The sequence below is a fragment of the Halictus rubicundus genome, chromosome 7, assembly GCF_050948215.1.
Source record: "Halictus rubicundus isolate RS-2024b chromosome 7, iyHalRubi1_principal, whole genome shotgun sequence".
Classification (NCBI taxonomy): Eukaryota; Metazoa; Arthropoda; class Insecta; order Hymenoptera; family Halictidae; genus Halictus; species Halictus rubicundus.
The window spans coordinates 4,483,633-4,989,342 of record NC_135155.1 but is presented as its reverse complement, the minus strand read 5'-3'; the positions used below and the strand labels follow the sequence as shown (position 1 = coordinate 4,989,342).

General features: G+C 38.6%; 11 protein-coding genes and 1 non-coding gene across 24 annotated transcripts; 5 read left to right on the top strand and 7 right to left on the bottom strand.

Annotated features, from left to right (window-relative positions):
- Positions 1–8,851: 8,851 nt before the first annotated feature.
- On the top strand, positions 8,852–13,955 carry LOC143355630 (uncharacterized). The gene is made up of 8 exons (XM_076790645.1): positions 8,852–8,990; positions 9,168–9,323; positions 9,755–10,072; positions 11,240–11,404; positions 12,522–12,751; positions 12,838–13,009; positions 13,218–13,383; positions 13,476–13,955. Exons 1-8 carry the CDS (start codon positions 8,919–8,921, stop codon positions 13,886–13,888), a joined length of 1,692 nt encoding a protein of 563 aa, XP_076646760.1. The 5' UTR covers positions 8,852–8,918; the 3' UTR covers positions 13,889–13,955.
- A 1,098-nt stretch (positions 13,956–15,053) lies between these two features.
- Gprk1 (G protein-coupled receptor kinase 1) lies at positions 15,054–63,815 on the bottom strand. 5 transcript variants are annotated; one of them, XM_076790603.1, is made up of 15 exons: positions 62,993–63,815; positions 37,347–37,423; positions 31,944–32,017; positions 31,741–31,842; positions 27,246–27,320; positions 27,086–27,147; positions 26,934–26,985; positions 20,738–20,929; positions 19,142–19,449; positions 18,177–18,351; positions 17,362–17,736; positions 17,197–17,251; positions 16,705–16,853; positions 16,275–16,367; positions 15,054–15,920 (listed from the first exon to the last, which is right to left on the bottom strand). In XM_076790603.1, exons 1-15 carry the CDS (start codon positions 63,103–63,105, stop codon positions 15,801–15,803), a joined length of 2,022 nt encoding a protein of 673 aa, XP_076646718.1. In that variant the 5' UTR covers positions 63,106–63,815; the 3' UTR covers positions 15,054–15,800. The 5 variants fall into 5 exon arrangements, with proteins under 5 accessions (XP_076646718.1, XP_076646717.1, XP_076646722.1 ...); XM_076790602.1 differs by having other exon boundaries at positions 17,362–17,739; positions 62,993–63,814; XM_076790607.1 differs by lacking the exon at positions 37,347–37,423 and having other exon boundaries at positions 17,362–17,739; positions 31,916–32,017; positions 62,993–63,812.
- Positions 63,816–66,927: 3,112 nt separating this feature from the next.
- LOC143355622 (WD repeat-containing protein 18-like) lies at positions 66,928–73,573 on the top strand. Of its 2 annotated transcripts, XM_076790635.1 has the most exons (7): positions 66,928–67,089; positions 67,727–67,865; positions 68,128–68,351; positions 68,734–68,923; positions 71,206–71,407; positions 72,555–72,749; positions 72,821–73,573. In XM_076790635.1, the coding sequence occupies exons 2-7, from the start codon at positions 67,768–67,770 to the stop codon at positions 72,980–72,982; spliced, it is 1,071 nt and encodes a 356-aa protein (XP_076646750.1). In that variant the 5' UTR covers positions 66,928–67,089; positions 67,727–67,767; the 3' UTR covers positions 72,983–73,573. The 2 variants fall into 2 exon arrangements, with proteins under 2 accessions (XP_076646750.1, XP_076646748.1); XM_076790633.1 differs by lacking the exon at positions 66,928–67,089 and having other exon boundaries at positions 67,564–67,865.
- A 1,319-nt stretch (positions 73,574–74,892) lies between these two features.
- On the bottom strand, positions 74,893–178,281 carry Ssh (Protein phosphatase Slingshot). 3 transcript variants are annotated; one of them, XM_076790598.1, is made up of 9 exons: positions 178,056–178,281; positions 173,192–173,247; positions 142,967–143,126; positions 113,089–113,267; positions 106,834–106,899; positions 85,840–86,034; positions 81,453–81,722; positions 80,227–80,783; positions 74,893–79,776 (listed from the first exon to the last, which is right to left on the bottom strand). In XM_076790598.1, the coding sequence occupies exons 1-9, from the start codon at positions 178,110–178,112 to the stop codon at positions 77,912–77,914; spliced, it is 3,405 nt and encodes a 1,134-aa protein (XP_076646713.1). In that variant the 5' UTR covers positions 178,113–178,281; the 3' UTR covers positions 74,893–77,911. The 3 variants fall into 3 exon arrangements, with proteins under 3 accessions (XP_076646713.1, XP_076646714.1, XP_076646715.1); XM_076790599.1 differs by lacking the exons at positions 173,192–173,247; positions 178,056–178,281 and adding an exon at positions 158,138–158,518; XM_076790600.1 differs by lacking the exons at positions 106,834–106,899; positions 113,089–113,267; positions 142,967–143,126; positions 173,192–173,247; positions 178,056–178,281 and adding an exon at positions 90,431–90,776.
- Positions 150,602–150,674, top strand: Trnar-ucg (transfer RNA arginine (anticodon UCG)). The gene has a single exon. It is a non-coding gene; the product is annotated as a tRNA-Arg (tRNA).
- Positions 178,282–179,760: 1,479 nt separating the features above from the next.
- Positions 179,761–181,720, top strand: Sbds (SBDS ribosome maturation factor). Its single transcript, XM_076790183.1, has 2 exons — positions 179,761–180,104; positions 180,277–181,720. The coding sequence occupies exons 1-2, from the start codon at positions 179,974–179,976 to the stop codon at positions 180,902–180,904; spliced, it is 759 nt and encodes a 252-aa protein (XP_076646298.1). The 5' UTR covers positions 179,761–179,973; the 3' UTR covers positions 180,905–181,720.
- On the bottom strand, positions 181,281–183,402 carry LOC143355404 (corrinoid adenosyltransferase MMAB). Its single transcript, XM_076790185.1, has 3 exons — positions 183,109–183,402; positions 182,067–182,433; positions 181,281–181,792 (listed from the first exon to the last, which is right to left on the bottom strand). Exons 1-3 carry the CDS (start codon positions 183,183–183,185, stop codon positions 181,565–181,567), a joined length of 672 nt encoding a protein of 223 aa, XP_076646300.1. The 5' UTR covers positions 183,186–183,402; the 3' UTR covers positions 181,281–181,564.
- Positions 183,403–183,828: 426 nt separating this feature from the next.
- Positions 183,829–191,576, bottom strand: Als2 (Amyotrophic lateral sclerosis 2). Of its 2 annotated transcripts, XR_013082601.1 has the most exons (15): positions 190,652–191,576; positions 189,251–190,579; positions 188,396–188,962; positions 187,933–188,302; positions 187,643–187,844; positions 187,327–187,507; positions 187,082–187,248; positions 186,560–186,669; positions 186,256–186,467; positions 185,634–186,188; positions 185,221–185,397; positions 184,975–185,143; positions 184,729–184,911; positions 184,460–184,665; positions 183,829–184,363 (listed from the first exon to the last, which is right to left on the bottom strand). XR_013082601.1 is itself a non-coding variant. In XM_076791304.1 (14 exons), the coding sequence occupies exons 1-14, from the start codon at positions 190,990–190,992 to the stop codon at positions 184,618–184,620; spliced, it is 4,611 nt and encodes a 1,536-aa protein (XP_076647419.1). In that variant the 5' UTR covers positions 190,993–191,576; the 3' UTR covers positions 183,829–184,617. The 2 variants fall into 2 exon arrangements, 1 of the variants encoding a protein (XP_076647419.1); XM_076791304.1 differs by having other exon boundaries at positions 183,829–184,665.
- A 638-nt stretch (positions 191,577–192,214) lies between these two features.
- On the top strand, positions 192,215–194,547 carry Shv (DnaJ heat shock protein family member shriveled). The gene is made up of 4 exons (XM_076791279.1): positions 192,215–192,388; positions 192,736–193,123; positions 193,186–193,741; positions 193,813–194,547. Exons 1-4 carry the CDS (start codon positions 192,318–192,320, stop codon positions 193,875–193,877), a joined length of 1,080 nt encoding a protein of 359 aa, XP_076647394.1. The 5' UTR covers positions 192,215–192,317; the 3' UTR covers positions 193,878–194,547.
- Positions 194,548–194,761: 214 nt separating this feature from the next.
- On the bottom strand, positions 194,762–205,157 carry LOC143355987 (uncharacterized). 3 transcript variants are annotated; one of them, XM_076791276.1, is made up of 5 exons: positions 204,963–205,157; positions 204,595–204,652; positions 201,842–202,058; positions 201,115–201,412; positions 194,762–200,244 (listed from the first exon to the last, which is right to left on the bottom strand). In XM_076791276.1, exons 2-5 carry the CDS (start codon positions 204,619–204,621, stop codon positions 198,729–198,731), a joined length of 2,058 nt encoding a protein of 685 aa, XP_076647391.1. In that variant the 5' UTR covers positions 204,622–204,652; positions 204,963–205,157; the 3' UTR covers positions 194,762–198,728. The 3 variants fall into 3 exon arrangements, with proteins under 3 accessions (XP_076647391.1, XP_076647392.1, XP_076647390.1); XM_076791277.1 differs by lacking the exon at positions 204,595–204,652 and having other exon boundaries at positions 194,762–200,216; positions 201,111–201,412; XM_076791275.1 differs by lacking the exon at positions 204,595–204,652.
- Positions 205,158–212,301: 7,144 nt separating this feature from the next.
- Positions 212,302–213,882, bottom strand: LOC143355627 (THAP domain-containing protein 1-like). Of its 2 annotated transcripts, XR_013082529.1 has the most exons (4): positions 213,748–213,882; positions 213,100–213,576; positions 212,890–212,964; positions 212,302–212,395 (listed from the first exon to the last, which is right to left on the bottom strand). XR_013082529.1 is itself a non-coding variant. In XM_076790641.1 (3 exons), the coding sequence occupies exons 1-2, from the start codon at positions 213,813–213,815 to the stop codon at positions 213,129–213,131; spliced, it is 516 nt and encodes a 171-aa protein (XP_076646756.1). In that variant the 5' UTR covers positions 213,816–213,882; the 3' UTR covers positions 212,408–212,964; positions 213,100–213,128. The 2 variants fall into 2 exon arrangements, 1 of the variants encoding a protein (XP_076646756.1); XM_076790641.1 differs by lacking the exon at positions 212,302–212,395 and having other exon boundaries at positions 212,408–212,964.
- Positions 213,883–215,134: 1,252 nt separating this feature from the next.
- Salm (spalt major) lies at positions 215,135–335,338 on the bottom strand. 2 transcript variants are annotated; one of them, XR_013082528.1, is made up of 10 exons: positions 233,969–234,239; positions 229,396–232,800; positions 228,451–228,584; positions 225,865–226,137; positions 224,900–225,170; positions 224,313–224,461; positions 223,788–223,961; positions 221,604–221,795; positions 217,819–220,481; positions 215,135–217,788 (listed from the first exon to the last, which is right to left on the bottom strand). XR_013082528.1 is itself a non-coding variant. In XM_076790597.1 (10 exons), the coding sequence occupies exons 2-10, from the start codon at positions 334,517–334,519 to the stop codon at positions 220,077–220,079; spliced, it is 5,106 nt and encodes a 1,701-aa protein (XP_076646712.1). In that variant the 5' UTR covers positions 334,520–334,925; positions 335,236–335,338; the 3' UTR covers positions 215,135–220,076. The 2 variants fall into 2 exon arrangements, 1 of the variants encoding a protein (XP_076646712.1); XM_076790597.1 differs by lacking the exon at positions 233,969–234,239 and adding exons at positions 334,417–334,925; positions 335,236–335,338 and having other exon boundaries at positions 215,135–220,481.
- Positions 335,339–505,710: the final 170,372 nt, after the last annotated feature.

Here is a 505,710-nt window from a genome sequence, read left to right as displayed (position 1 = left end):
TTGCAAACGGACGAAAGTCCCACCGACCCATGGATATTTAATTACGGCCGGTGAAGACCTCATCCGGGCGCACCACTCATCATAAGTCAATCCTTCGAGCATCGTGTGGGATCTTTCGATCGCACGGTAAGCTTGTGGCTCAGGAAGACATTCAAAAGTTCAAGAAAAAATAGAGATCTTATTGTCGGATCTTTTGAATCGCACGACCCTGCAATAGGTTATTGAAATGCTTACTTAAAAAATGAAAAAAACACGCGTTATTAAACATCCAGATTATTTTGACTCATCATCAAAGTTTTGATACACATTTATCATGAAGCAACACTGTACACATGAATCACCGAACTGCTTATCTACACTGAGTTCGTCTTTTATATAATATCTCTGAACTTTCCTAAATAAATATTAACATTACAGCAGTGTGCTATGTACCGGTGGCTATTTGATTAGATGTTTAAAAATCTATGGCTGGTAGCTGAAGATTTTTGTACAAATATTTTCATTATGTGCCGGTAGATCATCTTGATCATTTCTTTTGGAATTATTATTTACAAAAAGATTTTTAGTACGCTCATCTTTTAAATTGGTTTCTCCAATCACCAAAAATTTACATACACATATAAGTGCATATATTAACTTACGATATATTCGTCGCTGTCACTCTTGTTATCGTAGACACTTTAACTGGCGAATTCGCGGCTTACGTAAATTCGGGAATAGTTTATCCAACCGGGGAACATCGTTTTATCGTATCACTATGGTTCATAGAAAAAGTCACAGACAAAAATTGCTGATGGACTTTCGCCTGGTTTCTCTATTTTTCGACAGAAAACTTTTCCATCAAGATTAAAAAATTATGAAAATACTAAACTCTAGACGAAATTAATCCAGTGCAATTAGTTTGTCTTCCAAGAATCGATGTCCCCGAGGAAAAGTAATGGCGGTACTGAAAATGACAAATCTTATCTAATTCGAACTTGATATTGTGGAAAATGAAGTTTCAGGTGAACAAATTTCATTTTGTTCATTGAATCGGATGAAGTTTTCGATACACCCTGTATTTTGGAGCTAATAATAACCATTACAGACGCAATGATTGGTGAGTAAACAAAACGAAGAACGAAGAGAAATATAAAAAGATACAAGACGCCCAGCATCGCGTCAGAATGCGAGGCCGAGTATAGACGACTGTTTCAGATTTAACGCACATCGGTTAATTTTTTTACCAAGCTATTTTCATCTGTCCACACTGATGAGTTTCTTTTCTACGGTCTCGATCGTTTGTTAATTAAGAAGTATTCCAGCTTAAAGCGTGATATTTTCTAGATATGCAGTGGATCCAAAAAGTATTTGAACACTAAATTTCCAATTCTCAAGAAGTTGTAAAGTTTCATACCCCTACTAAAGGGTGGACCAAAATTAAGAGTAAGATTTGACATAAGAACAACTTTTATGTCAACAGTTCGATATTCGTATCGCTGGTACATACCAAATGGCAAATTTCAACATGGCAGCATTTATTTTCAATATAGCATGTTTATTAATTTTCGAAATAGTAGAATTTTATTTTACCCGTAATTAAACATTGCCACCTTACTCGTGAATTACATACGACTCAAATTTATTAACATTTAGATCTTAGTGTGCATACTGTGACGTTAATCTATAATTAATTGATGTATACTAAATATTAAGAAAAATAAAATTTTATATAAATATCAAGAAACGACATTAATTATCCTAATAGTATGTCCATTACATTGACGCAAAGAGCTTACTTCTGCACCGTCCTTTCAATCTAATAAATGGACCCTCAGTGACTATGATTCCAAAACTAATGCAAAATCTCTGTGACGAACCTTCCAGATATTGATATACTGATCGTTTCCTTGTAATAATTACAAAAATCCAGTGGTAGCGGGTAAACTCTTTACGTTAAAATAGTAGGTACCATTTTGAAAATAAAATTTCGATATTTTGATTCGTTGTTCCTTCGTGAAATTCACCATGATTAAGATTTCATGCGGATTTCGTACGTTTGTGCATTCCCTACAGATTTTATGCATTCGTTTGGACTACAATATAATAGAACATAGTGACGAAATTGTTTTCCTAATTTTTATTTAAACGACGCACTGAAAGAGCTCAAATTTGTGTTAGTACTTATTTAATGTGTAACATTTAGGTATTTGTGGATTTGGATGAAATTTTGTTACTTCCCTACCGTTGTACTTACCATTTCAATGGAGATGAATATTAAATATATAAAGTATTTGAAGGTTCACTGAAGTTGTTAAAAAAGATCTGAAAAATGCAGAAGGTTCGACGGCAATTTTTCCTCGAGTTTGTTCACAGTACTTTTAATCTGCGACGAAGAAATGCACTTTGTCCTGGCGTATTCTTCGCGTTTGGCTTATAAACGGCCCCATAAAATTGGCACTACCCAGTAAACAATTTGCTACGAATTTGCCACCAAAATTAGTCTACAAATTCCGATCCATCTGTTTCCGCATTAGGCTCGGTATTCGAGTGCAAAGTTTGCAGCCAAAATCCCATGCCAAATCAAGACCAGATCGAAGCCAAACCTTGACTTCGTTATAGAGGGCAGGTCGGTCGCACTAAGAGCGAACCTAACCTTGCTTTATGAGTAAACCTTGCTTGCAGGAGGGAGAACGGAATTAAATTATTGAAAATATATGAAACTTAAAATTATACAATTTAGAAGTTTAAATAAAATTCTATTTTTCCTCCTACAGCAAGGTTTACTATGATTTTTCTCGATATGTACTCGTAGAGCAAAGACTTAGTGCTGCCCTCTATAACGAAGCCAAGGTTTGGCCCCAATTTGATATGGAATTTTGCCTGCAAACTTCGTACTCAAATTCCGATCCAACTATTTCCGCATTCGGCTAAAAATTTTTTCGACAAGTTTTCATGCCAAATTCATACAAAATACGGGCGAAATTCTGCTCCAAGCAGGGTTTGGTACCAAATGGACAAGCTTTTTGCTCGCAAAGTGTGATACAAACATTGCACAAAATTTGCTCGAAACAGCATTTGGCTAACTGGGTAATTTCGGTTACGTGGAAACTCTCTATGAATTTCCGTCAGACGGATCTGACGGCGATCTATGCGATCCATGCGGCTCGTTGCGTTGGTTAGAACAACTTACGGGCAGCAACAAGCGTACCGGGGAAAACTCATGGTTCTGAATAACGTCAGCGAAAAGGTCAGAATTAGGTGCTGACGCAGACTTCATTGAAACAAGTGTTCACGCTAAACCTGGCGCGTTACGATAATAACTACACCAAATCGGTATCGGCAGTGTACGTTCCAACACGTTACGCTACACTTCGGCGCAGTAATGTCACCGATGTACGCTTTAGTTCAGAAATAGAAAGAAACCGGTTTTTCTTATTAACGCGTATTAATTCTGTTTCGATTAACAACCGTTAATAATACATGGAAAATTGTTTCTTCGTGAAACACCAAACTGGAAAGACGTCGGAAGAATTTGGCAATACTGTAACATTATTATTAAAACGTAGAAACATATTCTTATTTCACCATTGTTTCTTGTAATTGATGTAGGATATTTTTATCATCGCATTATCATCCCCGTTTATTTGATCCCCGTTTCTTGTAACTGACATAGCACACTTTTATTATGCACGAAGATCTACAGTTTAGTTAACAATCTCTGTCTTATTAAATTGTTAACCTTCGTATGCTCCTCAGATGAAAATTCAATTATTTTCTATTTGAAATACTATGAAATATCTTTTTTCTCTGCGATTGGGATTATGAATCAAACGAAATTGGCCATATTAAGGGCACGAGGGTTAAGAAAAATTAAAGAATTTGTCCATTCCATTAAGAAAGATACGATTCCTCAGTTGGTATAGAAAAGAGAGTATAGTGATTTCATAATAGATAACATTGCGCATTCAACGTGTTTGGTGCAAGAAAGAGGCGACGCTTAGAGGAATCTTTTTATATTTCATCAGACGATTAGAATATCGTCACTTTTGAATCACGTTAGCGAATAACATTCGGTTCCCCGTAAAGTCTTTGCATTCTTCTTTCTACTGGTGGTACTACTTGCAAGAATAAATACTACAGCAACGCAAAGCGCTAATACTTGAAGTGCATTTATTGTAACGGTGAGAAAGGTACAAGTTTAGACAACAATATGACATAAAACGGTTCAAACTCTATTTTATGTCCTTTAGAGTCCTTTTTTGAACAACTTTTAGCAGCTTAGCTGTCGAATCGTAGCAGCATATCGAATTGCAGAAAATTAGATCGAAACCGTTAACGAGATACTTAACTTGCTCGCAGAGCGATGCGGATTTATCCACGTGTTGCGCGTGTGTGTATGTGTGTGCGCGCGCGCTAGAGCGACGAAAAGCGGAATATCTGTGACAGGTTTCCTCAGCTGGCTAATCTTCCGGACGCACATGAATCATCTTGGGAACGAGACGAATAAAATCACAGGGAAACGAAACGTTCGGCGTTTGAAACAATTTTGCGCGAGCGACAGCGGCGCAAAACTGGTAACCGGGCCACTGTCATTCCCCGCGGATAATTTATAAGAAGGAAGTCACGAGCGGATGGAATAGCGTTCATTCCTAGCACAGTTGACATACCGGCCGCGAAGTCGACGTTGCGAGGCGCTGGAAAGAACTGGCCGACGAGGAGACCAACGAAACAAGTTCCTGTTATTTCTTCCTCTTCTCGAGCCCATCGTCGCCTTCTCTTACCTTGCCAACGTCATCGTGCACGATCATAGTCATGGCTCGTCATCTGACTTGCTGCCACGTCTGACGTCACCCACTCCGAACACGAGATGGTTGTCGGTAGCGCGGCATTCTGAAGGTCTTGGTCTACGCGGCGCAGTGGACCGATTTTTTTTTTTTTGTCAGATGGGTGGGATTAATTAAACAATTTTCATGTCACGAAATAGATTTAGGTCTTTTCGTAAGCTAATCGTTTGATTCGGATAGACTGAAAAGCGGACTCGGACTTTTATCTGATCTAGTTTGTTAAATAGATAATAGTCAAGTTCACATCTCTCAACGAATATTTTCTTGCCAATTAAGAATGGATTTTTATGCCGCGGGCATTTATCTCTCTCTGCAAAAACAGCTTTTATACTTTTTGTCCTCCTATTGAAGCCATAATTCACTGTTACACAATCACATAAAATGATATAGGGCAGAAATGTAGTAACTTTTTTGGGTATGGTTAAGTATATATATATATGTATAGGTTTTTGGGAATTGAAATAGAATTGAATAATGTCTAATTTTTGTCTTTTAATAGAGAAATGGTCTAAGCCTCTAGCAATTGCATGCTAATCAGATTGTACGTTCGCATCACTGATGATGGTAAGGCTATTCTCAACATACGCGTCATTATTACTGAATTGCACACTATTACGCTAGTGATTGTTAAAACAGATATGATTCAGAAATCGGAACTACGAAATTATATATTCGTTATCGTCTGTAAAGAAACAAATACTTATACTTATACTTATACTTATGTTTCCAAAAATAATTCGGCAAATTCTGCACGCTATGCTTCAATCGAGACTTCAAAGCAATATTTAAATATTTCATATTCAGTGGTGCTTTATTTTTTACAACGTAACAATGCTTGTTTTGATACTGTCTGTATAATAATTAGATTTAAAACACTGCTGATATTGTTGAAAAATAAAGGAAAAAATAATTAATTCCTAAGACGATTTCACATCTTAGAATATTGTGAACAATATGTTCTATGTCCTCCATGTTCCATAATGCCAGATTTTTCCATATTTTTGTTTAGATCGTTTAGTATATTATCATCGTTAACAATTGATTGTTATCTGCCTGTTTATTCATAATACTTTTCAGAAGTAAGAATTGCTTTTTTTCAGCAAGCATACTTTGATGGTATTACAAACTTACAAATAACAATGTCAAATTACTAGCAGTCTACTAATCACTATTGTTGTAATTAGTAGACTGCGAATTTTATGCATTTGTAAGATATCGTTCATATCGTTCAGAATTTATCAAAATTGCTGAAAGAAGGAATACATTTTTATACAACTTCTGTTTCGCACAATTGATGCAGACAATTTTGTATTATGCATAAAGATCCTTAGCCTAGTGATTAGTGTCTGAACGATACAGTAATTGCTATTTAGCACAGTGCTGGTTCTAAAGAAGACTTTCTGTAATTTGTGACTAGGTCATTGTATTCTTTTACTAGTTTAGCCGTTGTGATTTCTTTTTTTCATCGCGTTCTTCTTATCGAATCGTATCTCGTTACTGAACACTTCCGGGGGAACGGACAAAAATTAGATCTCTTAATCGTACAGCCAAAATATTTTATTATTTATCCACAATATTTCCGTAATAAATGCGAAAATCTTGGCAAAAAGTATTGCAAGCAGTAACATTAATCCAAAAATGTGAAACGTTTCAAATAATTTTTTTCTGATAAATAGTAACTAAACAGTTTTTCTTTTACAAATCCAAAGCAAACAGAATAGGTATAATTACATGATAGTATAATCAATCACTTGTGCAAATAGTACCACAGCGTCAAAACTTGATGAAACTGCAAAAACAATTCTTTTCTTTTACAACTGGAAAAATGTTTTGTGCATGATGCAGAGATTGTTGCGAGATTGTTACTCGACAAGACTGATTTACGAAGATGGACGTGTGTGTCCAATTGTATTGTACGCGAATAAATTCTATTTTCGCGGCATACCGATTTTCGTTCGACTTTTTCGAAAAATTGATCGCTGCGCGACGTGCTATATGCGTACGATGATTCGCAAACCACTACGAAAGTGCGGTCGTGTGTACGACGGGGGACACGTAACCGATTCTTTGATTGTGTCCGGTCGTCTAGTTATCGGACAGGTCCGACCACTCGTATCAAAACGTGTGACGGCGCGTCGTCGCGTGGTTCGCGATGGTATTCCGGTCGATGCTGGCAACTCTGTTGGATCGGTTAACCTGGCCCAGATACTAAGCCGGAACTACTCGAGGAATCAATGACCTTGGCACGAGTAATGCCAGGACACGCGTCTGCGAGGAAGAAAGTTTCATTTGCATTTGTTGCGCCGCGGAGCGGAATCGAGAATTCCGTGTCCGCAACCAGACTTGACCGATTCTTGTTCGAAACAGGAGTAACGACGGATGTCGTTGAATAATTACCGTACTCTGACTCCCATTATGCTAAGCTGAACAAACCTCGACCCCGAAAGCTGTTCCACCGCTTAACCGAAGCTAGATCAATTTTTTCATCCGAAGAAATTAACGCAGTTGCCTCGGTAGTTTAGTAACGACGATCTGTAACAAAGGTTCTATAAGCGTTCTCTTAAGCCAAGTAAAAAACGTATAGTGTACCCAAAAAGTATTTGAACGTTAAATTTTTCATTCTCGGGAAATTGAGATTCTCGTTCTAAATAAATCTTTTGCATTTTTAAAGTTTGCTCCCTTTCTATTCCCTAGACTTCAAGCTTAAAGCCTCTACTTTTGCCATCCGTCGTTCATTTTTATCGAGGATATTTTTGCATTACAGCGACTGGGTTTCGCTGAAGACATTTTTCTGGTCCAAAAAGTTACAAATCGAAATGTCTGTAAAATTTTGTTGTTCGCAGTTTAAAAACGTGCACAGTTCATGTTACTACCTGAAGTACCGGCAGTGGCGGGTTTAGGGGGGGGGGGGGCTGTAGGGGCTATAACACTTGGTATCTGTGGAATGATCATATCTTGGGCAATAAGCATCTTGGAACCTGTGTAATTGAGCATAGTGACATTAACATCCACGTGTGTGGAACGCAAGAATCTAAATATCACCACTATCGGCGCAGTTAACAGCGACGTGTTAATGAGCAGTCACACGTAGAAGGAGTTTACAGCGCATGAAGAGCCACGGGGTGGATAACAATAATTTTGCACGCTCAGATTGTTGCATGTTACCGGAAATTTACCACTGTTCCATGCTCCTCGCTCCTAACAAAACCCATTCACTCTCTTCGTAAAACGGTTCAGCTGTGAGGATCAGCCAGCCATGAATAATTAAGTTGGATTCTCATTACGAATTAAAGCTGTTAGTCCTTGCCAAAAATGTCTTCGTTAGGTCTTCCATCATGATAATAGCGCCCTGCTCGATTATGATCAAAACGTAATACACATTTTGAAAAATATTCTTATACATTTTTAAACATCATGAAATACTCTTATTTACACCTAGTCTTATCGTCGATCCACTATTTATTATTAACCATTTTAAACACACCTGACTAAGCGCACGCGACTTTAACTAGATTTTATTTCTTTATTTATTAACTTATTTACAACATCATGAAATACTCACTGTATTGTAAAAATCTCACTATATTGTTCACGATATCTTTTCTTTCGTTCATTATTTGCAAAGTTACAGAACATAGTTCTATTATTCAACAGTGCGCATATACCACTACAGTGGGAGATTAAATAATTAGACCCACAGCACTACGTTTTTTAACGTCTACACTGGTCCTAAATGTGCATTTGTAAATTACAAACGTCAATGGTTCAGGCAAAAATGATTTATAGCTAGGCTTCCATTAAAAAAATGATTGTATCAATGTAAAATCGTCGGATAATCGGTGTGGTTCTAATATTTTGATTATTCACTGTATATTACTCGTGTACTACTCGATATAGTGATTCCAATAAAATTAATCCGGATTAACTCCGGATTAAAATGCACCCAACTCCCGTTAGGTTCTATCGACCAATCGCATACGCGTAGCAACGCGCTGCCAAGGAGATTCGGTACTACTTTGTTGGTGCTGACAGTAATTTTCAAGACACACGGTAGACCGGCAATAATTTTGCGCGGAACAATCAAAAAGAACAATGTCGAAGATCGCAAGTGCCACAGGATTAATGGAAGCGCGTACTCGGCCGGTAGATCGCCCTAAAATTAAGGTATTTTCCAAATATTATTTAAAACAACGAAACAATTTGATTTACGATTTTTTTTCTATGTTTATCACACATTAACCTTAATTAATCAATTAACAACATAGCGTCGCAAGAAAGGAGATTTTTATACGCATCACAAGCAGCAGTTCGAAACAAATCTGAACGTATTTTCCATTTCAGCGTGTAGAACTTTCAGGAACTACTAAACCAGCGCCTATTATACTTCGGCCATTTTCTGGTATTTTCAATCCTTACCCTTATGGTTGTTCTGTACTGTGTAATCACCCAGCTGACTGTGAAGCCAAAGAGGTTCTCCGACGAGCTAAGGATTCATGGGTAAGAAGTCTCAGTTTAACACTATACGGACTGTCTTTGTGTGATACAATAATGAATGCTTTCCTCCGTCTCCTTCCATTCTTCTCTTCACCTCGAATGCTTTCAACTTCCTCTCGGCTATCTATAGTTTCTCATCTATCGCTTCCTTCCCTCTAGTTCATCTTTTTTTCTAATTTAATTATTTCCTCCTTTGTTTTCATACTATTTTTTCCTTAATACTGCACATATCTTCTTTATTTCCATTTTCGTCTGACTTACCATGTCCTCCAAGTTCCTTCAGCCTTTTACCGACGGTGATTCGTATTTTTTACTTACTTGCTAAATATTACTGAACTTAACTGTACTTAACCGTACTTTTGTTGGGGGGGGGGGGGTTGACCCTTGTGCGTAAGGTATGGTTAGCATAGACCGACCGTGCAATTGTTTCTTAGGCGACAGAGGGGAAGGCGCTTTTGCTGCCTGAAGAAATGGACATGATTAGGGCAAGTATAGCTGCGGCTGCCGGCACTGCGGACACGGTCGGTCCTGCCGAAAATATAGAGGCGATTAATGTTGACACCGCCACTGTTCCCGAGGAACTATTCCGCAAATATACCGAGACAGATTCCAGACCGTTAACGCCTGCACCCACGCTTGCCAGTGGACCTGCGTTGACAAATAGACTACAAGATGAGATACTGGCAACCTGTAATCCGCAAGAACGCACCACGCTGATTTTGGACCTCAGAGCGAACTCCAAGAAACAGATGGTTTGTAGTCGATCAACTTGCATGGCTTTATGCAAAGTCAAATTTTGAGCATCGATTGTGAGAAACCGGAGCTATAAAGGCTGATAAAAGAAAGGTCCGATACTTAGAGTACCCACCGAATGGGGAGTAAAAAATGTCTGATTGACGTGGGTCCTAAAAGCAATCCTTTCCCTGTAAAATCATCTTTTATTATTTATTAGCGGTCCATATTATGATCATATTATTTCGCTCCCGATACAGAGAAGTTGGAAGTATTAGTTCAAGCAGAGAGTATCCTCTCTGGTCCAAAGTTGCAAACACAAGAGGAACACGTAAACATAAGGTTGTACATAAACACAAGCCGTAGTACAGATCTTCAGTCACGTCTATAAAGTGTGTACATACAATGTGTTGCGAAGAGAACCAGTTATAATATGTATAGGCGCGATAACGTGTAAATTAGGTAAAACAGAAATTATGTTCCCCGGTCTAGTGCTGCCCCCTGGTCTAATTTTTAGCTTGGACCAGAACCTGCATTATCTTTTTAGTCTGGACCAGAACCTGCTTCATCTTACTTGCATCATTAGCAGCGGATTTCTAATAATGCCAGAGTGGATGCTACTTCTATGTTATCCAGAGGATCCATCCTAAAAGATGATGCAGGTTCAAATACAGGCTAAAAAGATGATGCAGGTTTTGGTCCAGGCTAAAAAGTTGATGCAGGTTCTGTCCCAGGCTAAAAAGTTGATGCAGGTTCTGTTCCAGGCTAAAAAGATGATACAGAAAAGTGGGGAGATTGAAACCCCAAGCGTGAGCACTCTCATTTCCTCTCTGATAAAAGTGCGCACACACGAGAGCGAAGCGAAACGCATGAAGCGCACAAGCAGGGCCGTACGCCGCAGGCCCGAAGGCTAGAAACGACGCTGCGCATGCGCAGCAATACAATGTCCTACTTATGTACCCCGCGAAGGTTTCAATACAAAATAGGCTTAATCTCAACAATATGGAACAGTAATAAATAGTGATAAGTAATGATAAGTTGGTTTTACAGGGAAAGGATCGCTTTTAGGACCTATGTTACATAGGATCGCTTTTAGGACTTATGTAGGACGTATAGTAATTAAAAATTACCAATTATAATGCCAAGTTGTGGCAGAATGACGACTTAAAACTTTTCTATGCTTTTAGGAAAATGAAACTTTCACTTGGCATGCTCTGACTTTAGAACCACCTCCAACTTCTCGAAAAGCTAAGATTGTGGTGCCCAAATCACCACTTCGATACCGACACCATTCGCCTAAGCCGTCAACAGATGCACCACCTCCGAGCCCGTGCGAAGACATTTATGAACCGGTAGAAATTTTTTTTAAATTCCAAGCAAGACTGTTTATATATAGAAATGTAACAATTACTTCTTAATCCTTTGCACTCGAAGCTATTTTACCTCCAAAAGGAAACATTTCTTCCGACCTAGAATATTTCCCTTCTATATATTTGTTTTCATGTTATACATACGAAAATGATGCAATTTACTCGTACAATACTGAAGTGTCTAGTAATTTATTGAATACAAATAAATTTAATAATGTAAAACGTATTTTGAATAATGATACAGCAATTTTTAGTAGTGCCTTACAGTCACCATTCGAGTGCTAAGGGTTAATTATACGTTTAGAATCTGAGTAGTCAAAATGATTATTGACTTCTGAAAATAGCGTTGCTAAATGTTCTGACTATTTTTTATACATAACAAAGTTATCTTAAATCGTAATTTGGCTAAGCCATAAACTTAAAGTAGTAAAAGATTAGCCAGTGGAAAAAATTGTTTTTATTAGTTGCAGCAGACAGAAACCGCATAGGAGTTTCTTTCTTTCTTTAGCAATTTTATTCAGTTAAATGTACTCAAATTCTTTAATTAATTTAGTCGGTTTACTGTTTCAAATTATATACATAAATTATTTCCATAAATGCGTAAAATCCGCAGTCTAACCCAGTAAACAATTTGCTTTGAATTTGGCACCAAAATTTGTCTCCAAATTCCTATTCATATGTTTCCGCATTAGGCTCGGTATTTGAGTGCAAAGTCTGCAGCCAAAATTTCATGCCAAAGTGCGACGGACCTGCCCTCCACAACGAGGGCCGAACGAAGCCAAGGTTTGGCTTCAATTTGGCATGGAATTTTGCCTGGAAATTTTGCACTCAATTTGCGATCCATCTGTCTCGGAATTTGTCGACAAAGGGTGCCAAATTCATATAAAATGGGGACCAAATTCTGCTCCAAGCAGGGTTTGGTACCAAATGGGCAAGTCTTTTGCTCGCAAAGTGTGGTACAAACATTACGCTAAATTTGCTTGAAACAGTATTTGGCTAATTGGTAATGATCACATATTATTGTTCCACTCGATACCAAACAGCTGTCGTTTGGAACATTTATTAACAAGTAATTTATGAGTAAATTTTGCTACTGCAGTTAAATGACTCACCCTGTATATCTGCCAAGGACTCGAGTAGAGTCGCAGAAGAGGTCAGCCCAGGAAGAGCAAACAAGGAGCTGGCAGTCATTCGACGGCGAGGAAAACGCTTGCGTAAAGGGAAGAACCGCAGCGGTTCAGCTTATAGACAATACACAGAAGTCCATGACCTGTTAGAACCAACCGAAACTCAAATATCGCATATAGGAGATGGTTCTCGGAGGACTTCGTTAGTAAAAAAATTGTATTCTCTCATGGTTAGCGGATGTTCGAATCGTGGAGAATAATGAACCATTTCTTTGGTTTTTATTATAGAGTTCATACAACAAACGGCGACACAGAAAATCCCTCGTCGACTCCAAAAAAGATAACTGCATTGGCCGCTGCGGCTTCCACGCTGCCTGTTAGTTTCATCGAACCAGATATTTTGAAACACTTATTTCGAGAACTAGATCGAGATAAAGTGGAAGCAGAATTCTCACTCAAGGTGGGAAACAGAATTCATGAAATCTTTTAGAAAACATAAAGAATATGTTAGTGTAATATTAAGGAACTAGAGCGTGACTATTCGTCAATAAATCAATGATAATTACCCGTGTGAAAAGTAGTTGTTTTTAGAAACGGCTACAAAAATATACATTTATAAGACATATACGTACACGTAGTTTTAATTCAACGGTTTTCTGTAACACTAGAGAAGGCTTGCGCTGGAAGAAGCTCTGCGAGCTAAAGGCGAAAGTTACTCACGCGCCAGAGGGTACCAAGGATCTTTGAACTCCAAAATGGCGAACACGCCCAGAGTATTTTCCCGCCAAGTGGCCCGCTTCGAAATTCTCGATAGCGAGAGTCTGCGCGGCAAGTGTGATAATTATATATTACAAACATATTACCCGAAGATTCCACTTTTCGTTCAGCTTTATGAAATAAATGTCTTGTCGCTTAATTTCTTTCAGATTTAACAGTATTAGATTACCTCAGCAAACACGTTTTCATTTCCTCCGGAAGAAAGCTGATCTTTGGCAGAGCTTTCAACAAATTTCAAGAAGAAGCGCTACGGACTACCAGATGCATTTTACCTGGCGACATTTGCGAGGCTCTGCAGGACATCATTGGAAAGCCCGTGACTGCAGAGCAAGAAGCGTACTTGAAATCTGTGATTGGTGAAATCAAGGAGTCGCTGAATTTCAGAAGTTGGTGCGGTTTTTGCGCCGCAGTGGAACGATTGCTATGCCCGCTCCCGCATAAAGAGATGGACCCCCCATCGTGGTTGGAAAGAGTCGACTTCGAGGCTTTGGAAAGAAGATTGAAATCTGTCAATGTGAATTCTCAATTGGCTCTGTTTCTACGGGAAATTTGGAGGAAATGAAGCCGTGGAGTACAGTGTTATTGTATTGAATTTCTCTATATATGTCGCGGAATTATCCCCACTACTATATATACATATATATATATACTATTTTATTATTTTATTAAAATAAAAATCATTGTACTTACCCAATGTAGAGGAATTTCTAAGAACAGTTTAACATGGGAAGTATACAGTCAGCAGCTGGGGACTCATTTTCTGTTAGAATAATCAACAACTAATAATAAAGGGTACGTTTGTTATACAAAAATATAGCAGCGAAATTCCACGGGTTTTATGGTCATAAACACGATCGTTATCACTATATCGAAAATTGTCACCAATTTAAATTATACTAGACCAAGTATATGAAAGGTAGTACATATTAATTATGAGTTTTCCTTTAACTTTTACGAGTTTATCTTTTACAATGAATTGAGTAAAGATTCAGATGGCAATACAGATGACGACGATTAGCTTCATTTAGACAGTCGTTTAACAGTTCATTAATGTTTTCAAACATATTTTTAATGATACTAATCACACACAGAACCGAGTAGCTAGAATTGCCTTTGAAATGCTGGATCAAAATAGACCCAGCCATTCAAGTGTAAAGAATTAAGAGTCACCGATAATCTTAATATTCTTCTTTTCTCTCAGACATTTGTTAGGATCCGATACTTATAATTTCTCACCATCGAATGACTCCCTTGGTAAAGGGACGCCAGAATGATCTCGATAGCAATTTTTATTGTCAAAAAAGCAGCTAACTTAGTCGTCCAAAATAGTTTGCAATATTTTATGCTTGATATTCCCGTTCCGCAAGATGTATTGCGACACTACAATGTCCAGTCATGAAAAATTTTCCAAGACATAATGCGCTCCAATATGGTCGCTGTGCAGAAGAAGCAAGGACAACGATTGTTTATCAGAAAATATCAGATTTCTCATGTTTCTTCTTTCTCATTTCGAATACAGGACCGAGTGGAATAAAGAAATATTAATACAAGAGCTGCGTTCGTCGCACAATTTTATTGCCGGAGCGAACTCGCCAGTACCTACTCGAGCGTATACAATTATTATAACCATCTTCGGTTGGCTACCGACAATGTACAAACTGTTCGAGCTCTTCTCTCTTTCTCTTTCGTTTTTTCTCTTTTTCTCTCTCTCACTCTCTCGTTCTCTCTCTCTCTCTCTCTCTCTCTCTCTCTCTCTCTCTCTCTCTCTCTCTCTCTCGCTCACTCCCTCTCGTTCTCTCATTTCTCTCAACACAATAAATAAACGAATTTGCGCGCATGTTACTAATACGTAACCACAATATAAAATTGTCCTGCATTAGTAAATAAATTAAGTAAACGAACGGTATAAAACGGTGGAGAAGTATAATCGGGGCCAGGGTATACTTCGTATCGATATAACAATAATATACTACTGGTTGCGTTTTCGTGTCACCTGCGTGTTTCTGCCTGGAGAGAGTGTGTGTGTGTGTATGTGTGTGTGTGTATTTGTTCACGTTTGTATGTAACGCGTGTACACGGTGCGAATTTCGAGTTTTGGTGGGAGTGTATACTGATGGGCATTGATCAATTGCTAATTCCTACGTCACATTGCACATACAACTAACGTACAAATATAACGACGTGACGATTCGTACGACACTACTTCCTAGAGTCTCTATACAGCGCGACGCTACCCGCCGTTCAAAGGGAGTTTCTTTGGAGCTGTTTCGTCGAGACCTAGATGCTTTTGGTTCGCGGTTGCGGAAAATCGCCAACCGATTGCCATATCCTCGTTGGAGATATTCTTCAATGGTCTCTCTCTCTCTCTCTCTCTTTCTTTCTCGTGTTGATTCTCAGTATAAAAAAAGTTGCTGTTGCTGCTGGTAGGCAGTGGGGCTGGAGTATGTCAACGGCATACAGGTATCAGCATTGGGCTAGTTACCGTTCGTCCCGTAGATTTTGCCAGCCTTCTTTGCCATGTTGCCCAACATTTCCATAGAATACTTGTGCGCAGATCTTAACGATACCGCCCACTCCTTTAAACTGATTTCGTCCTGAAAGAATGCGATTCTCGGTCAAACGTGCCAACTATGTTTATCATTTGAAAAGTAATCGCGGCTTTCCAATAAACATCCTGAGTTTACTGTACCGGTCTGCTAACAAAGGCTAGTCTGGATAGTTTGTAATACACTACGTACGGTCAAACATAGATTATAAAATTCATATTTTCTGTTTCAGATCAATTTGAATGATTACGTTTTTATTCTCTATGTATACTATCAATTTTGTGATTTCTGCCTCGGTTAGGGTACGTTTTATTTGCATATACTGGACAGGCTAGATTGTAAGGAATTGATCTAAGGAAAATCTCTGAGAAAGTAGGCATATTAGGGGAATATGTTACTTACGGGATTTGTGAGCACTATTTTTACATCTTTTTTGCGGACGATAATGCACTGTTCCCCTTTTACATGTTGAAGATCCGCGCTAACTTCTTCCACCTAAAAATTCAATATGTTCATTGTAATTTAATATTAAATAATCTACAACGTACAGGGTAAGTCACCGTGAATTAGAGTTTAAAATGCTATACAAAAATGTGTAAGCAAGAATATAATCTTTAATGACTTAATCGATTTTCCCCAGAAATGTTATTATGTAATTGAAAATAAGAAAGACATTTTAGGTTCTCTTACTAGGTGATCTACCTTGTATATAAAATTGCGTATGCGTTTGTAGCATTAAATATAACTTATAGCATCATTAAATTATTCTTTTAATATTGTTTAAAAAGACTAGTAAGTGAGTCACTCATTTTGGAAGGAAAAAAAGGTTTACCTGATCAAGAAAAACGAGTTCCGGCTTGACAGTGGATTCAGGATACAATTCTAATCGATTGGGATATAATTTCGCATAGCGTGTCTGCCACGCACTGGCGAAAGGGCCCCCTAACTTTTTGATATAACCTTGCAAAATGCAATCCGAGCCTGTAATAAATCACTATAATTACAATGATATCTCTTTACTCTGACTATAAAGATGTCATTAACCCTTTGCACTCGAATGGCGGTTTCGAGCAGTCACTGAGAATTACTTTACCATTATTCAAAACTAAATTTGTTTACATTTATACAGGGCGTCTCGTAAATCGTGATAAAGGCGATCAGAGGATCATACACGTAATACACGTAAATATAAAATGAAAAACCCGACACTTATGGACTGATCTTTGCCTATAGAATCGCCCACTATACCTCCTGCTATACCACGATTCGCAAAATAACTTCGAGCACAAAGGGCACAAACAGAACAGTACACTTTGTTGTTTACCTTTTTCGTCCGTGTCGAACCTCTGTTTCTGTTTCGACTTCTTTTTACTTTCTATCTGCGAGGGGAAAGAAGAAGAAAAAGAATGAACGGTATGATAACGTTCGGAGCCTCGGCTTTCTTTCTCTGGTAGGACAAGAGAAAGTTTAACGTATTGAGAATCTGTACCTTATCCGTTTCGAGATTGACCGTCTCGAACACGGTCTCCGCAACCTCGGCCTGCCATCTCTCCGAAATGACTAAAGGAAAATCTTTGTAAAGCTCTTGATCCGCTTCCGTTAATTTGATACCCTTCGTGTCCTCTTCGTCAAAGGAACCGATATCAAAGGCGTCGGCCGCGTTCACTTCGCCTCGCGGTGGTATAAGTGGCGGTGTGTATTTCTGAAGATAAACTTGTTGCCAGTCGATGCCGGCGAAAAACGGGTGTTCTTTCAACTCGTCCGCCCCACCGCCCCGACAACCGATCCTCTTGTTCACGTCCCGCTCCAGCAAACCTTCCATCAGCGATCGCAGCTCTTTCGAAAATGTTTCTGGTAGCTCAACCTTCTGAAATTATTTTAGCCCGTTAGTACCGTGAAAACTCTCTGAACCCTTAATAATAATAATAACAATAATAAGCTAAAATATACAGTAACGTTTTCACATGCAAGGTGAATCACTAAGAACTACTATCTAAAATAACTATCTGTTGGTTGTATGAAAAAACAGTATGTGAACGTTATTGTATGAGGATAACTAGACTGCGGATTTGATGCATTTATGACTAAAATGAGTAGGTGTAATTCAAAAGAGTAAAAAGATTAAAAGAGTTTAACAATGGCGATATACCATTTTTAACATATAAATATTATTAATGAACAAAATAAATTTTTACTTAGCTCCTATATATTGCAATTGACGTATACAAATTTTATTTTGCATAAAGATCCACAGTCTAATGATAACAAAGGGAATATGTGGGATGGTGAGCATGAGTTACGCACCTTAGTTAATGTCATATGATCTATTTCATGTTTCCCTCTCATTTTATGATGCCTAAATGGACTGTGTCCTTTTAATAATTTGTGTAACATGCAGCCAAACGAGAACCAGTCTGCACTGGAGTCGTAGGTGACGCCTTTGGAGAGTACCTCTGGCGCCATATAACCATGCGTGCCACTGAAACAAAAAGATTTTTCAGTAAATTTGCTTCGGAAACCTATTTCCTTTTTCTAATTAGATCAGTGATGCACTTATTAACCGTCTGCGATTGAGAAATTTAAAGGAAGGAAAAATATGTACTGACGTTGTGTGGTTTGAGTAATTAATCGAGTAGTACCATTCTAGAGAAATAGAGAATATTTTATTCAAAGTATTTTCCATTAGTAAAATATGTAATAATTGGAAGCAATATACAGTAAGCAGCAAAACTGATTACACACTATTTGAAACAGCATAACTTTTTTCAAATTAGTCCAAATAACTTTAGTGTTTTTGAGAAGTTAGAAGGATTAGTTTATTAGACGAGATGTAAAAAATTGTAAAAGTGGGAAAATTGCCATTGTTCACGATTTTCGACTTAAAATCGCGCTTTTAATCGTTTATAACTCGTGAACGAAGTAACCAATATCGGTGAACTTTTCATCATGGATATAATTGATTTGAGCGAATCAAACACATTCTTTAAATTTTCAATACAGGCTCAGATAAAAAAGCTGAGAAAGCCAACTTTTACTATTTCTTTCACGATTCCGAACAATTCAAATTTTTGTCAAAAATTTTTTACATCTCGTCTAATAAATTGATCCTTCTAACTTCTCAAAAACATTAAAGTTATTTCGACTAATTTGAAAAAAGTTATGCTATTTCAAATAGTGTGTAATCAGTTTTGCTCCTTACAGTAATGAACAAACTGTTCTCTTAATAATAAGTTGACTAAAGTACTGCTGGGAAATTTGATTGTACTTACACACTTCCGTGCGGTTTCTTCTTCGAGAAGTCATAGGCCAATCCCAGGTCCGATATTCTGACATGACCATGCTTGTCTAAGAGAATGTTCGCAGGCTTTAGGTCCCGGTAGACGATGAATCTACGGTGCATGTGTTCTAATCCTAATATCACTTCGGCCGCGTAGAACTTCATCTCTCTCTCGTTGAACACACCATGTTGGCCAATATGATAGTGGAGATCGCCGCCGTTCATCAGGTCCAAAATGAAACACAGTTTGTCCGGCGTTTGGAAGGCGTACGTCATGCACACGATAAAGGGGCAATCCACCTGAAAGATTAATCGTGATCGTACTGTCTTTCAGAACTACTATTAAACTTACAAACGAGAACAAAGAGTTCTGTCGAACTGGCTTCAACTCCCCGGCATTCATAGATTGTTGTACACATATACAACAACATATGTATACATATACAGGGTATTCACACCAACACCGGCCAGTGTTTTTCTTGCAAATAATAAACAGTGGAAAACAAAAATGAAAGAGGAGAAAGTTAATTTTTTTTTGCAAGCAAAGCAATGGTGTCTGTAACTTTTGTTTTGTCTGCATTGTTTCTGACCTTGTGTGACCTTGAAGGTTATCATGTTGACAGAAAGTATTTCTGAAGCATTCGACATCAAGTATTTTATTTATTAAGCGTTTTTGGATTTAGTTTATTATCCAAAGTGAAGCAGATTGATATAAAATTTTTATTTTCTTAACAACAATAATCCTACCGAGCGCTAAAAGTGACGTGTGGCCTTGCAAAAGCGAGGATATCGAATTTATTTATACTTTGTATAGTTTTCATCATAATGTGTGCTTAACTAATGAACCATTTCCAAAAGACCCGTCTGTAGAATGTTAACAACCGTAAAATTAAAAAACCGGTCATCCGACCGTGGTTCAGTATTAACAATCTCAAACGGAAAAATAATAAATTCTTTTTGCGAACGTATTTTTGTATGTAGAATCACGTGTTCTTCTGCTCCCAAAATTGCAAGACCAGAAGAAAAATGCGCATATAAATGAAACCTCGAATTTTCAACTAGTAATTTGTCGAAAATGATACCTTAACTTGCAAAACGGTAAGGAACTTTTCTTATGTGCGTCAGGAATACCTCATCCCTAAAAGTAGATGAATCAAAACAAACAACCATTGTCTATCTTAAGACGTTCGTGAGTTTTAACCAATCGGGCGCAGTTCTTCATGTACCAGTCGAAGCCTATTTTAAAATTTCAGTATTTTTTTACCTCGCATAGGCTGAAAGAGAGTTGGATAAAGCAACAACGACAATAATTAAGTCTTTACACGTCTCGAACACAAAATAGGAAAGAGGATAAAATATGAATAACAAAATATCAATGAAGTTCAGAAGCTTAGACAAATGCACTAAATATATAATATCAAATGATTTAAAACCCAGTTATATAATATCATTTAATATCAAATCTATAATATCAAATGATTAAAAAAACAGACATTTTTAAAAATAAAACTTGTCCCTCGGGTTTCTTGTATTGTAAAAAACAATTCATCTACAAAGGGTTAATGGAACATTGTGAAATGTAGCTTACCCCTGTGCTGACTGCCGACAGCATTATCCTTTCATTAAGAGATAACGTTTCGCCTTGTTTCATTTTTATTCGCTTCTTGTCGAGGCTCTTCATGGCGTACATTTTCCCCGTGTCTGCCTTCCGACAGCCATAAACCTCTCCGAAACCCCCTCTGCCAATTATTCGATGCACACTGAAGTCGTTCATCGTCAACTGAAACAGTAATTGGTTCGAAAAACTCGTGAATGCAATTCACTCTTTCGTCGACGAATCTTACAGAACAATTCGCTTTACGCGAGCACCTGTTTACACACAGCGGAACCAAACAGTATTCAAACACTGTTTACATTTCCGGTTCTCGAAAAATTGTCGACATTTAAATCGCGATAGTTTCGCAAGAACAAACATCACAAGCCTCGACTGATTTCAAAGCACTGTTCATTTTCCTCTAAGATATTTTTACACTATGTAACAGGTGGAAAACCGAAGATCCATTTCGCCTAAAAAAAAATGCAGCGAGTACAAACGTCTAAAAAATTTCAAAAATTTTTCTCCGAAATGAAACTGCCGTAGATTTGAAGATCGAAGCCTCCTCTTTGCAACGACTCCTTAAAAATTGAGTTACGATTTTTTTCACGGTTTCGTGGAACAAAAATGAGGAACAAGTTCGGTCGTACAAAGCCCTTGTCGTGTCACTTATACCACTTATACTAACTCGTACCACCGAAAAACAAAATCGTACATCAATTTTTAACGTGTCATTGTAAAGAAGAAGCTCCAATCTTTAAGTCTACGGCGGTTTCAGCCATGAACATAATTTTCCAAAGTTTTCACAGACGTTTGAATGTGTAGCACTTTCGAGAAAAAAACGTGTTCTCAGATTCTCGCTTGCTACGTCATGAAAAAATCTTAGAATAAAATGAAGTCTTTAAAATGACTCCAAATTTATTAGCGTACGAGCATTTTTGACGAAATCGTCACAGTTTAAGTGTAGGCAATTTTTCGAGAATCGGGGATTTAGCGTTCAAATACTTCTCGGAACATTGGTGCAATTAGTAAAAAAATATAGTAATTTTTTTACGAGTAGCAACATCAAAAGAATATTTTTCTCAGTAACAAGTGTTCCGTGTACACTTTTTTATAGAATTATAGGTATTATTTCTTGCTGTTATTATAATAGGTGTACCGAATATAATGTACTACTGTTTTTTTTTCTTTTTACAGAATGACCACAGTTTAAATATCGACAATTTTCCCGGAATCGGAAATGTAGTGTTGAAAAATACTTTTTGACTCGACTGTAGATATTTTGATCGATCTTGGAAAGATTCGCGAGAATCAATTTGACGTTTATGAATGGGAAACGATCGTTTAGTGCATATTTTGTGTAACTGACATCGAAACGTTTTCAAAACACTACTTACTTGTGTCATTTACACGAGCTGTTCCCGAGATGTTACGCTGACATGCCATCGGCATACGAATTACATGATGTACACAGCAGGAAGGTTGCTAGGTTGGTCTTTGTATATCTTAGTGACCCTAAAATAGGTAGATTCGTTACTCCTATAGTAATTAACGGCTCGAAACTTTAGGCCAATTGATGTTTAAATTTTCAGTCATTTCGTTTAACGAGCTCAACCGACCTCGAAAAGAGTTCATAGTAACATCTCGGGATTGGCCGACGCAAGAGACTCGGGTGTTGAAAACGTTCGCTACAACAATACGTCGCGCAAAAAGTGTACGTAGTTAGTATAAGGCACTACTTAATAATTTAACGTTCACTTTCGTAAGACTTTTCCAAATGATCGAATACATGTGACCTTTTAATACCTTTTTCGAGATATTTACCTGTGGGGGAGGGGGGGGGGTGGATAATTTTTATAATCATAAAGGCAAATCAGGATAAAAATCAAGAAATCGTGGTTTCGACATAGTTTTCAAGTTAACAACATTCCTCTGAATTACAATATAAATATCGAATATCGTTGTATTCGTCTTAACAGGTTCGCTATCAGACGTCACAGATGTGTGGCGACCACCATTTTGTATTCGACTTAAAGAAAGTCAAATTAAATCGATATATGTCGTTATTGATAATTATAGCACACTGTATATTATTCAGGGGATTTATCCAGGCTTCTGTTATAATATTTTTATCGAATGTTTTAGATGTTTTTACTATGTTGTATTTAAATAAATGTTGTCGCCACGAAGATTGTTACTGCTGGTAGCGACCGTGTTAATAAACGCCAGCATATTACGAGGAATTTCAAATATTCATAAAATTGAGTGGACTTTACAGAAAAATTTATATATACCACTCAGTGTCCCGATTTATAACAAACAATTTTTTAAACAACATGTGTTTAGCAACGTCAATACCTTCTGAGAGGTATTCAGGAACGTCTTGTATACACTTTTGTTTGTAAATTTTGTAAGTTTTCTTGAAAAGTGAATAAAATCACCCGAGTCGTTTTCGAAACTGGATAATTCATTTCTTGAAGGATATCGGAAAAGCTAGTTTCTATCGTGGCCGATTTTGAAAATGTCAGCGAGAATGTTCCGAGCTACTAGAATAGATGACATTGGCCAAATGCAGTGTCCTTCAGCGTCATCGATACCCGATGATGACTTGCAGATATTGAAGTTGCTACAAGCAACGAGCATTTGACGCAAAGACACCTTTCTCTGGCAGATTTTGCCAGGGAAGAACAATGATCGTGCGGGAGTGGAGAAAGACACGAAGAGGATCGATCCCTTGAAAAAACAATTCGTAAGTGACACGAGTTGGAGGATTCGAACCGATAATACGTCGGCTTTTTGAACGTTCTTTCCAATTGTTTATACAATTGCACAGTGCAGTTTTTTCTTTTTAATAGAAACATTATTACATTTTCTAGTTGTGTTACCATAAAAACTGTACGTTGATGTTAACTCTTCGTGTTGTAGTTAGCATTACACTCTGTAATCGGAAGAGATTTCAGAAAAAAAAACTACAGAAACGCTTCGATATATGTGACAGAGATGTGCACGTTATTTGTGAAAAGTTTATCCCCACTATGGCGGGGGTTTGTACCCCAAGGAGGACTCAGCAGTAACATATTATATATGCATAATAATAATACTAATCCGAATTCAGAATGCACTGAGATTCGGATGTTTTAAATTTGTAATCTAGACTCCGGTAAGAAAAATTGTAAAAAGCAACTTTTACTATTTTCTCCGACCAATTGAAATTGTTCGCGGAACTTTTTTTCCATTTTCGTAACTCCTCAAAAAAATCCAAGTCGGTAGATCCACGTTTAAACGTATATGCAATATTGTTAAACGGCCCTAATACAAAATTTCTGGCCACTTCCACTTGTCCATCTATGCGAGACCTCTCAATGTTTAAATACATTGTGCCTAATTGTTTGGAATAGCATAACGTCCGGGTACTGGGGTTTATGGCGCCGAGAGGTGGAAAAATAGCTTTCAGATTCTTTTTACACAGTATTTATTGGGAAATTTACAATCACGATTATTGCTAAGAAACACAAATTATAACACAATACGATCCACTTCATGAAGAGCACATTTTCCAATGTTTTATAAATGTTTCGACCGAGTTCTCTTCATAGAGAATTGCATTCGCAAGGTAAATTGCAAATGGCATGCCTAAAATAAATACAGTGACTTAACTATATATGTCGCCAAGGCCTGGATGATAAGCGTCGCGGAATTATCTCCAATACCGCGGAGTATAGCCCGTGAGGGGTCACGAAGAAGGCCTCGGACGTCGAGGAGTGTAAACATAATACAGCTCGTGTCTCTTGGACGATACACGACGTATCGGACATATATCGAGAATTCACTGTATCTCGTTAACTATTAGATGAAGATCTAATTTTTACGCAGGATTTGGTCCTCTATCGACTCACGACACAAAAGCTAGGAAATTCCATTTAAAGAAATCAAGATAACCTTGGAATTTTCGAAACGCCTTCATCCATGTAAAAAATGTTTGCATTACAATATTTTCCCTTTCATACCATGCACGTTTTGAGTATATCATTTTTTCATATTATTACAAATAACGGAAATATTCAAGTTGGTCAAAGTTAGTGGTTAATAAACTGACAAATTTTGTTGTTTACGTGATCGTTATCGTAACGTTTGTTTCTTTGGGCCGAATATTTTTGATTTGCAAATTCGATTATGCAACTAAAGTGGGATTTGTTTTAATTCCTCAGTTTACCTTCTTTTTTTAAAAGTATGAGTTGTCTAAACGAGTACTTAGGTGTCTGCTGATCATTCAGTCGTTAATAAACAACGAGGCTTGTGTACATTATTTTATAGTAAATAAGAGGCAGTCGTACAGATGATCGAGTCAAACCTAGATCATCATTTTTAATAATAATAATAGTAATCATTCTTTTCTGAGAGAGTAAGTGGTTTTAAACGTTGAGAGGTTGCATATTTGGACATTCGTTAAAAAAGTCGATTAGTATTGTATCTAATGCCGTGTCATGTTCGGTATGATATCAACTATCGCACACATCTCTTGTACATATACCGAGACATTTCTGTACTAATTGAAATTAAACCTTGGTTTCACAGTTTTAAATTAAAACTGGGTTGTAAAATTTAAAATAATACTTTTTTTGCACTTCTGTAGGCTTACCTCAACACAATGTTACATCAAATAATTAGTTTACCATTATCTTACGTAAGTATCGTGACGCACAGTTGCGAATGCCTGATAAAACATGTCTCACGCTTGCATCAATTAATTATAAAAATAACGTTCTGCATAATGAACCACATTCCGGAAACTTTTGAACATCTTCCATACAACTGTAACTGCCATATTTGAACAAAACGCATTTGAACTTTCTCGCTTGTTCAACTTATTTATAAATAAAACAGTTTAAAGTTATGCTGCACGTACAGACTACAGTACTAATCAAGATTGATCGAACGGAATAATTGCATTTTGTGAACCTAATTTTTATTCCCAGGCCATGTGCGATGTTTAAATAATGCATGAGCTGCCTTGCCATAGTAATTGCACGATTCGTTAATCACTTTATCCGTTAATTTTGCTCTACCAACGAGCTTTTTATTCTGCATTTTTAGCTGACACGATTTTTTCACATTTTTTGACATGATATATGCACTCTGTTTTTAACGATAGCCTTCATGCGATTTTCAAACTGTTATTAGATTTGAGAATTTTACTGTCGCAGCTTTTGAACATGAAATATTATGCAAGTTGTACAGGGTGTCAAAAAAGTAGAACATTAAATGAACACTAATTTTCCAATTCTCGTAATGTGAACTATGTTGATTTCGCTAAGAAAAAGACTGCGACAACAAATTTCGACTTTTGCAGATCATCATTATTTTTTTTCGTTATTACTTATACTAAATCATTACCTTTTTCAATTTTAATTTACTCGGATAGAGCAGTAAACACTTTTTCCTTTTTATTGTTACCAAATTGTATTAGCATCAGCGCGGTTATTTAAAAATAAGAAGCAGGCGGAGGCATTCAGGTTGATTAAACATGCAATTTTATGTAGCGTTTGAGTCCATTATAGTGGAGGCAAATTGAAGTGTCTGAAAACAATGGTTGTTTAGTTTTCAGGTTAATTGAGTTTCCCTTGGACTACTTTGCAACTCATCTTTTCATCTTTTTTTTTTTCTCAGAATTTTCAGGTTTACGCTCATTGCGCGTACTGTTATTTCTGATAGCATTTATAATTAGTGGACTGTGATTTTTATGCATTTAGAAGAAAAACGAGTAGACCAAATTTCGAACTATGCGCAAACTATTATTTTCCATGTATCATGACCAGACTGCGGATTTTTATACAAAATAAAAAATTGTTCTATCTCGATTATAACGACTAGAGATGAAACAAAAAGGTCATTTTCTGTCTGAATAATTTGAATAGGTCGGAAATAACGCAACAGTATTTTTAGAATCTTTTAATGTTTTTCTAATGTATTTTTCATGTATTTCACTTATTCGTTTTTGCCATAAATGCATAAAATCCGCAGTCTAATCGCGACTGCAGAAGGTGGAAAGAAATTTTTGGAAATAAATATTCTCAGCTTCTCCCAATGCAGAACATATTTATGTCGTATAGAAATCTATAGTTTAATGAATTTGCATCCACTATAGTGCGGAAAAATAGATGTATCGCAATAGAAAACAGTTGAAATTTACCTGCATATTTAATTCTAAATTCTTCCATTGACAAAAACGGGTGTACTTTTCACTGAAAGCATACAACAACATTTCTTAGGAATTGTCTCTGACGCCAGAGAATGAATTTTGACATTTGTTTTTTTTTTGGTTTCGTTCATGCAGCAACGTACCTCTCCAAAAACTTCTTGAACGGCTCTCCCCTTAAGTGATTAAAAATTTCTTCGATATACGGCTGCAAAGGTAATCGATGCGATTTAATTGGATCGACGCAGATTGACCAAGTTGTTAACGTTATTACAATTAAGCGATATCAGATCGTGAAGGACCAACCTCAAATAAATTAACGGGAACTTCGTTTTTTATGAGGTATTGCCGAACGATGGACACCGCTTCCTTGGAGTATTGCTGGAAAACAATTAAAATATGCAAACTAGTACAATTCAACTGGTTACAAACATTCTTTCAAATATTTTTATTTTAAATATTCTGTCGAAATTTTCTAGAGAACCTTTTTAGAGAAATAACGACATAGGAGATCTTAGGATTCAAATTCAAAGAATCATGTTTCACTTTTAATGTTACGTTTACGAAAATATATCTTGTAACACAAACAGAAAATAATAAAAATTTTATAGCATTTAAGAAAAGAAAATTGGTGAATTTCCAGCCTGCGGAGCGTACAACGAATTCGAGAAGTATTTGAACACTATATTTCTCATTCTCGAGAAATTGTCGGTATTTAAATTGTGGTAATTTTGTTTAAAAAAAAGGAAAGAATAGTACAAGAATATACCCGGACTCATTTTAAAGCTTGAAGCCTCTGCTTTTTCCATCCACCGTTCATTTTGTCCAAGATATTTTTACAGAGGCTTCAAGAATTTATTATTGTACCATTTTCTTTTAACGAAATTATTATAGTTCAAATATTCGCAGTTTCTCGAGAAAATCAGCGTTCAGACTCTTTTTTGATTCGCATTATCGATTTTTACAGATTAATAGTCAACGCTTGTAACGATAATTAGCGAAACTCTTACATTTTGACTTCTATTACCGAATGCAATTGTTGCTAAAAGTTATTCAGAAGTGTTTCTATGATTCGAACCTTTTATTTTATGATTGCCCGGATTATTGTACACGCAGTATGGGAAACAGCTTCGATAAACGTACTTAACATAATTAGTTAAACATTTTTTCAAATGCTGTTCACGTACTTGTAGCATTTATATTTTTATTTCGAATACACAGTTTTTATGAAGTTCCATGTAAAAATCAGCGTGACATTAAATTTTTCCCGGTTTTAGTAAATGACCATCAATCCAAATTTGTTACATAGTAACACGAAAACACAGGTATGCGCAAAATTATGAGTACACTGCGGATTTTATGCATTTAGGGCAAAAATAAATAGATGCGATTCAAATCAGTAGACAGATTAGAAGAATTAAAAAATATCAATGTATTAAAATCAATAAAGCAAGAAACAGATTTCTATTTGGCTTTTGTTTCTAACAATTGATGCAAACAATTTTTATTTTGTTCTAATCAGAACCAAGGGATAACCAAAGAAATATGTTAGGCAGAATATTTCTTCTAATATATTATTATTACTTTTGTCACATTATTTCCTCCAATATAAAAGAACATAATAGTAGCACGAGCGGAAAATTCGTTTAGCGACGAACATATTAAAGATTTAATGCAAAAGGAAAGGGGTTCAACTATTATTTACTTACTACCAAGAATAATAATTTAATTATCTTTTGCTTAATCATGTCAAGTTTTTTTTCATTGTCGAGCACAGTGTCTTATAATTTATTTATTTATTTCTATTCGAGTGGAAAATGTTGCATTCATGGAGATGTTAGTTACAAATTAATGGTCCCGTTCCTTATAATTTTCGCGAATAACAAATATTAATAACTCATAATAATGCTTGTCTTAAATAATTATTTAACTGTCGCATTTCCCATATCGTTAAAACATAGTTTATCAGTAGTATTTTGTACGTACATAAACGACATGTTTTAGTAACACTATTTATTTTGCAACAAGAGAATCTCGCATTTTTACATGAATGGACGGAAAACCCAGAAGATAACTATACACGCATAAACGAGGCAACCCGAAGAAAAACGCAATGCATCTTTTTGATAGGAGCAAATATTACATTTCTGGTTCGGTCAAAGCAAGCGTGGCGTAGCAAGAAGCAAAGGAAACCCTCAGATTTAAAAATTTAGAACCAATTTTGAAACATAGAAAAGACTCGGTCGTTCTATGTATCTAGACGCATTTTTCAGTGTCAGTGTCTATGAATTTTAAAAATGTTCTATCAAGATGCTCAGCTGAAACATAAAGCTTGAGCGATGCAAGAGTATTTATTTTATAGAATATAGAACAAACATAAATGCACTCCTTCACGAAACTAAAGATTAAGATAGACTAAAGGGTTCTAAGATGCAATCTACTTCACATTGTCAATTGAGAGAGATTAACTATTAATTAAACCAGATCGAAAGAAGTGCAATACGAGCGTAAACAATTTCCTTACAATTTGCAAAATGCAAGAGAATTGACAAAAGGTTGCTGATTGCAACAGTTGTATTTTTATTCTTATCGCGAAAGGTAAATATCCAGCTAAAGTTCACTTGTGCGTTAAATTAGGGACTGTAACGAATAATATCTTGGACTTTTTTTAAAATCGAAAATGTTACCAATATGTTAAAAAAATCGTACTAAAACAAATAAATCAAGACGATTCTCAATCAGTACGTTTGCCAAAAATTAATAATTTATCTTGAAAACTGACAAAATGGCGAATGTTTGAATCGCATATTCCTAAATTTCCTTTCTTTTCGGTAATTTATTAATTAAAAAATTGCGATAAATTCAACGAAAAAATGTAATTTTGTTTCGAGAAAAACGTGTTTAAAGGTTTGTAGTGTACTGCTGTCGTAATTTTGTCATTTCAATAAATCCAAGCATAAAGTTTTGGGAAAATATGTGCAATGTTGTATGCGTTTAAAAAATATGATTGAAAAAAAAACCGATTTTGGCGCGTCCACACGAGAACGTAAAGTCTAAGATCGACCGTTCCACAAGCTTCAGCTGATAAAGAGCCTAACGCGACAGAGGGGAAAATCGTAGGCAGGGAGCGATTGAATGCGAGGCTAAAATTAGGGGTGTGTCGAGCCGGGGAAAAATCGTGTGAAAAAAAAGAACCACGGAAATAGTTCTTCCTCTGGGCGCATCGAGGGCTAGAGATTAGAAGCCCCCGCGCGAGACGAAAAGACCTATTCCAGACCTTATTCAAGCATTCATGAAGAAGGCAAAGGCGAGGCAGGGTCCGAGGCTTTTACACTGTTTTTCATAGTTCAGAAACGATTTTTGGCGCTTTTTCACATGTTCGAAGACAAAAGGATGAAGGCTTCCTCAAGGCTTCCCTTTCTCCTGCCGAATGGAAGCTCAAAGAAACGGTGTTTCGGTAAATATGTTCCCGGGTATAGTGATCTCTCTCTCGATTCCGCCATGTTTGAACTTCGGCCTTCTTTCTGCCGGTAGGAAACGATCGTTCTTGGTTAAGGCGAATTCATACTTCTTCACTTGCGATGTAGATCTTGGATGTAGACCAAGATGGATGTGGATGGACCGTCCACAATCAGCACGAAACATGGAAACCGGAGCGTTTACAGTCGACCCAAATTTAAACATTTCCGATACTCGAAAAGATGCGATAACTTCGTAATTGTGACAAATACAGTGAATTCTCGATATACAGTGTGACCCACGAACTCTGTCCACTCGAATATCTTGGTTATTTCAAGCAATAGGAGAAAATGTTACTTACAGAAGTTGTAGGGTTTAAGAAACTACATAATATGGTATAAATAATATTCAATGATATTTAGGACAAATACACTTTAGTACTTTTATACTGAGAGTACGCCAATCTATCGAAATCGAGCATAAAAAATTGGACACTCCATTGAAAAAAACGAAGGTGACCTTTATATCTTCTCTACGCCTCCAGTTGGAAGAATGTTATTTATACCATATTATGTAGTTTCTTAAACCCTACAACTTCTGTAAGTAACATTTTCTCGTATTCTTTGAAATAACCAAGATATTCAAGTGGATAGAATTCGTGGGACACACTGTATGTCATCAACATGGGTCTTGCAAGCGTCGTTTATGGTCCAGGAGACATACCCGAGCCGTGTTTACACTCCTCGGCGACCGAGGCAGCTCAAGCTTCTCAGTGGAGGGGATAGGCGAACTGACTAAGATCGTGTAGCTCCGTTCGGCTTAGATCAAGACTTTACTGTGTACAATAATTGACGATGTTTACGACTATTCACCGCATTATTTATCAATAGACTGCGGAAATTTTCAAAAAATGCTAGAACACAAAATTTGATAGAATTTAGTAAGATATTTATTTTTTTTTTTTTTGTCTACAAAGGCTGTTCCCACTAAAAATTGGATTTTACTTCATTCCAATTTCTTAAAACTTGTCTATAAATATTGAAAATTACTATTTCCTGATGTAACTGCTGATCATTTAGCTCAATATTTAAGGAACTTTTTTCAAGGAACTGAGTAATTAAATGACAATTTTGATATTCTGGGTCAAAATAGACCCAGGGCACGCTGTCAGAGGGTTTTTATTTTACATAAAGATCCGCGTGGTACTGATCACTTTGCAAGATCAAAGGTAATTTTGGATGAAAACAATCTTCACACCTTTCATTGTGGCCGAAGTGAAGAGCCTAAATTCACCTTTACACATACTACGTGTACAAATTTTCTCAAAAGAAAAGTTACTCACATGCGTGCCCGACAGCAGCTCCTTCATGATGTAATTGTCGAAGATTTCTTTGGCAAGCTTTCTCCTCTCTTCAGGGCATTCGAGCTTCTCGTACGCCTTGATCTACAATGCATAAATGAGAAATTCCTTATGGAGTTGGACGGCGACGCGTGTCACCACGCTAGCGAAACTTAACTATAGCGTGTGTGCGGGCTAACACGAACCTCTTCGTAAAACTTCAGTTGCGGGACCGGCTCCTCCGACACGTTTTCGCAGAAATCCTTAAATAAAAGGTAACCTGAAAATACAAAACGAGAGAACAGAATAATGGGTGCATCGAGAGCACGGCGGGGTAAAATACTATTTTAAATAGTAAATAGTAGATAATCCTATTTATTTTGAAGTACGCGTACAACTTTGAAAATAAAATACTTTGTTTGATGCAATAAGTTTTTAAAATAGTCTTTCAAAATATTAGGGGTACCCATTAGTAATCAATTATTTGCAAAGAATTTGTTTTGCCTTTAGTTCTGTACCAATCGTTGAAGAGGAAAGACGTATTCTTTTACAGTGTTCGGTAAAGCAGCCTGTGTTCAAAATATTCTTAAAAGTATAATTTTTTTTACAACCCTGTAATAAAATGGCGGCGTCCGTACCTATCCAGGATCATATTCGTCATTGAACGGTAACAACAAAGAAAATTTGCGATGTTTATGGAGATGTATTGAAGGTCAACAAGTGTCAACGTTGGTTCAGGTTTGCTGTTGGTGGACGACCAGTCGAATTTGATAATGACACCCTAAAATCTCTAGTGGAAGCTGATCCAAAATTAAGTATACAAGAATTATCGAGAAGCCTTGGGTCTACATGGTCAACTATACAAAGGCACCTACATGAAATGGGAAAGGCATATAGGCACGGAATATGGGTACCGCATCAATTATCTGAGACCAACAAGAATATTCGTCGATCAATTTGCACTTCATTGCTATCCAGATTTCGTAGAGATCCATTTCTTAGCAGAATCGTTACCGGAGTAACGCAACCATTGTAGGTGTTTAAAAAAGGGTAGTTCCATTTTAAAAAGTCAAGGTGGCCTTGATATCTCTAACAAAATGACACAAAAACAAAATTTTTTTTGACATCGTGTCAGCCCCATTGTACCATTCAACCTTGTCCTTACCATATTTTACGTATTTTCACAAACAACAAAGATATTTGAGGTGCAAACGTTAGGTGACTCACCCTGTATAATAAATTAAAAAATAAGAACTTGAATTTACTACAAAGTTTGTTTTAGATTTCAAAATAATTGATTACTGGGTACTAATAGTATTATGGGTACTAATAGTATTTTATTTGGAGAATATTAAAAATATTTCATTTCGAAATATTTTATTCCTTTTATTTTTAATATTCTGGCTGAAAATAATGGTTCGTATTCAATATAAGTATTTTATTTTATGCCAGATTATGGAAATGAAATATTATATTTTGTGTTTCAGATTGTTAACTGGAAATATTTTACTTTGTGATTCAGATGCTTGAAATACAAATATTTTATTTCATGGCTTAGATTGTCAAAATAATTTTTTTTTGTTGTCCGCATACTTATGGTGGGCACTATATGTCAAAAAATGACGTATTAAACAAATTAGCATTACGAGACAAATTTGACCGTGTCCCGGCTTTTTAATGCATATTTTGTTTAAGATATTAACAAAAAATATTGTATTTATCTAAAGAAAGAAATATATTATGTTAATAAGAAATTTTTGAAAATATTTTACACGGAGGAAAGTAAATCAGGTCTAAATGATTCCGGCTTGTAAACTCGAGGAACCCTCTTCAGGGGTTGCCAGGTTAACGAGAACGATTTAAATGTATAATCAACTGAATGAACCAACCCCCTGTCTTTACCCCCCGCAGAATTTTCTTCAGTTGCTACCTTTGTTTCATATCTCGTACTTAATTTGCATCAACGAATATTCACAGAGTGTCCCTTCCAATTTGGGCATATCTCTTCGATTACTGATAATAAAAGAAAAATGTGCAAGAAAAGCATGCAATAAGCAACGATTTTTTTCTGAAGTCATATAGAATTTCAGAGTCATCAAAATGTTTTATTCAATTTGTTACACGATAAGACTGCGGATCTTTATGCAAAATAAAAATTGTTTGCACTAATCGCAGGACGCAGAAAGCAAATAGGAGTTCATTAAGTTGTAAACTGTTCCGAAACTGTTGTCTACTGTTTCAAATTGCGTCTACTCATTTTTGTCATAAAATCCGCAGTCTAACGATAATTCAGACGGATTCAATTTCTTGACCTTGAGTACCAAACACACGTGTAATATCACAATGAAATTGATTTAGACAAATAAAATTTACATTTTTGCCAACACTCTGCAGACACAAAATATTGACTTCGCACCGGCCGTTTGGTCGGTTCAAGATGCAGTCGAAAGGGTTGAAAAAGACGCGCATCAAAGGAGCCGACGGACCGTTGAAACTCGCACGTGTAAGCTCGCATGCGTGACGCAACAGTGGCACATAAAACGGTTTTAACAATTCTCATTTGTATGGTACCGGCGTGTAACTATTCATATTATTGTTCTCATTTTCCATGTGTCATTTTACGGCGTACACAATGTCACGATAATTCGGAGCACCTTGCGTCGTTCGAAGTTTTTTATTAAGTGGATACTTCAGAATTGCAATTTGTACAGTGCATCGCTGTACTTGCAATTAAACATCTGTATGTTTAAGGATTTCTTTGTTTGCTTTTGAGAGATAACAAGCTCCAGACTTCTTCGAGACAGCGTAAATCATAATATTTTAGCGAATACATGTACTGTGCGTGCCGCACGAGAAGAGCAGATTGGTCAGAGTGGAAGGGGCACGCCTCCGGCTGCTCTATTGGTTAAAGCTGTACTACATATATACAGCGGTACATACTATGCAGCGCGTGGCGTCAAAGCCTAAACATTAGCCTACTGGAACGTCAACGGTGGGGACAGGCGGAGCGAGATTTCTTGTGAGGCACGGACAGTACTATGCGTCCATCAGGATATGGCAGTGATTTCCAATTTTAAACTAATTCAAATCGGAACAACTGACCAAAAATATTGTCAAATTAATTTTATCCGTTTTTACAAGCCCCCGTTTCTTAAGTCCTCGGTTTAAGCTAAATCATTAACTAAAAGACAACCAAACCCATCGTTTATGTTAGTTTATGTTAATCTATAAAATCTAAAATGTTAATTATCGACGTGCATTCTTCGCGTGGAGAAATACAAGTAGACGAATGTGTATTTAGTTGGTTTAACAATAAAGCTTCTGGCTGTCTATCATGCGCTGAGATATACGTCTGCACTTGTCCTTTGATTACGAATGAAACGAGCTTTATTTTTTCTAGCCAAGTACAGACGAGCGTAACAGAATTTTAAGTGTCCTTATCACTACCGAAAGACACCTTCGGAACAACAAACAATGCGTAATTAAAGTAGTCGTTGCAAGTGAATACTGTTTCCATTGTTTTATTACGTACGCTCTAAAATTGACCCGAAAAAATCTTTCTCTGATTTCTGACCCGACTTTCCAAAGCGTATGCAACGTACCTGAAAATAAACATTCGCAAAATGCAGTATTCTTCGATATTTTCAGTCTTTACGATAAAGAGCTAATATTTTGCTTGCTAATTTCAGATAACGAACAGAAACATTAAATAAAAAAGATTAATTAAATTAAAAAGAGTAATAAAACTGATGGTCTATACTGGAAAAGTGTGTATACTTGTAAACAGATGTTCGATAGTGCGGGAAGCAAGGTGAATAATGTCGGAAATAATTAGGATGAATAGCGCCGGAAATTATTAAGGTGATTAGCCATATGTTCGTCGTTTTTGCTCGCGTTCTATTCTAAGAAGAAAAAAGAGGCAGACACTGCCGAGTAAAGTAGTTGTGCAACTAAAATAAAAAAGAAAAAACTTACTATATTGAAATCCGATAAACATTATATTATATTTAAGCGAACTATATTTTAAGCAAAATCAGATCAATAGAGACACTTCGTTTTGGAGCGACAGTTGGCGCACGTGTCTTTTAAGCGCATGAAAAAAAATATAATAATTTTTCTGGTTTTCGACAACATTATGATTACGTGGTGGGTCTCCTTTATGCAAATATGACAAATTCAACCAAATAAAGTCTATTTTATATTTTTCTTGAAATCAGACAAACGTTTATAAAAATGAGTCGAGTTTCTAAATGATTTTGGGTACTAAAAAATTAGTGTAGTATAACATTTCGTGCGGATATTTTCAATAGAATTATTCGGAACTTGTCAAAGATAATTTTCAAACTTTCGTATAGTTTTTCTCGTAGTAGTTGGAGCTTTTAAAATTATTGTATTATTTTTTTTAATAAAATTATCGTAGCTCAAATATTGACAATTTTTTGGAAATCGGAAGTATAGTGTTCAAATACTTTTTGGATCCACTGTACGTACTAATGAGACGGACAATGGGATCTCGGAGCATTGACTAATATAGCAGTAAAATGTGAAATATAAATAAACATAAAGTACGAACGCCACGCCGCTTATGCTACGCGCGCTGTGCTTGCCAATTTTATTACGGGCCATTATCTTGCGCGCGCTCGGCAATTTTAGCACAGGCCAAGTGCTTTATATTTACCTAATAAAAGCCATCGATCTCTTGCAAAAACTTTGTTTAGAATATATATTCGGGAGTAAAAAGTTTACAATGGGTAGATAATAAACTCGAAGTGGTCCGCTGCACATAAACAGCCTCCCGAGCGAAGTTTCTGGGAATATGGAACGTTCTCTATTTTAAAAATTTCACTAACTTCGCGATTAACATTAAAAAAAAAATATATATATAAACTCTGGAACTTTAATTTTTACGCACTGGAGACCTCGCCGTTCGCTCACACTGTGATAGTAGACGTCGCACAGTGGTCAATTTGCTCGAGAACGTGGACAAAATTATGCGAGAAAACTTCTAGTTCGTGGAGTCTAATTAATAAACTACGGATCTTTATGTAAAATATAAATTTTCCGCGTGGATTCAAGAAGATTAGAATTAGATAGGAACTAATTTCATTTCTCAAGAATTTTAATAAGTACAGTATGACCTCGATTATCCGAACCTTTGACGTTCGAAGTCTCTATCATCCCAACATGCTGCACATAATAAGTCAATTTAAGGTGTTTTATATGCAACACTATTTATTGTGCAAATTAATCAGGATTGGAGCTGATGCAGTGATTGCTCTATATATGTCGCCAAGGCCTGGACGATAAACAACGCGGAATTAACCCCACTCCCGCGGGGTATACCCCGTGAGGGTCTTCGGTCGCCGAGGAGTGTAAGGTCACGTGGATCAAAGAATAGTATCTGCTGGCCGATATATGTCCCTGGCCAGACCAGTGTTTTGGACATATATCGAGTAAACACTGTATCGCTCCTCGATAAAGATTACGAAGCTCGCAATCTGTGCCCTTTGCGAATAAACGAGACTCGGTACAGACTTTGTATGATTCAAACGGGACGTTCTCTTAACGATTAACGTCTAGGTAATTAAGTATACGTAAACATTTCTCACCAAACATTTGATTGAATATTTTATCGAAGGTTACTTCCTTCTTCTTTTCCAGATACTTGTGCATTACACTTCTGACACTGCAACAGAAAGAAGAACGCGAATGTAACCATTAGATTCTAGAAGTTAACTCGTAGAAAGTTATCATGTTTTTAATACAATCTTATTTAAGGGCCCGGGATAGTCATGTGACTTTTTCAGAGTCAGCAGGTCGGTAACTGTTGTACAATTTCCATTCACAGCCTTCAGACACAGACTTAAGAGCCGTCTTGGTCTTGATCCGACCGGTCCTAAGTCTTGTGACTAAACTTGTCACATTTTTTCCTCTGTATTATCGATATTATGAATCATGACGCCAGAAACGTGCTTCAAGTTTTCGGCTTTATTTCGCAGAGAATCAAGACAAAATATAGCTCAATTTGTAGCCGGAGATATTTTCTAGCGCGCGCTACTCTCGATCTCATCCAGAAAACTCATCCAATGGCATAAAAATGCTTGGATTCCACAGCATGCAAATCGCCAATTTTTGGCCTACTTCTAACGCTTATATTACCAAATATCTGCATAATCTCGTCAGCTGATGACCAGCGCGCGCTAGATTGAATCTTCCTCTTTCGAACGAGCCCTTTCCCAGCGAAAAATATTCTCATACAAGGACGAAAAGTTGAGGCACGTAAAACCATTTTTCGCCTATTTTTGTCGGTAACGTGGTCACTCTACCTTATCGCGAATCCACGGAGTCTTGGCTCTTGAGAAGACATTTGTTCTTGCGAAACTGTTATACTTTATATTCATACTTTAAAATGTTTTTCAAATTTTATACTTCTTCAGAAAGTGCTCTGAAGGAACTGATAGTTTAGTATAATAAAAGTTCCATAAAAAAATAATGAAAAATAAAGAAGTTTTGTTATTGGATTGGTAGTGGTCTCCTGGTCTCACACCGATATACCCGACTCGTGTTATGTTTACATTCCTCGGCGACCGAGGTCACTCGAGCATTAGGGCCCCTCAGTAGGGATAGTTCTGAGACTTTTATCGACTAGATATTTGGGACATATATAATTTTTGGCCTACTTCCAACACTTATATTACCAAATATCTGCATAATCTCGTCAGCGGATGACCAGCGCGCGCTAGATTAAACCTTCCCCTTCCGAACGAGCCCTTTCCCGGCGAAAAATATTCTCATATAAGGACGAAAAGTTGAGTTGCATGTAAAACCATTTTTCGCCAATTTTTGTCGGTAACGTGGTCCCTCTACCTTATCGCGAATCCACGGAGTCGCAACGATTGTAGAGGAAATGCAGCATATTTGGAATACTCTTGGTAATTTGGAATACCGAGGTGTTTAACAAGCTACCAACGTTGTCTAATTCGTAGCACTGCAAATAAGAGGAGCGAATGACCTGCGAACCGAATAACATTTACGGAAGAATAATAATTATCACATTTTCGACCGGAGATTTTGCGGGGTGACGTAAGACTAATGAAATTGACATATAAAAAATGTTGCCGCGATCAACGCGAATACAATATAGTTTAGACCGATACGGATATTATGGCACCATAAAGCGAAAGAATTATTTAAAATAAATAATTTTATCTGCTCGTTCGCATATCGATTTTACGGTCTCGCGTCGATTTTGCGATTGAACCGGGATTGCAAAACGCGGCGTGAAATGTTGCGCTTTGATGCCACGTTGCTAATTCAGAATAATGATGACGAATGCCGAGAAGGTTGTTGCGCGTCACTTTTGCAATGTGAATTACGGCGAAACGAAAAGTGGAGAGGCGGCGAAGTGTTTCACGTGTGATGTGTGGATGCACTATGAATTTGTTAGTTATGACAGCAACCGAAAATTATACCAGCAAGTACCGTAAGTAAATGTTATGACTCGGGGTGCCTAAGATCCAAACTGTGATTTTTATGCCTGATCGGATCAAGCTCAGAGTGGTCATAAGTGAAAATAATATTATTTACTTGTTGCCTGAATTTTTAACGTAAATTGAAACATTCAAAATTACCTGCACCGTAATAAAATTTGTATTTCATGTAATTTTTCAGTTACGCCAATGTTTTGCGTTTTTAATTATTACTGAGTAAAGTGGAATCTCGATTATCCGAACCGATGACATCTGAAGTCTCTATCATCACAGTAAGTTTGAAATTGAAATGGCTCGATCTAAGGCGATCCATATGGAACACTGATTACTATACAAATCCATACAGACTGAAGTCAGCAGGTTAATTAAGCTACTGTTCTATTATACGAACTCTCAGGTGTTCTTGTTCGGTTCGGATAATCGAAGTTCTCCCGCATATTGATGTATAACATTATCTTTCTTATGATATTTCGCGCACTTTTATTTGTTCCCATCCCTTAAACAAATTGGTATTCCAAGCGTGCCGCGCTTCCTCTAATTGTTAACATCGCGTATTCGTGGACAACAGTGGCAAGCCGACAAAAGAATTTTGCGACGAGAAATTTTAGTCAGCCTCGAGATTGTTAAAAGAAATTATGCTGTGGCTTGAAAGGGCAACAGTGTGTTTCGAATTTGTATTTATTCTCATTTGAATATCAGTAGACTTAATATTTCTATTCTCGATTGATACGACTCTCGGAAAGAATTATGTCATTTTCGGACAGCAAATTGTTCAAAACAAGTAACAAGCTTTGATAGAACAATTAACAAGCGTGGATGGTGAACAGACTAAAATTTGAAAAAACGTATATTGTGTTTATGTTTTACACGCTGTTCCACAGTAACCGACTATTATCGCATAAGCGAGTTACAGATACATTTCATTTAGCTCAAACTGGGCAGTAAATTATTCGCGTTAAACGATGCAAAATAATAGACGTAAACAACTCGGTTTACCACTGGAATAGAACCGTTCTAGTATTAAGCGCAACGTTGTGAAAACTAGGTGCACGTTCGCCACTTACTATGTCATGGCATTCGCCTACAATATTTTCTGACGTTTATAGAAAATTGTATCGAAAATATTCTCATCTAAAAATGCTGCTTATTTATCGACATTTATGTTACCACTTTTCGGTATAATTTTAACCTGTGCAAGGTTTATTCTAATTCGTTTTATTTGAAATTATGGTACAATAATTAATTATTTGCTGTCCGGGTGGAAATGATTATACTAATTAATTACTGAAAGAGTCAAGTAGACTGCGAATTCTTATCCAAGACTAACATGTTCTGAAACAATTGCAACCAAAAAAATGGTCGATTAGAACTTCGACTCCTTTAATTAATATTAATAAGGCGAGAAGAATGTCATAGTACAGTTAGATTTTTTTGTCAAGGTTTTACTGTTCCACAGGCTGTTTTAAAACGATAAAATCACGAAAATAGTTCGAATTACATTAATTAAAAATTTTTATATACGTATCGTGAGCAACAATCATACAAGAAAAAGTAACTCGAAATAGGTTGAGAGTCACTGGGTTACAATAGCATCGCTTCGACTTTTCGTAAGTGTTTACAATATTATTAATTGTAAGCAAACACTGCAAACTGTTGGAAATAAAAGAATGAATAAAACGAAGAGGCAAAATGAAAACAAGATTGTTGGTATTGGCCATGGGCAATAAAACAGTATGCAGAACATACTGTTTTCTCGAGAATCAGGGAAAGCGTCTCGAATTGGCACGACAGAAGGATGGGGACTAATGTATGTTCATTGCAAAAAAATTTTCGCAATTTGATAAGTGCGTTTGCGAGTCACTCTGCATGTATGTGCACTGGCACGACAGCGAAACATAATCCTGCTAGAATATGTATACTGCGCGAGGCTTGACCAGTGTATGAAGAGGAACACCTCCGGTACTTCTTTTGTTAACAATTTCCTAGGCAACAAAACGTACGGTCATCAAAATGTTTGATCAAACCTCCTTGTATGTATGTCGAACGAAAGCGATACGGCATAGAATCAAAGATATTGATTCGCAATTTGTGGATTGCTTTATACAGGGCGGACCACGAGTCATTCAATTATTTTCCTCATTAATGAACCGATTACAATGTTTACTCTATACAGGGTGTCCCACGTAACACTTTTCACGATTTTTCAAGTGCTTGCGATAATCTGACAAATAAAGATTTTCAACAAAAGTTGATCAGTTTTCGTTTGGCTATACATTGCAATAAAAAAAGTTGGAGAAAAAATTTTTTTTAGTATTGTCAAGGTCACCTTCATTTTTTTAAATGACACTTTGTATTTTTGACTTAAGAGTATTATAGCCTGTATCAAGACGCATTCATCGACCTAGCGTACCATGACCTTCGGATGACCTTGGAGGCAAAGAAATCAAAATTTCAACAAGAAATGACAGTGATTGAATGGGTGATAATAACTTGTGTTTATTATCAAGACTCGAAATTACATTCAATTCAGGAACCTTGACGGAATGAAAGCAAACGATTTCGTGAAAAAGTCGCATCAAATGTTCGAAATGTGATCCATGTTGTTGTACGCTCAATTCTATACGATACGGACTATTAATACTGTTAAGTCAAAAATACAAAGTGCCATTTAAAAAAATGAAGGTTACCTTGACAATACTAAAAAAAATTTGTCTCGAACTTTTTTTACTGCAATGTATAGCCAATCGAAAACTGATCAACTTTCGTTGAAAATATTTGTTTGTCAGATAATCGCAAGTACTTGAAAAATCGTGAATAGTATTATGTGGGACACCCTGTATATGTCGCAAACGCTTATCCGATAAAAGTCCTTTTCTACGTTGTCCTTGCCGATATATGTCCCTGGCTAGACCCGTGTTTTGGACATATATAGAGTAACCACTGTAGAATGGTTTTTTTTTAGATGATACGATTTCAAAGGCTCTTTAAGTTGATCACAAAAATGAGTACACCTAATGCAAAAGAATTTGCAGTATGATTGTTAATTTATTAGAATTATTAAGAAAATAATGTAGCAATCAATGTAGACAGTTTTTATTTTGCATAAAAGTCCGCTGCCTAATTGTGACAGGTGAAATATAAAACTGGAAGATTATACAAATTTAACAGTATACATGTATGTTACTTTCAACTTATTAAGATGATCAAAAACAGTTAAATTAAGATTTGTTGTAATTTGCACATTCGATTAGGAACGCACTTATGCATTGACGATGTGATGACAAAGTGATGCACCAACGAACGACGACAGAAGAATGACGAAGTGTGCCGTTACTTGTTTTCCCTTTTCCAAGAAGAAGATCCTATACTCGACCAAACATTGACAGAATTATGCAACGATTCGTACGATGAGTAACGTATAATAAAATATTGAAAAATTCATTGGACGAATCAAAAAAGCAATCACAGAAGTCGTGTGGCGGTGCTTGGATAACTATAAAATACAATAGTGTGAACAACGAATAAAAAATGGACGAGCCAAAGATAGAAGAGATCAAATTTTCAGTTTCAAAGGGATCGGTCCAGAATCGAACAGTTCAAAATTCCCGCGGATCGATTCGGGTTAACGATGGGCTATCGAGTAGTGTTCTACACAAAAAATATTTTATATCAAGTTTCAGCTCTCCACCGGCGGCCGCAGTAACAAGCAAAATCCGGATTATCCGTTTTTTTCCTTCTCAATCGCAGTATGCGTTGCGGTTAACTGAGCAAACGTTACAAAATGTTTACCGAGTCTTTTATTTTACAAACTGGGGCTTTAAGAGATTAAGGCCGTAAAATATACGAACTTTTGAACCAACTTTTATTTTTAACCCGTTATGATTACGACATATATTATCCCTAGATTATGGATTTCATGCTTTTGCGACTTAGAATTTGAAACGGGAGAAAAATTAAAAGAATCGAAGACTGCAGTAAAGACTTCATCTAAGCCGAACGGACCTGCATGATTTTAGTTCGCCTATCCCCTCCACTTCGCGCCCCGCGAGGGGTCGAGAAGCTCGAGGTGTTATAGTAAATTGTATCCACTACCAATCTAATTACAAAACTTCCTTGTTTTTCATCATTTTTTTACGGGACCTTCGCCAACTTATTCGTGGCATTTTTCTAATTAATATGACACTAAACACTATATAATTTGAACTGTATTTAGCGGTTTAATTGGCGGTATGCAGTGACGGTCCGTGTTTACACACGCGCTGTCCTTTCCTACGCTCGTGCGCGGTCGACGCGGTCACAAGAAAATGGTGGCCAAACGCGATCTATGTCACGGTCTTTATTGGACTTTATGGAAAAACGTTACGTTTGATCTACTAGACTTAATAAAGAAAAGACCCGCAGTCTAATTGTTAGCCTAACGAAAAAAGCACTTTCTCCTTTGACATATTACTTGTGGATTCCTTGGTCACTGTTATGGCTACCAACGGGGCCGAAATGTCGTGAGTAATAGTGCACTTGGAAAATAAAAAGAAACGGAAAAGTTAATCGAGGGAATTGATCCACGAAGCGAATGATCCTATCCCAGGGTTCTACGATTTATTCTTCCTTTTCGTTTTCCACCCCCCTCCCACTCCCCCGTCCCTAGTCTAGGTACCAACAAAGCTTTAAGGGACAACGAACCGACGCCGACGGTGATATTAAGCCACCCTGATTTATGGTGTTCCCTCACGAAGACTATCTCGCAACAACAGTGTTGAACTACTTTCAGGCGGGGGTAAACAAAGTATAACACATCTAATCTCTGCCTTTCGAACAGTTTTCTTAGCGTGATGCTAGACTTCCTAAAATGGGAGTGTCCGATTAGATACTATGCTCGCATCGAACTATACCTTCTTGCTGCTCGTAGCAAGCCGTTCTTGAATATTATTCTTAAACATCGAGCTGCACTAGCAACGCCGTGCAGTGTTTTAATGTAAAATCGACTTGTGCAAGCGGTTCTAAAATAACATTTCGATAACTTGCTGTACTTTATTGCTACAGATTCTTCTTCTAGCTCCTCGCGTTATGATCCGCTTTTTTTTTTTATTATGTTATTTATTTATTTGCCGTTGATGACCTAACTCAGTTACTTTCCTATTCCACTGGCCTTTGTATTATTGGTCTGTAGTTTGAACACAAATTTGTAAGAAAATAATTACGGCTTGTTGAAGAATAATTCATAGTGAAAGTAGTTTGTCAGTTTTAGAGCAGTTTTAAGGCTAAAAAGATTTTATCAGAATAACAAATCCGAAACGAGCATACAACTTGTAAACATTTACCTACTTATAAACATTTTCCAAATGACTAAATTGAAAATTCAAAAGAATTTCACTTGGTAGTTTTTTAAAAATATTTGTTCGTGGAACAATGAGAATATTGGAGCATTGGTAAATCTAATTTAAATTTTATTTATTGCTACCGATAGTCAATATTGTATTATACAAGAACTGTTTTTAATTGTTTCGAAGTTGCTTTTCTGGTCGTTCTAAATGGGAGGGGAAGATAGTTTCTTGTAATAAAATGAACCGCATAGATCGCAGAACAGCCTCGATCGAAGGACAATTTGTTCTTAATAATTGGAACGGTAATAAAGCGGTAGACATTGTGTAGCTGTTTCATTGGGACGCATAAACGTGACCGTTCACGCACGGCCAACAATCAAAATAATTCTCTCGATCCGTGCAAACGTTGCCAAAACGAAAACCAGTATCGGTTTGACTGCTGGAAACACTTCTGACGTTTTCTAAATATTTGAATTTCCCACCGCAAATAGTGCGATTTCGTAAGCGCGTCGGTCCGAGCACGCTCGAAATAAAAAATGAAAAGCCGTATATTTCGACCGAAATTTTCGCTGTAAACATCCTCGCATTTAACCCATTAAGTCCCAAACAACGGAACAAGCCGATTTTTATACACCAATATACGATTGTTTATCACGTAAAGTGTACAAGCAAGACTTAAAAACTCTAATAAAAACGCGAACTCGTTAGCCGTCAATAAATTATCTGATAATAACGTAAAAGATTATGAATAATATAACTTGTACATGATTTTGTCCAAAAATATACAGATAATTTATATCTTTTTTACGTAAAAATATATGATTAGTCCAAAAATATAAAAATCGCAATATAATTGTAGATACCATGTACAAAATTTAGTAAGAACTGTATAAAAATGATTTACATTGGTCTATGATTTAAGAAAAAATTGGTTTATCACAGCAGTATAGACTATAAACCTTTGCAAATTTCAAAATACTCTAGGATCCAGGAGGAACTGATGAAAGATAAATTAAACAAATCTGGGACATTTCCTGTTATCACTGCAATAAACAGCAGTATTCGATAAGGCAAATCCACTGAAGAAATATTATAAATAAAATGTTGCATTCACGTAATAGGTATTGCAACGAGGTTTCGTTTGAATTGGTTAATGTTGCATATCTGTAACAATCTATGCGAAAGAATTGGCAATTTTTAATTTTCAGGAATTTTATGTGCGCATTAGTTTTAAGGTTTTCATTGATTCTAATAAAACGATGGTAATGATTATTCGCACAGCGGTGCGCGGTTCGATGAAATAAAAGATTAGGTACGATTCAAATTTTGAGTTCAACCTGCAACACTTCCTGTGCGATGCAGAAATCAAGTGCTTGAGCAATTAATCTATTCTTGTCAGACTTTATATGATATTATGATAACATGACGGAAACGGTTTGGGAAAGAGAAACATACATTCATGTGTTCTACGCGCGTATCCTTCCTAGAATTGCCACGAAAGTAGTGAAAAAGCGAAGCGGATGAAAAACTGTACGGTTCAAAGATAATTATAAAAAACCACGGAGAGGTTGTATTAGCACAAATTAAAAAGAGTAATCTATGGAATCACTAGGAACGAAAAAGAACCTAGAAACCTTGGCAACCTAAGACAGTGAAATTAAAAAAATTAAAATATCGATTGAATATACGATACTACATTAAACAAGTTTGTTTAACGTGTTTCTACACTAACTTTCTGTAAAAGACAATAATTTTAAGCAGAATTCAAAATCGGGGACACACTACACTCGCGACTCGCGATTCTCACATTAATGCAAAAAGACTGAAACTATTCTAATTTTCGATTTATTTCTTTTTTTTATGAAAGGTTCATCATCGTATTCGTCTCGTTTTTTAAATTAAAATGACACCAAACACGATACAATTACGATTATTATTCCTCGCGTAACGAGCGATTAAAGTCTCGCACTTGACATTTACGGTGAAGGTACACGAATTCTGCAAACGTCAAGTCCGAAAATTGAATCGCTTATTACGCGAGTAATTATGATCGCAATCAGGTCGTGTTTGGTGCCATTTTAACCAGAAAAACGAGACAAATACGATAGTACAAGTTTCACCGACGAAAAACTAAAAATAAGGATTTTTTAATTTTGAAGGCTAAGCTGGTCCGAGTCCTTTGACGTTTGCCGAAACTCGGTCCCTCTTTCTCTTTCAATCGCTATATTACCCTACGTTCGACAATCTACAAAGAATGTATAGAACAGTGAATTCTCGATATATGTCACCAACATGGGCGTTTTCAGCGTCATGTATCGTGCAGGAGACATACCCGAGCCGTGTTACGAGGCCTCTCGTGCTTCGTGGCCCCTCACGGGGTATACTCCGCGGTAGTGGGGGTAATTCCGCGACGTTTATCGTCCAGGCTCTGGCGACATATATAGAGAAATCACTGTACCTCTTCTAGAACTGTCGCCCGGCGGACCCAAAAACATTTGGGTGCATATATCGAGACATTACTGTACATATTGATGCACAAAGTTGATTCGAAAGAATTTAGTGGAACAACAAAGTCTCCGTATTGGTTCCGTCTGCGTGTTGGTTTATTAAGAATATGTCGCAGCCTGACTTTTCCACTTTTCGAGTTTCCGTGAAGGGAACTTGGTTGGATCTCGAAGTTTTCTAGTTCACTTCCGAAGGTGGAGTTCACATTTTCACTTTGCTTATTTCCAATGGTGATTGGTCAATGGGATGCGCCAAGTTTCAGACACAGGATATTTGATGGCGGTGGGAGCCAAGAGTTCTCGAAGAATTGTAATTTATGGGACGAATGTTTGTCAACTATTGATCGAGCTTGCATCCTATTCCCGAGGATACAAAAATTTAACGCTAACCGTACCACAAATGACCAGTTTCACATTTGATCTTATGCAATTAATCGAAATTACCAAAGATGCTTCTATATCAGAAATTTTTAATTCAATTTATTTATTCAAGCACATATTGTTACAAAAATTGCGAGGAATCTAAGTACATTCAGTCGTGTAATTTTTATAAAACAACATGTACCATTTTGTGTTCTGTACGGTTAACAAACCACACTAAATAAAATTTAACGCAATTTTCGAGAAATTTAATGTTAATGGGAAAATCGAATAATCAACTTCAAGAATTTTTATTGCTTCGATCCTACAAGCTATACGAATGATTTCTGTGCAGAGCGATTCTGTAGACTCTCCAGAATACAACGGTGTACTCTTTTGTAACATTATAAATATTTAACAAGCTGAAAAGACGCTTTTAACGCACCAATTGTCTCGAACAGTGCTCAATTTGTTTTGAAAATGAAAGGTCTGACTCAAAATCTAATTATACCGCACGATAGAGCGCACCTTCTGCCTTCAGAAACTGTCAATGAAAATTAGGAAGCAGATATTATTTTCGATTAACAAAATCAAATATTTATGGTCTAAAAATAAATACTAAGTAATAAGGACTTAAAATATACTGTAATTAGAGAATGCTGCACAAATGAAAATTGTAATTTCAGAAATATATAAAATGTTATGAAATATGACAGAGTTTTGTCGAAAATGTTTACGAAGATGCTATATACTGTTGGATTTTTAAGGCTCGCTCGCATTAATGTACTCTCACTCTCCCGTAAATCGAAAACACCTTGTTATCATTCCCGGGACAGTAAAAGCTTCGCCGCTATAACAACATTTGATATTTGCATATTTTGTTTCTGTAATGGAACGACCATGTCAAAAACCGCTATTTCAAGGGAAGCAAATTTTTGAAAGGGTATAATGTTTCAGCAATAAATTAACGGTGCAACGTTATTCGAACTGAGCACATTAATCATGAGAATGTTTATATTTTTATAACATTTTTAAGACCTTGCTAGCCGAAAGAGATATCGATTTGTATTCTAATTAAAGCCTTCGATTTTAACCTGCGGAAAGTGCCCCAATAACAAGCCAATACTTTCAGTAGAAAAAATTAAAAACCGAACCACTTATTGATTTACCTTATACGTTCCACAGTTTTTTATTTGATTGCTATCTTTACTTCAAATACCTGAAGAGACGAACAACGAGAATGAGAAGCTTGAAGCTTTAAAATGACTCCAAGGATTCATCTTTGTACCATTATTTGTAACGAAATTATCACAGTTTAAATATCAACAATTTCTCGAGAATGATACATTTAGTTCTCAAATACTTTTTGGATCCACTGTGATCTTGGTAGTGAATACATACAGGGTGTTCATTTGAGAACTTTCCAGCCGAATATCTCGAAAAGTATGAAAGATATTAAAAAAGTGTAAAACACGTGTCCAAGGACTTCGTAGGGGAAAGAGGGGGCAGTATCAGTTTTTTATTTGGGTGGCGTTTTCGAAGGTCAACTTTGTTGTTCCAAATGGGAACCTATATTTTTTATTATGGGATCTTATTGTACGTAAAAAGACCAGCAATTTTCGTAGGATACTTTTTTTTATCCGCGCAATAGTTTCGGAGATATTTCAAGAGAAATTGAAGAGAAATTTTCAAAATGTTCTCCGTTGTTTTCTAAACAATAATATAGACGATTCTCAAATTCTGAACGAACATTTTTGGAGGTGTCTGTTGGAATAGCTCTACATTCCTGTACAATTTTGCGACGCAAATCGTTGGCGCTTTCTGGTTGTGTTTTATAAACAACAGACTTTAAGTGTCCCCACAAAAAGAAGTCGAATGGAGTTAGATCTGGTGATCTTGGTGGCCACTGGATAACATAGTGGGAATCGATTGTTTAACCACTGGCGAACTGGTAACGTGTAATGCGGGGGAGCACCATCATGTTGGAAGTACAAAAGTTCTTTATTTAACAAAAAATTGCCGTTTTCATCTCTTTGGTTTTCAAGACTTTCTGTCATAAGTGGATCAATGATGTCGTTCAGTAAATTTAAATACAGATTGACACTGTTGGAAAAACAGAGGATCTATAATAGCATTTCCTACAATGCCTGCCCAAACATTTATTTCTTCCTGCCATTAAGTATTACTTTCTCTAATAAGATGTGGATTTTCGTCACTCGAATAACGACAGTTATGACGATTTACAGCATCGTTTAAGAAAAAAGTGCATTCGTCGCTGAAACAAATGTTTTTAATTAGATTAGGAGTGAAGTTGATCATATTAGTTAATTTCTCAAAAAACTCACTCCGCCTGTCAAAGCCATCTTCCAATAACTTTTGATGCAACTGCATCTTATAAGGATGAAACCTGTTATGTTTAAGTAATTTGTTCACAAATCTCACTGATACACCAGTTACCATTGCAACTTGTCGAATTGAACTAGTAGGATTCACAGTAAACTATCCTCTAATTTCGATTTGATCAGTTTCTTTTATGAATTTTGGCTGGTTTTTTTTTAATTTGTCACCGATCCTGTTTCCTTAAACTTTGCAACTAATTGTAACACGTACGTGTGAGAAACATGTGTATCAGGATGTCTCTCATTAAACGTAGCAGCAGTTCGACGAGCACACTCGTCAGCTCCGTAAATAAAAATTATTTCTACTCGTTTTTCTAAAGAATACACCATTTTATACAATTAATTGTACTACGACATAGTATCTCTTATTACGAGTATTCACACTTGACGAAATAGTACAATCTCATATTGGAAGACAGACAACATGTTAGTACAACTGGAAAACATCAACGATTTGCGTGAAAGAATTTTACACAATAATATGCCTCGCTCTGCTCCTCTTTAAATACCGCCGAAACTAGTGCGCGGATAAAAAAAAGTATCCTACGAAAATTGCTGATCTTTTTACGTACAATAAGATTCCATAATAAAAAATATAGGTTTCCATTTGAAAAAACAAAGTTGACCTTCAAATGACCTTGAAATCGCCACCCAAATATAAAACTGATACTGCCCCCCTCTTTTCCCCTCGAAGTCCTTGGTCACGTGTTTTACACTTTTTTTAGTATCTTTCATACTTTTCGAGATATTCGGCTGGACAGTTCTCAAATGAACACCCTGTACATCATAGATCATTAGAGTATCTGATCATTTCAGTGAAATTAAAACAAACGTTTGCGGTATCTTCGGGCCATAAAGGGTTAATAGAGATTAAAAGCCTACAGCGTTCTACAAGCACAAAACGTTGAAACAGGTCGTTCCTGAAACCGATTGGGGTGTGTAATCGCCCGAAAGGAGATTAATCTGCACAAACCAGGATGAAGGATTGTGGTCGGTACTATTTAGCGCAAATTTGTCATGCAATACCTTTGCCGTTCATCAGAGACGGGCTATTGGTAAACACGACCAATTTATTGTACAGGGTGACACAGGACGGACAGTACACCCCTGGCAAAAGGCATTCGTCTGAACACTATAAAACTTCGTCTTTATAACTGTAATATTTTTATAAACTTTTTCCCGGAGGTTGTACTCCAATGTTTCACATATTTTCGAAGGCTTTTCTCGCAATTTTAGAAAAATTCAGCTGAAGTTATTAACTTCAGCTTTATTCTTGCGCATTTGCTTGACACTTTGAAAGGCGATGACCAATTTTTGTTGTTGAAAAGCAATTAAATGCTGCTACAAAAATGAATCCATATTTAATACGTCCCTGGCTATAATCGATATCAAAGGGAAGGAAAAATATTGAAAATTTAATACAAAACTTTGATTATTTCACATTTTTGTGTGCTGTCAAGAGACTGCTAAAAAATTAGAAAAACGTTTATTTTTCAATAATTGTGGTACGAGTACGATAAAAAGTGCATTATTTCATATTTGCTAATTGAACCCGAGCCCCCATTATGTCAACATTTTTCTGAAATTTCTTTAATGCTCCTACCATGGTTCTTTAACGTATACGCAACATTATTTTTCATTTTTAATACACGTTCAAATAATTCTTTCAACAATCTCATTACAACTATCCAATTTTTTGCTCTTAGAATTGCTAGTTCCCACAAATTTGATTACAAAACTGCTTTTCGACATGAAACTGCGCACGCATCTTTCGAGATCATTGTTTGTCGAAGACAACTAAAATTGTATTCGTTTTTCTCTTGCTTGCAAACCAGTGTACCGCGCGACTGCAATATTTGTCCAGAGATACAACGCATGTTTATATCACATATAGACAAAGTGTTCAACAAGTTTCATGCTTTATTTATTCATCATTAGAACAGTTCTACCGGGCTGTCGTTTCCTCAGCAAATAAGATCACAGCGTATCAGTTTTCAGCATGGTCCGCGCGTATCCATGGTATTTCAATTTTCCGTCGATTTTCTTTGCTTGCTGTGTAAATCGAATGACTCAACGTTTCTCGGTTAAATGTAGCGAAACGAATCGTTTGAAACGTGCTCCGTTCCTGGATCGTAATTGAGTCATGCTTGCAGTGGTTCATGAGCACCGACGAGAATCCACAGATCAATTAGGTGGCACTCTAATTTTCGTAGAGCTGCAATTTTCTCGCTCATTTCTGGTCATAATCGCGCGATTTCTATAACCGGTGATAAATTCGTGAAAATTTTCCTGCTTCTCGCCGGGAACATGATCTCTGCGCGATGGACACGTTCCTGAAGAGCACGTGTAAAAATATATATGGTACCTATTAAGTTCTGTCTGAAACTAGTGAATAATTTACAGTTTTAGCATAAGATTATATTAAATTATATATTATTATTATTAGACTGTGGATTTTATGCATTTGTGGGAAAAAAATGAGTAGGTAAAATTTTAAGCAGCGAAGAGATCACAAAAATTTAAGGATGTCGTTACATTAATTTTAATTTTGTACAATTTTTAAAGAGTGGAAGATATTTGTATTTAGCTCCCCTTTCTTACAATCAATGTGGAAAATATTTATTTTGCATAAAGATCCGCAGTCTAATTATTATATATTATATTATATAAAATTGTATTACAGCGAACAAGGGAGTTCTTGCCAAAACCAAATAACAATAATATATTGTATCTATGGAAAAATGGTTCCGGTCTTTAAAAAATCAGCAAAATTAGTTTAATTTGAGTTTCGTCTCTGTAAGAAATTTGAGAAACACTGCATAAGCACCTGGACTTCGGTGTACATATTTCTATTTTCGAGTCACGTTTAATTTCTACCGCATGAAATACGATCGAGGCTCGTAGAACAAAGGTGGCATATAAAAATTTGGACTATTCATGGATTTGCGGGATGTCTAAGCCAAGTACACGTCTGAGAATGTTTGAAAAATTGTGTTAAGTATCGGTACGCAAATTACCATTTTTATAAAAATATAGTGACGTGAATGTTGTTCGATGGAAAACTAGAAATAACTATCATCTTTTCTCGTAAAGGCTTTGAGAAATCAATGATACGCTGAAAATTGGAGTAAACGATTTTTATGAAAATTTAGGGACTTTTGTACTGTTTCTATGGAAACTAGATTAGAAATAATTGCCCCCTTTCCCGTTGAAGACTGGGAAATTAAAAATACCGTTAATCGTTTCTTGTCGCCTTCGTTTTTTAATTTTCCGCGCACCGGCATATTCTATGAATAAAACGCGGGAAAAGAACAAACGCCAAGTGGAAGAGAAAATTAGTGGACTGCGGGGATTTGAATCGAAATGGAAACAAAAGTGGATTTCCGCGGGTAGATTTCACTATTTGCACTGTAGCGATAAGAATGAAACTCCCGATGGTTAATATTCAACGACTGAAAATTTCACATCTCTGTATCAATTTATTTCTCGAAATGGGAGCGAGCGTCGCACTCTGCGAGGATTATCTAAACGTTCTGACTTGAAAAAGTTTGATCAGAAATTCATTAATTTGATGAAATTTTTCATCGAAATATCAGGATTATAGTTCGCACTGTCTTCGTGAAACTGAAGAGTTACCGATACCGGGCTATTACATTTTTCTTAGTTTAGAAAACCAGCGGTGTAACAAGATGAAAAAAAATGTGAGTACGCCGATAAATTTGGAAAGTCAGGGGGAAGTAAAGAGAGATTTTTTCACGGGAGTTCGTGAACCGAATTTCCTTATCGAGCACCGTGCAAGCACGTGAAATCTTTGCTCGGTTGTTGGCACGCTGCCAGCAAAAAGGAAGCCTGCTATCGAATCGACTTATTTCCACGGCGAGCCTCCGTTACGTTCCTGTTTTACGGATCGAAAATAACACCGATAGCGTAAACATTGGCACATTATAATCAACGCGAAGTATCGCTACTATCGGAAGGTGTGCGCCATCCCACGCGGCATTTATTGAAAATTATCAACGCAGCTAAATAATCCAAGACATTGATATCGTGTCGCGTCGAATCTTTTCCCTTTTTCCTTCGACGAAGTCAACGATCGTTCATTCGCGATTTTTCCTGTGCGAAAGATAATAATCAATCGAACGTAAACTACACATTTATACTTTATTGCAAATTACAAATTTTCTGCATCAATTCGGGGAAACTATATCGAAATATGTCTTTCCTCCTTTAACAATTTTGATCATTTGAAAATAGTCATGTTACTGATTTCTGTTAACAATTGGTGTAGATTTGTGCCTAGTCATTTTTATTATAGAGTGCGGACATCGAAATGTGTCTTTCCTTTTTTAACAATTTTGATCATTTGAAAATAGTCACGTTCCCGATTTCTTTTAACAATTGGTGTAGATTTCTGCCTAATCAGTTTTATTATAGAGTGCGGACATCGAAATATGTCTTTCCTTCCTTAACAATTTTGATCATTTGAAAATAGTCATGTTCCACATTTTCTGTTAACAATTGGTGCAGATTTGTGCCTAATCATTTTTATTATAGATTGCGTACATTGAAATATGTCTTTCCTTCCTTAACAATTTTGATCATTTGAAAATAGTCATGTTCCACATTTCTGTTAACAATTGGTGCAGATTTGTGCCTAATAATTTTTATTATAGAGTGCGGACATCGAAATATGTCTTTCCTTCCTTAACAATTTTGATCATTTGAAAATAGTCATGTTCCACATTTCTGTTAACAATTGGTGCAGATTTGTGCCTAATCATTTTTATTATAGAGTGCGGACATCGAAATATGTCTTTCCTTCCTTAACAATTTTGATCATTTGAAAATAGTCATGTTCCACATTTCTGTTAACAATTGGTGTAGATTTGTACTTAATCATTTTTATTGTAGATTGCGGGTCTTTATGCAAAATAAAATTTTTCTACTTCAACTGCAATCTATAGCAATAAAATATCCAATATATATCCAACATTATTGTTGGTATCGTTTGTAGTTTCAGAGAGAGTCGAATCCATTTAAACGGGACACCCTGTATACCTTTAGAATTTACGCAATATAGTTTGAATGTGTCATATCGCGATGAAGAGAAAATTGACCCATCTTTTTCGGGAGATCGTCACGGTATTTTCTACAGATTAACAACGTAATAGTTGGTGATTTATACTTGATACTAGCATGTTCAAACAATTTGACTTAGACAAATAGTGAACGCTTCTTGGTACATCGGAGATGAGAACATGCTTCAGCGATCTAGCGTAATAATAGCACCAATTCAACAGGAAATAATTTGCTTTGCTAAAAACACACAAACGGAATAAATGTTGATACTGACACAACAATTTTGCCTCGTTGCAAGTCAGTTTGCAGATTATTACGAAGAAAGCATTTCGTAATCCTCTTAACATAAACAACTACTAAATATATACGTTTATATTCTGCACATTGCAAATTTTGCGATTTTGTTTGTTTGTTTTTTTTTTTGTATTTCTCTAGGACTGTGTTGCAGTATGATATACAATGGCACTACATAGATTGCGGAATTTAGGCATTAATGACAACAAACGAATAGATGAAATTTAAAACAGTATGTCAATATATTGCTTTGACCTTGTTCAAATCGTTAGAGGAGAAAAGAAAATTCCACGTGGTGGCTGTTCCTTCGAAAAGACGCCAACAGCTTCAATTTTGCATAAAGTTTCACAGTCTAGTGATAAACAAAAAATAAAACAGAATCGGTGGGATTAAAGTGTAAACATGTTGCGCAATTATTTAATAGGATTGCATGGGGGTAAACTATTTTTTCCGCTAAATGAGGCCCCTATTTTTATCCGCTGTCTATATTTAAATGTCCCATTTATAATAATAGTAAAATTAAATCCATCTTCAATTTTACGAATTTTATCGTTCTATGTTCATAATCACTAGCACATTAAATGTGGAGGTAATAACGACAGGGGTGGGTCCAGCCCTTTTTAATTCTTTGACCTGATCTTTCCGACCTCGTACTGACCTTTTTGAAAGGTAAAGCACCATACGCAAAATACCTGTGGAATTACCGGCGATCGATTTCCTTTAAACTTTGCACATTAGCAGCCCTGTGTGGATGACATCGATTCCACGCAATAACTTTTTTATCGGGTTCCATGGGGAAGGGGCGTGCTTTGAAGTACGTATTTTGCGAGAGCTATCAAGCTCTGTAACTTTTGATAAAAAGAAGACACCGAGTCCGCAACTTCCATAGAAAAATCACTAAAACTTTCTCTCAATATATCAAGTCGAGATCATAAATAATGTCTGCCGTAATATATCGACTTTATGCATTTATGACACAAATGGACAGGTGTAATTTAAAACAGTGATAACATTAGAAGAATTTATTAAATCTATTAAATATATTATGAAAGAAAATTATTTTCTATTTCACTCCAGTTTGTAGCAATTGAAATAGAAAATTTTTATTTTGCATAAAGATCCGCAGTCTATCAATCATCTACAATAACAGCAGTAACTATAAAGGGCGAGACCCCCGTTTTATGTGAACTCGAATGTCTCTGAAGTTATTAATAATATCGAAAAAAGGTTTCAACCAAAAGTTATATGGTTTCGAGAGGGCACAATTCTTTGTTACTGGTTTTTCTGTAGGTGGAGGAGTAGAGGGCATGCAAAGGTCACTTTCAATTCTCTTAATAATACGATGTATTTCATTATTCCCCATAGAAAATGATTAACCATCTTATATCGAAAAACCATTAGTTCAGCTGACATTTTAATTCTTCTAAAAAGTTCTTTTTCTGCAAATAATGCATAAAAATCCGCAGTTATGGTGTACACTCTTAATTGAATTTTATAGTTTTTCAGAAATGCAAATAAGTCATGGACAATTTCATATGCATTTTGCACAGTATCGTTTCGCAATATTGGTATTTAACGCCGAGCGCTAGATGCGACTGGCAGACATTGCCTTACGATATTAACAAAATTGCATTCGTTTGGATATCTATTTCGATGGAGAAGTTTATTAAAAAATTTTCTCACGAAAACATGTTTATAATTTGAATATTTCTAGAAATATATTTCTAGGAGTATTTTGACTGATCCAGTAGATCTAGTGTTAAAATGGCCGAAAATATTAAACACACATTGCAGTCGACGCAATTGCGTTTATTGGCCGCGTTGATCCGAAAATTTGGTCGCGCAGTGTGCGCGGGAAAACTGCGCCCGGAAAATTGATTTCGCAAAAACGCCGAAGAGTCAATTCTGGAAGGGTCCTGCACGGTTAAGTGGATAACCCTGTACCCTCCACTAGCGATAGGATTGAAGCTAATCTTATCGGGACAAGTCCCGAACCATGAAATTCGTTCGCAATCGGCTCGCGCCTGATTCACCGAGTAATTTCGCAAAAAGTGTTCCTGTACAGCTCGTCCCAAAATATTGGGTCAACCAGATCATGCACCCATACAAACATAAACGAGTGAAGGTGACCTTCACCATTTTACGAATTCAGGTTTCCGTTTATACGATATCAAAGGTTTACCTTTTACGAGACACGGATTAAGAGGTCACGCCTAGTTAACAATCTCAAAACAATTTTTATGAAACTTTATCAGAAAAAATTAATGGACACTTTTAAACAAGAGTGCCTGAATATTTCATTAAGTTTTATTTTATTTTTCTTCTATTAACCTGCTAGGAATATTGTCCACTGAATTGTTTAAAGTTTCGTTTGGAATATTCTTTGGAAGATTCTTTGCTTAAGATTAATCGGGTTCAGATCGGAGCTCAATATCAATCTTGAAATCCATGAAAATCTTGAAACTACATTTTCATGCGAGCAGCTGAATGTGTCGAAGCGTTGTCTTGTTGGAAAATTGTATTCTTGTCTTCTATTTCAGTTGTGAAAGGCAATAATTCGTCACGTAACATCTCCACAGAATATTCTACCGGATATAATCCGTTTTTCTTTTCTCAGATCATGCCAATAGTACCGGAAACCGTCAGTACGTCTATTTTGCCTCAATGCGCCATATTAACTTTTAAAAAGTTATTTCATTTTTCAATGCTTTTTCCTGCGAATTTCAATCTAGCCAATTTTTGCAAATATTTCTGTTATTTTAATTTTTCGGATTGTGAAGCACATTGGTCATTGGAATTTTCAACACTAAGTTTTCAGAAATTCTTAGCGATACTCTGCTGCGAGTTACCGGAGATTAATAAATTTTCAAATTCACGCTATTTTTAGACATTTGATATATAAAATAATTTGACTAAATCGTTCGCTCGAAGACAACGGATCAGTATCAACGAGCTCTGAAGATCAACCGAGTCTATAAATATTAACAGGCCTGAGAGTCACGTTTTGCAACATTCAACGGACACAATTACTAGACTGATTACTAGACTGCAGATTTTATGCATTTATGACAAAAATGGGTAAGTACAATTTAAAGCAGTGGACATATTAGAAAGATTTAAGGGCACCAGCGTATTGGTTTTAGCTTAACAAAATAATTAAAAGAAGAAAGAAATTTTTACTTCGCTCCTGTGTTCTGCAATCAATGTAAATATTTTTTATTTTGCATAAAGATCCGCAATCTACAGATTACATATAAAAGTACAGTGAATTCTCGATATATGTCAACAACACGGGTCTCGCCAGCGTCGTGTAACGTCCAGGAGACACGCCCGAGCCGTGTTATGTTTACACTCCTCGGCCTCCTCGGCCTCTACAGCTTCGAATACTCCGCGGTGGTGGGGATAATTCCGCGACGTTTATCATCGAGGCCATGGCGACATATATAGAGAAATCGCAAACATACAGGCATGTACAGCGGTTTCTCGGAAATGTTAAAAAAATCATACGGAAAATGTGCTCGAGTTTGGATTTAGGTCGATGTCAAGCTATTTGTGCTAAAAAAAATTCGCCATAATGTGATTCGCGATGGTGCTAACTCTGAATGAGTCTCTTAACCGGTGTATCGCGTTTTGTGGTTTACAACACGTCAGTCTCCGTTCAGATGGAAGCCAGGACACTAAAAAAAAAAAAAAAACGCACGTGCTTGCCAAAACTCGTAGTAATAAATCAAGCCCTAGACCCTGACCCCAGTGCCAATTCATCAACAGCTGAAAAATACTGTTTCTCTACGAGTTCTCGAAACAATGCTCTCCAGTCGTCCGCGTTATAAACTCGTGGTTATAAGTGGTTTCGTTCACCTGGTCTCCCGACTTTCATGAGATTTACATATAAAAAAAATTCTAAAAATAGTATCCAATGCATAAGCTTTTCCAATGGCCAACATTCACATCCAGAGAATGAAAATTCCCGCGAAAATTAGAATTGCAAACAATTTTTTAGTTATTCTGGAACGCATTATTTTATAGAGAAAGGGCTCGAATATACCTGTTGTTCTTTAATACTGATACTTTATTCATCATCGGTAGACTGTGGGCTTTTATACAAAATAAAAATTGTCTGCATCAGTTACAACAAAGAGGACCTAAACAGAAATTTGTTTCCTCCTCTAATAATTCTTCTAAACTGAAAATACTGTATCGATATTTTGAAATCCTTCTAATCGTCTAATCGTCATTAAATAAAAAACTAATTTGCGAATAATGAAGTAATAGTGTATTCATTTATGAAACGTATCTGCTCGATTAATGTTTTACCATATCAATGGAAAATGCGTTTCTTAAAACCAATTGGAAAATAAAAATAAATCAGACTCAGAATAGTCTGATATATTCAGACTATAAATTTAGACAGAAATACAATTTTTGAAGTGAATGGTATTTATCTTTGAAAAAAGCATTTCAGAGCACAACAAAGGTATGACACTCCATAAAGGTATGACAATCCTAGTAGAAGCCGGAAGAAACATATCTACCGACGATAAAGCACTCTCATTTTCTTTCTTTCCATTTAGTCGCGAAATTCAGCTTATTACTTGAAGACCCTGAACCGGAATTCCCCAGCGAAGAGTTGTCAATCGATTGATTTGATTTTTTGCACTCTCGTATCGGTTCTCTGTTCAATACTAACAAAACAATTCATTTTTAGTGGTAAAATTTTTCGTAGAAACACGAGTTTTTCCTTCAAAATAACACCGTTTATTGAATTCTTTCATTTCTTGACTTAAAAAGAGGTTCATGACAAAAGCATACTCGTAAAGCACAGGCATATACATTCAATTTCTGAGAAAGGGAAAAATGCAGCACATGCTACACTGCACGGCTGCACCTAAGTCTTCAAAGACTCCATTATGCCCTCCCTTTTCGACTGAAAAAAATTTCAGTTCCTTGACTAGCGTAAGGCACTAGCTCCAAAATAAAAAAACAAATTGGTCCGATACACCAGTCACAATAAATGCCCAAAAACTAATTTTCCACAAACTCACGCCTTAATGACTACTTGTTCTTGCAAATAACGTCGTCAACGGACTAAAATGAAAAATGCAAAGGTGTTGTGACTTTCAATATTTGTGCCACTGAATTGTATAGTTCATTTTTTAATTTCAAACACGGCATGTATACAGGGTGTCCCACGTAACACTTCTCACGATTTTTCAAGTACTTGCGATAATCTGACGAACAAATATTTTCAATAAAAGTTGATCAGTTTTCGATTGGCTATACATTGCAATAAAAAAAAGTTCGACAAAAATTTTTTTTTTTAGTATTGTCAAGGTCACCTTCATTTTTTCAAATAACACTGTATTTTTGACTTAAGAGTATTATAGCCTGTATCAAGACGCATTCATCGACCTAGCGTACCATGACCTTCGGATGACCTTGGAGGCAAAGAAATCAAAATTTCAACAAGAAATGACAGTGCTTGAATGGGTGATAATAACTTGTGTTTATTATCAAGATTCGAAATTATATTCAATTCAGGAACCTTGACGGAATGAAAGCAAACGATTTCGTGAAAAAGTCACATCAAATGTTCGAAATGTGAACCATGTTGTTGCAGACACAATTCCGTTCTACGTAGTAAGTTTGCATTGGTTGCTCTTACGATACTGTCGTAGCGAAGTTCTTCGCATGCTGTACGAATTCGCTGCTTTAAATGTTCCTTATTTTGTATTGGAACGGCATAAGCTATCGACTGTAAATGACCCGATAAAAAAAATCAAGTTGTGACAAAACGGGGGACGGTGGTGGCCAAGCTAGAGTTATTATCACCCGATCAAGCAGACTGTCATTTCTAGTTGAAATTTTCATTTCTTTGCCTTCAAGGTCATCCGAAGGCCATGGATTTCTGGGTCGTTGAATTCGCCTCGATACGGATTATAATACTGTTAAGTCAAAAATACAAAGTGCCATTTAAAAAAATGAAGGTGACCTTGGCAATACTAAAAAGTAATTTTTTTCGAACTCTTTTCTTATTGCAATGTATAGCCAATCGAGAACTGATCAACTTTCGTCGAAAATATTTGTTTGTCAGATTGTCGCAAGTACTTGAAAAATCGTGGAAACTGTTGCGTGCGACACCCTGTATATTTCACGAACAGTTAGTTGCTTCCCACGGCTCTCTTTTATCTATCTTTTCCGCCAAAATACAAATCACAGAACGTGGTGATTGATTAGCTCACGTATACAGCGGTGAAGCGTAGATTTTCTGCTCTCGCTATCGTTTCGTCCCGTTAGCGTGCTGCAAAATTTGCATATTTGCGTTCGTAAGAAACTTCAAAAAGAAAAAAAAAAGAGTAACAAAAACGCAAGATCTGCTATCTGTTTGTTCCGGAGTGTAGTATCCCGACTACCTGGTGTGTCATCGCTAGTTAACATTCCGTGACGCTTATCGTAAACTGATCCGCGCCCCCGATCATCGGTAATTATACGTGAGCTTGATTGGCAGCGTTTATTACACGTAAACATTTTTCCGAAATGGCGCGCCCGAGAGGCGAATTGAGAGAGGGTGTCGAAGCAACGCATCGGTAGATACGTGTGCTCAGAGAGAGCGACAGAGAAAGAAATACAGAGAGAGGGAGAGAGGGAGAGAGAGAGAGAGAGAGAGAGAGAGAGAGAGAGAGAGAGAGACGATGCTTGTAACTCCTGTCAGACAAAGAAGAACGGTAGGACGGCAGAAGGGAGGGGCAGGAAACGTGGTGAGGCGCAGTAATGGGACTAATTCGATCATCATTTGAGTGCGTGCAATCAATGTAGTCGGTGGCAATCGCTCGATCCCGTCGAATCGGGTTCCTAGCAAACTTGATCGTTCCACGGTGCAATTAATACACTCGACGAAATATTTCTGGGCAAATAATCCGCGCAAACTGCTCCGGGAACAAGAAACGCCGACGTCCTACGCTCCCGGAACACATTACCTTAATCATTTGTGTACACACGACTTCGCCGAGCGGGGGATTTACCGGAAGCAAAACAAATTTCGACAAATCCCTTAAATTTTTGTTGGTACTCCGTCTGTTCTACATTTTCCATGTTATCTGCCACGACTTCGCGCACCTAGTTCCCAGAAATCGTGACAGTTCCGAACCCATCGTGCGTCGAGCTGAATTTCTCTAAATTGCCACTGTTTCAAATTGTATTTGTAAATGAATATAAAACTGACAGCATGGTAGAATAATTCTACGTACGTATCGACCGAGTTGAAAGAAACATTCCTTTCTTGATAGAATACGTGTTCAATGTCAAACTGAAGAGCAAGTTGAAAAACAGTTAATCGTTGGACAACGAAGAATCAAGTAAAAGTCCCATGTAACGCGCAATAATATCATAATTATTTTATTCAACAACGATTAAACCCTCGCGACGCGGTGTTAAACCAAACAGATAAATATTGACTTATACACCAGTTAAACGGCTCGCGGTATTTTGATTGAACACAGTTCAGGAACTAGTAACGTGGGTGGATATCGGTGCAGTAGGGTCAACGAAATCGACGGTGTGCATGAGATCACTCGACAGATAAAAGAGTCCCTGCTTGGGAAGGATAAATAAATGGCAAAGATAAGCGGCGCACGAGCTCTCTCCCTCTCTTTCTCTCTCTCTCGAGGAGATCTGTGTGTGACTAGGTTACGAGCGTATCGTTCCCATCGCTAGTAGAGAGAGAACAAGTGTATATGTACGTAGGTATAACTGGAACAGTAATACGCGAAGGAAAAAGCAGAATAGATTGCGAGTATCGGTATAACCCAGACCTGGGATCTGGCAGGACGATCTTCTTGCTGGCGCGAGCAGCCGGGGTATCCCTGCTGTTCTCTATGGCCATCAGGTAGCTGACGTCGGCCAGCACCGCCTCGAGGTCCGCCATTTTCCTCGGTGGTCTCTAAATTTCTCGACACACCGCTGACACACCGCTTCAGCCTGGAGCTGTGTTCCTCCTGGACGACACCCTGGGGCTGGCTCCCTACAGTGGACCCGTCGTTCTCACAGTCGCAACGACGACATTCTAATCGCGAGCTTGCGTTCGGCGACACCGAAGTCCCGCGGGTCTGATGACAGCTCCGGTCGGAAATCTGCGCGCGATTTCCAACGAGGAAACGGTCGGTCTTCGAGACTATCTTTCTCTTTTCTTTCTCTCTCTCGCTCTCGCGCGCACGCTCTCTCTCTCTCTCTCTCTTTTTCTCTCTCTTTCTCTGTCAAGAGAGATCTGGCCTGGTGGGATCTGTGCTCACCCGCGCAACTGTGTTCACCGTTCACGCGGGTGACGCGACGTCATTTATCGGCGTGTTCATCACCGCGGAGACAGTCTTATCTAACTGACAACGATTGTTCTATATAGTACGGTGGAAGGCACGAGTGTCTCTATGTCTCAATCATTCACATCGGAAGAACGGAAACATCTACGCAGCGTACACCTTACCGACTGACTGCCAACGAACTCGCGAAACCTCGAGTCTGCGCGTGCAGCCGCGCGACCACGGTTTCTGTCCGATCACTGTTCACGCCTGTTTCTCTTTCACGTACATGCCGCCCTCTAGCGGCGTGCGCAACGCCGAGGGGTGCGCGCAACAGAGGTTCACTGAATTCAAGCATTTTCTCTAGTACGTTCATTGTTGGGCCCGGTCTTCGTAGATTCACGATAAGGTTGAGTGACCACGTTACCGACAAAAATAGGCGAAAAATGGTTTTACATGCAACTCAACTTTTCGTCCTTATATGAGAATATTTTTCGCCGGGAAATGGCTCGTTCGAAAGAGGAAGATTTAATCTAGCTCGCGCTGGTCATCTGCTGACGAGATTATGCAGATATTTGGTAATATAAGTGTTGGAAGTAGGCCAAAAATTATATATGTCCCACATATCTAGTCGACAAAAGTCTCAGAACTATCCCTACTGAGGGGCCCTAATGCTCGAGTAACCTCGGTAGCCGAGGAATGTAAACATAACACGAGTCGGGTATATCGGTGTGAGACCAGGAGACCACTACCAATCCAATAACAAAACTTCTTTATTTTTCATTATTTTTTTATGGAACTTTTATTATACTAAACTATCAGTTCCTTCAGAACACTTTCTGAAGAAGTATAAAATTTGAAAAACATTTTAAAGTATAAATAACAGTTTCGCAAGAACAAATGTCTTCTCAAGAGCCAAGACTCCGTGGATTCGCAATAACGTAGAGTGACCACGTTACCGACAAAAATAGGCGAAAAATGGTTTACGTGTCTCAACTTTTCGTCCTTATATGAGAATATTTTTCGCTGGGAAAGGGCTCGTTCGAAAGAGGAAGATTCAATCTAGCGCGCGATGGTCATCAGCTGACGAGATTATGCAGATATTTGGTAATACAAGCGTTAGAAGTAGGCCAAAAATTGGCGATGTGCATGCCGTGGAATCCAAGCATTTTTATGCCATTGGATGAGTTTTCTGGATGAGATCGAGACTAGCGCGCGCTAGAAAATATCTCCAGCTACAAATTGAGCTACATTTTGTCTTGATTCTCTGCGAAATAAAGCCGAAAACTTGAAGCACGTTTCTGGCTTCATAATTCATAATATCGATAATACAGAGGAAAAAATGTGACAAGTTTAGTCACAAGACTTAGGACCGGTCGGATCAAGACCAAGGCGGCTCTTAAGTCTGTGTCTGAAGGCTGTGAATGGAAATTATTAATTAAAAAGTCACGTGACTATCCCGACCTTTAAGTAAAAGTTCTTCCGAATAACGAATCAATTCGATTGTTTGTTATCCGCGAATCACGCCAATCAGTTTATTCGTCATTCACGAATAAAAACGATACGAACACCGTTCCAGGAGACATAGGAAGCTATAAAATGTAAGATATCTATAAGATTACAAATAAATTCTCAAGAAGAATAATATAAAAGATAAAGAAACAGGAAATACAAGTTTTTCCAGAATTTTGTGTTACCTACGCATGTGACTAAAATTACCTGCACATTACTAATTAGTAGACTGCGGATCTTTATGCAGAATAAACAATATTTGCATTGATTGCGAGACACAGGAGAGAAATAAACATTTCTTGCTTCTTTTAATTATTTTAGTAAGCTAAAACCGATATGCTGGTGCATTTAAATCTTTTCAATATGTCCACTGCTTTAAATTGTGCTTACCCATTTTTCTCATAAATGCATAAAATCCGCAGTCTACTGATAAGTATCGGTATTTTGCTGATTAGTAAAATACTTCTCACGCTAGATACAAGTAAAAAAGAAATAGGAAAAGTACAAAAAGTTGTGTCCAAAAAAGAGTACTAAAAAGAAGAATGGATCAGTCCAATGTCAAAAGAAGGTTTTGCTATCTTTGTATAAATTTAAAAACTTTAATGCTCAGTTAGTTTTATTTATTTTTATAATAGTTAGGTTTATCACAGACGAGGTATAGGTGCAGATCAATTGCCCAATGTATTTTTCTGTCTCACGTTCGGGGGGCTCTAGAGTAGCCTAGAGCAGGGCTGTGCGAGTACTCGAAAATACAAGCCGAGCTTAGCTCGACCAGAGAGAAGAGGGGACTGTTCACGCCCGGGTTTTCGGTGTTCCCGATATAGTGCTGACATCTGCTCAGCCTTAGCATGGCACAGAACCGAGCAGCGAGATATATCTCGTCGGTGCTGCAGGCCTAGTTTAGAGCCACTAGAGCCCCCTTACCATTCCGTGTCACATCCTACCGTATCGGCTAGAACTAGTAATGTGGAACTAATATTCTTCGACGGCGCTGTTGCTGATAGAATTTGAAATCTCATATCGGGGATACTATAAATGATGGAGCAGAGAAAAGAATGTTGTGCCCTCTTAATCACCGACGAGATATATCTCGTCGGTGTCTTAATTGTTGCTTTGCGCAATTGTCGACGACAATTACTGGACGTTACCATATGCGATGAAGCGGTTACCGACGCGTAATTCACATTACATGTCAACATTTATATTGTACTTTAACACAATCATTTTATGTAAGAATCGACAATAAATAAATAAAGACAATGTAATGCAAAAACGTTTCTACGTATATAATTATTGAACCCTCAATTCTTCCCGAACGTCCGACTTGTCGTTGAGTTATACTACTGAATTTCATCATATTCTCCTAATAGAAAATGCGACTTTCGGAAAATTTCGACGGTCTGATTTGTCATTGACTGATATTACTGAATTTCGTGCTACCTCCTTCGATATCATATTCTTCTAATACAAAGTTCGATTTTCGGAATTTTCGAAAATTTTTCGCAATTTTCGAATTTCTACTAGGAGAATATTATAGCAAAAAACGTCTCTCGTTTACTATCATACTCTCCTAATACAACACTTAATTTTCTCTAATTTCAAAAATTTTGCTGTTCCCGAAAATTTTGAAGACATTAATTTAATTCTAATATCGAATATTTATGCCCAGGGTGGAGAAAGAAGAACACATTGATTGTCGTAATTAATAGTCTTTATATTTCTGACCGAATAAATTACAACGCCAAACGTGCACATGATAAATATTAAAGTAATAAACTGATAAACGTTAAAGTAATTAAACATTTTCTTATACTCGAACACACGAATGTAGTAATTCATTTTAAGCCTATTCTGATATCTCCAAACGAACAACAATATTAATTGATTTCGTTTTAGTACAAGATAGATCACGCTGCGAAGTCTGAAGTTATCTCGTTGTCTGCGTCTACTGTATTTTGAATCTAAATCGATCGTCAGCTTTGCATTTATAATTGTAGCTAACCTTATATTCGTTAAATAAGTAATATATTAGAATGACTGCTTTGTCACCGGGTAAAGTGTTACATAAAAATTTGTAAATCTCAGCTACGATTTCATGTGAAATGGTACGTATCATCAACCTTTGTTCAACTTGATTCAATACAACACTTCTAAGATAAATGAATCATAGATGCAGCAATATGAAATGTTACTTTTAACGAATTATATTATTATACTCTTTATTGTTTTCATATACTGATATATGAAATGGATTTATATTATATATTTATATATCGCTTTTGGTTTCACTCTTGTAGTTGAAATCCTCGATTCCTTCGGTTAATTTATTCCAAATATTCGGTCATTCAATAAATATTGCGAATCTCGTTGTATATTTGTGTCAGGTGAAACACTGTCCAGTGACTCCATCTTCCTATGATTTGATATGACTCCATAAGTAAAAGTCGAGAAGGTATAAATCATGACCGATATGATATGAGTGTTTACTTTACAGTTCTTAAAAACGAAGCGCCGAACGAAAAAATTTTATTTTTTCTCCAAAAATTACCCTATACTCGATTGAATCGCTAATTGCATACGAACTACTCTGTATGATTCGATGAACTGTCGAAAATTAAGGGAAATGAACATAGAATAGTTGGGATCATGCTTTAGTATTTTACCTTCCAAAAATATGAAAAATATATCGCATTACTTATAGCATGATTATATTCGAATGGTTTTCGTTCGTTTCGCCAATAGATACGGTGAAAAAGGAAGTTGGTCGCAACTTCCGGCGAGCGATGAATTCCCTGTTAGACTTCAGCCAAGAAAGTAACGTTGGACTGCCGTCGCAAGATCGACTACAAATAGATGGCAACGTGACTGTCCTGAAACAGCTGTATGCAAATTTAGTTTTACTAAGCATATGAAAATGCTTCTGAGGGGAATTTATTTAGTAGATTGACTCATTTATATATTATATATCTTATTTATTATAATATAACTTTATCATATAATAATTTCTTAATTATATATTTATATATCGTGCGATGTAATTCTTTATTTAATTATCTTTAATTTACAATACTAAATATATTTCTGATAATGAGAATGAGATTCATTTTCTGAACATTCCGATCGATGTGGCAACGTTCTTTTAGAGACAGTGATCAAGATGTTCTTTGCATATGTTACACGGAGGCCCGTGACTTCCTGGCAGCTGGATTAACTGATGGCACAGTGAAATTATTCAAAATGAATTCTGAGGTAGACGTGTTGACACTGCGCGACACTGAAATCATGCAAAAACCAAGCCCGACGACTGCGGTTCAACACAGGCCTGCTCACAAATCGCATCCGATCAAGAGAACTGTAACTGCAACCTGTTAGTACCATTTTTAGACATCCCTTTCTATTTTCCATTCTCTTCATACCAAAATGTTTTGACACGCGATGATTATAAAGTAGAGGTGTTTATTTGAGATTATAAAAAATAATTATATGCAATATAAAACATTAACAAGATTAACCGGGATTCAAGAAAGTCATACTATTTTCATCGTATTAAAGTCATGAACAAAAGAAAGAAATGTTTACTTAGCTTCGGTACCTTGCAATTGATGCAGAAAAATTTTATTTTGCGTGAAGCTCCGCGATCTAATATACGTATAATACAGGGTGTCCCAAAGATGTTGTACTTCCTCGAAAGGGAAGATTCCTGGGGTCATTTGAATTTCAGCTTTGTCTCGTTTTTGTAATGATTGTAGACGCGAATGGGTGCGTGAAGTGTTGGCATTATCCAAGCTCCCAGTGCCTTTACACCATACGAGAGAAGAGGCAGACCCTTGGCTTGACTTACCATACTCAGTTACCAAAATTCGTAACCACAGGAGACGATGCGAAGCTCTACTTGTATGATGAGGAAACCAACACGCTGGAAAGGATATTTCAAGCAAGGTTCGATATGTTGCACTGTGTTACATTTCAATTTATAAAAATGAATGGCTCAGTTACATGTCAGAGACTTAATCACCACTATTTACAGAATAACATCTTTATCGTTGAAAATTAAATATTGACATACTATGCCCGGCAGAAAATATTCGATCGAAATTGTGAATTTGATTGTTGAACGAATTATTCGGGCGTATATTAGATATAAATAATAGCATAGTGTGTAAGTAATGGTGTAAGAGGTAATGATATTTTATAAAAATATTAATGAAATGATGCATGATGTTTTGCTTTTTACCAAACATTAAATAATAAACTGTTCACCTGCATGGGAAAATTCTCAAATTTTCAAATGGAATATTTTGACTCTTTGGCTTCGAAATTTCAAAAAATCAATTTCTGTATTCTTAACTTACAGTTCGTGTAGATTTATATGTGACATTATTAGAAAATGTCTCTAATGCAAAGCGATGACTCGTGTAAAGTGAAAGTAAAATATAAAATAGGGATAAATTAGAATTTTCATTGTTTGCGTTCGAAAGAAAATTAGTTGCTATCACAATATACTCTTAATTAGTGCGAACTAGAGTTCCCTATATTTGTATAAAAAAATTATTAACTTATTTTATACAACTGTATATAACGTAATTAATACCACCGTTGAAGATATTAATTATCAAGAGGTTGTATCATGGTTTCGCAAAAGCAATGAATATTGACAAAATATTATATACATTTATTCTACATTATTTCCTAAAATTGGATATTCGTCACGGTACCGATCCAACATCAATATGCATTACATTTATATTAGATACACTTGCTTTTGGTATAAAAACTCACCATTCAGAAAGTCTATTAAGGTAAAATTAAATTACCGATGGAACATCGTACGTATGGGAAAGCCCACAGTGATGCTAATCCATCGAAAATTCGTCCTTTGTTCGGAAGAGTGTTATGTGAATCGGAAGATCGTTCTTTCGATGTAAATCAACTTCGATCGGGAACATTTATTTATTTGACGCGTAACAATAGTTCGGTGTGATCGCGTCGAATGAAAACGGGACACTTTCTCTTCTTACAATTGTAGTACGTTTATGCTTTGCGGCTAACATAATGACAATAATAACAGTGTTCGAAGGCACGAAGATTGTAGAGCCCTGGGATCAAACAGACGATGCCAGAAGTCTTACAATGTGTAACTCTTCTGTTCTCGTTTTACAGTGATACTCTGTTCATACTGACTCTACTCGCAGTTGCTTAATCATTTACAGCGAATCTACTTCCAATATTTCCTTCTCCGTTTGCGAACTCTCTCGTTAACCGTGAATGTGATTGTTTCCTGTACAATTCCACCATGTCCGACGACTAACAAGTATTTACAATAATAGTATTACTAGTAATCTCTTTTACGTTCGTTTCAGCTTACGGTTATTTCCAGGATCGTGATCTCGCTGACGACCGCTCGGTTTGCAAGCGTTTCGCTTGATGATGCGTTTCTATAATGAGTAGACTGCGGATTTTATGCATTTATAACGCAAAATGAGTAGCTGTAATTTAAAACAGTCGAAACATTAAAATCATTTAAATACTATCAAAGAAAGAAGGAACTGTCTAACTGGTTCCTTTCGCTTGCGACCGATGCAGACAAATTTTTATTTTGCTGACTAATAATGAGCTTGAAATGTGAAAATTTGTCTCCAAATTCCTATCCATATGTTCCCGCATTAGCCTCGGTATTTGAGTGCAAAGTCTGCAGCCAAAATTCCATGCCAAATTGAAGCCAAATCTTGGCTTCGTTCAGCTTCGTTGTAGAGGGCAGCACTAAGAAGAGGGAACCTCACCTTATTCTGAAAGCAAATATCGGGCAAAATCGAAGTATAACACATTTATACACATATTTTAGTTTTTATAACACATTTTTTACGGCGCTTTATCTTTCACTGTACATTGTGGTGTTTACGCACCGCGAACGAGGTTACGTCCGCTCTTAGTGCGACGGACCTGCCCTCCATAACGAGGGCTGAACGAAGCCAAGGTTTGGCTCCAATTTGGCATGGAATTATGCCTGAAAATTTTGCACCAAATTTGCGATCCATCTGTCTCAGAATTTGTCGACAAATTTGGGTGCCAAATTCTATAAAATGGGGACCGAATTCTGCTCCAAGCAGGGTTTGGTACCAAACCGGCAAGTTTTTGCTCATAAAATGTGGTGCAAACATTGCACTAAATTTCCTTGAAACAGCATTTGGCTAACTGGGTAGTTTGAATACTTTTCGTTCCAGCGACTCGTTGGAAGTCATGGACGGTCACAAATCGAGGGTTTTCTGTGCGTGTTTCAACCCGAAATCAGCACACGAGCTGATCTCCGGCGGCTGGGATGACACAATTCAGTTCTGGGACACCAGACAACCCTACGCGCTTAGGCGCATTTCCGGTGTACATATGTGCGGCGATGGGCTCGACATAACGAAAAATGGCAAAGAGGTATTCTCGCGTCGAGAGTTCTGTGTTTCTATGTTATAGCTAGGCCACGGATTTTATGCATTTATGGTATAAACGTGTAGGCAAAAGTTAGAACAGCGAAAGAATCGAAGGAATTTCAGAATAACTATTATTTTCAATCTGTTCAAATGATTGAAGAAAGAATGAAGTTTCAATTTGTCTCGAATTTCTTACAATCTTTGCGAACAATTTCGAATTTCCATAAAGATCCGCAGTCTAATTATAGTAATGCTGCTTAATGCTGTTTTTGTAAAACTCCGATTATCGGTACTAATCCTCACGAGATATACCCCGCGGTAGTGGGGATAAATCCGCGACGTTTACCATCCAGGCTCTGGCGACATATATACAGGAATCATTGTATTTTCGTTATCAACAAGTGACAGTAAAGTCTGGACGAATCTAATGACCCTGGGAATCCAATATAATTAAAAAATAACTACAATAAAAGAATCAGTAAAGAAATTTAATTTTTGACGTCTGCAGTACCAAAAATATCTGAGATCACTGGAGATCAATTTCTATAAAATTTGGTGTCAATGCTGTGAAGACTATTATATTAGTTTTACAAAGATGATCCCCCGATAAAAAAAAAGTAGTATAAGACCTGTGGGTCAAAGACCCCATGAGAACGTTCTCTTTGTAATAAATAATGTATAAACGACAGCGATATCTGTCACGTGAGATTTAGTCGTCATCTCGTGAAGTTGTATACATAAAAATAAGTGAATTCTTCAATACATTAAACATGAGCAAAATAGCATATACTAAATTTCTGGTTCATAATCTACTTCGGTACCAAGTAATAAAATTCATTAATACAATTTCTAATAAATACCTTCACTCTTTATTTGTACAAAATGAAGTATTTTTTTGAAAGATCACTAGTAAAAACTGTTACTTGTCTTTACATATACAGATAACCAAACCCTAAACGAACCGTATGTTGAGAAGATAGCGACAGTATTTTATTATTCTAATTATTAAAATCGTTTATGGTATCCTTATAAAATTCTGCAATAAAAGAGGTATTATTAGGCATTAGGTTTAGGTGGATTATAATACAGAGGTATTATAAGTACCAAGCATCGTCCCTGAAGAGTTAACGATAAGTACATTCTGTGCACAGATCTTGTCCTGTGCTTGGCAAAGGCAGAACCCTATTCAGTTATGGGACTATGGCAGTGGAAAGCTGCTAGTCTCTCTGGAACCAGACAGCTACTCTTCCTTGCTCTATTGCGGGAAATACGTGACGAACATGTTCATCGCATGCGGTGGCACCGATGTCAATCTCTTCAGGGTGGTCGACTTGAGATCTCACGCTGTAAGTTTCCATGTTGATCTTCAGACTCGGTCAGCTGATTGTCAACGGATACGTTGTTTTCTGTTCGACAGACACTGGCGATGATCAGGAACTTAAGCGGAGGCACGTACAGCATGGACATAGGCCCGGTGAACCCAAGGCATGCGAAGAAAACGAAAACGGCTGCCGTGGTACCGCAAATCGCGTTCTGTGCCGGCAAACGCATCTTCGAGATTGACGCTCAGCCTGGCTGACGATATTCGAAACAACGTATCTGTTTGCATGTTGCCTCTGAAAATTAAACGTTTCAACGACAGCTGAAAATGTGTTCCCGTCAATGCCCGTCCCGCAGCCGATCGAAAAACACTCCCAGTCAAAAAGATGGCGTCGCGTGCGCGTTGTCTTTAATTTCCAGTGACAACTTTTCGGTTTCAATCCACCGCCGGCAATATAGGTCGCTCGATGCCAGGAGAATTCACAATTTCCCGTAGAATTTTCATTTTCATTACTGAGAGGTATTGAACATTCGGCTACGAATATCGCGTTGCGCATTAGGTTGTAATAAAGGCTACAATAAGTATGAGTGTTATTAATGCTGTTGTTGTTGTAAAACTATTATCAACGCATTCGTGGCAGTTTTTAAACAAAATGACTCCACACACGAATATAATTTGGATTATATTTACTTGTTTAATTCACGATGCAGTGGAGTGCGACGTCAGTGTTCAGAACAGTGTTAGTTTAAAGCCCAGTAAACAATTTGCTTTGAATTTGGCAAAGTCTGCAGCCAAAACTCCGTGCCAAATTGAAGCCAAATCTTTGTTTCGTTCAGCTTCGTTCTAGAGGATAGGTCGGTCGCACTAAGAGGGAACCTAACCTTTTTCTGAAAGTAAATATCGGGCAAAATCGAAGTATAACACATTTCTACACATATTTTAGTTTTTATAACGCATTTTTTACGACGCTTTGTCTTTCACGGTACAGTGTGGTGTTTACGCAACACTTTTGCGAACAAGGTTACGTTCGCACTTAGTGCGACGGACCTGCCCTCTACAACGAAGCTGAACGAAGCCAGAGTTTGGTTCCAATTTGGCATGGAGTTTTGCCTGCAGAGTTTGCACTCAATTTGCGATCCATCTGTCTCCGACATTGACTAGGAATTTGTGGACAAATTTTGGTGCCAAATTCATACAAAATGGGGACCAAATTCTACTCCAAGCAGGATTTGGTACCAAATGAGCAAGTCTTTCGCTCGCAAAGTGTGGGGCAAACATTACGCTAAATTTCCTGGAACAGCATTTGTCTAACTGGGTGCTTTACTGATTTGTACAATAAATCGTGTTGTGTGTAGATCACCTTAGATTAAATAGTATACATTCGAATAATGGATCATTCAGGTACCATCGTTTCGAATAGAGGTTCTACTGAAGTGTCAATTGAACAAGCAAATATGTTGCAATTGTAAAATGTTGTTACATTGGAATGGAACAATTTACGTGAAGAAAAAATCCAAAAACTATACCAAATGAAAAGAAATGATTGCAATTATGTAGAATATAAGAGAGGAGCACTAATTGTTAGACTGCGGATTTTATGCGTTTCTGATAAAAACGACTAGGTGGAATATCAAATTGTAATGATAGTATAATTTAAGAATATTCTTACACTCTGTTCAATTGATTAAAGTCGTTGAGAGTAGAAACACATTTTTATTTCACTTCTGCTTCCTACAGTCGATCTGGAAAGGTTTTAATTTGCATAAAGATCCGTAGCCTACAAATAGCGTATGCCTCCTGAAAAATAAAATAAATAGTTATAACTATAATCCGTGATAATTCGTAACCTCGACAGAAAGTTGTGTCATGTCGTTAGGAGATCCTAAATTTAATTTTGCATGCTTCGCATATTTATTCTTCACGAACATAAGAAGTTCTTATAGTACATAAGCACTATCTTCTTGGCCGGGAGTGTAAAATAAGAAGAACCGTCCCAGAGGACGAATCGTTCGGATCGTTTTATTGTATCTCTGTTGCAAAGATGATTTCGCCGACGATGCTCGCACTTCAAAGTAGAGATTTAGTCGACCGCGTGCCGTACAACAAAAGAGAAAAAAAATAAATAATCCCCCGTCATCCGCGGAGTTTTCAAACGCATAATCACAACATTGGCGAAGTAACATTTTTTTTATTCTAATATAATGTGTTACAGTTTAATAGCATTCGCTCTCAGGTATTGTTCTCGTTTCTCAAATACCTCGTCTGAGAGACAACAGCAGTTAGAATGAACGTATGAGAAAATTATTTGCAAAATTATCTCGGTAATAAAATATATTTCTACACACACACAGTCATCGCGGTGCATCATATCAAAACGAGCCTCGCATTCATCATCATCCGGGGGGTGGGGGGCTGTCGGTGATTCGGGGGATGGAGTGAGGGGTATGAGGGGGCTAGGAGGAGTATAAAATTGGTCAACATGGCTTTGCGAACGCAAACAGAACGAGCGGTCCGATGATATGTCTGTAAACGACGACCTAGACACATATTTCTTTTTCTTTTTTTGTTCATTTTTCTTGTTTTATTGTTTTTGGGAACGCACGACGCAGCGTTCCCAGCAGCGTTTTGTCGCTCATTGTGCTTGCTCGGTGCTGTCACAATGCTCGAATCCTCGCCGGAGAGAATAGTCGTCACTGGTTGGTAAAAAAACAGTACTGTCAACCGAATGGAAAATCAATCGGGTCGCACGACGATGCCGCGATCGTGGGTGGGTGGTGTGTGGGGGGTGCAAAAGTGTTACAGTTTCTTTTTGATGATAATTCGATTGGTCGAACAAGGGTTAGAGCCCTCCAGGAAAATGGAGGGCGGTTTCGCTACCTTTTCTCTCTCTCATCTCGCATACACATCTCGTGCACCATCCTAATCACATCATTTGCACTAAATCACTAATAGTTATAGCTTAAACGTTACGGTCGCTCCGAGGTCTTTCATTTCATCCCGTTTCGGTTTTCTTTCTTTGTATACAACATCTTTCGCTCGGCGCCCTCGGCAATCACAACGAGACAAAAGGAGGAGCCAGCTTGGGCGTGACCTCGGACCTTTCGTTCACAGCCTGACCGAGCCGACGCTCCTCTCTCGCCTTCGAACGTCTTCAAGACTGGCTCCGCCTTTTTATTTTACGCTTCCCCCCCCCCGCTCTTTTTCTTTCTTTTAATTTGTTTACATGACGTCCTTCGTGAACCATCACGTTTGATTCCAAGCCCATTTAGGTCTCTGACGACATGTCGTAGGAATAACAGTTTCCGTGTCTTGAATGAATGTATTGTACAACCTTAGGTTAGCGAAACTGAATGTACAGTATTTCTATGTAAATATCCAAAAGCATGTAAAATGCATGGATGGTGCAATAAATATTCTATTTATCTATCTATTTTTTCACTGTCTCACAAAACTGATGCAATATAGAAACTTTCTGTATCATTCTCTTCTTTTTTTCTTCCACTCTTTTGTTACAAAGTTTTAACTAGCGCTAGGTGGGACAAAAGACTGATGATAATAATGTTTCCTATGAAAATATCATCTTTTCTAGGATTCGTTCAACAGAAGCACGTGCAAAAAAAAACGTGAGAGCGAAATTTTGCAGGTACCAGAGATCAACGGCAGCCGGCTAGAAGGACGCGCGCGTGTGCAGAGAGACGCCGAATATTCGCGATTTTGCTAAGTGCTTTAATTACAGACATCGACCCACAAGCGTAGACACACGATTCAAACAAGAAGTGAGGAACGAAAGCGTCCTAAAAACAAAACTTCGTTCGTTTTCAAATAACAACAACAATAGAGTAACGGAATTTCGTTTCCAAGAATAAATATCGAAAAACGATCCCTTCGAAACAATGTGTTTACAAAATTGCACAAATTTTTCCAATGCTTCTCTGCACTCGATGCTCCACTTGTTCCACATCCGAAAGCTTTTGTTCGCCTTACTAAAAACTATTATCAGCAGTCTTTCGTGTCGCCGTTATTCAAAAAATTACTATGAGTGATGATCTTCTTACAGAGAACAGTACGACAAGTTTGCAAATTGCATTTGTTTAAAGAAGTATCGAAAAAATAGGTGACCTGTCTTTATCTAATTATCGCGGAGTGTAGTACAAAGACTCTCGCGAGCATCAACGAATCTTCTCGCTACGGGTTCGCTTGTCAAGAAGAAAAAAAGAAAAAATACAAAGACGACAAAGACAAGCTCAAAGTTTATAATTGGACGCTGAAGGTTCCTCGACGCTTGAGTTCCGCGCTTTGTCCATACTTTGAGGCAAAGTAATCTCCATCTGTTCGCGATGGGATCGATTTTTAAGCGCTGAACCGAGTTGCAGTTCGCAATTTACAATTACAGTCAGCTGAAAACATCTCCGCGCACACTTTCAAACACAACAACTTTTTAAAAATTGGGCTCGAGACACTTGAGTCTTTTCAACATGTTGAAAGAATCAGCCGATGTGTACAGAAATTTTCGAGACAATTCCATTCGCTTCTGAAGGTCATATTTATCAACGCTATTCCAATATTCTAAATAACCATATCGTTTCTCTAAATATAATTCTGAGAGTTAAGGTATTGAATACTTTCAGACACAAATACCTCGAGATTAAATGATCGCACTGGATATTGTGGTTGTTGTCTACAATAATATTGAAGAAAATATACAAGATTTCTTAAAGAAAAAAAAATACAGAAGCCCTTGAAATCTCGAGAAAGAATTTTCATTGTAGACTCGGATTAAAAACAGCAGTGAAAACCAATATTTACTTTTCTTCGATACTCCTACCAATTGCAATTTTTTTACACGTAGTAGACCGATTCTTCCAACTTCTCGAAGAAGTTCAAGTGCCTCGGTCCACTTAGAAGAAAGTTAGCGCGTTTGAAACGGTGTACGGAGAGTTTTGTCGTGCAACCCGTGGCGAGAAGGTTCGTTGGTTGACACACGCTCGACAGTGGTGGGAAGCGGACGCAAATCCCGGTCGATTAGTCGTCGAGTTCGAAGAGGACCATATCCCCGACTCGTTGGCATCAGTAGAGATCACACAGTTTCATCGTGGCCACGTCAACATACCTTATGCATTCAGGTACGCGCGCTCAGATTCTCGACAGCGGTGGGAGAAGACCGTCAACAACATAATCTCTCCCGTATTACATGGTGTTGTAAACCGGACTATTATGCCTAGGCCTGACCTGCAGCCTGGCAAGAGGATGCGTCCTGCCGTGCTGTTGCTGTTTCTTGGTGACCGCAACAACGTTCGCCGAGGGCACCGGCGGCCTGCCAGGCGCTTCCGGCGGCTCGGTGAAGGACATATTGATCGGCGCGGACCTTCTGCTGTACTCGACGGTGGCTTTCGACTTTCTGGAGTCTGGCTTCACCTCGTACTTGCCGACCAGGACGCGTACCGACCGGTCCTCCTTGCTCTCCTGCGAGGACGCGACCTGCTTCTCTTCTTCTTTGGTTTCGGACGGGGCCTGAATCTTGGATTCATTGTGCGGGATCACCGGCGACGAGGGCAGACTTCGGATCTTGACATCCGACTTGGTGGAGGACTTCGCCTCGAACTCCTTCTTGAGATTCTTCACGATGCCGGAGGTGCTTCGTGGGCACTCGGCTTCCGGCGAGTCGTCCACGGGCAGACAACGCTTATTGTATATCGACTTGTTACTAAGATTCTCGAGAACCATCTTGTGGTGTTTCACGGAAGGACACTGAGTGGTGTTGACGACGCACGGGCTGGAGGTCTCGCTCTCCGATCTGCAGGACCTCAACGCCGCCGGCAGGTCCGACTCCGAGGAGAGCGAGGACGGCTCCGGCGCGCTCGTCGACAGCCTCCCGACCTGACGGATCGACGGCGACGAGATGTCGATTCCCCTAATGGGACTCGGCGAGTTTCTAACAGTTACTTTTACATCGATCTTAAAATTAGTCTCTTGGCTAGGCGACGAGTCTCTGCTTCGCGAGGTTGGGGACCCTGCCCGGTGCAAGAGCACAGGATTATACGACTCCTCCTCGACAGGTAGTCGGTCCTTCGTCTCGGGATCAGAGGTCTGTGTGCACACCCGCTTCACCGTTCCGGAGGACGTGTTCTCCTCGAGTTTCTGCTTCGTGCGCTTCACCGTACCCGGGTGCCAAGGTATCTCCTCCTTGTCGTAAGGAAACAAACCGCTAGAGCCAAGGGGGTCCGATGATCGCAAGTCATACGAGCCCCAGGAACTGTTCCTCGACGGCAGCGTTGCCCACGAACTGTGTACCGAATTGTTGTCCAGGACCACAGCACTGTCGTAACTGTTCCATGAGCTTTGCCGGCTCGGCGACTCCCTCGTCACCGGCTCGCCGTGCCTCTCTTCACGGTCAAACACTCTGTCTACCTGCGTGCTGAACGGGTCACCGTCTTTCCTCGTTTTCCGACCGGCCACCGTCGGACACATCGTCATTATCGCGACACAGTCACTTTCCGCACTCACTTCGTCGTTAGTCTTACTATCGTTACTACACGAATTGGTACACGTTGCATCGGACGATGCAGTCCAGACTAGACATTCACTATCGTTACCGCTCTCCGTTTTCTTCGTCTCCTTCTCGCCGGGGTCCCACACGTCCTGCTTCGTCTCCGACGTTTGCCGCGCCAGGAGACCATTCTCCTGCACGGCCTGCATCATCGGACTCTGCGCACGAGGTTTATTGTCGCTGTCCGAAGTCGGGGAAGACGGTTTGCTGCCCACACCCTCGAACTGACTCGTCAGGTTCAGCACCAGACCTCTCCTCTTCTGACCTTGCGTCTCCAGCTTGATGATTCGATTCTTCACGCTCGGTATGTCGGGCGACGGACTCGGCAAGTGGACGATCTTGTTCTGGGAAACGCTGTACGACTGACCGTTCCCGCAAGGCATCAGAACGTTACGAGCCTCCTGAGATATGTCCGACTTCTGGTTCGTCGAGCGCAGCAGCTCCTCCCGAGTCACTTCCGTGCTTCCTGTCTTGTCTATGCTTTCGAGCGACTGCGAGAGCGGAACTGCAACATCAAAGTCATTGTATTACAGATTCGAAAGCGTACCGGGGACAATCTTAGTTATCCAGTCTGATTCTAGTCACAGACAAGACATCTCGTCGCGCAATGTCGTTCATCAGGTGGTATCAACGACTTTGCGACGCGAGACATTTCGTCCATACCTTCGCCCATGTCCACGAAGGAGTTAACAAACAGTGACTGTCTAGAAGTTTCATCTATTTATTTAATAACAATTGTTAATTTCTCGATAAGGAAGCTTTCACCTTACACCAAGATCTTGGAAAACGTTAGATTGAAATTGTAAGGTAAGGGGTTCGAGGAGTGGTCATTCTGATAAATTTTAACTCTGCGGTTTGGGCTCTTTGAATAAATTTTTATGACGTCTTTCAGGGTGCTTGCTGCTCAATAGTTGGTCAAAACGTGAAAAGCCAAGGGTTGTTAACAGTTACATACCAGAAGGCAACATATTCTCGGTGGTGGTCAGATTCGGCGACCAACTCTTCGGCCTCTGGCTCGTTTTTTTCAGCTCGAGGCCCGAAACAGTTTGCAACCCGCTCCCCGTGTTGCCCGACTTCTCCTCCTTTTTTAACTGGTCCTTCGTCGACGTGGGAGACTTCAGGTTCGTGTCCGACTTCGATCTCTGAAGTTTCTCCTTGTTCTTCATGGCGTCCAGGATGCCCTGGTAGGTCTCCAGCTGCAGCAGGAAGCTGTTGTTAGGCTTGATGCAGTTCCGTTTCTCCTTGACGTGTTTCCAGGCCTGAGAGAAGTCCCAGTTGTACGCTTTCATCGCGTACGCGATTACCACCGAGGCGGACCTGGAGACTCCCATCTTGCAGTGCACCAGCACCTTGGAACCCTCTTTCTTCGCCTTGGTGATGTACTTGAACGTGTCGTCCCAGTGTTTCAACAGGTCCGTCTTCTCGTCGTCGTAAACGCGCACGTTCAAGTACGTGAACATGCCCGGGAAAAAGTTGTCGATCTCCCGGGTTACGTTCAGGATATGCCTAACCCTAAATCGTACAAAACATAGAATTACTTCAAGTGAATTCCAGAATGGAAAGGCTTAAATTAAATTGGAAGCACAGTGATTTCTCTATATATATGTCGCCAAGGCCTGGATGATAAACGTCGCGGAATTATCCCCACTACCGTGGGTTATACATAACACGGCTCTGTTTCCTGAACGATACACGACGCTGGCAAGACCCGCGATGTTGACATATATCGAGAATTCACTGTATAGTGGTGACGATAGGGACCTCGAAGAAAACGCCTCATATGTTCATTAATTTTTTTGGAATTTTTGGTTCAGCAGAACAGAAGACACAGAGCATAATTCGCTAAAAGCGTGTTCACCCTATAACTACCCCTAAGGTAGGGGTACTGATTTAATACTTTGCACACAGGGCTTTCTTTGAGCGCCTCGTCTAATGGTGTGACCAAAACGAATTTGGTTTACTGTTGTAAATTAACGTATGCTATTTCGTTAATTTTCTCTGCATTTTATTTTAAGGAGTTAATCAATTTGACAGATAAGCAACTTGTGCAGACACGTAAGAGTATTTCTTGACATAAACGGTTCGTGCGATTGGCATTATAAATTTGGACATTTCATACGTAACAAGCCAATAATTATAGATTTTTATGTAAGAGATTCGAGGACGATAATACGAACGTACCCATTCTTTTGGAGCTCCTCCAAGTTGCTCGCATTCCACTCGCTTCCTAGATAAACATGGTCGAATATTTCAGTCGGCGCGTCCATTTGGCCCAGAATGGTCAGCATTTCCTCATCGATGAATGGCTTAAACTCCCCGAGATCCATATCGAGATCTTCCTCGAGACGACCTCGAATGTACTTCGAGGTCACTTCGTCGAGGTCTACGGACATCATGATCTCCTTCAACGTCGACCGGATCACGCGTTCAGTCTCGTCCCTTTCTCTGGGCCTATTCCGAACAGAACAGAAATCATGTACTCGGTCCTTGAATCGATAATGAACACATAATGTTTCTTACAGCATAAGATGATAATTCTTCGCATTCGTTTAGCAGCGCGGAATTTTTAGTCTAACAATAAAAATGTTCTGCATCTGTCGCAAACTCTATAAACATTTCTAAAGTACTTAATCGTCCTGCCGAAGTAACGAAATAAGAATAAATACATACTGAATAAATACATAATAGCGAAATAAATATAATGTAATCATCGTAACTGCGAAAGAAAACTATGTACAATTAGAAAACGTTATAAAATAGCTCTTTATGTTTAAAACAGTTCTCTCACGAAGCAATAAATCAGCTATTCACAGGTCAAATCGATTAACAATCTTTCAAATTTTTTTCCATTTTTTCGCCAAAGTATTTCATTAAGGTTCAACCTTTTACACTTAGAAGAATTCTTAACCTTTAGAGAGCCGGCATTTTTCCCTTGAGAACGTGAATTTTCTTTACGAAAAATAAAAAAAAAATGTACATATATATATATTTGTATATAAAAAATATATACAGGCTGTCCCAAAAATGTTGTATTTCCTCGGAAGGGGTGACTCCTGACGGAATTTGAAGTAACTTTTTCCTTTGCGAAAATGTTCTGCGTGGTTCTGTTAAGGAGTTATTAGCGAAAAACGCGGACCAATCAGAGCGCGGATACAGCTGAGCGCAGCGGTGGCATTGGCTGAACCGGGGTCCCTCTGCTATAGCCGCGTTCTGATTGGTCCGTGTTTTTCGTTAATAATTCCTTAACAAAGCCGCGGAGAAGATTTTCGCAAAGGAAAAAGTTGCTTCAAATGATCTCAGGAATCCCTTTCAAGGAAGTACAACATTATTGGGACACAGTTTCTTCTCATGGGATAAACATTACCGATTCACCGAGAAATTTGTACTCGAATGGTTACTAAAACATATGCACGTGTTTATAACGTTTAGATATCACTCAGAGAAATTCATCGTAATTCCAAAAATCGGGAATCGAAATACTCAGTTTTTTTTTTAATTCTATTCGTTGATTACTTGAACTTTTACATTCTTGAAAATTTATTCCAAGAACTCAGCTGCTTGCGTTATTTAACGAATTTATATGTCTATTGCAGAAACAGAAAACGGGCGTAGAAAAACAAGTTACGGGGAGAAATAATTTATGGAGCATAAAGTGGTTGACATTACACGTCCTTGACATTTCCGAGGAAAAAACGTTGCTATATGGATAATCTCGTCGAAAGGAAACCACTTCCACGAGGAAACTGTTCCCGCTAGCTCGTATCGAATTTCACTATAAAATGTATTCTGCAATCTCAACTATTCGCAACCAGTTCTAGAGCCCGGCTAAAGTATGCGGACCCAGCATGTGGATGCAGAATTACCTACTGTTCTCAACACACGGCGGAACAGTCGCAGAAACTCGAAATAATCGAAGGAGAGTAATAAATGAGTGTTTTGCCCGCCACCGTCGTCGTGATCACGCTACAATCGAAATCGCTGAAACTGTGTCATCGAACGTCAACTTTGGCAAAACATCAAGCTGAATTTGCGTCAACGACGGTTGTCAATTACTTTTTGTTGCTCGTGCAGAATTTACGAGTAGGAGGACTGACGAATCATGCTGATCGATCCTACACACCCAATTTTGTATAGCCACTTGGTAATATTTATAAAATAATTCACTGTGTATAAATTGTAATGTAAAACAGTAAAAAAGTGCTACTATGTTTTGATACGTATTATCCTTACAAGTGTAATATAATATTTTCGGATGTTTTTGTTTATATTTATGCTGCAGATGAACTTACAAAAAAATGATCGTATATGGTGAGCAGTAAATAGTTAATTTTATTTTTAACTGTACGTACGTTTTAGGTATTGAATATTTTACTTGGATAACGATATGTTCTTAAAATAAATATGTAAATATAGAATGTTCCATACAGCACAAATTTATTTTGAAATATTTCTGTTTAATGTTCATTGAAAATCGTTAGCGATGTTTTCTTGTAATCCATAATACTAATGAATAGACCGGATTTTGTGCATTTATGGCACAAGCGAGTAGATCAAATACAAAATAGAAAAACATTTAAAGAATTTAGGAGCAAAGTTGTGTTAGTTTTATCTGATTATAATTAATATAAAAAGGAATAAATGTCTACGTAGCTTTTGTGTCTTGCAATGAACGTAGACCTTTTCTCATTGTGTGCATAATAAATCCGTCTACTAATAACCGTCAATTCGTCGATAAGATTTAACAAATTATTATATTTCGTTCGCAGGAGGAAATATCATTTAGGAAAAGGAATTACCGATGCAGATATATTTTCAAAAATGCGTATTTGCATAAACTTCCGCAGTCTTGTTCTATCGATAACGAGGCAATCAGAACTTATTAAGAAGAACAGGAAACTTTGTAATTAGTCGAACCAGTTTCCCTCTGGAAACATGTATAACTACGGACTTCACGTGGATAGACAAGCCATCGGTTGAAAAAAGAAATGATCGTAACGACTAGATTGCGGATTTGATGCGATCACTGTGATCGTGAGTCCAAAGCTTGGCGTGCACTGAAATGTTTCATAAAATTTAATAACGTTCTCGTTTTCTTTGGCTCCGATTTCTGCAGATTAGTCCATAAATATCTACATTTGCGCAAACATCCGCAATTTAGAAGTAACATAGGGGGTCATCCACGCGATTAGCATATTTATAAAATATGTAACATTTCCTTCTATTCCCGGAGAAATCATTATACGATGATTCGAACAAGTATTTCAACACTGGACTCATTTTAAAGCGCCACTTTTGCCATCCGTCGTTCATTTTAGCGAAAAATTCATTTCACGTCATCTCAAAATTCTTTTTAGTGACTGAAATCATCGTAAATTTAAAGATCGAAGCCTCCCCTTTTCAACGAATGTTTAAAACGTGATCCACGATGTTTCCTAGTCGATCTATTGAGCTTCGAACGAAAGGTGTGCCGCCATCTTTGCAATAAAATATCGCAGTTAAATTTTAAGCAATCTTCAAATCTACAGGGTGTTCACTTGAAAACAGCCGAATATCTCGAAAAGTATGAAAGATTTGAGTGGCGTGCTCAAGGTCATTTGAAGGTCAACTTTGTTTTTTCAAATACCTATATTTTTTATTATAGAATCTCATTGCACGTAAGAATGCCAGCAATTTTCGTAGGATACTTTTTTTTATCCGCGCACTAGTTTCGGAGATATTTAAAGAGAAGTAGAGCGAGTTATACTGCGAGAAAGTTTGTAATTTCTTTATAACTATAACAAATTTTCAAAATGTTCTCCGTTGTTTTCTAAACAATAATACAGACGATTCTCAAATTCTGAACGAACATTTTTGAAGGTGTCTGTTGGAATAGCTCTACATTCCTGTACAATTCTGCGACGCAAATCGTTGACGCTTTCTGGTTGTGTTTTATAAACGACAGACTTTTAAGCGTCCCCACAAAAAGAAGTCGAATGGAGTTAGATCTGGTGATCTTGGTGGTCACTCGATAACACCTCTTCTACCGATCCATCTAAGTGGGAATCGATTGTTTAACCACTGGCGAATTACAAAAGTGTTCGAAGTACAATAAGATGCAATAAGATCACACAATAAAAAATATAGGTTTCCATTTGAAAAACAAAGTTGACCTTCAAACGACCTTGAAATCGCCACTCAAATAAAAAACTTATACTGCCCCCCTCTTTCCCCCTCGAAATCCTTGGACTCGTGTTTCACACTTTTTTCATATCTTTCATATTTTTCGAGATATTCGGCTGGAAAGTTTTCGAATGAACACCCTGTGTAATACATTCATTTAGAAAATTACATGTACTAATTTTTGTTATAAATATGTAAAATCAGCAGTCCAGCGGAAAGTGATAGATTTCCTAAGGATCGCGCGCGCTGCGTTACGATTCAACGTGAAAACATGCAGAACATGAATTCGCGATCGCTGGGCACATGTGTTGCCAGTGGCAAACGCGCGTCGGTGCAAGGCTGTCGTTTGCAGAATATCATCAGAATAAGATAAAGAATAAAGTTTTCGAGAACGTCGGTCAGGACTCACTTGGTGCGTACGCTGTCCGGTGACGGTGGTCTTCGGGATTCCAGATTGTCCATAGCATGCCACTCGTTGAGACATGAGCGATCGCTCTCGATTCGTTCTTCATAGTAACTGACCCAGTCGTGTGACAGGCCACCCAGGAAGTAGTTCTGTTCGCGCGCCTTACTCGAAACCTTGTGCAACGTCTGCAAGGCCGACCTGAAACAAAAATCGGTACACAGGCTGTTAACCGAGAACGAACGAATACAACAGAACGCCGGGTTTCTATGGCAAACTTCACTCCACCTTCGACGGTGAAACTGCAGAACGGCTACGTGCCCTCCGATCATAATGATTTTTTGGACATGTATAGACTGCGGAACTTTGTGCATTTATGACTTCCGAAAATTTTCAATAAACGCTACACTATAAAATTCCACAGAATTTAGTACGATTTTTATTTATGTCGGAACTACAGGAACCGCTGGTACTGAAAATACGATTTCATGTGATTCCACTGTCTTAAAATTTGCCGACAAAAATGAAAGATTGCATAAACATCCACAGTCTAGTTATATATTTCAACATGTTTAACAACTTTTTCCTTTGCGTGTCAGTGGCGGTTTCGCTCAGTTTCGAAGAAACAGTAGTGCAGTGTTTACTCGATACTTGTCCGAATCACGGGTCTAGCCACGGACATATATCGGCCAGGAGATACTATTCTTTAATCCTCGGCGACCGAGATCTCTCGAGCTTCTTGGCCCCTCACGGGGTATACCCCGCGGCAGTGGGGATAATTCTGGGACTTTTATCGGCTAGGCATTTGCGACAAATATAAAGTAAACCCTGTATATCCGTAACTGTCATCGTCGGATTTGCCGTGTGACAGTTCCAGTAGAGACTTCTACAGTGTCGAACGTAAAGAAATTTATCATAGTAATTAGTAGTTTAATCTTCTGGGCTCGCGTGGATCCTAACCAAATATGACATACTCCACGTGTTGGCAAAGAAATACATTTTTTAAACTAGCCTACTATTTAGTTACTATTTAGTTTACTTTAATTTTGTTTAAATTTTTAGTTTACTTGTTTCCAGTTGATCATAATATACAGCAGCACGTGCAACCAACGCTAAAATGTTTAGTCGCACAGGAAATGAGACATCGTACAGGTGCTACCGAGTATAGGATGAGAATTAAATACCGCTCAAGTTATTTGTTTTAAAATGACAGTCCTAATTGTATATTAATAAACGCGAGCTAATCGGCCGCCAATCAAATAGAGAAAAAGAGAAGTAGGTCAACAAAGAAAGTATTGGTTCGAATTCAATTTATGTTATACATTCGTCGTAAAAGTTGATTGTATTTCCAGTTCGGACGATCATCGCGAATGTTTCATTGAAAATCATTATTTCCATCCTTTTTCGTCTTTCATCTCTCGCGTTCGCCGTAGATGAATCATCGTGATGATCGTACAAAGTGAAAAGGTGTAGAGTCGACTTTATCTCGTTTAATTAATCGGCAAATTAACCCCTTGACATACAATTTCTCGCGGCGAAGAGTGCAAACAAAATCTGTTAGGTATGAATGTTATTCCTGTCTTTTAGGTCGGAATAAAATTCTCTCTTTCCGTTATAACGTAAATAATAGATCGCAGATTTTTATGCAACGTAGCTACGTAGACGTTCATTTATTTTCTTAATAATCTGTCAGTTAACACCACCAGTGTTTTGAAATACTTCAAATGTTTTCACTGTTTTGTATTTAATCTACTTATTTTTGTCACAAACGCATAAAATCCACAATTTAGTCCTATTCTGATTTATAGATTTACAGATTGTTCTATTCTGATTTATATAGATCTATAGTTAGAGTACGGAGTTTTATGTAAAATAGAAATTGTTTGTTAAAACAATAAAGAATGCAACACTAAAAAAGTTTTGTCTTCCTCTGAGCATTTTCAGAAATTAAAAATAATATATGCACTTAAATCGGATTCATTTCTTTTTTTTTTTTTTTGGACGAAATTATCACAGTTTAGAAATTATCATTAGACTGCGGATGTTTATGCAAAATAAAATTTGTCTACATCAGTTGCAAGAGACAGGAGCAAAGTAGACATTTATTTCTTCTCTTAATCATCTTAAAAGATTGGAAATAATTTATGGATCTTCTTAAATTCTTTTAATCTTTTTACTCGTTCAAATAGCACCCACTCAATCATCACAGTCGGAAGTATGTTTTCAAATGCTTTCTGGGACCACTTTGTCCTTTCGCAGGAACAGCTAGAAGCGTTTTCGACCTAATGGGGTGAAACAATTAAGTCGACTTACGAACGAAGCCTGGGCTACATTCACCCATTGTAGCGCCTTCTAGGATTGCACGACCCTAAATCAAACGGTCGAGTGTTTCGCAAACGTTGCGACACTGCCTACGAAACAGGACTGCAGGATCTACCTAGCGAACGAATGTAAAGATGAACTTTCATCGCAGGTGTGCGAAAATGTTTCCCCAAGGACGGCGCAAGCAGTTCGACCTGCTTCGAAGTTACCATTACTCATCCAATTTTTCATTGGTTTTTGCCGGCTGCAAATTTACCGAAAGAGCAGTGACTCTGACATTTGCGGACTTTAACGCTAGATTTACGGACCACCAAAGCCGGCCATTACCCGTCACTTTATACAAATAATTGGGAATGCATCGGATTGTAACATAAATTCGAAACCTCAATGTCTTCTTTTCATTCATTAAAACAATCTATCAATTGCAAAATCGTAGACTGTCAGCAGTTTCTATTTAACCACAATTATCTGCATTTGCAATGAATCACAACTCGAAATTAGAAGTTATTTATGAATTTATATTTTAAGCCCATATTCATGGAGATTTTCCAGCGATTTTCACCGTAATATACGTAAAAAAAAATGCAAATAAAAATTGGGGAAATGAAATAAAATGAAAAATGAAAATGAAATAGAGATTATTTTCTAATTTTCTAAGTACCGGCATTATGAATTTATATTTTAAGCCAATATTCATGGAGATTTTCCAGCGATTTTCACCGTAATGTACCTAAAAAAAATGCAAATAAAAATGGGGGAAATAAAATAAAATAAAAATGAAATAGAGATTATTTTCTAATTTTCTAAGTACCGGCATTATGAATTTATATTTTAAGCCAATATTCATGGAGATTTTCCAGCGATTTTCACCGTAATATACGTAAAAAAAAAATTGCAAATAAAAATGGGGGAAATAAAATAAAATAAAAATGAAATAGAGATTATTTTCTAATTTTCTAAGTACCGGCATTATGAATTTATATTTTAAGCCAATATTCATGGAGATTTTCCAGCGATTTTCACCGTAATATACGAAAAAAAAATTGCAAATAAAAATGGGGGAAATAAAATAAAATAAAAATGAAATAGAGATTATTTTCTAATTTTCTAAGTACCGCCATCATGAATTTATATTTTAAGCCAATATTCATGGAGATTTTCCAGCGATTTTCACCGTAACATACGTCAAAAAAAAATTGCAAATAAAAATGAAGAAAATAAAATGAATTCGAGATTATTTCCTAATATTCCGAGTACCGGCATCCTGTCAATTAGCAACTTGTTTTTCATTCACTCTGTCACGTGCGATAGTAACTCCTAATAAGCCTACGCGTATCGTGTACGCGACGAGAAAAAAGTGCGGCTCTGAATCCGTCGAACGTAAAATTATATTTAGCCTCCGTCAGGTACGCTTAAGAGCAAGTTTATTTTTATCGCTGTCTTCGGACGCTAACCGATGCCCCTAGATCGCGAATAGATCATTTTCATCCACTTCTGCGACGCGATTAGAATAAAACCGGCTCTCTCCCCGGGTATGTATTTCTCGATTTTCAACCGGCGAGGGAAGGTCGTTGACGGAATACGTATTCCTTCTTTTCTCTGTCAGTCGTCGACGAGTCCTCGGAGAGTTTTGCGTAACGGTCGCAGGTTGTAGACAGACGCGTATTTATAATTAAACATTTTACGTAACGCGTACACACTCAACCGATACCGATACTATCGATACCCTTGCCGGTCACCACGCCACTGCCAAATCCTTCAGGCGTCCGCTTAACACCTTAACCTTTAATTAACTCCGTGGGGTCGTTGCAATTGAAAAACTTTCACGTATATTACCGTTCATAATAAAAAAAAAAACTGGAAATTATACATTATTAACCGTTTGCACTCGAAGCTACTTTAATTCCAAAACGAAACATTTATTCGGACCTAGAATATTTCCCTTCTATATACTTTTTTTCATGTTGTACATACGAAAATGGTGCAATATACTAGTACAATACTGTAATGTTTAGTAATTTATTAAATACAAACAAATTTAATAATGTAAAAAATATTTTGAATAAAAATACAACAATTTTTAGGGTTAACACCGGACTTAAGGGTTCTGAATTTTTTAATTTACAAGTTATTGGGGTTGCAAAGATTCAACGTATGTATTTCTTGGAACAAGTATCATTTGATTAAAATTATTTATATTTTCTAACCCTAACCCTAATGCAACGATATCAACTAAGAGTTGGAAGAAAAATTGTCCACGATTATGGTACTTTACCTAGTAGCCCTGGCGACGCCAGTAAAAACTATGCTCCTCTTTCGAAGGTTCTCCAGGATCCACAAAATCACTGACAAGACAAAGAAGATCGTCACATGCACCGAAGCACGTGTCACCATGATTCTTCGTGGCCTTGCGACTCTCGTTTCCGTTACGGGTTTTCGAATGCCCTAGCAAGGGAATACGTCTCGCCGGCGGCAGCTCAAGCTAATTTCAGGATTTAGACACGATTAGGGTTGCTTCACTGGTCAGACTTCAGATAAATCGACTGTTTCGAAACATGACTAATTTGTTGAGAGTGGTCTTCACTTTTGCGTTTAATACTTCTCACATTCAAATCGATCCTCGTTTGCTCGAGTTTCAATGGAAAGCTATGTATAGTCAAACATAGTGGAGCCTCAGACTTGTTAACAAATAATTTAATAATTTAACTCAATCTCGTTAAATATTAAATTGAAAAAATGTTAATCTATCTACTGAAATTCACACTTTAATAGACAGATTTAAAGAAACTGAAAGACACAAGATTTCGGTCGCTTTGCGGGCTCTTTTAATACATTACAAGTAACATGTGTTAAATGCTACTGAAACGTAGCGTTTCTTTTTTTATTTTCTCACAATTTAACACACTGTAAATGCACGGGGTTCTGCAATCACGACAATGTTAACTCTTTTGATCGAACACCTTTTGCCAAGAGTACTTCACTGTATTCTAATGCAATAATATTAGAAGACACTTCACTTGAAAAACAAATGTCGAGATAATGAAACGTTCAGAGTACTCGAAGGCTCTACTACACACGTGTACACACCCACGCCCATAAACGTTAGAACACCTACGAAGGATAGAGTTGAACAATTTTTTTTTTTTTAATTACGTTACATCTGGAAAATTCGGTTTAAATTGATATTTTGAACTACAACAAACTTCCATGTTCAATACTGCGAATGTAAACTTTAATACGTGTAACAAACTGCGAATTTATATTCAACATGAACACTTTCCGAGTCAATTTTGCAAAGTAAAAATTGCGTGAACATGATTTTCTCCTTTTAATATTTTCCATGAGCCAAAAATAATAAATGTCATCGCAGTGTCGTTTTTCACCGATTCATTTCTGTCAACAAATGCGCAAAATCCGCAGTCTAGTAATAAAGATGTTTCTACCAAACTGTTATATTATATAAAACAACATTTGTTTCTTCTTAAAATATCTTTGAAGAAAGCTCTTAAATGGAATCTATTAACACTAGACCAACCACGCTGTAACATCAACTGGTTTCTGCGTCTGTCATCTTTTAAAAATAACTATTTATCGAGACAATGCGCGATGTTTTCACGAAATACGTCTGAATAAATCAACGTGCCCGGACCTCAAAAACATGTTCGCAATCCCGACAACTGCGAGATAAACTGTTCGGTGGTTGTAGCGTCGAGTAGTGCAACATTTTCAGTCGTTAGGCTTAATATTTATAAACGAAGGTGCGTTACACGTTGCTGGCAAAGAACACTCGAATATCACCGAAGCGTACAAGAAAATACTCGATTCGTATCACTCCGGTAACAGCAGCCTAGATCTCGGGCCTCCGCGCCGATCGAAGTTCAAGGATCGAAGAGAAACGGATAGGAAGCAGAAAAACCGTGAACCACTGTGACACACCATCGCCGCCATGTAAAATCCTGTGTTGCTCGACGCACCGTGGTCCGTCGAGATGGTACGCTCAAATATTTGCTCAGGAATGAGCACGAGCGTGCACGAGCGTCGGTTGATATTCACCGATCAACGGGTTTTTCTTAGCACGGCCACGTTCCGTCGACTGGCAAATACTCTGATTCGATCGTAGGATCTGGCAAATGAGAATAGCGTGCGTAGGACAGCCGGCTGCCAGTGGTGGGGGCGATGACAAACGAGCAAGTCCAGCCATATTTAGTGTTGATGGGCCGGCCTTTTTTTTTGTCGCCTTTTTCTTTTTCTTTCGCTTTCCATCGTTTCGCGCGCACGTGGAACCAGTCCCGCGAGTGGAACCGGAAACGCCAGGCGAGAGGATGACCTTTCAGAAGAAAGTAGATCTTGACCTGGGCGAAGTTTTATAGGTCCGTCGGGGAGTACAGTGCCGGGCAAAATGGTAGGACATTTTGCGCTTCAACACCTTCACGGTCCCGTGTCCCATATACACTCCGCGGAAATATTGTAACCAGGGGTGTGCGAGATTCCGAAAATATAGGGAACTCGATGGTCGGGACGAGTCGGGAAGAGGTCGCTCGGGTCGGGTCGGGTCCCCGAAAATGTCGAGATTCCCGAAGGAAACGGGTTTCCCGAAAAAAACGAGATTCCCGTAAGAAACGGATTTCCCGAAAAAAATCGAGATTCCCGAAAATTTCGAGGTACCCGAAGGAAACGGGTTTGTGCTAAAAAAATCGAGATTCTCGATAATTTCGAGATTCCCGAAAAAATCGAGATTCCCGAAGGAAACGATTTCCCGAAAATTTCAAGATTCCCGTAAGAAACGGATTTCCCGAAAAAAATCGAGATTCCCGAAAATTTCGAGGTACCCGAAGGAAACGGATTTGCTGAAAAAATCGAGATTCTCGAAAATTTCGAGATTCCCGAAGGAAACGATTTCCCGAAAATTTCAAGATTCCCGTAAGAAACGGGTTTCCCGAAAAATCGAGATTCCCGAAGGAAACGACTTTCCGAAAAAATCGAGATTCCCGAAAGAAACGCATTTCCCGAAAAATTGAGATTCTCGAAAATTTCGAGGTTCCCGAAGGAAACGGGTTTCCTGAAAAAAATTGAGATTCCCAAAGGAAGCGGATGTCCCGAAAAAATCGAGATTCCCGAAGTAAACGGATTTCCTGAAAAAATCGGGATTCCCGAAGGGAGTTTACAGTTTTTAATTTACATAGCCACCGCTAAAATAAGTTACTTCCGAAATTTTGCATGTGTCCGTTCATACGACCGAACTTGTTGCTCATTCTTTGTTCATAAAACAGCTACCAAAGATTGTGTATACAATTTTTGGGCGAAAAAAGAATGTTTTTACGGATGTTTCAATTTGTAGTATTTTTTAAGACTACTACCTGTCTATGATAAAAGTTTGACTGCTTGTGAATAAAAGAGGGCTGACTAATGCGGACACCGTTACATGTCCATTTTTATGGAACTGCGATTTCATCTCTGTCCCCATGACGAAATTTCTTCGAAATCTATTTTTGATCACGTCAAGTACTGTCTGCTGCTGTATTCATCTTGAATTATCTTGAAAATATTTGCACTAACGAAATTTCATTACGTTTCGATTTTCGAATCGTGTCGCGTTTGTAATAACTTCGATTTTTATATCGAATTAAAAATGAAATTAAATTGCGAAAGTAGAGTAAAATATACAAACTGCGCATGCAACATTTATCTATAAATATTTTAAATGTGTAACAAAATTCAAGCATGAATATTTGTTTAGGTAGTGTGAAAAGTTATTTATAAGGATGAAGCTTTATAATTGTTATCGCTTATCCTTTTCCTGACATTTAAACTGTGTAAGTAATTTGTTATATCGACTGCTTTGTATTTATGTTTACAATTAAATAAATACATGTATTACTTTACAAGAGTATAATTTGTAGAAGCTTGACACGCAAAATGTATAAATTCCTATAGCGAAATATGTTAAAATAAATTTTTAAATTCGAGATATCTAAATACTATACTTTTACAAGTATCTTTCATTTTTATTTCCCCGAATAAAACAAACTTTATTCTCGCTATTAGAATTTGTCTATTAGACCAAACGTTTAAAAATCTGTGAAAGATTTAAACAGCATCTTCTTTACGTCCTTATGTTTTTTTTTTAATTATCAGATTAAGTAGTATTAGTAGGGATCAATAAAGGATAATGATAATATAACTTTGTCCCTCATTTTTAAGCGATATTTTGCATACATAACATATAATAGTTAATACAGACAGAGTAAAATGGTTCAAGTTGCACAGTGATTCTTCAATTAAAGAAAATGCACGATAATTACCTATTTTTGGTGCCTTGAAAGGCGAATACTCCTTTAAGCGGTTACGTCTTCCTATGGGGCTCAAAAATATGCATCTTTAAACAATTCATGTGTAAAAAAATTATGAATTTGATTATGGCTGTGCATATGGCTTGACATCCATAAGTATGTTTATACAACGTAGAGTGCGTTTAAAAGCATAAAATAATTCAACCAAGTATTGAATTAATAATTCCAATTCATACACAGTAAACAGACATTTTCAAACATTCTTGTATGTAAAACCAAGAAACAAATTAATCTTGAACTACTATATCGTTTAAGAAAAAGTATTTAAATTACTGTACATTTCATTTCAAATGTACCCAACCCTGAATACGCGTCTTCAACAAAATATAAAATTTATAATTTCGGATACCAACGACACGCATAAAATGAATTTTCTTTACGTAAAATACAAGATTATGGTCGCCACGCGTGTTATGGTCGATAGCAAGCGTGTGAAACGCTGACGACAGCTTTGTCAATTCTGCTCCGATTAACTCGAAACTCGCAGTAAATATTCTCGAGACTGTGCTTTTGCGAAGTACAATCGAAATTCAAAAATCGAAAAGATCAAAGTCCGCGAATAGAACGGTTGAGGGCATAGATTTTCTTGAATCGTCCAGCGTAATGATCTAACCACGTAGCTATTGTAGATCGCGGCAGCACATCTTGCCAGTGGTTATTCTTCGAAGCAGAACGGAGGTGCGTGTACAATTCCTTGAATCCTCGAACACGTTCTACGTTGTAGTCACAACAGTGAAAGGAATGGAAACGATTACACTTTTAGCATGCGCGAGACCGCGGCGGGAACAACTAGTGACATCAACAGCGTCTGGTCGAAGCATTAACTACCGTTGATAACGATCTCACCGACACCCGTTTGTCGCTGCTTAGGGTCGCCGCTGACCAGGACACTGTGTTAACGACCGCGCAAATGCGCTCCACATTTTTCTCCAATCTCGTTTCGCGCCGAAAACTGTTCCGATTTTGTCGCGACCAAAGAGTCCATGGTAATTTTCATTTTTCTCCTACTACTAAATAATGTTCTTTACCTGTAACACTGTTCTGTAAACTTTCAGATTTCTACACCTCCGTTTAACGGTAATTTGGGTGTCGAAAGACTAAAATTCTCCTTTTTTCACTTATTAATATTAAAAATATTTATATGAAATAAAAGCAAAAATGAAGCTACGAACTAGCTTTATTTAGGATATTTTTCTCGGAATTTTAAATTAGTTATTAACACTAGATTCACAGAACCCGTCACAATGGCGGGTTCTAATATTCTTAATTTAAAATTATTAAGATTCCAACGATGCATACTTTTTGTATACATTATTGTAAAAATATTGCTAAAAATGTGGGTAGCAGGTTCTTGTTATTTTTACACAGTAACGCAAAATAGTCACTTTTAGTGCTCCGTAAACCTAGTGTTAAGGGGGCCGGCATGGTTTGAAATCCGTATACGTATGCAAGGGTCAAAACCTTTTCAAACTACCGCTTCAATATTGCAATGAGCAATTTAGAAGTGGTTAATTTTGTTTCCTAAAAGTCCAATCTACGTCTGTATAGAGCCCAAATTGCGAATTTCTACCTCATCGTGGAGTAATTTGTAATATTCGCCAGAAAATTCGAATTCTGAAGCAAGTATGACGTCACAAGATGGCTGCCGCTGAGAGATTCTCTTAATTTCGAGAGATTTAGTGTTCGTATCGAAAAAAAGGCTCTATACAGACGTAGCAAAGACATGTACAAACACGGTGGTATACATTTTTAATTGATTACTTACTTATTTAAGACGTAAAATGTCTAGAAAAAAAGGCACAGCGTAACATAGCGTGACAGTCAAGGCCAAATGCCTGCCGGCCCCCTTAAGGGTTGAAGAAAAATTATCTTTTTCAGTATTGTACTTCCTCGAAAGTGATGATTCCTGACATCATTTAGAAGAACTTTTTTCTTTGCGAAAATGTTCTCCGTGGCATCGTTTAGGAGTTATTAACGAAAAACGCGGACCAATCGGAACACCGTTTTGCCGGACCGGCTTGCGGCTCGGCCAATGCCAGCGCCAACGTTCGTCGTAGCCGCGCTCCGATTGGTCCGCGTTTTTCGTTAATAACTCCTTAACGAAGCCGCGGAGAAGATTTTCGCAAAGGAAAAAATGATTGCAAATCACCGCTGGAATCGCCCCCTTCAAGGAGTTGCAACATTTTTTAAATATCCTGTATATCTTGTAGAGAGTAAACGGAATTGTTTCTTTTGCGTCTGAGTCTGTTTCTCATTGAAATCAGCAACGTCTCGACGAAAAAGCAACAATGAATAAGCCGAGGGAAAGAATGGCGCTGGCATGAATTGAGCGTAGCCTTTGTGGCGTTCGGTGCCATTATTCCTGCCAGGACGTTAAAAATGAGATTTACTTTTATGCGCAACGGATGCGAAGGTGCGCGCGACAGTTCCTAAAATAAGAAAAAGGCGATCAACTGCAACAAAACTTGAAATAACAAATAAATAATTGCTGTATGTTTTGCAGACTAAGAATACCTACCCACGGAGTAAACAAAGTGCTGTCGTGCAGCAGGCTGAACCATAACGAATTTAAGTATATGTAGTAACGTTTCGAAATATGAGAATGGCGCACCGTGCTTATGAACAATTTCTGACAAAACTACTTTGTCTTTAATTTTTTCTTTATCAATTTATTTTCCATTTTAACGAGACCAAACGCGACATAATTCGGAACACATGTGCTTGTTCAATTCGCGAAATATGTAAACTTTTTCATGGATTTTCTCGCCAAGAATTTGCAAAACGTAACAAAATGGAAGCCACTATAGTGGCGGTATACCGTTCAAAAAGATGAGACGCACGAAATCCACTGTACAATGTGGTGTCAAATTTGTTTAATCTTAATTATAATGAATTATTAGCATTGATCAGTAGGATTCTATAAGTGTCGCGGGCTCAATGAAGTTTGCTCTGCAGTAGAAGAAGGAACTCGTTAGCCTCGAACACGAGGTCGATGGGCGTCGACCAACGAAAATCCATCCCGGCTATCATCGGTTGCCATAATCACAGACCAGGCCGTGCAATGGTCTGAGAATTCGACGAGATGCAACCTGCTATACATCGACGCCTGTCGGCTTGATAGGCGGAACCAGTTTAGAAAACCGTTGCTGGTTCACTCCCACTGATCAAGGTTCGATAAAAACGATTTCTTCGGGAATCACGCTGATTGGCCTGCTCTGCAGCGTGCAGAAATTATCACAGTGACGGGGAATTTCCCGATTTATGGAGGAAAAATCAATTTTTAACCTGTCTCGATTATTTGTAACTCGTAGTACGTAGTTTCCAAGTAGTTTATAAAAATTGGTTCAGCTACTGTGATTAGTAGACTGCAGATTTTATGCATTTATAACAACAATGAGTAGATGTAATTCAAAATAGTAAAAAGATTTAAAAAGTTTAACAATGTTGGTACACACCATTTTTAACATATAAAAATTATTAATGAGCAAAACAAATTTTTACTTAGCTCCTACAGATTTGCAATTGGGTATATAAACATTTTATTTTGCATAAAGATCCAGTCTAGTAATTAGCTATGTTGCGGATTTAATGCATACATGACAAAAATGAGTAGATGTGATTTTAGTCATAAGATTAGAGGACTGCAAAAGTGTGAATATATTAGTGTCACTACATTAAAATTATTAGTGAAAAATGTAAATTTATATTTATAGTAAAACTTATCATTATTATAGGAATGTGTATGCCTCTAATTATTTAGAATTTAAAACTCAACTTACATGGATTTGTCTACAAGTTTAAATAATATTCCATGTGGAAAAAATTCAACAACTTTAGAGGTGACCTAATAAAAAATCGAATTTCCAGATCTTTCCTCATTCTCCCAAAAATCTCACTTCGAGCTATAGAAAGTTGGCACAGCAAACGTTCTACGATTTTCTACCCGCGGTGTACTATAAAAGATAACAGTTTTAATTTAATGGAAAGTATACTCCGTCTAGAAATTGACATACAACTTGTACGTAACTATTAACTTGGTGCATTTGAACCGGCCGTTTCACAGAAAGGAGTTCAAGCGAAAGTATTTTTCATTTTTCAACCACTTCATTGGTTCAAAACAATTTCTCTTAGCATGCTTCTCAACGAATGATCTACAATTAGTCATTTCATTCTTCGTAGAAATTCATAGAAATTGACGATGTTTGGTAAAACAAATTTATAGAATACATTCTTACTCTTCACCTTTTCAATTAACAGTCTCTTGAAAATTATCTATGAATTTGTCTGCATAGGGGATAGATTAGCATTGCATACCTATTTCTATGATCACAAAACAGCCCTTAACGCAGAAAATAAATAATGCATGACCGTTTCTATTCATTGGAATTGTCTTGAGCAGACTTTAATTATACAAAACTTGAAAAATAATGAAAATAATCCTATTTTTTGATAGTTAGTTTAATTTACTTAATAGCAGCATACGGAGACAAAAGTTATTATGCGGACACTGAAAACTTTATACGTTTTCTTTTTCTCGAAACGACTCTTCCACAGTTGGTTGACGAGTTTAAGAGAAAAAAAGTACTGATTCGATCAACCTGAAATTTTCACTGTATGTTAAATAATAGTTCTTCTATCTTCTATTCCATTTTTAAGCTTCTATCATTTTGTAAATTTTCAATACAGCCTCCGAAAATTTCTTTTTCATCTATTAAACTAATTGTTCTAACTTCTGACAAAAATTCAGGTCATTGTATCCACATTCAAAAGGGTAAACTTTTTCAAAGAATGTACCCAATACCTATGGTGTAGACCGCGGATCTTTATGCAAAATAAAGATTCTTTCCGCTTTAAATAATCTTCATAAAGCAAGTTGGAAATAATGCATTAGGGTTCTTAAGGGTTACTAGGTTTACGGAGCACTAAAAGTGACTATTTTGCATTACTTTATAGATATAACAAGAACGTGCTACCCCCATTTTTAGCAATATTTTTCAAATAATATATACGCAAATAAATAAATTTGCTAAATAATTTCTCATGTATGCATCCTTAGAATCTTAATAATTTTAAATTAAAAATAATATTGCCCATGATATTGACGGGTCCCGTAAACCTAGTGTTAAATTCTTTGAATCTTTGTACTACTTTAAATTGCACCAGCTCTTATACTTTTGTTTTACAAAAAAAAAAAAAGGATGCTAAAAGTCCGCCGGTCTTTCGTCAAAAAGAAAGAGAAATTCGCTCGTTAATTTGAATTTAGCTCGACTTGGATTTCACGTGCACCAAGGCCAGTAATGTATGGTCGTCGCTGAACAAAATGGTAAGCAGCGCGCACGAGTTATGCTCGCCGTTCAGTGACACCGGCGCGGTCTTGCTATCAACTAGGAAGTCGTAGCCTGAAATTTATTTGCAACTTTTCTTTTAATGGGAAAGCGCCCAGTAGATTTTTTGCTCGGATCGCGAAATCGCTTTGGCGTGGCGGTCGGGGGACACTGCGATTTCTCTGTGAAAAAGTGAAAACGGGAGACGAAACCCGTGTAGACCTATGCAGAGAGACAGAAAGAGAGAGAAAGAGAAAGAGGGAGAGAGAGATAACGAGCCAATGACGTCTAATAAAACGTCTCTGGCGAAACGCTGCCGGTTAATGGTCACTGAACTGATAATTGGCGATGGTGTTCGCGTGTCCGGGCCGGTGAACGACCAATAAAAATCGTCCCGGGAATCTGAGCAACGATCGGGAACGCGTCGTATCGAGTATCGATGGTCTTATCATCGCGGCGAGGTGTCACTTTGTGCCGATGTGTTCGTCATCCGGTTGGAAACCGGTTCGGGGCCCGCGAAGGTTCATTGATTCCCCGTTAATCCGGGAGAGCTCTTCCTGCTCCTATTGAGACACGTTTAGCTGCGCGTTAACAAGTTCGCCCGGATAAAAGACGAGGAAGTTTAACGTTGCGTAATCAGAACCAAAGGCGACGCGACGCGACGTCTCGAATCGATCCTAATCGGAGATGTTGGATCGTTCCGCCGCGGTCAAGAAAGAGGAATACTTATTTGCCACAGCACAAAACCACACCCAAACCTGTTGCCGACGACCTGGAAACCGGCAAACCCGATAGCTTTTGTGCTGGCGACATGAACAAAAACCGCACTAGCAATGAGATTAAAGACAGTCACCGTCGGAGAGAAGAGGAGCTGAAGTTTTACCAAGAGAAAAATTTCACTATTACTATAATAATTATAGTAATATAACTCGTCCAATGGCATAAAAGTGCTTGTGTTCCACGGCACGCACATCGTCAATTTTTGGCCTACTTCTAACGCTTATATTACCAAATATCTGCACAATCTCGTCAGCTGATGACCAGCGCGCGCTAGATTGAACCTTCCCCTTTCGAACGAGCCATTTTCCGGCGAAAAATATTCTCATATAAGGACGAAAAGTTGTGTTGCACGTAAACCCATTTTTCGCCTATTTTTGTCGGTAACGTGGTCACTCTACTTTATCGCGAATCTACGGGGTCTTGGCTCTTAAGTTTCCGGAATTTTTTAGAAATCGATATCGCAGTCAAAAATTTCGAAAAAATGCACGGTTATGCGTGCTAATGGGCAGAATGTTCATGAATTTTTTCGTAATTTTTGGTTGCGCAGAACAGAAGAAATAGAGCAAATTAAGCCGCGTTCACCTTATAACTACCTTTGCGGTAGGGGTACCGACTTGAAACTTACCACCGGAGGTTTTTTTCGGGTGCCCTATCGAATGTTACGAGGAAACCTGGTTTGGGGTCACATTCGACCCCCTTATCAGGCAATTCTCAGGCAATTTTGACTCAGAGTGTCGAAATCTTCATTGAATTACTCAATTTCCAGCGAATTAATTGACCGAACTGCGGCATTAGGAACAACAGAAGAATTAACGCGTCTGCAGGAAGTTATTCAAAAATGTCTTAAAAAATTGGTAAATAAATCAGCGAATCGTCCTAAACACCGTCAATTGTACTATTAAGAATTGTCGGTCGTCCGAGGGTTAGAAGACAAGAATTTCTAAATGAAACGCACAGTATCGTAAATGCTTCATCGCGACTAACCTGTTCCTCCATGTAGAGATCTGCATCCGGTTTACAGAAACTCACGAAATTCGAAATTTCCTGTCGAAGTACCACTTTCTTTCCGTGCTGTCGCTTCATTATTCATCGGTTACCTAACGCGCGGATAGCATTACGAATCGACGTTCAAGCGACAGTAGTGAAAGTGACCGGAGAACGTAAAATACATCTCGGCGCAGCCACCTGCCTTTCAGCTCGACAGGTCATCGCGTAAATGATCTTTAATTGTTGTCATGGACAAACGTCACACCGACAGCCAATAAGAATTCGTTTCGCGTTCGGCGTGTCGGACACGTCTTGCGGATTTTTGAAAAATTCTAGGTTCGTTTGCGGTGCCTCGAATCGTGGCGTTTCTAAAAAGTTGAATCGTGGCGAATGAATTTTCGTGGTTTTCTCTCCGCCACCCAGCGACCACCATGATTCTAACCAAAATTTTTCGACTTAAATGTTTTCGATTAGAAAATTAGAAAAAAAAAATAGTTTTATTGCCGCTGGCAGAAAGTTATTTCTCAGGTGAGTGTGGAAAAATTGATCGTAAAAGAGTCTATATAATTTTCTGAATGCATTTATCATTAAATAAAAATTGTCTGCATCATTTGCAGGACACAAAATATACATTAAAGTTCATTTCTTTCCTCAATAGCTTCGATAAATTGAAAACAATGTATTCCTAAATTCTTCTGAAACTTTCACTACCTTATATTTCACTGATCCAGTTTTGGAGACCCGTTAATGGCTTATTATAAAATTTTGATGCATTATACCGCTCGAAATGACCCACAAAGTGGCTTACCAATTAAAAATTCATGTCTGCAGTGATAACTAAATTTTCTTGTGAAATGTAAGAGGAATAGAGAAATTATTAACATCAGAGATGTATCAATTTTATTGTACAGATTGCTTCGATTTTACCCAATTTTATATTAATTTTGTATTTATTTTGTGGGGGGGGGGGGTGTGTGAATATGTAAGATTTAGCAAAGTTTTTGGAGGGTTCATGGTGGCAGTGAGCCCTATAATTTTTCAGGGTCGCATAGTAGAATTCGGCAAAGTGACCATGCGTCGCGACGCGCCCATAAATGGCGCGGGCGATGGTCCATGGTCGCGAGCAACCCCACCACCACATTGACGGCCGAGTCCACCGAGGCTTCTCCAAAAATAGGATGACAACGTCAACGACGATAGACCGACGGAGTTTTCGGTGCTGTAACGATCCTCGTCGCGCATTCCACAACAATGGATCTCGACGAGCGCGTGGCGAGAATCGATCAGTCTCCACCAATCCCACCGGACCGGCCACTTACACTCGAGACGAGTTGTCGTTGACGGTAACTGCAAAACACTTCGCGACAAACGCCGCTGCCTCTCGTCGTAGGAAACCCGATTCGCGATTTCAGTCAAGAATTTTCAAAGCTGTGCGCAATAACGACGTGGAAATTCGGAAAATCGTACACAGTGACCGGCCAACGGGTTGCCACACGTTTAAACGGTTCAAAAGAAATTTAACAAGTTTTCTCATCTATAAAATTGTGTTTATTTAAAGAAAAGAAAAATCAATATGTGCGTATCATATTTAAGCAGCATTTCCTGAAAAATTCGACTAAACATCTTCAATCGGAAACACGTGGCAGCCATTTTCCCAAAGCCTTGTGTAAGAAGATTTCTGCAGAACTCTGTTCGTGTTGTTAGATATATCTTTGTGGAGTTTTATGTAAAACAATTCCACTTTTACGTTAAACTAGAAAACTAGAACTTTGACCGCTTCGTCAAAGATTAGGTCTTAAGAATGTTACTGCAAAGCTTTATTTAAATTGGTTCAGTATTGGTTTAGTTCTTCAGATATTCCTGCTACTAATTTTGAAAATTTAATTTCGCCAAAATCATATTTAAACTCTCAATTGGCTGTTATGACTATACAGTACAGCTGCGCTTAATTGCAATTTTTTGCAAAAATTTCTTTTACATTTGGTCCAGTTTGGAAAAAGTTATTGTGTCTTAGGATTAATATTAATAGGAGTTGTTGTAAGTGTCCATATGCTTTGCATCGTTACGGAAAGTGTAAAGTCGCCCGAATGAATGCATCCGTGGACTAACATTAAGAGACAACGTGTAATTAAACCGGGTGATTATATACAATGTCATTATATTATTTTATTATTCACGGAGGAAACCGTTTAATTCAGGTTTCAGAAATATATATATTTTAAGCTTCGCATGAACGGAGCGAAAACTGTAGAAAACCATTTACGTGGATTATGTATGAACGTAATTAGCAGATATGGTACTCATTAAATCGTTTTGTTTCGCAAGTTTTGTCGGTGAAAGTACCGTCGCAATAGATAATGCTACAGTAGCTGAAACGATAAGTGAACCAATCAAATATTAATTTCAATCTCGCTAGTCGCAAACTTCGTTGTTTTTTTTTTTTACAACTTAGCATTCAACTTTATCGATGCAAATTATTTTCACTAGGCTGCACTATTCTGATTATTTGTTGCTGCAGCTAAATTTCGAATTCGTCTCAATTGTCAAAATTTTGGTTTACCTGACTGTACCAAAAGGGTTACAATACTATACTAACACTGTACAGTATTATAGGCGAACATTTTTGAATGAATTCCACCTACTTCATGGAAACGGCCCACTGTAAACACGTCGGGGCAGAAGAGCAACTCCGAAATGGATTTCGCGTCTCGCCGCGAAGCGCAGGGAGGAACAAAAGAGATCATCGAACATAATTACCGGCAGGCGATTCGTGTGGGTAGAGCAGGACGTGTTTTCACCCGCGCTGAAAAATCCGCGAGCGGAAGAGGTTGGGCAGACAAGAAAGTTCTTCACCGTCCGACCGCGCATGAGACAATTGCGATGCCGACCAATTAAGCCACGGCCCACGCTTCATTTTTCCTTTCATTCTGCTCAACCTCTTCCGCATCGATAGCATCGTGCGACGCCGATTCGACCACATTTTTCTTTCTCTTTTTATTTTCACGCTGCATCCCATGCGACAATTGAGACCGGCCAAAAGTCGACTTCAATCACACTGAATCTACCGAGGTCTGAACAGTGTTGCCAGACGAGGGGAGGGAGCACGAATCGAGGGGAAACAGTTACCCCCTCTCTGCCAGTACTGGAGCATGCGCGACAGAGGCGGACGCCTCACGTGACCCGACAACGTCGGGAATAGCGCGGTAGAAGGGGAAATTAGAGTGGGGAAACAAGTCTTGATCTGGCGACACTGACTCTAAAACCCATTAAAATGTACTGGCTTTAAGCTGTGCCCACACTGAAGCAACATCGAGTGTTGCTGCCAAAAGGTTCAATGTGGACACAGCTTTATAAGAAGACTGCGGATCTTCACGCAAAATAAACATTTTCTTAATTTTGTCGACAGGTTTAGCGAGTACATCTATAGACGAACGTATTCTTCTTCTCATTGTAATGAAGTACAACGTGTGTTGCTTATTGTTATAGTACATACAAATCTGGCGTTTTATAATTAAATCCTTGCCAAAAGCTTCAAGTTAAATCAAAATATATTTCTTCTGTTAACACTTTCGACACATTCAAGAGAATGTAACACTATTTTAAAGATCTTTTAATGTAGTTACAATATGGTATTTTATTTGTCCAACTATTTTCATCTTAAACGCGAAAAATTCGCAGTCTATAAGAATGACGAAATTGATTTTATTTAAATTTTGCACGGTTCCTATCGTAATGCAGTTTCGAATACAAGAATTGATTCGATCATTTTAGTGTTTACTCACTGAAAAAGGATTATTGAATGAGTGAGTAAAAGCAACATTAATTGTCGACAATTGAGTAAGTTAATTTCGAACGAAATAAACCGGGATTGTTAGTGTAGTTAGTGTTAGATATCATGTGTGAAATATATCATACCAAAAGGGCAATTTCAGAGTCAAAGGACAGAGATATATTTTTGAAGTTTCATAGTTTTGTAGCAATTTTTCGCATCTGCTTCAGTTCCCTAAGTGTCCTAATTCTCGCGAACGACAGCGCACGTGGGATGAACCCTTTCGTACGATGTCGGCTGACCCTGTACGTCTTCCGTGGGTGTCGTCTCGGACGATCCGTTGCAATTACACGACGTTACTTATTAGTCACGGTTATTAGGCATACGGCAACGATCGTTCCTACTCAATTGAATCGATTACTTAGGGAATGATAGGTGTACATGAATTTCTCCGGTCTAATGAAACGAACGTCCGTATAATTTGTGCCCATTCTGTCCTGTTCGTTTCGAAAACCTGTGCACCGACTTGCGTTAAACGTGTTTGCTGGACGGTGATTACAGTGATTTTTCTATATATGTCGCCGAGGCCTGGATGATGAACGTCGCGGAGTTATCCCCACTACCGCAGAGTATGCCTCGCCAGGGGCCTGAGAGACCAGTGTGATAAGATCGATGTGTACATTCGACTGGACTTGAGCTTTTGCATTTGTTTGAATGTTCAATTTGGGAGCGAAAATTCTGAAAAAATTCACAATTATGTCTGCTATTAGGTATGATATTGTTCAATTTTTTCAGAATTTTCTATTGAACAGAACAGGAGAAATAAATTAAAGTAGATGCAACAGAGCTAGAAGGTAGAAAAGTCCATGTCAACAATAATACAATGTTTTCTCTATATATGTCGCCAGGGCCTGGATGGTAAACGTCGCGGAGTTATCCACACTGCCGCGGGGTATACCCCGTGAGTCACAAAATGACAAACATCAGTGCTCTATGTATATTTTCCGTGATTGTCTACGATTCAGAGAATTATAATTAGACTGCGGATTTTATGCATTTATAACAAAAATGGGTAAACACAATTTAAAGCAGTGGACATATTAAAAAGATTCAAAGGCACCAGCGTATTGGTTTTGGCTCAATAAAATAATTAAAAGAGTAAAGAAATTTTTGTTTCGCACTTGTGTCTTGTAATCGATGCAAATATTTTTTATTTTGCATAAAGGTCCGCAGTCTGATTATAATATACGAAGGGGATCAACGATTGTAATTATTCTTTCGCGTTTCACCTTTGAAAAGTATAAAATGAAATTCGTATTACTGCGACCCAGTACAATGAACGAGGTGCCTCTTCTCATGAACAAGTATTCAAAACCCATGAAAAGAAAGTTGGATATTCAAGATGGCTTCGATTCACGCGCGTTCAACTTCCTCCCGTCGCAAATGTTTGTTGAAAAACTTGACTTACCACATAGCCTGCACGGACACCGGCTTGAAAATGTGCTGTCGACTGCAAACGCTGACGCTGAAGCCTCTGGAACAGAAAAAAAGGGGGAAAACTATGAAAAGTCGGGTCTCTCGAAACATACGGAAGGCCACGTGGTTCGCCTTATATAGAATGGCGGACCGATCGTATCGACGAGCTATTTTATTGCTGGCCGAAACGACCTAACTTCCCCGTTGCGGGTACTTACAAGTAGCTCGATGCTATTTTCGATCGGGCTTAGCTTGTTACATTTTCACTCGGCCTGTATAGCAATCTTCCTCCGAATCCTTCAGGTACGGAATAACCTCCTCGCAAACAAATGCTCCGAAGCTGTTTCGTTTATAGTCGAGTGTTAACCCTTTGCACTCGGCGCTGTCTTAAATCTAAAACTAAATTTTTCTTCCGTCTTAGAACATTTTCATTTTATTCATCCGAAACTGATCCGATTTCCACATATAACATTTAAACGTTTTGTAATCTATTAAATACAAATTTGGTAATGTGACAAATATTTTTTCTAATTCCTTTGAAATAATGCCACAACAATCTTTAGTGGCTCTTCAGAGTCACCACTCGAGTGCGAAGAGTTAAACGACTGCAAAAGTTCGTGTCCAATTAGAAAATAAAATACTACACCTTAGAAGAATAGATTTGTTAATCAATTATTATAGGATCCAGTAACTGTGCCCGGACCATAACTTTGTTACTTTTGCAGATAGAAAAAAAATTCCAGAGACAAATTTTGTTTCACCAGCTCAAGTAGTGCGAGTTTTTATCGGAGTAAAATAATCATTTGACCGCTCGCTGTGATCGTCAATGATGGAGAATCGTATTTTTAATAAATTCGTCGACGAAGATCAACATTCTCTGGAAAATTGTTTCCCGTGAGCGGTCGTTCGAAAAGTTACGATTAATTTCAAACATTAACATTCATCGTCGCTCAAATTCCAATGCATTTACATTGAATGTCCGCTGCAATCGCTATTCCGTGTTATGCAAAGAGAAATTGGCTGTTCACTTGGGATTTATCTGTAGAACTATGTCAACACGTTCAGGGCAGCAGCGAAATTCATGAAACGCCGGCCACTTCCGGCGTTTGTTTAAACAACAAACGTAATAAATCACTCATAGACCGCGGGGACTTTACGTAAATATTTTTATGGAGAAAAATTCTGCATCGACCAAGAATTCCCGCAGAATTTTATTTTCATCGGTGTCGACACACCGGTCGATGAAAATCGAAATGACGACATGATGGATGACCATATGTGATCACAATGCGCGAACGTGATGCTTCTAATAATTATAGAATAAAACATGTAATTTATACAAGCGTTGTTACAATCAAGATTAAGTCTTGCACGCTTAGCTTGCATCAATTAGCGTTCTGTATTTGTATGTTATCTCGTTAAAATTGCACGCGATGGTACCATCAACGAAAACGTATGCAAACGAAATCAAATAAAAATTAAATTTTAGTAAAACGCAGATGGTATCGTGTAAATATATGTGCTCGAGTGGTAAGCAACAAATTTCTCAAATAACAAGCGTTTATCATATATTTTAACGTGATGAGGCCAGCATGCTAATTTTCTAAGACCACGTGTTTCGTAAAGATGGTATGTATGACGCTAAGCCAATAAAAACTGTTATTTACAAATGATACTTCCTCGAAATTATTATAAGGTGAAAAGACATTTTAATTTATAATAGCAATTTGTAGAGCGTGAAGTTTATGCGATCGTTAGATTGTAACTAAATGTACAAACATATAAATCAAAATACAATAGACGATTTTGCTAAATCTTAATACAATTTTCATACCAGAATCATGACAACATCATTTACAGTGATAGCAATTTTCGATACAACTATTATCACCAAATTAATTTCCATATTTCGTAATTCGCGAGGAGATATTATAGTGTAATGTCCTCGTGCTAGCCTGTATTCCATAACAAGACGTTTACAGTCCGTTCCAAAAGTCTGCATACTTCATAATTATAAATAATCTTTTTTTTTTAATTCTTCGTTTTACTAAACAGCATTGATTACTATTTATTTAAACTCCAATGATTTCATAGCAAATGGTTGAAAATTCTTTTTAATTCTTCTTTGATTATATTTTAAATGCTATTTTTTGTTATTTAGCGAAAATATAAAAAATATACAATTGATTCTCAGCAAACTCTTTGTATCTATATTTCTTGAAATAGCGCTAACGTTTTATGCCGTAATACTATCTTAGTATTATTGATTTGTAGAATAACTATATCGATAATCGATAATCAAAGAAATCGACAATCGAGGTTACACTAAAAATCTTCAACGAAACCAGCGATTATGCTCCAAACTATTTCATGTTTAGTCTCGTTTTAAACAAAAAATATCACGAATACGTTGGCAAAACTTTCACAAACGAATAATCAAAAACGAAAAGAAAAAATTGCCATAGTATACAGGGTGTCCCACATAGCACTTTTCACGATTTTTCAAGTACTTGCGATAACCTGACAAACAAATATTTTAAACGGAAGTTAATCAGTTTTCGATTGGCTATACATTGCAATAAAAAAAAAAGAGTTCGAAAAAAATTATTTCTTAGTATTGTCAAGGTCACCTTCATTTTTTTAAAGGTCACTCTGTATTTTTGACTTAACAGTATTATAACCCGGATCTTCGGATGACCTTGAAGGCAAAGAAATGAAAATCATTCAAAAAATCATTTAAATCGTCATTTAAAAAAATGAAGGTGACCTTGAGAATACTGAAAAAAGATTTTTTGTCGACCTATTTTTATTGCAATGTATAGCCAATCGAAAACTGATCAACTTTTGTGGAAAGTATTTGTTTGTCAGGTTATCGCAAGTACCTGAAAAATCGCGAAAAGTGTTACATGGTACACCCTGTAGATCTAAAAGTAGCGGGGATAAATTGTTCGCAAGTATCGTGCGCATCTTTCTCGCATACACCGAGACATTACCGTACACTTTTGCGGGGGAATGTACAGCCATCAAACGCGTTAGAAATATATTTTCCGAATCTGTGTCGCTGGTTCTCATGACCATTGATTGTGAAGAAACGCGACCTACCATCGCGGCGAAGATAATTGAAATTGTGCAAGCCAGCAGAACGAACGCAACGCACAGTTCCCGTCGGTCTCCCCATCGACGTGGCTCGCCGTTGGTTTACCCGTGTACGTTTCTTCTTCTTTTTTGTTTTTCTTGCCAGACGGCGATTATTCAAAGTCTCGATTTCGCTGTTCGAAGCGGCGATCATGCGGCGTCACACGGCCGAGCAAACAGTTTGCTCGGAGATCGCGGAACGGTAACGCAACCGCGTGTGCACACGCTTGCAACGCGTTACAACACGCGCCGCACATCCAGCATAACCGTTAATTACGCATTATGTAAAGGCCCAACCGGTGCGAAGCCGACGGCCACGGCGAATAACGACGCCGCGCTCTCCAAAGTACAAGTTCGGCGGCGGCCGGTTTCCGGTAAACTTCTTACGATTCTCCGCCGATCAGCTTTCCCCTGGTCAAAACGGTACTTTGCGTCATTACGAGTCACGCATGTTCCCGGTGTTCCCCATCTAGCCGAGAAAAGCGCCTCCTCGCGTTTCGCATTGCCAAATGTAATCCCCGACCTCTCATGCGGCAAGCGGGGGACCTGCTGGAACGGACAGACGTCTTATAGGTAACTTTCAGAAGCAACTGAACGACGCTCTCTACTCGGTTGTTAGTGTCGCGTCGCGTCGGTAGCGACGGGACAACATCGGTGTTTCGATCTAGTACCGGATAACCACCGTGTAACACCGGTAGTTGTGCTTTTAATAATCCCTCTGTTGTGCAACCCCGCGTTCCACGGAAACGTACGGTAAACGCGAGTGAGACGGAACAGCACGTAATGTGGAACATCGGTAACGTCTTGGTCAAGTAATAGATCGTTTACATACGGTACGTTCAGAAAGTTCTGAGACTAGTTTCCTCTACGTACACACCTCCTCTAGCTCTACACACCCGGTGCAACGTTCGCACTGTGCTTTGAGAGCCTTGACGAACTTCCCTCTGGCCAGGTGTTTGTTTTAACACTGGGTTTGCGGAGCAACACAAATTTCACATTACTTTATGAGAATAACAAGAATGCGTCCACTCGAATTTGAAGCCATTGTTTTTACAATTTCGTTGAATAATTCTCTCAATACAGTGATTTCTCTATGTATGTCGCCAAGGCCTGGACGATAAACGTCGCGGAATTATCCCCACTACCGCGGGGTGTACCCTGTGAAAGGTCACGAAGCTCGAGAGGCCTCGGACGCCGAGGAGTGCAAACATAACACGGCTCATGTCTCCTGAACGATATACGACGCTGACAAGACCCGCGTTGCTGACATATATCGAGAATTCACTGTAATCGCAAATTGAAAACATTAGAACCTGTAATTTTGTCGGATTCCGTGAACCTGGGGGTAGGTACCCAAATTTTAAAATTTTGGTATTCCCGACCTGACCCGACCCGACCTGAAATTTTCAGGTATCCGCACGCTAATTACCTACTGCTAATCCACAGAGCTTCTACGTTCGTTGACATTCTGACTCCTCAGCCGAAGCATTGCGGTATAATGCCCCCATAACCATGTCGAGGAAGATGAACCGCGGCCAAACGGCATGACCCGGCTTGATGGCTTCGGAACAGCTGACACGACCTTCCACCGTGACCTCGATGTTCACCTGTCAAGTACCTTGCTCTAACATGGCTTACGGTAACGCGCTCCATTTCCCTACGCCCGTATGTTCGAGCAAAAGAGAGTGGCGCTGACCTTCACGTTCACCTTTCCGCGGTAGCCGGTGCGTTCGTTTGTCGATATGCGCGCTCGATGCACCGTTTCGCGCGGCGTTTTGCTCGCCTAATTGCCGATCGCGTGCCTCGCTAATGACTCACCGACGACTGAAAGCTAGGCTCCGGAGGCTGGCTGCTCCGGGGCTTTTTTCGCGGGATCGAAAACCTTGTTACGCATCGTGGAGCAGGCTTAATTGCCAGTCGGACCCGGAGCCGAGCGATTTGTCCAGCTACGTTTTTCCTTGTTCGCTTTCTTGCTGCGGAATAGGGTAGCAATGAACCGAGGAGAAAGTGCGGAACTATCTGCGCCAGTAAATATCTGATAACCTGTAAAATCCCGATCGCTTTCTCTGCTCTTCGATTAGCACGCGCAGAATCGAACACCGTCGACCATTATCGGGTCGCATAGCGGACCGTTTCAATAAACGGATTCCGCGATAGAAGAAATTCGGTTCGAAGTAACGCAATCGTCAAGCCCTTTATTAACATCTTGCCGTTTATGCTAGACTGGGACGTCATGTACTGTGCGTGCCGCAGAAGAATTCTCGTGAAAGGAATGCGGGGCTCAGAGTGGAAGGGGCACGCCTCTAGCTGCTCTATTGGCTAGAGCGGTTGCACGTACTATGCAGCGTGTGACGTCAAAGCCTAAGCATTGGCCTACTGGAGCTCAACGGTGGGGATAGGCGGAGCGAGCGAGTGCCCTCTTTGCCCTTGTGCCGTCCCGTGAGGCTTCTTGTGAGGCACGAACAGTACGCATTATGAAGAATTGAATGTCACCCGTGACGCAGTTTGATTCCGAAAATACGAACGTCGCAATTTCCTGAACAATACCGAAGGACTGTAAAAGCTCCATCGACGGTGTCGGTGTGGATGCAGTAGTCAATAACGAAAACGTTCCGCTGTGCTCATTAACGTTTCACTGTTAATTGTAATTTGTCTTGCTAAAAAATATCCGTTAGTTGAACGTCAACTGTTTGTAGAAGATTGCGTCGGATGCACTTGTATTGCGCGTGCCGCACAAGAAGTCCTGTGAAAGGAATGCGGGACTGATTGATCAGAGTGGAAGGGGCACGCCTCTAGCTGCTCTATTGGCTAGAGCGGTTGCACGTACTATGCAGCGTGTGACGTCAAAGCCTAAGCATTGGCGTACTGGAGCTCAACGGTGGGGATAGGCGGAGCGAGCGAGTGCCCTCTTTGCCCTTGTGTCGTCCAGCAAGGCTTGTTGTGAGGCATGGACAGTACTAGGTCTCTTAAAGCTTGTTTATGGTCACGTACATGCAACAACCATCTCAAATTACATACAAGTACTACTAGTTCCGACATTTATTAACAAACAACAGAATGTTATTCAAGTGCCCAATAGAATGCAATAGAAATGTGGAAACGATCTACATACCCGTCGCCGTCGAGTGTAATGGCAGTGTCGGCTAGGACTCGCAGTACAAGACCAACAGTCGCCCTGTCGTGACAGTCGATACCGAGCAGGCAACTCTCTTCGGCATTCTGTCTTCCTGTGCATGACACAACGACCAGATACCTCGTTCTTCCCTGGTGCACTGATTCGAGTTTCACTGCCTGAAATCAGAATATTTCGATTCACTTTCTCAACATTCGTTCAATCTTTTCAAATCGTCTTTCAACCCTTAGTCTTTCGACTGCGGCACACTGTCGCAAGAAACCACCGATATACAGGGTGTCCCAAAAATGTCATTTCTTGAAAAAAGGGAATAGTAGTTTCTTGAATTCCTGAGGTCATTTCAAGTAACTTTTTTTGCGGTTTTGTTGAGGAGTTATCAACGGAAAAATACCTGACATTGAACCGGAATCCGTCCGCTGTAGCCGCGCTCTGATTGGTCCGTGTTTTTCATTAATAACTCCTTAACAATGCCGAAGAGGAAATTTTCGCTAAGGAAAAAGTTACTTGGGATCACCTCAGGAACCACACCTTTTAAGGTTCTCCGACATTTTGGGACACCCTGTATATACGCCCTTCGTAGTCAAAGGGTTAAATAGTATATTTTGCATACCGTTTCAATAATCGCGAATGATACGGATTTTCTTAGTTTAAACTTATAGCACCTGACTTTGTTTGTTCACTTTCAAAGAAAGAATTTATACAATTAACTTCTCATTTTCATCTTTTCGTCATATTCGTCTTTCACCGTCCTGACAATTTGATAACAAGGGACAAATTAAGTTGGAAAAATGGGTGGGGGGGAACGGAGGGTTAAATATTTCTCACGCTAGAAAGTCGCCAAAATCACAGAATAATTGAGCGAAATATTAATTTCAACATTATTGGCCAACAGTTCTTGTAAATACTTTTAAAGGTAACTAGCTAAAATTTCGACATTGCACTGGCCACGCAATTCCATTGCGTGAATCACAAGTCTTAGTCAATAGACGCATTCCAGTTCTCCAGTCGCTTTCCAAGGAATTAATCCAGCCGATTTTCGTGAACGTATGAATTTGTAAAATTTTTTGTACTGTACGCGTCACAGCGATCCTACTTCTGATAGAAAAATGATTTCAATTAGAAGCGCGATCTCCGAATAAATAATTGACATGTATTGAAGAAATACAGAAGAAAAAGATTTATTACCAAACACAGAAAAATGCACTGATTATTGATACACGAAAATTATGACAATTATCATGAGTGGTAAATGACAATTATCATAGTAAATCTTATGTATAACAAAAATAAGCAGATGAAATGCAAAACGGTAAAAACATTAAAAACACCTGAAAGTATTTTAAAACATTGTGTTATTTTCATCTCGCAAAGTTATTAAAGACATAAACAAATGTCTGTGCAGCTCCGGTACCTTGCAATTAATACATACAATTTTCAATTCGTATAGTAATTCGCAGTCAATGACCAGTTTTACATTAATATTTTACTTAAAACAAAGGCGAAGATTATCATTTTATTTACCTCCACCGTTAATGAAAATATGTATTCCCTACACGCACTACATGAATTATAGTTACGACCAGACTGCAAAACTTGATGTCACTTTCAATTTATAAAAACAAGTCTTCGATTGTCGATATTAAGTAGATACCTATTATTTTTTTTTATTCCTTCGAACATCTTCCATATACTGAAAGTAACATAGAAAAATTTGTTAAATTTTATTGAAATTTTTATTCATCTGTGGAACAAAGTATATTATAAATGCACATAATATGTTCTAAGAATTATTATGAGATACTGAATTAGTCATGTTATAGTTTGTCTAGAATCCTCAATTATTGCAAATTATAAACCATCGGTGAGGCATACTTTGTCGTGTGAAAATAATGGGGATATTAGTATACATAACATTAACAAAAGACTGTACATAAATCAGACATTTTTATAAAACAAAAGTAGAACTTTTTCGAAGACTGTGGGCTCCAGATTCATGCTACTCGGAATTATGCTTGAAACTGGACGTAACTGAGATATGGCAATGAAGACGTCGCGAAATTTTAATACGAACTCGTACACTTGACCGGAGATCAGTATCGCTCAGTCGACCGGAGAGACGAAACAGAAGTTGCTTCAGGGTTAACGACACCGCGGAGTACAGTTGCACAACCGTAACTTTCATGCAATTTCCGTTGACGGGTGTTTCCTGATCCGGCCGATACCGACCACGTTATCAGTTCCAGAAATATTCGAACGAGCTGCGTCATGGAAAATTGATTTCCGTATTTACGTTTTGTTGCTTCTACAGGTTTCTGCAATTTGGTGTACGGTACAGGGCCGTCCAGATAAATTCAGCGAACACGTGGGAAACTGGCAGCCATGAAGACGACCGAAGAGCAGCAACACCGGAAATCGCTCTTTGCCGGAAAATCGCCTGCGGAAATCGTAACGTTGTTTGGCTACAAGAAGACGCGATTTTACGACCTAGCCAAGAAATTCAGAAATTCTGACAAACAGTAGATGGTAACTGAATCCCGGGTAGCTCGCAGGAATCGCAACAGAAAGTGCGGAATTCGAGATCGAATCGAAAAAAAAACAAATTAATCAGGCTTTACGAAAACCTCTACTGTCACTGGTCGTCATTGGTTGTCATTGGATTTACGACCTCCCTGTAACCTCGACTGCAATCCTCTTGACCAATGAATGCGGGCCGTAGTCGAGGCCAATTTTGTGTGTGAGATCATCGATGACTGTACGGACTGTACAAACTCTCTAGTTTGTTTTCTCATTATTAACGCATTTTATCGTTAGTGTTAGTAGATTAGCCGGCTCGTACCAATACGCATTGGCGCGACTTCAATTCCATTAATTTATGGTTTTATTATATGTAATAATATCATACAGTAATAATGTCAATATAATAATATCAAGGGATGATTGCCGAGGTCATTTGAAGTAACTTTTTCCTTTGTGAAAACATTTTCCGTCGTTTCGTTAAGGAGTTATTAACGAAAAACGCGGACCAATCGGAGCGCAGCTACAGTTGAGCGCGGCGTTGGCGTTGGCCGAGTCAGAATGCGTCCATAGTAGCCGTGCCCTGATTGGTCCGTGTTTTCCATGAATAACTCATTAACGAAGCCACGGAGAAGATTTTCACAAAGGGCAAAGTTTCTTCAAATGACCTCAGGAATGACCCCTTTCAAGGAAATACATGTTTGGGACACCCTGTATATTGAGGGTTCCTTGTGAAAGGAAAACGAATCATCCTTGAAGGTAAAGCTAACGCACGTGTTAAGGGTTTACTGTATTGTTAAAAATTCTAAAATAATAGAAAATGTAACGTACATTGCATGATGTATGGAGGAAAAAGTTCTGTGGCTAAATATACCAATGAACCATGCGTGTTTAGTATGATGGCACGTTAGGCTGTTGAAACACCATACTTATAGGCTCGGCAATTATCCACGTTTAACCCTATTACGTCGTTAATTAGGACGTTCTCTCTACATCTCCTTATGGGACACCATAAATTGCATCCACATACTTCCTTCCGCGCTGTAACGAGCTGATGGAGTGTAATAATCTGACGTACTGTCTGATGTAAAACCATCTACACTAATTAAAAAACTTACATAAACGTCCTGCAATTATCGGGTAACTCATTGTCTTGTCACAACTTAAACACGTTCGACGACCCACATTGGAAAACACTTTTCATCCTGGCAATTTCTCACAAACAAAATTCACACTAATTGTATAATTTTATTTGAAAAAAGACTCTTCTTAACACAAAAGAAAAGTTAACAAACTGGGAAATATTTAAGAAATGCCTGCAAAGAAACTTTTTCGAAAAATGAACAAACTATCCTACACAAATTTTACACTATACGCACACCCGTTCAAAAGACTTTTCAAATTGATTGAAAAATATTTAATCGAAGTAATACAGATTTCTAAAATATTATTTTCAGAAATAATCAATTCTTCGATGACATTTTCACCGTGCAATTTTAATGTCAACGATGTTTAGCAAAGATTCAAAGATTGTCCGGTGTCCTGTTAGGGGTGTGGATCTAATTTCAAGAAATGAAGTATTATTTGTGAAACATCTGATCGTAAACTTCTTCGAGCACGGAAAGAAAGCGGTCCATTAACTCGTTAGCCCCTAATCTCCAATTTCCCGAAGAACAGGATTTTTCTTCGTACCTCAAAAATTACAGCCCGCGAGGAATTAGGTGAATTACAGAGCTTGCGCCGTAGCCGAAGTTCGCAAGTTCGAAAAAACTCGAAACCATGAGGAAGCCGTTAATAGTTATCGATCGATCCGCGGATAGCTGAACGCAAAATTCAAAGAGCGTGGAATCGACCAGGGAAATCAGCACAAACTGCGATTTATGCACTCTCTGCACACCGGCGGCTCGCGTTGGCTCCGCGATCGATATCTCGGGCCAGTTACACGATTGCGTTTCTCCTCGCGTTTTATCCGAGCATTACGCGCATAATCGTATGACATACAACGGCCCAGGACGCGATCGTGTACACTAACAAACTGGTACACCGTCAGCCAGCCTCCCAGCCCGAGAAGATATATTCAACACGTGTCTAAAAGTCGCGATACGAGATACAAGATTGCTAGAAACTCGTACGCAACTTTTGCAACTCACTGCTCGGCAACAACCCAATAAAACACCGTCGGAACAGCCTAACAATTAAATCTACGTACCTACTTCGACGGCAATTTTGATTATCCTGGTCGAGATGCTCTCTGTGATAACCAGACTGTGAATATGGACGCGCATTTTTCGTTTTAGACGAGAATTTACAAGTAAAGACGAATAATGCAGGAATTCAGAAACAAACACGTTGCGTAAAATGAAGAAATTAGTCGTGCGAAAATTCTGGAAAAAATACCCGTATACATATACTGCAGTTAACTCGGATTTTTAAATCGACAATTCTGATTGCGAAAAATCCAAAATCGGAAAAATGTAGATTTTGGGTTGCAGTTTGAAAGCAACGTTGTTTATATTTTTACAGTACCAGTGCACAGGTACAAGCAGTCTTCATGAATTATTACAGATTTTTTGATGAGGTGTGCTGTGGTAAAAAATATAAAAACCGCGCTAGTTTCGACGTTTTTCTGTACTGCATGCACTACACTTTCCGGAGCCACAGTATAAATTTGAAAAGAATTTTTTTTTTTAAGCACAACTATTTCTTTCGATCGTTGGACAGTAGGGTAAGGGACCCAACTACTGTGGGGGTACCAATTTCTTTGCTTAGATTAATTATCCTTATTTTTAAAGCATAATGAATATTTAAAAAGAGATATATAACATACATATTAACTCATTTTAATGAAAAAAATTTAATATCTGTTTTTTAATATCCATTATGCTTTAAAAATGAGTGTCATTAACCCCTTAACTTGTACGCTCGAGTTAATTCGAGCGGCGTTGTATTTTAGGCTGCTATAATTTTTCACACTCGAATATAATCGAGAATTGAAAATAACAATGTGAAAGCAAAGAAAAAAAATCGTTTTATTGATATTTATCATTTACATGAGATTGTAAGCTGTAACACTTATTTATTCAAGAATAAAATATAGCCTTTTTCCATGGAACAAAAGCTCAGTGTATCAAAAATGGATTTTTTTGGCCGGTTTAAAAAAAAACTGTGCGTTAAGGGGTTAAAGAGTATAGCCAAAGTAATTGGTACCCCCACGGTAATTGAGTTCCTTACCCTAGTGCGTTTCGTCTAATTGCTGCGAAAACCCCGAAGTCTCGGGAAATACCAACACGCGTCGCATGTCGCCGGGGGGTTAAAAAAAAAAAGACTCGTTTGTATTGACAGTCGCGCGAGATTATCGTGGTCGAAAGTGAAAAGCAATATAGCGAACGACTACTCTGAGCGTCGAGAGGGAGAGTTTGATACAGCCGAAGCACGATTTGCAGTTAGGTGGACGATAACATCTCGAGACATTCCTGCTGCACTCAGACGGCACTCGAAAGCGTAGCAACAACGATGTCTGATGTGTACGAATATCTTGGCGCGTATGGCCTTGAAGAGGGCGAGCCAAGATTAACCAAGGTCGCAGTTTGCCGGCCACTTCAACTCGTCCCCGGCTTTTTCCATGTTCCTCAGGTGTTAACTTCGCAATTATTCAACAAGTCCGGTTGTACAGCACGTAAAGGCCCTCATTTGCAACCGCTACAAGCTTCGCTGTCTGTTATAAAACAATTCGTAAATAGAAATTCAAGCGGAGAAATCTATAACAGTTCGGGAACAATGTGAAGCTTGGAAATTGTTTTCTTATTGTTGACTTATATCGTGTGCAACTATTCTTTGATACAATGACCCCTACAATGTAGAAAAGGATGGAGAAGTAAATAAAATAATGATAAAACTATTTTTTGTTACTAATACTTTCTGTTGTGGAAATTTTATCAATATATTCGTAACAGTTTTCTGATTGCAACGACGACAACCGTGAAAGCTCGGTTATCCGAACTAATCGGTGGAACATGAATTCAGCGATTTCTCTATATATGTCGCCAAGACCTGGGTGATATATGTCGCGGAATTATCCCCACTACCGCGGGGTATACCCCGTGAGGGGCCAGGAAGCTCGAGAGGCCTCGGACGCCGAGGAGTGTAAACATAACTCGGCTCGGGTGTGATTCGTGTTGTTGACATATATCGAGAATTCACTGCCTTCGCATAATAAAACAATTATCTAGCTACATTAAACTAAATCTTTACAGATTTAATTATTCACATTCGAGTAATGGAAAATCAGAAAACTATTCATACATATCATACATATAAATATATATAAATACGATCCAAATTATGTCGGGTTTCGTCTCGAAAAACGTCATAAATATGTTGATTAGAGTTTAAAGTCGATTAGAGTATATCAGATTTGGTGTCTGCGAAATTCAGGAGGATCGAAATCACTGTGGACTTTGGCAGCGGGGATAAATTTTTCCGCAAGTATCGTGCACGTCTGTTTCGCGTACATGTACCGAGGCGTTACCGTGCTAGGAAACCCAGAAACGTCGAAACGTGATCGGTGTTTTCGCGGCGAACTACCACGCCCACCCAGAAGCAACGTTCGCGCTGCCAAAGCGGCGCGGTCGTCTACGAGATCATTGTGAGATGGTGCGCGTAGGATTCGATTGCAACGGGCAACGAAGCGATTCCGCGAATTTATCATCGATCGATTCGATCGAAGAAGGAAAAAGGACAGACGGAACGGTCGGGATCAGGAAACCTTTTCGCTCGGTGCTCTCTACCTTCTCCCCTGACGTCTACCGACGTCGATTCGCTTTCGTTTCACGACACAGCGCGGCCTAACGTCTACTCACACGTGCACACGGCCGAGCACTACATATATCGCGGATCGCAAAACACTTTCACGATGGCCTTTCGCGATTCCTCCGTGGGATCCTCGTGGCTCGGAGGATCGAACGATCTCCGAGAGGATTCCTTGTGACTGGCATTTAGATGCGAGGAAAAAAAGAAGGGAATCGTTCACGATGACAGTGTACGCTCGGCGCGTTCGGCGAGCAGATACAGTCTACCCTCCCATAACGCGATCGATTCGTACCGCGTTATAAGAAACTCAGAATTAACGGCCCGGAATAGTTACGTGACTTTTACAGAGTCAGCAGGTCGGTAATTGCTGTATAATCTCCGCTCACAGCCTTCAGACACAGACTTAAGATCTAAGGGTCCTAAGTCTGTGACTAAACTTGTCACATTGTTTGCTCTGTGTTATCGATATTATGAATTATGACGCCAGAAACGTGCTTCAAGTTTTTCGCTTTATTTCGCAGAGAATCAAGACAAAATATAGCTCAATTTGTAGCCGGAGATATTTTCTAGCGCGCGCTACTCTCGATTTCATCGAGAAAACTCATCCAATGGCGTAAAAATGCTTGGACTCCACGACACGCACATCGCCAATTTTTGGCCTACTTCTAACGCTTATATTACCAAATATTTGCATAACCTCGTTATAGCTGATGACCAGCGCGCGCTGGATTGAACCTTCCTCTTTCGAACGAGCCCTTTACCAGCGAAAAATATTCTCATATAAGGACGAAAAGTTGAGGCACGTAAAACCATTTTTCGCCTATTTTTGTCGGTAACGTGGTCCCTCTACCTTATCGCGAATCCACGGAGTCTTGGCTCTTGAGAAGACATTTGTTCTTGCGAAACTGTTATACTTTATATTTATACTTTAAAATGTTTTTCAAATTTTATACTTCTTCAGAAAGTGTTCTGAAGGAACTGATAGTTTAGTATAATAAAAGTTCCATAAAAAAATAATGAAAAACAAAGAAGTTTTGTTATTGGATTGGTAATGGTCTCCTGGTCTCACACCGATATACCCGATCCGTGTTATGTTCACATTCCTGGTCGAACAAGGTCACACTCGAGCATTAGGGTCCCTCAGTAGGGATAGTTCTGAGACTTTTATCGACTAGATATTTGGGACATATATAATTTTTGGCCTACTTCCAATATTACCAAATATCTGCATAATCTCGTCAGCAGATGACCAGCGCGCGCTAGATTGAACCTTCCCCTTTCGAACGAGCCCTTTACCAGCGAAAAATATTCTTATACAGGGTGGCCCACATAACTCTGAACAGCTCAATATCTCGAAAACTATGCCATCGATTTTAAAGTTCTTAGTCTTAAATTCCATGGAACTGAAGGGCCTTTCTGACTACATAAACGTGAAGTGGCCTCCCTTCCCCTTTAGCGGGGGAGGGGAGGTACCTTTGTAATTTTAAATGGAACCCCCTATAAAATGTTACATATTTAGATTCTACCGGAAAAAACAAGTCAATTTTGTCTGAAACATTTTTTTGTCAGTTACTTCCATGATGAGATATAACAGTTTGAAGTTTCGAGTTGTAGGTACTTGAAGCGCTCGGAAATAGCGTTATGGAATTATACGCGCTTCATAATTTAGAAACATTTCATAATTTAGAAAAGCGGCTTAGTAAAGCTGTCACTAATGAAAATAATAGTGCCAGTATTCTTGCTGCAATTACATTAAATCCTCATATTAGTCAACGTACACTTGCACAAACATCACATATTAGTCATTCATCAATTCAACGAATTTTGAAACGGCAAAAGTATCATCCATATTACATGGTTTTATCACAAGAGCTTTCGATAGCAGATTACGATCACCGCGTAAGATTTTGTGAGTGGCTGCAGGGTGTTGTGGAAAACGACTTTTTGTGCAAAATACTTTTTTCCGATGAGGCCACTTTTATGAATTCAGGGCATGTAAATAGACATAATCTGCATTATTGGGCCGTGGAAAACCCAAATTGGATGCGATCTGTTCCCTTTCAACATCGATGGTCTTTAAATGTTTGGTGTGGCCTAATAGGAGATTTTGTGATTGGACCTTATTTTTTTTCAAGAAACTGTAACATCTGCAAGTTATTGTGATTTCTTAAAAAATCATTTGCCTGCGCTTTTGGAAGATGTGCCACTGCACGTTAGAAGAGAAATGTGGTTCCAACAAGACGGCGCTCCTCCACATTTTGCAATCATCACCAGGCAATTTTTGAACGAAAAATTTGGGAACAAATGGATAAGTCGTGGGGAACCTCGTCAATGGCCTCCTCGATCCCCCGATCTAACACCATTAGATTTTTTCTTATGGGGATATGTAAAGGACAAAGTTATGTTTGAACCACCGACGACGAAAGAGGATATGAAACAAAGAATACGTGACGCTTGCGCTTCAGTGACTCCCGAAATGTTAAAAAATGTTAGATCAAGTTTGATGTTTCGAGTAAATAAATGTTTACAAGCCCGTGGTGGACATTTTGAACATTTAATTTATAGTACATTTTATTTCTTCACGAATAAGCAAAGGACTCAAGTACCTACAACTCGAAACTTCAAACTGTTATATCTCATCATGGAAGTATCTGACAAAAAAATGTTTCAGACAAAATTGACTTGTTTTTTTCCGGTAGAATCTAAATATGTAACATTTTATAGGGGGTTCCATTTAAAATTACAAAGGTACCTCCCCTCCCCCGCTAAAGGGGTAGGGAGGCCACTTCACGTTTATATAGTCAGAAAGGCCCTTCAGTTCCATGCAATTTAAGGCTAAGAACTTTAAAATCGATGGCATAGTTTTCGAGATATTGAGCTGTTCAGAGTTATGTGGGCCACCCTGTATAAGGACACAAAGTTGAGTTGGACGTAAAACCATTTTTCGCCTATTTTTGTCGGTAACGTGGTCCCTCTACCTTATCGCGAATCTACGAAGACCGGGCCCTTAAACGAAATTTATATGGCGAACACTGCTGCGAAACGAAATAATGACAAAGCCCGAGCACAAAGTTTCAAAAATAATCTTTTATCGACAGAGTCTCGGAGAAAGAGATCTCGAAGACGATCCGAAGTCTTTGGAAGAAGTTGCCAACGCGAAAACTGTCTTGCCCGGAACAAGACGCGATTGCCAGCTCCGGGCACGAACTCTAAAAGGCGGTGAACTTTCCCAAGATGATCCAATTACTGGTGACTCGAGAAAGAGATATTCCCGAGTACTGGTTCACCGCAGACGTCCGTCAGTCGTCGATTAGAGACAGAGACGCTATTCGTTGCATGCTCGAGATTCGAATTTAGCATGCTGGCCAGAATTAGCTTCATCGGATCCGAAAATGTCCAAACTTTGCCGATCGTTATCGCCGACGGGAGAATGAACGTCGAGGAAATGTGCAAAAAACCCGTAACCACACGCTTTTCGCGAGATTAATTCGAATCATAAGTATCTTATAAATTTCTCTTTCAAAGTTACATAATTTTTGTCTCAATTACATAACACGCCAATTCTTGTATTCAAATAATTGTTAATGTTCTGAATGATATTTAACTGTCTAGTACAGTGTTTAATCGATACATGTCCAAAACACGGGTCTAGCCACGGACATATATCGGCCAGGAGATACTAATCTTTGATCCTCGGCGACTCGGGTATACCCCGCGACAGTGAGGATAGTTCTGGGACTTTTATCGGCTAGGCATTTGGGACACATACAGAGTAAACACTGTACATTGTTTTCCCTAGACTAAAAAGTATCGCATTGGGATTTTTCAAAGAAAGAAGTCAGTTACAATTGATTAAAAAATGCTTTTAGGTGTGTATAGTTTAACCCTTTGAGTGCCGGGAGCCGATATATCGGCTCCTGCTACACTCGCGAGAAGTGCCAGAGACGATATATCGGCCCGCGCCTCGTAGCGCTTTACTATTCGCATTGCGGGAGAACTCTATCTCAAAATAAATTTGTAATACGTTATAAATGATCTAATTTCACTATGAGAGAATTAAAAAAAATAGTTTTTCGTTTTAACTCTTTGTGGACGACGACCTTTTCCTATCGCTTGGAGGTACCGAAGTCTAACATAAACACCGATGGTCGCCACTCAGGCGATATTCGATCTGCGGCGTAAATCGCTGTGGATTTGGACCCTTATCGGTACTTGTCGACAGTGTTTTATATAACACAAAATAACATCGCATTGCCGCAGACAATAAATAAGTGCAACAAAGGATTGCATGGAGTGTGCATTAGTAGCCACGAATGCTAAATAAATTATTTGTGTGAGTTGCAATAACAAAATTTTACACATTTGCAATATATATATAAATATTTATGACAACATAATTTTGTTTCAGCAATGTTATATTACCGATAACAATTACATATTTCGAAAGAGATAATCCGCCTGGCGCCTACCGTGTACCTTCAAGTTATGTTTTATTTTTGTTATGTAATATTGTTTATCTTGTTACAAAATATATTGGAAATACAAAGTATATGCTTCATTATAATTGACCCATATAAAATTGTGGTGAAAAGATGGCTGTTTGTATGCGCAAACACGTTTTGTACGAGAGAACTCAACTTTAACTTCATTTATAAACATATATACCTTTGTTTTTTCTATAATTCTCAAATGAGTACAAAAAAACTAGTGTCATTGTTTCGTTCTGTATTTCATCTATAATACGCAGCTTTTTGAATCATGTAAATATCGTTTCTCGTTTGGTTTTTATAAGCATTTTCCCGAACCCTTGTAAAACTGTGAAATTCGGCCGGTTTTTCTCGCATAGGCACCTCCATTTCGCCCGGCACTAAAAGGGTTAAGATTACAAAACTCAAATGTTCAAAAGAAGTTAAAGACTAAATAAATGTTCAAAGAAGATCGGTGTACAGTAAATTTTATTGGGGTCATGAGAGACCCCAAGATACAATTGCAGGGTTAATTACAGTATTTAAGGCGAAACCCTGAATAACTAACTTTTTGTAAAAATGGAGATTGGAAGGTTTGTAAATATTTTTGTTGTTAAATAAGAATACTGTAATCATATTCGTTGACAGCTAGGTTTTTGAAGAATATTATTAGAGAAAAACGAAAGAAAAACTTATTATGCATGTAGTATGACATAATTACTCTAGATAATATGAAGTACCCGAGATATTCTTCAAGATACTGAATATCTAAATTCGAGCTAGACTAAAGGCAAATAAAGGATTCGGGTCTACGCAAAAATACGTTCATAAAGTGGAACTATAACGTTTAACTGTATCGACATATAAACTATGTCGGTATCGCCACTGCAAATCGTTTTAAAATCTACCGATCGGAAAAAGCCAGGTAGTGCTACCAATAAAATTTGTAACACATTCAACAGGTCCATTACAACGTTAATCTTATCTGCTCGTGTATCTAAATGCGTTCTGTGCATTAAGTATACGCGCACTGTCTAAACATTTTATAGAAATGATTTCATACACCGGCTCGCTATGAATTGCCTTGGACGGGTTTGTCACGTCGATCAATTGCCAGCGCAATTGGTTGAGTCTTATCTTCTCGACAATTAACGTCCAACACTCGAAAAATCGTTTAGTATGCTTTGTCGTTCTGAAAAGCCATTTGACGTTCTTACAAATTTTTATAAAAAATCCTACATCGAAATATGATCGTCTGTTTTGCTCGCGCGTTCGATTTATTGGAAAATCACGGATCAACGAAAAAAGATGGAGGTCAAACGGGGGCCGTTCGAACGCCATTGTTCCAATCCCGAGACTAAAGGGTGTCGAGACACAACTTCTGCCGAACCAGTTTCACGTATGCAAACCATTGTCTCGATCCTTCCGAAAGTAGGACAAGTTTATCGGGTGTCGTGATACCAGTTTAAACGAACAGTTATGCGTTTTAACTGTCGATCTTCTCTTTCCTTTTAGTCGCTCGGTGGTTAAGATTTATTTTGCAGTTACAGTGACCCGAATTCTTTATCGCTCATAATTTCCTAAGAAGAAAGAGAAAATTTATATCTATTGTACGCTTGTATTTTCTCTGACGGGAAAAAATAACAATTACAGAAATGTACAATTTTATTTCGGGTTAAAAGAATTTGATGACGTTCGAAATCTTCAGACCGAGTCTAACTCAATATTATAAGACAACTGCCTATATCAGATTCATGAAATACATATACAGTGATTTCTCTGTATATGTCGCCAAGACCTGGATGATAAATGTCGCGGGATTATCCCCACTATTTGTCCCAGCTCAAGAGACCTCGGACGCCGAGGAATGTCTTGACGCTGACAAGACCAGTGTTGTTGACATATATCGAGAATTCACTGTAACACTGTAGACATTTATGAAAAATAAAAATTGTCTGCAAGATACAGGAGCCAGGATTTATTTCTTTTCTTAATCATTTTCACGAGGTAAAGTCTATTCGTCACTCTAACAAATTCTGAAAGTTTTCAGATTCGAAACGAACAAGTGAAATTATCAAATTAAAACCATGAAGGATCATTTTACGTACCGCAAGCTTTTACATTCGAAATGTAATCCTTGGATTCGGACCACGGATTAATATATCAATTTCGAACGAAATGATGCAACCGGTAATAATAACGCGCAGATAATGGAAAATTTGTTCAGTGCCAGGACACCTACCGTACGTAAAAATCATTTCTCTCCGTTTGCGTGAAACAACCATTTGGCAGTGGGTAATAACGTTTTCTTCGGGTTATTAATCATTTTCTATTCGTGAGTATTAACCGTTCCCTATTATACTCTTTGGCAGAACAAATCGATGACAGAAACTGTTCAAACAACTCGGGTATAAATAACATTGCGAAACTCCGGCCGATCCATCTATTAACTTGTTCACCGGTTTCTTCGCGTTTCATTGACCTTTCATCATTTTCTTGGTCATGAGAAAAAATCGGACTCATTGTGCCGTAGACATGGAAGAGTGTTTGACGTTAAATAGTGTTTCCCAGGCTGCGAGGCGCGTATGTAACGGTATTGTGTAATGACTTACACGTGAGTCGACACGATAAACGCCAAGACCGGATCGAAATGACGGTTTAATTATTCTCGGTTTCGTGTCGACTCGCGGACAACCTATAAAATTGCATTAACATTATCGTTTATGCGATACTGCCTTCCGCGACAACGCGCATCCCACCGAGAACGTAACGGTTTAACGGCGTTTTCTCTGTCAAATCGATAACTATGAAAATTATTCAATCTAGCAAACACTGACACGTTAAGCTCTGTCATAGTGATTTCCTCCCCAATCCTCTTGAATCTCGCAGGTCCTAACCATGATTGATACGCTCAATTTATCAGAATAAAAAGGAATTTCTTATCCTGGACATACGATCGTTTAATTAATTAAATAAACACTGAAAAGTTACGCTTTGTTGCAGTGATGATTCTCTCCAATGTTATTAAATATCGCAAGTCCTATCCAAGATTGATACGCTCAATTTGTCAGCACGAAAATGAATTTCTTATCCAGGACATATGACTATAAACTGATCAGTGAGCAAAGATTTGTATATTTTTATACAGGGTATCCATTTGAAAACTTTCCAGCCGAATATCTCGAAAAGTATGAAAGATATTAAAAAAGTGTAAAACACGTGTCCAAGGATTCCGAGAGGGAAGGAAGAGGCAGTATCAGTTTTTTATTTGAGTGGCGTTTTCAAGGTGATTTGAAGGTCAACTTTGTTTTTTCAAATGGAAACCTATATTTTTTATTATGGAATCTTATTGTACGTAAGAATGCCAGCAATTTTCGTAGGATATTACAGCATTGTTTAAGAAAAAAGTTCATTCGACGCTAAAACAAATGTTTTTAATTAGATTAGGAGTGACGTTGATCATATTTGTTAAATCAACTGCATTTTATAAGGATGAAACTTGTGTTTAAGTAATTTGTACACAGATCTCACTGATACACCAGTTACCATTGAAACTTATCGAATTGAACTAGTAGGATTCACAGTAAACTGTCCTATAATTTCGATTTGATAAGCTTCTTTTATGAATTTTAGCTGGTTTCTTTTTAAATTTATCACCGATCCTGCTTCCTTAAACTTTGCAACTAATTGTAACACGTACGTGTGAGAAACATGTGTATCAGGGTGCCTCTCATTAAACGTAGCAGCAGTTCGACGAGCACACTCATCACTTTCCATAAATAAAAATTATTTCTACGCGTTCTTCTAAAGAGTACACAACAACACACATGTACATTTTCTACAATTAATTGTACTACGATATAGTATCTCTTATTACGATGATTCACACTTGACTAAATATTACAATCTTATATTGAAAGACAGACAACATAAACAAGAGATCAATAGAGGACAATTTTGTTTCGAAACGGTACGTGCTAATACAACTGGAAAACATCAAGGATTTGCATCAAAGAATTTCACACAATAATATGCCTCGCTCTACTTCTCTTTAAATATCTCCGAAACTAATGCGCAGATAAAAAAAATATCGTACGAAAATTGCTGGTCTTTTTATGTACAATAAGATCCCATAATAAAAAAATATAGGTGTCCATATGAAAAAACAAAGTTGACCTTCAAACGACCTTGAAAACGCCATCCAAATAAAAAACTGATACTGCCCCCCTCTTTCCCCCACGAAATCCTTGGATATGTGTTTTACACTGTTTTAATATCTTTCATACTTTTCGAGATATACGGCTGGAAGGTTTTCAAATGAACACCCTGTACGTGACTTTCAATTGTTCCTTTTTTTAAAGAACCTTTGGGCAACATATTTAGGGCGTTTTTCTTCTGATTAGAACGAGCCCAAACATGACATAAGTCGGAGCTTATTTGCGTGTTTAATCCACGATTCAGTGGAACCTCGATTATCCGAACCGGTTATTTTTTTATCCTATTTTGCGACCCGTCGAAAACATTCTTACACGTGCCTATTCCCAAGGAACGTCGGTTCGGTAAAACGTAAAAGGGTCGAGTTTTTTTTTTTGTTTTGTTTGCCTGAATCATGGGAAAACCGTGTTAACAGAAAGCAGAAAATCCACGCTGAAAACAAAGAGAAGTGTTGCTCCATCGTCGATGTATCACGCAACCTGTTTCGAGGTGGACTTCTTTCTATCCGGAGAGGTTCACGAACGACCTGACCACGACTCGACTAACGAGTTTTTATCAAGCTAATAAGCGGATCGGCAAAACGACGCGCTAGTCCTGGCGAGATGGGGTCCGCCGGACGACCAAGAATATTCCGGGGCGTGCTCCGTGTGTCAGCGAATCCTCCTAGATTCCAGGCTGCATAAAAACGCGAGTAATTAGAAGCGATCGGGATGCGCAACGACGACTACCAAAACGAATGCGTGCAAGAGGAATGCGGCTCTCATTAAACGCAGCCTCCATGTCTGTTTCTTAATCCTCGAACGGCCGACTGTCTCGCAAGAAGAAGTCACGCGGCCTGGCTCTCCGACTTCTGGACGCGGTTAGGCTCGAATCGCGCGTGCTAATTAGTATAAACAAATTGTAGAACACCGACCGTAAAAGGCTAGACATTTTTGCGAAAATTCACCGTTTCGCCTCGCGATAAAGTAGCGCGATTGGTCGAAAACTTCGGCGAACGCGAGGCGTAAGTTGAAAGTCTCGTGACTTCGCTAATTGGAAGATATTTTTGATATCTTTAACCTCTGCTCGTAATTAGCGCTCGCCGCTGAACCGAGGATTTTACGCGTTCACAACGAAACCGAATACGTGAAATACAAAAATTTTTAGGACGTCACAAGAATTGAAAAATGTACTGCGTGTGAGTTACAGTGTCAAAAAATATATTTTTTAACCACAATAATGTTGCCTGTGGTGCAGCTAAACCGTACATTTTTCATTTTCAAACATTAATGTTTGGTGCCAAGATGATAAGAAGACTTCCATTTAAAAATTGATTGTTTCAATGTAAAATTGTCAAGTTATGCAAGCGGCTCTAATAATGTGATTACTAGACTGCGGATTTTATGCATTTATGACAAAAATCGGTAAGCACAATTTAAAGCACTGGACACATTAAAAAGATTTAAGGGCACCAGCGTATTCGTTTTGGCTTAATGAAATAATTAAAGGAAGAAAAAAATTTTTATTTCGCTCCTGTGTCTTGCAATCAGTGCAAACATTTTTTATTCTGCATAACGACCCGCAGTCTAGTGATTACTGTAGCTAGATTATTTTCGTCTAAATAGAATTACTAAAAGAAATTACTAAAAATCCGTTCCACGGTCTGCTCTCGCATTTATCATCGCGAATAACTGTCGCCAGTTGCGTACCAGAATTTCATGATGCGATAATGACGCGCGCACAGAGTTGTTCAATCATTATCGTCCGAGTCCATTAGGAGATTAACACATCATCAATCTGCTTGAGCCGAAATTAGGGACACGTTGCCGAATCACGTTCTCGCAGAATTGTCGATGCAGGATTACGTTGAAACTGCGGCATGAATCGCGTTTACGCAATCACGGCCGTATTTCTTTTTTCTTTTTTCTTTCTCATGTTAGGCAAGCCGTGATTATATCAGGAGCAATGCGTGCACATTTTGACACGGCTCGGTTGCAAAATCGTGGCTTTTGTCAGCGAACGGAATCGCTGAAGTCCGCGCGGACCAGTTGCTTCGTCGCGGACCGTAACGAGCCCGCCGTGATATAATCGTTTATGCAATCGCAAACTTGCGAATTTTCTTATATTTTCTGTATTATCAACGGTGTAACAGTTCGAGCATCTAGCCGAGCGGTTTCCCTTGCTGCAACGGCTACGAAAAAATCAATTTACAGTGAATTCTCTGTATATGTCGCCGAGCCATGGCCGATAAATGTCGCGGAATTATCACCACTACCGCGGTGTGTACCCCGTGAGGGGTCAAGAGCTCGACAGACCTCAGTCGCCGAGGATCAAAGAATAGTATCTCCTGGCCGATATATGCCTCTGGCGAGACCCGTGTTTTGGACATATACCGAGTAAACACTGTATTTCTCCTCGCGCGTAGTTTCTCGAACCTTCCTCACACCAGTTTGGAGATATTCGATATTCAATTTATAACAATTAACACGTCACACATTATATGATATGACTGCAAAGTTTTATGCAAAATACAAATTATTCCAAACCCTATTAAAGTAGATTTGTAAAGTTCAACAGCTTGACAACGATTGGTGCCTCACAAGAAGTCTCGCGAGACGACACGAGGACAAAGGTAGTTGACGCTCCGGTAGTCCAATGCTTAGGCTCTGACGTCACGCGCTGCATAGTGCGTGCCACCGCTTTAGCCAATAGAGCAGCTGTACTCCTTCCACTCTGACCAATCAGATTTCTTGTGCGACACGCACAGTATATACTTTGTATTTTCTATATCCCTTATAGACTTTATGATTTTATGGATTTATGATAAAAGTAGGAAGATAAACAGAATTAAAGAGAAACCATATATAATATATAAGTCTTCAAGCTTGTTTATACAGTGAATTCTCGTTACGAGTCAGTGGAACTATCCACACCACCGCGGTGAAAAGTCGTCTCTCGAGTTACGTGCAACATTGTATCGGAGAAAGACATTTTCTCAGTGTTCTTGTCACTATCGGTTAGTAGTCATAGGCTTATGACTTATAGACGGAAGTGACTCTTAGGTTTCCAGCGTGCCATGTGTATTTCAAATGCGACGCTCGGCGAGAATCTCAGATTTAGTCTAAGAGTCAGTCGCCAGAACCGCGCAACTGACTCGTAACGAGAATTCAGTGTATACAATCAACCTGTAGAGAAGGAATAGTATTTCTTGATCAGAAGGCATCATAACAAAATCGAACATGTCATACGCGACAACCTAATACTATTAGTTCCGACATCTATTAGTAAACGCGGCAGAAACGTGTTCGAGCACGTAATAATTCAGAAGAACGACGTCGAAGCGGAAGAGTAACGCACCGATGATACGTACAAGAGGCAATGTTCCATTAGTGTCACGACCGTCTCGTGTGGCTCTTTGTGATTTGGTCACGACACACTTTCGTCGCGAGGAAAGCACGTGTCACGTCGCAAACCAAACAAACTCGAATCGTCGCACGTGACAGAACTGGATAGTCACATGAAAGGCCACGTACGCGTTCATATCGATAGATCCGGCACCCACTCGCTTTAAAAGCTCCTCGCGTCGCCACCGACCGATGTTCTTATACCCTTTATAGTTCACTGGTGCACGTGATGTACCACCAGTAACGTCGAGACGTTCTAATCAGCGATCGACGTAAACAGTCATCTCTTTCGTTCTTCGAAAAATTCTGATCGAACTTCTACGTTTCATGAAAGATCTTAATAAAAAGAGTATTTGGGTAAAAAGGTAAGGATTTTAATAAAAATTTAGATCAGTGCGGGCTAGATTGAACCTTTCTCTTTCGAACGAGCTCCTTCCCAGCGAAAAATATTCTCATATATGGACGAAAAGTTGAGTTGTACGTAAAACCATGTTTCGCCTATTTTTGTCGGTAACCTGGTCGCTCTACCTTATCGAGAAAATTTTTAAAATCGACAAAAATTCGGAAAAAATTCACGGTCATGCGTGCTATTGGGCAGAATGTTCATGAATTTTTTCGTAATTTTTGATTGCTCAGAACAGAAGAAATAGAGCAAATTAAGCCGCGTTCACCTTGTAACTATCCTTGCGGTAGGGGTACCGATTTGAAACTTACCACCGAGGGTTTTCTTCCGGGGGCTCTATCGAACGTTACGAGAAAACTTGATTTGGGGTCATATTCGACCCCCTTATCTGGCAATTCCGTCGCGAGGAGCCTGGCAGAGTCCGGTTTCTTGAAGTCTCGAACTGTCGCGGCAAAATGAAACGAAATGTTTCCTTCGCGCGAGAGAGACTACAGAAACGCGTGTCGGTCGATTATACCTGCGAATCGCGGTTGCAAATTCACAGCATCCTGCTCGCGCGAAGGTGAACAGGTTCCCAAAGACACTGGAACGAACAACGCGCGCATTGTATCGAACGCGCCGCGACGCGTACGTTCACTTCGCGCGAGATATGCGCTGCTGGACGATTGGCTGTCGTGGTAAAAAAGAGAAGCAAAAAAGTTACGATATCGCGTAATAAAAGGATCGCCTTAATGGTCGCTGGCAAGTGTCCAAACAACGGGACTCGAAGCTGCCCGCGCGCCGCGAAAGATTTATGAGAAAGTAAAGCAACGCGCGCAAACCGAGCCGAGAAGCCGACTCTGATCGACGCGTTACGTTTTCTGGATGCACGTCATAGGTTTCCTGGGAACATTGCTCGAAACTTTTCCCAGGCACCACTCTGTTCAAAAAGTTCATAGAATCGATGTTTCAATTTTTTTTTTGTCTAACAACCGGAGAACCCGAGGGGGCAGTCTTCCATTTTAATTTACTTTTGCACGATGGTTGCATACATGTTCCGAATGATATATGGAAAATATTAGGTACTTGAAGACATTAAAGATATTCAGCGAATTCTCGATATATGTCAACAACACGGGTCTTGTATCGTCCAGGAGACATACCCGAGCCGTGTTTATGTTTACACTCCTCGGCGTCCGAGGCCTATCGAGCTTCGTATACCCCGCGGTAGTGGGGATAATTCCGCGACGTTTATCGTCCAGGTCTCGGCGACATATACAGAGAAATCACTGTAATGCGTTGTTCTTTTCTTTCACTCTTCAAGGCGCATGACAATGGCGCCATAAGCGAATGGTTTATCTTAGGCTCGTGAAACTTAATCTGTCCATAAATAAGACTATAAACAATATTTCTAGTCCGAGAAAATCTTCGTTGTGTCGTCGAGATGGCGGTAAATAAATCATTCCGTGAACTTTTTGGGCGGGTAAATGATTTTTCGATAGTGCACGAAATAGCGATACATCCGAGGGAGATTCGTGATCTACGGGGAACTGATGATCGAGTGAATTTCTGGAGGACTCGAAGACGAGAAAAATGAGCTTTCACGTACGCACCACCTTGAAATTCAACGGACGCGGTAAGGAGAGTGGAAAAAGAAGAAAGAGACACCGAACGTGGTCAGAAGCCGGTCGTAAAACCCGTTTTAGCAGTTCGAGTGCTGCGATAGCCCAGTTTCGTACGCAGAGGGTTTGAATATTGAAATTAGACTACTTGAGATTCGACTGATCGAGCTCGCTGAAAATCCTCGCTGAATTTCTACCAACTACAGATCTCTTTAACCAATTGCGCCACGATTTCTTTCACAGTTGCAATTATTCGAATTTCTTTGTCGTTATTAAAACGTTCGCTGCCGTGTCACCCGTATACGAATGATTGATAGACAAGCATTTATGTATGCAAAATAGTAAGCATATAAGTTTTGTAAATTCTTCTAATTATTTTAGAAATTAATTTTTGGGCTAATATACCTGCTGTCCCTTTTGATCTTAACCATCCGAATATCTCTGAAATGATGAATATCGAAAAATGTTTCAAAGAAAAGTCATATGGTTTCGAACAAGATATAATTCTACGTTAATGGTTTTTTGTAGGAAGGTCAATTTCAACTTTTTTAGTGTAGCCTAATATTTTTTAGTGCAACAATCGACGTAATTCGTTATTCCCCATAAAAAATTATTGACTTTCTAATACCGAAAAACCACTAGTTTAGGAGATTAGATTAGAAATTTCAACACGAAGAAAAAGGCATCGTGAACGTTGTGTTTTTGTTTAATGCGAATCATGTTCATTCACTGGGAGGTGGTCGTTCATTGAACAGGTCCCTCTAGTTTTATGTTCCAAAGCAAAGGTTTTATAGTCTGAACGTTTAAATAATTATTAAATCGTTACGAGCGGCGAGAGATAGTTTCGAGACTGGATCGAAACGATCCGTTAAATGGCCAACGATTATAAACGATTATTAGGCAAGAAACCTTAAACATCTGCCACAAGTGCAGATGATCGGCACAAATATCGACGTTCTCTTAGCATTATCGGTAAAACTGACCTTACGAAACCCCGGAAAAGCGGCGGTCGTGTGGGCGAAGATAATTTATCGCAATAGTTCCGTCCAGCGAACGGAAGAAAGATCTATAACCATACGGGCGTGTTTTAAATCTGATCGAGATTGTTCTTCCCTACTGTTCAATAGCATCAGAGCAGCTCGGACACCGCTCATGACAAGAATGAGTAGGCACCATTTAGAGCAGTAATGGTAATAATAATTAAAAGTTGCTACGATTTTTCAATTCTAGTTCACTTGAATATAGTACGAGTTCGCACTTAACAAAAATTGAACGAGCTTCTTCAATAGTTTTATAGAACAGGGTATATTATGTCTTACCCTAGCGAAGAGACAATTGCAATAAATAGTCGTCGTAGAACGTGAATTGTGTTTATTTCATACATTGTAAATTGATCTTGGCGATGCTTCCACTTTTTCTGTCTGCTGTGAAAAAATATTTTCGGAATCCTCTGTTCAATAAATTAAATACGATATCCTTTCAAAATTTAACAGACCAATTTCCATACATTTAAACTACATACACGAACTTGTACACACTGTTATTACTAGACTGCAGATTGTATGCACTCATGACAAGAATGAGTAGGTTCCATTTAGAGCAGTAATAGTAATATGTAGCAATTAAAACTTGTTACGATTTTTTAATTCTAGTTCACTCGAATATAGTGCGAGTTCGCATTTAACAAAAATTATCAACTTTTCTTGACTACAGTTTTGAGACAACGTGCATAAACATTCGCACGAGCATAAATGTATGCTCAAAAAGTACCAAAAGATAAAACTTTCTATAAATTATGGCTTATTCTAATTTTGCACAAAAACCTGCATCGACTATGTATAAACGTATAAACATGTGCCTAGACACGTGTGGAGAAGCATGTACGAGCTTTCTAAATGGAATATGATATTTACAGAATCATGTCAACATTTATTCTGCTGAAAGCCTTCGAGATTCGAGCTACAGGCACAATTTATTTCTGGGCAAGCCAATACAAATATTCACGTCATCGCTAACCATATTTAACTGCAGCGATGAGCTGAATCGAACACAGTTTCTAAACGTTTCGGAAGACATTTGCACCGTTTAAAAATTTATTGAAGTTTATCAAGTAATAGCTCAAAACGTAGCTATCAAATCTATTTTTTATTGACCTATAGTAGTGCTATATCTTATTGTAGGATTTTAACAATTTCTCAACATTGACGGTCTCAAAAAGTTGCATTGTATTTTTTCTTTTTGACATTTAAGTTGGAGCAGCTCGCACACACTGTTCCTAAAGTGTGACCGAAGTGTTCCTCATTTTTGTTCCATGAAACAGTGGCAAAAGATAGTGCATCAATTTTTAATTCGAATATATGGCAGTTTGATTGACGAAACAAATTTTTGGAATTTTGTTGCAAACGTTTGAATTTGCAGAACTCTTTCGGAAAAAGGCCGGTGTTTTTAGGGGCACTGTTTTGCGAAAGCTTTGAAACCATTTCAGGCTTCTATGGTTGTTAATTTTGGTTCAAAATTCGTGGGGAATCGGAGACGTAGTGTTTCGGTATTTTTTGAACTGGCTGCGGCGAGAATGGGATCACGAAAATGAAAACCGACGAATCCGGCAAATAAACGAAACTTGGAGACAGAAAAAAACACAAAGCGCCGGAAGTAGGCAAGCGTTCGAGCTAATGATCGGTCGGGTCACTGACACTTTCCGCATAAAAGGCTCGGCAGGAGGGCAAGTTGCATGCGTGCTTTTAAGTGCGAGCGTAAAAAGTAACGGGCCCTGCTGAAAAGCAGTCGACGAAACGACCTGTAGCGAATCGTACGTCCCCCTTACCTCGTTGTCCTTGTAGGGACCAGTTTCTCGTCCCAGACCGGCTCACTGAGGAATCCCGACAGCTTTAACGCGTGTTCCGTACAGAATTATAATACCATATTTTCCTTGCGATAAACACGGTCTTCCGATTCGAATTATTGTTCCTATTTTATCCGTAACGACCGACTCGCTGCGAGCATGTCGGGAACTGCCTACAAACTCCGATCAAATACTCTCCTAGTCCCATCGATTACCATCGATTTCGTCCGTTCGATTCGTCGCACAGTGGGGTATTTGGCCCGAAAAGCCGGAAAAAATTATTTAAGCGTTATATATAGGCTCAATGCCATAATATAGTAGGTCGTTGAATTCGTCTTAACATCAGCTATAACATTATGAAATCAAAAATATATCTTAACAGTTAAAAAATTAAATTGATCCTCACATTTTATAAGAAAAAACATTTTTTCCGAAATTTTATGTATTGAAATTTGTAGACATCTGAATACTGTTAATCTTTTTTTCGAACCTTTTTTTCCTCAGATTATCGGAAAGCCTTGAAAAATCGTGGCGATTGTGGAGTACGTGCACCGAAAAACCGGAAAAAGTATTTTTACACGTAAATTATGTTAAAATGATGTAAATTATTATTTTAATACAAAATATGTAGATCATGAAATGTTTTAATAAGTAGATATGTACTTTAAGAATATTTTTAAATTATTATCATTAATTACGGCGTATAGGCGTACATAAAACACTTCTAAACGCTAATACTAAATTAGCTATAAAACGTCAATCCGGACAAATCCGGAAGCAAACTTTATTAGCTTGGAATCACAAATCTCTACCGAATATAATAAGAGCAAATAGACCATCGGGACTCACTCAGAACCATAATAAAATCGTTAATGAAGTCTTATAATTGTAAAAATAATTTCTGAATTATTGATCATATACAAATATTAATAACTTTATAAATAAGTATAATAAAAAAATGAAAACAGTCTGAAAGTGTAGTCCATACTTACCTAAAAGATATCCATAATGCAAAAAATTACACAGCTTTTTTATAGCATGTAAAAATCACTTATAAATGTACGATATGTTTAGCATGATTGGAAAGGCAATACAAGTCATAGAATCTCTTGACCTTCGATTAAGTTTAGAGATTCATAAACTTACAAATGAATAAAAAAAATTTAGTACATTGTTCTCCACACATTCAACAACTTCGAGCAATAAAAAAATTACAGTTTATGTTAAATTTTTGAAATTGACTTTTTTACGGCTTTTCGGGCCAAATACCCCACTGTGCGTCAATACAATTATGTGCAACTTGGTCAATTTTATCAGTGGAAAACAAAATTCTAAAGACATTCGAAAAATTCGTGAATATTCTTAGATTATTTTCGACGTAATTGAAGTTATTGCAAAAAACGTTTTTTTAAACACAAATTTAATAGTTTTCGAAACAAAAAATGGTTAGTTTAACGCAAATATTTTTGAAACAGAAATGAAAAGAAAACTGATTATTGTATTACAGTTAACGTATTTAGTATCAAGCATCTGATTTGCGTAAAAGCACTTCATAAATTCTAATATTTAATCTATGCACATACTAATTACTAGACTGCGGATCTTTATGCAAAATAAAATTTTTTTCCTGAATTGCAATGAACCGAAGTCAAATAGAAATTTATTTTCTTTCTTGTTATGTTTAGAACATTCAAAATAATATAACAGTATGTTTAAATTTTTCTAATAATTGTGCTACTTAAAATTACACCTACTAATTTTTGTCATAAATGCATAAAATCCGCAGTCTACTAATTACAGTAGGACTACATGTGCACACTCCAATTTGTGTAGACTGTATAAAAAAAGAAAAATTTAGTTCATCGACTAAATTCCTTCTTACAACAAAGATAAAGTAGAAGTGCTCTTGATGTTCGTAGAACGTAAACATTTTCTTGTGTTTACAGGATTCCTAAGTGCAATAAATGCATAAAGATCGTGTACCTGAAAGATAATGTAAAATCGCGCTGACAAGGCTTGGCAAAACAGTTTGGCCCAGCTACTACTTTCGCGAATATTCAATGAAGTATAGCAGTTTCGAGATTTTTTTAACTTTTCATAGAAAAACTGCTATCTCATTATTTTGAAAATACGACGAGGAAAAAGTCCGAATGATTTCGCGATTGCCGCGCGGAATGACAAATCGGGTCACGCTTCTAAAATTGATTTGTCGATACGAACTCGACCGCTTCATGTTTTATTCCGCGGCGACCTGGACGTCCGTTAGCGCAATAATCAAAAGTTATTATTGAAACATGGCAGATTGGCTGCAGAAATCGCCCTTCCTACTTCTCGTGGCCGACATAGCGCTTTCAACTGGGTCGAGGTTCAACGGAGCTTATTTTTCTAGAGGCCAGTTAGTATCCCCGCAGAAGCGGACCTGTGTCAGGGACAGAATGCAACCGAAGCTTTCGCTTTTGAAATCCACGTGTCTTTCGAGCGGTAGTGCAACTTTCAAATCGACGAACCTACATGACGAATTAAATAGAAACAACTCTCATTACTTTTGTCATTTGAATAAAAATTCCAGAATTACACCAAATCGTGCAAATCCCAATGAAAATTAATGTTCGATCCCTTGGCATATGATAACGAGTCGAACACTGGATAAACATCTCAACTAAAATCTATTAAACATGAATTTTATTTCTTTCTTTTACGACGAAATCAAATTCTATTCTCTTGTAACTAATATTAAATCCCTTGCACTTTAATATCGAGTCAGACACGTGACAAAGGGTTCGAATAAAATTTGCTTAAATGTGTATTTTTCGAATTTCCATGAAACCGAAATAAAATTCTATTTTGCTAAAAGTTCCATAAGAATAAAAATTTCGAAAAAGTTCCAATCCTTTGCTTCGCTTGCATTAGTGTGAGTTTCATGCTCGACCCCTCGCTGGCTCGGTCGTCGAGCGTGTGTACCGCTTGACTGGTTCCAAGGGGGGACCCCCTGTGGTGGGGATAAAATGTTGACAGTTACGGTAGAGACCACTGCGACAGTTACGGAGATAATGCTTGTAATTTCAACCATTTACTCCACGATCCTCCCGTTAAGAAAAAGAGACCGTTTAGTCGTGTCCCTGCGTCAACAGGGTTTTATAGTGAATCCGAGTGCGCGGATAATGAGAGGTCAGCGAACAGTTGCCGGCAAATCGTCTGGTTGGCTATCCTCGCGAAGACGTTGATCGGATCAGCTAATTCGCTGGCTAGGAGCGCAAAGCTGAATCGCAGACGAGGAGCAACGTTCCAATTCGAAAACCACTGTCACCGTCGCATCCAGCACGCGAGTCGCGCACGGCGACCTGGAATTTTCCACGTGGGATCGATTCGAGTCACCGGCATCGTTGGAACTGTCGCAAAGTGGGCTAAAGGCGACCCACATGCGCGGGTCGCGCCGCTGAACGCGACGCATTGAGGTCGCGGCCGATGAGAAACGACCGCTTCCGCTCAAGAAACGATTTAAGACGCAACAGATTTCAAGTTTCAAAAGTCCCGCGCCCGCGCAACACCGGTTTTTCATTCGCAGTTGTCGAGACTGCCCGTCTGCAAGGCTCGGACGATGAAGTCCGCTGCTCCGATACACCGCGCAGTCCGTAACTATAGCGCCATTCATATTTCTAAGTTTTTTGAAATTTGAAAGAATAATTCATCGTTTATAATTCCCTTTTAACTGTTTCCCCGTAATGCTATCAACATTTGGATGTCATTGTATACACGTGCAAAACTTTTGAAGGCTTCAGTGGTACTATAGTAATGCTCTACAGTGCATGTAACTACGCGAAGAAATTTTTTTATTTTTTGATTTGTCCTTTATATTCTTTGATATTCTTTTATATATTAAACGTGGAATTTTTTAGTGGAATTTAGTAATGCTTTGGATTTTAAAGGAATTTTATTTATAATGTACTACGCGAATTAAAGAATTTTTTTTTCTAGATTATAAGCACAAGTTAGATCTGTTAGGAATTACAACAGAAAATAAAATGATCAGTCGAAGGCTTATCCAAAGCATAGCATTCCGTCTATAAACTAAAAACAGTGACTTGAAACAGTTATTTAGCACCGTAAAACTGCGTAACGCTGGCAGCTGTAAACAGCAATAATTCACAAACTAGGACGAAGCATGAAACGCTTTTTGTGCAATTATGTTAGGAAAAGTTTGCTGAGAATATCCTCTTTTTTCGAAATGCCAGAACCATTCGAGGCAAAGAAAGACATTCCTTATCGATAGTAAAGAATGAGCAAATTGCTTTCAGTTCGTTGAGAACTATTTGTTTAATAATTAACGGACAGTAAATTGAATTAAATAATTGCATGATAGATTGTGGGGGAGAAACCTGAACTTCACTCTCCCCAAACCACTTGACTCGCTGCAATTACTTCAACTTTAAACTCTTAATATAATCGACATTGATATATACATATGTACTGTTAAGCCTGAACACTCTGGTAATTGCAAAAAAAAAAAAAAGAAAATGTGAAAGTTATCATAAATGATTTCAATCTATTACTGCTCTAGATTACTGAGAAGGCCTCGACTTCATTATAGATTTTACTACACAAAATAAGTGCACGCGTTTCTCAGAAGTCATTACCGTTTCCACCTGCACTATTTTCTAGTACGTTTACACAACAGTGTTTCAGCACTTGTCGTGCGTCAATTACGACGACAGAGAAAATATTTTGTATGCAATCTGCTGAAAATGAATTTCTGCAAGTGTGTCTAATAAATTGATACAAATAAAGAAAAAAGATCATCTTCGCGCAAAAATATACTTTGAAACAGACATTCAAGAGCCAAGGGTAGTCACGTGACTTTTGCAGAGTCAGCACGTCAGTAACTGCTGTATAATTTCCGTTCACAGCCTTCAGCCACTGACTTAAGATCCATCTTGATCTTGATCCGACGAGTCCTAAGACTGTTGACTAAATTTGTCACAGTTTTTGCTCTGTATTATCGATATTATGAATTCTAACGCCAGAAACGTGCCTCAAGTTTCTGGCTTTATTTCGCAGAGAATCAAGACAAAATATAGCTCAATTTGTAGCTGGAGATATTTTCTAGCGCGCGCTACTCTCGATTTCATCCAGAAAACTCATCCAATGGCGTAAAAATGCTTGGATTCCGCGGCACGCAGATTGTCAATTTTTTGCGTACTTCTAATGCTTATATTATCAAATATCTGCATAATCTCGTCAGCTGATGACCAGCGCGCGCTAGATTGAACCTTCCTCTTTCGAACGAGCTCTTTCCCAGCGAAAAATATTCTCTTATAAGGACGAAAAATTGAGTTGCACGTAAAACCATTTTTCGCCTATTTTTGTCGATAACCTTGTCACTCTACCTTACCGCGAATCCACGGAGTCTTGGCTCTTAAGAAGACATTTGTTCTTGCGAAACTTTTATAGATTCAAAAATGTTTTTCATATTTTATACTTCTTCAGAAAGTGTTCTGAAGGAACTGATAGTTTAGTTGGACCACCTTAGTTAATAGAAGAGTTAATTGCTTTTCTTATGTCATCTTGATGGAGGTGTCATATCGACGGAGGGGACAGGAAAATATTTTTCCAAATTCTTGACTCACCATTTTGAGCGTTTCCTCCGGTCTGAGCAAGTAGAACATAGATTGTAAATGCTGTTGAATGTCGCATCCTGCTGTGGAGACCTTCCTCGAGGGTATGGCCCTTTCGTTTGGAGGCAGAACCAGGGCCGCACCCTTGCCAGCGAAGTAACATTCGCTCAGGCTACAAAACAAACGAAAACAAAACATATTTCTTTAGTGAAAATTCAAACAAGAAAAAACATTCGAATTCTCTTTCTCACACTGATACCAAGTGCTTGAAAATAATTACTTCTTCAATTATCGTGACACTGATCGTATTCTTGAAGATATCTCCATTGTTTCTTATCTACAAGTTGCACGCATCATGTACTATGGTATTATGCAATTTAATAGTCTCCTCTCTAATGAAATTACTGAACCTTGAATTCCATGCATTTACGACGCACGCGTAGAATTCAATGAAACAATCTTAGATGATACTAATGAGGTTTTTATTATTTTTAATTTAACACGTCTCTTAACCTCTCGTCTGAAAATTAGGTCCCTGACACGGCGAACTTCAATTTTTTTAACTTTCCATCCTAAACTAACATATGTATTAACAATCTAATCAACTCGCATTGATTTTAAAGAAACACAAATTATTTTATTTTCCGCCCAGCATTAGACGAAATAAAATAGTACATTTTAATCTAAAACCTTAGAATTAAATTGTGAGGTAGGGGGTTAATTAAGAAACTCATGCTCACAGGAAAAAAAAAGAAAAAGGAACGGAAATAATTGCTATGGGATGTAAGATGGGACTCTTTGCAAAATTTACTTTACAAAATTTGCGTTGTAAAGTAGAAGAATGCGTATAGCACACTGAGAAAAGACATAGCGTGTTTAACCTTATTTAATTTTATAATTAAAAATAACCTTATTTATTTTTTTAATTTTACCATAAACTATATTAAAGTACAGTTATAAAAATAGACTGCTGGTTTTATGCATTCATAAAAATAGGTAGGTGAAACTTAAAATAGAAAGATTGAGAAAACTTAAAAATAAATTAGATATGTTGCTTTCAATTCAATTAACAATTATCGAAGGGAGAAATTACTGTCCGGTTTATGTTTGTCCGAGATTGTTCTTTTGCACGAGGAAAAAAGAATTTCTTCTTTTTCACGTCCAATCCAAAAGAACTGTTGGCACATGTGGTGTACATCCCGGTTTAAAAAATCAACATACAAGTGTCAGATTTCCTGTACACTCGCCTCCGGCTGTGTGTCATCAATTTCTAAAAGAAGACAGAAAGAAGGAAAATTTCGGTAGGGAATGTTCGAAATGCATTCGGCGAATCTGCACCGTAAGAACGGCGTGCAATCGATCGACGCGTTTGAACGAGAAGTTCGAGTTGAAGGTACACGTGCGTTTCTAATGGACGCGTCTGTAGGCCGGAGGAGCGAGAAGTGTGCACTCTGATTGCAGCGATCAACGAGCCAGACGCATATGGCATTTCGTGTACGCGCGAGCTTCCGGTACCCGTGCGCGATACAATGGGAAGTTTCTCTTTCACGAGGGTAGCGATTACATGCGTGTAACCGGAGAAAAGAGAAACCTGAAAATCTATCTTCGGCGGCGCGGTCTTTTACAAGCTTCGTTATCGAGAGCTGTGACGATTACTTTCACACGATAAGGGATCAGCCGCCGTGACGGGGGGCAATTCACAGCATGGCCTTATTAGTAAACTGGAGCGAGTTGATTTCTCTGGTCATTTTCGCGGGTCCGTTCCCGAGCCGACCTTGAATCCCTTCGACAACCCCCGACATGATTCAACCCTCACGAGGAGCATCCTTTTCACGATCTCATGGCGGCCGTCGATAGATCCATTCAAATCCCAGTGCATCGTATTTTCTTCAACCTAGTTCTTTGAGATCAATGTTAATCTTATTATTATATAGCTCTAGTGTTAACCCTTAACGGACCAATGCCGCCATAAAAAAAAAATAAAATATAAATATTTTCCTATCTATACTTAATATAAAAATGTTGAGTCCACAGTTTCTCTTCGTGTGAAAAATAGCTTGGACCTGGTGGGAAGTAAACTTGAAAAACTTCAGGACCGTTAAGGGTTAATAGTTTTAATAAGTTGGAACGTAAAGGTACAGTGATGTCTCTATGTATGAATTATCCCCACTACCGCGGGGCATACCCCGTGAGGGGCCAAGAAGCTCGAGAGGGTATGTCTCCTAGACGATATATGTCACTGGCAAGTGTTGTTAACATATATCGAGAATTCACGGCATTCCGAAATTCTGTTAACTCTCGCAAGTTAGATGCTTTACTGATTTCGTGATAACTGCAATCCTTTGCATTAGCCTTTCTTCACAGATTTCCCAACTTAATTTTGTGACCTTCTTATTGGATCTAATATAAATATGTAATTATTGCAACTGCCTACGACAAAATAAGAATTCAGATGGAACTCGGGGAATTAGATTTATTTGTAACTTGGGATCAGAATGTACCCTAGTCCGGTCATCCGAGGGTTAAAATGAAACCCGATGGCCGATGCATAGTTACTCCCTATTGCAGAGCGTGCAGGATGCAATAAAAGTGTTGGTTACTGCTTTCAGGGGAGAACCCTTGGGGTCACCATAGTGGTCAACTCGCTCGAAAACAGGGAGAAAATTGTAAAATGTAAGTTTTCGCTGCATAGCCATTGAAGAAAAATTACATCGATCCCACTTTATTTCAATGAATATACCTTAAATTCTTCTAATTCTAATTTTCAATATGACAATCTTTTCTATTCGCCAAATTAAAAATACACATTTGGTTGTATGTACATACAATACTGTTCGATGTGACATCAAAGCGAGTCACCGGTGGTACGCGCCGGCGTCAATGTGTTTATGTTATATTCTGCGTAACTTTATACAAAATAGAAACTTTTTAAAGAAAGAATTTACCGGATATGACCTGTTAAATGTATATTTAAAACGTGATTAAACCTATATGTATAATATGATTCAGTATGTATATGTGTGGGACCACGGGTGCTTAGTACATCTATCTCCCCGATAACAGTCGTGGCACGGTCCCAACCAGTGACAATTAAACGAGGTTCGCTGCATACTCCCACTAAGATGCAAAAATGATTCGTTTGTCCATATTTAACTGTCATGTCGATCATACACAATGAGAGACTTACGATCTCCGATCAAGCTTGATAGCCAATTTTAATTTCACTTTCTTAAGTAAACTAAATCTCGTTAAAATGCACAGGATGCAAGAACGTTAAAGAAGTTATTGCTATAATAAATCTAGTCTTCTTCATTCTCATATGGACCGTTTATATTGAAAGTGGTGCAAGCCCATTTTTTGTTGATGAAAAAAAAAAAATACAAATATACAAATTATGATATCTCATTCAAAATAACTTACTTACTTACTTTCAAAATAAACGGTCCATACTATTAAATAAATCGCCCTGATTTTATGCGACTATTATAGGCACTTCAGTGAGGCAGTCAATGTTTTAATGCAGGTTACAATGCGCAATCTATTAACACTGAATCAATGTTAATAAAATTTTATTTCTAATTTAATATTAAAGTAGATTGAAGTAAATTTTGAAGGTACGGCTCGTATACCATGTGTTTGTCCATATTGAACGAACTATACGGTATACGATATTCATGTCTACAGAGCTATTTGTAAAAATTCATTATTCGTTCATTTATTCATTATCGATGAACATGTACGAGCTACTCGACAGGCTCAACCTAGAAACCCATACCTGTCTACATAACCGTTCACGAGTATACTCGGTACCCCTGCTTTTCCACTTGCAGGGGTGTCCTCCTCAGACTTCTCCGTAATGATGCACTTCTCGAGCAAACTCGGGAAATAAGCAGAACCGATCGGTGTCGAAGGAACGCGTCGAAGAGAAATACCACCACTGCGATATCGTTCGGATACACTATACACGGAAAAAATCACTGCTCATCGCGTACGGGAAAGCGAAAAAAAAAACGAAAATATTAATTCCTCTGTTCACGAAAGAGATAACAATCTCGCTAGCAGATTTTATGCGACGACGAGGAAGAAGATCGTTTGCGAGGTAAAGGAACTGAAGGATCGCGAGGTTCGCGGGTGTGATCGACGCGAAGAGCTGCTCGAAATGGAGGCGACGGCGAATCGGAAATTTGCGAAACCACGAACAGAGACGAACTTGCACGCACGATTACGCCGAGGACCGATGGGATACTAAAATCATCTCGGGACTCATGCTAGAACTGCGAAACTGCGACGCGTGGGCGCGGGCGCGGGTACGCCGCGATGCAAACTTTTGCTGGCCGTATTATTAGCCCTCGTGGAGATTGTGGCCTCTCTCGCTGTCGCGTGTTTTCGCATTCCGAGCCGAAGAATTCGTGGAAAGGAGCCGTGTAACGGAAAGACCTCCAGCTTTTTGATAAACCGAATTTCATTTTATATCCGCTACTCCGTCTCGGAAAATTACCTCTCTGCTGGAGCATACGCTCCGCGACAATACCACATATGGCGGGGTCCGAGAATCATGGCGCGAGTCCAAATTCTGAAGGTTTTCAACACTAATATCGTTTCGGAATCTTCAAGGCATAATTTGTTTACAGACAGCGTCAACTGATGTACAACTTCATTCTTTACTGAAAGATCGTGGCATATTCTTTTGTCTCTAAACCAATAGGCACCGAAATTGGGCAGTAATTGATTACATGAGTATTCAATTACATCTTCTATTACATGAGCAAAAGTGGACTATAATTTCAATAAGAAAACGGTTATATGGTCCAAAACATAAAAATTAGTGGTTTCAAAGAACAATTACACTGAAATAATTGTTAGACACAATTACAATCGCTGTAACCGTGTGAAGTAATTGCAATTACTCCTTTCAATTACTGTAATTGTAATTGAGGTTCTCTATTACAATTACTTCTTGACGCTAAGTAATTGCAATTACCTGTAATTTAAATTACCTTGCAATTGTAATTTAAGTCTTTGCAGTTAAAATTACATTGTAATTGCAGCAATTGAATTACATATACCAAAAAAATTGAGTAATTAAACAAAGGTCAAGCCGGCCGCATTTCCACTCAACAACCTCTTGGGTTAAATACATAGGTATACAAATAAATAGGTGTATAATAAGTAGGTATATAATAAATAGGTATATAATAAATAGGTATAAATAAATAAATAGGTATATAATAAATAGGTATTTAATAAATAGGTATATAATAAATAAGTATATAATAAACAGGTATATAATAAATAGGTATATAATAAATAGGTATATAATAAATAAGTATATAATAAACAGGTATATAATAAATAGGTATATAATAAATAGGTATATAATAAATAGGTATATAATAAATAGGTATAAATAAATAAATAGGTATCTAATTACTCTTTTTTAGTGCCATTTTGGCGTCAAGTAATGGCAACTACCAATTACAATTACTTGTAATTGCATTAAGAATACTTGAAATTGCAGAAATAAAAGTACAATTACACATAATTATAATTGGTAATTGCAATTAATTTGGCTCAACCAGTAGTTGTAATTGCGAACCACAATTACAATTACAGTGATTCATCAAGTAATTGCAATTACCAATTACAATTACATGTAATTGTAAGTAAGTTAGTAATTGGTAAGTAATTGTAATTGTAATTGGAATTACGCTTTGCCCAACTCTGATAAGCACCATAGCGGTGTAAGTCTGCATTACGCTCTTTTGTTTTCAACCTCTTTTATCTTAAAAAAAAAAAGTATGTCCCAACTATTCATCGCCCCTTTTTTAACTCGATTAAAACCGCCGAAGATGTACGAGATCGTTGTTCTCTTTCTGATGACAAAACTGCTTTCATTAAATACAATATATAATTGTATTTCTTAAGAATATTAGTGAGTTCATTACCCTTCCTAATCAAAATGTTTAGGAATGTATTGGTATATGTCAATCTTAATTAGATAATTCGTAGATTATAGTTAAATGGGTTTCGTGGATTATAGTTATAGTCAAATACCCCCCCCCCCCCAAACCCTCAGTGACCAGTAGTATGTAATAGGGTGAGTACGGTCCAGTGAATTATGCTTTATTTCTTCCGTTTTTCTCAACAAAAAATGACTAAAATATTCATGAACATTCTACCTGCTATCGCACACGCCTGTAAATTTTTTCCGAATTTTTGACTGCGAAATCGATTTTTAAAAAATTACAGAAACTTAAAAGTACTGGTTTTACATTGGAGCTATCAGATGACCACGTATACACTATTATGGTAGTTGTGTCTACGGAGAAAGTACGAAACTGAAATAGTTCAATTATCTTATCGTTTCATAAATTATGTGATTTAATTTTCACCTAGATATGACCGTCATTACAAACTGTCTCAACGCTAAAAATCTAGACAATCAAAACCGATGTTATGCCGCCATAAAAATTGTTGACATTCTGCTTTTCAAATATTGAAGAAACTGGAGATTTTAATCGGAGGTTTACTGTTCGCAGGGGGGATTAAGAGTTGGTAACATGAAAAGGCCAACAATGTTACAGACCCAGCACAGAAATTCCATCGAGCAGATAAGAATGGGCTGCAGATAACGGGGGAAATTTTATTGCGGTATAATAAAGTAATAAACGTGTTCTGCTCGAGATCGTTTGAAGTAGCGAGTAGCTTCCGGTGGGCTCGAGAGAATTTCCCGAAAAAGATAGGGTAGCTTTTACACGTATATTGTTAGGGCGATACGTCTTCTTGACAGACGGAGTAGAAATAGAGGTAATAGAGATGATGTCATTTGACACGCAGCGGCTGTAGGTCGCGCGAAACATCTCGACACCGGTGAACGTGCATCAAAGATCGCATCTGCAATTGTCATTGATGTACAGCGAAAACCTTTACGAGGAGAATACAATTCGCATAACCACGCCAAAGTGTGCCACGAACCGGTACTCAACGCTTGTGCATCGGGGAGTCTGAGTTTACGGGTTGCCACCCGTGTTGGTAAATAGCATGGTCGATTGCAAACGTAGCTCCCGAATATACTAACCAACGAAAGTATTCGAACGCCCTCTAAATTGGAATAACTTTTTTCAAATTGGACCAAACCACTTGACTTTTTTTTCGAGCAATTAAAAGTACTGATTTATTAAATGACGCGTACTAACGATTTTGAAAAAATTGCAATTGGTAGGAATTACATGAAACAACTGATTAAGGTTCTTTTTTAAACTTTTTTATTTCACCACGAAATGAAAATTTTAAATATGTATTTTGCAGATCTAGGCTAAGGGACCCGATTACTGTGCCTGCATCAATTATACTTATTTTTAAAGCACAATGAATATTAAAAAAGAGATATATAACTGATATATATATATTAACTGATTTTAATGAAAAAATTTAATATCTCTTTTTTAATATTATCAGTTGAAATATTCCTATAATCACAGATGTTTTATCCCACCGCTGTAATATTAATGAAAAGGTCCTATATGGTTCGTACGATAAAACAGTGATTGAGTAAGTTACAAAATAAATTCTAATCGTTAAATGTATCATCGCTTTCATCATTCCGCTGTCTACTGAAATATAAAAATCCAGCAGGAACAGTAGACTGACCGTGTGGCCTAATGGATAAGGCGTCGGACTTCGGATCCGAAGATTGCAGGTTCGAATCCTGTCACGGTCGAACATATTTTTCTGATAGAATAATATATATCTTTTACATTATTCACTTACTATAATCATATTATAGCTTTATATTATATTCATACTACGTTAATGACCTTTATAAACAAAATTTTCGTAAATATGTACACTTTAACCCTTAGCGATACGAGGTGGGCGATACTTGGCGAAATAAATACTGTTTAATATTTTAGATTTTATTTGGCTTCGAAAATAGTGTTTTAAATAAATGAAGCAGTTTTATTGTGACAATCTAAATCTCAAAATCGAATGCTTTTATTTGGAGTATCTGAATCACGAAATAAAATATTTCCATTTTAACAACCTCAAACATAAAATCGAATATTTTGTTTTAACAATCTGGCAAAATAAAATACTTTAATCTTACTTGAAGCATTAGAATTATCCTACAAGTAATGCGGTTTTCTCAATTCAATCCTTTACCTAAAATTTAAGAGTTTCCGTCGTCGAGTTATTAAAAGACATTAAAAAACCGTTGTACACAACGGTGGTAAAAGTCGAATGTGTTTTTCTTTTGTCTGTCCACTGAATGAACACAATTCTTGTTAAACGAAAAAATAACATCTACGATGCCCTCTTCATGTTGAAATTTATACAGTGATTGTACTGTAAATTCGCACCAGATGTCTCACCAAGGAGTTTTAATTTTTTTTAATGACCATTCGCCAGTACATTAATTAATTTTGCAGTTGTTCGAGCGACATCCCAGGTATTAAACATCGTTGTCGTCTAACAAAATCTATCATCTAATCGTCCTCGGTTACCAATTTGTATTTCGGGGTGATCCTATGATAAGTTTCTGTGGATAATTATGATTCATTGGGGGGGGGGGTACCTCTGTTGAGCTGTTAGAAATTGATGATGATTGGTCGTTTCAATAATTGCAAACTGCGATTTCTAATTTCAATAATTGCAAAATAAGTGGCAGTGGGTGAAAACGCAATTTCAGCGCTCGAAAATGGAACATTTTTTTTTTGTTTTTAAATAAATGAGTGATGGGAATGTTTTAAGAAGAACATTTCAAAGGAAGCAAATCCGAAAAAAACATCTTTATCCCCCCCCCCCCCCCCCCCCACCCCACGTTCCACAGTCTCCTTTCACATGATTTTTCCAATATTCAAGAGCAATTTAAAAGAAAACTATAAGAAATAGCTGAGTTGGGTTTAGACAATATGAAAGCTTACATCTTCTAGGGTTTAAAAAAACGTTAAAACAAGTAATTGTTATTACATTTTAAAAATTATAGATTTTTCGATTGACCACAAGTTTTTCGCCGGAATTTGAACTATAAACATGCACATCTCAGCCGGATCCTAATAGAATCTTGCACCGACTATACTGTGATAAACTATGATTAGTTGGCCAAAAGATGCAAAAAAATTCATTTGCGACAACTTGCAACAAATTATCAAAGATTACAGATTTACTTCAGGAATATTAACCCTTGGCACTCGAATGGCGACTGTAATGCGCCACTAAAAATTGATGTGTCATTATTCAAAACATTTTTTACATTATTAAATTTGTTTGTATTCAATAAATTACTAAACACTTCAGTATTGTACGAGTAAATTGCACCATTTTTGTATGTATAACATGAAAAAAAATATATAGAAGGGAAATATTCTAGGTCGGAAGAAATGTTTCGTTTTGGAGTTAAAATAGCTTCGAGTGCAAAGGGTTAATGCAGAAGAACAGGTATATTAATGCCACTTATTCTATAGTTTGCTTAAAACCTGTGCAATTAATAAACACCCTGTTGCAATTTGAAGCTATAAATGTTACCTTTTTATCTATTAAATTTCATTCAATTATCTCTAATGGTTTAGAAGTTATTATTTTAGACCGCCAAAATGGCATTTTCGCCCACTGTGCGCCGCACAGTGGGCAATTTGGACAAAATCGGATTCAAAATCAAAGAACTTTCGATAGAAATGAGGTAGAGCGATGAAATTTTTTTAAAATGAAAGCTGAAACTTTGTAGAATATGGGAAAAATAGGGAGATTATTACCATCCAATCATTTCAACGAAAAAATGACTTCATTAGTTTTTGTCACAAAAATCTATTTTTTGCAAAATCCTGAGGTCGTAGACAAATTTTGAGACCAGACTTGAAATCAGCGTGAAAAAATCTATGGGAAATGATGTATAGCATGTTAAAAAAAAAGTTTTTTCCGCGCGTGGTATTGGAAAAACTAAAATTTTCTTGAAATTGTGCAAGTTTAACGAATTTTCTCAAGGTTAAAAAACGTTCGTACCATAATCTCCCTATTTTTCCCATATTCTACAAAGTTTCAGCTTTAATTTAAAAAAAGTTTCATCGTTCTACCTCATTCCTATCGAAAGTTCTTTGATTTTGAATCCGATTTTGTCCAAATTGCCCACTGTGCGGCGCTGGTAAGTTTAGCGTTAATCGAGACCGCGTTGTTCGAGGGAGCACTGCACACCGACACGTCTAGCACCGAGAGACCGGCTACCATTTGTCTTCGGCGTGAATCGAACGGACGATCGCTTTCACCGAGCCCGTGATTCCCGGTGACGCAATGATGAGCAATGAACGGGAAAAGCGACGTTTAACGCGGAGAAAATTGCGTCTCGCTCGAAGAAGAAAGAATATCCAGCGAACCACTGGAAGCCGGCCAACTAGAGCGGAAACGGTGAACGCAAAAGACCGGCTGGCCTACCGACCGACCGACCTGCAGACTAACGCGAGCAAACGATCGCGGCAACCTTCCAAAGCCTTTGGATTCCCTGGCGAAACGGGGAAACGTGCAGGCACCACAGGGAAAAATGCATCGGCAGATGCACAAGACAACAAAGACGTGCAGAGCGAAGCGAAGCCGAGCAAAGCGGAGCAGAGCGGAGCAGAATCGCGTCGCGTCGATCGGCTCTCCATCTTTGCTCGCCCTACCCTCTTCCGAGGAGAACACGTGCTCATCGTTCTGAGTTTTGTCCCGTGGAAACCAGCTGAACTCCGAACCGGTTCTCTTCGTTTCACCGCGCGATTCTCTTCTTTGGACCTACTCGAAACGAGACGACAGATGTCCCGGCCTGTTTCTACCTGCTCGGAAGAATCGAGAGTCTCGAACCGCGATCAGGTATACCGAGATCGAAGAATCCAGCTTCTGGGGTTCGCAGTCGACGATGCACCGTGCTGCGGTTGAAAACTTGCGCTCGAAATACTTGCAAAAATTCGTCATTTTAATCCTCCTCCATTCGAACGCAAGATTGCAGCCCTGTATTTGAATGATTTTAGCCCGAACTAGGATAACTAAGAATACAGTCGAACCTGTTTTTGTACGGTAGATAGGGACCGCATAAAACAAACCGCACAAAAAGAAATATTCAGAAACTTCATAAACAGCTATAACAAATAATTTTGTACAACATATTAAAGAAAATTTTTTATGCGGCGGAAAAGAACCGCATAAACTACTCGTCGCAGTCCAAAACGCGCATCTTCTTGTGATGAGAACATTACAAGGGTGTTATAATGCCAACACCGTTGGCATTCATATACCGCATGAAAGAAAATCGCACAAAAAAAATCGAATAGAAAAAGACCGCACAAAAACAGGTTTCACTGTAACGAAAAATTTTTTAAATATACCTAATGGAAATTTTTGTGGTGGAAGTCTCATGGTTTGGGACTGCATTTATCGATTATGCAGTTATCGAAATGCATAGTGCAGACTTTTTCCATTCTTTTCGTTGAGAATCCTAGTAACACAAGCGCAGGAAAATTTGCTACCTGAATTGCAACAGACTGGAGTGAAATAGAAATTTATTTTCTTTCTTAGTATGTTTAGTAGACTGAAAATAATATAACAGTAATGTTTTTACTGTTTTAAAATACGCCTACCCATTTTTGTCATAAATGCATAAAATCCGCAGTCTAGTAATAACATGTTACTGCTAAAAATCAGAAAAACTGATTTTTCTCTATGTTTCGCTTGTGAAAATTTAATTGTATTTACGAATTTCCGTTTCCTCCGTTAGGTAAGAATATTAAATGATTTTGTTATTTTGCCATCGCCCAACTTAAAAAAAGATAACGCAAGTAAAAATATAATTTAGAAAATACGTAGCGAATTTCAGGCGAAGGAAGAAGATTACATTTTATTGTAATTATCCCTTACAGTGGAATTGCGGTAGTTCCGTAAATTCTAGTAACCCAGCGAACACTGGGGTTCGATTAACTATTATCTAGTCGTGTGCCTGTTTCGTGTTGTGGTTCGCGTCTCTAAGCAACACCGCATTGCTGTACAATTCAGAGGGAACGATGATCGACTGAACACCGATGCGATGGTAAAACTAGTTGGACGTAAAACTGAATTGTTATTTTCAATAACACTCTCGCCACTAGACTTGGCGGAATTTTATGCAACATAAAATTTTGTCACGTCCGTTGCAACAAAGGGGAGCTACTTGAACATGTCTTTTCTTTTGTAATAATATTAGCAAATCGAAAGTGAAATCTTGATGTTTTGAAATTCGCTTGTAAATCCATAAAATCCGCATTTTACAAAATACTGTAAAACGTTCAATCTATCTCTCTCTCTCTGTTTGTGCGTTGCAAGATCTATTTCTTTGAAATGTGCAGTTACAAATCATTCGCAATTTGCTAGTTTGACCCTAGATATCTAAACTATGATGCGTGGAAATAACGACGCCAATTAGAAACACGAACATAATTGAACGTTTTAATAAAAATGCTTTAACTTATAACCACGGACCAATCAGAGAGCGGCTATAACGGTCGGATTCCGACTGCGTGAGAGGTCCGGCTGAGCGTGACGTTGTCATTGGCCGAGCCGGGATCCGTCTGCTGTAGCAGCGTTATGATTGGTCTACGTTTCTCGTTAATAACTCCTGAACAAAGCTACGGAAAACATTTTCGCAAAGGAAAAGTTTACTTCAAATGACCATAGGAACTGCCCCGTGATAAGGAAGTACAACATTTTTGGGACACCCTGTATATCATCGCACACTTCTTTACACATTTCCTGGACCTTCGGTTATCTCGGCCATTCCATTTCTTCTTATTATCTGCTTCATTCAATACTGCCTTCAATAATAGTCTTCCGCAATACGGTAATTACTAGATGTTTTGCAGCAGTTCTACTTAAACCTCTATTGCGCAAAACACACAATTTCTCGTTCCCTTCTAATCACTGTTTATTTCCGACACGGTAACCCCTGAACTCTTTGTTAACCCTTTATAGAGCATCAGTCTTCACATACGAATACGCTTTTCTATTGAACATTGTTCATTTCCAAGGTAAGAAATATCAAATTTTCAACATAATTTAAAACATTGGAGATACTTTCGATAAATTTATCGCTTATACTAAAATCAAATCGACATTTTCTTATAACTATATAACTTGAAACAGGCAGGAGCCAAATGGAAACTCCTTCCTTTCTTTAATCATTTTAGCGAGTTAAAAATAATATTTAGATATTCTCCAATCCTTTTAATTCTCTCACTGTTTTAAATTTGACCTACTAATTTTTATTATAAACGCATAAAGTCTAGTGATAGCTTTGAACTTTCTAGTTCCGGTTTGATTAATTAAATTTACGTTGATAACATAAAATTCTCGTTCAAACTGCGAATACGTTTAATATGTATATGGAAATGTATATGCATTTAAGAAATGGTATTTGCCGTTTTCAGGTTAAAAAAAAAATCCTTCCATATTCATAACGAAAATTCGGTCTTGTAGAGATCAACAAAATTAGTGTCGGATCTCGATGGATTAAAGGTACAAGATACAGATCTCTATTACACTACACGTGTTACAATACTGTGGGAATAGAAGATTGGAACCAGCTATCCCGTGAGAGATTCAAAACCAGTACAAAAGCTGGTCCTCGCAGTGGTTCTCTCTTTTTAAAAATAATTGCTTTCGAGGGTCCCCTTTTCAAATCGCAGCGGCATAAAGGGCGCAGCTGTTGCTCTATGTCAGTTAACACGGAAGGTAACCACCTTGCCGATAAACAGGCGCATTCAAATAGGACACCGTGTATAAGGTATACGGCACTGCGTTTTTTAATTGTACCTCCACAGGTATAACCTAGGACATATTTATATTTGCAACAAAAATTCGTTATTCCAATACGATGGTTTACTTTGTATGTATACTATCATTTACCTACCATGAGTTATCTAATCTGCGAATCGTAGAGGCCGAGTTAACTTGACAATTGCATTTACACGCCTATAATTTCGAGGTTTCTGTCAACAAATCGTAAATCCATTTGTAAATACACATTTCAGATTTCGAACCTTTCGTGTCACAGAAAACTGCGGTCGTAACGGTTGAATTTGTTCTTTTTTATTTGTATTTAACAACTGTACTACATATTTGCCCGTAACTCCGGATTTTATGCATTCATGACAAAAATGATTAGGTCAAATACAAAACCGTGAAGTTACGTTAAAAGAATTTAAAAGGGCGTTTACATATTATTTATCCGGCTTATTAGAATTATTAAAAGAGAAAATACATTTTCATATAACTTCCGTTTCTTACAATTAGCTTGGACCATTTTTATTTTGCACAAAGAACCGAACATCCACTCGTAACTTGATACTAGTAAAAATGTAATTCTCTGCACATCATTATTAATTACTTTTAATTACCATGAATTTTTATGGTAGAAAAGTTATTCGGTTCATGCGTTAAATATTTATTTGAAATTCCAACTACAATATTCGTATTCCAGTATCAATTGTAGCTACTTTTAAATTGTGTGATTTACTGCCTGATTATGCTCTTATAATCGGCGAGATTATAGTTGACGATGTACATAGTATGGAGTAAATAATTTATCTTGGACTTAAGTGTATATTAAAAAAAGATCGGTATCTAGATTTCAGTCCTCCGTTGCTCGCACTCCATTTATACGGCACTGACGTACAGAAATTTAAAAGCAGCGGATTTTAAAGCCCACATTAATAATCAAAATTTTGTACAATCTTTTGGCGGGAACACAGATTTAGAAAGTGTTTGTAGAAAAATCGATTGACCTTTTACCCAATTTTTACGAGATAGCCATAAAACGAGTCATCCAATTAACAAATAAAATTGAAAGTGATGCGTAAACAGTGCTGTAATAAGCATCATCCACCTAGTAGGCGGTAAACAAATGCTTCACAGTGAATTGCAGGTTTAACAAAGACTGATCGCAGCGATTTCAATCGCTATCGATACAAGACTGACATATCGATACTTCTCCGAACGATTTCCTTTCCCGAGAACAATACGCGAGAGCGCACGATGCCCGTTCGATGACACATTATCTTATTCACATGGCTGTGCATGCCGTGTGCTACTCGGACGCGCGCATCTCGCAAGATCGACAGTCCTTCCGTGGTCGATTCGCATAGGGGGAAAAAAGAAAAAAACCCGATAAAAATCAAGAGATAACCCTACCTGATGTATTGGATATAACCGTGTCTAGCGTCTTCGCGGAGGAACCCCGGGTTCCGCCTCTCGACGCTCTCGAAGACCATGAAGTCAACACATGCAAGCGGTCAGCGAGAGTAAACCTCTTTCACGAGTCACTACGGAACACGAGATTCGTTCGAAAATCGGTCGACGAATCCGGTCACTAAACACTGGCTGCACTGCTCACAGATTCGCTGCTCACGGACGCCTTTTCCACCAACAACATTTTACACAATTTCGGGAAATGAGGAACGTGCGACTGGCCGGGGGGACTCGTCCGAAAATTTCGTGCACACCGCCAACACGGTCGGTAAGGAAGTGATCGTAAAGAGCGGCTCACTTGGGCGATCGAATCACGGCGGGACACACACAATTCGAATTTCGGTAGACGTCGGAAGTTAGAGAGAGAGAGAGAGTGCACACGATTTGGGAACGAGGTAGAAGAACGTGGCCAGCGACCGGAGGGAACGGAACGGGACGGAACCCGCGGACCACAAAATACGAACGAACACTCGCGTTCCGAGGTACACGAGGCGACTGAAGTGCGAAGCGAGTCGAGCAACGGTGGGAGTTCGCTTACTCCCTCTCCCCTCTATCGCCGTTCCTCATCCCCCTCCCCGCCGCGTCCCTTCAAGTCCGTCAAAACCGCCGCGACGACCCTAACCTAACCTACCGGACTGGACCAGACTGGATCGGACCGAAACGCGCGACTCGGTCGATCGAGGAAAGCGTGGAAAACGGTGGGAAGGACGCGTTCCATGGCACCATAACACATTTCCGCCCTGTGTTTACGGTTCCGTATGCATACGATTCGACCGCGCATGCGCGGACTCTACGCTCTCGTCCTGCGTTATTTGCTCCTCGGGATAAACGCAGAACTCATCGGAATGTCGAACGGGAACCACTGGGCGCAAAAATGGTCCGAAATCGGCAGAATCCGTCATACATTGCTCGAATGCCTCAGGTTTTCTTTGGAACGAACCCTAAATCCATTGATTTATGTTACTCGTTATAATTTTATGTTAATCTTTTAATCTTTTTGTTAGGATCGGAAACTACCCTTAACCCTTTGCGGTCCTGTGTCTCGAGTCCGACTTGACATCGACTTTGCCACCAATAATCCTTGTTTTATTGATCTCCATTACAATCGTCAATAATGTCACAATTACATGGTACGCAAGTAAAATTGTGGTATTTCTAATCTGTTCGAAGCAGGTTCATGCACACGTTACATTTGCACGTGACATTTAACTCGAACAAGAGCAACTTGGTGTCTCGTAATTATTAAATTGTTCCAGCTACACAGGAGAGCAAAGTGAATCCACACTGTTTGAAACAACATAACTTTTTTAAAATTAGATCAAATGACTCGAGTGTTATTGAGAAGTTAGAAGGACTGCTTTCTTAGACGAGGTTAAAACAATTTTTGAGAAAAATTTGAATTAATCGGAATCGCGAAAGAAATGTGTTTTATTCACTCGAATAAATTATATCCATGCTGAAAATTTCACCGATTTTGGATAATTCGTTTACGAGTTATAAACGATTACAAGTGCGTTTATAAGTTTAATCGTTTATAACTCGTAAACGAATTAACCAATGTCGGTGAAATTTTCAGCATGGATATAATTTATCCAAGTAAATAGAACACATTTTAAAAATTTTTAATACTGGCTCAGATAAAGAGGTGTAAAAAAGAACTTTTACCGTTTCTTTCGTGATTCCGACCAATAATTTTTTTTTTATTTTTTACACTTTGTCTAATAAACTAATCCTTCTAACTTCTCAAAAACACTCAAGTCATTTGATCTAATTTTATGTATGTAACAGATGATGCGTATATTGAAATGAAAAATATTCGATACAGACATTATATATGTTGTGAACGTGATCGGAGTTGGTATCACCGGATTCCTAGACAGTTGATATCATTTCCCAAGGATTTTAGTATCCATTGCACGCCAATCTGTATAATCTGTAGTCCATACCATTGTAAGGAACACCTGATTGGAAGGTTGTGGTCTCATCGTCGCAAGCAATGACTCATTGGAACATCGTAAAACTAAATTCCAGTTTTTGCAACATGAAACATTTCCGCGGTTGACGAATAAATTTTCTGAATGACCAACCACTGCAATTTTCAATTGCAAGAAATAAAAACTAACGCGAAGCTCGTACTTTCTTTAATAATTGCAACAGATTGAAAATAATATATTGACATTCAATTACTCTGTCATAAATTCGTAAAATCCGCAGTTGCATCACAAGGCAAAGGATAAAGGAAGGTAAACGTTTAGATAACAATGATAAAAGGAACAGCAAAATATAATGCTCAATTATTCCACCAGTTTATTAATGTTCCGTAATTTACTGCTTTAATCTACCTTCGCAGGAGAAGCTGGTTCGGCCTTATAATTCTTTTATGTAGTCTATAGAAAATTTTTTTTTATGAGTTAATGAAGCATAAACATTAGTTTGAGCGTCCACTCGTGCGGAAATTATGCAGTAAATATCAGGTACAATCCGAAAACAGGTTCGCTTCTGAAAGACTTGTCTCTCGTTGCGTATTTTGTTATTTACGCTACCATTGACGTGTACAGTGTCGGTCAAATAAATCGGGACACGTAAGTTTTTCTTTTTATTTTTTGTTCATGGTAATGTTACGAAAATTCTGCGCTCAATGGCTGTATGCCATTAGTCTGGAATAAACACAATAAACGTAAACATAATACAGCAATGAAACGTCAGTTAATTCCTATTTACATATATTTATCTCTATCTGAAATGAAACATTAGTTATTCCACTATACGATTAGAGCTGGACATTTTATTGTGTATAATGTACAATAGCAAGTATGCAAAATAAAAATTGCCTATATTAATTTAGAATAATACAACAGTAAATCGTTAATTTCTGTGAATATTTTTAAATAAATGCATAACATTCATTGTTTAGCTGTAGCAGTTTCTCAACAACGAGGTGCGTATATCTAAAGCATCGGGTCAATTTCTATTGGTATCAAAAAACGTCCGTTAGGCAATACAATGACTCTTAATAGCTGATCCGTGAAGAAGAACAGTAGATGATTCACCCAAGCTTAGTTAGTCGAAATCGACAATGTAAATTCAAGTATACGTACGCCGTTGCTCAATACCTTTTGACTTAAATGATTGAAGCGCAGTTAAAAAAAACACACTAATCTCGAAAAATGTAGCAAAATTAGTTTTAGTGACGAAATAAAGGTGAAATTATGTTGAATTTGAAGAGATTCAAAGGATTAGCCAAAATATTAATTATCAAATACCAATTTCAAAAAGTTACGTCTGCATGACAATTTTGGAAATTTTTTAATATAATTTTCATCCTATTGTTCTCATACCATTCGTTGAATATAATATAAATGTGCTTAATAAATTTCAAAATATTGGGAAATTTATCCCATCCAATTGTATACCTGAATTTGTAATACAAAATTTTTCCAGACCTTTAGATGTTGTAACATTTTCCACTATCTATTTTTCCACGTAAATCCAGGTGCTACGATATTCTAATATTATCATGGCTCCCTTTACTTTAAAATTAAATTATTCAAGCTTGCGCTATTCGCACAGCTCACCAACAATGTTGCTGCAAGCGAAGTTTGAGCTCCACTGACAGCGTGTAAACAAAGCACCATGAACTACGATATGATAGTAGATCGTAACTTGGAGTATGCGAAACCAAAGGTCAAAGTGCGTTGTACATCGATAAAATTGTTTCTACATTTATATACTCGCCAGCGCGAACCCTTTATTCAATGATCATCACATCAGGTGTTTTATTGCTTTGTTACGCTATTTAACTTTCTTTCTAATTTTCTCATAGATGTACAGAGTTTATTTTATTTTACATTTGGCAAAAAGCAAAGCAATTCATCATTTAATTAATATTCTTCTAAAATATCATCAGCTCTTAAACGATATTCGTCTAATATGCATACAGTCAAACAACAGTTTTTGTACGGTCCTTTCCTATGCGATTTTTTTTTTTATGCGGTATATGAATCCCAACGGTGTTGGCATTACAACACCCTTGTAATGTTCTCATCACAAGAATAAGCGCGTTTTGGACTATGACAAGTAGTATTGAATTATGTGCACTTTGAAAATTTCTCCATGTTTAACCCTTTGCACTCGAAGCTATTTTGACTGCAAAACGAAACATTTCTTGCGACCTAGAATAATTCCTTTCTATATATTGGGTGGTACCCATAAGTAATCAATTATTTGCAAAGAATTTGTTTTACCTTTAGTTCTGTACCGATCGTTGAAGAGGAAACTGTGTTCAAAATATTCTAAAAAGTATAATTTTTTTTACAACCCTGTAATAAAATGGCGGCGTCCGTACCTTCCGAGGATCATATTCGTCAGTGCATACTTTTTCATTTTCACGCGGGATTTAATGCAACGGTAACAAAAAAGAAAATTTGCGATGTTTATGGAGACGTATTGAAGGTCAGCAAATGTCAACGTTGGTTCACAAGGTTTGCTGCTGGTGATTATGATCTCTTTGGAAGGCCTCGAAGTGGACGACCAGTTGAATTTGATAATGACACCCTAAAACCTCTAGTGGAAGCTGATCCAAAATTAAGTATGCAAGAATTATCGAGAAGCCTTGGGTCCACATGGTCAACTATACAAAGGCACCTACACGAAATGGGAAAGACGCATAGGCAAGGAATATGGGTACCGCATCAATTATCGGGGACCAACAAGAATATTCGTCGATCAATTTGCACTTCATTGCTATCCAGATTTCGTAGAGATCCATTTCTTAGCAGAATCGTTACCCGAGATGAAAAATGGATTCTTTATGATAACATAAAGCGTTCCAAGCAATGGCTTTCTGCAAATCAAACCGCAACATCAACCCCTAAACCTAGCTTATCACTGAGAAAGGTGTTACTGTGCACTTGGTGGGACTATCGTGGCATAATTCACTTTGAGTTGTTGAAACCTAGAGAAACAGTTACTGCTGAATTGTATTGTCAACAATTACAACGGCTGTATTCAGAACTATTGAAAAAGAGGGCATCGTTAGTCCACAGAAAAGGTGTAATGCTGCAAATTGACAATGCCCGACCCCACGCAGCGAAAGTCACTCGGGAAAAAATCAAAGAATTGCAATGGGAAGTTTTACCGCATCCCCCGTACTCACCGGATATTGCTCCCTCTGACTATCATCTTTTCAGATCTCTGGACCATTATTTAAGAAATAAAACATTCACTTCTGTAGAAGATGTAAGGAGGCACCTTGAGTCATATTTTGCTTCACGAACCCTGGATTTCTATAAGAGGGGGATTGAAAATTTGCAGGAAAAATGGCAAAGTGTCCTTGATAATTATAGAGATTATACAATAAACTTGAATTTACTACAAAGTTTGTTTTAGATTTCAAAATAATTGATTACTTATAGGCCCCCCTAATATATTTTTTTCATGTTATACATACGAAAATGGTGGAATTTACTCGTACAATACTAAAATGTTTGGTAATTTATTAAATACAAACAAATTTAATAATGTAAAAAATATTCAGAGTAATGACATAGTAAATTTTAGTGGCGCCTTATAGTCACCATTCGAGTGCTAAGGGTTAAAATGAGAAATTACATTTTTTTTTAAATGTTTCCATGTGTAATTGAATTACTTATTTTGCTTGGAAAGCACTTTCTCGCTATTTCTTAAATCTGTGACATATTTTCTAAGTGAGACTTTTTTAATGAGGTCCCTCTCAACCGCATAAAAAAAATTTTCTTTAATATGTTGTAAAAAATTATTTGTTATAGCTATTTATGAAGTTTCTGAATATCTTTTTTTATGCAGTTTCTTTTATGTCGTCCCTATCTACCGCACAAAAACAGGTTTGACTGTATAGACTGCACTATTATTCCTATTTAATTCATTTAACAATCATATACATGATTTTGACCGAATATTTCCAGTCAGGGGTAACAGGAATGAACACGGACATACGAATTCTTCCTCCTGCAGGAAGTCGAGGGACTCCTTCGGATGGCAGACATCTGTTCCAGTCGCGATCATCAGGAAATCTTGACCTTTCGGAACGGTCAACGAGAAAAATCTCTGTCTGCGATGGAAACATAAATCGCAAGTGTTTTGAGCGTCTGATTGCCGAGCCCATTGACAAGTGGGCGATAAACAGAGAGTAGAGTGGAGAATCTAGCAGCAGCTGCGGCTTCACCAGTCGAAGGTGAATGACCCCGAAAGAGAGCTACAAACTAAAAAATCAATGAATACGCAGTCACGAACGTATGCAGTCATCTACAGTCGCCGAGAGATCCAAAACATTCGAACAGGACACGCACACTCGTCCAACATTTACGCTTAAAGTTATGCATTAGCAATTATTTCGATTAACTTTCGGCAATTTTGCAAATTGCACATGGTATAACGTCGAGAGGCAAGTCACAAAATGCTATTGAGATTTATTAACTCTTAGACTGAACTCTCCCTTTTCTACAACCATAAAATTAATATTGCTTAGGACGATTCTCAGATTTATTCATCAGCTTTTTGAATTTAATTTTTCAGATAGTTTTTGCAGGCTCGTTGGTCTTCCTGTGGTTCCTAACGTAACATTTTACTCGTTCGATCGAATCTTCTGAAATTGAGTAAACGAATTATGGCTTCGATACTCTGGTTCAAAATGGACCCAGACTCCACCGTCGGAGAGTTTGAACGAGTAAAATATAACCAGTAGAGCACACGCGGAGGATTAAATAACTTTCACGTTATGAAATCGAAAGATTTGTGATCAGAAAATTGTTTATCTAATAAAAACAAAGTGTAGCCTTTATTTCCTAAAATTTCCAAAACGATGCTCGTTGACAAGATTAGATTACAAGCGAATTTTTTTTTATTATGTTATGTCAATTTTACCAAGATATTTCTTTACATTGATGATTTGTTTGAAACGTTGTTATTAAGTATGCACGTTGAAAATACATAGGCATACAATCGACAGAAACTTTCTTCTTCTAAGAAATATGATTAACAATAAAGAAGTTCCAATCACAGTAACCGTCAAATGAATCCTAGTGCAAAGGGTGAATAGTAAACGAGAAAATAAACACTACTGCAATAGTGTAATTTTTTTTTATCGTACACCTTTATCAAAAACGCGTTCGTTTCAAACAAGGTAAATATAAGCTAGACCGCAATCGCAGAAATCATGTGTACCTTTGAAATTGCCGTTCGCGCACAAACGCATAGGCGATCTATGAAGTGTCAAGCAAAAAAGGAAGAAGAAATGCACAGAAAGTTCTACGGCCATTGTAGAGCCTCGATTACGTAAATGCTCGAGCACAATGAGATACGCAAGATGTAACTCTCTTGAACACGATAGCGTCTCGTTTCGTTTCGTTTCGTTTCGTTTCGTTTCGTCTCTTTCACGTAGATTCACACGAGACCGCTTTTAGCGATCTCGGCGTTGCTCGACGCGTTTTCTGCACGCACAGCCCATTCCTTGTTCCTGGCAACGATACCATTTACGGAAGGAGCAATTAATGTTGAAGAATCACGAGCGTCTAACTCGGACACCCTATCGGGAAGAAACGTCTTTTTTCATCAATAAAAATTTTCAGCAATGAATGATTAATCCATTTTTACTGATTCTGATATATTTTTCACTGATTCTGGATAAATACAGTGATTTCTCCATATATGTCGCCAAGGCCTGGAGGATAAATGTCTCGGAATTATCCCCACTACCGCGGGGTATACCCCGTGAGGAGCCACGAAGCTCAGGAAGCCTCGGTAAACATAACACGGCTTGGGTATGTCTCCTGGACGATACACGACACTGGCAAACCCGTGTCGTTGACATATATCGAGCATTCACTGTACAAGGCCGTCGAGATAAATCCAGAATTCTTTAAGGCACATACACTGGAGAGCAAAACTGAATCCACATTATTTGAAACAACATAACTTTTTTAAAATTAGATCAAATGATTTGAGTGTTATTGAGAAGTTAGAAGGATTACTTTCTTAAACAAGGCGAAAACAATTTTCGAAGAAAAAATTGAATTAGTCGGAATCGCGAAAGAAATAGTAAAAATTGATTTTTCCAACATTTTTATCTGAGCCTGCATTGAAAATTTAAAACATGTGTTTTATTCACTCGAATAAATTATATCTCATCTAACAAACTAATCCTTCTAACTTCTCAAAAACACTCAAGTCATTTGATCTAATTTTAAAAAAGTTATGCTGATTCATGTAGTGTGGATTCAGTTTTACTCTTCACTGTATAACAATGCAATTGTTGATAAGGTGTACAGGGTGGTGTCCATCCAAACGTAGCCACATAAATATCTCCTTCAGTTGAGTGAATATAAAAAATATTTTCTAAGCAATTATTCGAAACGAATTTTATATTTAATTCCAGTTTTAGTCGATAAATAAATGATTGTTACTATTAATAAGAATTCAGCGTGGCTAGATGTTCGTTTGGAAATTGATTGTTTCAATGTAAATTTGAAATGTAATGGTTTGTTCGTTCAGTGTGTACTGAAAAAGATATCTGCTGTTAAAGATAAAATGCTGTTGGCGTAAAAATATTCTCTACAGGGTTCATCGATACCGGTGGTCGAACTGCGTACAAAGTGTCTGGAAACCACGACAACTGAACGACATATTTAGGTAGCTACCTTTAAGCGGACCACCTTAGATCTGTCATATAAAACGAGATCCAGATGTATAAATATAAATCGTGTAAGAAGAGCTTCGGGTGCGTGTACATTGTAATGGCGACTGTTACATTTAATTGTAAAGAAGCGCCGGTTCTCGAAATCGCGTTAATTCGAAGCAAAAGAATGCAGCAGTTCAAATTCCGTCTCGAATCTATGCCTGTTTACTCGTACAAAATGGCATCGATATTATCCGAGCGGTATCGTTAACGAAGGAAAAGACATGCAACGTCCGGCCATTATTCTTGACGGAGTCACGGCTCTTTGTTAGTGAAATTTACGTACGACCGAGAATTCCGTTCAAGGTGGACTACCTTGGCAGGCTTCGGTGTCCAGACGGGTCGTCAGAATTCTTCTCATTGTCAGCCTATGTTTCTCCTTTTCACCTGATACTCGCGCGCGGGTACAATGAACGTTAAAAGTGAAAACCGATGAATACTTCAACGCAATCATTCCCGCAGGTACCCGACAAAGAATCGCCGTGCGATTCAACCGTTTTTTGCTCTCCGAGATTTCTCCTATCCCGCTGGAATCGACGACGGTGTCATGATTTACCGAATTATTTGCCAGTTCGTTCTACAAGGCCGTTCTGATTGGACGGTCTCGGGGTTTTGTGCTGTTACTTTTGCTACCGAGTTGTCGGTGCAATTACCAAACTGAACACTGACATATAAATAGGTTATTTTTCACTCTCCAGGCTATAAAAAGCAGACTCATTTTACAATGATTGCCAATGATTGTATTATCTTACGGTCTTGGTCATTCATGAATCGATCATTCATCCAATCTTACAATTAGTTGGACTTTTTTTGCATACTACTTTTAATACTATTTTTATTAACATTAATTATTACAACTAATCCACGCCTTTACCTATTCCTCAAAATGAGTACTGTTACGATTAGAGAACTAATTCCTCATGATTTTTTATTTGTGCAAAAACAACTTTATAACGTGATTTTTCTGTAACAAAGGACAGTAAGTCATTTTTTAAATGGAAAAGTCGAAAGAAAAACAATATTGTTTTACTCTTTTTATTGTCTATGTAATTGCCAATTGTTCGTAACGATTTTTCAGTTCGTTGTCATCTTAAAGTCATAGTATTCTAGTTAAATACAATGGTATACAGAAGAATACGTTTAAGACGTCAAACGGACCATTACTTTTCGTCGAAGCAAAATAATGAATTACTAATTAATTTTCAATTGACTTTCGAAGGTTCTTAAGTGGTTCGATATTGATCTTGTTTTTATAATATCGGGAAGTAAACATAAATCAGCATCAGAGTGTTTCTAAAGTCCTGCGAAGCTAGGTTAAATAAATTAGCCCGTTCTAAACTCCTGCAAGACAAAGACAAATATGTTGGACTGTTTCTAAAGCCCTGCGAAGCAAGAACAAATAAATTAGACTGGCCCTAAACTTTCACAAAGCAAAGGAAAATAAATTCGACTATTCCCAGAGTCCTGTGAAGTAGGGAGAAATAAATCAACCTGCATCGAGAATCCTACAAAGCAGGGACAAATAATCCAAGTTGTTCCTAACGTTCTCCAAACCGGAAACGAATAAGTCGAACTATTTCTATAATTCCGTGAAGCAATCACAAACAAACCTATTTCTAGTGTATAAAATAGCGTATAAAAATAAATTGGGTTGCTTTCAGAGTCTGGAAAATCATGAGAGTCTGGTCATATCATAGCACGAATACACTTTAAAACAATAGCATGGGCATTCTTTAACATTCTGATCGTATCTCCTAAAACAATAATTTTTTAACATAGACAGCTCGATACTTTTTTGTAGAGAATCAATATCATCTTCGTGTGACCTCCACGCGTCTGTCTATGAAGAAACTATTTACACCAGATTGTGACCCCCTAAAAACCATTCACTTCTTATCTGAACTATTTTTTTATATAGCATATAGTATTCAAGTAATTTTTATTTCAAAATTAAAACCGGTAATCTTGCCCTATAGGACGCCTTTCACAATCTACGCTTTGGAAAGAAGAAGTGGGCAACATTTAACTTGACTTAAGGTTTAATAAAAATGCATGCGATATTATGCGAACGCGTTTAACACTAGAACTACCGACAGTTGAGACGTAACTATCTCTACCAGAACCAGTAAAAATGACTGGTCTTTAAAAAATACGTAATAGTAGAATATTTTTATATTTATGGATTTATTATTATCTTACAAAAGGAACTGCATGTTCTGAGATCATAAAAACTATATAATAACAACTATAATAGTAACAATAAGTACAATAATGAAGAATATTTAGTACCAAAATCTTTGGTAACAACAATATTAAAATAAATTTCCATTGGTAAATATAAGAAGTATAATATAATAATATAATAATAATGATAAACGTAATAGAATAAATAAAATACAAATATAACTTAAATTATTAGGTACAAAAGTTATCATTCGTCACAGTTCTTGCAAACGTAAAGTTTCTTCTGCGTGCATTTTCTGCATACATATTGTTCACAAAGATTGCAAATGGTGGTAGTCTTATTATTATTACAGTACCCTATCCGACACCATTTGCGTGAATAAGGTGAGTTCTTTGGCGTACTTTGGATCTCAGATGCTCTTTGTTCTATCCGTGATTTTTCATAGTCAGCGGCAAGTTCATCTGCTAATTGAAACATAAAATCTTTTCTGGATATCTGCTCACCTGTGGTTTCCTTATATAAAATCCAGGCATTTATGCCAGCTAAATCTAAAATATTAAAAAATACTTGAAGTGGCCATCTTCTTGATCCCGATTTCACGCTATATTCTTTTGCCATTTGGTCTGCTATATCTACCCCAAATTTTGTTTTATTATAAAATTCGACCGTTTCAGGTAGGCCCTTTTCGCTTTTTCCAATTTTGACGGTTTTATGTTTTGAGCTCAGGATAAAAACTTTCTTCTTCGACTTACTTTTATAAATTGTGAGTGTAATCTCATTTGATCGATACAGCAGCGACGAAAAGCGAGCCATGGTATCCTTCTTCGTTTTACAAATTTTTGTGAGTTCTCTTTTGTTTCGGCGTATTGTGCCAACCAGTGTGGTTTTTTTGGCTAATAATTTATATGCCAGCGACAAGCTTGTAAAAAAATTGTCAGTTGTTATGGTCCTTCCCTTCATACTATACGGTTCAATAAGTTCACACCAGTCAAATTTACTGGTACTGGTATAAGTAGCCATGATAAAAAATTACTTTTATTTTAAATGAATAAAACAAAATTACAGTTTATTATATTATTCCTTTAGCTATCCCTGCAAAAGTCATTACATCATTGCGGAGAAAAAATATAACATGAAGTAGGAATTTGAAAATGTCAAACCAGTCATTTTGACTGGTGTGGTAGTTCTAGTGTTAAGTGTACGTATGTATGTACATCTTAGAAGATACGAATAGAAGAGACAAGAAATAGGTTCAAGAGGATTAAACGAATTGAATTTAAGAAGAAACAAGGGCTGGTTTCTATTTTCCGTCTGGCTCCAGCAGTTCTGGACTGTTCAGGAAAGTCAGCAGCAAAATGTCCTGCATTCCGCACAAAGAAATAGAATTTCACCTGAATCGGGCACGACGAGGCTCCCCGATGTCCCGACAACAGCTATTGCGGTGCACTTTCACGTTCCGTATGACCTGCCGTCAATTCAAAACCCGACCACAAACTTATTAGCGTCCGTCACGGGTACCCGTTACTCGAAACTGAAACGGAATCGGCTTTCTACGTGGTTTTGTCGTTTCCAGAGAAAAACTTTCTTGGATCGTTTGTGACATAAGTAATACGAGCGACTTGTGTCGAAACGGACACGCATCTCTTCTCGGCGAGGACGTGCTTCAACTAGCGAAATCCTTAGAAACGGAAATACGTTCACTGCCACGTGTGCTTGTTTACCATTATTGTTGTTGTATATCAACAAAATTTACATTTCCATCTTAGTCCAGTGTAAAGAATATCGAATATTACTTCACGCGATGGCGCACAGTGGGCAATTTGGACGAAATCGGATTCAAAATCAAGGAACTTTCGATAGGAATGAGGTAGAGCGATGAAATTTTTTTTAAATGAAAGCTGAAACTTTGTAGAATATGGGAAAAATAGGGAGATTATTACCATCCAATCATTTCAACGAAAAAATGACTTCATTAGTTTTTGTCACAAAAATCTATTTTTTGCAAAATCCTGAGATCGTAGACAAATTTTGAGACCAGATTTGAAATCAGCGTGAAAAAATCTATGGGAAATGATGTATAGCATGTTTAAAAAAAAATTTTTCCGTGCGTGGTGTTGGAAAAACCATAATTTTCTTGAAATTGTGCAAGTTTAACGAATTTTCTCAAGGTTAAAAAACGTTCGTACCATAATCTCCCTATTTTTCCCATATTCTACAAAGTTTCAGCTTTAATTTAAAAAAAGTTTCATCGTTCTACCTCATTTCTATCGAAAGTTCTTTGATTTTGTATCCGATTTCGTCCAAATTGCCCACTGTGAGGCGTACCAGTGAATTATGACTTTAGTAAAAGTAAAAGTATACAAATATTAAGAGAAAAAAATTTTTTTTAATCCATTAGTAATCGGCAAGAGAATATTTTAGCAGAAATAAATGAATACCTGTGCTAATATATTCGCTTAGAAACAGGATGTGACATTAACGTAAAAAAACTGACAGACTTGAACTTGACTATTATTTGTTTAACAAACGAGATCAGATACAAGCCTGTGTCCTTACGAAAAGTCCTGTTTTTAACTTATTTCGTGACAAGAAACTTTTTTTAATGAATTCCAGCTATTTTATAGGAAAGGCCCGCTGCGTGGTGATTCGTACGTCGGCGAGGGAGACCCGAAAAGACAATTTCCGTGAACGAAATTGTGAAAGCGTGTTTTGCTCTCCGACTAAAGAGTGATGTTAATTTCCGGTGTTTTTCCCGATTCCGCGAGGGGATCGTTCGATTACGTCGTCCAGATTTATACGGATTACGCAAGCGGCGATGTAGAAAGTCAAGCGATTAAGGTAAGAAAATAGTCGGTCGTTCAGACTTCCTGCAAATTAGTGAATGTTTACATCCCAGGGGCTCGAGGAAGTTCGCATGAGACTTTCCTCGCGCGGAGGAGCCAGTTTAATTGAATTATTGCCGGCAGGAGGAAGTCGCGAAGACGCAAGTCCTTTCCCAGAAAGGAACTCGCGCGTCTGCTCGATTAAGTAACAGTTCTCTGTTCGAAAATGATTTCCTGAGAACGGGCGAGGACGCCGCTTACGAGCCTTACAATTAGGCGGCGCGTAATTAATCGAATTCGGTAGAAAACATGAGTTACAGATGATCAGCACTGCGAGCAAACGGTTTCGAATTAGCTCCGCACCTATGTCTTCGTGATAACCGCACGGTTTTCGCGTCAGCTAGAGTACGTGTGGACTAATTGGACACAAATACATGTGTCATGATTCATTAACTAACGGTTCGCTTCGAGCACGTTCGCGCTAACAAGGAAACAACTCACAGCTGACGACCATTAGCATTTTCATCAAGCCTAAAAAGATGATCTTAACCGCGAATAATCGCGCAGAATGTTTCCTGGCGATCAGCATTTTCTGCAAACAATCCGAACGAATACAGACGACGAATTCATGGCTGTGACAAGAGCAGAATACAGTGAGTTCTCGATATATGTCAGCTAAACGGGTCTTGCCAGCGTCGAGTATCGTACAGGAAACATAGGAGGCCTCTCGTGATTCGCGGCCCCCCACGGGGTACAGCCCGCGGTAGTGGGGATAATTCCGCGACATTTATCATCCAGGCGTTGGCGACATATATAGAGAGAAATCACTGTATTGCCTCCTGAAGCAACATTCTAGCATGACTTAATCGCAGCATTTATTAGCGTATCTTCGAAAATACAAACAAATTGTTATGTGTCAATTAAATGATACTTATCACGACCTTTGGTTTCTAAATGGAACCAAAATTTTTTTAAATCATACGACGGTGCATTTGAAAACAAACTCGACAAAATGTACACTTGATTTTAAATAAGTCAGGTATTCTGCATGTATGGCAAAACTACTGTGCATAAGGTTCACGATCGTTTTTCTCCCAACAATACATAGCTCGAACATTCGAGCAGAAAAATTTCATTTGCATAAGTATGCTGGTAAGAAAAATGCAGCTATAATTCGATAGTTGAATTTAATTAAGCTGTTCGATCGGCTCTGCTTAATGAAAGGTTGAAACTAAGCAGGCACGACGGCATTATGCAAAATTATTTTTACGCGAACTTACCTTTTACAGCTCCTCGCAGCTTCGTCATCGTCTGTCGGCGCACCAGCACCTGAATCCTGCAAAAACGCACGAACGTGATTAATAAAAATTGATTGCCATTAGAATCGTCCCGACGTCCGATTTATAGTAATTTCAATAAAGAACTACCGATTGTTCGAATGATCATCGCGGTGAATTTCGTTTTTATTATCGGCATAATTTCTAGCAATAACAGTGAATTACTGCTTGTTTTATTGTCGCCGATTTTTCCCCTCGTTGTAGAACTTTATGCAATAATCATTTGAGATATCACATTTTTATTCGTACAATTCTCGTTACGAAGATAACTGATAGAGAATGAGATGAGATTCAAACAAATCTTTTTCTGCACATGCTCAGATTATACTTGAAGAAAATGCAGAAAGAATTGACATTTTGAAAGTTCAATTCCAGAATAGTCTCTTGCTGTGGTTAAAAACTTAATGACGTTTTAGAAACGTGTAAGATCGTTGAAAAATTTTCGGTTATCGTTTAAAACACAAATAGAGGAGAGGAACTGTGTGGACTTGAACGGCCGAGTATGCAGAAGTATGCGACGTCAGTAAAAATAAGATTGCAGACGGAGGGTTAGATGTGAAATGAATGTTAAAGCAAACGCATGAAGCAGCTCCACGTTCAGGAGGTGTGGAGAAGAAAATACAGTGCGCCTATTATCAATAAAGTACGTGACGACGTGGCTGAATGAAGCTACACGTGCATACACACGTGTCCGATGCACACAGGAGTGTGCGCACTAAAAAAAGGCAGAATGCCGCCAGCCGAAGCACCTGTTAAGGCTGTCTTTGTTAAACGATTCTACGCGTTATGCCAACCACTTGCCTTTCGTGGGTCATTGCGGGATGCCTCGCGTTCCCGGATTAAACTCGAATGTTAAAGCACCGTGTCAGGACGTCAGCAAAAGTAAAGGCTACAGAGACAGAAGCGGAAAATGAGAGCGAAGCTCTCAGAGTTTCACGTACAATTTGTTTTCTCGAATACTTAAACTCTGATTCCCTAGAAAGCGAAATAATCCCAACAAATTATCATTGAAACCTGGCTAATTAACTTATCGAACAAGTGAAGATTGGTCAGCGATGAACTAATTTCATTAGTTCGAACAACATATATTAAAAAATTAAATTCTTGGAACATCTGACTCAATTGGTTATACACACGGCAATAAATTTGATCGTAGATCATTATCCGATTCCACCCTTTAGTTAATTACACGAAATTATACCAAACAGGTGTAAAAACAGTTAAAAATATACGTAAAAGTAATAAATGAACTATGGATCTATATGCAAAATCAAAATTTCCTGCATTAATAGCTGGACAAAATATTTCCAAATATTTCCAAAATATCCATAAATCTCCATAAATATTTCCAAAATCTCGTTTTATCGTAAATGGAATCCTCAGTCTAGTTACGAGAAAAAAAGGTAACATGTGCAATTGATTTGTGGTAATTTGTTTATTATGAAATCAGCACAAATGCTGAAAATATCCCAGTGTCGTGCACATTAGGCAGAAAAGGGGCCCTTAAAATCAATAGCCCCTGTGTTCCTCGACGAATCCGTCCCCTCTGGACGCGCTAGAAAAATGCAACTACCCTTTCGGTGAGTGCACTTCGTAGACCACGGAGTATTCAGTATATGCAAAGTGCATGCTGGGAAACGTCGACCCTTTTTCGACTCCCCCGTTCAATGGTCTCCGGAGTTAGTCATCCCTCGACATATCTCATTGCATTGAAATGTCAGGATTAGGTTTTGTTGAACTGCAAAAGTGATTCGATTTTTCATCGTTCGAGCGTAGAACTCTGTCGGCGTACACAGTCTTCTCATTAATTCTGTGTCTGCATTGTTCAAGATATTGGCAACGCTGATTGGGACATAGGAAACTCATCGGGACTTCTGAGGAGATAACAGAAGAAGCGAACACGTGCAATGCTAAGATAAGAAAATTAACTAAAGGAAGTATTCATACACGGTATCAATAAGAGTGTATTCTGTATTATTGTATTTGGAAGTTGAACTTGCAATTCAAAAATAGAAAAAAACACACAAATATTATTTACAGGATTTAGCTTTATCATTAAGTTATTAACAATCAAAAATCACCCTGATCCATCAATAAGATCACGCACGCCTAAGGGTGAACGTGATCTTGTTAACAATTTGAAAACAGGGCTGAAGTTCCAGCTCCTTCACTCGTAATGTTCATTTTATATTATTATAAAAAATCATCCCCTGATTTTCTCCCACCTGTTGCTCAACATTTCGTACGCTAAGGGAATAGTAAAGAATTTGTTTCAAAATGGTCAAGGTTTCCCGAATTACTTTATATTATATTTAACATTAATTTTCTGAATAATTAAGATTTCCTTACAATTTTCCTTAATACCACCGAATAGCCAATTTGTTTATAACTCCAGCTGTCCGCTACTTTATCAACTTTCTTCTATTTGCTTTGTGGAGTTAATCGATTTGGCAAATGAGCGGCTCATATCATTGCAGTTTTGTTATCATTAGTTACCCGACCATTCGCTAAACATTGCCTAGGATTGCCAGGGCACAACGGTTTTGTTAATTCATTAATTAATGACCCGTGCATCAGCTTGACCGCGCTCGTTCGTGACCTTGCACCTCGGCGTTTGCGAAATACGGATAACTTGTCATTCGGAAAGTCGTTTCCCGTCAAACAAGGAAACCGGGAACGTGAACGTGAATGTGAACGAGGGCGAGGGCGAATCGAGGGTTGCAGTCAGAGAGCCACGCTCTTTTGTTTCAACTGAATCATTTTGCTCGACGGAGAAAACGTTCTCGTCATGGATCTAGTTTACGGAGTGCAGAGATATAATGGAATCCACGTGTTCCTTTCGCTCTCTTTTTCGACTCCCTTTCGCCGTTCTAGCATCGGGATGGATCTAAACTGTGGTCGCGCGGAGTTAGTATGCGTGTGTGCGAGTCCCACGAACAAACGGTCACGACATTCCGGCGTCAGCAATCTTATCGCGCAAGGGTGAATTTCCTATTGAGAGCAGATCCTTCTCTTAAGGAAGTATTCTCGGTTTTCATTTTCCATTGTCTAACAAATGGCTGATATCTCTGGAAATATTAATATATTTGTATAAAATTGAATACAGATAAAAAGTACATCCAAAACACTAATAATTTCTTCGTTAAATTTTTTATGACCTCTTGTATATTTTTTGAATGCGGTCAATTAAAGTAACATTTTTTTTTATGCTTGTACTTCGAACCAAAAATTTCTTAGCACATAACTTATTACCGCACCAATCAAAATCTTTCAAATCCATTTATTTTTCTTAGTTTTTGTTTTTGCAAGTATTTCCGACATCTCCTTCGATATTACACGTGCTATGGTTATCGCTTGATCTTTTCAATAACCCCATAATGGTGCCTCGGCAATCTTCTTGCGAAAGGGTGAATTTTCTATTAAAAGAAACAGGAACAAAACATGGATATTCGCAATCGATGGATGAACATATGCGAACAAAAATTGCCATCTATTATACAAAACATTCATTTCGAATTAGCCGTCGATTCAGCGGGAACACAATCGAATCAATTATCGAATGAAACCAACAGGCGAAAGTGAAAAACGTCATTCCTTTCGTGAGACTCGCACACCAACGCACGTGTACCAACTAAATAGCCAGACATTGAATTTTCACCAAGAATTCCAATTATTCCAGTGACCGAATAACGAAACTTTCAACTTGTAAATATCCACACACGACGCCGCGTGGAAAAACGTGCAAAGCAATGCTGCACGAATTCAAAAATCAGGGTAACCCGAACCAATTTCAACATTAACTCGTTCTTCCAACTACTTATCCTATATCGAACGGTTCAAAAAGAGTATTTCTCGAATTAATCGAGTATAAACATGCTACACTTCGAAAAGTAAATAAAAGATGTTAATATAAACTTATTGTTAGAAGTATTTGAAATTTAAATAAATCACGATAGTTTGAACAGGAACAGATCTACGAGGTCATTTGTTTGGATTTTTTAAAATTTCCAATAAACATATTAAACGTCGAGTGCCTATAAAATTAATTCTGTTACAATTGTAACATTAACAAATTTTCAAAACTTTGGTAACTTAAAAGTTTGATAAAAATTCGCAACAACATAATATAGCCTCTAGGCAATAAACAGGACTTAATTATAACAGAAGCAAGTACATCTAGAACCGATATGCCAAGAACGAGTGCTTGACAGTTGGTAAAAACAATGTTGGAGCGGTTGGAAATGTTCGGTGCAATTCCAGGTTCGAACTGAATTGACAGCAATGGGGTACAAACGCGTAACGTAAGAAACTGTGAAACAGAGAAATAATTGATGAAAAGATCGTATCACGTTACGATATAAAAACATTGAGGAATATCGTGGAAAGATAGCCGGTAATAGAAAAATGTACCACTTCCGAATGGATTAGATAGCGAACTGACGATTGACCGCGAAGTCGTGCAGCCTCGCCTAGAGTCGTGACCGCCAACCGCAGGAGGGAAACATCAAAACAAACCAGTGTTTAGTGTAACACGAATTTTTCGAATGACACGAGATTTCTCGCTTGTTGTTTACTGTCATTGTAAATACAGGAGGGAGAGGTTTCAATCTCCTCGTTTCCCTTCCACATTCGGCTGTCAATGCACGACCAAATAAGGAAGGGCACTCCGAACTAACGCTAAACAGTACGCAACGTGTTTCGAGTCCAGTACATCGACTGTTCGGAGGGGAACGGTTCGGAACAGTGTGTTCGTGACGGAAATTGACAGCAGGTGCTAGGAAAAGGCGCAGAAAGAGTCAAAACTCACCGAACTCTGCGGGGAATTGGACACACTAGGAGATCGCTGCACGGTGACCAACGCCATGATAATGGCCTCCCACGTTGTCCAAATGCTGGAGATAACACTCACTGCCACTATATACACACGTACAAACGATCGTGTCCTTCGAGCCACGAAAAAACAATCATTTTTTACGCGCTTCCAACGGCATCACGCACGCGGCAGCCATGTTTGATACAGTCTAATGTAGCGGCGGTTTGCGCATGCGTACAATCATGGCATGCGCACCCTTCGATTCTGCTTATCGTACGACGACGTCATTACCAGCTATTTTTTCCGATGTCAATGTTTCAGTTAATAGTGTGAAACTCAAAATATTGTGATAAATAATGCGAATAGTGATACGGCGTTACCACAAAACATTCTTCGTCAGAATTTTAAGAAACAAAATTATTTTAAGACAGTAAACAAAATCATATTTAGACTGTCGTGTTTATTTTTACAGAAACGTCAGTTAAACTTTATATATTTATATACAAGAAAATAATGATGAAAATTAACGATACTTAAGTAAACAATAAATATATCTAACGTAAAATATATGTGTGTATGCACGTACACATTCGTTTTAATCGTAAATAAGATATATATGAACTTTTCAAAATTAGCTTCACTTCATGAAGAAACATGTTTCTGTTTATCTATCAAATCGAACGTTCACTTAAATGAAAATATATCGTTCAAAATGAAGGATGCTTATAAATAGAGAACTGTAAAATACATTTCCAGGTGACAGGTCCCTTAAAATTCACATGAAGCAAAGTATTTCAAATCTACCTATCGATACTGCGAGGAAAGTTGTGTATCGATGATTCGATTGTAAATCGAGAGTTCGAAATCGTTTTCGCCAGATGATGGTAGCAAAGTGTATTCGTTCTAACTCTAAGACGATTCTTCGGCCAATAGCGACAATGAGTGCGATGGTGGGGGGTCGAGTTAGAGTTAAAACAAATATAGTTTGCTAGCCATCATCTGGCGCCGGACTCTGGCGGCCAGAGCAGGCTACAATTTTGAAGAAAAAATATTTCAAATATTATTTTAAATACTCTTAATTCTACAATTCAAATTTCGGTAAATAAAATATTTTTATTTTAATGATCTGAAACATAAAATAAAATATTTGAATTTTGCATTAAATGGTATTTAAAATATTTCTTGACGATGAAAATAGATTGAAGAAACTTGTAATATTAAAATGCAAGAAATTATAATTTATTCCATATTTTCGACTTATTTTCTCATGTATAATGTAGTCGTTTTTCAAGATAACGGTTCATTTGAGAGCTTTGTTCCTCGTTACCTTGACACATTGGCGTTGGTATGTTTCAAATTTTTTTATATGTATTCAATTGAGATATGTGCGCATATGTAAAACGTTAAATTGAGACTATAATCGGCATCCACGCGAGAACCTGTGGATACAAATGCCGACTATAGTCGAAACTTGTGTAATGAACCGCGGATTTTAGCACCTATTACTTGGCATTTAGGTAATAATTAATTCCGCGGCATTTCATTTTATCTACTTTTCGCGGCTCGAGAAAAGTCACCTGGAAGGAATGCGAGTCTGATTGGTTGTTAGGCACGCATTATTTTGCTATTGGTCGAAATGCCAATGTCAACAAATCAGATTATAAACAGGTAGTGTCTTCTCTCGTCCCTGTGCTACCCGCGTATCTTCTTTCTAGCCGCAGAAAGTATACATACAACAATAACTACTATATCTGTCACACGTTTCACTCTAACTGCGTAAAGTGTACATTCGCCGAAGGATTCCTCCGTTCAGAGAAAGCATATTCGCGGTCACATGTGCTGAAGAAAAGGGAGTAAATGTACATGTTAGATTTAGAATTAATTGCTGTTCGATTTTTATTAAATACGAAAAATGTCGATGATTTTTACGCCAACGAATCAAATAAGATTAACCAATGTTGCCGTGGTGCGGATAAAAAAGGCAGGGAAACGATTTGAGATTGCCTGTTACAGAAATAAAGTTGTTTCGTGGAGGAATAAATTGTAAGTTTTAAATGACCTTCTGGAACGAAAATATACATTGCACTTTGTGTTGCAACATAGTCTAACCTATAAACTAGTCATCGTTTTGATAACTTATCAGTAGTTATCACATATTAAGATCTTAAACTTCCTTTAATTCCTTCATGATTACTATAACTGTATTATATTTCAGAGAAAAAGACATTGATGAAGTTCTACAAACACACACGGTTTTCATAAATGTTTCAAAAGGACAAGTTGCAAAGAAAGAAGACATTATAAAAGCTTTCGGTACAGATAATCAAACTGAAATTTGTAAATTGATTCTTACTAAAGGAGAACTACAAGTTTCAGATAAAGAAAGACACTCCGCGCTAGATTCTATGTTTAAAGATATTGCGACAACTGTTGCTGATAAATGTGTAAATCCAGAAACCAAACGCCCGTACACAGTCACAATGATAGAGAAAGCTATGAAAGATGTTCATTTCTCTGTAAAGCCAAATCGAAATGCAAAACAACAAGCTTTGGATGTTATCCCTCAATTAAAAGCTACAATGCCCCTCGAACGAGCACAAATGAGAATAAGAGTTGCCGTTACAAGTAAAGAGGCAAGGAAAATAAGAGATAAAATAATTAAGCTAGCTCCAAAATTGGAGAATGAGAATTGGGATAATGGAACATTAAATTTAGTGTGCCTAATCGATCCTGGCCAATACAGAGAAATAGATGAACTGGTAAGGTCTGAAACTAAAGGTTCTGGATTTTTAGAATTGCTTAATTTGAAGGAAGTTATTGAAGGAGATGAAATCTTAGAATAAATTATAAATACACTTAAATGTTGTTAATTGTTATAATCCATAACCCTCTTCAAGTTTAATAAATTTAATTTCTTTTTAATATCTCTTATTTTATTCAAGTATACATTTATTTACAATCATTCAATTGTTTTATACATACTTGAAATAAAACTTGGTACAAAATGTTAAATTTATGACTAAGTAATCAGTGATGTGTACAAAAATAGTACAATTTATAATTAGTTATGAATGCTGGTAAGTAAATTTTTAAACAGGTAACAAAACAATAATGCAATTGATTATGAAAATTGAATAGAATCATAGAGCGAAATTGCTTTTGTTAATAATTATTTCTTTAAACAACAATATTTAAGGAGATATGATATTTTCATCACAATTGAAGGCTGCATCTTACTCTTATAATTTATTAAAAAATTTTATATAACAGCTACTTCATACAGAACGTAATTATTATATACAGTTTTTATATAATAGTACAACAATACAATAAGTAACTGACACATGTAATTCAATTGAAAATTATTTACAACTTATTAATGCATTGAAAACATATCTGATTATAACTTATTACTGGAAATTTCTGCATACATATTCTGCTTGTATTATTTCTCAATGGAACATTACTGTGTCGAATGTGATGCTTATGATATGACATCACATTTATTTGTTTTCGTTAAGTTCTGCTCTAGGAATATATATATTTTCTGTACGTTGATCGCACTTGGCTGCAATGCGTGATGTTGTTAGTAAAAAGTTTTGTAATTTATTTAAATATATTTGTGCTTCTTTATTCAATAAACCATCTTGTACCAGCGATGCAACGTTCCTTTCTACACGTTTACATATTGCTTTTGCTGAATGTAGTGTAGAGCAAGCTTTACCACCACCCTATTACAAATTTTTTAAGTCAAATACGGATACACAATACTGTCATGAATCGTGTTATTACCAGAGTTGTTAAGTTTTATATAATTGTAATGTCAATCTAGTTGACAACATAGCAATTTAAATATGGATATGCTTAAGTAAAATGTCATACAATGCCATGTCAATGAATTATTGAAATTTTATTAATTCTAATAACAACAAGATTCATTAAAAAAAACATTTAATATAATTATCTGACAATGTCAATGAAAATGTAAAAGTATTTTGTTGTTACCGGAATGATATAGGTTTCCTGAGGTGGCAATTGATTTGCATATTCTGATATCCATTCTTCCAAATCACTAATATGTTTACTTTCAAATGATTTGCTTTCTCCAGGCACTGATTTTGATATAGCGTGGCTTAAATCAAATAAAATCATTTGCACCCTTTTCAATTTATCAACATATGGATGCTCAACTTTGCCATCACTTGCAAATTCTCGTGCTAGTCCTATTTGTGCCAATAACTCTTCAGTTGAAACAAGTGCATTGAATGTTACATCATTTTTTACATTTAAATCTATGTCTGGATTTGTTATCCTTGCATCATCATCTTGTATAGAAATATCCTTTCTTGTTAGTTTTGATGTGGAACTGCCACTGTAATTTAGGTATCGAAGACTAATTTTATTTGTAAATATATGCATCTTGTAAAAATTATTACCAATTATATTCTAATAAGTATAATAAATACAATAATAATTAAGATTATATAATACTAAATAATTTACTAAGTATTTACAACAATTATGTAGATTATTTTCTTCCAGAAATGATCCCAGTCAAAAATTATTAATTCTATAGTATGTCCACATTATAAAATTGACAACAACTCTTTTTTGTTTTATAACTACATTAAGGCAGAAAGAAAAAGAAAGTATAACAAATGAAGCAGATTTAAAAAATTATAGAAAATTTTTTTTGTTTCACAAAATAAAATTTTTTACAGTTTATTTTTTTTATGAATCATTAAATTATAGCAATACCTACATACAATGAACATTTACAACATGCAAGGAAGAGATGAATTACGGGATGCTGAACAATATTATGTGAGCATTGTGCAAAATAAAACATTTAATAAGGAAATGAAAAAAATACCGGTAAATTAAAACTAATAGTATGCCATAAAACAGGTTGAAATACCAACGAATATTTTACATTTACGTGACAATAAAAATATTACAGTAGATACGACAAAAATAATTGTGACAGCAAAAAGATGTTATAGAAAATATAAAATGAAGTTTAGGTTATATCAATCTCACCATGTACCTATTTCGCAAAGATACCTGCATTCCAACTTTGTATATTAAAAGAGGTTTTCTCCATACAGTCCTAACTACTTCCATGTTTGTGACAAGTGCAATTTAATTATGTTGATTCACTTCTAAATGTTAAATTTTTATCGTATGTAGGAAATGTTACGATTTACAATCACTAATATGTTTTGAGATCATGCTGCTACCCAAAACATGCGCACTATCACACACCACTTTATTTGTTTGAAACAATTTTAGTCAATGTATCGTGTAAATTAGTTACACAGTTCTAATTGAATATAGTCAAATAAAATTTCTGAATACGTAAGTACTTAAGTAGGTACTTTTTAACATAAAAAAAGTAAAAGTTATTAAGGTATAGTAAATTAAAAAAATGAATATCGAGAACAAAAAAGCAGTCAATGTTATATATATTTGTATGTATGTAACTTACATTTTATTAAATTTTACATATATGTGAACTATACATTTCAAGTTAGATATGTATATATAATACAATTATTTATTATTCAGTAACATTTAGTTCATTAAATGTATCAACGTTTTATGAGATATTACTAATTTTATCAAGAATGTTTATTAATTAGTAAATTCAAAGTACTGATTATCATACAAAAAAATCTTTTTATGTCAATTCGAAATCAGTTTTTAAATTCAAAATATCACAATGTTGTTATCTTTATACAATTTTTAATAGAATTAGAAGTATATAATTAGGAGTAACAACACAATATATTTTAATAAAGCATTACATACACTATCGTGATATTGTTATATTACATAATATTATAATAGGATATTATATAAATTGCACATGCATTCAATAATATTAAATGATCTTATAATGTAGTTTTCATAAATTCCATGATTTATGGCAGTAGATTATTTAAGTAATCGTATAACATTTTATATTAATTCATAATTATAGATGTTAAAGTATTCTTTAATTTTGGTTTGGCATTCTTCATATACCTGAAAATTACTCTAAAACAACTTGGATACTATTAATTTGTAGAATTTCATGTTACATAAATGCTTGATAAAACTTAAGAGAATATACATTAATATTAAAAATTATAAATTAAAATATATAATTCATATTATTATTATTAAAGTCTTACTTTGTATGTAATACATATTCAAATGAATGCATAGGTATATTACAGCTTTTTACTGTATATAAAAATAGTGGAACCAAATTAATAGATCAATGATTTTAATTTATATTACAGTACATTTATGCCATGCTGAAATAATGTAATAAGTGTATCATTTACTATTTACAAAAATGAATTATCATTCGAATGATATCATACAGTTTTCTTAAACTACATTGTTTTTACCTAAGTAACATTGATGTCTGAGGTACTCTGTTATGACTTATTGAATTTTATTCTTTTCGCATTTATTGTTTAATAGTTTATCATCTTAAGTATTGTTAGAATGAATTTTTTGTTCACATTTTTATCTACTTTCCAATAATATTGTATTCTTTACATTTTTAGTCGCCTACATTAATCTTTTCCTGTAATATTTGATAATAACTTGCCTAAAAACATAAATATTTAAATCACTCGGCTTTTAAATGATTTTCTGAAAAACTGTCTCTCACCTTAAGCGTGGTAAACATAATTCCAAGCTCGCCATTCCACAAGGAAGGTTCCATAAAGTCTTCTATAAACTGAATTTCGCTGCCTAATTTTAATATACTAGCCCGTATAACAACATAACAAAAAACAGGAAGTAGCTCGTCCATCGTCCATAGGTATGTAGAACCCAATTCTCTTTGTACTATCTAATGAAAGCTAAGTATAGTAGTTTCTTAAATAATATAATACATAATTACAAATATACTTACTTTTGTCATTTGTTCAAATGTATTTTTTACAATTAATAACTTTTCTAATGGAGAAAATGTGGTTTTCAATTGTTGTAAAGTTTCTATTGCTTCATTGAAATGTGATTTGGCTTGATACTGTAGTCTACTTTCGGCCAGATTTATTAAATCTTCATTCTTCCAAAATTTCCTGTAATTTCATTTGTCAGTTTATATGCAAAGATAATAAATTATATTTTTCAATACGAGCAATATAGAAGTACTTACTGATCAATATCTAGAAAAGCCATTAACGTTATATCTGGTTGTTTATTCCATTTCATTAGTCTTTTCCAATAGGCTTCATCTTCTTTCGTGTTATGTAGAGCATATAGTACAAAAAGTACATAGTGCATGCGAGGTAATATTATTGGATGCATTATGGCAATAGTATTTACAACTTGCCTAATAAAGTAATGTAAAAACTATTCAGTTTATTGTTTTTAGTTAAGCTATTATAGTTAGTTAGTTATGTTTATAATTAAACTATTCCATAAGAAAATAAATTGAAGATAATTTTCTACATTGGATTACTAAAATTTTACTAAGGTGTTTATTTTATTACATTTTGTGCAATCACTTGTAGTATCTACAAATACACAAAATACGTGAACTATAGTAATTAAGGAAAACCAGCATACCCTTCTTCTCCATTTTCTGATTCCAGTGAAATGTCTGTTCCATCAGGTGGTAATATTGGGAATAGTAAAGTAACTATTTCATATATTCTTGATGTAATACTGTGAAGTTCAGATATAGCATGATCGAGCAATAGAGGATGAACTCTTACACCGCCATATGTAGCTGTGTATACAGTAGAAATATCTGTTAAAAGAGCACCCAATGGATGATGTTGACATTCAAAAGCTTTCATCAAATATGTATGAATATCTTTATAATTTTCGTAAGTTAATTTTTCTCCAAAACTGGGAATTTTATCTAACTCGTCGGTAGTTTTGTCATTTATTTCGTTAGTACTCGATATATGCATCGAGATATTTTTTTTACGTGGTGTTTTTTGGCGAGATTTAGTCATTATACTAGCAACATTTTGCCACGCACGTTGTGCTTGGACACATTTGTCCGTCATATTTGTAGTTTTAGAATCTGCTTCAAGTATACCAAGTTGTTGATAACATTGTTTAAATATGACTTTCCATTTTTGATCTGGTGGTACGCACAACTTCCCAAATGACCTATAACAAAATAACAAAAATCATTTGCATATAAATACAAACACTCATTGCCCTATGAATCACGTACATTGGTTTTGAATTGGTTTGTACATTTTCCCTATTGTCGTTCAAATGTAATGTTGCAACAACTTTTACACTCTCATTCCATACTCCATTCATATTGCCTTCCAATCGCTCACCAGTTTGAAAGGTTAATGTACCTTTTCCACAAAATATACCAGCTGATTTAAATTCACCTTCATAGTGAGTACCATCTTCAAATACCATGACTCCATGACCCTTCAATTAAGTGGTATATTTGCTTTAATGTTTCTAGAAATTTATACTGTTATATATATATTCGAAAAATGTTTAATCTTTAAGAATTCTACCGTTAAAACGTCCTGCGTAAAAACTCCTTCATAATAAATACCATCTAAAGTTACAATTAAGCCAGGACCATGTTTCATATCATTATTCCAAGATCCCAAATATTTTTCACCTATAATAACATTACATTATTTAATGAATCGATAATTAATAAACAGCTTACACACAAAGACTGCGAGGCTAATTTATTGCAGGCTAATTACGAATTTTGTGTTAAACATATAATTATAAGAAAAATGTATGCATTATAAAGTTATGAAAAAATTTTTATTCATATTCTTTATCATTAAATATTTATATTACCTTCTTGATAGATAGAATAAAAACAGTATCGTCTTCTCTATTAACAGTACATGTTAGAATTTAAAAACACAAACTATGTTTGCACTTGCTTTAATGTAAATGTTTGCGTATATGTATACAAGCTTTGTCTTGTAGACTTAACAAGTACCTACTACTTGTTTTCTAAAACACTCTAAAATTTTGGTGTACTTCCAGTTCTATTATACAATAACTGTATATACCTGTTACAATGTCATCCATAATTCCGTAACCTTGCTTGACACCGTTGTCCCATTCTCCAATGTAAACGGATGCTACACATGCCATGAAGTAACCTTCTTTTTTAATACCATGACCATGTGGTACTCCATCTTTGAAATATCCTTCATAAAAGTCTCCATTACTATACCTAAAATAAATTATGTCCATTACTGTGTCTGAAATATATTATGTCAGAATTATATTATTATTTATTTAATAAACTGACTTTAAGGTCCCATATCCAGTTTGTTGACCATCTTTCCATTGTCCTTCATATGTACCATGTGATGGAATTTCCATTTTTCCAGTTCCATGAAAAACACCTTTATGAAACTGTCCTGTATATACACGACCATCATTCCACTCTAATTTTCCAAAACCATGTGGTTTACCAAGTAGCCAACGTCCTACACATAAATATATATAATATTTTTATTTCAACAACAAAGAAATGTATCTTTATGTATATATAGATAACTGATTATGTCATTAGAAAAAGTCAATTCTTGTAAAAAAAAAGAGAGAAAATACATAGTACGAACCAGTATATTTCGCTTGTTTATAAAGACTGTGCTTTATAAATACATAAGAGCCAGAGCGTGTTACCGGTGGCTCATGCCCAATAACCCTTTGTAGATTACATTTTATAGCATATCGTAAACTATGTAACCATTCGTTACGCTCACAGGGTGTTTCAGTATACAACACAAATGTGTCTTCTGGAGCTTTTACTAATATAGCATTCTGAAAGATAAACGTATAAGAAATTATACTACAGGTAGCCAATCAATACAATCTGAATTCAAATCTCCTGAAATTTAGTTTAACTTACTTGTAGTGCTTCAGAATCTGCTAAAATTGATACCCATAAGGTTTTAAGTGGATAAATTGTATGAGTCGTTCCAGTAACATGAATAAATATGTCAGTCAACAAAGCAAACCAATGAGTAGAAAAATATCTAGAATTAGCCATTGCTATGGGATGTGATCTTGATTCTCTTATAAGTCTCCTATTAGGAGATCTTAAAAGTTCTCCCAATTTGCCAGAACTATTCCAAAACAACTTTGTTGCTTCAGCTTCTTTTTGTTGTTTTTCTTGTTCCTCGCATATCTGCTCCCATTTTATTAGAGCATCTTGAAATCGTTCTACACCCATTCTTGCATCGTTACACATCATCAAATTATGAATCATGTTTTTATATCTGCATACACATACGATATATATTTGTTAATACATAAAGAAAGAAGTAACGAAGGTTCATGTATGTAATTTACATTCATAAATGTACATTTACCTATTTAGATTATGCAATGGATATTTTAATGCCATAGTGATGACAATTTCATTTTCAATTTTTTTTTTTTCGTTACTTTTCAATTTACTAGTAAATAAATTTGTTATTATTCGTGGCACGTCAATTATTTTTGCAATATATGTAAAACCATTTAGAGAGATAACATCGCATATCGCATTCAAGTAATATTTGTATACAGTGATGTATTCCTCAACATTGGCAACAACTACTACTTCATATGCTTCACCAATATGATTGAAATAGTTCCAAAGACTAATAATATGTAGTACACTAAAACTTAACAGTTCTGTATAACATCTACACAATGTTTCGTAAACATTCAATTCTTGCATAGCACCTCCCTTCTTTTGCAATGGCTTGATTAAATTTTTATAGATAATCAATATCTCTTCCATATAGGTTTGATCCTCTATTAAGTCTTGAGAGATATTTCTTTCAGTTTCATTTATCACAGAACAGCAACTATATTCTCCTGAACCAAATATCTCAATTATACTGCAGTCGCCACATATTTCAATATCAAGGTGAAACATGTCTCCAATTTTACTGAAATCATTATAATGGATTTGAATAAATAAGTAGAAGCAGTGACGGATTACGACTAGTAGGTCTAGTTACTTAGTAGTAGTACTAGTTACTACTACTTAGTCGCCAGCTCCAATATCAATTTCACGCCAGTGACGCCACAACAAAATTTGTTATTTATTTTTATTTTTTTCTATACTAAAGCCGGGCTCTAGACATTGGTCTTATTCGTCTATTCGTTAATCGGACATTGAATAGAAGTACATTATTTATGTATAATAGTTTTTAATTGAATTACTGTCAAATTACCTTGACTTTCCAATAAAGTATAAGCCATGGTGCATCATGATTAAACTGTGGAAGCTGCCAGCTGCTATATCCTTAGCTCTTTCGTCTACTGATAAATTGGTGGAAAACAATTGAGGTGCACTTTCATAGGCACTCGACTCCAGTGTCACTTGTTTACAGTTATTTCTTCCCCAAGTAAAGGCTCTACCATCCAATGTTAAGGCCACAATATGAAATGCACCACATGTAACTTTTCTCAGTCCAATATTGCTAAGTTTCGCCACTAAAACAGGTCGCAGACGATTAATAGTATCTCCCGTTCCCAATTGTCCAAATTCAATATCACCCCATGTCCATAGTTCAGTTGACAAAATGTTACTGCCAGCGTGTGTTAATGTAGTAATTCTTTCATTTAATCCCTGTTGGGATAATTCATGCTCCGAAGTGCCGCTACTCGATGACCATGGAAATTCTTCGCATCGTAAACTTAATGCCAAACTAGTATTAGCAGGTTCCAAACATTCTTCTGCTTGTTCTACTAAATGTTCGCTACTATCATTTTTGAATTCGTTAATGTCTGAACTTCCACTCATATGTCTAGATAATGTAACAACTTTATCACCTACATTTTTTACACCTTCATACACCAAATTAGCTACATTAGATACATTTTGTTTGAGTAATCTTGTTGGTGTTTCAATATTCTCCAAAGGTATGTCTTCTTTAACACTTCCATAAGAAGAAACCCAAGATAACTGTTTGGTTAGAAACTGTTTTGCAACTTCTGTGTTTATAAAAATAACATTTTTCTTTTCCTCTTTATCAGAGTTCATAGTACTGTTCAAACATTGTTCTTCGTTTTCACTTAGCTTAGCAATTTGTTCTGCTTTAATAGCATCCGCAAGAGATGTAGAATCATAGTCTTTACTATTAATTGATAAAGCGCTGGTTGAGATGGTCGAGCGATCTTCGCTGAATTGTTGTGCAATAAGTCCAGTTGGGCAAGTATCCGATGATGTTACACTTGTAGGAGTTAGTAATATAGTGTTAAGACACTGAGGACATGAATTAACGAAAACATCTTCTTTTAAATCGCTTTCGCTATCTGTATCATCTTTCATAGTTTTTAGTGTTTTCCTTGCAGCAACTACATTAAAATTAAAACCGCACGAAACAATGGAAATGGTTCTACCTTCAAAAAATTTCACTTTTTTAGGCTCTGTGCTATTGATATCTATCTGCAACTGATTGCCACTAGCCCAAAGTTGGCCTTCTTCGGTTACAAACAATGCTGCTTGATCATTGACAGCTATCGATTTTATTTTAAGAATTTCATTTTCTTGTTTATATCTGTAATAACATTACCGATAAAAAATTAATTGCAACATTAATTTTAATAGTTAACACAAATTTTGATCATACCCATGACTACAACATTTGATTTCTTCTTTTAGAATTATTGTATCTATTACACTCATATCTTGAGGATTTACTTTCAAAACATATCCATTAATATCCACAATAAACAAATGCTCCGAGTTGGATGCTATGTCAACTACATTGAATGGAGCACTGTTGAAAATTAATATTGGTGATTCGTTTTCCGTAAACGATACTTCTCCATAATATAAATTATTTGAGGTAGTTGTTACAAAAACATGATCTTTAATAGTAACTAATTTGGAAATAATGCCACAAGGCTTGTCATTAAAACTGTACAACACTTTATCAACGCCTTTCCATAAGTGCATATGTTTCTGCATTTTGCGATATTCGATACACTATTTTCATAACCTATGAGTATCTTATAAGGAAATAATTATAGCCAACAACGTTTTTGTCATGTAATTTGTGACTGGATTTGTTCTAATAAATTTTTCTGTAGCAGTACTGGATAGAATTTACATATTGACATGATTAGACCAATGACTTTATTATAATCTTAATTGTATGTCAACTTGTCAACTATCCCGGAGCAGTAAACTGACACCTGGTAACGCTGCTCGGCAGTCGGTATCTATATGTACTATGATATTATTCTTTTACAGTTTACAGTGTAATACATGATGTGTGCAAATATAGTATGTATATCATTCCAGGAGGACTGACTAAGCAACATTGCGTGCTGTTACCACCTTATTACATCGTAATTCATATTTTTTACTCATTCTTGAGCACGGCGAAATAAAGATAGCGGCTTGTTGAAGGGCTTCTACTTCCACTATGGCACATATCTATGCATGTCTATGTATGTATACCGTGTAAATATGAATGTACGTGGATAGGTATGTGTTGTATGAATTGGTATGGATGCACACAGAGGAACAGAGAGTGCTCACGTCCGGGGTTTCGGTGACCCTGTGGGGCCGGCGGCGCTCACGCGCATGTGCCATGCGGCACGCGTTAGTGCGCCTGCGTTTCCCGCGTTTTCCGCGGCGAGGAGCGTCTCGTCGACGATTCTTTCTCTTTCGCGAAAACCACGCCGCCGTAGCTAGTCGCGTCCAGTTACGTGACCCCAAAAACGTTGGACACGAAAATGCATTGGATGATAGGTCTATCCTTATACCTCGTCTGTGGTATAAGAGTAGACCAATCTCCATATGGGGTTTCATGTCTCACGATCTGAAATACCGACATCGTTAACTTTTTTGTTTATTTAATTACGCTTTAGTTTGGAACTGGCCTATTAGCGGGTGACATCATTAACAACAACTATATTTCTTACGCTCTCTATTCTGATGATCCTCTCTGGTATCAGGGAGTACTCTCTGTTTCTCTCTGATGCACGTATTTCAGTATCACGAATGTCCATTTCTATTTGTTTAAATTTTAGAAATATTTGAACTCTTATGTGTCTAACTATATCGTTCACATTTTTCATACAAATTTAAAGAACAAATAAGTCTATATAAATTTACACCGATCAATCAGTTTCCATTCATAAAAATTAGTTGTAACGTTTTCGTTACATAGAAATGTACCTGAAAATTCATCGTCAATCAGAAGCGAGCGAATTAAATTCGGTTCGCCAATCAGGAGCACCCACGACCACGACCTAAGTACCGATGTTTGTATAACGTCTGCTAGGATGGCAGCGATAAAATTAATTTTCTCTTTGTTCATAAATTTAACAATATACATAATCTTAGCTGCAGCAGGGTAAGTAACACACCTAATTGTTTTTCTATAATTTGTTTGTTGCATAGTTAGATAATGTATACGTTGCAAAAGATTTATAACCTCCAATTTTATAAACTATTTGTTTGTGAAGCTAACAGTATAATAATAAAACAAATGCAAGTAAACTATTTAAAAACCAGTAAATATATTGAAATATCTTAGTGAAATATATCTTGTCATTTTGGTGTTCTATTTGCACAATATTTGTTCACAATCGTATACGTTGCCTTTGTAAACTTTATGCTTGTACAAAATTATTTGATACTGTATCTCCAATTTTAATCATTCATAATCGTAATAAATACAACAAGCTACGTGGTTTGTAGGAGGGACTTTTATGCCATTTTAGGCATACCATCAACTGCCAGCCAACATGCAATAAAAAAGGCGTACAGGAAGCTGGCAAAAGAATTGCATCCTGATAAAAACAAAGATGACCCAACTGCTTCACAAAAGTTCCAAGACTTAGGTGCAGCCTATGAAGTTCTTTCTGATAATGAGAAGAGAGAAATGTATGATAGGTGTGGAGAAGAATGTTTAAAAAGAGATGGTATGACGAATAATCCTGATCTTTTCTCAAGTTTCTTTGGAGATTTTGGTTTTCATTTTGGTGGGGAATCCCAACAACAACAACAAGAAGTACCAAAAGGATCTAATATTGTAATGGATTTAATGGTTACCTTAGAAGAGTTATATAGTGGAAGTTTTATAGAGGTGAGATTTAGTATATAATAAAAGTAATCGATTGAACTTAAGTATTCTGTATTCATTTTCAGATAACTAGAAATAGGCCTGTTATGAAGCCAGCTAAAGGAACTAGAAAATGTAATTGTAGACAAGAATTTGTCGCTCGTAATTTAGGAAATGGAAGATATCACATGATACAACAAGATGTATGTTCGGAGTGTCCAAATGTTAAATTTGTCACTGAAGAACGACTGCTTGAAGTTGAAGTAGAACCTGGTATGGTGGATGGGCAAGAAATTAAGTTTACAGCAGAAGGGGAACCCCATGTAGATGGAGAGCCTGGGAATTTAATATTGAAAATACGAACACAGCCGCACCCAGTATTCAAAAGGATTGGCGATGATCTTTTCACAAATGTTACTATATCTATGCAGGATGCTCTGATAGGCTTTAAAATGGATCTGAAACATTTAGATGGTCACAAAGTGACTATTCAGAGGGATAAGATTACTAAACCAGGAGCTCGTATTCGGAAGAAAGGAGAAGGAATGCCTAATTATGACAATAACAATCTCCATGGTACTTTATGCATTACGTTTGATGTTGCATTCCCTGAAACAGAATTCACGAATACACAGAAAGAGGGTAAGTTAAATAGATTTAAGTTGCCTTTTTGTTTAATGTTACGATACATTTATATTTTATGTCTGTTTCAGAAATAAAAAATTTATTCCAACAAGACTCAGTAAATCGAATTTATAACGGGATAACAAGAATCTAAGAATTTTAAATAAAATGTATAGACAAAGTGACATTATAAACAGTGCATATAATTGAAGTGCATGTGTTGACATTGTGTGTTTCTATACCAGGTGGTGTTTCTTTCTTCCTTTGAATATTGTGGTACCAACGGGATTGGTAGCCAAACGTTAGGTTGGTTAAGTTGTATACAACTAGCATAACATAGTAACCGTTGAGTACACATACTTCCTGTCTCATTATACAAAAGTGGTGAATTTGTTATTGCCAATAATTTATACCAATCTAAACAGTATGTGAATACATCATTTAAAATAAGTTATTTTATGTTTAATATGGATGAGTGATGCATAAATGCGTTATAAAAACAAAAATTTTGCATTTAAACAGTGGATTACGAAATTACAGTTTCAAACCGTGAAACATAATTCCATTGTTTGTAACAAATAGTACTATTTAATTATTTAACTGGCATTTAAGATTTTTATTACAAAAATGTTTACATTAAATTGTACATTTTTCTTAGTTTACATGTGTTTTTATAACACTGCTGTATATGTTTTGTTTACAAGACGTAAGGTACAGTTTTTTCATTCAGTACAACACACTTGTAACTATTTTGTTCTTTTATAAATAATTTTTCTATTGCACTCATTCAAATGAAGACTTAAATAAACTACAGTTTCTATATAGTTGTCATATTTCTACCTTATTTATATTTGTCAATTTTATAATCATTTTACATTAATGTATATCATTAAATCATTCCAAAATTAAACGCTGATATTAATCGAACAACATAAGATTAATTAAAATTGAAAGTAAATTTGCCAATATGGCATACATACATATAGTATACAGACATACATATAGTATACATACATATATGATAGAATATATTAATACTTTTCTATATTATTACTATTAGAGTATAAATAGATTGCAGTATTTAAAAATTTTTAGACATTTTACTATTAATTCAAAACTGATGGTTGGACATTGTCTCATATAGTAATTATTTTTACATTTAAATTTGCTTAGAATTCATTTAAATATCTGAGACATCTTGTACATGAATGTAACATAAAAAAAATATATTTCTATTTCGATGTATTTAAAAAAAAAATTTCGGTCAAATTGAAAGGAGTTGCAATACAGCAATTTTGCTGCGTGAACCTATATAAGTTTCTGAAAGTCAATACATAACAAATTTTTGAAGTAAATGGTTTTTTAACACTATCATATAAACAAATACTATAAGCATTATTTCATTATCACAGCAAGAACATTAAATACATATGTAGATATACTGAATGAGGAAATTCTGTGAATTATAATTATTTATTAACGAACAAATAACTAAATCCATATATCAAGATTTAGGCAATATTAGGCTTACGTTGGACCCAGTCCAAGTTTTCTTTACAGCACACTTAACAAATTCAACGTTATATTTAATCAGTTTTATAATGTGAAAAGAAGATGATTATATGTATACAGCATGTTATTTGACACTGGACACACAAGCATATATTATACATCATTCAGAGCACAAAATAATTGTAAATGATCTTTTTATACATGAAATTACAGCAGAAATTTCAAGATCAACTTTTTTTTAATGAAATTGTGAAATAAATTTCTATATGTTCGTACAATTCTTATTAAACCAAGTAACTTCTACTGGAAACGTTTCTTAAAACTTGATGCATATCAAAAATATCCATACTAATGCAGCATATATGCTGTGCGTATACACACACACACACACACACACACACACAGTACATACATGTTATGCAAATCGTTCTGAACTTTAATGTGTGCAAAGTTTGGAAAAATGTTGTGAACAAAACTTTGTCAATTTAGCTTATATTGATCTAATAATTTGTTTAAAGAAGCTAAGTGGAACTTGAAATTGTCTTTGCAATGTTATGTACAAAGAACTATTTACAATATGTGATGTCTTTCTTTATACAAAACGATTTTTATAATAATCATTCATCAATGGTGTGTAGGATATCCTTGCATTATCAGTTGAAAAAGACATACTGTATACAACACGCGAGTTCCAAGTTAGGTGGACTGTATATGTGTATATATGTATGTATAGAGTGTTCGACTACAGGTGATTATCCATTTAGACTGTATCTTTTTATGTTAAAGTAACACTAAAAAACCAAAAGTGATGCAATTTAATTATTTTAATGAATGTTTTTGCTGACTGTACAAACGGCAATATCCGAGCCTGCTCGTAAAGTAAAATTTGTATGTAACTATGTTTTACATTTACAATGATTTGCAATGAATAATACAACACTTGTTTAAAACATAGGAATTAAAATCAACAACATCAATATTTCGTTCAAATCATTCTCGATTATTTTTAAAGCATAACACTGTTAGAAAATGCAATACAAATAAAAAGTCGATTTTTCAACTCTTCTAAATGGGAATACACCCTTAACACTAGCCAATTTCCTTATCTGATCTAATACTGTCATCCTTCCATGATTTAAAATAATGTTAATTCAGTCGATATGTATAACTCTTTATAAAAATAATATAACACGGGATGTCCTGGTATTGATGGTACAACCGTGCAGGAGGTGATTCTACATGAGAAAATAAGTCGAAAATCTGGAATGAATTTTTTTATCTGATGCCTTGTATTCGAAAAAATTCGAGAAAAAGTTTGAAAATTTGACGAACACGCGGGCTATTGAATAGCAATTGTCTGACACGTCCGATCATTATTTACTGATTCTACTTCTTACAAATGCTAGGCACGCAATCTTGACGGATTTTCAAAGTCAATTTTCTCAAAAACAAAGCCTCAAACGAAAAAAATTTATTCCGTATTTTTGACTTATGTTCTCATGTAAAATTATCCCCTCCATGATTGTATCATCAATACCGGGACACCCTGTATAGATCGATGGGAAACGAGATGTAATTACAGCGATGTCTCTTGAAACTTTAAAACGGTTGCGCAATAAACCACCTTTACTTTAATTACGTACAATTGACGATTGATAAATCACGCCTTGATTTTTGCATGTATAAATTTGTACAAATCAGTGTGGGTCACTTATTTCATCTTGTTAACGTTCATTACCGATGCAGTTTAAAATTTTCCTTATTTTTCATTATTTTATAAAGAAAATAAGTTTAACAAGTTCCAATTGCAATTCATATTTTATCGTCTTAATTGTACGCACCATTCAAAATTATTCGAATATTGTCACGCTTGATTTTATTCACAAAAAATGTTCAGTAATGTGAGCATATTGTTGACCACCGTTTTTTCAGTTTCAGATTCGCAATTATTTTACATTTTTTAAAATAGAAAAAAATACTACACGTACTTATAAGTATGCTACAGAATTTTTCTCGAAATTACTAAATCGCAATTGTTCTAACATCACATTTGTCATTGCATTTCTGTATGTTCTCGTACAGCTTGTATAAGAGGCCATTTTTATTATACAGGAAACTGTTCAAAATTATCGCTATTTTGCAGAGATGTAAAATAGGTAACTAAAACACTGACGATGGTTTATCCAGGGCGTATAACACGTTTTCAGCTCCATGTTTCATTCGTTGTTTATAATAATTTGACTAAAAAGTCACGTGAATATCAGTACAAGTACTACAAGTTAAATTTATTTGAAAACCGTTTCGAAAATACTACAACAGCAAAGTATTATCTTTAAAGAAGTCATTGTATCTTTTCTATTCAAATTTAAACGTTCGGGCTGTAAACGTGTTAACTGAAGGGCAACCTAGTCAGAATTTTCGTTTTTAAATGCGCGTTTCGAAGGTTTTTTTAAAATCTTTTTTATGAAAATAGCACGCACTGACTATTAAACAATTGTCATCCTAAGGGGTTAGACTGATTTAGACAGCCGTTATTTCAACCAAGCTCTAGATCGTTTTTCTAGACAACAAAAATAATTACAAATATTTGGTGTTTTATTGACACCGTTCAATTATTCAAACTCTTCTAGCTTCGACAATTGATTCAATTTTAAACATTCGTTTGGCAGACATATTTTTCAGACCCCATAAACTATCTCCCCTTAAGAGGATGCAGCACCATTTAAACATCAAGATTGATACATTATGCATCACAACTCTCCATGAATATTTTCACTTCAAATTTCAATTCTTTCATTTTCAATAGAGTGGATTCCAGGATTCTTGGTAACTTCCAAAATCTTTGTCCGAATTCATCCCAAGGGTTTGATTCTCTCTCTCTCTCTCTCTCTCTCTCTCTCTCTCTCTCTCTCTCTCTCTCTCTCTCTCTCTCTCTCTCTCTCTCTACGTGTACTGATTATTCATCTAAAGGAGTTTTGCATTTAAGCAATATTCTGACAATTAATTTGCTCAAATTACTTGCAGATGTGTTCACAATTCGCAGTGCAACAGCGCCACACCCCCTTAGGCCAGTTGCTATAACCCGGGAAGTTAAAGGACGACTTTGAAACGTTCTTTCTTTCTTCAATTATTTTTGTAGGTCGAAAGTAACATATGGTTTCTCTCTAATTCTTGGAATCTAGTTACTTTTTCAAATTGCAATTACTCATTTTTTGCCGTAAATGCATGAAATCCGCAGTCTAATAATAAAAACAGACTAGAATCTCGCCGCCTGGTAGGTGAGCAAGCAGCCAACCAACAGGTAACAACGCCGCGAAAATGTTAAATGTTCAATTTGTTAAGTATGAAATGTCGTGAGAGTACTCTACATCCTTAAGGTAAGAATCTTATCACAGTGTGACTCGTCTTATATACATTTCACTGCGACAATGTTATCCGAAGATATTAGAGCCGCGGGCGAAGCAACCGCAGAAGGCGACGAAACACGTAAACCCTACAGGCAGTAACAATATAGCCTCATATTGAACTCATCGACGCAAGCGCTTTGTTTGCCGTACGCGTTTAATCTACTAACAGACCCGACCAATTTGTTGCTACTATTCTTGCCCCTGTCCCGCACCGTCCCTTCAAATATCGCGTCGCCGGGTACCGTTTGGATCGTTATCGTATAGTCAATAAGATCGGATTTATCATTTTTGTCTCTCCACGCTTTCGCGGCCCTTATCTCTTTCAGCTTGAGAGTCGCGCATTGCACGAATTTCTTCAGCATCTGGTTCAGCTCCGCGACGAGGAACAGGGCTTTGTCCCGAAGCTTCTTGTCGTCTAAAGGTACATCGTTACTGCTGTGACACATGCACCAATGGCTGGCTATGCCTGCCATAGTGCACGTACGGTAATCAGGTATCGGTAGGAACCAGCTAATCCCGCGGGGCAAGCGTTCTATCGACGACAGTACTCTGTAACGGTTCTTCAGAGTAGGTTCCTCCACGTTCTTCAACTGTAGCAGATCCATCAACGTCTCGTGCAAGTCGAAAGCTGTCGTCAGACTGCGGGCATTCTTCCGGAGGTTCGCCCAGGCTATCTGGTACTTGTCTCTCCACCATGAAGGCAACACGATAAATACGAACGGAAGACTGTCCTCCATTCTGCCCTGGTACGTCTCGCGAAACTCGCCCCATCTCATGCCGTGATCGCTCATCACTATCAGCGCCGTGCGGTTGAGTAACCGTTCGTTGGACAAGTACGAGATGAAGTCGTGATAGGAGTCGTCGCCTAATTGCGGGTAATTGAAAAAATCGTGGGTCAAACTGGCCTCCCAGAACAAACCGAAGTAAGGGTCCTTGGCGAATTGGGTGGCGGTTTTCCGGCTGTAGTGCAGCAAGTTGTCGAACGTCTTCCTGGTACCGACGCATAGATTCGCGTTCAGCTTGTGCGTGTTGCCGATGTCTTTTTCCGAAGCGATGCAGAACGGCCTCCAATAGTAGTCGGTCGGCTGTACACGGAACCCTGGTTTCAAATAATTAAACGTCGTCATGCCGCAAGCATCCTCGCCGAAAATTGTGCGATACCCGGCCGCGCTGAAGTTCTTCCAGATGAACGGGCACTCGTCGAACGTCTTGTCTTTCGTTTGCCAGCAGAGGTCGTGCAGCTCTCCCTCCGATAGACCGCTTAGAACAGGTACTAGGTTTGGGTATGTGTTGTCGGCTACCTTCGTGTAGCCTAACATCTCGACCGCTCCGAGCTTCTCCAAAGCCCCAACGGTCTTCGGCATCATCCTGTGGAAATTGATCCTAGAGACCGAGTCCAGGCCGAGTATCAACAGGCTGAGGTATTCGGATTTCGCGTTAGCGGCTTTCGAGCCGTCGTATTTGTTTTCGATCGATCGGAAACGGGGCAAGAACGCGTGGTAGTCCTTGTATATTGTCTCCTTGTTCCGGGTACATTCAATCTTCACGAACTCAGCCCTGACGGTCGACGAATTCTGGAAGGTGAAACACTCGTTGCTGAATCTGCAAGTGAAAATAGTTTTACATGCTTCATTTCATAGAACAAGCCAAACGTTCGCTGACCGGGTACGAGCCGCGATCGCACGAGCTTTGTCCGGAAAGTATCCAACTTTATAGCGGAAACAAGTATCGTTCTATCTATGTACCCTTCTAAGTTTCGCCCCTTGGAATCCGCAACGTTCTTTCAGGTATCCTCCCGCTTCCACAAACACTTTTGAAAATTATCTTTAGCAATAGCTGTTCCGTCATATTCCACAGATCTTTTTCCTTGCAGAGAATTTCTTCCGTTGGGGAACAGCCAGACGTTACAGAAAGCTATGTCAGGACTGTCCATGTTTCAGCAAGAATTGTTGAACAATTTGCGCCAAATGGGCAGGTGCGTTCAACACGAGATTGAAGACATAGAGGCAAATGTCTCATGGCTATGCCACTTATTAAGATCTCACCACTAATATAAACACGTGTTATTTACGGTAGTCCATTCCGGAATGATGGTATAAACCAGCGGTGGGCACGGTAGGGCCCCCTGAGCTGCCTGCTTCCCCCGCCCCCTCTTTTGCGTATGTCCCGCCATAACTGACCGACCCGTGTGCGGCTAATGCTGTCTATCCACATCCGTTGGACGTTGGTGGGGGTAGCAGGCAGCTGTGGGACCCTTACCGTGCCCACCACTGACATAAACAAAAATTGGATACTTTCTAGACAGGCCTCGCATGTCATTTCACTGTGACGCACACAGAAATTTCGTTGGAGGGTTGAATGATTGACTTCATGCGATACCTTTACGATAGCTTTCCGTTGGAATTTGTAAAGCACCGATTGCTTCGAAAACGTAATGTATTGTTACAGGTAAAAATTATGAGTCTTACTGACGTAACAACATTATCCTCGTCTTTCAGTCGCCAGAAAGGTCGCCAACAGCAGCTAACGTCCTCGGATTCGTTGTAAAAATGTTGCGCTGCCATCGGGTTTACGTATACCGCTGTGTTGTTGGAATCGACAAGCGGCAGATGAGTTCCATGTTCGCAGGCGATCGGTTTCTCTTTGTGAATGAATCGCGTGATGGCCGGATCGAAAGGGTCCATCGCTGGAATTCGACAACCCTGGTTATGGATCACGAAGCCGGAATTCGACACGGGCGTGAAGAACGTCTTTAATTCCACGTAGTTATCTGAAAAAGAAAATTAGTATCAATCGCAAATCCGCCTGAGATGCGGCAACCCGGCCAACAGAGGTGTACGTTGCTTACGTCATAAAGGCGCGCGACAGTCACGTGTCAAAGGGGGTCCTCGCTCGCAACCAATAGGCTTTGACTTCGCACACTTCAGCCAATTATTTGACAAGAATCGAACGTTTACACTCACATTCCTGCCGAATTCCTGCCAGGTGACTTCTTGCAAGGCACGTGGACTATCTGTCACTTGATACGTGACTGTCGCGCGCCTCTATGATGTACGCACGTACACCTCTGTTGGTCCGGTTGCCGCATTTTAGGCGGATTTTTAATTTTCTCATGGAGAACCACTCCTTAAATTTTCTCCCAACTGTAGTCGAACACCCTGCATAAGGGCAAGAATCGCTTATAAAAAAATATATATACCTTGCGAAGAGATGTTGAGAACAGTTCCGAAATGTACGGCCGGAAATTGATCTGTGGTGTAGGTGTTTATGATGACCAGAGATATCAGCAGGAAAATTAGAATGCCTATTAACCATCTTCGCAGTCGCAGTCGACTCTTGTAAACCTTACTGTCGAACTCGAAATTGAAAAGGTTACGCTCATTATCTCGCACCCTGTCGCCACCGCGTAACAGTACCTAAACACAAAATATTGTTTTTATAAATTCATTGCTTTAATAAGATATAACACAATAACATTGTATCATAATCACTATTTAATAAGTGTATACTTTAATTGGTTTATCGGAACTTAGGATAACTAATTTATAACTTTATGTACGGCATATAGATTTTTTAAAAAACTATTTAAATTATTATAATTATTTAACACATTGACTACCGGATCACAACTCCATAAAACTTACTTATTGAAACTGAAATTGGAAATTTACGACAAAAATGAATATGTAAAATACAAAATTGTGACAACATTAGAAGAATCTAAAAACGTTGTTACACCATCTTAGACATATCGAAATTATTAAAAGGAACACATTTTTGTTTAAATTTTCGACTCGGAAGATTTTTGCTTTGCATAAAGATCCGCAGTAATAAAATCTGTGAAAAAATCTTCGCGCTGCAGAGATAATTTGATAAGTACATAGCTGATAAATATTTTGGTAGACTCATCATGTTTGATCACAATAAAATCTCCGGTTTCATTAAAAATAGTCCACGTTATACCGTTCAAGTGATTGTTGAAATGTCAGGAATATGGAAATCATTCATCATGTTTAATAATAATGACATACATTTTAGTAGTATATTTTCTTTGGTTGTTTGACGCATATAATTAAAAATAGTACAATAATTGGATTGTATACTAATAACTTAACAAAACCAAATGAAAATTGTAGACATATTTTATAAGGAAAATATTGAAGAACAATAAAATTAATAATTGCACTATCTTTTTGCTTTTATTACAGCTTTAAGGCAATATGGTGTGCTACTGATTAATTTGTTAATAATATTCATACTACTATTCTTCCATTCAGATTTTAGATTATAATTGAGAGCATGATTGTTCGCCTAATACCAGAGTCACCTCTGATATCGACGAACACATTGTGACAATCGCCGGAAACGGTGGAATTGATTAACGGGTGAGGTGTTATTTATCACCGCGATAGCGCCGAACCACGATTCTCTTCGACTTTATCGAATGAATTATCAGTGTATAATTGGGCTGTCTCACCACATCCTCCTTTCTCTTCGAACCTTGTTCCTGTAAGACTGCTATCAATCTCTGTCGTTAAACAATTTTAGATGCTGTACAAATTTCGGCTATGCGCACGACGCATGGAAACCATTGACTGCCACTTTATCAGCGAACCAAAAACAAATAGATTGTGAAAAAGTATTTATTTAATTTATGATAACGGTAATAATGATCTCATGGCAAGTATAGCTAGATCCGTGTAAATTCCTACGTATCAATTATGTTTTATATATTTTTTGACCCACTTCTTTGAGATCAATGTCAATTTTTTTGTTGGACTTGACATAAATAGCTAACAATTTTAATTGACTGCTCAAAGTGTATTTGTACGCAAGTAAATAATTATATCAAATTAATCTATAAGTAAAACGCAATTTAAGAAATATTCTCTGAAAACATTTTTATTTCAAATTCCCTTTTATCTGGATCGGTAAATATTGAAACTTTTATTCGTTCTAGTTGACATAAAAAAAATATATGTAGCATTCTGTTTAAACAATCGAAGATCGTTACGTATCTACAAAAATTCTTTAGAAAAGAGAAGTCTATATACGCTATTATGTTATTTATAAAATTCAGTACGGCTGCTTTCTCTTTAATTGTTTTTATACGCCTACTGTTTGCAAGAAAAATGCTGATTGGTAACTTTTAGAAGACTCTGTACATAGTATCACGAGGGAAGTGTAGTGTAGGTATATGCTCAGCAACTCCCCTTTAAATTTGACACTATCAGTATAATTGCGGCGCATGCATCATAATTCGTTCCACTCAAACTCGAACATCAATAAATTATTGAGAACTGTGTATTCGAAAAACTTCGAATCAGGTTTTTTCGATTGAGTTAATTATCGATGGCAGGTATGCAGATAAGGATGTCAGATAAAATGTTAAGATAAAAATTATCAAAGAAATTATACGTTCATTGATTGCGATTTGTGATAAAAGATTGCGTGTAACCATTTACACATTTGTGTTATTACAGTATATTGAATTGTTCTATGACTCGTTCAAAAAATTTTACATTCCATTGCAAAATACGTATTATGCTGACTGTAGGTAGATGACAATTGAAAAGCGTAAAATGAGAATACGATTAACATTGTAAATCCTGTCCGACTAATACTTTCCAAAGTACATAGAATATGTTCCACTTTAAATTGTATTACGAAGTCTCTGAAAACGTAATAATGTCTCCAAATAAAAAACAAACTAATTTCAATGGTAAAAGGTATTGTATACTCGTAATTGAAAAACCATTTGAGAAATACTAATCGAAAGCTATTTGCAGGATTTTGTTTCGACTTTGCATCATCTCCGGATACTTTCAAGGAGCGCAAGCGACAAACGAAGTTAAATCGAACAACACAGATACACGATCGCTTCAAGCAAAAAGCATTAGTACGCTGGTCGCACTTGCTCGACTATTCGGAAAGTATGTCTTTTCTTCTTACCGATATGTTACGAAGTAATTTCCTCATTGTGAAAACGACCGTCACTACCTAATAACGTCTAAAACAAAACAAAAACTGAAATAATTAAAATAACAAATAGCATTGACTAGTTTAGTAATTTTCAAACAGAAAGTTTAAAGAATACTAATAATTTTTATGTATAATATATAATATATTTGGATAATTTTGAACAGGGTGGCATTTTTTATTCACGCGGCACCACCTCTGACTTCAAATACGCGACAATAATTCGTCAGTGATTTCCCCACTGTGTCGTATTTTTTCGCACTTTTCCCCTTAAAGTCACTCTTTTTAAGTTTCTTATTGTCGTTTACTTGCTAACAATAAGAAATACAATAACGACTCACCTCTTCCTGGAAGTAATTATCACACATGCCAGCGAGATCTGTTCCGTGAACCGATACCTAGTGATTGAAAGATCTGGCGAACGTATGCATGAGCATTTCCCCCTGAACTCTTATTATATTAACCGTCTTCAGCTGTTATCAGCAGTCGATGTTGCTGAAACGTGAAGGAGGAACTTTTATCGTTCGTCACCCCCTTGCAAAGATAGCCCACGGTTGTCCGGCTTACCGATCTACTTGTTCAACTCGATCTTCTTCGATCTCGCGATCGGCCCTCGTCGAAACTGCCCCGAGTCGAATAGCAAAAGTGTTTCGACGCATAATTGCCCAATTCCGAAATTTTCAGTGATAGGTTCTCCGCATTTTCCAGGTACGTCAGCTCGAACTGGAAGAGGTGATCTTCTCGAAGTTACACGAACAGTGTTTCCTTTTGAAGTGAGCCTTTCTTTCGTTTTACGAAACCGATAATTTGTCGATTAGAATCATGGTATCGCATCTGTTTCCGGCACGCTCCGTTGCGTCACTGATCGGTGTCCGAGGGAGACTTTCCATCGGGAAACTGGATCGTGTGCTTTCCGTCGAATCTATCCAGAGGTGGCCTATTTACCAGCAGAACTGGGCGACGGGGGTTTATCAATTTACAACGCTCCAGGCCTGTGTGGATAACTCGACGCGACACCCTTCGATGTCAGGAAGGCCGCAATTCCACGCGGTTCGATGCAGTCACACCATTCGCTCGACGCATTTTATTGGAGAAACAACTCGAACGGAGTTTCAGCTGCAGCCGCGATTTGGCTCGTTGCTCGAACTCGACGCCCCATTTCTGTGACGTCGAAACAGGTCAGATTTGACGCACTCTCGTGTCGTCAGTCCCGTGATTGGACCATCGCACGTAACGCGGTGCCAAAGGGTTGCAGGCACATCGGGAACGGCGCATCGGACGTCCTTCGATGCGATGTTCGATACGGATCCGAGACTTATCGCGAAACGATCCGGCACGTCGATAAACGACAAGAGTAAACAGACAAGTTCCTCAACAAGCCGTACAAACAATCACCATTTGCACATGTCACATTTTTCCTGGACACTATATTTTCCGTTGCGTTGTCACGGCGTGCTTGTTCCGCCGGTGTCCGTTCGTAGAGATTTAAACAACGACGCGGCCAATTCAATGCTCGCCGGTGATGAGACAATGATGGACCATCCGGTCGCATTCGGACCAGTTCGAGTGACAAGTCGACGGATCGAAAGATCCAGCCACGGGCGAAAGCGAGGTCCCTTTGTTTTTTTTTTTGTTCAGGCCGTGTTCGAAATTCCCTTCCTCATGGTGTCCGCGTTGCCACGTGGGGACCGGACATTTCCGATCCCCGGAAGACGTTTGAGGCGTTGCCGTAGCCGGGATTCAAGTGAAATGCATACATGCCTCTGTTGGCAGCGAGGAAACGAGAGGAGAGACGAGAATCTGGTCGATAGGCGTGCGCTCGCGCACCTCCACCACGTGCCGGGGGAGTTAAGTGCAATTGGCGTTTTCCTCTCGTCGTGGTCCAGAAGCGAAACGCAAACCATGTATCGGCGATCGGGATCCCACGAAACTGTCCCTCGCCTTTTGTCACGAAACCAGTATTTCTTATCCTACGCTCCAGAGAATACAAGATACCACATGCACATATACACACGTAGAATGCCCGGTATCGTGCTGGTCAATTTCTCCGTTCTCGGAGGCTAGTCAAAGTTGTTAGCGGCTCAAAAGTGAAACACGAGGAAATTGTTTCACGCTTCTGTCACGAAAACGGTATTTGCTATCTAGAGATTATAAGAGAACGTAAACACGGTGGTCAATTTCAGCGAAAATGTGGACAAAATTGGGGAAAAAGTTCTCTGTTCAAGGAGTCTGGATATTATCGTTGGTATAACGTGGTCACGAAATTGTTTAAAAATATTGCATACATGTACCCCTTATGTCAGTCTATACTATATAAGTCTGTACTATATAATTTTACTGTCACACAAAGAATATATACATACAATACATGTGCATTGGGCGTTTATGTTCAGCCCAATTTTGAAATCAGGGTCATCGTTCCATGCGGAAGGGACTTTTTCCAAAAATGTCGTCGGTATTAAAAATCTGTGAAAGAATCGTTTGGAATCTGGAGAAATAAAAGGTTCTATTGTTTGTCCTTATAATGTTGCACATCCATTGGAAGGATTTTATATATTTTAACCTCTTAACTTAACAATTATTTTGTAAAAGTGTGTACTATATTATATTATAATACCCGAGTATTCTCAGGCTTTTAAGTTTAAGAGGTTAATGCGTTCTTTTTCCCCTTAATTCGTGCTCCCTCTCCTCATCTGACGACACCAGATCTCTCCAAGACGAGAGACCAGTGATAACAGAGGTATTCCTGATTAATCTTTTCTTTCGATTTGGTCAAGAATCGAAGAGTCCTGTGAGCTATCCGGGACTTAGTGGTAACACCCTACTGTTTGTCAGAACTTCTGAATTTCTTGGCTAAGTCGTGAACTCGCGTCCTCTTTTAGTCAAACTACGAAGTGATTTCTGCAGGCAATTTTCCGATACGAAGACCGTTGCCGCTCTTCGGCCGTATTTTCGGTTCGTGGATGACATTTTGTCACTTGTTGATTGATTGGTGGCTGATGCATTGGCCTACCTTATCAACAATTGCCTTGTTTATATTTGCTTCACCTACATTTTGTTTATCGGACTGCTCAGAAAAAATTCCGGATTTATCTCGACGACCCTGTATGTACTGACAAATCGCCTTTGGTCATCGAGTTCGGCCGTTTAGTTTGTCGATAGTGCGTAACGACTCTTACGACCATGATCATTCATGCAATGGTTTGTTTAATCGACCATTCCAACCATTCAGCGACACCAGAATCTATAATGGCACCCAAATGCTTAAGTATAAGTTTTGTTTTAGGGTCTACCAGCTACAAATTCTCCCGAAGTATTTCACAAAAGTTCTAAAAATATGTACATTAAAAAAAAACTAGTAGCTCTTATTATTAACTAACGATAAAATACTTATATGTGTATTCTAACAATTTAATAACTTTCTTCTTATTGTTCGTCGCATAAGAGTCTCACAAAGTACAACAAAATACCTGCATTTTTGACAAGTTTTGTTATTAATAGAGAGCGGATTTGTATGAAAAATAAAAATTCATGTGCATCGATTGCCAGATACAGGTGTTAGACAGTTTATTTCTTCCCTTAATAATTTTGGTACATTGGAAATAATGTAACAGTATTGTTACATTCTTCAAATTCATTATCAGCTTCGTACTTCCTCGGCCCGTTTTTTGTCGTAAATGGATGACATACATAGTCTAGTTATTATTTATTAAACAGTTTAAATGATTGGGAGTTTGGCAAATATCCGGGTGAGACGTGTAAGTGAAGAATAAAAAATAACATACATTATGTCAACACCGTCAGTTGCTTTACGAAGTGATCCGCATACATACATGCGTCGAGTGATTTATAAAGATCTATTCACGAAACCACATATTTACAATGTTCCCGGAAAGATATCGTAAGACAGATGCTACGGAACACACCAAGCAAACAGATTTAAGACCATCGTTGATATTCGTATGAAATAGCGCTATACATATATCTTCACAAAAGTGCAAGTATCGGAGCTGTTCGACATCAACAAATTGCAACTGTATTAGTTCCGACCGATACGGTAGGATGTGACACAGAAATGGTAAGGGGCCTCTAGATCTATGGTAATGTCGGGCGAAGCATTGGTTAAAGCTAGTTCTGATTTATGCCACAGGCTTAGTAAAGGTTCTCTTTTATGCTAAAAAATGTGGGTTCTGTTCCATGCTAAAAGGCGGTGTGGGTTCTGTTCCGTGCTAAACGTGGATGTGAGATCTGATCCAGGCTAAATGTGTGTAGCAGCTAAAAACAACGAAGCGGAAAAAAGAACCGACACCGCGAAAAACCATCGACACATCATTAGATTATCGAACCTTAGACCACAGACGAGGTACAGGAGTAGACCAATCACTCAATGTATTTTTTTGTCTCACGTCCCCCGGGGAGCACGATATGAAATACCGAGCAATCTTAATTAGAAATCTTAATGAGAATCGAGTATCTTGTATACTTCGAATAATCATGCATAAAAGTGTAGGAATCTTGGGAAATGGGGAGATTAATCTCTTTGAAACACTTTACTGAATATTAATATATTTAGAAGAAATAACGCTGACACGATTAACACTCTTTCTCGCAAGGCAGTCGCAACTCTACTCTCTCCGCTCTTACCGAACATCCACGCTTTATAGTCTTTCACCCCCTTGCATTCATCTCGCTTGCACTCTGTTTCTTGCATCCATCGCTTTCATTCTTAGAAATACACAAACTCTCCTATCACTTAGACCTAAACACTTTTCATTCACGCCTCTTCAGTCACTCGAGTTTTCCAAACACACCGGCGCCGGACCGTCGCAACATGATCCGGTCGCCCGCACGCACGCACGCACAATGAACCATTCATCCCACAAAAGTTACTTTGGCATGCTTTAAGACATGCTCAAGACATGCTTTAAAAGTTACTCTGTATCTCGAGTACTATTAGCCATTCTTACTAAAAAGATTAGGTGGTAAGTTAGCCAAGAGGGTATTCGGCAGCATCATTTGTAAGAGGAATTCATATAATCGTTAAACAAGCAGAGACAATAAATTTATCAGCGTACATTTATTCATGGTTTAAAAGTTATTCTATATCTCGATTTCTGTAATTTACTTTTACTAAATAATTAGTTGGCAAGATGGTCAAGGGAGTGCTTGTCGACATCATTGGTGAGAGGAATGGTTATAAACATTAAACAGCCAGAAATAACAAATTTATCAATAATTACTATTCCGGCGATCGAGATCTACCGAAATTAATTGGGGTGGTAGAGTTGCGCACCGCGCACCGCGCAACTGAACTCGGCGGCCGCGCTCGGTCAGTCAGTCGAGGTGCGCACTCAGAAGGGAGCGGAAGTGCTGCGGGACCAGAAGGCCGAAGGACTTTGGTGCTACCCTGGCCCACCCTGACCACCCCGGCCCACTCTTGCCTACCTTCCAGTTGACCAGGGATCCTCCAGAGCTGCACTGGACATCACTGGCCGACCTTGGTCTACCTTTAGCTAGCTTAAGGTGGACCAACGGTCATTTAAAACTTCCCTGGTCCACCTTAAGCTAGCTCGGGGTGGGCTTCTTGGAAACGGCGAGGTTCTTGGAAGCTGTCTTCGCTCACCTTGGTCAACTTTCAGCAGCTCTTTGTAAGTAACAATTCAAATATACACTTTCTGTTTTGGAATGCGTGTTCATTCAACGAACGCCGTCAATTATTATTTTTGTGTTTCTAATTCGAATTTGCGTCGAAACTTTTCAAAAGTTTCTCTCCTTGAAATTATATTATATTATATTTTTGACATAAAATTGGTATTTCTCCGATCGTAGGTCCCCCAGGGGCTCACTCACGGGTGCGTCCTATGAGTGAGTACGGGTATTGGCGAACCCGGGGCGCTCCGAGCCTATAGGTCGTTGCGTCCCAATTTCGTTCGATTTATTTTCGATTTGAATTGTTCATCTTTCCAATCGAAAATTACTTCTCAACTTTCAAAAGTTCCTATTCCAAAATTTCTAAATCTGATTTAAAATTGGTTTTCCTCCGAACGGAGGTCCCTCAGGGGCTCACTCACGGATGGGGCCGTGGGTGAGTACGGGTATTGGCGAACCCGGGGCTACCCGAAGCGCCATTTCAGTAGTTTGAAGTTCTGACTTCAACTACTCTTGTTGAATTCTTGTTGGTTAGGCCCCACTCGCGTGCGGGGTTAGCTTGGCTCTCGTGGGCCGGTTAGATTCGCACTCTTGTGCATGTTAGGTAGGCCGTACTCGTGTACGGGGTTTAATTTGGCTCTCGTGAGCTGGTCTTAGGTTGGCTCTCGTGAGCTGGTCTTAGGTTGGCTCTCGTGAGCCGGTTAGATTCGCACTCTTGTGCATGTTAGGTAGGCCGTACTCGTGTACGGGGTTTAGCTTGGCTCTCGTGAGCTGGTCTTAGGTTGGTTCTCGTGGGCCGGTTAGATTCGCACTCTTGTGCATGTTAGGTAGGCCGTACTTGTGTACGGGGTTTAGAGTTGTATTTCGTCGTTTCTTCATTCATAAAGACATTTTTTGAAAATATCTCGAGATCTAATAATTTTTTTGCCATGGTACCCTAATCATTTTTTACGTAGAATGAACGGAAGAATCGATCTGTGCAAAAAAATATGCATTTCTATTTAAAGAAATGATGCAATTGTTAATTGCACATGCACTACTGCATCTAAAAAAAATACAGATGTAGTGCTCTTCGAACCATTTATCTTTCTCCTTTATCATTTTTTCGTAAATGCAATAATAACGGAGTTATGACTTAAAACAATTGCGTGGATCACCCTGTATATGCATAAATATGTGTTACTATATTTATATAACTAATGCTTTAAGCACATAAAACTCAGTAAAATCCTTCTGTATCGATAGTTCGACTCGAATATTCGGTTGAAGACCAACGCGATCGAAAAGAATTATGCTAGAAGAAAACCAACTACTATGGTAACAAACAGGTTGCTCTGTTAAAACATCTGAGTGCGAGCCACAATTCAAGCGCCAAGTGGTCTTCGTGACCCGATAATAGCCAAACATCAAAATACCGCGGGCTTCTATTTCTTAATTATCGTACAAGGTGGCAGGAGGTGGCAGCTAAAATTTATATGCTCTTTTTCGCAATTGTTTAAACTTTCATATAAAACAAGTCTAATGCTTAATACTGTTTTTAAAACCTTTCTCAAAGTTCAAATTGTTAATAATATTGCAGCATTTGCACATGGATTAAATAATGCTTAGAAACTAATTAAATACGGAAAGTACGCTTATTAATATATATAAAACATTAATTCAAACCTGTTATATCATGTTCTATAATGAGTTCTTAGAATAATTAGTTTCACTTTGAATTTCAGAATTTTGTATTCAAAACGTTACCCTCGATTCCACAATTATCTGAAATGAATAATATTTTGGATTTTTAAGGTTTGAAGTGTTTTGTTACTGTATAGCAAAAAAGTTTTTCAAAATCTTGAACTTCGAAAATTGATTTTTGGCCAGTAAAATCGCGTTCTCAGACCACTGTGCGTCGGTTCTTTTTTTCGCTTCGTTGTTTTTAGCTGCTACATGTGGATCATCTCTACCGTGTTGGGTGTTATCGGGTTGAGGAAGCACTATGCTGGAGGCACAAAAAGCTCGGGCGTGAGCACTCTCGTATACTCTCTAGGCAAACCTTGGCTTCGTTACAGAAGGCAGGTCGGTCGCACTAAGTCCTTGCTGTACGAGTACGTATCGGGCAAAACCGGAGTAAACCTTTCTGTAGGAGGAAAAATAGTATTTAAACTTTTAAATTATATAATTTTAAGTTTCATATATTTTCAATAATTTATTCATTTCAGATATTAGGAAATCCTTTGTGGAAAAAGTCAACATCACCACTCCCTTTACAATAGAAAAATTCTCTGCATCTATATGTAACGCTGCAGATAAATAGCAAGAGGAATACGCAAGGCAAAGAACAGTCAGGAGTGGCAAGGATTAAAACAACAAATATGTGTACAGGTTCCCTTCTGATGGTAACACCCCATGGCAGGGTAAGAACCGCAGAGGATAAACCACCGACAGCAGAAGTTAAGATAAATAGAACCAAACAGGAACAAGTTCAATGAACCAACAGTTCCTTCTCGTAAACTACTACAGGCACAAAGGGATGAAAAAGCTCGGATCAAAGTATAGCCGCGAGGCAGTCCCAATCTGAAGTTTCCATGGTTGGAAGAATAAAGTATAGGACAGAATTTTTTGAGGGTATACCTGGGTTGCATACGGGAATTATTTTCCCTAAAACTAGGGAGTTCCTCTCTTTCCAGGGTTGGAACAGCCCCTAAACTGAAAAAAAATAAAACAGATTTGGATGCAATAGAAGAAAAAACATTCATATAAATTCATATGATAATTCATATAAAAGCAAAGCAATTAAGTAATAAAATGTTCCAGGCTTAAGTTGTTGAAATTTATATGTACCGAAAGTGGTATAGAAGCATCTTCTATAATCATCTCATTCCATTATTTTTCAGTTCTTCCACCAATGTGTGCAAATCTTTAACTTTTTGTTTAAGCCTTTTATTTTTTTGGTGTAATGTTTTTATTATTTTATTTTTTTTAGCAATTGTCGCATTAACAACGTCTATATAATTATCTTTATCACTTAATATATCCAAATTATGGAAATCTCCAACATATGCTTTCCGCTTCTTCATTAAAGATGTTTTTGGTAGTCTATTTTCAGCTTCTGAGCTAGAGGCATTTTCTTCAGAATGTGGTTCAGTTTTTACTATAACATTTGGTACAGCATCACTTTTTAATATTCGCCGCGAACTCCAGGGAGATTGGATAAAGCAGTCATTAGTGAAATGTTTCGAACAGACTCGTGCACGTTCACAAAATTCTACATTTATTTGTTCTATCCATTCCTTCCTCAACTCTGGATCCTTAGGAAATCTGTAATTAATGTAAAGCAAGGGACAATAAATAATCATTAATTATTTGACAACCGTTAGGAAGAAAATCTTCTATATAATAAACATTAAGTATTCATTTCATCAGTTATAGGTTATGCGGTATTGTATTTAGCCATATAATATAAAAAATTGACAGTACTAAAATACTTACTGATGGAAAGATACGTCTGTAGCAGAACTGTATTTTTCAGTACAACTGTTAATACAACACTTTACCATTTTGAATCACAAAATTCACACGAAGTAAACAGAGTTATTCAAGTGATGGTGGTACAGTCTCCTTCAGTCTCCTTGGACCAGGTGGCGAAAGCAAAAACTTTCAAAGATGGCGAAATTGAAATATTACACTGACGTGCTAGGCTAGGCTTGTAACACCTTGCAATGAAATACCGTATGCCGTTTACCGTATTCAGTTATAAAAATTAGTGGTTTTTAAGACTGTAACTTGTAACTGCAAAACTCTGCAGTTGCAACTCTCTACATGTATTTACAAACATACGCAACCATCGGCGCGAAAGGAACGGAGTGGGGGTTAATAAATCAAATTACGAAATACAAATTATGAAATTTTAAAAATTCTGAATTGATTCTGTAAATTAAAAATTCTGTATTATTTTTTTCAGGTCTAAAAAGTGAGTAGCAGCTTCTATCAATTTTGCTGGAATAGGTACATATAAAAATATTTGTTGAAGAATCATACAATACGGTAATGTGAAGGAAAACATGAAAGGTAATGTCATATCAATGATTTTTTTTCATTGAAGATAATATTGCACAATAATATACTACGTCAAGTAAGTAATTTCACTTAAAAATTTCATTGTCTTTTCTGTTTGTCAGTTCTTACAAATAAAAATTTATGCTAAGATTTTGTTCTTGTTTTTTCCTTCCGTCATCTAGTAAGATACAAAAAAAAAACCCAATGATAACTGTAACCCTTTTCAGGCACACCAGGTCTATAATTAATATTCTAAATAAAGAGAAGGCCATCTTTCATTAGTCTTGTAGTTTCGAATCCTTCTGTGATAGATTATGCATATGAAAACAAATACAAAAAGTTCAGATATACATATGCCCTAATTGATCTTGCTTTCAAATTATAATAAGTTTCTTCTTTAACACAGAGTATCTATTTATTCTCGAAAGAAATGTTCAAAATGACCATCTTACATTTGAACACAGCCTGTAAGATACAGTTCTATAAGTTTGAGTACGACGAACTTCAAGCAACTCTACAAATATTAAGTGAGATATTCAGAGAAAATGTTAACAGAGTTAGGAGAAGACAAGATCCAATACTAAATATTGAGTTCTAGTTGTAACTAAGTGTAATTACTTCAACAATTTCCATCATCCAATACAGTTGTTCTGGAAAGGAACATTTGTATAGTTTTAACAGATAAAGTAGAAAATTCGATGGTTATTTTTCAAAATTATATTCCCTAAGTACTGCGAGTGCTGCTGAAAAACATTTAGATTCAAATGAATGATAATATGAATAAATGTAGGGTGGGTTTAAAATCAGTGAACAGTACCCATTCTCATAATAATTGTTTATTGTTGAAGTGATATAGATATAATGATCCGTAATGTAATTTAACTACAATGATGGGTTTCGCAACTAGCAGAGTTGTGTTTATACATGGATTATACAATATGTACAGAAAAGCAATACTTCGTTTTGGACAATTTCACAGAATTTGCAATCGAGGATTAGCTGCCGGGCTTTTTCGTTCCCCCCCGTTCCATCTTTGAAAAAACAATGTTGTGCAAGCACGCGGCACCTGCACTTCAAACGCGTGAACGTTTATTCCACTTATCTTACGAAACATTTTAGTAGTACACTAATGATTTACATGGGCTTCTCTAACCGATTTCATTTCCACTGATCACGTGTTCCTTATTTACAGTAGTATTATGTATATATTTATATCGTCTGTCTTCCTCGTCGAGGAACCATCCGGTTCTGATCGACAAGAATCTTTTGATTTTCCTCCTACAACTACATTCCTTATCTTGGAGTTTTTTTTATTTAAATACGTTGCATTGGATGCATTTCCTCTCCTCGTGTTTCTCTCTGCATTAGAAATCATATCGAATTCTTTCCATACTTTTAATACGGCTGCAATGGTTTCAACTTGTCTAACTGTTCACGATATATTTGCTTTCGGCTAGTTATTTATGTAAATTGAAAATTATAAGTGTCCGGTGGACACGTCATCGATATGCTTTTTGATTCGTGATAATTAAAAAAAAAAGTAATGTCACGAGCGTTGACTGAATTTATTCGAATTATTATTTCGATCGGTCTTAAAATTTTGCTTTTCAAGTGCAGTAGAACCTCGCTCGTTGCACGAAACGGGACCGAAAATACGTGCAGAATTCAAGATTGTGCAAAAAAAGAGGCAGCCAATCCCCACTACCTGTTCCAGAACGTCTAACAACTCGTGGTGGGGATCGCTACTATGCAACGAACGAGAATTCCGTGCAACAACCGAGGTTCTACTGTAGTACGTTTGCGTGACGCGCGTGTTAGAATGTTTAAAATCTCGTAGTTTCCTAACGTACGTTTAAAATTGTCTGTTAAAATTTCTGTGTAAAGAAAGATAGCTCGGCTAGAAAATACGCAACACACGTTTCTCGCCGTGCGACATTTTCGCTAAAATGATTAACGCTAACCGTCCACTTATTTGTGGACTTACGTCGTACATGTGATCTTCATTTAGTGAATCGTAATTCGATCAAATTTATTCTTCTCAATGAAAGATTCTTCACCGTTGTTTAAATAAATAATGCCGTTACCTTGATTCAAGTTTCAAAAAAGGTATTAACTGTTCGAGACGCTGGTAAAAAATTATCTTTTAAAATAATAGCTGTTGCTGTAACGCCTTGCATCAGACGTGATTTTTCATAGCCTCGTATCATTGTTTAACTTGCTAAGAGTCGTCAAAATTTATACTGTAAAATTATAGTCCTTATTCCGACAGGGACCATGTTCTTTTGGATCTGATCCAGAATTTAGTTACTGGAGAGGCTCGCGAGTTTCTTTGTAGTTACAAGCAGTGTCGCCAGATGAGGGGAGGGAGCACGACTCGAGGGGAAGAAGTTACCCCCTCTCTGCCAGTACCGGAGTCACGTGACCGGACCGCGGCAGAACCGTGGGAAATAGCGCGGTGGAAAGGAAAATTAGAGTGGGGGAACAAGTCTTGATCTGGCGACGCTACAAGTTTTGAATTCAGCGTATTGAATCTTTCTAATAGGTTCCAGTAACTTTGATTTACGGGAAGTTATCGGTTGACGTGGAGATCGTGGCTTCGGACTTTCTTGTTCGTTTCGCGCGCAATAAATCATCCAATCGACGGAGTTCTTAAAACGTTACTTCTATGCTAATTAAAAATCAGATAAATTACATAAAGTGTCTACTGGACATACGTACGGTCGCTATCATTACTTTTTACAGGTTTATACATGCATATCGCTTCGCTTAGTTTCTTTATCTCCTTTGCGTTTCACGGTTTAACACGAGAACATACAGGAAAGCCGTTACACATAAGTATGTATTAGTTCTCGAGTATGGTTGCATGCGATCGATCGCATCACGAATGGTGTTTGCACGTTTACAAGATTTCCGAACTTTCGAACGCATATAAAATTTCGTACATCGTAAGGCTGTGTCCACACTGAACAGTTACCCACAATAAGGGCCGTTACGCACTGTTGAACGGTCGCCGGCGACCATTAGGTACGAGAAAACAATAATTCGCACGGTAAACAACTTTCTTGGCGGCCAGACAACTACGTGTATCAAATGAATTTCGACACAGAAAAGTTAGTCATCGGCAGTGCGGTCGACAGTGCGCAACGGCTCTGAAAGAAGGAAAAGTCAACAAAAAGTCGATCGATGTTGCTTTGGTGTGAACATAGCTTAACGGTGTCGATAAAGTAGGTACATTCAGTTGTTATGGCGTAAAAGAAATCACTTGTCGAATGAACCTCATTGCTCTTGTGGTCTGTAAATTTGCTGATCTTTGAATCTAGTGAATACTTTTCATTTTGGTTTCCGTTCTCGTATAATAAATAATTAATAAATTACCCGTTACCATTTGTACAGTTCTTATTCCTTTATTCTCCGCCAGGTTGGTTTGTTCACGTAACAAAACATTCTTCAAGAAAATGTATAAAAACGATTCGACTATCTAAAGATGATCACGGGGTGTTCAACAACAAATTGCAGAAAATTGCAGGGATTTTTGGCGATGGTGTAAGACAAAAATTCAGAACAATTTGGCTTCATTTTCAAGTTATTAACGATTCAAATTCACCAGTTCACAATTTTTGTCTTACACAGCAAGGTCGTCCTTTGATTTTTTTTTTATTATTAAAAACCCCGTCGAGTACTAACAGAAACACGATGTTACCGGAAGAAAATGTATAACAGAATATTCTAAAAATCTCGTTACTCGGAAATTAATATAAAAATTTGAAATTTTTGGACAATTCTATGAAACATAGTGTAGAGGTATTTCACGTACAGATTGATCGGATTGTGGCCATACTATTCGTTATAATTCATTTGTTATATGCGTTCACGTTGAATTTAGAATGTTATTATGATTTTGTACATTTTAACCGTCTCAATGCCTAAGGGTCTTCGCGAAAATTTGGTCGAACAGTGTCGAGCAGCGTGGTCGCTTGCGACTAACGCGTTACGTACCCTAATATTCGGGCGTTGTTCAATTTAAGCATGATGGACCGCTGACACTTTTCGACGTTTCTCGTGGCACTCGAATTGTTAACGTAACAGTGTCTACTTGTACCACGTTGTCGAGCAACGATCACTCCACTACGTTAAAGGTATAGCTGTTGCGCATCTCGCGACCTAGGTCGACTGTGAAAATCACGGTTTTCACGCGTACAAGTTTTTCGAGTCGAGTACACTGATTTCTCTATATATGTCGCCAGAGCCTAGATGATAAACGTCGCGGAATTTTTCCCACTGCCGCGGGACATACCCCGTGAGGGACCACGAAACTCGAGAGGCCTCGAACGCCGAAGATCATAGTATCTCCTGGCCGATATATGTCCATGGCTAGACCCGTGTTGTTGACATATATCGAGAGTTCACTGTACACGGTGTCGCTAGAACGGTAGAACTTTGACCAACGAGGAGGACCGTGCGGCACGAATCGAGAGATCCCATATTATTCTTCGCATAAGCGTTACAACGATGCTACGAATCACGGTGTGTATTGTCCACCAGAATTGAATTTCAATTCTGCAGCAAAGATTACTGGTGCTTCGACCGAGAGAAAAAGTGAAAATCGTCGAGGTTCGGGGGAACACAAATAGAAGTCGGCTGTCTGTCTCTTCTCTATACAAAAGAACGACAAAGCTAATTTGCAGTGCGTACTGTACATCGAGTGTAAATAATAATACTATGGTACAACGTATAAGTACATTGGTTTAAATGATTGCAGGCTGCTCCTCTCATATCACAGCGAGGGGCGTTGCCGGACCCGCTTTTAAATTTCTAAAAACGACCTTCTTCGAAAAAAGAAAGCGACGCACGTACTCACGCGTGTGTACACAAGTTGCGAACTCGTACCCCTTCGCACCAATATAATATTTTATATTTATATATGTATATTTTATATTTATATATATATAATCTTTCTCTTTTTTTATGTATATATTTATATCATCTTGCGCAGAACATGCCACGTGGCTCCCTGGCGCGTCCCGAGGACATCCGTTATTGTCTACCGTACGATATTCAACTGAATACACTCACGGACAAAAGTTCAGAAACGTGAAGATGAAGTCTCTTTGTTTTTTTGTCCGAAACAATATGTATTAAAAAGGAGGAAATATACAGTAATTTTCAAATGATCGATATGTTTCTTAATCTTTTGGCCCGTGAGTATATTTCCTCGGACGACGAGACGAATGTTTGGCGGTCGTGTATACGGCGAACGGTAACGGGTGGTTCCCGGGCTGGCCGAGAGCGAGATGGCGCGGTCTGCGTCATCAATTTGTAACGTAAAATAAGCCTAAGTGAGGTGACCATCACTGTCGCGCATGGACGGTCAGAGTACGGAGGGCCGGGACGTCGCGGCGCCACGTGTCTTGCGGCCCAACGGCTCAGTCTAGGCACCGCGTCCGTCAGACCCTCGTGCGAAACCACGTCACGGGGGTTCTGGAAACCGGGACGTAAACTCCCTCTCAGCTGATGCTGCCGGGCCCATCGGTCCTCTTTTAACACGTTTAAGACTAGTGTGACAATAGGAACATGGTATCTGCTGGCTCTGGGTGTTACGAGGATATGTCGTCAGACTTCGGGTCCCGAGTCTTTCTTGTTCTCTTTTTGGACGAAACACTGAAGCACTTGCTCCCCGGATCCGCACGCCTAGCCCAGGCTGGCTAGTAGCGAGCCGGAGTTCAGTTTTCGATCGAAGAAGAAAGATATGTACCGGTTGAACTTCACGTGGTTAAACCTTCGCCCCTGGCAGCCGGAGGTGGTGGAAGTCGAGCCGACGGTGGTGTCGGGTTGCTCTCGGACCGATTCGAAGGCTCCCTGTCGAAGTGATGCTGAAGCCCGTCGCCTGTCCACGAGGGCACACCCGTCGAGTTCTGGTTGCTACCGTTCGACGACGGCGTGCCCGGAGAGTGAGACGGCGAGGATGTTTGAAACAGCATCGAACCGGATGGAATCGAGGATTTACCATCGACCAGCGGCCCGTTACTCGTCGGCGCCATCGGCTGCTTGTCCAACGGAAACCCGGCTCCGGCTGCGTACACCGAGCCGAACAAGCCCGCGTACTTTCCGGTAGCCACCGAATGACCCGGTAGACCGTTGTTACTTTGAATCACCGAGATCTCGTTCAACTGTAAGTAATGCACGCCGATTGGTTAGGTTTATTCGGGGGCAATTACCTGTAAACATCAAACAAAGAATCATCGTTAGCCGTGGCGTATGGATCGATTCGCTGTGCTTTTTTTTTAAGAGCCAAGACGCCGTAGATTCGCGATAAGGTAGAGTGACCACGTTACCGACAAAAATAGGTGAGAAATGGTTTTACGTGCCTCAACGACCTGCTGACTCTGCGAAAGTCACGTGATTACCCTTGGCTCTTAATGATGATTAATGTTTACATTAGAACTGGGGCTTGCGAGATATTACCATACACTTTCTAGAATGTAAACATAGCTATGAAAAATGTCAAAAAGTCTAAATCAGGCGACGCCCCTAACGTCATACAATGCCAATCGTGCAGAAAGAAACCGGCAATCGGCAGTCATCCTCGAAGGGTTAATATTCGAATGCTCTTTAACATTTCAGGGACGACGCACTGTACCGACTGTGATGAATTTTTCAAAATTGATCACACAAGGTTAGATGATTAGGGGCGATGCGCTTTCTTTGTTGCATCGATGTTTACTTTCTAGAACTCTAAAGTTATTGCATATAACCTGCGATCGGGCGTCGTCCCTGAAGGGTTAAAGGAATAATTTTTCAAAATTGTACTAAACGAATTGAGGTTTCTCGACAAGTTAAAGGAATTCATTTAAAAAAGTGTTTTTACCCCTGGTAGAAAATATTCGAGCAAAATTATGAGTATGCTCGTTGAAAGAATTATTTATCAAGTGTTTATTTATCAGCTAAAGGAGGTCATCCCAATGTCTCTTCGAATTATGGCGCAAAAATGTGTTTGACATTTTTTCGGAACTCTCAAGATCATCGGCTTCGTTGTTCATAGAACTGTGTATATATTTCTTTTTTTTTTTTCATCGTATATCTGACAAAAAGATAAGTTCAAACATGTATCAGGATGACCTTGAAATGACCTTTGCTTATTTCGGGACTTTGGTTCTTTAGTCGAAGTGATTTAATATAATTCGAGAACAAAGCACAAACGGTGACGCTAATGGAGTTTGTAAAGAGGCACGAAAACTCAACACTACACTTACACTAAATAATCTTAGTTAATTATTATGAAGGAACTGTACTTTTTCTGAAGTTCGACTCTCATCTCGTGGGCAGAAGTTCGATAAGCTTAGAAAAGGAGCGTAACGCAAAAGACTGGAAGCGAAAGCTGCACTTTGTGGTGTTTCTATCCAGTAGCCTTCTGACGACTGACTCATACTTGATTTCGAAACACAATCGGTTGAATAGGGGGAGGTTGAGTGGCCACCTGTCGACTTGTGTCATAATCCAATTAGTGTAGGTAAGAGGAAGAGGGAAGTATGAGAAGGACATGTTTAAAAAGTGTGTGAGAGAGAGAAGGTAGCATAATTTTGGCTGGTGATGGAATACGGAAAAGATGGCAATAGCGTTATACTGTACCCCTAGTTTGGCTATTCGTTGCGCCATTGAACAATCCCAACAGCCTAAGCGCGAATAACCTTGATCTCCGTTTTATGTTTTATGTTGTTATGAAGCATGCTTTACTAGTCTACTGAGAATTCACACAGATTAAGATCAGTGAATAAACAATTTTCATTTTTGAGGATAAAGGCTATTTGAAGGTCATGTTTAAACGTAGCTTTTGATTAGCTATATGATACAATAAAATAGTTGTATGCAAAACAACACCGATGACTTTGAAAACTCCGGAAAAATGGTCTTGGAAGAAAAATGTTCTTGCACACTATGTAACATAATAGATGGACCACCCTAGAAATATACTAGACAAGTATGATCAAAGTTATGTGGGAATTACAAAAAAAAAATTAGGTAGCTTCACGATGCCCTTTTCAATATTTTGAATGACGAAGATGACGGTAAAAATTTTTAAAAATATTTTCTCATCGTTCAAATTTTCTTACTAAATTACTAAAACTTCTTCACTATTTACCAGGGGTATGTAACACTACTTTCTTTGAATAGCTCTCTTATGTCACCGAATTTAAACGTGTAAGTGAAAGTACACATTTTCGAAATACAGTGGTGTCTTGATATATGTGAAAGAGATGTGCACGACTTTGATCTTAATTATTCTTTTGAGAAAACTTTGATCAACATACTTGTAAACTTTTTCTGATTAAAATGGCACCAAAACACGATATAATTTGGATTACAATTATTCAATCGATGATTCAGTAAAATCACGATTAACCGAATCGATAATATCCGATCCATACACTCTACCTCGATCCACCATGATTTATGGAACACTCACGTTCCATTGTTCGAATAATTGGGGTTCTACGGTATCGTGGACTGAACAAACAAATATGATCCAAATTGCGTCGTGTTTGGTATCATTTCCATCAGAAAAATATCACGAATGTGAATTGAAAAGAAAATTGTCATCCGGATCAGTATTGTACCGCCAATGCAACCGTTTCTACACGATACAAGTGACATTTCGGTCCCGAGCTTTTCCCATCTATCAAAACATTACTCCGTGAAAATTCTTGACCCCTGCTATTGGAAATACCTCCTTACTATCACGCAGTGGCGGCTCGTAGCAAAAATTAGTGGGGGTGCTGCTCCAGAAAATTTCAGCTTTCTGTGTGCGCATGCGGACAACAGTGAAATACCACGCCGCTGATGAAGATTTTTGTATCGTTTTATTATATTAAGAGCCAAGACTCCGTAGATTCGCGATAAGGTAGAGTGACCACGTTACCGACAAAAATAGTTTTACGTGCCTCAACTTTTCGTCGAAAGAGGAAGGTTCAATCTAGCGCGCGCTAGTCATCAGCTGACGAGATTATGCAGATATTTGGTAATATAAGTGATAGAGGTAGGCCAAAAATTGGCGATGTGCATGCCGTGGAATCCAAGCATTTTTACAACATTGGATGTGTTTTTTGGAAGAAGTCTAAAACTAGAAAATATCTCCGGCTACAAATTGAGCTATATTTTGTCTCGATTCTCTGCGAAATAAAGCCAAAAACTTGAAGCACGTTTCTGGCGTCAGAATTCATAAAGTCGATAATTCAGAGCAAAAAATGTGACAAGTATAGTCACAAACTTAGGACCCGTCGGATCAAGACCAAGACGGATCCGAAGTCAGTGGCTGAAATCTGTGAACGGAAATTATACGGCAGTTACAGACTGCTGACTCTGCAAAAGTCACGTGACTACCCTTGGCTCTTCAATGTTATCGATAATATCAAGTGGAAATAGGGGGTCCTGTACGCGAGCCGCCACTGCTACCACGAAGTGCTGCGGAAGCGACTTACTTTCTGCTGTACGCCGTTAAGGAACGGCGCGGGTAAATACGGGTAGAAGAGATCCGGTCGTCGCTGGAGAAATTCCGAGTCCTTGGGAGTGATGGGTAGGGGAGGCAGGTCCAGCGACATTCGACGGCCTCGCCGAGAGGCTCCGTTGGTCCACATATGCGTGCCCATGTGCACCTACGATCAGAAATCACAACGACGTAAATTCCTCTGTCGGAGTACGGCGGTCGCGCATGTGTCTTTCATCGAGCTTGCAATTTTGTACGTTACGCGTCAGCGTTAGTACAAGCGGTAGCAGCTAGCTAATGTTAGTGGAAAAACTCGAAGACTCCAAGAACACACGAGTAGAATGAGAAGTAGGAGGAGAGATAGAGAAAAACGGGGAGTGAATGACACAGAGATATAGATATACAGAGACAGAGAGAAACAGGGAGGAAAGAGATGGGGAGATAGAGAAAGAGAGACAGAAAGAGAGAGATAGAGAGAGAGAGATAGAAAGATAGAGAAAAGGGAAAATTGTATGTATACCTTCAGATTGCCCTTGGTGGTGAAGGCCTTCTGGCAGACGGTGCATCGGAACGGTTTGTCGCCAGTGTGAGTTCTCATATGGATCTGGAGCGCCGAAGATGAGGAGAAATTCTTATTGCAAATCTGGCACAAGTGTTTGCTCGGCACGCCTGCAAATACACACACACAGTTTCTCTAAACAGGCCCTGACACAGGTTTCGCGGGGCTGAAAAGCTTGTTCTTCCCCCCTCCCCCCAAGTATGGGTACTCCCGCGGCCCGAAACCGAAGAACGTCGGCTCTGCGATTATGTACGCAGATCGAAAACAAAAAAAAAAAACGAGAGACGAAAAATAGATATCCACCAGATCTCTGCCACCACCAGGAGAGTGCGTGAAAAAAAGAATGAATAGCGGTGTACGGGGGAAGTACAAGCGTGCAAATAAAGCGAAGCCCGTTCGAACGCCCTCGAAGGTTCAGATAGATGCTGGAACGTGATCTGTTAGCGGAAGAGAATTAAGTTTGCCAAGCCAAGCCTTCGGCTGGACGAATTGTGCTCGATGAAGAAGCGAAATTGGACGTTTTACGAAGAGCGGTAACAGCTACTTACTGGCTGGTCTCTTTGGCGCTGGCAAGTCTCCTTCGGATGGAGATCTCTTCACCGAGATCGTCTGCTCTATCGATGTCGGTGGCATCGGCGGAGGAGGCGGTGGCGGCGGCGGAGGCGGCGGCAGACTCGTGTCTTCGGCGCACATAGGACTCCTCGAGGTCTCGTGCTCCTGAGACTGCTGCTGCTGCTGCATCTGCTGCTTCGTGTCGCTGAACAGATGAGGCGGCATGTCGCGTATCTTGTGTGTCAACATGTGCTGCTTCATGTTCCCCTGCGAATCAAAAAAAAAAGACCAGCACTCGTTAAACCTCCTTTCCACCGGTGACACTCGAACTTCAACCGCTCTGTCGATTACACCACTCTGCATCGTTCCAGATGTCTCAAAACGACTCTGATCAACACCTGACGGCCTACCACGGCTTTCTCACGTTTTTTTCGTATCTTCTATGGCAAAGAAATAGTGGACGACTATTGTTCATAGGTGTGCGAGAGCGTTGGAGCGGGAAAGGTGGAGCATGCTGAACATCGCGAAAGGAACATCGAGAGAAACGCACGAACAGCGTGAATCTAAGAGTCGATGCATACCTCACAGGCCAGGCCGGCGGACAAAATATTACAACCCTGGTTTTGTGTGCAGCATTTAGGAGCGGACGGCCTGTCCGCTAGATACAAAACCAGGGTTGTAATATTTTGTCCGCCGGCCTGACCTGTGAGGTACGCATCGACCCTTACTCGGACGTTTCGAGTTCGGAATTTCATACTTTCGAGAAAAGAACGCGAATTCGGTGAGAGTCCCGGCGGAACTGGTAAGTGAAACGTGTTAACTCGCTCCCTAGAAGTTCTTGAGAGTTCTTAGTGTTCTTGAGCTATTTTCGTGGTTGCGAACAAACGTGGAATCTTTCGAGAATACACAGTGGTGTTATCATTGGTTTCGTTTCGTTCGTCAAAACTGAGCAGGCTCTTACCAGGAGGCTGTGGGCCGAGGGTAGAAGTCCGAGGGCGGGTGACATCAGCGGGGGTAGGCGGATGGCAGGATAGACAGGTGTCAGCCCCCGCCCCCCTCCGGCTCCTCTCCGCCCCCGGTTCTTCCGCTCCTCAGGCCGTCGCCGCCTGCGTTTCGGTTTCTCTCGATTACTGGCGCACGATGTTTGATATTGGGAATCGGGTGAAGTGATCGAACTATTATCGGGCAACGGTTGAGGTGTACAGTTGCACGTTTGCTGACCGGAACCGTCGTTCTGAAAGTATCGTAGAAAAACAATGATAGAGAGATGACCGGACCAGAGGCGAATTAGGCTTTGGGCGTGACCAGCAATTGCGGATTATGATGGGAGAAGCGATAGATCTTTACGGGGTATAGCGGGCCCCTTTCGATATCCCGATCAATCGAATCAGTCACGTTCCCCGCGGTCTATCTGTTCAAATTGTCTTCCGGTCTATCTGGGTTTTTATTTTATCTGGACGTCTAACTGGAGTTTTAAACAATATAGGAACACGTTCTTAACGATTCCCTAACGATGTTTACCGTTCGTACTGAAAAGCAGACGCTATTTGTGCACCGTTTTCTTGCATTTGTACACTATTTTTAGTTTTCCAAGAATTAGTAGCACTTTTTAAACAGATATATGTCTAAAACTCGATGGAAATCTGACTAACCGTTTAAGCAAAACATGGGAATCTGTTCCGTACGGCTAACAAAAATTATTAACCTTTATGTCACTAACTAAAATTCTCTAGGATCTTAAATCTCTGCTCAAAAGCATGTGGACACTTTGTTGCAAATACATATGTAATTTGTATAACTTAATTATTCAAATCTTTCAAATAGATAAAAGTTTATTCGGTAGGTCTGATATTGCATTCTTTCAATATACTACGACCCATGGCTTTAGCGTGGTCTGAATATTATAAATATTTAGAGTGAAAAAACGAATACAGTGATTTCTCTATATATGTCGTCAAGGCCTGGATGATAAACGTCGAGGTATAGCCCGCGAGAGGCCGCGAAGCTCGAGAGACCTCGGACGCCGAGGAGTGTAAACATAACACTGACAAGTCCCGCGTTATTGACATATATCGAGAATTCACTGTAGCTAGGATGCCACGATTAGTGAATGCGATTATGAAGGCACGCGGTGGATATGTAGATGACAAAACGTATGATAATAATACATAAGACAGAGAGATTCGCCGAGACGAATAAGAAGACAGAGAGCAGGTGGCCGCACGGAAGAGACCACCAGCATTTCGCTATTTAGTAACGGACACGCTGATTGGCTAGGATCGGTCATATGATCCAGCCCGAGGTTATGTTCGAGGCGCAGACAAAGGAACGGCTTTAATTTTTGGTAAAGACGGATGCAAACAACAGGCGCCTGTTACGCCCGTTTCTGTCGCGTTCAAACGGCGACACGAGTGTTGCCATCGATCGCTACCGAACTACAAGTTTGATCAACGGATCAGGCGAAAACGTAGATCGTTCCTTTATCGGCAATCTCGAACAATATGTTTTATACTGTATGATATAATACGTATGATAATAATAATTGTTATTATTATTGGGGAGATATCTAATGAATTATTATTAAAATATATTCTCCAGTACCGTATACACTAGACAGATATAAACATTAAACGTGCTGTCCACATTCTTTTGAGCGAGAGTGTATGTAACATAAAAATGTACAATAATTTTGCTATTTGTCGACAAATGTGTTAAAGAAGTTTTAAAAAGATATTTAAAGTGGGTGTCCGGTTATCGACACAAGGGTTAAAGGAAAATTTCGAAACACGACACTTACGTGTGATCAATGTTTTTTTCAAAAGTTCTCATTCCATCATTTTACTAACACTAATTTTTAGAGATATTTCATTAAAATATTGCAATAAAGTGGTCGAAATTTACTTTATGTATCGCGATTGTTATTTAAAAATTTTTCGGAACGAATATTGTAATTATAATCTACCAAATAATTAGGTGTACTAACGGATAAATCAAGGGACCCAATTACTGTGGGGGTACCGATCAACGTGCGGAAATATCAGCAAATAAAAAAAGTATAATTAATAAATTATAAATATATATCATATATATCTTTTTTAAAATTCATTATGCTTTAAAAACAAGTACAATTTATTAATTATAACACAACACAACAAACACTTTTCACGATTTTTCAAATACTTGCGATAATCTGACAAAGCCTGTATCAAGACGCATTCATCGATCTAGCATACCATGACCTTCGGATGACCTTGAAGGCAAAGAAATGAAAATTCCAACAAGAAATGACAGTCTGCTTGAACATATATATATATTTAATGAAAAAAATGATATATGATATTAATGAAAAAAATGTATTATCTCTGTTTTAATATTCATTATGCTTTAAATATACGTATAATTAATACGGGCACAGTAATTGTTACCCCCACAGTAATTCGATCCCTTACCGTACGCCGAGTTTCCACGATATTTCCCGCGTGTCAAGCGAAATTACGTGAAGTTCTCATTGGTGCACCTAATAAATCGATTTAAGAAAGTCCATTACCTTCGTGGAAAAGCCTCGGTCGCATATGGTGCATTTGAAAGGTCGCTCCTTCGTGTGGCTCCGGTAATGAATCTCCAGCGCGGAGTTGCACGCAAATGTCTTGTAGCAGATATTACATGTGGTGTTTCCACGCACTGTAACAGATCGTAGCCCTTTACAATTGCTTCTCGACACCTCCACGGCGTTCCGTGTTCATGAAAACAATTTATAACCGCCGCGGCTTTAATCGTCAATTCAACCGGTGGGACGAGCGCGAGAAAGTCGACTAATTTCGTTGCAAAATCACCGCGAAACTCGACAGGGACGGTTTGTAAACCGCGAGCTTTGAAGATACGAATCGACTCTGTTGTCGCTACGTTCTACAGCTGAGCAAAAGTGGCTTTCGACTGATCGTTACGCGACTGTCCGCGACGGAAGGAGTGAAATGAATTGTGAATGCAACAATAAATTTGGTAAAAAGATTTATTTATTCACCATGTATCCACAGTTCCGACTTTCGTGTTTTATGCAAAAGAAAGAAAAAAAAAAAGGATAAATACAAAACTGATCTCTATGGTCGCAAACGCTGGATGTATTGTTCCTCATATTTTCGGACAAGAACGCAAAGTGACTCGAACGTGGAAGAATAGAGAGAGATCGATAGAGTGATAGAGAGGCAAGAAGAGAGTTAAAGAAAGAAAGAGAGACAGAGAGAAAGAGAAAGAGAGAGAGAGAGAGAGAGAGAGAGAGAGAGAGAGAGAAAAGGTGTAACAAAGAGACAATAACAAAGTTAAGCGGAAGGGTAGGAGTGCTAGGTCCGGCTACACCACAAACAGGATGTCGATAGTACAGCTTGGATAAGGTGGACGAATCAGTCAGTCTTTCGGTCAGGATCAGTGAATCGTGTCAGATCGATCGGGAGGTGTAGCAGGAACTGCAGCTCGCCCTGATGCTAGCAGCGCCTACCTGCTGGCCCTCCTACAGCTAGGCCGAGCGGGTTGTAGGTGGATGTGGCAGCCAGAACGGCCGACGTGGTTAGCGAGGCGAGAGGTCCAGCGGCGCCGGATCCCGGAGTGACGGCGTTCATCGAACTGACGCTATTTATGCTCGAGGATCCTATGCTGCTGGTGGACGGCGACGACGAGACCGCCTGCAGGAGGCCTGCGAACATGCCGAAGGGATGTGGATGGTGTGCCGTTGTCTGAGGCGGGGGCGGCGGCGGCGGCGTTGGTATCGACGCCACTGTGGCCGGCGTGGAGGATGCACGAGGTGTCAGGTCCAAGGGTGCACCGGTGTTCGGCGGGCTGTTGCTTTTCTCGCTGCCGTTGTACCGGTGAAAAGGTGGTGACCTGGGCAAAGTCCCCGCGCTCGAGGTGGCTATCGTGGTGATGGTTCGCACTTGGTTCTCGAGAGCTGCCAGGGACGTCGAGAAGCTCGGCAAGCCGAGATCTTTGTGCTCGTTCTCCTCGCTCTCGTGATCCTGCTCGTCCTCCGGCTCGCAACGGCCGTCGCGATTCAAGTCGCACCGCTCGTCGTCTTCTCTACGGTCCTCTTCCTCGTCCTCCTGGTCGTCCGCCTCCTCGCTGTGATCCTCCGCGTACCTCTGCTGCTGCTGCTGTTGCTGCTGCTGCTGCTGATGGTGGTGGTGGTGGTGGTGGTGTTGTTGCTGCTGCTGAGCTTCCTCTTTCAGTTCCAATTTCGGCGGAAAACCTAAGGGAAAGCCCGCTCCGGCCGGGTGGATCGGTGGAAAGCCTTGCGGGAGGAACGACGCCAACGGGTGATGAGGATAACCCGGCGGGAACTCGTTAACCTCGCCAGCCTGGATCTGTTCCGGGCTGAGCTCCGTCGGCTCGCCTGTATGCAAACGTATGTGCTGTTGCAGGACCAGCGCGTTCGTGAATTTCTTGTGACAGACCGGGCATTGGTGTAGCACCCGAAGAGGCGGTTTCGCTCTGTGCACGCCCATGTGCGTTTTCAGGTTGCCCTTGGTGGTGAACGCGCGACCGCAAATTTTACATTTGAACGGCCGCTCACCGGTGTGGGTCCTGTAGTGCATCTGCAGCGCGCTCTTGCACGACAACACTCTGTGGCAGATCACACACTGATTCGGATCGGTCAGTTTATGCTCGATATTGTCGACCAGCTGCTGCAACTTCGACGTCTCCGAGGTCTTCGTTATCTCGATCAAACTCTCCCAAGAGTTGTCGTTGCTGCCCGGCCGTGGTAACAGGCTCGAGTAGATGGCCGGATCCTTGGCCGGATCGATCATCTCGTTGGCCGAAACCACCGGTGTATTCACAGCCGTGGCCGCAGCGTGATGGGGTATCTGATGATGGGCCGGCGGTCCCGGGAAGAGGATACCCGCGAACGATGTCTGAAGGCTTCCGCTGCTCGCGCTACTGCTGGCAGGCGATGCTCCGGGATAGGCGACGATCTGCTGCGGCAAACGGTTCATGGCTCCTCGACCGGACAGATTCTCCGGCTGTTCTTCGATCTCCTCGTCGACTTCCATGTCACCGTCCGCTTCCAGTCGTCCGCTGATCTTGCTGTCCATGCTGCAGTCCTCGTACGTTTGCGGCTGCGAGAGCAGGTTCACGGAGGATTGGGGCGAGTTCAAGTACCGTCTGGACGTTTCCTCGAAGTCCTCGCTTTCCTCTTCCGTCGGCTCCTCGGCTTCCTCCGGCTCTTTCTTCGGGGTTATCCTCTCGGTGGCCTCCCGACTGGCAGGCCGTTGCTGCTGGTACTGCTCTTGCATAGGCGATCGCTGCTCGAGCTTGATCTCGTCCCTTTGCTCGAGCGGCTGCTTTTGTTGTTGGTGATTGTCGTGAAAGGAATGACGAGAGTTCGACACAATCGCGGGGGAATGTGGAGACGTGGTCGGGGCAGTGGTTACGGGTTTACTCAAGTTCTCCGGTACGTCCTGATCGTCTCGATGAGCGACGACCGGTGATCTGTACAAGGGTGGCATACCGGGCAGGGCTAAACTGAGTGGCAGGGGCGGCTGGGGAGGTAAAAAACCATGTGCCGCCGCCGGGTGAAAAGAGGGATGATGAGAAGGTGGCGGCGGCGGCGGGGACGGCATTGGTCTCTGACCGGAGGCAATCTGCTGTAGCAGGGGTGGGTGGTACTTGTCCAGGTGTTCCGGAACGGGATTCGGGTTCATCTTAACATGTGGAAACTTGGCCGTATGCCTTTGGAAGTGGACCTTCAAGTTCCCTTTCGTGGTGAAGCGGCTGCCGCAGACGTTGCATTTAAAGGGTCGCTCACCTGTGTGCGATCGTATGTGGATCTGAAGCGCTGAATCGCTGCCGAACACCTTGCCGCAGTAGCGGCATCGATGCTTGAAGAACGGCTCCCCGCGACCGCTACCAGACTTTGAATCGTACGGGGACGGACGGGAACCTTTCCCACCCCTGAACGCGAGTTCGTCGGCCAGGTTGTTCGCCAGCAGACCCTGACTGGCGTTGTCCAGCACTTCCTGTGCTCTCTTCTGCAGCATCTCCAGGGTGTTCGGCTCGTGCAACGGCGGCGGATCAGTGTTGGTTATAATCGACGAGGCGAGGGAGGAACTGATGGAACAGAGGGGTGGCATCTGATGAGACATCGGCACCTGGCTACTGCTCGTGGTAGCCGTGGTGCCCGTCGCGTTCGACGCCGGCAACGGAAGATTCAAAGGTGAAGCGCTGCTGGTCGGGGTCGGCCGTTCCTGGGACAGATTCGGCGTCATCGGAGCCGGCGAAGCTTGCTGATGGCTTGGCGGTCGCGACGACGGCGGCGACGTTAAACTCGATATAGGTTTCGGTTGGATGATAGGTGACGGAGACACCTCTTTGTTGTCCGACGGCTCACCGACTGTCTGTTGCTGCGCCGACTGGCTGTGCGTGATGGACAGTTGTTGCTGAAGCTGGCTGATCAACTGTAACTGGAACACCTGCTGATGCTGCAGTGTGTACAAGGTGCTCTGCAACAGCGCCAAATCCTGCAGAGCTGCCTCGCTGTCGGCGCCACCGGCGAGGGCTGTCGCCGCGAACTGAGCGACCGCCACTTTCGTGTTCTGAAGGGCCTCCAAGGTGACATGACTAGTCCCAGCCGGTGGAAATAGACCAGCAGCCGCGCCGCTCTCCACGAAATTGTTGTTGTTCTCCGCGTCTTGACGGTGACGCATCTGTTTACGAGAACCCTCTTCGTCGTCCTCCTGGTCATCCTGCTCGTCCACGCCTTCCTCTTCGTCCTCCTCCAAAGCGTCATCCTGGTCCTTATCATCTTCGTCGCCCTGATGAGATCTGGCCGCTGTGAGATCCACGGCTTCGTCTCCTCCGCCTCCCGGACCACCGCTCTCTTCGCCGTCCGATGTAAAGTCATTCTCTTCTCCTGTAACACAACGATTCACACGTCATTACCAAGACCGTCAAACGTTCACATAAACGAGAACAAAACTGTTTCTAATTCGACCAAATTTTTTCTCACTTCCGTCTATTTCAGCCCCTATCCAGTAGTCAGCCATTCTGAAAGTAAATTGCTCGAAAATAAAAGGATATGTATTAACAAACAACCTGTTCCTCGCTTCCAAGGTGTACATCTTCGTGTCCTCTTATAAAAAATTTAGAAAATAATCTATTAATAACGACAACACGTACGATGGCTGACAACTGGAATAATTGCCCTGGCATTTCCCTAGATAAATTCAGAAGGTATTCTCGAGAGATAATGTAACATCTAGTGTGTTACAAAGCTGATAAATAATGTATGAAAGTTGTCTGGACGCTCAATGAATTTCGTATACGACGATTGCGCAATGCGTAAAGCGTGTAGCCGATGTTATCGGTTAATAAATAGTTTGAGAAATGGCTGGATCTCGGAGCCGGTGTAATAGGAACACTTCCGGTGAAAAGAACTAGTTTCTCCTCGAAGAAAACCGAAGAATTTCCTCCGAGGGCGAGAGGCGTTCGACGGAAGGCCGTCAACAGAGGCATTAACGATCGGAGGAGTTTGCGACGTAGACTTTCGAAGATTAAGTTTCAAAGATAACGTTCTCCGGGAAAGGATGCGCGGCGAGGAGGCGATCTCAAGCTCGTGCGGCTTCGTTTCGCGATTAAACGTCGTCGAGGCCAAAGCGGTGCAGCAACTCGGCGATTCTGGCGCGAAACTCTGGTCGCCGACGGTCTAGTCGCAATCATCAGGCTCCGCAGTACCACGAAAACTGATCTTTCCAAGATACAATAACCAGCGACACTAACAACGAACTAGCATGTAACCAACTGGAAAGACCTTGGTCGAGAGCCGCGTTACAACGGTGTCAAATGATAAGGAACAGTGTCCGAACAATTAGTATTCCGTGGCGTGGTGCACGAGACCCGGCGCGCACCACTGGAAACTTTTAACGAGCACATGGGGACCGGTGAGAAAATGAAAATTACGCGATTACTATTCCCGGCGAGTTGTGTAGAGGTCCGTTCCGGATAGGCACTGATAACGAGAACGTTTCACGAAATAGAGGCGCGACGTTGAAGAACCAACCGGTCGAAGAGTTGCACCGTACCGGAGGATCGGGGACACGACAGCCTGGACTGCCTGGTGCAGGCGCCTTGCTTGATGCCGCGCGATTCGAGACGGCGCGTGATGCTCCATCTCATAAGCTGCATGTCTCTTCTGGTTCGCGGATGCAGCAGCCAACCGGTCCGTGGCGCCGACTCGCGGTGACGCGTCAAAGCTGCGCTGCGCTGCGCTTCGTGTTCCGCTCGGTTTGGCTGCGTTGCGTCTGGTATCGGCCGGACGTCCGCGTGTCGACCGGTGTCATCCGGCAAAGGACGAGAACCGACTGATCGCTTGGTAAAGAGCCGGCCTGGGCGTAGGTAGTGTCGTGCGACGTCACGCATTACCCTTCCCCCACCACCGAGCTCTCGCCCCATCCCCACCCACCGGGCGAATCCCCACCACCGCGCAAGCCTCTACGCTCTCGGTTATGACAGGGAAGGCGGTGCGGTTCATAAATCAGGGGGTAAAGGGCGGGGTCTGCGCGAACCACTCAGCGGCCGGTTATTAATTATTATACAGAGGTTGCCCCTCTCCTTCGGTTCCACCTACGCCGCGCAACTTCCGGATTCACGGAGCTGCACGTTGTCCCTCCACTCGACCGCCGAGACACGGCTCGTTGCGTCCCGCTTTCGATTTTATTCCCGCGCGAGGTTGCGTCGCCGGACACGCCACTGCGAATCTGCCGGTCGAACACTGCCATCTCCTCCTTTTTTTTTCTTCTGTTTTTTTGTTTTTTGTTTTTCGGTTTTACGAAATCCTCGCCTTTTTTATCAGCTGGGGAAATTCGATCGGCGACTTCTCGACAGACGAACATTCGCCGTTCCTTTTACCGAGTTTGGGTTTCATCTTTCCGGCAATTCTTCCGAACGCCTTTTCTTTGTTTCTTTTCGGTCCTAACTGCTGCATTCACTTTTACACCAGTGGTTAATTGTGCCGCTTATTTTGAAATTGGACCAAGTCCACTTATACTTAAATCGAGATATCTAAGGGTTTGTGTTTCAGTCAAATTCAAAATATACGTACAGTCAAACCTGTTTTTGTGCAGTCCTTGTCTATGCGATTTTTTTTATGCGGTATATGAATGCCAACGGTGTTGGCATTATAATACCCTCGTAATGTTCTCATAAGAAGAAGCGCGTTTTGAACTATGACGAGTAGTATTGAATTATGTGCATTTTGAAAATTTCTCCATGTTTAAAATGAGAAATTACATTTTTTAAAAAATGTTTCCATGTGTACTGTAATTATTTATTTTGTTTGGAAAGCACTTTCTCGCGATTTCGTAAATCTTTGACATATTTTCTAAGTGAGACTTTTTTTTTAATATGTTGTAAAAAATTATTTGTTATAGCTATTTATGAAATTTCTGAATATTTCTTTTGGTGCGGTTTCTTTTATGCGGTCCCTATCTACCGTACAAAAACAGGTTCGACTGTATAGGATACCAAAGTGTCATACTGCTTAAGTGTATCTAACAGAGTTAAATTAAATTTACAGTTTACAACTTATATGTCCAAAATTATCGTATATACTCTGAATATATTTAACCGCAAATATTTATGACAGCTAACTTGAAGTTGTGCATGTAATTTCGGACAACAAAAAAAAATTAACAAATGGACTTAGGTCACTTACAAAATAAACGGCTCAATTATTTTGCTGGTTTTATATTACACTCGACAGAAATGCTATACAGTATTCAACCCCTTGCCACAAAATGACGTCGCGACGTATTATTAACCGGACACGTCAATTGGCGTCTTTCATTTTTTAATGTCGTTAAATGCCAATTGGTACCTATCATTTCTCAGGCGTTGGTAGATGTAAAATGAAATTTTGTGTATCCTAATTTGTTTATGACTCTGGTAAAAATAGATTACCACGATACACTTCACTGCGTTCGGTCAACAGTGTGCGAAGAATCTTTCTTAAATGCTTTCATTTGGTAAATTAAAAAAATAAATAATCCTGAAAGTGGTATGACAACGTAGCAGCAAATTGGTGTTACAATATTACAGACAATCTAAGCTCACGACTATTAACCCTTTGCATTCGAACGGTGACTCTGAAGCGCCACTTGTTGTGGCAATATTTCAAAGAAATTACAAAAAATATCAGAAAATATTTAGTACACTACAAAATTTGTATTTAATAGATTACTAAACGTTTAAATATTACATGTGAAAATCGGAACAGTTTCGTATGAATAAAATGAAAATATTCTAAGACGGAAAATAAATTTAGTTTTAGAATGAGAATAGCGCCGAGTGCAAAGGGTTAATTATTGTGTTTGTAACAATATTATTATTGTTAGTTGTTCTTACTATTTACTGAAATCTATTTGATATTCTACATTTTAATTAGGACATTATGTTGCTGTTGGCAAACTATAAGAAGTCAATTACTATTTTGTCGTTATGCAACGTCACTCGTTACATAATCTCGTATCGAATATTATTCTGCTGAGTCAGAAATAAATTCCGTTTCTGTCATCGCGTTCATCCTTATTGAATTAAATCGATAATTATACAACTTTGACTCATATGTCATAAGTCATTGAATCGAATTGTATGTTATTTTTTAAATTCATTTATCGTTCTCAATTTCTGCGTGCACGTAGAATATTCCTAACGGTGAATTAAAATTGAATTAGCAGAGTTTTGAAATTTTAATTCAGTTTCATTTCATTAATAGACTGCGGATCTTTATGCAAAATAAAAATTGTCTGCATCGATTACAAGAAATAGAAACCAAGTGGAATGAAATTTCTTAACTTGCTAATTTTAACAGATGATAAATAATATATCGACATTTGAAACTTCTCGAATTTTCTTATAATTTCAAATTTTATCTACTCAATTCTGTCATAAATGCATAAAGATCCGCAGTCTATCCATTAATGTGAAATTAGAATTGTTTGCAATGACAGTCAGTCTTTATGAAATTCCATTTCGAAACGTCCCCCGCTTTTCCTTTGAGAAGCAGTTTCGGGAAAAAGTGAATTCGTCCCCAAGCCCAACGATTTCTTCGGAATTGCACTAATTGCTTGTCCTTGAAACACTAAGGTCTAAGAAAGATAATCCTAATTAGTCTAACACGCTTTCGCTTTAAGCCAGCAGAGTCCCTCTAACAAGAAACCAAGGTCCTCCGAAATGTTCATCAGTGTCTTCCCAATAAGTATCAGAGTAGATAGTCTTAAAAAAAAGACTTGGTCATAACCGAACCAGAAAATATTTCCTCGAGAACACATTTTCCAAAGGAATCTCGCTTTCTCAGAACCGGTTAAAGGATCGTAGAGTGCTAACAATTTTAATGACACACAACGATGTATACAGCAACACTTTTCAACATAAGTTTAACCGCAAGAATATCGTTTCTATCTTTCAAGTAATTAGTACGCATTATTGGACAATGATGGTTAGCAGAATTATCAACAGGTACGTTCTCGTAGGTAATCGAAGCAGCATTGTTTTGCGGTATCGTTTCTCGAACAAAGAAACGGCAGGGCGTGTCGGGCTCGCCAGCTAAGTAGAGTCTCGTTGAATTATCTATAGGCGGCATAAAATAGGGGTAAATTCGATTACCTGCTATTCAGCGCAAACACTGCTACTTCGTATGACTTCGCGACCAGTTCCGAACCTTTTCTTCAAGATTATGCACCCTGCTAAAAGCATTACTGCTTATTATTGGGTTGTCCGGAAAGTTCGTGCCGTTTTTCTGTAGGTGCCATTAGGATAGGTCTGAATATGTCAGAATGATTGAAAACAAATGGTATGTGTACATAGTCTAAAAAGGTGATCTTTCAGGCATTTTTAGAGAAAAAGTTTGATTAGGATACATTCATTTTTGTCAGTTTTATACGCTCTTAAATATGGAAGGAAACAGAGTGAATTATAGGCATTTGATGCTTTTTTCTTCCAAAGGCTGTTGGAGCTTGGTTGGGATTGCTACCCAATTCATCCTATTAACCAGACATTACACCCTCAGATTTTCATCTGTTTAGGTCTATATAAAATTCCCATAATGACGAAAACTTTAACTCTTTGGTCGACATAAAAAATCATATTTAAAAGTTTTTAGCCGAAACATATAAGTTGGGTGAAAGATGGAAAAAGATTATGGAACAAAATGGCACTTGTAATAATTCAATAAATGTATATCGAAATTTAAATGTACTACGTTGAGTTTCCGGACAACTCAATACATTCTAAAGAATGTATTTACACAGTAAATAATACTTTTAAACTTCGGAATCAGTTTTACAACTGACGATACACGAGAGCATCCACAGCTGCATGTGTCAATTTATATAAACAAATTTTTGAAGTTACTTTTCGTAATTGTAATCGCCAGAAATGAACGACAATTTGTATACCCTGGGTCAAAGTAGACCCAGACACCGCTGCGCTGTCGGACGGTTAATAGCCACTTTGATTTGTCACAGTTGTCAGTGACCATTCTGGACTCAATTTTTTACACAATTCAGTTTTTCATCTTCTGTCTCAAGATCGACAATCTCTAATTTTTTAAAATTTTTCTTGCTATTGTCTAATGATTGCAGACTGGACGCTGAAGAATACATTGAACACCAGGGGACGAAATAAATATCGTTTAAAAAAAAAGTCATACATCAAAAAGTGTTTAAACAAATATTTTAGAATCGATATATAATGCAAATTCCACGTGAACAAGTTATTTTACAACGCTTATTACGAGAAACATTAGCAAAGTTTGAAATAAGAAATTATTCCATATTGTTATAGCATTGTACACTGAACGATATCGTTCAGTATTCTGTTACAACGATCAACGACTTTTTTAATGAACAAAATATCTGTCCATGTGATAGAAAATTTGTATTTTCATATTTTATAAGTTCCATTCCGTTGAACATTCGGAATCAATTCGTGTTTTTTGAATATCAATATTTCCAGTATAGATTATTATAAATTTGGCCAAAGCACAAGTCACGAATACGAACCTATTTTTTATCGTTGTAATTTACATTACGGCGATGCGAATAGACTGGTTTGACGCTTTGCTCGTAATACTAATTTCCTTCTAGACAACTGAACTATCACGCGGAACGGCGAGTAAAATGTTTTTGTAAAAATAACTCGCAAAGAAACAGGATACACAAAAGACCCAGATGATTACCATTATCTAGCGTTAAATAAGTACCTTTGTTAAAACTGAATTTTGTGTATTTCCCGATCAACTAAATCGACATGGTCAAAGTCAAACTTTTACTTTCCAGAATTTGTCTTTGCCCATTCCCATACGAACTAATAACTAGACTGTGGATCTTTATGCAAAATAAAAATTAAAAAAAAAATTAAAATAATAGTAAAAATTGTCCGAAGCATATATAGAAATTTATTTCCTCCCTCAATAACTTTAGTAGGCAGTAAATAATATACCAGTAACATTAAATTTTTCTGTTGTTGCTCTGCTTTGTTTTTCATCTTTTCAGTTTCGTCATAAGTGCACAAAGATTTCATGCGTTTATGGCAAAAATCGTTGGGTGTAATTTCAAACGATAACAAGATTACAAGAATTTAAGGGCATCAATGCGTTTCTTACAACTTAATACAAACACTAAACCGAAAAATTAATTCCTATTTGGTGCATATATCTTGCAATTAACCCTTAGCACTCGAATAGCGATTGTAAAGCACCACTAAAAGTTGCTGTATCATTATTCAAAATATTTTTAATATTTCCAGGTTCGGAAGAAATGTCTACTAATAACTAGACTGCGGATTTTATGCATTTACGACAAAAATGGGTAAGCACAGTTTAAAGCAGTGGACATATTAAAAAGATTCAAGGGCACCAGCGTGTTGGTTTTAGCTTACTAAAATAATTGAAAGAAGTAAGAAATTTTTATTTCGCTGCTGTGTCTTGCAATCAATGCAAATGTTTTTTATTTTTCATAAAGATCCGCAGTCTACTAACAACACAAAGCTAGGAGTTCATTCGAGAGTAAAACTTTCGACCAATTTCTCGCGAGTGGACACTTTGTTAAGAGTCACTTTCAAGTGACTTTACTGAGAAATGGTCTCCCAGCTCACGGTCGTCCCCCCCCCCCCCCAAAAAAAATTCTACGGTCACGTCTCGAGGAAAATCCTATGAAAAAGTGCCATAACTTTCTGGCTAGGCGAAACTCTTTGGGCGGCTTGTCCCGTGCGTAGCGGGCAAAGTTGGAAAAAGGAATCCCGACACGCGCCGAATAACGCGCGTCGTGCGGCGCAGGTGGTTGCAGTCGGGGTTCAAGCACGAGACAACAATCTCAGTCCCTTTCCTCGGTCGGGGCAACTTCCTGCAGGTCAAAAAGCGAACGGGCATTCGGTGGTGGATTGCGCAACACGCTGTGCCCGGAGACCCGGTGCGGCACAAGGCGACGAACTTTTGTCGAACCGGCGACCTTGGCTCTCTCTCGGACAGATGATTTATATGGCCGTAAATCATAAATTCAAGAAGTCCGCTGTTCGAACGAAGGTTAACGAGCCCCCGGGCTTCGCGACAATGTGAAAATGGGTCGGAAGACATAATTCATGCCCGAGGAGCAGCAGCAGCAGCAGAACCAGCCGGCTCCGCTGCTTCCTGCTTCAAAGGAGCATCAATATTTCAGCTCGAACGAAACTATGAATTCGCTGGGAAACATGGGCCGAGATAGACCTCTCCGACTTTCACGGACCCGAGGAGGTAAAAGCCGCTTCCTGTTGGAGATCTTCTTTTTTAATCTTCGCTGACGAACTTCCATAAGGCGTGCAGACCGTGCGAGACGCGGAGAGGTAGAAACGCCGACCTCCTCGGTCACACCGTGCCAGGGCACAGGGTCTAAAACGCGAAATTAAGTGAGATTTTGCCAAAAAATCAACTGTCTCATCTTGACTTATGTTGAATGCTTAATGCTTTCTAAATATCCATCAACCTTGAAAACGAAACAATTAATAAAATTTAATAAATACTATTACTGTAATAAACGGTTAAACTTGGAAGTTTTGAAGATAGCCTTTCTCATAGAAAAAATTGCTTTTCTTCTTTGAGATTCCCTGACGTTCCTTTTTAATATTTTCCTTCCAATTTTTTTTTTTTTTTAATGAAAGGTTTACGTTTAAGCTGTGAATTACCATTGTCGATTGAAAATTACTATTCATAATGTATTAAACATGTTATGCCAAATGCAATGTAGAAAATTTTCAAAATTCTCATGATTTCGCAAGAAATATCTTCTGTATCATACGAGGTCATAGAATTTTACAAAATGGAGTATTTTCAGCATACTTTCTTCTACACAATCATGTAAGAATTATTTCCCATCTCGTCCCATAACACAAGTTATTATTGTTTAAAGTACTCTAAAGACTCTTTGACGATTAAAAAACACTTTAGGCACTAGACCAAATTTAAATTTAGAAGAATAATGTATTTACTAAGCTGAATGTGTTTGTAAAAGTTGTTAAATTTGTAAATATATTTAAAAAATAGTAAAAAGAGCTATTAAATAAACAAAAACTATGGTACATTATGCACCATTAGAAAATATTACTTGTTAATATTCTACACACCAAATATCACTTCGATATCTTTAATAGTTTAGTTAAGTTATACCAAAATGTCACTAAATTTCGCGTTTTAGACCACTGTGCGGGGGGTCGTCGATTTCTCAATTCACAGCCGCCAGGTAGAACCGACCGGAAGTTGATGATCCCGACAAGTCCCGAGTCAAGGTGGAACACCTCGATTGACTAATGGGGAGACAGACGGGCGAATTCGGGCCCAGGATGATCCCTTTAGCATCTATTTAGTCAGTTGTTTATTGTCCAAATTGATAAAAACTTAACCCTTAGCACTCGAACGGTGACTGTAAGGCCCCACTAAAAACTGCTGTATCATTATTCCAAATATTTTTTGCATTATTAAATTTGTTTGTACTTAATAAATTACCAAACATTTCAATATTGTACGAGTAAGTTGCACCCATTTCCGTGCGTACAACATGAAAACAAATATATAGAAGCGTAATATTTCGGAGGAGATGTTTCGTTTTGGGGTTAAAATAGCTTCGAGTGCAAAGGGTTAACTGTTCGGTTCGGATAATCGAGGTCCCACGGTGCATATTTGTCACTCGGTTCTCTCTGATCGAGCCTAATGCAAACAGGCAATGATTCAAGCCGCTGCCTAGAAAAGCAAAGTCCAGACAGAACGTTCGCGACCCTGGATCAAAATGGAGGCGAGTCTCGCCGACCGAGACTGAAGCTTGCGTATGTGTGTGAATGTTTTTTTGCCTCCGCGAGGGTTAAACAGGTGTCCACGAATTCGAAGCTTCTCGTCGAGCATCGGAGAGCCTCGCGATCGAGACCGAGGATAACCGCGACCCGGTTGGCCGAGGTCCTACGGTCGTTCATTTGGAAGATGTTAGGCCCGATGGAGGCCGTGCCGGACGTGTGCGCGAGGTCCTTCCGTGCGGCGTCCGCGTACGAATAGGCGAAACCGGAAGTTGGTCGTAGGAGAGATACAGGGATTTGTGCATCCTGTGTAGTGCAAGGTCACGGGACAAAGAAGGCCGATCGATAAAAGGCAGAGGCGCGCGGCCGAAGGAAGAATCGTTGCGGGGGTCGTTGCTCTCGAGTCACGGCGCATCGGTGCCGAATACGAAAGGGATTCGTACTCGCAGTGACGGGGTCGAGTCTCGTTTAAATAAGTTAGCAGCGGCGGCGGAACACACAGAAACAGAGAGAGAGAGAGAGAGAAAGAGAGAGAGAGAGAGATTGAGTGAGAGAGAGAAAGAGAGAGATTGAGTGAGTGAGTGAGAAAGAGAGAGAGAGAGAGAGGGATTGAGTGAGAGGAGAGGCAAGACAGGGAGGCAAGGCGCGCAGAGCCAGAGCACAGGGAGAGATAGAGGAGGAATGAGAAATGAACGGGGAAAGAGAGACGCCGAGGGAAATTGCACGTGGCGGGCCGCGATTGGCTCGCACCTGTCTCCTCGGACCGCCCTCTTTTAGCCAGGATCGCATGCCTGCGTACCTAATACGCTTTCTTACTCGTTGCATACGCGGGTTGCTTGCGCCGCGTGCGTGTGCGATGCACACTTTCTCATCGAGCCAAGGTGTTCGTTGCCTCTGTGTAATGAACCACCACCGCCCCACGGCTTTCCTCCTCCGCGTCCCCCCGTTCTCCCTCCTCCTCCTCCTCCACCGTCCGATCCCCCTGCTCCCCACTCCGGCAGAACTGCGACGGATCGTGGCAGTTGGTGGGGGCAGCAGGAGGCCGGGTGGAGGGGGCGGCGGAAGACTCGCGAGGAGAGGAAAGGACAGACGATAGTACATATTATACTTTTGTACGGGCGTGTAGAGAACGGTGGGGGTGGCAAGGCAGGCATAGCCGCGGTTGCACACGGTTAATCTATCTCCGGGTAGACACTAAAGCGCAAGATGGAAGTCTCCTTCCATTACGATTGCCATATTTGCAACTCGAGTTCCCCTCCCCTCCGTCCCTCCCCTCCTCCCCCCCATCGCGTTCAACACCCCGCTCGCGATCTTTGCGACCGGGCCTCTCTTTGTTCGCGAGTGACTGCTGTCGGCTCGATGAGTTACAGACCGCTCGGCTCGTTTTTCTCTCTCCGGTGCTGTTACCAGCCCCGCCGCGCCGCGGTGGAGCAGGGCTGCGTTTTAGCGTTCCGTTCGGACCAGAAGCAGCTATCCCGCCTCGGGAGCTTCCTTCCCCGGCTCTTCCTTCGTCTGGTCGACTGTTAAATGAGAATCATTTGTTTTTACGATCATCCTCGCCGTTGCGTAGCCTCCTGTCCCCTTATCGCTTCGGATCGTTGGAGGGGGAGGCGAAGATTGTTGCGTAACGATTACATTGTTCCCGTGTAAAGTTACAGATTCTAAGGCTTGTCGGTTCTCCTTGGAAAATGCTGGTAACAGTGTAGACTGACTTGGGGGTTGTACGGTAACGGTGAAGCGTACCCCCTTTTTTCAGGCAACTGCGAGAGGAAGTAGGATACGTTTATTGCCGAGAATGATTGAAATTTTATTTACAGGAACTCCTTCGTCGAATGTGATTATTCGGCATTTTTACGTTGCCAGTTTGAATAGCTGCGCATTATATTTTATCATATGTATGTGTGTAGCTATTTTCGAATTAGTACCAATCAGGGAACTGCTTTTCGTTTCTTAAATTAAACGCTTAAACTGATGGGCTAAAAAATTAAAAAAAAATTTGGGGCAGGAAGGGCTAACGGATGGGTTGGATGGAAAAATTCGTATGAAAACGTTGACGAACAACAATTATTCGGTATGGAGTACGAGGAAATATGAATTATAAATTTAGTGCATAAGGAAGGTCATTATACATATGTACGTGCTTCCTTTAACTTACTTGATGGAATCATTTCCTAGACCCAGTGTCAACTTTTTGTAGTTGTGAGGCCTTTAAACAATCTTTAATTGCTTATTGTCTTATTGCTAAGACTTATTGTCTGATTAGGAATATTAATATTAATTACAGAATTTGCTTGTATCGTATAGAAAAGATTGATCGTGTGTGCAGGGTGTCCCAGCATCGGTGGTGAAAACGAGAGGGGGTGGCATGTGATTCTACATGAAAAAACAAATCGAAAATAAAGAATAACATTTTTTCATTTGAGGCTCCGTTCTCGAGAAAATCGAGTTTTGAAGATTCATCGGGTTCGCGTGCTTTAGTATACGCAGGAAGTAGAATTGGTTGGTCATGATCAGACGCGTCAGACAATACCAATCGAATAACACGCGTATTCGCAGCATTTTCAAACTCAATTTTCCCGAAAACGCAACTTCGGGTGAACAAATTTTATTGTATATCTTCGATTTGTTTTTCTCATATAGAATCATCCCCTTCTCGGTGGCACCACCCTTCTCTTGGACACCCTATATATAGCTAACACAAAACTTCCATTCGGTCGATTACAACGAAATTACTCAAGCGAATGATAATTTATATTATTAATGTCATTTATTTTGCTTCGAGTACAGATTACACTCGTATAAAAAATTCGAAAATGTACAAAAAAGAAAAATATCGAGTACGTAAGACTCCACCCTCGCAGACGAGGGTTACACTTTTGCAAAAATTCTTCCAGTGTGCGAATTGAGTAAAGGGTTAAACTTTTGGAAAAATTCTTTAGATGTGCACATTTAATAAAGGGTTAAACTTTTGCAAAAATTCTTCAGATGTGCACATTGAATAAAGGGTTAAACTTTTGCAAGTAAAATTAAACATAAAGGCATTTTTCTAAGATTGTTTTAGCTAAGTACCCCTACGAAAAAAAAAGTACAGTATCACTAGCTAATTGACTATTATTTACAAATTAGTTCTAGCCTGATATAAATATACATACACCGTGGCTGGTATACATAGTATATTTTTCTATTGCGAAAAGAAGAAAACATCCATGAAACATCAGAGAAGCATCGCGTGGATGGAAGAAAGGACGGCATGGCGCGGCCTCGGCGTTGTCGAAAGCTTCATTGAGAACTGGAGAATCAAAGACTTATCAGCGGGTACGAGCGATGTACCGTGCGGATGAGGCAGGCTGATCTCGGTGTTGGCGATCCACAGTTTTTCACGGTTCGCCGTTTCCCCAGCGCCGGAGGTGTCGAACATTTTCATCGTGCGATTCCCTGGGCAGGACTTATTGCAATCCGCGTGTTTGCTAGGCGATCAGTAACGCGTTAACCGTGTCCGGGCTTTGTTATCTTCGAGCGAAGGGAACTCGGAAACAAAAACACCGTCCGCCGGGGCATGAAGTAATAAAGAACCATAGCGAACGGAACGGGGGGGGGGGGGGGTTTGCTGAAGATCGTTCGGCGACCTGTTAAGTAACCAACAGATTTACAGGACTCTATCTTATCGAGCGGCCCGTACACCGTCCCTCGGTGTGCACGGTTATTTATTCGTTTGCAAATGAATAAAGAAGGCCGATCGATGCTCGCGAGTCCGAGGAGCTCCGGGCTCTGCGCTACAGGTCGCTATGGATTCCAATCTAGAAGTAGAAGTTGCCTCGGGTTTCGCCCGGAGTGGTGGGGGCAGTCCGGGCATGTCATACGCGAAACCCTTATCTCGTCCGAGCGGAATCATGATCGTTCCTCGCGCGAACTTCCCCGTGGGACAGCCAGGTACACCAATTCACGGGCGCAACACGGAGTGTGAGAGGGTTTTAATGTTACCGGTGCTCGGCCCCGGGAATTTATCGTTATTTGTAATCGCGGCTGGTCGAGTTTCTTGGCGGTTTGCCTTTTGGTGGGCCTTCGACGCGGCGGGGTGTACTCCCCCTGCGTATTGTCGGATCAGAAATGTCTTCTATAGAAAGAACCCCGGGGCCCCGTGTAACAGCGACGCTTAAAAAACCATTAGATATCGGGAACAAACCGGGGGAACCTATGAGTTAGTCCGTTTCAAAACCGGCTAGCCCCTGTGACCTGTCCAGTCGACCAACATAATTCTTATTAACTCGTTGACGTCACACATTATTAGACTGCCGATGTTTACGCAATTTTCAATTTTTGTCGGCAAATTTTAGGAAAGTGGAAACACACGCAATCTAATTTTCAGCAGTAGCGCCCTTCACAGATCCGCAATAAATAAAAATCGTACTGAATTCTGTGAAATTTTATGTCATAGCATCTTTCGAAAATTTTCAGAAGCCAGTCTATACATTATATACTGTATAACCTGTCCGTAGTCTAGTACACACATATTGTATATAATATTGCGACGATATGAAATTATTTGAAGATTAGCTTTGAAGTGGAACCACTCGGTCAAGTGAAATCGACTTCCGAATCGAGATTCTGGTTTCCGGTCAGCAGGGTGGCTGTCGACGAGGGGAAGATCGGCAGATCGATCCGAGACGTCGCTGAGAGGGAAGAGAAAATTAAAAGAGAAGGCAGCGAAAATTAACCAAATAGCATACGTTCATTTACAACAGTAAACTAAATTCGTTTTGGTCACACCATTAGGCGAGGCCCTCAAAGAAAACCCTGTGCGGAAAGCTTCAAATCAGTACCCCTGCCGCAAGGGTAGTTAAGGGTGAACACGCTTTTAACGGATTATTTCTTCAGTTCTGCTGAACAAAAAATTACGAAAAAATTCATGAACATTCTATCTAATAGCACGCACGACTGTGAATTTTTTCCGAATTTTCGACTGCAGAATCGATTTTGAAAAAATTCCAGATACTTAAGATTACTGAGGCGTTTTCTTCGAGGTCCTTATCGTCACCGTTATACAGCGAATTCTCGATATATGTCAACAACACGGGTCTTGTATCGTCCAGGGGACATCCATCGTAGGGGGGATAATTCCGCGACGTTTATCATCCAGGCCTTGGCGACATATATAGAGAAATCACTGTATACGTATTATGGTGCGTTTCGACGAAACGGACAAATGTTCGTTCCGCCCCCCACTCTGAGAAAATTGACACTCGAACGAGCATTCATCTATACTCGTTAAAGTATTCGTCGAATATTCAGAATTCGCGAAGAATGCCTACTCGATTTTTTATAGTTTTAAAGTGACCTCCGTTCATTGATTAGAAATTGATTTATTGGTCATTTCTCTCGCAGTATTGCAACCGAGATTTTTCATTGTGAGAACTGCAAGAATATTTGAACACAACAATAAATTTTTGAATTTGTAGCTTCCAAAATTCAAGTAGAATAGTTTTACTGTATCGGGTTGTAACATGAATAAGTTGGAAGCATAAAAACGTCTAATTCCAACGATTCGGTTATGATTAGACCTTTATGCAAAATAAAAATTTTCTACCGGAATTGTAACAAACTGGAGTGAAATAGAAATTGATTTTCTTTCTTAATGTGTTTAATAGGTAGAAAATAATATAACAATACTATAAAATTCTTCTAATGTTTTTACTGTTTTAAATTACGCGTACTCATTTTTGTCATAAATGCATAAAATGTAATGTGACTGACAAGAAGCCTCACGCACTTAGAAACAATTGAATACAATCCTGTAGCTTATTAATAAATCCAAAAAAGATGCTGAACATACCCGAACGTGTTTAATACATAATCAATGGATATTGGTAGAATGGTAACTAGACTGCGGATTTTATGCATTTATGACAAAAATTAGTAGGTGTAATTTTAAGTAGTAAAAATATTAGAAAAATTTAAACATTTTATTATATTATTTTTCACCTGCTAAAAATAATAAGAAGGAAAATAAATTTCTATTTCATTTCAGTTCGTTGCAATTCAGGTAAAAACATTTTATGTTGCATAAAGGTCCGCAGTCTAATGATAACATTAAAATTGCTTTTTAAAATTAATAAATTTTACATGTCACGACCCGATTCGATTGAAAAGGCAAATACAGTGCGCACAGCTATTAAAATCGAATTTAATTTGTACCTTTTTCTACTAGAATCTTAACAAAAAACTGCATTTGCTATTAAAAAAAAAAAATGTAAGACAGTGCGCCTTATACTATGGAAAAGAAGCGCAAAACTAATGCCAGCTGAAAAATAATTGAGCACACAAGTGCACGTTCTTAGTACGCAATAAAACAGTAAACAGGTTAAAATCATTCAATTTTTCCTCTTCAACGCAGAGCTACTAGTTCGCATAACGCATAGGTCACAGCTAGGTTAACTTTAGCTTTGGCAGTGGTGAACCTGTCGAGCGCTAATACTCGTGTAATAAGTTTTATGACAAATTTAAACGGCCGGTGCGCAGTAAAGAAGCCGAATAAATTTTCAGGCGGATTGTCTCGCGGACGAGATTAATTAAGCACGATCGTTCTCGACGGGACAGGGGATCGTTGCCGAACGAGATGAAACGGCACGACTATCTCGAATCGGCGAGGAAATAATGGCCGGGCTTAAGGATCGCGTTAGGATAGTTTCATTGTTCGTGGCTCCGCTAATAAAATGGAACGTTCAATCAGCCGGACGACAAAAAAGTCTGGAAACCGGAGTCACAACGGTATTCCTAATCGCAGACTTGAACTTGACCGGGGTAGTTAAGGAGATTTCCTATGTGCCGATCGGTCACGCGGCTCGCAGACCTATAACCGAACCGTTTAGCTGACCTAATCTTCATCCGGCCCGGTGGTAGTGGTGGTATAATCCCCGAGGGAAAGAATCATTGCGTGGCGCGCGATGCATGCGAACATTGTTCTCGGGGCGCAATTTAAACGGCGTTTGACCAACAGGTCAATCTGCCGTCACTAATGCGCTCATGCCTCTATAATAGACTGGCGAAAGTAAAAGCAAAACCCCGGAGGATCGGTTCTCTTTTCTTATTGGCCCGTTATTTACGAGGTGCACAGTTAAGATTCTGAATCGCGTATGCATACGAATGCCTTCTCGTCAGCGCCGTTCCTCCAGCTTCGCGAAATGATCGGCCCGGACGATCCGCCGATTTTACACCGATACTCGGTAATTAACTGGCCTTGCCCGCTGCTCGGATCGGCTCATTATACGGTCTAATGGCGTGCGTATCGGGAAAGTAGAGTAAAGGCTTGAAAAACCGGTCGCACGGTGTTTCTATCGAAAAATCGCGGTTCGTTTAAAATATGTGACCATCCAGCCGATCGATATTTTCCGGAAACTGCTCGTACCCCATCAAACGATCGTTTAATACCGATCGTATACCCTTGGCCAGATATTTTCTTTTTTTTTCGGTGGAACTGCCCATTCATTCCCCATAAAATGATCGTTTATCGTGCCTCGCCAATATCCTTGAGGAAATTCATTTCATCCTTGCAAATCATGTCTCTCTTTCGTCATTACAGAATAATAGTAATATACATCGACTCTCCTTGGTAAATTCAATTTGAAAGCACGCGAGAAACGTGAAAGAGATAAAAAGAGTCCGGGGAATGATTAATGCAATTGTTTGATCGCGATTTTGAAACGAAAGTGGTTCTGAATGAATAGAACATTTTCGAACGTTAAAAGCGATATAAACGTCTGATAATCTGCAGATCTGTTCTTGTTTAGCGAAATTATGAGAAAGCACGTCGCGCTAAAGGATTATTAGCACCGGCTTCCGCTTCATTAAATAAAAGGGGAATTAACGACAGGGTTTCCGGAGCTCTTTCATAGAGCCGCGTGCATTCACACCGTTACTAAGATTTACGCTTTGACCCGGCCAAGTTTTATCCGCTCGATTGGCAATGTCCAATGAGCGACGATTAATGCCACTCGTTTAGCCGCTTCGCGATAATTGCCGTTCGGTCTAACTTGCCGTTAGAAAACCGAATGATGCACGTGAACGGAATTCTCGGCCATCATTGGGATCAGTTTTCGAAATGATTCACGAGCCGCGGAACTATTTGCGAGATCATTTTTCAGGGCAACCATACGGAATTCTCGACCGTGAATCATTTTCGACAGACGTTGCTACGTCGTTTCTGAAAGTAAACCTACTTCGCGAAATGATAAAATTTAGTGTTTATTGGAATAAAATGCCCTTCATCTTCTACTTCTGTTTCCACATATACTTTAACGACATGCTTGTTTGTTTAAGAACATTTGCGACAATTTGTTCGTTGCTAAACTGTTACTGAAACACGACATTTGTGAGCACGGTAAAAGGAAAACTATCTGCCACGTTTGAACTATTATAACTAGACAGCGGAAATGATGGAAAGAGTTTAACAATGCCGACATACCATTTATAACATATAAAAATTATTAATGAGCAAAATAAATTTTTACTTAGCTTCTATAGAGTGCAATTGACGTACAAAAATTTTATTTTGCATAAAGATCCGCAGTCGAATTATAATTTAATTTCTGACCATTTTTGATGTTTCTTTCTAAATCTGTATGTTGATCTAATTCGGACGAAATTGTTGTTGTGACCAGTTATTTCACAGTTTTTTGACAATGTTTATTCACGCCAATCATCACAAATATTTAGGTATGAACCTAACCTAAAACTGTATGAAAATACATTATATAAAGTTCTAATGAAATTGATCTTTTCCAGACAGAAATTCTATCTTTCAGTATGATTTTGATGTTACCAGAGTGGTCGACTTAAGCTCTTCATCTCTTCAACATTCCAAAATGGTGAGCGTGTAATTAAAAATTTTTTTATAAAAATGTATATACTTTTTTAGATTGTACATATATGGAAGGGCATTTCCTTCGAATTTTCAACAAATTCGATGAAAAATCGTGAAAATGAATTGTACCGACATTTTGTAAAACAAGAACATATTTTCGTGCTCTTTAAGGTTGATATAATGAAGCCCCAATCAAACTAATTTTTCCCAGAAAGAAGTTTCATATACGATTGAACATACTATAATAACATACTTAATAACTAACAATTGTTGCCTTTTCAACCCCTGACAGAAAAGATTAGACGAAACGAGTGTGTAGGCTAAGGGACCCAACTACTGTTCCTATATTAATTATACTTATTGTTAAAGCATAATGAATATTAAAATAAGCGATATATAACTGATTTTAATGAAAAAAATGTATTACCCCTTTTTAAACTAATTGGTACCCCCACAGTAATTGGGTCCCCCACCCTAGTGGTAACTGTCCTGACAATGTTTGTTAACTTCAGTCTCATATTTTCGGTAGCAGTAGGTTTGCAAGGAGTTTTGAGCCCCTTTAAAGCGTGTTTTATGCACACGAATAAACAGGCTTAACAAATAAATACTAGAATGCATGGTAGACAGTTTATACCTGCTCGGCGGACGCTGAAGGAAGTTTCGAAAAATTAACTCCGAGCTACCTCTGATATTCGAGTCAGATATTATGCAAGGGGTTGATGCGGTCTAAGAGAAACTCCCGAGCTATCTGTCTCCGTACAGTTCCCCCTTCCCCGAACCACGCGATGACCAACCCTTCCACGTAGGTGTGATTAATTCTCCCAACGCACGGACTACGCTCGAAAAGCTGTTAGACACGAGAACCGTGATACCTGAAATATTCGATTGAGTCGTCGCCGTCAAATATCCCACTGCAGATATGGTGCTTTCTGGACGCCGGTCTTCGTAGCTTCGCGATAAGGTAGAGTGACCAGGTTACCGACAAAAATAGGCGAGAAATAGTTTTACGTGCCTCAACTTTTCTTCCTTGCATGAGAATATTTTTCGCTGGGAAAGGGCTCGTTCGAAAGACGAAGGTTCAATCTAGCACGCGCTGGTCATTAGCTGACGAGATTATGCAGATATTTGTTAATATAAGCGTTAGAAGTAGGCCAAAAATTGACGACGTGCACGCCGTGGAATCCAAGCATTTTTATGCCACTGGATGAGTTTTCTGGATGAAATCGAGAGTAGCGCGCGTTAGAAAATATCTACGGCTACAAATTGAGCTACATTTTGTCTTGATTCTCTGCGAAATAAAGCCAAAAACTTGAAGCACGTTTCTGGCTTCAGAATTCATAATATCGATAATACTAATAATAATAGAAAAAATGTGCCAAGTATAGTCACAGACTTAGGACCCGTCGGATCAAGATCAAGACGGATCTTAAGTCTGTGTCTGAAGGCTGTGAATGGAAATTATGCAGCAGTTACCGATCCGCTGACTGTGAAAGAGTCACGTGACTATCCCGGGCCCTTAAAAGCGGCCTTAATCATTTGACGCGTTATCAGAACCCCGATTCTCCCGTAACAGACATTTCCACGATCCCAGATTTTGCACTTGCACCCTTTGTTTCATAGAATTTTTCTGGAAAGCAGTTACGATTTAAGCATTTTTAATACTTTTCGTTTAATGATTATTGAAATTGCGGAGACATTTCCATTAGAAATTGTTAAATTCATTTCTTCATCCGTGCACATATTGGTATAAAAATTGTGAGATATATAAGTAAATTCAGTCTTGTAATTTTTGTAAAATGTTGTATAACACATTTTGTGCTCGGTACGGTTAGTATTACACGTCCTTTATGAAAATGTCACGATCTATCTTTGTTAGTGATTAATCAGTTTACAGCCATTATTATTCTAAAATATGTTAACACTTTGAACTCAAAAATGTTTCAACTCCAGAAGACATTTGCAGAGATAACTTCCAATTGCTAATTTAATGCATTTGTGAAATAAATGAGCGGGTGAAATAGAAAATGTTCGTTAAATGAAAAATAAATATATACCAATGTAAATGTGAAAATTAAACATCAGACAAATTTGAGAACACTGTTATATTATTCTTCAATTATTAACTTGAATTATTCAAAGAAGAAATAACAGTTCTCTTAAATTCTGATGTCTCTACTATTTTACGTTTCACTTACTCATTTTTCTTCATATTTCTGTTGTAACTAAAAAGTTTTGTAAAAATGTATCTACTAAATAAAGCTATCTACGATACTTGAAACATGCTGACACCTAAGGGCAGTGTTCTCGAGAGTCGATAATTGCAAAAGATGAACTCATTTTTTTTTTCATAAGTGCTTAAAATATTATGCAAACAGCCTAGCTACCACCAGCACTTATCATCTGATATATTTCTGTTGTAATTAAAAAGTTCTTGTTGTCCGCTTTGCAGCACAAAACTATTTATGATACTTGAAAAAGATTAAAGATTAAATTGTTCAAACAACGTTTAATAATTTTGGAGGGTGTGGTGTTGAGTTTCTCCAAATATAACATTTCATCTAACGGAACAGAAAAACTGTCTCGTTAGCTTTTGCGACGGAATTGCAACCTTCTATCTCAATCTCAAGTATTATCTTACAAAAAGGCCTGAGCTTTAACCTTATTTCACGGCACGACAATTTTTCTATTTGACGCCACCCTGTCTTGTAGAGACGATGAAGAACGACGCCGGCCATGTGTTTCAATATCGAAGACCGATTTTGTGATTCTGAAAATAGTCGGACAACAGTGCAACGCGTATTTCCACGGCAGCTTGTCGAAGTAATGGGCTGTAAATAGATTTCCGCAATTACCCAACAATTCTTGGCGGCTGTGAAGCTCGTCCAGGCCAGAGAGAGAGAGGGGGGGGGAGGAGAGAGAGAGAGAGAGAGAGAGAGAGAGAGAGAGAGAGAGAGAGAGAGAGAGAGAGAGAGAGAGAGAGAGAGAAAGAGAAAGCGTGGCCACGCGCACAATGCTCCAGCCGGGAGCGCAGCTTGCGTGGGCGTTGATTAGTCCCGAAAAAGGGGGAGTCGTCCTGTTTCCCGTCCGATTATGAAATATTCCGCAGGTAGCGGCAGTGGGCAGCAGCCACCATCGAATAATAGAGGGGTAATGGCAAAAGGAGCGGAGGACTTTATCAATGGGAATTGGCGTGGTTCTAATGGGCACGAGTCTCGACAATGGTCCGGCAAAGCCGATGGTCAACGCTGCTCTCTCTCTCTCTCTCTCTCTCTCTCTCTCTCTCTCTCTCTCTTGCGTCGCCCCCACTTTTTGTTTCTTCCTGCCGATGGTCAGCTGCAAACACCCCCGCAGCTGTTCCGTTGTTCGACGATTTTCGGAGTCTGACCGGTTTTACCTAGCACGCGACAATCGACAGCTCGGCCTCGACGCACAATGTCGCGTCATTAGAAACGGATACGTCTCTCGAGATCCCCGGGCACCGGACAAACGGCCGCGCTATGGCTGAAAATTGGGCGAACGAATTTAACGCTTTAACCCTTTTCCAATTTCATTACTTCGCGATTTCTCACCAGATCTAATTTTCCGTAAACTAGTCGACCAGTTTGTCCCAACATCGGAGTAGAACAGGAAAGAGTGTCCCGAAAATGAAAAAATTTTTTCACTCCTTCTGGGTCCCTCGAATTTACCTCCCATTTTTTCTACTAAATAACAGTTTGGTTTTTATCGAGATTTTCTACTGTAAATTGCTACCGCCCGCACGAAAAATTGGAAAGCAGAAATGATTTTTCCAAATCGTCGGATTTATCGCTCTGCAATAACACCGAGAAGTGTGGAAAGCCAGTTTATATTGTATAAACGTACAACATGAATAACATATGCATTTATTTATTGCTGGAAACCATATATGTAAAAATTAATACTGAAACCGATCAAATCCCATTTTACTACAGTTTTACACTCCCTGACCATGAAAATGTACCAATGCACGAGAAACGGCGACACGAACATATAAATCACAGTTTTAGTGTTCGATAGATTCGTATTGACAGTGTACGGGATCGCATCAAATTTAATATGCTTTGATAGCAGTTTTATTCGAAGTCTTGACATTGCGAACAAATATTTGTTAAACGCCGGATCTACGAAGCACAAAAGGCGACCGTAACAGGAACGTGTTCATTCAGATTTTCAGCGACCAGTCACAAATTAAGGATATGTCGATATAAATATTGGACTATATCCTGTATACTATAATAATTCTAATTCTATATTCTAAGGAAATAGTTCTGATTTTAATGGGAGTCTTTGTGAACAGCTTTATAACAAAATATCTGTTTGCACAAAGATCCGCAATCCAGCAATGAAACAAGCTTTCCACGTTTCAAGCTGGCGCATCTCGTGCTGCTCTTATTTTCGGAGGAGGCCACGTGACATTCAAGGAGCGTGCCTAATAGACACAGCCCACACCACGCCAGGATTCTCGTCATTTCCCCGCGTTTATCCTCAAAAGTGACTAAAGAGGGTGAGAAGGTTAGCAGCTGCGTCTCTGTTTTCCTTGTTCCCGAATTTCGGGCACGTGACTTCTTCTCTTTCTCTCGCCGTCCACCGGGGATCCCCTCGGTCGCGTTTTGCTTTCGATTACGAGCGATTATTTTTAACAGTTTTCACCGGCGAAAGTTATTTATAAGCGTGCACGACGAGTGACCCCTCGCAGCTCTCCCCGCTTAAGGGATTTCCCGTTGTTTACGTTTTAAAGTGCAGGGCGGCCAGAGTGCCCCGCTGCTAAGGGATGCATCAAAACTTTCCCGCTTTCCGCCAGAAGTTTTGCCTGCCGGATTTCTTAAAGCGTCCTGAATATTTCACGCAGTACAATACCGTGGCATGCCCGAGAGCACTGTGTTTGTTGCGCTAAATATTTTAAACCTGACGAAAAGATTTCACCCGTGAAACACTTGCGGGGTGAAAGAAGCCAGTCCCGCAAAATTAAGAAAATTAAAGTAATAAAACAACTGCAAGTTTTAAGATGCATTTAGATTAGGGTAAAATTCGCATTTACTTAGTTGCAGCCTTTTGTTCAAATGTCTAGAAAAAAACTCGTCTTTTGAACGAGCACAATGCCCCCGTAAAATATTTAGAAAATATACAGGATGTCTCAGCTACAGGAGGCCACCTAAATTCAGTGATTTCTGTATATATGTCGCCCAGGGCTGGATGATAAACGTCGCGGAATTATCCCCACTATCGTGCGATGTACCCCGCGCGAGGACCAATGACCTTCAGGTGACCTTGAGTACCAAAAATGTGATAAAATTGTAGGATGAAATAATGGGAATATTTAGGTGGACTTCTTTAGCTGAGACACCCTGTATATATTAACACCAACCAGTTCGGCGGTTCGTAGCTAAAATTAGTGAGGGTGGTGATCTAGAAAATTTCAGCTTCCTATTTGCGCATGCGCACAACAGTCAAACACCATGCCGCTGGAAGAGCACAGTTCCATACAAAGATTTTTGTTTTTTTTTTATCACAGCGATTTCTCTATATATGTCGCCAAGGCCTGAATGTTAAACGTCGCAGAATTATCCCCACTACCTCGGACACCGAGAAGTGTACACGGCTCGGGTATGTCTCCTGGACGATGGCAAGAACCGTGTTATTGACATGTATCGAGAGTTCACTGTATATTAAATGTTATCGATAATGTCAAGTGGAAATATGGGGTGCTGCAGTTCCACGGTATCGGTGACATCAACGCAATTAATGTAATAATAACAAACGCATATGTTATAACTAGACTGCGGATCTTTATGCAAAATAAAAACTTTCTGCCTGAATTGCGACAAGCTCGGGTGAAATAAATATTTAATTTCTTGTTAAGTATGTTTAATAGGTTGAAAATAATATAATCGTATATATAAATACTTCAAATGTTTTTACTGTCTTAAATTACATCTACCCATTTTTATCATAAATGCATAAAATCCGCAGTCTAGTTATAAAAACACTCAAGATTGACTACTGGAATTTTCCCCAAATTTGTTTTCACGTCGCATAGTAAACAACTATGACTATAAGAGCCAAGGGTAGTCACGTGACTTTTGCAGAGCCAGCAGATCGATAACTGCTGTATAATTTCCGTTCACAGTCTTCAGCCACTGACTTAAGATCCATCTTGGTCTTGATCCGACGGATTCTAAGTCTGTGACTAAACTTGTCACATTTTTTCTATTATTATTAGTATTATCGATATTATGAATTCTGAAGCCAGAAACGTGCTTCAGGTTTTTGGCTTTATTTCGCAGAGAATCAAGACAAAATATAGCTCAATTTGTAGCCGGAGATATTTTCTAATGCGCGCTAATCTCGATTTCATCCAGAAAACTCATCAAATAGCATAAAAATGCTTGGATTGAACCTTCCTCTTACGAACGAGCCCTTTACCAGCGAAAAATATTCTCACATAAGGACGAAAAGTTGAGGCACGTAAAACCATTTTTCGCCTATATTTGTCGGTAACGTGGTCACTCTACCTTATCGCGAATCTATGGAGTCTGAGTAGTTTTTCGAGAAAGGAGAGATAATTGTGAAATTTCTAGAGAAAGTCTTTGGTAGAGGCAGCGGTGGTTCAGTGGGCGCGTCATGAACGGCGGTGAACTGTCAACCGAGGTCACGCGGGGGAGGGGGAGAGAGAGAGTAGGGTAACGGGGGATGGCGCGTGGCTGTTTCAATTTCGGGGGTGTAACAGGGCCATAAATAAAATCGGGGCCTTCGGTTTCGGTCGCGGCGCGCGCCTATTTTTGGCTAGTCGATGGTGCGTGGAACTTTTACAAGTTTCAGGAAAAACCAGCCGCGCCCGTTGTCTATGGGGTTCTATCAATAGCGAGAGAGATTCGGCGTGCGCTCGTGGAATTGCTTTCACAGGGCCGACGAGCCCTCGAGAAACGCTGCCACTAGTCTCTCGTGACTTATTTTTTCAGTGTTTCCATGATGGCTTTATGGTGCTCTACGAACGGCACCGGGACACCTCATGGTGGTTTAATAATTGATGAGTTTTTGAGTAACACGCTTTGGTCTAATTTACACGGGGATCTTGTTCCTCTTTCCCGCGGTCGCGAGGTATTCCGGCCTCCTTCGTTATTTCGGAGCAGATGATTATCGACGACATTTCCGAGGGAACAGAATGATCGCGTCCGTTTCTGGTCATGTTTCATAGGACACGCTCGCGCCGTTTTCCGCGATTATTTTATTTCATGCGAACGCGCGCCGTTCGTGTATCTAGATATCCTCCAGCGTATATAATTTCCAGATTAATGTCGGTGGATGTAATCGTGCTATGCTGCATCGCGTTTAATTTGCCGTAATTAGCCGGCGTGTATCAGATAAATGTCTTTAATTAAGTAAGCAATTTTAGACACAGATGCGATTTCCTATTCTCGCTGTGCCAGGGAAATTGGACTACATAGTCGAACCGGGTTACAATACAAATGATCGTGTCATTTTTATAAATGTTTAACCCACATGATGTTCCGCGCAGCTGCAATAATTACAACTTCTTTGCCCCCGATAACGTACGAAATAAAAATGTCCTTGCTCAATTGCAAAGAGCAGAAGTTCAGCGAAGGTCTGCCTTTCTTTTTATTAACTTTAATGAGTCGAAGGTAGTACGGAAACGTTTTGCAATTTTTCTAAGAGACCTAGATTTTTATATCGTATGTATTGGTCGTGAATGCATAAAATTGAATTTTGAACAATTGGATGGCCTTCAGATTGTGTAGATTTTTATTACGAATCTGACTGGATATGTCAAGGTTTAAAAATCTTTATCTAATACTATGTGTATGGATTAGGAAATTTAGTTTTTTACTGAAGAAACTTCGCAAATAGCAAAACTTCCTAATCGTTTGTCCGAGTTGTTTATTTTGTTTGTACCAACTGGCGGCAAAGAATCAAAAGATGTCGTATGTACTAAACCAGGAGAATGATTCCATCAGAAGGACAAAACGTTTGCCTAGTTATGGTAGACAGAAAACCGCTGAATGCTTAACGTGTCTCTGCGTTACCGCTTTCAAGGATTAAGCATTGTATCATATAAGGATATCGCTGAACTGGTTCAAGACTAGAAACTACTCGAACGCGCATTCAAAGCGTCGAATTTTCACCGTGAGATCTAAATAAGATTTTCGATTTGTGTTTATCATTCTCTTATACGGTCAAGGACCCAATTACTGTCGGAGTACCATTTACTGTGCCTATGTTAATTATAATTATTTTCACAGCATAAACAACATTTAAAAAAGCGATATATAACATATTAACTGATTTTAATGAAAAGAATTTAATATCTCTTTTTTAATATTCATTATGATTTAAAAATAAATAGAATAATGTAGGTACAGTACTTGGCACCCCCACGGTAATTGCAACATTCTTTAGACATTGCATGTATTCATGCAAAATTAACTTTGTTTTCATCAAGCAAGTATCAATCAAGCTCTAAATATTGTCAGCCTTTGCCAACGATAATGAAAATGTAATAGACTGCAGATTTTCATACAAAATAATAAATCTAAATAGATAATCTAATCATTTCCAGAACTTGAAAGTAGTACATCGATATTCTTCGATACTTCACAATTTTAAACGGCATCCATTGATTTTTACTATAAACGCATAAAATCTGCAGACCAGTGATCAATAATTTGGTGTAAGTAATTCGTTTGCATATTTGTTTCCTTTACTCGCGATACAGAACCACAATGACCTATACCTACTGTAGAATTTTTTTCTATTTATAACAAAAATTAATATATGAAATATAAAACAGTAGGAAGATTAAGAAAATATAAGAACACCGATACATACACTATCGAACGATGGCAAGAGCGAGAAACAATTTTAGAAAATAGTATTACATAATCGATTAACTATAACATTACACAATAGATTAAGACACCCATAATTTCTAAAATTATTGATTATTTTGATTGCTTTATCCTGTAACCTCAAAATCATGTGTCCTCAATGTGTTTTAATTTCAACTCGGACCCAATTTTCAATTATCTAATATTTCCAAACTCATTTGCAATTGTTAACAAAAGAAATAACCTTCCAATTGCTCCTTTTGCAAATTTTCATTTTGCACAAAGACCCGCGGTCTGATAATGATATTACGTGAGCCGAATAAAAAATGATAACGGGTTGCACGCTTCTTCCGCTAATGAAACGTAAAAACAAAAGACTGACCGGCAATCAGAGACATTGAAATTACGGTTCAAATTAATTAATAGTTGTTCTACCGCGGTAAAGTAAAACGCAGAGGGAGAGAGAGAGAGAGAGAGAGAGAGAGAGAAAAGTTTTTTGCGGCCTCTGCACTAGTGCTGAACCACTTGTTACCCTTTTTCCATTTTAGAGGCGGCGGCGAGCCGATAGGAGGGGCTCAAGAGAGCGCAGCGCGCTTTTTCCGAGATAAACCTGTTCGAGATTTCCATTCAATGGAGAGATCGTGTAGAGATTCGACCCGCGGAAAAATTGCCGTGCAACCATCGTATAATTGCGTTATCAGTGTCCGGTACACATCTCGCAGGGAACTTCTGATCTTACTGACAGGCGCCTCGTGTTCCTCAGAATGAAGAACTTCGCTCGAAATTATTTATCGTTCGCAAGCCTCTGCTCAGCTAATTCGTTCGCTGTTGCAAAATCGATTTTTCAACATCTTCCAGGCGAGAATGCACTGGCAAAACAATTAGCCATGAAACTTAAAAAATTAAAAAATTACATTTTGTACATCAGCATATACAGTGTATATACAGGGTATGCCTTCAAGGTCATCCAAAGGTCATGTCACACTAGGTCGTTGAATTCGTCTTGATACGGGCTATAATACCGTTAAGTCAAAAATACAAAGCGCCATTTAAAAAATTAAGGTGACCTTGACAATACTAAAAAAAAATTTTTTTCGAACTTCTTTTCTATTGCAATGTACACCCAATCGAAAACAGATCAACTTTTGTTGAAAATATTTGTTTGACAGATTACCACAAGTACTTGAGAAATCGTGAACAGTGTTACGTGGGACACCCTGTATATTGTAAAAATTTTCTGGAGATCGGTTAAGAAATTGGTGAAATTTAGAAAATTCCCATGTGCAATTCGAAACGGTCGAAAGAAGGTTAACACATTTTTTACAACTAAATAGAATTACAAAAATTCCCGTGTTCTGCACTAACACGAACGATCTTTATTTTTTCACAAAGATTTGCAGCCCAATAATGAAAGTCGTCATACACAACGAAAACGTGGATGCTCTTATATTTCGACAAAACACCGAACGGGAAAGTCTTACAATTATTTCTAGAATAATTCAAAGAGTGTTTTAATATTTTATCGCGCCGCGTAAATTGTGTTTATGATCTTCGCACAACGATTGACATTGTCTTTTTGTCGCGCAAGTCCGTTTATTTATGCCTTCGACCGAGCATGTTCAGCCGGAATTAGTAGAAAAAAGAAGAAGAAAAGTGGCGGCCGAGAACGCGCAGAAAACACGGTAAGCATAGTCACGATAGAATTAGTATACTCCGCGACTCTTTTTTCCGGCGATTATCCGGCTGTTTAGCGGAGAAACAGCAAGTCCGGCAACGCGGCAGCCTATTTTTACGTACAAAAGCTAGAACACAGAGATGACTGGACTCATTAACGCGACTTCACGTTCGCGGGCTTTTCAAAAAAGAGATTCAAGTTTCTGAAAAGGGGCATAATAACACCGGAAGCCGGTGCTAATTCTGAAAAAGGAGAGAACGAACGAAAACTGCTGTTTCTTGCGTTGCTCGAAGCTCCGAAACAGTTTCTAGAAAGGGAAAAGCCGGCGAGTAGTGTGCGAGCCATTCATTTTCTCTTTAATTATTTAGTCTCGGGGCCGCTTCTCGGTTATTCTTATGAGTTTATGATCACCTCTAATGACGCTTTCTGACCGGGCCGACGGCGATACGTAACACGATGCGGATGTACGTGACGCGGTTCCCATGGAATAAAACAGTGAGCAAAGCCTGATAATTGCGGGTGTACGTATGCCGGTCACGGACTGCTGTTGTACGTCGTGCAACGCACTGGAATTGCGCTTATTTGTTTGTAACAGTTGCTCACGGCTCGTACTAACCCCTTTGCGCTATCAGCGGTTTGCGCTGCCGAGGATACCCAGCGGCCGAACAATCTCGAGAATTTTCGAATCGTTATCAGAACCACGTAAACCGCGACAAAAAGAAACGCAAATAACAAATTTAACAAATATTTACTAATTTCTGAATTATTTTGCCGCGCCTTCAGCGCCTTCAACGAAGCATCTACAATGCTTGAATACTTCACCTAATCAATTTTCCCACCTCCCTCGAGATTTTGTAGAACTTTCTAAGCTGCTAGTCATTTTTTGACACTGGAACCACCGGATCAGTCAAAATGACTTGCTCCTAATTTTTTCTTTTAGAAATATTGAAATTATCAATATGATTCCATGAGATCTATTTTTTAATAAACTTTTGATATGAAATCTAAACAAATGCAATTTTTTTGTTATTATAAGGTAATATGTATGCATTTAGTGCTTGGTAGTTCTAGTGTTAAACATATTTCTGAAGGCACTTCTTGTAGAATTCCATTGTACTCTTTGTTGCCTCTGATCTAACAGCTATTCAATTTAATTAATTTTTATAATTTTGTTCGTACAGAGAAAAAGACATATGTCCATTGTAAGTTATAACTAGACTTATGCAAAATAAAATTTTTTCACCTGAATTGCAACAAAAGGAACAGAAATTTATTTTCTGTCTTATTATGTTCAGCAGACAGAAAATAATATAATAGTGTGTTCAAATTTTTCTAATATTTTTGCTACTTAAAATTGCACTTACTAATGTTTGTCGTAAATGTATAAAATCGGCAGTCTAGTTACAACACAAAGGTACCATGTCTAGTTAACAATAGCATAAAACTCACATAATTGACGATATTTGTCGAACAATACGTTTAAAATTATTCAATTCTTTGTTGCGAGCGTTGAGATATACAAATTGACTTGTTGATATAGTTCAACAATACCATTGTCTTACTTATCACTAGACTGCGGATCTTCCTGCAAAATAAAAGCTGTTTGCACTAATTGCAGAACACAGGAACCAAACACAAGAGTTTATTTCTCCCTTTTGCAGTTTTATTAAGTTGTAAAAAATCTGTCGACATTCTCAAATCCTTTCTTTCCTTTTACAATTTCAAATTACACTCAGCCATTTTTTGTCACAAATCCATAGAATCCGCAGTCTACTTATTACTATGTCATTATTCAATACTGAATTTCGACGAAATCTTGTACGAATAATTAAAAAATAGATAGTAGGTCTTCGGCCACATCGGGGTTCGCTGAATTCGTATGCGAATATAGGGGTTAACGTTGTTATCTAAGAAAGCAGCGTGTTCCTCCTTTTCGAGGGACCTTTGAGTTACGAGACTCACGTTAACTCTGCGCCAAAGACAGCGCTTTTGTCAGTGTCGCTCGGTTCGCGCGTGCACTTTTTTCCTCGTGACAAAAGCGCGGAGATAGCGGACATAAACTGTTATGAACGTGGGCGTCAGACTAAATATACCGATGTAAATATTCCAGACTGGTGGGCTCGAAGGGGGTTGACCGCGAAGAAAAAAATGTTCGGAGCCGGTGCCGGGCATTTTCTGCTTCTTGGCACTCGTGAAAGAACGAGGCATTAATTGCAACGGGTATCGACGTGCACGTTCGGCCAAACAAAACCCCCGCAGATTACGGAGAACTATTCTTTTTATCGTTAACAGCGCAACCAGATTCGTCGAGTCATCTTTCTCTTTCTTAACGCTAAACCTACCGAGCCTTAAAACCAACTGATACATGTTGTCTCATTAAAATGACAAGATTAAATTCTTTTGGATTTTGTGCTGTTCGTATTATGATAAATGCTCCACTAAATACATTTATTTAATCATTTCCCACGAAAGCATCTCTATAATTTCAGTAATTTTAAAATAAAAAATCTGGAACCTTTAGTTTAGTACTAATATATGTATCTGACAAGCATTTTTTTCTCCGTTCATTTTGCTGCTCTTATATTTTTCAATTTCTGTTCTTGCTTGTACTTCCTAATTTCTGCTGTTTCTTATGGTGTCCCATAAATATTGCATCTCCTCGAAGGGGGTAATTCCCGAGGTCATTTCAAGCAACTTTTTCCTTTGCGAAAATGTTCTCCGTGGCTCCGTTCAGGAGTTATTAACGACAAATGCGAGCCAATCAGAGCGCGACTACAGCGGACTCGGCGACGGGCACCGCTGAGCGCGACGTTGGCATTGGCCGAGCCAGAATCCGTCCGCTGTACCAGCATTCCGATTGGTCCACGTTTTTCACGAATAACTCCTCAACGAAGCCACCGAGAAAATTTTTGCAAAGGAAAAAGTTGTTCCAAATAAACTGAGGAATTACCCTTTTCAAGGAAGTATAATATTTTTGGGACATCCTGTATTTTCCTATAAGATATCATTTCATCTTTCGTTAACACGTTCGCTATATGCGTAACGTTTACAATTTCGCAATTTGCTTAAAGATATTCAAATTAATTTTATACAGTAGATAGAAATTATTTGAGATTGTTATAAAAATCGGTCAGTGTTGCAATGAGCTACAAACAGATTACGTTTAACGTTATTGTATAAAACGTTTGAGTTCTTATAAAAATTAATAGTTTTACATAACAACAGCTTGTATTGCGTGGATGTAGATATTAAAAAATTGACTGTTTAGAAACTCTGGGAACATGAAGTTGATAGGTCGCGTTGACGATCGTATGATCAAGTTCGTGTAAGATTACGCTGTAAAGGTTAATTTATGGTAACGTTGTAAAGTATTCTGATTGTCGGAGTGGGGGGAGGGAGAAAAAAGCGTTGTAAACCTGGCCGAAAAAAGGTGGGAGCTCGTTACACGATGAATTTCTCTCGGTTGATTCTCCACCGTTGGACTAGGAATAAGTTCATCGACACGGGTCCGCGACACGGGCGCTCAAAAATAGCCGATGTATAAATTATGCGTTCCCGGGGAAATGAGAACAATGTTACGGCCGGGCGTAGTTAATGCAAATTGTGGCCGGGTAGAATTAGATTCCACTTCGAGACGCTTAAATAGTTCGCGAAGCGCCGACCAGGGATTATCATTATTCATCATGAAACGTCTTTGAATTGCAGAAACCGATTACGTGCCAAATTAATTCACTTTTTCTGCCGTGGCGGAGTTTAGGTCTTCGATTTAATAATTCCGCCGAGGGGAACCGCCTCGCCGAACATTTCAATAGACGTTCCGAAATTTACATGCTTTCGAATCGCTGAAAGGTCACGTTAATACAATACCGATCATTTATTTACGATACTCGGGGAAGAACCGAGGCGCACGTCGACAGAATTGTTTTTCCTTGGGGAAACTATTTTGACAAAATGCGGTAGCTTCTAATAATCTCATTTGTTAGCGTACTTTTGTATTCGTGTACAGTGTCAATCATAATTATTCGACCGGCAGAATTTAATGTAATTTACTCTGCTTCTTAATGGTAATTATTAAACCGCCGATTTTGATGAAAAATAAAAATTGTTTCCATCGATCGTAAGCAACAGGAGTTAAACAAAAATTTATTTCTTCCTGTATCGGTTTTATCATAGCAAAAAAAAAAATATATGAATGTTTTTCAATTCTTTTGATCAGTCTAACTAAAGTGAACAGATGCAACCTACAACAGGATTCTGTAAATTCCGTCTTAAGAAGGATTAAAAGAATTTATTTATTCGATATACAATTTTTATTTCTAGTAATTGATAGACGTCCCATGTTATTGTTAACAGAAGTAATTTTTTATTCGAATCATTTCCTTATACAATTCTTACGATTATACGTATTTTAAATTTTACATGTGTTGTATAATTTCAAGGTTTCACTTTTAATGGAGAGAACGAATTGAATATCAAAGAATTCATGAAACAATAATGAGCTGAAATGTTGGTTCGAAAGCAAAGGGTGGACGTTTATGTGAGAGTTGTTTAACTGAAAGACAACTAACAATTTTTCAATTAAGTATTATTATGTCGTTAGTCGTTTATTACTTTGTCCAACGTTAAATTCAAGTAGTAAGTAGTTTTATTTGTATAGTAGTTGAGGGTTAAGGAACACGGAAGTTTTCTTGATTGACTGTATATTGCTTACAGTAAGCAAAAGAAAACTAGATATTATAAAATATAATGCAAATAGAATTAGGTTCACGGAGCATTAAAAGCGTCTATTTTAGATTGCTTTATAAAAATAACAGGAATATGTGTATCCAAATTTTTCAGCAACTTTTCAAAAAATATGTACCCAAGGGAATTGTATCATTGTAAGTTAAGAATATTAGGACCCGTCATTTTGAATTATAATATTACAATTTTATATTATTGTATATCATTTTTAAATTAGAAAGTGATTGAGAACGCAAGGACTCCGTCCCCCGTCGGTTGTCAATCATTGTAGGGCTAGGAGCCGTCAGGTATTCTGTCGAGGCCGGCGCGGCGCTGCGGCAGGTATTCCGAAGGGCACGGACAAAAATTAGTTTCGTACGGAGCAGAAGTTTTCGCGATGTCGACGATAAAGACACCCCGGCAGTCCCCGGCAAGAAGCCGAGCCATTCTTCGGGAAAAAGGACGCCCGGCAGCCCGATGCCAGATGACGAAATTCCGTAGCACGTGCGGTTAAAACGAAGTCACAAAACAAACCCAGAAGTCGTCTGGAGGCGGCCAGGCCTCGACGTTTATCGGGCCGCTACTCGACGACGGAAGGACGTCCGCGTTTCGAGTAAATATTTGAAGATCTCGAGTCGTAACGCCGGAGATCCTCTCCTCATAAAAACCGCGGGATCGACGTGTGCGTTCCCCGGCCTCCTACGAAATATCCCCGACGCATCTGCCCCTGGCTGCTCTCGATGATACGATCTTTACTTCTCGTGATTACCTCGCGATCAAATTCGTGCCGTTCCCTCCACCTATCCCTCTCGAAAAAACACCTTCTCGCCCGAATTCGTTATCCAGGAATTATCCGAATGAACGCTGCCTTTTAAGAGCCAAGGGCAGTCACGTGACTTTTGCAGAGCCAACAAATCGGTAACTGCTGTATAATTTCCGTTCACAGCCTTCAGCCACTGACTTAAGATCCGTCTTGGTCTTGATCCGACGGGTCCTAAGTTTGTGACTATACTTGTCACATTTTTTGCTCTGTATTATCGATATTATGAATTCTGACGCCAGAAACGTGCTTCAAGTTTTTCGCTTTATTTCGCAGAGAATCGAGAAAAAATATAGCTGGAGATATTTTCTAGCGCGCTGCTCTCGATTTCATCCAGAAAACTCATTCAATGGCTTCGATTCCACAGCGTGCACATCGTCAGTTTTTGGCCTACTTCTAACGCTTATATTACTTATATCTGGTCAGCTGATGACCAGCGCGCGCTAGATTGAACCTTCCTCTTTCGCACGAACCCTTTCCCAGCGAAAAATATTTTCATATAAGGACGAAAAGTTGAGGCACGTAAAACCATTTTTCGTCTATTTTTGTCGATAACTTGGTGACTCTACCTTATCGCGAATCTGCGGAGTCTTGGCTCTTAAGTTTCCGGAATTTTTTAAAAATCGATATCGCAGTCAAAATTTCGGAAAGAATCCACGGTCATGCCTGCTATTAGGCAGAATGTTCATGCATTTGTTTCGTAATTTTTTGTTTTTTCGTACCTTTATAACAGTTGAGATTTTCAAGTTGAGCCAAAATGAGCTGAGATTTTTGTAACGTCTTAGGAGAATTAGTTTACCAAATAACTGGTAAACAAAACGTTGAGGAAATTGCTGTTGGTCCAAATTGCGAAGACAAAAGTGAAAGTCAGTCTCTTGAAACTTTTTTTATAAGTGTATAGTAATATAGTAAAACCAGTAAAAATGTATTGTCGATAAAAAGATTGAAGGGTGTTGAAAAAAGAGAATTAGCAACAAAATCTTAATATATGTTGTACTATATTTTATCAACTATTGTTTTTTTTTTCAAGGAACATATTTCTGTTATTACTAGACTGCAGATCTTTATGCATTTATAACACTGAGTAGATGAAATTGAATTATAGGAAAATAATAATTTGAAATGAAATTATAGGAAAATTTTAAAAATTTCAAATGCCAATACAGTGTTTCTCATCTATTAAAATTAGCAAGTAAAGAAATAACATTTTACTTGGTTTCTATTTCTTGTAATCGATGCAGACAATTTTTATTTTGCATAAAGATTTCCGTATAGTAATTACGTTTAATATAATGACTGCATTTGGTCACGTTATGTGCTAGAATGTATAGAATACTATCAGTAGATTGTTCTAGCAGAACGCCACAAAAAATATGATCCAATAAAACGTATTACACATCTAATACAGTTTTATGTCAATAAAGACATTAATAAAGGAGAAAAAAAAAGAAGGAAATGACATTGACCGGGACAGGCATCCTCCATTTTCTTATGTAATTGTATAACCCCTTTTTTGTGTGTCCTTTTTGTAATCTGTTGCATGTACTGTTAGAAGAAGCAGTCAGGAATGTAATAAATCTTTCAAAATTGATGCTGTTCTTGCGCAGGGTGTTATGAAACTGGTTGTACGCCACGGTAGTGGTAGTGTTGCATGAACGAATAAAAAGAAAACTACAGAATAAAATCGCACGATCGCATGGAAGAATATCATTATGTTGTGAATGGATTTTATTTGCAACAGAATCAGATTGCGTGGTATGAAAGGAAGAATATCATTATGTTATAAGTAGGCTGCGGATTTTTATGCATTTGTGGAAAAATTGGCTGGGTAAAATATGAAAAACAGTAAAAAATTAGAGAAATCTAAGGATATTGTTGTGTTGCTCTTAACGCATAAAAATGTGTAAGGGATGAGATGAATTTTTACTTAACTTGATTACTTTTCTCTAGCAGAGATTTATACATTTTTTCGTTTTTGTAAGTTTTCAGTGCCAGACGCTTCATTTTTATAATGTTGTTGGTTTACACTTAATATTACATAATAGCCTATTTGAAATTGCTTATTAAAATTTGCCAAGGAAGTTTGGTAGTTAAATAGAAAAGAACCAACAACAAATCGAATCATTTACTTGTTCAACCGTCTTAGAAACATTTTCCTATCATTGAAAAAGATATCTTACTCGAGGAATATTATTGCTTCATGAATATGCAAAGAATTTTTCACTGGAAACATTTCTATGTCTGAAGTTTACGGCCGCGGCTGGAATATGTCAGGAACATTTGAAAGAAATGCAATTATAGTTAATTGAAAAAAAATCTTACATTAAATGCATGGAGACCTTCAGCATCAAGTGCACTAGCAAAAACACTGTAGTCTATGATTTCATAGAGCATTGACAATATACGGAGATCGAATAAGTGCACTTTATTTTTTACGACAATGTTTCGAACGAATTGATACTATAAGTTCGATGAAAAATTGTCTAGTGCACTGTATATTCGTATACTGAAACCCATAAAAAGTTGTTGATCTTATTACGGCGTCAGCTTATAAGCGATTCACTTGCAAAAATAATTATAAAGGAAGAAAGTTCGGTAGTATAACTAATATGAACATTGCACTATTTTTATAAACAAAATGATCACAGTTCAAATATCGGCGATGTTTCGCAAATCGGAACTGTTTAGAAATACTTTCTGGATGGTGTATAGCTTTAAAACTCAACAAAAAATAAAAGCCGGAATTATTTTTGCATCAACCTAGGGTAAGAGACCCAATTACTGTGCGTATAGTAATTATACTTCTTTTTAAATCATAATGAATATCAAAAAGGAGATATTAAATCATTTAATATGTCATATATGGCTTTTTTAAATATTCATTATGCTTTAAAAATAAGTGTAATTGATATGTAGGCACAGTAATTGGTACCGCCACAGTAATGGGGGTCCCTTGTCCTAATAACTCGGAATTCGTTTGCACATTCGTCCCTCCTGTATTCCAGAAAATGGCGTTTCTTCTCCCGAATTTTAATGGTCGATTATTTATCGGTGACGATAAATAAACAAAGGAACCTATAGCTGAAGGAGAAAAGGGCGATAGAAAGGTTCGACTCGAGGTCGCTAATATTCGGCAGCCGCGAACTTCGGTTTCTAAGTTATGACCGATGCGGAAAATGAGGTCCTGATCCCGGGGGAACCGAGCGCGGCGGTAACGTATCGTCGACTTCCCGGAATCTCGCGTGGCATTATGTTATATGGGTATAAATAACCGAACAGGAGCAATAATACGTAATAATATATCAGTCGGGATTTTAGTGGTGCAGCTAGCTCGGTCGGCCCAGCGGTCGTAATTCATCGCGCAACCCGGCTCACGGCGCACCGTATCCGGCACACGCGTCTCTATACAGACGTACACACGCGGAAATATACGCGCTGCGAGTAGGAGATCATGCGAGTTTGACAGCAGACGCGTTTTCGATCGGCTCGCCCCGTATCAACCGCCATACACAGTGGTTCGAACGCGAAAAAAACTCGACTTTTCAAATATTCTGTAGGCCGCGCACGCTGCACAATTTTTCCCCATTCGATCTCAAATAAACGGGCGGTCGATCAATATTTTCTCTAAATTTCTATTAGCCCCGGCATGGCAGGACCTGGTTCCATTCTGACCCAGAACTGTCATAAAAGCGTGCCAACTAAATTTTTATTTTCTACTAGTTCAAACCGTCAGCTATTTATATTCTGTTCGACAAGAGGAGCAACGTTGATCTAAACAAAAATAGAAAGAGTAATAGTGTCTCCTGGACGATATATGTCGCTGGCAAGACCCCTCTTGGTGACATACAGTGAATTCCCGATATAAGTCACTGCGAGCCTCGCGTTTAATGGTCATTGGAACTACCAATGGTTGCACCACGATTTCCCAAACACCCTGTATATGAAATCTAAGGGTAGTTGAAGTACCCCAGTCAAGAAACATTTTCCCATTAACTCTTCAGGGACAACGTCGAATTCTCGGATTTTTTTTTCTGTGCGATCGCCGCGCCGTTACGTAGAGTTACAGCTGTTACTGTAATATGTTTATTTAGTCGTTTTCATATGTTTCTGTCGATGTTTCCTAAACTCTTGATGAAATGAAACCTTTTCGAAGCAAAAAATCGGTTCCTTGAAGGCGACAGATTGGACCTCCTCTTAAAGGTCAAGTAAATTTAAAAATATTTAGAAAGTAACGGGATGTTCATAAATATTTATTTATAGTGGCATTTTAGTCTACAAAAAGCTTTTATGTTCAATGATGCAACGTAGGTAAATCTTTGCGATTCTCTCTAGTAAATTAAATTATGTTATAGATATATCGCGTTATAGTAAGATAGTAATACAAAATTATATTGTCAACGAATTGGCCCGCACAAACTGAGTTGATCACAGAATGAAGAACCACTGACAGGCCGCTCGTATTTAATAACACACGCGCATACGTAGTACTTGGATAGAATAATTATGTAATAGCACCTATATGATCCGGAGAACATATGTTTGCTAATGTAACACAGAAAGGCCGTGACGCTCTCTGTACAATATTGATTAAATATCACCTCCTTTTACAATGTCAATAATTGACCTAATAAGAGGAAATTGCAAACGATTTTTCAACTTGCTCCCGCTTGAAAAATTATCGTTCCTTAAATACTGTAAAATAATTTACCACGATTGAATTCAATTCTGATTATTAGTACCGCTCCCCGCCTTTACTATATTTTAAATTTATTTAAAGATCGATATGTTCATAAATTGATAAAGTGATTTATAATTTTTCACAAGATAAACTCCTTTCTTTTTTATAATAAGAAATCCTATAATAAATTATAATAAGAAAATATGTAATATCCATATCGGGCTGTCCATTTCGGGCTTGTCTATTACGACGCAAACAATTTTGATTTATCAATGGCTTCGGGAAGCTTAACATGAGTACTATGAATTTATGTAAGAATCGAAGCCGAGCAATCAGGAACAACCCCTTTAGGATAGCGTCAGCGGAGGGAGCTAACTTCCCGGCTCGATTACACAGGGAGGTTCGGGATATCCGAGATTTCATCATCATAATTTTCCAGGCCATTAAGTCATAGTGGGGAGGGAAGGGGCGAAGCATGATCCGCTTTGCATAAGAAACTTAACAATCTCTACGCGTTCGGATGCCAAGCGTTCACCCCCGTGAATTTTCACGGGAGATGGAATCGCCTATCGCTTAAGCCTAACATTTAATTAACGGGATAGATCTGACCGAAAACTTTCACAAAAATCGGCTTCCTTATTGCATTTTCTTAAAGCATACGTCCTCGAAAGAATTCGTTTCGGAGGACTTACTTTAATTCATAAAAATAACAAAGCTATAGACGTATACGTATTTCCATATAACTGATAGGGGAAACTCTAAATGCGTTGTTCTGGAAACCTTAATGTAACTAGACTGCGGGTCTTTCTGCAAAATAAATGTTGTCTGTATAAATTGTAACACACAGAAGTCGAATACAAATTCTTATTTTAGATACAACTTACTCATTTCTGTCATAAATTCATATAATCCGCTTTACTTTTGAGTTATAACAGTTTTATAGCAATTTACTTGTGACACTGAATGAAATGTGATGCGATACTTCGAGGTGTATTGGTTCGGAAGATTTGAAATTGTGGGAGAACCTTCTTCAAGTAGATTTTTCTAATTTTTTACTATGATAAAAGCGTAAGAAAGCCTAAAATTATATTATAGTCTTTCAGTTTATACTATACAGCAGCCACTGTGTTTAAACAATTTTTAAAAAATTTGTTAATAATTTTAATATTATTAAGGGATCCAATTACTGTGGGGGTACCAACTACTCTGCCTACAAGAATTACCCTCATTTCTAAAGCATAATGAACATTAAAAACAGAAGACAAAATACAAAACTGTGTAATTATATAAAATGAGTATTGCCGTATTATTTTCGACTGATTAAAATGATTAAAAAAAGAAATATACATATTGATGTATTACGATCGCGGATTTCTTTGCATTTATGAAGAAATTGGCTAAGTGAAATATGAAACTTTTTCACAAGAATATTTTTAGGTTTTCAATGTGAAATTAGGGGATGAAATTGAATTTTTATTTCACTCCTGTTTGGCCCAATGGATGCGGAATACTTAATGATTAAAGATCGGTAGTTTGGGGTAGTATTGCTTGGATCCGCTGTGAATCAGAGTTGGGAGGTGCGCGGCGAGAAATCTCTGTTTAATTAGACGCGAGACTTTGCGTGTAAATGGAGGTGTCCGGATAGGTTGGCAAGCATTGCCGATCGATCCTCGGTGAGTATTCTTTACAGGTGGGGCGCAAACAATTTCGAAAATTACGTGTCGGGAATGCCGAGATGATCAAAGAGCCGCGCGACCGAATCGTTTTTTCATCGCGCGGCATACAATTTTCCGAGGCGGCGCCCTGCTATTTTCTTTTGCCCGGTACACTCGGCAATATTTGCCGAGCGCAAGCGTGCCGGGACTGGCGTTCCGAGCATTAATATTACATTATATCAATAAGGGTTTGAAAAATCGGGGGTTGCCGCGGCAAACGGATGGCCCTCGTTTGAGGTTTCGCGTTACTCGACAAACACTCCCGCTGTCCTTTCCCTTTCAATCTTCCTCCTTCACCATGTTTTTCACCTTCGGGCGAAGGGATATTAGGCGGACCGGCGTCGAGAGTAATATCGACGCTCGTGTCGGGAACACGTAGCCCGCCGTTGCGCCGATATTCGAGCCTAATTGTGCCGTTTACTCTCCGAAAGACCGCCGTCTTCCTTCATCGAAAAGCGAGCCTCGGATCGCTTGTATCTACCGCAAGTGGCTGGGGAATGCCTTCGGTAAAATAAGACGAATCGATTTTTCTTCTTCAAAATGCTATTTTCTCGTGGTACGATCCTTCCGATAAGCATTTATTTCTACGCATAATATATTCGTAACCCCTAAGAGCCAAGACTCCGTAGATTCGCGATAAGGTAGAGTGGCCACGTTACCGACAAATAGGCGATAAATGGTTTTACGTGCCTCAACTTTTCGTCCTTATGTGAGAATATTTTTCGCTGGGAAAGAGCTCGTTCGAAAGGGGAATTTTTCTCCTTTATTAATGTTCTTTATTGGCGTAAAACTGTATTAGATGTGTAATACGTTTTATTGAATCATATTTTTCGTGGCGTTTTGCTAGAACAATGTACTGATAGTATTCTATACATTCTAGTACATAACCTGACCAAATGCAATCAAATCAAATTACATTAAAAGTAATAACTAGACTGCTTTTGCCTTATGCAGAATAAAAACTTTCTACCTGAATTGCAACAAACTGGAGTGAAATAGAAATTTATTTTCTTTCTTAGTATGTTTAATAGGTTGAAAATAATGTAACAGCATTTAAAAATTTTTCCAATGTTTTTAATGTTTTAAAATAAGCCTACCCATTTTTGTCATAAATGCATAAAACCCGCAATCTAGTAATAACAGAAATATGTTTCTTGAAAAAAAATATAGATGAGAAACACTATATTGACATTTGAAATTTTTGAAATTTTCCTACAATTTCAAATTATATCTACTGAATGTTATAAATGCATAAAGATCTGCAGTCTAGTAATAACAGAAATATGTTCCTTGAAAAAAAAAAACAAAAGTTGATAAAATACAGTACAACATATATTAAGATTTTGTTGCTAGTCCTTTTTTTCAACACCCTTCAATCTTTTACTATATTTTACTATATTAGTTATATAGTTTTACTATATTACTATACACTTATAAAAAAAGTTTCAAGAGACCGACTTTCACTTTTGTCTTCGCAATTTCGACCAACAGCAATTTCCCAACGTTTTGTTTACCAGTTATTTGGTAAACTAATTCTCGAAAGGTGTCACGAAACTCTCAGCTCATTTTGGCTCAACTTTGGCTCAACTTGAAAATCTCAACTCTCAGAGCCAAGACTCCGTAGATTTGTGATAATGTAGCGTGACCACGTTATCGACAAAAATAGGCGAAAAATGGTTTCACGATTTGCACAATTTACGTATGTTGGTACATATCATTTACAGTCATACTCGAACAAACTGCTTGTCATATGCACTCCTGACTAATATCAATATTAGTCAAGAGATTCTTGGTTAATATTCTTGTTTCGCACCCTAATTCCGTCAATAGTTAGTAGACTGCGGAATGTTTATGCATTTATGGCTTCCGAAAATTAAAAAAAAATGCTAGAATATACAATTTCACAGAGTTTAGTATGATTTTGATTTATTTAAGAACTACAAAGACCACTGCCACTGTGTGAAAATAAGATTTTACATGATTCCACTTACTTAAAATTTGCCTACAAAAATTGAAAATTGCATAAACATCCGCAGTCTATTTATTGGTAATGTAATATATCAAACAAATGCATCGAATTAATAACGCAATCACGGGACAGTGAAAAATTTTCTGTCGAGGAGCGTTTAGGGTTAATAAATGTCCTTGGGAATCCGATGTGTGCGGAAAATGCCGCCCTTTCGTCTAGGAGTGTACAGTACCAACTACTAATTGGCAAATAAATCGTTAAGAAGGTCTATTTGTGAATTTCTAAAGCTGGTAGGTGCGGAAGTTTGGTGTTGACGGTTTGCTAACCACCTGAACTGTATCTGAGGTCAAGCCTTGATTGGAAACGTAGGGTAGAGGGTAAAATGGTTGGACAAACTTTGAGATTTTTACCGATCCGTCGAGCGGATAAAAGCCACGCGAACCTAAGCTCGATGAAATTCCTTTTAAACGTGCGTTTCACACAACCAAGGACGACGTTGTTACGCGTGAAGAAAAAAACAGCTCACGGTTCGAACAGTCTCTCGGAAATAAAAATAAATGTCATTGTAGTTTTACACTTACGGGACCCGGGTCAAAATGACAGGTTCTACATTTTTTAATTGACAATTATTGTGTGATTGTGAAAATGCATTTATAGGAAATTTATTTAGCATATTTATTCCTTCGAACATATATTACGGTAAAAGCTGCCAAAAATCTGGTTGAATATAGATTTGTATATTTTTATAAAATAATCCAAATTGGCCACTCTTAGTGCTCCGTAAACCTAGTGTTAATTGATTGTGAGAACTCGTTGGACGACATCACCGCGTTAGTTCGCATAAAGGAAACTCCGAAGGCTTTGTGCGACGGCAGGCCGTGTCTCATTATAACGCCTTCACGACGGATGACTCAATATTGCGTCAAATCGAGTACTGCCTCTTGCCGCGGGTGACGCATCGTTGCCTCGAATGAATATCGATGAGAAATGCAAAACCAGCACTACATCGAAACAATAAGACGATCAAATGTAATCCTGTTAATAAACAACATTGACAACAACATTGTCTTATTTAACAAAGAGTGGCTGTAATTAGATTGAAATTTGATAATTCACCAGACTGCGGATTTTGTACGTGCATAATAAAAATGAGTAAATAAAACACAAAACTGTAAAGGTATCTAAGAGAAATTCGTCACATAAAGGAGAAATATAGTAGACCCTCAACCATAACGGACGTTTAAAATTTATTGTATTTGCTGACCCCTATGCAAAATAAACATTTTCTACATCATTTGTTAGAAATAGGAGTCAGACAAAAAATAATATTTTCTCTTTATTTTTTTCCAATAAAATGCAAATAATACGAGGGTAGTCTTAAATTCTACTGAAGGTTTTTGCATTATGCTTTTTATCTTTTTTATCGCATAAAATCTACAGTGTAAACGATAGTTCCTACATATATATTAATTTTACTAGGAAAAATATTTTATTTCGTTTAGAGACAATTTTTCAAAGCTGCCTTTGGCTCTGAGACCCTTCCAACGTTCAGTACTGTATCTTAACGACGAATGACACAATATTGCGTCAAATCGAACGCGGAAAAATGCTCTGTTGCATTAAATGAATGTCGATGTAACACAATGACTATTGTATTGAAATTCGAAGGAAATATGAGCCACTCTGGAGTCAGATTGATCAACTCCACATTTTGTAACTTTGTCAATCTCATTACGAGCATTAGGTATTCAGATCCTCAAAAAAACAAAAGAACTCCGTCCATATATTTATTTATTGTCGAGAAATAGCGTGACTGCACATGGCTTCTGAATAATAATTCGTGCATGTCACGAACCATTATAATCAACTACACCTAATTCATTTCTTTTGTTTTTTCTTAAAATAATTCTGATCAGATGAAAATAACACAGCAACACTTTCAAATTCTTCTTTTCTATTTTGCATTTGATCCACTCATTTTTTCCATAAGTGCATAAAAAAGAATATTTATGCAAAATAAAAATTTTCTACCGCATTGTAACAAACTGGAGTGAAATGGGAAATTTATTTTAATTCAAAATAAAAGATTGAAAACAATATAACAACAGTTTTAAATTTTTCTATTTGTACCGTTTCAAATTGCAGCTACTCATTTTTGCCATAAGTGCATAAAAAAGAATATTTGTGCAAAATGAAAATTTTCTACCGCATTGTAACAAAGTGGAGTGAAATGGGAAATTAATTTTCATTCAAAATAAAAGATTGAAAACAATATAACAGCAGTTTTAAATTTTTCTGTTTGTACCGTTTCAAATTGCAACTACTCATTTTTGCCATAAGTGCATAAAAAAGAATATTTGTGCAAAATGAAAATTTTCTACCGCATTGTAACAAAGTGGAGTGAAATGGGAAATTAATTTTCATTCAAAATAAAAGATTGAAAACAATATAACAGCAGTTTTAAATTTTTCTGTTTGTACCGTTTCAAATTGCAGCTACTCATTTTTCCCATATGTGCATAAAAAAGAATATTTATGCAAAATAAAAATTTTCTATCCGCATTGTAACAAAGTGGAGTGAAATGGGAAATTAATTTTCATTCAAAATAAAAGATTGAAAACAATATAACAGCAGTTTTTAATTTTTCTGTTTGTACCGTTTCAAATTGCAACTATTCATTTTTGCCATAAATGCATAAAATCCGCTGTCTGGATGTAGGAATGGCGCGAGGTACGAAGTTTATGGTGTCCCATAAGTGGACGATCCGCGAGCAAGGTGCACGCAGAAATTAGGCAAGCGAACGCGTCCAATAAAATTGATCGGCTGTCCGAAATTTTGGCGAGCGACGCGCAATGGCCGTCTGCGGGCGATTGTGAAGCGAAAGAAGCGGAGTTTTAATAAATCGGTCACGATACCAAGAAAACGGCGACTCGGATGCATTTCTCAAGGGTGCCCGGAGCAAGAATTCGACGGAACGTGGCTCGTATCTCGCGCTATTTTCGTTTTCAACACGCGAAATGAAAATAAAAGAGTGCGCTTCGTGATCTACGCGCGCCGCGCCGCTCTGATTTATCGGTCGCTCTCCCCGTCGCATCGAACGCGTCACTATTGTGCACCCGTCCGAAATGCACTTTTATAAATAGCCGCCGACGCCGACTCCTTAGAGCCTTTACGAGAGCCTCCCTGCAGCTAAGGGATGCGTTACCGATGTCGAAGAGAGGATCGATCGATCGGACCAACGAATCCGATCGCTGACCTACACTGCGAATTTTAGTCGTTCATCAGAAAAATCGGTACAATTTTAAAAACATTATTACCAATTTCTTACCACGATTACAGGAGAAAACACATTCATTCGGCTCCTGTTCCTTGCACTTGACATAGAAAATTTTTATTTTGCACAATTATCACTGGACAACGGATCTTTATGCAAAATAAAAATTTTCTAGCAGAATTCCAACAAACTCGATTGAAATAGAAATTTATTTTCTTTCTTAACACTTTGAACGCCCAACTGGAAACCCCAAAAATTCCATAAAATCAAAGTAAGTTATTTAATGAAATAAAAATTGCAAAAAATTAAATGTATGACACTGAGTAATCCTCCAACTTTCTTGCATGTTACAGATCCTAATCAAGTTTAGTACAATGAATATATCAACGTAAAAATTAATTTCAAAACCTTCACAAATAATTCCGTCACCCACACATGGGTGACGTGGCGTTCAACATGTTAATATGTGTTTAGTAGGTTGAAAATAATATAACAGTGTTCTTAAATTCTTCTAATGCGGTTACTATTTTAAATTATACCCACTCATTTTTGTCATACATCTTTGATAAGAATATCAACAGAAGCTGGTCTTGTTTTATTTTATACAGTGAATTCTCGATATATGTCACTAACACGGGTCTTGCCAACGTCGTGTATCGTCCAGGAGATATAACCGAGCCGTGTTATGTTTACTATCCTCGGCGTTCGTGGCGCCTCACGGGGTATGCTTCGCGACAGTGGGGATAACTCCGCGACCTTAATCATCCAGGCCTTGGCGACATATATAGAGAAATCACTGTGCTATAAAATCGTAAACTGCACCAGGTCTCCGTTTTAATATTATACGACGTTTCAATTGTAACATTATATGTAGACAGTTCATTTAACTGTAATAATTGACATTTCAAATTTATTACATCTGCTTTGTTTGTCTGCCATAAATAGATTACGAATCACTTTCTGCGTCAATCCGAAGTGGTAGGAGTCAGATAAAAGATAATATTTTCTCCTAATCCTTTCAATAAATATCAAGTAACATAGGGACAGACTATTATAATTTATCCTTCTTACGACAATATCTACAGTCCAATTATAAATTATAGCTTAATATATTTTCGTACGATAGAAAAATATAATTAATTTCGTTTCAGGCCCTGAGAAACTTTTCAGCGTTCAATACTATATCTAAACTACGGATGACCCAATATTGCGTCAAATTGGACACGGAAAGATTTTTTACATTTTTCATAGATCTTTCAAGATCTAAAAATCTTTCATTAGAAGATGATTAGGAGTGGAAGGAAGATAATCGTTTACTCCGACAAGAGTGCTCGATTGTTTAAATTCGCGCTGAGACTAGCGCACAGAGGGAATCAAGCTCTCCTCTTCATTCTTGTAAATAAAAGGCTCTCGTCCCTCTACCTTCTTTCTCGGTTTCGTTTATTTTTTATGCTACCGCTCGTGCGTGCTCTCGTTCGCGGGGATCTCTCGTGCCACTGCTATGCTTCCCATGGGGAATGACTGAAGCATAGAGCCACCATAACGCGTTGCCGGCACTCGGGTGTCCTATCGAAGGAATCCCGGATAGCGAAGCGTACGCGAGAGCAAGGCAGATAGGCGAACATGCTGTTACAATCTTCGAAAAATGGGAAACTCGTATAACTGATGCTCGCCGATTCCGTGCCGGTGAGGGATTTTCCTAAGAGACTATTTTTCGGGATCCTCGAACATTAGGCGCCTGTTCTCGATCGATTCTTACACTGCTTTTTCATACTTCCGCCATTTCGATCGCCGACGTCGATGTTTCCCATGCCGAGGGATTTTCTTGGTGTTATTTCAGTTATACAGGGTGATCCATTTTGTGATAATTCAGTTTTTTCTGTTCTACTCTTTCATCGTGGTATGAAGGTCGCCGTGAACGTTTTCATTGTAAAGGGTGAATTTTAATCTTGCAATTGAACCTTGGATAAAAACTGCAAGGGTGTGTGGCATGAAAAATGATTTTCGATGCAAGCAATGCGGAAAATATTCTCCATTACGATTATTACAGTTTTAACAATTTTGTAATTTTGTAACGGCGATATTCGAGTCGTACGGTTCCTGCGTTTGATCAGTGGCCGAGCAACAATAAGCAAATTAAACTTATTGTCGCTACGCTCGTTAACCTCGTTAAGGTTACACGATTCCCGGCAACCACCCACGAAACTCTCCCGTAGAAGGTCAGCCGAACGAGAGGAGAACGAGTCAAAACATTTTATAGGGGAATCGAAATGAAGGAGCCAATGAAATTCATCGAACACACTATGGATCTGTTAATATGGAACAAGTAGACTGCGGACTTTTATTAAATTAACATTAAATTGTTCCATTTAATTATTTATTAGTTACTTATTCACAAAATTATTAACTCGCTCGTTCGTATTTGTCACAAACGTATAGAACCTACAGTAGGAGTCAAACTAAAGGAAAGATGTGTTTAATAGAAATTGGTTTTACGTAAGAATAATTATTGTTGTTTACCCCTATAGGGGCAGCATTTGTCCGTGAAGCATGGATAAGTAAAATGTTTACTCGTGCAAGGTATTTATAAATCAATATGTATGTACGGCTGCAAGAAATCGAGGAATTGAAATTGTTAACTAATTAAAAATTATTATTTCGGAATAGGTCCCCTCCTCTTTATGCTCGAGTTGCATAAATTATACAAAAAACAATTTATGTGTACGGTAAAAGAAATTCAAAGAAATGCATAAAATTATCTATTTTTACATGCCCACAGATATTGGACGGAACAATTAGTTCACTCCCATGCTTTATGGCGTCCGTTCAATTACTTTGCGAACGCTTCAAATTGAATTTAACCCGCATCCGCCCTTTATGCCAATTCGGTACAGTTTTTCTCGTCTACGAAGTACGTTAGTTATATTATTATTTAAATTTTGTGACAACGACGATGAAACTTTAATCACTGCAACCGCAAAATAATTTGTACTTTATGCACATCATGTCATGCTTTATTACCAATCAGTTGGGACAAAATTCTGACGAAATTAATTACAGCGGTAGTGGGGATAACTCCACGACGTTTATCCTCCATGACTTGGCGACATATATAAAGAAATCGTTGTATTCTTCAATATGATATTCTTCGGGACATACTCCGTTATTTGGCTTTCGAATGCTACGGTTTCTCATCGAGTGCATAAACCTAAACGTATTAAAGATATCTTGTTAAGGCAAGGGTTCAAAATTTACAAATCTGTCCAAAAAAAAAAAACCGAAAACACGGAGGGTTAAAGCGAAAATAAGGGCGATCGATCGGGGTCGAGGCAGGAGCGCGGAAAAATGAAATACGGAAAATAGGATAAGCCGGTAGTGGGGATAATTCCGCGACGTTTATGATCCAGGCCTTGGCGACATATACAGAGAAATCGTTGTATTCTTCAATATGATATTCTTCGGGACATACTCCGGTATTTGGCTTTCGAATGCTACGGTTTCTCATCGAGTGCATAAACCTAAACGTATTAAAAATATCTTGTTAATGCAAAGGATCAAATTTTACAAATTTGTCCCCAAAAAACCGAAAACACGGAGGGTTAAAGAAAAGACAATGGCGATCGATCGGGGTCGAGAAAATTGGGTGAGCCGTGAAACGAGGATGGAAGAGGGAAAGAATGGAAAGTGGCAAACACAACAGATAAACGAACGCTAAAGGACGTTTGTAATGGGCACGAACCGCGTCGGACAGATGCTGCTCGCGTGCATGCCGATGAAAATACGCGAGCGTAACGGTGGCGCACGCCTGTGCCGAGCTGAAGAAGAGAGGCCGAGCTTTTTGTTGCGCGCGGCAATTAGCCACGGCTCGTCGTGCTTTGGGTTTAGCTGCGACTGTCGCGTCTCGCCGTGATCGACGGCACTCCTCCTCCTCGTGTCGTTCAAAAACAACCAATACCCCGGTTTAAAGGTCGACATCCGAGTTGTCAGAGGAGCCTACTCGACGCAACAATATTCTCCGCGAGCGTCGCCTCGCGTCGCCTCGCGTCGCCTCGCGCCGTGCGAAACCGACAACCAGGAACGCCTGATCTCGATACCCCAAGCTGCCGTGCCTTATAATCGATTCTCCGCTTGGCCAACGTGCCTCCATGATCTTTGTCTCGATGCCTATCTTCTCAGAAAAAAAGAATTCCAGAACAACTTGCGACGTACAGTCGCGTGTACCGTCGGGGACAAAAAGGCGCCCCATTCATTTGTCAATTTTTATCTAGCGGATAACATAAACGAAATTTCGTGTACGTGTCTGTTGAAATTAGTGTTCACAAATTGTTGTTTCATCGCCTGAGTGCTATCAGACTGCGGATTTTATGCATTTAATATGCACAAATGTAGTGGAGATATTAAAAAGATTCAAGGACATCAGCGTATAGGTTTCGGCTTAATAAACTAATTAAAAGAAAAAACAAATTTTTGTTCCGCTTCTGTGTTTTGCAATCAATGCAAACATTTTTTACTTTGAAGATCCGCAGTCTAGTGCTTACATTGCAGAACACAATCTTCAGAATGATGGTTGTAGCTTGTGTTCATTGAAAATATAAATGAACGAAAGTGTAAAATGAACATCAATTTCGAACGAATGAACAGAGGTACCCCAGTAAATGATAATCATCCAAACTTATAGAACCGTTTGACCACCTCAAAACACTAATTGGTGGTCTCACGACAATTATACAGTGAATTCTCGATATATGTCAACGACACGGGTCTTGTGTATTCTCCAGGAGACGATACCCCAGCTGTGTTATGTTTACACTCCTCGGTGTCCGAGGCCTCTCGAGCTTCGTAGGGATAATTCAGCGACGTCTATCATCCAGGCCTTGGCGACACATATAGAGAAATCACTGGACTTACTTCAAATACGTGGGATATCGTTCGAACAGCTGCTAAATAAATGAGTGTAGTGGCGAATAAACAAGATTAGACCTTTTTGGAGATTTGTAATCGGAAATAATCAAGTACTTAATTTTTGGGCAATCAAACTAAATTAATCCATTGGGAATAACACAAAAACTAATGTGTCCCCCAAAAGTACCCTTAACACGGTGACTGCCATGTCACCCATATGTGGGTGACGGAATTATTTGTCCAGGTTTTAAAATGAATTTTTACGTTAATATATTCATTGTGCCTAATTTGATTAGGATCTGCCAAACTCAAGAAAGTTGGAGGACTACTCAATATCATACATTTCATTTTTTTCAATTTTTATTTCATTAAATAACTTACTTTCATTTTATGGAATATTTGAGGTATCTAGTTTGACAGTCAAAGTGTTAAAAATATATTTTAAACAATTAATATATTAAAGTCAATATACATGTAGATATTGTCCGCCGTCCGACGGCCAATAAATGATAAGAATAGTTAAGAATGATTGGGATAGTTCAACCAGTTTTCAGATTCGTGACAGAAGTAATATAAAATTTTTGTTTGCACATTAACATAATTTAATTAAGATGCTCGGCCTATAGCTCATATATGTAGCGAACTCGCGTGAAACGATTCTGAAAGACTGCGTGTTCATCAAATCAAACCAGACTTTATTTCTTAGGAAAGAACGGCAATAAAGACAGCGCAGCGCAGGAAACGGCATGAACTTTCCGGATAGCCTAATACAGTCCGGACGATTCGAATGACCTTGAAATATGTTGTAAAAGTTAATGTCCCAAGTAATTTTATGTTCAGCTATAGTTTCGGAGATGTTGGCAAACATATTTCCAGCACGGCGTGTATTGTATCTTTTCAAGGTGTTTCACAGTCCGCCGCTTTCCGGTCTTGTCATTTATGAGTCATCCACCGTAAAATAATAATCTTCGCGAACGCACGATGTTTGTACACTTTGTGCATCGCGTGATGCTAATTATTTATTTGTAGCAGCTTCAAATATTTTTAACGCGTTCACAGCTCGGTGAGCGACGCGTGCATCACGGTTTTGCATAAAAAGTTTATGCATAAACGGCGATGAAAAATCGTATTGGTCGGAGCGAAAGTAACAGCGATTTTCGCCCGCTTTAACTTTTACCGCTTGTTTTAAGATAAATTATTATTTATATGTGTTATCGTGTGTTATATCATTCTAAAGTACACAAAATTGATTTTATTGAACGCGTTCGAAATCGGATGGAACATTTCAAAAATTGTTTTCGTCATTGATCGAAGCGATAATTATTTAATCTTTGACGAGTTCTTGTAGAAGAAGATTTCAATTAAGAAACAAATGTTTCTTAAGATTTCATTTGATATCTTCGCAATTCTATGCCAACAGAAGAGATGGATTTGTCTCTTGCTGGCAATATTGTATAAATGTTATTTTATACAAGTTATTTGAAGCTGATGTAAAAGTGTCGTTCTGAAAGTGCTTCGCATTTGCAATTATTTTTGCACCAACCTAATGATACAATATCACTGTTAAGGAAGCCATATTGAAACTAGTGAAATGCCAGTGTGTCACCGTTAAAAGAAGAGCTGCCATTGCTGTCTACGATTTAATAAATTCATTGTCCTCTTCTAAGTTTTAACATAGATATCTACATAATAAAGGCGTTAACTATTAACTTCATATTTCTATGCATGTCAGTAAATTTAATCTACTCTTTCCCTAAATATTTTATGTAATAAGTAGACTCCGGATTTTTACGCAAAAAGTTTATGCACCAATTGCAAGACGCAGGAGCGAAATATGAATTTATATTTTTCACTAATAATTTTAATATGGTGAAAATAATATATTAATAATCTTACAGTCTCTATTTTTGTCGTAAATTACACAAAATCCGGAGTCTAGTACAAACCTAACTCAATAATAGTGATAGAAACTAAAGTTGAACAGTTATACGCATACGTACGAATGCACAGACGATATTATTCAGCACATTAACATTGATAATTTGCATAATTGCCTGGCAATAGTCTCAAGAAGTGGATGAATTGTTATAACGTATCGTTTCATTCTCACTCGTGCAAAAAAACATACAAATAGAACGGAATTCTTAGAAACATTTTTCACCGATCAGGGATCGATTATTATTAAATTCGATCGCGATCATTACCGCGTCACACAATCGTTGCTGTGCAAATAGATTCGGTAAGCAATTGCGAAACACAACGGAGATTGTTTCGAATATTGTCGTCGTTCATATTTGCACGAGGGTCAGTCAATAAATAAATTATTTTCCCCCTCTCCCGTAACAGGCTAAAAAAGATATCGAATTGTCGATATGTTCCAACACTGATGCAACATTGTTATTGACATATGCAAAGTTTCGAGTCATTCGTGTTAGCCGCTTCTGCTTGGCGGAAAAATTTTATTAATCGTGCGATTTGTAAAGAATTAGTGTCTTTGCGTGGAAAAAGTATCCTTGATTGTCAACCAGTAATTATATGACGTAAACAAGCAATTCGTACAGCAATTAATATTATTTCTAGCTACATTTTCTGTTCTTGTGGTTGCCTAATTATCTCCACTATATTCAGAGTTTTATGTATCGCCTATTCATTTTTGTCATAAATAAATTCTGCAGATATTATAAATTAGCATGGCTTCGATATTTTCTCATTAGAATCTAGTTTTAATTGGAGATAAGCTCGAACGACTGTCGATATGTACAATTCTATTCCGATATAAGACGACGTTTTTCATTTTGAAATAAGAAAATTGTTATCCGAGATACGACTACAGCCGGTCCCCAGCCGTTGCCTTATATCGAAGGAAATAGCGAAATATCGGCGTGGGTCAGAAATGACACCGGCACAGAACTCCCAGGCACGAGTCCTAGGATTAAATCTTCATACCACATTTTTGATATTATTATTATTATTTATTTGATGCTTTAAACCAAGTACGGGCAACTTAACCTAACTTAAAACTAGTTTAATGAATAGACTGCGGAACTTTATGCAAAATAAAAAATATTTGCATTGATTGCAAGACACAGGAGCAAAATAAAAATTTCTTTCTTCTTTCAATGATTTTATTAAGCTAAAACCAATACGCTGGTGCCCTTAAATCTTTTTAATATGTCCACTGCTTTAAATTGTGCTTACCCATTGTTGTCATAAATGCATAAAATCCGCAGTCTGTGAATGAAAATAAATTTTAATTGCACATCGTTTAACAAAATCCGAAATAATTTTCAGACCTTTGATATCTGGCAGATTTTTGACATCTTGTCGCTGAGCCTAACGTAAATAGCTAATAATGATCGTAAGAAATGGAGAGCAGTATTTCAGGCAAATTTGTCATCGTTTGGTAAGGCGTTTAATTGTCAGTGGAAGGGTTATAATGATTTTCAGCGAGGCTGCCAAGGCCAGGGTTGGTGGAGGCTCATCGGACAGCTCATTGCAACGCTATCGGTGACAGCGGAATCAGATTTGCACGCGCTTGAACGCGACACCTGCGTGCGCGTATGCAGGAGGCACGGTGCGCGTTCGCGTGCGTGCCACGCCAGAAATATACGCGCGCAGCTTGTAGGTACACGCGTACGCGTACAGCTAAACGACGATTTCGCGGGTGTCCGCCTCGAAACCGATTTTCAGCGTCGCATTCGCAAAATTCACGTCGCCGTTTCGTTTTCTTCCTGTTCGGTGCCTTCGCTTCCCGTCACGCGATGAGATAAGTGCTCTCGTGGGGACTCAATGTTGGAACTCCTCGGCACTTTTTGCTCCCAATAAACACGGCGCACCGTTTTACTGGAATTCCGTTCCAGTTATACAGCTCCTACTCTCCGACAGATAGAGTTTAGAAGAGTACGAATCCGATCATTTTGCGCGCCCGTGATTTAAATTAACGACGCTCCCAACCCTTTTGTTAGCGGACACCTCCTCTGCTCCGGGCTACGTGTTCCTGCATTCGAACATACAGTGACTCCCATAAATATTCGGACACTAGGTACAACTAACTTTATGATTTAATAATTCGTTTGTTGATAAAGCAATCGCCCTGGAAATTGTTTTTAGCAATAAAACATTTATTAAGGATGATAAACATGTATAAATTATTTGAAAAATATACATACGTTTCATAATAAAAATTATTAAACGAAATAATGGACCATTTGTGGCTCACAAAAATATTCGGACACATATTATATTTCTCTGGCAATCGCCTTCTGGGGACGCGATATTCGAAGATCGGGAAAACGTTTGTTTACAAACAGAATCTCGTGGACCATTAGATGTCCATGCCACCTCACTACTGTCAGTAGTAAACGTGAATTCGTTCAAAATGAGTCGCAAAGGAAAGAATACGAGTTTTGATGTGCTACAGCTTGTAATTTTTCATCGAGAAAAAGGAAAAGCCTATCGCGAAATTAGTGCAATGCTTCGTATAAGTAAGAGTACTGCTCTGCAGATATCTGTCGACGATTTTATATTGAGAATCGCATTGATTCTATTCCGCAAACTGGAATACTAAGTCTCTTATGTACGAGGGAGAAAAGCAAAATTATTCGGAAAGTGAAAAAAAATCCGCGCTTAAGTGCTCCAAAACTAGTTAGTGAACTATTAGGCGAAAGCTCCAAAAATGTTTCAGCCGAAACAGTTCGGAGAGTGCTGACGCAAGCTGGTTACATTGGAAGAGTAGCTAGAAAGAAACCATTTATCAACGAAAAGAATAGGAATAAACGAAAAACCTTTGCAAGAGAGTTAATTTCTAAGGATGAGACATGGTGGAAGCATGTCATATTTGCTGATGAAAGCAAATTCAATCTGTACAATTCCGACGGAAGAACTATGGTGCGGCGGAAAGCGAATAAAGAGTTTAATTTTGAAAATACAAGAGGTACAGTGAAACACGGCGGAGGCAGCGTAATGGTCTGGCGTTGCATTTCGTCATATGGAGTCGGTAACCTAGTGTTTATTGACGGTATCATGGACAAAAATCATTATTTAAATATACTCAAAAATAATTTAATTCAAAGTGCTGAAAAGATGGGGCTTAATAATACTTCTAAGTTTTACCAAGACAACGACCCCAAGCACAAGTCACGTATTGTGCAAGAATTTTTATTATACCGCTGCCCCAAAATTCTTCATTCGCCGCCCCAATCACCGGACCTTAATCCTATCGAGAATTTATGGGATGAATTGGATAGAAAAATTCGAAAAACCCCAATTACATCGATAGCTGAATTAAAACAAAGACTTGCAACTGAGTGGTCGAATATAACTGTTGAATATTTTTAAAAAATTACAAACAATATGCCAAACAGGTTAAGACATGTTCTTAAACAAAATGGTTATGCCACGAAGTATTAAACAAATTTTGTAATGCTAAATTACATTATCTAAATTGAAAAATTAATATTGTCCGAATATTTTTGTGAGCCAAAAATGGTACATTATTTCTTTTACTAATTTTTATTATGGAATTTATGTACATTTTTCAAATAAATTATTTATGTTTATCAACATTAATAGATCTTTTATTGCTAGAAACAATTCCCGGGTCCGAATATTTTTGGGAGTCACTGTACGTATCAAATTGTTTCAATACTAAACTTCCCGTTCCCGAAGAATACTTGATACTTCACACGCCGAAGACAAGTAGACGCACACACACCTCCAGGTAAGTCCATAGAATATTTATTTTTGATAAGAACTAGAATATTCCCTTACTACACGGGGTGTCCCACGTAACAGTTTTCACGATTTTTCAAGTACTTGCGATGATCTGACAAAGAAATATTTTCAACAAAAGTTGATCAGTTTTCGATTGGCTATACATTGCAATTTTTTTTTCATTTTTTAAAATGGCAGTTTGTATTTTTGACTTAACAGTATTATAGCCCGTATCAAGACGCCTTCGACGACCTACATGCCATGACCTTCGGATGACCTTAGAGAGAAAGAAACGAAAATTTCAACAAGAAATGACAGTCTGCTTGAATGGGTGATAATAACTTGTGTTTATTGTTAAGACTCGAAATTACATTCAATTCAGGAACCTTGACTGAATGAATGCAAACGATTTTGTGAAAAAAGTCACATCAAATGTTCGAAATGTGGTCCATGTTGTTGTACACAATTCCGTTCTACGTAGCAAGTTTGCCTTGGTTGCTCTTACGAATTCGCTGCTTTAAATGTTCCTTATTTTGTATTGGAACAGCATAAACTATCGACTGTAAATGACCCCATAAGAAAAATCAAGTGGTGACAAATCAGGGGATCGTGGTGGCCAAAGTAGTGTTATCATCACCCATTCAAGCAGACTGTCATTTTTTGTTGAAATTTTCATTTCTTTGCCTTCAAGGTCATCCGACTGTCATGGTATGCTAGGTCGTTGAATGCGTCTTGATACGGGTTATAATACTAAGAAATAATTTTTTTCGAACTCTTTTTTTTTTATTGCAATGTATAGCCAATCGAAAACTGACCAACTCTTGTTGAAAATATTTGTTTGTCAGATTATTGCAAGTACTTGAAAAATCGTGAAAAGTGGTACGTGGGAAAGCCTGTATATTTTATTTCATTTTTAGTGATTTATTAAATACCAACCAATTTAATAATGTAAAAAATATGTTGAATAACGATACAGCAATTTTTAGTCACACCTTATAGTCGCCATTCGAGTGGTAGGGGTTAACGCTAGGTTTACCGAACATTGAAACCGAGTATTTTAGATTACTTTATAAAAATAAGAAGAACGTGTCTATCCGAGTTTTTAGCCATTTTTTAAATAATACAGTGAGTTAACGATATATGTCAACAACACAGGTCTTGCCAGCGTCATGTATCGTCCAGGAGACATACCCGAGCCGTGTTATGTTTACACTATCGAACTTCTGTGCCCCACCACAGAGTATACCCCGCGGTAGTGGGGATAATTTCGCGACGTTTATCATCCAGGCCTTGGCGACATATACAAAGAAATCGTTGTATTCTTCAATGTGATATTCTTCGGGACATACTCCGTTATTTGGCATTCGAGTGCTACGGTTTCTCAGCTAGTGTATAAACCTGAATGTATTAAAAATATCTTGTTAAAGCATAGGTTCAAACTTTAAAAATTTGTCCTCAAACAATCCGAAAACACGGAGGGTTAAAAAAAGACAATGGCGATCGATCGGGGTCGAGATAGGAGCGCGGAAAAATGGGTAAGCCAGTAGTGGGGATAATTCCGCGACGTTTATGATCCAGGCCTTGGCGACATATATAGAGAAATCACTGTATATACCTTAAAAAATAAATTTATCGAGTAATTCCACGTAGACGGATCTTCACAATCTCAATAATCGTAAATTAAAAATATTAGAACCCGTGTCATTTTGACCGGTAAACCTAGCGTTAACACTAAAACTAAAAAGCGCGCTTTTATAAACAATCCCGATTGGTTTACGTTCCCGGGGGTAGCTTGTTGGTTCGTATTCGTAATAATTTCGGAAATCTTTTTAAATAAGTATCGGTAAGAAATATGCCAGGAATGATTAAGAGCACACAGTGGCCGTAAATGTTCCAGCGTAGTTGCACAAGTTTTCGGTAAACTTTCACCCGGCATTGTTGCCCGATTTCCATCGGATTTGTTAAAATATCTCGCGGATAGCTCCGCGCTAAGTTGATCGGTGGCCGTTCCCTCGAAACGCAACGGAACGGCATAAAATTTCCGATCTGATGCAAGGTTCAGTCCCCGCGTTCAACAAGAAAGTCAGTCAGTCCCGTGTCATTACCAGGACGCGAAAACGTGTCCCGGACAGAACGCACTATTTCACGTCGCGCCGTCTGAATCGTTTCAATCGGGTAATGAGAAAAATCGGGCCGATCAACTGACAACGTTCGTTAGCTCGGCGTGCCTTTTCAATTTATAATCTTTCCGATTATTTACCGGCGTGTCATCTCGTTTAATTGAGTTGCCGGGGCTCTCGGAGCCGATGGGAAAACCTGGTCGCCCGTGATTTACATGTTTCGCGATCGATCGCCTCCATAATCTATAATTGACCGGTGTACACTGATCGATTCGAGATACCGACCGGCTTTCGCAACCTGTGCCGATCTTCGAGAAATATACCTATAGCGGATTTGGTTTTCAAACGCGCGGCGCGGCTTAGGCGCGAGTACAGGAAACACGCGAACGCAACAGAAGCATCTGTTGTTGCGAGCGAATGCTGCATTACGAAATTTAAACGTTCTAAGACGCCGGTGCACCTTCCACAATCGCTCAGAAAAAATAAATAAATCAATAAATACCCCGTCGTACAGGGGTACCATCAATCTTTAAATCTACGGTGGTCGCAGTCACGAGACAAATTTTTCAATGTTTTTACAGACGTTGCTTATCGTGAAAACAATTGAAGCGTAATGTACACGAATATTTTGCACAACGCAATATTGGTTCATTAGCACTTGCTTTTTTGTACAGCACGGATATTAAGTTTTAATTGTTTTTAGGATAAGTACCACTATTTTAATCAGCAAAAAGTAAGTTGAATGCTATTAAATTTATTTTGGAACATATTTTCTACTTCTATGTTTATTTTATTGTTTTTTTGTTTCCAATCACGAGACGCAGATTTAATATTTTATTCGTTTAATTTGTAACTTTTGATCTATGATTTATTAATATCCTTGTTCGATATGTTGGAATAAATTCTGCATAAATAAATAAAAACACAATAAATGAAAAAAATTGATCGGGGAAGATTTAAACAATGGTCCACGGCTTCGAAACTCTGGTAAATTGCCAGTACACCGTCACAAGAGTTAGTAACGATATAAAATTATATTTTCATCCAATAATGAAACTCTAATTATAAATATTTTGAAAACTATTGCGTATCTGCCCCGATAATGGTGTATACACGGTTAACCTTTGTGTCTACAATTAAAACCCATGAGTCTATATAATACATACGTATACGTGCACTTTTAAGTGTGTCGGTGCATTTCCACGCGCTTTGTTCGTAAATGATTAAACCGCAACTTTTTATCGTACATTGTTAGCATGTTTACGACCACATAACAAGTTATTGCGATGTCCGTTTCAATGGGAAAACTCCTTTCCTTTATTTGCGGTGCACTATGCCGGCACACCCGGCCTGCAGGTGCACACATAAGGGTTAAGAAGACAATATTTAAACAGACGGAAGAAGAACCAGAAGTCTTGCGGTAAACAACACATGACTCTAGCTTCTTCGTATCGAAACGAATTAAAATAATCCATGAACATTAACGGGAAATGGTGACTTCAGAAAGCGTTGGCATTTAGACTGCTACAATTTTGTCCGAAGTTCGAAAAAAAACGTGTCTTCAATTTCCCACCCGTTACGCGATCCAAAAACACCTTGAACGAAAATGAACAATGGGCTTTAAAAATTGAGGTTTCAAGCTTTAAGTTGAGCCTAGGGTTATGCTAAAAAATCGGGAGCATACTGTGCCAATACTTTTTGCAAAATAAAAGTGTCCTACATGATTGCAAGGTACTGGAAACGTAATACAAATTCGTGTGTCCCTTTGATACTCTCAAATCGCTTTTACGTTTCCGCGGTCTAATCATTATAAAACCTAAAAACGAACAGAGAAAAATAAATAAAGTGTAAAAACATGAACACAGAAAAGCGGCGTAGGTTGTTCAGGAGTTAAATTCTGGATCTATTGTTCCTTTTCGTCAACAGATACTTAAATTCCCGAGCTCTCCGAGAAGAATGTCGTTTTCAAAAAACGGTCCACAGTCCTGCCGGAAATGTGTCGCGAGGCGAGCTTCAAAAAATTTTCCCGAACGCTCAAACAGCCCCGAAGGAATAGCTCCGTTTCGCTCGCGTAGACAACAATATGTCCCGACAATGGAAATCAGTCTCTCGAAAAGACATACATATATCCGCCGGCCATAAATAAACATGTCCTTCCTTAAACCGCATCCACACACGTGCACGCGGCCGCCGCGCACCATACAATTTTACCGAAAGGAATAAAGACAAAGGTTGAAGCCCGCCCCTGCCCAGAATCATCCCAAAACCTAAATCACCATTTCCAACCCCTGTCCTTTTCATCCCTCCTTGTCCCCTTGTCCCCCTCCCCCTCTCCCCCGCCGGTCCCCGGGTTATTTCGTGACACGAAACGGAGCAAAGTTCCTCCGGAGGGAGGAACCATGGTCCTCGTGGCGACAGGACGCAGAAAATTCGATATCCCCGCGGTATGACAGGCAAAAACGCGGCCTGGCCCCCGGTAGATGACAATTTTACATCGTCCCCCTCCCCCACCCCCTCCACCGATCCACGCGAACCTCCATTCAGCTTGCAGAGTCTTATTGTCCCCGGCCGTTGTTTGCCAAGGTAATCCTGTACGCGAGAGGATACGAACCTGCCCGGGCCCGAGAGAAAGAGAGAGAGAGAGAGAGAGAGAGAGAGAGAGGGAGAGAGAGAGATATAGGGGAAGAAAGAGAGCAAGGACAAACAGGACAGGACCCGGGCAACGACAAATTTTCCGGCACAGAAAACTCGAATGGAAGGAAAAGCGATCTCTCGCGGCCGGGCTCTGTGGCCCCCGTTGCCCCCATGGCCCCCTTGGTGAACGTATTACATTTTAAAACGACAAAAAGGGAGAGAGGACCCCGGGGCCGGGCTAATAATGGGGATAATATGGGGCGCCCTCGAACAGTGAAACGCGCGGGCCCAATATCGATGCATCCTGGCGAAAACCGGTGTGTAAACACAGAGTTACCGCGACATCCTGTCAATCCTGAGTCAGGACCCCCCCCCTTTCGAGGGCACCGATCGGGCCCGCGTTATCTGATCGCGCCCTTCTCGGCCCCGTCGACAAAGATTCTCCCGGGGGCTCTCTCCGAAGAGAGAGCTCGAATGCTGTTTAATTCGGGACTCGTTACAGAAGAGACGTTCGCCCAAAGGCTTGTTATACTTCGTTCTCGGAGAGCCGGTTATGTTGCATATGAGTGGATTAAGAGAAGGAGAAGCTCCGGAGGAACGGGAGGGGGCGAGACGACCGGAGGAGGTTATTGTTCTGTCTATCTTGGCCGCGATTGAAGTGCTGGTAGCCGGGCTTGATGGAGAATCGGAGAATTCAATACTTTGCCTGAGAATTTTACCGTGTTCCATGGTGATTGGTGGGGATTTCATAGGCCTTTTCGCGTCTGGTTTAAGACTCCGTAGATTCGCGATAAGGTAGAGTGACCAAGTTACCGACGAGAATACGCGAAAAATGGTTTTACGTGCAACTCAACTTTTCAAAAGAGGAAGGTTCGATCTAGCGCGCACTGGTCTTGAGCTGACGAGATTATGCAGATATTTGGTAATGTAAGCGTTAGAAGTAGGCCAAAAATTGACGATGTGCACGCCGTGGGATCCAAGCATTTTTACGTCGTTAGATGAGTTTCATGGATGAAATCGAGTGCAGCGCGCGCTAGAAAATATCTCCGGCTACAAATTGAACTATATTTTGTCTCGATTCTCTGCGAAAGAAAGCCAAAAACTTGAAGCACGTTTCTGGCGTCAGAGTTCGTAATATCGATAATACAGAGCAAAAAATTGTGACAAGCTTAGTCACAGACTTAGGACCCGTCGGATCGAGACCAAGACGGATCTTAACCCCTTGCCTTAGGATTTAATTTCCAACTGTGCGGGCCAAAAGCGACACAGACATACACAGCTTGACTGAGCGTTCGAAACTGTACAAATCGCAAACTTCCTATGATTAGTTGATTATTAAACACAAAAAAAAAAGATTTATTGTTGCAAATTGAATAATACATTAATAATAACATTTTTAGTTTAATACAAAAATTTAGTAATATTCATGTTTGGCCCGATAGACTTACGACGCCTCTGAGGCGTCATTGTGCTGTGAACGGAAATAATACAGCAGTTACCGATCTGCTGACTCTGCAAAAGTCACGGAGGAACATAAATGTTTCGTTTTGGAGTTAAAATAGCTTCGAGTGCAAAGGGTTAAAAAAGAATGGCTCAAAATTTGCGCATTCTCGTTATTTTTACAAAGTAATGTAAAATAATCTTTTGAAAAAAATGCATCTTCCGAAGTATGGGGATATTCGTGCTGACGAACGCACGGCGATTAAAATAATTTCTGGACGCAGCGCAAAAAAACAAATCGGGTGTTAAATAACGATGGGGTCGACTGGGAGCACCGGTTAAGGAAATATGACGTGCTAAATTGAATAGTTGGCGCCGATTAGAAGGTTTTAAGATTGTTTGTTACCGCGGCACGGCCTCGAGTAACCCCGTGCCGGTCGTATTTCACGAATATCTCGAAGTTCCTGCACGGTTACGGCCGGGAGACACGGTCGGTTAGTATTTCATAAAAAAATTGTTTTCGTCACGTACTTAGGGATAAGGAGTTACCGCTGGGACACGATGTCTCCCTCAACGCGCGCCGGGGCAGAACTTTCACTTGAAAACCTCTCCCGCTATCTCCGGTAATGCGGCGGTAATTCAGATGGTCCGTGTTAAGTGACTCAGTGCCGTTGTAAAATCACAGCATTAAACTCGACGACGGCTTTCGCGATCGCCAATCAAGATTTTACGCGGTCGCCGGACAATTATGATATTTTACAGGTGATTCGGGGGGGCATAAGCTTATCGTATATCGCGCTCACCGGGCTGATAAGCGGGGAACGGCCGCCTGGAAATATCTGAATCCGTTTGACCTTGGATCCGAGCCAAATCGCTTTCGACGATCTCTCTTGGATGCGCAAGGACTGTTTCGAGTTGACTTCTTCACGCCTTGTCCGCGTTTCATTGCGTTTCGCGTTTACCGAGCCCGAAGCTGCCTGCTGCCGCTCGCGCCGCTGCTAAACTGAACCCGGCCACTAAACTCTCGCGATTTAAAACGCGACACACGATCGCCGATGACGTACACGATTTTATTGCGCATGACCATAAATATTCTAAGCGAATCGCGAAAAGAAAGGAACGCGATGTCGTACTGCCGCGCGCGCGACTATTATAATTGTCTTAACGCGTCCGCGCGGCGACCGCCATTTTATATTTTACGGGAAAATCAAATTCATTGCTTGCGCGTTGTTATTTAGAACCTGTCCTGTTGCATTCGGAGGAAGCTTTCATGTTTCTGCGACACTATTTTTGGTCGTATTTCGCAAGAGGACGTCGTAATTGCATTTAGTAAAATCAATGTACAGCTTATTAAAATGACCAGTTTTCTATTTCAGAATTATTGGAATTATAAAAACGTTTCCATAGGAAATTACCGAATCGACTTCTTTATTTAAGCACACATATAAATTCAATCTTCTCCCTCTTATGAGATGTTTCGCTTTTATATGTTTCGTGCTTGGTAGGTTTAGCGTTAACAGTATCTAGTAAATATTGCCTTATAAAGATGGCAAAATTTATCGAGATTGTCTGTAATTTTCAATATAACAATTCCTTGGACAAGGAAATTTATTCCACTATTTTCCACACAAATAAATTTTTATAGTTTCAATATAAAACCGTAAAATATGAAATCGGCCATTTTGACCGTTCAGTGTTAGAGTTATAAGAAAAAAGATGAAAATTTCTATTTGGTTTCTGTTTCTTGCAATTTCCGCAAAACCATTTTTATCTAGTTGCAAGTGAGTACATCGTGGAACATGAAGATGTTGTCGAAGCAACAAGCTCGCAGTTCGGCGGCTCTGTCGATCTAAAATTAGCTTGTGTATTAATTTCAAGAAAAATATTTTTCCAAAGAAGAGAGCTTTTGAAGCAGCAAGAAGTTGGTTCTTGAGGATGTAGCTCTGCCGGTCTCTGGCTTGCGCATTAACTTGAAGAAAAGTTGCCACCAGAGGCTGTCCTTTTGCCGGCTCGACCCCGAAGCGACTGTAAGAAGAAACGGGGGCGCAGCCTTACTAAACCTGGTGTCCGAAACGTAACTCGACCCCGACGAATGATCAGAATCGTAACTGCAGAACTGGAAGAGAATCACTCGCGGATACGGCTTCGCCGTGCGTTGTCCCGTGGATGCGCCCAGCGATTGGATTTTCGGGGCCGCCCTTCCAATCCCTTTGCGCAAAGGGTTTCATCCCCCGGAACGTTCACGCGCTCGTTAGCATATCATACGAGGCGGCGCGGCGCGGCGGGGTTAGAGGGTTCAGGGCTCAGTCCTCGGCCAATAACAATCCATTTTAGCCTGTCCGCCGGGGTCCTCACACCCCGCGCTCAGCCCTCCCAAGATCCTGTATTACAATTCGTATTCGGGTTTCCTTCTCGTGGCCCGTTCATTTGTTTGTCCAATAGTCGGACAGCTCAAAGCGTTCTGGTACTCGGGACGCCATTTTTTCCTCTCTTTTTTTTCTTCCCCTTCTACTCAGCCGCCATGCTATAACCCGTTACCTCTCCGATCACTCGAAATCTTCTGATTCATGGGATTGCAACCTGTATATCGCCTTCGACAAACTGTATTTTTCCTCTTACAATACTGAAGAGCAAATAGGTTGGGATTAGTGTTCCTGATTTCTCAACATTTTTCATTTCTCGAGAAATGAGAAATAAGACAATATTGAAATAAAAAAATATTGGGAAACTTTTACCAAATTTTTATAATGTAAGACATTACGCTTTTGTTTTGAAATGACTTCGCGTCTAATGTAGAATCAGACAATCTACTTCTTTCTTTTTTTTTGTAACAAAATCTGTAGCCGTAGAAAAATTTCTTTCATTTTGTGTGGATGTTGGCTTTATCGTATACAGAACATCCAAAAGTTGCTGAAGATTGGGTGTCCTTTTTCCAGTGCACTCAAAAATTTGGATTCCTCTGTTAGAGTCCGGAATTGATTTTCTTCTGCCGCTAAACTCTTGACTCTAAATTCTTGAAGGCTGTCTGCAATTTCTAATTCTAACTGTTTTTCCAGTGATAGTTCCCCATTCTGAGAATCTGAAAATTGTTCACTATTTTCATAAGAATCATTGTTATATTTTCCAAAAAGTCTATTTAGAATTTGTTTTGCCATTTTATACATATCTGCCTTGGATGTTAAATAAAAAAATGTATCTTCTGAATCTTTTTGCAGAGATTCTGGATTATGCAGATATTTTATAAGGGATACAACAATCTTGTCTCTTCTTTGAGATGTTTCTTCTGTAATAACAACAAGAAACTCGTTACTCGATTCAGTATTCAGTTTTTCTAAAGTTTTAAATAAGAATTTAAGAGAATTTAAGAAATTATATGTTATAAAATAAATGAGATTCATAAGAATTTTCCTAGATTTAAATTTCTCGAGAAATACTGGAATTTCTCGAAAAATGAGAAATAATCAATTATAAAATTTCTCGAGAAATTCTCGAGAAGGAACACTAGTTCGGTGTCTCAACTTTTTAGTATCCTTAACTGTCAGTACACTGAATCCTCTATATACAGTGTGTCTCACTGAGCATAAAACATTGGATATTCCATTTAAAAAAACAAAGGTGACCTCTTTATCTTATCTACGCCTCCACTTGCGAGAATATCATTTATACCATATTATGTAGTTTCTTAAACCCTACAACTTCTATACGTAACATTTTCTCGTATTGTTTGAAATGACCAAGATATTCAAGTGGACCAAGCTCGTGGGACACACTGTACGTCGACAACACGGGTCTTGCCAGTAGGTCATGTATCGTCCAGGAGACATACCCGACCTGTATTATGTTTACACTCCTCGGCGTCCGAGGCCTCTCGAGCTTCGCGGTAGTGGAGATAACTCCGCGACATTTACCATCCAGGTCGTGGCGACATATATAGAGAAATCACTGTATCTCTATTCTAGATACAAATAGCTCTGTCTGAGAAGATTCATGGGCAACACTATTATACAAATCAATAGAAATTGAATCTAATATCTTGTATGTTAATTTTTAGAAAAATATGTAACCCACTGTGCGCAATTAATATCGATTATGATACACACAATAGTTACCCCCTATTCATGGAACGTGAAATTCTTCGTCAAAATTAGATTGATCGGATGAATCGTAGAAATTTGTGTGCACAAGTTGCATGTTTGTAACGTTACGCGTCTGAATTTCGCGTTGTGGATGCAATTGCGATTCAGATAGCGTGCCGGCAGCGTATTATCTCGTTTTCTGGTGTGAGACTGTAAATCTTGATTATGTTAATAAACGTGGTTACGTGCTGCGTGTATCGTTAGCTCGTGAAAAATGTTTACAGAACGAAACGAACGTGGAAACACAATTATGGTCGCAGGTTAAAATTCTGATTCGAATGGCACTGTTGAATCTAGGTGCATACTGACCGGTGGGCTGTGCACGTCGACGGACGAGCGGTTCGTATACAATTCCCATAGTCTTCATTGAACGGATCTGCATTGATACTCGGCCCGTACGGTGCCCGTTGTTCTATTCTACGTCTTCGAAACGAGTGTATAAATCCGGACTGACCTGGGTCGAATGAAAATAAACGAACAATGCGTGACAGATGTCGGCGTATTGCTCGAAATGACATCGGGGAAAATGACGATGTACACTGTTTTGGCTGGCCAATGCGGAACTATTATTGTGTCGCATTTTTCTTTAGAGACCGCCGTGGATTTAACCGCAGCACGCTGTCAATTATTCTGAGATCGCGTACGCATAATTACTTCGCGGAATGTTTCCGAAAATTTCGTTACTGCACGTATATATCGCAAGAGAAAGTGACAGGAGCGATTACAGTGATTCCTCTATATATGTCGCCGAGACCTGTAGGATAAAGGTCCTCAAAGCTCGAGATGCCTCGGACTTCGAGGAGTGTAAACATAACACGGCTCCTGGACGATACAGGTCGCTGGCAAGAACCGTGTTGTTGACATATATCGAGAATTCACTGTAATAAAATTGTACTTTGTGCCCGAAAGGTTAATAAATAAATTCGATACAATTATTGTATCGATATTGTACCACAAGAAGCAAGTACTGCGATACAATTATAATTTATATACGAGCACAATTGTTTAAAAGTACAGAAGACTGTAATTTTCCATCGTTATAGTTTATATATAAACGACATCATTTTCATGATTATGGGATGCAAACAAGAAGTAATTATTTGTGACATTTATTTTGGTTTTGTGGAACAGTTTTGCTCCAAATCTGTGAAACAATTATTGCCCTTACTGTTGTGTGATTTTCATCTATACATGTTTGCTGTATGCTCAACATGGAATTGATTTTGATGTCCCAAATAAACGGAAAGGAGTGCGCATGACAGAATACAATACGGTGGCAAGAAAGTAACGATTGTGTGTTAATTTATTGATCAGAAAGTGTTTTTCAGGAGAAACAAACGATTTGTGATTCAACTATTTAACAATTACTAATCTATTTGTCTTCCATAACGTCGTCATTGGACTGCAGCTTTTGCGCATTCTTTACAAAAATAGACTAACATTATTAAAAGAGGAAATGTATATTTATTTAACTTCTGTGTCTTATCACCGACTTGGACAATTTTTATTTTGCATATCTGGCCATCATTGAACTGTAGATTTCAGATTCACATTTATGGCAAAATTGTAGAGAAATTAAGGAATTTGAAGAATGTCACCACATTATTTTCAACCTATTAAAATAATTACCTAATTATAATTGATGCAGAACATTTTTATTTCGCATAAAAATCCACAGTCGAGCGATCAAATTATATAAATGTGAAAAATATATTTACTTTCAATCTGACAGATAATGCACACCGTTGCCGCAAATGTACTTTCTCAATGTGTCTGCGTGAATATTTCATAAAAGTCAATAAAAAGTATCCAGTGTAACAAGGATTTTATTTAAAAATCAACTGTTTTAATACAAACAGATCTAATAATATGATCACCCGCCATGTGCATTTGAAGCTCGCAAATACAAACGTGTTGCAATTTTTAACGCAAAAAGCTTTGATAATCTGAAATATTCCACTGTAAATATGCATTCAGAATTTGCAGAAATCACAAAAGAAAATATTGGAACTGTAGGCAACTCACAATTTGGCGATCATGTTAGCACTTTGCTAGCACTAATAAATACTATGATCAATAGCTTCGCTGCATGAAGAGTTTGACATTTTCGAATGTAAACATAGAATCCTAGGTAAGAAACACAACTTTCTAGGTCACAACTTTCAAGCTGACAATTCACTCTAACAGTTTGGCGCGACGAATGGGCGTAAAAGAGCATTGAAAATTTGGAAAAAACGTCGGCACTGTAGCTAAAATCTAGAAGAGCTAGAAGACTAGAAAACTGCACGGAGTCGTGGAATCGCGAGCTCCTGGCTGTCACCTGGTACCGGGACGACGTAGGGTCGATTTTGATGCTCCGGGGGTTAGAGGAGGGGAGGGGAGGGGAGGGGGGGGTCAGAGTAGCAGAAAGGAAAAAAAAACCGGAGATGCTAATCTCCCATCGCGTCGAAGGGTGGAAACTGTGTGCTAATGCGATCCCGTTTAGCCAAGTCAGCTGGAAAACGTGCAAGAAGCGCCCCAACCCCCGAATGCATGGCAAAACACGGGCCATGGGGATTCTCCCCATTAGTCCGCCTCCGGGCGTTGTCGATGTTGCGGCTCGAGGATTGTCATTATTTCGCGATATCCACTCGGTCGGAAACATTTGGACACATTCATCCTGTTTTCTCTGTCTGTCAACGAGGAATCATTCCCACAGGCGATGTGATTATGAAGTTCGGTGCATCGGCGGGAAGGGGAGGGGATCGAGGATGGGGGGATGAACACATTTTTTTTCTTTTCTTTTGGATCAAATACTCTGCCCGGTAAGAGGCTTTCTTATTCCTTTCGAATAATCATTTTCGCGGGAGGGTGACAGTTGGCGCGTTTGCGTCTGCAATTTTTACACGCGTCTTTATGGCCGTATAAACCGCAACGGAATTTTGAACTTGTTCGAGGCCGTAAAAGACGAGTTTATGTTGGCCGAATACATTGTACGGCGGAAGGATTTTATGAAGCTGTACGAGGGTGGTACAGTTTCGCTTATGGTTTAACAGATTTACGCTCGTTCTGGGTGGCCTAATAACCTTGGCTGCTTGGGATGTCTCTGGTAGTTTTAGGGATGCGCAAGAATTTTCGAAGCAGTGGGTGGAAAATTCATTGAGCTGCTTTCACATATTGGTTAGAAATTTATGTCCACGTTTGCCGTATGTGATTATCACAATTCAGACGGCGAAAGTGCATACATTTCTGCATAAGATGACAGAAATCAAAATCTACAACCACTTAGGAATTTTCTTTATCTTTTCATTCAGTTTTCAGCTGCAGTCGTTCAGTTTATCGTACACTAAATTATTTAAGTATTCAACTCGTATATAATGACTGCGGATCTTTACGCAAAATAAAAAATATTTTCATTGATTGTAATACAAGGGAGCGAAATAAAAATTTCTTTCTTCCTTTAATTATTCTATTAAGCCAAAACCAACACGCTAAAAACAAAATTCGCATAAAATCCGCAGTCTAATAATGATACTTGTATGGTAATGTAATATATCAATTAAAAATTTCGGACTCTTCCATTTCTAACGATTCATTAAAAACGGCTTTTCGAATGTACTATATATCTTCCAAAAGTTTTATTATTCTCACAAGAAAAAATTCCAGATAATTGTCGAAGATGTACTTTACAATTAGACTGCGGATCTTCATGCATTCATGGCTTCCGAAAACTTTCAAAAAATGCTAAAATATAACATTCGACAGAATTTCGTAAAATTTTTATTTATTTCAGATCTGCAAAGGTTGCTACCACCGAAAATAGAATATTATTTGACGCCACTTTCTTAAAATACCTCTAAAAATATTGCAAATTTCATAAAAATTCGCATAATATCCAGTAAAATTCCTCGAGTACCTATCCCTGTACTTTCTTCTCAATGAAAATTCCCAAATGTGCATATGTTTACGAGCATAGGCGTGACCTTTGAAAATGGAAGATGCTGCGTGTCCCAGGCAGAACAAAACGATCGGGCGTCATCTTCTAATCATTGAACGAAAAAGACACCGACGAAGGGAGCCACCCAGGAAGGTCGGAAGTCGTCTGTTGAATAATGGGAGTGCGAAACGAGGAGTGTCGCGCGGCGGCGGTATAACGCGCGAATGGGAAGAGAGCAGATCCTCGGGGTCCGCTCGAATTCCGCTTCGCCGCCGGTTATTAGGCAAATACGGTCTCGTCAATGATAACCCTTTCGCTCGAGGGCTGAATAATATGGCACCCTTAAACGGGTGGCGTTTGATGTGCCGCCGGTTCAACGCGCGTCGCAACCAATTTCGCCTCGTATACCCCACTCCCCCTCCCCATTCGCTGCCCCGAGTGTCATAATCATCGCCCTCTCTCGTGTCTGTTGTCTAATCCTCGGCACAAATTGCGACAGTTTTTCGCCGACAATATTGTCCGACTTGTTTCCCTAATCGGCTAACCCGCTCAATATTCCGCCCGTCAACTGCTACCACCATTCCTTCGCCAGAAAACGTTTAAATTACTTTTACATTATTTTTTTAGTCGGATTTTTGAAAATCTTTTTCAAACGCAATCAAATTTTCCAAATTAAATACCATGTGCTAAGACAGTCCTTATGATTGACCGCAAGCAGAGATACTACAAGTTTGATCAAATATTTTCTTCTTTCTTTCTTTTTGAGAAAAAGTGTATGCTTAATTTTGCAATGCATACTTTCTTTTTTACCAGAAAAGGATAAAATTTTAATTTCAAGTGGTTAAGTCTATTTTATTTTAAATTGTGCGCACAGCTCTGAAAATGTAAGATGTTCTTGAAATAATTTTTTAATTGTCACGAATGCATGAAATGTGGGTACAGTCTCTACGTCACAGTGTGTTTTTTTAAATACCACAGATAAGAGCAAACATAAGTAAAGAACTAGTCGAAGCCCCGTTGCTAATTGCCAGAAAGCCGACACGTGAAAAATAAAAGAATATTTGCTGCAAAATGAGATGAGAAAGTCCTCCGAAAGATTTGCATGGTTACGCGCACGTAAAAGTATAACTCGAAAGGCTCATAAACGAATAATATAATCAATATTCCTCTGGTAGACCGTATCGAACGTCCAAGTTTTCTTGTTATCCAATTAAGACTGCAAATCTGCGAATCGCAACGTACGAAGCGCGCCTGGTCTGAGAAGCAGGCAGTTTCCCATTGATCAGAAACTAATTAGGCAGAACAAAATTCCATTTGCTCGTGAATCGTGAACAATTTGGATTTTAATAGGCTGTGCGCGGGGTACAGCTTATCCCCGCATGCTGCTCGGAGCGTGATCGTATATTCGAAATATAATTCGATATGTTTAGCCTTTTTAGGGAATCCGGAATGCTGAAGGCGACGGCGTCCAGTTCGCAAGTTTCTCGAAACCTGGTCCGAGTTATCCTGTCATCGGCGGCGATCGGTAATGGTTATTTATGGCAATCGTAACCGGCACCGATATTATGACGTCTTCCTCTGATCATTGGACGCATGCCTGAAACAAGTTGTCCCGCTGCTGTTCGCGCGTCGAAAACGTTCGCTTGGCGTTGCGCCAATTGGTCTGCTGCCCTTCACCTATGCCAGTGAACGCTGTACGAAATTGGTTTCCCTGTCCGCTTCTGAAAAGTTTCGCGCGCAAGATTGAACGGGGAATTGGCTGACCAGGCGCCTAACACTCCCAAAAATTAAGACGGCACTTTGCGGAAACGCTATACTGCCCAGAGGGGCGCAGAGTGTCGCGCGATTCAAACGAATCAAAAATTATCAACAGGTACTTTTATTTGTGGAAATACTTATTCCATTTATTTAGTATTTTTCACATTTTACTGGCACGGATTTCATAAAACTAAAATGTTAAACCGTGTACTAGGCGTGTACCGTAATTGCTAGAAATAATCTTTCTATGCCCCCTCAAAAGGAACACCTGAGATACTGATTTTTACGATGTTCACTTAACGGGACCAGTCGGATGCAGATAAAAAATGCTCGCCTGCAACGAGATTGAAAAATTGAAATACCAAATTGTCACATTATGTTCGGAATTTATAGTGTAACTTTTGTTTTACTAATCTTTCTGTAAAATAAACCTGTACGTTATAATTAGACTGTGGATTTTATGCATTTATGACAAAAATGGGTAAGCACAATTTAAAGCAGGGGACACATTAAGAAGATTTAAGGGCACCAGCGTATTGGTTTTAGCTTAATAAAACAATTAAAAGAAGAAAGAAATTTTTATTTCGCTCCTGTGTCTTGCAATCAATGCAAATATTTTTTATTTTGCATAAAGTTCCGCAGTCTAGTTATAATAGTGTTTCTCGATCAAAACGCTTCGGAATACTTTTGTTCTGAAGTCAGGTACTTCATGTGCAATAATCTAATAGACAGTCATCGATCCCTATATTACCGACCTAGAATGTACGGATTTGTGACGGTGGGGAGATCGGAAAGTTCGGGAATTAGGCAGAACGATTGAAAACTGTAATTCCTCGATCCTCGGGCGAAACAGAAGGGGTTAGGGTTGGGGGATACACTATAATAGTATTTCTTGATCAAAACGCTTCAGAATATTTTTCTTCTAAAATCGGACATTTCATGTGCAACAACCCAGCAGACAGTCATCGATCCCTACATTACCGACCTGGAATGTATGGATTTGCTGGCTGTGGGGAGATCGGAAAATTCGAGAATCAGAATGATTGGAAACTGTGATTGGCTGATAAAGAAGTGTTTGATCCGCGACGTTTTTTTCCGCACGATGCTCGGCGTTTGTCACTGAATTGTTTAACGAAATTCGTCGACACCTTCGAGAGCTCACTGGTCGAAGTCAGAGGCAGCTTCCGCGGATTTCCTCGATGCTCGAGCGAAAGAGAAGGGGTTAGGGTCTTCGGAGAAGGAGTTGGCCGGGCCGCAATTCCTTCGGCCGGGGGTCTGAATGAAAGTTATGAGGATGAATCTGGCCGGTTTGCGGGGGAGGGCAACGTTCAACGAAAAAGAATGGTGGATGAAGACCCGAGAGTCTGAGCTCCCATCGTCCCAGGCGTATCCACTTACAGGCGACACTATGGCCGTGTGCCGGCAGCGGGTAGATTTAGGCCAGATAATACTACTTCGTACGCGTGCATGGAATTGCTCGGGGAAGATGATTGGTGGCACGGCTCGTGATCGTTTCGACGAGGCGCGGTTGCTCTTGGTTGCTTTACTTCTCCGTGATCATCGTACTTACACGTTATGCGAAAACGTTTTTTCCAGGACCCTCCCCTGTCGCCCCTACTTTCCTCTCCCCACCACCCCTGAGCAGCGACATATTCTTGAACGGCGAGAGCGTGTGCGAGCAATTCGCTGGTGTTGGAAAATAATTACTTTGCGAGGAGAGTCTCACTATGCAATTGTTCTGCAACAGTCACTCTAGGGATACTTCTCACGCAACAGCTATTTTATAATGATTTTGCAGCAATTACGCCAATTTCTCTTGCGATAATTGCCGCGCAACTACATATTCCGCCGAGGCTCGCGAGCACGGTTCGTTCTCGAGCTGCTCTTACAACGTGTTGCAGCTTTCTTCGTAAAAATCGGCCTTTCAGCGAATTCTCCTCCATCATAAATCTCTGTCCTACCAACAACATATTGTTCTAGCATGCTCGTAAAACGATCGCACGGCGGGCAATTTAACTCTAAATTTCGTTGCATGTCCTATTACTCGTGCATTCCGTTTGTTGTAATCATAAGCGCTTGTAAATTCTACTTATTGGGTAGAGTTAGTTGAGTAATCGTGTACGAACACTTGCCAACAGTTTGCACGTTAACCTTTTCAGTTAAGCAGATTTTATTATTTCGAACGGGACGGGTACTCATAAATCGTGACAACAAACCGTTTCGATAAAACGTCAAGTATTTTCTCGTACTTAATTTTCTTGTTTAAAATTCATGCACTTACGAGCACTTATGTTCAACATCGAGAAAACTCTGAATAATTTATAACTAATGACGCACGTTCCAAGTTTTTTCAAAGAACATGCAAGTTTAGCTCCATTTTGATGAACCGAAAACTGATTAACACTAAAATCTGAGTAAACTAGATTTGCCATATCCGGCTTATACGTAACATTTGTTGTAAATCTACGCAAGACCGTTGTTTACTTCGAGACCTCGTTCACCAGACAGTTTTAATATTTAATAAGTTATTAATAATAACTAAAGACACAAAGAAATCAATTGAAATTTACGAGAGGGGGAAACTAAAATGATCAATTGCGCGATTAGACTGGTTATCAGAGACTCTGCACGTATCGCACCTCGTATGTCATTAACGTGGCTGCCGTATCGTTGCACGCGATCTCGATTACTATTCCGAGTAACACTAAGCTTGTATACAAAGTAAGATCGAAGTCGACTTGACCTGGAAGTTTATTTGTTAATAATCCACGCCACGAAATTATAACTTCCAATAATATGGCGACGAAAGATCTCGGATGTGTTGCTTTTGCTGCGACTTTAGGTAATTCAAGCCGCCATTTTGAATATTGTATTCTGAACACATGCGGGTTCCAATTGGTGTTAAATATAGCTACAGTTGAAAATAATTTAACGTTGCAGATTGATTATATGATAAGGTAACATTGTATAATAATTTCAATTGCTCGTTTCGTTCACTCGTTAGAAAACCTAATTTCTTGCTGAAATTACTTTCGTTACAAAAATGGTGTTCACTCAGAACTCGTGTTTCAGAAACACCAATGATAGTGCGTGAAATTTTCAGTCATGTGGAAATAATGTCTAATCGATTGTGTGTTTATGCAGCCGATCGTTCGTCTAACTTTTGGAAATTTTTAATGAATAATATAGGAAGAATGAGCAATGAAGGAATAAAATATTCCTCGATGTATACCCTACATTTAAACAGCAAAGAAACAACTATTCACACATTTCGTCGAAAAGAAAATTCGAAAAGTTTTTTTTAATCCATAAATTAAATCAATTTTTTTAATCAACCCCGTAAAACCGATAAGCCAAGATTCATTATAGTCGTTGCTATTTTATCTTTCCTACTCTCCGTAGGTCCTAACAAAATTCTGATTTACGAATTAACGTTGAAATATAATGAAAAAATGGCGTCGGTCATGCACGCCGACTGTGACATGCCAGTCAGCCTGTCAATAATCGGTTGATTCCGCATAAGAATAAAAAGCGAGAGAACGTTCGCCCGTGAAACGATTACGCTCGCGTACGTCCGATTTCGCGGTTTATAAATACCGCCGGGGGCCCGTGTTCCTGAAAAAACAATCGGCCTCCTGAAATTCCATTGGCCAGTAAGTCGGCACCTTCGAGGCTGTACGAGGCCTCTAGCAATTACCCCCCTAATATTATTTATATCTGTCTGTCGTTATATCATGGCAGAGCGCGTCGTCGGTAGCCAAGTGGAGGGGGGACCGGGTAAGGATGTTGCCTGTTCTTTGGCGGTTTCGCGCAAAACCTTCCGCGGCATTCCTTCGCGGAAGAGGCGAAGGTCGCCAATTATCGAAGGCGGCTTAATGCGAGCCCCTATGACGGGTCATATTCAGCCCTCTTTTTGCTCGCGGGACGATTCCACGCCGGCGTCAAAGAGCACCGGCCGGCCGCTTCGTAAATCCTCGCGGCTTTCCAGCCACTCGTCCACGCTCTTCCCTCGCGCGCGACCTCAACTTCATTATACACAGTGTTCGAGGAACAAAGACGACTTATCGTCGCCGGTAGTACACTCGGATGTTCGCAGCTGTGCACGTAGCAGCGAGAACGCGAGCGTAACACCGCGACAGTCCTGGACGAAACGATAGGACCAGACGATCTCTCCTCGCGATAGGTATTTTAGTGAATCGACTCTATTATACAGGGTCTATAAGAAGTAATGGTCATCCGTCCTAGGGGTGAATCTACACCTCTGGATCGGTGGACAGAAACTTGCCGCAAAATTGTTCATAACAAAGAAAATTGTTGTTAAGGGGGCCGGCAGGCATTTGGCCTTGACTGTCACGCTATGTTACGCTATGCCTGTTTTCTAGACATTTTACGTCTTAAATAAGTAAGTAATTAATTAAAAATGCATACCACCGTGTTTGTACATGTCTTTGCTACGTCTGTATAGAGCCTTTTTTTCGATACGAACACTAAATCTCTTGAAAATAAGAGAATCTCTCAGCGGCAGCCATCTTGTGACGTCTCACTTGCTTCAGAATTCGAATTTTCTGCCGAATATTACAAATTACTCCATGATGAGGTAGAAATTCAGAATTTGGGCCCCATACAGACATAGATTGGACTTTTAGGAAACACTATTGACCACTTCTAAACTGCTCATTGCAATATTGAAGCGATAGTTTGAAAAGGTTTTGACACATGCATACGTATATGGATTTCAAACCCTGCCGGCCCCCTTAACATCGAGAAAAGAAAAAGTTCGAAAGGAACCATATGTCGCAATCGAATAGTTATCGAGGTATAAGCCGTTAAAGTTTTTGCAAAGATTGTGTGGACTTATTACGTATAGACAAAAGCCTACTACTACAGTCCACCGGACCGTGCCGATGAGACGGTACATAATCGTGTGTGCGTGCCTCGAGACAAACGAAGTTTAAAGGGACATTTGTCGCTAGGCCTGTATCAAATCATTGTCACCCTGCCCGTTCGGTTCATAAGTTTGAAGTTGCAAAATATGAAAGAAAACCTTGTATCCAATGTTATACATACGAATACTAAGCCTACATTATAGAATACTAATGTAAAGTACACTCAAAAATTTTTCGGAATCATCTGTACCACCGTCGGATCCACAGCACACTATTATTGACTCACGCGAACACGTCCGAATAATTCTCCCTGTCTTTCGGAGCCTACACTACACAACACAGTTTAGGAAATCGCGACAGCCAACGAGAACAAGTTACCCCGACCATGAACAAAATAACGTAACAAATAACTAAAGTAATAAATAACGTAACACGGACGTGTTACGGTCAGGTTATACTAGGCAGGTCAGACACTGAGAGTCTATAAACGCTAGATACTAAAACAAGATAAACAAATTCTAGCGACAGAGTTGCCGACTCTGTTTCCCGGAATTCCCTGTTTTCGTATCTAGCGTTTACAGACCCACGGCGTCTGACTTGCCCAGTATAACCTGACCGTCACACGTCCGTTTCTCGAAACTAGAACTTCTTTTACTGAAAGAAAAGCTGCACCGTTTGATACCTAACTCATTCATTTCATCCCTCGGCAACATGATCTCCACATGTGGGTACTTTAATATTAATATCGAATCTTTCTTGTAAAATTAAAAAACAGGGAATTCCGGGAAACAGACTCGGCAAATCTGCCGCCAGAATTTGTTCACCTCGTTTTCGTAACTCTGCCTAGTATAACTTGCCTAGTCACACGGACACACGTCCGTGGTACAATAATAGTGTACAGGGTCCAATAACAGATGATTCTGAAAAATTTGTAAGTGTACTTTACAATAGCATTTTATGATGTAGGCTTAGTATTCCTATGTATAACATTGGACACGAAGTGGACAGAAAAGAGACAAGAAAACTCTAGTGAAAATGGGTCTCGTCGTCTGAAATGGAAACCGGTCGCTAAAACAGTTCACTGTCACGATTATTGGGCATCTGTTAGGAATTATTCATCAAATCTATTTCTTTGGGCATTCTATTATGACAAAACCGACTAAAAATTTTGATAGCCACATTCTAAAAAAAAAAAATCTAAAACTAATAAAAAAGAGACGTTTCTCTCATTGTAGGTAGCGATCATTGAACTCGGTTGTGAGCAGAGAGTTGTAACCTTTACGCAATCGATTCTCGATAGTAAAACTTCTTTTACTGAAAGAAACGCTGCATCGTTTGATATCTGCATCTTTGTTTTCACCCCTCGGTACTATGATCTCTACATGCGGCTACTTTAACATTAAAATCGACTATTCCTTGTAAAATTCGAATTTACATTTTCCCCGATTCTTTTTGTTGCCCGCGCTAAAGAACGGGTTTCGAGGATCATAATTGAATATAGCGTCCGAGATCAATTCGACCGTTTCCGTATCTGAAGATCTCATTCTCGTAATACGCGCGTCTCGTTGAAGTTTATTTAACAAACTTCCCTTTGATCACACAGTAAGGAATATGTACATGGTATCGCCGGTAATCCTTGGCAGAGGGACCGTCAGCAGCTCTGTCCCGTTGAATTACCTTGCCTCATCAAACTCTTATCAAATTCATCGGGAAACAGAATTAGCAACAGAAATCGACATCGGCGCTGTTCTCGTTGCGTCGAGGGTCCAGCTCGTAAATTTCGCGTAACGTTCTCGTAAAGGCGGTGGTATTTTTTTCTCGAAAATATGACACCGCTAATATTATTCTTATCTCGAGCCAGCAGATTTATCGGACACGATCAAACGCGGTCTCGGGATACTTTATGATCAGCCTTGAGGAAATTATAACGCCGCCGCGCACCGATTGTAGGACGGCGAGTCATAATTGTCCGGTGCAGCACACCACCTGTTACTTGCATATCGTAGATGCGCGGAAATCAATTTACGACGGACGAAATTGCGCGACGCCAGCTCGTTTCATTGATACGCCACGTCGATTTCGTTATAAGAAACATCGCCGGCAAGCCAGTTAGCCTGTCCGCTCGTGTTGCTCTTGCGGAAATTATGGATTTACCGGAGACTAATCTGGTTCTTTTGTGTCGGCGCGACTTCTACGGTGCTGCGGAATTATGATGCAAAAATCAACCGAGTAGAAATTTTATAGCACGCTCGCCCGAGAAAACTTCCCTCTTATTGTCCCATTTGGCTGCGTGCGATTCCACGAAACTCTCCCCCCCCCCCCTCTTTCTCAAGATTTCTACTGTGAAAACTGCGACTGGGAAGTCTCGAAACTTTTAAATCCATCGCTACATTTTCTCTTCTGCGAGATTTCCGTCACCCGCGGTTCTTCACGCAAAATTGAAATTGTTCGCACTAATTGCAAAACGCAGGAACCACATAGGAATTTAGTTCTCGTTTAGTAGGTTCATCAAGTCGGAAGAAATGAGCTGGTATCCTTAATTTCTTTACTCACTCATTTTTGTTTTAAATAAAGACTTCCAATTTATTTGACGATTATCAATTGATTTACATCCGAGGCATAGAAATATGTGCCAACATCTATATGTCATACAATGTTCTTTGGCGCCGTACAAAATCTTGAGTACAGTGATTTCTTTATATATGTCGCCAAGGTCTGGACGATAAACGTCGCGGAATTATCCCCACTACCGCGGGGTACCCCACTATGTCAAGAGGCCTCGGACGCCTCGGTACGTCTCCTGGACGATATATGACGCTGACAAGACCCGTGTTCCTGACAAATATCGAGAATTCACTGTATTCATACAAGGATCAAAACACCTGACAAATTGTATTTTTACACTGGATTATAATAATTGAATTCCAGTAACAACCAGACCGGGGAACTTTGTACAAAATAAAACTGTTGTACACCGATACTTCTTCTCTTAATTAATTTTAATAGATCAGAAATAGTATGTACTTTGACACGTCATAAACGCAGGAAATCCGCGGGTCCGGCAATAACAAATGATTCTCCGAAGCGGTTCATCGTCGAAAGTGGTAGAGAGTCATTTTGGCGCGTCCCATTTTTTCTGTAACAATGCCGTAACCCAAAGCCACCTATACTCGAAAATAGAATTGGTGGTTTTTAAATCACAATGATTTACAATATCTGCCGAAACTCTCGGTATCGCGGTAACTTATTTTTAAACTAAAAGAATTCAAGTCTCCGAAACACAAGGGACGGACCCCGCGCGACTCGTTTTTCAATTCCATTATACCGCAATGCTCTATTTCGAATCCGGGACCGGGGGTTTTTTGATTTACGCGTCTGTTCGAGCATCAATCTTTTCTTCTTTTTTCTTTCGTTTTTTTCTTTTGGCATTTTCATCGCTCTCGCTCACAATAGCATTTTCACTGCTAAACGACGCGATAATGACACCGAAAATATTCACGCGCGACGGAGGTCAAAAACCGGTAAGTCGACTTGGTCGACTATAAAAAAGCAGCCATGCATTTCCCAGATTCCTGTCTCTCTGCTCATTCATTCTCTTGTTTCTATCCACGCTTATCTCTGCCCGGCTACTCGTCTATTTCTTATGCAGTTCCACCGATTTTATGAATTTTCGATAAATACCGGTTTAGGCGAACTCTTATTTCCGAACCGCGAGCATCCTTCTCTTTTGCATACTACCATCGTTTATGGCCTCCAAGGACTCGCTCCTTTCCCATTATTTCACCGATTTCGATGAAATTTTCAACTCGTGTATAACCAACATATACGCACCCAATTACTGTGGGTGACCAACTACCGTGCCTATATTAATTATACTAATTTTTGTCGTAACAATGAATATAAAAAATATAACACATATATATTAACTGATTTTAATGAAAAAAATTTAGTATCCCCTTCTTTAATATTCGGTATGCTTTCAAAATAAATATAGTTAATGTAGGTATAGTGGTTGACACCCCCACAGTAATCGGGTCCCCCAAATATTTAGTAATTCCTAGTAATTAATTGCCCAAGAAAAGTCAAGTTGCTTGGTGCAATTTTGGAAAGGTTATTAAGATTTAAAGGGCGTTCGAATACTTTCGTGGGCTACTGCGTGTACATTTCTTGAAAATTTCGAGCGTTTTGCAACTTAGAAAATGCATTTTGTAAAGATATTCAACTGTAAAATATTCTTGATGTGATACTTACGAGCATTAGCATAGATAATTTTATTGGAACTTATTTTGGTCTGTCAACGAAATTGATTTTCTTCGCTGCGACGAATAACTGTGAATAGTTTGTGCATGCTAATCATGAGAAACACGTGATCCAATATTTTCTGTAACGAAAGTTTCTGGCGCTAATCATCAATAAAATATTCGTACTTATGGCTGATGTTTATTTAAACAAAGTCTGAATCTATATTCATTCAGACAAAGTGTTGTAAAAATTCTTTTTCTGAGTTTTATGGATTATTAAATTTTGTTAGAGAAACTGAGATTTTGTGAGGATACTTTTCTATTCTTTCGATCATTAATATCTGTATTAATTAACTCCTGTCGAGGATTTGCAGGTAGAATCTGTTGCGTATAAAAGTTTCTCTTTCCTGAAAAGCCGAAATAAAATTCTGTTCTTTTGTTATTAATATTTAGCATGTCCTCTACTACGGTCACGCATACGTGACGTGAATCATATCGTAATTTACATGAAACTAGTCAAACTGTATTTTACATGAAATTAGTCTAAATTATTTCAATATTTTGTAAAGCAGATACGTTCTATTTAAAAAAGAACATTTTAATAATGAACGTGAGCAACGAAACGAAATAAATACATATGGACATACATACAGTAAATATAAATAATCAGTGTACCTGTTAAACTCTCGCCCCAAAAATGCCATAAAATCAAAGCAATTTAATCAAAAAAACCAAAAATGGAAAGATAAAAGTTAACATGGCGACACTTAAATCATTTTAGATTTTGTAGCTCCTAATAAAATATAGCCTTCGTACGGCAGACATTCAGGACAATTTGGAACTTTGTTTATCAATTTTGTTAAACATGTTTTTGAAGATACTTCTTGCACACGCATTAGTCTCTCTGTTATTCCAAACGGAACAGCTATTTATTTAACTTAACGGTCAGATATCGAGTAATTAAACGACGATTGGGTCGCAATAGACCCAGGCACCGCCGATGTACAGTTAAAAGTGAATAATAATGTCATTCACGCATGACTGACGCGGTAATGAAAAAAGTGTTAAGGTTAAATAGAACATCGCGATCATCACAAGTCTATAACGCGACAGAGACCGTTTTAACCTTCGGATGGCGGAGCTTGGGTCCATTTTGATCCAGAGTATCGAAATCATCTTTTATTATATAAATTATTTTGCTAATAGATTAACTAGCCCACAAGAAGTGCTTACCAAAATATGTCACAAAAAGTTGATAAATAAAATAGTGAATGATCCGGAACATCATGAATTATGGATACAAGAATGGCCCTGTCCGAGGGTTAACAATTTAAGTCAAAGAAACGACGTTATGGTTGAAACGAGCACTTATCGAAATCGCTATCGCGACGGCGGCAGGTCGCGCAAAAATAAACAATTTAGCTCCTCGACGGTCGATCCTATTGAAACTCTTGCGTCTAGTCGAAAATTTCGATTTTATTCTCTCGGCTCGGAGAGACGCGTAACGCCTGCGTATCTGTGCGCACGGCAGTATAGGTGCATGCAGGACGAGACGGTGTGCGTGCGTGTGACACGATAAATCGGTCTATCAATAGCCACCTGGGATCATCGACCAAAAGCATGACGACGATCCCGGGCCGGTTGTTGATTTGCGAGAGCCGGCCCGGTGTTTCGCACACTGCATTTCCATATTTCTCGCGAATGCCTATTGCGGCTCCGAAATAGCAGAGCATCGGCGCCGAATCAACGGCGAAGGAGAGGACACAATACGAAAATGTCGGTGGCGGTGCCGGTGTGCGAGAGAGTTTCGCGAACGGATGAAAAACACACGAGGCATCCGAGCAATTAATTTACGACGGTTTGGAACTGGTTTTGGTGGGCCAGAGCGCGCGCGCGTGTGTGTGTGTGTGTGTGTGCGTGTGTGTCCCACAGTTTCGCTGGACAATTATTTCTCGCGAGGGCGGTTTTCTCCAGCCGATCCTCTCCTCGGCTTTTTGCCACAGTTTATTTCGCAGGCCCGATAAGCCCGACCCCTCCCGAAAGTTCGCGCGAATCGCAACGTCTTCGAACGTTCGGAATTCCTGCGTGACGCCAAAATCATTTTTCGGTAACAGTCAACGAAACGAAAATTCTTCTCTTCCTATGCAAAAATCCGCATTCTCTTCGCTCGTACCACGTGCACTCGCTACACTCCGCGAGAACACTATGCGACGCTATACGAAACCATTCAATTCTGCGTTACGCAAATGATTTTGTCTCTCCCATGTGTGTACACCAATAACAAATGATAAACCAAATTTTACTTCTGAATTCCAGCTCGGAAAATTACCTGTGTGCTGGGGAATACACTTCGTGACAGTAATCGTATAGGACACCATACAAAACCATGAAAAACTGCGTTATGACAAAGTATTTGTCCCTATAAAAAGTATATTAATACAGCTACTGTTGTTGTCGCATACGAAATGTCCGATTTTAGAATGGAAATGTTACAAGTAGACTGCGGATGTTTATGCAATTTTTCATTTTTCTAGGCAAATTTTAAGACAGTGGAATCATATAAAATGTTATTTTCAGTATCAGCAGTTTCTGTAGTACTGAAATAAATAAAAATCGTACTAGATTCTGTGTTCTTTTAAATTTTATATTCTACCGAAAATTTTCAGAAGCCTAAATGCATGAAGTTCCGCAGTCTAGTTATAAGACGTTTTCATGAAGAAATAGGCACATTGTTTACTCGATGTATGTCCAACACACGGGTCTAGTCACGGACATATATCGGCCAGGAGATACTATTCTTTGACCCACGCGACCTTACGCTCCTTGGCGACCGAGGTCCCTCACGGGGAATACCCGTCGCTTTTATCGGCTAGGCATTTGGGACATATATAGAGTAAACACTGTACCATCATAATTTCCTTCATTCGCATCATTTGTCCTCCAAAGGTATTATCCAAGGTTATTTTCAAAAATATTTCTGAATACGGTGATTTCTCTATGTCGCCAAGGCTTGGACGATACACGACGCTGTCACAACCCGTGTTGTTAACATATATCGATAACTCACTGTACAGCGGATTTTATGCACTTATGAGAAAAATGAGGAGATACGACTTAAAAAAGTAGAAAAATGTTAACAAATGAAAAATATCAATTATATTGGGTTGTCCGGAAAGTTCGTGTCGTTTTTCTGTAGGTGGCATTGGATTAGGTCTGAATATGTCAGAATGATTGAAAACAAATGCTATGTGTACATAGTCTAAAAAGGTGATCTTTCAGGCATTTTTAGAAAAAAGTTTTATTAGGATACATTAATATTTGTTAGTTTTATACGCTCTTAACACTAGATTTACGGGACCCGTCAAAATGACGGATTCTAATATTTTTAATTTACGAATATTGAGATTGTAAAGATGCATCCATGAGGAATTATTTATCAAATGATATCTTTGGATATATATTATTAAAAAGATGACCACAAATTTTGATAGATACAATCATGTTATTTTTGTAAAGTAATGTAAAATAGTCATTTTTAGTGCTCCGTAAACCTAGTGTTAAATATGGTAGGAAATAGAGTGAATTACAGGCATTTGATGCTTTTTTCTTCCAAAAGCTGTTGGAGCTTGGTTGAAATGTGCTACCCCATTCACCCTCTTAACCAGACATTACACCCTCAGATTTTCATCTCTTTAGATCAATACAAAATTCCCATAATGAAAAAAACTTTAACTCTTTGGTCGACATAAGAAATGATATTTAAAAGTTTTTCGCCGAAAAACGCAAGTCGCGTGAAAGATGGAGAAAGATTATGGAATAAAATGGCACTTATAATAATTCAATAAATGTATATCGAAATTTAAATATACTGCGTTTGAGTTTCCCTGAAAAATCGGCACGAACTTGCCGGACAACCCAATACTATTTTCAGGTCGTTAAAATTATTTATCCTCCTCGTGATTGATGCTGAACATTTTTATTTTGCATAAAGACCCGCAGTCCAATTGTTACAGTGCGATAGACTTGAAAAACTTCCTTTTGTCGTAGAAAGAAGAAAAGAAGTTTTGAATACTCATGTGTAGAGAAATTCCAATTCGAAACTTTCTTTTGTCCGCCGGTGTGTTTCGCCGGGCCGATGAGCCCGATCGCTCTCGAAGTTCGCGCGAATCGTAACGTTTTGAAACGTTCGGAATGCCTGTATGACCGACGACGCGACGTCGTAAATAATCCCTCCCCCTCCCACCACCTCGCCCTTCCAAAGAAAAACCCACCACCGCACGAAAATCTCTCCTTTTGTTCACCTAAGATCTCGGGGCTCCCGGCATTTCGAAATAGTTGAAATCGGAGCGATCGATCGCAGCAATCTGCGAATCCTCCGGCGAGATCACGTTCGACCGCGTCTCTTCCGGTACCGGTGACTCAACGCGTCTCTAACGAACCTTCAATATCGCTCGGTTTCGTTTTTGCCGGCGCGGCGAGTCAATATGTAAATAAAGTTACTGTTATCGGCAGACATGTAAATTAGGTTATAACTGTAAGTCAATTTGGAAACTAAACTGCTAACAGTCGATTTACAAATTAGATTAGTCCGCGCTGCGTGCTGATACGCCCGGTATATTATTACTCCGAGCCGATTTGCAAAGTAGACTGATGCCTATCGACGACCGTCTGCAACCCGGCAGCGCATCCACCAACGGGGATGCTACTTTCTACCGATTATTTCGCGAATCGGCGCAAATCGCGCGAGCTGAAGTCGCTGTATGCAACGTCTAGCGACTTGCAACCGACACTGTTAATTAATTATTTGTTCGGTCGAATCGATTGCCGTATAATTAGACTGCGAGTTTTTATGCAAAATGAACACCGTCTGCATAGACATTTAGCTCTTTTCTTAACACTAGCTTTACGGAGCACTAAAAGTGACTATTTTACATTGCCTTGTAAAAATAAGAAAATTGTATTTAATCAGATCTTCAGCCGTTTTTATTGCAATATGTGTTCAAGGAAATGAGTCTATCGAGCAATTCTTTACAAGTGGCTTCCTTGCAGTCTTAAAAATTGTAAATTTAAAATTTTCGAGTCCGCCATTTCGACGGGTCTCGTAAACCTAGTGTTAATAATTTTAATGGATTTGGAATAGTTCAACTATATTTTAAAATTCTTTTAACGCTTTTACTGTTTCGCAAGTAATCTTCGCGACTCACATAAAATTTTATAAATGGTCAATTTTCCTTTATGCAAACTTTTATTTCGCTTTGAAAAATTAGTGGCCGAATTCAAAACAGTAAAAATATTCCAAGAATGTAGAAACACTGTAAAACAGACTCTGTTGAGAAAAAGTTTATGTGCATGCGTTTTACGTCCTAGTAAATGTACCAATAAGTGTACAAAAAAAGTTGTTTAAAAATACTGTACACAGAATATACATATGTGATGTTGTTAAACAATTTTTTGATCGCGTTATAAGAGAGCCTACCGTTCTATTTTCGACTTATTAGGATGATTATGATATTTTGCAATGACAATTTTTATTTCGCATAAAAATCCCCGGTCTAACGATACAAAATGAAAGAGCATCGGCGTGATCTATCATCTTCAGTAGCACGTGAAGAGTATCGGACGACTATAGGTGCGTATCGAGCAGAACTAATTTTCCTGTCGCTGTCCGATTCCGGGAGTTGTGTGTTAGAACTTTTTTTTGTTGGAATGCAGAAAAATGTTCGCGGTCGAACCGTCTACGCTCTAATAGTCTCTATAGTTCGCGGAACAAACGGTAGACGCAACGATGCCGAGTCGACGCGTATATTAGGATCTATTAATATGCAGTCAAGTCGGTTGTTAGACGGTGCTTAGTCGCTTGTCACACATATTACCGGGACCAACACACCCCCTTAACGCGTTGTCAACACCGGCGAACTCGGCGCAACTTCTCTCTATTCGTCTGTCGGCGACTTGTCGCCCGACACAGCAAAACTGTATTACAGTAGAATCTACTATAACCCGCCCTAATTGGGAGACGGACGCACTGTGTCTCGAACGGCCATTTTAGGTGGAAAAAAGTCATGTCAGAAAATAGATATAACATTCATATATTCATCTTTCGGAATGTTTACTGAGCCTAATTATACCCGTAATAATTCATTAAATAGCGATATAAGTATCGAAATCAATACGTGAAAACTCCGAACAGTAATACGGCGAAATCGTACGTTTATATTTGTCAGAACAATAAATATGAATCCTTAAGCATCTATGCGCGAAGAGTAAATATTTACACTAATGTTCACAAAGTTCGTTAATAAAGTCTTTTGCAATCATTTTTAGAGACTTTTTAAGTACCAGTTTTCTATGCCGGTTAGTTGACTTTAATAGAGCTGAACTAGAAAGTCTCAAAAGGTCCCATCTTGAAATTTTTATTGCATTAAGTTCAAACTATGTAGAAGGGATTCTGACAAAAATCAGCTGCAAATATCTGCTAACCTGCCTGTCACAATTTTTTTAAATCCTTGTAACACCGTACAGTGGACCAAATGGGCATTCTAGGTAAGCAGGAGGAAGTGGCTCCGCAAATGATGGTAACACGGCTAGACGTTTCTTCAAAAACTTTACAAAAACTTCGAAAATAACAGGCATTAATAAGGAACTTCTTGAACGATTTTTTTTTATATCTTATCTGCTCTTTCTTCAGGTCACAACATTAATTTTCTAAATTTCGAGAAATTTGTTCGCGAAACAAAAGATTTATATTTAAATTTATATCCTTTGATTTTATATGACCGTTACAGTGCACAAATTATTATTTCATAGTGTAGAAATAAATGCCTATTGCCAATTGGCATGATGTCTGAAGAGGCTCAAGAAGCTCGCAACAAAGACATAAGAAGGTTTATTTATTTGGCCACACAAGGAAGAATTCGCGTGTATCTACAAACTACGACTTAATAGCAATGCTGTTAATTACTTCTGATCCCATCATAAATTATTATAAAGTGAAACCGCAAAAAAATACAAATTTGCTACCGAAAGGTGTGTTAGATCTACTTTTAACAAGAACTTCCGTCTAATCCCATAAGTAACTTAGTTGATAGCGACAGCGATATTAGCGAAGAATTATTTTTATATTGTTATATTTAGATATTATTGTTATACTTATTTAATATGATATTTTTCATTTATTTTTATATTTTTTTCTATAATTTATATAATATTGTTCAATATAAATATTACTTTTAAAGGTTCTACATATGTTGAATCTCATTTCATGACCTAACAGAAAATTTGAATCGGTTTGAAGAAGCATGAAACGATCTATGATTTTTTTTCCACCTAGAATGCCCATTCGCGACACTGTGGGACGGTCAGAAAATATCGGTTCCTGTAGAACTTTTCTGAAAAAAATGTTGAAAGGTTTCGCGTTTTCGAAGTTCATGCAGCCATTTTATCCGAAGATCTTTATGCGGTGTTGCATCTCTGACATACCATGAGGCCGCCGTTGTGTTTCTTCGAGTTTTATTTTGGAGACGTTGGATAACATCACTATTGGATTTTTGGCACAGCTCCATAGTTGGATTCCGTATGACCGTGTGGCATTATTGCGGCAGGTCAAAACATCGACCCTAGAAAAACTATGGCAGATGCTTCACGAGCCTTTGTCATAAAGACATTCGAAATGTCTCAACTATTTAAAAACAATTATCTGTTGCTGTTTATGCCCCAAAGATTCAACGTAACCCTTGGTTGGTTATCGTCGGGTCTCTGACGACCCGTAACAATTTGCATTTTCTGACAATTACAAAATTTCGGGTACTCTTTTCTCCTTCCTACTCGGGATTATATATTTTTTTAAATTTTGTCACACCAACTAAGACACTCGTTTTTAACACTAGGTTTTTTCTAATGTTTCTAATTTCAAATTATTAAGATACCCAGGGTGCGTACACGAGAAATTATTTAGCAAAAATTTATCTCTTCGAGTACATATTATTTGAAAAATATCGCTACAAATGTGGGTAGCACGTTCTTGTTATTTCTATAAAGTAATGCAAAATAGTCGCTTTTAGTGCTCCGTGAACCTAGTGTTGATTCAGTGAAACAAATCATTTTCCAAAGCACACTAAATTGTCCAATTGTGAGATGCACCTAGATTTTGCAACAGACTACTGCACTGCTGCAGATTTGTTGATAAATACCAGAACAATCGAATTAGTTAACGAAAGACAGTTAGAAGCGAAATTAGTTAACTGAAGATATACTACGCGAATAGATATAAACGTCTCGGAAAAAAATCGTCGAGGTTTAAACTGACGAGAAGCGTAATTATTTTTGCACCGAACTAACGTAACGATTATTATGAAGAGAATCGCACGCGTCGGCATAAGTATTCAAGGCAGCGCGATAATTTTCAGAGAAAAATCGTGGCGCCTTTCTCTCTCGCTTAGTTTGTCACGCTGTCTCGAACACGTTCTAAAAAAGTAGAAAATTCGGTGTGAACGCATCAACGAGGCCTTTCGGCGCGAAAAAATATTAACGATTCCTCGATCGGTCAAGTGGTGCTTGGCGCCGTGGTTTGAATAAAAATTTTATAATTCCCTTAATTTATGGCACAATAAAACACGGCTCGGGAATAAGAGCTTTTGTGACTCTCGAGCATTCTTGAAGATCGGTTCAATATTTATGCAAATGTCTCACTCATTATATTTGAGCCTGGACAAATTTTGTCCGTTTAATTTACAGCTTATCGTTGAACATTAAATCCTACAACAATTTTTTACGTATCATTAATGTATCGTTTAATTATTCGTATGCCGGCTGTAAATGACAATAGCGGCCGAATAACTGAATGATCGTCATTGAACTTTCAGTTGGCGTTTAACGCTAGGTTCACATCACGCATCTGTCCAAATTTTTGAAAAATTTGTTGAGTAATTCTCCTCGTGGATGCGTCTTTACAATCTCGGTAATCGTGAATTAAAAATATCAGAAGCCGTCATTTTCAGCTCTACGAGTTCCGTAGAGCTGGTGTTAAGTATTATTTTTCTTGTATGAAAATTAACCACACTCCTGGCAATCATTTCGAATATCATCGCAGGAAAGGAAATGTAACATCGAACAAACATAACGCGTGCTTATTCATTATTCATGGAACGATTTAAATCAGTAACGATATCTTTTATTAATTTTCAGTTTTCTAATTATAATATAATGCATAATGCATGTCCCCGCTAATGAGAAATTGTAAACGTTTGGAGGGTTTCACGTGACTCTCGGTTATCGCCGTCCAAGAAAACGGACTTTGACACACCAAGCAGATTTCGGCGTGGGAATCGATTACGAAAACCTTGAATCGGTAAGATTTATAAAAATTGTCACGGTGGAACATGAAAAACAGTTCCGTCGCCGAATGTATAATTAGATTTCCAAATGGTGTTATTTGAGGATTAAAATGATAAGATCGTCGTGTTAGAAAGTGCATGTATGGAAATTAATAGAAAATATGTATGATGTATCGTGGAAGATATGCTAATGCCAAGAATTTCAAATATAAGTTGTACAGTTTCTTCGTTTGCTGACACGGAACACTATAACTCCATAAATTTAACGAAATTCTTAAATTCTTAAGCGATCCTTTTACGAGGAAGATAACAGAAGCTGTAAATTTATTTTCTAAATACTGCTCACGTTCGTAGAATATTCTCTATGAACACATATCCGTTTATATTACAAAAAATATTATGATAAACACTAACAATTAGGTGATTATACAAAATGTAATCCTTCAGATAATCTATTTCCTGTAATTAGTTCTTTTTACACGTTCTTAGTATATGTAGAGCGTTACTACGATCATTATCGGTTTTATATTTATTATATCGCTTCAGTGTAACACCAGTGCATAATTGTCGATGTATTTAATAACGTTATTATATCTTGCGGTTCTATAAAATTCCAAACAAAGCACATAAACTATCTGTGTCTACGTTGACGCAATAAATAAAAAAAAAAACCCAACAACGTGTTTTATGCAGATATAAGTATTACATTTATTGTTTCGCGAAACAAAAGTAGATTCTACAAAAAAAAAAAAAATGAAAAAATACTACAACAAAAATATACATCTAAGAAATAGACATCTAACCCGGTGAAAGTGTAGAAATAAAATGGTGGTCCTTTCGGAATATAAAACGTCAAGAACGGTGTTGCACATATTTTACATATGTCAAGTACTTCAAAATTATATTAAATACTCTCTTCATGTTGAAGACCAAAGTCGAAGCTGCTAAAAATTAGTATACATTTTAATATATAATCGCCATATGGTGAAGCTTCTTTTACTTCAAGATATACTCTTTGAAGAAATAATTTATGCGACACTAGAAATCGTACTTATAAAAAGCCATTTTGTAAAACTGTTCAACCTCCTAATAATGATGATATCGTGCAAACAATGTCAAGTTTTTTTGGAAATCTCAGGAATAGGTACAACTTTATAAAATTAAAACTGAACGGTGTCAAATTCGTACAAATAATTCTGAATTTTCTGAAGCCTCACGCACAAAAGAAGCCATTTTTAAAACTGTCTGAATTCGTAGAGAAAATTCGAAATTTTTTAGAAATCTCACACGTCAGAATCAGTTCGTAAAATTGTTCAAATTTCTCCATAAAAATTAAACACGCCGAATCCGTAGAAATAATTCCGAATTTATAAACAAACTCACGTATAGGAATTGATTCACAAAATATTCTAAATTCTGACTTTTTGGAATCCCCTTGAATAAGAAGCCAATTATAAAATTGTTTAAACTCCCATAAGTAAAAATGAATGACGCACGTGAGAAACAATTTATGGAATTGTTCGAATTCCTTCTTAAAAATTGATTCTGAATTTTTTGGAAGCCTGCTGTACAAGAAGCCATTTACAAAATTGTTTGCATCGAATGAAGTCGAGACGGTGAAGACGGTTCTGTTCTTTTGGAAGCCTAACGTGTAGAAAGTGAATTATAAAATTGTTTAAACTCCCATAAGTTAAAATGAATGACGCACGTGAGAAACAATTTATAGAATTGTTCGAATTCCTTCTTAAAAATTGATTCTGAATTTTTTGGAAGCCTGCTGTACAAGAAGCCATTTACAAAATTGTTTGCATCGAATGAAGTCGAGACGGTGAAGACGGTTCTGTTCTTTTGGAAGCCTAACGTGTAGAAAGTGAATTATAAAATTGTTCAAAAATTGAATGATGTCGAGACCGTGAAAACGGTTCTGTTCTTTCGGAAGCCTAACGTGTAGGAAGTGATTTATACGATTGTCCAAATTCTGAAAAATGTTGTAAATGAAAATATTGCAAAGTTCCGCGTGGAACAGTTCTGACATTTTGGAAAGCTCTGTCCGTCAGCCATTTGTAAAATAGCTAAAATTCCGGCTGTAAGAATCCGCAGAAACAATTCTCGGTTTCGCGGGTAGAGCGAGTGCCTGCGAAGTCCCGGGGCGATCGGAAGGCCGGTTTATCGCGGCTTTATCGTTTGCTATCGCGAGATATGATTAAACTGTTACGCGCATTGGTTTCGCGACAATTTGCCATTACGAATGGCGGCCGCGGTGAAAAAGGCGGGAAGGATGCGCGCCGGCGTCCGAGGATTAATCGAGAAACACGGAGCCCCGGACGTTCAGCAATTCGTATCCCGGGGCCCGGCGATATCTCTGTTTATCGTTTAATTGAGAAACGCATAAACCGGACGGTTAGAATGAAATAAATAGCCGACAGCGTTGCTTAACTCTAGCACCGGACACGGCGGATCGCGGGGCCCGGTGGTGTGTGTATGTGTGTGTGTGCGTGTGCGATTCTTATTCAACCGATTTTTCTTCCATCTGTTCCCCCCCGATCGACCGATCTGACGATTCCACGGAAATCCCGGGCAAATCCACACGGTTCATATTAAACGATCGGTAAAAAGAGGACCGGGGACCCCGGGGGCACACAGCTATACTTCGAACAGTTTCGTTCGCGCAGAATTTCTGCGTCGATCAGGACAATTTGTAAGATCGTTGTTATCATCGGTCAACTTGCGAATTAAGTTGTTTCGCCGCGAGCCGATTTCAACTTGGTAGCCGGACGCGACACCGACGGATTCGCGAGTTCGATTGCGACACGCGTCGTAACGGTACCTCCATCCGGGCCATTTTTTATGCCAGTGTTTCAGTCATCCACGGTTTTGCGACACCCGTCGCATTCGCAGCACTTTTTGTTCCCGTAACGATACGCAAAAGCGCGGACAAGTGTCGGGAAAAGATCTTTTCCAGCCCTTTAATTGTGCTACACTGTTTACTCGATATATGTACAAAACACGGGTCTAGCCAGGGACATATATCGACCAGGAGATACCATTCTGATCTACGCCGAACGTAGGAAAGGACAGCGATAATTTCGCGACGTTTATCATCCAGACCTTGGCGACATATATAGAGAAATCACTGTATAAACACTGTACTGTTATGCAAACTGCTTCTGCGCTTTCTTTTATTACAACTATAAGAAACGTCTCGTTAGAATGATTTAAACTGTTAAATAGTTTTTTACTTATACAGAGTGACCCGAGGTTTAGCGATCAAACTTTACCAACAACGTCCATGTAAATGCTTCACGAGAAAGTAAGAAGTAGACTGCGGAACTTTATGCATTTATGGCTTCTGAAGATTTTCAAAAAATGCAGGAATATAAAATTCTACAGAACTCAGTGTGATTTTTATTTATTTCAGAAGTACAAAAACTACTGCCACTGAGAATGAGATTTCACATGATCCCACTTTCTTAAAATTTTCCTGCGAAAATTGAAAATTGCATAAACATCCACAGTCTAGTTAAAAATATGGGCTCTGACAAACGCGCTCGCAGGTTTCTCGTAGTTTAATACGGACTAAGTCAATTTGAATGCCAAGTACGTGTTTATAATACGAGATATTATTTCGTATTTACATATTTTAACCATAAATTCAATAGCACTCGAAACTCAACTTAGTATTGATAAAAGAGGACGCGAAACTTCGAAATGTGTACATAATTATACGTAGCTTTACGTTTCACATTTTTTCGATAATAAAGCATTGATGATACATGACATTTCAGTTTTATTTTCACCTGGCCGAACACACTGGCAAAGTTCGATCGCTAAACCTCGGGACACCGTGTATAAGACTGCAGGACTCTTGCATAACATGCTCGGAATAAAATATGAGAAACTCATGTTCAAGTTGCTTCCATGAAACGCGGTCGTCATTTTCAATTTTGTAACATAATTTTCTACTGAAACACACAAGTTTCTGGTTCCGCACAAGCTCGGTATCGTTTCAAGAAATCTGTCCGTTAAGTACTCACATTGCTACCACTACTTTGCGGGTAATGAATTATTAAACTCATTTACGATTGCAATAGAAATAATTCATGGCAGGTGTATGCTACATCGTAACAATATTTCGAAATTTGCTATCTACCTTCTTAGCGGTAATTAATGGAATATCTTCATGTTTTTACTGGTACAATTCAAATTGTGGCATTTCATTTTGTAGAGTGTGAAATTGCTTATCAGTAGACTCTGGCGGATCTTTATGTAGAATAGAAATTTTCTTCATTAATTGCAACAAGCAGAGAACAAAAAAATGAATTAATTGATAAAAATTTAATTCTTTCTTTGATAATTTAAAAATAATATGCATATTTTTTAATGCTCTTAATCTTTCAATCGTTGTAAAGTTCATCTACTCGTTTTTTTCATTTTTAGCTTAAAATCCGCGGTCTACTTATCATGTTACTTTTATAATAAAGTAATGCATAAAATCATGCACTGCGCGGACATGTGGTTTCTTATGTGTTTTCGGATTTACGTGTTCGGGATTATACTGCATATAGCAGATAAGAAGTTTTCCATAGAAAATCGGTAAAGTACAGTGCACTATGCTCGTTGATATAGCTTATCGATGTGACTGGACCGGATAACTAATAATTGACGAATGTTTACGGAAACTTTGTTCGCTCTTATCGCTTGAATTTTTTGTCGTGACTCATTGCTGTGTCCTCGTGTTGTGCATAAGACGCGTTCTCTGATAATAATCTGCGATAAAATATGAAGAAGCTTTTGTAAAAATTAGATTTTTAGAAAACACAACAAAGCAATAATGACAAAGTTCCAACATCGAAGAATACGTCAATCGGTTTCCTTAAATTATTCTATAACCAAACCGTGCTAGAATTTGTTGCTAAACTTATCGTCACTTTAAAGACCATTGCGCAAAATTAAAGAGATTTTAATATTTGTAGAACTATTTGTCAGAATTTAGAAATCTCTGTGCTGTGCTAATTTACACATCGAGCTATTTTATTGACTGAAAATAAAATTTCAACTATCCGAGAACATTACATTTCAGAAAGTTTAACTGCACTCAAATATCGTGCAGTCTCGAAAAACTGGCGCAAGTATAATTTCTCTTTCTTTTGGTTTATCTATTCATAACCGTAATCTAATGAAATGGAAAACAAATTCTTGAATATTTCTATTCTAATCTATTGTAAAAAAAAAAAATATATATATATTATTTAGTTGATAAGAAAAACTCATTACGATATTTTTATCTTGTCTTCACTCATGGCTTTCACAATTAAGTGCTACCAAACTCTGAACAACTTCGCCGAGTACAGGTTTCAGAAATTATGCTTTGTCGTTACTTTTACCCACAACAATCACCGTTTTAAATAAAAATAAGAAAATCAAAATTCCCCGTTAGCGTTGTCCACAGTTGCTACTTTCAAGTTCACTTTAACAGTTGCGATCGGACCCGCGGACCTTTATGCAAAATAAAATGTTTACACATCAACTGTAATCTATAGGAGTTAAGTAAAAATTTATTTTGCTGATTAATAATTTTAAAATGGTATTCCGACATTGTTAGACTCTTTTTACTGTTTACAATTGCGCCTACTCATTTTTGTCATAAAAATCCGCAGTCTGGTTAACGAGTGCCAAAAACGTATTTGTAACACCGCGAGCGTACTTCAGAATTTTTTGGCCAATTTCATCGGAAGGTTCACCCGCAATTCGATATGATAAATATCGGGATCGGCGGATGACAAAAAGCGCGACGATCATGCGAAGCCTATCATTGGCCTCATTCAATCCTGCGTTTCTTATCTACGTTTCTTTTCAAACTGCGTGCCGCTGGAGATTCACGAGGGTTCTGTGAAATTTCACGCGGAGAAATTCCTTTTTTTTTCTCCTCCCGCGTGGCATTCGATTTCAAAGGATCTCGCCGCTTCGGACTCGTCCGAGTAATCAATTAATGGGCCGATTTTCTTGCAACTACTTCGTCGATACTGCGAGAGGCAATGATCTTTCGCGTTGCTGCGATATTTGATTACTGCGACACCGAGTTTTCCGGGAACGACGGCAAAAGTTTCGCAATTCTAGATTAATTTCCTTATTCGATCAATCATCGATGCATATTGATTTTCGGAGCAAGTTTCTGTCACGGACTTAACCCTTTGCCCTCGAAGCTGTCGATCCAGATTTTTCTTCATTTTATGCATGTAATGTTGAGAAAGTTTTGAATAATTGACGCCTCAAAGTCGCCATTCGAGTGCAAAGTAATTTCAGGAAATTATAACTCGTAGCACTCGAAGAGTTTATTTTAAACAATTAACAGCAATTAAAAGGTTTTGGAGCAGAAATGAACAGAAGAATAATTTAATTAAACCACGAGCACACTTTTATCCGGAACGGTGATTCTTTCATCTCTCAAATAAATTTATAGGAAACTTGGACGTCATATATGAATATACTTGTCGATTGAATTATAATTTCGATTGAATCCGAGCATGTAGATACGATACTTGTTTGACGCAACGATACAAGTGTTTTCTTGGAAACATGTTCATAATTTAGATTGGCTATTTTCAGTCGAATGCTGCGCGTGATTCGATATTCCATTGCATTGTATGTTTTCATGAAAGTTTCACGTTATTATTCGCGATATTCGCAACTTCTTCGTGACTGGAAAATTGTTCCTAACAGGTGAAGGCCACCTGAAACTTGGCCGGGCTCGGGGAGAACGTAAAAGAGCTTAATAATTCCATCAGACTGATTGTGAAACGCATCGATTATGGTACAAGCGGAATAGAGCTCCGCCATTCGAAACACCTACAATTCGAATATCGAATTCTTGCGCTGCTCAGAATCGACAGAAGAACCTGTCATCATGTTCCGATTTGAGTTGCTTATAATTAGGCTGCGAATCTTTATGAAAAGTAAAAAATGTTTGCATTGATTGCAAGATCCCGGAGCGAAATAAAAATTTCTTTCCCCTTTTATTTATTTTATTAAGCTAAAACCAATACGCTGGTGTCCTTAAATCTTTTGAATGTGTCCACTGCTTTAAACTGTGCTTACCCATTTTTTTCATAAATGCATAAAATACGCAGCCTATTAATAAGCTATAGCTATAGAATTGTATTCAATTGTTTCTAAGTGCTTGTGGCTTCACATTACATGTACATTTGCAATGAATCATAACAAGACAGCGCATTTTATGCATTTATGACAAAAATAAGTAGGCGTAATGTAAAACAGTAAAAAAATTAGAAGAATGTTAAAGTATTGTTATATTATTCTCAACCTATTAAACATATTAAGAAAGAAAATCAATTTCTATTTCACTCCAGTTTGTTGCGGTAGAAAATTTCTATTTTGCATAAAGATCCGCTGTCTAATCATAACCGTGATTAACAATAATCAACAATTATAACAATGTTCATGGCACAGCTGCGAATAAAATTGATAACGCGAATAAACGAGAATGCGATATCAACATTAGGTTTACGGTACCAGTCAAAATGACGGGTTCTAATATTTTTAATTTACAATTATTAAGATTCTAACTCTGCATACGTGAAAGAAATTATTTAGCAAATTTATTTCCTTGGGTATATATTATCTTAAAAATATTGTTAAAAATATGGGTAGCACGTTCCTGTTATTTTTATAAAGTATCGCAAAATAATCACTCTTAGTGCTCCGTGAACCTAGCATTAACGGGATTCGTCCGACGAAGAACTGTTAAGCATGACTGCAAGGATCATAGTCTACTCAAATTCCCTGGTGATATTTGTTTATCGAATCATTCTCTTGGGAACATAGGCGAGACCTAATCGCGGAACAATGATTCTCTTTCGTTACTCGAAAATGTCCTCGACAAAAGTTTCTTTCCTATTGATATTCGATATCGGTGTTATGCTCGCCACTTGTTGATGTAAAATTCCTTCAAGGTGTCAAAATTGCGAGGATGTTTTCCATAGGAAAAGCAAACGTTTCCATCATCGAAGGAACAAGACGCATTCGAACGCATCTTTGCAACATGCGGAGATCATGAACGGCTCGATTTGTGTATAAAACTTGCGGAATGATTGATACTGAAGAACGAAGATGAAGAACAACGAGTCTTCTTGCATGCCGGAAATAAACTAAACCTACCGAGCGTGACCGGCATGTGTGTATGCGTGTTGCCTTGTACAAGTGACAAGATTAATCTTATTTAAATAATATTTGCGTGAACAAAAAAGTACATTCAACTATTTTTCTTCGGAAAGACGTTTACAATTTCAGTTATTGTAAAGTGAAATGTATGAAACCGATCGTTTGAACAGTGGTGGTAGGTGCAATGTTAAAAGAGCTCGATTCGATAACAATTAACCTTAATGCAAGCGGTGGTCTCAAGACTTTTTAAAAATTCAATCTGAATCAATCGGAATCAATTTAATCGATAGCAATTAAGCGTAATACAAATGGTTGACGGTTCTATATACTTCTTCTAAACAATTATTATTTTCCCTAGCGTAAAAATTCATTTCTTTTGTATTCTGGAAGGACTAGTCGAGCGATCGGAGCATGGAAGATTCGATAGCAATTATGCGTAATACAAATATGGTTGACAGTTCTGAATTTCTCCCGCAATTATTCCCCCGACTAAAAATTCACTCGTTTATGTTCTCAAGAGACAAGATGACCGATTGGAGCATGGAAGATTCGCCAACAATTAAGCTCAACACTAGTGCTGGTCTATTCCAAATATTCCTTTTAAACAATTATATTCCCCCGACTAAAAATTCACTAGTTTATATTCGAGGACAAGATTCGACAAAAATTAAGCTTAACACCAGTGGTGGTTGATTCTAAAGACTTCTTCTAAACAATTACTATTTTCCTTCGTGTGAAAATTCGTTCGAAGAACCAGCCGAGCAACGAACGAAGTGATTGCGATGGAAATGCATCCAACGACTGCCAATTTGGTGGCAAGTGACATCACTCGTTGCGTTTTTGAGCAGGTCATCGCACTTCGCTCGAGGAACCTGTCTTCGCCATACGTTTTCCTTTGATCCGTTGCGCCCACTTCTACAGCCATTACGAAGACAAAAATCTGCCTGTTACACACTCTACAGGAAGTATGGTAAGCTATCCCGAAGAATCCCTAACACCCCTAACTCTACAAATTCCTTCTAAAACACCAGAAAACTGCAACGAATCAATCCATCATGGATTCCTGAAATCTGACGCATTTGAATAACCACGAAATCAGATCACAATTAACCCTTAGCACTCGAATGGCGACTTTCAGGAGCCACTAAAAATTGCTGTATCATTATTGAAAATATTTTTTCCATTATTAAAGTTGTTTGTATTGAATAAGTTACTAAACACTTCAGTAATGTACGAGTAAATTCCACCATTTTCGTATGTATAACATGGAAAAAAATATATAGAAGAGAAATATTCTAGGTCGGAAGAAATCTATCGTTTTGGAGTTAAAATAACTTCGAGCGGAAAGGGTTAAATGCTATCAACAACCAAGGCAACAGTTGTCTGGCGGGATCATCCACGAATAGGAAAAATCGTGAAGCCTGAGACCAGGCTTTGTTTCCGGTACAACTTGGCGGGAATATGCGAGAAAATTCGCGAAGCTACAGAGGGAATGGCGGCGCGAGATGTCCGACGGCCGCGAATCGAGTGTTCGATTGCACTCTCGTCACCGGCGACGCGCGACGGCTCGAATCCCGCGAGCAGAAAATGCTTCTGCTACGAGCAGTTCCCGTTTCGAAAACGCCCGAACGAACGACCTTTCCGAAGGGAAGCCCCCTCTGCACTTTCACTGGAAGAAGAGACCCCCGGTGACTTACGGACGGGCTCTCGCGGGACAGTTCACGCTAAATTTGACACGCAACGGGAAACATCTTATCGGAACATCCGAGGAATATTTTAGAAAGTTCGTTTAAATCATCCTGGGCGCGCGATAACAACGCTCGGGATGTCTTAGATGGATGATATCGGATATCGGGGGGCCCGCTCGAAAGTGATACTACTGTCAGGCAAACTTTCTACGTTATCGTCGAACGTTTCCCGATGGACACCGTTCTCAGGGATGCGGCTCCGAACAGAGACAATCTCGAAAGACGTGTTGTTTTTCCTCCGCGAAGAAAACGATCTCTCCCTACGAGGATGGACACTTCCCGGAAGAGTCTAGGCGACAAGCACTAAACATGAGCGAAACGACACTTTCTGATACTCTCGACTATGGCGATCACTGAGCGAACGTACAGCGGAAGAAAAACTGTAACACGTCCCGGGCTCACTTTCCGTTGTCCTTGCTGCTCGGCAAGCCGACAAGGTGCACAGCTCTGATACCTCTCGCACAGGGGATGGAACCGAGCACTTTTCGAGACCTCGAGAAGATTCCTCTATCATCTATCCTCACCCCCCGGCCGACCTTTTAATCTACGTTCACAGAACTGCCGGGCAGGCACACTTTTCTCTTTTTTCCTCCCTCCCCTCCCCCGTTAGAAGAAACGCGCCGTGCGTGTGGGTGTTCACTTACGGGTCTCGTTCACGTTTCCCACGGGATTGATCAGCAGAGGCCCCTGGACAAGATCCTCCTCGAGGTGGGCACGGCTAGGACGAGCCTGCTTTCTCCGTGACATCCCTTCTTGCCTGTTGATCCTTGGTTGCGGCGAGTCCTGGTCGGGTTTCCTCCCGGCCGAGTCGGCGACAATGTTGCTCAGACGGGCCGACACGTCATCGGTCGACGCCGTCGCGAGGACCGCGTCGGTTCCGGTTCCGCACTCGGTAATTTCGCTGGCAGAGCAACCGATTCACTGCTGTACTTCACCATCGACACTGTCAGGGAGCCGCACCTCCCTGCGCGCGCTAATCCACTTCCTGAACGATCCCATGCGGAAAGAACGCTCCTCTCAACTCGGCCAGCAACACACTCGACCCATCCTGAAGACCGCGCACTCTCGAGTTTCTCCAACGGCACGTGGCACCGCTCTCTATCTCTCTCACTCCTTCTCCCTCTCTAGATGGTTCTCTCTCTCTATCTAGTATCTGTACGTATATACGTATAAATATCTATATATCTATTTCGATCTTTCTCTCTCTCTCTCGCTCTCTTTCTCTCAATCTCGCTCTCTCTCCCTTTCGCTCTCCGTTCTCACTAAGCTTTCTGTCACACACTGAAATTGGGTTTGGAGCACCGACACACACACACACACAGACCGGTGTGCGCACGTGTGCCACCGGAGCGACTTTTGTTCGTCTGTCCACGCGGGACACACCGCGTGCGTATACTCGTTCGCGCTTTTATGCGTGCCTCCCGTTGATGATCGCCAGCCGTTCTGCGTGCGTGCCTGCGTACGTACGTGTGCCGTGAGATTACTTGTATATGTATACATATATATGTATGTATAATACATATATATATGTATGTTTATGGTTTTATATTCTCCCGCGAAATCCGCGACTCTGGTGCCTCGAGTCGGCCGGACGACGGACGGACCAGCTCTGGGCCTGACAGCGCGACGCCCCTCTCCTGCGCTCCTAGTCGCGCCCTGGTGGGGATGGAGGGGATAGGCCTGCGCGCGCTTTTCCCCCTCCCATTACCCACGCGGAACCCCTACCGGCGGCGTCGCACGCCCCCACCACCAGAACCCGAACGACGCTCGCCAGGCCAGGGGTGGGATCAAGTTCAATGTGTACTCATGAATCTGAATCAATTCGATGAGTACAGAGCCCGGAAAAAAGTATTCGTTCGCCGCCGTTGCCGCCGCCGACCGATCCACTTCCGTTCTTATTCCGCCTGCGCGCGCCCGATTATGCGAAAATTATTAACGCGATCGCCTTCGATCACGTCGATAGTCGGACGCGACTCTACTGCAACTTCTTCTTCGTCTCGCACCGGCTGCCGCCGAAATGTTGATACCATCGCCGGCTTGCTGTAACGGGGTCGATCGAGGTCTTTTGGTTGTCACTCGAGTATTTTGGTGAGGGTGTTGACAACACGTTTTTCATGAGCTGTCGCTTTATTACCAGATCATCCGTCCGCATATCTCGACACGTGTATCGGGCTTCTTTCGGCGTCCTGTGAATTCATCGTCTTTTCACTTCGAACTTGAAGCGATCGACAGTTGAAGACAGCCAACTGTTACGTTTGGCGACTAGATAACTTGTTAGATAACATCTGACCGGTTATACGATTGTTTATTTATTGGGGCAAGAAAGATAGTAAACGTAGCGACGGGTTTCGCGAGTAGAAGTGTCTTTAAAGATCCTTGACTAGGGCGGGCAAATACTTCTTCTAGAAACCAATCACGTAAATATGAAAAATTATTGGAGTTTTTCAGAAAGTCTTAAATAATGAGAGAAATATACTGATCCCTCGTCCTGTGGATAATTAAATGTTTACAACCGAAGTTATTGGATTTATAGTTCTGACCGATGAGTAGACTCCGGATTTTATGCATTTATCATAAATATATTAAGAGAGAAAGCAAAATTTTATTCGACCCCGGTTCGTTGCAGTTCAAACACAAAGATTTTATTTTGCGTGAAGATCCGCAGTCTAAACATTAATTTCTGATCCTTGCGAAAATATTTCCAATTGCGATTCGCGCAACGATACCCGCGTTGAATCGACGTATCGTGTTGATTCTCGGATTCCTCGGGTCGTCGTAATTTTCTGAGAAAGATGTTAGCGTACTTCGTGACCAGTATCAACTGTAATCTACCCTACAGGCATAGCTGGCAAAACGCAGATTTGTTTTGTAAAACGGATAAGATTGTTGTGCGCATAAAAGTGTGCCAGGAATGCGACCGTGTACAGGAAACGTGTACCCTAAGTGGCACGGAAAGCGATTTTCTAGAGAGTACCAACCGTGAAATACGTTTTTTGCTGCTAGAGGCTCACACGCGTCACACTTAATTCATCGACGCGCACGTATCTGTGACAATTTTCGAAATGCACAAACGATCGCGGCGAGAAACAGCACAGCCAGAATAATTTCGAGATAACCGGTCGCCGGGAATAAAATAACGGACGCGCTACACGTTTCGTTATTTAGCCAGATCGTTGATACATTAATCAGCTATCGGCACTTTCCGGCTAAACACGCCCCCAGCTCGAAGGAAAAGGGAGAATTTCCGTCTGACGGGTTCGCGATGATTTTCTGCTTCAGCTTCAGTTGTGTTTCTGTAACTCCCCACTCGAGGCTTCGTCTCAACTCATCCCCCTTCCTGCGCCGGGTTCTCCCACTAGGAGCACGGCCGGCGAGAGGCGTGGCCTGCGTCACCAGCGATTCCGCCCCCTTATGCATTATTATAGCAAGCCACTCGTGTCTCTATGATTTTATATGCCGCGTGAATATTCTACGGGCCTCCCCACCCGTGCGGACTCTGCGCGCTCGCGATCCTCGATTGTATTCTCGTCGCGCTTACGCGCGTTTTTATAGCGCCGCTCAGGGAAATGCTGCGAGAGCCTGCGGGTATTCGGTTCTGCACAAGGACCGCCGCGGTCTCGCACTTTCCGCGTTTCTTTCGCGTTTTAACCGATCCCCCGAAAAAACCTATCATACCACTCGCGATTTTTAACACATTCCAAACATTCGGCGATTTCTAACCCGCTCCGAATGAAATGAAAATTAACTCTGCTCCGGTAGCATTTCCACCATTTTTCACACGTTATCCGACGAACTCACGGATCTAGGAAGTCCAGACTTCACGGAAAATTGCGATTTCTTTTCAGCTTTTGGCGCCGTTAATCATTTCATTTATGTTTACTCGCACTTTTAAACGAGGTTCGTGCAGCCGTGCGTAGCTTGCTCTTAAATACGTCTTGAATAATATTTTTAAAATACATCTATTTCACAATTGTGTCTATTTGAACTTTTAAGTCCACATTTTTTTAAGAGTCTGTACATAGAGTAAACCATATAACCATACAACGTTATCAAAAAGTGTACAACATGTATTTTATGCGGCCGTAAATCTACAGAAAATTGTTTAACTAGCAAGATTCAGAATTAGAGCATCATTATCAAGGTTATTACGCTCTACCGAAACTGTGAGATTTTAATGGCTGTACCTACGTCGACAAATAAACACATATACGACGAGTAACTACATATTTATTAATTATCCGGGTTTAGGCTGACAATCTGGAGCTAGAAAGCAAGGTTTATCGGATAGATGATCTCGGAATCGAAGGAATCGACTAATCTAGTTGGTTTCGATGGCGGCAAAGGACGGCCGGATGTTTTGCCCGAAAACCGCGGGATCTTTGAATCGATGTTTCGGAGGTATTCGAACAATAAAGAAACCGAAAGACTGGCGCATTGAACCGTGTTCCCATTGATCCCGGAAAAAGCTGTCCGTTGGTTCGCTGGCCCCTCTCGTTTCCGCCAAGGTATATCGGCCTATTATGGGCTCGTCTTTAAGGTGTCAGCGTGCTTTAATCTTCGAGAGCTCCGTCCCGACTCCTTTTACCCGGCAGGTTCTGCTTTGAGGCGTCCGCTTATACTCTATCATGCGATCCCGGAGGGGGAGAACAGGTGGATCGTAGGAGTATCGACGATTCCGTGGGAGAGGGGCGGTTTTCGGGGAGTAAGGCGAGAAGGTCCAAGGGTTCAGGTGCTGCCGAGGATCCGGCCGTTGCATGCACTTTTATTGCTCAAAGCACGTTCCATGTTGATTTTTCTGGGTTGCGTTCCCGGCTCTCTTACAGGGTGGCGATGGCTGTTCGGGAGCCACGGGGGAACCATGAGTCCTTTAAAGCTTTCTACGTACAGTGGCGGCCATATACTTACGTGCACTTCATATTCTAATTTTAAAACCTGACTTGTTCCTACGGAACTCGGACAGTGGTATCAACAATTTATTTCTAAGAGTGTTAGACCCTGATGTACATACAGTGACCCACGAAAGTGTTTACACATTTACCATTAAATACTTTATTTGTTATAATAAGTGTATTATATACAATACTTACAGAAATATTATTAACATTGTAAATTGGTATGACTCTCTAGATTATACAGGTCAAGTTTCACGTGAATCGAAATATGTATACAATAGTTATGAATTATTTCTTACAAACATAAATTTTGCTGATCCCACAAAAGTATTTGAGCATGTACCTTTTAAAGCTTTAATATTTAGTAGGTCCACCTTTGGCACGAACAATATGTTGTAAGCGAGTATGCATACTGTTTACTAACTTTTCTGTAACACTCGGAAATATAGAATTCCACGCTTCGAATATTTTTTTTTTAAACTTGCCTTGGATGATACATTAACATTTTTTGATCCTTTTTCTATTATTGCCCATACATGTTCAATCGGGTTTTTATCGGGGCTTTGTGGTGATGTGATCAACATGTGGGGGGTATTGTATATGATCCAATCCTTAACGATTCCTACGGTGTGTTTAGGATCATTATCCTGCTGAAAGTAAAAGTGTTCGTACATACCCAATTTTCTTGCAGTTTCTTTTAAATTTTCTTGTAAAATGTTCAGATATTTGTATTTATCCATTATTCCTTCTATGAAGACCAAATTCCCGGTACATAGCTGACATACAGCCCCAGATCATAATTGAACCACCCCCATGTTTTACCGTAGCACGCAAGTTGTTCACTTCCATTTCAGTATTTGCTTGTCTCCAAACAAAACTGCGTCCGTACGATCCAAAAACGTTAAATTTCGATTCATCTGAAAAGATTACTTTATTCCAGAATGCATTATTTTTTCTAATAAATTCCTAGGCGAATTTTAATCTCTTTTTCTTATTAATATCACTAATGTACGGCTTCTTTCTAGGAACCCTGGCATGATAATCATTTTCACTTTTCTTCTACATAATTCTGGATTTACATCTTTCTTGAAGTAATCTCTACCTATCGTTGCAAGTTGTGTAACAGAAATCTTTGGATTTTTTTTTATTCTCTTTCCGTTACTTTGGGCGGCCTGAACGGTATTTGTTTTTTACAGATCCTTCAGATTTCGATCGTTTAAGAATATAATGTACTGTAGATCTATTTATATTTAATCATTTACTTATTTCACCATACGTCTTTCTTCCGTTACGCCACTCCACAATTAATTTTCTCTCATTTTCAGGAATTTCAGATGTTTTGGGACACATGTTCAATAGAACCCTTATGCCAATGTCCCATATATGTTATATCAATTATAACATTATTATAATTAATTATGTTTAATTCTGTCTAGTGACCTTTCCAGAGATTGTTCAACGAAAATTATTCAAGAATACCTTGTGTATAAATTTGATAGAATAACTGGTTGATTCGTTGATATAGGATACAAAATTGTACAAAATTCAATGCATACATTTTTGTTCGGTATTCAAGAGTGACATTAAACACGCGTGAAATCACACGGAACGTCGCAAAATGCATATTTGCGTGCGCATTGTGGACCGCGAAATTCAGACACTCGCTAAACGAACAGCAAACACGCCTGGAACATTAGCACTCGACGCGAACGGTTTTCCTTTTGTTTCGAATCACTTTACGGTCTGTAATTTTTGCGCAACGATTGTTCGGGCTGATCGTCCAGGTAGAACCGGAAAAGAGTGCGAGCGGACAGGCGCCGGCGCCGGTTTTGACACCTGCGGCGAAGAAATTTCACCTCCGCCTACCTGTTTCACGCACCTTCCTCAAACAACGTTTCGACCCTTAAAGGAGCCCTTAAAGAATTTTCACTGTACCTGAACGTTTTTGCGGAGGAAAGGATCTGTCCCACTACTATAATGGACGGTAGACCTCTTCTTTCCTGTTAGTATTAACGCTAGGCTTACGGAGCACTAAAAGAGTGAGTATTTTGCATTACTTTATGAAAATAACAAGAACGTGCTACCCAGATTTTTAGCAATATTTTAAAAATAATATATGTACCCGAAGAAATAAATTTGCTAAATTGTTTCTCGCGTATGCACCCTTGGAATCTTAATAATTTTAGATAAAAATTTTTCATTTAATTTAAAAGTATTTTTCATTGAAAAATATTAGAACCCGTCATTTTGACGAAATGTAACTGTATACTTATTATTACTATAACTATAACTTACTACAACTTATTATTACCATAAAATTTTCAGTACAACACCAGGGGTGCGTTTTGTATTCCTATACAAAAGAATTTTCCTTACATTCGTGGAAGTAAAATACAAAAAGATTGTAAAAATTCGAGCAAACATAGCAATTTCTAAGTCCATTTAACCAAAAGTAATAATTCACTTTTACAATTAGTCCTTCCTGCTAATATTTGCGCAAGAAGTTCATAATCTTCTGTTTAACATGAGGGAGTGATAACGTATAAATTACGTTGTAATCAATTTCAGTATAATATTGTTTAAATTGTATAATAGTTTGAATGGTGTATGGTGGTAGATCGATATGATAATTGCAACAAACTGTTCAAGGGGTAATGAACCGTAAAAAATTCACTATAGCAGGTGGCGCGACTCGACGCTGAGTATTAACACTCCTTATAGGGGTGGTAGTCTGGTAAATCGACGTCATTTAGATTGTGCTGCATTCAATTAGGCCACTGCACAAACTGTGCTTCCACCGGTAACCCTCTGTTCCTCTCTTCTATTATATTTTCGCTTTCGATTGTTCATTGCCAAACTGTTTCGATCTTTTGCCCCTTCCAATGATTTTGCATAACTACAAATTTGCTAACTCTGATTGTTTTACGTTTTTCAAAATGCATGGAAAACTGCTTCTTCGAGAATGTGCATTTACTATGACAAATGTGCATTTACTGTGCATCTAATCTGTTCAATGAATTTCTAATTCAATGATTCGGTACATCAATTATAAACCGTCGATAGTTTTGCATTTTTAGTTTTATTCAATTAATTATAATATAGTACAGTTATGGTATACTATTTTGAATATATTGAGATTGTTTGTAAAGAAACTTTTCTATTTCATGACTATCTTCAAAAATGTGTAGATTAAAAATTTGGAGTCACATAAGTATCCCCACTTAAATAAATAACAGTTGGCGATTTAATGAACAGATTGGCCAGGGTCTATTTAGACTCAGAGCATCAACATCAGTATCTTCAACTTAGTACCCAATGTCTACAAATTAAATTACAGTAGGACCTCGGTAGTTGCACACTCGATTGCATGGGAATCTGGTCGAGGATTCGACATAGTAGAATTATAGTATAGTTGATACGTTACCTTGATACACAGTAAGGACCTCGATACTTTCCCAGACAAACAGACTTTCCCGTTTTGTGCAACTACCGAGGTTCTACTGTACATGACCGAATGGTGTGCTGTATTAGGGACAACAGAAAGACTAACAGGACTGCAAGAAATACCATCGAAAATGTGTTTGAAAAAATTGATAAATAATGCTGCGAACTGTCCCAAACGTCATCAATTGAAATCACACATTTATTTAAAGTGCCCTGATAATTTGACCAGCCGTTGTATTGTCAGGGGGTGTAATAGCGTCCGCAGCGATATGAAAGATGGAGTCCTGGACAAAAGCGATGTATGCTCCGAACGGGAATAAATTATGCCGGTTCCGGAGAGTTTGGTTTTCGGTTTCGGTGAACAATCGGGACCCGGTAGCAGAGCACGCAAGATCGCGACGCCGATGGGGTTACAGCAGGTCGAAGTCTCACGGCCGGGGCCCCCGAATTCCGAATTGGTAGAAACGGCGAGCTTCGGTGGGACTCGTGTGGGGGACCGAAGGAGTGAGGTCCGGGTTTATGGTCCCCCCCGTCCCCGCTCCCTGGTTTGGCAAAAGAATAGATATGACGTATTCATGAGGATGGCGCGGGTTTGTCAGGCAGATGGCGCAGCGATAGCGGCGCGTCGGAACCCCGATAAAAAACACAAAATAGTTGTGGCTCGCTCGAGGCGAGACCGGACCTGTTTTCTATCACCTTTCTTCGCGTCCGGGCGCTCCCACTCTCTTGCAATAAAATCCGATTTGACGTCAATTTATCTACGGATATTTCAGCGACCGCGGCGGCGGCGGCGGCGGCGGCGGCCCCCTTTTCTTCTTCTTCTTTCAGCGTTGCGCATGAATTTCGCTTGCAACCGGCTTCTTTAGCGGAGCCCTCTTTTTGTCAGGGGCTTGCGTCGCTAATAAGATCGGTGCAGTTACCGATCTGGATCGTTAGGGAACGAGACACTGAGCACCGGATTTATTGGCGGGTTCGGGGGGAACCCTCTTTTTGGTATCGGGGAAATCGAGGCTGTAACTTTGTCCGGATAACAGTATCCGCTGTCGCGACTCGATATTAACCTTCCGTGGCACGGTGGCCCGTCCCTATAAAATACCTGGAATTAATTCAACCGGTTCTAACTTTTCGTCTTTTCGCAAGCTAATACGGTGTTTACCCGATACATGTCCAAAATACCGGTCTAACTGCGGACATGTATCGGCCAGGAGATACTATTCTTCAATTCTTGGTGACCTCTCGAGCTTCTTGGTCTGTCAGGGGGTATACCCCGCGGCATTGGGGATAGTTCTGTGACTTTTAACGGCGAGGTATTCGGGACATATATAGAGTAAACACTGTACTTCCAATTCCGTCAAATTACAAATCTTTGTGCGGGTCCTGTAACTTGCAATTGATGCGATTTTTTTAACCATGACAGAATTGCTGAATTAACTAAATTAACCTTTGGACAATGGGGTCCGGGTCTATTTTGACCCAGAATAGCAATATCGTCGTTCAATTGCTCAGTCTCTGTGGATCCTATTAGATGAATAGCTACTTATATCCGAAACAGTACATCGGCGAAAAGTACCTTTAAAAATATATTTGAAAAATTGATAAATAAAGCGAGGAGAACACAGACTAGTATCTAATCTCATTGGTAGACTGCGGATTTTATGCATTTATGATAACAATGGGTAACCACAATTTAAAGCAGTGGACATATTAAAAATATCTAAGGATATCAGCGTATTGGTTTCAACTTATTAAAATAATTGTAAGAAGAAATAAATTTTTATTTCGCTCCTGCGTCTTGCAATCGATGCAAACATTTTTTATTTTGCATAAAGATCCGCAGTCTACTCTTTTGTTAGTTAAATAGCCATAGTCGACTCCTAATCATTTTAACAAGTTCACTGTTTTATATTTTTTTTACTCATTTTTGTATAACGACACTATGGGCTCAGACATTAGGCTTGCATTTTGAATAGGATACGAAGAATGAAGCAAAAAGGAAGAGTAAAATGTTAGATGTTGGGGGGGGGGGTGTAACGTTATTATAGGGTTTAAAAACATTTTCTGTGTTATTGTTTCCTCGGTTTTTGTAATTAATAGAAGGGAATCAATAAATCTATTTATTTCTCTGACGCGATAGCGGAGGACTGATGGGTATCAATATTAATAGCTGTGCTATGGGACTAGTCCCATTACTACAGTTGCTGTTTTGCTGGATATGACAAGCACGGCCAGGCTGGTTCCACCGGTCTCCCCATATACGTTAGGCCGTAACCTCCATATACACAAGTACAGGTGTAAAGGTGGATACACTGTCCGCGTGGACATCTCGCATTCTGACGGTATCAAAGCCTGCACATCCAACAAATACGGTCATAAAGCAAAGAATTCCTTGTACGAGGGGCCTTATTTTGGGTACCCGTGAGGATCAAAGCGATTTGGCAGTTCTTGCAGGGCGAAGTGGCGGAGCTTAAAACAACCATAGCTTCCTAACTATACAGGATTTTATTCTTCCCTTTGTTATTCTCTTAACAGCAATAATATATTTACAAGTAAGTAAATGCTTAATTCAAAGAAGATCGTGGGGAAAATATACCCTCGTGAAGGTCGAATTTTCTGAAATATTAATTTTACTTAAAATATAGTTAAATGTAGTGTGAAAAATCCTGTCCATTTCACCTGCATTTTCATTAATTTTCATTAATATTGCTCTTTCTGTTTTGTAACGAGATCGTCGCTTTGTCGCAAAAAGACTAGTACAAACGAAGGAGGTGAATCTACTTAAGCTGTTAAGAAATTTCAAGAAGTTCAGAAAACAATAATTTGATAAATATTTAAGATAAATCAGTATTTTTTATTATAAACAAAAGACCATTGCGTTGGACGTTACTGTGTATCTATTTACAAGCGAAAACAACTTGCAAGCAACAAGAAAACTAACGCTTATCATATTTTCGTCTGAACAAAATGGCCACCCCTGAGATTTATTAACCTGTGCACTTTAAAGATTTCGACCAACATTAATTTCCTAAAGTATTCTTTATCTAAATGTGACCATTTTGGTAATGTCTTCTGAGAAAACTCCATTGCTCGAACATAAGGAAAGTTTTTATAAAATATATGACCCGCAAGAGTAATAAATAAATTGCAGGCTTTATGCATTCCTAACGAAACTGAGTCGATGAAATTTAGAATAGTAGGACTAAAAGAATTTTGGAGTGTTTATACAGCAGGACCTCGAAGTCACTAATTTATTGTATAAATTGATAAAAATTGAATGTAGCACAATGAGTGAGTAACTGTTCTAATATTCGAAGAGTCATGTATCCCCGTATAGTTCGTATATTATTTTGAATCTACCAAAATTATTAAATAAAGAAAGTACCTTTTCTGTTTTTTGCGATGAGAACGTTTATTCTACATAAAAATCCGCGGTCTAGTAATAGAATATGCAATAAAGTTTTTTTCTTGGTTGGGTAACCTCAATACAAAGGGTTGCAACTGAAATGATTGTTCGCGAGCATCTCCTTGTAAGTTTGTTAGGTTTTTCTGAGCCCTCGGCTGTTGTCCCATGCGTCATTTTAAATCGAAAATGGTAAGAGCAAAATGAATTGGTAAATCGTTGCCATGTCTTTCGGACAGCGGGCCACGTCAGATCGCTTTCTTACGGAGCTTCAAGATCTTCTGTCGTTTTTCTTTGCCTCTTTCTTCGTCCTTTCTCGCGCACTTCGGTTTCTTGCCCATGAAGGTCGTTGCGAGAATACCTGCCGCTCCTTTTGCTGTTCTGTCAACCGGGGGTACTGTGAAATCATGCGATTTCTGGTTTCGAGGGGACTTTCGCAGCGATTGAAAACAGATGAAATTATCATTGCATTTCCTTTCGACGAGCTTCGAGCCTTGTCCTCCCTTTAATTTAATTTATTATTTGCTGTACCAATTAATTCGTGCAGTTGTCGGTTTTATCGCAATTTCGGATCTTTCGATCGTCACATTAATAAAATGGATTAATACCACTGTTAATTGTTCGCGAGTAATTAATTATCTCACGCACAAACAGCCATGAACTAATTTCTACACCCTCGAAATTAAAATTGCTAAATTCATACAGTGTATATATTTGTGTATAGATATCATAATGACTAAACTTTGTTCTTTCTCCTCTCAACAATTTTAACAAGTTCAAAATAATGGTGTTCTTAAATTCTTCTGACATTTTTCCTTTTTCTTATTTTGTCTCTAAATTTTTCTCATAAATGCAGAAAATCGGAGGTCTAAGAATTACGTGTTTATTGTTCACGTATTTTCGATAAACACGGCGATTTAACAAGAAATTTCAATAAATTGTTAATGGAAATTTAGAAATCATTGAACGCGACGTGGAATAATTTTTATTATTGTGCTTATGATCGTTGAAATGATTTCATATAAAAGCAATTGTTTCTGTTAACGTTTATACAATCGGATATGGAGCAGTATGAAAAAAAAACGAAACGAGATGACCTACAGGAATGAAATTCAAGGGACAGTACAAACGAATCTTATCGACGACCAATTAAACGTGGCGGACCTCTAACATTAGAAAAGGATCGACAGAAACCGGATCGTCGTGATGGGATGACAAACTGAAATGAAAATGCGACGTTTGACTGCTTCTTACGGAGTTTCTTCTTCCTTCCATCTTTCGTCCCTTTCTTCTTTGCCCTTTTTCGGGTACAACAGTTTTTTTTTTGTATATAATGGTTGCTTCGAAAAGCCTTCATCGTCCTCGGGCGACCTTTAACGTTGCTGAATTTTCTGCCTCGCCAGCGAAGACCTGTAACACAAATTATTTGTACAAATTTTTATGCAAGCTGAACATCCAAGTAGGCAATTTAATTTTAACAAATAGAGATAGGAACTTCTTTTCATCTCGAAACAATTCTTTTGGCGTTGCACACGTCCACATTGTTGATTAAGCTTTTCGAAAGCAGCGGTGTCGAAATTCTTATTTTTTGGAATTGATTTAATCGATTGTTTTCAATCCTCAAAATATTATTACATTATTTTCGATTTCTCCAAATTATTTCCATTTTCCAAATTTTTTCCCACAATACATTCCCATTTACTTTTTGTTTTCTACAATTGACTTGGAAAATTTTTGTCTTGTATAAAAATTCGCAGTCTAATAGTTACTAATTTTCGATATTCCAAAGTCTGAAATTGACCGAGTAACTGAAATTGTTTAAAAATTTTTAACCAGCTTTACGCTGCCATTTTGAGTATTGAATTTTCAGAAATATTTTAATAATAGACGAAACGTAAGATATTATTACGAATACGAAACGTTAAACAAATACACATTAGTATGCATCTTTTTACAAAAATGTTTACAGTTTAATATTAGCTGCAGAAATTAATTTATTGTCCTCATAATCAATTAGTAGTGACTTTCTCTTAAATACAAATCTTTTATTCACCAAATTAAAGATTCAGTAATTATTTATAAAACGGAGTAAACACATAGAAAGTGGTGCAGATTATTTTCAGCAGTAGGATGTATTTCGATTGTTTGTAAATAATCAACAAATTCAGGAATAAAGAGCAACGAATTAATTTGTACATCTAATACATTAAACACTTTTTCACAAAATTTATTCTACAATTATTTACAACTGCATATTAGTGCGAATAAAAACTACATATATTTGCAATACGTAAAAACATGTATTACATGTCTCTTGCATTTAAAAATCAATCGACAAAATCATACTTTCATGTCTCCGCATTGCATATAAATATAAACATTTCGAACGTAATCACGCAGAAGTCGTTTAGTGCTGCTTTCTGAGATACAGTTCTAGTACGTTCGTGCGACCTTCTTATCGGTTATTCAATCATCGTATAAAATTTAAATTAAGAGGGAGGGGGAGGGGGAAGGGGCGAATCGAAGAGGAAGGGTCTTATAATCGAGTGGCTTTCGTTATCTCGGTATAGCCAGCGATCTTCGCAAGCATGATTCCTCCTCTTAAGTGTCCCCCATTTTCTCTCGATCAACGATGCTTCCTCCCTTGATCGATTCGGAGGAAATTCGGCTGTTTCCCGTTACAGATTCGTCGAAAAAGAAATCTGCCGGGCACGATCATTGCAATAACTATAATAATGCCTGGCCGAGGCTCGCGGCAGTGATGGCGGGAGGCAGGGACGCGGCCAAGGCCGGCAGAAAGGAGCTCGGGTCGGCCGATCGCGGATCTTGGTCGCATAAATTTGTTTTAATTGCCAGCGACGTTACATTTTGCTTTAATTATGCCGCATTATCTGGGAGGTAAATTAGGTAGGCCCGGTTCTCGGTCCATCTTCCCCTCCTGCCTTTTTCCCCACCCTATCGAGGGTCTTGGGGCCCCGTCTGCCCCCTGTCCGGGGACAGTCCGCTTCTAGTGATGGGCATTCGATTCTTTCTGCTGTTACTTTTCGAGCAATTTGCTTGATCCATACTCGAACTCGTCCCCGTTTTCATTCGACCCCCTCCCTCCGTTATTTTATACGAAAATTTTAATTAAATTTATGGGGGTAAATTTTAAAAAATTATTTGAATAGAAATTTCATCAGAAAATTAAATTTGTAAGAAAATTTTATTCAAATTATGAAAATTTATTTGAATATGAATGTTATAGATAAATTAAAATTCATACTGTTTAAGAGAAATTATACATATTTATTTTATGTGGTTGTAGATGTGACTGTACACTTATTGCTACAAAAGATAAATATGTACATACACAGTCTTCTCACACAATTTTTTAATCACGTCAGGTGATTACATTAACACCAGGTAGTAATTATTGAGCTACGAATCTTTATGCAATATAAACATTTTTTCCGTCGTTCGCAGGAAACAGTTAACAGTTTTAATTATTTGAAAATAATATCACCACCCATCGTGTATCATAAAGCTCCTACTTTTGTGACACTTTCCTTGTACATGCATAAAATCCGTAGTCTACTAATTAAAAAGTCGAATTTCAAATGTTCAGTGTCTTCGAAGTCACTTTTTCACAACTGTCTAATTATACAGGACATTTAAGACTGTTCGCGCTGTATTTATCAATTTTTTAAATATATTTTTGAAGGCACTTTTCGCAGATGTATTGTTCCGGATGTAAGTAGCTATTCATCTGATAGGATCCACAGAGACTGAGTAATTGAACGACGATGTTGCTACTCTGGGTCAAGATAGACCCGGACCCCGTTGTCCAAAGGTTAATTTACTTAATTCAGCAATTCCATCTGGGGAATGTAAAGAAAATTGTTATAGTTAAAAAATTGCATCGATTGCAAGTTACACATTTGTAATTTGTAATTGACATTTGTAATTTGATCGCGTTGGAGTACAGTGTTTATACTATATATGTCCCAAATGCCTAGCCGATAAAAGTCCCAGAACTATCCTCACTGTATACCCCGTGCGGGGCCAAGAAGCTCGAGAGACCTCGGTCCTTGAGGATTGAGGAATAGTATCTCCTGGCCGATACGTGTCTGTGGCTAGACCCGTGTTTTGGGCATATATCGAGTAAACAATATTTTTCAATGCTTTAAATGGTTTTACTGTGCCTCATCTGATTTAGTAATTTTTATTATTGATGCAGACAGTTTAACGATGAGCTTTGGAAGTGGTTTTGTTGCAGGGGTATTATCTAAATGTGGTTCGAAGTGATTCGAAGCGTCTTGAGTTCATCACTAGCCCTTTCCGGGCAGAGTCCAGCTTGGAATAGGATCTTTCTCCACCCGCTCCTCTTTCTTCCCGGCCGATCAGGGCCTCTTGGGCCCACCACCCCAATTCCTTGTTCCCTCAGAACGGAGAGAGCGTGTGACAATTTACTCGGCCGATCTCTCCCGGGCCTTCGTCCGGGGCCCCGCCTTTCACCCTTTCTTCTCTCGTTCTTATAGCCGCGTTATTTATGCGGGGTCCGGCTAATAAACATATGAACGCCCGTGGCCTCTCTCGTGAGACCAGAGACCAAGCACACGCATACACACCGGGCCCCGGCATTGTCTCGTCTTATTAACAGCCGGCCGGACGATATATCTCGCTTGTCCCCAACGACCAGGTCCCGGGAACATCTACCGACACCTTCGGGAAAGGACAGGGTGTCATAGAGGACTCGGACAGCGTATACCGTCCGCCTACGGATACTTTCGGGCACATTTTTCCAAAGAACCGGCGGCGCACAGTCGTCAAAATCGGTTTACCAAAGCAACTCGAAAAATCGAAAGCAATTAACATCCTTCAGTATCTCGAAAATCAGGAACGAAATTATGGTGGATCCAAACACAATTTAAATACTACATTTCCGATTCTCGAGAAACTGTCGACATCGTGATTGGGAGAATACCGTAGACATATTAACTCTTAGTACTCGAATGTCGACCGTAAAGCGTCACTGAAAATTTCTGTATGTATAATACAAATTTTTTTAATATATACAGGCTGTTCCACGTAACACTTTTCACAATCTTTCAAGTACTTGCGATAATCTGACAAACAAATATTTTCAACAAAAGTTGGTCAGTTTTCGATTGGCTATACATTGCAATAAAAAATTTCATTTTTTTTAAATGGCACTTTGTAGTTTTGACTTAACAGTGTTATAGCCCCCATCAAGACGAATTCAACGACCTAGTATACCACGACCTTCGGATGACTTTGAAGGCAAAGAAATGAAAATTTCAACAAGAAATGATAGTCCGCTTGAAAGGGAGATATTAACTTGTGTTCATTATTAAGACTCGAAATTACATTCAATTCAGGATCATTGACTGAATGAATGCAAACGATTTCGTGAAAAAGTCACATCAAATGTTCGAAATGTGATCCATGTTGATGTAGACACAATTCCACACTGCGTTCTACGTAAGTTTGCATGTTGTACGAATTTGCTGCTTTAAATGTTCCTTATTTTGTATTGAAACACCATAAACTATCGGCTGTAAATGACCCCATAAAAAAAATCAAGTGGTGACAAATCAGGGTATCGTGGTGGCCAAGCCACAGTTACTGTCACCCGTTCAAGCGGACTGTCATTTCTTGTTGAAATTTTCATTTCTTTGCCTTCAAGGTCATTCGAAGGTCATGGTATGCTGGGTCGTTGAATGCGTCTTGATACGGGCTATAATACCGTTAAATCAAAACTACAAAGTGCCATTTAAAAAAATGAAGGTGACCTTGCCAATACTAAGAAATAATTTTTTTCTAACTCTTTTTTTATTGCAATGTATAGCCAATCGAAAACTGATCAACTTCTATTGAAAATATTTGTTTATCAGATTGTCGCAAGTCCTTGAAAAATCGTGAAAAGTATTATGTGGGACACCCTGTACAACATGGAAAAAAATATATAGACGGGAAATATTCTAGGTCGAACGATATGTTCCGTTTTGGAGTTAAAATAGCTTAAAAGGGTTAAAACCTCTATTTTCGCAAAGCAGTGTTCACATCAGGCTAAAATATTTTTACACGATGATAAGAGGTGGGAAACTGTTTCCTTAAAAATTGCTGCAAATTCAAACGTCTCTGAAAACGGTAAACAATTTTTCTCGCAAATGAAACTGCCATAGACTCGAAGATTGAAGATTCCCCTTTACAAGGAACCTCTCAAAATTGATGTACAATCTTTTGTCACCATTCGGTCGCGTAAAGCCCTCATGTAACTTACACCGCTGTAGAATTGGCGACACACCTCTTATTCGGATAAAACGACTAAAAAAAAAAAATCGTACGTCAATCTTTATGGTGTCATTGTAAGCAAGAAAGAAATTTGTAAAAATTCGTCCGTTCCCGTTTCGGTGCAACGAGCGAGGTCGTACTGTAGTCATTTATTTCACGCGGTGAATATACAATACAGTACAAAAAATTGTTTAAGAATGAAGAATATAGGTGTATGGTCGTGCAGCTATTACCACAAACGACACATATACCGAATCGTCTTTTACATTAAACCGACCGAGCCTTAAAAATAGCTAACAAATATTGTCTTATAAAAATGACGAGATTGAATTCATTTGGATTTTCAATTTATTTCGGATTATAATTCCAGCAATTGTAGAATAAAAAATCTGGATCCGGTCATTTTGGCCGGCGGCGGTATGTTTGGCGTTAAACAATTTTTCAATCGCGTTTCATCGAAGTCTACTGTATTCGAACCGTTCGCAAACGTGTCGAAAATTGTTTGACGACCAGAAGGTATCGGTAAACTGTATCTTTTCCACAGAATCACCTCGTCGGAACAAAACGGATGCTGGCGGGGGGAGGGGAGGGGGGAGGACGAAGGAGGATGAGCAGAGTTCTTTTTGGACGAATGCAGAGGGCCAGTTTGTAGAAGCGACGCGGTCGTGATGTCAACGAATATTTATTTAATTGGCTCCGCGGCGGCGCGACGTCGAATGCAGCCGCTGTGTTATGCGGGGGCGATCTCCGCCCCCTCCTCCCCCTCCTCCTCCTCCTGGGCCCCCTCCCCTTCAAGGCACTGGTCCCGAGGGAGACGGTACCCCCAATATTATCTTCGAACGTGTCCCAGCGTCGTGGGCAAAGCGATCGGCTATAATCGAGTGTCTCATCCCTCTGTTTCCTCCGAGCCGACTTTTTTAAGTGGATAAAGTGAGTGAATGTTTTATTAGGCGGCGGGAGTCGGGGGACTAACCTTTCGCTTCGTTTTATTTCATCTCGTCGCCGGAGATTAAAAGTGGTGGTGCCACGCATTAATATTTATTCGGAAACAACCAGGCTCTCGTATCGGTGCGTCTTCATTTCGAATTTGGTTTTGTTCGACACGAAAATAGATTTTTTTTTAAGGGGAACGACAAGACGGAAGAGAAACAATTGGACGGTGATGGTAATATTGTGGAAGTTTAATTGTAGAAAGTTACTTTAATTTTGTGGGACTTTTGACGTTGACGGGTGGTCAGTCAAATTTTTATCGCCTCGGATGCTATTTTCGGTTAGTTATTTATTTCTATTACTTTCGTTCGAGTTGAACAGTTCTTCTTACTTCTCCTTTCTCGTTTCTGAGGACTATGGATACAATTAATACCGAAACCTCCGAGTTTTAACAATTCCAAAAGTATAACAAGCCCAAAAGTATCCGGACACTTGCGAAATATGTATTAGCATTGCATAAAAGTTATTTCAGTGCCTAAAATAGTGACTATAATCGATTTTTATTAGTTTCCTGTGAAATATCTGACGTTTTAAACTAAAAATTACGTACGTGGAACTTAACAATACTACACTAAAATTAAATACGAGATTCATCGGCGTATCCACCGCCTAGTGTCCGGATATTTTTGAGCGGTAGTGTACATAGGTCAAATGATTTGTTTTTTTTTTTACAATTATTGGAATTATAAAAGTCAATTCAAGAAAAATGATAGAAATCTTATTGAAGCATCTATTGTCATCAGACTCGCGGAAAATCAAAATAAATTCAATGTTGGAATGTTGATAAGGCAACGCCTACCTTTAGTAGCAGTCAGTGTTGTAAATATTATAGCTAGTATATCTTGCTTTGGAGAAATGGTAAAAATAAATTTATATTTCTCGCGATTTCTATGAAAATATATTTTCGAATAAAGAAATTAAACTCGTTCCTCGCGAAATCATTTTTGTGATTTCAATAATTGTAAAATAAAAACGTTGGCCGTAATATGTAAAATTGGCGGTGTTTTATGTAAAAGGAATATTAACCGTTTGCACTCGAAGCTTTTTTATAATAGCTTCTATATATATATATTTTTGATACATATTTCATATATTTTTCATATTATACATTCGAAAATGGAGCAATTTACTCGTACAATACCGAAATGTTCAGTAATTTATTAAATACAAACAAAAGTAATGTAAAAAATATTTTGAATAATGATACAGCAAGTTTTAGTGTTGCCTTACAGTCGCCATTCGAATGCCAAGGGTTAATACTCGGCAGGCGGGTCCTTGTTGACCCAGAATTACGAACGCTTCATCTCAATTCTAATTTTCTACTTACCAGTTCAAACCGTTAGCTATCTTCATTAAGTCCGCTAAGAACACCAACAACACTGTTCTCAAGGAAGTAGGTACAAAAATATATGAAAATCAAATTGACGCGAATTTGAACGGATCCAGCTACACTTGCTATGAATTCGTTAAAAGCATCCCTTTTCCGAGGGTGGGGGCCCTATATTTCGCTCCACATAAAAATAAGCTGACTTCGTGCTCCTTTTTCGACAGCTCAAGTCGAAATTAATTATGCATCTACTGCTCATGGTAACAAGCACCTCACCCAAAAAGACATTTTCGAAATTCACCCCCCGGGCAAATTAACTGAAAAATCCACGTCAATGCGTCAACCCTATCAATATAGGGTTGTATAATTTGTTTTACTCGGCATTTGATATTTTTTCTTCAGCTAAAATGCACATTGAGTATGCCTACAGACGCTCTAAAAATTCGAAATTGATAGCCGCAGCAGGCTGCGAGTAAAAGGAGCACGAAGCGGCCTTATACCTAGGGGTGTGCGAGAGTCGGGTCGGGTCGGGTCGGGTTCGAGACACCCGAAAAAATCAGGTTTCCAGAAAATTGTTGTGTTCCCGACCCGATATTTCGGGTTCTCGCAGACCTCTACTTATTTCCTATGTACCGAAAAAAAAACGTCCACTCTCCTCAAGCCCTTATTCCGGTAATCTTCCCGATGTCTCATATTGTTGTCCACCGGCGTATCCTTCCGCAGCAAGTCGAAATTGCTCGTAAACTTCGTTTCCGGGAGGGTGGGTGGGGGATGGAGAGGGTGGTAGCAACGAATCGCCACGAGCCAGCGCAGCGCATCGCATAGCATCGACTCGAAGGAGTATAGAGAGGGAGAGAGAGAGAGAGAGAGAGAGAGAGGGAGCATGGTCGACACAGGTTCCGGGGGGATGAAAAACCGGGCGCAATTCAGGGCTAAGGTTACACTAGCAACACTTTCATTGCAACACGCGTCAAACTAAAAAACCCTGACATTCCGTGGCGCGTCCATGGCCCCCATCAATCCGCGTCCCACGCATTCCTCAGCGTCGCGGTTAAGTGTTCTCCGATAAGCGAAACGAGGCTACTGGACGTAACTTATTGGCAAGTTGCGCAGGAGCGCACCGCAAATGGAATAGCTTGCGACATCGCTCGAACGAGAGAAGTGGGGCCCGAGGGGGGTGGGGGTGGGGGTCCCCCTTGCAGTCAGAGAGGAATATCTCCTCCGGAGGGGTAGGGGGTAGGGGAGGAGGGAGGGATAGGGCCCCCGAACGGAAGGAGCGCTCTCCGAGCGGGCCCCGGAGTGATTTGTGAAGACGCTCCCGTGCTCGTAATCACGTGGGATCTCTTCGGGGCCCCCTTGAGGGAGCGAGAGGGCCCGATCGGGCCCACCGCCGTCGGGAACGGGACCGACAGATTCTTATTGTTATTATGGGGAGTGACGTCCCACGATTCTGGCATGTTTATGCGTCCAGATTCGAGGCGGCCTTGGACGCACCGCGGCCGCAGCCCGAATCAAAGAGTCTCCTCTCTCCCCCTACAGTCAGCCTCTCCAGCCACGGTTCTCTCCCCACCCCTCCACTCCCCCTACCCCGGGCTCCTCGTCCTCATCGAGCAGATTTTTTTTCCAATCGTTTCCACCGGTCCCAACCGGAGGACTACATCGGTGACGAAGACGTTTCTGATGGGAGGGCGTCATGTTTTATTGCTAGAGTCAAGGAACTGTGTTTGGAGGAGATGTCCATGTTTTGACCACCGGGTGATCTTTGCCTGACAGTTCCTACTTTACCTACCAGATGATCGAACGCTAATCTTCGCCTGATTATCATTAGCACCCCGTTTTTCCGAACACTTGGCGGCCTACAAGGCCGGTCGGATCACCGACCGGTTCGGATAACAGAGGCTCGGTGACTACAATCCCAATTGTGGCTTTTACTTGCTTGTTTTAACGCTTTCGAAATCAGAATAACTTTTTTAAAATTGGACCAAACGACTTGACTGTCGTTTAGCAATTAAATGACGCGCAAAAAGAATTTTAAAAAATTGCGATTGGCACGAGTTACACGAAGAAAGGGCAGTTTTTAATCATTTTTATTTGAGCACCTGATGAAAATTTGAAATCCTGGGAAACACGTTCAACTGTCGAGACAGCATTCTGAGAAGTTCCCAAACTAAATACAGTGAATTCTCGTTACGAGTCAGTTGCCCCGTTCTGGTGACTGACTCTTAGACGAAATCTGAGGTTGTCGCCGAGCGTCGCATTTGAAATACACAGGACACGCTGAAAACCTAAGAGTCATATCCGTCTACAAGTTATTGAAGACAAGAAGACAAGAAGACTGAGAAAATGTCTTTCTCTGATACAATGTTGCACGTAGCTTCGGCCCCTCACCGCGGTGGTCTGGGTAGTTCCACTGACTCCAAATTGTAAGTTTGGCACTGACTCGTAATGAGAATGTACTGTATTTTGTACTAACTAAATAATCAATCAGAATTTTAACAAGTGAATTTTAACGAGTTCTAATAAGTAATCACAATTTTAACCGACTAGGAAAAAGTTACTTTACGTATACGTTGGAAAAGTAGTTTTACATAATGTATAAAAAATTTGCGATAATAGCTATAACAGAGCTTGGATTGTTTACATTATTACTTTCGCCCCCTGTCTCCCCTGTCGTTAAAACTACGTATCAAACTGTTGACGAACAACAACCTAAATGCATGGAATACTTGAAATATTCCTATGAAGATAACAACACACCGTGGCACAACGATAAATGTCTCACGCGTGAATTTACCGTGACTATTAACCGATGTAGTGCTAATCGCTGTAACCTTGCTGTATCACTGTAATATCCTCCACTAGATTCCCGAAGAGCTGTGCTATTAAACAATCCAAACAGATAGAAGTTAGTTTACAGACATCGGATCGCTGCTACGTAGACCAAACTTGACGCCATATTGTCATCAGTAGAGGGTGTAAAGAAATGTTTGGTCTTGGCTGCCATAGGCGTGTTCTAAATCCACGGATCGATGAAGATCCGTAAAAAAAAGTTACCGCAAAATGGTTCTTGACCTTGAATTTCAAGGTCAAAAGATAAAAAGAAATTTGACCTTGAAATTCAAGGTCAAGGACAATTTTGCGGAAACTTTGTTTGACAGATCTTCATCGATCCGAAGATGTAGAATACGCCTATGGCAGCCAAGACCAAACATTTCTTTACACCCTGTATAATCTCATCGTATGTACGTATTTTCTCGAGAAAGTATCGTTTTCTTTTCTGTCGTTTTGTGGAAAGTGAGCTCTGGTCGCGCAGGGCAGCAACAATGCTTGTTGCAAGGTTGACAGGGACGGCTCAATTATTTGATTGCCACCGCGTTTCCTCCGGTTTCTTGACGAAATCTGTTCCAACAAGGGGGTGTGTTTATGACGCGCTCGTTTCGAAACCCTGGTGTCATAAAGAAACACCGGCACGAGCCGACGGAGCTGCAGAACGTGCTTCTGGGCGTGGCGGTGCCCCAGGGCGCCTCCAACGGGAATAAATTATCTCGCGGGCACGAGCCGCCGCACCCCGGTTATTATTGCCTAATAGGGGGCCAAACAAACGATTCCCGCCTACCCTCGATGACGGTGTGATTAAATTGCTGTTAAAGTCGGCGCCGGAGAGCTTTTAGGAACCGGTTGAAAGGAGCCGGTCAGTGACAAAGTGCAACGGACACGATGAAGAGGTCATCCTGCTGGCTTTTGTCCCTTGACACTTTTGTTGCCGTCCGAATACAACGAACGATCAAGTGATTAGAGAAGAATGTATTTATTGCATATTAAACGTGCATTTGCAATTTCATACTTTATAAATTACTTTTTAAAAACTGGCAAGAATTCATCGTAGACACGATCGTTTACAAATTTGCTTCAATGTAAACTCCATAATTTATGCAAGCGGTTTCAATAATTTGATCACTCACTCGGCCGCCATCATTGACAAGTGGATAATAGTAACTGGTGTGCGTCTCGATTATGGTCGTACTTTACTACGGTCAAGTTTGTGCATATGGAATGGTCGTTGGTTATTTGTTGCACAATGGAAACGATGATACAAATGATTAACAAGTATTTCTTTATGTGAAATAAAAATTTCAGTGAGTAGAAAGTAATTCAACAGTATCTTGAAATTCTTTAAATGTTTTTCGTTGGTTGTGTATACAAAATGGTATAACAAATTTGTTGTTTGTTGCTCAATGGGAACGATGATACTTGCTAGCAAGTGTTAATATTCATCGATTAGTACCGATTCGTTCAAGTCAGAAAATGAACCTTTAATGTCACTATGATCGTGGATACTCGTTAAATTGTGTATAATAATTAGACTGCGGATCTTTATGCATTTATTGCTTCTGAAAATTTTCAAAAAACGCTATAACATAAAATTCTACAGAATTTAGTAAGATTTTTATTTATTTCAGATCTACACAGGTCACTACTACTGAAAATTCGAATTTATTTGTTTCCACTTTCCTAAAATTTGCCGACAAAAATTGACAATTGCACGAACACCCGCAGTCTAATAATAACTAAACTGCGGATTTTATGAGCAAAATGAGCAGGTAAAATATAGAACAGTAGTATAGTAAGATAGTAGTAGTAAAGTATAGAACAGTATAAATGTCAAAAGAATTTGAAAGCGCTACCGCCTCATTTTCAACTTATTAAAATGATTAAGAAGAGAAATTTTATATTTAACTTCTATTGCTTTCTTTCTGTTAATTGATGCTTTGCATACAGTTTTACAGTAAATGAAACTGTTAAGTCTTACAACTGTAACAACACACGGTACAGAAGATGAAAAAATTATGTCTTGTAACATGTGATTTTAAGTGGTATTTTTCATTTCACAAAAGTGGTAATAGAACTAGGGGTTAAATGAAACTGTAAAGTCTCATCGAGTAAACAACAGTGCAGAAGAAGAAGAAATTCTGTCTTATAATATTTGTACAGTTAGTATACAGGGTGTCTCACATAACATTTTTCACGATTTTTCAAGTACTTGCGACAATCTGATAAACAAATATTTTCAATACAAGTTGATCAGTTTTCGATTGGCTGTACATTGCAATAAAAAAAGAGTTCGAAAAAAATTATTTCTTAGTTGAAATTTTAGACTGTCATTTCTTGTTGAAACTTTCATTTCTTTTCCTTCAAGGTCATCCGAAGGTCATGGTATACTATGTCGTTGAATTCGTCTTGATACGGTCTATAATACTGTTAAGTCAAAAATACAAAGCGCCATTTAAAAAAATTAAGGTGACTTTGACAATACTAAAAACATTTTTCTCGAACTTCTTTTTATTGCAATGTATAGCCAATCGAAAGCTGATCAATTTTTGTTGGAAATATTTGTTTGTCAGATTGTCACAAGTAGTTGAAAAATCGTGAAAAGTGTTATGTGGGACACCCTGTAGTTGTTTGTTGTTCTGTGTATTAATTATATCGTCACGGAGCGTATAACTGAAAGCATTTCCAGAATTCGGCGCGGCGTTATCGCCTCTCCGGTTTGACACCTACGTGCATATAAGCGACTGTGAAAAACCTCGGCAAAATCACTAACAAAACACAAGCTACCCTTTCCCGACAACCCTCTGGTCACGGAACGCGATAAATCTCTTCCATCGACATTGGCCTGGCAATCGGCATGAACAGTGGGCATTTGTATATCGAGAAGATAGGAAGAATTAATTAGAGGTATCGCTGGTATCTCAGAGCGTCATTAGCGGGCGTTGCTGTCGTTGCTGGCGAGGTACACGTGTGTAACCTCGCATGACCGGGACCCCTTAGCGAATCTCACCTCCCTACCCTTCTGCTCCCGGGGCATGATTCATTTTTTCGAGGGGGTGGGGGGCGGTACGTTGCGTGCTGGTGACGTCCAATTTACGCGGGCCAGTTGCTTGCTGCAGTCAACATTCGCTTAAATCAACAGCATGTAATTTCGAAAAAAAGCGTCCCGGACCGTCCGCTTGCCAAAATGATCCCAAGGACGACGATTACTCACTGGCTCCCCGAAATCGATGAATTATTTAATCTCCCTCGGATTGACCATATTTCAGTTTCGTCCATTTCATTTTTCCCCTTTTCACGAAACAATTTGGGAAAGCTGGAAATTTGGAATTAGGCTAATTTGTGAAATTCAATAAAATGCTAGTGTAAGTTATATTTACATATTAACACTTTGAATCAGCACTTAGGTCAAAATTAATTAAATTTAAGATATACATTCCTAAATGTTCAGACCACATTTAGACAAAAATATAAGTTACCATAGGTTACACGGAATTTTTTGAAAGATCTCTGAAATTATCCAACTTTGCTCAATTATATCTTGTTATGAATGATAATTCAACGAAAACTGACTAGATAGGGTGGAAGAACGTTATTTCAGCTATAAATATATGTAACAATTATAAGTAGACTGCGGATGTTTATGCATTTATGGCTTCTGAAAATTTTCGAAAAATACTAGAATGTAAAGTTCGTCAGAATTCAGTACGATTTTTATTTACATCAGTTCTACAAAGTCTACTGCCATTGAAAATAATATTTATTTGATTTCACTTTTTTAAAATTCGTCTACAAAAATTGCAAATTGCATAAACACCCGCAGCATAGTTACAAGTATACACATATTTTAACCTTTCAAACAATACCCACTCAGAAATGCCTATTTTCTTGTTGTTTTGGGGGTTCATTAATCCTATTACATCCTTTTCTATTAATTATTCAAAAAGAATATATGAACGTCACAGCCACGTACGTTTATCAAAATTCCAGTCATTCGACAGTACATCGAAAATTACACGGTTGCAGAACCGTCATTTGCGGGATGTACAGTCGGTGTAGAAAGTATTCGCACACCCTTTGAAAACGAATAATATTTTTAAGACTGAACCAAACAGCTGGAGTTTTTTTTAGACGTACATAATTTTTTTTTATTTCTATTGGTCGCAATTACGGAAAAAAGGTTTATACATTTTTTATCTGTGCATGTAAGGAAAATTTCGAATTTTTTTGTCCTTCCATGCAAAGTTATACACACATACAAAGTTTCATCGAAATCGGTCAAGGTCACTATGAAATGTAGCTCATTAAAAATAGCAACAATTCTAAGGAGTTGCTAAATTCAAAGATTTTCACATCTCTCGACGGAACTGTGTACATCTATGTAACTTAATTAGATTTGCAAAAGGCGAAAGTTTTAAATGTTCACTATAGGCACCGATGAAAAACTTGAAAATTATGAAGTTATCTTTTCTCTTCGTAATTGCAGTCAACAGCAATTTAAAAAGAAAATATTTACTCATTAACTAGTAAACTGATTCTCTAAAAACTTAAAAAAAATTGCAATTCGATTCTAAAAAATGTATTTGTTTTTAAAGAATGTGGAAATATTTTTACAATGACCGTATATTAATCCTGAAACGGTATACTGTTTCCGGTCAATGCGACCTGTCACAGTAGAAATTTCCTAAAAATTCTAGGTAATAATTTACCGGGGTACTTCGAAGTATTGTGTACAATAATTCAGTACTACAAACTCCAAGCGTTTAAAATAATCTAGAGAAACTTAATATTTGCAATTATCTTGCAACGCGTCGTTGAAAAGCAGCGTAAAGAAAATTTTGCTGTGTTCACAAAAGGCCTCGGGGGTGGGGAGGGGGCACCATTCGAGGGCGACAGTTCGACACGCGTGATACGGGGCGATCAGTAAGAAACCAGACTCTGGCAGGCTCCTCGCGACGGAATTGCCAGATAAGGGGGTCGAATGTGACCCGAAAACAAGTTTCTTCGTAACGTTCGATAGGGCCCCCGAAGAAAACCCTCGGTGGTAAGTTTCAAATCGGTACCCTTACCGCAAGGGTGAACGCGGCTTAATTTGCTCTATTTCTTCTGTTCTGTGCAACAAAAAATTACGAAAAAATTCGTGAATATTCTAATGGCACGCATGACCGTGAATTTTTTCCGAATTTTTGACTGCGATATCGATTTTTAAAAAATTCCGGGAACTTAAGAGCCAAGACTCCGTAGATTTGCGATAAGGTAGAGTGACCACGTTACCGACAAAAATAGGCGAAAAATGGTTTTACGTGCCTCAACTTTTCGTCCTTACACGAGAATATTTTTCGCTGGAAAACGGCTCGTTCAAAAGAGGAAGGTCCAATCTAGCGCACGCTGATCACGAGCTAACGAGATTGTGCAGATGTTTGGTAATATAAGCGTTAGAAGTAGGCCAAAAATTGACGATGCGCATGCCGTGGAGTCTTGGATGAGTTTTCTGGATGAAATCGAGAGCAGCGCGCGCTGGAAAATATCTCCATCTACAAATTGAGCTATATTTTCTCTTGATTCTCTGCGAAATCAAGCCAAAAACTTGAAGCACGTTTCTGGTAATACAGAGGAAAAAGTGTGATAAGTTTAGTCACAGACTTAGGACTCGCCGGATCAAGACCAAGACGGATCTTAAGTCGGTGGCTGAGGGTTGTGAACGGAAATTATACAACAGTTACCGACCTGCTGACTCTGCAAACGTCACGTGAGTACCCTTGGCTCGTAAATGGTTACCGTTGTTCGATCGTACGAAAGCGATTTCTGCAGAATTTATAAGAATGTAACAAGTGTGGCCACCTAGTCCCATGTTCTAGGTAGCGTCACTCCTTATCTGCAATCCTGGCCGCTTCCGCGAAAAAGCGGTTCACCGCGGACCAGTTTCCGTCTTGATTTTTCCATTTTCTTGTCGCGGGACGGCCGAGGGGACGAACGGTAGCCGTATCGATGCTTGGGATCGATGGGGATCGATAGCGACGCTGCTGAGACACGATCGAAGCTTCCTGGGTCGCAGCGTCCTGCGGCCGGACCACCAGCATCGAGCCGGTTGCATATGTTAAAAGAAGGACGGTGTACCGTCGCTGTTTTTAATTATGTTTATAATCAACGCGCAGCTTGTCTATGGTAATCGCTGTCCGCCTATTCGAGATTTACAATCCCCTGTCCCTCAAATCGAAGCGAAACAACGCGCATATGCATAACGCATAACAGTGCTAACAATATGTATGTTAGGCGCCGGAAAAGTACCTGCGGTTTGCTTCCCAGAAATAATACTAATAACTATGATCTTTATGCGTTTATGACTTCTGAAGATTTTCAAAAAATTGTAGAGTATCAAATTTGATAGAATTTAATGCGATTTTTATTTATTTCAGACCCTCAAAGACTATTAGCACTGAAAGTAAGATTTTATTTGATTCCACTTTCTTAAAATTCATAAACATCCGCTGTCTACTAGTAACACTAGATTTACGGGACTCGTCAAAATGGCGGATTCTGATATTTTTAATTTACGAATATTGAGATTGTAAAGACGCATCCGTGAGGAATTATTTAACAAATTGATTTCTTTGGGTATATACTATTTAAAAAATGGCTACAATTGTTGATAGATACATTCGTGTCATCTTTATAAAGTAGTGTAAAATAGTCATTTTTAGTGCTCCGTAAACCTAGTGTTAAGCCGATAGTGTCATTTATAAAGTTGGCGTCAACAAAAAGTTACATTTCTGTCGGTGATATACAAAAACTAGCGAATTGAGAAACTCTAGATCCTGTTTAGATCGGTATAGTGACTTTCAAGATCTGTCTGGTACCATTACATTGTGTATGCTCGGTTTAATGATAAAAACTTTTACTGCGTCGGTCAAGTGTGGAGATAAAAAATTGTTTTGTACGTGAACTCACTTAAATGTTAATGCCGGTTCCAAAATTTTATGATTTTATTACTCCGTTAAAAAGGACAGTGAAGTTTTAGTAAATAATAATGCAGCATTATTCTTTCTATTACTAACGAAGACGAGAAGTTGAATATTCAATGTTTAACAGAGTTGTTATATTTTTTATTCTGGTATTATTTTTACTTTTGAATCAGACTTTGGAACCATTAGGTTCCAAATTAAGTTGCAAACGAGAACGGTAAAATAGTGGCTGTAGATATTGCATGGTGGAGTAAAATAATGGCACCATATAACATTCCTCCTAAGCTTTTGAAAATTTGTATACACCATACACCATGTATGTTCAACATACTAACTCTGAAACTCCCTTGTCACATTAGCAACAACAAATAGGTAAACAATTTAGAACGAAGAATTTATCAATTTTCTGAACAGTTAAACTAATTTACTTATGGTTTCCCATATTTTTGGCATCTTGAAACATTTTTATTATTTAACAAAGAATAAATATAAACGTTCGGATGTGTTTTTAAAATTTATGGCTGCAGAGGGATATGGCAGTCGTGGTTGGTTCGAGCCAAACAAGCATTTGATTATCAGACACGTTCGGATCGGCGGCGAACAATCGTGCCTGCCACTGTTATAATAAACTCGCGTGATCCAGCTAAGGAGAACTATCTCGTCTTAGAATCAGCAGGAATCCGTAAAACCTTGGGCCGGCCGCGAATAAAATCGCGTATTTATGGCGTTGGGGCGGCATGCGGCTGGTCAAATGTAAATTCACTTCATCAAAAGCGGACTGAAATTATAAATGTCCGTAGCAGTTCGATACGGTGTCTAACGATCCGCTGGCATTTCAGCCCTTCGCTCTGCATAAAGATCTTTATCCGGTCGGTTGTTCAATTTTCGAGGCGGCGAAACGTCCGCACGAAAGAAACACTCCCGAACCGACCGGGACCGTCACCCGAAATGGTACTTTCCGTTTCCGTCGCATAAAGGAATAACGAAAACCGATGAAACGGAGGAACACAACTTTTTGCTGGGAACATTCGAAATAATTGGCTGGAGAAAACCGTCCGAAAATGACGAGGACGATTATTTTTTTTTTTTTTCATTTTAAAATGCTCCGTAATGAGGGCACACCAGAATATTCTGTATATTATACAGGGTGTTTCACCTAACTCGAGCATCTAAAATATCTCGCTTGTTTTTTATGATAGCAGAAAATTTCATAGGAAAACATTAGTTGGTTCAGAGGGGCAAATATTATGATAGGCAAAAAAATTTGTTCAAAGTTATATTTTTTGAGATTTCAAGATCATCGAAGTTTTTTTTAAATGAAATGATATATTTTTATTATCACTATATGATGGCCGAGGTCAAGACGAATTCAACGACCTGTAATATTATGACCTTCACGTGACCTTCAGTACGAGAAATTTATAAAAGTAGGGCAGTTGATGTAAATAGTGAAATAACGATGACATGATCCCCCTAGGGTTTCAACAAATGTTCTTGAACCTTGACTAATGACTGTAAACACGCTTACAATACATTGCAAACACTGATATAAATTCTTCTCCTTTCGGTGACTCTAATCAGTACGTTTCAGAAATTTATGGTGGTTTATGGTGAGGCTAAAAGTACCTCAGTACCAGCATTTCAACTGTACGCAGAAAGATACCCTGAGAGAAATCATCCTTGTCGACAAAGTTTTGATCGCATAGTTCAATTGTTTTGTAAAACAGGGAGTATTAAATCCCTGAAAAGGTGCCGGAAACTTTTGTATTGGCTACAGTCAATATTGATCCTACTACAACTCGTCGAAAAATTGGACGTTCTTTAGACATTTCCGAAGCAAGTGTGTGCCGTATGTTGTAACGTCATAAATTTCATCCATACCATATTTCCTTACATCAGGAGCGTCATGGCAACGACTTTGACAATCGTGTTGCTTTTTGTACATGGGCATTGCAGCAAATACAAAGAAATGAACATTTCTTTTATGGCGTTCTCCTTACTGACGAATCTACTTTTTCTAACCATGGACAACTGAATACACGTAATATGCATTATTGGTGCACTGAAAACCGGAAATGACTTCGACAAGTTGCACACCAGCGCCCATGAAGTGTAAATGTATGGTGTGGAATCGCTGGTGATAACAAACTCAAGGTCACGTGAAGGTAGTAATATTACAGGCCGTTGGATTCGTCTTGACCTCGGCCATCATATAGCGATAATAAAAATATATCATTCCATTTAAAAAAAACTTCGATGACCTTGAAATCTCAAAAAAATATAACCTTGAACAAATTTTTTTGCCTGTCATAATATTTGCCCCTTTGAACCAGCTAATGTGTTCCTCTGAAATTTTCTGCTATCATAAAAAACAAGCGAGATATTTTAGATGCTCGACTTAGGTGAAAAACCCTGTAGTCCACGAATGGAGAAGATATTTATTCAGTTATTTGCTGTTTGCTTAGTCAGTGTTCAAATAAAATTGAGAGCAATATTCAACGGATTAACATTATCAGAGAAGAACTCGAATAACGGCTCAAGAATGTCAGAAATCTTACAATAATTGTGGAAGATTTCAAAACCACTGAAAACTTGATTGAGTATATTTTTAATCCCAAAATAGGCACTTTATGACAACGTGAAACGATCTCAGTGCATAGATTTTAGTTTATTTTTACTTTTCATATATTCTTTTTGAACAATATTTAACTCGTCATTCCCAAAATCGGTAACGTGGTCACTCTACCTTATCGCGAATCTACGGAGTCTTGGCTCGAATATCACCACACTATTTCGAATTAATAGAAAAATTAATTGTTGAACCTCTCCAACGACAAGTGAAAAAATAAATTGTGTCTCCGGTTACATAAAATTTCATTTGCTTCATATGTCAAGCGGTTGAATAGTCGACTATGACAACAACGACGCAAGACATTTAAATTTCGTCGAAAAGGAAATAAGTATGAGCGATACGTCTTTATCGGTGATTGTTTCGGTTTTGTTTATTTGGGGCTCGATTGTTCAGCAAGAAGGAAATTTCAAGCGTCGGTTTGAACAATTCATGGTAACAATCGCGAGAGGTACACGGTGTATCGGGGAACGTGTGCGAAACAAGTACCTCGCGCGGAATCACGACACGAAGGGGACGAAGCCTGAGAGCGCAGCGACGATTTCAACAAATTTGCACCTCTAATCGCACCTCGCGATACGAGTATAATGAGAGCATGACGCCAGTCGAAGCTAAGGATGAAGAAACTCACCGAGGAGCCCGATTGGATCTCTGGGGCCGGCCAGTGTGAGAGGCCAGGCCTCACCTTTGACCCCCCTTCCATGTTTTTCTTTTTGCTCTTCCTTCCCTACGGCCAACTCGTTTCTTCGGTTCGATCTCTCGGTAGCCTCGGGTCCTGTTCTCCGCTCTCATATTCATCTCATTCTTATTCTATCGATTTCACGCTGTTTCTGGTGCCATTCGCATCCTCCGGCCGGGCCACCGTTGCCTCGGGGAGTACTTAGGGACTTCTTATTGTTAACCGGGAAATTAATTCCAACCTGTGCGCTTCCTTTATTTATTCTTGTTGCCGCGCCAGTCCGGTCCAGCAGCGCGGCCGCACACTTTTTCGCTGATTGATATAATGTTTGCCGCTTGAGCCTTTGTCCCGACAAAAATGGAGTAAGGCCCCGTCTTCCTTCATTTTCATACAAACCTGCGTTTTAATGGCTCGTCCTGGACGATCTGCACATCCAATCTTTTTGCTCTCGTTAATCCTTTCAATTGAATCCTTTCTTTCCGAGAAGTGTTTGAACACTAAAATGTCCTTTAAAAAATGAATGTGCCACAATAAATTTAGCTTTAGACTAAAGCTCAGATACCTCCAGTTCCCAATCCGTCGTTCTCTTTATTCCAAGATTTTTCTTTTCATGACGTAGCCGGCGAAAAACCGAAGTGCCATTTTTTCCAAAAAATGCTGCACGACTCCGAAAATTTTTCCCGTGACTGAAACCACCGCAGATTCAAAGATTGAAGGTCCGCAACACCTTAAAAATTCATGTAAGATTTTTTTTTGGTCGATTTTAGCAGAATTCTTTTAGAATTTTTTTTCTCCATAAAACAGTGAAAAAAGTCGTGCATCACTTTTCGAGGTATCGTTGTGATTCGTATCCATGACAATTTTTGAAGTTTGCAGCATTTGTTTTTTAGGAGAAATGTGAAGATGTGTGAGTCCTTGTTTTTAGTATTTGTTCTTTAGGAAATGATTACAATGTAAACATCATAGTTTAAACAGTTTTTGGATCCACTGTAAGAGACAAAGAAAAAATTCGAAACCCGCTGAAAAACTGCAGATCGATAAAATATCAGAAAATGTTTGCAACGCTTCGATAGTTCCAGTTTAGAAATTGTAATAGATAAGAGGAAGATATGTTTGCTTCGTTGTTTTATCAGTCGGATTGTCTCCGGTCCGCCGAGGACCGTTAATGATCGCGGCATACGGCACGCATCCTCTTAAGAGACTTTGATAAAGTAGACTCTATCTGTGTTTCGAATCGACGCATCCTTTATCGACGATAAACCCATGGAAAATGTTGAGCGCGGCGGATGTTGCATGAATAAAGGTCTCATTGCCGGGGCCCCATAAAATCAGTGTCGCTACGTTGCGGCCCCGATGCTTGCATATAATAATGGCACCGTGTAATAAACTCCCTGTGGCGTGTCTGCGGAACGATTGGGCATTACTTTTCGTTTTATTATCACTTTATTATTACCGCGGCGCTTGCCTTTATGGCCGTATTAAGTCTAGAACGCGCGAGCGTCCCCGCGTGTGCGTGAACATGTTATAATTCATCTCTTATGGTGTTGAAGACTCGTGGAACTCAAAGGTTTACCACTCTATCAATTACACTGTCCAACACCAATTTTGTGTTTCGATAACCGGTAGACGGTGCTCATAGATCCTAACGATATTTTATTTTGTTGAAAAAAAAATGTTAAATCTGCCATCTTAAGAATTTCGTTCGCCTCAACCTTGTATCAGCTGCATATACTATTACTCGGGCATACTCAATAAAAGTTTTCTGCGTCAATTGCAATGGAACCGAATAAAATGTTTCCTCGTTTAATCGTTTCCACAAGTTGACGATAATGTAACAATACTCTTAAACTATTATTATCTTTCTACTGTTTTATTTTTCATCTGCTTATTTGTGTTATAAATGCGTAAAATTCGTAAATTTTTGCAGTACCCGGAATTATAAAGTCAATTAGACATTTGTTCTGTTAAATACCAGACAAAACAACACGGTCACTGAAATCGAATAAACCTCCGTTCCTGCCATAAAACTAAATTGACAATGGTTGTTGCAAAGACCTTGTTCGTGGTGTTCAGTGTGCGAGTTTGAAACGAAAGAATAAAGATTTCCAAGTTAACTCTGAAAAATAACGTTGCATAAAAACTGACAAGACAATGAAATAGAAATATTTTTTAAATAGTTACCATTCCTTACAAGTTAATATTTTCAATTTATTGTACATATTGCTATACATATAGTGAAAGAAAACCTCATTAGAATATTTCACTTTCGACAGAATGACTTCTTAGACTGCGGATTTTATGCATTTATGACAAAAATGGGTAGGCGTATTTTAAAACAGTAAAAACATTGGAAAAACTTGTTAAACATATTAAGAAAGAAAATAAATTTCTATTTGACTCAAGTTTGTTGCAGTTCAGGTAGAAAATTTTTATTTTGCATAAAGATCCGCAGTCTACTTATTATACATGGGAAGATTAAAGAAATTACAAGAGCGTTTCAGTCAATAAATAGAAGCTGCATCAACAGGCAAACCAAACTGGAAAAATTTGTATAACTGAACAAAAGTGTAATAAAAATCTGTCTAGAGTTTCAAATTATTTGGTTACACCTATCAGCGTAAAAAAAAAAGTAAAAATGTAAAATTGTTTGTATCTGTCACCGGAGAAATTGCCGCGTTAATAGTAATAACGGGAAACGGTCTACAAAATCTCGTATGGTTTATTCAGAAGGGGCCAATCTTCGTCGCTGTCGAAAGTAAAAGTATCTTTAACCGATCCCCATGCCATCGGGACCCCTTCGCCCCCCTTGTCACCTACGTTCCACCGGCAGAGGACAATATTTGGCCTGGAGGGCCACGGTCAGATCGGCAGGCTCGATAAAATTATACATCGAAGCCCATAAACGGGTCCGAAAGTTGGCCGTTAAAATTAAAATCCACCGCAAGACGTTGTTCGCCGATGAATTACGACGGGGGTATATCTTACGAGGACCACCCCTGCTTTCCCGGCTTCGTCATTTCGCCCGACCGCATACATTTTTTAGCTTACATTTGTGGAAATGCAGCGGGGGCCGCTTCTGCACCTGAATTTACAGCGACACAAAAATGTTACGACAGCTCCTTCAGATACAGTGACTCACGAAAGTATTTGAACAGTTACCATGAAATTCTTTATTTATTATAATAAGTATATCATACAATACTTACAGAAATATTATTATCATTGTAAATTGGTATGGCTCTCTAGAATATACAGGTCAAGTTTCAAGTGAATCGAAATATGTATACAATAGTTATGAATTATTTTTTACAAACATAAACTTTGCTGTTGCCACAAAAGTATTTGAACAGGTAACTTTTAAAGCTTTGATATTTAGTAGGTCCACCTTTGGCACGAATAACATATTGTAAGCGAGTATGCATACTGCTTACTAACTTTTCTGTAACACTCGGAGATATAGAATTCCACACTTCGAGTATTTTTTCTTTTAAACTTGCCTTGGATGATATATTAAATTTTTAAAATTCTTTTCCTATTATTGCCCATAGATGTTCAATCGGGTTGATATCGGAGCTTTGACATGCACCCCCAGATATAATTGAACCACCCCCATGTTTTACCGTAGCACGCAAGTTTTTCACTTCCATTTCAGTATTTGCATGTCTCCAAACAAAACTGCGTCCGTACGATCCAAAAACGTTAAATTTCGATTCATCTGAAAAGATTACTTTATTCCAGAATGCATTATTTTTTCTAATAAATTCCTAGGCGAATTTTAATCTCTTTTTCTTATTAATATCACTAATGTACGGCTTCTTTCTAGGAACCCCGGCATGATAATCATTTTCACTTTTCTTCTACATAATTCTGGATTTACATCTTTCTTGAAGTAATCTCTAACTATCGTTGCAAGTTGTGTAGCAGAAGTCTTTGGATTTTGGGACACATGTTCAATAGAATATTTCACCTTGAATGCTAGACTATGACTGACGCACATAGAACAACTACCAACAGTGAATGTTTACATTCAGTGCCTGAAAAACTTTGTTTTCATTCATTTTTAGAGCTCATTTCTGTGTGTTCAAATACATTCATGGCATCAGCAAAGTTTATGTTTGTGGGAAATAATTCATAACTATTGTATACATATTTCGATTCACTTGAAACTTGACCTGTATAATCTAGAGAGTCATACCTATTTCACTGCAACGTGATTTGGCCGTTGGCGAGTCATACCTATTTACAATGTTAATAATATTTCTGTCAGTATTGTATAATATACTTATTATAATAAATAAAGTATTTCATGGTAAATGTTAAAATACTTTCGTGAGTCACTGTATTCCAAAGAATGTATTTCTTCTCCTGGCTGAACTATCCAAATGTTTACATCGGTTACGATTTTCATGTACCTCCGCTTGATTATTAAAGAACCTCCAAAGTACTGTGAATTCTAACTTTGAATTTTGCAGAGACCTTTCTGGAGAGTTAAGGTGCAAGATTCTAAAAAAAAAATAAAATGATTCTTTTCACCAAAAAGAAAGAAATTCCCCTTTCGTGGAGTGGACGTCGACAGGAAAGCGAGAAAAAGAGAGAGAGAGAGAGAGAGAGAGAGAGAGAGAGAGAGAGGGGGGGCAAGGATGGCAAGAAAAGGTGTTATACACTCAAGAGTGCAATTTTATGGAGTTCGAAGAGAACCGAAATTGTTGCTCGACGACGGTCAACTGTGAAATTTAATACGAAAAGGGTAGGTGTAAACGCGTTACATAGGCCGTGTATTATTTTTAGTTGCAACAGCATATTTTATAAATAAACTGCACCACCGAAATTATAGTGCGTCTTGTACATGAAACTGGAATGTGAGTGTGCGTCGATTGCGTATATTGCGATAGTGACATCTTCGCTTTCTGTGACCGTTTCCATGCAAATCTAGAATTGTGCGTTAAATGTTAGTGGTAGGGACTGTACGTGGATAATAGTCGATTGAACTGTCTTTAGCAAGCGTTTCAAATAACACATTTCATAACAGCGTTTCACAACACTCTTTATTTTTAAATTTTAATAGTAAATTGTTATTGTAGAATAAAGATTATTTTGTCCTTTTGAAAATTTCGCATTATTTATTTCACTAGTACTGGAAATTATAAAATTGCATTCATGAGAAATTATTGATCTTTAGAAAATATTGATTCGATTTTGTTACTTTTATGACGTATATTATTCGTTTTTTGTGCTGGCCGGATTTAATATTAAACTATGACGTTCGTGTTGGCTGAAAAATGTACACAGGACCTTTCACGTAAAACTAGTTACAATGACTGAACAGTGTAGCTAAGGACAATGACCTTTTGAGTAGTTATGGTGTACTCGAACGTAAATGTATCCGCAAAGTTTCATTCTTATAAGGCAATCAGGGGGAAAATGCCAAACAAACATAACTCGGAACTTAACCAGTAAATGTTACCACAACCGTATTTACGAGTGTTTTTGTTAGAACAATTGCTGAAGGAATCAGTTGGCCTTACAACAGCGCTGTTTTGAAAGAGCTTATGTTTCCACGTGCGTACAAATTTTTTCTGATGTTCAATATTTAATTTATTAAGAAGCAAACTACGGCGAATTTTTCTTATTTATTCGAACTAATGCAAAAATAATTTACTTAAATTCTTTGCTACAATGAAGTGGAGTAAGATGCCATTTTTGTAGACTGGTACTTTTATTTATTTAGTAGTGCGCTTTTTACAGCACATAATCCGGACAGTAAATAAAGCAATAAATTCATAGAAATATATTTATTAGATTTCTTTTTAATTGTTTTGAGTTTGCACTGTACCGCGTTCAACTAGTCGGCTTCTCATTTGACAATTATATAAACTACAAAAACGCATCCACAGAAAATGATGAAACAAGTTTTCTTATTCAAATGTCCGTTATAAAAATTGCGAATCTTAATAAAGATGTGAATAAATTCAATGCTGCCAATTTTATAAGGCCAAAGTTTATCGGTTACTTTTTAGTAAAAATCTGTAGGCAGTCCCCAAATTATTTAACACTAAACCTACCACGCGCGGTCAAATGACTGTTTTTGAAATTTCCTTTAGAATTTTTGAATACAACGCTACTGTATCGCCATATAACTTATTGACTTTTCCTATAATATACATACAACCCATTTTTCAATATTCACAACTTTCTTTATTGTTTACTTTCCGAAAAAATTTCATAGCATGTCTTTTTATATTAGGATACATATTTTTTTTTGAAGCGGTCATTTGACCGCTCATGGTAGGATTAGGTATACATGAAATGTCGGTAGGTTTAGTGTTAACACTTTGAAAGCCGAACTAGAAACCTCGAAAATTCCATAAAATCAAAGTAAATTATCTAATGAAATAAAAATTGAAAAAAATTAAATGTCTGATATCGAGTAGTCTCCAACTTTCTTGCATTTTCCAGATCCTAATCAAATTTGGTACACGGAAAATATATTAACGTAAAAATTTATTTTAAAATCTGGACAAATAATTCCGTAACCCACGTATGAGTGACGTGGCAGTCAACGTGTTAAACTGATTTTCGAAATTACATCAAAGTAAGACCACAGTGAGAACAAAAATCTCTTTCGAGCTTAGTGAACAAAGAAGCATAACAGTTCGGCGTCAAGAGTAGAGTGCACCGAACTCCGGTCGGTCCGATTGCTTTTAAACTATAAATTAAGCCGATCTTTCGTGGAATTACAATTTTTCTGTCGCAGATAGCGCACGGTATAATTCAATTCTCATCAAAAGTTATCGAGGGCCCGTTACCGGAGAACGCATTAACCACCATGGCTCTTGCCACATCTACACAGGGGGGGGGGGGGCAGCGGGCCCATAAGACACCCAGAAATCCTGTACGCGCATATGGTGAAACGAAAGAAATCTATACCTTGGAAAAGGTAAGGGCTCCTTTATAGATTCGTAGAAAGTTGTAAATCAAACGTTAATGGGAGCCCGCTGTCAGACATAAAGAGCTTGAAACAACGACGCATAACGATAAAGATAAAGGCACGGGAGACGGTAAAGGGTGTTCTGGGGTCCGGGTCCCCTACCATATTGGCTTTTATGGTCCTTACACCGGTGAACCAGTTTGTAAGCATGAACATTTAAAAAGCTTCGAATAGCCATCATCAAAGTTTGAGGGATTTCCGCGTATCTGATGGAAGACAGCCGTAAATTTGCGCGCCGATCTTATCTGCACCGAAACGGGCAGATAATACAGTCTTGCGTGAAAGTCTGCGTCGACCGACCACCTAAAATCCCCGATTGCTGGGCCCTGATTTGAAAATTTTGCTAGCCCCTCCTGTTCAAAAGAACCTAACTCTTGCGCACAACACTATCGCACAGTGTCGCAAATGGCCATTTTGGGTGGAAAAAAGTCATGTCAGAAAATAGATAACATTCATATATTCATCTTTCGGAATGTTTACTCAGCCTAATTATACCCATAATAATTCAATTAACAGCGATATAAGTATCGAAATTAATACGTGAAAACTCCGAACCATAATACGGCGAAATCGTACGTTTATATTTGTTCTAAAGAAAATTATGTCAGAACAATAAATATGAATCTTTAAGCTTCTATGCACGATTTTCTATATTAACATAAGTCAATATTTACATTAATGTTCAGAAAGTTCGTTAATAAAGTCCTTTACAATAATTTTTAGCGATTTTTTAAGTACATGTTTTCCATGCCGGTTAGTTGACTTTAATAGAGCAGAACTAGGAACTCTCAAAAAATCCCACCTTGTAATTTTTATTGCAGTAAGTTCAAACTATAGAGAAGGGATTCTGATAAAAATCAACTACAAATATCTGCTAACCTGCCTGTCACAATTTTTTTACATCTTTGTAACACCGTACGGTGGACCGAATGGCTAGACGTTTCTTCAAAAACTTTATAAAAACTTCGAAAGTAACAGGTATTAATAAGGAACTTCTCGAACGATTTTTTTATATCTTATCTGCTCTTTCTTCAGGTCACAACATTGATTTTCTAAATTTCGAGAAATTTGTTCGCGAAACAAAAGATTTATATTTAAATTTATATCTTTGGCTTTATATGCCCGTTACAGTGCACAAATTATTATTTCATAGAGTAGAAATAAATAAATCATGCCTATTGTCAATTGGCCTGATGTCTAAAGAAGCTCAAGAAGCTTGCAACAAAGACATAAGAAGGTTTATTTATTTGGCCACACAAGGAAGAATTCGCGTGTATCTACAAACTACGACTTAATAGCAATGCTGTTAATTACTTCTGATCCCATCATAAATTATTATAGGATGATACCGCAAAAAAAAAAAAATACAAATTCGCTACTGAAAAGTGTATTAGATCTACTTTTAACAAGAATTTCCGTCTAATCCCATAAGTAACTGAGTTGATAGCGACAGCGATATTAGCGAAGAATTATTTTTATATTGTTATATTTAGATATTATTGTTATACTTATTTAATATTATATTTTTTATTTATTTTTACATTTGTTTCTATAATTTATATAATATTTTTCAATATAAATATTATTTTTAAAGGTTCTACATGTGTTGAATCTCATTTCATGACCTAACAGAAAATTTCAATCGGTTTGAAGACGCATGAAACGATCTATGATTTTTTTCCATCTAAAATGCCCATTCGCGACACTGTGCATCGGACTCATTAATGGGGTATTCTAGATTTTGAGGTTAGTTTCACACGAAGGAATTCCATTCGGAAGAACTGTCGTAACTTTTGCATTGGGATTTTTTGCACACATATTTATTAGTATTCGGAGCACTTTTTGTTAACCCATTATCCGCCAATGTCCCATTTTTGGGACAATGAATAAAACGAATATATATAATTTTAATTTTGTTTTTTTTTTAGTATAACATAGTACATTCCGCCAATGTCCCAAAAAATGAGACGGGATTTTATTTTTATATTTAAATAAAAACAATAACAATTATGGCAAAAATAGTTCCAGTTGGTTAGTACGAATATCATTATACAGTTAATTTAATTTTCTTTTGTATTTTTGGATTGTGGCAGGTAATGGGTTAAAATAAGAGTAATAAAAATTACATAAGTTATGTATTTCTTTTATGGAGTATCTGTGGTTCGAACAACACGAGTTGACGGTTGCCATGATTCCGGTCTTTGTCCTGATCGGAAACAAGAAACTTATGTCATTTATTAATCAGGATGAATGTAGGTATAGACCGCGTCAAAAAATTAATTTTTTGAAAACGAGAAACCAGATTTACCTAATAGTTTTTTTGCATCACTATTCCTTTGATCTTCTTAAAGTATTTCGATCTTTCTTATTAATCGTAAGAATGATCTGACATATTTACTATGCGCTACCTTTTTGTTTATTATACTCTAGTATTATAATGCTATTTTTATGTCTCGAGAAAATAATATACAAGCTATATCAATTATATCTTTCAAAAATATTTTTGTAGCATTTACATCCTTTTCTTTACACGTTTGTGAATAATAAATAATTGTGCATGTAAAAATCATAACGTGAATTCCGAATATTTTTAATGAAAATTGTAAGGCTTTTGTAATGGGAATGTAAATAGAGAATGAAGCAGAGCAAAATACAATAATTATAGCCTTAAACTATTGAGTTTCGACATATTTATCGAATACAGTGATTTATAATGTTTTAATTAGCTATTGTGAAGCCAGTATTCTTTATTTGTACGTAAACAATGAGAGGTTCGTTTGGGAAAATAATAGGAAAGAATAGTCGAGAATGTAGACACGCATAAATAGTTAGAAGTCAGAGCAGCTCAGAGAGTGAGACATTGCTGCAATATCGGTTCGTCGTGAAGTAAATTTACTTTACTGACATTTGACGACCATTCACTATTTATATCGTAGGTTGTGTCCTATTATTTCAAGCCTAACGTTTATGTCTGTAAAGTACGAAACACTGCAACACTCCTTTGTTAATGTTTTTAACGATCGTAGGCACTACAATCGTTGTACCGCAATTCTGTTCGTCTACAATTTCATATTTATAAATATTCATACCGCCCATATTTTATATTATACATTTAATTTTGCTAAATATTTTATTTATTGCATACAAGGCATGCAGTTTTCAGTATTGCGATGCTTATCGTAAAATATTTATGGGAGTAATCATTAAGAAATTCATTAGGTCGTAACAGTGTGAGATTTAATTGCCGGTCATATTTCTCTAATTTTGATTTCGGTTGTATCAAACGGCGCGTTCCCTAACGAACTAATTACCATTGTTTAATATAACAGGTAATATTTAATTGCGCGAATTATAATTACAAATTAAACGCATTCGTTTCGGAGCAAGTGTGTATTGGATCTTACTCGTCAGATTTCCAAGAACGAATATCAGAAGGCGTGATCTGGCACGCGGCGTTTATTATCTTTTGCGAAAACGAATCAACGAAGGATGATGGAAGATAGTTTACCGAGCAAGTTAATGAACAATCTGCGGTTTCGGCTTCTCGGCGTAAAATCGTAAATCTTTTAATATCGCGGGCGAAGTCAACGATAAACCGAGAATTACCATAACAGTCCCAAAAATAGTTTATTTCAGTATTTTCGTAGCGTGCAGCGTCCGTTACAACAAAATTATAAATTTTTAAATTATGTACATATATGCGATTGATAAAATTTTAAGAATACCACATTTATACCACAATATATTCTTTAAATTTTAGAATTACAAACTTATTGCCATATGATAGGTGGGAAATTCCTACCTTTTTCAATTGTAAAGTGTCCAAGACATGAACTTAAAAATATACATCTGTATAAAGCAATATTTGAAATCCGATATTTCGAAAAATGTGGAAAAGTATTAAATGAATTATAAGTTGACTACACCTACAAAAATTGAAGTGCACGCTACATATTGTCTATATCGCTTTAGAAATACAACTTGCGAACAATTGAATTATTTCAAACAAGATTCGCAACAGAATTTTGCTCTTTGTCATTAGGATCGAAATTAAAACACAAACAGGTTCTCTTGCATAATCCTATTGACCAGATAATGTCAAAGTGCTTAAATGGAGTTGGCTTTTGCAACGAAGACCTAACCAAAAATTAATGTAAACTAAGATGGCTTGCCCCTGCATCTGTAGTACTGCATAATCAATGAAATAGTTTTACATATTTCCTCACCTTATACAGGGTGTCCAAAAAAATGTTGTACTTTATTTCATTAACACTAGGTTCACGGAGCACTAAAAGTGAGTATTTTACATTACTTTATAAAAATGAGAAGAATGTGTCTATCCAAGTTTTTAGCCATTTTTAAAAATAATATATACCTAAAGAAATAAATTTCTTAATTTATTTCATTAAAAATCTTCGCAATCTCAATAATCGAAAATTAAAAATATTAGAACCCTTCATTTTGACGGGCCCCGTAAACCTAGCGTTAACAAGGGTAAGAAAATAATGATAAACAACATGCGTTAATGTAACGGCACTAATAATCGGCAACGCGATGTCTGACAGACGCTCCCCGTCTCCGGTCGATGCCGGGAAGCATTTGCAAGCACAACGGCAGATTGTTAAGCGAGAAAGCTGCAGTGTTCAGCCAGGCCTCGGACAATTCCAAATATTATGACGGTCGAAATACGCCAGCGAGGCGTCGCGACGCATTCTGCAGTTGCACGACGCCTTCCGCGCGTTTGTCTATTTAAACAGACTCTGCAACCTGGATCTTGATTGTTGACAATACAGATTGATTCAACGATCTTTTTCTTCGCTTTTCTCTGCCGCGTTCGATCGACTTCATAATGTTGTGCGTCGACGTCGACCACTTTTATAATCTTCCACGCTTTCCGCTTGACGCTGTTAGGCATCTCTGAGAAGCGAATCAGGTTTTCTTATTTTTCTGTGTATCGAGAATATATTTTTGGAATATATGGAACGCTGTGGGTTAGGTGAATGGAATTCTGCACCTACGTTGTGATGTCAAGTTACGTTCAGAAATTTTTATACAAAATAATTTGCGATAATTTACTTTTACTTTGTATAGTGTTATATTATAGAAATAACAGTGATTACTAGACTGCGGATTTTATGCATTTATGACAAAAATGGGTAGGCGTATATTAAAACAGTAAAAACATTAGAAAAATTGTATTAATTCTGTTACATTATTCTCAACCTATTAAACCTATTAAGAAAGGAAAAAATTGCTATTTCACTTCAGTCTGTTGCAATTCAGGTAGAGAAGTTTTATTTTGCATAAAGATCCGCAGTCCAGTGATTAGACACCAAACAAACCAATAGGAATGTCTCGTTACTGGATACACATATATTTTAGAAATATTTTTAAAATGAACTAAATGTGATATTATCTTAATGGAAGTTTCTATAGATTTTGGTACATAGTCAAGCTATATTCGTGAATTTTTATACAGTGTCATCCCAGAAACGATGGCGGTTATTAGACTGAAAAATGAAAATCGTTTGCATCAATTTTAAGGCAAAGAATCTAAATAGAACTGCATCTTTTTCTTCAGTAGTCTTATTAAGTTAGCATATAGTGTATCTATAAACGTTATAAACATCGTATCTGTAAACTCTATAAACGTTATGTGGATATACAAAGATATTTATGTAATTTGAAAACAAGGTACAAGTTAACAATCCTTCGAGAATTGTATTATTGCGTTTCTACTTACACCACTTTCCACAATTCTAGTAAGCCATGTTCCTCGAATGCGATTTTCTCTATGTTTTCGGGTAATGAAGTAAGTAAAACGATGTTTACAGTGAATTCTCGATATATGTCAACAACACGGATCTCGCCAGCGTCGTCTATCGTCCAGGAGACACACCCGAGCCGTATTATGTTTATACTCCTCGGCGTCCAAGGTCTCTCGAGCTTCGCGACTCCCCACGGGGTATCCCCCGCGACGTTTATCGTGCAGGCCTTGGCGACATGTATAGAGTAAATACTGTATCGTTGTAGACATAGATTTTTTAACTTCTAGCTCTATTGCATCTACTTTCATTTATTTCTCCTGTTCTGTCCAATAGAAAATTCTGAAAAAATTCAACAATATCATACCTAATAGCAGACATAATTGTGAATTTTTCCAGAATTTTCGCTCCCAAATTGAACATTCAAACAAATCCAAAAGCTCAAGTCCAGTCTCTCGAGCTTCATGGCCAGTCACGGGGTACACCTCGCGGTGGTGGGAATAATTCCGCGACGTATATCGTCCAGGCCTTGGCGACAGATATCGAGAAATCGCTGTACTTCCCACATAACTTGACAAACGAACAAAGTGGCCAGTGTGCTTATTGTCCCCGGGCTAGATGCTGGTGCAAATTAGCCTCCTCTTCCGTATCAGCACGCTTAACATCGTTTTCTCGATTCGATTCGATTCGATTCGGAGTCGACAGCATCTGAAATGGTCGATCGCCGATTGGCAAACTGTGCAGATTGTGGCGGCCGTTCATTAGCAAGAAACTAAAACAGGATTGTCGTGAGGGTTAATGAAGACCAACCGTGACGATGTTCGAGGAACTCATGCGACGATTTATTCTTCCACGAATGGTCGCGCACGTGTCTCCGATGAGGAGTATCCTTCCCTAGGCAGAAAAATCCTTTCGATGGAAACGCGACCGAAGAAACCCGGGGAATGTTCTGCCCTATGGGGTCCGGATCCCCTTTTGCACCGTATGCCTCTGCCCCGCCGTCCCTTTCCCCGGCTCTTTTTCCATCAAACAAGGTGAGATCAGGCAAAAAAGCCTCGCGTCGCTTATGCGAAACTACGTTTCTCCGTCTTTGTCAGTTCGACCACGTTTTTCCCGCGGTGGCAGCCCGCCTCGTCTGCGTCCGTTCGTCTCCCGGCTTCATTCAGCGAGGATTTTTCAGCGGCCGCGAGGACGCCGTTTAGGGAATCTTGGAGAAACGAGTCGGGACGGGGAAGATGGCCGCGCATGTGCTCGCAGGGTTGTATAATTAGAGTGCAGCGCAATTTGTCCGCCTTCGAGATCCGGTGGATGGTTAAAATTGCGAGAGGTGATTGGCTACCTTCGCCGCCGATGCGAGGAATTTTTACAGAAACCCGAGTCGCCGGGCTGCGCGCTGCGCTGCGCCGCGTTGCTGCAATCGCGATAAACTAGGAACATTGGGAGAAAAAAATTAATTAACGCCGGTCGCGTTGTCCAGCCAAACGGACCTGTCTCGAATTTCCTAGAAAAATCGCTGGCGCACATCTGTTCAGCGGGAATCTTACAGCGATACGCGCTCGCGTCGGTATTCAGGTTAACGCGTACCGTTTCGGTAAAATAATAATGGTAAAAGTGAGCAAAGAATGAAATATTTCGAAAAATATTAGGTCGCGTAACTAAGTTCGTTCGCATTTCTTTAAAATTACTAATGTTGGTATACAAAGTGTCCCAAAGGTGCACTTGAAAGGGGTGAGGTTCCCGAGGTGATTTCAAGTAACTTCTTCCTTTGCGGAAATGTTCTCCGCCGCTTTGTTTAGCAGTTATTAACGAAAAACGCGGACCAATCAGCGCGCGGCAATAGCGGCCCGATTGCGGCTCGGCCAATGGCAACGCCAGGGTCAGCGGGACTCGTCACTGAGCCGCGATCCGTCCGCTGTTGCCGCATCCTGGTTGGTCGACTAAAAAATTTTATACAGTTAACACCATAACAGGGAACAAATTTTGTTATTTGTCCGTTTAAAGCTACTTTTTCTAACCATGGACAACTGAATACACATAATATTCATTGTTGGTGCACTGAAAACCCGAAATGACCGACAAGTTGCACATCAGCGTCCATGGAGTGTAAATGTATGGTGTGGAATCGCTGGTGATAACAAACTCTAGGTCACGTGAAGGTCGCAATATTACAGGTCGTTGGATTCGTTTTGACTTCGGCGATCATATAGCGATAATAAAAATATATCATTCCATTTAAAAAAAACTTCGATGACCTTGCAATCTCAAAAAATATAACTTTGAACAAATTTTTTTGCCTATCGTAATATTCGCCCCTCTATACCAACTAATGTTTCCCTATGACATTTTTTTATATCATAAAAAACAAGCGAGATATTTTAGATGCTCGAGTTAGGTGAAACACCCTGCATAGTTTCCGTAATAAAAATCTTGGAAGTTCAACTAATGCTACGCTTGTAATACGTTCGTAATACTGCTATTGTTCGTCTGAAATACCTACACGCAGCAAACAAAAAATTGTAAAGAAACGAAAAGTTGAAGACAAACGTCTTTTCATGTTCCTTCCTAGTACAGAAGAATAGCGAATACTAATGGTTCTCTGTTTCATAGAATTTCTATCTGCTATAATCAAGGTTCGTTCTGCTCAAAATTATGCAGTCGTTCTGAGAAGTGACGGAGAAATGCGACAGAACGTTCGGAACTATCGAATATTCTGCATTTAAATTGTTAATGAGTATTCTAATGCGAGATCGGTTGTGCGGTTCCCAAGAAGTCGTTGAAAACGCGACGCGCATAAATAAATCGATAATTTCGTTCCGCAGTAATTGCCTGCCCGTACGATATTTGATGCGCGTGATTAAATGATAAATATTCTCGTACACGAGGAAAGTGTTGCATATTCCCATACACACAGATGTCTCCCGTTTCTTTCCTTTGACAATGCGGGTGACACTGCACCGGAGCGAAGGAGCTGCGTAACATGTTTACAAAACAGTCGTTCGATAATGTATTAACAGCTGTTGCATTTATTTATACTTGGAAAATGTGGCAGTCATCATTAACGAGTAATGACAAAAACACTTCATCAACCACTCAAGGTAATTACAATTTCTATTTTTACAGCAATGATTTTGCGACAAGTTAATACGCATAAAAATCATAAAAGTTATGCAGGAGAAATTTTATATATTCTTTAACTTTCCTTATAGGATAATTAATTTTTCTTTTTAAATTATCGCAAAACAGCAGACATTTGAATCTAAATATTGCAATTTCTATTGAAGAATCATGCTTATTTGAAAGTAAACTATTGGGTTTAAAAAATCCTAGGCCATAAACTAGTTTTATACGTCTACTTTAAAGACATTTTTGGTTTTAGATAAAAAGTTTCGAATTTTCCCATGAAAATTTTGCAATTTCTAGTTGGAAGTTCATATTTTCGAATGTATATAACAATATAAAGAAAGAAAGAGTTTTTTTCATCCTGAAAAGATTGTCGTCATTGACCCAGACCTGGGCAAAATTTCGAGAAAAAAATATTTAAAATACTATCCTAAATAGTATAATTTAATGTGGTTCAAATAAAATACTACTATAAATAGAACGAAAAATTTCGGTAACTAAATATTTTTATTTCGATAATCAGATACATAACATAAAATTTTTTAATGTTGTATTTTAACTATTTTCTTACAATGAGAATAAGTTGAGCAAATAGTTGATATCATAAATTATAATTTTTAACATATAAGAAACTATAATAGTTAACAAAGTATTATTTGTAGCTTAATTACGAATATTTGCGTGTAACATGTAGATAAACAATGTCGATAGACAATGTCGTAGTAACATTACACGCAACAATATATTAGAAAAGTATAAGTAACTATAAACTATTTGAAACACTATTTTACACAGTCCTACAAAATAAGTCACTATTTTTAAACAGTATTTCAAAAACTTTTTCTTATAAATAAAATAATTTATTTGCATGACTATAGGTATGCTTTAAAAATAAAATAAACTATTTACTATTTTCATTGATTGACCTCGGTTGTACGTCTTATAGATGCATCTAACCCCCGAGATGTTATGACAACACTGAACTGAATCGGCGTCAGTAAGTTTGTTTTCGGATTCGCTGTTGTTCTCATTATTTATTCCAGAGTTCCTTTGGGGGGTTTTTTTGGTGCAGCGAGTCGCGGAGCAACGAGCTCATTGCTAAACTATCATACGTCGAAAACAGCATTCCCGCATGCCCACGGTGAGTCGCCTCATTACTCATTAAACGTGCTGCTATTCTAATAACATAGACGAACGTCCAGCGGACTCGTCTTATCCGGTTAAGGGGGTTGATCCGCGGACTAAGGAGAGAGGCGCGGCGAGGTTGTACTCGGTGTACCAGGTGCAATAATGTCTCGTTTCCCGTAAATAGATTTGCCCGGCGGGCTGCACGCGTTCCACGGCGAGGCAAAATGATTTTAATGAAACGTCCCGTGCGCCGATAGACAGAATGAATGGTCGCCAAAGCGAGACCGGTTTTTTGGCAATTTGTTCTCGTCAAAGGTCAAAGAAATAATTGGGAGCCGTTTTCCGTGCTCGGCAAGAAAAACGTTTCGAAGGTTGCCAGCACTGTCCCGTTCCTTCTTACGCGAAATCGAGGCTGTTGCGCAATTAGTCGCTGCTGATATCCTCGCGCCGCTACCATTTTATAATTGACTCCCGGTGCGGTCGAGTCAACTTGATTCGTGCGATCACGTTTTCATCATTTGAAATGTTCCGGAATTTAGTGGGGGACCGCAAAATAATATTTCTTGGGGATTTTCATTCATTTCAAGTATTTGAACACTTACCTTGAAATACTTTATTTATTATAATAAGTATATTATACAATGCTTACAGAAATATTATTAACAGTGTAAATAGGTATGACGCTCTAGATTATACAGGGCAAGTTTCAAGTGAACGGTAACTTTTAAAGCTTTAATATTCAGTAGGTCCGCCGTTGGCACGAATAACATATTGTAAGCGTGTATGCATACTGTTTACTAACTTTTCTGTAACACTCGGAGAAATAGAATTCCACACTTCGAGTATTTTTTCTTTTAAAATTACCTTGGATGATATATTAAATTTTTGTAATTCTTTTCCTATTATTGCCCATAGATGTTCAATCGGGTTGATATCGGGGCTTTGTGGTGGTGTGACCAACATGTGGGGGTATTGTATATGATCCATTCATATACAATATCATTGTTTAGGATCATTATCCTGCTGAAAGTAAAAGTGTTCGTACATACCCAATTTTCTTGTACTTCCTTTTAAATTTTCTTGTAAAATGTTCATTTATTTGTATTTATCCATTATTCCTTCTGTGAAGACCAAATTCCCGGTACCAGCTGCTGACATGCATCCCCAGATCATAATTGAACCACCCCCATGTTTTACCGTAGCATGCAAGTTTTTCATTTCCATTTCCGTATTTGCTTGTCTCCAAACAAAACGGCGTCCATCCGATCCAAAAACGTTAAATTTCGATTCATCTGAAAAGATTACTTTATTCCAGAATGCATTATTTTTTCTAATAAATTCCTAGGCGAATTTTAATCTCTTTTTCTTATTAATATCGCTAATGTACGGCTTCTTTCTAGGAACCCTGGCATGATAATCATATTCACTTCTCTTCTACATAATTCTGGATTTACATCTTTCTTGAAGTAATCTCTAACTATAGTTGCAAGTTGTGTAACAGAAATCTTTGGATTTTTTTCTATTCTTTTTCCGTTACTTCTTTTGGGCGGCCTGAACGGTACTTGTTTTTTTACAGGTCCTTCAGATTTCGATCGTTTAAGAATATAATGTATTGTAGATCTATTTATATTTAATAATTTACTTATTTCACCATACGTCTTTCCTTCGTTACGCCACTTCACAATTAATTTTCTCCCATTTTCAGGAATTTTACATGTTTTGGGGCACATGTTCAATAGAATATTTCACCCTGAATGCTAGACTATGACTGACACACATAACTATTGTATACATATTTCGATTCACTTGAAACTTGACCTGTATAATCTAGAGAGTCATACCTATTTACAATGTTAATAATATTTCTGTAAGTATTGTATAATATACTTATTATAATAAATATACTATTTCATGGTAAGTGTTCAAATACTTTCGTGAGACACTGTATGCTGGGGTCTCTGGTGACCCGAACAAAATTTCTGTATTCCACGACAGTAGCAAATATTAAGTTCCTTGAATTTCTTTAGAACATTTCGACTACTTAGCGTCGGTGGGCATTATTAAGTGGACACTCCTCGAAAGCTAGTAACTTTTTCAAAACTGGACCGAACGACTCGAGTTTTCTTTTTGGATATTAGAAGGATTATTCTTCTAACCAATCTCTAAAAAAAAAACTCGGGTCGTGTGGTCCAATTTTGGAAAAGCGATTAGTTTTTAAAGGGTGTTCACTTAATTCTTCCCCCAACTGCAAGGTATCTGAAAAAATTAATTCAGAATTTTAGAAAGGTGATCACTTGCGTTTCGAACTCGGTGGTTCTGGCGTTAATTGAATGAATTATTTTGAATACGGTACGCTACGACATTCGTAGAAGAACCGAATCCCCAATATTTTCTTGGAAACGCCTAACAGCGAGGACCGAAGAAGAATCGCGCGCGGAGAAGCGTTCGACGATCCGAAGGTTGCCTGGTGTCAAATGAAGCAATACCACTTAAAACGCAACCCCGACGGATTTCTCGAATAGCAACGGAGCCCACCCTGATCATCCCTTTCCGACAGATTATTTCACGAAATAACGCAGAAACGCTCTTGTTAACCGGCAGCTGCGGGACACGACAATTGCGTCTGGATGTCGGGCTCCGCGAAGCATGAATTTTTGTCGTGCAACAAGTTGCTCGACAATGACGGGGTTCGACGCCGCGTGACGTCTTACGGGGCCGTGGTCGCACCCCCGTAAGAATTCCGCCCCTGTAAACCGTTTACTCACGGATCGGCGGTCCGCTCAAAATATTTGTCGCGTTCGTCAGACCTTTGTCCGGCGGGACAGCACACGACAAATCCGGTTGCCGCGCGGCTCGGATCATCTTTCGAGGACGAGCTTGTTGGGGACAGTTTTGGATTAGTCTCTCGTAGCTACAAGTGGAGTACCATAGAACGGTCGTGTTCCTCGATTCGATCTGCCGCGGAAGAGACTAGATCATTGAAGACGACACGGTTGTCCGCACGGGACGTTTTTTAATTGTTCTGCACGGCTGCGTGTTTGCGGAGCGCACGTTCAAACCTGGCGTTAGGGCACTTTTTAATAGGATCCATTCAATACGTGGATCGTGGCGCTTTTTTTCGAAAACGTTCTCACAGGAGGGAAATAAAAATTTCTCTGTAACAGGAACGGATACAGTAGATTGCCGTGTGACGCGACAAAAAACTATCTTGAAAAATGTATTGTATACCGTGAACCACAGTGATATTCGGAGACTTTTATGAGGACGATAACTTTTTAAATATCGGACCGTGTGACTTGGATTTTTTTTTCTTAGAAGTTGGAACAATTAGTTTACTGTATGACGCGAAACAGATTTTTGAAAAAATTCCAATCGGTAGGAATTACAGAGAAAATACTGAAAGTTGTGTTTTACAACTTTGTTTATTTTTTAAAATACATTCGGTAGATCTGTGTCAATTATACATATTCTGAAAATTTCATCAAGGTCGTTCGCGAAATTCAAACCCGGCTAATGCGATCAGGCCGTCCAAGTGAAATTGACGATGATTTAGTCCGTGAATAACTGCAAATAAATTTAAGAATTTTGACAGAAGAAATTGTATCCCCCCTCCCCCTACTCTCCGGACATTGCACCTCTTTCGTTCTTTGCAAAACAGTTGAAATCGACATAATTTTACGTTTTTAGAAGCTTTGACAAATCGCGCCGACTGTTTCATCAACGCAAAGTTGGCCAGTGTTCTTAAAAAAGTCATACATTGTTAGCAACAAGTATTGACTGGGCGGAAATAAGGGTCTGGAGAGTCTGAGGTTAGCCCTTTATTGCCTGGTGCTGTACTATGTTCTATTCTATCCTAACTGCCTACTCCCGCGCGATCTCCACTCGCACTGGTACCGTACGTCAGATGGCGCTGCCGTTTTCCGGTCGTACCACAATCCACAACATACATAATAAAAAATATATCATATAAAAAATTTAAAAAAAAAACAATAAATTATACAGAAACTTTTGGTACTTGAGTGAATTTGGGTTGATTGGGTAGACCCCCGAACGGTGTTAGACCAGGGCCCCAAAATGAACGGTACGCCGCTGCGTACCAATGATATCGAAACGTTAGCAAATGTTTACGGTGCCCGTCAAAATGACGGTTTCTGACATTTTTAATTTACGATTATCAAGATTATTAAAAAAAATGTATTTCTTCGCGTGTATACTATTTAAAAAATGGCTAAAAATTTGGACAGACGCGCTCATGTTGTTTTTACAAAGTAATGGAAAATAGTCGCTTTTAGTGCTCCGCGAACCTAGTATTAATCGACTGATGCTAAAATTTGTTGTTGTAAAGAGCAAATGAAAAATAAACTGAAAATCGGTATCAGGAGTTTAGTAATGACCCGATATATGAAAGCGTCCTATCGTTTGGTCCGGCAGTATAATGAAAGGAGGGTGTCCATAGTATACAGTGTGTCCCACGAGCTCTGTCCACTTGACTATCTTGGTTATTTCAAACAATACGAGAAAATGTTACTTACAGAAGTTGTAGGGATTAAGAAACTACATAATATGGTCTAAATGATATTCTTACAAGTGGAGGCGTAGAGAAGATATAGAGGTCACCTTTGTTTTTTTAAATGGAACATACAATTATTTATGCTCGATTACCGTTGCTGAGATATTTGACTGTTTTCATGAAGAATGTTCGAAATGTCGGCCATCTGCAGTGATGCAACGTTGTAGTCTTTGAACTGTTGCGTTTCTTACACGTCTTATTGTTGGAGCATCTATTGTAGCACACGCTGCGATAATTCGTTGCTTCATATGTTCCGGAGTTGTTGGTGCAACTCGATACACAAAATTTTTCAATGTTTCCAATAAGAAAAAATCTAGGGGTGTTAAATCTGGATTTTGTGCTGGCCAGCAAATAGTGCCACCGCGTCCTATCCATCGATTTCGGACTATTTCATTAAGTGCACTTCTCACCCTTCGAGCGTAGTGTGTTGGATATCCATCGTGCTGATACCACATTGTCTGACGAACACTTAACGGCACGTTTTCTAATAAATTTGGCAATGTATTTCTTAAAAACGTATCATATTTTTTACCAGTAAAAGTGCCGTCAATGAAATAAGGCCCAATTACGTGTTGCCCTATGATTTCACTCCACACATTAATGGATCAGCGTCTTTGACGATCAATTTCTCGTAGCCAGTGAGGATTTTGTACTGGCCAATAATGCGTGTTATGTAAATTAACACGCCCAGTGCTGGTATAAGTAGCCTCATCGTTGAATAGTATTAAAGAGAAAAAAAGTGGATTGATTTGCAGCTGTTCTTGAGCCTATCCACAAAATCTAACACGGTTTACATAATCCATGTCATGTAACTTCTGGAGAAGGCTACTGTGGCACGGATGATATTTGTGCGGATGAGAATTCGTGATGCACTACTTTTGCTGACTTCAGATTCGCGCTGAATCTGACGTACACTGATATGAGGATTATGATGTACCATTGCAACAACATTTATTTCATTACCTTCATCACTGCATACAGGCTTTTCACGATTCATCTTACGAACACCGAGACTTCCAGTTTCTTTTAATTTTTTACACAATTTTTCAAAAATCTTGTGTGAAGGGCATTTGCGGTTTGGATATCTTTCACCGTACAAATTTCGAGCCACAATTGCGTTTCTCTTACATTCTCCATAAATTAGAAGCATCACTAATTGTTCTTCGAATGAAAATTTCATATTGACTATCTAATGATCACTAACTGAGGAACTGACTGACACTAAGAGACGTTGAAAGAATACCAATGTTTACATTTGACGTAGTGAGCATATCCTTGAATACGTTCCATAATAAAAGTAATAGAATGAAACCAGTAAAATATCTCAGCAACGGTAAGTTTTAGGACAAATACGCTTTAGTACTTTCATACTCAGAATACGCCAATCTATCGAAATCGAGCATAAAAAATTGTATGTTCCATGTAAAAAAACAAAGGTGACCTCTATATCTTCTCTACGCCTCCACTTGCAAGAATATCATTTAGACCATATTATGTAGTTTCTTAAACCCTACAACTTCTGTAAGTAACATTGTCTCGTATTGTTTGAAATAACCAAGATATTCAAGTGGACAGAGCTCGTGAGACACCCTGTACAATCATGTCTCGGCCGCATTACAAATTCTCACACGTCAGCTATCCTTCTTGGCGGGAGCCGTTCGTTTAATCTGGCCGCGGTTGTAGCTCGATATAGGAAAAGAAAACGGACATAAAGACAGCGGATTCCCCGGTTGGTGATCCGGAATGAAAACGCGGGCTGGTTAAATGGGGAAAGGGGGAGCCGAAGTTGTTGTATCCTATGAACCGTCATCGTGTTTCGCAGGGTCGCCGGGTAGCCGGCCGGCCATTGTATTTCCTTGAGGCAGGTCTGATCGGGGATTTTGAAGTCGATAAATCACAATTAATTAGCGGGGCGTAATGATGCGGCATGTCGTTGCAATTGGTATGAGCTGACGGCGTGTCCGTGTGGTATCCACGGGCCTGCGTGTGTCTGCGGGCGCAGCAGCGGTCGGGCTTAAATGTACCGAGGCCATCGCTGTTCGCAGATTCGACGTGGAAAGAATTATGGGTACAAATTTGCGCGGCGCATCGTCCGCCGATTTTACGCATAATCGCGGCCACCGATCGGTCCCCGCCTATGTAAATGACTACACAAACGTTTCGCGATTTTAAACGCAATAATGAGCTCGCTCGGTGTTTATAATTGTTTACAACGATACCGGTTACGGGTACTGATGTACCCGATGCAGGCTTTGCTTTTATTAACACCTGCGCCGGTTTACAGCCTTTCAGCTTCTGCACACTTTTTCCCCGTCGATTTCGCGTCGCTAGGCTCTTCCATTGACTGTTGAAGAAAGTCTCCTCTATAACACAGTATACACGAAGAGAAATTATTTTTTATTACACACATTTGGCTAAGATTTTCTGACACCCGTTATACGTCTTTCTACTCGACTTGATATGCTCAACACGAATTTGACTTTTCATTGTTGATGGAAACTACAAGTAAACTCTCTTACTGGCATATTCGATTTTGCATATAAGTGTGCATCCGTTACAGACGAGTAGTTTCTAACTCTAACCTAACCCTAACCCTGCCGCCGGGCGGCACAATAATGTTACATAAATATACCCACGAAATTGTATAATCAGAGTTAATAAAAGCAACGAAAATTATTATTAAAACTGATAAGTACTAGTGTTAGAAGAATTCGTTATTCAGTTGGGATAAAACTTGCTCCGAAAAAAATAAACCATTTGTACTATTTTTTATTACAGCATTGTTCTAAAATATCACATGTTCAATCACCCCGATCTTTTAAATAGGTTTTAGACGAGCATTAACATATCAGTAGACCATATAATTAAATCATTTCACACTGAAGCAGAACTCAATGTGCTGGTAAGAAAGTTTCCTGCTATTATCTCGGGAACTTCCGCCAAAAATGAAAATCATATTTGCATTCGGCATGTCGAAACGAATAGGATGACATGATAGTGTTGTCGCGATATTGAAATTAGTAATCCGAAAACCCAGGGTCCCAGCAGTCGGATCCGTCCTCAAAATCCTTGGCACCTGTTCGAAATTTGCTGGTTCCTGGACGTCGTCGGTAGCCGCGTCTCTGTCTCTCGGAAAACGGGTTTTCCGGTCGGTGGAAATCGTTCTGCACCGTCGTCGAACCGGTCACGAGCTATAGAAAACACGAGCGACGGGGTTCTCCTTTTGTCCGGCTGTCCAGCCGAAAATAATGGTTTAACTATTCGACGCCAGGGAACAGGGAGGGGGCGGGCTGGGGTACGTGGGGTAGACGGGACACACCGTCGGAGGTGTTAATACAGAGGTCGATCTCTCGACTCCCGGTACCAGTTTCATGCAATATGCGCATGTTTAACTGACCAAAGAGCTCTGTATCGTGGGCCTGTAGAATAGAGTGTGCAGAACGCTCGGTACAGCAAAGGGACCGGTTAGAAAAGGTAGCTCGGAACTCCCGCTTTATTTATACACCGCACTCCAATCCAACGACGACTGGCCAGGCTGGCCAACCGGCTGCGAAATACTCCCATGTAAACATGCCGACCCGCTAAACTTCCGACTCCTTTGGACCCAGACCTGTCTTTGAGTTACTAGACCTGAACGATTTTCGTAGCATGGACTCGGGCCTCCAACGGGCAGCCCCGGCCTTTCGTTTGATTAATTATTAGTTATTTGGCGTCTCTGACGATGCTGCGACCCTGACCGGAAGTCCCCGTTAAATATCCGATGTCGTTCTAGATGTTTTCCGCTCCGAAGCGGAGCTTCTCAAAAATCACCGGTGCCGGGGTACGCAGTTAGTGTCTTCAGTCTTGATGTCGACATGTTTGAACATATCTAAAAATAGGTAACCACAATATGAAGCAGTGGACATATTAAAACTTAATAAAATATTTAAAAGAAGAAATAAATTTTTATTTCGCTCCTGCGTCTTGCAATCGGTGCAAACATTTTTTATTTTGCATAAAGATCCGCAGTCTACTGATTACAGTAAAATTGAATAAAACCGACAGTAGATATTTCTGCCGCTAAACGGATAAAACCGGACGAGTGTACAGTGAGTAATTATAATTATTAAAGCGACAGTGCAAGCAAAATTATTTATATCGCCCATAGTGTTGATAAAAGTGTATTTACAAGTTGCAAACGTCAATACTTCCTAAGAAAATGATAAAACGTAAAAATCGATTGTATCGATATAGAGTCTTGAATTTATGCAAGTCGGTTAATATTTACACAGTTATGGTAACACAGGAAAAGCTGAAATAGCCGAATAAATAAATTCAAATAGATAGACGAGACTCGAGATAAAATTGTATAGAGGTATATCTGTTTATTTTACTTATGATATGCGCGAGAAATTCATCCTAGTTTGCGGTGCCTGGTGTAAGTATAGATACAGAGGTACCATTTGGGAACTTCATCGAATTCCTATCGAAAATTTGCGCGTCTATCTTCCCACCATTTAACTCGATTCAACCTAGAGCTGTACAAGTATAGTTTCACATAAATACTCTTTGACTAACTGTTTTATCGAGAAAGGAAAGTTCGTCGATGCACGAATACTTTTCCTGTCGCCTTAAATAACCAATTTCGTCTCATACGGTCGGTACGTTCCCGAAAATACAGTGCGAAACATTTAAAAATAGTAAAAAACAAAAGATCCCACAAATATTAAATATAGTCTTGGAGAAATTTATTCTATTTGTTTTCCTAGAGCTCGCTACAATAGCCGTTACAACTGAATTGCGTTTGAAACACGAAGAAACGTAAAGAGTCTCCTCTCCTTGTGTTCCTGAGAGTAGGTCTACCTAATCTCCCGTAGGGAGCTCCATCTACTGGATTAAATATAATAACACAGTTGACATCGACTAGGTCGTTTCCAGTAATACGTTAACACGGTTCGTAGCTGTTCCGCAACTTACAATCTCTGCACCATGGGTTTCGAAAGCGTAGCAAATGTCTCCCCGGCGTTCCGTGAGTCCGGATTGAAATGCTATTGGAACCGTGATCGGAACGCGTGTGTTGGTTTACATCTTCTGCCGGTGGCAGGTTCGGTGGAGGCCTATCGAGATCCCCGGATCCGAGCGTAATCGAATTTTTGTCATCGAACGCGGCTGACAATTACGCCGGTTCCTAGAGTAAGGGTTGAACTGCGTCAAAGATGGGCTATTTGTATACCTTGCCGGTGTGTACCTTCGTCCTACAGAGCCTCGGCTGGGGGTAGAATGGGCTGGCTAGCGGGAGTTCCAGCCGCCAGGAACGGACAGCAGCAGCAGCAGCAGCAGCAGCCGGGTCAACTTTGTTTGCATTGGCCGTGCATGTTCTGTCGGCCATGGGGCGGCCGCTTCTTGATGCAAACTGCCCATTTGCAACTACAATCATCTCGGCGTCGAATCGCACGGCTCCTGGCCTCGATTGCCGTGGAACGCGCGCGGTGTATAAACCGACCGCACTCCAGTGCAACGGTGCTTCAGTCGCTGCATAACAGAGTGAAAACAACGGCCGGCAACCCGGGGAACCAAAGGCCGTGCCAACAGAGAGGCCGGGCGATCGTGTTCACCCCCGCCAACCGGCGCCCGTGAATTCGACGCCGCGACGCTTTGAACGGCAGGGTTCTCGATTCGACAGAATTCGGCTCTTTTTGGGACGCGTAATCATCCCGAACACCAACTCCGACGGGAATGAGTTTATGAACCCGCGGTCCCAATCGAAAGAACGCAATCCCTGCTCTCGCACTCGTCGCACGGTGTCGCGAATGGCCTTTCTAGGTGGAAAAAAATCATAGATCGTTTCATACTTCTTCAAACCGATTGAAATTTTGTGTTAGGTCATGAAATGAGATTCAACATATGTAGAACCTTTAAAAATAATATTTATATTGAAAAATATTATAAAAATTATAGGGACAAATATAAAAATAAATAAAAAATATCATATTAAATAAGTATAACAATATAAAAATAATTCTTCGCTAATATCGCTGTCGCTATCGACTAAGTTACTTACGGGATTAGACGGAAGTTCTTGTTAAAAGTAGATTTAAAAAGAAGTTTTCCGCCTAAACGTGGCCATTCGCGAAACTGTGCGTCGCCAGGGCGCTGTGTCCTACGAAATATTATGGGTCTTACCTCGGATCCACATTTTTGGATCAGGGAACTGAAAGCTCCGATTTTTAAAATAACATAAAATGGCTGGAAAATAGTATGGATATACTCTTCTTTATTGTAACCTAAACTTTAAATTTAATTCGATTGTAACCTTAATTTTAATATATTGTAATAGGTTTCTCTTATTTTTTCATTTTCTTGTCATTGAAACTTTAATAAAATACAGAACAGTATTTATTTATTTATATTTAGGTTAACAAAAATATACAATCTTTAACACAAGATAACGTTGTACGTTTTTGTTATAGTAATTTTTGGTTATCATTGTATCGCTCTCGCATACGTCGCTTCTTTGAGATGAACTCTCTTCTTGATAATTAAAGCGAACGAATTTGACTATTAATTGCTAATTGCATTATCTGAGGATTTGAATGTCCTCTTTTAAAATGTACACGCATTTCAGAATTCCGCGTGCGACACTGCAGAGTGTGCTGTGACTTGTGAATGCCTATAAGCGATGACCTCAATTCATTAATACCTCTGCTAAGTGCACAATAAGCAGCATCATCTATTCTATACTGTATTGACATTGTGGCACTTCTTGTTACAGCTTCAGAAGGTAATGGTGACTCAGAGAGCATGACCAATAACAGACACTGACACTGTCCTTTTTAGAATTTCTAGAGTATCCTGTTCAGACTATTGGAAACTTATCGTTTAGTTATATAAACAATTCTTTACTAGCGTGAAATAATTTTCAAATGTTGCTTTATGCACACGATTGCAGAAACTACATACGTCTATAGAATTGTTTTGTTTCATTTGAACAATTACTTTTCATTCTTTCAAAACATTGATTAGTTTATACTGACCTAAAGCAGCGTTTAAGGTACCTATTCGACTAATAGAAATAGAAGTTAGTAAAATATGTTTATAAATAATCTGGAGTTAGTGACAAGCTAAACAGAATTTTGAATTAATTAAAATTAGTCAGCGCTAAATAAAATAACTGAAGCTGTCCTCACGAAGTACATACATTTAAATACCTTCCACATTCCAGTTCAGTCCACTAAACAGAGTGACTATACTGTATGTGCACTATACGTACACTATATGTATGTACAGTATACTATATGTATGTACAGTATACTATATGTATGTACAGTATACTATATGTATGTACAGTATACTATATGTATGTACAGTGTGCTATGTGTATGCATATGTATGACAAAAAGATTATTCACGTAAGAGTTCGTTTTGAATATACATTTTGTATGAAAGTCATAGTACTGTATGCAAATGGTTGAAGTCAGACATTTACCCTATTAATTACACAGTGTTTGCAAATACGATCTCACCGATGACCCATCATCGAACGGAAATCGAGTCGCAATAGCGCGGTTTAAGTGTATTCTAAAATTAGTAATATTCAGAGGGCAAGCGGGAATCGAAGACCCTCATTTCCATCAAATTTTCAAATTGTCATGCGTCCGACGTAGTTCATCGGCAACGTTTCCCACCACTAGAGAAGTAGGACGGGTCTGCGACGGAATATTAACGAGTGTCAGCCCACCGCGCTCGGTTGATATATTTTAATCGTGTTCGAGCACTTAAAGTTGTATGCATATTGACTCGCGCAATTATTCACAACACCGGGGTTGATCGGTTATCAGCTAACAGGCTGGCATTCAGCATTGTCGATATAAATTATTTGAAAAATTATCGTCAAGATAGCAGATTATCTTATCTGACTGTATGCCATTTGAAATAATCGTATGATATTACAATTTAAATAATTTGTGTACAAAATTCGAGTTATTACGTGTCAACATCTTCAACTGCGTCAAAAATACGTATTTGAAAATAATGTAATTGAAATGCTAAATGAAAATAAATTTTTGTACGTCATCGGAAATAAAAATAATTAAGTATTTGAAGTAATTTGTTATTTAAGATGATTGTTTGTTATCTTGTTTAAAAAAGGGGTCCGACCAACGTAGTGTTATTTACTCTTTATTTATTATTTAATAAATCAGTTTATTTCAATTGATTCACTCTGTAATCAATTTCAAGCAAATTTGTTTCTGACTGCAGTGTTGAAAACACTTGACGACATACCTTATAAGCATGAGAATGTGCATGAATGGTGAAAATACTTCATCAACCCGTTCCGACTACCCAAGTGTTATGAACCTGAAGTGATTTATGAGGACTGCACAACCATTGTGACCACATGGCTATATTGTGCCACTTTTGTAAAGATGTCATCGCTAATTTACAAATACGAGGAGGTTATCATCCGTACTTTGCGATATTCTGAGAAAAAAAAATCTTCAAAAAAACCTCAAAATCTTCAATCTTGTAAATCTTCATATGCGACTTATATAATTTTATTATAGTTATTTCAACCTGGTACTAATTTTCCTATTCTAAAAGAAATTTAACCTGATAGTCTACATATATTGGCATAAAATTAAATAATGCAAAACATTATGTCCAAGTCGAATATATTCGTTTGTATGTAATAACAATAATAATAACTAAAATAGTTTTCTGTTTTATTTGTACTGCTATGTCTATGAAGAAACAGTTTTCTTGTGTAATGCCTATAACGTATATGCGCCAGTGACGAAAAAAAAAATCTACACCGAGGATCGCACTTCGCACAACGAAACAAGCCACTCAGAGGTCAATTATATAATTTCACTTTTAAATAAATTTTATTTCAGCATCCATCAATGCGACTGTGCGACTGTGAAGAACATTTGACGATAGCGTTATGAGACATTTGGTGAAAATGTAATAAAAGAACACCGCGAATGATCAAAAAATTCAATTTCTCCAATGATACAATCGAGAAACGTGTAATTCATTTCCAGAACACGTTGATTACAATGACCGACAAGTTCAATCAGAAAAAAAGTTGCGGTTAAAAATCGTTTCATATAGAACAGCCTGATGTTCCACTCGATCCTGATATGACTCGCTCTTCGTCATCGTCTTCGGCTACTATGTACAGTGAATTCTCGTTACGAGTCAGGGCCAACCTTACGATTTGGAGTCAGTGGAACTATCTATTATCTCTCGAGCTACGTGCAACATTGCTTCGGAGGAAGACATTTTCCCAGTCTTCTTGTATCGGTTAGTAGTCATAGGCTTATGACTAGACTGTGGATCTTTATGCATTTATGGCTTATGAAAATTTTCAAAAAATACTATAATACAAAATTCAATAGAGTTTAGTACGATTTTTCTTTTTTTTATCCATAGAGACTGTTCCCATGACAAATAGAGTTTTATTTCATTCTATTTCGATTTAATTTGCCTACAAAAATTGGAAATTGCGTAAATATCCGCAGTCTACTTATGACTTATAGACGGATGTGACTCTTAGGTTTCCACCGTGCCCTGTGTACAGTCAAACCTGTTTTTGTGCTGTCCTTTTCTATGCGAATTTTATTTTGTGCGATTTTCTTTTATGCGGTATATGAATTCCAACGGTGTAATACCGACACGCCTATTTCATTGTGGCTGAGCCAGCGGCCAGTAACGTCAGTTAATTACGAATCTTCGAATTGCGTACATACGTATCTTTTGACGATTAAGGATTCATTTCATAATGAGATTAAAGGTACATTAATTGTGGTAACAAAAAATCAATCAACTCTAATATCTTTAAGTGACGAAAGCGATTTTGAACCAGTTCATCACAAGAAGATGCGCGTTTTGGAGTACGACGAGTAGTATTGAATTATGTACATTGTGAAAATTTCTCCATTTTTAAAATAAGAAATCAAATTTTTAAAAAATGTTCCCATGTGAAATTTAATTATTTATTTTCTTTGGAAAGCACTTTCTCGCTATTTCGTAAATCTTTGACATATTTTCTAAGTGAGACTTTTTTTTAATATGTTGTCAAAAATTATTTGTTATAGCTATTTATGAAGCTTCTGAATATTTATTTTTTGTGCGATTTCTTTTATGCGGTCCTTATCTACCGCACAAAATCAGGTTTGACTGTATTTCAAATGCGACGCTCGGCGAGAACCTCAGATCTCGTCTAAGAGTCAGTCGCCAGAACCGCGCGACTGACTCTTAAGGGGGCCGGCAGGCATTTGGCCTTGAATGTCACGCTATGTTATCCTGTGCCTTTTTTCTAGACATTTTATGTCTTAAATAAGTAAGTAATCAATTAAAAATGCGTACCACCGTGTTTGTACATGTCTTTGCTATGTCTGTATAGAGTCCTTTTTTCGATACGAACTCTAAATCTCTTGAAATTAAGAGAATCTTTCAGCGGCAGCCATCTTGTGACGTCATATTTGCTTCAGAATTCGAATTTTCTGCCGAATATTACAAATTACTCCACGATGAGGTAGAAATTCGCAATTTGGGCTCTATACAGACATAAATTGGACTTTTAGGAAACACAATTGACCACTTCTAAACTGCTCATTGCAATATTGAAGCGATAGTTTGAAAAGGTTTTGACCCATGCATACGTATATGGATTTCAAACCCTGCCGGCCCCCTTAACGAGAATTCACTGTGATGTCAACGCGTGTAGTAGTGGAGGATCCGGAATAGAGCGAGACCGTGTCCTTCGCCTAGCCATGGTTTGGTGGACGGAAGGTGTCCAGCACCGATTGTTCCAGGGTGTGCCGAGCGATCGGTAAAAGAACACCGCGGAGAAGGTGCACCTGTTGCACCGTGGAGCGCAGGTAGGCAGTGCCCTTGGAAAACGTAACCAAACCAGCCAGCCATCCAACGACCCAGCGAAACCAACCCCAACCAACCCCCGGATCCTCATTAGGGTGTATGACAGATGCGGAGCAACGAGTCTTCGGGGCGGTTTGGCGTGGCTCCGGCGTGGCTGCTGGCGTGGCTCGGTGATCTCGCGGCGACATTTCCATAATATTCAAATGCGCGGCGAGGGTGAAACAGAGGCGAGAAACGGCCCGGGGAACAGAGATATTCCGCGGGGTGGTGGGAAAGGAGGGCCCGGGGAACCGGACGGAGATCGAGGGTGCGAGAGAGCGGCGTGGTATGCCGCGGCATGGTGTTGCCGGCTGACATATTTATCGGCGGCCACGCCACCTGCAACCGGGCCCGCGGCATCCGCACAGAGCGGTGTTTTGCCCATTTGTATCCCCGATCCGGCGACAGCCCAGTTTGCCTCCCATTCTCTCCGTTCTCCTCTCTCTATCTCTCTTTCTCTCTCTCTCACTCTCTCTCTCTCTCTCTCTCTCTCTCTCTCTCTCTCTCTCTCTCTCTCTCCCCCTTTCCCCCTTTCTCTCTCGAGCAAGCCTTTCTTCTTGCGGAGTTTCGGCCCGCGCCACGCCGCGATCGGCCCAGAGGGTTATTCGGAAGGAACGGCGGAACAGAGGGATGACATATTGGCTGGTCGCAGCGTTCCCGGGGTGTTGGACGCTGTCCAACATACCCAATTGAGGGATGATTGCTAAGAACCGAAATTTCCGCGACTACCCCGCCGAGCCCAAGCTCCGGCTACAAAGGAGTTGAACCCTTCAGTGCGTCAATCCCCACCCCCACCCCTCGCTCCCCCGAATCTAATAAGTAGACTGCGGATTTTATGCATTTATGCTAGCAGCCGCAGTTTAATACAGTATTTCTATTTGGCCTCTATTTATTGCAATTTTTCTTTTGCATGAGGACCAATCAGATCCACGTTTCTCATAGATGTCGTCTTTCCAGCCGCGGACAGTACCCTTACGTTAATAATTAGATATACACAGTAATTCGCTCTCCGTAAATTTACTATTTACAAACAACTAAAATGTGTTCTAAACTTCAAAATAATCTTTATCAGTTTTCATGCATTCCTTCCCACGAGTCGTTAATGAATCTTTAATGTGGTGGTTGAATGCTTCGAATTTAAAAGAAAATTATAATGATTGTCAGAGCTGCGAATTAATTTTTGCAGCTAATATTTAATTTGGAAACTTTGATGTTTAAGATTCTTTGTCGAAATCGTTGTCTGGGATCGATAGATTGAAGTAATAACTGCTAAAGACATTTAACCCTTAGCACTCGAATGGCGACTGTAACTAAAAATTGTTGTATATTTATTCAAAATATTTTTTACATTATTAAATTTGTTTGTATTTAATATATTACTAAACATTTCGTTATTGTACTAGTAAATTGCACCATTTTCGTATGTATAACATGAAAAAAAATATATATATAGAAGGGAAATATTCTAGGTCGGAAGGAATGTTTCGTTTTGGGGTTAAAACAGCTTCGATTGCAAAGGGTTAATATAGTTTAATATTTTTCTGGTGAAATGTCAAAAATTTTCCATGAAAATGCAAGAATAAAATGCACAAATGCATAAATTGCATAACTTTTCACGTTCAGGTGAATGAATGAAAAATTAAACAATTGTAGATCCGCTTTCTATAGAGTCATGAAAAATGATAATTTGAATAAACAGTATCGTTGAACTTGTATTGACACATCACATTTATTATACTGATTTACCCATTCGTTTCATTGAAGAGTCTAAGTGACGTATTTCACGCTTTGTCAACCCTGCATCAAATTTCCACATATTACATATTTTATTACAAATAAACATGAAAAAGCATACGGGGAAACTAATCTATCCATAGAAATAAATTCGGGGTGCATGAGTATCCTATAAAATTAATTGGCGATCAAGTCACGGATGTCGAAGAATTAGTTTTGAGTTTATCACAATTTCTGACTTTACGATCGCTTTCAAAACCGAGGGTGGTCGAACAAATGTGCATTGCGTTTATTAAGCTTTTATGTGAATTTCATTACCCTCTGTGGTTATCAGACATAATTTTCAGACGAGCAATCGGCAAGTTCGTCTGTTAGGCGCAACTTGGTTGATGAAATTCAACGCAACGTACGTTCATGCGTATTTCCATCGAACCTCGAATGTCGACCATCCGAGAGCGGCATAAAACCCGGCAGCGGCTATTAAATCCCCACTTGGTCGAAGGTTAATCCTCTCACCTGGTAAAGATGATGTATAGTCGTGGAAAGAAACAACCGGTTGCACGCGATCACCGTAAATCCAACCGTAGTTAAACTTCTCTTCTCCGCGTCTGCGGACGTTCTCCTTTCCCTTCTGGTTCCCCGTCTTCCCGAGGAATCGGCGCACGATGATATATCTCCGTGCTGTTAAACGGTCCATTGTTTGCGACGGCCACTGACGAATTTGTATATGTTTATAATAGCGACGCCTGTGGGTAGCTATGAGGCATAATGGTGACAAGGGGAGAGATTGTTTTGTGAGTGGAAATTGGTGGTAGGCGGCGGCTATTCGGCGTTAGGGCCGATCCGAGAATCCATTTGTCAAATTTTTTCGATACGATGCCGATATTATCCGCCTTAATTGCAAGAGATTTTTATTTAACAACAAACAGACGATTTTATGGACTGTTCCCTTCACGGCATGATAATGTGATTTAATCTTAATTGTTGTTTCCAAATATAATTAATTCCCTCAGATATGTGCTACGAAATACAATTTAATAATTACTAGACTGCGGATCTTTATGCAAAATAAAAATTGTCTACCTGAATTGCAACAGACTGGAGTGAAATAGGCATTTATTTTCTTTCTTGATATGTTTAATAGGTTGAAAATAATGTAACAGTATTTAAAAATTTTTCTAATGTTTTCACTGTTTTAAAATACGCCTGCTCATTTTTGTTATAAATCCATAAAATCCGCAGTCTAATAATTACATAACATATACAATTATTATCGATTAATATCATTGCATGTTGTATGTAGATTGTTCAATGTAACAGGTGAGCGTAATAGTTTGACATTTGAACGGCAGTGAATTTTAATTTATTATTATGTGTCTGCTAATTCATTGATATTAATAGTTGCATAACACATACAATTATTATCAATTAATTTAATTACGTACTGTGTGATCATTCTATGCAACAAGTGAGTATAGCGTTTTTCTATTTTACCAAACTTAATTTATCATTGTGTGTTTGCTAATTCATTGATATTAATAGTTAAATGATATGTGAAATTGTTACCAATTAAATTTATTACATACCATGTGTAGGTCATTTTATGTAACAGGTGGGTATAGTACTCTTGAATTAAGAAGCCAGAAATCAATCAGTGCAAGTTCAATTTTCTCATATCAATTTACTTGAACCAAAACCGTTTACTTTTTTTTTCTTTTTACAACTAACAAATTTTTACAACTAACGCAACCTCTACCAGACTCAACTATTTCAATTTTCATTTCTCCATTTTGTCATTTCTCTACAAAACTTTATCAAGCTTATCAATATGTTTCTCAAGAGAACGTTCCTGTAATTTTTCGAAAAGCAATATTCATGCCAGGTTAGCGTGTGTACATGCCAGCTACAGTAATATAAACGGAGCCATAACAGCATGATTGGCAATAAGAGCATGGTCGTGAAACGAGACTCGCTGCGTTTGGTCTTATTCTTATTTCCGAGTTATGGGTCATAGAGCATCATCGATCCGAAGTATGTACGTCAAACGTGCAACGGGCGGTTAATATTATTAGTGTTACATACCAATTACTTCAAGTCTGAAATAGCGTGACTTGTGTTCCCGTAGGTCAGTCCACGTGGGCACTTGGCACAAAGCCATAGTGGGTGATAACGCCGAGCACAATGCGAAATTCTAGTACCGCGGCTGCGACGTCCATCGGACTCCGTACTGATCTGCCACGGGCACTGCAATTTGCGGGCGAACATTTTCATTAAATTAAGTGTTAACTTTTCTTTTCCGATTAACCCTGCGACGAGGATAGGTCCCTCGTGACCCCTTTGCAAACATTTCTATACACCGTCCTCCGCTGCTCCATTGCAAAGCAATTGTAAATACGACGTCTCTTTGAAGTTTCCCGAACATTTGGATTTTTTTCTCTGCCGAGATCAAACGAAAATTTCGAACAGGCTGTATTTAAAGCATGACCATAGAACTTATCTTATCAAATTTTCCATTTTCAAGAATAGAATTTATAAATTGAATTAGTTATTTTTATTTTTCTATCGCGTTGATGGAATTTTAGAAATTTTAATTTTTCTGATATTTCTATTTATCAGATATTTTCTAGCAAGGAATATAGTACGTGCACAATGTTGCACGTGTGCACAAGTATGCAAGTACATAGCATTTCTTCCTCTGCTGCTTCCTCGTTCCGCGGTAGCTTTTTCCTGGCTTCGATAATTTTATCGTCATCCCAAACATATTTCTCGTCTCCAACTCTGTGAACGGAAGTAGAAATGGATAGGGCCGAGGTTGGCAGCGAGAGGGGAGCGAACGAGAGGGAACGGATACGGCACACAATGAAATAATCATAGCATCATGCTCAGTGATCTTTATCTGTGCACGGTATTAGGCGAAATTGTTTAATTACCTATGTAACAATTTTTTATTCATTGAAAAAACCACAAAGCATAGTAATATCATGGAGTAAGAGTCCAGAAACTTCTTGTCATTTTTTTATAATGAGTACTTTGTATCACATCGTGTTAACGAAGTGTAACATTTAGTATGCCTGCCATTTGTTTACGGTGAGTATTTTATGTTACCATCATTGCAATATTTAACCAACATAATAACTGTACAACAAAGAAAATAAAATGTGAATCTAATAAATTAGAATTTGTTCTCTGTTAGTACTACAAAATATATCTAACAAATATAATAAACACACTGCGGATCTTCATGCAAAATAAAAATGTTATAATTGCCACAACTAAAAACTAAATAGAAAGTCATTTCTCTCAGTAATAACGTTAACCGATCGAAAATAAAATGTTGACATTCTTAAATTCTTTTAATGTTCCCACTATTTTGAATGTCACCCAATTTTGTTACGACCGCATAAAATCCGCAAGTCATTTGGGAAATTGCACTTACGTTCCTCCGGATATTATATTGCTTTTGTTAATTCAGCGTCTGCGACCTCCAGTAATACCAACAAAAAGCAATGAAAAATCAAGGATATCGCTTCAAACGTTTTTTTGGAAGTTCCAATAAATATTAATTAAATATTGCTGCTGTCTTCTTGTTGCACCAAAATATAAAATAAGTAGCAAGTACTAATTAAAAAGTTTTAAAAGAGGACGCAGTATACATATGTGTATAACAGGAAAAATAAACAAATGCGCAACTTCCCCTTCAATTGTCATTTCGAATCACATTTTTTTAAACAATACAAGTTATGCAACAACGAATATGTAAAAGTGGAGGTACCTCTTTATTGCTGCAAACCGTTCCATTTTCGAATCGCATTTTTAAATAATATAGGATGTATAACAGAAACTGTACAAAAGTGAAACTGCCATCTTATAACTGCAAACTTTTCAACTGCCATTTTGAATTTCGTTACAGCAAGATACAGTTTCCCTTCGGTATCAACGTACTGTCGTTCTACTGTCAAATAACGAATGATGTAGCATATACATGACAAATAACGTGTAAAAATGGAGAGACTGTCCCCATATCGCTGCAAACCCTCCAAATCATGCTTTCCAATTTCCATATTCCGAGCAACAGAGTTTCCCGTCACTGTCACCGGAATTTTCCCTGTTCCCCATCGAAATGCTAATCGAAATCATTAACCCGGATCGGCGGGCCCGAGAAGGTTCGCCCGGCGTTGTACGGTGGCCCACGCTGAATTCCCGCCGTAACCCCATAAACCTCGTCAAATCACCCATTCCCGTGGGCAATTTCTCACAAAAACACGAACGCGTAGCCACGAAAGTATTTAATCCGTGGGCACAGAGGGTTAATGAGCACGAAGTAGCGAGGTACACGCGGGGGCCCCATGGCAGGTCCCTGTGTATCTCCCCCGTGGGAGAGTCATGTGGTCCCCCAGACAGTGGCGGGGCCCCGTACGATGGCGTGGAGGGTAGGGGGAGGGGGCGAGGAACGTTCGAGATGGAGGGGAGGAGGGAGGGGGGCCCCGGTTATATTGCTGAATTGAGGAAGGCGGTGTTACAAAGCGCCCCGTAAATCCGCGCCAGCTTCGACACTCGACATTCCCTCCGTTTTATTTCGTCCTCGGCGCGACGCGGGATACGTCGAGGCATTAAAAATAATAGCAGGGACTCAAGCAGGGATTCCGCGGGGCCCCGCTCCGAAGGAATGCCGCTGGCCCGAATTTTGCGTGGTGCCCTTCGACGATGCACCCGAGAGAGCCAGCGAGGGGAGCCCACGGATCTCGAATTGAAGACAAAGATGACAATTAAAAAGTATCGGACTCCCGTTGACCGGCCGCAGTTTGTCAACCGACCAGCCCGTCGTTTCTCCTTCACCTGTTAAGTCGCTACGGTCGCGTTTCAACGCGACGCGACCGCGACGTTTTGCGCGCGATCTTTCTTCGATCAATTTGCACTGTTTCGTGCGGTTGGTTGCCGTTGTTTAGCGTATCGCACTAAACGAATTATAATTTCGTTATTTTCTTGAATACGAGTATAAAATTGTACAGGTGGAGTTTTTGAATAAAATAACTTTTCCGATAACGTAAAGTATCTCGTAAAGTAGACAACTTTGTTTGTAAGATCGAAGTTGTATAATTTTTTCTGAAGGGGGAAAAGATTCTATGTCCTCTGGTGATCATAATAGCCGTCCGTTCCACTATAGTCACTTCAGGATCGCGACATTTGGGTGGCCACAGTGGGGGGCGGACAATTAGCGTGGTCGTGGTTCTTTCTTTCTTTTTCTATGCAACGGACTATGATATTACTATAATACAGCAATGAAATTTAATTCAAATATACCACTTTTTAAGTGTTCCATATAATTATTACTAGACTCCATTTTATGCATTTATGACAAAAACGAGTAGATGCAGTTTAAAACAGTGAAAAGTTTAAAATATTCTAAAAGTGTTGATATATTATTTTCACTTCATTAAAATTATATTTAGCCCCTGTATCGTGCAATTGATGCACAAACTTTGTATTTTGCATAAAGATCCGGAGTCTAATTATCACAAACACAATGTTATTATAGCAAAATAAAAATCCAAAGAAATTAAATTGGGGGAATGTGAATTGACCTGTTTCGTCTGGTACATCAATTTCTTAGTTAAACAATTTAGTACGGATTTATTTAATTCGGCGTACACGGCTTTTAACATTACTATACAGAGTGTTTCACCTAACTCGAGCATCTAAAATATCTCACTTGTTTTTTATGATAGCAGAAAATTTCAGAGGAAAACATTAGTTGGTTCAGAGGGGCAAATATTATGATAGGCAAAAAAATTTGTCCAAGGTTATATTTTTTGAGATTTCAAGGTCATCGAAGTTTTTTTTAATGGAATGATATATTTTTATTATCGCTATATGATGACCGAGGTCAAGACGAATCCAACGGCTTGTAATTATTATAGAACCGTATTTTATCACAAGTCCCTGCGCAAATACTTTGTGCACTGGTTGCGCGCAAGAATTTTGAGTACAAAGTGAATTTTGGCAGGCTGTCGAGGAAGATCTTGGAGACGATCGATCGAAATCTCGGGACGATCGGATCGTCCGCGACCGAAAGGTTCGGAGCAGAGCGGCATATCCTCGTTACCCGGTTTTTCCGCGAACGATCGGCCAGATGGGTTTGTATAAGGTAATCGGACAGATATGATAGAAACCCGGAGAAACGTGGCTGTCGCAACGCGTCGCTCGCGAAGGCATCAGCAACAAGGGCAGCCGCGGTTTTTCGCCAAACATGGAATTGGAGCACGCGCCATATGAGCGACGTTTATGGATTACAAAATTGCAGGCCGAGCCTAACCAGATTTGAAACCGCTTCTACATAAGCGCAGACCCCGCGAGCTCTGAAAAGAAAAAGAAACGGACCCGGCCAGGTCGCTGCTGGCAACTCTTACCGCGCCGCAGCCCGTCGCACTCCAGGAATCCAGAAGTGTAATGACACGAGTAATTGGGCCTTAGAAACGGAATCCCCAGTCGTTGTTTTTGCCGTCGCGCGGCCCTTTTGCTAACAATAAACCGTGCATTCCGCAGTTAACCGTGGATCCGGGAAAAATGCTACGTCATATTTCTCCTTTCGCGGTCCGCCTATCTGAATCGCCATCCGCGATCTTTTTATTGTTCGTTTCAGAAGCCATGCCTGCTGAACGCTTTATTCTAATTTAGTTCGAATCTTCTAACCTTCGGACGGCGAATCATTCTCTCGCAACTACTTATTGCGTTGTCCGGAAAGTTCGTGCCGATTTTTCAGGGAAACTCAAACGCAGTACATTTAAATTTCGATATACATTTATTAAATTATTATAAGTGCCATTTTGTTCCATAATCTTTCTCCATCTTTCATGCAACTTGTGTGTTTCGACGAAATACTTTTAAATATGATTTTTTATGTCGACCAAAGAGTTAAAGTTTTTTGTCATTATGGGAATTCTGTATTGACCTAAAGAGATGAAAATCTGAGGGTGTAATGTCTGGTTAATTGGGTGAATGAAGTAGCACATCCCAATCAAGCTCCAACAGCTTTTGGAAGAAAAACTAACAAAAATTAATGTATCCCAATCAAACTTTTTTCTAAAAATGCCTGGAAGATCACCTTTTTAGACTATGTACACATACCATTTGTTTTCAATCATTCTGACATATTCAGATCTATCTTAATGCCACCTACAGAAAAATGTCACGAACTTTCCGGACAACCCAATATAATAATTGATGATTTTTAGGACCATTTATTGCTCTATTTATCGATATTTTAAAACATATTTTTTAAGGTACTCCTTGTAGACTCGTCAATCTTTCCATTGTCCTTAAATACAGCAACTATTTGTTTAAGGGAACACTTGAACGACGATTTTTCATTATCTGAATCAGAATAGACTCGGACTCTGGAGACGATTTAATAAATAGTGAAAAGTCGAACTTCCCTGCCAATTCTCTTCAATCTCACATACCCTAATTCTTGATAGATATATCGGCATGAAAATGAATTCTTCATTTCTAATTTTGCAATTAACGTGTCGATTCACGCAAAACGTTTCAAAGTGGTAAATATAAACAATTTTCTTTTTAGATTACACGTTCTTTTACACGTGTTTCCTTAATAATACTTGCAGGAAACTAAACTGCCGATACTGAGATTGAGAGTGACAGATAAACTCTCTCCTTCAAGCAGAGTTGCGATTAGGTCACGACGCAAGTAAACATATTCAGTATCTAATACTTCTTGTTGTATTCTAACGAGAGTGATATAACGTTGCCTTTCTTGGTTTTCTAGAACAAGCAGTAATTTTAATTATATATCATCTAGACTCGTTTCTGTGTTTTAAATTGTTGTTTAAAGTTGTTCTTGTAAAAGACATGATGAACAGATATGAACTTCAAAATCATTGCTAGTGAGTAATTCTTATAATGAACTGATAAAAAATACTTTTAAATCAATATGTTATGTAAATATTGCATTGACTACCAATATAAAGCATATCCTACAGCACAATATATTTGTATCGTACTTTTTCCTAATTTCGTATATAATAAATATTTAAATGACTAACAAATGATCGTAATCATAATTCTGTAATAGTTACCACAAAATTGGGGTCTGAAAATAACTGAAAATAATTTTGTGTTATTAATAGATTCCAGATCTGTATGTAAAATACACATTTTGTGCCTCACTTGCAAGACACAGGAGCTAAATAAAAATTTGCCTTTCAACAATAATTTTACTACGTTCGAAATAATAAATTGACATACTTAAATTCTTCCAATCTCTTTACTGTTTGAAATTTTACCCACTTATTTTCGTTATGAACGCGTAAAATTCGCAGTCAAAGTGTTTAAATAATATGGAAATTAGAAGGATAAGCAGCACGACTGTAGCTGCAGTTTAGTGTAAATGTTTGGTAAAGCGCAAGCGCAGAGAGGATATTCCCGCAGCTAAATTCAATAGACGGTCAGACGAATAGAAGATGCATTCAACAAACTCATGCGAGGCAGACCCGAGCCAACCATTCATGTGCAAATATTCCTGTTAATGTCACCCGTAGACAATCCATCGACAGTACACATGTACGTGCTTCGAAGTTAACATACTATTCAGAAGCATGGGAGCAGCTAAATTAAATCTTGAAAATAATGTTACGAGCTTCTTAACGCGCTTGTAACAAAATCGCCCAATTTTTAAGAAAATTAATTAAAACAAAATATCTGAAAACTAAATCGTCACGTCGTCGGCGTAATAAAATAAATAAAATAATTAAAATATTTGTTATGTACACTCTTTCGATGACATTTAAATATATTCCACAGCTCGACATTTTGAACAACTTTTTCAATTGTAAAAAATGTCGAGCGTCCTTCGTTTTTCCTATACAGTGGTTACACGATATATGTCCGAAACGCGGGTCTAGCCAGAGACATAGATCGGCCAAGAGACATACTCGAGTCGTGTTACGTTTACACTTCCAGGCCTCTGGTGCTTCTGGGCCCCTCACGGGGTATACCCCGCGGTAGTGGAGATAATTCCGCGACATTTATCATCCAGGCCTTGGCGACACATACAGAGAAATCAATGTATTCGCAAGAAAACTGTTAGAATGACTATAGCAAACTCCGCCTTTTCTTAACGACCGAATTCGTCCTTTAGGGCTCCACCCTGCACCCCCTTTGCACTGCAGCGAATTAAATAATAACTGTAAACTCCATCAGAAGACCTTAAAAAATCTTGCAAACATTTCCTGCAAAATTAGACTCAAACAGTTTGTCAGAATGTTTAAACCTTGCTTCTATGTATTACACACACACACACACACTCTATGCTTTCAATTTACAGATTGGAGGTCGAAAGTAAGAAGTGACGCGGTCTCCTTGGCTCTAACTGACAGCAGAACGGCGACACAGTATGTTTCTGATAAATCGGTGTAAATGAATCACGGCGTAGGTTCGGTCGGATATCATAATCGCTGCAGTATAATACATATTCCGCGAATCGCTGCATTATTCAGGGAACGGTTAATATCACGGATGAATTCTTCTGCTCGGTTACCTTTGGAGCTCGGTTAGAGCTCGGCCAGCGTCGCATAAATCCTGCGCACTCGGTTATTTGAAACTATTAGATGTTTTACTCGTTAAAAAGATCGCCGGGACGATTAAAGCCTAACGTTCGAACGCGAATGGCATGGCAATACGAAGATATCTCCGGCGCGGCGGTATCTTATCCTTGTTCTCGATGAAATAGTTACGCGCGCGTATTTATCGGAGGCGCGCGAGCATCGAAATCCATAAATCTCCCGTATTTTCCCATAAATTATGGAAATGCCAGCAGCAAGATGATAAATCAACGCGACCGGCCGCATTAAAAATCACAATGCACGGGAACGCGTCGCGTTACACCTGTAAATCAAACCGCGTCTATTTATGCAACCGATCCCGCGGTACAATCGAATCGATCGCGGTCTTTAAGGTCATACTCCGCGGCGATATGAGCTTCATATGAGCCGAGGCTCCAGCGCATGGCCGATCCGATGTCTGTCCTTCCAGCAGGAAAATCTTTTATCATTTACACGTACGGCAAAATTTATAAAATCTTCAAGAATATTAATGAAAAAGTGCATTCTAGTAAGAAATTTTGTCTTCCTTTATTTCTAACGTTATTTTCATCATAATGCGACGCGTCATATAGTTCTGCGCCTTCCTTAAAGATACGGTTAAAAGAATAATAATTAATTAATCGAATTAATTTCCATCTTCATTTTGATTGAATCAACCTCGAAGCGATTTCAAATCTCAATATTTTTCTACAATTTTATAATTCTTTATTGTCTCGAAATCTACAGAGCACTAAAAGTGACTATTTTGCATTAATTTATACAAATAGGAAGAATGTGCTGCCCACATTTTTAGCAATATTTTAAAAATAATATATACTCAAAGAAATAAATTTGCTAAATATTTCCTCGTGTATGCATCCTTAAAATCCCAATAATTTTAAATTAAAAATATTAGACCCATCATTTTGACGGTTCCCGTAAACCTAGCTGTAATAAAAATCGTATAAAGTTTAAGAAAATTCAATCTTCTCTATTCTATAAGACGATTCACTTTTACATGTTTTGCTCTTGGTAGGTTTCGCGTTAAACGGCAGGATTGGGTGTTAAGAGCCCGGGATAGTCACGTGACTTTTACAGCAAGTCGGTAACTGCTGTATAATTTTCATTCACAGCCTTCAGACACAGACTTAAGATCCGTCTTGGTCTTGATCCGACTAAACTTGTCACAATTTTTGCTGTGTATTATCGATATTATGAATTCTGACGCCAGAAACGTACTTCAAGTTTTTCTCCTTACTTCGCAGAGAATCAAGACCAAATTTAGATATTTTCTAGCTCGCGCTACTCTCGATTTCATCCAGAAAACTCATCCAGTGGCGTAAAAATGCTTGGATTCCACGGCACGCATATCGTCAATTTTTTGCTTACTTCTAACGCTTATATTACCAAATATCTGCATAATCTCGTCAGCTGATGACCAGCGCGCGCTAGATTGAACGTTCCTCTTTCGAACGAGCCCTTTCCCAGCGAAAAATATTCTCATGTAAGAACGAAAAGTTGAGTTGCACGTAAAACCATTTTTCGCCTATTTTTGTCGGTAACGTGGTCACTCTACCTTATCGCGAATCTACGAAGGCCGGGCCCTTCTTAATATGGAGTCGCTGACGGTTGCGAATCGAGCCGAACGTTCGCAGAACCAATAATCGCTGCAACAGTGGCTTTTAATCACCGCGGCAGCTCTCATGCATTTTCTCATATCCGGTCACGGGAAGGGCGAGATGCTTAAAAATGCACTTAAGACTGGGTTTGGATGCAGCTTGACGTGCAGTCTGGACGAGGGCGTCGTAAGAGGGAAGTTAGTCCTTAATTTATTCGTCCACTCGGGCTGACCGGTGGCTGATGCAACGGCAATGCAATTATTATTAGCTTATTATTATATAATTGGCGGACTGCAGTTAATGAGGCCTCTTGAGACAGCTAGGCTGCTGCGGACCGACTCGAACTGAAGAATCATCCGTTTATTTGCCGATGCATTAATTGAGACCGGTGTCTAGTCGGGATTGCAAACCGCCGCGCCGCGATGCGATGCGTTCGGGCTCTGCGTTCGTGCCAAAGATACTCTGCTCGAGCCGATCAGAGGATCAATTAGAGTTTTACGGATGGTTCCGTGGAATTGAGCAAACATTACAAGCCCCCGGTACTTACCGTGTTCACGTTTGTTTACGAATCGGTCGTCAAGTGTCGGAATCGCTCGTTTGTTCTAGCCTATCAGATCCAGCGTGTTCTCATTGTCTCTATAATCGTTCAACCATTTATTCATGCAGCTTAACCCCTTGACATGATGAATCAAGGGAAAATCTCTATGCCACTTAAACGTTCACTGCCAAAGTTGTTTTATTGGTTTTACATTTAAGTTTGTACCACTAACAATTATAATATTAATATGTTCGCATGTACGCTTACTATTTTCACGTACTATTCTAATATTAACTGCATTCAATATTATTGTTTACGAATTTCACGAATTTTTATGTCAGATGCACCAACGTTTTAACAATAAATTTTTGAATAAATTTAACACGGACATTATCACTGAGATGACAACAAACATGTTGCTGTTTCGTGTTAATCTTAAACAGCATTCTATTTTAACGTCTTAAAATGACTTGGATCTTATTGAAAAAATTCATTATTATTTTATGTTTACCAGAAAGAGTTCTGCAGTCGATGGAGAGTGCATGTTCACCTCCTTCAGATTTCTGTAGAATAATTCCTTAACACTTTGAACGCCAAACTAGAAACCCCAAAAATTCCATAAAATCAAAGTAAGTTATATAATGAAATAAAAATTGCAAAAAACTAAATGTACGATACTGAGTAATCCTCCAACTTTCTTGCATGTTACAGATCCTAATTAAGTTTAGTACAATGAAAATATCAACGTAAAAATTCATTTCAAAACCTGCACAAATAATTCCGTCAGCCACATATGGCGTTCAACGTGTTAACCAAGTACAGTGAATTCGCGATATGTGTCAACAACACTTGCCAGTGACATATATCGTCCAGGAGACATACCGAGCCGTGTTTACACTCCTCGGCGTCCAAGCACTCTTGAGCTTCGCGGTCTCTCGCGGGGTATACCACGCGGTGGTGGGGATAATTCCGCGAAGTTTACCATCTAGGCCTTGGCGACATATATCGAGAATTCACTGTACCTCTTAAAGTGAACGTAAACTTATCACCTGATAAACGTACCAACGTGTTAGTAGGGGGGGGGGGGGTCGAGATCGGGAAAACGATTTTGGGACGACGGAGGATCGGATTCAGAAATAGACGCGGAATAGATCGTGCTATGAGTCAGCGAAGAGCTGTTCGCGTGCGCGACAAAGGTTTCCGTTCTTCGAGAGTTAAATATCAACAATTATTGCTGAGCCACCGCCTCCGCACCGGGGAACGAAACTTTCAACGTGGCCGCAGCCCACATTGCGAATTCCATTCGGCTGGGTGATTTACACAGCCGCGTTTGTCAATAGCATTTTCCATTAGCAATTCATGCGGCATCGGACGCGTTTATCGGCTTCATAAACTATGACGGAAAACACATTTATCATCGCATCGTTGATTTCGTAATGGTTGCTCGAACGTCCCCGGCATCGAACGTCTTCGAGCGTTTCTGCGTTTTCCGTTCCTCCGCCGAGACGAGACGAGCTTCGAATGCCTTCTCTTCTCGATCGGTTGATTATTAACTTTTACGCGTATTTACTCGCGGGAAGATTGCATCTTTGTTCATAATTATTTACATTCTCGCGTGGAAACCGCGTCTCGCTTTCCCTGGATATTCCAACCAATTATTGGCAAGTGTACTCCTGCGTTTTTTTTTTATTCGATGCGATTAACCAATTTCACGCCTAGTATGTGCAAAGTTAACAAAGTCTATGCCTTCTGTTTTTATACGAAACGTACGAATTTTAATATTTTTAGTATTAATTTTCCACTTGGGAACGCAGGTCATTTCTTCTTAATATTGATTATTATAAACGCTTGAACCTGTTAATAAAAATAATTGAATAATCGAGAGGATATTATTGAACATTTTTTTTGCAACTACTTTCCTAACCAATGAAACTAAAGACATGAGAATCGCTCTATATTATTTGAAACTCGATTTTCACGTTTTATATTAATTAGTGAACTGCAATTTGTGATTATTATAAACGCTTGAACTTGTTAATAAAAATAACTGAGTAATCGAGAGAATATTATTGAACATTTTTTTGCAACTACTTTCCTAACCAATGAAACTAAAAACATATGAGAATCGCTCTATATTATTTGCAACTCGATTTTCACCTTTTATATTAATTAGTGAACTGCAATTTGCGATTATTATAAACGCTTGAACCTGTTAATTTGTGTACTGTAGAATTGCAACGAAACAACAGATGTTTCTTGTGCCTCGAAAATTTTTATTTCGCACACTGGCTATTAATAACGTTTAGAGAACTTGATTTCTAGCAATAAATGTCTGTAGTCCTTGCTCGGAAAAAAGTGTTTATTTCTCGGCTCGGAACGGTTAAATAATTTTGCCAGAATGACGCGCGAGAGATTCTGTTATTTTTAGTGCCTTAAAGGTCGGTTTCCAGAAGCGAGGTTCCCCACTGAAGACTCCATGTATAACAACCGCAAGCTACTTTGTAGAACCGTGGGCGCCATTAATTTCCAAGAAATAAAGCTCGCCTCGCGATGATATACCCGGTAATAAATGGCCGCGAAAATTACGCTTCGCGCGAATACTTTTTCATGCGACGGACAGCGCTCGGATTTTTATTAGCCGGTTATGAGAGTTGACAAGAATGGTCGATCAGTGGAAAATAAATTATGGAATTACCGCGGGGAACGGTTCCTTATCTCGCGCAGCTCCTTTTACAGCGCGGCTCTGATTGGACTGTCGCTTATTATACACGGAATTTATTTATTGGTCATTGTGGAAAGAATTACAGGGTTTGATACACTCACCGAGATATGAGCGAATTCGAAGGGAAATAAACAAATCAGATAGCCTCGTAACGCTCTTGTCACGGTCCGGGTGAATTCTAATTCGTAAATTTCGAGTTTCTCGAAATCGTTTAGGCGTGTCACATTAACGCATATTCGATTGGAACTTCTATTCTTTTTATCTTTCTGTTTTCTATTGTATTTCCTAGTACAGTGGATCCAGAGAGTATGCGAACGTTACGTTTCTGAGTCTGGAATGATTGAAAAATAATGCAGATGGAATTTTTTAGAAGGACATTACTCAGTTTCTTTTAAGATATTTTAAATTAAAAAATTAGTAAAAGATACAGCGATTTCTGTGTATATGTCGCCAAGGCCTGGATGATAAGCGAGAGAGGCCTCGGACGCCCAGGAGCGTAAACATAACATTCTGGACGATACATAACGCTGGCAAGAACCGTGTTGTTGACATATATCGAGAATTCACTGTACTATCAATTGAAATCTCTGTAAAAACACCGCAGTTTTAAAGGTGTATCTTCTATCGCTGTGAATTTGGCAGAACACCTCAAATCAGACCCTTTCTGTTGAAAAAATCTTGCTAGGAAAAGTGCAGCTTGTAGAGTTATAAACATTTTGGCTTGAAACAAATATTTTGCGTGTTCCAAATAGTAGCAAATACGTGTGCAACAAGTGAATGCAAAGCAGTGTTTGAGCTCTTTAAAAACAATCCCAAAAGCCTTAAAAATAGGTTTCTGGTAAAATTTAAAGCCACAGATACTAAGCGTATACTAAACGAATTCAAAATGACTAGATTATGAATCCTTATGCAGATATTGCGCACGCAACTGTTGAAAGACAAGAAAACGTATACATTAACCGAAAGTATTCATCTTTTTAATTTGCTTTTGCAAGGAATTTTCTATTCGCGAGAATACGTAAATAGTAATTTGCATAATAATTGCGGAAGTGCTTTTGTACTGTCATATCTGAAGGCGAAAAAATTTATTAAAATGAGGTGTTTATTATGCTTCAACGAATATCAATTATGTGATTAAAATTTTTAATAAACTGATAGTTTTATGTAATTTATAAACTTCGCACGTGGACATTGATACAATGCACATTTTCCATTCAAATAATAACCTCTCGGCTTATAGGGAATATAGAAAAGGAAAATTGTTTGTAGTAACACATTAGAAATTCGAATTTATCTCTGTAATTATTTCTGCTAAAAGTTCATGCATTTTCATGCGAGCTCGTGCATTGAAATATTTTATATAAAGAAAATAATGCAGTTTTAGCATTTCGTGCTTAGGATACTTGATACGCCCTGTTTCTAGTCGTTCGTAAAACGCAGAGAATTAGAGCAGCCGTTGATAGAATCCGTTTAACGAACTTCGAACATGTTTAATGCAATAATTAGAGTCTATAAAGAAACATCGTTTAAATGAAAATTAGTAAATAGTTCGCCGGCTAAGTGTCGTTGTAGTGTGTGTTAATTTATCAGGTTGTCATGCGAAATGGTTTTATTAGTCAAGCGTAACGTTTGTATTTATGACCACGGAAGGGTTAATACGTTCCCAAGTTTATTTTGTATACAAATGAATCGAATGTAATCATAATGTTCCCACCGTTCTATGCGCCGGTGTGCATTAATTAGAAGTTCAGTATGAACGCGAGTGAGCGGTATATCCCCGGGACGATTGATTTGCGAACCCATACAGAGCCATGAAGTCATATGAGCAACGGTGTCGATAGAAGAAAATGACATAAACGACAGGCCGATCGGCTACCAGTCAGTCTGAACCCACGGCGCGCCGTTATGCTAATTCCCTCATATCGACGTTTAATATCGACTATTTACGAGTGTCCGGTGTATGACTTATGCGCGCCCATTGCTACCACCTGGCTGATACGCCGATAACCGGCGGAAACTGGTTTGCGAAATACCTGTATTATGCCAATTAAATTCCATACTTGGCGAAATCTTTATCCAATTACAAACAATTCGAACGGAGGATACCGTTCCAGCCTTCAGAACGTGATAATGTAATGAATTATGAAAACAGAACAGTCGAACATTTTTAATTGGTCAGATGGCTTAAGCGGACACTATCATCGCGACATATCAATCCATAAATTTATGTTATATAACAGAACGCAAACATCGGGGCATTCGTCTCGTGTTTTTAATTAACCAACACTAATAAATCTTCCTTAATACGATAGGCGCCGTCGATAAGAAACGCGTTTCTCGTGTAGTGGGGATAATTCCGCGACGTTTATCGTCCACGCCTTGGCGACATACAGTGTGTCCCACGAGCTCTGTCCACTTGAATATCTTGGTTATTTCAAACAATACGAGAAAATGTTACTTACAGAAGTTGTAGGGTTTAAGAAACTACATAATAGGGTATATATGATATTCTTGCAAGTGGAAGCGTAGAGAAGATATACAGGTCACCTTTGTTTTTTTAAATGGAACATACGATTTTTTATGCTCGATTTCGATAGATTGGCGTGTTCTGAGTATAAAAGTACTAAAACGTATTTGTCCTAAAACTTACCGTTGCTGAGATATTTGATGTATTCAAGGATATGCTCACTACGTCAAATGTAAACACTGGTAGGGTTTTGACGTCTCTCAGTGTCAGTCAGTTCCTCAGTTAGTGATCATTAGATAGTCAATATGAAATTTTCATTCGAAGAACAATTAAGGATGCTTCTAATTTATGGAGAATGTAAGAGAAACGCAGTTGTGGCGAAATTTGTACGGTGAAAGATATCCAAACCGCATATGCCCTTCACACAAGATTTTCGAAAGATTGTGTAAAAAATTAAAAGAAACTGGAAGTCTCGCTGTTCGTAAGATGAATCGTGAAAAGCCTGTATGCAGTGATGAAGATAATGAAATAAATGTTGTTGCAATGGTACATCATAATCCTCATATCAGTGTACGTCAGATTCAGCGCGAATCTGAAGTCAGCAAAAGTAGTGCATCACGAATTCTCACTCGTCACAAATATCATCCGTACCACATTAGCCTTCACCAGAAATTACATGACATGGATTATGTAAATCGTGTTAGATTTTGTGGATAGGCTCAAGAACAGCTGCAAATCAAACCACTTTTTTTCTCTTTAATACTATTCACCGATGAGGCTACTTATACCAGCACTGGGCGTGTTAATTTACATAACACGCATTATTGGTCAGTACAAAATCCTCATTGACTACGAGAAATTGATCGTCAAAGACGCTGATCCATTAATGTGTGGAGTGGAATCATAGGGCAACAAATAATTGGGCCTTATTTCTTTGACGGCACTTTTACTGGTAAAAAATATGATACGTTCTTAAGAAATACATTGGCAAATTTAGTAGAAAACGTGCCATTAAGTGTTCGTCAGACAATGTGGTATCAGCACGATGGATATTCAACACACTACGCTCGAAGGGTGAGAAGTACACTTAATTAAATATTCCGAAATCGATGGATAAGACGCGGTGGCACTATTTGTTGGCCGACACAAAGTCCAGATTTAATACCCCTAGATTTTTTCTTGCGGGGAACATTGAAAAATATTGTGTATCGAGGTGCACCAACAACTCCGGAAGATATGAAGCAACGAATTATCGCAGCGTGGGCTACAATAGATGCTCCAACAATAAGACGTATAAGAAACGCAACAGTTCAAAGACTACAACGTTGCATCACTGCAGATGGCCGACATTTCGAACATTCTTCATGAAAACAGTCAAATATCTCAGCAACGGTAAGTTTTAGGACAAATACACTTTAGTACTTTTATACTCAGAGTACGCCAATGTATCGAAATGGAGCATAAAAATTGTATGTTCCATTTAAAAAAACAAAGGTCTCATTTATACCATATTATGTAGTTTCTTAACCCCTTCGCTTCGAGCGCCGGATATATCCGGCATCGATATGAGTGTATATAAGTAATTAATATAATATTGTATAAATCTGTTCATTTAAAAAATATAAAGAATACCTGCTATATTAGAGCAATAATTGTTTTATTAAGCATAGTAATTGTTTAAGACTTAGAAGAACGTAAAAAACCACGCGCATTGTACACATTTCTGGCGCATGCTTCCGTTCGGTGACGGCACTTCGGCGGACTGGACTGCCGAAGCGAAAGGGTTAAACCCTACAACTTCTGTACGTAACATTTTCTCGTATTGTTTGAAATAACCAAGATATTCAAGTGGACAGAGCTCGTGGGACACACTGTATACAGAGAAATCAGAGTAACTGGCATAGTTCTACAAAATGCATATTTTAAAAAGTTTTCGTGTAGTTCCTACCAATTGCAATTTTTTCGTGCAATTTTCAAAAAGTTATATCGTTTCAAGGGGCGTTCAATTTCGCGAGCAGCTGTGCATCCAAATAAATAAAATTTGGAATTTTGAGTTGTAACAATTGTGCATAAGAAAAACGGGAACCGAATGAGTGAGGAACGCATAATTGGTTTCAGCTGGTATACAAATTTTCTGCGTGTTGCTTCAGAGAAATGTGAATTAAGTAAAATATGAATTTCCTCGTACAACAAGGAAACACTTCGCGATATTTGTATAATAAAATCGAAGATTTAATATGCAACAAGCCAACACAATTTTAACGTAGACGCGAGTTTCCTCCGGGTTCTCCGCGATTCTGGGAACGACTGGAAATAATAAAAATATAGTGCAACACTATCCCGTGTAGGATGCAACGGTTCCGAGGGAATCGCCACGTTGCGCCCGAGGATAATGGCGGACGGGTAGCGCGCGCTTATTTTTAAGCATTCTGCAGCTTTGCCCCGAGACGACCTGGCCGAAACTTTTCCAATTTAAAGTTTCTTTGCGAACCGACTTTCGCGCAGCAGCAACCCGACCGGGGGTGTCTTTATTGCGCTCGACAACGTTGCCCTCGCTTCGGCCACTCGAGGGGGTACATCACCGGCCCCCTGGTCCCCTTCCCGCCCCGTTTCCACCCCCGCAACAACCCCTACGAGCCCCCTCCCGTCCCCTCCACTGCCGCCGGAATTTCAGCTTTCGTAAACACACGTCCTATCGACGTTTTTCTTTCCCGACTCTTTTCACCGGCCATCGTTACTGTCAACAGGTAAACCCCCAAACTCTCGTTTGCACCCCTCCCCCCTCGAGTATTAATTAACTTTCGCGAAACTTGGCTGGCCGGGAAAGAGGCCGAATCTCCTCCTAAAACGCCATCCTGTGCTTCTCGGTGACTCTTGCTGTTTGCTTCATTGCGTACCGTGTTGCGCCGAGGAGCCATGCTCCTGGGCGACCATTTTGGGGGCTGTTTTAGGGCAGGCTTGGAACTAATATTTTTAATTTGCTATTATTGAGACATCCATGAGGATTTATTCAACAATTTTATTTATTTGTGCGGGCTGACCGGGGTCGGAAGGAAAAAGTTGACTTTCGACCACGATTACACAGTAATGATTACATTTGCAAGAAAAATTTCTGTCGCCAATGTTACCTAGTTGTCTGACATTATTTAACTAATGAAAGTCTTAATCTCCATGTGTTGTTATTTGGTGTGAGGGGGGAGGGGGCTGATCTCACATTAATAATTTTCTTTTAATTAATTTCAATATTCTTATTTAACATGATATTGTATTCCTAGTGTTTCAAATAAATTTATTTGTTTTCCGGTTTCCGAACGTAGAATTTGCCGGCAAGGTAGCGAAAGTCAATCGTCCATCGACGTGCTTCCTGCGAAAGTTTCACGAAAAACTGATTCCCCCTCGTTCCCGTTGCAAACACGACCTAATGGTCGGTGGTTAAGCTTTTCTGGTAATTAAGTGCGGCTTATGTCGGCGCTGCGAGGGTGGCTGCGGTAACCTTAGAGGTTAATAACTCAGGGGAGGCCCGAATATGATATTGTTATGGGGTCTGTCGGCTGTACGAGAGGGGTGCGAAGTACCAGGCACCCGTGAACCCTACACCGGCTGATTAGGCTCGTGCCAGGCGTTATTAATCCGCTAACTCACCCCCACCTGAGCCTTAACGAGTAGAGCCACGGTACACTTTGCACGTGGCGTATCGGCTCTCACGTGACTCGTAGCATTCCACCTTGCAAGGGGTAGGATCTTCTTAGCAGGGGGACTCAAGGTAACATAATAGAAAGAGGTGTCGTTTGGGAACGCCACGGTAATTCGGAAATATCGTTTGACAATTCGTCTGCGAGACAGCGGTGCTCATTCTACTCGAGTCTCTCTAAATCTCACCGTTGCACCAAATATATTATTAATAGACTGCGAACGTTTATGCGATTTGCAATTTTTGTAGATTTTTGGATTTTAAGAAACTGCTATCAAATAAATCTTATTTTCAATCCTAGTAGACTTTGTAGAACTGATATAAATAAAAATTGTACTAAATTCTGACGAATTTTATAATCTAGTATTTTTTGGAAATTTTCAGAAGCCATGACGAATTTTATATTCTAGTATTATTTGAAAATTTTCAGGAACCATGACGAATTTCCTACTGTAGTATTTTTTTTTTTAATTTTCAGAAGCCATGACGAATTTTATATTCTAGTATTTTTTTTTAATTTTCAGAAGCCATGACGAATTTTATATTCTAGTATTTTTTGAAAATTTTCAGAAGCCATGACGAATTTTATATTTCAGTATTTTTTGAAAATTTTCAGAACCCTTAAATGCATTAAGATCCGCAGTGTATTTATTAAATATATTATTTATTTTTCACCTTTGACTAAACCTCTATTTAAGTGTTTGTTACTCTCTTGGGATGCAGACCACAATAAACAAACAGGAAAAATATTAATTGTGTGCAGAACATACTTTTCACTATCTGCGAAAATTGAAAGAATTAGTGATGAAGAATTTTTTGGAACATCTTTTACTTCAAAACTTGCTGCAAAATGCTATAATTTAAGTATATTTCCGTAGCTCCACTCATTTGTCTACAACAGTTAAGAAACACTACAAGTATTCTTAGGTACCATACAATTGTGACATTCTATATTTGATTGTGACTCACTATGTTTACATTTACATTTGTATTTACAATTTGCGTTGTATGTTATACATTGTGGATTTACAGGTCCACAAAGTTGTTACTTTTGCAACTATAATTTGGTATAAATTTTGATTTCTTCAACAGCTGCAATTAGGGTAAGGTACCCCATTGCTGTGGGCGCACCAATTACTCTGCCTATATTAATTACACTTGTTTTTAAAGCATAATGAATATTGAAAAAGAGATATATAACATCTATATTAACTAATTTTAATGATAATACCTAATATCTCTTTTTTAATATTCATTATGCTTTAACCGAGAGATTAAAAATCTCTCACGGAACGGAATTAAAATTAAGCAATGACAAATATACACGTCGAACGCAGACCAAATGCCGCTATTATAAATTTTACGGAAAAAGTAAAGCAAAATGAGAAAGAATTACATCTTTATCCGATAAGAAATTAACAATTCAACAGAGTTTTGGATTGACGTGTATACACGTTAAACGCGCTTAACTGGTTAAAAAGAAGCATAATTAATATACGCACAGTAATTGGTACCCCCGCAGTAATTGGGTCCTTTACCCTATGTTGTATATATCTTCGTGACATTATGGACGAGTATAAGGAGAATCGATAATATATGACCAGGAGGGACAAAACCCCGATTTTTGAAATTCTCATTGGCCCCGCGACGAGCAGGGTACAATAAATAAATGAATAGAGAACAAAGGAGAAATATCAATCAGAAACGTACGATTCAACATCGGGTCCCAATGTCCGAAGATCGGGAACAAAACTTGGAAATCTGCAGATTGCCGGGGGTCGGTCCCGCCCCCTTATGCTTGTTCTGATCGTTGCCCTCGATGCTAATCTAACCTGACCCCGGCGCGCCTAATCCGAATACCGTTCGTCTCGGAGAGATTGACAGTTTAAAATATGTATAATGGTACCGTCGAGGGTGTTCTTGGAACGGACGGAGGTGGAAGGTCCGGATTAAATTGGACGCTACGAATTAATCGGCTTCTGTTTGAGTGAAATTGGGCAAGCGCTGTTAGGAAACGTGAGCATCGACACGGGCCATTGTGCCCCTCGTGCATCCCCTACCCCCTTTAAATCATATACGCGCCACCCCTTGCAACCTGCTGCTCCTATTAATCGGCCGGTAATCGCGTATTCACGTGAATGGGCCCGGGGAACGCTGAAAGGAACGAAGGAGGTATTGTATCTTTGTTCTGTTCAGTTCTTTTGTGTCGTCCGCTTTCGCCCGGAGAGTTGCGTCACTCCGGGATAGCAGTTTGCTAGGGCGGACTTCGAGTTTAGAGTGATGTTCAATTCGTTTCCTGACGGATTCTTTCTGTCCAAGCGAAGATCAATTTGTCTTATTGATATGGAGGAGGATGGGCCCCGGTAACGGGTAACGCACGATTATCAGGATTTCGAAATTTTTTTTTGTTGCGCCCCCGTCATTTCTCACTGTTCCACAAATCAGATTTTTCGTTAGTTTAGTCTCTGGGTTTAGTTTATTGCTCAAAAACTATTGCTAACTACGAGCACAGTTGGCGTAGTTGTGGTTATTCACCCTTGGACAGTTCACAATTTATTCAGATTATTATTTAGCAATTTTTCAAATCATATTATTGAAGCCTCTTCATCTGCCTATACAGGGTGTTTCACCTAACTCGATCATCTATAATGTTTTTTATGATAGAAACAAAATTTTAGAGAAAAACATTAGTTGGTTCAGAGGAGCATATATTGTGATAGGCAAAGAAATTTGTTCACGGTTATATTTTGTGAGATTTCAAGGTCATCGAAGTTTTTTTTAAATGGAATGATATTTTTTTATTATCGCTATATGACGGCCGAGGTCAAGACGAATCCAACGACCTGTAATATTATGACCTTCACGTGACCTTGGGTATGAAAATTTCATAAAAGTAGGGCACTTGATGTAAATAGTGGAATAACGATGACATGATTCCTCTAGGGTTTCAAGAAATGTTCTTGAACCTTGACCAATGACTGTAAACATTCTTACAATAAATTGTAAACACTGATACAAATTCTTCTCCCTTCGGTGACTCTAATCAGTACACTCCAGAAATTCATCGGGATTTATTCGATTGTAAAAGATAATGTTACTTCTCTGAAACGATGGTGTACAGTGATGCAGAAAAGATAGAAATGATGATTAGTTCATAGTGAGGCTAAAAGTAACTCAGTACAAGCATCTCAACTGTAAGCAGAAAGATACCCTGGGAGAAATCATCCTTCTCGACAAAGTTTTGATCGCATACTTCAATTGTTTGGTAAAACAGGGAGTATTAAAATCACTGAAAAGAAAACGATCAAAGCCTGCTACTGGAGAAGATGCCGAAACTTTTGTATTCGCTACAGTTAATATTGATCCTACTACAACTTGTCGAAAAATTGGACGTTCTTTAGGCATTTCCGAAGCAAGTGTGTGCCGAATGTTGCAACGTCATAAATTTCATCTATACCATATTTCCTTACATCAGAAGCATCATGGCAACGACTTTGAGAATCGTGTTGCTTTTTGTACGTGGGCATTGCAGCAAATACAAAGAAATGGAACTACTTTTTCTAAGAAATGACTTCGACAAGTGGCACACCAGCATTCATAAAGTGTAAATGTATGGGGTGGAATCGCTGGTGATAACAAACTCAAGGTCACGTGAAAGTCGTAATATTACAGATCGTTGGATTCGTTTTGATTTCGGCCATCATATAGCGATAATAAAAATATATCATTCCATTAAAAAAAACTTCGATGACCTTGAAATCTCAACAAAATATTTCTTTGAACAAATTTTTTTGCCTATCGTAATCCCTCTGAACCAACTAATGTTCTCTCAGCAATTTTTTTCTATCATAAAAAACAAGCTAGACATTGTAGATGCTCGAGTTAGGTGAAACACCCTGTATATAAAGTTATTACATCAAAAATGGTCAATCAATAGCACAATAAAATGTTGCGATTAAAGAAAATTGTACAAAGTTAGTTTAATATCGCCGACATTTTTATTAATAAAACATACTTAACCTTGTAAAGGGAGAAAGAAAATGGCACGAAGAGAAGGCGTTATAATTTTGTTCATAACAAAGAAAAACGTACAATGGTGGCAGCATTGTTTATGTTTCTTTAGTTTATGTTTATGTTTCGTTTAGGTTCAAACAAACTTTTCATATCGTTCCATATTTTTAATCCTCCTTCAGCAACCATATTTTTATCGATGCATGCTGGGTCGTTTATGTCCACTAATTTTTTCTGCTGTTCTAGGCTCTCAAACAATCTAAAAAAAATTCTGTAACAGAATAATCTTTCGGAATTATTATTTCTCAGACATTGTGTATCTCATAATTACACTGCGGATCTTTATGCAAAATAAAAATGTTCTACCCGAATTGCAACAGGCTGGAGTGAAATAGAAATTTATTTTCTTTTCTAATATGTTTAACAGGTTGAAAATAATGTAAACAGCATTTTATAATTTCTCTGATGTTTTCACTGTTTTAAAACACGCCTACCCATTTTCGTCATAAATGCATAAAATCCACAGTCTACTCATAATGTTTTAATTGTATAATTGGGACTCCACTTGTGGGTCTATTTTTTCACGAGTCACATGTATATATCAGTGAATGATACAGGTACAGTTAAAGTGTCCAGAAATGGTGCATCTACCTTATTTCAGGAACGACACGTAACTGTCCATTTCGATTCCTGTTTCTAATGCATAGCCGACATGTCGATGCGTCGTCATGGAGAAGCGCGGGCAACAATTGAACTATATGTATAGCAATAAAACCGGTGCGCCGGACAAAATCCACGGGCATTTTCGTGGTATTAGTCTGCCCGTGTCACCGTCGTTTGCCCTTCAACAATATCCTTTGTGCAGTTACAACGCGAAAGTTTCGCATTCCGAGGCTCGAATCCGCAGTTCCAGGCAGATCCGATCTGTCGGAGTTATGCGTTATTGGCCAGCGTACGTCGTCACACGCGATTCCGTATCGCGCAGCAATTCCTCGCGAAAAATTCCGCACGGCACCGGCATTGCATAAACATTAGGGATGTATCTTCGATCTCCCGTGGTCGGAAGACGGTGGCACACACCCACGTTCTTGAAATTGAAAAAAGCTGAATGGGTGCTTTAGCGTGTCCACCAGAAGTGAGGGAAGGAGGGGGGGGGAGGATGGGTCAGAAATACAGGCATGACGAGCTGACGAGCGCGTAAACCTCGCTCAGTTTTACCTGTCGGGGTTGTTTATGCGTCAGCCGGCCCTCGCATAATGCGTATTAACGCTAAACCTACCGACACTTATTGTATACCTGTTCCCACCGTGCGTGGTCAAAATGACCGGTCCTCAAATAAAGTTATTGTTAATACATTGAACGTAGATAATAGTCAATTTGTTGCTGAATGAATTAGTTGACGAACAACTTCCATAAAATGACGATTCAAGCAACTGTTATTTTTGGTTGAAATTTTCATTTCTTTGCCTTTAAGGTCATCCGAAGGTCATGGTATGCTAGGTCGTTGAATGCGTCTTGATACGGGCTATAATACTGTCAAGTCAAAAGTACAAAGTGCCATTTAAAAAAATGGAGGTGACAACAATACTAAAAAATAATTTTTTCGAACTTTTTTCTATTGCAATGTATAGCCAATCGAAAACTGATCAACTTTTGTTGAAAATATTTGTTTGTCAGATTATCGCAAGTACTTGAAAAATCGTGAAACGTGTTATGTGGGACACCCTGTATAATTGCAATTGTATAAAAAATACTGCGATGCTCTCTCCTCGATTTACAAAATTGTACTGTGTCGTCCATCTTTGCGGGTTTGGATGTATTTGCCATGAAACAGTATTATCAACCAGGCACGTGCGTAAATTGACAACGTCTCATTCAATAAGGCCATGCCACATTGAGAATAGCCTTTCTTTTATACTGATCGTTTAGGTTTAGAACAGCAAATACCATATTATCTCGTGAAGAGAATTTTTGGTGAAATTAGATGCGTAAAGTTATTTACAGAGTAAGTTGTTTAACTGTGCCATCTTGATTTATTGTATTTGTCGTAGAAAACATGTCCTGATTTATTTGTACCATTTGAAATTTCAACTACCCATTTTTGCCATGAATACATAAAATCCGCAGTGTAGGGATATCATCTTGAGGAGTATCGTACATGTGTGCGTGCACAAATATTAGTCGACTACCAGGACAAACGGCGATCGATCATATTAAGGGAGAAATCACAGAAAGGCGCGTATAGTTGGGGAATATTTTGACATCAGATTGGCAGTCGTAGGATATGAAAGCATATGGAGTAAAATGAAATGATGCTGCACGGTATTATACGCCATTTCATCTCCTCTATACGGAAACATCCCATATTGGAATTTTTTCGTACGAAACTTAATAAATGTCGATATCGGGAGGGAATGTTGTGGCAACGATTTAATCATTTCAGAGTATGGAGAAACCATCGTTTATTAAAATTGTTGCTTACGTTTACGAACGAGTATATTTGCAGTGGATATTTTTAGTTTGAGTAAGACTGCAAAAGAAACAACCGTATTGCCAATAAATAAATTATTGGTTTCTATGCGAAATAAAAATTTTCTATATCGATCTTAAGAAATGGAAGTTAGACAAAAGTGTATTACTTTCTTCAATATTTTTAATAACTCAAACGTATCTTCAAATGTTTGTTTTTCACTCGTCCACTTTATCCATACACGAATGAAAGACACAGTCTACTAATAAACTTCATCGATAAAATATTATTTATAGAACACAAGTTATACTTATTTGTATGTATACACTTGTTATCTTCTTAGTATATTCACTCGTTATCTGATGGAAAAGAAATTTGATAAATACAGTGTTTACTCGATTTATGTCCAAAACCCGGTCTAGCCAGGGACATATATCGGCCAGGAGATACTATTCTTTGATCCACGACGAACGTAGAAAAGGACAGCTCTAGAGGTAGTGGGGTTAGTTCCGGGGCTTTTATCGGCTAGGCATTTGGGACATATACAAAGTAGGCACTGTATTACCAAGATCTTCTACACGGGATTTGAAATAGAACTAACATTCGTTAATGACATCGTTTCTTGAACGAATTAGATCGAATTAATAATAATTAAATCCGATATAATATTTAAGGTAATTCTACACAGTCATTTACGTTGAAAGACATATATGATTTAGCTGCCCAAAATACTTGGGGTCATTAAACTTTACAAATTGTGAATTCTCTTGATTTAAATAAATGAAACTTAATATGGAAAAAGTGAACACTTTTGTCTCCTTATTACAGTATTATCTGCGTAACTGTCGCGGAGATCTCTGCCGTAACTGTCAACATGTTATCCCCACCACTGCACTGTGTCGCGAATGTTCATTTTAGGTGGAAAAAAGTCATGTCAGAAAATAGATATAACATTCATATATTCTTCTTTCGGAATGTTTACTAAGTAGAATGTTTACTGAAATCAATACGTGAAAACACCGAACCGTAATACGGCGAAATCGTACGTTTATATTTGTTCTATAGAAAATTATGTCAGAACAATAAATATGATTCTTTAAGCTCGTCACAAAGTTCGTTAATAAAGTCCTTTACAATCATTTTTAGAGATTTTTTAAGTACTAGTTTTCTATGCAGGTTAGTTTACTTTAATAGAACAGAACTAGAAAGTCTCAAAAGATCCGGTCTTGAAATTTTTATTGCATTAAGTTCAAACTATATAGAAGGGATTCTGACAAGAATCAGCTGCAAATATTTGCTAACCTGCCTATCACAATTTTTTAAAATATTTATAACACCGTACGGTGGACCGAATGGGCATTCTAGGAAAGCAGGAGGAAGTGGCTCCGCAAATGATGGTAACACGGCTAGACGTTTCTGCAAAAATTTTACAAAAACTTCGAAAATAACAGACATTAATAAGGAACTTCTTGAACGATTTTTTTTTATATCTTATCTCTCTTTCTTCACGTCACAACATTAATTTTCTAAATTTCGAGAAGTTCGCGAAACAAAAGATTTATATTTAAATTTATATCCTTGGTTTTATATGCCCGTTACAGCGCACAAATTATTATTTCATAGTGTAGAAATAAGTAAATCATGCCTATTGCCAATTGGCATAATGTCTGAAGAGGCTCAAGAAGCTCGCAACAAAGACATAAGAAGGTTTAGGATTGGCCACACAAGGAAGAATTCGCGTGAATCTACAAACTACGATTTAATAGCAATGCCGTTAATTACTTTTGATCCCATCATACATGATTATACGGTGATACCGCAAAAAAAAAAAATAAATACAAATTCGCTACCGAAAGGTTAGATCTACTTTTAACAAGAACTTCCGTCTAATCCCACAAGTAACTTAGTCGATAGCGACAGCGATATTAGCGAATAATTATTTTTATATAGTTATATTTAAATATTATTGTTATACTTATTTAATATTATATTTTTTATTTATTTTTATATTTGTTTCTATAGTTTATATAATATTTTTCAATATAGATATTATTTTTAAACGTTCTACATATGTGGAATCTCATTTCATGACCTAACAGAAAATTTCAATCGGTTTGAAGAAGCATGAAACGATCTACGATTTTTTCCTGCTCACTGTGCACTGGATGAATCCCTTATCCTTATCTAGGTTCGGCACACTGCGAAGAATAGAAGTATCACTTCTACTGAAACTGTCGCTCGGCAGACCCGACGATACGACAATTACGGAGATACTACTGTAATTCGGATATGAGAGGCCCTACGGAATGTTCAATAACGAAATATCAAGAGAAAGGAAGAAATTTAATTTTGACTTCCGAAAAGCGTTCCGACTTCCGGTAAGGTAGGGTCGCCTACGCGCGGGACACCAGAAGAAGACGAAGATGAGGAAGAAGAAAAAATTCTACTCACATTTTCGCAGCAGATTCCCAGCGAACGCGGCGACTGAGGATCGAATAGCCGAGGAATATTCATGAGCCAGGGGCTGGTAACCCCTGTGAGGCATCGCGGCCAATCTTATGGAAACTGCTGACAGCGCCTCTACTTTGCAGACCAGTTTACAACCCTCGCTACCCCCGCCGTAAATATCAGGAATACCCGTGCATATGTTGCGCAGTCAAATTTCCCGGCATCCTCCCCCCCACCCCCCACCCCCCAGTGTCGTAGGTGGAAATTTTATGATTGCTGTTCATCCAATAACCCGAAGGCACTGTTTTTTTTCCCCTCCCCCTCCTGGCGTGTCCCGTGGTGCCGTGCGTTTTTACGTTTCCTCTGGGCTTTCGCAGCCCCATACGGTGTCATTACACACCCCATAAAGCAGCACGCCATCGACCGGGACGCTCTGCCACCAGAAATTCGGAATCATTGACCACTGAAGTTGATATCTGCTCTCTGGAAACCCTCTTCATCTTCTTCCTTTTCGTTTTGTTCCCTCCTCTTTTTTTTTTGTTTAAAATTGCCCGGTACAATCGCGTTCAACAAAATTGGTTGAACATACAAACTATTTTCAAATGGGTCTATATATGCCACAATTTCAAATAATAGTACAAAATATAATTATTGAAAGACATATTAATCATTAACTCCGCCATGAATTTGGGATCTCGAAAGAAAATTACCTGGAAAAATAAATGCCAAACATTTATTTATTAATCAATTACCAAGCGAACCAAATTTTTCGCGAACAGCAACATTCGTGGCTATACCTGAACGAAGTATTAATAACGGAATAATATTTTCCAGGTAAATCGAACAAAACAAATAATCAATAAGATAAACATTTCTTATAAACGACTATTTATAAACGTGTAAATGGAGCTTCATTTAATATTTCTTGGATTTGCATGTTTCATGCTTAGATAAAATCAAATGACATGGCAAACTATAGTAATTATTTAATATTTATCTCTTCCTCCTTTCTTGTTTCTGCTCGCGATATCTCGGTATAATTTGCAAGCAATCATAAATCAATCACAGAGATGTTTGTATCCAATTTTCTCGTGGCATAATAAGGCTAGAGTTGCCTTCAGACAGATTGCCAGAAAAAATATGTCGAGTGTCGCATTAATATACCAAGAAATGAACGTATATCATGCGTACAATGTGCATGACGTCAACGAGGGACCAGACGTACGTACTTACGACAAAATCATCGATACCTTTAATTGGCCAACTAGTTATGCTTCTCCCAAATATGAGAAATTTCCCATATCCCAAATATAAAAATTTAATACTGTTCGGATATACTCAACTTAGAAAAATGATTGTGGGAAGAAACATATTTTTATTGAAATTTCTGCCCATTCGGAAAATTAAAAATTTTGATTTCGAGAAATATTCTCAGTCATTTGTTACAATACGAAATGAAACTTAATTTGAAATCTAGTTCAAGAAATTCACGGTAAAAATTACAAGCAAATTTTTATTGTTTTTAAGTCGTTCAGTGACTGTGAATGTTATCGATTTATAACAAATTAGAAAGTAAAATTTAAAATATTAGAAAGATTGGAAGAATTTAGTAATACTTATAGTACTATTTTCAATATATTAAAGTGATTTCTGAAGGAAAAAATTTCCATATAGCTCCTATATCTCGCAATCGATAAACAACATTATTATTTTGCGTCCAGATCTGCAAACGAAAGATTTTACAGATACAGATTTTTTGAAAATGAAAAACTTTTTAACTTAAAAACCCGAGGGTACTCGGGTATTATAATATTTATAATATAATGCACACTTTTACAAAATAATTGTTAAGTGACGAGGTTAATGAATCGTGCATGGTGGTCTAGGACGAGGTGATTTAAATTTTGATAAAACAAAGGCTGTCGTCAGAACAATCCGTACGTCGCAATTCTTTCGTTCTTTCCTGGAAAAGTCATCGTTCTCCAAGAAAAGGGTCGTCAGGCATTTCACGAAGCTTCGCGACGAACGTGTCGGTCGAACGGGACATCTAGATCCTGCAGCAGACGCGTGCTTTGCCTGGGAGCTCACGGTTTTGTGTTTCTATCTTGGTTTCAGCGTCGTTTCGCAGTCATCTCACCTATTTGCCCTAAGTCACACTGGCTCCGAACTGTTTTCTCATTCCTTTTCGCCGTTAATGCTTGCGCCTGAATGCGTTATGGATTCTACGTTCAATTTACGCAGAACACCCGCTTTCCGAAATCAAATTATCAATTTTCTCACTTCACTTTCAGCAACAACTAGATTGTTACATTTACAACAAAAATGGATGGGTGTGATTTGCAATTGAAACGTCCTGATGCTTACCTAAAGATTTAGAGGAAGAGTAAACTAAGTAATGTTTTTACATAAACAACGTGAAAATTTCTGAGTAAAACCGTAAATTCTTATTCGGTTGTCTGTATTAATTAAAACACAGCGGAGCTACCTAGATACTTATTTCTTCTCGTGAAAATGAGTTTACTGTTTGCGTTTGATCTACTCGTCATAAATGCATAAAATCTGCGCAATCTACGTGCAAATAATACGAACTTTTCTTCGTATGTTTGGAAGACGAAATACAAAAACATAATAACAACTATTAGCGTTTTTTTTATATTTCTCTCTCATTTTCCATAACCTATAGAATGTCATACGCTGACTAATACAAAACATGGAACAGAAAAACATAATCACAACTATTAGTGGTTTTTACATTTTCTCTTATTTTTCTCAATCTACACAGAATAACATATAGAAGACTAATGATTGTAATTACGTTTTTGTGTTTCATCGTTCGACAATGTGGATGAAGATGAGTGTAGTCGCTGAAAACTTTAAATCAACATGCCACCAACATGACGCCAACATGCCGCCAACATGACACCAACATAACACCGACTGAGAAAGTTTTGAAGCGAACCGGTCCGACCATTTAAAAAACAATATTGATGAAAAGCTTTTTCTGCAAAGACCTTCTTCAATTCTTTTACGTTTCATTATTTCTACTCCTCAGGCATATTGCCAATAAATAAATTTAAACGATTTTTCAGTAGTCTAATACAATGTGTAAGAATTCTCGATCAGTTAACGTACATATTATTTATTTATTACATTCTCTGTTGCAATTACACATACAACGTTAGACGTATTGTAATAAGAATTGCAAAGACTTTTTTTTCATTCATCATGTACGTACGTATAAAATTGAATTACATGATCTATAATGTATACAACGAAGAAGGCGATGAAAAACATGCTCAAGGAAATATCCTTCCACCATTACAAGATCAAACTATGAAATTATAAGTGATTTCCCAAGTTTAATCGCGCGTCGAATAGAATTCTTGACGTCATATGGCGCAAAAACGTTCTGTCATTAGATTGTCAGGCTGAAGACATATAGTATCGCAATGTGTTATTAATTGGTCGTCCGTAGCTTTATGAGCTACATACGTCGGTTTCAGCAAAGTATAGATATGATCATCAGAATTTTTTTTTCGTAATATCTCGACTAATACGAATAATACAGTACACGAGACGAGTATGAAGTGATAAATGAGAATTTAATACGATCTAAGAAGGAGGTAATTGCAAGAGTTAGAAATGTCTGATATAAAATTTCTGTACTAGCAACAAGGTTGATTCAATCAATTAAAATTAACGCTAAAAATAACGATTGCAACAGCTTCAAGATTTGTGAAACAATGGAAGCTGAAGATAAGTTTCAAATCATTGTCTATCTCCTTTCGAGCTTCGTTAAAAGTGATGAACTATTTTTCAATAAATTATTCAGCTTTTCGAATAAACTTTCATTTTAGTTAGGAAATTATTTTTATAGATAGGGTAAAGGAACCAAAGGGCACCCTATTAACATGGGGGTGCCAATTAATGTGCCTATATTAATTATATTCTATTATATTGCAGAGTATAAAAATCAACAGATCATCAAACTGTAAAGTTTTAAAAAAGAATACTTTGAATGCACAAAATTCACAGTCTATAACATATTTATATCGCAGATCATCAACTATTATAATGTTCATATGACACCACAAATATTTAAATATATTTCGTTTCTATTAAAACATATTTCCATGTTCTAAATTAAGTTAGTAAATGCAATTACAGGAACACAATAGAAATCACTGAAAAAATTCTATTACTTATACAATGATTGTACACAATATTACAGAAACTACATTGCCTATTTCTTCGACGTTATCAATTTCACGAACAGTTTTTTGTTAGTCAATCCATGTGTCTCCATTGACATAATGCCCGACATAAATTATCTAGTTGTGTCATGCTGCATTGCAATTACGGATAGAACATCTCGTAAAAGTCAAATGTACACTTCTTGCCTAATTAAACGTCCATACTGGCTATTCATAGTCAATAAAACGTACCTCATGGCAACGTGTAATTGTATCGTAACATATTTAGAATTATGTATCGTCTGTCATCTTAAAATAAAATTGCCTGCACCCTCCAGTTTATTTATAAAAATGAAGCAACATTGTGTGCCGAAGTAGAAGGATATAGCAAGCGTCCATTAAAAAGATTTACAATAGTATATTTTATTTTAATCCTCATTAGACTGCGGATCTTTATCCATTTATGGCGTATGCGAGTTTGTAAAATGCAAGAAGACGAGCATATTATAAAAAATTGATTGCGTAATAATTTAAGTTTACCACCAGAGATTTTCTAATCTTTCAGATTTTTATAAAATAATTCATGAAAATGAGAATTTGCACAACGATCCTAATATTAAACACTGTAATATTTTACACTATTACAATAAAATAATATTCATAAATACAGGCTTCTTTAACGCTAGGTTTACGGATCACTAAGAGTGACTATTTTACATTACTTTATAAAAACATCAAGAATATATCTATCCAAATTTTTAGCCACTTCTTTTATTTCTCATTCGTACATCTTCACAATTCCGATAATCGTGAATCAAGAATACTAGAAACCGCCATTTTGACGGGTCAGATATTCCATAAAGACAGTAATGCATGTTCTGTGTAATTTTTCCACCTGCTCATAATCATTTGATCATCCATTCGATCGCAGAGTCCCGGGTGACGTAATCGCGCACGGTAGCCGCGGATGATTTTTTAAAAGTGAATTATTAGAGAAAAATCTGCCGGACATCGGAATTCCTGATCGACGTGTCCGCTTCCTGATACCGAAGCGATTAACAGCAAGCACGACGCCGGGCGTCGTCGCGCATTCACTTCCACTCATTGATGGATATCCCGGAGACTCCCAGCGATCATTAATAATTCATCCGTCATCGGTCGCAGCGGTAATGGCAGCGGTAGCCAGCAGCGGGGAACATTCATATCTGCGAATCGATCCCTAAACTCCAGGCCGCGGCTGCGGTCAGCCTTCAGCAGCCTTCTGATTTGCATATAAAGGCATTCCTTTGGCTATCCTTGCCGCGGCCGCGTAACTGTAAGTCCTCGTTGACAGGATCTGCCAACAATCTGGTCTGCATGATTTGCTGTACGAAGTATCCGACTGCTGGGATTCTGTTTGCGTATTGCTGCTCGCCGGTGCGCCTCTTCTTCTTCTTCTTCTTCCTCCTCCTCCTCCTCTTCTTCTTCGGTTTCTCAACCTGACGCTTGATGACCGATTTCTTTCCAGCAAACGATTTTTCGGATATCCACAGACTTCGAACAGGTATCCTTCCGTCGGTTGGATGTATTCTTCTGTTAATTAGCTAAGTCATCATATGACTAGTTCATTAGTTTTAGATAAATCATTAGATTAATCATTCACTTCGGTACCTATTAGGTTGCTGAAACGTCCGATTTCAGATTGAAAATGTTGAAAAGCATTTTGATCAATAAATACGCCCGTTGTAGCCTGCAGATTTATTAAGTTATATTTTCAGATACATAGCTGATCTTTCAAGTTCTCCCTTCAGTGTTTATACTAATACCTAATTTCACTTTTATAGTTTGCGTAGACTGTTATAGTCTACTAGTTTAGCTAATTTTCATTAATGCATATCTTGAGATACAAAGCTTTAAATTTCTATTTTTAGGGTAAGGGACCCAATTACTGTGAGACCACCAATTACTTTAATTCTACTTATTTGTAGAGCATAATGGATATTAAAATAAAGATATTAAATTTTTTCATTACAATCAGTTAATACATATGTTATATATCTGTTTTTTAATATTCATTATGCTTTAAAAATAAGTATAATTAGTATAGGCACAGCAATTGGTATCCCCACGGGTACCAATAATACGGGTACCGCATCCAGTAATTGGGTCCCTTACCCTAGTGCTTATTCTAATTTTAGTTTTGAATAAAGATTATTTCAACGTCATCAACGTGCTTGCCACGTATGCTTTTAACCCTTTACACTCGAAGCTATTTTATATATAATATAGAATGATTATATGGAATATTTTCCTTGTATGTATTTTTTTGTTCATGTCATGCATACGAAAATGGTGCGATTTACTCGTGCAATACTGAAACGTTTAGTAATTTATTAACTGAAATTGTAGGGCCAATGTTTCTTATTGCAGTAGAAGATAGTTTACGTTTAGACCATAAAATGGTATAGAAAACTAGCCTTCGAATTGTTATTAAATACTACGGTTGTAAATAGTTACATTCTATACAAAGATATTACGAAGCAGAAAATTAACATTACTGAATTCCGGAAAAAATTAGCAGTATACCTTACAAGTTGTGAAAAAGAAGACATTCCATCGAACAGGATTGCAAGAAGATCTAAAGAAACAACAACACAAACTCCAAAGAAAACCGGGAAAAGTCTCTGAAGTACGAAAATATTGTAAATTATGTTATGATAAAAATCTAACAAAAGATGGTAGAGTAATGGCCAGGAAAAAGACTAAGCGAGTTGTCACATTTTGTAATACCTGTAAAGCAGAACCGTTTTTATGTTTACCGTGTTTTAATGAAATCCGTTAATCCTGTATGAGTCAAAATTAAGTAAATTTTAAATAAATTTTCCGTAATTCCACAAAACAGTGTAAATTTTATAGTTCTATATCATGTTGCACGCTGTCAGCCAGCGGTGGTTGACGCGGCCTAAACGGAAAGTCTAGTGTCAGCCACCGATGGCTGACGTGGCGCTCAACGTGTTAAACACAAACAATAATGTGAAAAATATTTTGAGTAATGATACAGCAATTTTTAGTGGCGCCTTATAGTCGCCATTCGAGTGTTAAGGGTTAATATGAGTGGAAAAATATATATATATATATATGTAAATAGAAATGATATTGGACGGAGCTATATCAGACGTATCAGGAGCACAAGGTCAAGAGTAAAAATGATCGTCAGGAGCAGAAGGGTGAATTGTACAACCCTCCTAGCTGTTTAGAAGGCGACGGTCGCGTTTTCGACGTCGCACCCCCCTCCTTATTAACCTCCTTGATTCAGTAAAGCAGCAATCGCTGGTGCTCGTTCATCTGGTCATTGTGATGTCACATGAGCTCGTAAACACGGTTTACGTAATTACGAGGGGCACGACGAGCGAGCCCGGGCCTCCGGTCGACCCGGGATCGGCCTCGTCAACAAGTCGGATGCCATTAACATTCCCCGACCGGTTGGGTTAAGTCAGGTTAGTTACCGGGTTAACCTTACAAAACTGTCGGGTCAGTCCCGGGCGAGGCTGTAGGTCCGGCCGGCCCGGCCCTAGGGGCCCCAGGACCATGGACAAGGGGGGCCCCGGGCGTAGAAGCCGCCCATGAATTTCGGCTAATGAGAACATTTCGAGATACGTCAGTTCCAGTATGCTAATGGCCATACAGATGCCGATACAATTTCGAGATGAATCTTTCTCTCCGCCCTCTCTTCGCTCGCATCACCCTTTCACGGCGTCGCTGTCCGTCGTATATTACCGCTGTCCGCCATATCTCGGCCCTAACTATGCAGTTCGTAGATCCCCGGTGCGTGTGCCGTATGCAAATACCCGGTGTATTTTATTTAATTAAAATCGGAGGCTCCCGTGGACTGTCCATCCTTGAGAACGGTTTCCATGCGGAGGAAACGTGCGCCGTGACCCACGCAGCTTCCGAATGTCCGAGCTTTATGTAAACCAGATACAGCAGGGCCTTGATTAATCGGGACGCGATTATCCGCGATCTCTGTCATCCAGAGACTCGGCTATCCTCGATCTCGGTTATCCGCAGTCTCGAGCTGTGCAGACTGAGTCACTTAACCGAAGCAGGGCGGTAAAAAGTGGCCAAATTTTAGGAGGCTCGTCGTCAGACATCCAAAGCACAGGTGACGCGTTACATTTTAACCCTTTGCACTCGGCGCTATTTTCATTCTAAAACTAAATTTTTCTTCCGTCTTGGAATATTTTCATGTTATTCATACGAAGCTGATCCGATTTCCACATATAATGTTTAAATGTTTAGTAATCTATTCAATACAAATTTTGTAATGCAACAAATATTTTGTAATATTTTTTTAAATTTCTTTGAAATAATGCCGCAACAATTTCTAGTGGTGGTTCAGAGTCACCACTCGAGTGCTAAGGGTTAAAATGGAAAGTTGTTGGACATACAGGGTGTTCATTCGAAAACTTTCCAGCCGAATATCTCGAGAAGTATGAAAGACATTAGAAAAGTGTAAATCACGAGTCCAAGGATTTCGAGGGGGAAAGAGGGAGGCAGTATCGGGTGGCGTTTTCAAAGTCGTTTGAAGGTCAACTTTGTTTTTTCGAATGGAAACCTATATTTTTTCTTATGGGATCTTATTGTACCGTAAAAAGACCTACAATTTTAGTACGATACTTTTTTTTATCCGCGCACTAGTTTTGGAGATACTTTTCCAATTGTACTAGCACGTACCGTTTGAAAACTAAATTGTCCTCTATTGATCTCTTGTTTATGTTGTCCGTCTTTCAATATAAGATTGTACTATTTAGCTAAGTGTGAATCATCGTAATAAGAGATACTATCTCAAATATAGAAATAATTTTTATTTCTAGAGCTGATGAGTGTGCTTGTCGAACTGCTGCTACGTTTAGTGAGAGACATCCTGATACACATGTTTCTCATACGTACGTGTTACAATTAGTTGCAAAGTTTAAGGAAACAGGATCGGTGACAAATTTAAAAAGAAACCAGCCAAAATTCATGAAAGGAGCTGATCGAATCGAAATTATAGGATAGTTTACTGTGAATCCTACTAGTTCAGTTCGATAAGTTGCAATGGTAACTAGTGTATCAGTGGGATCTGTGCACAAATTACTTAAACACAACAAGTTTTTGATCCTTATAAAATGCAGTTGCATCAAAAGTTATTGGAAGATGACTTTGACAGGCGGATTGAGTTTTGTGAGGAATTAATAAATATGATCAACATCACTCCTAATCCAATTAAAAACATTTGTTTAGAAAACAACGGAGAACATTTTGAAAATTTGTTATGGTTAGAAAGAAATTACAAACTTTCTCGCAGTGTAAGTATCACTCGCTCTACTTCTCTCTAAATATCTCCGAAATTAGTGTGCGGATAAAAAAAGTATCCTACGAAAATTGCTGGACTTTTTACGTACAATAAGATCCCATAATAAAAGATATAGGTTTCCATTTGAAAAAACAAAGTTGACCTTCAAATGACCTTGAAAACGCCACCCAAATAAAAACTGATACTTCCCTCCTCTTTCCCCCTCGAAATCCTTGGACACGTGTTTTACACTTTTTCAATATCTTTCATACTTTTCAAGATATTCGGTTGGAAAGTTTTCAAATGAACACCCTGTATATAACAGAAAACGCACGGTGCGAAAAATTGTAACAAATGAATGACTGAAAGTGTAATTTACGAAAAGTATAAATTGCACGTAGGAAATTACGTAAAAAAATGTAAATCTCACGCGAGAGTGTAGCATAGTAAAATTACTATTTTCAAGACAATTTTAAAAATTTCAAAAAGAGCTGTTTAGTGATTTTTTAAAAAATCGCAAAACTCACCCTACTTTTTACTAAATAGAACTCCCCTTTTCAGACATTATAATATTCATCCAACGAAATCCGATTCAACACAAATGACAAAATTACTAAATTTAAATAAATTAAAACTACTAAATTTAAATGTAAATTTAACACTGCACAGTGTTTGATTGGAAATTTTAACCCAATCAAATTAAGTCTTCGTTGCACCAGTGGGGTGTGTTAAACCCCACTAGGATTTATTACATCCATTAGGATTTATTATTACTATTAGACATTACATCCATGAGGAATTATTCAAGAAATTTGTTTCTTTGAGTATACGTTATTAAAAAAAAAAATGGCTGAAAGTTTGGGCAGCATATTCTTGTTATTTTTATAAAGTAACATAAAAAAGTCACTTTTAGTGTTCCGTAAACTTAGTATTGTAGGTTTTTAACTAATATTTTTACCATCTTGGGTTTCACGAAATGGATTCGAAAGGTAAATGGTTCTTTGAGCGATGTTTGCCGACTTTTCTGTGATTTGTTCTGTTTCGGGAGAAATCTGTTGGAGAAAAGGTGGCGGACGATGGTCGACCTTGAACGGTTATTACAATAGACGCCGCGCGTTGAGGTAAAATGTGTTATAAAAAATTCTGCTGGCAAAGTGTGTCTTCACAGTGAGGGTGCTTTGACGCGCAGACGTTGTAAATTACACGTTCAATTCTAGATCGTAAAACCGGATGCCGGAGACTGCCACCTTTGACGGCAGATTTTAGGGCTGTAATAAATTGCGACTTGTACAGTGTACCCGTATTCGACAATTCTTACGTTGCACGTGCAACATTTTACTACTTAATATTTTGCGACATTTTACTTTCTGCGAGCGGGACATTAAATGGAGCTTGCAAGACGGAACGTAATGCAAACAACATTGAATACAAAGTTTGTACGTGTCCATTAACAGTAGGTAATCTACTGTGTATTTTCAATTCGTAAACATGAAAAAATCATTGAAAATATTTGGGCGATCTGTGTGGAAGAAAAATGGAAATTTATAAAGAAAAGAAAAAACAATAAAAACTTTATAAGAATCACTTCCGAAAAGATTACTGGAGGTACAAAATAAAGGTGGCAGTACGTGTTATTAATATGAAGTAAACTAAAATTTATGATTTGTTTCTTTCTACAAGGTGTCGCATTGTTTTGCTGTAGCTACGTATTTTCTCACTTATTACCAGACTGGTTTTATGCATTTATGACAAAAATGGTTAAGCGCAATTTAAAGTAGCGGACACATTAAAAAGATTTCAGGGCACCAGCATATTGGTTTCAGCTTAATAAAATAATTAAAGCAAGAAAGAAATTTTCGCTCCTGTGTCTTGCGATCAATGCAAATATTTTTTATTTTGCATAAAGATCCTCGGTCTATTTATTACTGAAATTTCTGAACCGCCATTTACGAAGGCGTTGTCCTGTCTAAAGTACAGGATCCTACGAGAAATTGATCATCAAAGACGCTGGTCCATTAATGTGTCGTGTGGAATCATAGGGCAACAAATAATCGGGTCTTATTTCATTGACGGCACTTTTACTGGTAAAAAATATGATACGTTTTTAAGAAATACATTGCCAAATTTATTAGAAAACGTGCCATTAGGCGTTCGTCAGACAATGTGGTATTAGCACGATGGATGTCCAACACACTACGCTCGAAGGGTGAGAAGTATACTTAATTAAATATTCTGAAATCGATGGATAGGACACGGTGGCACTATTTGCTGGCAGCGCGAAGTCCAGATTTAACACCCCTAGATTTTTTCTTGTTGGAAACATTGAAAAATTTTGTGTATCGAGTTGCACCAACAACTCCGGAAGATATGAAGCAATGAATTATCGCAGCGTGTGCTACAATAGACGCTCCAACAATAAGACGTGTAAGAGACGCAATAGTTCAAAGACTACAACGTTGTATCGCTGCAAATGGCCGACATTTCGAACATTCTTCGTGAAAACAGTCAAATATCTCAGCAACGGTAAGTTTTAGGACAAATACATTCCATTTAAAAAAACAGAGGTGACCTCCACTTGCAAGAATATCATTTACACCATATTATGTAGTTTCTTAAACCCAACAACTTCTGTAAGTAACATTTTCTCGTATTGTTTGAAATAACCAAGATATTCGAGTGGACAGAGCTCGTGGGACACGCTGTATATAGAGAAATCACTCTAAACTCTTGATTCATTTCCCTGTGCGTCTTATAGTTTTGTAGCAGGCGTGGGTACCATTTTCGGAATGACCGGATACAGTTTCGGGGAAACAGAAAATAAGTTTTATCGAAAGAGTGTATTCAAAACAGAATAATAGAGTGCATGGCTAGTGCATAGCCATCAATTCCACCTAAAATCCCTGTGGTAGTGCTGGTGGTGGTTGGTTGTACAACGGCTTCACGGGCCGTCCAGCGTCACTCGTAATATCTTCATATCCTCAGTTTATTCTTTCCCGGGAGGAATTCCGCGAGCTCGTAAAGCATCGCGGCCCCGTAAAACCGATCTTCACAATGCCGAGGCGTAACGTCCGCCTTTATCCCGATTTGTAAAGCTGAAGTGTTACGAGCCGCGTACAGAGAAGGATCTGCCAATAAGAACAAAGCGGAGCCGGTCGTAAACTTATGCGAAAGCTGAACTCGGCGCTCTGGACACCCGGCTGACTTCCATTGGTTGTTCGGAAGTGACGTAACCGAGACACCCAGGCCGCTAATCCACCGCCTCGTAAAAGGCTTCTTCATTTCCCGATTGAAAAATTAATTATACTGAATAAGAGCGAACGGAACGGGCTATAAAACTCGATGAAATTTAAATTGAATTGGCGGAATCGATGCTGCGCGCCATTCGCTCCTCTCGTCCCTTCCGCCCTTTCGACATGGTTTCGTTGGTTCCCAAGACGAATACGTCGCCTGGAAAAAAAAAAGAAATAGCGAATCGAACCGACGATTGTTATCCTTTTGTTTCCAAGCCGTCTCTCACTTCATTTTCTTTCCCCTTCAAAGAAAAAATGATTCCACAACACTTTTCGTTGTTTTTTTTTTTTTGTTAAATTGTCACCGTTTCAAAATTAGTTCAATTGTTCGTGTAAATTTTGGTCTTTCATTGCTTTGTAATACGACGGAAAATTATTTAACAAAAATAAAATTATCTAATTTCTTCATAGAGCAGCTGTTTATTTAATTTAATCCGCCGGAAACTGAATGATCGAGTGACGATTTTGGTGCACCGTTGTCGGAGGGTTAAACTTAAACAAGATGGTAGCATTTTTTCCCGTTGGAAGAAAATTATTTTTAGGCGCTAAATAAATAAAGAGGAAAGTCGTGAAACCTGTTTTTCAAAATTTGATGAAAGCCGAGAATGTAGGAGCGTCAACGAAATTCCCGCGGGCTTCAATTAATCATGGCGGATTCTAGAGTGTGCGCATTTCGCAGCAACGGGCGCAGCGAAGCTGACAAACTCGAAACACGTTTCGTCAAATGCGCGGTCAAAGTCCGAATAGCTGGGACGCTTGTAAAGTCATATCTGTACTATGTTACACGCGCCGTCTCTTCCGGAAAGAGGAGAGATAAATGACTAGCATCATCCGAAGGGTATAATCTCGAGACACGTGCTCGGTAACGTTATCTCGCGCTGTTGTAGAACCGTCCGCGTTGTCTTTTTGGTGAGATGACTGATGATCGTGCGGCCGGCGCCGCTTTGCTCCTGTCGCGCCGTAATAATCAATTATGGCGGTGTGTTGACACGCCTAATTCCTTGTATAACTGATAGCCGACCGTGCCTCATAACCCCTTCGTCGAGACTAATAATCCCAATGACAGGAACCATCGGATCTATTTTGACGTCGCGTGCCTACCGACAACAGAAATCTGGCCAACGGAAACGGCACCTTATATATGATTTATCTAGAAAGACTATGGGACCTCCCTGATGCCACAACTCCGAGAAATGGATTTTTAAATGTGGTCCAATGTTTTGATAACGTGATCCGAAATATTATACACGAATTTGAGAAATTGGTAGCTTTGGGGTATTAGGGGGAATTAGGGGACATCCCTGATACCATAACTCCGAAAAATGGAAATTTTTAAATGGAGTCCAATATTTTGATAACATGATCCGAGGTGTTATACATCGAATTTGATTATGATTTAGTTCGATAGATTTCGAGACCTCAAAAAATGAATTCTTAAATATAGTACAGTATTTAGATGACAGAATCCGAAAAATTATAAACAAATCTGAGAAATTGGAAATTTTGCAAATTTTAGATTGGAGTTTCGTAACAAGGGTTGCTTGTGAGATTTTTAAATATATTTTAACATTTTGATAACAATGAAGAGTAGGCTTAAATCTTCAAATTCATGTCAGTTTCATTTACGAGAAAAATTCTTGAAAGTTTTGGGAGACATTTGAATTTGCAGCGTTTTTTTCAGTTTCCCATGTAGCATATCATGAAAAAATATTTTGGAGGAAAATTTACACCGTTTTGCGAAAGTAGGGGTTTCGAGCTTTAAAATGAGCCCAGGCTTATGGTTGTATAAGATTTTACAAAATTATCACAATTTAAATGTCGACAATTTTTCGAGAATCGCGAATGTAGTGTTGAAATAGTTTTTGGATGCACTCGAAATATATCTGAAATCTGTTTCGTTTATAAGGTACAGTTAAGTAATTAGACAGGGTGTGTCACGTGAATGGGATTTAGTACATAAAAAAGACTCTTTGGAATAGTCAATTGCATTTTCGTACTGCAGACATATTTACGCGTCCCTCCTCGTGTAGTATTTACATACAATATACTTTCCTCTGTTCGACCAAACGAATCCTGATCGTGACGATTTAGGATGAAACTTTACGTACCTGTATTACAATATTTATGCAATTCAGTTACCAAAAGGATGCGGGATACGTAGGTTTTTAAACAAACCGCCAATGTTCTGGACCTCTGCTTAAACATACGACTGTTTGTATTAAAATAACGGGTGGCTTTATTATTCTGGTTGCAAGAGGTTTTATAGCTTAATATTGATCGAAATTTAAATTTATTAGGAATTTATTAGGAACGAAATGCATCTTCTTGAAATATTTAAATTTTGAACATGATACGAATTTTTCTTTTGCTTCCTGCATTCAAAATCGTATCGTATTCCAACTTAAATAAATTAGTTTACTGTGGAAAAATGATAGAGCTCCTAGACACTTTTGAACACGAAATGAACAAGAGTATAGATTTCAGTCTTCATGGGCATACTTACAAATCGATAATAGTTACGAACAAATTATTACAGTGATTTCTTTATATATGTCGCCACAGCCTGGACGATAACCGACGCGGAATTATCCCCACTACCGCGTGGTATACCCCATGAGGGACTATACGGTGCACGAGCGGCCTGGGAGTGTAAACATAGCATAGCTCGGGTATGTCTCCTGGACGATACATGACGCTGGCAAGACCCGTGTTGTTGACAGATATCGAGAATTCACTATATATTAAAAAATATTGCTCCGTCAGTGTGTCGTTTACAATAACTTTACAAAAAATGTACATTACTTATATGACTACTACAAAATTTTCCTTCACAGTTGCGTGCAATAGAAAAACTAAAAACACTATTCTGTTAATTACGAGAAATAAAAAATAATGAAAAATATAAGACTTCGTTTGAGTAGCTTTAATGTCTGCAAAAATATTGGTTGGTATACTGACGAAATAAGTAATTTTGTAAATATTGCACAAATTACAAGTAATTTTGTAAATATTGCACAAATTACAAGTAATTTTGTAAATATTGCACAAATTACAAGTAATTTTGTAAATATTGCACAAATTACAAGTAATTTTTGCAAATGTTGCACAAATTATAAGTAAATTTGTAAATATTGCACAAATTAGAAGTAAATTTGTAAATAGGAAATTTGTAGATGGAATTAATACGTCAATCTGTAAGAAAGTATAAAGAAAATCGATTTTTTAAGCTGCCAGGATAAATAGGAGGACTCGAAGACGGCTATTCTGTTTCACAGGTTATACTATCGGCATAAATTCAGAATCATTACGACACGTGTAAAACGTTTCCACCATGAGTACCCTAATTCACAGTCTTTTTTTTCCCTCGTAGGAGAAATGTTCGTAACACAAGGGTAAACGCAGGCGTAGCGGTTACAAGAAGGCGAGCAGGGGCGGTGCGTAACGCGTTTCCGAACGAAATGTATCTGCGGGCACGACGGGAGGATATAAATGAGCGGCATGAGTCGACAAATCAAGAAACTATCGACATAAATAAATTGTGGCCCGGTAGGGGCTTCACGGTTCTAACTATATGAGGAAAATGGCAGGCTGTAAGTCAGCAATTACCCACATTTCCAGCTTGCCATGGTCGTTATATCTACCTGCCCTCTTCTACTTCTCGTTCTGTTCCGAATCTGCTACACTGCCTTCCAAACGACACCAAAAACACCGAATAGCTACCATTTACAAACGTGATTACTACCAATATACGTGTTCTAAACAATAGTCATTCTTAGTCTGCAAATATCTGTGCAAATCTCTAGCTTTCTATTTTTGAATATAAACGACATTCAAGGAAGTTTATGAGTTCTTAAGTTATTCTAATTTTTATTCAAGGGGCTAGCAACAATTCTTCTGGGTGGAAAATAACCAAAAACTGTACGATTCTACAATTATGTGTTTGTTTATTTATTTATTCTAGAATTATTCTACAATTAAAATGTATTAAAATCTAATCTGTAATACAAAGTAGTAATATGAATTTTTGTGGGTGAAAAATAACCAAAAGCTATATTAAATTCTATTCAATTTTTAGTTTTCCCTAGAGAATTTTTATATCGTATAAATGTACAAAGAGTGTTTAACCATTGCACGAGAATTAAGAAGTAAGAAATGCTTCGGAGATATTTTTCATAGATATAAATCTATGTAACCTGTTAAGAATCACCATGGTGCAAAATACAGTGATTCCTCTATATATGTCGCCAATGCCTGGATGTTAAACGTCGCGGAACTATCCCCACTACCGCGGTGTATACCCCGTGAGGGGCCGCGGAGCTCAAGAGGCCTCGGACGCCGAGAAGTGTAAACATAACACGACCCATGTTGTTGACATATATCGAGAGTTCACTATACCTAATAATAAATGCATTCACACACTCTATACAAATGATTCGGTAATACTTGCGTTCGTTTCACAAAATGAATTCAATTTCTTGTTATCCTAAAAGTCTCGCTTTAGTTTTACAGGTGTTAACATATTTTCAAAATCAGTTTGACTTTTTTCATGGTTGGAAATATCGTCAATGAGGCATTATGACTTCGTTGAATTCAGCGGTTGGTCCGTCGTGATTCGAAGCAAACCTCAGTTTTGGGGCGTCCTATATACAGTGTGGCTCAGGGTTTCCATCCCCTCCAACCCCCTTGCTCCTTTCACCCCCTGTGCCACCACCAATGTTCATCCAGTGAATTACTTCGTTAGTGGCTACCTTCAGAGGGCTGTTAATTCCTGCAGGGCAGATTATACAGATAGGTTTATTGCACTCGTGTCCCAATCTAATGTCCGTAATGCTCCTCCACCCGCTACACACATTCACCCCCGACCCTTTTCAGGCCTCCCTGAGTTTCCTAGTTCAGCCTCCACCCACGCGAGTTTCATTGGGATTTCGGATACCACCGGGCTCGATAGACTGAGCTTCTGTTGTGACAATGCTTACGGAAACCGAAAGATTTTTTTCGCCTTCTGCAGAGAAAACAACTGAAAGAGAATCCATACACATTTTTTATTGTGGGATCTTATTATTCGTAAAAGGACCAGCAACTTTCGTTGGATACTTTTTTTTATCCGAGCACTAGTTTTGGAGATACTTAAAGAGAAGTAGAGCGAGGCATATTATTGTGTAAAATTCTTTCACGCAAATCGTTGATGTTGATACTATATCGCAGTACAATTAATTGTATAAAATGCTGTATTCTTTGGAAGAATGAGTAGAAATAATTTTTATTTATGGAGCTGATGAGTGTGCTCGCCCAGAGCTCGTAGAGCTATTCCAACAGATACCTTACAAAGTGTTCGTTCAGAATTTAAGAATCGTCTGTATTATTGTTTAAAAAACAACGGAGAACATTTTGAAAATTTGTTACTTGAGAACAACCGAAACAGAATTCACACACATTTTCAAACAGTATGTTGTTCTTAACATTGATTCGAACCATTTGGGTAACTCATTTTCAAAAAATCAATTGTTCTTTTTCTCCATTTTCTTTTAACCCCTTGCACTACGATTTATTTTACGGTTTCAGTGACTAAACCTTTTTGTAATTAGTAATTTCCTAAATAAATCTATGGTATGCCTATATGTTCTTCAATAGCTGTACATTAACAACGCCAAAATAGAATTTTATTTCGGTTTAATGGAAATTAATAACATACATACTTATTAGACTCTGTTCAGAATCTTTATCACGAGTATAACTCGATATTGTAGGACAAGGGGATTTGTTTGAATTCGTACGATTAAATATTACATATTTAATTATTATATGTTAATCTTATTTAATAGATAAAAATTGAGAATTATTTAATAATATAAATTAAGAATTTATTTCTCTCTCGAATAGTTTGAACAAGTTGTAAATAATGAATCGACATTCCCCAATTCTCTTAATCTTTCTATTGTTTGAAATCGGCAATCTACTCGTTACTTTTCGGGTATACCTTGCGCAATTGAATTGTATGGAGCCGTGACAAGTTTTGAAACCGAGGGGAGAGAACACTTTGGACCGCAAAGGGTTGAAATGATCAGTGAGGTGCTAAAACAGTGAAACGTGATGATAACTTGGGACTAGATTGGAATTATTTCAATTACCGTCGGTTTTTCAATTGCAATGCAGCTATTGGTCGCACTATTTTTTAGACATACCTCGCTCAATTCTATTACACAATGTAACAAGTTTCGAAATAAAGGAGAGAGAAAACTTTTAATTTTTAAACTAGTAATTTTTCTATGTACAAATAATTTTCTATGTATAAATGGCGCGGAATTATCCCCACTACCGCGGGGTATACCCCGTGAGGGGCCGCGAAGCTCGAGAGGCCTCGGACCCCGAAGAGCGTAAACATAACACGGCCCGTGTCTCCTGTGCGATACATGACCCGTCTTGTTGACATATATTGAGAATTCACTGTACTTAGCCCTAGATACCTGACAATTGACAAGTTAAAACATTCGACCTTTCGTCATCAGGACGCGGAATTAAACCGCACAATAACGTTAATTTTCAAAATAGTCGTCCGAAGTGACCTTCACGAAATGACATGAACAAATCGTCGGAAACGTTGTTCCCGCTCCCAGTGACAGTGTCGAAGTGGCAAACAACAAGTGAAAAATGACGGGTACACGGGACGAGCGTGGAGTTATCGATAAAACTGCGAGCGATTCGAATATTTGTCTTGCCGGTCGGTTAATCGGATTCGCCGACAGCCAGACCCCAAGGAGCCTCGTCAACTCTGCTCGTAATTCTCGATTCCCCGGCCTCATTGATGTCCACTTGGCCGGCTGTCCCCTTCGTAGCTCTTCCTCACGGCCGGCTGAGCATATCAGCTCCGAAAATTTTGGTAACGAATTTAGCATTACGCCGCGCGCCGGCCGGCGTGGCAGTCCGAGGGAGTCTGATTTTAATGGCGCGGACTACGAGCTAATGGTCCGCCGATTGTCCAAGCCCATTTAAGTCCTGGCCAGACGCGTCTGTCCGGCCTCGAAATAATGGCATCCGTCGGACCCACGGTCGCAGAACTTGGATCTCCCGGTGGTTGGACAACGCCGGATAATTTTGGAGAATAATTAGACCGCGTGGCTGCGGCCGTGGGCCAAGAATATTAATATCGTGAGCGTAATTAGACTAGACTGATTCCCGGAGCCACCCCTCAAAACATGGGTCACGGAGCGTTTGAGGCGACCGGGCTCTCTCTCTCTCTCTCTCTCTCTCTCTCTCTCTCACTCACTCACACTACCTCTCACTCTCTCTAACTCTCTCTTTCTCTCCTGGTTCTTCTATTCTAACCGGCCACGCACGCTGCTTCACCAAGACAAAACAGTTTTTTAATTGCGACCGACAGTGGTTTGAATAATTGGGACAAGTAATACAAATGATTTCACTGCTGTTATAAATAGACGACGGGATCTAGGGGTTTTGAAAGGGGAATTGAAAGATTCATGTTCTTTTTGAAATATTCGGATAAAGAATGTCACAATGCATGATTTATGCGAGATAAACAAAGTCCTCCATTGACACTATTCTACGTATTCGATTCTATGTCTATCCCTTCCTTTAATTTTTTGGTTTTCCTATTTAAATTTTAATTGCTATTAACGCTAGGTTTACGGAGCACTAACAGCGAGTATTTTGTATTACTTTATGAAAATAAGAAGAATGTATCTATTCAAGCTTTCAGCCATTTTTGAAATAATATATACCTAAAAAAATAAATTTGTTGAGTAATTCCACGTAAATGGATATTCACAATCTCAATAATTGTAAATTGAAAATATTAGAACCCACCATTTTGCTCCAGATGGAATATTCAACATGTTCTATTCTCCATTGTACAATCTCTTCTAACTTGTTTATGTTGGTTTGATGAAATGTTTTCAACAATTAAATGTTTTCAAGTTACTTCAACAATGTTTATCTTGGTTTGATAACTTAGAGATACTTTAAGAGATGCTTTGATTTTTTACTGGGAAGTAAATAATAATAATAAATTGTTTCTAATGTTTCATTGTAGGGATTAAGCGATAATAATTTAGCCAAGAATAAATTAATTTTTGTGATTCATCTGTTCATGTTTGTCATAAGTACTCAAATTTCAACTGAAAATTCTACTTATCACCTATTTAATTTATTGTCTATCTAATAAGAAATTTTAGAGAATTATTTTCATTCGTATTTCAATCATGTTTGTTTTGAACACTGAGAATAATCAGAACTCAAAACCCCATGGTTGATGTGCTATTATTTAATCTCTATTTAGAGATTTAAATTTAATTTCATTAAAAAATTTGTAGGTCAAATGCAAAACATTTAAAGAATTTTTTAAAATTATTAGGAAAAGGAATACGTATCTATGTAGGTCTGTATCTAACAATTAATGTAGACAAATTTTTATTTTGCATAAAAATTCGCAATCTAGTGAATCTTCAGATTTATTAAAAATTTGGCTAGAATATGAATGAGTTTCTCAAAATAGTTAATAAATCTCTGATCGAAGAAAATTCCAATATGTTAGAAGTTATTTGTAGTTAATTTAAATGTTCAGACTACATGATCTCAGCAGTTATTACTTGTTAACAATTTACATTTACAAGAATGGAGTGATGAAATTCAACACGGCGAATACAGTTTCTTATTTCTAGATACACGTTGGGAACAAAGGATATAGTAATATAGAGGCGGCAACATCCCGTTTCCGCTTGATTATCGACAGGAAAAAACGTGTAAATAATTTGTGGACCGATTTAGACCTGTAATGAAAGAAGTGTACAACAGGCAGCCGATTTCTGACCTTCGTTATGACAGCATTGAAGCATAACGCGGGTAAATGACATGGCATATTTTGTGAGAGGAACTTTCATTATCGGCGTAAATTTATAATTAATTTTTGTAACGGTACAATAGTTTCAGGGTCGCCGAGGGAATCGAGTCTTCAAATCGTTCCACTTCGATGAGGCTGCCTTTTCTCGAATGAAATACCAACACCGATCCTCAAAAAATTCTTTACCAGGATCGACAGATAACTATGAATTATTTTCAAACGTTCATTGACGGAATTGTTTAAGAAACATGAATCGTCTCATTTTCGAACGAAAGAAATTTTGCAATGGATTTATCAAAATTCAGCAGATTCTAAATTATACGAATTTAAGGTAACTTGTGGGAGAATAATCGAGGCATGATGTTTTCACAGTAAAATGATTATTTATCTAATATTTCTAAGTAGGTCAGTTACTACAAATAAAAGAAGAAGACATATTTGTTTCTTGACTTAATAATTATAATGTACTAATAGAAATTTATCCTCGAATACATTTCGAAATATGGAATAATATACATATATTTTATTTAATCTTGTCAGAAGATGCAGCTCTAAATTAATAAATTTAAATGTGTAAAACAAATGTATGGGTACACCTACACTTTTATTATTAATACTATTCGTAAAATGTACAATTCTCTTATTAAATATTTAATCTCACCACAGTGAAACGATTTTCATAGATAATCGTTCTTGCATACAAACAATACAATTATTATTGTTTATGTAAGTATCATTTAAATTTTAGAAATTCTTGTGCATACTAGCAACAGTAACTAATAGCATTAGTTTGAGCTACAGGTTTTTCTATCGCATACCAACATTGCAAATGGTTATTATAAAATTTGCTGTATATACATTTCTGTAAGAACAGCGTATGTGTATATAAACTCAATATATAAACAGCCAGCCACATTTTGGAAAGTTAAACAAAGCATGGTACTGGTCAAACATAATTTTTTTCGTTAATGGTTTCGTTGAATAAAAAATAAAATGTTCTAAATTTCAAATAACTTTACACGTTGCATCTTTTTAGAGATTTTTCTTTATGCTGTAAGATCATAGGCACTCTTTAGTTAGAAGATAACATTTTCATTAAAGTAAAGAAAAAGTATTCGCCTAACCACGAATTCTTTAACGAACGATTATTATTCGTCGGCTTGATTAAAATGGGCGGCTGCAAAAAAGTTTGTACAAATAGTTGGAATGAATTGCCCTGAGTTCGTTAACTGTAATCTCTGTTTGATGCAGATAACTTCATTTTCAGACGGAACTGCGCCCGAAGCAGGCGGGGAAGCAATAACGAGCTGATTTATGAAACGTTTAATTAACATGTTAATTTAGGATTCCTTTTTCTGACAATACAGAGGCGCGGTTTCGTGCCGATGGTGTTGAAATCGCGGAAACACTTACAACTGTTGCCAAAAAGTTATTATAAGACACTCGATCCTAATTTAAATCGTGCCTGACGGCTAAATTGCGTTTCAATGAAAAAGTAGTAGTTCTGCAATACTCATATTCAACGCACGAATGATAGAAACACATTCTTATTGTCAATTCAAATGACGTAATATAATTGACACATTATGCTGAGTTATAGAAATATTTTCGTAAGCTGATATAGGGTGAGGGACCCAATTACTGTGCCTATAATATTTATATTAACTGATTTTAATGAAAAAGAATTTAACATCTCTGTTTGAATATTCATTATGCTTTAAAACTAATTAATATAAGCACAGTAATTGGTACACCCACAGTAATCGGGTCCCTTACCCAAAGAAAGTAAGTTCTTTTATCGCCATTTAACCCAGTTTTTGTAAAAATGACGATTAATGACAATTAATAAATTCAACTACATATTTATACTTCATTTGCCTTGGTTTGTAGATAAAAAGAGTTTAGGGTTAATAACTATTGTAACAATAATTACTTATAGATTTACGTTTAATGATTCTACAAGTATCATATTACTTTCTAAGTATTCATTTACAAAGTAACAAAATTACAACAAATAGCAGATTTTATTCAGAGAATATTATTCCGAATAAGATAGTATTCAGAATATCGATATAAAATTTTGAATATTGTTATAATCTTATTAATTTAATACTATTACTGTACTCTTTTTTAACCAAGTTATCATAGTTCAACTATAGACAATTTCTGGGGAATCGGAAGTGTCCAAATAATTCTCGGATTCACCGTAGATTGCAGACTACAGGCTTATCAAAAAGTTACAGAACAGTTTCGAGCGGTGATTTTTTTCTCGGATTACTAATCCGAATGCAAATAAGATTTTTCTTTAATTGCCCGGTCCCTTTGTTCGCTCCGTCGGAACGTACAGTTGCTCGCGAAGGCAAACGCCCGACAAAATTTCCGGGGCAGCAATCCCTCCCTTTAAAAGGTCCGCCATAATCAGGCAGTCAGCGTCGACGTTTCTATACCGGGCCGACGCGTTTATTTCCTTAATAAAACCACCCTGCCCCATCCCTTCGGAATCCAGCCGCCCCTGGCCTCGTTCTTCTTCTTCTTCCCGGATCCGTGGGCCAAAGAGTCGTCAAAGAAATTTTTTCTTCCCCGGGCACAATTAAACCGGCCGAAAAGAAATATGCGAACGAGGAAGGCACCGAGGAAATCGTACAATTGCCTTAATGGCAACTGCGGAGGGGAAACCGGTGGCCGGAGGCGCATAATGGTGTTGATTACTAATTACAATTATTGGCCGGCGAGGGTACGATCGATCCTCCCCCTATCCAGGCTCAAATACCTTCCCCATGGCGTCAGAAGCATGTTAGAGATCGTGGCCAGCTAATTGCATTATACATGTCAATATCCTAAAGTGTAGTCCTCCTTCCTCGAGGTCAGGAAATCCAAGTCGGGGGGAGGGGATGGCGTAATTAAGAAATCTTCGTTACCGGACGCGATATTAGACGAAATTCCAGACACTTCGGACACCACATTTTTGCAGTAAAGTCTTCATTGCTTGCTTCTCACCAAAGAAATAAATAATCCATGTAATTTTAAAATAAAATGGGAACTACCAAATACATTGATTAATTCATGCACGTGCCACAATAAAAGTTACCACAATAAATGTTAATTTTAATTTATAATTCAGCCGCTTTGCACAATGATTTCTCTATATGTCACCGAGGCCTGGGTGATAAACGTCGTGGAGTTATCCCCGCTATCGCAAGGTAATCGTCACTTTTATTTACATCGTATATTTCACAAATAGGCAATAAATCGAGCGTCCCACTGACCATGCTGAAATACTTCAATCTTAAATGTTTATTGGCAATGTTTATTAATATGAACGGTTCAATCGAACGGCAATAGAAACGAGATCACGGATGGGTGTATTTACACTGTCAGGGAGAATGATGCGTCTTTAATTGTCGTCTTTAATTTGTCGAAGGGTACGCAGAATTTCCGGCCGAAACACGCAGCATCGTGACAATTATGTTGCTTCTCGCTGGACTTCTGAGCGAGCAGAGGGGGAACAGAAATTCTGTGTCATAAACTTCCGTGTTGACACCGAGGCAAGATTGATCAACTTTTAGAAAAAGAATTAAATTAACCTATTTGCATCATTAGCGTATATATAAGCTCAGTTTATTTTTTCTTACTTGTAGTCATTTTTGTACTTAAATATAATTAAAAAAAAAGTTTAGTGATAAAGACCTTCTTTTCATATTTCCTTATGATGCAAATGGGTTAAAAGAATGCACACGCGTGCTGTCATTTTGTCCAGGAGCGTACAATAGTTTGCGGTTTTTTGGGCGCACAGATTCCGAAAATGAGGCCGATGTAACCTGACGAATGGCTGGCCTGGCTTCGTGGGTAAGGATGTATTCCTGTTTTTAGGGTGCAAGCTGGCTTTTCACCTGGGATTGCCAGATTTATGACGGGCTGCCCTGCACGCCGGCTTATTTTTAACCTTTCGCCCACTAACGAACCTTATCTCCCAGGCTGCATTTCTCCGCGCAACACGATAGACAAAAGGAAAACGTCCGGGTCCATGGGCCCCATAACTTAACGATCTGCCCGATTCCTGTACTCGGCCGACCATTATGTCCAGCCGAAATTTCTACATTTTCTGCTGCACCGCGCCGTGCTGGACCAGCAAAACGACGAACAAACGAACGCCGCGATAAAATTGTTATACAGGCCGATTAATTTTCAGGCTATTCGGCTCCCTTGGTTCTGCACGGTCCTCTGAAATATTAAAGATTATCGGGTTCGGGATCCTCGTTGAATTATTCATCGAAACTAATTAACGAGATTTAACGCGTCTCTCACTCGAGCGGTCTGTTTTCTTCGTTGTATGAACTGGAAACTTCGTGACAAATTGTTTATATGTTTTTGAGGATGACACGTTTCAAATGTTTCACTGAGGTAGTGCTGCGAGCTCGATTATTTATAATATGGAGTGCTGAAATTTAAGGGTCTATATCCAAGAAGGAAAAAATATAATTTTCTGACAATATTATTGTACTATCCTTCGAATAATAATTATATCATTCGAAAATAATGGAAAGACGATTTTCAGGCCGAGATCTGCAATTTGATTGAGATAAATAACGTTTTCGACAAATTGATATTTTCTATGAGGGTTTAACAGTTACTCTTTAATAAGAGTCTTTAATAATCTCTTTTAATAGGGTGTTCTATTTATTTTTTAATTCAACCGTACACATACAGTTTCAAATGGTAAGAATACAGATTTTACGTTGCAAAATAGTAAATTAAAGAATTTGAAAACACTGTTCTATTGTTTTCTATAAAATCATAATCTCTGAGATCAAAAATTACACTTTCTTCTATAAACTCCATCAAGTTATTAAGAAATAGACTAAGTGTGTATGTAGCTTCTAACTCTTGAAATTAATACAATTTTAATTTTACATGAAAACCCACAAATCTAATAACAATAACTAAACTATAATTTCCTACATGATGAAAGTTTCTAATTACAATCCCACTTTTGTCATTTAACATAAATGCACGTGCATTATTATCGTTATCTCTATTAAAGTCCATGTTGTTTTCAATTTTAACTTGTTCTTCGTAAGATTCGCATAAGGAGCGAACAATAATTTACCATAGCGTTGGCAACGTGTCAAGCAATTGTAATTGTAAATATACAGAGAGTAGCAGACGTTAAATTTGAAATTTTAATATAAATGCGTCTGCTGTTCCACCGTAAAAACTTCAGCTGAAAACAAGACGAGAAATTCCGAAAACATTCGGAGATAACAAACGGGGCAGGCTGAATAGGCGTAACAGCCGAGGAAAATCGACGAAGACGAACGTAAATGAATGAAAAACTGGAGTTGAAATATGTTTGTAAAGCAGACGGGAATCAAGCGGAATAACTACGTAGAATCCGGCGAAAAGGGGCAGAAATTGTGCGAGGAAAAGTGCAGTATGTGGGATGCGCCTAAAAAAGAACACGCGAACTGAATGGAGCGGAAAAAGATGTAACAGGACGGTACAATTCGAATTCCTTAATATTCACTTATATTACTTAATGCTGATATAATAAAATTGATCACCATTCGAACGTTCGTATTCTGAAATTACGCTTCAAACTTAAAATCACTCGTTGGGAATTAATATAACCATAATAGCAAATTTTTTTCAGTCAATCGCAATCTAAAAATTAGTAATAAATAGACTGCGGATTTTATGCATTTATGACAAAAATGAGAAGGTGCAATCTAAGACAGTGAAAAGATTCAAAGAATTCGAGAATGTCGATACATTATTATTAACATATTACTACTGTTAATGAGGGAAACAAATGTTTACTTAGCTCCTGTAAGTTGTAATGGATGCATACAAATTTTATTTTTCATAATGATCCGCAGTCTAGTAATAAATTACCGAGTCAATCGTGACCAATGATTACATTTTCTTATTCAAATTATTCATTAACCCTTAGAACTCGAATGGCGACTGAAAGGCGCCACTAAAAATTGCTGTATCGTTGTTCAAAATATTTTTAACATTATTAAATTTGTTATATTTAATAAATTACTAAACATTTCAGTACTGTACCAGTAAATTGCATTTTCGTATGTATAGCATGAAAAAATATGTATAGAAAGGAAATATTCTTGGTCCGAAGAAATGTTTCGTTTTGGAGTTAAAATGGCTTCGACTGCAAAGGGTTAATTTAAGTGGGTTACTTTGTAATCAAAATCATGAACACGATATCACGTTAGTTGTAATTGGACTGCGGATTTTTATGCAATTGTTGTAGACAAATTTTACGTAAATGGATTCAAATAAAATCTTATTTTCAGTGGCACCAGCCTTTGTAGATCCAAAATAAATAGAAATCGTACTAAATTCCATTGAATTGTACATTCTAGCATTTTTTGAAAATTTCCAGTTGCGATAACTGCACAAAGGTCCGCTCTATATTATCGATATTATGAATTATGACGCCAGAAACATGCTTCAAGTTTTTGGCTTTATTTCGCAGAGAATCAAGACAAAATATAGCTCAATTTGTAGCCGGAGATATTTTCTAGCGCGCGCTACTCTCGGTTTCATCCAGGAAACTCATCCAATGGCGTATAAATCCTTGGATTCCACGGCACGCACATCGTCAATTTTTGGCCTACTTCTAACGCATATATTACCAAATATCTGCATAATCTCGTCAGCTCATGACCAGCGCGCGTTAGATTGAACCTTCCTCTTTCGAACGAGCCCTTTCCCAGCAAAAAATATTCTCATAGAAGGGCGAAAAGTTGAGGCATGTAAAACCATTTTTCGCCTATTTTTGTCGGTAACGTGGTCACTCTACCTTATCGGGAATCTACGGAGTCTTGGCTCAGATTATTTTTGCCCAACTCTGGTGTCTAATAACTTCAATATCTAAATTTATCTGCAGCGACATAACGCGAAAAGGTGTCCTCATAGGCATAACCAAATCAAAGAAGAAGAAGAAGAAGAAGAAGCAGAAGAAGAAGAAGAAGAAGAAGACGAAGAAGGTGGGGAGGAAGACCGCGAAACAACACGGCGACGACAGAGACAGGACAGGTCAAACGGAGAAGAATCGAAAAGTGGAAGGTGCAAGAAGGATGGTATACTTACACGCAGGCCTTATTTATGCGCACCGGCCGGCGACCTCGGATAAGAGTTTAACACCGCGGCATTATTTATTCGACTTCGTACGCTCGCTGGCGCGCGCGCGCGCGCACGCGGGCGCGGGCACGTTTCTTTTAAAACTTCCCGTGAAAATGATACCTCCGCGATGAATATAAAACGCACGCCCACGCCTGCGACATGCCGACACCGACACTCCGGGCCGCCTCGGATATTATACGAGGCCCTGTTCACACGCGCGATCGACGTTAACACCTACACGGACATCTCTCGCCGCCAGCGAGAGAGAACGAGAGAGAGAGAGAGAGAGAGAGAGGGAGCAAGAGAGATAGTCGAAGAACCGGGGAGGAGACGTTCCCGTGGATGTTGCAGGTGTACAGGCCTAACATCCCCTCGAAATCGGAGAATTCTGCTAGGAAGGAGGAAAGATAGGCGCCCGGTTTAAAGTTTCGCTTTTCGAGCCGCGTTTTTCGACCCGACGAATTGCCTTCTACTTTCCTCGGTTTTATGCCGCTGTCACCGCGCCTGTTCTGCACCAATTAGACCAGAATCGGGCTATAGCGGTCGCCCGGCTGCGGTGTCGGTACGCTATTCTGAAAACAGCATGACCGAAATGGGAAACCTTTTTTACTTCCGCAGTCGTGATTTCACACGTTAAACGCCGCGGTGACCGTCGGCGACCGGCACTGCGAGATTGCTTAAAAATTGTTTGTCACGAACACCATTGTTAGTAGTAGACGAAATGGTCTTTGTGTAAAATAAAAATTATCTAAGTCAATTATGAGAAATGTGTAGCTTTGTAACCCCCTATGGGGAGTTTCACTTAAGCTTTCAATAAAAAAAAAAGAAACAAATTCTGAGAAACAGAAGCGAAATGTGTCTCCTCTTTTAACATCTGAATTCGTTGGAAGTAATATAACATTATTTAATTGCTCTAGTATCTGTTTAGTTTTGTATTTGACCGATCCATGTTTATTATAATTACATAAAGTGCAAATTGTAGCCATTTAGATCTGCCATACCATACACGGTGTAGCTCGTTAAGTTAAACGGTAAACTGTTATACAGTGAATTCTCTTCAGTGAAATACACTTTTCGGCGTCCGAGGCCTCTCGAGCTTCGCATACCCCGCGGTAGTGGGGATAATTCCGCGACGTTTATCATCCAGGCCTTGGCGACATATACGGAGAAAACATCCCAAACTGCGACCATTAGTCTAAGGCGACCCATACACAACAGAATTTATTGAACAAGTCAGTAAGGATTTAATCTAACAATTTAACTAAATAATTGTTTATTACATTATCCAAACGCTCATGTTCTTCATGAACATGTATCATCGCAGAGTCATCGAACCGTTCGCGACGGTACTGTAACTGTTTCTCCATGTTCATTTCGCCGAACAGTTTGACGGAAGCATTAGTTCACTTTTTGAGGCGACTGTATGTATGGTGCATACAGGTGTGTACGTGTTAAGTGTGGTTTCGCCACAAGTTTGGATAAGGCACGGAATATCGTTCAGCCGCACGCAACCAAGAGTTTGTACACTCTGGATAATCAACCCTAATTCCAGGCTGCGTCTCTATTAAGCAGGACTGCTTCGAATTAATAGGTGGATGGGGATTGTTTGGGTTTTCAGCCGTTTCGATTATTATATCGTTGGAAATACCATGCTGACGTCTGCCTTCGACGTTGAGGAAAATCATTTAAGCATTCACTGAATTCCACAAATTTCACCTTACTTCGCGCCAATATAAAATCGTATGAATTATTCTCTGCGTCTAAAAATATTAAAAAACTATCTTAATTTGTTCTATTCTATTCCGCAGAACTAGATATTCCGAATTGACCTCTCTTGGAAACACGTATAATCTATTTTATTATTGAGTATATCCATCGAATATATTGAATGTCATATTATTAATATTAAATTTTTATCTATTAATTAGTTTTAGAATTAATATTAACTAGAATCACGTAATTTACGAGTGTAATTACAAATGTAATGTATGCTTAATATTGAAAGAAAATATGCCAGCTTTTGAAAGACACCCTGTATAGCTGAATAAAATCTTATAAATGAATTGCAGATTTTTATGTACACAAATCATTTCGTTAAAGTCGGTAGAAAAGAAATTTAAAAAATCCCATTCAGTACAGAGTTTACTCTATATATGTCGCAAACGCCTCGCCGATAAAAGTACCAGAACTATCCCCACTGAAGCTCGAGAGACCCGGTCGCCTCTAGATCTTCGCTGTCCTTTTCTACGTTCGGCGTGGATCAAAGAATGGTATCTCCTGGCCGATATATATCCCTAGCTAGACTCGCGTTTTGGACATATATCGAATAAACGCTTGAAACGGGAAGTAGATTCAACAGTACATTTTTTCAGCACTTTAGAAATTTACAAGTGCCACAAATACACTATAATAATTACATAGTCATAAGAATTGGCATTTATTACAGGTGAATCGTTAGCGAGCTATAAACGAGACAGTTAAAAAACGTGTACTATATTTGTTACATCGTTCTTTGTCTATCACACAGTGTTCATGCGTACGAGTTTCTGCGCGGTTGATTTACTGCTCGCAATATAATGTTGCAATCGCTTTGCGGGTTGTTTTATTGGTATCTCCGGCCAGTCAGATTGGAGGCAGCAACAATAACCGAGTGATAATGACGTTTGAAGTGTACTTTGCATAAATACAAGTTATGGAGGCATCGGGCGCCGTGTTTCGAAGCCTAACGCAAAAGACACACTACTGATACCGCGAGGGTGAATTTATGAGACAAGTATTAAGCCGTTAGCGCTAAGCGAATTCATAGTAAATGCAGGAAATAATGATAAAACTGTTGCCGTGGTATTCCGTGTAATGTTTAAAGGGACGGTCTCGCCGGGCGAGATAACAATTCGCCGTTAATATTTATGAGCGTTTAGGACTGCAGGCGAGCCCGAATGTTGCTGCGCGGAGCGCAAAAATCCTTTTAATAAAGGGTCATTAGCATTTCGACGACATCCACTGTCATTCGCTATTAACGCGCAGGCCGGCTTGATTTGTGCGTTCTTCGCGTTAATTGGAAACAGCAGATGAATGTGCGAACCTGCCTTATGCTACCCCTATCCGGAAAATGTTCGTTTAAGCGGATTAGTATGACCTCCACGCGTATCGTTTGCGCACAGCGCGAAACTTTGGTGACGCACGGCGGAGCCTCCCATGTCCGAACTGACAGGGAGACAAAATTATATTTGAATAAAAGAACCGTCGTTTTTCTCACATTAAATTGCATTTGTTTCAAACAAAATCAAGAGACTTTGCAATTTGCATTGTAAATGCACTGCGTGCTTCGAACCATCAAAGTCCTACTTCAAGTGTCACGAATGCTTCGATGTGAGAGCATACCTTCAGCTTGTAAACCACAATTTATGTGTGCGATATACAAGTATCTGAGAAATCTACATGCTGCATATAATTTTCAATGTTAAGGTTTTGTCTTTTAACGTCTGTGATTGAAAACTTTCCGACACCGTGTATGCCTGCTAACGTTGTGACGCTTTCCGGCTCTTTAATTAATTTATATTTTGTTTCAATACTCGGGACCACATGTTTTCGTTTCGTAATAAAATGTTCAGATACGGGAGACTCTACTGTACTGTCACACTGACAATTAGACCGCGGATGTTTATGTAATTTTCAATTTTTGTAGGAAAATTTCAGGAAAGTGGATACAAATGAAATCTAATTTTTAGTGGTAGTAGCCTTTGGAATAAATAAAAATCCTACTTTTGTGGAATTTTATGTTATAACATTTTTCTCTAATTCTCAGAAGCCATAAATGCATAAAGAAACGCACTCTACTGATAACGAGTCCATGAGAGAAACAGACTAAAGTGGTTTACATTTTGGAAAAAAGAGAAAGGAGAGAAAGTAATACAGTGACTTCTCGATATATGTCAACAACACGGGTCTTGTCAGCGTCATGTATCGTCCAGGAGAGATAGCTGTGTTACGTTTACACTCCTCGGCGTCACAAAAAACCGCGCCGGTAGTGGGCATAATTCCACGACGTTTATCCTCCAGGCCTCGGCGACATATACAGAGAAATCACTGTAGAATTAGTACCGTTGCATCCGAAGAAAACATTCGGGTGGACCGTCCCACATAAACAGAAAAATCATTAATTTAGCTATTCTATATTACCAAAATCGTCGGTAATGATCCCGAATTCTTTTTTCGCCTCATAAATCATCCGAAATGGATAGATGAGGACGGAACTCCCCGCTGGTTCTCGAAAGGGGTTAAAGATCGAATAAAGTATCGCGAGCGTCGCGACGTCGATGACGTAAAAAGCTCGGAGGGAAAATCATTCGGCCAATGGTAATTTAAAGTTGGCTGACGGGAAGAAGGAGAAAAAAAAAGAGCGGCTCGAAGAGGCACGGCTCACCATCGTCGTCGCCCTTGTCGTCAACATCTCTGGCACCGCATTTAGCGTTCATTAAATAAACCGCCCCTTTCGTATCCACCCTCGCCAGTCTGTCTCAGGGCCCGTCACTCACACGGTACAAAGTTTAATTGATCAATGATAAAGTTTATCGATCATTTCGAATTCATTTAACTTTGGTATTAGTTTATGGCGCGTGGGAGACACGGAACGGCCCGGGTATGTGCATAGCTCGCCGCGCGCGGAGCGTGCGTACACCGGTGTGCATCCTGTCCTTATGCGAGCAAGTGTTCCCGACGAAAATCTTAATGTACACTGCCAGTCAAAACTTGCCGAATTCGCTCGCGACTTGCCGGATATATTTTGCATGCTGATTAAACCCCTTCGGCTCTTAACTTTGCTCCAATGAATACGCGATTTATAGGAAGACCGTTCGAGATGTCTCGTCTACCTTCGAGACGAACTCCAATCGTCAGGTTTCCGTAGTGTCACACTGAACTCTGAGCTTCTTATCTCAATTGAGCAATCAGATAATTTCTGTCAAGCGAAATTAATTTAATTCCATGTACCATCCAGTGTAGTTCAATGAATAGAATAATTTAGCACACAAATTGATACAATTTTAATATTATTTTGGGAACGTGAAAACTTCCAGTTGAAAGAATCTCTAGCTGCAAAAATAATGAAACACTCTTAAAGTGTTAACAGATCTAAGCATAATTGGACTGTGATTAGACTGCAGATTTTCTATGCAAAATAAACATTTTCACCATTAATTGCAAGAAATAGGAATTAAATAAAAATGTATCTTTCCAGCAGTATTTTTAAATTCCTCGCAGATTTTTGCTATTCTGTGTTTCGTCCACTTGTTTTTGTCATAAATACGTAACTATGATTGTTTAACTGTGACAATCTGAATTGGATGGTCTTGTGCATAGGGTGCAATTTTTCTTTTTCTTTTTGTAACTAAAATCTATCATTGTTTATTTAGTTTATATTGACACAATTTCATGCGAGTATTTCCTCTTATCAATATATATATATTTTTTTAAATCTGATATTTCATATGCAACACTAGTATTTTTTAACCGTTCTACACAAGTTAGAGGATCTTTGCAATGCGAATAAAATTGAGTTGCGCGACGCTGCAGCAAGATCTACAATAAAATAGTGGGGACACTTTGGATCTTTAAGGGTTGAGAAAATTCGATAACATCATACACGGATTGTCTTCGAAAGCACTTAACGGTTCGGCCATAATTTCGTTGATATTTCGCGAAAAAAGTCAACACGAGATTCGGTGGTCAGGTTGCGGCCGCAAAAATAAGTTATTCTCAAAGAGTATCGGCGATAGTGTTTCAGCGAACCTCTCCGCGACAATCCGGGGCGTCCCATTTACCTGTAATCAGCCGAATCCTCTCCGGAAAGCCGCTGAAAAAACGACTCGGCCAAAATCGATTAATTCGCGAAGATAACCGAGTCGGACTGCAGCAGACCAGTCTCGCAGGCCCCGATAACATCCCTCATTCAACGGTTCTTTCAGCCTGGCGAACTACTCCCTGATGTTCATAGCTATATGCCGTTCCAGCTCTCTTCCCTCTCCTCCCCTCCATCCCTCCTCCCCTTCTGATCCTCCGCTAGCCCATCAGCGGCTTTTAATGAACGGCAAAAAGTTCGACTGAATACCGTTGCCTCTAATATTAGTTATACTTAATTCAAGACTCGCCGGAGAATCCCAGGGGCCCGGGCCACCTCAAAGCTGCGCCGCAGCGGCCTTTATTTCAAAATCTATCGCGTGCAACTTATATTTTCATTAGCCTTTCAGCCCAGAACCAGACCTCATAAAGCGCCTTCACCTGTGCCTCGGGCACGGGGCTGCTCTCTCTTTCTCTGCTTTCTGTTCCCTTTCCAGCCTGCACGGGATGCCTGACTCCCACACAGGTGCAGCCTCTGCACGTGCCCCTCCGATTTCTTTTTATTTCGGCTGCACGGTTATGAAAAGCGATCGCATGCGATCCCACCCTAAGCGGACGGCAACGCGAAACGATCTCCGGCTATGGCCGACTCTGGTGACCGATCACGTGCAAATCTCAACGCAATTAAGGGCCCGGTCTTCGTAGATTCGCGATAAGGCAGGGTGACCACGTTACCGACAAAAATAGGCGAAAAATGGTTTTACGCGCCTCAACTTTTCGTCCTTGTATGAGAATAATTTTCGCTGGGAAAGGGCTCATTCGAAAGAGGAATTTCTTTCCTTTATTAATGTCTTTATTGACATAAAACTGTATTAGATGTGTAATACGTTTTATAGAATCATATTTTTTGTGGCGTTTTGCTAGAACAATGTACTGATAGTATTCTATACATCCCAGTACATAACGCGACCAAATGCAGTCAAATCAAATTGTATTAAAAGTAATAACAGAAATATGTTTCTTGGGAAAAAACACAATAGTTAATAAAATATAGTACAACATATATTAAGAATTTGTTGCTAGTCCTTTTTTTTAACACCCTTCAATCTTTTTATTGACAATAAATTTTTGTTATTTTTACTGTATTACTATACACTTATAAAAAAAGTTTCAAGAGACTGACTTTTACTTTTGTCTTCGCAATAGCAATTTTCTCAATGTTTTGTTTACCAGTTATTTGGTAAGCTAATTCTCCTAAGATATCACAAAAATCTCAGCGCATTTTGGCTCAACTTTGGCTCAACTTGAAAATCTCAACTGTCAAAAAAGTACTTAAGTCTGTTATTCGCGAGTCGAACACAGTTAAGTGTCGCATATCAATCCCGTAAATCCCCGAAAAGCAGGGACCGAAAAGCTTCTGAAAAGACTGTTTCAAACTGCTATAATATCGGATCTGATTGTAAAAGTTATGGAGAACTGAAATAATGTTATAACTGTTACGAGGATATCGGTTCTGGCTTATGTCGGTTCTATAACCATTGTTTTTCGGTACTGCATTACAAAATTTTCTCTCAAGAACCGAAACCGCAAGCGATATCCTCATAACATGATTTCAATTCTAGATCTTACCACAAAGACCAAGTAATTTAATTACGGGAACCGAAACTAAAAAGTTTAAATTTATTATAGAGAATGCTGTTTTAACCCTTTTGTACTATAAAAGTCTTAATCAAATTTGGTTTATGCGAATATATTGCAATAAAAATTAATTTTTGTAGGCATCCTATACATGCATAAGTTTCATTAATAATATAATAATTTTCATTAATGCAGACTGCGGATCTTTATGCATTTATGGCTTATGAAAATTTTCAAAAAATGCTATAATATATAATAAAATTCGATAGAATTTAGTACGATTTTATTTGTTTTGGATCTACAGAAACTGTTCCCATGAAAAATAGGATTTCATTTCATTCTATTTTCTTAAAATTGGCTAAAAAAATTGGAAATTGCATAAACATCCGCAGTCTAATTATGATACAAGTTACTAAAATTATTTCTCGCTGAATTTTAGTTCATTTAAAGTGTATTATTACAATCAGATATAACTGTTGAAATATGATTGTGTACGTTGATTGTAGATGTTAACTTGACTATTGTTGTGGACATGTGAAGTTGGCAACTTGACTAGTGCTGTATATCCGGTACAGGTTAGACGAGCGTAAGTAAGTGATCGCGTGCAAGTCATTGTATGTCAGTTATAGAAATAAAGTTATTGTATATTATGTCTATATAAGTCTACACAAATTGTCTAGAATTGTTTTTTGATCTCAATAACATTCTAACAATAACAAAAATGGCATAAAATGTTATTAAAAGGATTAACAAACTATTATGGAACATTCAAGCGTACCGACACATCGTGTACTGCATTACTATAACAGGGCTGCGGGTTTTTATGAAAATCTACTGTATGAAAAACAGGATAAGGAAAAACTCGTTTCGTTAATTAGAGAACTGCTTATGGTAAAAATAAACTGCAAACGCAATTAAGCTTTATTAATGTTCACGGTTGCTTGTGTTTCATAGATGTCCATATACCATAAGCGCATAAAGATCTGCAGTCTAGTCATGATCATGCTGCACGTCGTGCCATATTTGATACATGACGATATATGAATTTCAAGAACAATCGCCTTCAATGATGAGAACAGTAAATCGTTGCAGATGGTCCTTTGTTTATTACGAAGTTATTGTCACGTACTCTGTTATCCTGATTTTGACCAAGCCGGAAAAATTAAAACCAAATTCAAGTTGGTTTAGTTAAATTAATTTTTAGATGAAAGTCTAGTTACACTGAATTCTTATCATTTTTGTACGAAGTATTGATGCAAAATTACTTTGCATTGTTGCAAAATAAAAATGCAGATTTAGCAGTACTGTAAACAACGTTATTAATCGTACGGTTAAAAAATACATTTTTTATACTGTAGATTTCATAAGTTGGTCACTCGTTGTAGTTTTTATTTAATCAGATTTCTATACATTTGCAATAAGTCACAGCTAAATCGATCAAATTATTTGCAATGGATTCTAATGAATTTATGTTATAACTACAGGGCAAAATATTAACTGGAGGTACCTGCGGGGAGAGTGTTAATTATTCAAATTGTTGGTCTTGGTGAAATAACATGATCGGCAAGAAAAATAATGGACTGGACAGGAGTCCAGGAAAGGAAGCCTCGCGGTGTTGCCTTGAACTTTGCAACAATTGAAATGCGGTTCATTCACTGCACTGCAAACTCGACTCGTTTTACCTCTAACCCGTAACCGGCGGATACCGCTGCCGAAGAAACTGCCTCCGCCGTGCCATTCACCATAAGGAACACTTGGACCATAACAGAAGGCAGACAGCTTCAGGAACGAGCGTTCCATTCAAGTTTCCTTCGCCTCGTACGGCATTATGAAGATCGGCGACGTCACAATTATGAACACCTTCCGTTCCGATACCGTTACCGCTTTTCTTCATCCTCCGCTCCCGACGTATCCCGCTACCGCAGGTGTGCGTCGCTCATAAACTAACGCCTTAGTTGGATAGCGACTAATGCACTCGTGTAATAAAGATACGCGGTGATACGTAATATTCAGACCGGCGTTCTTCTTCGCATCCGTTCCAGTTCGTTTTTTTTGCGGCGCAGCTCATTCGATGCCCTCCTCCTCTGGCATCTCAACGAGCGCCCCCGGTGCGCGCCCGCGCTCCTCTTCCTTCCTTTTTTCAATCGGTTTATTAGTATTCCCAACTACATTAGCTACCGTGTCGATTACGCTGCAAATTTTACACACTTATGCCCGCACAAAACTGTTCACTAAACACTTCCACCAAACGGTTCACATAATTTTCCGTTTATAACATTCTACGTCCGACACGTTCCCTGTAGTCTGGGTCATTGATAGCTCAACGTGTTGATAATCAGACCGGGAATCTTTATGCAGCAGAAAATTTTTCTATCTGGATCGCAACAAACTGTTTTTAATGTTTTTTTCCCCTGTTTGTTTACTGATTAGATTGTCAATTTTGTAGACTTATGCTCACGCAAAATTGTAAACACTTCCACCAAACGGTTCACATAATTTTCAACTTATTTATAAGATTCTGCATCTGTCACGTTCCCTGCAGTCTGGGTCAATGGTAGCTCAAGCCTAATGTGTTGATAGGCAGACTGGGAATCTCTGTGCAGCAGAAAAATTTTCTATCTGGATCGCAAAAAACTGTTTCTGATATTATTTTTTCCCCTGTTTGTTTTACAGTGAATTCCCGATGTATGTCAACAACACGGGTCTTTCCAAGGTCATGTATCGCCCAGGAGACGTACCTGAGCGGTGTTATGTTTACACTCCTCGGCGTCCGAGGCCTTTCAAGGGGGAATACCCCGCGGTAATGGGGATAATTCCGCGACGTTTATCATCCAGGCTTTGGCGACATATATAAAGAAATCTCTGTATTATGAGTGTACAGAGTCTGCAGTCTACTGATTAGATTGCCAATTCTTTACACTTACGCTCACTTCTACCAACAGTTTACTTCATAATACTTTAATTTGTCATTTTTAACAGCTACCTAAACTTCTGTGGTTGAAAATGGCGAGGTCTTTTGTATCTACTGTTCGAAATCTCTCCAACTCGTTGTCATCAATGCAGAAAATCCATTGTGACTGCTAACCAGGAGATTCGTTGGCGCGAATAGAAACATCCCTCACCTGTGTAGAGGTCCTGTCGTCACGTGCCGCCTCTAACACGATAAAACGATCCGGGGCCGAAAATAGTCAATTAAAGGTACTTTCGGATCGGTAGTTTCCAGGTGGGCCAACCCGGTGAATTATGGCACCGGTGGAACGAGACGTCAAATCACGCCCTTCCCCGAGGCGCTTCGGCCTCGGAAAGGCACCACCCCCCAGGGTTAGCACCTACCTGGGCGTGAAGGGCCATTCTGAGGTCTCATTCCTGGTCCTCCTTTTCCCACGAGCTGGCATCACTTTCATGGGCCCCGCGTATTTACCATGTTAATGGGTGGACCCCCCTAACTCGTTATGGAATTATCATGGGAGCTGGGACTGTCTCCCAAAAAGCGATGGCTTCGTCCCGTCCATCCCCGGGACAGCTTATCTCGTGCCGTGAGCAAGTATGAGCACCAATTATAATAAATACCAATTAACAGGGCGAAGACGCCATTACTGCGCCGTGGAAACCTGTTCCCGGCTGCACCTTGTTGACAAACGGCCGGTTCCTAAGCGGCGGGCACCGTTCGCTGCTTTGACATGAAGCGATCCAAAAGGAGCTTTCCAGATTGAATTAGTTCGGTAACCTTATATTCAAAGATGATTATAAGGAGAATTTCGGTGGAATCTAATTAAGATCGAGCCCCGTTGCAGGCTTTCCATGAACGTGTAATTGGAATGCGAGCTCCTCACGATTTGAAGAAACGGGTTCCTTCTTGGAAACGATCCAACCTGCTATTTCAACGAAAGTTATATGGATTCATTGAATATTGAAATATTGCTATTTATACCCGTGGAATGATTCGTTTGTCCGAGAATTTCCTGCCGAATAACCTAACCTAGCGCTGCCATCTATTTTAAATAGAAATTTGGCTTCCAATTCTTTTTGTCTCGTCCAAACTTTGTCGATAGATACTGTATCAAATATTTTAATATAGTTAATGGATTTTATCCTTGTAGAAAAATCTAGTCTAGTCCTTTTTTTATTACTTTTGAGTTGAGTTTAAATTATTATGAATTTATTACTGTGTCATATTTTACAGATACAATTCTGTCACAAATGTACGGAGTTCACGTTTTCGTGACTGTAAACATTTGATTATTTTAACTTGAAAACCAGAACAAGTAAAATAAACAAAAGAAAATATAATTGGATAAATGTTTCTCTGAAATGTTTAGCCCAGATAAAGAATTCCATATGAATTGTTAGCGACTGTTACGGCAAACGAGGTGTTAAATAAAATATAAAACATAAAAACATTATGAGTCAGTTTATATGCTAATTTGATGACGTTAAAGTTGTAACGTGGCTGTTGATTTATGTTGCTAATATAATGCCGGTTAAAAAAAGACAGAGTATTCTTCTGATGCAATTTTATACAAAAGATACGTAAGTATAGTTTGCCTATTTACTGTAATGTTAAAAAAGTGAGAACTTAACAGTTTATACAATTTCATGATGCAATGAATTAGTATGCCGAAAAATGAACAAGAAATATTTAACTGTAGTTTATAGAAATAGGTAATAAAATTAATCCCGACAATTAATTCTGCAGACAATTATACATAACATTGAAGATGTAAAACAAAACAACAAAAGCAAAGCCTACATTTTTCTGAATACCGCCTGAATACTAAATCAATAGTGAAACATAATGTCAATAAAGAATGTTGTTTGCTGTATCTGGATAATAATATTATTAAGTATATTTAAAAATATTAATCAATATAATGCATACAATTATTTAAGTTTATATTAAAAAGAAATGAATTCTTTTACCCTTACACTGAGTATAAAATAACAAACTATTTACACAAATTATAAAGAAATTTAGATAACATGAAAAAGCATTAAACATTTATCGTTAATGATATATTTTTTCGCAGGTCCAGCATATTACGAATAATTACAACGACACATAATCGATCAGTTTGATCGAAGGTGAAAGAGTATTCTCACTATTAGAGTGCCGTACATCTTAACTGTCCAATTTTTTGTTCATTGACCAAGTTACTTTGATTTATGAAACTCCGGGGATGCTGAATGGGAAGTCAAGGTATTTAGGGGTTGCAAACCTTCGCTTCGGTTCCACGGGTAACCTCGATCGAGGAAAACAGTTGGTGAAAAATTCCCGATTTCTCCGGGCCTGTTTCGGGCCGGGGAGCCCTCGGCCCGGTGTTGCTCTTTTGTTGGTTGGCAACCCGAAAGGGTTGAGGAGCGATTCAGTTCATTGTCGGCCGGATCGTCAATAACAGACCGCTCAGCCGGATTCCGTCGTCGAGAAATATCTGGATCCGAGTCTAAAGGACAGGTGGCAAGCCGGAGGAAGACAGTCGCGCAGCCTCGGCCTAACCAAGCCGCAGCGCGGAGGAGAAAGACGCATATCGGGAGGACGGATGACAGTCGGAGGGCTCCAGATAGATAATGAGGCTGACAAGGAAGGGGATCGGGCCGGATGAGAAAAGGGAACACGATTGCGAGGATGGATTCCTAACCTGAGCATCAGCAGCATCAGCCCGGGGACCTAGACGTCCTGGTGGAGTGCAAAGTGTAACAAATCCAGCTTTCACCCGGGCCAGACAGGGAGACAATTTATGTGGCGCATGTTTCGTTTCGTTCGAAGGCCGATCCCCGATGCTACGACAACGAGAAGTCACTCTGACTGTCTCTGACTGCGAGCCTATTCCCCGGGCTGCATGCTTGATTCCACGTCGGTGAAATCCCACGCGGTGAACTGTGATGGGTGTCCTGCCTCCTGCCACATCCTCGCGTCCTCGCGAACGATCCCCGCGTGTTCCGCGAGCGTACCCGGATTATCCGAGCCAATAGATTGTTAGGAACTATCACTTCTTCTACGAATTTTCTTGTTAGGAGGCGATCGTGCGGCGGGGCACGCCGCGCCGCGCCGGCACGAACGTAATTGGTTCGGGATCCTTCTTTCTTTCGAGCATCTGCTTCTGCTATTGGATATCGGCCACCAAGCCGCCCAGGTTCTCTTTTTGCCACCGTACCGATAGCGCAAGATACCCAAATCTCGTCCCCTGAAAGCATACCTCGAAATTGAATATTTGTATGCATAGTTATACAAGGAATACTTAATAACTGAAAAGAATGGAAGAAAAAAGTTTTACATAGCTTATCGAGCTTTATCATCCTATAATTGGGAATTGAAAAGGTTCTGAAAATAACCGTTTCAAACTTTTGTACAAGGATAAAATAATACAGCGATTTCTCTACATATGTCGCCAAGGCCTGGATGATAAACGTCGCGGAATTATCCCCACTACCGCGGGGTATACCACGGAGGGGCCGCAAAGCTCGAGAGGCCTCGGACGTCGAGGAGTGTAAACATAACACGGCTCGTGTTGTTGACATACAGTGTGTCCCACGAACTCTGTCCACTCGAATATCGTGGTTATTTCAAACAATACGAGAAAATGTTACGTACAGAAGTTGAAGGGTTTAGGAAACTACATAATATGGTATAAATGATATTCTTGCAAGTGGAAGCGTAGAGAAGATCACCTGGAGGTCACCTTTGTTTTTTTATATGGAATGTCCAATTTTTTAAAAGTACTAAAGTGTATTTGTCCTAAAACTTACCGTTGCTGAGATATTTGACTGTTTTCATTCTATTACTTCCATTATGGAACGTATTCAAGGATATGCTCACTACGTCAAATGAAAACATTGGTAGGGTTTCGACGTCTATCAGTGTCAGTCAGTTTCTCAGTTAGTGATCATTAAATAGTCAATATGAAATTTTCATTCGAAGAACAATTAGTGATGCTTCTAATTTATGGAGAAAGTAAGAGAAACGCAATTGTGGCTCGAAATTTGTACGGTGAAAGATATCCAAACCGCATATACCCTTCGCACAAGATTTTTGAAAGATTGTGCAAAAAATTAAAAGAAACTGGAAGTCTTGCTGTTCGTAAGATGAATCGTGAAAAGCCTGTATGTAGTGATGAATATAATGAAATTAATGTTGTTGCAATGGTACATCATAATCCTCATATCAGTGTACGTCAGATTCAGCGCGAATCTGAAGTCAGCAAAAGTAGTGCATCACGAATTCTCACTCGTCACAAATATCATTCGTACCACATTAGCCTTCACAATAAATTACATGACATGGATTATGTAAACCGTGTTAGATTTTGTGGATGGGCTCAAGAACAGCTGCAAATCAATTCACTTTTTTTCTCTTTAATACTACTCACCGATGAGGCTACTTTTACCAGCACTGAGCGTGTTAATTTACATAACACACATTATTGATCAGTACAAAATCCTCACTGTCTACGAGAAATCGATCATCAAAGACGCTGATCCATTAATGTGTGGTCTGGAATCATAGGCAACAAATAATTGGACCTTATTTCATTAACGGCACTTTACTGGTAAAAAATATGATACGTTCTTAAGAAATACATTGGCAAATTTATTAGAAAACGGGCCATTAAGCGTTCGTCAGACAATGTGGTATCAGCACAATGGATGTGCAACACACTACGCTCGAAGGGTGAGAAGTATACTTAATGAAATAGTCTGAAATCGATGGATAGGACGCGGTGGCACTATTTGCTGGCCAGCACGAAGTCCAGATTTAACACCCCTAGATTTTTTCTTGTGGGGAACATTGGAAAATATTGTGTATCGTGATGCACCAACAACTACGGTACATATGAAGCAACGAATTATCGCAGCGTGTGCTACAATACACGCTCTAACAATAAGACGCGTAAGAAACGCAACAGTTGAAAGACTACAACGTTGCATCGCTGCAGATGGCCGACATTTCGAACATTCTTCATGAAAACAGTCAAATATCTCAGCAACGGTAAGTATTAGAACAAATACACTTTAGTACTTTTATACTCAGAATACGCCAATCTATCGACATCGAGCATGAAAAATTGGACTTTCCATTTAACAAAGGTGACCTCTATATCTTCTCTACGCCTCCACTTGCAACAATATCATTTATACCATATTATATAGTTTCTTAAACCCTACAACTTCTGTACGTACCATTTTCTCGTACTGTTTGAAATAACCAAGATATTCAAGTGGACAGAGCTCGTGGGACACACTGTATATCGAGAATTCACTGTGACGTTCATAAAATAATACCGGTTCTAAATGAGTGCTTAAAAATACTTTGGAAATGATAATAAATTTGATTATGATTCTAGAGAAACCGACAAAAATTACCGATGAACATACCCTGCAGACCCAGCTGTGAAACACTGGGTCAAAATGGACCCGGGTCCGGCCGTCCAAGTGTTAACCGAACCGACGAATCCAGAGGGTTTTTATCGTCAGAGACGCTTTGGTCTTAACATTGCAGGTTCTGTTCGCGGGTAGGAGCGCTCGTCGTGTATCCAGGGTTTCTTACGGTCGAGGCGAAAAACAGACATCGAAAACAGCCCCCACAATTCACCGAACAAAACCCCACGAGTTTCACCAGTTTCTGCGAATCATGGCTCCGCAGGCCGCACTTGTTTCCAGCCGAGACGAACGACGGGGGTACGTAAAAGTCGTACCCGGTGTCAGTACTCGTTATGGCGTTGCGCGACGCGGGGTGCTGGGGTTGGCACGAGAAACAACATGCCATATCGGAGACACCTGTTAGTGGCAACAACCGAACCAGGCGGCTCACCAAGCGAACCGGACTATAAACGTATCGCGGTCGTATGACCAGCGCCCGATGGGGGGAGGCATGCCGGGAATTAAAAGCGCGTTGTCATATTATAATCGTATTATGGCGTGCTGGGGCCCGGTCCCACAAAAACGGCCATACCGGCGACGTCACGCCATGAAGATCGGTCTCCGATGCAGCGTGAACACCTACACTGCTATGCGCAAATGTACACTTCTCCGCAAAAGTACCACCATCATCGCCCCAAACATCGTACAAAACTTTTCTTCGATCGTGTGTTTGACCGCCATTTTCTAAAACTATATGTGAGCTGGGGTGCCTCACTTTATAAATTAAATTTAACTACTAACAAACTCCGATAGATTTGCACGAGTATAATGGTCAGCTTAGTCTTATACAGTGAATTCTTTATATATGTCAACAACACGGGTCTTGGCAGCGACATACACGATTGTCCAGGAGACATACCCGAGTCGTGTTATGTTTACGCTTCTTCTTGGCGACATATATAGAGAAATCACTGTACAGCTTTACATCCTCATACAAGAAATTTAGAAAGTAGTGTATTAATAATAGCAGCGTAATTTTTGTAGACACATTAGTCTTTCTGTTAATCCCGATGCACCGAATTACCAGAAATTGAATGCATAAATGACTATCTGCGTCAAAATAGACCCAGCCACCGTTATAGAAGCGTTGATGAGGGCACGAATACTTCACAGTCAGCAACGTTTAATATCTCTCAATTTACTCCCTGCCTTATGGTTTCTTTCATAGTTAAACTGATTAGAAATTCTTTCTGTTCAACACTTTTCATTTTCATTTGCATCCACATTTCTGGTTTGGTTCTAATTGTGTTACATGTTATAATATGTTATAATATATCTATTTGACATTTTTTTATCACAAGTCTAACTCGAGAGGTTACTTTTATTGAATAACTATTTAATGATATACTGAAATATTTTATCTTGCATCCATGCTTCTCAAACGTGTACTCGATGAAAATAGAACTGTACAAATAGACAGCAAAGTATCAATTTAGAACGAAATGAATGGTCTCGGTTCTTCGGCTTGAGGGTCAATCGCAAGAACGTTTAATTTTCCGAAGGTTCTTGAACACTGGGAAATTCAATAAATTTTTTAGAGCACTCGATTTGGCTACGGTCGAGGCGCACGAGAGACAAAGATTCGAAATGGTCTGCGACCGTACACTGTGGATAGACAACAGTCTGGCAACGCCAGTAATATCCTTTGTCGCAATCGGGAGCCGCGTTATTTCGCAGAGCGTTTCGATTTAACGCACAAATGGCTCTCTGTACAGCCACGGTATGCCTGCGAGAGCCGGCGGATCCGGTATCGCGGTCCTTTGATATCCATCGATGAAACGATTTATCTCTGTCCACGCGCACTTTCAATCCGACCAGGACACCTCTCCATCGGGACACCCAGGACGCGGTTCGAAGGCGGCCCGCAGCATCGAACGTTTCTACATCTCTGACCGGCCGCGCGCATCGCGTTGCGCTTTACGAATTGGATATTCCGTCTCTGACGCCCGCTTTTTTTTCACCATCAAACTTCGAAGAAATTACCATCCGACTGCCAAGCAGACCTCCGTAAAATACTATTTCAAACAGTGAATAGTAAATTCACTTCAAAATCGTACGAGCATTTCTGAAAATAAAATATTTTATTTTTTCGTAAAAGTTTTAAAAATTAAGTTTTTAACCCTTAACGGTCCGGAAGTATTTCAAGTTTACTTCCCACCAGGTCCAAGCTATTTTTCATACGAAGAGAGACCATGGACACAACATTTTTATTTCAACTATACACAGGAAAATATTTTATATTTTATTTTATATATATTTATATTTTATTTTTTTTTAATTTTTGCCGCCATATACGCGGCATTGGACCCAGTAAGCATTGCTCCGTTAAGGGTTAAAAAGTTTTTATAATATTTTATTTGAAGGATTCCCAAAATAGTAACAATTTTATTTATCTCAGTTTATTTCTTCTCTTATTCGCGAAGATCAAATATTATTTCTGAAAATACTCATGTACAGGGTGTAAACGAAACAAGTGTAAAACCGGTTCTAGCATGATTCAACACCTTTGAATCGGTGGAGATTTGTAAAAAAAATGTATAGGAAGAATGTTCTTGACCTTGATTTTCAACGTCAAACTTTTTATTGTTTGCATCGCACAGTAATCGTTCCGGGGAACGAAAATATTTTTTAATTAATTTAATCTAGTATTTTCTCCGCGATTCCGTCGAATGCAACTTTTGAAAAATTTCTTTTAGACATTACTTAGTAAACTAACCTTATTGAATTTCTATTTTTACTTTTTATGAATTTTTGGATACCAATAGGAATCACAGTGACTTTTAAAATTGCTTTAAAACGTATAAATTATAAATTTTGACAATTACTGACTCTTTAAAAAATTCAAGTTATTTCGTGCAATTTTACATTTTATTTTTTCCTTTGAAGAGTCGCCGAATGGTAATGGGAATCGCTGTAGCTATCATTTGAATCTCCAGATGGTTTAAAATCGAAACGAAGGTGTTGGTAGCGTAAACTGGCGAAACAAAGAAGTCTAGGGAAGATACCTGTGACCGTCGTCGACCGCCCAAACCCAGGTTAGTCAATAAGATGCTCATTAAATATTCGTAGATACTTAGCAGCTGCAGCTAATAATTTACGCTACTCCCTTAAAGAAAGCAAAGCACAATGGAGCCATTCTTCTTTTAGTCTCATTTGCAATTGAATTTCTGAATTTATTGTGGCTTTTTTGATTCTTTAAACTAATTCCATAGATCTACCATGGCATTGAAGTTCGGAGATTCCGAAGATGGTGGTAAAACTTTAAAAAAATTCTATAACAAATATTTCTGCATTCTAGTCTTACCGAACCATGACAAACTTTAAACGTGACTTGTATTCCTATATTATTTGCACTTTTTAGTAGATTGTCTTTCAAACTGTCCAAATATCTATTGTTACCAATATTATATTGAATAGACCGAAACGGTTACACGAGATCATCACGGAATTAAGTGCCAAATATAAACCACAAAAATGTCCACAAATTCAAGGTACTTTATTTAATAATATCGAAACTGGAAAGTTAAAATTGGTCACAGTGGGAGTTACTTTATCTCTTTCGCATTACAAAAATCCTAATAAAACTCGGTTCGTTCCAATAAAACAATAAAAATGAAACTCTAAGCTTGATTAAAAATTAGTGTCACCCGTATGTGATCGACATGACACTTAAAATATTAAAATTCCAAATTTTTCTTAAATCTTATGTATGATTTATTATGACGTCGATGTTACACTTCGTAAGCTTCTTCATCTTGATCATTCGTGAACGTCTAGGATGGTTCAACGGACTTGGTCAGAAGAAAGTGAATTTTTCGGCAAAGTGTCAGCAAGTTCTCCGATCCTTTGCGGTGTGCGCCAGTCAAGGTGATCACGGTGAATCCGATCACGGGAGCAAAGACAAGCAGCATTCCTGCTGTATTACATCCACGGCGTAATATACAGTCCGTCGGCTTTTCTCAACGACAAAGGCTTACCGGACTGACAAAGGCGCACAGGAGGCCGGTATATTAGGACGGTATGCGATGCCCCTCCGTCACCACCCCCTCGTATATAATAATGCGACCGCGGCCAAGTCGGGCAAAGTCGGGCCCCTTCAGTCCTTGCGTCACTAGATGTCATCACCGGCGACCGGCGCTGATTTACATCGCGCGGCCAGCAGGAATCCCCGGGCCTGAACGGGCCGCAGCGGGCCCGATCCTTCGCGCATAAAATATGCGGCCGTCATATCGTTATGCCCCCGCGACGACATAACTGCGGGAGCTCGACAAAAGATCCACGTCCACCGCGGGCCCCACAGACCCGTGATTTCTGGCTTCGCAGGGTGCTCTTTTCAAGCACAAAGGCGGAAGCTTTTGTTTCTGCTCCGCAAAAGAGAGCCCGCGAGTCGGCTCGCTGTATTTCGTGAAATGGCTGCTGGCCGAGCAAATCTACAGTGGCTCCGGAAAGTATTCTTGCGAATATTCGCCGCCAAAAAATTGACACGGTCAATGTTTGATTTTTACAATTCAATTTAAGTTGTGCAATAATTTGAATGACCTCGGCCCAATGGGACAGACCAAATTGACTATAAAAATGTGTTGCTTTCGGGAATTTTTTCCGAGGACAATTAATAACCGAAAATTTCAATGTATTGCAGTGACATTAACGTAACTTTTGACTTTATTCTCCATTTCTTTCGGAACAAAATATTTAAAAATGGCAGAGTTATTCGCTGTTTTTGAAACGACCTTTGATTGGTGTATTGATGGATGGTCGCCATTGCTGACAAAAATTGAAACGTTTGGAACGAACAATTATTGACATTACAGCAAAAGGAACTCGGAATCCGGCAACAAATTTGGAAACCGCGATGAAAATAAAAATAAAATTGAAGAATGTAGTAAAATTTGCAATATTATTTTGTATAATTTTCTAGCAATCAGGGAATCATCGTAAACGCGAGGTCACGAACAACCAAATTGCGGAATATTTTTCCCGTTCGGTCACTGTCCTGCCGAACGTATTTCCAACGATTAATGGCCTTTTAATTGACACAAATTAATTTACGATGCGTTAATCACCGAGCCCACCGTTCTGAGATGCCGGCACGGTTTTCATTGGCGAACGCAAACGATTGATTTATCGCTTATAAAGGGATTTTTATCGCGTTAATAGCATTACACTGTAATCGAAGGAAAAATGTATATGGAGTTGATTATTTCCTCTACGCACGAACTGTTTCTCGCGTGTTTCACGTGATAGTTAAATCAATAGCGTTTCGTACCTTTCTTTATGATGCTTTCGTTCGTGTAATTCTCTTGACGTTGTCAGGGTTTTTATAAGTTGAAATGTTATTGCGTTAACGGGACGCACGTTCGAAAATGAAAACAGAAACTCTGCTAATTATATAAACAATTTAATATGGTTTCGGGAATCTAGAGTCTAGCTACCCGTTTCTTCCACTCCTAAAAATTTAAATTAACTCGAAAACATTATTTACGCATTACCTAATTCATTTTAACCTTCTAACATCTCAGAAAAAAAACTCTAGCCGTTAGATCCAATTTTAAAAGAGTTACTCATTTTTAAAGGATGTGCGAATACTGTATACACTGACTATAACTAGCTGATCACGCGAATTAAAAGTCTGGGGAGTTCTTCAAGAATTATTTGTGAGAAAGTATTTTCCGAAAATTTTGAAAAACATATTGCGCTACAGCAAATGTCTACAAGGAGAAACATTTGCTATCGATCAATCGGGGGAGGCTTAATTCGATTAGAAACGATCATAGTATTACGCGGTATTTCGATCGGAAGGACAACGTGATTTGAGCTAAACGACGCGAGAGAAGGATCCGCGTACAAATTGCTCGGAGCGACGCGTATTTCTCGTTGGATTTTATTCATACATACAAACGGAGTATCTGCCGTTGAATTCCCCGTGAGCTAAGAGTTCGTCTGTCTCGCGAGTGATTCCAGCACGGAGCACGGGCACACGGGCACACGGGCACACGGCACGAGCGCCTCGTTTTGCAATAGAATTGTCGCCGCGCGGCCGGGCTTTAACGAGTTAAAAAGGCGAATCTCGTTACGACTCGTATAAATGACGCTGACAAAAATGGCGGAGTCGCAATAAATTTATAGACCGAGCCGCTTCGTCTACCTCATACGGTCGCGGTCGTTAACGACTGCCTCCTTATGGGGGAGCCCGTTCTCATTACGGATGCAAACGGACTGCCGGTAATTTTCAATTGTTTCCTTGCGCAGACCTCGCAAAAACCGTCTCACCTTCGGAACGAGGAAAGCGAAACGGGATCGGAAGCCGTCGTCGCCAAGACGTGGAAGCGTACTCCTTCGGACGTTTTCGAGCTGATTCCTCCCGGTTCTCGCGGCTACGGTGAGCTGAAAAATCGTACCAATAGAATCCCATTTTTTCTTTTTTTAGAAAATCATGATCTACGTATTTATTAAGACGAAGTCCCATAGATTTCAAGAAGCATATAATTTTACACATACTTCAGCTTTTAAATAAACGCAGAAATCCTTGACACTTCAACTAATCAGTTTTGTTGTCCTACAGTTGATCAAACATGAAAAATATATTATTAGAAGCGACCGAAATAAGTAACTGGAAAACATGTCTTTATAAAAATGAAAACATTGAATTTACTTAATGGATGTTCCACAAATTTGATTATGATACATGTTCCAATGAGGGACAGAATTGACACCAAAATGGGGGGTTTTTTCACTCCTTTTGGGACCCTCGAATTTAACTCCAACTTTTGTGCCGAATGCCAGTTTATGTCAAGCCATGAAAATGTTTAAGTTCAGTTAGAAATTAGATGTCGAGATATCACAGATCAAAGATCATTAATGCTACCAAAATGCACGAAACGCAAAAGCCATCCGCGTTCCCCATATTCTCCCGAATTAGCCCCATCCGATTATCTTTTCCGATCTTTGCAAAATTTACTGAACGAAAAAAGAAAAATAAGCAAATTTCGAAGGGATCCAAATTTTCGCTTCGATTCACACGACCTTCTACTCTATACAAATGAGTAAGCTTCCGGTGCGATGGCAGAAGGTCGCGTCTATCGAAGGAAAATAGATGACAGATTGACTTGTTCGTGAAAACTTGAAATGCAGTTACACCTAACAATTTCCCCCTCCCGGAGTACAGAATACCGGATCGTTTAGGCTAGCGCATCCCCGTAGGAGGTGTCTGACCTTCATGCTCGCTGTGTCCGGCGTCCGGGTGGCTCAGAAAAAAATTAGATTTCGCAACCGGGCGAAAGTGCAGCAATACCAGGTGAGCAATACTTCGTCGGCGGGTACATGGTCGATTTTTTTTGTCGGAGTCGAAGGTGATAGAGGCGCCGCGACGAGGATTGAAAACTGGCCGGGGGCTGGTTGGCGTGTCGACGTGAGAGGGTGATGCGCGCGAAGAGGTGGGGTTTCCGAGGGGTGTGTGGGTGGGTTTCGAGGGTTGCAACCGAAAGGGGGTGGTAGGGGGCCGTAGGGGGGCGGGGGGAGGACGGTTTTTTCCAATCAAGCAACCTGCTGAATTTGTTTTTTCCCCGAAACGTCGCTGCCGTTTCAAAGTTATTGATTGCCATCCAGCAGGGCACGGGCTGGGGATGAATTTCCGAGGGGGATGCAGGACGTTTCGGTATATGGGGGGCGGATAGGTACGAGCGGTGCTGTCGCTCGTTTCGTTCCGTTTCGTTTCGTTTCGCCTCGTCCCCGTTTCGGTACGTTACGTTACGTTTGCTCGGCCGTGCATCTCCTCGCGCAATATAGGGGCGGAATAATAATTACGGGAGCGGGTGCGCACGCGAGCGAGAGAGAGAGAGAGAGAGAGAGAGAGAGAGAGAGAGAAATAGAACGACCAGCTTCAGTGTGCAGTCCGGTTTCAATGATTGCGATTGACTGGGATCGCGGAGAGGGTGAATCGGTCGCAGTCCGCTCGCCGCGCCGATGACGAACCTGTTTCGGCCGATGTTTCCAATGACTTTAAAGGCGAAGTCGGCGTTCCCCGGCGAATTGCTCCACGCAGGATCAGCCTCTAACCCTTAAAACTTGCAACCGCTGCAAAAAGTGACCGTTCTACGATGAATTTCACCCTATTAATTTGTCAATTTTTATCAAGTAAATAATGTGTTATTAACACATAATAATGTAATGTGTTATATATGTTAATAATGTGTTATTTTTATCAAGTAGTCTTACACTGCTTTCGTTTATATCATTTGGCTGGTAAAAATAAAGTGTTGTTGCTGCGCATGAATTTATCTAGAAAAATCTAAATTTACGAGGAATGAACGAAAAGAACTTACGAGTCTTGTTTAACATTTAATATTTTCTAGAGTTTCCTTGGAAATTATTCGGTTGGGCAGAGATTTGTATAATTGTTTATTTCTCTGCATACATGTGTTTTTATCGATTTTTGGGTATTTTTGGTAGTTAGTTGATATTTATATTAGAGAAGCAAACACATTAATGATTTTTGTCATTCGTGATTCTTCTCTGTTGCTGATTAATTTTAGAGAAGTTTAACTATTAAAACGCAAAACTGTTTCTGCACATTATTTCGTTAAAAGCTTTTTCAATACGTCCAGCTGTTCGGGCAACACTTTTCATTTAGTTAGTTTTGAGCTGCAGTTGACGTGTATATTTCGTTTCATTATACTGTAGGACAGACATAACACGAGGGAAATGAAGAAATTCTTCGCCGTGATGCCGACAACGCATCTCAAAATATACGACAGCTGGAATTATACTGAAATATAAAAGAATTTTTCCGAGAAGCTCGCGTTTAACCATACTAAAAGAAAACGCGAATAATTGTTAGATGACACTGGTGAAAAGTTTGTTCTAGAACAATAGATATTAAAATAAGGAACAATATTCTTAAACACAGTTCGATAACAAAATTTCGGAAAGAGACTTGTAATGAGAAAGTGACAATTAGTTTTTACCTTTAGTTATTTAGGATTTTTCAATTTTTCTAAATAGCATAAACGGAAATATTTGTAAACCACTGAAACATAAATGAACATTTCTTTTATCAGTTGAATAAAAGAGAAATAAGAACTAGGTCAATTATTTTTTCTCTATCCTTATATGTTTATTTGAACTCCTTTCGTAAATTTCACATAGTCTAACGTAAAAAAACTTGCAGCATTTTCAGGAACGACACAGACAGGCAACTGTTTTTGTTATTTACACCAAATTTTTTGGAAGTATTTATCTCTTACATTGCTTCTGAAATGATTGTGTCATTATTTCACCAAATGTCTTAATTTTCTGTTTCAATGCTTTATTTTATTATTTTATATCGAAAGGACACTCCGAAATTATCTTTTACAATTATCGTGATTGCTATTATTCAAGTTGACACATTCCAATGCCGTTGCCAAAAAGAAGACTTGGATCCATAAGAAACGATATTGCTTCAAGAATGACCCAACACATTGACCAGTGAGTCCTTCTAAAAGGTACCAAATGTCCGAAATAGGGACCTTCTAATAAAACCCATAAATCTAAAAGGTCAGTACCATGAAGACTGCATAGATAGATGGCTGCGGGAGAAAGTTGTAGGATCCGGAAAACAGATGTCTCAAAGAGATGTAAATCTCCTTTTCAGACGTTTCTGCATTATTATGTTCAAGGACAGTGACACCCTAAAAACATCTGCACGCCACTGGGCTGTATATTTTAAATTTCTGCATTATGTATTTAGCATTTCCTATAAATATTTTGTTGACTTTAAGTGAGATTGCATATATCTATCATTAACTTTTGAATTTACCTATTTTCTACTTTAACTGTCGAGTACTGGAAACTGTTCCACTCAAAAAGAGTAAAGTATTCAACGGAATTACGAATCTGAACGAAATTGAAGTTATGATTTTTATTCTTATTGTTCACGAAGCATATGATTCGAACGCCATTCCCGCAGACGCGGTATAAGCAATCTTCTTAATGGCCAGTATATTTTCCGCTCGGTAGATCGTCCGCCCACCGACTCTGGGAATGCATATATGTCGCTGTAACTCGTTTGATTTTATTAAATCTAATAAATTGTCGAGCTTAGAAATTCCGAAACATTTCACTTCACGGATCAATAATGTTATCGCGCGCCATTCAACCGACGATGAGACAAGAAACGTGAATCTCGTTCCTATGCTACAATTTTGCCAAAGAAAATTACAAAAAGCTACCCTCCCATCCTTTAAAACATCAACTATCAGTACAACATATAAAAAATCGAAAATATATTGTCTTAACATTTGGGCAATTTTATCTTTGTGCAAAATAAAGATTTTTAATCATTTTAAATAATTCTCTTTTAATAGGTTTAAAAAGTCGATAATAATATGGTAATATCCTTAAATTCTTCTGCCATGTTAGATAAGAATTTGACCTATTCATTTTTGCTATGAATGCATAAAATCCACAGACTGAAGATAGTAAAATTGGCCATAAATCCGAACGTACATATTCATAGGGACATTTTAAAAAAATACTGACGAATCAATTTTTATCCTCGGGTATTGTAATCGAATGGAAGCAACGCAAGCGAATTTAAAAAAAATATGTATATGTATGAAATGTGAAAAAATGTGAAATGTAAAATATGTATATGTATGTATGTATATATATATAAAATATATATATCGTATGGAACATTAAACTTTACCGAGGTCCCTCATTCATTTTGTTTTGCATTTCCGTGCGCCGAGAGGGTTGCGGAAAATTCGCAGTAATTTTGCTATAGTTTCGCCGAATAGTTGGTCCGGCGTTTTAAAAAATGACTCTATTTAATAGGAATAGTTTCGAGTCGAATTGCTCAAATTTTACGTGCCCGTAAATGTCCCGGGTCGTAAATCCTGGATCTTTTACTTCCGGTGCACTCCCCGATCGCGACGGAGGGGGTGAGCGATTGAAACACGTTGCGTGCACGTATGCCTCCGTTTCCGTAGTTACCCCGCACTAGTTTCAAGATTGCATTGGCTCACGTCTTATTACCCTCGTCATCTCCGATACACATACTCGAATGATTACAGGAGTATCGGATGAATGGAATTGGAATACCCTTTACTCGAACCGCCTTCGCCGTGAACCTAATTGCAGACCTGGATTAAGGTTGAATGACGCAGCGTACGGTAACATTGCACGTAAATAAATTGCCCAGTTTATTAATCAATCAAAGTCCAAAATTTATCAAAATACATAGACGTATTTATCAAAAACAACAAAACAGTTTTCAACATTTTTCAACATTTAGGGTCCAACTTCTATAATAATTACCTACTCGTACTTGAATTGTTTAGCAGTTTATTTATTAAGTAAGATAAAAATTTTTTAGTGGTGTCTTAGAAGGGACTAACCGAGTGCAAAAGATTAATAATTATAAATAAAGATTAATAATTCAAGACTCGAATTCAATTAAATTTGGACATTTTCAAAAACTATCGAATACTCATTGTAAGATCGCTAATGCGTATTGTAAAATAACAAAAACAGTGATTTCTCTATATATGTCGCCACGGCCTGGACGATAAACGTCGCGGAATTATCCCCACTACCGCGGGCTATACCCCGCGAAGCTTGAGAGGCCTCGGACGCCGAGGAATGTAAACACGGCTCCTGTCTCTTGGACGATACACGACACTGGCAAGACCCGTGTCGCTGACATATATCGAAAATTCACTATACTAAATTATTTTAAAAGAAATTCTAAAAAATACCGCTTAAGTAATGCGTAGAACTGTATGGAGCGTTGCTGTACGATGTAAACAATAACATTAGGAATGGAAGAAAAAGGAGAAAATTCTCAGCAAAATGCACTTTCGATTCGGTTTCTTGCGTCTTATAGTTTTGTCGCGGGGTGTACAACGTATATTGGTGCACCGCCACGGCCTCGCCACGTCGACCCGCACTCCCTTAATTGGACGTTAACTTTGATCCAATTTAATACATAAAATGCGAATGTAACAATTACCGGAACGACTCGATAAAGTTGAAAAACAGCGGGGAAACTAGTGTAAATTTTCGCAGGCATTAGCCCGAGAGCTGGTTTGGTACGCGAATGGAGCAGAAACGCAGGAACAGGAACGCGACTGACTCTCTCGTTTACTGTCCGCGAGCAAGTCGCAGTCGCAGTCGCAGTCGCCGCCGGCTCCGCGTGCACCTTCGTTCCATTCACTGTTTCTCGAAATCAACATTGTCGACGGCCGTTTAATTGCACTCCACTTACAGCGGCGTAAATAAAATTCGCCTTGGCCGTGGTGTCGCGCGGCGTCCCCGGCCCGTGTAAATATTAATTTCACGAGCTCGGATCGTTATAAATAACGATAAATCGGGCCCGCTTGTACAAGTTGTCGTAATAAACGTCGCGAGCCGGGCGCACAATGTGTAAAGTGCCGACTGTAAAGTTGAGCCCCGGCCCAGTGTCCATCGGCGAGGCGCGCTGCAAGTCTCGGGAGGTTATAACGCCGCTATAACCGTATACATTCCGCGACAATAATCGTTTTATGGTGGTCGGCAATATCGGCGGGTTCTACTGCCGCGGGAATTGATATCCTCCACCTACAACGGCCGTTTAACTTATGGCAAGTGGGCTTGGGAAGATCCAGCAGCCCGGCCGAGTTCGAAAAACCGAACGATCTACGGAAACAAAGTTTTCCTAACCTAAACCCGTCCCGCTCCTGCTCCCCGCTTTTCGCTTCCAGTTTTGCCGTTCAGTATTTCCCTCCCGTATCTTGGCGAAACGTTTCAACGCCGTTGCTAAGTACCGAGAACACCGCGGTGAACGCTATGGCCCACCATTATCCACTACTCGTTTCATATTCTTCTTTCTTTTTCTGACCCATCTAGAATGACATGGTACAAGATTCAACGCTGAAAGTAGAGCTACCAAGCACTAAATGCGACTGATTCATGTCACTTTATGATATTGTAATAGCAAGATTACAGTGGGTGATTATATTATTGTGAGCTGATGGAAAAATGACACAAAGACAACTGTCTTTATAGAAGCCTGTATTTATGGATATTATTTCATTATAGTAGCGTTAAATATTACTGTTGTACTATATTTTCAACACGTCGACAGATGGCGCTGGAGTCGCGCGTCTCTATTGCTTTTCATTGTTACGTCATCCGCTTCTTTTTCTTGCCTTCGCATATAGACATTGAGGTAAGTGTTCTTATCCTTTTATCTTTATGTAAATGTTCTTTGTCCTTTGTGTTTTGTATTTCTTTATCAAATGCGTGCTCTAATCTGTGGATGGTTAGTATCTGAGTTTTTTACTTAACAATTGCAGTATACTTCTAAATACAGTACACCTGTAAGTCTTGATTAGACTCCGGATTTTATGCGTTCATCACAAAGATGAGTGCCTGCAATTTAGAACAGTGGCAATATTGAAATTATTAGTGAGAAATATAAATTTATATTTTTGACTCCTGTGTCTTGCAATTGAGGTACAAACTTTTTATTTTTTATAAAGATTCAGTCTACTGATAATTAAAATAAAATATACTATTTTAAATCTTTTTAACAGGTGCTTGCTATTTCTCTCTAGTTTGGCATAAAAAGGAATCAACTTGAATATTTAAGTTGTATTCATTGGGACAGTGAAGGAGGTATAAGTTTCACATTCAATATAATATATAAAATAGTAACACTATTGAAACAGTATTTGATTTTTCATTGCTTTTTGTTGGTTTACCCAAATTACGCAAAAGAAATTTTCATTTAACTATTGTATTTACCTGTTCAGTGCATAATTTTGTTTCGCAGAGAATACATTCGACTTTTATACAGTTAGATTACGTATTTATGGGCTTCGATATTTGATTTTGCAATTAACATTTCTCCGTTGACCAGCAGTAAACCTGTGAAAAAGTTTACACGAACAGTTAGTATATTTAAAATCATTATTAAATCGAATGAAAGAATAATTATGATTTTGGGATAGTCTTCCGATGTTGGAGGTTCTTCCCTGTTGAATCATTCCCCAAAGCGACCGAGTATGCTCTAAGGGTTTCCCAAACCGGAACCGTTTGACGTCGGAGTGCAAGTTCAAGGACAATTATCGACCCCCCCTATCACTCTCTCGTTCACGTGCCGGCACGATAAATCTTTTCGGAAGTCGCTGTTTCCTAGTGAAGACCGGAAGCTCCGTGTCAACGCGCTGTCAAAACACGAGGGCTGCCTGGTCACGTGCAACCCCTGACATTCGCGCCCTTTTTCTATACTTATAAATACGCCCTATTGTACTTCCCGATACGCAAGCCCACGCGACTCGCATACAACACCGCCATTATTATTGCCGTTCCCGTTACTATTCGACTGTCGCGAATTATGGAGGAGGACTGCCCCGACGATTTATGCTCTTTCGATATTGATATTTGATTGAACTGAATTCCTACCAAGGAAATGTTTTGCAAACAGACAGTTTTATTTATTTGTTCAGGTTGCATTCACCTTTCGAACTGCATAACTGTATCTTTGGAAATTGCATTTAGTTTTCGACACCTTTAAATTTTGGTAACCATGCGGTTCAAGGAAGTCCCCTCTGTTTTCAACGACCTTGAAATATGTTTGCAACGTCATCATTCAAAACAACTTTTTCCTATACATATAATAGGCGCACTCTTTCAGCTTCTGGCAACATATTTCAAGGTCATTGAAATTGGAGGAGGCTCTCTTAAACTGCACAACTACTTTCATAGCAAATTTCCTGGGAACCAAGAAGTTATCGTTCCCTAGAAATAATTGAAAATATTTTCGAAATTGTCGAGTCGTTGCTGTCAAAAACCGCATAAAGATGTTCTTTCCTAAATACGTCAGAAGACCAGAGTTTTTCACTAATTGCGTTTCCTATTTCTGTAAAATCACCGATCCTGAAACGTTAAAAATTGACACGTTTAATTACTCTCCGAGATTACCGAGACACTAATGGCAGCGGTCTAGCATAAGTTACGCTGACTCTGTTCCAAAAGCGGAGCACATTCATCCGGCGCACGCGGAAAGGGAGAGACCGGAGGACTCTTGATCCGTGTAAAGCTTTTCCGAAAATTTGTGAAAGTCAGCCCCGAGAGTTCCGTCGTTTCAGCTGGTCCGACTGCGACGCGTGCACATCATAGATCAATAAGTCTCGTTCTCATTGTCGACTGGTCGTGGGCCGGCTTTACGGCCTCCTCTCTCAGGAAACGTTAACGACATCCGTGAAAGACGTATCGATCGTTACGTTCGAAGATATCGTAAATCACGAAAACCGACGGGAACGTACGTTTCCACATGCGGGAGAAGCGAATATGTGGTACAGAGAGATGGCTATTTACTCCATATGGAACGGAGAAATGGTCGCTTCAGGAAAATAAGTGCCATTTAAATACCTGCATTACCCCCTCCCCATCCCCACCATACCCCACTTACAGTGAAACGAATGGGCATTCTAGCTCGAAAGAACTCGTACGTCATTTTATGTCGGAGATTCAAAGAGTTATGGAACTTTTTAGTGTGTTCTATTGTGAGGATGAACCTTTTTTACAAAATGGTTTCATAGCATCACTTCCAACAGCCACGAACAAGTTTCAGCTGGAATGCGATTTATGAGATAAAAATTTTACTGTAACAGCCATTTTGCTCGTCAATATTCATAAAGTTCCCGAACATTAATATTTCCTCTTTTTATAACAAAATTCCCACTCTTTCTTTTTAAAATAAGTACAACCATTAAACTTTCATGTACCTATGGTAAACATAGTTAAATTATTGTTTTGTTCTAGTCTCCTCTTCGGCGGTTTAACTTTTGAAAAGGTAAATAATCTGTATTAGAAATTCCGCTATTTTGTAAATAATCAAGATTTTTTATTCATTTTCATAGCTCCAATCATACTGATCAAGATACCTCCTCGGTTTTAGTTTTCTATCAGCAGGGGGATCGGAATCGCGACATCAGTCAATAAACATACTTTTTTATTTTTAAAAATGTACAACTCGCGTAATTTTAATTGTTTTTAATTTGAAAATACTGTAAGCCTTCCACAAAATGTTTAATTCTGAAAAAATTGATGAAAAACGACATTCGGAACCAGAAGAGGATACAGGCGGCAGCTTTCAAGCGCGTGGAGTATAAAATGGCCGCTGCTTTCGGTTTCGCGTTACAAAAACGAGAATACCGAAGAAAATAAATGTGTAAGGCTGTAATCATTAGAATAATCATGATTGGGCCAAATACAAAAAGAATCCAAAGATCTGATCATATTACTTGCGACATTTCAAGATGGTCAAAAGAGATAATGCATTTTCATTGAACTTCGGTTTCTTACAATTGACCCGGTCAACTTTTATTTCGCATAAAGATGCGCAGTCTAGTAGTCGTGGTTTATGGAAGAATGACAGCTTCAAATCCTCCGGAGGGTGGGGGCGGCGTCAGAGAAAAATTGGATGGGAAAAAACCTTGTGATCGCTAACTACGATAAAACGATCTGATGGTGACATCTGTGTCAATAAGGCGAATTCTCTCGGGGCTACACAGAAGCGGCAGGGAGGGTCCGCGAACGCGATTATCCTCATTCAATCATCGATTTTATTTGGTTAATAAAACGATTATCCCGGTTCTCGCACTCGACGAGAGCCTCTCGCTCCCGCCCTCTCCCTCCCTTCTCTCTCCAGGTTGAAACTGTTGTATAGTTCACCCCCGGGGGCGTTCGACCAAAAATGTAATTTACATCCCTTTATGTCGCGAGATTGAAATATTTGCGAATTAATCCGCGCGACAGGATTATCGTCGACCATTATACGCAGCTCCCGCCGTTCTCTTTCACCACCCTCGCACCGCCGAAACGCTTCTAATGATTCTCCCTTTATTCGATTCAAAAATATCGGCCGTTACCCCGCTTCACGGAAGATTGGATTCAATTATTACTGTCAGACCGGGTCCTTTTGCCCAAGGCCGTCACGAGTTTTCCATTCAACGCGATTCCTTGGAGACGATCGCTTATCCACTGTACTTCCATCATGTCTACGCCATTATCGACTCTCTTCTTCGTCATTTCTTCCGCCGTTCGTACGAACCATGATCATTTCCGTATGAAATATTCGTTTGCGATTACTTACGGAAGATAGCTGAACCACTAGAAATATTTTTTTTTCTTCTAGTAAGTTTCAGCTGCCTTGTTCAATATCTAATTAGTTCCATGCGTAACCTAACCTCAAATGCATTCGTAGTAACGCGGAGTGTTGTTTTTTACTGCTTAGATTTGCTTATTTCTGACGTTTCCATTATTCAGAAAAAGTTTGTTGTCGTCCGTAAGTGGTTCCAAACGACATAAAATTTACTTTTGCCGTAAGTTTATGACAACTTTCTTTGATCAAAATATTTTTTGTTATTTTGAGGACATACGTATAATTTGTTTATGGGCTGCGGGACGAAATGCACAACTGTTTAGGGGGATACTTGAATATACTCTTTAACCTTGTTTCTGCTCTACTGGCGAATTCGTGGGTTTCTTCCCGGAAAGTCACCAGAAGAAATACGGGGATTTCCAAAAGCAAATCAACGAAAGACCGGAACTCATGCAAGAAAACGAAGAAGAAGCGTCATCGTCACGGATACTGCGGAAAAAATTGCTCGAAGGAAAGTAGAGAAATTCTTTGACAAAACCTGGCAAAAATATGTTCGCATTGAAAAATAAAACGAAAACAAAGGAACAGTAAAAAAATTTGCCATACCGGATTTCAGTGTGATTACATGGCATAGTTTATTCAGGTTAATAAAGATGTATTTTTAAATTTGAAAAGAATAATTTATTATAACTCGAGTAGAATTTTTGTAACAAGAATTGACTTGAAAGTTATATTGGCATAATGACAGATTAGATTATCACTAGACAATTTCAGACATTATCGATGTATGTCAAAATTGAAGAGTGAACTCTCGATATGTGTCAACAACATGGGTCTTACCAGCATCATGTATCGTCCAGGAGCCGTTTTATGTTTACACTCCTCGGCGTTCGAGGTCTCTCGAGCTTCGCGGCCCCGTACAGGGTATATCCCACGGTAGCGGGGATAATTCCGCGACGTTTATCATCCAGGCCTTGGCGACATATACAGATCAATCACTGTACATTGCTTTCGTTCTGCTGCGATTATTAAAGAAAGAAACTGCTGAGTGTCTCCTGTCTCTTGCAATACACTCAGAAAATGTTTAAATGTGTAATGTTTAAAAAAAAGAAAAATGTTTAATGTTTGTTCGCATAAAGATGGGCATGTTAGCCATCGCTATCGATCGATCTCTCCGAACAGGATTTTTGCAGAGCGATTCCCGGAGCGGGCGGTATAAGGAAACTTAATTTCCATCCACCAATTAGAATCAAATCCGCAGCACTATCAAACGAAACAATCGCAAATTAAAGCGACGACGATTGAACGACCCCCGGGGCCGCTTGGAGGTTGCTCCGTGAGACATTATGCGAAATCCCGGTTCGTTAAAGTGGCATACAATAATCGGCGCAGCGCCAATCCCGTCCACGGCGTTCAATTAATTCTCCGGGCAAAATTTGTCGCTGGTATTAAATCTCGGCTGGATTAAAGGCAATCTCGCTTCCGTCTTGTAGCCCTCTTGATTCTCGCTTATGCTTCGACCCGTCATTCGAGCCATCCTCGACGCCGCCCTCCACAACTTTGCAAGATCCTCGGAGCCGACGACGCACGAGATACGATGCAGTTTCGATTAAGAAACCGGAGCTATTAGCTCCAGACCCCCTCGAGACAATGACGAATGAGGTGATCATAGGGAATCGGGTCCCCTCCCTTTTACAACTCACGAATTCCGGATGATTTTATTCGACGGATTAACCGGTAGCGACGTTTTCGAAGCACCGGTGTTTGTCGAGGGTGATTTTTCGGAATCTCGAGGGCTCACGAGACGGAGATCTCCATAACATGAGACGGTCGAGATCGTTTAAGGGGGGAGTTGCTTCTATTTGATTGGAAATATTTCATTTGTATACTTGGAAAAATATCGATTTGTTTTGCATTCTCGGATAAAAGGTCCTTTTCTATGCGAATTTTTTTTGTGCGATTTGTTTTGTGCAGTTTTCTTTTTATGCGTTATATGAATGCCAACGGTGTTGGCATTATAACACCCTGATAATGTTCTCCTCACAAGAAGATGCGCGTTTTGGATTACGACGAATAGTATTGAATTTCTCCATGTTTAAAATGAGAAATTAAATTTTTAAATGTTTCCATATGTAAATTTAATTATTTATTTTGTTTGGAAAGCACTTCCTCGCTATTTCGTAAATCTCCACCGCATAAAAAAAATTTTCTTTAATATGTTGTAAAAAATTATTTGTTATAGCTATTCATAACGTTTCTGAATATTTTTTTGTGCGGTTTCTTTTATGCGGCGTCTGTCTACCGAACAAAAACAGGTTTGACTGTATAAAAAATCTGAAACTTTGTACATGTTTTCATTATATTTTTTGCTAAATTATACAAATTTTATTAGTTATGCTTCCCTTAAAAATACAGTTTTTATGTTCCTGTGAACAAATAATGAAGAACAGAATTTGTCATTGAATTGCTTCCGTATAATATTTATAAATTTTGTAACTAATATTTATAGTTAGTAAATTTCTCGTTACAAATCCGAGTCTAGGTACCAGGAGAAGGGGTTGAGGGAGAAAAAAATTGATTAGAGATTTAAAAATCTGGAGTATGTCGTATCTCGGAGGGCCAAAGATTGCGGAATCCAAAACAGCGGATAAGCATTCTGTTTGGGGGTTTCGCCGGGAGGGGGAGGGGGCTGTGGGGGTGGCACGCGAGTGGCTTGTGTTGACGTCTCATGAAAAAGCCAAGTGACATGGCCGCGCTCGAGAAGGGTAAGCCAAGCCAACGATACGGGTGAGTGTAAATAAGGTAACCCCAGGTCTAGAGTTCATCACCCCACGCTCAACACATCAGGGTTGCGACCCTAGGTTAGCAGGGCTTGGCTTCCAGCGACGAAGGAGCGAGAGGACGCCGACTATGAGTTGGAGGGGGACGTGTGATTCGCGAATGATAAGCAAAGGATGAAAGAATGCGATCGACTCTTGATCCACATACACCAGGACACGACATCATATAATAAATAACACGAATGGATTTCTTTTTTTTTCAAACTAGGCGTGGCGGGAGACCCTCGGTTATGCGAATAGACTGTTGACACGTATCCAGCGTTTCTGTGTTACAATTGTAACGTGGAAAATGAAAGTTTTCTACCTAACTCGCGATAAACTATTCTATCAGTTTGTTAGTTTGGAAATAATATGACGATATTTTTTAATTATTCTAATGTTTTTATTGTTTTGCGTTTCTACTGTTCAGATTTGTTAGAAACGTGTAAAATCTGCAATCTAATTGAAATATATATGCAGTAAATTATAATATATACAGTAAATATAAATTTACTATTTTGTTTAATGCGGTTGTTTAATTCCATACTGTTTTGTATATATTACCTGCTTCGTGTTATCTTCGTTATTAAATCAGTTATTCATGAACAAAGTTAGTTGATAAACAGAACTCGTTTCTTTTAAAGAATGATTATTTAGTTGTTTTTTTTTAATTCGATGGCATGTACAAACATTTACCTAAATTCACTTTGTATTTATTATTGAAAGTCGATAAATGTTAAAGATAAATGTTATTGCACTAGAGTTTATATACAAATTTAATTTTCATGAATTCTCGATTTTTGTATCTATGTATATATTGTTCTCGTGAAAATGGAAAATATTTCTGTTTTATATTTATTTTAGAAATTCATGTTTTTTGTATGACGAAAAGTTAATGTGATAAATATTGTGAATCTAATAGAGCTTTTATTCTGAGATATAATAGTCTTATCAATTTACTGGGCGTTAACGCAATTAGCTAACTTCCTCGAATCTACTTAATTCGATTAAGATGTAATCTGATATAGAATATCGCGATCGGAGGAGTATCGACTCCATGTAGAAAACCAAGTGGTGGGAGGTTTCTATCGATTGAATTGCGAACCGATGGTCATTTTCAGTGAAACTAGGAATTAAGGGCAAGGTCAGCGAGGACAAAAGTCAAAATATAATTGTTACGAAATCTACCCTATTATTACTGAGAACCATTTGATTTATTTTGCTAGAAAATGTATGCCATCATTATCGAAAAGCATTTATTCACCAATAAAGATAACTGTTTTATCAACTAGCAACCATTTTATTTATTCTTTACATTCAGCCACCCAATTGATTGCACACACTTTAAAACTTAAAACAGAGTAACTTTTTCAGAACAACTTCAGTTTTTCCGTATATAATCTAATAAAATTATTACAGTGTTAAAAGGTAAATATGATGTCAACATTGAAAAATTTTAGAAAGGAAACTGTGTCTAATTTTCAATATTTTTTGCAATCCACTTTTTAATCTGCTGACTTGTCTCTTAGTGTTGGCGATTCGACTGTTGCGAATTATGTAGGTGAAAAATTGTTGATACATATTAAATGAGTAAGAATCACGAATTCGACGCAATTTAGACAATTTAACCATTCTGCTTGTCAAGTTACCACGATGTAGAATGCACTCGTAACCGCAGTGCAACGAATCACGGTACGCACCGTGTCACCGATGCATTATTGCAAAACAGGAGAGGGGCGAAGTGGCAATCGTGACCATAACAAGGGTACAGCAGTGTTTCAATATCAAATAAAGTTACATAAATGTTTTACATTCCTTTACTTCTAGATGCGGAAATAATATGAATAGTTTCGGTTCTGCACGTGAAACTAATAAATATATGTATATATATAAAAATTAAATTATGTAATATTAATATAATTCACGATACTAAAAAGATCCATGAACTTATAATAATTGTTAACATTTTTCATATCTTAAGTTGAAATGTATGTTTCGCTCATTGATAGAAAAATTATCTCAATAATTAGTTCAAACTTCAAAATAAGTTAATATCAATGCCTTAATAGTTCACTGAAATTAAATATTATCCACCAGGTTTTTACAAAATTGTGATCCTTTTTTTATTAAAACGTTCGCGTTGTCTTCAAACTTCGAATATGAATAATAAAATAATAGAAATGTTGTAATGCTAGCTAGCATATTTTTCAAAAATTGTCTTTTTTATCCAGTTAGATGTATCCTGTGAGCTAACTGTGAAATAATTTTTATGTAAATATTTATGTTGTCTTTACAATTTCAAATATGATGACCGATAATAAAAGTAGTTTAGTAAAAATGTAGCAATTCTGGCGAGCACATTTTTAAAAAAATGGTCTTTTTTGTCTAGATGCAAGTAACCCCTAGGCTAGCTGGAAAAGATTAACCGAAAGCACTGTTGTCGAGTGTATTAAAACACGAATAAACGCGAAGGCCGTACAAGCGGACGAGACAGGGAAAAAAGGAGATGATGTCACCCTCTGCTGACCATATGTGTCTTTCCAAAAATAAGTAATGCTAATAGTAATTGATGGCCGCGTTAGTTGCGCCGTTTCCTAATTCGTGTCGTCCGTAAAATTTACCGAGCGTCCGATGGAAACGGCGCCACTCGAACAGCTGTCGCTGTTAAGGGTGAACATTGAGTTACAATAGACATCTGGTCATATTCAAGATGAGCCGAAAGAACACGCGACAAGCGTTTCAAGTGTTACGGACTTGCATCGCGTTGTTTCTATTCCGATAACACATTATCGTTCACTTAAACTCCATGCTAGAACGACACTGGACAAAAGAGGATAGAATGCACACGATTTCTGTGCGTTTATGACAAAAATTAGTAGGTAGAATATAAAACAGTGAGAAACATTATCGACAATATTACAGAAAATTTAATTTAATTTATTTCAATTTAATTTATTTTTAATTTTTTTTTAATTTAACTTTTTTCTATAGTGCAATTTTTACCCCTTCCACTTGTTATACCTCTACAAACATTAAATCCAAAATAATGAAATAGGTCAAAAATTGTTTGAAACATTTCTTTCTTCCTTTAATGGTTTTTGAATGTTATCAAATTTGAAAAGTTTCCCAACTGTTAGCATTGCAGTTACTCAGTTTTGTCATAAATTCGCAAAATCCGCATTGTAATTGTAACAAAATTAATATTAGAAATAGAATTGTCCGAGCTAACCATAATTCTCCAAATTATGAAATTTCAGAATTTTCTAATTCCATGTCTAAACTAGATATTTTTTGAAAATACCTGAGGTGCTTAGTTGGAGGGTAATCAGTATCAAGAAATTATCGCCGTGAATTTCGCGTGGCCGGAAAAAGCGAAGGAACTCTGTGCGAGATAATGTCATTAGCACGAACCATCATGATAATATCAGCAGCACTAGCGCCATCAAACAAATTCCAAAAACACCGGTTACAACTTTTCCCAGCCGGTCGGCAAACAGAGGCATTTGCATTATAACAATGCAGTCAGTGTCTATCAGGCGCACTATAATCATTACGCGGATCATTAAAATATCTCCGACACGAGTTGACCAACCAACCACCCCCATTTGGGTGCCACATTGTAATCAATACAATTGCTTTTTGTGCCGAGTTTAAATGCCGCATACATCTACGGGACTCGACAAAATGTGATGGGAAAAATCAGCAACAGCTGATGTGAGTAAACGCTACCTGATATTTACTACGACAAGGATACCACTTATTTTCGTTCCAAACAAAATTCAACCACTGAAGGATAATATACGAATTTAAAAAATACAGTTCTCTATATATATGTCCGAAATGCCTAGCCGATAAAAGTCCCAGAACTATCCCCATTACCGTGGGGTATACAGTGAATTCTCGATATATGTCAACAACACTTGCCAGTGACATATATCGTCCAGGAGACACCCGAGCCGTATTATATTTACACTCCTAGGCGTCCGAGTCCTCTTGCGCTTAAATATTACACGCCCCCCGGTACTTATTGTGTTCACGTTTGTTTACGAATCGGTCGTCAAGTGTCGGAATCGCTCATTTGTTCTAGTCTATCAGATCCAACGTGTTCTCATTGTCTCTATAATCGTTCAACCATTTATTCTGTATAGTACGCTGCTCCACGTTCATGCAGCTTAACCCCTTGACATTATGAATCAAGCGAAAATCTCTATGCCACTTACACGTTCACTGCCAAAGTTGTTTTGTTGGTTTTACATTTAAGTTTGTAGCACTAAAAATTAGAATATTAATATGTTCGCATGTACGCTTATTATAGTAACGCACTATTCTAATATTAACTGCATTGACAAAATTATAAATATTATTGTTTGCGAATTTCACGCATTTTTATGTCAGATGCACCAACGTTTCAACAATAAATTTTTGTATAAATTTAACACGGACATTATCCCTGAGATGACAACAAACATGTTGCTGTTTCGTGTTAATCTTAAACAACATTCTATTTCAACGTCTACGATGACTTGGATCTTATTGAAAAAATTAATTATTATTTTATGTTTACCAGAAGGAGTTCTACAGTCGATGCACAGTGCATGTTCACCTCCTTCAGATTGCTGTAGAATAATTCCTTAACCAAGTACAGTGAATTCTCGATATATAACACTTGCCAGTGACATGTATCGTCTAGGAGACATGTCCCGAGCCGTGTTTACACACCTCGACGTCCGAGGCCTCCTTCGTGGCCCCTCATGGGGTATACCCGCGGTAGTGGGGATAATTCCGCGACATATATAGAGAAATCACTGTACCTCGTCTGCGGTTTCCAGTTGCTTCAATTTGTGAAATTGTTTCCGCGATATTTTTGACAGAAGCAAAGGAATAAAAGCCTCGCGAATACCAGTCCGTATTGTCTACGATCCCACTGGTTGTGTATTAACGAATTCAGATACACGTGTATCCGTCTATTCATGTATGTATGTATTCACCAGCGGATATTATACATCCCCATGAGAAGATGCGGGCGAGTGACAACCATATGCATCGTGTTGAATTGATAATATCGAAATATGTGAATGTCGACGAGGCGAACTTATTTTCCAGCTCCGGAGCCAGTCGCAATTCGAGGCAGCGCACAGCGCTTTCAGTGAAAAAGTAGGCACAAGAATCAAATGTCAAATTTCCATAATCTATGTGTACATATATTTTATAGAGCATTACGACCCAGTTGTAAAAGGCAGGTGCTGACTACAACGTTGCTTTTGCTTGCGATAACCTCTGATAACTTGAAAATAATATATCGATGTTTTTGAACCCCTTAGTGCGTCTACCGTTTTACATTTAAAAACCAGAGGTCGAATGCTAATACCATTTTATTACAAAATTTATTTAATTGAAAAAATTTTAATTTATTTTATTGGTAAAATTTTGCGTGAAACATATCTAGACGGGGTATATTTGCGACTAGAATAAAGATTATAAAAATATTCGCACTTCTGATTGCAATAAACCTACCACCGCCGGTCAAAATGGCCGGTCCCAGATTTTTTGTTTTGCAATTACTGAAATTGTAAAGATGCTTTCGTGGGAAATTATTATAATAGGAACCAACTAAAATCCAAATAAATTCAATCTCATAATTTTTATAAGACAACACATTTCTTTTAAGGCTGGGTAGGTTCAGTGTTAAAAAATGGCGAACTAACCGTTCGCACACCTAACAGAATATCGCTGAACGGTGTGCAATGGAATTACCCGGATTATTAAATTCCCAAGAACGTTGGTACACGTGTCTCGTTTTTGTTCCGCCGTTGGAGAAAATAAACAGACCTCCCTAGCAATTATGCAAATCGAGAAATTAAAGGAATCGACGTGCCGGATGAGCCCAGTCAGATTTTCGGATGCTCGCTGCTAGACGGACGCATAACTTTTGAGCAGATGTATTATAATTTCGTGGGTCAAAGAGCACACTCCCGGAGTTGGTGGATCTTGATGTGCTCGACGATATAGATCTTATAAATATAGATGGTCCAATATGGACGCCAGATTTTCGTTAGCCATGGGCTTCGAGCTGCCATAAATTGTTGCCCCCCGATCCGGAGTCGTGACCTCGCTGCATAAAGGCTAGCAATTTTTGGTGAAGATAAATAACTCACGAATGCTGATCAAGTTCTCTGCTATTTGCACGGGAAAACATTAATTTCATTAATGTCATATATAAATATTCATTTATAATTATTCGTCTAATTCTACTTGTAAAACAATATATAACTTTTAATTTACAATTTTCATTCGTACAATTTTGTTTGTACTTTCATTTGTAAAATTTAGTTTGCAGAATTTCAGTAATAAGTTGAGCTACATCAATAATATTATTATTTACTTTGATATATATATTTTACTTATTTTATTGAGTATGTCAGTAAATCTTTGAAAATAAAACCCTGAAGGGATTCCATGAAACTCAAAAGATTGTCGTCGTTAAAAGCGTTCAACCGAATATAGGTCAGACGCTCGAAATTGCACTGTACATTCTTTTGCAAATTTCGAATGCATATTTCTCGAGACTGCTTTTTCGAAACGTGTCTGAAGATTTCTTGAAAAACAGCTGTCACTTTTGAAATCCTGAACCGTAGATTTGGTAAAACTATTAAATAACCACCGGTATACTGAACAAATTTCAAAATCTGAAATTTCAAAATTTCAACTATTTCTGAACAATAAAGAGAACAATAGTTCTCTTTCAATCCTTATACGCACCTTGGATGAAAATTCACTTATTTTCTGCTTCAGAGACCATAAAATCATCATATGATCATACCCCTAATTCCTGCCCACCCCGTATACGACGATCGCACAAAGATCCGCAGACCAGCAGTTCACAATAAAAAATTGTAAAGTATTTCCTAGAGTATTCATAGTACCATAATTCTACACAGTTATTTACAATCGAAAAACGTATTAGCAGAAAGTTTTGGGATTATCAAATACAGTCAAATACAGTCACCTGTTTTTGTGCGGTAGATAGGGACCGCATGAAAGAAACCGCATAAAAAAAAATATTTACAAACTTCATAAATAGCTATAACAAATAATTTTTTACAACATATTAAAGAAAATTTTTTTTATGCGGTGGAGAGAGACGCATAAAAAAAGTCTCACTTAGAAAATATGTCAAAGATTTACGAAATAGCGAGAAAGTGCTTTCCAAACAAAATAAACAATTAAATTGCACATGGAAACATTAAAAAAATATTTAATTTCTCATTTTGAACATGGAGAAATGTTCAAAATGCACATAATTCAATACTACTCGTCGCAGTCCAAAACGCGCATCTTCTTGTGATGAGAACATTACAAGGGTGTTATAATGCCAACACCGTGGGCATTCATATACCGCATAAAAAAATCGCATAGAAAAGGACCGCACGAAAACAGGTTTGACTGTACTCTACAAATTCTCCTGATTTTCATTGAAATAAATAAAATTTAATGATCGATGACGATTCTTCTGTTATCCGAGAAATTCCGTCGCCGGAGCATTTATGTCGAAGTTAGTTCGATCGCGGGAGACTCTACAGTAACAGCGGTGTCGAAATTTCAGAATTCCCGAACGGTGACGCCCGGGGGCCGTCTTCCGGTCCCAAGGCGTTGCGACAGACGAACGAACGTTACCGTTCCGGGGGCCGGCTGAACGCCGAAGAACGCCCGAATTAGCTTTGCTAATCCCGTGGAAACGTAGCATAACTTCATCCAGGGGTTCACGCCTCGAGCCGGCTACAACTGGTAGCCGTTGGCTGGATAGTAACTACACACTCATGGCTGGACAGGTGAGGCGCGGGGCGTGGAGGGTGGGGGTGAGGCAGGAGGGGGAGGGTGGCGAGCGAGGGCGGACGGTATGAAAGTTATGTCGCGTAAAAATCGATTTATCCGCGTCGGATCTCGGGCATTGTTCTCTGAGTGCGGAACGGGCCCGGCTCTCTCGGCAAAAAAGGTGGGGGGTGGGTGAAGGAGGAGGAGAGGAGAGGTGAGGGAGGAGGGGGTGGCGGGGAGGAGAAGGAGAAGGCGATGGAGGAGGAGGAAAGAGGAGAAAGGAAACAACACAGAAATGGAATCGGACGGTGAAAAATTTTGAACGTGTGTATTAGCAGCCTGGGCACCAGGGTACGCAGACAGAACCACGGAGGAGGCCGGCTAGGCTCCCGGAGTCCTGATTGGCGGTTCCGCGGAACGTGCACGCACGCCGGATCGCTTTGAACACCGTCGTCGCCACGCTAATTTCTACAACTATGGACGAGTTTGAAGAGCCTCGCTCGCGATCTTTTTTCTCGGCGGATCGGTTTCCGCGTTCTTTTTTCGATCTCCTGAGTCGCGTGTCCTTACGCATGATGTCCTGATGTCCTTGGGTCTTTATGTCCAATTCGCTAGGACGCTTGAAATCAATATAGGGTTGTACGTCTCGACTATTTACCGATCTCCAAATTACCTGGTCTGTTTCTAATTGAGCTGTCTCTCTTCTATGTTCAAATCAAAAAAAGAAAACGATTCGTGAAACATTGTGTACTGTAAATATAATTGTTCCTGTAGTCGGCCATCTTAAGCGTTGGTACTATTAATATGTTACTCTCTAAATGTTTTATTGCACGGGAACGTGGGGCCACATATTGAAAGTGAGGAATAAACTAACACAGTTTAATTCTCCGATACAAAAGCTTGCAATGTACAGGGTGTTGTATATTTAAAAAAGAAATAGAAGATGAACTTGCAGTACATCTTACTAGCAACACGATAACCTATGTCAACTTTTTATATTTAAGTTATTGTTCGAAAATGTTAGGAAATGTTCGATCTACATATTTCTCTTATTGCTGACCTTGTGTGACCTTGGAAGTCATTGCGTTGCATATAAATGTATTCATATCACATCAAAAAGCACGTAGCATTTCATTTTTAAAAACTGGAGGTTGCTTTCGTTACTCGAGAAATAAAAATAAAATATAAAATAAAAACATAAAATATAAAAAATTGACATAGGTCATCGTGTTGCCAGTAAGCTTTGCTGTAAGTTCTTCCTCTTCGGTATGTAAGTAAACCATTATCAATAATATGAAAGTAGTAAAGAGTACATTAAATAGAGTGAAATAGGAAATGAGGGATAAAAGAATAGCAATAAAATTCAATAAAAAATGAGACTAACAGGCAGATAAATAAAGTTGAATAAAGAATGATACTAAGAGGCGTGCGGCGGTCAAAGTTTACTATTTTTCCCATTGGCCGGTCGGAAATGCGAATCCGGATGAGAAATATTGAGAAAATGATCAGTATACGACAAGTTTATTTGGAATACGTTCCGAAATCCGTGACGACTACACCCCTAACGGATCGAATGCGTGCCTAGCCTGTTCGCAGCCACCCCAATATTGAAACAGCAGTCGGATCTTGGCCGCGACCCCGGGGGAGTCGCGTAGACGCGTTTATATTCGCACTTTCGGCCCCCTCGAGCTTCTTTCGGGGAGCCCGTGGTAGGGGAAAGGGTACCGATATCAATTCGAGGCCGCTTATCAAAATAACGGTTACATCTTCATAAATATTTGGCCGGGCATTTTAACGGGGAACCCGTGACAACCGTGAAATCGGTATGGAGATGAGGGTGTTACTCGCTGGGACCCATGGGGCGCAGGGATTCGAAGTCGAACACTTTCGGAGCAGCCCGATGAATGATTAAAGTAAAATCCGTGGCCGTTCAAGCTGACAGAGAAAGTAGGGGGGGGGGGCTGAATGGCGAGAATGGTTTTTGCTGCTAATGCGACACAGTGTGACAAATCAAAGGACAGACACTGGTTTACATCGTTTGTCATCGATAGGCAACGAAAATGTAAATGTTTATGCAAATTGACGTTGTTACGTATGTAAATTCAGCGGAAGTGAAATTATATAAGATTCTAATTTCCCTTGCGAGTAGACCGCGGATTTTATGCCTTCATAACACAAATATAACAATTCTAAACACGTTAGAGGAATCGAATAATGTTGTTCGATTTATTTGCGGCTTTCCAAAATTATTAAAAGAGGAAGCACATTTTATTTTC

Coding starts and splice junctions, on each gene's coding strand:
- LOC143355630 (XM_076790645.1), top strand. CDS start 8,919: ATGTCGAAGATCGCAAGTGCCACAGGATTAATGGAAGCGCGTACTCGG. Junction 9,324..9,754: donor GACGAGCTAAGGATTCATGG/GTAAGAAGTCTC, acceptor ATTGTTTCTTAG/GCGACAGAGGGGAAGGCGCT. Junction 13,384..13,475: donor CGAGAGTCTGCGCGGCAAGT/GTGATAATTATA, acceptor AATTTCTTTCAG/ATTTAACAGTATTAGATTAC.
- Gprk1 (XM_076790602.1), bottom strand. CDS start 63,105: ATGGCGGACCTCGAGGCGGTGCTGGCCGACGTCAGCTACCTGATGGCC. Junction 27,148..27,245: donor TTCCCGTTAATTTATTTGAG/GTTGGTCCTTCA, acceptor TTACCTTTGCAG/CCGTATATCGAAGAAATTTT. Junction 26,986..27,085: donor TTCAAGAAGTTTTTGGAGAG/GTACGTTGCTGC, acceptor GTATGCTTTCAG/TGAAAAGTACACCCGTTTTT.
- LOC143355622 (XM_076790633.1), top strand. CDS start 67,687: ATGATTATATTCGAATGGTTTTCGTTCGTTTCGCCAATAGATACGGTG. Junction 67,866..68,127: donor GTGACTGTCCTGAAACAGCT/GTATGCAAATTT, acceptor ACGTTCTTTTAG/AGACAGTGATCAAGATGTTC. Junction 68,352..68,733: donor GAGAACTGTAACTGCAACCT/GTTAGTACCATT, acceptor TAATGATTGTAG/ACGCGAATGGGTGCGTGAAG.
- Ssh (XM_076790598.1), bottom strand. CDS start 178,112: ATGGCGTTGGTCACCGTGCAGCGATCTCCTAGTGTGTCCAATTCCCCG. Junction 173,248..178,055: donor CCAATTCCCCGCAGAGTTCG/GTGAGTTTTGAC, acceptor GCGTTTTTGCAG/GATTCAGGTGCTGGTGCGCC. Junction 81,723..85,839: donor CCGGACAGCGTACGCACCAA/GTGAGTCCTGAC, acceptor TGTTCGGAATAG/GCCCAGAGAAAGGGACGAGA.
- Sbds (XM_076790183.1), top strand. CDS start 179,974: ATGTCGATGATTTTTACGCCAACGAATCAAATAAGATTAACCAATGTT. Junction 180,105..180,276: donor GTTTCGTGGAGGAATAAATT/GTAAGTTTTAAA, acceptor ATTATATTTCAG/AGAAAAAGACATTGATGAAG.
- LOC143355404 (XM_076790185.1), bottom strand. CDS start 183,185: ATGGAAGTAGTTAGGACTGTATGGAGAAAACCTCTTTTAATATACAAA. Junction 182,434..183,108: donor CAGGTATCTTTGCGAAATAG/GTACATGGTGAG, acceptor CCTAAATTACAG/TGGCAGTTCCACATCAAAAC. Junction 181,793..182,066: donor AGGAAACCTATATCATTCCG/GTAACAACAAAA, acceptor AATTTGTAATAG/GGTGGTGGTAAAGCTTGCTC.
- Als2 (XM_076791304.1), bottom strand. CDS start 190,992: ATGCAGAAACATATGCACTTATGGAAAGGCGTTGATAAAGTGTTGTAC. Junction 185,398..185,633: donor TCAGAAAATGGAGAAGAAGG/GTATGCTGGTTT, acceptor TTACTTTATTAG/GCAAGTTGTAAATACTATTG. Junction 184,666..184,728: donor TTATGTTTACCACGCTTAAG/GTGAGAGACAGT, acceptor TTATGTTTTTAG/GCAAGTTATTATCAAATATT.
- Shv (XM_076791279.1), top strand. CDS start 192,318: ATGGCAGCGATAAAATTAATTTTCTCTTTGTTCATAAATTTAACAATA. Junction 192,389..192,735: donor ATAATCTTAGCTGCAGCAGG/GTAAGTAACACA, acceptor CGTGGTTTGTAG/GAGGGACTTTTATGCCATTT. Junction 193,124..193,185: donor ATAGTGGAAGTTTTATAGAG/GTGAGATTTAGT, acceptor ATTCATTTTCAG/ATAACTAGAAATAGGCCTGT.
- LOC143355987 (XM_076791276.1), bottom strand. CDS start 204,621: ATGAGGAAATTACTTCGTAACATATCG. Junction 202,059..204,594: donor AATTACTTCGTAACATATCG/GTAAGAAGAAAA, acceptor TTTTGTGTTTAG/GTACTGTTACGCGGTGGCGA. Junction 201,413..201,841: donor TCTCAACATCTCTTCGCAAG/GTATATATATTT, acceptor TTTCTTTTTCAG/ATAACTACGTGGAATTAAAG.
- LOC143355627 (XM_076790641.1), bottom strand. CDS start 213,815: ATGGTAAAGTGTTGTATTAACAGTTGTACTGAAAAATACAGTTCTGCT. Junction 213,577..213,747: donor ACAGACGTATCTTTCCATCA/GTAAGTATTTTA, acceptor CATTAATTACAG/ATTTCCTAAGGATCCAGAGT.
- Salm (XM_076790597.1), bottom strand. CDS start 334,519: ATGTCACGGAGAAAGCAGGCTCGTCCTAGCCGTGCCCACCTCGAGGAG. Junction 224,462..224,899: donor AGCGCCAAAGAGACCAGCCA/GTAAGTAGCTGT, acceptor GTGTATTTGCAG/GCGTGCCGAGCAAACACTTG. Junction 220,482..221,603: donor AGAGTCGAACTTCAGAAAAA/GTACAGTTCCTT, acceptor CATTACTTACAG/TTGAACGAGATCTCGGTGAT.